General features: G+C 42.1%; 1 protein-coding gene across 3 annotated transcripts; it reads left to right on the top strand.

The window, feature by feature from the left end:
• Positions 1-35,983: 35,983 nt before the first annotated feature.
• EBF1 (EBF transcription factor 1) lies at positions 35,984-427,634 on the top strand (the record flags this gene model as incomplete). Of its 3 annotated transcripts, none has more annotated exons than XM_081090864.1 (16): positions 35,984-36,117; positions 38,304-38,460; positions 39,017-39,080; positions 39,678-39,733; positions 53,709-53,782; positions 64,181-64,249; positions 281,740-281,821; positions 298,856-298,973; positions 326,531-326,661; positions 346,061-346,187; positions 393,480-393,568; positions 412,109-412,174; positions 413,076-413,253; positions 413,809-413,988; positions 417,691-417,885; positions 425,595-427,634. In XM_081090864.1, 16 exons carry the CDS (start codon positions 35,984-35,986, stop codon positions 425,624-425,626), a joined length of 1,752 nt encoding a protein of 583 aa, XP_080946990.1. In that variant the 3' UTR covers positions 425,627-427,634. The 3 variants fall into 3 exon arrangements, with proteins under 3 accessions (XP_080946990.1, XP_080946989.1, XP_080946988.1); XM_081090863.1 differs by having other exon boundaries at positions 298,856-298,997; XM_081090862.1 differs by having other exon boundaries at positions 298,856-298,997; positions 326,528-326,661.
• Between the last annotated feature and the right edge of the window lie 76,237 nt (positions 427,635-503,871).

The raw sequence follows: 503,871 nt of genomic DNA, 5'->3' as shown, positions 1-503,871 counted from the left end.
GCTTCAGGGGAGCCTGAGAGCGTGCACTTCAGAGCTCCTGGGTGATTTTATCCAAGACTGACACTAGCACTGTTCACGTTTAGAAAAGAAGTGGCTAGATTAGGATGAATTTCTCCCTGGTGGAGCTGGAAGTTTCCCACCATCCTATTGGTGAGCCAGGTTAGGCAGCAAAAAGAGCAGATAGCTCCCTCTAGTGGTGGTCAGGCTATTATGCAAAACGTAGCAGCGATCTCTGATTTAGAATGGATTTTTGGCCTTTGTGGAAAAGGTATGTGTTCAAATATTAACCTTTTTGGTGCCTCGTTTGAAGGAATTAAAATTGCAGATGAAGTTGAAATCATTTGTGTCACGGTGACCTTGGCCAGCTTTTAGCACCATCTACACTTCTGACCAAAGAACTCTCATGCACACCTAAGGAAAAGTAGATGTTTAATAAAAGCAGGGGCTTCTTTGGCACCAAGTTTCACATTAGAATGCACTTTTTTTTTTTTTTTTACCTCCTAATAGCAAGGAGACCCCAGCTGTACTTGCCAAGTTGCAGGAGCCGCTCAGCAGCCTGGTGGACGAAGAACAGCCTCTCCGTTACTCAGTCTACCCATTAATGCTTCTGTTTCAGTCAGGAGAGTTATCTTGTGTTGTAGTGACGAAAACCCTCCCAGTCTCAGTGGTCCTAAAACAACAAAGGTTTATGCCTCACACACATCACATACGTGTCTGTTTGCTTTGGAGCAGACACTCGGGGATCTAGGCCGCATGGAACAGCCAGTCTTGAACCTTCTGATGGTCATGGTCCAGAGAAAGGGCTCTGGGAGGCTTAGCACGTACATGCGCCTCCCAGTGGTGGGTGCACGTCCCTTCTGGTCATCACCCTTCATCACCCCGTGGCCGCAACTGTGGTCGCACCAGCACACGAGGGTGTGGACGTTGTGTCTTCCTCCTGTGGTCTGGGAAGAGGACACAGCAGTGCTGATGACTACCACACCTCTGTTGAAGCAGCATGTACTTTTATCTGCTCATTAAAAACTTAGGAGCACACCTGTGATTTCTTCAAACTATACTGGTTGGTTGAGAACCTCTGACCTAATTTGCTGCTTGTTCTAATATGCCAGGACGGACGGTAGCTTTGTCTAGTGCCATCTGTCATTCACCTTTCTGTTTCCCAGCCATGTTTCCAACTCCCTGCCAGACTTTGGACCTGAGAAGACAAAGTTTAACCACCTAGTTTGTACCACAGAAAACAAGAAAATCAGATCAGATTTCCCTTATACGTGATCACATGAAGTGAGAAAATAGCACATTCCTGATGGGCCCTTTATAGGCCACTTTTCCTGTCCACTTAATTTCTCGGACAGTGTGTATGTACTTTTCACCCATGATCACTTTTCTCTTAGAAATTTTATTCCCTTAAAAAAACAAACAAACAAAAAAAGAAATCAGATAAAAAAACAAAAACAAAAAAAAAATTTTATTCCCTTATGAACTTTGACATCAAAGTTAGTACTAAACAATCTCAATTCTCATACTAGTTATCAGAGTGTATTTCTAGTTTGTGGTGTTTCTCATGTTAGAAAGCTGTTCTAGAGGTCTAAATCATGCTATTTGCACAGCATGTCTTTATAGAGGTCTGGTTTTCTTTTTTTGTTAATCCTCACCCAAGGATGTTTTTTCCATTGATTTTTAGAGTGGGAGGGAGAGAAATAACAATGAGAGACACACTGATTGGTTGCCTCTCACTTGAATCCCCTCGTAGTCTAGTGGTCGGGTACTCCTTAGCCCAGAGGCTGGGTCTGCCATGAGTCTCACTCCTTGATTGTCCCTCTTCTGAGCTGTACTCCATTCCCCCACGGAGCTGGTCCCACAGGTGTGAGCTGCAGGTGCTTGGAGTGCCCCTTGCTTTTGCCTTGTTGCACCATCTGAGGCAGTGTCTTCGGCTGGGACCCAAACACTGTTTCTGACTAATTAATTAGATCAGGCAAAGCCTCCAGAGACCTGCCTCTGCCTGCAGACTGATTGGATTCAGCCTTGAGTAACCTTGCAATTGTCCACAGCTGGGGTGAGAGGTTTTCCAACTGGGTGGGGGGATTGTTTTTGCCTGGAGGCTAATTGTTATTCTCAGTTTCTTAATGGGCCTCAGAAACTCTGCACAGCACCTTCGGCAAGGTGTTTTCCATTAGGGTGGGTCAACTGTCTTCCCCCCCAGGCAAAAGCCACCTGGATAGCAAAGGTCAGCCTGAGAAAGAAGACCTCTGCAGCATGAGGAAATGACTCAGGAAACTGGGGTGTCTGCCTTCCAAGCGCTAACCCCAGAGCCCTCAACCCTGGCTTCTGCTCACCCAGCTCCAATCCATTCTGCACTCCCTCTGCTGGAGCCCAAGGTGAGTGGCTGTACACAAAATTTTGTGCTATGACCCTTTAAGAGGGTGCCTGCATTTCCAGCAGTCTCTCCGTGGCAGACTGCAAGCTGCTGCTTTTCACAGCCAGATATCGTGTGGGTACCCTTCTCAGTTCTGGTCCTCCTTGCTGTGGGGGGGGGGTGGGGTCCAGCTTGGGGATTAGACCCCAGAGTTCTCAGTGGCAACCCCCTACAGCTGAGATATCCCTCTGGAACCTCAGCTGCTGTCTGTGGAGGCTCGGCCGCCCTTTCATGCCTTTGCCCCTCCTACCAGTCTCTATGTGGTCTCCACTTTCTGTCCTTGATTATCAGGGTTCTCTCCAGCTAGTCTGATTCTTTAGGATTTTTTTTTTTTTTTTTGTATTTTAGTTGTAATTCCAGTTTGATCCTGTAGCATGTCTATGTAGCATCCACTTACTCCACTGCCATTTTTAATCTGGAAAAGTATTTTAAAAGAATAAAAATCTCACCTAATCTCACTTTTGGAATTAGTTTTTTCAAGTTATTTTTATATCTGATGATAGCAGACACCCCTCCCCCCACCATGGAGAAGTACAACCCTCAGAGAGTCATTTCCACTTCTCTTTTTTTTTTAATTAAATCTTTATTGTTCAGATTATTACATTTGTTCCTCTTTTTTCCTCCCCATAACTCCCTCCTCCCAGTTCCCGCCCCACCCTCCGCCCTCACTCCCCACCCACTGTCCTCATCCATAGGTGCACGATTTTTGTCCAGTCTCTTCCCGCATCTCCCACACCCCTTTCCCCCCCAAGAATAGTCAGTCCATTCCCTTTCTATGTCCCTGATTCTATTATAATCACCAGTTCATTCTGTTCATCGGATTATTTATTCACTTGGTTCTTAGATTCACTTGTTGATAGATGCATATTTGTTGTTCATAATTTGTATCTTTACCTTTTTCTTCCTCTTCCTCTTCTTAAAGGATACCTTTCAGCATTTCATATAATCCTGGTTTGGTGGTGATGAACTCCTTTAGCTTTTCCTTATCTGTGAAGCTCTTTATCTGACCTTCAATTCTGAATGATAGCTTTGCTGGATAAAGTAATCTTGGTTGTAGGTTCTTGGTATTCATCACTTCGAATATTTCTTGCCACTCCCTTCTGGCCTGCAAAGTTTCTGTTGAGAAATCAGCTGACAGTCGTATGGGTATTCCCTTGTAGGTAACTGGGTTTCTTTCTCTTGCTGTTTTTAAGATTCTCTCTTTGTCTTTTGCTCTTGGCATTTTAATTATGATGTGTCTTGGTGTGGTCCTCTTTGGATTCCTTTTGTTTGGGGTTCTCCGCGCTTCTTGGACCTGTAAGTCCATTTCTTTCACCAGGTGAGGGAAGTTTTCTGTCATTATTTCTTCAAATAGGTTTTCAATATCTTGCTCTCTCTCATCTTCTGGCACCCCTATAATTCTGATGTTGGTACGCTTGAAGCTGTCCCAGAGGCTCCTTACACTATCCTCGCATTTTTGGATTCTTTTTTCATTTTGCTTTTCTGGTTGGGTGTTTTTTGCTTCCTCGCATTTCAAATCATTGACTTGATTCTTGCGCTCCTCTGGTCTGCTGTCGGGAGTCTGTATAATATTCGTTATTTCAGTCCGTGTATGCTTAATTTCTAGTTGGTTCCCCAATATAACATCGAGGGTCTCATTAGTTTTCTTGTAGATCTCATTAAGTTTATCAGCAGCTTCTAAACAGTTCTTGAGAGATCTTAAAAGTGTGGTTCTGAACTCTATATCTTCCATTGACAATTTTGTCCTGTTTCTTTGTCTCAGCATTTTGTTATGCTTCCTTGGTGCACCCCCTAGTGGTCTTTGTTCGTGGTCTTATAGTTAAATCTTGATTGTTGTAGCTAATTCCAGGGAGGGTTTGACCTCCAGGCCAAGTGGCTAGGAGAACCAGCTGTGTCAGCAGTGAGAGAACTTCTGTCCTCTAGGGAGGTGCTAATCTAGCCTTTGCCTGAGGCTATCCGGCAAATGCCTCTGTGCAGGGCTTGGGCGGGGCGGGTCGCACAGGATCAACAGGGTGGGCCAGAGAGAGCAGTTATGGCGGCTCTCAGTCCTGTCCCCAGGGGCTCTGCCTCTCTGAGTCCCAGCAACGGCTGCAAACCTCGGAGAGAAAGCTGCACTTGCTCTGACCGAAGCCAGACAGTCCCGCTTCTCCCGTTTTAGTCTGGGTCCCTAAAGACTCTCCTGTATCTGGAGCTCAGAGTCTGCGACTCCCTCCCGATTGAAAATGCCAACCACGCCCCCTCCGCCGCCAGCCCGCTCTGCACACTCCGCACCTCAGAATTTGACTTCAGCACTGCGCCTCCTCTGAGTGTCCGTATGCGTTTCTCTTTCCTCCTAGTTGTAGGACTTCCACTCAGCCAGCGTTCCTGTGGTTCTGGGTGATATCCCTTCCGTCTTTTAGTTTCACTTTTGAAGTAGTTGTTCAAAGCAGCAAACTCTGGCGTTAACCTATGCCGCCATCTTGGTTCTCCCTTATCCTGTCCTTTCCACTTCTCTTTTTAAAGTTGACTGTCTATCTTTTGGTTTCTGAAATTCAAATACATTCCAAACAGTATAGCAATTCATCAGTTGAGGCACACCTGTTTCTCCCACCTTTGCAGACAAAGAATGCTATGACTTTAAAAAATAGGGTTACATCTTATAGGTAGTACTTGCTTAGAAAATAATAAAAAATACTAGGAGTCACTTACAGAGCTAGTCATTTTTGTGGCCACTCAGAAACATGCTTCCTTTTTCTCCAGTGGATTCTGCAGTCACATGCAGTGTGTCGACAGACTGAGAGTTAAGGTAAGACATTCACAGTAAAGACAGAAAACCTTGCTATTGGCCATGCTTCTGGCATCCTCTTTATTGTCCTTGCTCTTACCTACTCTGATGTTGGGGTTCTTTTCCTAATCTTTTTTTTAAATGAATTTTGACTGTTTGACCCTTAATTTTTTTTTATATATATTCTTAATAGATATAAACAACCCCTTGCTTTCCTATTGTTATTATATACTAGAGGCCCGGTGCATGAAATTTGTGCAGGGGTGTGGTCCCTAGGCCTGGCTGAGGATCCAAGCGTGAGCATTTGGTGTTGAAGGGCAGGTCCCAGCTGACCTCTGGGCCCTGGGCCCCCACGTGCCCCCCTCCACCTGGGTCATAGCGCCTGAGTCCCCATTCAGAGATGCAGTGAGTGCGACCTGACTCCACAGGTCAGGGTGCAGCATGGGCCTCTGGGCTGCCCAGTGGTGCTGCATGGAAGTTGGGCAGGCAGGGTGCTCTCTCATGACCAGCCTCACAGACCAGCTCCTGTGCGAACCGATGGGGAACCTGACCGGCCCCTGCAGTCCTGGCGTCTGCAGCTCGGCTCATTGGGAAGAGGCTGTGCGAGTGTGGGGCAGGCTCCTCATGGGCACCTGGCACCTGAGCACAGGGGCTTCCCTGGTGCACAAGCCCTGGCATCCCGGGGGAGGCTAGCAGGGGGAGTGAGAGAGAGCTCGGCCGACACCCCGCATTCCCACTGCACCTGCGTCCCTGTCACCCCCGTCCCCAGGTAGCCAGCGAGAGGTCACAGCCCCCTGCCCGTGTGCTGCAGGAGGTTGGTTGCTGCCACCCACCCCCAGTTCCCCATCCCATCCTGGGGCCTGGCCCAGACCGGCCAATCAGGGCCTGCTGGCTGCTGGTCCCCATCTGTGGGGTGATCGATTGGAGCTGGCCCCTCCCCCCCTCCCTCAGTGCCTGGAGCTGGATGGTAATCCTGCCCCTGCTGCCACCACTGGTCACCATCTGCAGGGCGATTGGCGGGGTGATCAGGCCCCCACTCGCACCCACCTTGGCTTGGCGCCACCCGCTCACCTGCTCCACCATCCCAGTGCGGCCCCACTCTCGTCAGGGCCCATTGGGGCCAGCAGCACCTCCACTGCTGCCTGCTGCCAGTGCCTCGTTGCTGACACCCGCCATGTTCTGCGTTGCCCCCTGGTGGTCAGCACATGTCATAGCGAGCAGTTGAACTGGCCAAGGGGACAATTTGCATATTAGGCTTTTATTATATAGGTTTCTAACGTATGGCTTCTGACTTGCAGGAAATATTCTCCATGGATGTAGAAGAAATCTTGAGCCAATTCTAGATGGAATATTCTATTGCTTTCCAGGTGAGAACTTGCCAAACTGATTTCTCTGAGGGGCATTAGGCCTGCTAAGTTTCCTTTGACAAGTCTTTATCAGCCCCCCTTGGGTTTAGGGAACTAGATGGTGGAAGGAGGAGACTTGACTAAAGGCAGGACCTCTGGGCTGTACGTTTTACTCCCTTTCATGCTATGTGATCCTTGGCCAGCCTTTGTTTTTCTGGGCTTCAGTCTCATCTGAAAAAAATGATCTCTGAGGTCTTATTCTGCTCAAGATTTTGCTCACCTGTATTAATTTTTACCTCTGATGAGCCTTATATATTTGTTGAACCTCATATATCTGTATGTACTATGCAAATATTAAACTTAACTAAGGTTGGGTTCACTCTATGGTCCCAGTGCCTGACATAGGGCAGGAGCTCTCTGAGTATCTGCTGAGTGAACAGATGAACCAAGTCTATGGCTCCTTGTACAAACCCAATAATTAAAAAAAGGCAGAGACGTTTGCTAGTTCTAGAGGCAGAGAGCATAACTGTGTGCCAGCTGGATGAGGTCATTTCTGTGAGTGGTTTTTGATCTGGGGCATCCAGGTGAAATCTGGGCTGATGAATTTTGCTTTGTTCCATGGGTTGGCCTCAGTCATGCATGTCAAAATGACGTGTTCAGAAACATTAGATTCAGTTGCCAACCACTTAAAAATTGCAAGCCTATAAGCACAAACTTGAATTTTCCAGCTTCTCAGAAAATTGGAAGAGCTGGCTGCCTGAGGTTACTCATGCCTGCCTGGCAACCGCTGGCAGGAGGCGAGGTGGGTTGAGTGGGCTAGTTTCTAATTCGCCCTGGATCCCTCCCCAACACGACCTGCTCTTGAAAACTAGATGGTTATCATCGAACTCTTCTGTTCCCATAAGAGATGCTGTGATTACTGGGCAAGTTTGGCTTCTCATTTAATGAAATTGTGTAATGCAAATATTCTGTACTGATCCAGAAAAATGTAAAAAGAACCAGAAGCAACGTGGATAAGTCCGATGTTCCGTTGGGAAAGTGTAGAGTCTGTATATTCTCATTGTTCTCTCATTACAGTAGTTCAGTTTTTTAAAAAATACTAAGTGAGCCAGTCTTTCATTTGAATCTATTTTCAATGTGAGTCTATAGTTTTGCACGCTGATGTTGCCAAATTGTGGCAAGACCTTAGGCCAGTGTTTTTCCTCCTTTAATGGGTGTTGGTAGCAGGTGGGAAGCTTGTCAAACGTACAGATGCCAGGGCCAAGCCTCACAGGTTCTGATAGGGCAGGTTTGGGGTGGAGACTGAGCATCATTTTGCAGATGATTCTGATTCCGTGCAAACGTGGGAACCTTTGATCTAGGGTAAATATTCTTGCTCTTTTGGTGTGGGGGAGGGTCCTGATTTTGGGAACTTCTGCTTTTACGGAAGAAGATTCTTAGAGAGGAGATACACATGAAGACGGTTGCCGCTGAGGAAGGTCTGTGGTTAAGGATGGCAGCTGACCTCACAGCTTACAGGGCTTCTGCAGTGAAACACCAAAGCCTGGCGGGCATGTCAGTGCAGGTGCACGCGTGAGATCTGGCCTCGTTGACCAAACATTTTGGTTGATTAACCACCCAGAAATGTCTGAAACTATTTATATTTGAAAGTAAAACATTGTCAGTCTCCCCCCGCCCCCCCCCCCCCGGCCCGCCCCGCAAACATAGAGAATGAAAGAACCATAGGATTTTGGAAATAAACCAGCCTTCGGAGATCTAGCAGTGTGATGCATTTAGAATCCAATATGAAGGCACAATTAATAACACACCATTGTAAGATGTGGACTTGGAGGGTCCCCACCAACCACCCCTGGCGTGGGGGTCAGGGGTCAGTGTGAGCATAATCGTTCTCACTGTGTCACCCAGTCCTTATAGTGATGACCACCATGTATTTACAAGAGCTAAACAGAGTCAGAACTGGGGAGCTGCCTTCCCTTTCCCTTCAGTCTGATCACAAGGTAACAGGGTTCATGGTCCATGTTTTTCATGCACCTGACAAGTAGCATCACATCCTTGTTTCCTAATATTCTCTAACGAAATAATAGCGGACACTTGCCTTATGCCAGGTACTCTTTTAATCCCTTTACACAAAATAACTCCCTACACTCAACCTGCTCATGTATTACCATCCCCATTTTCCAGATGCGGCAACTGAGGCAGAGAGTCATTCACTGACTTGCTCAAAGTCCTGAGTGGTATTTGAACCCAGGAAATTTGGCTTCAGAGTCTACTTAATCTTCACATTATAGTGTGTATCTATTCCTAGACACATGTTTTTCAGAATTTTTTATTCTTATACTTAAAATTTGTGGAGGTGGTAGGAAAGACAGTTTAGGGACGACTTCCTGTAGGCGTCTATGTGCTGGGTACGTCACAGGTTTCATTCATTCAGTAGCCACCAAAGATGATTTCTGTCAGACCCCAACTCTATTCTCTGACATGGACAACTGATGTTTTCTCCTTTCTATGCAAAGTGTTACAGAAACAGCTTCAACCAGTGTCCCATCCCTTCTCCTCCCTGTCCCCAACTAGCCTGCCTTTCCTATGTCCCCATTGTCTCTAATAGACACATGTTGGAAGTTACTCCTAAGACACCAGACATGGGCTCAATGTCAGGCACAGCCCCTGCCCTTGTAGAGCCCTCATCAAGCATTCAGAAGACACAACACTAAATAAGACCAAAGTGTGTCCCGGCCAGTGTGGTTCAGTGGTTGAGCATCGACCCAGGAGCCAAGAGGTCACTGATTTGATTTCTGATCAGGGCACCATGCCCAGTAGGGGGTGTGCAGGAGGCAGCTGATAGATGATGATTCTCTCTCATGAATGTTTCTATCTCTCTATCCCTTTCCCTTCCCTTCTCTCTAAAAATCAATAAAAACACATTTTAAAAAAGAGTATGTCCACTTAAAAAAAATAAGAATAAAGAGTGGGGATAGGGAGCCCAACTTCTCTACCTGTGCTTTTGTGAAGTCCATTGTTCATAAGTCCAAAGAGAGTAAGAAGGGTTTTAAGCTTGTCACCCCTGGATTAATTTTCTGTCCAATATGAGGACACATTCCACATTTAAAATTGAAGTACTCTTCTTGCTTTCTATGAGGCATATTGCTTCCACCCCAAACCAGCTTTATCAACAATGCAGAGAAAGGGCCTCAGATCAGAGGAGTTCCCTGGCTAAAGCATATGGTGGTCTCACTTGCTGCACATTGGAATCCCCTGGGCTGGGTGAAACCTGTGCATCAGGATTTTGAAAAACTCTCTAAGGGGTTCCTGAATGCACCAAAGCCTGGGAACCAGAGTGTCCAGGGATCTGCTCTCTTCAGCCTGTCACTTTGATGCTCTGTAGGTAGAACGGATGGGCCTGGGACCTTGGCAACCAGGGTCCCTGGGTTGTAGCAGTTTCCCCATCCCGAGTCTTCATATTCCCAGCTCCCAATCTTCTCTTGAGTCAGCTTCAGGCAAATTGATCTCTGCTGTCGATATGGGCTCAGACTTGATAAACTGGCACCGGGGGTCTGAATCTGACTGGCAAACTGGTTTTATTTTGCTTGGACAGAGTTTCTAAAACATTTGAGCTAAAAGGGAGAGATTTCATATTAAAAATCTGGACTCCTGAGTTTTCTGAAAAAATCAGAGCTCTAAACCCGTTCTCACTGAATTATTCAACAGGGGCTCCTGCCCCTTAAACTGGCATCTACCCACCTGCAACCACCAAGTACACCAGGCCCTACCCAGACCCCGTCATTCTTGTTACCTATGACCCCTGCAGGTCACGTGACAGTTGTATTTACTCACCTTTTGCTGAATATTGATCACATACTGATAGCACTTTTCCAGCCATGGGTTGCTTCCTGCTTGCACAATTCACACACACACACACACACACACACACACACACACACACACCACTTTCCAGGTTCATGATCCCTACTTTCATATTCACTTTTCAGATCACGTACACTTCTCCTTTCGCACTTTCCTGATGGGATAGGATTAGTGGTGTTTTTCAAAATATTGCAAAGTTAAGTAGAAACCCAAAAGTATTTGGCAGACCAGGTTCTCAAATTCAAATGCCTACAGGGGTCAGGTCGGTAATATTAAAGGCAGGAGTGGGCTGCCTGGGAGCGCAAAGCCTGGGAGCACTTGCATCTGCAGAAGGCAGCTCTCCCAGCTTCCCTCCAGAGGGTGGTGCTGTAGGACACTTTACGATGACAGGGAGCCCACTGCTAAGTCCAACATGGCAGCCACGAACCACGAGCCACATGTGGCTAGTGAGCATGTGAAGTGTGGCTGCTGAGATGGAGGAACTACATTTTAAATTTCATTTAATTTGTATTACTTTAAGTTCAAATAGCCACATGTGGCTAGTGACCACCCTCTCAAAACAAGTCTACCTGAGTCTTGCCGATAAAGGTGAGTGTGGGTCCAGTGTGGCTTGGGTTGGTTGAGCATCGTCCCGTGCACCAAGAGGTCACCAGATCAACTCCTGGTCAGGGCACATGCTGGGGTTGCAGGCTCGATCCCCAGTAGGGGGCATGTAGGAGGCAGCTGATCAATGTGATGTTTTTCTCATTGGTGTTTTTTTTTTTTTTTTTCTCTCTCTTGCTTCCTTTCTCTGTCTCTAAAGTAAATAAAAAAACTTAAAAAGAAAGTTCATCAGTGGTAGAGTTTATGCACCTCCTATCCTAGGAAAGCATATAACAAGGGTTGTGTCGCCTGAGACATCATGGATGAAGAAAAGGTCTTCAAAGGAGAGGGAGCAGCAAGGGAAGGTCCCCAAGACCAGAGAGGACACAGTTGGCTGGGGACCTAAAGAGATTTGCTGTGTCTGCTCTGTCCAAATAGTAGCCACTAGCCACATAGGGCTATTAAATGTAAATAAAACTTCAAACATTAAACATTCAGTTTCTCAGTCACATTAGCCACAGGTCAAGTGCTCAATAGCCATGCATGGCTCATCACTAGCATATGGGACCTTGGAGGTATTGAGCATGTTCATTCTTGCACAAGTCTATTGGAAAGTACTAGAGCTCAGGGAGTGTGGGCGGTAAAGCTGGGGATGGGGCCTCGTGAGAGGGGCCACAGAGAGACTCAGGGACCAGGCCGCAAGGTCCCAAAGGGGCCAGTGCAGCACATTGGGAAGTTTGGACTTGGAGCTGAAGGTTTGTCGTTTAGGAAGCTTGTGCTGCTGTGCTGTGGGGAAAACGGATCGACGATTGGAAGGAGAACCAGAGTGGAGGCTAGGGACCTGATAAGAGGTGTGCCCGTCCAGGTAAGGGGTGAAGATGTGGCCCTGGCCGGGTAGCTCAGTTGGTGAGAGTGTCGTCCCAATACATGAAGGTTACGGTTTTGATCTGATCAGGGCACATAGGAGAATCAGCAATGTATGCATAAATAAAAGGAACAACAAATCCATCTCTCTCTCTCTCTCTCTCTCTCTCTCTCTCTCTCTCTCTAATTTAAAAAAAAGAGAGAAATGAAGATGCCCGAACAGCTACACATTGTCTGTCGTCCACCATCCACCATACTCGGCTCAGGACAAGCATACAGTCACCACTTGCAGTGGGGACATAGGATCACCCACTCAAAGCAGGCCTGATTCCTCAGGCGAGGACACGGAGGTCCATGGTGGTCACCTACATCAGCCTCACAGACCACGCAGCCAGTTAGTTCCAGAACGATGCTTCTAATCATCGGCTATTCGTTCCAAAACCTGAGCTTAGCTTTTATTTCAGTTTTTTTCTCACATCAACTTCCCCCACACCCAGCCAGTCACTACCTCTAACTGCAATCTCACCCACACTCTGTGTTCCATTCCCCATAAGATGAAGAGAATTATATTTTAGAGCCTTTTTTCTCTCTCACAGCCAGCTTATTCTATTCCAAATTAAGGATAATCACAGCTGGTTGGTTGAGTTTAATGCCAGAACCCGACCTAGATAAAAGTCTTTTGTATCTGATAGTAAATGTGTGAGCTTTTATGAAAATATGTGTGCCTTTGAGGGATTCTTTAGACATCAGGGGAATTTAAACTAGTAATTTATAATAGATTTTCTTGACTAGCATGGTAATTTCCTAATGAAAAGAGTGGGGCTTTATCGCAAACTGTGTAGCAGTGAAAAGAGACTTTTCTGAGGCTCAGTATTCTCAAGCCTCTAGGTGTAAGTTTACCTGTTTGTTTTTCTCATTTGTTTTTCAAAATAAATCAAACTTTAAAAAATTTCTTAAAACCTTATTTTTGCTTTTTTGGTAACTTCTATTTTGATATAATTTCAAATTTACAGAAAGGTTGCAAAGAACCACTGTGTACACTTTACCTAGACTCACCAATTGTTAGCATTTGCCACACTTGCTTATTTTCTTTCAACACACACACACACACACACACACACACACACGCACATGCATGCACACGCACATGAACACACACATGCACACATGCATACACAGATATGCACACACTTTTTGAACAACTTGAGAATAAGCTGCAGACATAATGCTGCTTTACCCCTAAATATTTTAGTGTGTATTTTCTAATACTTTAAAAAATATTTTTATTGACTTCAGAGAGGAAGGGAGAGGGAGAGATAGAAACATCAACGATGAGGGAGAATCCTTGATTAGCTGCCTCCTGCACACCCCCTACTGGGCATCGAGCCCTGGGCATGTAACCTGACCAGAAATGGAACTGTGACCTCCTGGTTCATAGGTCCACGCTTAACCGCTGAGCCACACCAGCTGGGCTAATATTTTTAGTTTACATAATACAGTAAATTGATCAAAACAAAAAATTTAATACTGGGACAGTATCATTATTTAATCCACAATATCTAATTCAAAAGATTATTCAGATTTTACCAATTACCCCAATAATGTCCTTTCTAGTTGTTTAGAACTCCTTCCGCCACATCCCAAGCAGAAGAGAATCCAGGATGCATAACATTGAGTTGTTAATCTCTTCATTCTCCTTAATCTGGAACAATTCCTCATTTATTTTCTTTTCCTTTTTTTTTTTTTTTTTTACTTTCATGGCATATATTTTTGAAGAGAAATAAATAGCAAAAGATTATGGATTATGAATAATATAATTATGTATAGTATGCTATAGATGATATAAGAATTCATGAGTTCATATTAATAAATACAAACACAAATAAGAAATAGGGAAGGCTCTTCTTTCAGTAAAATGATAACTGATAATAATGTAGAAAAAATAAACATAGTTAGAGAATTACCATTTCCAAACATTATAGTAATAATTGATTCAGTCAAGAATTAGTTTTTCAGTTTATAATTTTTAAATATTATTTTGTATTATAAATACAAAATAGTTTCAGGTGTACAGCCTCGTGATTAGACAATCTTATACTTTACAAAATATCCCCCCCAGGCAAGAGTTATAATGGATAGTAAAATTAGCAAATAAAAGTTTAAAAGGAAAAAGAGGTGTATATAGCTTCAAAATATTGCCCCACAAATATGTGATGAATTAGAAAGGCAAGGACAATAACTTTACAGAGTGTAAACCAGGCAGGTACCACGTTAACCAAATAGTTAAAGTTAACACACCAATAATGGGACAAGCCATTATCACCTGCTTCTTGATATGATGCACAACTTCACTTAGGTGGAATTCCTGTTAAAAAATAAATCCATTGCCCTAGATGGTTTGGCTCAGTGGATAGAGCATCAGCGTGTGGAATGAAGGATCCCAGGTTTGACTCCAGTCAAGGGCACATGCCCGGGTTGCAGGCTTCTTCCCCAGTGTGAGGCATACAGAAGGCAGCCAATCAATGATTCTCTCTCATCCTTGATGTTTCTATCTCTCTCTCCCTCTCCCTTCCACTCTGAATTCAATAAAAATATACTTTAAAAAATAAATCTATCTCCCTGGCCGGTGTTTTCATTGGTTAGAGTGTCAGCTCCCACACTGAAGGGTTGGGGGTTCGATTCCCAGTTAGGGGCTCGTACCTGGGTTGTAGGTTTCATCCCTGCCCCAGTCGGGGCACATTCGGGAGGCAACCAATCCGCGTGTGTGTGTGTGTGTGTGTGTGTGTGTGTGTGTGTGTGTGTGTGTCTCCTGCTCCAACTTCCCTATCCCCTTCCCTCCCTCTCTCTCTCTAAACAATCAATGGGAAAATATCCTGGGGTGAGCATTAAAACAAACAAACAAGCAAGCAAACAATAAATCAATAAATATATTTATGAGGAAATAGACAAACTCAAACTGAGGGACAGTGCCTGCTTTTTAAATGACAAACTTGCTCAAATCAAGGGTTGCATCAAAAGTTGCAGTATTGAGGAATACCACTAGACGTCACTGTGGTTTTACAAGTTGCGCTTTGACCATCTGTGATGTAAGCTGATAATATTTCTTAACTAAAATCATTTCAGTGCCCTTTATAAGATTTTTGCCCAACCATTATTGGTTTTCTTTACTTTTTCACCCAGTACTCTAATTTATCTAATGTTTATCTTTAAGTTGACTCTGTTTTTTGTTTTTTTTTAAAAAAAGGAAATAAAGAAACAAATTTATAGGTGGATAACAAATGGAAACCAGTTCCACTTGCCATAAATGGAAGGTAACCGCAAAAATAAATGTAACAAAAACAACATAATATAATTAAATTGGAGCGAGATACTAGTGTCTGCCAAAGGCTCAGAGCTCGTGGCCTGACTTTTTATTTTATTTTTAAAGAGAAGTCTTAAAGAGAAGTCGAAGACAGACTAACCCTGCCACTTTTCCCCTGATGTAAGCAAAAGAATTGAGACTGAGAGCAGAAGACCTTTCTGTCTGTGCTGTTCAGTATATTTAAGTCTGTATCCACAAAACCTACCACAATATTTCGTATACCATCTAACCAGTCCCTGCTTTCAAAAGCTGTTCTAAGTTGTATTATTCCCTCTCCCCCTCCCTTTCTTCCTTTCATTCTTTTCTGTTTTTTAACTCTTGCTTCTTCACTATTCCTAACAGACCAGAAATAATGTAGAAATCATACCATACTAATCTTTTTCTTCAAACTATAGTTAAGCTTTCGTTTTATTTTGCTATCCCTTTCAGTTTAGTATCGGTTTAACTCCCTTTCGTGTTCATTTAAATCTGCTTTTATATTCAGTCTTCTTCCATTTAAACCGCTCACTCCCTTTTAAACAGAGGAGATGATAGATATCCCTGTGCTGTCAACGTCGAAGCAATTATATGCCACCAAATGACTTGTGATTTGGCATCTTCTCCTGATAAAGGCTTGTGATAGATAGGATGTGGCAGAGGTCAGGAATTCTGCTGAGTACAACCTGAGGGGATGCTTCAAATTGCTTGAGCTTTATCCAAATCCCCCAGGACACAATCAGAAAACTGGTCCCCTTCAATTTTGGTGCAGAGGGGTTTTTTTCTTCATTCTTCACAGAGATTCAGAGTGAAGACATCGAAGGCTGAGCCATCTAATTGCAAGCTTTACTCCCTCACGTTAGTGTAGCTTTTTCCCGCTTTGTATAATTTGCTATAATTACTAATTTGCTGGCCACAATTAGCATAGGGGATTTTATAGGCGCCAAGACACTAGCGACCCGATATTACTAAATAATTTGAAAAGGGGAAGGCCAAGAATTTCCATTAAACATGTTTTGTTTCCTTATCGCCTGTGTTGCAATTTAGGTAAATCACTATAAGGCAAGGAAATCAGGAAATGTGTAAAGATCAATATGCCAATTATTTTCTGCACTATAGTTATTCTTTCTATAGTTTCCTTTTCTCCGTAAGACGGATTTAATATGCCATTAGGAGCCCCAAACCTGGGAGATCAGTTTCACTGGTCAACAAAACAGAATGTTTTTCATTTTGCATGGTGCCCTGCTCCTATCTGCAAGAAAACTACCTAAAGTGATTTCAGAAGAAATTTTCATGACATGGTTGATAATGAATCAGTGGAAACTTTTTTTTTTTTTAATCCTCACCCGAGGATATTTTTCCATTGATTTTTTAAAAATTTTTTTATTGATTAAGTTATTACATATGTGTCCTTATCCCCACGTTACCCTCTACCGCCCACTCATGCCCTCACCATTGATTTTTTTTTAAGACAGAGTGGAAGAGAGAGGGAAAGACAGAAGTGTCGATGTGAGAGAAACACATCGATTGGTTGCCTCCCATACAAGCCCTAACCAAGGCCCAGGCCAAGGAGGAACCTGCAGCTGAGGTACGTGCCCTTGACCAGAATCAAACTCATGACCCTTCAGTTCGTAGGCCGATGCTCTATTCACTGAGCTAAGAAACTTTTTTCTCTACACCAAATTCTGTAAAACTATACTCTTGCCACTCACCCACCCCAATTCAGAGTAAGAACACCTGCTTTGTTTCTTTGTTTGTTTGTTTTCTTTTCTCAATGTTCATCACTATAAATATGCTGAGATTCACACCAGGGTGAGTAGATAAAAGATTTTATGAGATCCACTAAATACAGTAATAAAAATCTAATACAAAGCATGATTGTTTTGCGGGATTTTGTGTGTGTGTGTGAGAGACATGTTTGAGGTTTGCTAGAGAATTCTCTGGGTTCCCTTTAGCCCTATTTTGCTGGTGCTTAGTGTTTATGATTTCATTATTCACTTTATGTCTATAGATTCCAGGCCCCCAGCATTCACTCAATTGTTTTATTATGTGTTGACATTGGTCTTAAGGATGGTTCTTTGGCAGAGCCTCCTTCCAAGGTTTGCTGAATCTCACCAGTCAGTGAGCCCATTTCTGGAACTATATCCCAAGTATGTCCCCAGGGCTGCAAATTATACTTTATTTCATTGTTTCAAAGTGTGTAGAGCCAACATGTCTGTTTGAGATACTGAGCCAAGTATTGTCTTCCCAGCACATCTATAACTATTGATTCCTAAGAGGGAGGCCTAATTATATTTGTGCTTATCTTAGGACTACAGCATCGAAAGAGGCCTTAAAGATCTCTCATCCCATCTGGTGCTCAGGTCCCCACTGAATCAGCCTCCTGTGGTGCAAGTAACAAAAACCAACACTGGGCAAGTTAAACCAAAAAGGGTATTTATTTTATTAATAAAGGGTGGCTCATGGCATAGAACAAGCAAACAAAAAAAACAGCCCAAGGACCAGGCTCTGCAGGGTCAGAAACCACATCGACTGGGTTTTAGGTAATAGCCCCTAACGGGCAACGTCTTTAGGAGTTACCCAGTGGTGACTTCAAGGGGATATTTGAGGGAGCTTTTAACTCCCCACAAACCCCAATTCTTAGTCCAGGCAATTGAGATTTCTTAATCGTTTTCAAAATGCTTTGCTATGGAATCCCAGCCAGCCCTCTCTCTCCCTTCTACATAGAAATAATAAGACTGCTACTGAAACAACCACGAGGGGGCATTAGGTTTGCATTTCCCCCGGCTCCATCCTGGAAACGCTGTGGAGAAGAGGTGTTCTGAGGGAGGAAGCCCACTTGGCTCGCTCTAAGTCATGATGTGACCACTCTTGGCCCAGGGTTATTGTGACGTCAAGGCTGCCACAATAGGGGAGAGATCATTTCCTATGAGGAAGGTAGGAGGCTCTTCTTCAAGAAAGGAGGAATGACCAGAAAACACATGTTCACTGAACATGCAAAGATTAGAGTGACAATCACTTATGGTGACACAGGCCATGCAGACTCCTCAAGTAGCTCTTGATGAGGTACTTGGACCAATGGTAGAGTTAATGAAGGGCTGCCAAACCTGTTTTCAAAAGAGAGTGGGATAGTTTTTTTTAAATCTTGAGCCATTTTAAAAAGCTTTATTATGGGGCCCTAACCAGTTTGGCTCAGTGGATAGAGCGTCAGCCTGCGGATTCAAGGGTCCCGGGTTCGATTCCGGTCGGGGGCATGTACCTTGGTTGCGGGCGCATTCCCAGTGGGGAGTGTGCAGGAGGCAGCTGATGGATGTTTCTCTCTCATCGATGTTTCTAACTCTCTATCCTTCTCCCTTCCTCTCTGTAAAAAATCAATAAAATATATTTAAAAAAAATAAAAAAATGAAAAGCTTTATTATGGTATAATTTATATGTAATAAATTGTATATATTTAAAGTGTAGTATGTGATAAGTTTTGAATACATATGTACCCGTGAAACCATATCTATACTAGATACCATATATATACAGGGTGTCCTCCAAAAATGTATACAGACTTTTTTCTGATAGCTCAATTGATGTTTTTTTCTTTTCATATTTAACCCATTGGAATTAATAATTTCTCAAAGTGTGTACACATTTTTTTGGGGGGACTACATATATCTGTATTGTATATATACATATATACACCTATATAAACACACATATATAATGGATTGTTTAAGAAGTGGTTATAAAGTGAACTTTTGTTAACCACCACCCAGGTGAAGAAATAGCACCCCAGAAATCATCCCTGTATTTTATCCATTTCCAACCACAACCCCTTTCTCCGCAACGAGGTAACTACTATTCTCACGTGATGATCATTTACTTGTGTTTCTTCATAGTATTACTCATCCTTAGGCCAGGTATTTTGGTCTGGCCCGAACTTAGAACTAGATATAGACGGAATGATACTGGATGACTCTTTTGCACCTTGAGTATTTTGCTCAAGGTTATGTGTTTAGACTTCTAATTTCTGGCATGATGGAGTGAGAAGGTTGACAAATATTATCCGTAAGTTGGTCAAAACTTCAAAAACAACCATATCAGTGCTCTGGAAATTTACCAAAAGCATACCACTAACTGTTGTCTTTTAATAGGCAGAGAGTTTCCATTTTAGGAGATGAAAGATCGGTTGCAACAACAATACGGATATATTTAACACAACTGAACTGTACACACTTAAACATGGTTAAGATGATAAATTTTATGTTGTGTATATTTTATCACAATTTTTAAAAGGAGGGAAAAGCCTGCTTGGAGAGTGAGCTTTCAACACTTGTCACGACACCTCTATGAACACAATGTACCCCCAATTTTTCCTTTAAAAATAGAAGTACAGAAATTGAATTATAAATTAAAACTATTCTTATAGAGAGAAAATTCCAGAAACAGATTATTTTTTATTGGTAAATTATAGCAAATATTTAAAGAAGAAATCATATTGATCCTTCACAAAATTTTAAAAAAATATGTAGCAGAAAAAAAAAAACACTTCTAAACTCATTTTGTACTATTATCCTGTTACCAAAACTAGACAAAGATCTCATTAAAAAGAAAGAAAGTCCATCAGTCTTCAAAGGGAAAGCAGGGGAGGGTAGAGGTGGGGGGTAGGAGATCAACCAAAGGACTTGTATGCATGCATATAAGCATAACCAATGGACACAGATACTAGGGGGGTGAGGGCATGTGCCAGGGGGTGGGGGTGGCCATTGGGGAAAAAAGAAGACATATGTAATACTATATATAATATTTTAAACAATAAAGAATTAAAAAAAATAAAAAGAAAGAAAACTACAGAGCAATTTTCCTCAGGAACAGAGATACTATTTTTTTAAAAAGTTTTTATTTATTGATTTGAGAGAGAGAGAGAAACATGGATTTGTTGTTCCATCTATTTATACATTCACTGGTTGCTTCTCCCTCTCCCTCTCCCCCGCATCCCACACACTGGTTGCTGCTTGCATGTGCCCTGACCAGGGATCGAACCCGCAGCCTTTTCATATTGGGATGATGCTGGGCATGTGAGAGGCAGCCAATCAATGATTCTCTCTCATCATTGATCTCTCTCTCTCTCTCTCTCTCTCTCTCTCTCTCTCTCTCTCTTCCTCTCTAATAAACATACTTAAAAATATATTTATCAATAAAAATATATTTAAAAACAAAAGAGTAGGCAGTGAGTGAACATCACATGGGCTTTTCCAGGGACCAGGGTACTGGTGTTGTTTCCTCAATTTGTGTGAGAAGCCAGAAGAAACCTGCCCCTGCCCCTGACTCCATAGGTTCTTGATGACCCACCTCCAATTCCAGCACCTTGAGGTTCTGAGTGACACAGGAGTAGCTGACTCCAGTCTTTGGGGCGATTCTTCCACATGGATTTTGCACATATACTCAGAGGAGGGGCATGGCCTCCGTGGATGGCTGAGATTGAACGTCATCCTCACCACTTATGGCCTTTGGGACTTCTCCAAACTCACCCTCCTGTGCCTCAATTTTCTCAACAATAGAGGAGGAAAAAGGACTGTTTCCACATCACAGACTTGCTGTGAGGAATACATGACGTCATAAATGCGAAGGATTTAAACAGTCATTGGCATCTAAAAAGTGCTCAATAAATGTTGGATTTTCATCTTCAGACTTGAGAAACAGTATGCGCATATTTGGTTAACTCACCTGGGGAGAGTAATATTCTTGAGAGAGAGTCTTGAATGTAGTTCAGAAATAATTAAATGCCTTCCCTGATTGAAATAGAAAGGCAATTAAGACAATGCAGTTTTTTCCCTCTGTGTTATCTAGGACATATTTTTCTCATTTCCTCCTGTAATGGGAAAATTTGAAGCTCCCACAGAATGGTGAAAAATTAGTCATCTTGAGGTTAATTGTTCCCCAACAAAAACATTTCAAATAGGGAAGGTGGGAAAGATTCCAGAGGTGTCGGAAGCCAACCAGTAGCATCCTGTTTGGGACTCAGGCAGGCCTAGGTGTCCTCTGTTGCCAGCATAAAATTTTGAAAAAATTCTTTAACCCTTTTGGGGTTCAGGCTCCTTGACTATGAATTAGGGGTAAATAGTACCAAACTGCAGTGGTGGTATTGGCAGTTTTACAGGTGACAAGCTATAGAGAGGACTGTTCCATTGCAGCTGAGCAAAAATCCAAAACTTTGCAATAGATTCTGGGGACTTATATAAAAGGGAGCTACCTGTTTACACAAAATGATCCAGTTAACCAAGCTCTAGTCACGTTAGCCAAGCAAACTGTCTCCCAAATGTGTGTCTCTGATGATCTGGGATGGGGCATAGAACAACCCAGATATGTGTCAAGGTACAGGGTGGTGGGATGGAGAGAGAGAACAAGGACCACTTAGAATGTCGTAGATGTTGCATTCCTTAATTTCTCCACACACATAATTATTTACTGACAGTGTTTTATTTAATTAGCAACATGCATTGGAAAGGCTCTACGAGAGAACCGGTGGGAACATTTCGAGGGAAGGGAGAAAAGAGCCTCGGATTGCCTGGGGTCAAGTTCAGCCACAGTCATGTCCTCTTGATGACCTCCCCCCACAATATCAGAGTAGGCTAATGCCCAAATAACTCTAAAACCTCAGTGACTTCACATGATAGAAGTTTAGTTGTGGCTTGTACAAAGTCTGTTTCCTCACGCAGTCATTGCGTGACCCAGATTCCTTCCACCTTGCGATTCTGATACATCCTAGAGCAGGGGGGTCAGCAAACTACGGTGCCTGGGCCCAATCTGACCTACTATTCTTGTAAAAAAAAATTTGTGTGTAAATTAAGTTTTATCGGAACACAGCCGCACTCATTTATTATATATCACTTGGGCTTTGTAGCTGCTCTGATGCTTACAATGGCCGAGTGGAGAACTTGCGATAGACTCGATGGCCCATGAACCCTAAAATATCAACTATCAGACTTTTTACAGGAAAAGTTTGCTAAGCTCTAGAGCATTGAGTCTTGGATTCTCTGATTCAGCCCACAGAGGGAGAAGAAGAGTGGAAGATTATGTGGGAAGTTTTTAGGAACTGTGTCTCCCATCAATTTCATCTGTGGGTTTTTTTGTTTGTTTTTTGTTTTCCGTTTTTTTCCAGATCTCAGCCATATAGCCTACCTAGCTGCTAGGGAAGCTGAGAAATGCAGCTTAGCAATGGCCCAGAAGAAAACACATAGCAGCTCTCTACAGACAGGTACTGCGCTAGATTCTCCCACTCTTCTCTCCTCTGTGTTCTGTGTTGTAAGTACAACACTACTGTGCAAATGAGGTACCTGAGGTTCAGAGAGGTTAAGAACTTGCCTCAAGGTTGCCCAGCATCAGAATAGTAGGAGTGAGGATTTGATAGTCAGAATATGTTGTTTGAAGCCTGTGCTATTCTTTTTGAAAAAATGTTTAAATGGTGGTAAAATATACAGAAAATGTGCCATTTAAGCCATTTAAAGTGTATAGTTGAGTAGCATATGAAATATATATGAAATTATATATATATATATCCCGGTGCACTCCCTCTGTGGCTGCTGGTGGGCGCCTCCCTCTGCAGGGCGATCCATGGCGGGACTCCGCAATTGATAGCCCCAAAGAGGAAGGTCCTACCCACCCAGCTGGGGCTCCACAATCTATAGTGTGCAGAGGGTGGCCTGGGCCTCCCTCTTTGAGGGGATCGATCACAGAGCCCCCCCATTGATCACCCCACAGAGAGTGACCTCGGCCATCCTCTGCAGGGCCATCGTGGGGTGATGGAGGCCATGCCCCCCCCCCCCCCCAATCTCATCACACCTGCCTTGGCTGGCCTGGAGCCATGGTGGTCTGGACGGTTGTTCTGCTGTTCAGTCGTTCAGTTGATTTGCATATTATGCTTTTATTATTATAGATTTAATATATGAATATATTTTTATTGATTTGAGAGAGGGGGGAGGGGGAGAGAGAGAGAGAGAGAGAGAGAGAGAGAGAGAGAGAGAGAGAGAAAATCAGTGTGAGAGAAAAACATCATCTTGGCTGTCTTTTACACTGGAGATTGAGCCCCCAACTTGGGCATGTGCCCTGACTGGGAATACAACCCGACACCTTTCAGAGCATGAGACGTTGCTCAAACAACTGAGCCACACTGGCCAGTGCTGAAATACATTTTTGAAAGTGGAAGATTCCCAGATTTTGATAGAAATGTAAAAGCGTAGGGCTTTCACTACAATGATTGTCTTAAAAAGTTAAGCATAGTCAGGCTTAAAACGGAATGCTAACACAAAGTTTCCAAGCTCCAATCTTAGTTGATGTTTATTGGTGCCAACAGTGATTCTTGACTGTCATGGGCTGATTATAAAGGGACAGAGGTTGATTTGATAGTAAAATGACTTAGTCATTTTATTTTGTTTTTATTTTTTTTACTTTAAATTTTTTTAAGTTAAATCTTTATTGTTCAGATTATTACAGTTGTTCCCCACCCCCCCGCACCCCCCCCCCCTCAGTCATTTTATTGAATTCAGAACCATGTTGATGTTGGAGTGGCAATTTAATTTCCACAAAACAATGGCATCCAGCACATTTTATTATTGTTCATTTATAAATCTTTGGTGTTGTGGCATTTTTCTGTTCCACTAACTTTGAAATTGGGTTTCACAGCTGTTTAAGTGTTATAGGCATAAAGATTGTATTCCTAGTTTTATGCTATGCATATTTAAGAAGATAGTAAAATTAATTTAAACAAAAACACAAGAGAGCCAGGGAAATTTTTCTCTTGAAAAGGTGTGTGTATAAGACTCAAGTTTACTAGAGTCCACCCCACAAAGATAGTTCCCTTTTACAAAAGACTGACATTTGAATTAGGAAACTGTACCAGTCAGGACAGACTAAGTTAAGCTGCAGTAACAAGCAACCCCTAGATTCTAGTGGCTTAACCCAGCTGCTTGTATTAAATCAGTTGCATATGGGTAAATAACTCCGCTTATCATTTCTGACAGCAGGACCCAGACTGATGGATCTACCTACCTTCAGTAATATTTCTGGCTTAGGGGAGTGAGTACTCTGGGGGTTTTCTGACCTTGAAGTGAAATGCTCTGGCTCAAGTAAGTCTGATGACCACACCTAACTTCAAGAAGAGGACTACAGTCTTTTTGGGTGCCCAGAGGAGAGAGAAACCAGTTGACAGCTATAAATGTCTGCCACAAGAAGTACCCTGCATCTTTCTTCAAAGGAGTGCCCTGTGGCCTGGTTTTGACACTTTCTATTTCCCAGTAAAGTTGCAGAGAGCTTTCTTAATTTCACAGGAGTCTGTGGCTCCTGGATTACAGCCAAACCCTGCGGCTTACCAGCCCCATGGCATAGGCAGATCTAAACCTCAGCTCCTCCCCTGTGAAATGGGGGTGGGTGGGAAGATGTCCGTTGCACCGTTTGTTGAGAAGAGTCAAAGTAATAACTGGTGAAACCTCTTCATCAGTTGTAAATTATTATCTAGAATGAAGGAAGTAGTATTATTTCTGGCAATCAGTCATGCCATATGAAGGAAAAAGAACACATAATAATGATTTCACCCCACAGCACTTGTCACACAATCAATATTGTCTCACAGAAGTTTCCCAGAAATTCACAAGAAATTTCCTTTGGTCATCTGATAATGAAACCCGAAGAGGGTGGTTCTCCAATAAAAGAGCAAAAATTTCCTCTTGGCTGGAAAATGACAAAGCATTTTACGTGACCGCAAATCTATATGGCCCACTTTTCTAGCAGATTCCCACATTCAAAAAAATAATTGGGGTTGAAGAAAAGAAGAACTATCTATCCTGCCTGAGAAGCATTTTTTAAAAAGTTGGGATCCATGTGGAAAAATTAAAAATGTTTTATGAAAGAGTGCTGAGGATAGAAACACAGGAAGAGTCTTCTATGGTAGGATTGACTCCTGAAACTGCCATCACCCAAATATCCCAGAATTCTTGCTTTGTAGATAGAACGGAATGGCACCCTGATTTTGTCTGGTACTCCTATTTTTCAGATGAAGAAAGTAAGGTCTAGCAAAGTTAAATGACTTGCCCTAGATGGTGTCCTTAAGCACAAGTTAGCTAGCCAAGTGTTCTTCCCCTCCACCAACCTGAAATTATAGAAACGAACACAATGGAGGAAGAAATGTTTCTTCCATATAACTGAATCTAATCTGAGCCTATGAAATGCCCTTCATTCTGTACCTGCAAAGTGGGCAATGGGCTCCCTGGACATTCTTGAAGATGGTCCAGCAATGATTTTGACAACCCTTCTCAGCATTTCTACAATTCCATTGTTTTCCCCATTTCAGAGTTTTCTAAATAGTATTTTTGACTCACAGGAAATGTATGAATTAAATGAGAAAATAAGACCCAGATTTCAGATGGAGTAACTTCATTATCTGATTGCTCTGCCTAATTAGATGTGGAAGTCTACACTGTACTCTAGGAGAAGAATTCTCACCCTGTCCACCAAAAGGAAAGGAAAGGTGTGCTGCCTTCCTAGGCGTATTTGTCAGGAGAGGCTCGGTTTGCTCTGGGATTTACAGTGACGAAAGATTATTTCCCATTCACGCGAGAAGTCCACTGGGCTCGAAGGGTCTCCACTCTGCATTATCTTTGTAAAGAGCGGCAGGGGGAGGAAACGGCATCTGGGGGTCACCTGCATCTGTGGCGCAGGTGTTTTTAAAGCTCCAGCCTATAAATAATGCATATTACTTCTGCTAATTTCTCATTTGTCAAAGCAAATCACAGGGTCACATCTAAATGCAGGGGGGTCAGAATACTTCCATCTTACTAAGCACCTGGAAGAAGAAAAATTGATTTTGATGAACATCTCTGATGACTACCATACTAGGAATAAAAGAGAAAAAAAAACAGGCCCCTCCCCCAAATGACAAAAAGCCAGTGTCTCATACCAGCAATATGAATCAAATCCCAAATCAGGATAATAAAATATCTGTCAACTCCACAATAAAATCATTCAACACATTAATTTGCTGCAGCTAACATTTTCTGAATTTGTTTCTTCATCTTCCTACAAGAGTATTGCATAGAATGGGCAGCCGGTACAAATGAAGGAAACCAAATTGGGGCTGGCTGAGATGAAGTTTCTAGAAAGTTATTATGGGCCAACTAAATAGGGAGGCACATTTATGCTTTCTGTGGATTTTATGAGACTCATTTCTCTGAGGAGAATAACTTCTTTATGACATGACTGCTAGTCAACAGCCTTTCTGAAATAATTTGATAGTAGGGAAGTTATAGCCTGATCCACCAGAAGAGTTTTCATTTAAATTGCTAATAGGAGTAATTGTTTAATAAGTCACTCTAAAAAGAGACCCTTGCCCATCCGTCCATCCGTCCATCTGTCCGTCGTGGCTAGGTGGTTGAGCGGTTGACCCAAGCACCAGGAGGTTGATGGTTAGATTCCGGGGTGAGGCACCTGCGGGGTTGCCAGCTCAATCCCTGATCCCTGGGGGGCGGGAAGGGGGCAGACGTACAGGAGACAGCCGGTCTACGTTTCTGTCTCTCTGTCCCTCTTCCTTCCACTCTCTAAAATCAATAAAAACATATTTAAAAAATAAAAAAGACCATGAACCTTTAAAACTTAGCCTTTTGGGGAAATGTCCGAAGGTCTGGAATATGTTTAAACAACCCTCATTTGTTTCTTTTATTTGGGTACAATCATTTGCTTAGATACATATTTTTAAACTTTTTGTATATTACCAGAAACAAAGTGTTTCAGGTGGGGAAAACGCAAGTAGCTCAGAATGTCCCCTAAATTAAAAAATAGAGTTTTGTACTTTCCAGAATAATAAGCATTTTTTATAGTCTTTCTTTAAATCTTTCTTGGTAGAAATCTACAAAGCAGGAGGAAAGGGTGAGAGTCAATGTCCACTGATTGACTGTTTAATTATATCATCCCCCCACCCCTTAAAATTTTATAACAGAGCAAGGTTAACATGAACATGCCAAACACAATAAACATACTTTATTACACATTTTATGTCCAAGATGAAAATGAAGACATAACAGTGAGATCATTTTATACAGAGGTACAGTGAATTCCATGTGAGTAGGGGTAAGTGAATTTTGTGTTTTGTGCTTTAGTTTTTAAAGCTATCATTAATAATGATATCATAGTAAAATTTTATTGAGCACTGACCACAGTATGAGGGACTATATCAAGTACTTGGCAATTTTTCCTCATTTCATCCTCACAGCAAACTTCCTTTCACAGATGAGGAAATTGAGGATGAAGTGACTTGACCAAGGTCACCTAGCTAGTGAGTAAAGGAATACTCTTTGGGGGTAAATCATTGTAGTAACATTTCAGTTAAGGTATCTGATAATTGCAGTATTTTTATAGCCCAACTCTCAGAGAAGAAGGAATGAAAGCTGGAGGTGGTTCATTTATTCATAAGTATATGAATGCCCACTCTGTGCCTGGTCCTATCTTAAAGACCATGCATGTAGAGCTGAATAAGTCTGCAAGGCGAAGAAGTTAAGAAAAGTGGGCTCTGGCACCAGACAAACAGACGTGGGTTGGGCTCTACAATATGACCTTGGACAAGAACTCTCTAGTCCAGCGGTTCTCAACCTGTGGTTCGCGACCCCTTTGGCAGTCGAACGACCCTTTCACAGGGGTCGCCTAAGACCATCCTGCATATCAGATATTTACATGACGATTCATAACAGTAGCAACATTACAGTTATGAAGTAGCAACGAAAATAATTTTATGGTTGGGTCACAACATGAGGAACTGTATTTAAAGGGCCAGAAGGTTGAGAACCACTGCAGCCGGGAAATTATACTTCATGGTTTTGCTGGGAAAATTAAATGAAATAATAAAAGTGCTTATAATGAACAGCACATTGCATAAGATGCTCCATAGTATGCTCAGTAAATAGTAGGTTTTACTTGTTATTGCATTGTCATTACCATACACAACAGTCACAATAATCATTGTTGGGGAGCTCTTGATTGGGGAGAGGACAGACATTTAAACATTTCTTGTCCAAGGTGATATGAGCACTAGAGAAAACAGGGAAGGCAAGAATGATTGCCTAGAGGGGTTTGTAGAAGTTTCACAGAAGAGGTGAACTTTGAGCCCGTGGGAGCGCAGCTTCTCAGGTGGAGAAGGGTGTAGGCATGCCAGTCTCCTGGAAGGTACAGCGGCTAGGCGACGGCAAGGCATGTTTGGGGAACCTGGAGGCTCCTGCGAAGTGGAACTCCAGGGGATCGCGAGGTGGCGCTGTGGTTCCACGAAAGGAGGAGATTCGCGCGCCAACGGGTCACCGCGTGCCCAGGGCGGCTTCCAAGAGGCGGGGCAGGGCTGTATTGCTCGGTTGGGCACGATCTTCATACAGCCACCAAATAATGACAGCGATAAAGATAATAAATACAAAAGCAAATAACCCGGAAGCGGTCTCCTTTAGGACACGCGGCATCAATAATAATTAAGAGCGTGGAACTGTCCAGCAGGGATCATTGCGAGCGCAGTCCTGGAAATCTTTTGGGGCGCCCGTGGGAATCCCGCTCGCCCGCCCTGGGCGCTAACCTGCAGCCTCCAGGCGGGTCGGCTTCCTGCTACCTGCAGGCAGAAGGAGCAACAGTTTCCACACCGGCCCTTCTGTGATCAGTCTGCACCCTGCCTGCGCCTTGCTTTTGACCGGACCTGAGATTTTAGAGCCTTCTTTGCTGCATTTCACATGCGCACATGGACACACGCGAACCACGTCTGGGCTCAGGCTCACCCACAAGAGTACGATCCTCTGGCACACACATCCACTCGCATAAACAAGACACTTGGCACATGCACACACTATACACGTGCACACGGGTACTCACGCTTGTGTGCAACAACCCTCCTGGATGCGCGCCCACACATGCACCCAAGCGCGCGCTGTCACTCACCGGCACACGCTCTTACTGGACTGGCCCACAAATATGCAGCTACTCTTCGTTCAGACAAGCAGCATATTTGCACACTCACACCACACGCATCTCGCCTCTCGGTAGCTAACACAGACCTCCAAGCAGTGAGCGGTGCCTAAATATATATGAATTGTGACCTGGGTACCTTGTGCTAAACTCCCCACTCTCCCACAAGCAAACAGGCCTACAGCTCTCTCTCCCTTCCTCTCCGAATCTTCCCGGGCCTCAGTTTCTAGCAAATGGATTTGCATTTGAAGGGATGCTAATTTCCAAAGAGCCGCGAGCTCCCTCCTCCGTATTTGAGCCTCTTTCTGCCGTAGCAGCGAGGGCCCTTCCCGGATCCATTTTCTAATAGTGTGGGTTGGAGGACTGGGGAAGGGCCCGGGTGAGGTGCGGTCGCACCCAGCGACAGCCTCGGATTGGGAGATCCTTTCCGGGGCAGTGCCCCCAACTGGATTCTCTCGGCTCAGAATACGTTTAGCTTTTAGCTATTTATGGCCCTGCCAAGGCTATCTGGTCTACCTCCATTAGAGCACATCCGCAGATGCCCAGACTTCTGTCCTCTGATGGGTGTCTCAAGCATCCCCCCAAAGTCTCGTGTTTAGCCCATTTCAATTCAGCGACTTTGCCCCCGCCTGGAACTCGAAGACCTCAGCTAGGAATGGGAGAAGCAGATGACTGGGGTTCACTTAGCAAAGATGGCAGAGCCGGGGCTGGAGTGGGTGCAACCCTGGCGCCCTATCCCGGGAAGCCAGGAGGGTCATGAGTCCCTATCTGACCGCAGGGACACACATCCAGTCTTCTAATTAGGACTTGGCACAGTCCTTGCTTTCCCTTCCTCTCTCCCTTCTGCTGCCTGCCCGCAGGAGGCAACTGGCACCCAAGCTCTTCTGTCACCTGGATACCCAGGGGCTTGGAAGCGGAAGGGATCTGTGCGCGCCGGGGGGCCAGCATCGGGCGGAGGCGCAGCTGCCGAGGGAGTGGTTTGGAGCTAAGGTTAAGGCGCAGGTTCTGGGGTAATTTGGGGCGTGGCGACTTTATGAGCCGGGTGGCCGGAACAGGCTGACTCATTTCAGTCGCAGGGCGTCCGTTTCCTCACCTGTAAAACAGGAGCGATCTTACCTGCCTTCTAGGTCTGTTGTGGGAATTCAGTGAGTTTATGCCCGTAAAGCCTTCAGCAAATGAGATCTATTCTTATCTGGGGACCGCCCAGGGGAAACCCCAGAGAGTGGGCAGGCTCCGTCTGGGAAAGGCTTGTTCCAACCCGGTGCCCCAAGCCCTCATCCTAGGCAGAATAAGAGCTCACAAGCCCCGGACTGACCCCCACCCCCCCAACCCCTAATCCGCCGCCCCCGTGTTGTCTGCCTGCTCTCCACCTCTTAGCTGTCTGTGGGTATCTCTGTCACTCCCTGGGCCTCGGTTTCCCTGCCTGTACTACGGAGGGGGGGGGGGGGGATCCCAGGGGCTGAAAGTGTCCTCCGACGGGGCAAGCAAAGGGGACCTTGTCTGCAGCGCGGGGTCGAAAACTGCGATCAGTTGGAGAAATGACCCCTTCCCTTTAACACTTGCCAGCGGTGGCTGAGGCCGAGGAGGGAGAACAGACGGGTTTCCGGAGCAACCGGGGCCTGCTGCTCCCGCGTGCTCCCCGAGGGCAGCGGATGGAGGTCTCCGCGGGGCAGGGGCAGGGTTTAGACCGCGGGCCACCGGACCCCGCTGCTCCGCCATCCCGCCACCGCCCCAGGCCGCTCAAGAGCCCCTGCGGGGCTGTGCCGCGTTCAGGTCCTCACTTCCCCGGGGCTTCGAGCTGCCACCCACTCCCATTCCTCTCTTCCCGGGGCGGTGCTCGGCCTCTGCTCGCCCTCCGCCGCGGCTCCAGGGGGCCAGTCGACGCCTTTGGAGCCGGCGGCGTGCGGAGGGACTTGGCGCCTTCGGCCTTCACCCCCCTTCACTCCCCCCCCCCCCAACCTTTGCCTTTGCTTCTTCTCCGCATAGCAGGAGGCGTCTGTCCTCCGGTCTCCCTCTCGGCGGTCTCTGGCTAGCGGCAAAAGGAAGCGGACATTGCCTGGGCTAGGCGGCCCCTTGTGGAGGCCGGTCTTCTCAAGGGAAACGGAGATCCAGGGAATTTTCTAAGCGAGAGGTCTCAAGTCTGGCCTCCTGGGGGCGGGCGAGCAGAGAGGATCCTCTGTCCCCGGGACGTCCGGGCCAGGTTTGTTCCAACCCGGCGCCCCAGTATTTCTCGTTTGGCAGTATTTCTTGCCTCTGCTCTTTTGGGGCGAGAGTTGGGGCTGGTGGAGATCGTTCCACCTGCACCCCCTCCCCCGTAAATTTCTGTGTCGACTGTTGCCCTTCAGGACAAGGTATTGATTTCCCTATGCTTACGGGGGTTGGGATATCCAAAAGCGAGAAGGTTTCAAAGTTCGGAGTGAGGGGGTGTTGGCGGCTTGCTTCCTGGGCCTGAGCTTCCTTTAGCCGGGAGCACCGAGGGCGGGGCCCCGCCGTATCTACTTCTTGGAGCAACTGAGAAGGAGGGGTTTTGAGGACGCTCACTTCTACCAGGAAAGAAACTGAGGAGCTCAGCTGGAGAATTGAGTCCAGGGGGGAAATATCAAGCCTTCCCTTCCCATTGCTTCTTCCACGTATAAACCCATTTTGCTGTATATTTTCCTCATGTACAGGTTCCCCTCCCCCCCCCCCCAACACATTTTCTTCCCCCCGAATTCTGCAGGTTTGGACAAAACCTGGAAATCTGCCTGTCTATCCCACCCTCCCATATGATCCGGCTGATGAGTGGGGTTGGGGATGACTGTTACAAGCTACCCTAAAGTTACATCAGAGATATGCTATAAAGCCTGGGCAAGATTACACACACACAAGTATCTCTCCTCGCTGGAGATGTGGCTATAACGGGAAAAGGATGAAACCAGGACATACTTTATAGTCCCGCCCCCTCCCCCCCCCCCAGGAATGCTGTGCCTTCTGGAGGGGGTGCTAACCTTACATCAGGGAAGATCGAAAAGTGTTGAAGGGATTTTTTCAAAGTTTAAAATTGCAGTTCTGAGTTCAATATTTACCAAATATTGAACTAGAGGAAATTCACCAAAATCTAGGGCTCTGCTGGCCTGGGTGTCATCTTTCTCTGTCTCTTTTCTGCCTTCTCTGTGGGTGGGAAGAAGGAATTCTTACTTGAACACTTATTACTGGGTGAGAACCCCAGGTTGAAAGCACAAGGACACCAGAAGAAAAGCTATGGCTACACTCTGCTAGATGACAATAAAGTGTGCTCACCATCCCGGGTGAGGCACTGCTGCTGCCCCCACACAGCCACAGGACCCCTGACTTATCAAAAGATTCCAGCCCCCTCATATTTTCCCTCCTTCTATGGCAGTGGTTCTCAACCTTCCTAATGCCATGACCCTTTAATACAGTTCCTCATGTTGTGCTGACCCCCAACCATAAAATTATTTTTGTTGCTACTTCATAACTGTAATTTTGCTACTGTTATGAATCGTAATGTAAATATCTGATATGCAGGATGTATTTTCATTGTTACAAATTGAACATAATTAAAGCATAATGGTTAATAACAAAACAATATGTAATTATATATGTGTTTTCCCAAAGGGGTCGCGACCCACAGGTTGAGAACCGCTGCTCTATGGCCTGGCAAATATGGAGATTGCCTCTTCTTATTTAATGCTTGAAGATGACTGGCGCTGGGGCAGGAATTGGGCTGCTGAAAGCTTCGATTTCTCCAGACCAATTTCTCTTTTGAACCAGGCAGCTTCAGACTCCTCAACAAAGCCATCATTTGTGGAGTGCCGCTATATTCTCCTTGACTCCTCCTCCCCCCCCCCACCCCCAATCCATCTGTTGTGCCTCATGATCCTGGTCCTCAGAGAGACTGGATCTCTCCTTTCTCTGGCACCTTTACCACCTGCCTTTGGCAGTGATCTTGTCCCCCATTGTGATTCCCTATCACTGGGGTATATATTCCTCACCCAACTCGATTTGGAGTCCTGAATACTATTTACTGCAGAGTAAAATGGAGGCTCAGGTAATTACCAAGAGGGAGGCCTGGGTCTTACACCAGGGCTATCTGGGACTCAGTGATAGGACAGTAGCCTCTGCTGGTCCCCCTCCCTTCAAGGATCCCCTCAGAGCAGGCAGGGGGAGAGGTTGGCTCTTGAGGACCCTTTGGGCCTTGAGATTAAGCTTGGAACTTTGGGAAGTTTTCAGCAGGCCCAGTTTCAATTATGTATTTAAATTCTAAAGAGATGGATAAGGTCCAACTCCCTCTCTTTCCTCCCCACAAACCTATAATCCTTCAGTTCTCTGCACCAACATGTCCCTCTTGAGAACCCACTGTGTGCCAGGAACTCTGGTAAGATGCTGTGGGAATCCTGGAGGATTAGACAGAGCTCTTCAGGAGTGTCTTGGGAGAGATGGCATGAATTATGGTACCCGGGAGAAAGTGATGAGCATGCTAGTGGTCCTGATTAGATGGTCTGAGAGCTGGGAGGCTTTGTGCATAGGAGATAAAGCAGTGTTTGAGGACAGTGGCCATGTACTCATAGGCCTGGAACACAGGCTTTCATCTAGTTTGGGAATCAGGAAGTGGCTCCCACTTTCCTGCGTTGCCAAGAGTACAAAGCATAACTCTTGCCTGTCTCCATTCCGTTCAACATGGGCATGTGTACTTTTCCATCACTGACCCCATGAGCTTCCTAAATCAAAGGGCCAAGCAAGGCCAGCAGAAAGGGGACCTGGATTTCTGGCAAAGAATTTCCCCGAAGGAGTCCTTAGCAGATTTGGCTGCAGCCAGGGAGTTCCTTTGAGGGCAATGAAACAGAAGTTCATCATGTGCTTATTAGAGGTTACAACCTGCTAAAAAATGATGGGGCACATTACCCAGAAACATCTACCTGTTTCCTTTGCCAGCCTCAAGCATACATGCCAAAGGCCTGAGGTAGGAGATCTTTCCTTCCTTCTTTCCTGCTTTCCTCAGTCTCTCTCTTGACATAGGCCAGGGGCAGAATTTGGGAGGGTTTGGTCAAGCCCGCCCCCATTTTAACAAACAAAAAAAAAAATGAGGATGAGAGAAACCCTACACCAAATAAACAACTACTCAGAGGCCTTGTTGTTGCTTTCTAAAGGAAAACTACTTTGGGGGCGGGGATGAGGGGCTGGGGATCAAATCTGAGTCAATTTTAAGAGGCATCTTGACACGGCTCCAGTGAGAGCCTTCATTCCACCGTTTACATATCCGCGGATTACTCGAGGGAGGTGAGCATATGAGGACAGTGCCTCTAAAGCCTGCGGCCTCGAGACTAGCGCGCCCAAGTGAGAAGCATTTGCAGAGGCCAGACCAGGGGCAGAGCCCACCCCCCTTCCTCCTCCCCCCCTCCCCAGCGTGAAGGCAGTACCCTCCGCGAGCTACCAGCCCCGACCTCCAGCACCCATTTTCCACCCCACCACCCCCCTCCTCAAAGCGAAGAGGTGGGCACCTGGGACGCGCGTCCTGCTTTTTCTGCCCGGGATCTCCCGTCTCCTCCACTTTTGCCCCCGACGTCCCAGAACAGCGGAGCAGGACGCGGGCGGCGGCCCTGGGAGGGCGCAGCCTGGGCTCCGCCAGCGCGCTCAGGGCGCGGCGAGGATGCTAAACCGCAACGGCCAGGATGCAGATCCCAGCTCAAATCCCCGAGAAGAATATCCCCACCCGTTCCTTCCGTCCCCCTTCTCTGGCCAGGCTCTGCCCTGCTCAGCCCCGCTCCTTCCAGCTCAGACGCTGGAGCTCAGCGGTCCTTCGCTCGCCACTTTGCGAGGAACTTTGGCCGGCTCCCGGGAGCCGCCGGGAGAGGGATGTTAATGAGGGAGCGTGGTCCCGCACTGCGAGCCAGCAGGCTCCTGAGTCGCGATTGGCTGCGGCGAGGCGGAAGAATGACGTTATGCAAATGAAGGGGCGGGCCTGGGAGGCGCGGGCCCCGCCTCCTCCCTTTGGGGTTAGTGTGCCTGTGTTTAGCTCTGGGGAGAGTCAAACTGGATTCCATAGGGAAAGCCTGCAAATCACTTCTATTTTAGCGAGGAGAAAACAGAATCTCCATCCAGCAGGGTCCACCCCTCTCTCTTTCTCCCTCTCCTCTCCTTCTCTCTCTCTCTCCCTCCCCCCCTCCCTCTCTCCCTCTTTCTCCCCCCTTCCCCCCATCCCAATCTCCCTCTCTGGTGTATCTGTCTACGGCAACCAGCGTCCTCCTCGTCTATACGCACTGAAGGAAAGAAACATCTTTGGTTGGGAGAGAAGGAGGGAAAAAAAGAAAGAGGAAAAAAACTTGCCTGGTTGTGGAAAATGACACTTGAAGTAGCAAAGCCGGCAGCGCGAGTTGAGTCTATTGTTTCTTAAATTGCCATCAGGGCTTTTTTTTTTTCTTCCTGCTTCTTCAAGTGAAGGGTACCTCTGCAAAAGGAAACTCCAGCCCCTCCTGCCCTCCACCGGCCTGTGATCATTACAAAAAAAAAAAAAGCAAAAAAAAAAAAAAAAAAGCACCCAAACCAAAAATTAACCAACCAAACAACCCCCAACAGCCAAGCATACATCTCATTTTTTTTTTTTTGGTCTTTTCGTTGGATTTTCCCTTCTTTTTTTTCTGCCTTTTTTTCCGGGTTATCGCTCAGTTTTGAGCGACGGTTTACATTTTTTAAAAATTTGCTTTCTAGCCCGCCTTGATCTTCTAACGCGAGTTCACCGTCTTAAAAAAAAAAAATCTCTGGCTGGCGTTTTTCTTTCCTTTTTTTTTTTTTTTTTTTTTTTTTAATATTTTCAAGGGGGAGGAGATTTTCCACAAGAAAAGGTTGTTTTCATGTTTGGGATTCAGGAAAGCATCCAACGGAGTGGAAGCAGCATGAAGGAAGAGCCGCTGGGCAGCGGCATGAACGCGGTGCGGACGTGGATGCAGGGCGCCGGGGTGCTGGACGCCAACACGGCGGCGCAGAGGTGGGTACCGCTCGGGGACCGCGGCCGGGGAGCAAGCCGCGAGCAGAGGAGCCGGGAGGCGGTGGCGGCGGCGGCCGCCGCGGGGCCTGGCCGCGTTGGTGCGGCCGCCGCTCCGCTCTGCTCGCCTCCCGGGCTCCGTGCTCCCGGGGCCGCGCTGCCTTAGTCGCCTGAGGCCGGAGGGCCGGGAGCTCCCGCGAGGAGCCCACGCTTTGCCGGCACTTTCCCCTGCCGGGTCTGTGACTGTTTTCATTTTGTTTTAAGCCAGAAGAGGCGAGAGTCTCACCAGCTTGATGTTGGATATCTGTGTTTTTATGACTGCTTTCTTTTCTTTCTCTTTTCTTTTCTTTCTTTCTTTCTTTCTTTCTTTCTTTCTTTCTTTCTTTCTTTCTTTCTTTCTTGCTTTTTTTCTCTCTTTATTTCTTTCTTTCTCCTCCTTCCTTTCATTTCTTTCTCGTTCCTTTATTTCCTTCATTTTCCCTTCCCTTCTGCCTTGCTTTTTTGTCTTCCCTCATTTTAAAACTTTCCTTCTCTTTTCCTTCATTCCTTTCCTCCCTCCCTCTCTTCTTTCCTTTTGTTCCTCCCTCCTTCCTTCCTCTTTCTTTCCTTCTTTTCTCCCTTCTTTCCGTTCTTCCTTTCTTTTAACTTCCCTTCCTTTTCTCTTCCCTTCTTCCCTCTCTTCCTTCCTCCCTTTCTTTCCTCTTCTTTTTCACTCCTCCCCCTCATTCCCCATCCCTGACCCTCTTTTTTCTCTTCTTTTCTGTTTTCATTTTGCCCCAGAATCTTCTCTTATTTCTCCTATCAGTTTTTCTCAGTCCACTCCGGAGATCAGCAACTCCCAACTTTAATTCTGACATCTCCTAAAAGTCTTCCCCACCCTCTGTCTCCATGGCCCCTCTAGCCCCTCTCCCACTCTTGGCTTCTGGGATGCTAGATTGTGTCGCCTTGAGGCACTGCCCTTGGAGATTGACGGGGGAACTTTCCTGGGTACCCTCAGCACTCTTTCTGGGGACTCCTGGTCCCAACTGAGAAATAGCCATTGCTCCCCACCCCTCTAGGCCCCCAGCTGGGCTTCAGGGAGTGGGAGATCTGGCGGCCCCAGGCCTTATCGGACCCAGAGAGGGCGGAAGGGGAAGAAGGAAGATGACTAATTACATCATCCTTATTTTCTCTGGGCTGCGGACAAGTGTCGCTAACACTGTTTCCATCCCCACTGTGTATTAAGATGGGGGTGGTAGGTAGTGAGAGTGAGTTGGATAACTGGGCTTGAAGTGAAAGTGTGTGTGTGTGTGTGTGTGTGTGTGTGTGTGTGTGACACGTGTGTATGTGTGTGTATGTGTGCGCGCTTGTGTCGGGCAGGTCGAGCTGTCAGTGGCCGCCGCCCTGATCCCCGGGCGCCCAGCCTCTAGCCCCGGGTGGGCGCTCTGAGCCATCAGCCTTAGTTCTTAGGGTTTCTGGAACGAGTGTGAGGATTTCTGCGTAACAGCGAAACTTTGTCAGGACAGGTCTTCTTTTTTTCTTTTTTTTTAAAAAAGCACCAAACACAAAACACCCCCAGGTCCCTTTTCCACAGTGACCACCCCTGACAGCTCCCCCCCGAGTTCCACCCTGAGAGTCCTTTTCTCTCCATGCTCTATGGGGTGGGTGGGGAGCATGTGGCTTCCCGAGGCCGGGCGTCCGCGCCTGCAGGGGTGCATGAGGTTTCCTGGAGGATGGCTTCCGCAGCGAGCAGCTGAGCGTGTCCCCCATCCCTCCTCACCAGCCCACGGAGCTGAGACGGGAGAGTCGAGGGGGTGGCGGGAACCGGTTCCCATGCCCCCTCCCTCTAAGCTGTCAATGAACTGCTCTATTCCGCGTACGCGGGTTCACCTCCTTCACGGCCGCGCTCCTGTCTCCCCACGCAGCGCGCGTCAGATCGGAGTCAATGCTTTACCTCCCGCGCAAAACCCCAACAAAACTTTCGCAGCGCTTCTGCGAGTTGGGGGGCGGGGGGCGCGTCCTGCGATCCGCGTGGAGGACAGGACGCGCGAGCACACGCCAATCCCGCCGTCGGGTGGGCACGGGGCGCCGGAGTGGAGGGCGCCCCTCCCGGGCGTTTGGGGGGCAGAGGAGGCCCGTGGGGACGGGGCGACCAGGGGTCGCGGGTGGGTGTCCCGTGTAGCCGTCTAACTCTGCCTCTTTGGCCGCAGCGGGGTGGGTCTGGCCCGGGCTCACTTTGAGAAGCAGCCGCCTTCCAACCTGAGGAAATCCAACTTCTTCCACTTCGTCCTGGCCCTCTACGACAGGCAGGGCCAGCCCGTGGAGATCGAGAGGACCGCCTTCGTGGGCTTCGTGGAGAAGGAAAAAGTAAGTGGGCGCCGCGCCGCTGCCCCGCGCCCGGCGGGGGAGCAGGCCCAGGCGCTCGGGAGGCGCGCTCCTCCGCCCGTGCCAAGCGTTCCCCACCCTCGGGCGCGGGGTCCCCGAGCCACTTCCCGTCCGGGGCGCACTCCGGCTCCTTGTCCGGGACGTTGTGCTCCCAAAAGAGTTTGCGCGGAGCCCCCCGAGTTGGAGAGAGGCGAGCCCGGCTTCACGCTCCAGAGCCCAGGGCGCCCGGGATGAACCCGCCCTCGACTGCGCGACCCCGCGCGGCTCCGGCCTCTGCTGGCCCAGGCCCGAGCCCCCAGGGGCTGGGGATCGCCTGTGCGCGCTCCACGGAATGTTCTGGAGGGGAAGAGGGAGCAGTCGGGGTCGGGTTGGGGGGCGGCAGAGGGATCCCGGTTGGCCGCAGTTTCTGCTGTGCCCGGGCCTGTCCCGGCTCCCCGGCCAGGGGCCCGGCTGGGAAAGTGGCCTCGAAGTCAGGCCACGAGCTCACGCTGACCTCTCTCCTGCGTCCCTTGTGTCTTTGCGTCCTGATGCGACCCAGGAGGCCAACAGCGAAAAGACCAACAACGGGATTCACTACCGGCTGCAGCTCCTCTACAGCAATGGTGAGGCTCCCAGCGCCGCGGGCACCTGGGGCTCGGGGCGAGGGTGGGGGCGCGGGCAACTGCCGGGAGGAGAGCGCCAGCCAGGCTCAGGCCTGGCTCACCCGAGTTTCGCCTGCAGAGGCTTCACCTGGGAAGCCCTTGAGCGGCCCGTGGGCGTGCGTGTCGGGCCTGGGCTTACCTTCACCTGGGAAGCCCTTGAGCGGCCCGTGGACGGGCGTGTGGGGCCTGGGCTTACCTGGGCCAGGTGTGGCTCCTCGGCCCTCATTGGGTCGCTTTCCCCTTCCTCCCCTTTCTAAGGCCGGTTCCCTCCGCTTAGCCCGGACTCCAGGCCCAAAGTCCTGGCCACGGGAGAGCGCGCAGAGGGGTCCCCGCCGTGGGAAGGCGGAGTGGCCAGGTGGGGCGCGGCCCCGTTCCCCGCTGCGGGCTTGGGGGCTGGCTGGCGAGGGCCAGGCCCGAGGCCCCTCTCCGCACCCTGGGGAAGGGGGTCCTGGCTGTGCTTCTGGGGGCCTTGGAGTCCCATTCTCTTGTGCTTGTTTGTTTGTTGGTTTTCGCGCAGATCCTCTCTCACTTCATTCTCCTTGTCCCCCGTCCCCCCAGGGATAAGGACCGAACAGGATTTCTACGTGCGCCTCATCGACTCCATGACAAAACAAGTAAGTTGTTTCTTCATTTCGCGCCGCAGGGGTACTCTAGGGCCGCAACATTTAGGGGAGTCAAGAAGCTGGCTACTCCCCAGCGAGAGGGCTGGGACTCGAACTCTCAGCGTCAGGGCCGGCCGCGGACCCGGGCTCTCGGCGCCGCCTTCCAGGTGCGCATGCATTCAGGCATTTGTGCCCGCCGCGTGGGGAGCGTGGCTCGACGGCTCGCTCCTAAGGGAAACGCAGACCTTAGGGCGATGGGCTGCTGAGTGGGGGGAATGTGGCTCAACTTTGCCTGACCCCGCCGGGTGCCCCAGGGGGCGCACAAGGTGTCCCGGGAAACTGGTGAAGAGTGGGCCAGATGTGTAAAACCCGAACCGCTTGGGCCTCCCCCACGAGGCCTGGGGTAGAGGGAGCGGGTGGGGGCAAAGGCAGCTTCTCCAGGAGTGGGGAGGCGGGCCGAGAACACAGATGATCCACTTCACAGATTTTTTAAAAGGAGGAGGTAGTGGTGGTGGTGGTGGTGTGATGGAAGAGGGAGCGACAATTGTTAGAGGATATTTTGCAAAAATCCTCCTGCCTTTGCCTCCAAGTTTGGCCAGAAGCCAGGCAGCCTGAGTGAGCTTGTGGTCTTAAAGGTACATAGACGGCATTTCTTAAGCTCCCCAACAAGCATTGAGTCAAGCGGTATACATTAAGGTTGAGTTATGGTTTAAAAGATACAATTATGAGCCCAGTCAGAAAAGAGGCCTGACGTTTTAATGAGGCACAGGAGTTTTTCCCCCCTCCCATTTCTTTTAAATTTTAAGGAAAAGTTTAGTTTCAGAACTAAGTAATAGCTGGTTAGGTAGTTGGAGAACTTAGTCACGGAAAAAAGAAGACAGCTTTATTGGGTGAGGGAAAGAAATCAGAACAAAGAGAAAAGTTATCCATTGTGTACCAACTACCAATTCAGTAGGAGGGTTAAAACTTGCTTGATTGTGATTTAAAAATATTCCCTTTAAAATAAGGGAGGTGATCTTCTTTCATTGATATTGGTTTGGAAGGTTTCAAATGAAGACATACATACATATTTAAAATTTGTTTTTAGATAAGCATGGCTTAAATATGTTGTACAAAATGCAGACCATTAAGCTGTTGTAAGGTTTAAAATCTATCAGCAAGAATAAATTTAATAACAGCTAATTTTGATTATTACCTGATATTTCATTGCGAACCAAGTAGAAAATAAGGGTATGAGACATATTTTTAAGATAATATTTATTGAAATCTATTTCAAGTATTTGCAAAAAAAAAAAAAATTGGACTTTCTTGAAGATCTAGTTATTTCTTGGTTGATTGTTCAGAGTAAATCCACACTGATAGTTTTAGTCTTTTTTTAATTTACTGGTTTTTATAATTATATAGGAGAATTCCCTTTTAATTGGATAGATTATATTTTGTTAATTTTTTCCCCCTGCCATGCAGAAAACAAAAGCCTGATTTCAATAACAGTTGTTTTTTTCACGATATCAGAACAAAAATGTCTTAAGTGATGTTTTGTTTTAAAAAAAATTGTCTTTGATACCTTGATTATCTTTTCCTGCCATTCTCATCCCAGGAAAGAAAAGATGGGAGGGGGTGGGGAAAGTATGAACTCTAATATGTATTCCATATGTATTTGTTAAAATTTATTTTTTGAAAGATAAAAAAAATCTCCACATACCAGTATATAAGGCCTGTCTGCTTATGCAACATTGACAACTTAAATATTAAGTTATAGACAGCATTATGAAAGCAACAGTTGTACGGTGCGCAAAATTAGGACATGTTTGAAGTGATTAACTCCTCTCAAAACTTTATATTAGACCCCTTACACAAAAAGTGCTACCAAAAATCAATTTTCCCATTATGAAATGAACTGACTTTACACACTTTCATATGGTGGGAGAATAATCTTTTATATTTTTATAAAGCAACACATCAAATATCATTTTACTAACTAGGTTACAGAGCTTAAGAAAAATTATAGCTTAAGGCATCCTTTGACCTCTTGGTTATAATAAATTCTACCAGGTGTGTGTGTGTGTGTGTGTGTGTGTGTGTGTGTGTGTGGACTAGAACAAGATACAGTTTATTTTTAATAATAGCAGGTATGAGAAAGTCATTTGCCATAATATGACATCTCACTGGAAGTTAAAATTATAAATGTATACAATTCTATATTTTGCTGAGGAGTGACCTGAGAAAAGGTTTAAATAATTCTCTGAATTTAGTCTAAAAATATCAAGAACAAGAGATTTTTTTTTTTGAGTCATACCTGTTTGCTTTCATAATAATTCCCTAATGCCTTCTGTGTAGCTTTCACTTTGAAAGACAATCCTTGCCCATTCTCCGGCTGCACATTCGTTGATTATGTGCTGTTAGAGTTTGAGAAGTAGGTTAGCTTCTTGTGTACACAATTAACACAATAGTCTTTAAAAAGCAGATCAGTTTGGAGAAGCATAACTTTCCTTAGCTGTGACATAATTATTATATTTTAGCCTTGATGAGTAAAACAAGGGGTGTTCATTTAGCTTGAATAATTCTATGATAATTAACTACCAAGTCTGATAAAAAAAAATTCTTAAATTTTTGATTTTAGTTAAATATGCAGTAACCCATTCAATCAGAAGTAAGGCTAAAGCTGACTGAATAAATGGTACCCCCCCCCCCCACCCCACTCAAATTCTTCTAGATCAGTGGTTCTCAACCTTCTGGCCCTTTAAATACAGTTCCTCATGTTGTGACCCAACCATAAAATTATTTTCATTGCTACTTCATAACTGTAATGTTGCTACTGTTATAAATCGTCATGTAAATATCTGATATGCAGGATGGTCTTAGGCGACCCCTGTGAAAGGGTTGTTCGACCACCAAAGGGGTCGCTACCCACAGGCTGAGAACCGCTGTTCTAGGTAGACTCAGGATTTTGATATTTAGAATGCAGACGGGAATATTTTCAGTGATGTGATGCGTTCTAATAGCATCATAAGTTTCAGAGAGAATATGTAGCCACAGTTCAAGTCTTCCCTTAGCTACTGGTTTATTGTAACACTTTTCAGATCTGAGATACAGCGTTATGTGTGTGATGTCATATCTTTGCCTCACAAGATGGGGTTAAAAATCAAAGGGAATCTTTGGCAAGCAGAATCCAAAACTAGCTGTGCACTCCACATTTTCATAGAATGTCCCTGATCTTGGGTGGAGTTAGAATCATTGAGATCAAACAGAAATGTACTTAACCAAGATATGCTGGTATGACACACACTATTTCACACCTTTTCAAAGTGTCTCATGACACTCTTTTGGATAATGACTCTTAATTTTGGGTTCTCCCAGAAAGATGAAGCTTCATTAGAAGTGAATGTGTAAGGACCTGAGCCCCCTATCCCTCTGCCTCTCGTATAAAACACAGAGGATATAATGATATTTTAAAAATTCATCCACCAACTAGAAAATAAGAGGCTTGCTTTTTGGGAAGGGTTGTTCAAAACCAAGTTTAGCTGGACTAAAAATAGGTTGTTTTTGTGTCATTGCTGTTTTTGGTATTCCATTAGTGAGCATGCAAAAAGGCCTGTAGAATTCAGAACTTTATGGCTGTTGCATCCAGAAACAGTATCTACTGCAGAAGCTCAAGTGAACCCGGTGGGGAGGTCTGAGGTTTAATCTGCTTCATTTCAGATTTTCATGTAGTTTTTGAAATTGGATTATGTTCTGTGATGGCTTCACTGAGTCATTTATCTTTCAATAGTTAAAAAAAGCATTTAACTTATCTTCCCTCCTAGTATCTTGCTTTAAAAAAAGTGACAGCTTTATAATTCAAAGAAAGAGTATCAAAGTCCATAAAGTTATCAAAAACAAAACTCTCCCTGCCCCTAAACAAAAGCTTTTTTTTTTTTTTTTTTTGGAAAGGGGAAAATAATGGCCACACAATCCTTGAATGTACAGGCTTGAAGGTAGGTGATGTGGTGAGGGAACTCTCAAAGGTCCCAGCACAGTGGGAGGTGCAAGGAACAATAATCAGAAATGCTGTCATATTTCTTTTCCCAACTAATCTTTATATATTTGCTTTGATGTTCCTGGTACTTTAAGTTATTGATGCAAGTGCATTTTTCCCTATTGATTGTTTCATTATATCCTGCCACAGCTACGTAGATTTGATTAACAACCCTTTCAGTTCGTGGTTCTTCATTGGTAGATAAACACATTTTTAGTATATCAATAAGTTCCAAAGGAATTCACTAGGTCAGGAGAGAGGGTCTTTCATACTTTTGGAAAAACATACAAACAAAAAAGAGCACAGGGCAAGATTATAGTCAGGAGCCATATTTCAGCAGCTTTCTTTCTTCTTTGGTAAAACGTAAAAAATGCAGGTGATTTAAATTTCCTTGCACATGGAGGAATGAAGAAGTTTGGAATTTTTATGCATGATCAGGACCTGTGTTTGGGAAAATGTAAACTCATCACAGTGGAAAATGTGTTGTTTGGAGTCTGGGGGTGAAAACAAAGCTGATGGTTTTGGAGAGATTGCCGGAGCCAGATGGCCTAGTACTTCCCCAGTCTGGCGGTCCAACTGCTCCCTCCTGGATAATATACAGCCATTTGTTCGGGGATATTTACGCTAGAGCTGTTTCCATGTGAATGTTTGAACAGCATTAAAAAACGAACATATTAGTAGTGATGCATTTCTAGAACTTGTATGAGTACACCGATAGACTGTTCTTATGCCTTTACTTACGTTACTGAGAGGCAGGAAGGAGGGTTTGGATATTGGTGAATTGTTTATATAGTTGTCGAACAAGAATAATTTGGTCTTAGTGAGTAATTAGAATATGTAAGCATTTGGAATTAAATTAATGGAAATTAGGGGAGCATCTACCTCAGAGCTCTGTTGTGAGAATTATATGAACTCATACATGTAAAGTGCTTAGAATAGTGATGGGCACACATTAAGTGCTTAATAAATTAGCTGCTGTTTTTTTTATTATTATTATCATCATCATCACCCTATTGGGTTGACAAAGCCAGTTGAATCCACTAATATAGATGTAAATGTAGTTATCATATGAGTGAAATATCTTTTATAATATGGGGTTGTTAGAATGATTCAGTTTTTATCTTGGCGTTTGAATAATATAAGGGATTTTATTTTTTTTTGAGACATAAAAGATGTATTCTAAAGCTAACTGCTTTTGGTACACATTCTCTTTTTATTCAGGGCTGTGATGTAACTGAACAGCATACTGAATATGATATCATTCCTTTGCAACTTTCCTAATTCAGTCCTGAAAACGGCCCGCTTAGCTGCTGAGCTGAAATTACATCTTTGTAATTTGTTCACTAGTAGCCAAGCTGCTAATTGAAGCAAAATGATTTTTTATTTTATCCCACTATTAATGTTGGAAGGCTGTTTGACACAATTGTTTATGAAATGTCAGATGTGTAGTGTTTTCCTTGGCTCAGGTTAATTTCTAACCAACCTTCTGGAAATTTCTAGGATCACATTAGCTAGCACTTTTTTTTTTCTTCTTTTTTTTTAATGACAAGCAGTGGAACTTGGTGGTCAAATGTAATGATTCATATCACAGTATGCTGATATTGTAGGTGTTAGTATTATTTTTTGATTAGTTTCAATTCTTGATAATTTGCTACCAAAGCCTTATTGACAATCTATTTAGAGGACACTTCACTTCTGGTTGAAGGAGGTACTTTGTACATTCATGAACTCTTTTTTTTTTTTAATGAACTGATTATTTAAGGTGACACAGTAGGTTTGGCCTTTTATTTTGTGTGGGGAAAAAAGAGTAACATATATTCAAGGTTACTCTTTGGTTTAAATGGAAAATTAGACATTTTTGTTAGTTATAGATAACCTATCTCTCTCTCTCTGACTCTCTCTCTCTCTCTCTCTCTCTCTCTCTCTCTCTGTCTTTCTAAACTAATGACAACAAATCTCCTATTATTTGGTTGTAAACCAAAACGACTAATACAAACATTTTGTTTCTGAAACCCTTTTGGATTTCGAGGAACCAAAGCCAAAATATTCTCCTCACCCTCTTTCTTTTGGCAAGGAACACGAAGAGTTAAAACTATTAGGAAAATAAACAAAGAAGGCCATGCTTAATTCTCTGTATTTCCTTTGGCATCCTATTGAAGTGTGATCCTGGAGTGTATGTTCACCATATATTTTTTTGTTTTACTGTGTGGTCTTTATCCACAGTAAGTTTCAATTAACTTTTAAAACCCGGTGATATTTTAGAAAAGCAGGATGAATCACACTTCACAAGATGCCTTCTAAAAACAGTGGCAACCAATGCAGATTTTCACTATTGATTGATTATTTCTTTGCAAAGATGCTGTAGGTTAATTTATAATTGGGCACTTGAAATTGATGGCATTTTATCCTCTCCTGGTAAACCTTCTGCCTTGTTGCATAAGGATGTGAAAGTTTAACAATTCCTATTTTTTTCTTCATTTTTGTTAATTATAAAACATTATTCTGGGGAAAAAAACAAACCTCTCAATATGAAAGTTAATAAAGTATTAAAAATAATTGCATATTTTCTTTCTGCTTAATAGAAGAGGGCATTAAAAAAAGGGAGGCTAGTCTATCAGAAAAATAAATCTACTCTCAATATGTCGTTTTGATTGTCAATTTCTCCAGGTTTTTAAAGTTGCGATGAAGTTAACTCTGTTTATTCTCCTACTTTTCTTCCTGAACAAGCATTCCTGCCACCTTAAGGCATTTACTTGCCATTGGTAGAATTAATGTAAACATTGTGTCCTATTTGATACTGTATTTTTTGTTTCCTTGCTTAAAACTTCAACTTGCTTTACCATCCGTTCACTTATTTAAATAATATATTTTTCTATGTCTTCTCTTCCCTGCCCGCCCATCACTGTGACAGGCCTCCCATCCTTACTCCTGGTAAACACATTGATTTATTTAAACCACTGTTGTCTTTGTCGCTCTCACAGCAGACTACCTTCCTCACAGGGAGCAGACGCATGATTTACTATGGAGGATGAAAATAAGCCTTCTTCTTGGTGTTCTATTGTTTGGGCCCTAAACCAGCTGTCTATTAAAATGGTTTCACTTAAAATAGTCAATGCTGTTTATATGCTTCTGTGATCTTCCAGCTGATCCAGCCTCAATGAGCTTTACTCACACCCCACAGAGACACACATTTAAATTAGGAAGAAAAGCAGGAACTTCTTCCGAAGTTGGTGTTAAAGGATCCCTTTCCTTTTAGGCTTGAAAGTCTGGGTTTGCTAAACTGTGAACCAGTCTTGGCGTGTGTACTGACTGTAGATGGTAGAGTTAATGTGCGGCTGCCAGTGGTGTGTACAAGCTGGAGGGTGAAGTTGGTGGCATTTTAAAAAGTCTGTCTTATTGTTGACAATCTGCCTTAGGGATATTCGCCAACATGAATTTATCATGTTTCTCTATGTTGGATCTCATTAGACTGTTGATTTCCTGGCCCATACCTTTTACATAATAGTGTGTGTGTGTGTGTGTGTGTGTGTGTGTGTTTTGTTAGTAACAAAAACCGCTTTAGGTGAGGTTGGAGGTGAATCCGTCTTTGACTGAGTTCCACTCCCTAGCTGTTACACGGAGGTTCCAGTTTACTCCAGTCAAAGGGTTTTAGCTCTACTCACGGGACAGTGAAAAGGCTCCTTGTTTCACTTGCTTTTATTTCAGATGTCACAGAAGCAGCAAGCGCTTCTTTCTCTGCATGTAGGTGCTGAAAAATATTGTTCTGTTGAGGCCCCCAGGAAGGGAACAGCAGAAACTTCATGCTTCATTTCTCCCCGGAGTTCCTAACAACTTCTGAGCAAATCCAAATTCATGCTTTCATTTCTCTATGCTTGATTTGGAGAAAGATTCTCCATTTGGACTCTGTTGCCAGAGGCCAAGTGGCAGTTTGGCATTTGGTAGAGATGTATTACAGAGACCCTGGAACTTCAGCAAATGATGCACCCTCACCACAGATGAAAACATGGGGTTCCTGGGAGTCCATGGGTTATTGACTGTTTGGGGTGTCATGTGCATTTTTGCAGTATATCTTTAACTGAATGTTGTCATGGGCCCACTGATTTTAATGAAACTGGCAGCCGCAGTAAAAATAATACATGTCATCCAGAAATAATCAAAACAAGAAGGCCTGATGTAAGGGATATTCCCTCCTCCTCAAAAGAACAAAAAATTTTTTTTTGCAATAGGGAAAGCACCACCAATATCTGTGAATTTATTTACCAAGTTACTAGTTTAGCATGACAAAAAACTGAAATTGACATAGAGGTTATCAGGGATATTCAGAGCACATACAGAATGTAGTGATAATAGGATTTTACAGAAATGAGTGATTAGAATTTTTTAGCATCGTATGAGATCTAATCAGTTATTTAAAGTGTTTCTTTGGTTTTCCAGCTGTGACTACAGAAAATAAAGCAGGCAGATATAATTTTTTGGTTTACAAAACATTTTCAGTTCACATAATGCATTTTTTTTTTTTTGAGTAAAGCAACTTCTTGGGTATTTGAAAAGTTCCTTTAAGACTACAGGAAATCATCAATGCATGTCATAACTAGAGGATGAAAATTTGAGGGATAATGGAATATTAGCATAATGTAGATATTTCCCCAAGAAGATAGTTGTGAATTACATAAGGCGTGGAAGTCTGGCTGATGATCTCTGGTGGACAACAGGCACCACCTTAACCAAATGGTCAGAGTTTACTGGCAGTAGTGGAACTAGTTGACAGTGAGATTTGATACACTGAGAATTCAACACCATGTCTGTGGTATTCTGGCCCTGAATTATATAACTTTAGTCTAGGTCTGAGGAAACATCTGACAAACCCAAATTGAGGATGTTCTACGAAACTGGCCTGTATTCTTCAACAATGTCAATGCCATGAAATGCAAAGACTCAGAAATATTCCCATATTGGAGACATAACAACTGAATGCAATGATTGGTATTGGAATATATCTCTATCTATCTATCTATCTATCTATCTATCTATCTATTGTTGTTAGGACATTATTGGGTAGTTGATGAATCTCAATTAAGGTCTGTAGATTAGATGATTGTATCAATGTTGATTTCCCGATTCAGATCATTGTACTATGGTTCTGTAAGATAATTCCTTGTTTTAAGGAAATATATGCTGAAGTATTTAGGGTGTGCCTGCAATTTACTAATAAATGGTTCAGGGAAGAATAGAGAGAAAAGAATAAAGCAGATTTAGTAAAATTTAAATATTTGAGGAGTCTGGGTAAAGAGTATGTTGAACCTATATATCTTTGCAACTTTTCTGTAAGTCTAAAATTATGTCAAAATAAAACCTTAAAAAATGATAGGCTAACCATAAAAAACTATTTTAATGGGCCAGTGGTAGGGAAACATTTTCTTTCTATGCACATGCTTTTGTAATTTTTAAATTTGTTGCTATTTTTGTTTTGTATTGGAGTTAGATACCTTAACCAGAGCATGCTCTAGGGCAGCCGTGGGCAAACTATGGCCCGTGGGCCGGATCCGGCCCGTTTGAAATGAATAAAACTAAAAAAAAAAAAAAAGACCGTACCCTTTTATGTAATGATGTTTACTTTGAATTTATATTAGTTCACACAAACACTCCATCCATGCTTTTGTTCGGGCCCTCCGGTCCAGTTTAAGAACCCACTGTGGCCCTCGAGTCAAAAAGTTTGCCCACCCCTGCCCTAGGGTCCCCACCCACAGTGTCTTAAGTTTCCCTCCTCATTTACAGGCTCTAAAAGTCCTGGGTTCATCAACAAAGCACATTAGAGCCAACTAACTACAAGTTAGTTATTGTAGCATCTGTATGTACCAAATAAGGATAGTCTCTGGTTAATTTAAGTAGTTTTATCACCAAGCAATTGAGGGTTATGTGAATGTGTGAAAGTAATTTTATTAACAATTTGAAGCTGTGTTATCTTAGTATTATGCAGTGATACAGTGTAAAATTAAAATGTATCCCAATGTGGAGAAAAGGAAGATGGTGGTGTTGGCAAACATCTGTACTCACTGCCTCCCACAACCATGTCAAAATTATAACTAAAATACAGAGCAACCATCATCCAGATCAGCTGGAAAGCTGGCTGAATGGAAGTCCTACAACTAGAGAAGTAAAGAAGAAAGCATACTGAGATTGGTAGGAAGTGCAAAAGCATGGAATGGGCTGACCTGGCACCCCGTGGGGTGCTTTTTAATCAGGAGGGAGATCGTCTCTGTGGAGGCTGCCCAAAGGAGCAAGGGGTCTCAGCCCCCGACCAGACCCCCAGCCCAGAGTCCAAGAGCTTGGAAAAGAAGTCCCTATGGGCAGTAAGAACTAGGGCTGTAAAAACCAGTGTGGATTGGGGCTCAGTGACACAGATGCTGCTGGAGACCCAGCTGTTCCTCTTAAAAGGCCAGCTCCATGAACTGAACTTACAAGGTCCTGCTTCCTCTGAGCTCCAGCACCAGGGTGAGGCTTTGGGCAACACAGACACATATGAGGAGGAACTGGATTGTCTGGCATCAGGGCAGGAACTTGGGGGTGGCTTTCTCCCAGACAGAGGTGCTTGCAGGGATCATTGTTCCTGTGCTGGGACCTCCCCATGGCAGGGCTGACTGACAGCCATTTCTGTTTGCTCTTCCCTGGTGATTCCCTAAGACCCTGTCTCATCCAATTTACAACCCCACCCAAGCTGTGTGCAGTGGCTTTTGCATATGAATAGCCTGTCCTTTCCCAGGCCTTGCTTCATAGCTGGGCCTCATCCGGGCACTTCCAAACCTGATACAAAGAGAAGGAATCTGCAGATCTCTCTGTAGCTCCTGCTGGGTGGCCCCAGGCAGTGGCTGACTTTGCACCTCCTTGGAGACCCAAGAGCCAGTGTACCCAGTGGTCAGTGCGAGACCATACCAGATTACAACTCTTCACATCCATAAGTGACACACTCAAGGGGCAGACTCAGTGAGCACCAAAGCCCCACTAAAGCAAGTCCTGCTCCATAGGGGTGTCTCCTGCACAGCAGCTCTCCCACTGTAGTGGCAGCTGGTCCTCACAGCCAATTGGCCTGGAGGTCAATTCCTCCCAGTGACACCAACAGCAACCAAGTCTCAAGTACAAGCAGACTGTGCTCACAGCCCACAAAGGGGTACACCAAGAGTGCCCTGCTCAGGTGACTGGGGAGGTTGGGCCACTGGGACTGATAGAACACCTACTACACAAGGCCACTCTACCAACTCAAGGAGACATAGCAGCTCTACCCAACACATAGAAACAAACACAGGGAAGCAGCCAAAATGCAGAGACAAAGAAACATGTCACAAATGAAAGAACGGAAAGAAAGCAAACTACTGGTTATAGAGTTCAAAATCACAGGTATAAGAATTTTAAAATTTTAAAATCACAGGTATAAGTACTCAAGAATTTTCTAGAAACCTCCAAAAAAAATGGAATAGGACCAGTCAGAAATTAAGCATACACTGACTGAAATAAGGAATAATATACAGGGGTTCAACAGTAGAGTAGAGGATTCTGAGAATCAAATCAATGGTTTTAAATATGAGAAAGCAAAGAGCACTCAACCAGAAGAGCAGAAAGAAAAAAGAATCTAAAAATATGAAGATAGTATAAGGAGCCTCAGGGAAAACTTCAAGTGTACCAACATTTGCATTATGGGGGTGCCAGAAGAAGAGAGAGAGCAAGATATTGAAAACCTATTAAAAGAAATAATGACAGGAAACTTCCCCTACCTGGTGAAAGAAATAGATTTACAAGTCCAGGAAGCACACAGAGTCCCAAAGAAGAGGAACCCAAAGAGGACCGCAGCAAGACATATCATAATTAAAATGCCAAGGGCTAAAGACAAAGAGATAATCTTTTTTTAAATATATTTTATTGATTTTTTTACAGAGAGGAAGGGAGAGAGATAGAGAGTTAGAAACATCAATGAGAGAGAAACATCGATCAGCTGCCTCCTGCACATCTCCTACCGGAGATGTGCCCGCAACCCAGGTACATGCCCTTGACCAGAATCGAACCTGGGACCTTTCAGTCCGCAGGCTGACGCTCTATCCACTGAGCCAAACCGGTTTTGGCGACAAAGAGATAATCTTAAAAGCAGCAAGAGAAAAGCAGTTAGTTACCTATAGGGAAGGCCCATACTACTGTCAGCTGATTTCTCAACAGAAACTGTGTAGGCCAGAAGGGAATGGTAAGAAATATTCAAAGTAATGAATAACAAGGACATACAACCAAGATTATCCAGCAAAGCTATCATGAAGGTCAGATAAAGAGCTTCACAGACAAGAAAAAGCTAAAGATTTCATAACCACCAAACCAGTATTATATGAAATGCTGAAAGGTATTCTTTAAGAAGAGGAAGAAGAAAAAGAGATAAAAAATATGAACAACAAAATGGCAACAAATACATACCTATCAACAATTGAATCTAAAAATCAAAATAAATGAATAAGAAATCTAATGAACAAAATAAACTGGAGAATAAAATAGAATCAGAGGCATGGAAATGGAACAGACTGATGATTCTCAGTGGGGAGGTGGGTGGGGGGGCGGGAAAAGATTAAACAAAGATATATATATATACTAGAGGCCTAGTGCACAAAAATTGTGCACTGGCGGGGGAGGGGGGGGGTCCCCCAGCCCAGCCTGTGCCCTCTTGCAGTCCGGGAGCCCTTGGGGGGATGTCTAACTGATGGTTTAGGCCCACTCCCTGGCAACTGGCAGTCAGACATCCTTAGTACTGCACCAGTGAGCCCAGCTTCTGGCTGAGCAGCACTCCCTCTGTGGGAGTGCACTGACCACCAGGGGGCAGCTCCTGCATTGAGTGTCTGCCACCTGGTGGTCAGTGTGTGTCATAGTGACCGGTTATTCCGCTGTTCAGTCGATTTGCATATTAGCCTTTTATTATATAGGATATACATTACCTATGGACATGATAAGAGGGCCTGGGGTGGGACGGGAACTGGATGGAGGGGGGTCAATGAGGGGGAAAAAGAGGGACATCTGCAATAATCTCAACAATAAAGATTACCCCCCCCCACTAAAATAAACAAACAAACAAATAAATAAAATGTATCCCAATGCAGAGCACTGCTCTACCAATAGCTGTGATTTTTTCTTTGGCTCAGGTATTAACATGTAGATCTTCCAGGAAGCTGAGTTCTCAGGGAAACTTTCTAGTGATCATAAGCAAAATGTGTACACACATTACTAAAAACGGACAGAAACATCTTGGCTGGTGAGGTGGTTTGGGACTCCAGATTTTGAGAGTCAGATGTAATTCTTCTTAGTTTAGGGAGATGGCTCTGTGGCTTAAGCCCACACATATGCTGGTGAGCATTACTGTATGGGTGGGTGTACACCCTGGAGAGCACATGTTTTCAGCCTGCTGGTGGGAAGAAGTGTTTTCCCTGATTGATGAATCATCTCAGAGGAGACAGTGAGTGAATGGATTCATTGATCATACCTCTACTTGTTTTCTACTGCTCATCTCTGGAACACTGCATCCTGGGGCTGGAAGTAGTAAAATGAGGAGGGAAATACATACAAATCTGTGTACTTTTCTATATTTTAAATCAATAGTATCTCAGTCTGCTAAAACTGCTGGGCTCCCCCTCGTCATTGATTAGATTTCTTTTATTCTGAATTGAGGATGAATTGTGGTTGTCTTGATGACAGACACTCATCTCACACACGGATGCAAAGATGTGTGTCATAATGAGGTGGTTGACAGGCCAGAGAGAAACATAGCTTCTTCCACTCAGTTTGGGTTGATCCTTAACAAAGTATCTTGTAACAATCAGCCCAGCGAGGCTTTAGCTCCTGAAAACTTCTGGGCCCACAGCAGTGGGGAAGTGGTTAAGAACTCAACTATGATAGTTTGTTCTCTGCTCCTTGGTTCCATTCTTAGCTTAAATCCTGCCTTTTTTTTTACAGGCCATAGTGTATGAAGGCCAAGACAAGAACCCAGAAATGTGCCGAGTCTTGCTCACACACGAGATCATGTGCAGGTAAGAAATACCTTGTTCTCTCCCTTTAATCAGCAAAGAGAAGATGAATTTGTATCTCCAATCTAGGTGAACTCAGGTTTATTTTGGGGTACGCGTTTAATCTTGCTTCTATTAGACAAGCTAAAAAGAACCCATGAACCTGAGTATTTGGTACTAAATTGTCAGGCATCAGAATGGTTCTCAATTATTTATCAGAGTCCATCCTGTAAGACATACATTTCCATGTTGATATCTGCACTGTTAATGGGCACAAAGCAGTACCCTCCCCTTCTTCCTTTCAATCAAATAAAATACAATGTAACCCTTTTAGTGTTAATATATGCATTCAACCACATTGCTAGTAAAATGAGTAAGGTTCTATTGATGTCAGCAGAAGCCTCCGTTGATAAGACTTAAGGTATAGTTCCCCCTTTTAATTCTTCCACTTAAAAATAGAACGTCCATACATAGGCAGCATTCCTCCTTAAACTGAGCGTGGATTTTCCTTCATCCCCGCCCCCTCCTCCCCCCTCCCTGCCTTGACTCTGATCACTTAATCTTAGTTACCCAGTGTGTAACTATGACAGTGTAGCTAATATTTCTGAGGGCTGGTGAGCTTTTGGAAGGATAGCAAAGTGGAGTCCCTGTCACATGCAAATGAGCGTCTTTATTTTTGCCTGGTATCTGACTGACGCTACATTTGAAAACAGGCCCCTGGACCACATTCAGTTCCCTGGTCTCAGCCAGTCCTCCACATGTGGGAAAGCAGACCAGAGAATGAACACTTTTTAACTTGCAGTTTAGGATTCTTATTCTTCATAAAGTAACAGTGGTACTTGGCTCCCAGTATATTCTGAGTAATTGGATGAAGCATGAAGGTGCCACTAAGCATCAGAGAAAGGCTACTAATTGCTTTGTTAGCCATCAGGCGGGGCTCAAGCAGGCTTGGCCCCTGACTATTACTGACCAATCCTGTTAGGGCTTCAGCATGGGTGGGCTTTATTTGCTGCTCATGGACTTGTAGTGAACTCAGTCTTAAAGCTCTATTGGAAATAAATTAGAAAGGGCTTAATGTATAAGCATGTTTACTTACTGAAATCTCAAATATTAACTTCTTTATCTAGAATTATGTATGTGTCTGAAAATTTCCTTTTTTCTTTTCCTCTAAAAAACATACTTCTAATATATTATTATAAAATATATAGGAGTGTCACAAGTTTTTGCTTCAGTGATTTGTAAAACTTGTTAATTATTCCAAAAACAGGTTGCTTATCTCTAACTTTAAAGCAGTAGCAAAATCCAAAAATATGGTCGTAGAGTTCTCAGAAGATATTATTAGGCAAAAATCAGCATTATACTGCATACAATAATTGTGTGATTAAAGCTGAGTTGCACTTTACAGAATTAAATGAGTAAAATCATTTTGAAAAGCCTTAGAAAATGACCTCCTTTGTATTACTATTTTTCAGACTGTATTTTAGCTTCCCACAATTAGCATGTTATTAGAATGAATTTTCAATGTTCTGTTACCTGTGATTCTAGCAAAATAGGAGACAGACAGGAAGATGGATCTCAACCAGTAGGCCACCTAATATCTATATATCATAGATTTGCATCTCAGATCTGCACATGTTTGGACTCTGCTAGAAATAATTCTGTTCTTGAAATACTTAGAGATATATTATGCCTTTCACACACAAGCCTACCCTCTATTAATGCAGTTTATATTTTTCTTGTTCTTAAAATTCATTGGTCCAAAGTATTTTATTATGCTGGTTGCTGTGCTTTACTGCTGGTGTTCTTCCTATTTTTCAGAAACATAAAAATAGCAAAAATAAAATTCTCAAGCCACTGAAGGCAAATGATGATGTTTGTACTGCATGGCTGAGAGGGAAAGCCATATTCAAAATGCCATCCTGTTAATGTTACAGATTACGGTTTTTCTGGCTGCCTATAGATGTGTAAGGGGTACTGTTTGTTTACCAGGCCGCCATGACCCTATTACACAAACCTGTCATCTATTGTGTGGCTAACCGTCTTTTAAATTGCAAATCAGATGCTCTTTAGGGGGCTTTAGGAAAAAAAAAATCTCACTTTCCACACCATCCTATTTCTCTTGATTTCTTGCCTGTTGTAAGTGGAAGTTGGGATGTGCTGAATTTGCACCAGGGGTGCAAATGCAGGCTCAATTATAAGCATAAAATTAGAGTCTGTTCACCATTAATCAGCCTGGCTAATTGCTATGCACCACCATTAGCCATATGGTGTGAAAGACAGCTTGCTCTCCCCAAGATGAAATTTCTCCATTGCAGACATGAAATAGTGAGGGCCCTGGATTCTAAAATAGCATGTTTTAGATATTTAATTTCTAAACAACTTTCTGCTGTGCTTTCTATCAAGGCTAACAGCACAATAAAACTTTGCGTTTATGTCACAAAAACTGTATATTTATAGTACCTTGGAGCGATAGTAAAGGAGACAGAGAATTTATATCCACAGGAAAGGGTTTGGGATGGTTCTGTTTTGTTGTGGAAAAGGGGAAAAGAAAAAAAAAACAAATGAAAGAAAGAAAAGAAATGAGATAAGAGAAAAGAAGGAAGTTGTGTCTCAGGTGGCTGCAAATTTAAGAAATCCATTTTGTTCTGTTGTGAGGATAACTCTGTGGCACGAGCTGACTAAAGGACTTGCCATCATTGGATTACAATTATTGCTACTCTTTGAGACAAAACCTTTTTGACTTGGTGGCATAGAGTAGTGGCATAGAGCTCTTCCTGTGGAATTCTGGGAGAGTATCTACATTTTTGGTAAATTAGAATCTATCGTTACATTTTGCTAATACCTGGTGGTTAAGGCCTTAAAATAATGTGGCCCCATGAAGGATTAAAAAAAAAAAAAGAAGAAGTTGGAATCCATAAGAGATTTGATTTTAAGTGCATCTCCACATCCTGTATTTAAATGTGAATGGAAACAGGAACTATACTTGGTAGTCGAACCAGCTCCCAGCCTCCCAGGAAGGCTGAAGCAGGCTTTCCCTCCTTCCAGGTTTCCCAGGCTGGGCGCTCTCTTGAGGCGAGTGATCTTTTTCCATGATCAGTGCCTGGCTTCTTGCGGGGCCATGGCTTAGTTCTCAGGGTCAGCCTCTCCCTTGATCAGGCCTCTTCTTCCTTTCTCTTTGGCTGGTTTATTCTGATTTTCCCTTCAGATCCCCACGTCAGCGTGACTTCTTCAGGAAAGCCTCCCTAGCCCCTGTCCTGAATTGTATCCCCTTGGTAGGCATCCCTCTCCTATCCTGTGCTTCTCCCTCAAAGCACTCAGAGCTTTACAGCTGTGGGCCCGTGGCCTGTCTTCCTTGCTGGACTGAGGGCTTAAAGGCAGGGAAATTACTCAATTTTCCTCTGTGCCTCAGTTGTTCCATGTGTGAAATGGGTGAAAAATATTACCTCATAGGTAGTTGTCAAGGTTAAATGCTATAACCTATAAATGCTTATCCTGGTGCCTGCCATATAGAAAGTACTGAATGTCTATTGTTAGTATTTATAGCAGTGGCAGTAGTCTTAGTATTAATATTAATAGAAGCAGAAGTAGTAGTCGAAGCCATAGCAGCAATATCCAGTGTCTAGCTAGGTATCTGGCACATAGTTGTTCAGAGTGAAAGATTGATGAGAACTTTGAAAGGAAGTGAAGTGTCCACAAAAGGCACCAGTGGGGTCCTCGGCCTGGCCTGCGGATTGGGCCCCAGCCGGCTCTCCGACATCCCCCGAGGGGTCCCGGATTGCGAGAGGGCTCAGGCCAGGCCGATGGACACCACCTGTGTACAGTTGGGGCCCGGGAGGGAGGCAGGAGGTTGGGTAGCTGTGGAGGGACCACGGGAGGGCTCCGGGGCGTGCCTGGTCCATCTTGCTCAGGCCTGATTGGCCAGACCCCAGCAGCAAGCTCACCTACTGGTTGGAGCTTTCCCCCTGGTGGTCAGTGCATGTCATAGCGACTGGTTGACTGTCTTCCCTGGTGGTCAGTGCATGTCATAACGAGTGGTTGAGTGGTCTTAGCATATCATTAGCATATTATACTTTGATTGGTTGAACGGACAACTGGATGACCGGACACTTAGCATATTAGATTTTTATTATATAGGATATATATGTGTGTGGTCCCTCCACACACACACACACACATATCCTCCATTCTTCCCCACTCTTATTTCATAATGTGCTTTGTTCATTCTCGGTGTGGTGGTTAAGGATGTTTTCATTCATTCTTTTAGCCCCTACTATTTGCAAAGCACTGTGGAATGCTGAGCCCAAAGGACTGAGTCCTGTAGTAAGAGAGCTGACAGATTAGATGAGACTTGTGGGCAGAGAACCAGACTGCCCTGTAGAAAGAGTTGACTGTGATCAGAGCTGAGACAAAAGATTGTGGCTATTCAGAGAAGACAGGACATACTTGTAGGCAGATAGTAGCCTCAGAAATGGGGAGGAGGGTGAGATAGGACAAGGATGTTAGAGGATGCATGAAGAAGCGTTTGGACCCATTTGTTGGGGTCCAGGTAGGATTTCTCTTTGGAGAGGTCTAAAGGTGGGTGGTCCTGTGGCCTGGAGCTGGGAAGAGAGTCGGGGTGAAAGACAACCCACTTCAGAAGTCTCTTCCCAAAGGTGAGAGTTGAAGCTATGGGCTTATAAGGGGTTGACAAGGGTGGGAGAAAAGAGAGAGAAGGGTCCTTGGATACATTCTTGGGGAATAATCACACATTAGCAGGAGGGAGGGTGTGCTCAAGAATTAGGGAAAAGAACCTTGAGCATGCAGAGCTTAAAAATAAAAGGAGGGTGTTTCAAAGACGTGGGCCATCCATGTAAGTGCTAGGGAGGCTCCACATGGATATGAAGATGGAGAAAAACAGCAAAAAGGTCACTGGTGAACCAAGCCAGTTTTTATGGGGTTAAGGTGGCAAGAACTTATGGAGACTCTGGCAAGGAGAGAGTTGGGCAGCAAAGAAACTGACTCAAGAAACAAGATGGAGCAAGTCTTTTTTTTTGTTAAGAGAATGGGAAAGCTTGACAATGTATGTAAACTGAGGGAAAGAATAAACTTATCCTTACAACCATTAATCAGACTCTACGGGTAATTCTTATATCTCCTTCTCCAGCCACTTTGGCTAAATAGGCAAGATATTTTACTTTTTATTGCAAAGCTTAGAGATTGATATGGTGTTTTTCTCTAGTAGCGAGAGCCTCTACTTATCGGAAAAACTGCATGTTCCTAAGATGAGGATCTGCAGGTCCCACGACTAGGAGACATCTAGCCATTTCTTGCTGTGATTTATGGAGCTGTGTGTCAGCTCACTGGAGATACACCACCTGTGTCAGGCTGCTATGGAAGAGACTCATAAGTTTGCCTTCCCTGGGTGTGCAGAATTGTCCAGGAGATGCACGAGCCTGCTGGGGAAAGGGCTGCTGTTTTGAGCCCACAGTGTACTTATGGCATCAGGTGCCGGGTACCCACTCCTGTGACAGGCCACATTGCTCTCCTGCCAGTTGGTCGCAGGTTGAGAAGGGATGTGAAATAGTGGGAGTCCTGCCCTGTGACAAAACAAATTAGGCAACTCCAAGCCCTCCCACACGATAGATGTCTGCGTTAGGGAGCCAATACCAGGTCTGAGTCTGGCACAGTGCCTGCCACACAAGTAGGAGCCGGAGAAACACCTTTTTGACTAGATGAAGACCCATCCATCACACAGTAATGAGGGTATAATCATTACTGTGAGTTCTTTCACTACCACGGTAACTTTTCCTCTGAAATGCTTTTGAGTTTGTTGCCCCAACGTACTATATTGTTTCATTCTGAGTCCTCTTCTGCCTTACACATAAGGGAATCTGTGCTCTTTTCAGCCGCCCTTGGTTGGTGCCTGTATTGTGTATGGTGGAGGCTGGTGCCCACCTTTCTGGGTTCTTCTGAGTTCCATGGAAGAAACTAGGGGAGGTTCAGCTCAGAGCACAGAGGACTCTCGAGGGCAGGGAACAGTCATGGGAAGAAGGACAGGTCTTTGCTTGGTGCTCCAGTCAGAATTAGGGAGCTACAGGGGGGTCAGTGTCAGTTCAGTCTAAGGGAAGACCTTCCTGCTCCCACTGACAGTTGATTTTTCATTTTTCAGTAGGAAAGTAATGATGCAATACAAAGCAGAAGACTGAAAATGTATTTAAATAAAATAAACGCCCTCCATTATTCCCCATTCCTATTTCCCTTGTTATAGGTTACAGCTTTGAGGTATCTATTCATTTATTAAATATTTTCCGAGGGCCCAGAGTGCACTAGGCTCTGTTCTGGTTGCTGGGGATATAAAGGTGAATAAAAACATCTAAGGTCCTGTCCTCATGGGGTTTATATTCAAGTGTGAGTGTCAGACAATAACGAAGAAGACAAATCAATATGAAATATAATGTGGGGAGTGCGAGGAAGGAAAGTGCAGAATAAGGGACTAGAGAGCTCTGGGTGGTCAGGGAAGCCTTTCTAAGGCAGTGACTTTGTGCAGAGATTTGAGTGACATGAGGGCGTGGACCATGCTTGTGACATTCCCCCCCCCCCCTCACATTTTTCTCTCAGAAATTGGACCATACCATACATACTATTTTGAAACTTGTTTTTCTCAGTTCACAATATAATGTTGACTTCTTTTCATGATAATTTATAAAACCCACCTTCATTCATTTTTAATGCTGCACAGAACTCCATATATACATGTACATATATATACTATATATGTACACCATATATACATATATATATATATATATATATATATATATATATTTATTTAAAGGGGGCTCATACCATAGACATTATTTTTTCATCACCCCAGGTGCAGAGTAGAGCCCAAGTGTCTCATTTTGGGAAAATTATATGATGCAGTGACATGGCCTGGGAGACGAACCTGTTGGAATATTTTTCATCCTTTGCCTAAAGTTTTTTATAAGTGATAAGTGACTTCCAGCAGCCCCTTGATTCTGTTTTCTCTTCCTTCATTCCCCCATTTTAGTCTTATTCTGTCCCTCCTTCTGCACTCCTGTTCTTCAAATCTGCCTGCTACTCTGGGTCCCTTGGGGCACAGCATAGAGGGGATGGTTCTTATTTATGCTATTCTTCAATTCCTCTGGCTTCTCTCTAAGTCATTTTTATTTGGAACAGATTAAGTCAAAGGACATATCTCTGGCCTGGTGTGGCCCTCGCTTGGGGGAGGTGGTTTTGGTGTATGGAGTGCAGTGATAGTGACCCCTCCTTCCATCTGGAGTGCCTGCCCAGAGGGTCAGCTTGGCTCTCTTTATCTGTCACCTTTCTGCTTTCGTGGATTATATTCCCTCACCACCATACATTATACTCATTCATGAAGTTAATCAATCAATCCAATATTTGAGCTTCTCTGTTCTATTCTAGGTTTCATGCTGCTCCTTAGGCAACTAAAATTGACAGTTTTTTCCTTTATGAAGAATATGGGTTAATGAGGGAGGAGTGTGGAAGAAGAAAGATAGCAACAAAACACACACACACACACACACACACACACACACACACACACACACACACATATATGCAAGTTTTCATTGTGTTAAGTGCCCTGAAAGGAAAAACAGGACAAACCTAACTTTGATTAAGGGCAGATGTCAGGGCCAACCTCTCAGAGGAAAGAGCCTAGAGGCTGAAGTCTGAAGGGGGACACGGGGCTGCCTAACTAGGGAGGGGTAGAAGGAGGAGCAGAGCAGGTGAGAAGCCTGGCCTGGGCCTGGGATCAGGCTGAGTGTGCCTATCAGAGAGATTGAAATTGGCCAGTGAGACTGCAGCTTGGCAAGTTGGAGAAGAGTGACAGGAGATTGGGAGGTGGTCTGGCATCCTGTCATGCCATAGATTTATTCTAAGTGTTGTGGGAAGGCATGAAAAGGTCCTGGGCAGTGAAGTGACACAGTCCCATTGACATTTTGAAAAGATCACTCAGGCTGTTGCAGGGAGTGAAGAGTAGGCAGCAAGAGTAGGCCACTGGAGGAATCCAAGGACAAATGAAAGTGATTGGACCAGGGCGGTGGCAGTGGGGAGGGAGAGAATCAGGTAAGCTTGAGATGTAGATTCTACTCCACAATTATCATCATGCAAATTGGAGGAGTCTGGGGGGCAGGGGGGAGGAAGAGGACATTTAGTCTTGGGGAGGGCATGGCCACTGGGGACTTGCATTGCCCACTCACTGTTTTGAAAAAGAAAGGAAAAAATAAAAGGAGAAATAGACCATCTCATTCACTGGTTTTCTCCATGGATAAAGGGGGCTGTGGGCTCTGTAGATGGGCTGCTGCCTCTGAGGAGGAGGCAGGAGCTGGGGGTGACCATGGTGCTGAGCGCTTACTATGTCCAGTCACGGAGCCCGGCTTTACACCCTCACTGCATTGACTCTGCGCCTCCTCACTTAGGGGTGGGTACAACCATTGTTCCCTTTTACAAATGAGGGAACTATGAGCTGTGAGGGGTAGCACCTTGCTCAAGGCGACACAGGTAGTTCTGTCTGATTCCAGAGCCAGTGTTTTTAACCACTGTGCTCTTCTGCCCTTGAAATGTAGGCATAGAGCAGTGGTTCTCAACCTTCTGGCCCTTTAAATACAGTTCCTCATGTTGAACCCAACCATAAAATTATTTTCATTGCTACTTCATAACTGTAATGTTGCTACTGTTATGAATCATAATGTAAATACCTGATATGCAGGGTGGTCTTAGGCGACCCCCGTGAAAGGGTTGTTCGACCCCCAAAGGGGTCGTGACCCACAGGTTGAGAACCGCTGACATAGAGGCTCAGAGTTTAGGGAGGTTGGAGTTGAGGTTTTAACTTATTTTTTTTTTGCATTCATCCCAACGACTGTACTTCTCATTCCTGTTCCTCACGTGTCTTATACATTGGGACACGTTGGGCCTTCTATCCCCGGAGCACTAGTACTGCAGAGCTCATGGCCTGGAGGGAATAGTTCCCTCAGAATCAGACAGGCAAAAACTATAGGGGGTGGAGTGGTTTTTAGCTGGGGCTTTGACAAAGGAAATACAATTCTTAGTATTGCTTTCTGAACATATGGGAGACACAGAATTAGCACCAAATTTGGAAGCTGACTCTCTTCTCAGGGATATAGTTACAGCAAGGAAAGAGACGTCCCAACTTTGGTGAAAGACTCCCTATGCAGAAGTATATCTCTTGGTCCTGAAAGTGAAGTTCAATGTTTGATTCTCTCTGGCAGCTCTAAATTTAGGCTCTGTGATTCACTAAGTCGAGTGTGTGTGTGTGTGTGTGTGTGTGTGTGTGTGTGTGTGAGAGGGGGGGAGAGAGAGAGAGAGAGAGAGAGAGAGAGAGAGAGAGAGAGAGAGAGAGATCATGCATGTGTGCCTGTGTAAGAAAGTGGGAGCAAAGTGCATATTATTTGTGCACGGTAATGTATAACCCTTGGTTAACTTCCTCACCTCCTTGACTGATCAAATATTTGCTTTTATAGTGTGCCCCTGTGGACAGACAATGTTTTATTTGCAAACAAGTCTCAGGTGCATAGGTTTCCATTGATCATAGGTAACTTTCAAAAACAATAATTTTTTACCCTTTAGAAGCATCTTAAGGTCACAGCTGGGGTGGGACTTGGGTATGGGTGCGTTTTTTGCCCATGGCTGCTTTTTCTGATCTAATAAAGAGCGCCCACTCTCTGGGCTGTGCTAGCCTTTCGATCAACTGTCCCCAGTGCTTCCAGAAAACTTAAGTGGTGACCAGTGCAGGACACAAAAGCACAAGAGGGCATGCTGGTCTCCACTTTCTTTTATCCCGTTTCTTGGTTTGTCTTAATTATTGTGTCATACTTTTATTCTCATGAAGATGGTTCAAAAGCAAGCACTGGCAGCTTTAGGATTTTAGAAAGCATGTGGTTGAAGAAAATGTCTCCCATAAAAGAGAGAGGAGGAGGAAAGGAATCCATTTAATACAAAATGACTGGAGGGGGGGAAATCACTCATACCTCATTATTGACGCGTTCCACACAATTAGTGTGATCTTGAGGGAAGAACGTTTGAGCCACCCACAACCCTGAATATTCTCATTGGGTAGATGTAATAATAATGCATTTCACAGTGAGCCCTCCCAATACTGCGGGCAGTGATGGGGAGACCCCATCTTAGGGCTGTCGGTCCTGGCTCCCAGAGAGTCAGTCCCTTTCTCTCCTCCTTTGTGCAGGGAGAGGTTAAGCCTGGCCATTAACCCATAGGTGACCCAAATAGAATTTTCTGTCCCAGGGATCCATTGATTGCCAGGTATGGCTTTGTGGTAATTCTAGCATTTGCAACCCAGCAATTTGAACCTTCTGTCTGTCTAAATGATGATTTTACGTTGTAATGGTTGTACTAAATCCTTTCGCTTTTGCTCCATAGCCGCTGTTGTGACAAGAAAAGCTGTGGCAACCGAAATGAGACTCCCTCAGATCCAGTGATAATTGACAGGTAGGGACCACTCTACTTTCACTGGATTCTTATTCCTCATTATAATGAAACACCTGCCTTGTGTCGCTCATGGGCGAGGGTTAGGAATGCATGTGGCCGAAATTTGCCTGTTGGTCATGACTTAATCCGCGCCGAGCTATTGCGATTCCTGGGAAAGCCATATGGAATGTTCTTTGGAGGCCTGTTCTCTTGGATTGCTCCGGTTTTGTGTCTGATTCATGCTCCTAAAGGAATATTTTTTTCCCCTGACTTTCAGTGGCTCAGTCCTCACGCTGTGCCAGGAAGCTTCAGAAATAAAATAATAATAGTTTGTGATTTATGAAATGTGGTTGGGTGCTTATAAATATTTAACTTTTATTTGAAAAATGTTTGAATCATTATCACTTTTAGCTACAGTAGTTCTGTTGGATGTAATCCATCTACATTTTAAGGTTTTATTTATGCATAAAAGCAGTTTTAAAGAGATCTGCGAACCAAGATTTTCCTACTGTTATTTCCTGGGTTTGATTGTAGCTCATACTGTATCGTAAGTTGATTAATTTATCCTGCTTGTCTTAATTATCGTGTTTTTAAACAGATCCATATTACTAATCTGACATGACCAAGTAAATCACTGTGGAACGATAAATCTGTTTTAGTTGTTCGGTGCAATTTGAAGCCAGTATGTGCACATATTATGCAAAGCTGCATTCCAAATATTCATTTTACATTTTAATTATTGAAATTCATTGTATGGAAACATGTATGATAAACCATTTGTTACATAGCACTACTCATTGAGAGTTAAATGGCCTGGAAGGTTTATAGATGCTGTCGGTTGTCAGCTAGGAAAAGAGCTAGCACCCTCCACTAGCAGGAAGAGAGTCTTGTAAGCAAGCCTGATTCCTCATTGAAGGAACCTACAGCTGAGCAAAAGTCTCTTTTGGAGTTTGATAATACTGTTTTTGACAATGCTCCCCCCCCCCTTATCTGTCTTCACAATTCTTTTTACCATTTAGGGACTTGCTTTATCATTTTTTAGTGAACTGGAAAGTGTTTGCTTCATCATAATTTATGACAAAAATTGGTTGTTGATTTTGACGTATGTGGTTCTTCAGGCTTAAGCCCAATGTTGTTCATTTTATTTTATATTTTAAGCCCAATTTTGATTGCCCAGTAGCTTCCTAAAGCTCACATTTCAATTGGATATTTTACTTAAATATTTCTCACTAATGTTCACTAACAACGTACACTTTTGCCCGATAAATAAGTATGAATATACTCGATTCAAAGGCAACACAGGTAATGTTTGCGGTGTAGTGAGGTGTAGTGTGCTGTCTATAGAATTAGAATGGCATATTCATCTGAGACTGCAGGCCTGCAATTGATATAATATTTTTTTCTGCAATAGAAGATAAATCTTCAAATAATATACAACAATGAGTATCACCTTTGTGCTGTTTGTTTCATTTAAATGCACCTCTTCAAAATACCACTTCTTGTTTTAAGTAAGTTTTTCTTACTCATCCATTAAAAAGAAAGTGTTCTGATCAAAGGACCAGCCCAGATCATCCCCCCAAATTTGAAACTCTACACATTTTGTTCTGCTACCCAGTTCCTTTTGCTTTAGATGATGACAAGAACTTACCTTGCCACACTCAATGAAAACACTTTTTTTGCTTGTGAATGGGTTAAGCTTTTAAGTTCTTCGTTTGGTTTTAAGCCGTGACTCTGATATAGAAGGTTGATAGGACTGTGGTTTGAATAACATTTGATTTTGACCTGTTCCTGTGGGTTGCGATGGCATAAGAAACTTGACTCAGCAGCGCTGTAATTAGCCCGGCCCGTGTTTTTGAAACAGGATTGTGTTACCTGGATTGCATTAGTGTGGCTTCTATTGTTGCCGCTTTGCATCTGTCCCAGTAGGGTACTTAAAACCTTTTCTTGGCTGGGGTAGTTCAAACAATTTAGGCAAAATAAGTATGCACTTTATACTGTTGGTGGCTTTCGAGATATTACTCATGACATTTATCCTTTTCCTTTTTTTTCCTTTTTGGTCTGACAAAGTAGAAAACTGCGTGTAGCCAGTGTTGGTCTCTTAAGAGAGGAGAATTTTACAAACAGCTGAAACCCAGTGCGTCTGCACACGTCCAGCATATGTTTATTTGCTGGCTGTTGCCACTGTCTCCTGTGAACTCTTTTTAAGCAGTGATGCCAGCTGATATGCAAAAACCCATTTAACTATTCTTTATTTGCATCTGAGTTTTCAGAATTTGCTCTTCAGTTGGCCAAAGGCTTTTAAAGCTCCAGTCTTGTCTATGCTGACATGTGAAACTTCCATTTTTAACGACGAGAGAAGAGAATAACAATAAGAAAAGAGCTCACACAAGGAAGGGCAAAATAGAAAAGATTTTTCAATTCCATACAATTGCAAAGAAAAAAAAATGAAGACAACTGTGTTTGAATTTCATAGTTTCCAATTTGATTCTATATTACTGATTGCATAATATCTGTGTTACACGCTTAGGGTTTGATTTGTTTTCAGATTTATGGATGTGAATCCCTGCATATTTAGGAAAAGTAGGTTATGGGGCCTGTATTCAGTAGCAGTAGTAACTGTTTTTACAAGATGCACACAGTATGTAATTATAGAGCTGAGGGTATAGGCAATCGTTGTGTTAGGATTTAGCATAGTTTTAACCCACAGTTACCTTTTGGGCACCAATACTTTTTAGCTCCCTTTACTTGTCCTTCGGATTTTGGAAGAACACTGCTGAAAAAAAAAAGACTTTAAGCAGTGGTTATGCAGGGAAACTATTTATAGGGGAGATAGAAGAGGCTCTCCGGTCATACGGCAATGGTGCAGGGTAAGCTATTTCTGTGTTGAATTTTGGCTATATTATTTGCTGCCAGTGATTTGGGGACATCAGCTTGGCACAGTCTATCCAAAAAGTGGAATTAACAAAATCAGCAGTAGCACACTATGATGTAGAAAATGACTCCTTTTACAATTGTGACAATTTGTCGAGTCACTTCGAAAAGCTTGTTGGAAAATTCCTGCAAACGTAGAAAGTGTGCATCTGCAGTTGACTGCCAGGTTATATTTTATATTTCTGCCTGATACCAAATGGCTGGATGAAGAGTGATAAAACCCAGGCTGTGCCCAATGATCCAGATATTTGGGCTGTGTAGACATGGGAAAAGTCAAATGTGTTAGGTTTAATAGCTGATGACCAGGAACTAATAATAGCAAATTTCATTATTGTTGAGGTAAAGGGCTATGTATAGTAATTATTGTTAAGTAAAAAGCAAAACAGTGATTTTCAGTTATTGAATTACAGTGGAGATTGACTTAACATATTCACACAGTAACTCATATTTGAATTTAAAAGGTTTGCAATAAAATTCATGTTTAGAAATTGAATAAATTGTAGTTTTATTACCACATTGGATATCCTTGTGTCCTAACCTTTTTCCTTGGAGTTATCTAAGTTCAATAAATAAAACCTCATTAGACTATTCCCATTTCAACGAGTTTATTAAATTTTGCAGGAGTAATTAGCATAAGCTGTGCTAATTTTTCTGGAAGACTAATGAGGGAGGTTCTTAATTAGGTTTACTTTGTGAGAATCAGAAAAGATGATAATGACAAAAGTCACATAGGGTAGTCTGAATTGGGAACCCAGTTTTTCTGAATCTGTAAAAAAAAGCTTCCACTTTCTAGTTGCAAAGTTCTTTATAAATGCTTGAACTGAATATATTAAATGTGCAGGATGTCATTCCGTATCTAGTTGTTAGGATTACCATCCATTCTTAGTTTGCTTCTCAAAACTCTTTATTTTTCTACCCTTGACTCACTAAACTATCTTTAAGCAATGACATGGATGAATACAGGTGGTCTTACAAAAACGTTTCTTTCTCCAAATTATACTGCAGGATTCCTTCCACATGGAGCCCTAAAATTTCTCGCCAGATTTGTGTCACTTATTGTCAGTAAAGCAGGTTAGGGGATGACTCAATATTTGTGTTTGTTTTTTTTTTCAATTTTATTCTATCAATGTGCTTGATAATCTAGCTAGGCCACTAAATAAAAGAAAAAATAAGAGCTCAATGCTTTATTTCCTTGTACTATGGATCTTGAGCAGTTAATAGTGATTTTTTGAAAACAGAAATAATACAAGATGAAATTCTTCCTCAAATTATCTCTGTCTCGTGTGAATTTAGACGTAGCCCTTTTGGGATATGTAGCTCAAGCAACCTGCAAGTTTTGAGTTCCTCAGAGCCAATATTTAAAGCATGGATTTTTAAAGCTTGTCAATTAAGATACCTCTAAAGATTTTGGGTTTGCACATTGTAACCTTAACAGATTTGTCTTTATTTTCCATTTATACAAATTCTTGAATCTATGTTTGAGATGAAAGCTTTGACATGTAACATAAAAAATACATATCGATTTCATAGAGTGAGAAACCTAGTCTGTTTGGGATTACTCTTCTTCCATTTACCAAGGGTCTCCTAAAAAGAAAAAAAAAGCCTAAGATCTTCCATATCTAGATCACTTTCATTTAGGTAACAGTAATTGGGTTTGTTTTATGTTTATTGGTTGAAAAATGTTCAGGAATAAAAATATTAGGATGCTTATTTTACCTGTTGATTTTATAGGATGTAAATCATCTGAATAGAAAAACTTAACCATGTCAGGGTTGATCAAAGAACCGATTTTATTTACCATCTACATCTAAGAGATATAAATACTGTGATAGTACATTTCATAAAGTGCAGTGTTATCACCAAACTAATTTCTTGATTGAATTGATCACAATATATTTATATAACACATATGTTCATTTGTATAACAGGAAAATAATATTAAAACTTTAGAATTAGCATATAATTGTGTTGTTTTTTTAACCATGGAGCAGGGTGGGGTATATCCTAATTTCTAAATTCACAATCATGAGGTTGTGAAGGCATCTGGGCCCCTCAACAATAAATGACTTCCTTCTGTCTTTTATTAACTGAGGTAAACCTCAAAGCCATTAAATTTTTTTTTATCTTCTGTAAAAATAAAGTCTTCAACTGACATGAATATAAACATATACTTTTATTCAAGTTGCAAATGAGGCTTTCAGACAGAATTTCTTGGTTTCATTTCATTGACCTTTCAACTCTTAATATTTTGGTCTTCATTCAGTTTTTAGAAGGACCAATCACTAAACATAATCCCTCCGTAAGATACACAAATAACTGCTTGGGGTGTGAAAAACCAGAGGTGTGCCTGCATTTCTTGGAATTCTGATACGCCTTTATACCACCCGATTTCCTAACCTGGAATGCTGGGTTCAAGTAAAAGGAGGAGGAATTCACCTTTTAAAGTTGCCCCAGGCAGGATAATTGCTGTCCTCTTGGCTGATTTGGGAGGTTGCATTTTTCTAAAAGTGACAAGCCAGCGTCTCCAAGCATGAATTTACGGATGTTTATTAAGTCTAGCATTTTTAAACATTTGTTTTCTCAGTGGGAATTCATGTGCGATTATTAGGAATGAGACTTATGTGAGAGAGTATCATTCTAAATTTTATCACATATCAGATAATACCATTCTGAATATGAGATGAGCCCTGTACACTTCACTGCAGTTTGCTGCCGTGTTAAGAAAATAACGAATACAATAAGCTAATAGCAGCCTATATCCCATTTGCTATCAGCTATTCCCAAATACACAACCAGGATACATTAAAATGCATTTCAAATATGCTGACAATATATCATAATGCAAAGCACTTTTACATGGTATAATGCTACTGCAGACACTGTATAATGAACAACAGTGGTTTTCCTGTAAAGGAAATAATGGCAGCAACTTCCAAGAAATGTATTTAACGGAGATTCAGAGAATCCGCAGTGGATATGTGTAACTGGCCTGGGCGTCAGCTCATGGTGTGGGTTTTTCTTACCCCATGTCATCATAACTTTGCTTTCATAATGGTTGTAGAAAAATACAGAAAAGCAGTACAAAGTCCCCTGTGTGTCACCTGGCAACTTTGCACCATCAGTTTGTGATGAGAATATATCACTGTATTAAATATGCTTTTACTTTTCTAATAGAAGTTGCTTAGAATGAAAATAAAATCACACTCCTCTCAAGTTCAACTCTTCATTGATGAATTCCCTAATTTCTCCCTACTTCCAGCACCTGACCAAACTCTTTAACAAAAATTGACCAGGTTTTTAAAACTCTAGTTAGAGGTTCCTGCATATAAAGAGATAGTATTTTGGTCATTTTAAATTGAGGCAGTATTTGAAATAGATAACTAATTCTTCCTCCCCTCCCCCGCCCACAGCCCATCCCTCTCCATACAAACTGTGTAACTATATACAGCCCCGGACAATATAAAAGTGACCTAAATACTCCAATTGCAGTCAATGAAATATGGTGAACAGTGCAGGTTTGTCTTTGGTTGCTCGCTGCCTTTAAAGGTGTGGGTAGATGAAGATAAATCTCCCTCCCAAACTCTTTCTCCAGTTACAAGCCTTTGTCCAGAAGCAAATGAAGGTTTTAACGTTACAGTACTTATTGTAATAGAATTTTAATTGCCTTAATCCTGCTGAAGTGTGAGGCTGAGTGCATGTGTGTGTGTGTTCTTCATGGGGAGGAAAGTCAAGCCAACCCTCCCCCACTCACACTAAACAACAAAACTGCATATGTCCGTGGGAGGTGGGGGTCATATATGGTAAATGATGCAAACTTAGTGAAATGAATTGCGAGGAAGGGAAGGCCGTTGGCGTTTGATCCACGTAAGCTGAACTCCACTTTCAGAAGGGGTAGAGTGGTCTTCAGTGTGCTTTAGGGATTTTTGTTATTGACGTTGAAGTGCTTGGTCTTCCAAACCCTACTCGTAAAGACTTAACTAGACAAGCTAGCAAGTTATAAAGCTGAATCCTCCACAATAACCTCCAGAATGGCCCTTGGTAACTATACCATCCCGCTAACTGTTTGAGGCACAATAGTTTGGTAATATAATATAAAGTAATAGTGTTGGCCAACATATCTTTAATAAGATATTGTCCGTGCCTTTGCCATATGCTACAGAGCAGCCTCTCACTCGGTGGGCCTTTTGATTCCTCTCAATAAGATTATTTCAAATGCTCTAATCCTGAATCATTGACATGCATACAAAAGCCTAGTGACATCTAATAGATGCCTCTTAGCTTTGCTTTTCCTCTTGTTCCTTCCCCTTTTCTTGTCTTTTTACCTGACAAAAAGCTTATAGACACTTGGGCCCTGTCTCTCAGTAGCAGCATGGGGGGCTCCTCGTGAAATATAAAGGAGGAAAAAGGACTGACAGAGGCCCGATAAGCTACAGAGTGAAGGGCCATAGATTAAAAGTAAATGCCAGTAAATCCTACCCTGTACACTTACTTGTTCTTCTATTGTTTTCTTTAACACTTTCGGGTCCAGGTCAGACTGGGAAAAATAAAGAGAAAATGATAATCACATAGTGCCTGGGCATTTATAAGCTGAACATAGTTACTATACATATTGTATGGGGTTTGGGTAAGATTTTTCAAATTTCAGTTCATGTAAAGGTTGTGGTGATGAGTTTTCTCATGCTCAGAGTTTCCCTGATCTACCTTTCCAAAGAAACCACGATTTGACTAAAGCTTTGTTTTTTTTTTTTTTTTTCTCTGTCTTAGATCAGACGATCATGCTACTTGCAATTTATTTGTTATTCCACAGATAAACTACTTGGATTTCCCCCAATTTTTAATATGCTTCCCATTCATTAGTATTTTGATTTGTTAGTAGTATCTAAAAATAGCATTTTAAAAATAGCCTTGAATGCACTATTATTGATTGAAGTCCCTCACAAAATGGAAAGGTAGTTTGAAGAACATTAGACCTACATCAGGTTTGGTTACTCTCACACGTAAACACACACACACACACACACACACACACACACACAACACAAAGACAAAAACAAAGATGAAAAATGAGAAGTCTCTTTTTATTAATTAGAAAGTATTTTAGGAAAGCAGGTTGTCTAAGAGTTAACCTGGTTATCTTTGAAGCTATTACAATGTAGAAAACCCATGTTTCTCTACACGATTTTGGTGTTATCTTAAAGGTAGAGTCTAATCTCAGAATATCTTTAAAAAACTGAGTCCTTCGTTTTGTAGCTATGGGAGTTGGAGTGTCCAGTTTTGGTCCCTGGCGTAAGTTCTCTGACCAGCATCAGAATCCTGGCCCTATGAGCACCTCAAAGCAAAACCAAAACCCCTAACCTTTGTGAGATTAATAGTAACTTATGTCTGAATGATCCTTGCAAAGTGACAAAGCAGGTGGTTAGGAACTTCATCGCTTAGTTCTCAGCCTGATCTTTTTCCTTCCTCAATTGCCCAGTAAAAAAAAAAATTACTATTTTCAGTATTTCATAACAGTCTCATTTTTTTTCCTTGTTGTCCACAATTCATCCGTTCCATGTATGACTCTAAACTTCTTTACCTAAGCAGTTTTCTTAGTAGATCTTGCACTTAACTTTTGGAATTAAAAAAAATAATAATGTGACATATAAATTGTTGAACCCATTGCTAGGGCAGTGTTTCAGCTCTGGTGTCCTCATTTAATTTGATGAGTGAACTACCGTGTTTCGTGTGGAAAAAGCAGGCACTCTCCCACTTTTTCCAATGAGAAATCTAGGAGAAGGCAGAATATTATGGAAAAGACATAGATTTTGGAGTCCATCATTTGAGGGATCAAATCCCTCCACTGCTACTTACCAGCACCTCTGCCTTAGGGGGCATCTCAGCTTTCCCATCTTTAAAATGGGAAACATCTTTCTACTTTGAAGAGCTGCAAGGGTTAAAATACCTAGCACTGGGCATGGTACCTTTGGGTACTTGAAATCAGATAGCTCTTGCAATTTGAATATAATATATTTCATGTGGATTGTTATTCTCTTTTTTTATTTTTTTATTTTATTGCTTAAAGTATTACAAAGGGTATTACATATGTGTCCATTTTTCCCCCCCGCCCTAGACAGTCCCCTAGCCTCCCCTGTGGATTGTTATTCTCAATGTGATGATTGCCATGGATCTTTCTTACAAGCAAAACTCACTCACCAAAGTTTATCATGGTAGCTAAACCCCTTGGATGAAGAGGCACTCAGTTTACTTTTTCCATAAATATTTGCTGATCTTCTACTCAATGCTGTGCACTGTTTTCAGGGTTGGAGATATAACATGGTTCCTGCCCTCAGGGAGCTTTCAGTGCCTCAGAGTTGAAAAAAAGTTGGAATAATGAATGTAAACAAAGAATATCTTGATTAAAAAAAAGAGAAAGAAATGGAGGAATGCTATTTTAAGTAGGGATCCCGATGCAGAGGAGAAATATCCCTGGGCTGTTTGTTAGCTCTTACTCAGGGCATTGAACTTGGGCAAGCCCGTGGCTTTATTGCACTCCTCCAAGGCAGTCTACACAATGGTTAAGACCCTCAGGCTGTAGAGTCAGACCACTTTGGGTCAAATCCAGCTCTTCCAGTGTTAACTGTGGGGCTGCAAGCAGATAATTTAACTTCCTTAAGCCCCAGTTTCTCCATTTTTTTTAAGGCCAGGATAAGAGTAGAAGTTCCTCCTTTATAGGGTTGTGGTGAAGAATAAGAAGATAATGCATGGAGAGTACTTAGCACAGTGCCTGGCACATAAATCATATTCAGTGGAAGGTGGCTATGATTTTTTAAAATAAGGGCTGGAATGAAGAGATCTCTGAGGCTCTTTCCAGCTATGAAATTCCAATTCTAGTTCCCTGTGGTATTCCGGAGGCAGGTAAACTCGTTAGGAGGTAGACTGTGAGCCCCAGAGGGCAGTGATTTGTGTGTGCTGGTTCTGTTGTATCCCCAGCACACAGCACCGTGCCTCGCTCCTGTGCAAGATGTGCCTTAGAGTATGTTTTTGTGAAATAGAAGAAAGAATGAAAGAAGCTAGAAATGAAATTTGTTGAATCTGGTGGTCTCATCTCTCTGGGTAAAGACAGGCTTGTTATAGCTACACAATAAAGTGAGAAGGCACTGCCATTAAAGAATGATGAGAAACAGAAAATGTGAGATAAGATATTAAATTTGTTACACTTAAAAATGTTAATCTTCACACGATTACCATGCAAATCCCCTCGTTGCCTAACTGTTTAATTGATCAAGTAAATCACAGAAGAGACAAGAAAGAGAAAAACCCTGCTGTTGACATTCTCACAAAGCATATTTCCAAGAATATATTCTGGTAACTAGTATGTCTATTACACAGGACAACGTGAATTAAAATGCACATGTACACACACACACACACACACACACAGCATCCTCTGCAAGCAAGCAGATTTCAGATAGCTTGGGGAAAGCTTTATTTTTATAGCAACTTGGTCATCTCCCATTATGATATCAAACGTGAAATCAGCGTGAGGGTAACAGATGTTTCAGCAGTGCCTTTATTTTACATAATGTTAGAAGACTTAAGTCACCATTTTTTTCTTTTAAAAGAAAAAATATATAGGTATATTTTGACATGCCTCTCATGATTAAAGGGTCAATGAATTCTCTCTCTCTCTCTCTCTCTCTCTCTCTCTCTCTCTCTCTCTCTCTCTCTCTTTCTTTTTCCTACCCTCCCTCCCTCACTCCCCCAACCCTCTTCTCCCCCCACCCTACTCCAATCCCATCATGTGCCTGGTTGACTCTGAAAAAAGAGGCTTGGAGTTGCCCACAGGGCATCCCTTTTCCCAGCCTCTTCCAAGGCCACCTGGGCAGATGGGAGCTTGCCTCCTGTCCTTAGGACACAAAATCCAATCAGGCTCTGAGGCTGCTAGTCTCTCTGACCTTCCAGCTGGGAAGGAGGAGGAGAAGCAGAGGCCGCTCACATTTGATAGGCTTCATCTCTGCGGCTTAAGGGGGCTCCTGCCTCTACTGGAGGAAGGAAGTTCTCCCTCATTTTCCAGATAAGGTGTCGCTCATGAGGTCAGTGTGCTGAACTAATCAGGTTAATTGAGAGGCCTCAAATCATCCTCATTGAGGCCAGCTCTTCTTCCTGTTAAAGGCAGATAGTGTAGACAGACAGATGACACATATTGTAGTTCTCTCCCCCAAAGCCCATGAAATCTGCAGGGGTGCAGGGCATATAGGTTTAGCCAAGTGTCATTCAGGCTATTTGAGCATGGGTTCCTATAGAAGAACCAGGATAGCATTAAAACAACAACAAAACACAGTGCCTTTGAGCGTCCAATATCTTCTTTGCTTTTGCTTAGTGTTACAATAGCCTCAGTATTTCAGGTCAGCCTGGAATGACTGTCTGTTAAAGGATCCAGATAGATTCCTCCTTGGCTATTTTATTTAAGATGGAAACTTAAGAAATCTCACTGTGATGTGTCATCAGTAATAAGGAATTTCTCAGGCTGTTTTTCGGTTTCTCTGCATCCAAACTGGACGTGGGGGTCCAGGCCAGGCACCAGGGTGCTGTGGTCCTGACTAATGGCACCTCTGGCCTCCCCTGGATACCCCCCTCCCCCCACAGTGAAGAAGAAAACAGCTGGTTCAACTGATTCCCATGAAGGGTGGGGGTTCCTCCTCCCTCTTCTGCACTCAGAATGATTTGTCATAGTCTAATTTTAAATGCTATCATTGACTATTCTTTCCTTCGACCCCACCTCTCCCCCCCCCCTTTTTTTTCTTGGAAGTTCCAGGAATGACTTTAATTATCTCCACAATCAAATTCTCATTGCTGCCTCTGTGAAAGTGTGTAGTCATAGATCGCAGGGATTATTTTCTTTAGCACTTGGGGATAGAGAAACCGGTTGTTTCAAAATGAGAACCAGCTGGTTCCACAGAGCCCTCTTTAATGGGGAGCCACTTTGTACACAAACCTTGGCTCAGGTCAGTCATTACGCCAAGCCCCAAATCAGCAGTGTTTGGTCTAGCACCCTTTATTAAATGTCGAGTGAGGAGTGATTTAGCTGATACGATAATAATACTAATAATTAAAAAACCCCCACATACCCTGCATCTTCAGTTTTGCCTCTGCCAAGTACTTCGGTTTATAAGGAGCATTTCTCAAACCTGTTCCTCTGGTAATTATATCATAGACCTAGTTTACCACTGTTCTCTCCTAGATGCTGTGTGTCTGTGTGTGGGTGTGTAGCTTTAACCATCTCCAAGTCCACAAAATAAAATTAAGCTCATCTTTCAACATGATCTTTTATCTGACAAGCATAGTAGATAGATGAAAAGTAGATATCCAAGTTTTGGGTCCCATTAATAGAACCAATTGGAGGACCGAGATAACTACTATTATTAAACATCTTTGATGCCATTCTGTAAAATAAGGAGGAGGGTGATCCACCATATGTATTTTGCTGTCTTTCGAGCTCATAGAAACTGGTTTGTTGTCACACCATGTTAATCACTAGCAGCACCAAATTCAATTTGAAATAAGGGAAGTACTTTCTTTCACTAGTTGACTGTACAAAATACTTCTGAGGCATGCAAAGAAGGAAAAGAAGCATAAAAGACACATAAAACCATGGTAGATGTTTAGTTTGTTTTTAGACCCTGGGTTGCATTTTTGTAAGGTAAACTAATAAAAAGAACAGCTTCATGGAGATTTTTAAAAATCTAATTTAACCAAATTTTGTTTTACAAACGTGAGACATTACTTTGCATGATTAATAAAAATGTATGGTTAATTTTTTTATTATAACATGCTTTTTTTTGGGTTAACATCAACACAATAAAATAATTTGAGGAAAGAGTAAAAATTTAGAAATTTATTTTCACAGGTAGTTTGATCAATAAGCACTGGTTTACATGCTTTTACTTGTTTTTATTTTAAGGGTTTTCTTGTTAAAATATAGCTTGAGTAAAATTTTATTTAATGAATTTTTTGTTTGTTGATCAATTACTTTGATTATATATTGTCTCTTTAGTTCTTAGTGTAATTCTATTGCATATTTCCTGTATCTGTATTTAAAAAAATTTGTGGGTTTTTTAATATAAAAACAAATAACTGTTATATTTCCAGTCACTCAAATTTGAACTGAATTTTACTTCCTGTTTCAAAGGTCAAGGCAGACTGACCTCAACAGCAGTGTGGAGGCTGCTGAATTATTCATATCATTGACTTTGTGTCAGCTTCCACATTTGTGGAGAGGGATGTTTTATTCATTTATCTCATTTAGGGTTCTTCTCTGCACCTGTTTCTACCATTAAGTACCCTGTAATTTGCATTTGATGCTAATTTAGTTTCATATCAGCCTGGTCCCCCCTTGTTAATTTAATTTTCTAAGACCCTTTTCATTACAGTAGAACTGTTTTCCTCTTTAAAGCAAACATCTATACAAGTAATTGTATAAACTGCCTTTTAAATAATATCTTTTAGAAGATTCCATCGTTTAATTCCTTAATTCCTATAATTAGCCATGGTTTGATTAATGTTTCAAAGGGTTAAATTAAAATGCAGAATTACTCAAATGCATACTTGAATAATTTCTTATATATGGATGGCAGTGTTCATGTTTCAGTACTCTTCCTGATAATTCTCAGAACAGTGGTAATTTTCTTCATTTAGACTGCTGTTTAGTTTACTAATAGTAGTTTCTTTCAAATCACGGCATTCTCAACATTACTTTTTAAATTGTTAGCTTTTTCTTTCATTAAATTACTGATAGACAGTGGCTTAAAAATGTTTCTGCAACATTACTAACGACATACCCAAAATAATCAGGGCAGAATTAGGTTTGATTCCTTGATATGTCATGGAAATTTGGTATAATGAATTTCAGGATACTGTGTTACATTATATGTCTGTTTCTCTTCTCCCCAAGTCTTTTTCTTTCTCTCTGCTGCTCAGAGGAGATTTCCTGTGAATTTCTGTTTCCCAGACATGGTAGTTTTAGCAAACCTTTGTTTGCTTCTTTGAGCACCCATTGGGCTTCAATTGCCACCTGATACTGTAGAAAATAGGAGAAAGATTGCTTAAGGAGGCCTTAATGAAACGGTGGCTACCTTGGTAGGAGCAGCCATGTCCCTGGAGCATCCACCATTGGGGATTTGGAGGGCATGAGAACTAGCAACACCTATAAGGCAGTTATGCAGGTCCCCCTACAATCCCCAGGATGGAAGAAAGAACTCTACTTCAGTCCTTTCCCTATAACTGCGTAGAAGGTTGTTGACACAAACGTGCAAATATTCCTCATAGGCCACTCGGGTGGGAATTTAAAACAAGGGCATGAATTACAATTTGAAGTTCCAAGCTACACAGGAATTACAGAGAAGGAAAAGCTGTGGCAGTAGCTGAATGCTACCCAAAAATTGGCCCAAGCTCTAAGGTGACCCTTCTTTCCACGGGTTGGGTTAGTTTTATCTGTTGTTCACATTCTCTGGGGAGAGCAAATGGTGCTGTAGCTTTGGGTTTCCAGAAGGCTCTTAGGCCTATTGAAATTGGAGTTTGAAGGCGGCTTCTCTTGTTCTCTCAGTTATACATGATTCCTGGGGCCTCCCACAAACAACTTTGTAATTGTGGAAAGTGAAAGGGATCTTGGTTTTCTAGCAGACAGCTTCATCTGTCTGGTTTTTAGACAGGGCCATGGGTGGACTGCATGATCCCAAGGGCCCCCTTCAGCTGGCAACTTCTCAGGTATGTCCCATCACAGAGAATTTTCTTATTCTTATGGAGCATTAAGCTAGCTTTGTGCTTCTGCTGATGGGTCTAAAACAACGGGAGATTTTATAGGAATGAAATGTGGGATCTTTATTCATTAACAAAACATTTACTTACAGACTCTCTCTTCCCCTCATTTAGACAAGTCTGTGAGCTCCACCAGAAAAGTTTTAATGAGGTTTGATTAAACAACCAGGTTTAAGTACAATAAGAAATATCTGGGGAGCTCTTAAGATGTAGGAAAGGTTTTCCCACCCAACTCTGGCTGATGCTTAGAATTCTACTGTGAGAGTCCCATCTCTTTAGCTAAGAGTCATTGCTCTCTACTAAGACATACGTGACTTTGGGATGGCGAACACTGTCATTCGATCACTTATCTACCTCTTTGAGGGAATGAAATAAAGATTGTACATGAGTTCAGCTCTTTTCAGTTTACAGAGCTCTGTGACCTACATTGTTTTAGTTCCCATGGCAACATAGGTAGGGGGTTTTGTACCCATTTCGTGGTTATGAAGAATGAATAATTTAGCTCTAGGAAGCAAGTAAATAACCTGTCTAGGTCTCAAGGGCAGGTTTTCTGAGGAATTTAGGTTCTTGTAGAAAGAGACCAGGTTTCCATTTGAGCCACATGGACTCTCAGAAATTTTGGTGCAATCCCTTCATTTTACAGATGAGAAAGCTGAGGTCAAGAGAAGCTCGGTCACATTCCCAGAGATCTAATTAGCCTCAGAGCCAGGACCATAAGCCAAGTGGCTTTGATTCCAGTGGCTTTTTTGCTACTCCTCTGGGCCACCTGGGTCCCCCTCTGCTCTCCATGTCACCTGTGAGATCAGGCTCAGGGAAATGTCTAACTTGTATTTTCTGGATTTTGGTTCCAAGGAAACCTGTGAGCTCCGTATTTCCAACAAGGCCCAGGATGACACACTGCACATACGTGTTAATTGTTTCTCAGGAATTATAACATGGGGAGGAGAGGGCTACAGAATACCCCATCGTAAAGAGTTAATTTAGTTTTAGAAGCTCACATATTTCTGTCATTTGCAACTGTGCTTGTTCATGCTATGTCATACTAATGTGCAAAAAAAAAAATAGTAATTTTTGTTTATATTGGTCAGAGCTACTTCATCAATAGTCATCTTCCAGTAGGTGTTTTATAAAAGTCCTTTCTATCCTAGACATCTCATCATGAGCAGTTGTCTCTGACTATTATCTTTCTCTGGAAGGCACTGACATGAATAAATGTTGAACTTGGCAAGTTTCAAAGTAAGTCCTAATTTAAAACAATTATCTTATATTTAAACCTAAACAAATGTAATAAACTGTCCCTTCCAGAAATAATAATAAAGGAAATGAGGCGTTGCTGTAGAATATAATTCTGAAGAAATCATAGTGAAAGGGGGAAAAAGTACATTGAACTTCTCCCTCCTCAAAACCACCTTTGTGTACAGTGCTGTCTGAGCAGGTTTGTCACACCTTTTGAACTGCCAAGGAGTGGCAGCCATGGCCAGGGTGCTGAGAGAAATGAGTAACCCCTGGTGTAGTCTCAAGCTGAACTGTAGGGGAGCTTTCAGCTGGTAGACTGGAAGGAGGGGTGAATGATTAGCATATTTTGTACTTTTTCGGGATGTAGGGAGACAGGGGGAGCAACAAATGTCTCAGTTTCTGAATGAAATGACTTTCTGGCCTGCCTGAAATGATTGAGCTGATATGGGAAAAATTTCCCTCTTGGTGCAGTGATGTGACTGAATATAGCCAAGAGCTGTCTTTCTTCTCCTTTATCCACTGTCCGGCCATTTAAAGCCCATGCCCTACTTTAAAAACGATGACATTTCAAATATATGTATTTTCTCTTCCTTTCTTTTCCTCTTCCCAAATTATCACATAACACTCAACAAGCTGAATTTTGTTGTGCTCCCGAATATTTTGATGTTGGAGTGCAGAGAGAATAATTCTGCTAACCCTACAACAGGTTGTTGCATGATAGGGTCGGTTCTTGTTTGGAACCATTGTTTCCATTTCACAGAGGCCATGAGGACAGGCACCCATGATTCCATTGACCTCAAATAGGAGAAACAAAGACACCAGCATGTTAATTTATTCACTAAATGTTCAGAAAGCATCTACTGTATGAAGTAGGCGGTAGCCCCTACCCCTGAGTGAGGCACTTCTGGGGCATTCACTTATGAAGGAAATTGCAATCGGTTAGGATCTATTTTTTCCAAATCACCACCAATTCGATTGAGTCATTCATCTTTCTCCTGCCATCCCCCTGGCCCCCTGCCTCACTCCCAACCTAAGATCTGAAGTAATTCATTATACATCAGATTCAGTGTAGGTTAATGCCCTACTATGCTAATTTTCAATCTTCAAGTTTACTGTTACCTCTATGATGAACCCCAAATCGAGTGTATCCTTCTGTGGAGAGAGCATGCTTTGGTTCTCTTACAGGCCTGATAAGTTAAACTCCTCATGCTGAAGTTGGAGTTTTCATTTATAATGAAAATGAGAAGCAACCTGGTGTAGAATGCTGAACTGGGACACAGGAGACCTGGTTTTCAATGCAGCCTCTGCCGTTAGTTAGATATGTGAGCCTCGGCAGGTCTCCTACCTTCTCTGGGTTTCAGTTTCCCCATTTATAAAATGAGAGAATTGGACGCCTAGGATCTTTAAGGTTCCCTCTTGCTCAATGATTTTAATCCTCTATACTCCCATAAATCTGGTCACCTCTAATATCTAACATTGCACAATAGCCTATTATTAAACACTAGAGGCCCAATGCACAAAATTCATGCCTTCACAGCCACTGCGGCTGCCTCGATCCCTCCCTCGCAGCCGCAGCCGGGGCAGCTGCCTTGATCCCACAGCTGCAGCCCTGGCTTAGTCCGGAAGGACATCCGGTCTAATTAGCATATTATGCTTTTATTATTATAGATTTGCTTGGGCAGCAGGTACTATACGGGAAATAGCAACCTCACAGTCAGAATTGAACAACCAGCAATATTCTCCACCAACTTTCACTCCTCTGTCATACCCGTCCTAGGGATCAGCTAGGTCAGTTGTCAGCAAACTGTGGCTCGAGAGCCACATGCGGCTCTTTGGCCCCTTGAGTGTGGCTCTTCCACAAAATACTGACTTCTGCGCATGGGCCACGAAGTTTCAATCGCACTGTACGTGTGCGCCCGCACGTGGTATTTTGTGGAAGAGCCACACTCAAGGGGCCAAAGAGCCGCATGTGGCTCGTGAGCCGCAGTTTGCCGACCACTGATAGGTAATAAGAGGGTAAGGCAGCAAGCACAGCACACATCTATTGCTGGCATTACCTTAAGGCAGAGGCTATTGGATGAGGTCATTAGGTGATATATCTTACAAGGTTAATTGAGTCAGTATATTTAAATTTATTGGTAGCATAACTTGGGAAAGATGGGGAAGGGATCTAGTAAAAAGAAAATTGCAGGCTTGTAAAGTGTGAGGCACACGGACAAACATATTCGTCTACGTGAGACAGTAACCCCAAAAGGCCATTAGCAGAGGCTACCTACGTGGTATCCAGAGCCATCTAACCAGATTCTTCCAGTTTAGACTTGGCTTCCAGATGAAGCAGCCTAAATGTTCATATATGAAGACACATACTCAGTTGTACATAGAACATACTCATTGAATGATGAAGTGTCAGTATATCTATTTTGTATCTGTACTTTTGGAGATGGATAATTCCCTTTAAGGCCAAATAACTCTGAGTCTCTTTAGAATGAAGTTATGAGATAGTATGCTCTGCTAGTAAGTACCTTGTCTGTATGTGAGAAAATACTGTGTATATTCCTTAAACTTAAATAAACTAGAATCTCATGAAGTCTCAGAAATGTGTGTGTGTGTGTGTTTTTAATTTTGCCCTGTGCAGAGATGAGAAACTGAGAAACAAAACTTTGTCTAGGACAGGAGTAAGATTCTTTACCTACATATTTTTTTAAAATTTGAAATTCTTAAATCTTTACATAGAAACATTATAATATTCGATAGGTCCCCAAGGAAACACATTTGTGAGTCCTCTGGATAATGACTTTCTGAGAATTCCAGGTACAGAATAGGCCCTCTCAGGATTTCCTGTTTTTCGTTTGCTTTCCTTTACTTCTTATTTTATGTCTAATAAACCTTTACTTTAAGCAGATTCAAGTGTTAAGACAAACCAACTACAGAGCTAATGTATAGAACATTAATTCTATAGTAATGCTCTATAAAAAACCAAAAGAAATAAGACCAACTATTAAAAGAAATCCATATGTCTCTGGAATTTTTATTTAAGTTTATATTAGCGATAATGACCTTGGTTCCAGGGAATTCAGTAACAATTAATGACCAGCAAGGGGTCACTGGCCCCATGGTGCTTTGGGCCAACAATTCCTTCCAAAATGGTCAAGAGTTGGTCATTTATCCCAAGGAAGTGCCCCCGAGGTGAGGTCCTTATCCTTTTGCCATCTGATTATAATTTAACCTCAGCTTTTAAAGGGCCCCTAGGAACAAAGATACAATGGGTCATGCTTATAGTATTTTAAAGAGTTTATTTTTGCCATGCAATTCCTAATTGAGTGTCATCAAATAGAGTTGTCAAAATAAAGTTAATAATTATGTTCCTTTCATTCTGGGGTGTGAGCACTCATTTTCTGTCTGAATATCTGCTGGCTAGTATTGGTGTAGTGTGTATCCATGTATATGCTTATATTCATACTCTTGTGTCTGGTGTGTGTGTGTGTGTGTGTGTGTGTGTGTGTGTGTGTGTGTGAGAGAGAGAGAGAGAGAGAGAGAGAGAGATGTTGAAACACTGCATGCAGTATAAACAGAATAAAACAAAATTGGGATGATAGAAACTCAGTTACATCAGTTTTCCTTGAAGTTTGGCAAGCCTGTAGTTCTATAATACATAAAATAAGAGGCTAGAGGCAAAGTAAAATTAGTCTTTTCCTGGGGTAGAAATGACCAGTGTCATGGTGACTGGCATTGGCTTTTTCATGTTCTATGTTATTGTTGTAATTACTGGTGATGATTGTAATGATAGCTAACATTTACTATGCTACATATTTGCTAAGTATGCTCCTCATCTATAAAATGGGGGGAAATAAGATGAGGACGAGGGGGCTCTGAGAGATTAAATAACTTGCCCAAGGTCACCAGAGCTACTAAGTGGTAGAGTTGGGACGTCAGCCCTGCTGTGTCGAACCCCAAAGATCAGGGTCTTAATCATGACACCATTCTGCCTCTATTTAAAAAACTAACATTTCCATTTTCTGAGCGCAGCCTTTAACATATTCATTTAGGCAAATTTCCATCCTTTGCTGGCATAATCACTATTCCTTTTGTTGGTCATTGCTCCCCTGGGCTTCCCTCAAACATGGTCAGAGGTGCCCCGGACTTTTTAAAGATGGAAGAAAGGCCACATGGCTCTGCATAATTTGACCGAGACAGCTGTGCAGTTGGTTGTCTCATTTAAATTACAACCACAAAAAAAGATGTGCCAGGCTTCATTGACACAGGCTAAGGGCAGGAACACGAAATGGTTTCTTGAACCTGCCCTGGGTTACTGCCAAAGGTAAGCAGCTACGCTCAGCAGGGTCTCATGGACCACTGAGGGGGCAGTGAGCTTCACTAAAACAATTATCCTTCCCTGGGCCTCTTCTGAAGGGTTGCAGCTCCAAATGCTCAGGGTAGAGATCCTGCCTGTTTCTTAACTGCCCTGTGGAATGGCTGACCGAGGCAGGAACTCAAAGACAATCTGTCTGAGAGTTAGGGAGAAAAAGAAAGATGTGGGATTTAAGAGGCTGGTGTTGCAAAGCATCCTCTTGACAGGCTGTGGCTCAGATTTAGAGAAACCCCAAACTGATTTGCTGAAGGCTGAACGCGGAACCTTGTAACCACAGACCAGAGAGGCATTCATGAGACCTGACAGGCCTACTTTTACTACAGAGTCTGGTACAGAGTTTCATGTGTGTATTTTTTTGCTGTGGGTTTCACCCCCCCCCCCCCGCCTCCCAGTATCTTTTGGAATTGCAACTGAGAGTCCAAAGGAGAGATTTCACATGCAATATTTTCTTCTTTGATTTGAGATAATTAGGAGCTTTTCTGGGGCTGAAAAGCAACACACCTATGTCTACATGACATAGGATGTCCTTTTTTTTTAGAGGGAATTTTTACATGGCATTGTTTCCCCCCAGTTCAATGATTTTTAGCATCCATTACTTTTTTTTTCTTTACCATTTCCCCCAAACGTCATTTATAGTAGATGCTTTCCAAATCAGATTTGGTTTTATTAAAATTATTGTGTCTTTTTGAAGCAAACATGTGAACTCTTCCCTAACAGTGATATAATATTTTTTTTGCATGTGAGTGCATTGTGAGCCCCAGTGTGTGTGTGTGTGTGTGTGTGTGTGTGTGTGTGTGCGCGGGCGCGCGTCACAGAGGTTTGTGTAAACATGAATGTGTATGACTTCTCTATTGCCATTATTAATGACTATAGAACATTTTTTTAAAGCCTGTTGGGTTTTAACAAATTATGGTAAAAGGAAGGTGGTGGAGATTACTTTTCCCCTCTAATAGTTGAAAAAAAAATTACAAGGAAATGCATGAGGACAAACTGCACGTGCGGTGCCGGTGGTGATGGGCTCGGAGGGCGGCCAGCGAGCGGGAGCACGGACGGTCTTCCCCGCGCAGTGCCTCTCAGTGGTGGCATTGTGGGGGCTCATGAATGACCCCTTACAGTCGGGGCTCCCTGCTATAAATCCAGCCTGGTGCCGAGCGCACTGCGGGCAGCGGAGCACAGAACAGGGGCCGCCGGTGTTTGTGTTGTTGTTAGCGATACGTAGCGAGTTCCTCCGAAACGGAAGGCCCCGGCTCCAGTTTGTCGCCAGTGAAAGCCGAAACATGAGTCGCACATGTGGACGGGAGGGGAGCCGCCGGCGGCCTGGGGTGCAGGGGGAGCTGCGTGCGGAGGGCCCGGCACCGCCACCACCCACCCCCGGCATTTGTTTGGAGGGGAACGAGGGAGGGGGTGGGCGGGAAGCAAAGAAAATAGCCCGAGGGGAACTAGGCAAAGGATACCCTGACCCCTAACCGGTATGGGCCTTCCCATTACATCCCACTGCTTGTCCGAATACTTGAGAGATTAAAAAAAAAAAAAAAAGTACCCTCTGTGGCGTGGCTTTCAAATGGCTTTCTTTCTCAGGAAATCCTGTCTTTGGGTGGGGTTTTACGGGTTTTGTAGGATAGGAGATGGTCTTCTTCTATCCCTTTCAGAGGTAAACACATGAAAAGAATGTAAATGTCGGGACTTTAACACTTCCCCCCCTTCCTAACATTCATATAATTGCTGTTAAGCCACATTGAAAACCCTGGGGCCTGGTGTGCACCAGGGTAAAGTTACATTTCACAAGCAGAAAATTGACTCACCACTTAGGAAAATTGGCTACCAATTATGTGTCAAAGGCTCTAAAGTCAACCTGAGGTTTTCTTTTTGCCAGAACCTGGAATTAAAATGGGCCCAGGGGCCCAGCCTGTCCCCTCTCCGCCTCCGAGGAGGGACTTCCTTCTTGCCGGGGGTTTGAGACTTTCCTTCCCAGGCTTCTGAGTCCTGGTGGGGAAGGAGGGCTCCCAGCCCGGAGGGACAGGCTGGGAGGAGGAACAGGCGTCGGAGGAAAGGAGACAATCAGTGGCAGTGAGTTCACGCGTAAGTATTTTAAAAATCTGCTTGGGACACACGGGGAGAAAGTCACTCTTGCCCCAGAGCTGTTGGCCCGAGGTCTGAGCGCTGTGACTGAGTCTCCTGGGGCCGAGGGGCACTGGGGAAAGGGGTGCTGGGGAAAGAGGGGTGCCGAGGGCCAAGCCTCCACTGTCCTGGGACATCCGCTGTCTCTGGGCACATGGCACCATGTGTGGGGCCCTTCCTGGAAGCTCCCTGGTCCCTCCTGTTGTGGGGAGGAGGGGGATCGGTTCCAGGAGCAGGAGGATCCATGGTCCTAGGGCAGTGATGGCGAACCTATGACACGCGTGTCAGAGGCGACACGCGAACTCATTTTTTTGGGTTGATTTTTCTTTGTTAAATGGCATTTAAATATATAAAATAAATATAAAAAATATAAATCTTTGTTTTACTATGGTTGCAAAGATCAAAAAATTTCTCTATGTGACACGGCACCAGAGTTAAGTTAGGGTTTTTCAAAATGCTGACACGCCGAGCTCAAATGGTTCGCCATCACTGTCCTAGGGGCACGTGGGGAGGGGGGTGGGGGTGAAAGGCAGGGGAGAGAACGAGAGAGAGAGAGAGAGAGAGAGAGAGAGAGAGAGAGAGAGAGAGAGAGAAGGATTATATGGTTATATGGGAGAGGGCGAGACAGGGTATGGAGGAGAGTGCGGGAGGAGATGAAGGAGGGAGAGAGCCAGTGCTCTGAAATCACCTTTTGTCTCTCACCCCTTTCTGCCACCGTGACCTGTGTCTCCCCTGTGCAACTTTCTTGACACAGGGCTTGCCTTCCTTCAAGGCCCGCTTTCTGTGCCTGCTGCAGTGGCTTATCCCAAGTTTTATTTCTTAATGCCTTGAAATCAAGCCTTATTTAGTGCTTCATTTTCTGCCTCTAGAGGGAGAGAAAGAGAAAGCGCTGGGACTTGCCAAATTGAGTGAATCTGCTGTGGTGTGCTGGAGAGAGTTAGTTTTCTAGGACAACCAGGATGCAAATGCATACTGGATTTTATCCCAAGATAAGCATCCCTCCTGACAACAGGATGTGATATGTAATAATTTTAGTGAGACAAACCATCCACGTTTTGCCTCCTGGGAAATCTTATGCTTGCTGTTTCTGTTTGATTCTCGTGTTGGAAATTTTCCAGAACTCTCAAGAACCAACTCTCTTAAATTTTCAGTGATTTTGACAGAGAAGACTGTTTTGTCTAAGGGACAGCAATTCTAGGGCTGAGTCTTAACCAAAAGATCTAATTTCAACTTAGTCCTAGCATCTTAGCTGGAACAAAGAGAGAAAGAATTTATACTTTGCAGAATACATAGTTGACCTCAGAGTCTTTATTGGGTTAAAAAAAATGTATGTGTGAGTTTTTCCTTATGCAGCAATTCAGAATGCATGAGAGTTTATGTTTTTCTAATCAAGACTCAAATAATTTGAGTGAATTCCCCCTCCCCAACCCCATCTTGTATGTCTGAGTGATCTTTTCAGGTTTTAAGAATCTTACGGGCTCCCTCAAGTGATGCTTAATGAGAGAAGCCTTATACCCACTAAGTATTTTCTTAAATGTATAATTGATTGTGCAAGGAAGGGAGAGCGGCAGGAGTGGAAATCATACATCATTTCATTATTAATGGCAATGTCTAAATAAAATGCAGACTTTGTCATGTTAATGGATGGCTGAGTATGTTTAAATCAGAAGCTTTTCTTCCTTCTTTACTGTTCTGGGATCATTTTAGGAAGTTTACATAGCATTTAATATATTGATAAATACGTTCTAACACCCAATCAATCTCTGAAGAATGTGAGAGAAAGGTGTGACAAAACCAGTAACTGGGAAGCCACATATATTACCTCCTTTTTATAGTGAAGAAACTGGATTTTTACCAGGATTTAATTGACAAGATATGCATTTAGCACTTACTATGTGATGCTTTCATGGCAACACTCACAGATATCCTCATAGAACCACAGAACTGCAAGTTTCTAAATAGCCCTCACTCTGGTTTCCGAGTGGACTTCATTAGCCAGAGGGAAAGCTAGAGTATCTCGTGGAGACTGAAATGGCTGTCTTTTATTTAAATTTAATTTAATTTTTCCATCACCATTTGTCCCCTCTATGCCCTCTTCCACCTCCCCTCTCCCCCTTTCAATTAGAAGCTATCTAAGTTTGAAATTCTCCTGAAAGTAAACCTTCCAGAGGGATTTGGATGCAGGTAGTTTACGTGGGCATGATCCTAGGAAGCAGGAACTGAGGAGAGTGAGAACAGATAAGGAAGAAACATGGAGATAATGATGCATTTTCAAAGTCACTGCTTAGGCAATAGGTGCTAAATCCTATTGGGATCTTCTAAGAGGCAGACTAAAACATTCTCCCCCGCCCCCCCACCTCCCCTGCAGAATTATGCGCCTGAAGGACAAGAGGCTAGAGCATTTATTTCCTGGCTCTTCTCTCCCTTGGATTGAGGGTTGTCCATGGATGCACCTCAGAAGCTGTGCTTGTGTGTTGGCCAGGCAACTCCTACCGAGTTGGTATGCCATGGAAGGAAGCCTTCTTGTGGTGACTTGGTGAGATAGGTGGTTGAAATCAGAGTGAACTACAGAGATGGGAGAAAAGCACCAGAGGCATCTTTTACAGAACCTGAGTATAACGTGCCTATGGGGAGGGAAGCTTTGATAACTTGAAAGTTAATTTTTTCTTTATTGAGTACCTGCTGCGTGGCATAGTAGGCATTGAGTGATTCCCAGTTGAATCAATAAGTGCACAAAATTCATACACAATATATGTTTGGTGAGTGCTTATTGTGTGTCTGGAGATGTCTGTCTTCTTCTTCTAATTGTGGACCAGCTGTTGTGATTTTGCTTTGGAAAATATGGTACCAAAATATGGAAAATATGGTATCTATCTTTTGATAGGTCCAGGCAATACAAAGATGAATGAGACATGATCTGAGCTCTGTGTCCTCAGCGTAAATACAGACAGTTCTGGAATGTGTGGCTTTGTTAGATGTTGAATGCTTGCCGCCCATCAAGAAGCAAGGATCAGAAAGCAAGTTTGGGAAGGGGATTCTGCTGATGGAGGGAAGTGGCAGTAAAATGGGTTTTATGGCAACTGGTGTGAAAAAAGGGTGGGAGGAAAGTAGGGACCAGTGTGTAAGGGCCCTGAAGACCATGATAAGAGATATGGATTTTCTTTTGTGGGGGCCAATTTTATATGTAGGGATGAGAGGTTAGGAGGTGAGGACATAAAATCCATATTGAAGAACTTGGTGTCCAAACATGAACTCTCAACTGTGGTTCCCAAACCAGGTCACATTCTTCATATTACTTACAGATTTCTCTCTCCCTCCAGTTGTAGAAACTTGGGAATTATCCTTGTTGCTTCTTTATTCCTCATACCTGGCAGCCAGTATCTCTCAACTCTGTCTTCCTCACACCATCCACATGCTTAACATGTCTATGTCCACCTCAACTCCTGCTATAACTCCAGGTTGATGTCTCTGCACCCATTTGACCTCTCTAGAATCCATTCATTCCACACAGAAGGCAGAGTAAGCCTTTCAGAATTCAAATTTCATAGTGCCCCTCCCTAGTGTACAACCCACCACTGGCTTCTTATAACTTGTAGGATAATGTCCAAATTCTTAACTCATGTGCTAGGACACCTTTTCTAACCTCCACAGCTGGGTCAGTTTCCACCATGGTATGTTGTAACCTCCCTGAGGCCAGGTTTCTGGCTGTTTGTTTACTATTTTATTTCTACCCAGCATAGTGCCTGACACTTAATGGTGATCAATAAATATCTATTGGATGAATTATTGGGTAATGGGAAACTTAGCTTGTGGTTGTGGGGAGATAGATCTTGTCCTGTGGTGTGCTGTAACTGGCCTGCATGGGCTCATGAGAAACAACTGAGTGAATCTCTTCCCAACTCTGTTCAGTGGTCTTACATTGGTAGCTTGAAATCACTCACGGTGGGAATATTTACACTATGGGAATTGGCAAACACTGTGAAGTAGGATTCCCTCCATCTACTTTAGCAGAACATTGGTGATTCTGTCAGTCATGATTCCTATAAAATCTTTTGTTTTTCCAACTTTTTTTCCATATTTAGTCTTTGCCATCAGCTCTGTGGAAGGCAGAGACCACATCTTATCAAGCTTTGAGTCATCAACACATAGCAAAGCATACAATTCAATAAGCATTTGTTTAGAAAAAGAAAGCAAAGTAACCAGTAGCTTGAATCTCCAGTTAAGCAGTGCTGTCTGTCCCTGTCTGATCTAACATGCTCCTTGGGAAAGGAATTTTGAAATGATATTTCAGCCCACTTTGAGCCTCTTTTCATCCTCTACTCTACTTAGGCCAATGACTCTTACACATTCTACTTGTGTTACAGCAGCATGTTTTAGTAAGCAGGATTCTTGTCATTGTGGACAACTCAGCACAATTAAGTGAATAGTTCAATTCCACAATAAAGCTAATGGGTTCAATTCAACGAGAATAATGAGGGTCTCTTTTGTGGATACCCTGTTGCTCATATGCTAGTGAAACAGAGGCTTTTTCTGCCCTCAAATGTCTGTACCATTGAGAGGTGCAGACATATGCACCTCTAACCAATAAAGATGTTAGGTGTTGTGCTAGAATACCAAGGAACTCCCATATCAAGGACTAGGAAGAAGTGATATTTGAGTTGGACTTGAAGGGATGAAAAGAGATAGCTGTAGAGGGTGTTGCCCAGAGGCAAGGAGACCAAGTTAGGAAGTTACTGTGAGAGTAAGTCCCAGAGAGGATGAAGTCTCAGTGAGCACCGGTGGCAGGAATGGAGGGACGTGAACAAAGCATCAGATTAGCTGTGGGGAGGTGAGGGAGAAGAGAATGAAGGCAAACTGGCCCGATCATTTTCTCAGCCACCCCTTTTTAGGGTGGGAAGATGGGAGAATTGAAATGATCTAAATATGGTTTCTTAATGTTCATATTATCTTGACTAATCTTGATAAGAATTTATGACAGCTTTATCTCAAGCTGCTGCTGTTTCAATAGAAATTGGATTGTAGGATGCACAATTTGATTAAGCCAAACAGCTTTGGACTTGCATCCTATTTCATTGTCCCTGAGTTTCATTACTGTCATTGTCTGCAACTTAATTCTATTTCTATTTGAATCACTCATTAAGCACCTTAAAATTATGCATTAGTAAATTCACAGGATAACATATGCAAATAAGAAGCACCCCTCACCCTAGTTCTAAATAAACACTGTGGGTTTGTTAAATAAACTTAGGAGTTTCAGATCATTTCTTTTATGTAATGAAATTGTAGACACATACTTCCAATACAGCTAGGACTCTTTTTCCCCTCTCCCTTTAAATACAAGGAGAAAAAAAAATATTTTCATTTTGAGTCAGAAGTTGGGGGATGGAGGGTATGCAGAGGAGAGAGATGAAGAGGGAGGGAGGGAATGTATACAGCTTCTCTTTTGGATTTTGGCAAAAAAGAGTAATTCCCATCAACTCAGCTTGGCTAAGAGAAGCCTCTAGATAAGAATTCTTGAGATCTCTGACTCTTCTGCACATAAAAATTTTAAAGAATAATAATAAAAAATTACAAATGATCTGGTCTTGAAGGCCAAAAGTGTAACCTTTGATGTTGGCTTTTCGGAAGTTAAATAATAAACCACAGTTTCTTTTTTCTCATTTTTAAAGAGGACTGCTTTATAAAGTCTATCTCTATAATAAAAAGAAAGAAAACATAAACAAAAGACACTCAAATATTTATACAGTTATTCAAAGGATTAAGTGTATTTTGTAAGGTCTAAGGTTATTTGATATTTTCCTCTTTTTTTGAGTCTTTGTTTTTAGCTCTGGTCCATTGAGGATATTTCTTTTCCCTGTGGTTTGGTTTATAGAAAGTTAACTAATTTCCTTATAATCCTGGCCAAATTTACATTAGATATATGCAAATACAAATGAATGAGAGATATGGTACAGATGAGATATGAAATATTTAAATCAGTATGGTCTTTATATTACAGGGCTTAGTTAGCAGCTAATGTTATTGAATAAATAAAAAAAAACACGAATAATTGACTACTGATAGATAAAAATCTCAGGACCTATAATCTAGAATAATATAATTTGCTTTAAACTTTTTTTTGTTTTGTTAATCCTCACCTGAGTATATTTTTTCCATTGATTTTTAGAGAGAGTGGAAGGGAGGGAGGGGGAGAGGGGGAGGGAGAGAGACAGAGGGGTGGGGAGAGAGAAAAACATCAATATGAGAGAGACACATTGATTGGTTGCCTCCCACGCACGCCCCAACTGAGGCCAGGGATGGAACCTGCAACCCAGGTAGGTGCCCTTGACTATGAATCCAACCCAGGAGACTTTGGGCTGACACTCAAACCACTTAGAAACACTGGCTAGGGCTAAACTTCTATACTCTGTAGCAATGTACTAGTACATATTAGTATTCACATGCATTTTGGGAAAGAAGGAGAATGATTAATTTAAAAATGCAGTGTATTTGTCATGAGTCTAATTAGGGCTAATTCTACTAATGTCCTCCCTCTCCTACACTCCAGCTAGAATTCTTTTGTGAAAACATACCAAACTTCTCTTTAGAGTTTTAATTTGTTATATTATATCAAAATTTAAATATCCAGATAGTAGTTTCTGGTGGATTAAAACAACACCAACCATAATTCCTTAATTTACATCTCTTTGAAAGTCCCAATGTTGTAATTTCTTAGTAAATAAGAGGGTGGGACCAAATATCCTATATTTAGACCGTCATCACTTTCTACTTAGTATGACTTAATTTCCTCTTAACAAACACTAATAGGTATTCTGTGTAGTTAAATATTCTGGTTAGTAGATAATTTCTTCTAACAGAACATCATTTTCGGATACAATAACATAGTTGTTATGATCAATATAGTTTTATTCAATGATTATGTGTTGTATAAAGCCCCTGGGAGAATTGTATAATGTGGTCTCTACTCTCAAAGAACTTCTTACCTAATGTCATTTTTCTATGATCCAGAGGATACCTTGGTGACTTGTTGTGAATTAGGGTCATAATTATGACCATCATTTATCATTGTACTGTGACTGCACAAGTGCTGGTTAATAGAGGATTCGGAATGATAGAATGCCGGGTAAATCACATCACCTTCTCCTGGAGCCATGTCTTCGTGAGCCAGAGCAGAAGCAGGGAATGGAACTGATATCATTCCCATCTGCAAGCCCTGGTGACGTATGAAGTGCGTGAGACATTTATGGCTTTGTTGCTACCATCAAAACCTTTGGCAGAGTTTTAAACTTATTTTGGTCTCTCTCTCCCTCTCCTTTTTTTTTTTTTTTTGTTAGCTATTTCCAGCTGTTTATTTTTATCTTGCTTTGAGATGCTTAAATGAAAGACATAATTTGAATCTAAATTATGGTTGTTATCAGATCTGGCTAGGACAATTAGACAGTGATAGCAACTTGGGTTCTCCTGGCTATGTATTTTGTGCTGAATTACAGCAAAGGTAAGTTTGAAGTAGTGGCTCATTCATTCATTCACTGAGTACCTACTTTGTGCCAGCAAAGACTGTTTAGACCTTGCATAGACTTTATAGTTGAGTAGGAAAGATAGTCATTCAAAGAATCACATAAATAATGGTGAGATCACAATTATATTAGACTAGAGGCTTGGTGCATGAAATTCATGCACTGGAGGGGGGCGTGTCCCCTCAGCCTGGCTGTGCCCTCTCACAGTCCGGGAGCCCTGTGATGGATCGCCCCCCGCAGAGGGAGTTCCCTCCCACCTGCCACAGCCCGTCAGCCAGTGGCCTGGGCCAACCTCTTTGGGGTGATAGTGGAACTCCCTGATTGATCGAGTGCCTTGCTGGCCTGTGGCCTGGGCCTCCCTCTGCAAGGTGATCATAAGGCAATGGCTGGGCCCTTGATCAATCACATCGCACCCTTCTTGGCTGGTCTGGTACCAGTGGGTGTCATAGCGTGGTTGTCTGGATGGTCATTCTGCTGTTCGGCCTTTCAGTCGATTTGCATATTATGCTTTTATTATTATAGATATTATGAAGGCAAGTGCAGGAGGAGGATTTGAGTGCATGTATCAGGGAAAAAAAGAACTGACTAATGGTTGGTGGTGGTGGTGGGGGGTGTGTGTGTCAGGGAACCTGCCACCAGGGAAATGATGATCAAACCAAGAGCAAATCCCTATGTCTGCATGCTCCTTTTAGTCAGAGTGGTACAGTAGAAATAGCATGGACTCTGGAATCAGATGGACCAGGGTTCCAGATCTCCTGTCCATTCACTGGCTGTGTGACCTTGGATGAGTAATCTCATCCTTTTAAAATTTAGGATTTTTTAAGCTGTAAAATAAGGAAAGCAACATCCATCTGCTGGATTGTTTTCTGTTGTAGGAGTAGTACATTGTTCTTTTTATTAAATATATTTTTAATTGATTTCAGAGAGGGAGGGAGAGCGAGAGAGACAGAAACATCAATGATGAGAGAGAATCATTGATCGGCTGCCTCCTGCACGCCCCCTACTGGGGATGGAGCCCGCAACCAGGCATGTGCCCTTGATGGGAATTGAACCCAGGACCCTTCAGTCCACAGGCTGGCGCTCTATCCACTGAGCCAAACCAGCTAGGGCAGAGTAGTACATTCTTTACATACCTGGTTCAGTTAGATAGTAGGTGCTCACTATTATTTTTTCATCTATGACAAGATGTGAGTTTTGTAAATCAGGCCCTATCCTTCCCAGAAAGATCTTTTAAAACAGACTTTTCCTGACCACCTAACCTAAACCAGCTCCCTATCATGACATCCTGTTAAACTTTTAATTTTTCTACTGTTCATATTTGCTACATAAAAGCAGTGTATGTAACACTTATGCTAGGAAGCACAATGAATAAAAACCCAGAACTCCTTATTGAACTTAAAGACTTAGTTTTTTAAAACTTTAAGATATCAACAAATATGAGACCTATGGTACAATTCTGTTCAGAAGATAGATTGTTTTTTAAAGAAAAGCCAAAATGATGCTAATTATTTTAAGCCTCAATACAGTTTTTGTTGCTAGGAGACCAAAAAACAAATACACACAGATATACATACACACAAAGAAAAAAAAACTTTTTTTTTCCTTTGGGAAAACAGTAATATGTCTAAACTGGTTTGGAGGAAGTTGATTGTTTCCCAACCAGAATGACATTTGGGATAACATTTGAATTGGTTGATCATGGTTTTAGGTAAATAAACTCTGAAATAGGTCAGCTTTTAGATGTATGAAGGGGGAAGGACTCTGGGCAAGGGTGCTGCTTTCTGGTCCTGGCGTCGCCTTTGCCTTTGCCTTTGCCTTTGACCATGCACCTGAGATTTGTGTAGTTTGCTTGTCTAAGCTTCGTTTCCTCACCTCTAAATCAAGTTGATGAAATGACCTCGGAAGTTTAAGGGTCCCTCCAACTGTGCTCTTCACAGATCCAGGTTCCTCGGGGACCAGAGGGTGTAGGCATGGTCCAGGTCCCAGTCAGGGAGCGAGGCTGGCCACAGGTGTGCGTCCTTTCATGCCAGTGTGCCATCTCTGATGGGTTGGTGCCTACAGCAAGCTTCTTTGTGTGGGAAAAAGTTCCCTTCCAATTACACAGCAGTTTTGTGGTGGCTGAGGGCTATAATGGGAAAGCTTTGCAGCCAAAGCACTCTCATTCATAAATTTCACTCTCTAATTTTTTTTTCTCTTTTGGAGAGATCAGTATTTTGTGGTTCCTTCTACCATAGCCATGCAAGCAAATGTGAATAAATTGTCATGGCTTTTAAGTCCCTGCAACAGATGGACATGATATTGTCAGTCATAAGCAATATTTGGTGCAGTAAATATGAGTGTACTGACCCTTCTAATATCTCCTAAGAAGCTCTCTTTAAAATGAACTACAGGAAGGAGCTGAAGATGGGAGCTGGTTTGTTTCTAGTTTATGGATTTCTCTGGAAATAGACATTTTATTCTGGTAAAAGCCCTCCGTTCATCACACACAGCTCGATACATATGCTGAATGTCAACCCCTTTGTGCAGGTGTGAATATCTATTGTAAATTATGGAAATGTAGGCTGCATATTTTTTTAAAAATATTTTCTACATCTGTTTTTGCAACTTGCATTATTTCTGGGTTCCCTTTTTGGAAGTGACTAAAATGAAGAAGGAAAATAAAAGTAAATATTTAAACAAACACAGAAGAATCTAAAATAACCATACAGAATCCATATGCAAACAGACTATTTTAGTGTTTGTTTGTTTTTTAAACATGAGAAGTATATTCCCTTAAAGCCAGTGTATTGTTCGCTGTGGTGGCGATCTAAAAGAGTATGCCTCATGAAAAAACTGTTCTTTGTAGGATCTTTACCTTGTGTTGGTGTAGGTATATACATGGAGCAGAGCATTAAAAAGTTAACATTTGCTTTCTGCCATGTGGTGTTTATGTTTTCATGGCAGTGATAAGGGATACTGCAATTAGATTCAGCATAAGTGTAATTTCAGAAGTACTATTAGCTCATTAAAGCATTGAAGATTGGTCACGTTCAGCTCAAATAACCATGGATGCGTGTGAGGATGGGTACCACATCATGGTGTAATGAATTGGTAGGTCATCACTCTGGCAAGGGCTTGCCTCCGTATTTCCCTTTGAAAAAGATGACGGTTCCTCTGTAGATATATAGAACAGAATCTGTTTCTAAACAGCTCCAATAAAATCTGTTTATTGGTGTCTCTTGTCTACATACAGCCACCTGTCTAAAAGCATAAATTCACATGTATCGAGTGGTCTATTCTCCCCTGTACAAGTCTATGTCACCCCCACCGGCATCAATGAAAGCTGTGTTCTTACCAGCAGGAGAATAGATTCATATGCTGTGAAAAGGTATGGAATTCTGATTTATGGTCTGTGTTGCTTTTAATGGATATACCTGCAACAGCCACAGAGCTAGAAACTGTAAGGTGTTAAAATAAAACATTTTACAGTGCAATATATTGCCTGCTTGTTAGTTAAAAGCACTACCAGGGAGCACATTTTAGCTAAATTTGGCAGGATTAAAAATACATGTGGTGTATCCTTGTTTTTTTTTTTTTTTTTTTTTCCCTTCACTCTTGCTCTCTGCCTCTCTCTGAGTATGCTTTCCCTGTTCGGGGACTCGCTGCCTGTGACCTCTAGGGCAGCGAGGGTGGACATTCCTTGTGGCTTTAGATGAAACTAAAATGAAAGATTAAAGCAATTCTGAAAGATTTCATGATAGGCTACTGCCAACTCAGTTTCAGAAGAAGAAAACGGAAAAGAAACACGTTTCTTGAGTCGCCTGCAACCTGGATCATGGACAGCCATTCCGGTGGTGTCCTCAGTGGACGTAGCGTAGCCAGTGCTTTCAAACTCTTCATGCTAGGGCTCAGAAGCCTTTGCAGAACCGTTTATTAAATATTTAAGCATTTCCTCTTTCTGCCTCTCACTCAGCCACAGAGAGAGCTGGGGAGCAGCATTTTCCAAACGCAGCGAGGGACCAGTGGGCGGCCATCATTCCTTCGGTTTCAGGCAAGGGTCAGCTTTGTTTGGGGGGGGGGATGATTCTGCAGGAAGCTCCTCTCACCCATCACTGAGGACTCCCATGGCCCCAAATGCAAATGCTAACGAAAGCCCCTGCATGCATGTTCCCCGTAGTCTTTAACTGGGGTGGCTGTTTAAAGAAATTCATGGTACTGTAGAGATTGGTTAATATTATGTTTGAGCAGAAAACAATTTTAGGCATAAAATTTAGGGTTGCCTCAAGCAAGCTTTTGTTTTGTTTTGTCATCTTTGAGAGCTACTGCAGGACATATATTAAACCTAACCATATACATCACGAACCCGTGGGCCTCATTGTTGGAAATGCTGGGTTGCACTCATTTGATATTTTGTGCTTTACATGTTTTTACTCCCTGCCCAGTTCTTGATTTTAGGTGGGTACTCGTTATTCTAAGAGCTCTTGGGAAGGAATAATAGTGTGAGTTGGTTTAAGTTTCATGGTGAAACTGCTTTTCATATTTAAATAATTTTTCTTTTGAAATGAGGAACTTCAATAAGAAAGTTATTTAATAGCTAAGTTACTTTAGCAACTGGCTTTCCTAGTTCTTTCTTAAACTCTGGAATAGTGCTAAGATAAAGTATAATGTAATATTTAAAATAAATATACCTGGGGCCTGTGAAAATCCTACTTCACAGCATTTGTAGGAAAATGTAATGCGTGCAAAAGTACACAGTAGTTTATAGAGTGGTTTTATTTTAACTAGTACAATATAACAACCCGGCATGCTGTGAAAAATAAATAACTTTCTGAAAACGCATTTTCCGAGTATGAAAGTAATATTGAAAAACGACGAGAGTAATCTCTTTTGCATAGATTCTGAAGAGGAGAGAGGGAAAGAATAATTTATGGCTTAATGCATAGAATTTTACAAAGGTGTGAGAGATTTCCTTTTTTTTTTTTTTTTTTGTGGAACCAGAAAGAATATGCTTTGCCATTTTGCAAAAAGACTCAGGAAAGACATCTGACTAGTGAGAGAGCCCTTGCCAAAGTCTTGGCCAACTCATTTATACCATGGACTCTCTTTGTTTTTGGTTTTGGGGTTAGCAGATTGAGTAAATGGATTTCTTGTTATTTCTTCATAGGGAAAAAAAGACTTCTTTGGCTGTTAAATTTCAGTTTTCCAAAGGAAGTAAACATTCCATCTCAGGCTTCTCACACATTCAGATAAACAAACCACTTTGAATCACATAATGTTTATGGAGAGGAAATAGCCTCTCCATTTTATAGATGAGGGTCCAGAGAGGAGGCGACTCACTCAAGGTCATACAGCTAGCCAGTCAGTATCCAAACCAGGATCACTTTCTGCCCAATTCCATCACTGTTGAGCGCCAGACTTTCACAGGCAATTAGGTGCACAGGTACTAGACGAGGGACATTGAAAGTGTTGCTGATAGTCTTGCTAATATAATGGGTCAGGAAACCCCCAACAAACCCAATATCTCTAGGTCATTGACACTTACCAAGGTATGGTTTAGACATATCAGCTCCTCCTAGTCCCGCTCAAATAAACATACATTCTGAGTTAAACTGTGCTTGCTTGATGCGGAGTTTAGCTTCTAGACAAGTTTACAAGCTTTCTTCTCCCCATCCTCCCCAACGTAATCCTACCCTAGACTTGTATTGATAGTCTAGAGCCACCACTGCATTCGATTTTAAGTTGTTTTGACTCTTGAGTCTTCATATCTCTCTTTGGTGTGATCAGTTCGGTACATCTTGATTGGATACTATATACAAAAAAACATGTTATTTTCAGTGGCTCTAAAAGTGTGAAGTATCTGGGCTGATACATAAGTGCTAAGTAGAGAAGGTCTGGGTGGGTGTGTTTCCCTCCACTGCTTCCCATGGCTTTTTGACTTTTTGCCATGAGGTTTGCAAGTCAGAGGAAGAGGAAGGTGAGTCTACCTTTCTGTCTACCAAAAGGGATGGCCATGGTGGGGCAGGGGTCAAGGGAGAAAGAACTACTAAGATGAGAAAAGATCATGAATCCCAGGGTAGCAAAAAGCAATGCCGGATAAAGGGCAAAATTACGATACTCCTTCCCAGTTTCCCCAGAACTGTGATAAGTCCTTAAAAAATAGCCCTGGCAGCTGGCCCCGCCTGTCACTTGGGCACTGCCCATGAGCCTAGCTGAAGGCATTTGTGCAGAAACAGTTCTTGCAAATGGATCTACCCCCAACCCCAACCTCCCCCCCCCCCCAGTGCTCTTTTGCTAGAAGATCTAAAGGTGCCTGATGTGGCAGGTGGGAAGGTGACAGTGGTCCTCATTGCTAAGGAAACTGGGGGATTCAAGTGATTAGCTTATCTCCCTATCAGAAACAGGGTATCCATAAGTGCTGGCTAATGGCTGATAAGATGATGGAGCAGTTGAAACACAACTCTGGAATCCTCTTCTTCCCCTGCTTTTTTCAGTCTGTTTTCTTTTTCAGCTTTATTCCTCATTCTGCACACATAAGGCCAGTGCTCCCCAGGGCCCAAGTCTCTCTCTCCTGACCAAGGAGTGGGAAGAGCAGGAGAAATTTCATGTTATATCTTTGGAGAGATCAACCCAAGAACTGATTTTTAATGGTAAAATTCAAGATTCTCCAAATCCAAGAGAGAGATTTTGAGGAGGGGGTAGTTATCACAATACTTCCATGTGTACATGAAATTGGGAAGGGCAATAACTTGATACATTCTGATTCTCCACACCCTTCAGTTTTCCCATTTATAAAATGAGACTGAAAAATTACTTCTTCCCTACTCATAAAAATATTTTAGGGTTTGGTTAAATGATGATAGCCAACATTACTTACTGCACACAAGACTATGTGGTCATCCTTATGGATAGATGAGGAAGATTAAAGCTTAGAGAAGCTAAGGGGCTTATACAAAATCTGTAGCTATTTAGCAGAAAAACTGAGATTTAGCAGAAAAACTGAGATTTGAATCCAAGTGGTTTAACTTTGCAGTCTCTATGGCTTCCTTCAAATATGGCGGAAGATCCTTCACTCCTGTGGTTTATAGCATCAAATTCTGCTGATAACTTAACCTTTGGTATTGTTTAATACCAAGAGCTGCCAACTAGATTTTTCTGACTTGGAATTCTCAGTTTCTTCTTGGCATTTTTTGGTTTATTTTGGTGTGTGTATGTGTGTGTCCCCCCCCTCCCCCTTTTTGCTCCATATAGTAAAAATACAGGTAAAAAATGTTTTTGTGATTTGGGAATTTTCCCTTTCTCGAAAGCTTTTAGTTGATGGTTGATGAGTTTTTGTATTTATTGCTCCCTTGATGAAACAGTGCCCTAAATTCACTTGGCTTGGTTTCTCTCTCTCTTTGATGGCTTCAACAAACCAATGATATAATTAAGCGACAAAAATACAGAAATGACTAAGGCTCCTGGTTTTTGATTTTCTAGTAAGAAATATCTTCAATCCTTACTGTTTTATGGCATATGTTTTCCAAAGAGCTCCATGTTAAGTAAACCGGATCTTATAGAGTGGTTTTTGTTTTTATTGAGGAAAAAAATGGGGATAGGGCACCGTTCTGAGTGAACCAGGTTGGTGGGAGCCATACTGTGGGAGGATTATGTGCTTCACTCTTGGTTTCTATTGCCTGGAGTTCCATCATGATTCTCAGGTGGATTGAAATCCTATATTGAGGCCAAAAGTGAAAGGAAAAGGAGGACAAAGAAATCTGCAGGGCAAGGGGCGGGGCTTGCTTAGCAAGAGCGCAAGAGCGATGGAAAACGACAATGAAGTAGCTTGTAGCTTGCTGCCTAATATGTGTAAAGCGTTGGTACAGGCAAGATGGAGTTAATTCAATAAAATAAATATAAAATACTCTCTCCTCTGTCAGGCCACGCTGGAAGCGGGTCAGAGGTCACTGAGCCGCTTCACTGGAGCACTAATCGATTTGCTGTCAAGGTGGCCTGCTGGGGTTTCAAGCCGGAGAGGAATTGAGAGGCGCTCTGGCCCAATTTCCATAATTGCTCACTGCCTTTAGTGTACAACCTTTTATGAAACACAAAAAATATATCATGGAATTGTATTGATTAGCCATTGGGCTGAATAATTCACTTAGTATTTATTACCTGACCCCCAGAGGTTAAATAAATCCACTATCTAACTTGGGTTTGTGAGAAATATTACTTATTCATTGAAATGTGGGCTGATTATTGCACAATAGGCCTGTATCTTTGTTTCTTGATTTTGCAATCAAGGTTAACCCTTGTTGCATTTTGGGGGCCAATTAGTTGGAATACAAAAAGCACAGTTTGAGTGCTCCCCCCAACAATCCTAATATAATCACTGCTGGAGTATCATTTTGAAGTCATTTTCTTATCTTGAATTTGAGTCATTTGAGTCAAGTTTCAAAATGGCCCCCAACTTTATGGATAATGATGAAATGCAGACACAAACCTGGCTTTCATTGCAAACACTATATTTCATAATAACAGACTTATTAATGGTGACATCTGAGCCCAATTTTATTACACCATTTTTGGAAGCTTATGTTATTGTGCTAAACACTCATAAATTAAGTGTCCTGGGAAACAAAGGGGTGGGTGGGAAGAAGACTCTTTCAGTCTCAAAGTTGAATCAGTCATGGGCAGATGACTGATATTCATTCCAAAGAAGATGATTTCAGGTAACTTGAAAATATGATGGAATTTAATCGGTAGGGCATTTTATGAATGTCTACCCTTTGTGGATAATCATTACTTATTTACAGGTATTTGCGTATTTCTTTTACTCTGACTAAAAGGTAAAACCTTTTTGATGTGCAATACATCCCAGTCACAACTACATGGCATCCAAATCTAATTATTTTCTTAGTTGCCATGAGCTCTCACTGTCAAGTTCCAACCCTTCCCTGCCACCGCCCTCCCTCCAAAAAAAGACGTTTTTAACTTTTGTGCAAAGCCTTTCTTCAGTTTCCTGTCCGCATCCTCCAGCATCTCAAAGCATTGTTTCTGAAGTTTAATGGAATTTGTTGTAGGTCAAGAAAAGGAAGCATGTGAAGCTTTGTTTTTCTCTCTCCCTTTAATAAAAGGGAAAGGGGAAAAAAATTCATTTGAGTTCAGTGCTAACTGTATGTTTGTTGATCCTTTAACATTTCTGTATCCAGGATCCAACCTTGCGATTAATGGTAGGAAAAGCCAGGGCTCTGGTGTTAGACTCAGAACGGGCCTTTCCTGTGCTGTGCAGTGGAAGGAAGATATGGCTGCAGAGCAGGTTAAATGTGTGCAGAACTCCCCCGAGCAAGTTCAGGTGCGCCCCACTTCCCCTCTTCCATGTGGCTGCTCATGTGAATTGGAGCATTGCATTTAAATTTTTTGTATTCCATGTTAAAATGATTTTCTGATTAGCACTTTGGGAATTTTCAAGTTCGGCTTTTGGTGTTTGGTCTCTATATTTAGTTTGGGGGTGGGGCGGATGTGGGAGGGTGGAGAACCCTTGGGGAGGGAAAGAGAGAAGGAAGAGAATATTAAAAAAAATTTTTTTTAAAGAGGAATTTTAAGCCTTACTCTCCTTCCCCTCCTTTCTGTCTGTTTGGGGCTCAGTTAAATGGAGAACGTAGTTAACAAAATGACTCAAGAGCTCCAGATAGCCTCTTGAGATAATTTGGCTTTAAGCACTGAACAAAATGCATTCCCTGGCTCTACTCATTTCAAGTGCTAATTGTGAATGCTAAATTTTTAAGGAAGCCGGTGTCATAATACCGTTCATGGCAATTCCAAAATAAATATTAGTGAAATGTTGTAAAAGGCTGGCGTGGTGTAAGAGATATGTTCCCCCCTCCCCAGCCCTGTAGAATTCTATTATATTGACATAGGACTCTGCCATTAGGCACAGATATTGCATATGTTCAAGAATAACAATATACAGATAAGAGGTTTGTTCAAAGGTCTAGAAATTTAGTCCAAGGAAACTAAATAAGAGCTGATCAAGGAACATCTTGATGTCTAAATATAGCTGTGTTGGATAGACGAAGGGAATTTATTCCTATGGAAGAAATGCAATGGAAAAAGGCTAGCTTTTAAATAAAATGGTCCTGGGTTTGAATACTGGTTACCATATATACCTGGGCAAGTTAACTTATTTTGTGTCTTTAATTGGTACAGCAGAGGTAATAGCACCTACCTGCACAGAGTTGTGGGTTGAGGATTATAGAATTATAGGTATGATTCTGGAACATAATGTATAAATAAGTGGTAGCCATACTGTTCTTCTTCATATATATCTTCTTAATTTTTTTTTATTGATTTCAGAGAGAAAGGGAGAGGGAGAGAGATAGAAACATCAATGATGAGAGAGAAGCATTGATCGGCTGGCTCTTGCACGCCCCCTATTTGGGATCGAGCCCTAAACCTGGGCATGTACCCTGACTGGGAATCGAATCCTGACCTCTTGGTTCATAGGTCCATGCTTAACCACTGAGCCATGCCAGTTGAGCTATTTAGATATTTGTTACAACCCATTGATATTGACTGAACATTTTGGGGCTGGTCTTGGTGGAGATTCTAACCAGTAAGCAACCTCCATCTTCTAGAGCAGTGGTTCTCAACCTTCCTAATGCCGCGACCCTTTAAGACAGTTCCTCATGTTGTGGTGACCCCCAACCATAAGGTTATTTTCGTTGCTACTTCATAACTGTAATTTTGCTACTGTTATGAATCGTAATGTAAATATCTGATATGCAGGATGTATTTTCATTGTTACAAATTGAACATAATTAAAGCATAGTGATTAATCACAAAACAATATGTAATTATATATGTGTGTTCTGATGGTCTTAGACGACCCCTGTGAAAGGGTCGTTCGACCCCCAAAGGGTCGCGACCCACAGGTTGAGAACCACTGTTCTAGAGCATCCTGGAATATATTCCCCAGGTAACCTAAAAGGAAAGCATGGTTTGACATTTTTGAAAAAAAAAAAAAATTTTTTTAACCATGAACATTTCTTCAAAGAGGGGAGGAGTAGGGAAGATTTTTCAACTGGACCCACAAATATGGAGGTTTTGTTTTTTATTTTAACTAAAAGTGGCCAAGATTTCCCAACTGTTCTATTTTTACAAATTTTAAAAGTTTCATCGCTGGGTCAGATTTAGGGCTTGTGTGGGAAACAGTGAGCGCTGCCAGCAGCTCAGCCAGATTCCTGCTGTGTTGTGGTTTCCATGTATTTTTACATTCCGTGCATTGCTGAACTGTGTATAGCAGGGAGCTCTAAATCACCGGTGCTTTATGTGCATTTGCAGCCTTCTGATTTGGGCTTCAGAATTAATGCATTATGTTAAAACTGGAGAAGGTATGCTAGTGAGTCTGCCACAGATTCTCCTCCCCTTCTCCCTGCTCCACCCTTCACTTCCCCAGTGGAGGTCGAAGGTAAACTTTATATAGCACAGGAAACATTTGGGACTGCTAATAAACAAATGTTAGAAATGATGAGGCTTTAATTTTTGGAAGTGCACACACACCCTCGGGCACTAAAGAAAGCCTGGTTGAGATGGGGAGTTAAGGAGGGAGTTTCTGTTTCCAAGAAATGTATAGATTTCTTAAGGACAGGTTATATGTCTTCGTGGATTCCCGGCATGTTGTTGGGGAGTTCTACATATAGCCCCTACCCATGCAGTGGTTCTCATCTATCCATTCCTACAGCTTTTACACTGGGTCAGCCTGGGATCTCTCAGGGCCTTCCAACTGGTGTCTGGGGCCCTGTTATCTTCACAGTCCATGGCACCACATCCAGTCCACTGTGCACACTCCAGCCACATTAGTCTTCATCAAGTCCAGCCCCGATCATGTCATTTCTGCTCACCAAAGGCCTCCTGAATGAAGCCTAAACTAGCCTGTGGGCTCAAACCACCTTTTCAGCCTCATATTCCTCAAATGTCCTCAAGGTGCCTCATGCTTCTGCAACCCAGAATTCTTCTTTTTCCTGACACTTGTATTGCTTGCTGAATCTCCAAGTTCTGCTGGCTGTCTTTCCCTTCTGCGTGAATTGAAGCCTTGCTCTGGCTCCTCCAGAGAAACTTCTCTTGCCTCTCCTCCTGCTTCATTTATAATCAGATTCTAATTAAAAAATATATCTATTTAGTCAGCCAGTATTTGTGGAGTTTCGCTTCTCTGCCAGCTCTTTTGCTTGATGCTGAGATGCAGAGAATTATAATACATGGTCCCCTGGCCATCAAGGTTACACTTAGGCATATTTTTCTTGAGTAAGTTATAAAATTAATTTAACTAGATTCCAGAAAAATTGGGGTAGGAATACAAAAGAAAAGAACCCCACAGTCCAACCATACACATAGCAATTTTTGTGCATCTTTACAAAGTTATGATATCATGACTACAATTCTGTGTCTTTTGTTTTAAATTTCAATGACATATAATTTTGTAATTACATTTAAAGTAATTCTGATTTTATATTATACATACAATTTTTCATGTGTAGCCCATGTTTAATGAATAATAAATTATTTCCCTACCATTGAAAAGTAATTTTTTTCATTTTTCACTATTGTAAATAATACTGATGAACATATTCATATTTATAGTGATTTTTGTCATTCGGGTTATTTCTTAAAGAGAATAGTTTTGTTTCTCTGAAGTTAAGTATCAGCACTCCCTTTTTCAGTAAACTCTGTTATATATTCAAGACCCTGAAGACATAAAACAGAGCTGTGCTGGGTCATGGGGTAGAATACCTAAACCCTTCCTTCCCTTTCAGAATCACCAGAGGCCTTGAGGCACCTCTGCAGAACCCGAGGGCTTCGTAGGAAATACTTTCAAAGCCTTGTGATAAATCTCAGAAGAGGAATTACTTCTTCAGACATCATAAACATTTTCATGGCGCTCCGTGCATAACGTCAAATGGTGTTCCAACAGCTTGAGTTCCCAGTGCTCAAGTATATCATTTGTGAGAGTACCACTTTCTCTGGATCTTTGCCAGTATTGTATATTATCATTACACTTACTTTCCCCCTCATTTAATAGATGAACATTAGTCTTACGTGTGCACTCCTCTTATCACCAGTGTGGTTGGGCATTTTCCATGTATGCATTTATTATTTTCATGTCTTTTTTTTTTTATAACTTCTCTATTTTCTTCTCATTGAGGATTTCCTTATTGGAATCATAGTACTTTTATTATCAGTTTGTTTAAATATTTATACAATAAAGATAATAGCTATCAAAAATAATGCTTTGAACATATTTTATGGTTTTGAAACACATATGATTGATTCTTCTATTTTGTTTACAAAACAAATAGCTAAGATTTTATTCTTATAAAATTCTGGCTAACCCTCCCTGGGGTAAAGGAGCCTTTGTAGTCTCCATATCAATTCCCATTGAGTCTTTTATGTCTCAGAGGTTCTGAAAATGCCAGTTGGATGGACAAAGTTCCTATCACAGCTCCTTTCTGTTTTCCATCCTCAGTTCTCCCCAGGTGCACCCATCTCTAACTCTGCCGTGGCCCCCGCTGTCCAGGCCTGCTGCCACACACTTTAGCCTCCCTGGCCTCTTCCTGACATGCCAGACCTGTATCCCCTATGCTGTACTTTACATACCCATGACTATTTTTTTATACCTGGTCATCTTCATTGGTTTCTCTCTTCCTGCCTTGTCACCAAATTCTTGGGTAGAATGAAATTAAGGATTGTTCTCTTATTTACCCTCACACCTACCCCAGGTCTTCCTGTTCCCATCCAGCCACCCACTAGGTTTGGCCCAAAGGATGTGCTCTCTCTTTAGTGCAAGAGCCCAGCTCCCATTAGTGTTAAGGAGGATGATCCTGTCTCATCTAGAGCCTGCTGGGATTTTTCAAGCACTGTCCACACACTTAAAATAGAGACACTTCGTAAAGTAGGAAGCAGTTACACAAAGCCCCAACTTCAACCTGCTTTTAATAATAGAAACCCTTATTTGCCAAGTTCATGTCAGTTTTTCCCTTGCAAGCTTTATTTGGAAAAGGCTTGGGCTGAAGTTCATTCTTCCAAAAGAGAGTAAGGGAAAGATCCATATGAATTTGGGGAACCCTGGGCATGACAATCTTGAAACTACTTTGTACAACTCAGGAGCTGCAAAGATCTATGTCAGGTTCAGTGATGGTCTACCCTGCTGAGCAGCTGTTGTGTGAGGGCTAGAAAATGAGGACTAGAGGTTTCAATTCAGTGTTAATCAAATGTCAGCGACATGTGAGGCCCAGCACTGAGTAGTGGGGAAATGACTATGACTAAGATGTGAACTCCGCCTAATTGGGCTAACATTTTGGGACAGTGCTATCTCAGAGTCACCTGTGTATGCATCACTTTGGTCAAATGAAGATTTCCAAGCCTCTGTCAGAATCAGAGTTTCTAGGAACAGATGACTGAGAATTTATATTTTTGGCAAACTCCCTGTAGATTCTTTTGCATTCTAAGGCCTGAAAAAACACAGGTCTGGTAATTATTGAGAGTTGAGTGTTAAACAAGGAGAGGGTATGTCAGGGTAGCCTAAGATGATCTGGGAATGAGCAGTGATCTGAGAAGGCTTCCTGAAGAAACATTATTTCTGGGGTGACTTGGAGGAGTAGATAATGGGAAGGCGATGGGGTCTGGGTCTCGTCTAGGATAAACCATAAACTAATAGGAGGAAGAATTTAGTCCCTCTCTGAGAAGAATTCAGGTCATCAGAGTGAGTGAGCATAATGCCCATGTGTTTAAACAATAGTAAAGATTGGGAGTACTGTACAAGGTAAGGATTTATTTTTTTAAAAAAAATATATTTTATTGATTTTTTACAGAGAAGAGGGCAGAGGGATAGAGAGTTAGAAACATCGATGAGAGAGAAACATCGATCAGCTGCCTCCTGCACACTCCCTACCGGGATGTGCCCGCAACCACGTACATGCCCTTGAACGGAATCGAACCTGGGACCCATCAGTCCACAGGCCGACACTCTAACCACTGAGCCAAACCAGTTAGGGCAAGGATTTCTTACTCATGACAAAGTCAGGCTATGTAGACAGTAGCACTGCCCCTGCTGAAATGCTGGACATACTCTCTTCCTGTTTTCTAATGGAGGGAACAAATAGATCCTGGACGTCATGGTGATGAGAATAGGCACTAATGGTCCAGATAGATTCCTGAGGCCAGAAAAGCCAACTGGGTGGGGCTAATGGAAATTGGGCAGGGCCCAAACCAAATGAAATAGGCCCTATCCCTTCTTTCTCTCCACTCTTTGTTTTGTTGGATTTCCCCCTAATGGGAATTTGTATGTGCTGTAGACAGATGCCAATTTTTCCCTTTTAACTTAGAGACACAGGCAGTGTGAGGGGCAGAAAAAGAAAAGTTTGATGATTAGAAAATAAGGTGGCATGGACCCTGTTCTTGTCTCTCATGCTATGCTCTCCCTAGGTAGAAGTTAAAAAAAAATCCTAATCTGATGTCCTTGATTTAAGATCTTAGGTTGCATTAAGCTTAGGAGAAGAAAAGTTTGAGCAGATGGATGGCTTCTAAGTCTTGTTGTTCTGACTTATACAGAGCAGAGAGAACTGAGAGTCCAGCTTCCTGGTCTTTCCTGTGCCAGGGAACAAAGGCCTGGGCACCTCTGGGATGTGAGAACAATGGTGGCCAGCCTAGGAGTGCACATTAAGGAAGCATTTGAGCCATGGACTCTGTTGGCTATTGGCTCAGGCTTTCCCATCTTTGTTGGTAGGAAATGTTATTTTTGCACCCACAGTCGTTAACATTTATGTTTGCTTGGTTTGTTAGCACTGACTGGCTTCCCTCTATATCCTCTTTCTTTCCCATGGTCTAAAATGTCCTTCTACTGACATGGATATTTAAAACTGTGATTTCCCTGATTTGGGGATATTGGTACTCAAGTTGGAATTTTTCTTCCCTATGTTTCAATGATAAGAAAACTAGTCTTCATTAACACAGGAGCCTGCTCATCAAAATACATACTAAATCTGGCTGCAGAATTTGACTTTGTGACCTTTTTGGGTGGTGAATGTCAAAGACTGAGCCCCGGGCAGTGTGAAATAATAAACAACTGGGCTGTAAGATCCAGGCTGATGGGTATCATCTGAAATCACCTCCCTGAATTTATTAAAGTTAATCAATCCAGGCTGAAAAATGGAGCTAGGAAATATCACCCACCATGCTCTGTTTCATTCACACTTACACCAGGTAATAGAAGTTTGTGAGTTTGTCTCACTGGTGGATTTTGTTGAGACAATCAAAGGTGTCCCCAAATGGCCACTACTTGGATGTAATGTAAAAAGTGATAAACCGCCCAAGAAGCGAATTACCAAGTTGTTTCACTTGAATTGCTCAGGGCATTTTTCCAAAGGTAAAACGTATCCCTCCTCTTCCAAGGTGTATGTTGGTCGTGACTAAAGTTAGCAGGAATCACATCTCATTTCAAACATCCAGGCAGACCTGTAGAGATACATTAAGGAGACGACCCGCTGAAAGAGAACTACCTATAGAAAAATCTTTCAGGGTTCAGGCTAGGGCAGTTGCTTGTGACCTCAAGGAATGGAAATAAAAAACCTGTTATTAGTTCCACGTCGGTTCTCAGGGCGAACGTTGCAGAGTGATGGAGGGTGTTAAGCTGTCAAATACTAGCAAGGGTTAATAAGGTTAAGGAAGAAATAAAAGCTGGTCAACAATAAAGCAGTGTGGGTAAATCAGCTCCAATAAATAAAAACATGTCACATCATGTATACACTGTGCAGGAAAAACAAAAATCATAACACATTCTCGAGCAATAGTTGTAGAATTCTGCACTGAAACATCCCAGATTATTTCCTGGGGCATCTGGCATGCTCGCTTGGAGACCTCAGCAGCCCCCTTTCCTCTCTGGAAACCACTTAATCACTTTCCTTGTGGGAGAGTTCTCTAACATCAATCAGAGTTTAAAATATAAGAAGAACAGAGTCAGTGTATAGCTTAGCACCTGATGTCAAGGGAAGGTCCTTCCTTGTAAACCACCATGCCAAAGAGGTGATTCACTTTCAGTCCCCTTTGACCTCTGCCCTGGAAAGAGAGGTCAGATAGATGCTTTCTGTGTGGGCTGAGTTTGCCTAGCAGACTGGGGAAATGCATGACTCTGGTGGCCAAGGGATTTTGCTGATTCTTTTGTACATGGCCCATAAGTAATGCAAGGACTTGAGGAGCATGTAGCTGAAATTCCTTCACAACTTCAGACACTTGCCATTGGCCACAGCAAGCCCTCAAGAACAGACAAGGTGGCTCTTTTTACTTATGTTGGTGTGTAAGCACCAGGTTCTGACTCAGTTGTAGGTGGTTGGTAACTGGCCATTCTAGCTGACGCATGAGCCTCATTTTTATTGTTTTATGGCTACCTCCAGATCCAGGGGCTATGGAGAGTACTTCTGATCAGTCAGTCTCATTTAGATGTGATTCTCTATAGCAGTGGTTCTCAACCTTCCTAATGCCGCGACCCTTTAATACATGTTGTGGTGACCCCCAACCATAAAATTATTTTCTTTGCTACTTCATAACTATAATTTTGCTACTGTTATGAATCGTAATGTAAATATCTGATATGCAGGATGTATTTTCATTGTTACAAATTGAACATAATTAAAGCATAGTGATTAATCACAAAACAATATGTAATTATATATGTGTTTTCTGATGGTCTTAGGTGACCTCTGTGAAAGGGTCATTTGACCCCCAAAGGGGTTGCAACCCACAGGTTGAGAACCGCTGCTCTATGGCATTAGTACAAGGAGTCATATGATGTATTTATTTTTTAAAGAAGTACACCCCCACTCACACATCCAAGTGAATAATTGCTCTTTTGTGGAGCCATTAGTTTATTTCACTACTTTAAACCATGTTTGCCCCTCAACTTGTAGCATATTATTTTGAGTATCTTTTATAGCAACACGTCTTAGTCTTTGGGGTCTGTGTTTGGAAAGAGCCAAGCTTCAGGAGTCAAGCAGGTGGTCAACTTGGATGAGTTTTCTTTATTGCATTAGATATAAAGTATGAATGCTGATTTTTTGGGGGGTAGGGGGTTTGGTTTTGTTTGCAGTAGGACTGTAAAAGGAATTTCCAAAAGACAATTTCCAAAAATATATCAAGCAAAGGCCATACATTGGAAAAACTGCATAGTTACTCGAAGGTTTTAGTTCTGGTAGGTGTGTTAGTTAAGCTATAAGTTATCATTTTATAGTCTTGGGTTGTCAACTGTAGAACCAGTCAAGTTTGTGGAGGTGAAGCTTCTGTTCTCAGGACTCGTCTTCCAGCCGGCAATTAGAAGTTTATGAAAAGTGACCACTTCTCTGCTTGGATCTGCTGAACCTTTGGAACTCCAGAAATTGGCCTGTAGAGCATGTAGGGTCCTGGGATCTCAGCACTGGAAGTGGCCCAAGTCACAGCGACTTTTGTCTGAATACTGTTGACTTTCCCATTCTAGGAGGTGAATTTCTTACCTTCAACCACTACTTTCACTGACAATTAGTTTTTTCTTGCTTGAGTAATCCTAGTAGCAATCTAAAGAAAGAATTTTCATTCCAAAGAAACAAACTCATAAAGAGAATTGTGAATTGTTAAGAAAACATGCGTGTTCCTCATATGCCTATCCTGCCCCTCTACCATTTCCCACTCTTTCCTTCAACTCCACATGTAATGTAGGGTGGTTTTATTTAGACAGCAAGGCCTGATTATCTTTACATGGATTGATTTCCTATCAGTGGGCTCTCTCTGTCACAATGCTATTTCATGGCAAGCAAGATATTTGTGACTGTTGAACAGAGTGGGAGGTTTGGAAATTAGCTGCTAGAATTTTGTTTTTGTGAGTAAAAGGCAGGTTGATGTAAAAAGTAAACAAACATAATCCTTTCCTATCACTAGCTGCGTGTTCCAAATTATTCAAATTTGTAATTTTACAAATATAGCATGGTGTAGGCAGGGCTTCTCTGCGCCAAAGGTTTTAACTCCTTGAGAATATGCTTTCAGCATTATCACCCTGAGGTAGAAGGGCAATGGAAAGACTTATGACAAAAGCATGGCTTGGGCATCAAGACAGAACTGGGTTTGAATTTTAGCATTTTCCTTTCCAGTTGGAAGGTTTTACTTGGTTCAGGCTGAACTTCCTTTTCTATACAGTAAACATAATTCCTGCTTCATAGTGTTTTTAGACTGTATCTATCATGTAACTGTAATATCCCAGGATAAAACCAGCACTCAATCTCTCCATTCTCTTCTTTTGTTGAAAGTTATTTGCATAAAGTGAATTTTACAAATTAAGTATTTGTGTGTGTGTGTGTGTGTGTGTGTGTGTGTGTGTGTGTGTGAAAATTCTGGCACTGATGTAGAAAATAAGTTATATTTGCTTGAGAGTACTCTTTTCTACAGTTGAAGCATAGATTTTTATGGCTCTCAATGGCTCCAATTTTTCACAATTCTCAAAGCAGAGAAATAAAATCCAGGAACTTTGCTATATTGAAGGAAGAGCTGGAAAGGCCAGGTCCAAATTCAGGGACACTTTGGAAGTAGTTGTTTAATTTCACAATTCTTTTTTATATTTTATTCAGTGAGTCACAAACATTCTTTAAAAGTCAAATGCTGAAAAACAGGCACTTGGAATACAAAAGTGCTTACACGTTCTATTCTTTTGCTCTTTGCCCGTCTGCCCATCTGTCTCTTTTAATACCATGAAGGTGAGGAGTTCCTTTTAGAAACACGTGATGTTGTTTTGCCCACCCACCCCGTATCTTTATACCAATGGCCAGTCTTCATAAAATAGAAAGGACTGTTTTCAGTCCCTTTCCTTTTCATTATATGCAGACTGCAATGCAGAAAGCCTTTTTGCCTGTCCCCTAATTCTTCAGCCCATCCTTAATTAGTGTTTTTATGGTTAATCCCCACCATATATCTTTAAGAGTTTCACATGAGTCGGCTCCCTACAAGTTTTATTGCATTCAAAATAGAGGCAAGCTGGCAGTGTGTGATGGTGGGAATATATACAGTCACCACGAGGGGTTGGCTGTTACTTGTAATTGATTGCTCACTGAAGCCTGCCCGCGCACTTTACCCCGAGGCCTCGCTCTCCTCCATATGCCTAGTGTCAGAACTTGGAAGCCAGCTGGTCAGTCAGCGCACATCCTGTGGGAAGAGGCAGACACAGGCGGCCGGGTAGCCATCAGCCTCCCCGAGCACATTTCCTCTGTGTTTTGATAATAGTTCTGTAAGCTTTAATTATGCTGTGTGACAACACATTCACGAACTATCAAAATAAATCCTTTCAGGAGATGGCTGCTAATAAGTTTTGAAGCCACTGTGCTTGTTGGAGAGACGTAAGGAGCAAGGCAATCAGAGTTTTCAGGATCCCCCTTGACGCTGAAACCAGATGAAACGTTTTCTTGCCTTTTTATCGTGCTGACAAATGCTCCTTTTAAAGTGGTGCCCTTAAGAAGTTAACTGAAGACACTTATTGCAACACTCGAGTGTATCCAACACAAGGGCTTTACAATTAGCAGCGGTAATGTGAGCATAAAAGCGGTGCCCCAATATCGGTGTATAATCTGAAGCAACACTGCGGGGTCCATTAAGGCCATTTACAGTTGAGACGGAGACTAATGGTATTAAATTATTACAGCTATTGCTAAGGGGGCATTCTAAGTGAATTCCTTCCAGCTGGGTTGACTGTATGCGCTCGTTGACAACAGCGCAGTCCTTTAAGGATATGCTTATTGTTCATGATCATTTAGACGTGATGCCGCGCGCTTTACAGAAAGTATAAATAACACCCACCAGAAAGACGGGGGATTAGTGTTTGATGAAACTTGGCTTAGAGTTGAGTGGAGCTGGGTAGTTCCTGGGCAAAGGCTGCTTGTCTTCACACACACATAGAGACGCTGATGGGCTCACAGTCAGGATTATCTGTGTTCAAGAACTGTGTGCGGTGGCAGTGTTTGCCTGCCTCCACATGACCAGGTAGACCCAGAAGTCAGTTGGAGTTACTTGCATTGTTCTGTGTCATTGTTCTGTTTGGAACTCGGCAGAATTTAGGGAATTAGAGAGTTAGAAGAGAATTCTGTTTGGATCCCAAGTGTTTAAGAAATAAGAACCATTTATAATCTTTCAACACACATTAACTTCTCTCTCCCCCCCCCCCCCCCATGGGTATGATTGCCCTTTATTTGGATAAAAGATTATGCAAATCTCCTTCAAGGTTGGTAGCATTATTAACTCTTAAGATATTTTAGTTTCCCCAACAACTAGTCAAACAGTGGGAAACTATTTTACAGAATAATTGAGCACTAGAGTCTTCAACTTCAATTTATTAAAGCAAGGAAGTTGCAAAGAGAAATTTGGGAATAAATGCCAAGTTGCTACTGAGCTTAAATAATGCACATGGCATGAATCAATAACACCAGAGATATAAGAGAGAAAAGACTAAAAAACACAGAGGAACCTGTCTTCTCAGGCAGGGGTCAAAGGTCATTGCAAATAAGATCAAGGTGGTTGCCATATTAGGAATATTCATATATATAATACATATGCTATATATGTGTGTCTTCTTCCTATTGTATGCATTAATTTCATAAAGATAATTGAATAATTTTTGTTATTTACTCTTGTAGTTTACCTTGGTCAGATATATTTATTGAGCAGCAACTTACTTTGTGAGTTCCACTATACTAGGCACTTAGGAGGGAGAGGAGAGTCCTATCAGACATACTTCTTGCCTCAAGGAGTTTGTAATCAAGTTGCAAAGAATAAAGGAACAGAAAAGATAAGCTTGTTCAGTGTGACCATGTAGTGATGGTTGAGTAGCTTGGAGTTTAAGAAGGGGTGAAATGTCTGAGCTAAGTTTGTAGCATCACAGAACTGCAACGAGGTGGTGGTAAGAACAGATCTTGAAGTCCGCAGAGGGTTGTACCATGAAGGATTGCTGGGTTAAGGTAGAGCCTTGTCCTGTCCTCCCCCTCTGGGAGCTTAGAGCCTATGCATCTTTCCATTAAAATAAAACTTTGTTTGCAAAGAATTCAAGGAACTCATGGTCCCTTTGAAGCCCATCAACTGATTCTCTGATCCAAGGTTAAGAATTGCTGCCTCACAGGAATGTAAGGTCATGCAAAGGGAATATAGTCAACATTATTGTAATAGCTATCTATAGTGCCAGGTGGGCACTTGCATCGTCAGAGGGAACACTTTGTAACCTAGATGAATGTTTAGCTGCTGTGCTATTCACCTGAAACTAATATAAAGTTATGTTGAATGCAAACTAATCAATAAATGAAATGGAAAAACACACACCCATCGCTGTTCAGAGGAGGAATTTTCAAACATATAGCATCAAGGTACTTAAAGATATTAATACTCTGGGGAGAACCAACATGGCGGCATAGGTTAACGCCGGAGTTTGCTGCTTTGAACAACTACTTCAAAAGTGAAACTAAAAGACAGAACGGACATCACCCAAAACCACTGGAACGCTGGCTGAATGGAAGTCCTACAACTAGGAGGAAAGAGAAACGCATACGGACACTCAGAGGAGGCGCAGTGCTGAAGTCAAATTCTGAGGTGCGGAGTGCGCGCGCGGAGCGGGCTGGCGGCGGCGGAGGGCGCGGTTGGCGTTTTCAATCGGGAGGGAGTCGCAGACTCTGAGCTCCAGATCCGGGCGAGTCTTTAGGGACCCAGACTCAAACGGGAGAAGCGGGACTGCCTGGCTTCGGTCAGAGCGAGTGCAGCTTTCTCTCCGAGCTTTGCAGCGGGTGCTGGGACTCAGAGAGGCAGAGCCCCTGGGGACAGGACTGAGAGCCGCCATCACTGCTCTCTCCGGCCCACCCTATTGATACTGTGCGACCCGCCCCGCCCAAGCCCTGCACAGAGGCAGTTGCCGGATAGCCTCAGGCAAACGCCAGATTAGCACCTCCCTAGAGGACAGAAGTTCTCTCACTGCTGACACAGCTGATTCTCATAGCCACTTGGCCTGGAGGTCAAACCCTCCCTGGAATTAGCTACAAGATTTAACTATAAGACTGCGCACAAAGACCACTAGGGGGTGCACCAAGGAAGCATAACAAAATGCGGAGACAAAGAAACAGGACAAAATTGTCAATGGAAGATCTAGAGTTCAGAACCACACTTTTAAGGTCTCTCAAGAACTGTTTAGAAGCCGCCGATAAACTTAATGAGATCTACAAAAAAACTAATGAGACCCTCGATGTTATATTGGGGAATCAACTAGAAATTAAGCATACACTGACTGAAATAAAGAATATTATACAGACTCCCGACAGCAGAACAGAGGAGCGCAAGAATCAAGTCAATGATTTGAAATGCGAGGAAGCAAAAAACACCCAACCGGAAAAGCAAAATGAAAAAAGAATCCAAAAATGCGAGGATAGTGTAAGGAGCCTCTGGGACAGCTTCAGGCGTACCAACATCAGAATTATAGGGGTGCCAGAAGATGAGAGAGAGCAAGATATTAAAAACCTATTTGAAGAAATAATGACAGAAAACTTCCCTCACCTGGTGAAAGAAATGGACTTACAGGTCCAAGAAGCGCGGAGAACCCCAAACAAAAGGAATCCAAAGAGGACCACACCAAGACACATCATAATTAAAATGCCAAGAGCAAAAGATAAAGAGAGAATCTTAAAAACATCAAGAGAAAGAAACTCAGTTACCTACAAGGGAATACCCATACGACTGTCAGCTGATTTCTCAACAGAAACTTTGCAGGCCAGAAGGGAGTGGCAAGAAATATTCAAAGTGATGAATACCAAGAACCTACAACCAAGATTACTTTATCCAGCAAAGCTATCATTCAGAATTGAAGGTCAGATAAAGAGCTTCACAGATAAGGAAAAGCTAAAGGAGTTCATCACCACCAAATCAGGATTATATGAAATGCTGAAAGGTATCCTTTAAGAAGAGGAAGAGGAAGAAAAAGGTAAAGATACAAATTATGAACAACAAATATGCATCTATCAACAAGTGAATCTAAGAATCAAGTGAATAAATAATCCGATGAACAGAATGAACTGGTGATTATAATAGAATGAGGGACATAGAAAGGGAATGGACTGACTATTCTTGGGGGGGAAAGGGGTGTCGGAGATGCGGGAAGAGACTGGACAAAAATCGTGCACCTATGGATGAGGACAGGGGGTGGGGAGTGATTGCGGATGGTGGGGCGGGAACTGTGAGGAGGGGAGTTATGGGGGGAAAAAAGAGGAACAAATGTAATAATCTGAACAATAAAGATTTAATTTAAAAAAAAAAAAAAAAAAGATATTAATACTCTGACCCAAGAATTGCACATATAGGAATCTGGCCTAGTGGAAAAAATATTGATATATAACTGTTTTCATTACAACAGTATTTACAATATCTTTAAAAAGAGAGAATGATTAAATGAATTGAGGTACATGCATAGGATATAATATCCAGTTATGAATGGGTTGAAGAGTAAAAAACAAGAACAACTCAATGGCCACTCAAAAAAATGCTGGCTCATGGGAATTGTAGGACATAAGTTTAAGATGGGACTGTTTTTTTGGTGGGTGGGCACTAAAAACCTGGAAAAGGAGGTAGGCTGACATAGAAGACAATAAGAAGACTCTAAAACATCGGTTCTCAACCTGTGGGTCGCGACCCCTTTGGCGGTCGAACGACCCTTTCACAGGGGTCGCCTAAGACCATCCTGCATATCAGATATTTACATTATGATTCATAATAGTAGCAACATTACAGTTAATGAAGTAGCAATGAAAATAATTTTATGGTTGGGTCACAACATGAGGAACTGTATTTAAAGGGCCAGAAGGTTGAGAACCACTGCTCTAAAAAGACTTAAAAAGAATGTTGAAGATAGGCCATTGTTCACCTACCTCATTTTCAGGTGGTGAAACAGAGCCAGGGGCAGAGGACACCACCCAAGCTCCCCAGCTGGTCCTAGTGGCTCTTCATCATCTGCAGCTGAGTGGACACTGCCTGCCTGGGGCAGGTACTCTTGGGAATTCTCAGGGTGGCAGCAAAGTGTGAAAGATGAAAAAAACCTACCTTTGGTTAATGTCTCTTTAGCCGAGATGCATAAAGAAAACCCAGGGCTGTAAGAAAAAAGGAGAATTTTGGAGGAATTAAGGACAAAGGATGGGACCACTGGTGTGAAAGAAGCTCTACGGAGTATAGTTTTAATGCACAGAGATACTGTCAGTGAGAAACCTCTTTGCGATAAAGCAGAGAATCTTTGCAATCTTTGAAACCTTTCACTTCGGAAATATCCACAAAACAAATGGGAAAAACAAACATTAATGAGGCAGATATAAAACACTTTGGAGAAAAAAAATTTAGCATTTTTATAGTTGCTATAGAAACACCTCAGCCCTCTCACTCTTGCTAATTAGTTGGATTTTACACATTTTATATTTGGAAATGCAAATCAGTTTTCATAAATTATTACTTGTATTTTTTTCAGTTACATTTACAGTACTGGTATGCAGATCTACCGAAAGTCTAGGAGATTATTTAGTTATAGAATGTGACATAGTTATGTGAGCATGACATTTATATCCACTAAGACATTGCTTAGTTTAAATATTCTCCTGTTAAATGTTGTGGGAAATTATATAGAGATTTATAATTTTTACAGAAGAAAATGAGAAAACGTAAATTATGCGGTGGCTTACTAAAGTGTTTTCTCATGGAGTCTTGAGAGAGAAGGGAGAGATCTGGCCCCCCTCCCAGTAAACTCTAAATAATAAACATTTAAAAACTTTTCTCTAGTCGTGGGAATTGTGGTTGGTTTGGGTGTCTTCTGAACTTTGGGTACTAAACACTCGCCATCTGTAAACACTTACTGGATTCTCGCTGATTGGAGAAGACACAGAAATGTTTGGAGGAGTGGGGCTGCAGGACAGGTCCAAGATGTGGAGTGGCTGGTAGTCTTGTGGAGAGGAGGCGAGCAAATGCTCAGACTCAGGCGATGGGAATTGCAGACATATTTGCAGTCGGCAGTCAGAAGACAGGCAATGTGAAGCTGTGGACGATAGCTTTCTTATTGAAAAGGGGTTTCATTGATAGACTGAGGTCAACTGCTGGCCCCATTATTTACTAGTTGCGAGATTTGGGGCAGATTTATTGACCACTTCAAGCCAATTCCTATAAAATGAGGACCAAAAGGATGATTCCTGCACCCCAGAGTTTTTGTGAAGATGATAATAGAATATTTATAAAGTGCTTGATGAGGCCCGGCACATTGTAAGTGCTTAGCTAGTGGTATCATAAAATTATCACCACAGTTAATTTTCATTGTGCATGCATTTATCTTTCTAATTTCAACTGTGTGGAGTTGAACAAAAAAGAAAAAAGAAAAAAAATGCTAAGAGAAAAAGAACAGTTTAAATAATATTCTCCATTCCACTCACTGGGTTCATGTCTCTGAGTGAGCTCTAGACGTGAACTTACTGATAATCAGGCTTTTGTATAGATATTAATGCTTATGGTGTAAACACATGTATACCACACTCTCTGTAGTTTAAGGGATTTTCAAGCACTATTTTGACTTTATGTAATTTTGATCTGACTTTAGAAGCTAATTCCCACATCACAGTTGAAGCCACTGTATTATTATTATTGTTGTGTTGTTCATGTTATTATTAGAGGCCCGGTACATGAAATTTGTGCACAGGTAGGGTCCCTAGGACTGGCTGGCGATCAGGGCTGACCTCTGGGGCAATCTGGGGGGCCCCCACTGGCACCTGACTTGGCCAGCCTGGCACCGCCCACTCACCAACCCTTACTCCCCCCCTCAACCCCCTCTTGCCTCCCTCTGCCATGCTGGAGCCTGCAGGCTGGGGGGCAGCTTCTGCGTTGAACATCTGTTCCCTGGTGGTCAGTGTGCGCCATAGCGACCAGTCGTTCCACAGGTCATTCCGCTGCATTTTATTATATAGGATTAGTCTGTTGTGAAGAACCAGTAGGGCAGCTGACACAATGCCTAGAACCTTCAGGTGAGACCTTGGATTAGATCTAGATGTCCCTGGGGGTTTTGATATGAAGAGAAAATAGGTATCAGGGAGGGGTGGTAAAAGACTCTTAAAAGGGTGAGGAGAGATAAAAAAAAAAGGGGGTGGGGCTGAAGGTGAGAGATGCCGGGAGGGGCTGTGGCCCAGTGCCAGGTCTTGACAAGGGGTCCTGGAGAGAGGAAACCAGTCTCAGAGAAATGAGAGCCACAGAGAGGGGAGGGACTGGGTGACTAGCCACATGTGGGAAATAAGCAGCACACAGCGAAAAATGTTTATATATGCTGGTATTCTCAGAGATCAAGGTCCTTTTAGCGATGTTTGAATAACAAGGTGTTCTAATGCGTCTCAGCCTTATGTCTTCAGTTATTTGAAAAACAGAGTAAACAGGACCACTTTCTTCCCCAGGCTGATTTCCGCCCTTTCCTGAATCAATAAGCAAGAATTTGTTTCTTCTGTGTGTGGATGACCCCATTTAAATTCAGGGTTCATGGTAACATAAATGGTAAGTGGGAGGAAAACAAATAAAGTACAAATACATAAATACATTTCTTTTTCGGAATTTACCACATTAAACAAGCCCAGAGTTTTGATGTTATCTCCATAGGTTGTGGCTGTGCTGTTTACTGTGCCAGCTGGGGGCTGGCCAGGCCGGAAATCTAAGGAATTGAAGCAGTGGGTTCTGAGAGGGACGGTGGCTTTCAAAGGGAGGTGCTGCTGTCGCTTCTGAGTTCTATCTGCTCGTGGCTAGTGGAACCCTGGAACCCAGGGTTGCCAGACATGGCCTTTCAACAGGAGCCAGAAACGGGTATTTTAATGTGAAATCTGATTTCAAATGATGGTAGCTAATTTTTTTAAAAAAAGCCTAAACAAAATTAGCCTGTGGGTTGCAAGTTTGTCACCCCTTCTTTTAGAGCGACACTGTCCAATATGGTAGCCCCTGCCTGGAGGTGGCTACTGACCACTTACAACATGCCAGTTCAAACTGAGATATCCTGTACGTGTAAAAAAACACACACTGGATTTTGAAGATTATAAAATATATTACGATTTAAAAAGATTGCATGCTGAAATGATAATATTGTGGATATGTTGGATTCGATAAAAACATTTACTAAAATTAATGTACCTGGTTATTTTCACTTTTTAAAAAAGGTGGCTACCAGGAAATTTAAAATGACATCTGTGATTTGCATTCCATTTCGAGTGGACATGCGGTGCTAGAGTGCTCGAGCTGCGTTTTCCCTCTGAGGCAGTCTCTGAGTGTGTTTGTGGTTTTGGGTCAGTGAAGGTCCATACACTTACCTACCGTTGCACTCCTTTCTTCTGTCTCAGGTCAATCTAAATATCAAGAAAGGCCTGCCTTTTTGGTGTGCCCTCCAGCCAGGTCAGTTTTGAGCCAAGGATAGAGCTAAAAATGGATCTCACGCCTCGAGCTCGGGTTTTGGTTGGCTGGCAGGTGTGCGCCCAGCTGTCCCCGCCAGAAGCGGTGACACTGACATCTGGCATCCCAGACATGGGCACGCAGCCCTTGGTACCTGGGCTCTTCAGAAGAAATGGTGAACTCCTGGGAATCACATTTCTTTTGTTTGCCTTTATGTTGCTTAGAAGCTTGTGTATAGTGGGGATAACAGAGCAAACACTTTAAATCTGCCCAGGGTGAGGATAAGCCATCATTGGCACCGTGGGAGTCACGTCATGCTCACATTTTAACGAGTTCAAATGATTTAGGAAGTCACCAGGGGCGGTGGCTGATCAGTGGGGCTGCAGTGGAAATGCCAACTTGAAAAGAGGGGAAGCCCCTGGTCAGTTCTCTCCGGTTTTTCAGAGAACAGTGCTTTCAGATTGAATTGAGCAAGCGCTAGATTCCCATCCAGGAAAGACTGTCCCACCTGCTAGGCTCTGTATGGAGTGTCTTCACACACATTATCTCATTTAATTCTCACCTCATAAAACATATCTGGTAACCTCTGTTGGGGTTTGATGTGCTTCATATCAAAAGAGGGGAGGATGGAAGCATCAGTCATCACCCATCCCCAGACATGTAAGGAATTTCATAATTTTCTTAAAGGCAGGAGAGCTTGAATGCTCAGAGACTTTAAGACTATGAGCACAGAGACTTTTACTTAGTTCAGCTTAGTGGTTCTCAATTTTTAGTGTAAACACAAATCCATAGGCGTGGTACTTTCTGAATGATGTAAGTGATTTTCAAGGGTAATTTTGACTATGTGTGATTGTTGCCTTCCATGCTAACTTGAGGACCTGGCTTCCTGGCTAAGAAGTAACTCCTCTAATATGTGTAAGAGTTCTTAGTGCATGATTCCAGATGGTTGGACACAAAGATGTGCAATAAATATCCACTGTTCCCACGAATTACAGGCTAATGTGCATTCTTTATGTGAGGGTTGGCAAGGTGGGGAGAAAACTCACTGAAGTTTAGGCAGTGTCAGTGTTCCTGAGGTGAGGGAGCAGAGAAGACATTCTTTGGAAGTGGTGGAGGCAGCAGAAGGCAGTATGAATGGGAAAACAGCTGGGTCCCACAGCTGCCTGGGATCAGAGATCCACAGGCATTATAGCTCCCTCGGGTGCTTTGGTTCATTTAAGCCATAGTCATGTTATCTCTAGAAGGATCTTCAGGATCAGCTCTAAGATAAGCCCCTGCAACTTCCAATGGTGTCAGTTATGGGGCTCACAGCTTAAAGTGCAAGCTGGATGTTGGAACTTTAGTGCTTGTTATGGAGAATCCAGTGAATTTCATCAGCTCTAAGAGTTTCCTGTGAGTTCTATCGTGTGAGGAATGTGGTGGTAGTAAGCTCACATTTACTGAGGCCTTCTTATTGGGACTGTGCTAAATATTACAATTACATCATATCTCATGTGATTCACACAATATGAGATCGGTATTACTCATCCTAGTTTTATATATCAGGAAATCGGGAGGTTAAATAATTTACTCAGAGTATCACGCTTTTCTCTATGTGAGCGCATCAGCCTTGGTTAGATTTAGCTGTAAGTGAGGGAATCTGTGCCTTGAACCTGGCCCCCTCAAAACCAAAACAAAACAGTGGCCTAACTAAGACAGAAGTTTATTACTTTCACATAAATGAAGCCTGGAGGTAAGCAGCCCAGGGCTGTGGGGGAGGCTTGGCTCCACCAAGCCCTTAAGGCGTGCTCCCTTTATCACATTCCTCTACCATCTGGATGGTGGCCTCATTTCTGCTGTCCAACATCCATAGACAACATCCAATGCCCCAGAAGCCTCCCTAATAGCAAAATAAGGAAGGAGGGGGCAGGACAGGTTCCTTCCCTTAACACAGTGGATTTTTTGATTTCAGAGAGAAGGGAAGAAGAAGAGAGAGAGAGATAGAAACATCAATGATGAGAGAGAATCATTTATTGGCTGCCTCCTGCACACCCCCCACTAGAGATCGAGCCCGCAACCCAGGTATGTGCCCTTGGCTGGAATCGAACCTGGGACCCTTCAGTCAGAAGGCCGACACTCTATCCACTGAGCAAAACTGGCTAGGGCAACACACTGGATTTTGCATACCGTGTCCTGCTTACCTCTCATTGGCCAGAACTTGGTCATGTGATCACATAGCTATAAGGGAGTCCGGGAAATATCATTTTAAAAAAAATATATTTTATTGATTTCTTACAGAGAGGAAGGGAGAGGGATAGAGAGTTAGAAACATCGATGAGAGAGAAACATTGATCAGCTGCCTCCTGCACACCCCCTACTGGGGATGTGCCCACAACTAAGGTAAATGCCCTTGACTGGAATCAAACCTGGGACACTTCAGTCTCCAGGCTGACGCTCTATCCACTGAGCCAAACCGCTTAGGGCATGGGAATTATCATTTTTATTCTTGACAGTTACATGCTTAGATAGATATTAAAGATGTTACTACTTCACATGAAGGGGAAAACAGATATTTGAGGTTAACAATAGACTTTGGTCACCCCAGTGACCTTGAGACAGATCACTTAGGCTCCTCTTGATTTATCTGTAAAATGAAATGATGAGAATAGAGCCTAACTCCAAGGGCAGTGTCCCATAGCGGACATCATTCAAAACATCGTAGCTATTTTACACTGTAACATGACGAATTTTTTTAATTTCGGTTCATTTTGTGTATATAGTAACACAGTCACTAGAGAAAGATGCTTGCTTTTACATTTTCCCCCTGGTGTTCTAGTTCACTATTAAATAATACTTGTGAATATCTTGGCTACCATGTAACCTTAGTTCAATATCTGTTTTCCTCTCACCTGAGGTGGTAAGATTCAGTTCTATAAGATTTGGAGAAGAAATCATGGAAGGTGATGATAAGTTGGTTTTCTGTTTCTATTGATACTCTCCCAGATGGTCTATTTTTCTTGTAGAACTGAATTTTACATTGTGTGCTTGAAAAGTTGTGTGTTAATGTAGCCATAATGTAAAATAATTTAAAAACGTTTTAAAGGGAGGAATTAATTCTGAAATTTTACATCTGGACCTATGTCTATCCAGGGTATCACTGTATAAGATTGGCTGAAAAGAGAGGCATACCTTTTAAACCAGAGGCTTGTATTCTTTTTTTAAAAATATGTTTTTTATTGATTTTTAGAGAGAGAAGAAGGGAGAGGGATAGAAACATGGATGAGAGGGAAACTTCATTGATTGACTGCCTCCTGCATGTCCTCTACTGGGGACCGCGCTCACAACCCAGACATGTGCCTTGACCGGGAATCGAACAGGTGCCTCTTGGTTCCTGGGTCAATGTTCAACCACTGAGCCACACCAGCTGGGCTTATACTCTTTTGTGAAACACTGATAACTACCATTAAAATTCAACTCCTTTGAGAGATAATTTTGTAAATTGGCAGTTACAAAATAGTCACAGGGATGTCAAGTACAGCGTAGGGAATACAGTCAATAACATTGTAATAACTATGCATGGTGTCATGCGGGTACTAGACTTAACTGGGGGATCATTTTGTAAGTTATTTAAATATTTAACCACTATGCTGTACACCTGAACCTAACACCACATTGAATGTCAACTGTAATTGAAAAATAAAAAAAGAATCAACACCTTTGATTGGGAGATATGCATGGGCCAGAGAGTGCTATATCTTTAGTGTGGACCAGAACGTGACAAGTTTTGCAGGAGGTAGTGATACACTAGATACTAAGCTAAAAGTCCTTCAGTGGCATCCCATCTGGGTTCAGTCCACAGTGCCGGGCAAGGTCCTGGTGGTCTGATTCTGCCTGCCTCATTGGCCCAGCATTCTAGGCACTCCGAACACATGTATTCTCCCTCTGACCTTGGGGCTCTTCTGCAGTTTGATCCCTCTGCCTGGAGTACCTTCCCACCCTCTATGCTTACTTACCTGCTCTTCATCCTCCAACCCCACTTCCAGGAAAGCTCCTCTGGGGCCCCGGCCCGGGTTGGTCAGACTACTTGGTTTTTACTCTCATAACATGGGCCACTTCCCCGCAGAATGCCCGTCTTGGGTTGTAATGATATACTTTTTTAGGTGACCATGTGATTCACATCTGCCTTCTCCTCAAGTCTGTGAGCTCAGTGAAGGCTGCGTGGATGGGGAGACTGTGTCTGCTTTGGCTACCATGTCCCCTGTGCTTGGCCCGGTGCTCAACAAATATTTTTGGAAGGAGTGAATTTAAAAATCTATAAATTATCTATGGATCATCCTCTGGCAACTTATAGGACCTGCTGATAAACAACTTTTTTTTCCTTTGGAAAAAGAAAAGACCTTAACGATTATGCTGTGGGCATCATGGACTCTACCTAACACAGAAGTTTAATTAGTCAGTATTCTCTAAGTAGAGACTGGGTGTCTGTGGCCCAACCTGGCCTGGTTAGAGTAAGGTCCAGCCAGGCAGCTTCTGAATGACACAGCGAGAAAGGCAGAGAATGGGACCCCTAAGGGTAGGTGGTCCACATGAAAGAGCAAGATTTATTTTTATTATGTTTTTTCTTAACTGAGGGCATCTTATCTAGTTAGTCAGGCTTTGTTGGAACCAAATTTTGTTCTTTGTGACATTTGGAATTAATATGAGGAAATAACTCTTTGTATTGCCTGGTATTGAAAATGTCAGTAAACAAACTCAGCAGTCACAGAAGGGGAGGGGGGGTGGTTCGTAACAAAAGACATTGTTTCTTGGTGCAGGAGGTAAACAAGAGAGTATAGAACAAAGGTTTTCTCAAAATAGGCTTTTTAGCAAGCTTCACAGCCTGGCTCTTCAACCCCACCCGCCTCCATTCTGCTGGAGCTGGGGTGCTGATGAGAATCCTTATTATTTTAACCAGCCTCCCGAACTTACCAACACAAACACACTCTAATGTCTGCGCTGACAGCAGGCCTGGGAAGGTCCTTATAGGATCACAAAACAACCGGGCAGTTGAGGGCTTCCGGCAGCCAGCTAACAAAAATATACTCTCAGAGGATGCAGCTCAGGGAGGCGTGGGACCCGCACAGCAGTGAGCCTGAAAGCCGGCCTTTCCGTTTTTACAGAGCTTCACCCCTCACATCTGGTGGAGCTGTGACAATCAGCGTTAGACCATTTTAGAAATCAGATACCCTGGGTACCAGGAAGTTGATTTGCCTTCCACTTCCTTAAGAAAACACACATTAATATTTAAGCCCGGTTTTCATAAAAGAAGCGTTGTGTTGGAGATGCGAAATAAAGTCAGGGGGCTGGGAGAGCTCCCCCAGATACAGTGACCCTGGTGCAATTCAAATCGTCCTCCCGATTTGAAAAGGAAAAGGCTCGCCCTCCCCCTCCCCCCGGGGAACTTGTGGCAGTTGGTATATGCTGTTTTATGGTGTGTGTCTATAATTTGGGAAGAACTGGACTTGAAGTTGTAACTTCCTTCTCTGTAAACAGAAGTTGGAGAGCCACGGAGGTTACCTTCGAAAGTGATCCCGAGAAACAGTGTTTAGTATTCCCACCTCAGTATTGTTTCTTTGCAGCTTTTTGCAATCAGAGGACTGTGTGGTGCACATGGTCCCCTTACTGGGCTCCTGGTAGCCCTTGTGCTCACTGTCCAGCCTTATGCATTTTTCTACCCTCCTTTGGGTCCACTCTGCTCTATGTGGAGCTGACGTGGAGATTGTGTCCGATAAATCAGGCGAGACAATCCTGGTAGTGCCTTCTTGAATATAGAGTGAGATTTTTTAGATATGTCTTTCAAAAAATTGTGGAGACAAATACAGTTCTGAAAGGGTGAAAGGGGTTTTTCAAAGATCAGTGTAAATGGTTTACTTTAAAAATAAACATTTTAAATCACTTTGATCTTGGCTGTCCAAAAGATGCAAACTAGTCATGCTTCTGGGGAGTATTTTCCGGGGTTTTAAACCTAGCATAGACATTTCCTCTTTGCTTGTAAGAAGCTAAATAATTTTTGAGACAATAGAAGACCCAAAGAAACAAATGTGCAACTAATAGGCAAGTAGGACATTGAAGGTATTGTAAGATCAGAGGTTGATTTTACATTTGCAAATGGAGATTTCGGTAGCTTCTCTTGGCAAAGTTATTTATAGATTTGAATCCTAAAAATTGCCTTTCCTCTCTTTGTGTCTATTCACCCACTCACCACACGCATCGCATCTGCAGGGTTTTACCATGACTCTTTTTGGTTAGATACCTTCCTGAAAATTTGCTCATGCTATTCGCTGGCATGTCTTAAATTTTTTGTTTTACTAATTAGACTTTACTCTTTTGGACCATATACTTGTCTGTTCACCAGGCATCATCATTTAAATATGATTCCAGCATTCACTGGGTATCTGAATGTACTTGTATTTGGTATTTTGGTACAGTGGTTAGTGTTTTGAAGACTGTCTAAATTTTAGACTTTGATTAAGTAAAACAATTGCAATGGGAGTAAGTTCTGATGCACTTGAAAAACCCAACCACAAATTATTCAAAGATAAAATGATGTTGAGGTTTTCCACAGATTTCTTTTGCATGGGAAAGCAAGTGTCAACTGTACTAACATCACATACTGTTTAATCCTTAAACTATTTTCCTGCTAGTTTTCTATGTAATGTATAAAATGATGATCTCATGGATGGCAGAAAGCTGTCCTCAATAGATCAGCCCTCTTGCTACCCTAGAGATTAACAAGTCAAGCAATCATTTTCTTTTAAAAAATATTTTTATTGATTTCAGAGAGGGAGGGAGAGGTAGAGAGAGATAGAAACATCAATGATGAGTGAGAATCATTGATTGGCTGCCTCTTGCACACCTCCTACTGGGGATTGAGCCCCCGCAACCTGGGCATGTGCCCTTGACTGGAATCAAACCCAGGAACCTGTAGTCCACAGGCCGACACTCTATCTACTGAGCCAAACCAGCTAGGGCTCAAGCAATCATTTTCAAAGAAGATGCTCAAAGACCAAGATTGACATAGTAAAGGAAGTCTGATATTTTATTTTCAACTGGTTTCCAGTGGCATTTTAAAAACAGGGTTCCTTTTTCATGTTCTGTAGTCATGGGATGAGGGTTGGGGTGCCGTGCAAGAAACTTTAGGTGATTCTATGTGGGTCTCTTACCACTATAAAGCAATGAGCTATAAACATGTGCTCTTCCTTGGGCAGACAGAATCACATCGTGGACATAGGGTAATCTGAATTAGGACATATGAGTTTTAATCTGAGATCCTCCATTAACAAGCTATGTGACTCTAGTGACTCTGAACATTTCTGGGTGGTGGCTTCCTCATTTATAAATTGAAAAAGGGTTTGACTGGACAGAAAATTAAAAATATATAGAGAATAAATAAAGGCAAAGCTGCTGCTGTTAAGAAGAACATGAGCCTGGGGTAGTCTTCCACTGGCTAGGCCTGTCCCCTCAGCCAGGCACGAGACCCCTGGAGCCTCTGGCCCCCAGTGTGGAAGTCACCTTCTACTGCTGGCATTTGACATTCCGTAAGTCTAAAAGAGATCATATTCATTAGAATTTAAACTCATGAAAGCCATTTGACTTCTTTCAAGTGCCCTTTTGCTGATATTCCATATTGCAGAAAACTTGGGATATATGGGAAAGTTTCAAAGGTAACTAAAGTAACTCATTGGCATCACTACCCAGAGATACACATTTGATATACTTTCTTCCTTTTCCTTTTCTTTCAATTTTCTTATATATATTATTCTAAGACACACACACACACACACACACACACACACAATTTCAATGATTATCATGTGCCATAAACTGAGGAGTATGGTTAACGACAAACAAAACCTGATCATCTGTATGTACAGCTTTGAATCCTGTAACTTCGAATTAGTAGGGTGTCATGAGAATTTTTCTAGGCATTTTTGGGAAAATATCTTAATGGCGATTCAATGTCTCATTGACCAGTCCCTCATTATTGAATATTTAGGTTATTGCTAGTTTTTCACAGCCGTGAATGTCACCGTGATGAACATCTCTGACTGCTGCTCTGATTACAGTCTTAGGATAAATTCCTCGACGTAGATAGAATTCCTAGGTCAAAAGTTTGACTTCTTGTCGTTCCAGTGATCTTATTTTAATTTTGGTTGGCACTACTTGTTTAAATAGAAATAATCCCTTATTTTTATATGTGGAAATCTGATGAGTTGTTCAGACTGTGAGGTGAAAGAATATTCTGAAAAGTAGTGAACACAAAGCAGTTCTTCCAGATTGTAGAATAAAATATAGCTCCTGTGTCACTATTAAACGGGTCGTTGTCCTCATTGAGTGTCATGGCCGAGAGTTGCTCTCCAAGTCAGAGAAAGTGACCTGAAGAATCAATGCTAACATTTGTCATGTATCTGATTGCTAAGGTTTTTCTCTCCTTAGCATCTTGGGATATTTACCATTGGTTTAAACAAACACAACTTATGTCTTTCCAACTCCCCTCATTTCTGAACTCCTAGCTTTGTGAAAAAAAAGTTGGTACGGGGCATTTGTGGGGAAGGGGGGGCATGAATGCATATTTAAAGTATGAATGCTTCTTTCAGGAATTGATCTGCATCTTGGCTGGCAAACCTCTCAGGTGCACGTAAGGGCCCTGGCTACTTGGTCATTCGTGGAGGAATATATTTTAAAAATGCTTTCTTGACCTTCTTCTAACTTGGAGACAAGCACATTCCTCACTTTTCCCCAACCAAAGCGAACAAAATTTTCATGTGCAAAGGATGTGTTTTCAGTGGATTAGACCCAAAGCTATGTTGTTCTAGAGGTCTTAGAACTGCTTATGTAGTGCACAATAAGCTTTGTAGCACAATTTAAATGTTGATTTTAACATATAAACAGTCATCCAAAAGCATTTCAGTGAAGTTGTTTTTAGGAATTGGCTTCAAAATATATTGGATAATGATTTTCCAAGCATGTTTTGTGTGTGTGTGTGTGTGTCTTTATTTAGGCATATAAAGTTTTTCCTTTTACTTGGACCCCATAAAAGAAGTTCTGGGTCTGCTCTCTCTTTTCTGGGCTCCCTCCCTTCCTTTTCCAGCTGTTTCTTTTATTCATCTGAGACATTAGACAACATCCTTTATTATGCCGACAATGACTTATTTATCCCTAATTGCCTGGATTCTGGGGTTGTTAGGAAACTGTATTGACAACGATAATTTTCAGTAGTCTCACAATGAGGGCACACGAATTAACACAGATCCCAATCAAAACATGGCAAGCGAAAAACAAAGCCCCCACCGATAGCATGTTTCTGACACTGTCTTTGTTAAGTGTTGCATTAATGGGAAGGTGACATTCTTTTGAGAAGTAAAGCATATGTAAATAGGAAGTGTTTTTAAAAATAGAATTCTTCAAGACAGACTCATTTCTCCGGCTTTAGAAGGCAGAAAATAAGTTAGAAGCCTCCTGTTTAATAGAGAATAGAAATTGGAGCTGTTTTCCTGCTTCATTGAAGAGCTAAACTTTCTTTTGTGTTGGGCATAGCTGGGTATAGTTGGGTATAAATCTGACACATTGATTCCGTGTTTGAATTTCATCACAAGTGAGAACCCAAGACGGACCTTTTTTTTTTTTTGGCATGACTGTGATTGTATGGGTTTGTGATATTGCAAACTTAACTGCTGGGCAGCATTAAAACGGGAATTACCTGGAATGGAGTCTCTGGTTGCTTTGCGATTTGGCCATTATGGCTCTTGATGTATTTCTTTCTCTAAGAAAGGAATAAAAGTGCTGCATTCACTAATGACCGAATTGGCCGGTTCCACGCATATGCCCCACGCTGCCCCTGTCCCATTCAGCCCCTTCCAGGTTAATCTATTGTAAAATGAGATTGTAAAAATGGACACAGCCGCCGCCACCCTGGGACAATGCTGAAGGACTCGCGGTGTCAGCCCCACTAACGTTCCCGGTGGAAATCGTTACACAATTCATTTGCGGTGTCACCCAGCTCCCCAAAGAGCTTGGCTTCCTTTTCAGCCCCACTTATCTCTTGGAAGTGTGACCCTTCGTTTTGACTGCCCGGAGAAGGCACACAGTTTTCTCTGGATGGCGAAGCCCCTCTCTCTAGGTCTGCATCTTAAATGGCAGAGATGCAAAAGCATCTCTCCCAACAGTGTTTCGAATTCATTTCTCCGTTATGTAATCATGCATAAACCGAGTAGCACATCCAGTGAGGAAGAGAGGAAGAGAGGGGTCCGGAGGTGTGGGTTCCAGTAGAATTTAACCCTTTGAGTGCCAACCAATATCCTAGGAACTATGCTAAAATTGCCAAGGCAGTTTTGCGGATTTTACAGCAGTTTAGGAAAAAAATTTTGAATCGCAAGTGAATGAAATTACATATTCAAAAACTTAAGGAAACCTTTACTACATTGACATATTTAGCAATATCATCATCACTAATAAAAGCAGACTTAGAACTGGACGCCATTTCAAAGCTTTGATAACGCTCCCGGCACTTTTGGCGAAAGACAGGAGGAGCGCGATCGCGCTCCCCGGCACCCTAGGGGTTAAATAGCCACTGCACTTGCAATTTTAAACTGTGAACACCTCCTCTGTTAGCACATTGGACAAGTCAGTTAGAGGAAGTGAGTTTTCATGGTGTTGGTGATTATAATTCAGGGACTCTTATTAATGTATAGGTAAAAAGAAATAATACCACATTTTAGGAGGCGGGGGCAGTGAAACTTTTAAAATGAATGGGACATTTTTTTAAATTAAGAATACGCATTTTCCTAGGGAGAGACTTTTATCAAATTCTCACAGGGGGCCACAGCCCATAAAAGGCTAAAACACCACTGTATTGTATCTTCATAGTTTTTAATGTTTTATTTCAAAAGTTGACATCCTGTTTCCTTTTATGCAGAAGAGACAAAAGCACGCACAACACTGATATTCCTTGATCTTTAATTTCTTCTCTCTCGTGTGTCCCGTAATAAATGTACAGGAAAGAAATATAAAACGCGACCCAAACTCGGTTAATAGCTCCGAGAAATGCACATTGAGAGTGCTTTAAAATCAGGTTACAAATATAATTTTCAATTTGCTGGGGAGAAAATAGGCAGAAAGAATCCTTCAGAACACAGAATAAATTCATTGTATGTGCATTATCGGCGTTGGTTCATTATGTTCCTCGTTGGCCATAACTCAACACATCTTTAAGAAGCAGAAAGTGCACAGACTGTGCCTATTGATAAGATTGAGGGAGGGGCGCACGCCCTGAACTACTGTGAGCTGGTTCTTGAAGTCCAAGAGGTGCCAGGTGAAGTTTTTTTTTTTTTTTTTTAAGGGAAGGCATTTTATTAAAAGGTTTGTACATGGCTCTTGGAATTAGGGTGATTTGACTGCAGGTAATTGAATCATTTTATATACTGTTGATTTGATACAGTTACTGCTAATTAGTAAATATATTTAAAAATAAAGCAAGTTATCTTGAAATGGAAAGACGAAGGAAAACATGAAGAACAGACTTTTCAAGACATGAGAAAAGCTGACATCTTTCATGTGCCAGGTGAAGTTTTACTCTCTGGCACCGTAAAATCCCAAAGGCGAGAGGTGTTATCAGTGAAGGACACTTACGAGATTTGATTGAGAAATTTACAGCTCTTGGGGATTCTTTCCTCCTTTGCGGGGTAATCTGAATGAATGTCAAGACCTGGCCCTGATAGATTCCAGAAAATACGTCCATCTTAATTTGCGGGGGACCTAAGGGAGCCGCCGTATTGCAGTGTCTGGGTCCCTGTCACACGGAAAGCCTGGAGTTTGTTGGAGGGCACTCTTTCCCCTCTTTAAAATTCTCCATTTCCCACAACTGATTCTTATTATTCTGTGACATGCTGGAAGTGTTGCTGTGACTATTTAAGAAGTACGGACGGATATATTGCTGACTGGCTACTTACTGGAAGAGTTTCACATTATGTTGATTTTAAGCAGCTTTGCCATTTCCACCTGAAACTTCTCAGGACGCTTAGCCTTCCCTCATCCTGAAGTTCCGGGAGTCCCATCAGCAGAAGCCACTGAGACAATACGACCTATGGTGGGTCTGGAGAATTCTGAAGCACTTAGCAGCTGGTAGGGAAACAGTATTTACTATATGATAAGCTAAGCAGTTGCAATATGAGATGTGGCAACAATTACCTTTCCACTAAGTGACTTTACTAGGCTTTGCTCATTTATTTATTTGCCTATTTTTCCCCACTTTATAGCAGAATAATGGTGTAGTGCAGTGGTTGGCAAACTGCGGCCCCTTGAGTGTGGCTTTTCCACAAAATACCACATGCGGGCGCGCACATACAGTGCGGTTGAAACTTCGTGGCCTCACTCAAGGGGCCAAAGAGCCGCATGTGGCTCGCGAGCCACAGTTTGCCGACCACTGGTGTAGTGGGAAGACCCAAATTCTGGTCCCAGCTCTTCTAGTCATGCTGTTTGAACCCTAAGATAGTTCTTTAGCTGTTCTGGACTTACTTTTTCTCACCTGTAAAATGAACATATTATCTCTTCTTATGACTTAATGTGGTTAGGGTGTGGGGGAAATCAGAAATCAAATCAATAAGAAGCATTTTAAAGCCAAGTGGAGATTGCTCTTTTCCTTGATAGAAACTCTCCCAACAGTTCAGACTTAATCAGAAGCCATGTATTTTAGAGGTTCACAGTTCTGGCTCTGGAATCAGACAGGCCTGGGTGAGCATTCTGGCCAGGCCACTTACTCAGAGGTGATTTTGAGTAAGTCACTTGTGTAATCTGAGCCCCCATCTGTGTAACTCATCTTCAAAATGAGAGTAATGATAGTTCAGACCTTACAGAATTGGAACATTGATTCTGATTGATTGATTGAGAGGACTGTGCCTAGCACAGTGCCTGGCATGTGGTCAGTGTTCAATAGCTGTAAGTTATTGTTATGGTTCAAGTCCCTTAACCAACATTGTTAAGCATTAGAACACCCTGAAACGCAGCCCTGTATATGTGCTCCTGGAATGAATGATAGGCAAGCTGTCATTTTAAGGTGAAATCATCTGGGGTCTGCTGGTTAGTCCTCAATACTCACCTTCTATTACAATCAGATTGGATCTTCAAGTGGTGGCAGAATGCCAGTTTTTCCTGCAGTTCTCAGTTTCCCATGCCTTCCAGTGGTATTCAAAACACTTCACAATTTGACTCAAGAAATTTAGCACATCTTCAGAATAAATTATTATTGTCATTAGCACATTACCGCCCAAGAAAATCTGTGCAGGAACTGAATACCCAGAATGAAATGCTGCATGCTCATCACCTTGCGAGCACCATGTGTATGGGGATGTTTTTGTTTCAGGTTGCTTTTTGTACACCAAAGCTAAACGCCAGACACACCCGATGGTGTTTGTTGATCTTGTGACTAACAGAGTTAGCAAAGACCCAGTTAGGACAGGTCAAACAGGAAGAAAGATAAGGATGCCAGTACTGAGAAAAGTCACAGAGGCAATACCTTCCGATAAAAGGGCAAAAGTGACAAAGATGTCACCATCTTACCTTTTATCACCTTGTGTATGTAAATGCATCTGGCAATGAACACATTCCCGACTTGCATTATGAGTGAAGAAATTGAAAGGAAAATCTATGTTGGTTGTTTCCATGGAACTTCCTTTTGATGTGCACTGAGAATAATCAACTTTCCCATCCAGCGGTAGTCCTTTTAACTATCTGTCCACACCATTGCTTTCTTTCCTGGTGAATCTTGTTACCTGCGGTTCAGCACCACAGGTGATTTTCATGTTACAGGTTTCCAAAGGTGATAATTTCTTGCATTTTACATACTAACAATAAAGCATTGCTCCGAAGTCATGACAGTTTCAGATGCCCACATTGCTTCATCCTTTTGAATAGCATTCCTTCCTCCATGTATATATTACTATATAAAAAAATATAAGAAATTTCAGCCTTGAACCCAAACTAAAATTTCTTTCATTAAAAGGTATGTTCATTATTTACTTGGAAATGAATGCCCTATGGATCCTTAAACCTGAGCTTGGAAAATAGGAAATAATTCACTCTGGCTTGAAAAGGGTGGGGATTTCTTTGTTTCTTTTTATATTTATTCAGGAAAAGCTGACAATCGTCCCACATTAATGAACTACACCATCAATCACGGAGTTGACAATGAGCGGAAAAGCGAGGTATATGTCAGGCTGACGGCATATTGCCTTTTTCAGTGAGGGCATGGCTGTTTATAGCACTTTCGTTGGCAAAGTTCTTTTTTGCACTGGAACAGGAATAGAAAGAAGAATTAGAAAGGCAGCCAGTGGAAAGAGCTTTACGTTTTCAAATTATGAAAAAAAAATAATAGGGGAATGTTGAGAAATGGTTATCTTGGTAGTTTGTGTGCCGTTCTCACAGAATGTAGAGAGTGAATGGAAAATGAGAGAAAAGAGGGGTTTCTTTTATTTCATCTCATTCTTCAGGGCTTTGTCTTTCCTCAAGACCATGGCAAAAAAGTTTCAAAGATTATACATCGACTGCATTTGAACCCTGAGACTGTAAAAAAAGTGAATTGATAGTAATGGATGTACTCTGCTCTGAGCATGCACCTTGGGTTACACACACACACACACACACACACACACACACACACACACACTCACACTCACACTGTTACAGGTTTGAGCTGGCCCTTGATAATGAAAATGGCTTCAGTAGCCTCAGAAAGTGGTAGAATTTTCTCCCTTCCCTGGCTCCCACTCTCCTCTAGTACCGGGTGGTAAGAAGAAGGCTGAGCCCTGGTGGAGTCACCGTATCAGGCCCTATTTTGGAAAATTGTGACTGAGACCAAACAGCCATGTGTCCATATCACCCTTGAGTGGAGGCCACCTTCATCTCTCTTTTGGGGACAATTTCTCCTCTCTTTTTGAAGCGGAACAGCTCTGACCCGTGTCCACTTAATAAGCTGGCCAACAAAGACAAGATGAAGGCGATATCGGCAGCTGGTAATTATTAAGAATTTCTTATGTATTAGGAACAATATAGTTGTTACTTCTTGTAAGTCTTGCAATAGTGATGGGGGAATGTTGTTACCTTTAGATAAGGAAATTGAGGTTTGGAGAGATGAATAATTTGTGCAGGTGCCTCACAGTCAATGAAGGCTGAGTTATAATTTATGGGTTTCTCTTTACAGATTTCAGTCTCTCCAATGCTACACCAGTGCTTTTTGAACTTTTGGCCTCATGACCCCTTTACACTTTAAAAATTATTGAGAATCCAAAGAACTTCTGTTTATGTGGCTCATTTCTGTCCATATTCACTGCATCATAAATAACAATGAGAAATTTAGAAATATTCTTATTCATTTAAAAACAACAATAGTAAACCCACCACACACTAACATAAGTAATCCTACATAATAAAAGGCTTCTATGCAAATTGTCCCCTTGACCAGGAGTTTGACCAGGGGGCGGGGCCAGCCAGCCAACTGCCTGTGCACTCTCCCCCTCGCCTCCCCTCCCCCCCCCCCCCCCCCCCGCCAACCCCGCTCCCAATCATCCCTGATCAGGGTGGGCCCGCTGGACCCCACCCGTGCATGAATTCATGCACCAGGCCTCTAGTACATTATAAAATAAGAAATAACGTTATTTTCTGAAACAAAAATATTTAGGGAGAAGAATGGTATTGCTTTACATTTTTACAAATCTCTTAAATGTCTGATCTAATAGAAGTCAGTATTCTCAAATTTGCTTCTGCATTAGGTTGACATATTTTTGCCAAATCTATATGAAGAAAATGCAGCTCCATAAATACATGAGGTTGGGGGAAAAGTAGTGTTTTAATAATGTTTTTTAGGTGACTATGAATATTCTTCTTTGCTACAACATCAGAACTCAACAAGTGGTAGTTGTTGTTAAAGTTAGTTGCAGTGTTTCATCTGAAAACATATCAATGAACTTTTGGTACTCTTTATATTAAAACCTATTGGTATATCTTTCACTTTGAATGAATCTTTTATCTATTATGATTTTGCAACACCCTGCATTGGTTATTTGGAAATAATGACTCATGGAGATATTCACCGAGTTATATAACATATTTTATTCTACAATATTAAAATTTTATATTCATTAATATCACAATAAATCTAATCAGAAAAAGTTATTAGGAAGCTGCCATTCCCATAATTTGTGGATACAAGTTTTCCAAAGTCCTAATTTTCACTGAGAGCTTGAATTTTATCATTGGCAACACATGACTGTCAATTATTTTTCTTGAAGTGACAGTCTCATTTTGCTCATACGTGAGAGGATGTTTGCCAGGTACCCAAGTTTGAATAAGCGTTGTTTGTCAGTTGCACTTGCAAGTAAAAATGGTGTTTTGCAAAACAAAAGGACTAGTTCAGCTTACAATCCCAATAGTTGCACAAGTACCTTACCTGGAACATAATCGCTGTCCTTCTGCATGCAACAGAAAGTTTTGTTACTTCCCATTTCTCCTCACAGACTATTAAGAAGTCATAGAAGGGTCAAGATGTTATAAAATTTAATATTTTAATAAAGTTTAATAAATTAATAATTTTAATACGTCATCAAGAACATTCTTTAGTTATTTTTTTTATTTTTATTTATTTATTTTTTTTATTGCTTAAAGTATTACAAAGAGTATTACATATGTCTCCTTTTTTTCTCCCGCCCTTGACAATCCCCTGGCCTCCCCTACCCCCCAGTGTCTTATGTCCATTGGTTATGCTTATATGCATGCATACAAGTCCTTTGGTTGATCTCTTACCCGCCCCCCTCCTGCCCTCCCACCCTCCCCGGCCTTCCTGCTGTAGTTTGACAGCATCAAGAACATTCTTAAGTGAAATGGTTTTTTATGTGGGGCGTGTGTGTGTCTGTGTGTGTGTTTGGTTGTGTTTACTGTGAGTTCATGATGATGAAGAATCTAACGATTGCTGAGTACAGTTTGGTGCCATTGCCTTATTCTCAATAAGCTACCATCATTGCTTTGCCTGTCATTGCTTTTGCATCTTTCATACAAATGTCAGCACAGTAGTTTTATTAGGAAAATAGTTTGGGCCTCATGTATCTCCTAAAAGAGACTCAGTGACTTTATGGGTGGGAACCTGGTAGAGGCGGATAATGGGGGCAAAAGAGGGGAACATTTGTAATTCAACAGTAAAGATTAAAAAAAAAATCACTCCCCCCCCACACACATGCACACACACACAGACACATACACAAAGAGCTAAACCTAGCAACCAATTTTGAAAGACTCTAAGAAAAGGCCTCATCTTATTGAAGTGAAGACAATTGGATATTTTTATGGGAACTAACGATAATACTAATATGCTTTTTGAAGTTATTCTTCCATTGTTTGGAATGCCCATTGGCCATATTTCCTATTTGTGGGGCATTCCACAAACTCAGAAATTGTCTACGTCTGAGGCTACACAGATAGATGAATCTCAGAGTCGAGCCTCTGGGTAAGAGCTGTCAATATGGGTCTTTCATTCTGTTTCTTTTTCTGTGAGAATTTTTTTTTTCTTTCAAAGAGAAAATGAAACAGAAAAACTCTTGTATGCGCTTGAGGTTCGCTCACTGCAATCTGAGAAGCGTGGTGTTTGGGCTGAGCCTTTGAAGCTTCCATGACAGAGAAGCGCTTAGGATGTAGGCACTAAATTTTTCAGGTTGTGGATATTTTTTCAGTAGTAGGTGAAAAGCCTGCATAATATACTTGCTATCTGGCACAACTGGGGAATCGAAGGTTTGTCTGATGAAGTCAACAGCATTTCCCAAAGTGTGCTAAGATACCAGTGAATGTACCAGCATTAGCCTGTAACATGATTTGAGGAGACACATAGATCATTATATCCCTATTTTTATGGTTGTCTTAAATGTACTTGTTTTCTAAGTATAGTTTTCTTTGAAAATAATTTTAATTAAATGAAATAATCAATTTAAAGTAGAATTATTAAATAAAGGAGAATAACGACAGTAGGTAGATTGCCAAAATGTTATACAAAGGGTTGAAGTTTGAGGAATCTGAAATAGTTCAGACATGCTTAGTGCATTCGTATACTTACCAACCTTATTTATCGAATGCCTGCATATTCTAGGTACTATGGATTCAGCAGTCGATAGTGTAAATAAAGTCCCTGCCATTGTGGAACTCTCATCCTAGATGGGGAAGTAAATATAACATATAATATGGGGTGGCTAATGTTATAAAGAAAGATAAAGCAGGGTTTGGGGCTAGAACTTGAAAAGGGATACTATTTTGGAGAAGGTTGAGGGAAAGCCTTGTTGAGAAGGTTGCATTTGAGGAGAGACCACCATGAATTGAATTTAGTTCATTTTAACAAGCACGTATTGGGGGTTTGGCTCTGGAATACAAATATAAATAAGTGGTCAGAAAAGCTCAGAATTGGGGGGCAAAGGTAATAATTACAATTTAATAGGCTATATAGGATAAATTTAATGGTCATCTATAAAAAGGATGCTTTGGTACCACAGAGGTGGGGAATGGCTATCCCAAGCAGTGGGAAATGTGGTCACGGAAGTTATCCTAGAGGAGGTGGCTGCCTTGAACCATGTGTTGCAGAATGGGGAGGAGTTAGCAGGGGAAGGAGATGGTGGGAAGGTGAGGTTATTTACATCAGAAGAAACAGCATGTGCAAAGGTGAAAAACATTCCTAGTAGGTCAAATCTGGATTTTGAGGGACTGAGAAATAGATGGAGGGTGAGCAACACTAGGTTTATGGATTAACACGTTCTAGAGAATTGGAAAGTGCAAGATAATTAATACTAACCTATACAGAATGCCCATTGTTTCCTTTGATCCAAAGAGGCTGAATGTCCAGTACCACTCCGCTCTGGATTCTGCTCTTAAGAGGGCCCCAGTTTGGCTCTCCCCAGCCATACTCTGTCCTATGGGTTGAGAGGTCCATGAAACCACCTGGAACCTGCATACCTTCAAGGTCACACTCAGAGTTGTTGGCACCAGGAATTCGATGCCCTAATGGCCCTGAGTTCACTTTCAAGGCCTGTGTGGGTCCCTCACCTGGATCTGTCTTCCTGGTGTGTGCAGCCTAGTCTTGAGGGGTGGACGTAGGACTGTTTATAGAGGATAAGGAAGAAGATTGGATGTGAGGGTTGCAGTGTTCATGTGTGTTTGCAAGGCCCCTTGAGATGCTGATCTGAGCCGGAGTGGGGAGGAGAAGGGGGCAGCATGGGGTGGGGCTGGCTTCCTGGTGCCACCAAGGTCTTGAGTGGAACTTCGATGAGCATGAGGATTCTAAAATCAAAGTTGGCCGTCCAGGTCGTTACAAAGGAATATTCATCAAGGGGGGAGGTGTAACAGATTTCATTTAAAGTTTGTCTTATAGTTTTGACATATTTAGCCATGTGGTATGTGAGTCTCCTTTCATGAAGAATGGGTCTGAGTATCATAATTCTTTACATTTGTTCTCTTTAAACTAGAAATACAGTAATAATAGTAGAGATGTTCAGTTTCTATAAGGCTATTAAACAGGCTTATTAAAAATGCAGGTTTTGGGGAGAAATTATATGAAGGTGTGCCTCACTTTCCATAATTTCCCATATCTTTGGCCTCCTCACTACCTCATAAGTTCATATCCAGAATTGAACTAAATAGTTAAGAATAAGCTCATATTTTGAAATTGCTTTTAAAAAAGCAGGTTTGGAGAAAGTGAAAGAAAAACCCTCATTTTTGGGGGGGGGGGGGGAGGGAAGAAAGAATTTTCCAAATATAAATAATAATTTTTGTCATTAACCTATAGAATGAGAGTTAATTATAATATTTTATAAAAAGTTGGGGAAAATTATAACAAAACCATCATTAACTTATCAAGAAAGTATGTCAAGAAATGATAAGCTTATAAGTGATAATGTCCAGAGTCTATTTCTTGATTTGATTAATAAATGCTAAGTACTTCCAGAAAAATTCCTTTCTAGATAAAAAGGTCCAAGAAATCAGCACGATCATCAGATTTATCCAATAAAAGAAAGGGCGTAGGAAAGACTGTGTTCCAGATAAGTCCTGTGTAATACTCCTGAAAGCCATGAGGTCACCAATAAATTAAAGCTGGATTTGGGGCCCAGAATCTGTTACAGCCCAAGGCTGGAGGCCAGACTGCCAGAAGCAGGGCTGAGATCCTCAGGGAGGCTGAATCCTCTTGGTTGCCGTACTTTATGCATCAATGCACCCCTGGAACCCAGTAGGTTCAAGCTAACACATTTTGGGAGTCTCTATGCATCATGCGACAAAATTGCATTGCGTGTCCCTGACCAAAGGTGAGATCATTTTTCTTAGCTCATAGTTTCAGGCTCAGGCTGTCCTACCCATAGGCGGAGTAATACAGAATGTCTGTGCCCTGGGATATGAAGTGGGAGGGAAGTAAGATTTTATCATTCAGCTACCCTGTGCCAGGCAGAGTGCTGTGTTTTTACTTTAACCGCCTCACAGCAGTCCTGCAAAAAGGTCGCAGAGGTTGAAGAATAAATCCAAGAACCCAGAGCTTCACCAATGGCAGATCTTGGAATCCTATCACTGTCCATGTAAGTCCTATTGTAGACTCTTTCCTCGGTACCATGCTGAGGGGTAACTAAAGCTTTCTTTGCACTGGGAGGTTGTTTAGCCTCCTAGACTCACAAGGCTCAGAAGGACTTGGAGATTCTATAGTCACAGAATTCTCCTGTTGCTGGCACACCCACTGCCACATTCCCAGCAGGTCTAAGGCAAACATGTCTAGAGTCTTCCCCATCACTGAGCTGCTACTCTGCCTAAAATGTTCCCCTAATCCACATTGAATCTTAATCTCATGCTAAATTAAATATAACCTCAGGAAGATTCCATTAATACCTAGGTTCAGATTATTTTTACACCATTTGCATGTAAGAACCCAAGGACAGTAGGATGTTGGGAGAGAAGCAGAAAAGGGAAAATATGGTCTCTGGAAAAGACCCTGACATACCCTTTCCCCAATTTCATACCACTTTCCCCCATCCTCCAAATTCTCCCACCAAGGTGGAGAGAATCTTCAAGGCAGAAGCTGACTTTTCTTCAAAGCTTGTCTAGAATATAGGGGGATTCCTTGTTGGACAATGCAGAGGGATAACCAACCAGAGAGCCATGACTTCTCTTGATTGATGGCTATATGTCTACCATAAAGCTTTGTCTGCTCTCTGTTGCTGGAGACCAAAGCGTGCCTCTCACATAATTGATGCATTTCTGAAATGTTCAATCTAGAGTGAATTTCAAAAATTAAAATAAACTAAAAGAACTTGCTTTCTTATTAAGGATTTTTTGCATGACGGAAAAAATCAACTCGAAATTTTCTGCATTGTTAGTTCGAATGTTCAAAAATCTAAATGAACTAGGGAACTTATTAGTTAGTACTGTCTAGTAAAGAATTCTTACCTAATAAAAAAGTCATTCATGAATTTTCTGCTTTATTCATTTGAGCAAAACTGTGGGGTTTTTTTTTCCTCGCCCTACTAGGTCTCTTAATGTAATGGTGTATTTGAGATGTTGAGGTGGCAATGAATTTCTGATAAAATAACCATTCAAATGATGAAATGTAAAATGGTAATGCAACATCAGTCATTCTCATTATTAAGCATCAAGCTAACAGGATATGAATGTTAAAGTCAGAGACAACTTCAGACATAGAGTTCCAAGAAATAGGTTACTTGACTCAAAAGGAGCATAAGTGTTGTTCTTGGAGTTCTCACTAGCAGAGTAGACCCTGATGTTGGGGAATGCTCTCCATAGGTTGTGATACCCTTTTGCCTGTGGTTTTGTTAGCACAGCCCCCTGTATCAAGGCATGTTCAGATTTTTCATGGTGGACTTTGCAAGATGAAACTCCTTTGACTCTAAGGGCAAGAGTTTAAAGAGGCTAATAATGCTGGCTTAGCTGCTGGATTTGGGTGAAGCCATTCTAAAAGAATAACCAAACGGTATGTGGAACCAGATTGCTCACTTACCCTGTAGAACATTGGGTTAAGCTTTAGTCTAGTCATTGTTGGAGTTTCCCACTTGTCTCCCCTTGGTGGAAATGAAGGAGGAATCTCACAGTCGTTTAATTTGATGGCCACAGGGATAAGAGAGGTAGCTCATGTTGTCCTCCCTCTGGAAGACACTTACCTGCAGGATTGATAAACCCATCCCACTGAAGGTTTGAATGGCTTACCTGAGGCCTACTGTCTGCCCCTTCTTCCTGGGAAGTGTGGGAACAAGCCTCAGGACGAGAGGAGAACCCAAGTAATGTACCCCATTTTCCCATCTGCCTTGACAACAGATGGGCCATTTCTCTTCTCTGATAAAACGTGGAGGGAGACATTCATAGGTAGCTCCTTTATGTACTTACTTATTTACCTAGGACAGGCTTACTTTCTTTGACTGGCCCCTTTCTCTCCAGGTGAACTGGAGTGTGAGATTTTCAGTCTGGTTTGTTTAATTTCTGAATCTCTTGATTTTAACCATGATCTGAATTTGTTTCTCAGTTTTACTTTTGCTGGTTTGTGATTGTGATTCTGACTTAGGCTGTTTAGACTCTGAGACAGTGGCAGTGGGAATTACTTTGCACATTTCAAAGTGCTTTGTCATTATTAAGTTCAAAGCAATCTTTGCTCATAGGATAAGTATCATTAGTCCCATTTCACAGACAAGAAAAAAAGGCCCAGAGTGGTCAAAGGTCGTGTCCAAGGCCATTTAGCTTGGTGTCTGCCTCCAAATAGTAATTCCATTGTTTTCCAAACTAACCATGGTACTTCCTATTATCACTGTTATTTCTGTGAATAGGATTTTTCAGTCAAAAATAGTGAGACTTTAAGAAACATTTTTTCTCTTGATAATCCATTGGTTCAGTAGCTGAGCCAGACCCCAAGCTCAAACCCCTTTGTAGGCCATACTCAATCCCTAACAAGTCTAAAGGAAATAGCAGAGCTCTTAATATACCCCTTAGTGGAGATAAATCCTATGAAATTACATTTCAGCAGCAAAACAGACAAGCACAGTAATTTCAGTGTAAAATGTGCAAAGTCTTATTTACAGAACATCTCATGACGCTGTTCCCAGATGTCTTTTTAAAGAAATTTTTAGTTACATGCAAAGGAACTGAAAACCAGGAATATAATTGGTAAGAAAAGTAAATCTGTCCAAAAAAAACATTTACAACAACTTGATGAGATATATATTTTCTCAGCATCAGCATAAAAGAAAGAACATTCTGATCCAGAAATGGTATGTAAGTAAATAAACTTTAATTGGTTTGACAATGCCCCTTTTCCTGGCAGTGCCAAGAATCCTAGCATTATAATTACACAGTTCTGGGCAGACATGTGGTTTCCATTAAGAAAGACTTGTGATTGACTGAGTTCATGAGGCATGTCAGAAAAAACACATCAATGTCTTTATAAGAAGGGAAGAGAAATGGATCTAAATGTATTTATAACTTCACAAGATACACATTCATAAATAGTTTTGAAAGGGCATACATTTCTTTAATTCTGATGAAAAAAAAATCATTAAGGCAAGCCATTTGGGAGCATTTTGGCCTCTGCTTCTGTATAAACTCAACACAGTTACTTGCATTGAGGCAAAAGGGACACCTTTTTGCCCTTACAAGGATTTATTTAAGGGTTCTGTCAGGAAAATGTTGAGAAATGGCTTTACCATTAACAAAAAGATTTTTCAGGTCCTTCTCTGCTAGCCCATGTGGTGAGCCAAGCTGAGTTTATTCCCCCTCAATCCTACCCCCACTCCAATTGTTTAAAAGAAGAGGAAAACTCAGACTTGGGACGTTAGTAGGTTGCTCAAGGTCTCAGAGCTAGTAAATGCTTTTAATTTAAAATGTGTTGCAAAAACATTCGAGGGGGTGAATTGGGTAGGTGGGGAGGAGTGGTTAAGCCCTTGCAAATGCCAAAAACTCCAAGGTAACACAGATAAAAGTTAAACAGTTTAAATTTATATGCAGAAGGATAAAACTGGCTAGGCTGGAGAAGGTAAATTTCCTCCAAGGACATTTTAAACTAAAACCTAATGAATTGTCTTAATCACCCAAAATGACTAAAATATTGAATAGTTTATTTTCTGCTTTTGCATGAATACTTTTAGGATGACAAACAGTTTTAGGTCTGCCAAATACTGTCATCTTTTGGCAATATTCACATCTCGGTCTTGATATATTTTCTTGACAACAGAACAGTTGTGTGTGTGTGTACTTTTTCTTTTCTTGAAAAACATTTTGTCAATAAGCAGTGGCAAAACATGTGGCTAAAATGACTATCTTCACAAAGGCATCTCTTACATAAAATATGAGATTTTTCAACTTAAAATACAAACCAGCGACTTCCTCAATGGAATGTCTCAAGCTGTTTTTATAAGCAGCAATTCGGATATTTTTAAGCAGCCATCTGGTATGCTACAGTGGATATGCAAAATATTATAGTTTGAAATTAATGAAACAATGCCGATGATGTCAGCAATAATAAAAATAACAATGAATAATAGCCACTATTTAGCGAGTACTTACTATGTGCCAGGCACTGTACTCTGTGGCACATATTTATTTAATACTCTTATGAGTACTAGGAGATTATTAACCCTATTTTACAGCTAGAGAAACTAAGGCTTAGCAGTAAATTCCTCAAGCTTACACAGATATTAGATAGCAGGACTGAGATGTATTGGTCTGCTCCCACTCTGACATTATTACTCTGCTGATCTTTCTGTAGTGACTGGACATGGAGGCATTTAGCAAGTCCTGTGGCTAAGGCTCAGTGTTGGGATATTTTATGGATTTTTATGGATATTTTATGATATTTCATACATTTCATTGGCTCTTGTTATCACTTGGTTCATCAGTGCTGGGGACAATGGAGCGTGATGGGTTTCATTGAGGTTAGCCTATGTTTAGAGTTAGATTATCTATAACATTAGAAGCCTGGAAAATACAGGTCCTTGAAGGACCACCTTACAGAAACAGCACAATGCTCTTAGTCGTCTGTGTTTCCATAGTTCTTACAGAAAAAGTGAAAATACATTTACATCTGCCCATCCTAACAGTATTGCCCATTAGGTGTCACTATGAATAGTGACAAAGAGACCAAGTCGCAGGGAGATTAAGGGACTTGCTTGAAATCGCACAGCTAGTGTTTGCTTGAGTTAGGGCTAGAAACAAGACTTTTGGACTTCAGCCCATTTCTGTAGGGAATCACATTGTCTCTCAAAACCAAGCCGGGCCCTATATTCCAGGACTGAACTAGTGACATTTCAGGGAGAGCCAGTCTTCACGTGCCCATTCTTGGTTTCCCTGCCGTAGTTCAGGCCTGCCGTATTCCAGTAACCTTCTAACCTGTCACCCCGTTTAAATAGTTTCCTCCTCTGATCTGCTCCTCCAACCGCAGCCAGGGAAGCCTTCTTTATAGAACAATTCTGATTAGTCCTCTTTCCAACGAGGAGACTTCAGTGAGCTTCACAAAGCCAGGATGGTTGCATGTTGTCACAAGGCCTTCTTGTCATGAATTCTGAGCCTGAGTGACCTGGGATGTCCCCACTCCAGAAGAAGAGCACCCTTGTGGTATCCAGTTTCCTCGATTATGGACTTTCTACTGTCCTCCCTGCACTTGCACCCCCGCAGACCTCCACCTGTGTGTAGAAGCATTCCCATCCTGTGCCAGGACCTTCATGTTTTGCTTCCTCCTGGAAGTTTCCTCTTCCATCTCTTAATTACCCTCTCCATTGGCTGCTCGGCGGTTCTGTTGATTTTTGTTGGGAACTCTCATGTCACTCATCACTTTCCACCCTGCTTTCTAGTTGTTTTTCTGTCTTTTAATCCCCGTGAATACTGTAAGTGCCTCAAGGGCTGTGCCATCTAGAGCATTGCATAGGAATAGTGTGCCCGTGGCACTTAGCACGGCAACCCAGGTGGTCAACAGGTGTCTTGAATGAAGGGGTGAGCTATAGCATATCTCGGGTGCTGTTATAATAAATTAATGTGTTTTGAATGAATGAGTACATGAATGAATGGCTGTGAGAGGCACTTGACCTCTCATGGACCTTTCCAGCATCTTGAGTAGAATTTTTCAAGTAGTTACTGCTGTCCTCTTTTTTTTTTTTGGTGCTCATGGCCACTCTGCTCTCATGGCTGTGAGCTGGGTTTGGAGCTACACAAAGGGAGGAGGACTTTAGTGAGAAGGGCTGCACTCAGCCTTGATCCCGGGATGCCTGCATTTGGTTTTAATTGGTGGCGGATTACAGTCATCACCGTGACTAAGCACTTAGTCTGAGGGTTTCCAAGAGCCTCATGGCCATTTGTATCCATCATTTGACATGAAGAGGTTTGTGTCTTCCAGTCTGACAAGAAATTGGCCATCATTTGGCATTGGAGCAGCCGTCTGCTTTCAGGCCCAATTGTACACTTTATTAACACCCAGAAGCCCAGCTCTCTGCATGGGGATTGAAAAGGAGGCTTTGCAGAAAACCCTCCTTCCCCAAGCTGACCTTTCCTGTTTCTTGCTGGCATTAGAGGTTCAGTGACTGTGATATTGGAGGCTCAGTTAGGTGTTGGGGGTGGATGGGAGGACTGACCTGGTATCAGAGAGCCAGAAAGTCACCATGTCTCTGGGTGTGCCTCAGAAGCCAGAAGCAGGCAGAATCACACCTCAGGAGGTTTCAACAATGTTTCTCTGGGGCAGAGAGAGAGCCTCAGCCTGCGGTGGGCAAGACCAGTGGCTGCCAGAGGGCCTTCTGTTGGAATTGTGTGGAAGCTGGCTCAACTGGAGATACCAGCTGCTGAATGAGGCGAAGGGGAAGAATCCCTTTAAAGAATTATTTTTCCTTTCTCTCTTTCCTATTCCATTGACTCTATTTTGTCCAACTCTAAACCAGAAGGAGAGAAACGGAGTAAAACATTGAAAGCAGGAATCTGTTTCCTGCATCAGTAGGGGCAACCTTAACATATTATGCACTTCTTTATATTTATATCGTTATTGATATGTTCTGAGAAGCAGACTCAGAAGAACAATGGGGCCTATTTAAAGCCTCTTGGGATTGCATCAGCTGATCCAATACCAACTCTATCCACTATACTGCTCACTTCCAAGGCAGATGGTCCTTTGGTTACAAGTCATAGAAATTGATTCTTGACAACTTAAAAAAAAATCGAGGTTTATTAGAAAAATAAATGATAAGCTTAAAGCCAAAGAAGAACTGACTAATTAGGTAGTGGGAAGGTGAGGATGTAAAGCAGCCTTAGGGATCTGGGTGTTATGATGCAATGGTCTCGCAGGATGGTGCCAGCCAAAGGCCTGGCTCCTACCATTTCCTCTCCAGGGTCCTCCTCTTCTTAAGATTCAACATCTTGGGAGAGAGTTGGATCGGCCTGGTTTGGATATCAGTTCCTTTAAGATTATGAAGAATGGGCTGGGGCAATTCACAAAAGGAATAGTATAATCACAGAGAGGTGGATTAGGCAGGAAAAAGAACAGATATTCACGAGAATGAGCCAGGTACATTGCAAATGGGCTCACAGCTTTTTCCATCTTTCTGAGGAGACGTATTCATTCATTGCAACCGCTATGAGCACCTACTATGAGCCAGATAATGTGCTAGATGCTGAAAATAGAGAATTTAACAATTCAGTCGTTTAGGATGTAAGATGTGCTCCAGAGACAGAGTTGGGGAAAATGATGCGCTTCCCCTGAAATGCTGCTCCAGTGAGCTCACGAGACACCATTCCCAATTCTAATGAGTTTGAGACATGCATAGAAGGGGCCCTGCACCTCTTACTGTCCTCCTCTAGGAAGTTCTTCATATTTCACTATCCCAGTTTTCACTCATGCTAAGTTACTAAACTGCTTTTAGTAATTATTTTCTATATGTATTTATCCACATAATTTGTAGTATGTTAATTCCAACTCATTTACTTGTCTTCAGAAGTGTATCTATACTAATAAAAGGATAATATGCAAATTAACTGTCACTCTGCGGCACCCATAACCACAAAGATGGTGGCACCCATAGCCACAAAGATGGCGCCGTCCACTGGAGCCATAGACCCAGCCAAAGCGGGCGGGACACTTGGCTTCCTTCAGGCAGGACACTGGCTTCCTTTGTCGCCCCAGTGACGAAGGAAGCCAAGCCTCCCACAAGCCCCAGCTGGCCACCGAGGGCCGGCCTCTGGGCAGCAGCCATGGAGCTGGCTGGAGCGGGCGGGAGGCGGTGGCTGGAGAGAAGACCCAGGTTCCGGGTGCCAGAGGGAAGCCCGTGCTGGCAGCCAGGGGAAGGAAGGCCTATTCTTGCACGAATCTTTGTGCATCGGACCTGTGTGTGTGTGTGTGTGTGTGTGTGTGTGTGTGTGTGTGTATTTATTTATTTATTTTATTTTTTATTGGGAAGTTAGTTGTGTCATAACCCCTATTAATTTTCTAGGCACCCAAGTTCACATATAGTCTTTCTATTTTTTGTGGTCTTCCCTACCTACTTCTTCATTGAACAGTAATGGAAGATAGCTCAGGGTTATGTCTAGCTGTGTGACTTTGGAAGTCTTGTGAACCCCTCTGTGCCTTCTTCATTCTCTCATCTGTCTCTGAGTTCATCCCTGCCCCACCTACTGTATCAGATACTTGGGAGGATCAAATGAAATAATGGATGTTAAAAGGCTTTGAAAAGTTAAAAGTGTTCTTAAAGCTCAAGGGAGTTTTAAGATTCTGTGGCTTTAGGGTAGATGGCTGAATATGAGGCATGATGACTCAGTAAAGAAAATATAATAGTAGCCCAACTTTATCCAGTGTTTATTATCCTCCAGGTGCTATGACAAGCCTTTACATAAATATCTCATGTAGTGCTCACCCACTAGCCTATATAGGAAATACTAATACTATTTCCATTTCCTGGAAGAAACTGAGGCTCAGAAAAGTGAAATAGTTTACCTAAGAGCACATAGTTGGTACGTGGGAAGCCTGGCTTTTACTGAAAATCTGTCAGCTTTAGCTCCCCAAGCCCCCTGATATTTTTCCAGACTGTCTAAAAATTAATTTATTGACTTGATTTTGGAGAGAAGGAAGAAGAAAGAGAGAGGGAGAAAGAAATACCAATTTGTTACTCCACTTATTTATGTATACATTGGTTGATTCTTGTGTGTGCCCTGACTGGGGATTGAACCCACAACCTTGGTATATCAGAAGGATGCTCTAACCAACTGAGCTATTGGGGCAGGGATCTCTAGACCTTTTAGTTCTAGGATAGAAAGCTCATTGTTAGTGCAGGGTTAGAAACGTGGGCACTGGAATTGGACAGCTTTAGCTTTAAATGTGTCTAACACTCTGCAGCTGTGTGATCCATTGAGTTATTGAGTCTCTGAGCCTCAGGTTCCTTATTGTGAAATGATGGCGATAACAGAACCTTATTCATAGGGGTGTTTAGCAAAAGTACACACGAAAAGCTATAAAAATTGTAATAATAATCATTATTAATTGGATGGAGAGTGATTAAATTGCTAAGCTGGGGCCCAGACAAGGGTCATATAAGTCTGGCAAATCCAATGAAATGATAGAGATTAAATTCTTAGGAATTTGCTTTCCCCTTCCCCCAACCCCCTGCTTACCAAAGTCCCCAAATCTGTGGCTCCCTTACTTAATTCAGACTTCAGATGCATTTGATTTGGTCTGAAGAATATATGTATATGTATATGTATATGTACATGTATATGTATATTAATTAGAATTAGAAGCCAACATTATAAAATTAGAGGATTTTTGCATTCAAATCTATATATCTGGCTATTCCTAAAAAAAATAGAGAATATATAACCACTGGCTCACTTACCTGCCTGGCAACCCCTCTTTGCTGATTATAGTTGCTGTCTTTATGTGGGGATGCAGTGCTCCCGTTCTTCCTGTAGGCATTAGAGTTTGAGCCCCCTGCATGAGAACCACCCAAGTCAGCCTGGAAGAGCTAGGGGAAAAAATAGAAGTGACTCTTTATATATATATAAAGAATTCTAGTCCTGAAATTTTACCTGTTCCTAATCTTGTACAGGACTTGTCATCAGCATTCACTTGAACCTGCCGTGCCATGATGTAGAGGGCAGCCCCCTATTGCGGACCAAGGAGGGGGAGATGAAAAAGAAAACCATAGAGAGGAGAGGAGAGAGAGGAGAGAGGAGAAAGGAGAGAGAGAGAGAGAGAGAGAGAGAGAGAGAGAGAGAGAGAGAGAGAGAGAGAGAAAATGTTTCTTAATTAAGCTAGGGAAGGAGAAGGGACTGGGAGAGACAGTGTGGCTTGCAGCTCTGTATTTATCACTCCATTGCCCTCTGACCCAGGGGCCGTGCTGGACGGAAGAGCAGGCTGGTCGGAATGGCTTTGCTGATATGCCATTTCTGGGGTAAGTGGTTATTGATGAAGGGGCTTAAGTGGCATGTGAAGAGCACTAGCCCTGGAGCTAATGTTCAGGGTCCCGCAGTCTGCACATCTCCAGGAGCTTGGCTCCATAGCCCCACCTGCACTTGGATTCAGCACCTGAGCTTCATGGGCTCACTGGCATCCGAGGCAAGGAACTGTCCTCCCCTCCCCTCCCCTCCCCTCCCCTCCCCTCCCCTCCCCTCCCCTCCCCTCCCCTCCCCTCCCCTCCCCTCCCCTCCCCTCCCCTCTTCTACTAGACACGGGACTAGAGTTAGCGATCTGGGCTGTTTGTCTGGGATTTCTGGCTTTCCACTCTGATGCTGCTGTTAACGGCTTTATTCCTGATGTGAGACTCAGGAAAACAGTGCCTTAATGGCTTTTGTGGATAACGGTGACTTGGGAGTTGTCTCGTCAGCACACTTAGAAAGCATATGTGGTTCTAGAACTTTGAAAGTGAGAGAAGGTTTGAAAAAAGAAAAAGAAAAGAAAAAAAGAGAAACGGAGACAACAGACATTTACTTGCCTTATATCCTTTTTAGTGGAATATTAAGATTCAGAAGATTTTAGAGGTTGTCTCTCCTGGTGGTTCTCACCCCTGACCGGATGTTAGGATTTCCTGAGAATCTTTAAAACAAATACTGATGTCTACTCCCTGCTCCAGACATTCTGAATTAATTGGTCTGGGGTAGAGCCCAGGCATCAGCATTTTCAAAAAGATCCCCGGACCACTGTAGTGCACAGTCAGGTTGAAAACGCTGATCTAATGCCTTCGCTTTCTGGTCAAGATAAATGATGATCAGTGACCTCCACATGGTCGCAGAGCTGGCTAGTGGCAGAACCATCACTAAAAACCTAGGCTGTCAGTTTCTCAGCCCAGGTGCTTGCTTTCCTGCCCAGGTTTCCTTGTAAACACCATTCGTATAGATCTTGCATGGTTTTTGCCATCTTCTATACCGTTTATACTATTTTATAAAATAAATTTATTTACATCAATGCACTCTTTAAACTTGAATTTATTTACAAAGGAGACTCTGTGGCGCTGCAGTTAAGTGTCAGTTCAGCCTCACCTGCAGTAAATGGGAGGTGACCACAGAATACACACAATGAAGAGAAAGCAGTGTTGTGATATTTGGAGCCAGACCCTGGTGCCTACCAGTGACTCTGCTAAGCATGGAGATTGGCAAACGTCAGGTGTTCCAGAAACGCTAGCACCACACCAAGACACTCTCACTGACTTCATCAGAACAATATAGGAAATTGAAAAGGGAACGAACTTCTCACTTTGTGGTTCATGTTACTTAATGGTCGTGTACTTGGACCACTAAAATTGTTTTGAATGTATTATTGATATTGCTTTCTTTGCCTTAAAAAATGATAGTAGGACTTATAAGAAAAAAATACTCTGAAGAAAGGTCACGTCCCCACAAAATAGAAAAATAAAATTTAAGTTCAGGTCATTGGGCAAGAGACTTGAGAAAACTAGAGAAAAGAAATTAGAAACCTGACTGTCATCAGGAACAGAACCATAGAAATCAATTTTCAAACCAGGGGGAGAATATGAGCCTGTATGACTTTGGCTACCATTGGTATATTATTGTCAGCACCCTCTGTAGGTGGTGGTCCCAACACAATGGTCAGCTGAATTTAGAGGAGCTGGAGGCCCGTGAAATCATTTGGTCTGCCCCTGCCAAGGCATTAAGGGTGAGTTAATTAAATTTTGACAACTAAAGCAGGCTAATTTTTAAGTTGATAATTTTGTATGGCTTCTGAATGATATTATAAATATCCAAATGGCCCTTGGCAGAGAAAAGATTCCCGACCCCTGCTCTAAAGGCTTCCTGTAGGTATTTTACCCCTTCTTTTGGGACTCTAATTAAGACTTGGATGTTTATGAGATTTATGTAAAACCAGCTGCTAACTAAAGGACTCAAATAGTTTAGCAGTAACCAGCATCTTAATTTAATTTTTTGTTACCAAATTTCCATTTGAAGAGACAGTTCTGTTTTCTTTATTTGGTCAACACACACACACACACACACACACACACACACTCACACTCACAGTTGCATGATGAGATTCTGCCCATATGAAGTACTAAAATACTCTCAAGTACTTATAATAATGGCCCAACCTGGGCCTGGAACCTATTTATTCTGGGTTTTGGTTGAGCACATTATCTCTGGTGTGGCCATTGCCTCCTCCCTACACACCCCATCCCCCACCCACTTGGTAGTGTTTGCTTTCCAAATTGAAATATCTGCTTCATATTTCCTTTGATTTTTTTCAGTGGCGTTGGAGCCGATAGGGAGTCTCAGTCATTGGGTCAATACTCTTTGGTACATTTACCTAAATGGCGTGTTCCTCTTCATGTCATTGCATCCACGCAATAATTAAATGTACCTTCAAACAGTATTGAAGGGAGGTTGTCTTTGCGCTTATTGCTTAATTAGTTCAGGTTTGTCCTATAGTTTCCCATCACTGTGCAATCAATACTACTCCAGAGAACATTCCACAATATTGGAAAAAGATGCCTCTTGTGTCCAGAGTTCAGATGGTATTATAGATGGGTTGCATTGGAAAGAACAAGTCGGTCTTACTTTCAGAGGGCTTGCTAAGTGAATGTGCCTCTTACAAATACACTTCTGTACATAAAACCCCTCCACGCTTCCTTGGGGCCTGTTCTTCCTTTCTGCTTTCATGTCTTTAGTTTACTAAGAATTTCAACCAAATGAAAGATAGGGCTTTTTCAAAGCTTGCTGCCACAGGGAACCCTTATCTATTTTACCACTTTCTGGGCCATCACAGGAATTTGCTAGAAATGAAAAGCTGATATTTTCCTGAGAGAACTCTGTCCTGGGCTTGAGAGCATAGGGACTCCACGAGGTGTATCTTAGATGAAGTGTGGCCTTTAGGGCCGGGTGCCAGGGATGACAAATCCTGCAAAGTTTCAGCCCTATGTCACACAGCATTCATCTTGAATTTCCTTCCAGGTTAATGCTCGTTAAATTAAGAGCTTCATACATAGCGTGCTGGGTGGAAGTTTGAGTCTATTCAGACCACAAAATCTATATTTTTTTCTTAAGTATCACCTGGATTATAGTATCCGAATCAAGAGATTATGGCTATTTTATTAAGTGACTTTTAGCTAGGGACGAGTTTTCAAAGAGAGCAAGCTGGATTTGTGATGGGAAAATCCAGGTACGGCAAAAGGAATTAGACAGTGAATGCCTTGTCATGGGGATTTTTGTTTGGTTATTAATTCATTTGTGTGACCAATACTTATCGAGTATCTGCATTGTGTTGGGCTCTATGCTAGGATCTGGAGATATAGCCAGAAATAAGGCAGACAAAGTAATGGCTCTCAGGTAGCTTAGTTTAATCTTGTTAATCTTTGCATTCTCACCACCTAACACAATGTCTGACATACAATAAATAGCCCCTCAATAAATGATTGTTAACTTGAGAAAATGTATGTATCTATGCATACCCAAGTACATCCCCTCCATCTGTGATTTTAAGCTTTGGGCAGCTGCACCTTTGATTGAACCTTACTGTGCAAATAATACTATTAGTAACAACTGTAGCGGCTAATTTTTATTTAATAAATGTCAATCGATTTGCATGCATTAGTTTACTGTCTCAGGGCACTTATCTATTTGACCTAGAATTTCTAAAGACATTTCTAGACATGTTCCAAAACCTATTGAACTTTATTACAGAGTTTCAATTCGTTTGTGGTTCGGTCTAGGCTGCTAGTCACTTATTTTGAATTCTCTTTCCCAAGCCATAATTTGACAATTAAATCCTACATGCATAGCCCATATTGAGCACACAGTAGGCACTTAAGGAGGTTCTGGTTCAGCAAATTGGAAGTGATTTTAAATGATGTAATCATATCACATCTTTATAATAATGACTTGAAGTCATCATTCAATCTTATTCTGCTATATGTATCTCTTGATTTTTTTTGTAAGATTCTACAATACTATTTTGATGAAATATTTAAAACAAAAGCAATAGCAATATTTCTAAGTCCATCAGTGCAGTTCTGCAAAGTAACCTCAGCTTTTTACACTATTTTTCTAGAAGCTTAGGAATTATTTCATACGTAGAACAACAACATAAAACCTCTAAAAATACAGAACTCGCAGTACTTGAACGTTTGTATTTTAAAATTAAATTTTAATGAGTTTTAATATTTTAATATTGTACTGGATTTTAAGTAAGAAAGTTGTTCTTGTATTAGACAGTGGTGTACAATATTACTTCATGGGATAACATTTAATTAAAATACACTAATTTATGTATTTGTTTATTAGCTTTATTCCTAAAGCAGTGAGAACTTCTGCATGATTTTATGAAAAATGTAAATGAGGGTTTTGGCATCACTAATAATGTTAAATTACCAGAGGTAAAGAATGTATGCTTTCACTTTCATAACTTCATCAAAAAGAACCATAAGATGTTGATTTGACATATAATAAAGATCACTTTTCAGTGAAAAGATTAAACTCCCATGAAAACAACCTTCTATTTTTCTAATTTCCTTTTGGCTTTATTAGGTTTTACCTGATTTGTTCTTGTCTCAAAACATTTTTCCCTTGTTTCTGTAATTGCAGGAGTCATTCTAATGCAAGGATATTATAATAAGATTTTTTTTTTAACATTTGGAAATAGTTAGCTACCCTTACTCAATATGGTCCACTTTGAGTATTGATGTAACAAATGAGAAACACCTTATTGAATGGTATATGTTCTTTGCCAATTTTGCTTACCCTTAACTTAGATTTTATGCTCCTTGAGATGGGGCCTGGTTTTGGGGAACTTTTGCTGCAGCGTTGTCATCCTTCATATTTTAGAAATAAGCAATAATATTATATAGCCTTAACCTAATTATCATGAAACTTATTAGCTTATTTTTTTTTCTCTTTTAAAAAATCGTTTAAGTCTCCTGACACAGGCGAGGAGGAAAAAATGAGAAGAAATAACATGCTCCAGTTTTTCAGAGTTTTATTTAATGTGAGACCAGTATACAAACACCTATTGTTTTTACTGTCCTGGGTGCCATGGATATGCCTTCAGGAGCATCATGTTTCCAGCAGAAAAAGAAAGAAAGAAAGAAAACAGATTCAAAATGCATTTAAAAAGCAGCAGCTTTGCGATATTTTCTCTCCATTCTCCCTTTGTTAGTTATTTATATTCACACTTCTTCACTTCACTTCGTTCCATAGTAAACAGCTTGCAGGGGGGTTGATGTTTGTTAATGAACTGTCAATAAACACATGTTCTCCCGGACTTCTTAAAAAAAAAAGACTGTTTTAGGGGTGAGCACGCTGGTTTCCAATTCCTGTTCACGCTGTGGAGACAGACCAAGGAGTGTTGGCTGAGGACCCGCGGAGCTGGGCACCGCTTGCCGTCACGTGGTGGGCGCACAGCCTTTGTGCGGGAGGAAAGCGGCAGGTTTTGGTAGGGAGTGTGCGAGCAGTTAGTTATTAGCAAGAAGTGGGGAAGTGTTTGGAAACAGGGCTGCTCGCGTTCCCAACAAAGCTGGTGGACAAGTCTCTCCGAAGAACAAAAGGCAAACACAGCCTCAGGGTGAGGACTTTCTCCTCTGTTGACATAAGAGAGACTCAGATGCCGACCCATGTTGGGAGAGAGGACAAATAATAACATCTTTGTGGAGGGACATGGGGTCCAGTCAGTTTCTCCTGTCCTTAGTCTCTTCTTTTCTCTCGATAGCTCAGATCTCCACTGAAGTGTTTAATGAAGTCCTGTGCCTATAAAATACCAGTGGAGGGGAACCTCCGGCATTTGCAAAACTAACACTTTCTTTTCCACCGAGGTCCACCCCAGTGACTGATGGGCAGAGGGAAGAGGACACCACACTCAGGGGGTGGACACAGGCGAGAGGCCAGGAGCATGCTCTTTTGTTATTGGCACAGTCCTCAACTACACATTTAATGAGAGAAACTTAGACCAGCCTTTAAAGAAAATTATTTTTAACTTCATTAGTATTATTGCTGCCTTCTATTCATTTTGAAACAAATTGTCCCAAGAGCAACGATTCTGGAAATGTGTGCTTTGGGAAAAAAGATGTTGAATTTCCCAGTATCCTTGTCTGTTTTGTTTTCTTTTTTTCTTAAAAATTTCATGCATTGTTAGGGAAGAAAAGTCTAGTCTAACTCACAAATGCATCCTTATTCTCATGTATATTTGATACCGGCCCCAGTCTAATCTGATAAAGTGCACTTTGCCTGTGGTGTCTTACAATAAGCTGGCTGCATTAGTGCCGGGAAAAATCAATACCGATTTATAATTTACCATCGCAAAAACCTATCACTTTTTATGACCCTCCATCCTGGCTCATTAATATTACATTAAAACACACACACCCACTGCAACAGGGGGAAATTGTAGCTTGTCAGGTTTACAGCCATAAAGAAACCTTTAATTGGGCTTAGTTTGGGAATTCAGGCACAGATTTTATTTATTTGTTTTCTTTTTAATATATGATATTTACCTTGGTGGATTTTAGGATGATGCCTAATATACCTCTCTATTTCTCTGAGAAGAAAGAAGAAAACTGTGTCACAAATATTTTGAAATACGCTTGCATGTTGCTCTCACCCCATATATTTTAATTGTACCTAATCATATTCTTCCCTGTTTTTCTCTAGTCTCCAAGCCCTTGCCACTTCCTTCCTTTTCCTTTTTGTGTGAGTGTGGGATTTCATTCTCTATGTGGGAGCATTCTAGTTGATGGTATTTCTCTTATCTTTTTGGCTTGTCATAGTTGATATTTATTCCCTCTGTCCCCCACCCCCCAGATCACAAAGAAGCTAAATGCCATCTTTTGCATTGTCTGTCTCCCAAAGAAAGGATGCATATTTGATAATTCTGCCACACTGAATGGAGAATACCACACTGACCCTGCCTGGAAACAGTGATCTTCCATGCTGCTTTTTCCCAGCAGAGAACTAGTGTGTGTGTGTCTGCCACTCTTTCACCTTAAAGAAACCCCAGAAGAAAAATTAAACAATACTCTTCCCTGAACCACGTCTATTCAGCAGCTTTACCCTCATGTGTTTTTAGACTTAAAAGTCTTATATCTAAATTCTTTCCAGATAATGTAAAAAAAAAAATGATGTCACTGTTTATGTTGGCAGCTGCAAGGTGGTCTATTTATTTCATACTATTCAAATAGTTTCCAGGGAATTTTTCCTGTTAATATCATGAAGAACCAACCTTACCCTGTGGCTTGTTGCCTTTCCTTTGCTGCCTGCGAGATTAAGGTCTCCCCCCCTCCCCGCCACCCACCCCTCCCCCCGCAAAAGGAGGTAAAATGTGAAGTGCAAAGCAGAGCCGAATAAATAAATAAGGAAGGGGAAGGGGAAATTCAGTGTGTCCTCAAGTGTGCAGTAGATCTGCACCATGCAGCAAATACATGTCGTGATTGGGTTTTTAAAAGACGTCCGCCTCGCCTCTGACTGACAGGGCCTATTGATTTTTTAGGTTTCTGCCGTCATCGGTTTCCAGCCTCACAGCGGCCATGTGTCGGGGGTCAGGGCGCACCGGGGCTCAGTGAGCCAGCCCTCGCCACTTCCCAAAGTGAAGGGCCGCTGAAAGAAAATCAATCATGTCATAAGTGAGAAGCATCAAAAAATTTCCCCCTGTATGGCCAAGACCCATCAGCCTGTCTCCACTCAGTAGCTAAGGTTAGGCATCTGTCAAGTCAGGCTAGGTGAAAAGTATTAGAAATGCCAGTTAACCCATGGGTAGACTGTGCAGGCCATTCTGGGATGACGAGGTTGGCATTCTCACTTAATTTTGGAGCTGGCATCACCCATTTCCTACCCCTTTAGCCTCAGTGTGTCTCTCTTCTCCTTTCCGAAGGCAGGAGGAATTGGGGCCTGGTACCCCGTTTACTTATGAACTGGTGAAGAGTCAGAATGGATGCTTCCTCTTAGCAGACCCTTTGGGAGGACAATGCTGTTGTGTTTTTACCAAATCACAGAGTCTGTTTCCTTAAACGAAGCAGATTCCCTCCGCACACCCCTCCCCCCCCCCCACTGCCCCCGACCCCGTTTTGTATCTAGCTTTGGAAACGCACATTACCCAGATAAGTTTAATTATAAAATGAATTGTGCACATCACACGGTAGGAAATTTTTATTTGACCACAGTGCTGATGTTTCTCAACTGATTGGACACTGCATTTTCTTCCTGTTCAACGAATTGGGAGAAAATACATTTTCACTGCTCAGAGAAATGATCAGAAGTATGCTGTTCGTTCTCAAACGCCTCTTAATATTTCTTACATCCCCGATCTGTATAATTCAACTGTATAGTTTGGCAAAGGAAACATTAGTCAGTGTCTAGCTTGGAGAAACTTTTTTTTGCATGTGCCTTCTAATTCTGCAATTCGTAATTGGCTAGAATGTCATGATAGATGCTTTTCATGATATAAATTAGACGATGTCTTCTGTGGGAGAATGCTAGGCTTTGATTCACGTATTTTCGAGTGCATTTATTAAAATCAATAAAATGAAAATGGTAGTTTTGTTTGCTTGTCTGTTTTGCTGCACAGGAAAGGTGGATGGGGGAACTGGCAGCTGTCAGATTGGCCTCACTTCACTCAGCACCTCTCCTTCCAGGCTTCTCTCTATTGGTGGACACTGGTTCCGGGATAGTCACTGTTAATTTACCACCAGTTTGAGAGCTCCAGAGAAAAGCTTCTTTCTAGAAAACTCGCAGGGGGAGCTTGTCTGGGTGGAGGGGCAGGTTTTAGGATTCCCTCCTCTGTATGCGATGACCACCCCAGAGCATCGGAAGAAGCCGCAAATGATTGAACTGAGCTATATTGTAACTATCCATACCTAAATCAACATTCACCACCTGAATCAAGAGGTACACTCACTAATAAATATTTTAGCCCTCTCTGCTTCAGTGATTATGCTGGCCATTCCATACAGATAAAAAGACAAAATGTTTCTTTAATCAGTACTGTGATGTGAGACTGTTAAGGTAATAGTGCTTGAAACTATTAGAATCTCAAAGATATTGACTGGCTTGCTTTTGGCATGGCAAATATAATTACATTTTTAGGTTACATTTTATGGGTTTATACTAGTTATTCTCACATGAAAGAAATTGCTGTCCAGAATTTTAACAGAGGGGAAAATGATCGAGGTTGAAATCCTCAGCCGTCCGGGCGTCAGGAGCTGCTAATATACGATCTAATTGTGATCAATACTTTCTTTTCTAGTTTCTGTAATGACAAGGCTTTTGCAATAAAAACACTACCATCTTTTTGAAATCCACAGGATGATAAATGACCCAGGCCTGCATGGGGAGGGGAGGAGAGTGTATTTTACATTCCTGGTGATTTATTATGGGTTTGGGAACATAGCTGGTGTGAAGTCAAGCTTGGGTAGGGGGAAAAGAGGGATAAAGAGAAAAAGTTCCCAACAAAAAAATTCATGCTGCCTAAAATGCCTAGGTTTAAGTCCCATTACCACTGATGTGAGCTGAGTACTCTCATCAAGGGGCCTAGGAACCCCTGAGTATTTAGATTCTTTGTGTCACATCACAGGAAAGGAAATAAAGCCAACACAATGAACCAGTACTTTGCTCTGTAGGAATGGCTAGGTCAGCCTAACTCACATGTTACCTAAAAAGGAACAATTTGATTGTGTCTTGACAATAAATGAAAGCTTGGCTTTGAAGGCGCTCTTAGCCTGGTCTGTTTGCTTTTGTAGACAGTATATTGGGCAGGTTATTTCAGGTGTAAGAAGGGAAATCTGCTCTTTCATTAAATATTAGGGACTTAGCTCCCTTTGGTGAAAACCAAGTCCAGTCATCTCTGACCTCCTTTTGCCTGTGAGGGGTGCATTGCTGAGCTAATCAAACCCAGCTGGTCATTTAGACCTGGCAGGTAAAGTTTTGAGGAAGCCCCATGGAGATTTGCAAACTCTACAGTATAAAAAAGTGAATAAAAGCGGTGAAAGTGGATCAAAAAAGTGTCTATGTGAGCCCCTGTTCAGCTTCCCTCCCAATTGTTTATGTCCAGTAGTGTTTCTCATATGGCTCTGGTTAAGTCTCCCAGTCTTTCCCTTCTGGATTTCTATTACAGGTTGACTGTTGACATTTTGCTTCAGGCTGGCACTTAGTGTATAATATTACTGATGCCTTTCAATCTTTTTTCCTTTCCTTTTTTTCTTTCCTTTCTTGCTTTCTCTCTCTTTTTCTTTCGTTTCATCCTTTAAGTCTTTTTTTAATTTTCTTTCAAAAACAAAAATTCTTTTGTTAAAAAGAGGTGAAAAAAATATGAAGGCACCATATAGCATTCACAGCTTGGGACTGATCCAATATATTTTCTGCCATTCTCCAGACCCTTGCATTTCTTCCGGTGTAACATTGAAGTGAATGGAATTTTTTTTTTTTTGCTATGGACCAGAAAATATCCCATTTTTCTGCTTTGCTAAACACAGCTTACAGTAAGACCTAAATACAAAGGCTAAGGGCTCTTATTCAAACGTGTGTTTTCTTTGGTCAGGTATATGGAAGGAGATGCAGAAGGTATAGGAGACTAGATTTTTACATGAGATTATGAATCATCTCTTTTCTCCTGAATCAGGCTTGAGACAAGAAGGATAACGAGTGTTTTCTCCTCAAATATCCAATTCATCCTATCAGATTTCCCACAATGACTTTCTCCACCCAGGTCTTAATGTACTGCTCTTAGAACGTCTCATCAGTGACCAGAGCTGATGAGGTCTTTGAACATTAGATAGTACCCATTAGTCAAGGTCCCTGGGCTAACATCTTCTGGATGGCATTTTCTTCTAAGTGTGCCATTAGTTAGTATAATGGACTTGTGTCTGTCAGCCTTTGGGGCAAGATGGAAAGAAGCATCCAAGACCCTTTGTTAGAAGAATGGTCTGTGTGTGTGTGTGTATGCGTGTGTGTGTTTTCCCCCCCTCTAACCTGGAAACATGTTCCCAGCAACAGTTTTAGCCCATGAGAGACAATAAATGTTAATGGCTTCAGTGAAGTCTTTATGATCTCCTGGGTCAGACAGAAATCTTGTCTTTTTCCCTGAAAGTCTCAAACCTGGATTTATAAAATACTCTTCAGAACCATTATAGTCTTTTGGGTAAATAGTTTTTATTTTAAAACATTTTTATAATACACACATTTTAGAAAGTGTTCTAAATATGTATTTTTACGATTGATCGTGACAGCTCCTTACAGAGCCATTATTGCCTATCAGGGAGATAATGTGTGTGTGTATCCAAGAAATTGTTTGCAAAAAAAGTCATCTCAAAGCTGCGTACATTTCCAATGAGGATTTTTTTTCTTACCAATAAACTTGAGAAAAGTATGCAGAACAATCGAAATTTAAATTGGCCGTAAAAATCAGACAGTTTCAGAGAGGAGGATTTTTGGAATGCCTCTCAAAAGGCACTTGAGAGACTCCAGGCAATGAATGATCAGAACTGCTGGCTACTCTTCCTTGAGACTCTGACCACTGGTTATCAAAGATTTGGCTAACTTGCCAGACTTTCTTCCTCAAGCCTGCCTGCTTTGGAAAGTTACAAGACAAGGCTTTTGCTCTTGTTGGGTTCTCCGAATCACAGGTTGCCATCTCACCACAGAGGGCTTGAAATCAGCCAGAGTAGAGTACTGGCTGGTTTATTCAAGCTTTTCATGAATATGCCATTAAAATTAATTTTATTGAATATGTCACTGAATAGGTGCTAGAAATTACAGGTGTACAAAGAATAAGCTGCATTAATGATGTTGGGGAGCATATAGACTTGTAGACAGGTTTGGGTACTAAATCCTACTATGGAGGCATGCATGAAGGGGGGCACTGGCAGAGTGCATTAGAATGAGATGTGTTTCAGTTTGTAGGATTTGGGTGTCTGCAGGTTTCCTCGGGGTACAAGATGGTAGCAAATAATTGAGGGTGCTGGGTGAGGTGGGGAGACATGATGAGAACCAAGAGATGGTATTAACTACCACTACTACTATTAGGAGCTATTAGGCTTTTATGGGACACTTATCTAAGTGTAGTATATGAATGAATATTTACTTCAGAGGATAACTTTTTACATCATTCGACCAATAAATACTTAGTTATGGCATGCCCTCTGTGTGCTAGTAACTTGGGGTATAATGATAATAGGGCCCTGTTCACGTGGAACTTATAAAGTAAGTGGGTTTGGGGGACCCGTGACTCAGACATTAATTTAAAAAATTATACACATAAATGTGGAACCTATAATGTGGTAAGTTTATAAAAGAAAGGACACCAAATATTTAGTTGATTTGCTGGGACTGTCTAATGGAGATAGGAGAAGTGTGTATGTGGAAGGGTTTGGCCTTATTAGGCCAGGGAAATGCCTAAGTGGTGAAATGAGGGTTAAGCAGGTCAAGGGGGTAGGACTGGAGTGGCAGGGTGCAGAAGAATATTCTAGAGAGGGGAAGTGGGAAGGAAGAGGGAAAGAAAAGAATGGAAGGAGGAAAAATGAGAGGATACAGCAAGAGGGTATAAATAATATTCCTTCCCCTTTTTCTTTAGTTCTTTCAACAAATATTTTTTTAGTGCCTCCTAGAATCTGGGCACTGGGGATTCAGAATGAAAGAAATCATAAGAAAAATTCCCTTATGGAGCTTACTTTTTAGTGGGGGTGAGGAAGTGAAGAAGTAAATGTTGGAATTGAGCAAAGACCTGAAGGAGCAGAGGGAGTGAGCAGATATCTAGGGCGGGGGCGGGGGGGGGGGTAAAGTCAGGGCAGAGTGAGCAGTGTGAGGCGAGGCCCTGAGAGAAGTGTAATTCATGGGCTTAAGGAAGAGTGCGGAGGACAGTGTGACTGGAACAGAGCAAGGAAGGGGAGGGGGGTTGTAGGTGATGCTGCCAGAGGCATAAAGGGGAATTGGGGGGCCCTGTGGGCCATATAAAGATCTTAGGTTTTTACTCTGTGTGAGATGGGAAGCCATTGGAGGTCAAGGACAAACAGACAAGAAGGTTTTCAAGCAATGTGAAGAAGATGCCCACCCAGTAGGGAGATAAACCCTAAACTAAAGGGAAGCATTTCCAGGAATGCTTTGAGTATTTCAGATCTCCTGACATTTCCTGAATGAAACCCTAAAACCACTGTAACGTGAGATTCATTTTTTTTTTTTTAGAATGGCTTCTGTGTCCAGTCCACCAACAGGATTTTTTAACGGACCTTGACTCATAAAGACGCGATTTGAGAGATATCGTTCTCACCCATTACAGAGATGCTTTGATAACCCATTGCTAAAATTCTGTCTGAACTGTTTGTCTAGTTATGTGACAATTGTGTACCCAAATATGCAATGTTATAAGGGCGAATGCAATAAACTCAGCCGAGGCTCCAGTGGGAGGGTGAAAGAGAAGGAGCAGCTGGAAATGCAGATTGAGGTGCTCAGGCAAGACAATGGCCTGTCCTGATAAGCACCTTTCCCCAAAGGTCATCAGTCAGTCATGGAGACTCGTTGTGGACACCCTGGCTTTTGTGTAAACTGAAGTTTCATTCTCCAGAGAAGCCAGTGGGATGTCTGAAAGGAAGGTTAAACATCATTGTGGCAATTTGTAAGATGATCAGGAAGAAGAAATTCATTGCCATTCATATCTAAATACTTGGTGACCCACGGGTAAGGGCCCTTAAGCTATTTCCCTTTCTAGCATCAGAGCTATATTCCTTTGATATTCATCTTTGATAGTAATCTTTCAAGGCTAGGGAGCAATTCCAAAGAGTGACTCCAGATTCTCTGCACTTTCACAAGGTGGAAGTGAGCAAGCACTCTGGAGCTTTAGCTCTTGAAGGCTGCATGGAATGGGTGTTGGTTCACCGGACTTTTTAGAGGCCAGAACAAAAATCTTTTTGCTAATTATACCTCTTCAGGCTTTGAGACCATTTTTGATGTCTTTGCTTGTGGTCTTTCGGTCATCTTCTCCTTGACCAGTGGTTGGCAAACCGCGGCTCGCGAGCCACATGCGGCTCTTTGGCCCCTTGAGTGTGGCTCTTCCACAAAATACCACGTGCGGGCACGCATGTCCAGTGCGATTGAAACTTCGTGGCCCATGTGCAGAAGTCGGTATTTTGTGGAAGAGCCACACGCAAGGGGCCAAAGAGCCGCATGTGGCTTGCAAGACGCAGTTTGCCGAGCCGCAGTTTGCCGACCACTGTCTTGACAATACCCTTCTATGGCATTTGTTTGAGAAAACAAAGAGGTCCTTGTGAGACTTGGGGCAAACTTTCCCTTTTGATTTCCAGTGAATATTCATCAAGCACACTGAGTGAGCCTCTTTAGGCTGCGACCTGAGGTGGGAGGTGTGTGGTTACCCAAGCAAAAGCAAAGAAGACCCTAAGAGGACAGCCATTGAGAGCTCATACTGTTGGGTCCTGGGGCTTGAGGGTGAAAAGTGATTTCATTGATGGTTGCTTGCTTTTCTCAGAGGTCAAGATCCCAACTCTAGCTGACTTTTTACCACTCATTTGACTGACCACAGGGAGCCAGAATTCACAGGCCTTTTTGGCCAGCCAGTTTCCCAGGACCAATGAGAATAAAAACAAATATCACTCACTCAGGGATTTTCATCATCGAAATACTTTCTACATATGAACTCATTCTTCTTGCAAGAATGAGGCTAAGCATTGTTATCCCCACCCTTTGATGGGCATGCCCAGATTTCATTATTCCGAAGGTAGATTTTGAGTCCACGATAAATGTACTTAGCATCATAGTCAATTGAAGATGAAAAGACCTGTTAGATCACCCAGTATCACCCCTCCTTCTCCACCTCCACATAGCCAGAACAGGAAGCTCTCTGCAATGTACTTTCTGGTTCTTTGGCCAGGCTTCGTTTAAACGTCCCAGGGGAACCTCCCTATAAGTCTAACCTTGGAGAAAGGATCTACTTCTAAAAGCAGCTTTTGTATTCTCAGTGCTGTGCCCACCCCCCTCTGCTGAAAGGTTCTTGGAAGTGAGAGGAGTATGGTTGGAAGTCTTTTTTCCTTTCTCTTAATAGGAGAATTGCCATTCCAAGAGTCACATGTGTATCTTTTTCTTTCATAGTAGATTTTTATGTGCCTTTCTAGGTTTACTAACAGACATATGGGATTTTGAGTTACAGTTGGGACATGAGCTCATGAAATTAGTATTAACTGCTTTAACCCCTGGGTGCTCGAGTTTATGGAATAAGCAAGTCATAATCGCTGACCACAGCCATTAAAATCTGATGTGAGTCAACTTCGAGTACAAAGACTTTCTATAACCCAACCCTCTTGAAGCAGAAATGATCACAATTTAATATAACGAGAATAATTAATAAGGAGTGTGCCAGTGACCTTGAATATTAATATTGTTTCCTTTTCCTGTAAACAAACTGGGCTATTTTATTATTATTTTAGTGTGTAATTTGGCATAAACACTCCTTTTCACATAATTTCCCCAGGTGACTTTTGTCTCCTTGGCAATTTCCGGCTTTAATAAAGAAAACCTAATTAAGGAGGAGCTGTTGATTGGTTTGCTAGTGTAATTAACACAGGTGATGCTAATGAGTTTCTATGAAACTGGTGGTTTATGGGGAAAATAAACAGACTGCTGTTGCATATGGCCCAACTGATACCTGCACTCTGCAAGAAAGGGTGATTTCCTGGTCCCCTGTGAGTGGGTTGTGGGCATGGAATAGGCAGATAAAATATTTTATAAGATTCATTAGTGGAACTAGACCAAATGGGGAGCAAAACTCTCAGTGTTAGGCGATATTAAAAAAAATCTGATCTCTGGTTGTACTTGTTCGGTCTGTCTTTTTTTGTGTACCTGAAAGGGGCAGATTTTTTTTTTGTTCGAAGTGGGTTTCTGACTTTCAGTGTAGGCATGTTAAGATGGCAAAGCCCCTCGCAGCCTTTGTAGAGACATTTTAATTTTCATCCTTTCCCCCCCCCCCTGATTTTCCCATTAATCCTTGAGGTGCATTGACCAGAAAAGCACATGGAATTCCCGCAGAAACAGACTCTCAAGAGCCTTCTTTCTTGGCCTACAACTGCCTCCCAGGGAATTCTTAATATTTAAATTTTCTATGGCATTCATGCTAGTCTGGTCTACCCAAAATTACTTATAAGAGGCAAATTTTCTCTTTGTTCCCCTCTCCCCTTTCTTTGTTGGGCTGGGAGGGGAGGTGGGGACTCTGGTTCAGATTTCATTTAACAACAGCTTTATAAGATGACCAAGATTCATAGCATTTGATGCATATTTTCTCATTATAAGTTTTACTCGGAATACTTGCCTATTATTTTTGATAATTTACAAATATCCTGCTCAATTTCAAATTAGGTTTTTGAAGTCTTTTATATAAAAGACCGGTCTATAATAAGACCTTTGATGTTTATATCATTTTTCTGGACCTCTTCCGTGTTTCCTTGGTATGTTCTTCAAATCAGTTTTTTTAAACACATGTTTTCTCTTTATTTTCATCTCATTTTTATCATCAGCTAGTTAATTCATTCTCTCTTTTTTCTGTTTCCAAACACGCCTGCTCTACTTTGTCTCTCATCTATTGCTTTGTGACAGAAAAGCCAGAGACATTCTGTATCTAGCAGTGCACCTCCAGGGACATCTTTTGAACTCTCATAATTTGTATTTATTGCCACCCACTTTGTAAGTTCACAGTTTAATTTGCCAGCAGTGGCAGTGTTAGGCCGACACAGTAAAACAAGATAACGTTAAAATGTCAGAATGAGAAGGGGCATGAATGATGCATTACCCCTACTAGGACTTGCTCTTGTCATTCCTTTCCACCAAAGTGATGTTAACTACCTTTTGAGAGCTTTATCTGGCTGGTATTACTCAGAAATAGGATCATTAGTTCACTGTTCTGATTAGGAAGCCGCTACGCTTGATTAACTCCTCTTGGACTAGGATCTCAGTGGAAGCATTAAATGAATCGCACTGCCTTAGACATCTAGAACTAATTTATAATTATTTTTTTGCAATTATTTGTCGTTGTTGACATGTGTTTTTCCATGATGTGGTACTTAACGGGGATGAGTTAAACCTACTGGAGAAAAGACAGGCATGTTTGAGTTATACTTGTAATCCACATTTTAGGGAAGGGCTTCTAGATTTTTAAATATTTCCCCCATGGTCAGATGCCAAGGCATCATTCTTAGCAGTATCAATGTACAATTTGTTTACGAACCTTTTGAAATTTCTGAATTTTGAAAAATGATCCTTTTGTTAGTTTTCTCAGAATTGTCCTGGGAAGAAACTCATTGAATTGATGTCTTCTCATGGTGGTGACTTTATGTGCAAAAAGTGGGGTTAACATGGGTCTTGAAAAAGCTTTTCAAGTGATAAATCTAGGGAGAGGGACCTCCTCCTTCCCAAAACCAATGTACACCATTCTTTCCCTATCTAAATTTTTCTTCCCAATCTTGCTGCTGCTTGATATATATACTTTATTGATTTTAGAGAGGAAGGGTTAGGAAGAGAGAGATAGAAACATCAATGATGAGAAAGAATCATTGATTAGCTGCCTCCTGCACACCCCACACTGGGGATCAAGCCTGCAATCCGGCATGTGCCCTGACTGGGAATCGAACCATGACCTCCTGGTTCATAGGTCGATGCTCAACCACTGAGCCACACCAGCCGGGCAAGAGTTGGTTTTGATAGGGAAAGTATTGAAAGGCTAGGAGGTAGGTGTGGGTGTGGCACGGAAGAGGAAATTGGTCCTAGAGCAAGGACCTTGATGGTAGTGAACACTTAATTTGTGCTCCATAGAAAAGGGCTGTTTTACAGTAAAGATATATATTGATTCTGGTCCACAACTTAAGAAAGTTATATTTAGTTCAGCCTTTCTGAAACAATAATACTTTCCATTCTTGTACTTCCAAACAGAGCTATATGGAGAACAGGAGGGGGCTCTGTACATTTCCTGCACCCCTGTGGACACACTGCCTACTCTTCTAGGTGCCCAGAATGCATTTGTTAAATGGAATGGATGAAGCTATCACCAAAGAGCAGTGGTGCAGTGTTCCCAACCCCCATTCAAGTACTTCCCTCTAAATGTCTTATTTCCTGAAAGGGCTTTTTATCTGTGTAGATCTAGAAACTTGGGTTGTTATTACAGATGCCATTGTTGAACCCAGGGTTACCCTGAGCATATTACCAGCACCATCTCATTATGTTCCTTCTCATATACTTGACATCTGCTCTAAGTTACTATTCTTCACTATCTGCTCAAGTCAGCCTATGGTCTCTTTGGAGATTTCATGACAGAACCCTTGCTATAGATTCAGATGATTTAGCTTTCAGCTATTTGTATTAAAAATTGTGACTATGACTTTCTTGTCCAAGAAGGTGATTCAGACCACATTTTCAAGGCCAAGCCAGGTGCCTTGAAATGGGGGAGCAGGAAATCAGTGTAACAATTCAAAGGAGAACTTGGTTGCAGGGTAATGATGATAAAACCCTACAGGTACAGAAAAGAGAATCTGTTTGGTTTGAGTTTCTTGGGTCTATTAATCGCGCTCTAAGGGTATACTTGTTGTCAGGGTGAATCATTTATAATGAATTCCATTTTATTGATATTTCTCTCTGTCAGCCTATTTTTCAATGTTTATACCCTGTATTGCCCAGAGCACTGATGCTCTCTGAGATTTGGCTGTAATGCTGCTTTTGTAGAGAGGAGCAACGAAGGCAGAGAAAAATCAGTAGTTTTCGATAAGCCTATGTGAAAAGGTAGCCATCTAATTGAAAATACTCCCCCTCCCCCCACCTCTATGGGGGAACCTTTTGATCAATTTGGGTCAACTTGAGAAAAATTAGCTTTATTTCAAAACTGCTCTCATTTGGAAGTTCCCTTTCTATACCCTTTCTCAGAAAGGAAAGTTGGGAGTAGAATTCTAAAAGAAAAGCTGTTGGGCTAAGCAAATATGAAAAATTTTCCCCACATCAAAGTTTAACATACTAATACATGCTTTAGGGACCCAACAAATGTGAGTTCCCTAGAAATAATTGTCATAACTGAATTATGATGACTTTCCCAAATCTGCCCCTCTGCGTTATTCAAGGTTTCCTGTGCCCTGCATTGTCCCAGATAGAGAACAAAATGAAACTCTCACCAATTTTGTCTACCTTTTTTTTTGCTCTAAGCCAATGCTTTGCAGCACCATTAGGATGTAGATTATCATATTTAAAACCTGTGATGACACCGTTGTACCCATCTGAATGATTAATCTGCTCATTAAAAGAGTGCCGATGGGCTAGTCTAATTGGAACATGGATCTTCTTAAAGGACGTTACAGGGTCGGGAATAGGAAATATTACTCATAACATAAAGTAGGGATTAATTATGCTACTAAATACTACTGTGTGAAATTTACATATGGGTCTGGTTAGAGATCAGGATTAGAAAAAGTGTAGCATCCCATTTTGTAACATTTATGTCAACTTTGAGACAGGTGGTGTGTTCGTCCTTTAATCCCAAATCTTAAATCAACATTTACAAAAGCTGTTATAAACTCAAATGCCACAGAAGGCTTAGGAGATTGGGATAAACACAGCATGTGCATCAGTGAATCACACGGTTGCACCGGATGGGCTTTTAAAAACAATCGCAAAGATCCAAAGCTGCAGAGCAATCTTTACTCTGCCTTAAACCCCAAACTTCTGGATGGTATTAATCTTCCTAGAAGAGGATGAGAGTACAATTGGGATCTTTAAGAAAATACGCAAATCCATTGAGCACAAGTTTACAAGCTTTCTCCCCCACCCCCACTTTAATAACCTTTCTTTAAGCAAATAATATGTACAAAAGATGTAAAGGGGTTGCTGTGGTTGCAAAGGGGACTGGAGAATTCCAAACTCCATGTTAGTGCCTTTCTGCTGCAGGGGATCCATGGCTGCTGTTAAAACAACAACAGTAACCAAAACCGCCTTGTCACATGGAGGTGGATCCTAGGATCTTGGGACTGAAAAGAATATTTTTCACAGGCAGTAGTGTGGTGAAGGCCTGGGAGGGGTGGGTGCAGGGTGGAGGGCGTCAATGGGAAATAAAGGGGACATCTATAATACTTTCAACGGTAAAGATACATTATTAGTAAAAAAAAAAAAAAGATTCTTTTCTCACCCAAGGATATGTTTTTATTGATTTTAGAGAGAGAGGAAGGGCCCCTGGGTGCTCCGACTGGGGATCAAACCTGCAATCTTTTGGTATACAGGATGACACTCCAACCAGTGAGCAACCTGGCCAGGGCTTGAAAAGAGTTGTGAAGGTTATTTATCCTGTTTCCCTTAATTCAAGGCAAGGGACACAAAGCTTACACAACTCGTTAGTGACAAGCCAGAGCTAAAACCCAAAATTTCTGACTCATAGTCCAGTGCTATTTTTGTAAACAACATGGCATCTCTAGTCTGGTTACCAAATATCTTGACACGTTGGATTGTTTGTTCAACACGCCATGTCTTAAGATATCTCTGTTTACTGAAGTCAGATCTGTTTGACAAATGGGAAATATATTCTTACACATCTTGCTGTTTCCATTACTTGAAAATTCATATTTTTTTTTTTTTTTTTGCTGGTAGGCAGATGACATGCCATGTGTGTAGTAAAAAATGGAAAGTTGTTACTTCAGAGTAAACACTTTACTGTGCTGACTGGTCTAGCCAAAAAAGACATAATGAAAATCAGGGCACTTGGTTATTAGTGGGTCCCCACCTGTTTAAAGAACTGAAAGGATTATGCATTAGCTTTTAGGGTGCTGTCTAGCTCAGACAATTTCCTTGGCCTTGGGCAGCTGTGTGTTGCTTCTGAGGTTGGGGAAGCCTTACTTAGACTGAGAATGCTGGGGTAAAGGAACCTTAACAGGTTCAAGCGCCTACCTGCCTCTGGATCCTCCCAGTCGGCTCTCCCTTCTCCCTTCCATTGCACTTGCCTGACTGAGCTCACCCTCGTCTCTCACACCGATGACTACAGTAATGTCTTCGTTATCTCTTGGCCTCCAGTCTCGACCCTGCTCAATCTGTTGTCTGTACAGCAGCTAGAATCATCTTTCGGAAACCTTTCTGATATTACTCTCTTGCTTAAAACTGTCACTCACTTGGATAGCCTGTCTCCTCATTGTCCCGGAGAGAAAAGTCCAAGCCTTTTAGCACTGCATGCGTTGTCCCTCCTGGTGCCATTGCTCCCAACCCTCCTCCTTGCTTACACTGGGCCACCTTCCACTGACACAAACTTGCCATGCCCTGTGAGGTGGCCTGTGTCTTTGCACCTGTTTTTCTCAATAACTAGTATGTCCTTCCGAGCACCTCCTTGCCTTGGCTTTCATCTGGCTATTTCTAACTTATCTCAGGATTAAATTCAGCTTTAGCTCCTCACAGAAGCCTTCTTGGCCCCACCGATGTAGCACCCCAGTGCATGGTGATGCCTTATCATATGACACCCCCATCCCTCACCCTCCACCCCCCACCCCCGACCCCCTACCCCCCCACCAGTGAGCTCCCTGAAGGCAGGGAACATGTTATTGTCTGTTGTATTCTTTTTAAAATATATTTTATTGATTTTTTAGAGAAAGGAAGGGAGAGGGATAGAGAGTTAGAAGCATTGATCGGAATCGAACCTGGAACCCTTCAGTCTGCAGGCCAACGCTCTATCCACTGAGCCAAACCAGTTAGGGCTGTCTATTTTATTCTTATTCTAGTGCTATGTCTGGTTCAGGGGAGGAAATCAATAAAGGTGGAAGGAAGGAAGGAAGGAAGGAAGGAAGGAAGGAAGGAAGGAAGGAAGGAAGGAAAGAGGGGGGAGAGAGAGAGAGAGAGAGAGAGAGAGAGAGAGAGAGAGAGAGAGAGAGAGCACTTAATGTCGTGGTCCAATATCTTTTTTTTAACCTGAGTATAATAGAAATCAGTTGACCACCTTCTCCAGTAGCACCTTATGAAAACACTGGTTTGCTGGTGGTGTCCCATGGTGGTGCCATTATGCTCTGTCACATGTTTTGCATGTCAACAGAGACCCATAATCAAAAGAAGAGGTTGAGAAGTAATTTTCCAGTTGGAGAAAAGAAGCTTTTGTCATGAATTTTGAAGTACTCTTTAAGCTGGCGTTGTGGCATGTCTTAGAGGTCAGTTCTAAAGATATTCTTGCTGTAATCTGATGTAAGAGAGGCAACTTTCAAAGGAACCTGATATTATCATACTGTGAAAGTTAACAGCAAAGTGTCATTGCAAAGCTCCTGGAAATCTTGGTTTTCTGCGGTAAACCTCTGAACATTTTTAAGACTCAGAAACCTTTCTTTACAAATTCAAATCTGGTGGAATACTGTAACTGTCCAGTGACGGAACAGACCTTGGAGCAGAATATTCTTCAGTCTATATCATTCATTCCTGGACATTCACAGTCTGCAAATGAAAATACACACTATAGGCCACCGAGAAGTTAAAGAGACAGAGAGAGACACTGCTGTGGTCAAACCTTCATTAGCCAAAATGCCAGGGAAAGGGAGTGATTTATGAATTTTTTCCAGCCTTCCTGGTGGAAAAGTATTTCTTTGTCTCTCTTGGCAAATAATGGGCTGATGAAGGAGATGTGATATAGGAGGTATAGGAAGTTGGTGTAGATGAGAACTAAATCTTGGATATCCCTGAGTTGTTCTCCTAAATTATAGAATTGTGGGTCTTTTGAGTCAGAGTGGGACTTACCCACATTCTGATAAAGCCTCATTCTTAAAGAAGTGGTGGTGGAGGTCATAGAGACGACCCAAAGTCCTAGACCTAGGTGGTCACAAAGATGGGATTTATACATGGTCCTTGGACTCTAATTCATTATTCTTTATCCTATACTGTAAGTTCCTTCCTGGGCTTTAAGAAGTACTTGCTTTTGCCGTAACCGGTTTGGCTCAGTGGATAGAGCGTTGGCCTGCAGACTGAAAGGTCCCAGGTTCGATTCCGGTCAAGGGCATGTACCTTGGTTGCGGGCACTTCCCTGGTAGGGGGTGTGCAGGAGGCAGCTGATTGATGTTTCTCTCTCATTGATGTTTCTAACTCCCTCTCCCTTCCTCTCTGTAAAAAAGAAAAAAAAAAAAAAGAAGTGCTTGCTTTTTATTCTGTTGTAAGCTCAGTGTGGAAAGTAATGTTAGTTAACTAAGTCATAGGATGATAAAACACTTTGCTATAGTGACACCTTGGTCTTCATGATTTTCTAACAAAACGTTTTCCCAGGATGTGCAAACTCAAAGTTGCACACTGGCAGCTGTGGTCATAGTTGGCTTGGGGAAGCGTTTTGGCTGGCCATTGCAGTGCTGTTGCCTTTTAGATGGGGGTATGGCCTGTGGGTGCCCGATGCCCCCTGCTCCCAGTAGCTTCACTTGACCTGGTCTCCGAGTCTTTGGAATCAAGTGCTCTCAGTTTAGTGTGATCTTCTGTTTTGTTTGGGACTTAGAGGAAGGTAACTCAGAGATGCCCATTTTATTTTCAACCCTTCTGAGAAGGGGGCTCCATGTATGGGGTAGGCTGGTCGTTGACAGTGTTGTTTACATATTTGAACGCATACCGCCCCTCAAGCTGCCACCGGCTTTATTAAATCACTTAAACCAAGCTCGTGTTGCCATCAACATTAGTTCAAATCTGTCACAACTGGCAACCTTCAGCATTTGTATGAAAAGATGGTTAATCAGTCTGTGCGTCGGCACAGATGCAAGGCATAAGCAAACAAGATTAGTGCATTTGTGCTATTCACCACTCAGGTTTATGCAAAAGATATCAAGGTTTTTCTGTTCCATCTGGAAAAAGACTTTCTAGGATTTAGGATTTTTGTTTTTCTTTCTTCTTAAAAAAAAATTCTCTCTCTCTCTCTCTCTCTCTCTCTCTCTCTCTCTCTCCCCCCCCTCTCTCTCTCACCCTCTCACCTAGGCAAACAAATAATTAATTTTTTAAATAGAAATGCCCTCCCCAGATGGCATTTCAGGAATATTCAGGAATATTTTAAGCCTTCATACTTTTTACTGAGTGATGGGTGTAAGCATGTTATTTATCTCTTACTCCTAAAATGATTTTAAAATTAATTTTTTTAAATTAAAGAAGCAGTATATGTTCTTTGTAGAAATCTGAGAGAATACAGACAAGAAAGCTAAAATTACCTCTTCTCCAAAGACTTGAACAAAAACTCTTTTAACATTTTCTATAGTTTGTTCAGAATACCCTCTATGTAAATATTAAAACTGTGTATTTATAAAATTGAATTATACTATTTTGTATCTTGCTTTTTGTATTTAACATATTGGGAATATTTTAATGTATCTCACAATTTTTAAAAATTGCCCAGCATTACATCATATGGTTATTACTTATTTAACCATCCCCTTGCTGCAGAACATTCCTTTTTCAGTTTTTTGTTTGTTTGTTTGTTTTTTGTTTTTTGTGCTTGTTAAAATGAAGCAATGAGCCACCTTGTATATAAAATTTGGGGTTGCAATTTGATTTTTTTCCCCTTAGGTTAAATTCCTCAAAGTATAATCTTTGAATTACAGAATATAAATATTTTTAAGCCTTCTGATACATGTTACTAAATTGCCCTCCAGAGAGATTATACTATTTATGCTCCCACCACCATTTTCAGAGATTTCTGTTTACTGGCATCCTCAACAGAACTCCCTCACTTAAAAACACTTGTCAACTTGTTAAGGTGAAATATGGTATTTACTTCCTATTTTAATTTGCATTTTGTACTTATGGCTGAGGTTGAAAAATTTTTGGGGGGGTCATTTATATATTTAAATTTTTGTGTGAATTGCTTATTCACTGTCTTTGTTTTTATCACCAATTTTTACTTAGGTTTTAAACAATGAACATTTATTATTCACAGGAATTCAAAAACAGCCACAGTCATCTGAAGGCCTGACTGGGGCTAGAATCCACTTCCTAGATCAGTGACGGCGAACCTCTTGAGCTCGGCGTGGCAGCATTTTGAAAAACCCTAACTTAACTCTGGTGCCGTGTCACATATAGAAATTTTTTGATATTTGCAACCATAGTAAAACAAAGACTTATATTTTTGATATTTATTTTATATATTTAAATGCCATTTAACAAAGAAAAATCAACCCCAAAAAATGAGTTCGTGTGTCATAGGTTCGCCATCCCTGCCCCAGATGGTGCGTTAACAAGGTGGTCAGTGGGAGGCCTCAGTGTCTTGCTACTCTGGCCTTTGTAGCGTGTCCTCCTGCCATGGCGGCTGGCTTCCCCAGATAGAGTGATTTAAGAGAAAGCGACCAGGAAAACGTAATGTTTTGCGTGACCCGTCGTAGAAGTTACACACCACATTTCTGCTGTATTCAGTTTGCTAGAAACAAATCAGTGCATCCAGCCCACAGTCAGGAGGGGCAGCGAGATCCCACCTCTTGAAGCAGCAGCTCCTAGAGAATTTATGTACCTGTTTTAAAACTACCACAGAACCTATCTTTTTCTTTTTTTCTTTCCAGTGTGTCTTTCCAATGGTTTCCTCTGGTTTTTGTTGGTCTTTCAGTTTTAATTTTTTCACATTCAGAGATTTAAAACTATAATGTAAGTCTCTTAACCATTTCCTTATTAACCCTGAAAATGCTTCCATGCTGATTGGTAAGTAGCTGCTGTCCTCAGACCCCACACTTCTTCCTTTTCCTTCAGTTCATACTCGCCCCCCCCCCCCCCGCCTCTTTTTAATCAATTAAAAGGCTCTCCTCTTGGCACATGGAAGAGGGTGGGTCTGGTGCCTCTCAGACTAAAGCTCTGGTGTCAACTCCGGTGTGTGTTCTGCTAGTTTGAATAACAACCCTAAGGACATAGAGGCACGTGGCTTCTTTAAAATTCTGTTCCATTGATTGGTATGTCTAGTCTGATTCCCTTACTGCACAATTTTGATTTCTCTAGCTATTTGTTTTAGCAGTATACTTTCTTCCATTTTCATAACTATTGTTTCTTATTTATTATTATACTACAGGCCCAGTGCACAAAATTAGTGCACAGGTAGGGTCTCTAGGCCTGGCTGGCGATCAGGGCCAATCTGTGGGGTGACCGGTGGGGTGATTGGGGGGCACCCCCTGGCACCCGCCTTGGCTGACCTGGCACTGCCAGCTCTTTGGCCCCGCCCTACCACAGCTGGTTGCCTCCCTCTGCAGGGCAACCAATGGAACGATTGGGGGGCCCCCCATTGGCACCTGCCTGGGCTGGCCTCGGGCCTGCGGGGCTGGGGGCAGCTCCTGCATTGAGCGTCTGCCTCCTGGTGGTCAGTGTACATCATAGTGATTGGTCGTTCCACTGGTTGTTCTGCCATTCAGTCGATTTGCATATTAGGTTTTTATTATATCGGATATTAACTATAGATTATTTTTTAGGTTATAATAATTTTTTAAATATATCAAATACAATTATATATATATCCATTTATTCAAGTCTTTAATATCCTTAAGTAGAATTTTTCTTTATATTTTTTAGTTTCTTCCTGTATATTTTATCATTTTTCTTGCTTTTGGTAATAGTATTTTTCAAAAATATAGTCAAAATAGTATTACAGTTATTTATTGTTCATACATGTTAATCACTCAGGGTTTCTTTAAGATAATAATTTTCAAAGTTTCAAAAAATGACAATTTACTAAAGTCTTTTTAAATTACCCCCTGTCGCCGAGACCGGTTTGGCTCAGTGGATAGAGCGTCGGCCTGCGGACTGAGGGGTCCCGGGTTCGATTCCGGTCGGGGGCATGTACCTGGGTTGCAGGCATATCCCCAGTGGGGGATGTGCAGGAGGCAGCTGGTCGATGTTTCTCTCTCATCGATGTTTCTAACTCTCTATCTCTCTCCCTTCCTCTCTGTAAAAAACCAATAAAATATATTTAAAAAAAAATAAAAATAAATTACCCCCTGTCTCTTAGGTTTTGGATAAGGTGAACAAAAATTTTGGCCATTTACATTGTATAAATAACCAGTTCATATGGTTTCAAGACACCTTGAGTGACACGGAGATCACATCGGCCGATTTATTGTTGCCATTCAAGCTACCAGCCTTTAACTGTTCCTGTGAAGGGCACATGGCATTGAACCTGGGGGGTTAATGTTAAGTTTTGAATGGGACGGTTTGAAGACAGCATTTCTGCTTTTATAAGATTCTCTCATCTGGATACAAAGCTTGTTCCAGGGAATACCAGGCCTTTACTTCTCTGTGTTATAAAAATGATTGGGTCGCTGTTAGCAGAGCCATAATACCAGTGGGATGTGTGTATTAACCTATCTGTGGGGGGAACATTCTGAGAGCAACAGGCCTGTAATTTAGGTAATAGCATTCGTCCATGAAAAACATGCTGCTTTTGCCTTGATGCTAATCAGGAAACCATCAGACAGTCTTCCCTCTCCGAGCCAGGGCAGGGCGGGAAGGAAGTCAGCTGTCACCGTGTTTTTGAAGAAGAAAAAAACCGAGAGGTGAACTGAACTCTGTGATAAGAACCTCACTCTAAAGCTGCTTCCTGAATTTAAAGGTGTGGTAGTCCAATCAGCAGCACAAATTGGAGGCATCTGATTTGCATGGATTAACCGGAGTGGGTCACCACCTTCTGACAGGTCAATGGCACCACTGGGGATTTGAAGAAAACTTTGATTCTTCCTCCTTTCCCCTCTACCACAAAGCAACCATGCTGTTCTATTGTCGCAGAGGATCCCTGCCTTATAAAGCCAAGCTTGTCATTTAAATTCACCCAAGTTAGGGCACTACAGAGCCCTGTCAGATGTCAGTCTCAATACAGCAGGGGAATGTTTTTCAACAGCTTTCTAACCCCTTTGCCTGGAAACATAGAGGCCTGGATCCAGGGGGAGGGGCGCTGACTGGGGCTGGGAGGATTCTGACAAAGGCAAGATTGGAATTTTTCATTTAAGGCAAGTTTTCTTCTTCTTTGCTTTTTCTTCTTATTTTTTCCTTTAAGCCTTGTGTAAAAGATACTTCCACAAAAAGGGAGTGGGGAAAAAAAAATCAGATTGATTGTAAAGACTCCTTCAGTCAAGGGTCTCCTTGAAGGCAGTTAAGCCCAGGAGTGATGTTGGTATTTTTCTGCGTCCCAGGTGATGGCTGTTTGCCTGTCACTTCCCTTGAAAAATATTGTTTGGCTTTAAGGTGACTGTGAAATGTTTGGCAGAGGAAACATCCACGGCCGAATATGGACAAAGAGAAATGGAGACTTTCTGATTAAGCTTTCTAGCCCTTGACACCCCAATCCGATCAAAATTAGAGGCGCATGCCATCACAGAGGGGTTCCTTCTGCTCCAAAGAACCTTTGGTCAGGGTGGGGGTGAGGGTGGGGTGGGGAGGGGCTTCGTTCCTTGAACGCAGTTAACCAAATGCTCAGGAGCCAGGTTCCAGCAATTCTAAAGTACTCGCTCGACACTTACTATTTCCTGCATTTATCAACAATAGTTCATTCACCATGTCCTTTAGGCCAGGTAGTGCGCAGGCCTTGGAGACCCCACCTGCGACAAGATAGATGTGATTCTTGTCCTCCTGGGACCTCCTGTTACGCCTGCCTCATCAGTGCCCTTTTCGTATGTGTCTTGATCGTTGCAATTTCAATTCCTGGTCCTTGATGGAAAGGATCAATAGCTCATATTTTCCTGCATCCACCATAGCACTTAGCATTGCAAAATACTTTGTCTGTTGTTTGATTGGCTATTTGGGTAATGTTTAAACTTTCGAAGCCCCAGTTTTCTCAATGGTAAAGCAGACATAATGACTCCTAACCCACAGGGTGCTCATGGAGAGTCAGGGACAAATTGCGTGTAAAGCACTTGGCAGAGAGCATGGCACGGAGCCCTCATACAGTATCTTTCATTAGTACAAGCAGTCCGTGTAGGTGTTGGAGGGCATGGCAGTGACAGCGCACACTTCACACCTAGAACCTCTGTTCTTGTTAATTCCAGTGGAATCTTTCTTCTTTGAGTAAATGTTGTCTCTTTCAAAGAACTAGTGATGATTTAGATGCTTGGGAGTAACTTGGAAGACTTAGGGCCATGATTTGAAACAAGTTCTCGGTGGTTGGTGAGGGCAGATTACCTGGGAGACGGTGTGTGTGTGCATGTGCACGTGCTTGCGCTTATTTTGAAGTTAAGTCCTACAATTGAGCTGCCAGTTGATAATCCAGTTTTGGATTCCAGAAACAAAAAGCCTCTAGAATTTCCTCCTCATTTCTCTTCATTTTAACGGCACAGATGTCCTTCCAGAGGTGATGTTCTCATTCCGCTCCTGGTGGAAAGGCGCAGAGACCATTAGGCTGGAGCCCAGGGAACGGAACCGCAGCATAGGATTTGACGTGGAAAGGCCTGTGACCTGCCACAGCCAGTCCCTCCGAAGTAGAATAGTATTGAGGATTGGAGCATGTGTGCTAGAGTTCGACCTGGGTTTAAATCTTGGCCTAGTCATTTATTATCCTTGTGACATTGGGCCTGCTTCTAAATCTTAAGTGTGCGCATACACACACACACACACACAGAGGTACCCACAAATACTCATATTCATGTATTAATGCAGTGTCTGGCACTTGTAAGCAGGAACTTGTAACAAATCAACATTTTTCGCATGAATGAATGAAAACTAAGACTCCATCAATGCCATCACTGAGTATGTTTCTGGAGTGTCTCTTCCCTTCAGTTGCTTGCTGAACTGCAGCACCTTCTTATGACTGCCTCCCAATAGTAGCATACTTCCACTTTTTGAGGACTGATCTGAGTTTCAGAAACAGTCAGCAGTAATTTGGTGCCACGTCTGGTATAAAACATCAGCCTACGAAGACTATTTCAAATTAGAAGTGGGGTGTGCCTGTAAGGGAGCTGGAAGGTGAGGCAGAACTCTGCCCAGGTTCAGTAGAAGACCTACAGATGTGCTCGAGCAGAATATCCCAAAGCCAGGGACTGGGATGGGTGGGATTCATTTTGTTGCAGTTCTACTTTAAGAAGCAGTCACACTTCAAGTCTCATTCTGGCCTCTCTGTCCTGCACAGAGACAGTGAGGTCTGGCTCTCAGCGCTATGAAAAGCTGAGCGCTAAGATCTGGTGAGTTACTCCTGGGTTTGAATCCCACCTCTGCCACTCAGTAACTGTAAGTCCTAAGGCTCGTTACTTAAGTCTTCGGCTCTGTAGTTATTTCTTTGAAAGTGTTTATTTCCCTCTGAGATTGCCGAGGGAAAATACATTCTTGGTACATAATACTCCACGTTAAGTTTCAGGATGATTTCCCCCTTTTACATGATTTTAGTTTCCTTTTCACATATACTCAGGGCTATGATATTCCCTGGCTCCCGAAGACCTAGGAAAAAAAAATGACCTGAGAAACAGATTCACAGGAAGCATTACTGCCTTGTTGTCTTTTTTACCCTTCTTGTGAATATTTGTAGTTGAAAGATGGTGTCTAGAAGGGACAGTGCTCATTAAGAGGACTGTGTTTCTAATTTTAGCATTTCAGGCACACTGAGACTGACATTGAGGTCAGGGAGGCCATATGGGACCACACCACCTACCACATTGCTACCCCACAAAGTGGACAGAAAAGTTAAGCTTTCTGGAATCTGTCTCCCACTTCTCACCCCCTCCTGAGCTTAGTAGCCAATACCAATGGGCACTTCTGTTGCTTGCAGAAGCATTATTAAGTAGGGGAGCCCCTAAGAATAATTCCTTGCAATGGATGGCACATTTGTTCTAATGGCATGACTTTTAAAAGCAAATTAATTATAAACTGGTTGCAGTTTAATTCATTTTGTCTGGATTATGTGTTTGCAAGGCCTGTGAGCACATTTGGCACTGTTGCTGGCCCATTTGGATTTTAATGCTTTTGACAAGCCACAGCTTCCTTGGCCCGGTGAACTGCCTACTGCCATGCTGCCCTCTAACTCGATGGTGCCAGAGTGACTTTCCAGCTTCGGCATGGGTCTTCAGCGTGCATCCTCACCGTATCAGCCATGCAGCAACTTAAACATTTAGCGAGGAACTGGACCCTGCGAGAATATCTTGTACCCTGAGAAAATGATGGTTAATCACAGAGAAAAGTTTAACTATTTGCATCAGCACAATAATACATAGGCACACAACACTTTCAGTTCCCCAAAAGGTGGTTTGACAAGGTTGTGTGAAAATTTGACATCCTGCTATACATATAAATGTAAAAGCCAGGTTGGGAAAAATAGACTAAAATCCCCCCTTTAGTGAAGAGCACTGTGCATAATTTTTCCCTAATTATGGAAGGTGTCTTTAAAATTTTTAATTTATTTATGGTATGTGCTTATTTTTGAAGACTATGCTTTCAGCATGCTCATGAAAGTATGGATTAATAATCCAGCAGGGCCACAGGTCGTGCTGTCCTTGGACTTTTGGGCTCCTCTACACTTCTCACTCTCTGCCACTAGCTCCTCTCCCCCCGCTTTGGAAATTCCCACCCCCTTACATAATTCTCAAGCTACAGTGGATCTCTTGCATGCAGACTGGTAGCAGACTAATTAAGAGAAAGAAGGAAACTTCAAAAAGGACATAAATAATTATCAATCTTCCGAGTTCGGGACAGAGCATTAAACTAGCACTATTGAGATTTGAACTTGTGACTCAAGGTGCCAACTTTTGTGAAAGGGGTCCACTCCCTTCAGACCAGCCAGGTTAAAGCCCTCAGCCTCTGTGTTTCTGCTGCCTCTTCCTTGGCGGGATGATCTCTGACAGTTATTTATCTATGAGGCTTGCAAAATCATGGTCTGTCATAAGGGTAAATAAAACGTGTTGGAGTTAATATGAAGAAGAAAGGAACAATTACAAATGCTTAAAACAGTCTTAAAATATACTTAAGCAGAGGTTTGACACGTAAACACACAATTAAAGCAGGAATTTGTGATGGATGCAAGGATTTGACGGTCCTAGACGTATTGTTTACTGGTGTAGTTAGCAGATGGATAAGTCAACTGATCCCATATGTGCAGCTTATAAATATAAACTCACATCTTACTAGTGATGTATGTCTGCAAGTAGCAAAGTACTTTCTCTTTAAGTCTTGACTATTTGCTGGGGGTAATTTTGTAATACTTGCTTGCTTAAAAAAATAAAACAAAAGGATTTTTAAGGGGTTGCCTCTTTCAGAAGTATAATCAAATAGCTAGAAGAGGGTAATTTTTTGTTGGCATCCTTTTAAAGGGCAGGTTTAAATAGGTTGATTTTTTTTTCTTTTAAGTTCAGATAGTTAAGATCCCTAGCCACAGTTTTCAGATATTTGTAGCTAATTAATTCTTAGGAAATTTAATCTGAATTGAATTAATCTCCCCTGTTAGGGCACATGAAGCAACTTTTAGAAAAGAAAAAAAATGAAAACAGCTTTTGTTGCAAATAATTCTTGCAACTAATGAAAAGTAATATTGCTGTTCCTTTCAAATAATGCAATAACAAAACACCGAACGAGAGCCTTGCATTGTGTTGTTATGTTTGCTGTTTAAATAATTTAGCTGCAAAAATCTGAAGGCTGCTTTAGCTGTAATTAATTATTCATTAATGACATGCTAATTGCACAATACCTTTGAATATTTAACAAAATGCAAAAGCCAGGCTCTGAAGTTATGCTTTTAGTGCGAGGGTGGAAAAAAAATCCTTTAGTTCATCGCTGCATCAGGAGGACCAAAAAAAAGTCCTTTTTCAGATGTGCGGTAGAGTTGTAGTAGTGGCCTACTTTCCATTCACCATCTCCGTCACCCTTTGTGCAGGGGAATATAATGTCCTTATCTAGACTTAACAATTGACAGGGTGGTAAATCCCTTGACTTTTGTCCAAATGATTTCTCTACAAAAATGGGTTAATTATCGCCTTTCCCTAGCTTTTTGACTAACAAAGGGCCCTGGGTCTCTTTTTTCCTTTCTTTCCTATTTACTGTAAGGAGCCCTTTGAAATGTGATAGTTTAATCGGCAACACCTTCTACAGGGGAATACTGAGAAGCAGGCCTGGCCCTTGCCTGGAGCTCAGGTTGCTCTGTGAACATGACCTTGCTTAGGAGAGATGACCTTTCTTATGCCAAAGCCATCCTGGACTTTCAGGACGAAAACCTCCTGAGTCTTCCGTAGTCGACTTCGTTTGTTTCTGCTAATAAAAGCTGGTGGGTTTTTAACAGTGTCTTTTAGTGGGTGGGAGACGAAAGGGCAGTGTGTTGAACTGGTTTAGTTGTTTCATTAATTCCCCTGCAAGGCTGCGGGTTTGCATCTTTCTGCTCCCTGTCTCTGTTTCCAAGCTTCAAAGCTCCTCATTGTGTCCGACCTGTAAGTCAAGCAGAGTCCTGGTGGTGGATAAGCAGGGAACAGGGACTGACTTTTCCTTTCTATTTGTCATTATCACCATCTTGGTCCCAATTAGAGACTCCCCAGCCCCTAATTTAACACAAGGCAGTGAGCTGTGGGGCAGCTTGTCCTTGTGGTTGAGAATATATTTTATGCACTGGGGCCTACTCAGTCATACTTTGCATTTGAATCCTATTACTATTAATGGCATTTACGACGAACCCACATTGGCGGGAAGAAGACCCCATTGAATCTGGGCATTATCAGAGAGATGGGGAATTATTAGCATACTCCCGCATCTGGTCCATGATGGGTTTTACTGTGCCTTGGAAATACTTAGTGATGAACGAGAAATCGCCATGTACTTGCCAGGAAGAAAAAAGAACAGAATAGAGAAGGAGGAGTGTTCACTCAAGTTGATGCCAAGTGCCCTCTTTTGCATTTGCATTGTCTCTATTGGGAATTGTTACATCTGCTTGTAGCCATTGCTCAACAAGGCAGTATCCTGGTATAATAGAGTCCCTGGTTAGTAAACGCGTGGCATCACAGGCCCAGCCAGCCAAAACTGTGTCGGGGGCAAAAGTGTTAGTAGTCAATTTAGGAAGTCACATCCTGCTAAGTTAAAAGTGGAGTAATGTACCCAAGAGTTCTGGGATTGCGAAATGGCAAACCATGCATTGAGTCAGTCTATGGTCAGTCATGTTTTATTTGGCTTAAACTTTTCTCTTTTTAAGTTTGAACTAATCTTAAAAAATTGGGAGATTTATATACATTTCCAAGTCTCCATCTTCTCTTGAAAAGTCAGAGAAGGTCTAGTAACCTGAGGATGTCCTTCCCACTGGGCAACAATTTGTTGGAGCTAAGTACCCTGGAGTAGTCCCCCTTTGGACACCATACCTGCCTGCTCTCTCACTCCTGATAGGGGATTTGAGGTGGGAGTTGCTGTGCATTGGAGTGGTCAGGGAAGCTGACTTTTGGACAAAGTCCACCAATTAACTCTACACACTCCTGTGGTATTCAGCCATGATGAGATTTCAGATGATTTACATCACTCATTTATAGATTCCCCTTTCCCGTATTCAAAGATGTCATGAAGGTTGTCTTCAGGGCCACTTGGGAAATACCTCTGTTGCTTTCTGCATGGTCTTCAAATCAATGCCAATTTCATCAACATTTGAATTTCTTAAGATATCTTGTATTTCTTTTCAGACCTAAAAATAACCCCCATTAAGCATTTTCTCTTTGCAAGACACTGAGCTGGACATTTTTCACATGAGTCAGCTCCTTTTCGGGTCCATAAAGGCCAGACTCCAGTGGCAGTCAATGGCAAAAACAGTGAAACATTTGCCTGGACTGAAGTTTTTCTGGGAAATAGCAGTATAAAGAACAGGTTGCTATCTTCATTGGCTATTGACTCTGGGCCTGGAGCCTATCCTGGGTCATCTTTTCTTGTGTGTGTTCACTAAGGATGAAAGAATGAGGTTGTTACATAAAATCATGCTTCTTCCCGAGTCCTGAAGCAAATAATGTCCAAGGGAGTGCCCAGAGAAGCCAGTTCCATGAGTGTTAATTAGAGACCTTTGAGCCAGGAAATAGAACAGCATTGGTCATCCACTTCTCCTTAGCCCGCTGCCTCTGTGCAAGTTCGCCTAAAACCTTTCATTTTACTTAGCAGTATTAGGGAGACATCTGTGAACAGGCACCACCATACACCTCTGGGAATTGTTTAGAAGTGATATAAGTCTGTCAAGTGAAAACTACTGCTGTGAGGAATATGCCATAAAATGCGTGAATGCAAGGACCCTTCTTCCTGGAGGTTTGGATTGAACTTGGGAATGGTGGTTACTGGAAGAGAAGTTGTTCTTCTTGTGAATTAGGGGATGAGAATTCAACAAGTGGCAAGTAGAGGGCGGAGTTTCTTGGTTAAATACAAGTAGGGTGCATTTGAGTTGGAGCACACTGATAGCTGTGAAGACTCATTCAATGCACATTTATTGAACACATACAGTGGGGGAAGGCCTCTGTTTGTTGAGAGGGGCATATATAGACATCTGAGCCAAAGTCCCAGTTTGGCCATGCCTAGATTGCATTCTATGAAATTATTTTATGATTGCATTCCATGAAATTATTTTATGTAATTAATTCTATAAAATTATTTTACTTGTTGATGTGGCTTCTTTGGGGGGAAAAACCTGAATGTAATTTCTCTATTGTGATCTGTCCTTTTACTAATTAAAATGTTTTCAAAGAGCAAGAAGCATGATAACTGGGCACACCATCATGGTATATGAATTATGGTGATATAAAAATCAAATCTTCCTACATGCTTCTGTGGGTTAATAAGGGACAAGTGGTTATAGATTGGGATATTCATCAATATAAGAAATAAACTTGGGAATTGTATAAGATTATACAATTTTATATAATAAGGAGGGTAGGAAAAGGTATGAGAGAGGAGATGGAACTTACTATTCTCCTATACACACACAGATGAAATCACAAATGTGTAGTATGAAAAAGGAGGGGTCTTGAAATTCATTGGCATTTCCAGAAAATATTTCATGACCTACTCCTGTTGCAAATGTGCCTTTTACCATCACAGGGTGACAAAATGCCACAATCCGAGTCCCAAGTACAATTAAGGGCCTATGTGATACAACAGTCAACCATTCTTGAGAGTTTTCATCGTATAATTAAAATAAACTGAGGGACAGGAGGCAGGAAATGAAGTGGGGGAGGAAGGTCCAGTTGAAGCATATTCAGATATGACATTTTCTGATGTCGATAACCATCGAGAGCTTGGCTTCTCTGTCCATGAAGACAAGAATGTCACATGTCAGTCAAAGGCAGAACTGTCAGGCGAGCCAGGCTTGAGATTGAGGGGAGCCATGGAGGGCCCATCTGGCTCTGGAGGAGCTCAGCCTGGACTACTCTCAGGCTGTAATTGTCCTTTCTTTGGTGTCAAGGGTGTCCACACCCAGATTTCTGATGACACTGTGACTACCGAGAAAGAGCAGGTAGAGCAACATTTTGAGCTGGGATTCTAGGCCACGCTTAACCCCAGTGGAATAGGTAAAAATAACACACCCAGCAAGCAATCTCAGAAAGATTTATTTTTTTTGAGAGCCATTTTCAGTAGTGTTGGCCCCTATTCTGTATACGTGTGTTGTACCCCTTATATTCCTCCACGGGGACTTTGCTGCTCTATTTATATCACAAAGTCAACCACCTTCCTACTCTTCAGCTAAGCACATGCTGCCACTGGTCTGCCCTTGGGCCTCCCCTGACATCACAGGAACAAGAAGCTGTATGAGAAGAACGCAGATCACCCTGAGCAAGGAAGGGGAGGAGGGTCCCACCCAGGGAGAACATTGGTGACGCTTGGTTCCTCCCACTCGACCCTCATTACAGGGAAAACTGGGAGGCCTACTCCTCATGGCAGTCCTTACTTTCGGCTCCTCAATGGTCCTAAGAAGCACACCTACCCTCTGGGGATTAGGATTTATTTCTTTTAAGGGCCACACTACAAATTCTTCAGTATAGGCTAATCTTTTTCATGTTGCAGTTTTAGAGAAAACTGGTGTTTTATAGGCAAAGGTTGGATTTTAATGGAGTAAGGATGCTTTAGCTATTCACAGTGGGGCATTTAGAACAAGCTGTTCCACGTGTCTACAGATGAGGGAAATGAGTCTCATTCCAACTCTACAGTTATGTTCAGCTTTGCTCTGTCTGATATGATACTCCTCCTTTACCGTTGGCTGCAATCCTCTGCTTGCCTCCGAAATTCTCACATTGTAGGTTATCTCAGCACAGATTAGAAAGGATCCTAATAACTGACAAATTTAAAGTAAGTTTTATCTCACCTGCTTACACCAGTCCATTGCCAGTGGCAGCCTGGAGTACTTTGGTGAGGCGTATAGGAAGCAAAAACAAAGAGTGCTAGGACAAAGCAGTGACATCTGTCCCTGCACAAGAGGTAGGGGTGGAGGTGACTGTCAGGTATTTTCTATCGCTGATTTTGCCAAATCTTATTTTTTGTAGATCATGAGAGAAGTGGTTCTAGGCTCATTTGTGCCTTCCTACTCTGCTTTCTATTTCATCTGAGACTCCAGGACGATTCTAAATTTTCCCAGGCATGCGGGCTGCTACTTAGCATAGGCACAAGCACACTCTTCTGTAAAATCCACTCCGCTTGCCTCCCTGGTTCTAGAAGCCAGGCAGATTCTGGAGGTTAGGTCAGAGGTCTTGGGTTTGGATTCTGTAAGGGACCTGTTCTCTTTAAAAGCTTTTCTGCAGGGATTTGGATCTGATCAGGGAATGCCACTTATAACTCTTGTCACAATTGGAATGAATGGCTGTTTCTGTGTTAACTGTTTCATAGCTATATATACAGCTAGGTTAGAGGCTCCAAGAGAGCCATTTTGTTATCTCTCCTCATTTCTGTGTTCTCAGAGCCTAGCACAGTGCCTTGGATATAGTGGGTGCCCAATAGAGACTTGCTAAGAGCATTGAATGAATGGACAACAGGAAGCTTTTGAATTCTGGAAGTCAGCCCTGAAAAGACCCCTAAGGACTGTCTAGTTAGGATGATGACTGGTCTGTATGTCATTCTGGCCACTCTGCATTAATGTGACTAGATGGGAAATTCAGTTTGTTCAGATGACTGCCCTGGATTCATCTTTGACTCATGATTAGTCATTCTAGTCCTTCACCTAGAGCAGTCTTTCCCCCTCCCTCCTTCTCTTCACCTCCCTCCCTCCCTCGTTTCATTTCCTCCTCTCTCATTTTTCCTTTCTCCTCTTTCCCCTTTCTTTTCTTTCTCCTCCTCCTTTAAAAATATTCTTGTAAAGACCCTGTCCTTTGCTTTGCCATTTCTACCATTCTCATCCAGAGCTGTATGGGACTAGCCTGGGACCATTGCAGACTTTCTAGGTGGCCACAACACCCCCCATTTCTCTTTTAGAATATATTAAAACCCACTGGTCTGAGCTTCCTTAAAAGCTTCTTTATTATACCACTCCTCCTTAAAAAACCTTCACTCGTTCCCTGCTTCCTTGTCTATGAAATTAACACCTCTGTTTGAAATTCATGATAACTGGTGATCTGTTCCCACTTACCCAGTCCTAGTGTCCATGGAAGCTAGTGTCTCATTTATTGAGGGCTTACCATGTGTCCAACACCGTGCTACCTGCTTTTTCCCTGTGGGGTTCTAGGTATCGCTGTTATCCCCAATTTACACACGAGGTTATGAGGCTTAAAGAAGTGCAGTGAATTGTGTAAGTTTACATGAATCCTTAATGGTACAGCTAGGATTTGAATGTAGGTGGTCTGGTCCAGAGCCAGAGCCTTTGACAACTAGTTCATGATTTCATGTTTGCTATACCATGTAGACTACTAGGTAGGAATTTCATAAATACAGTGACACAGTGCTAAAGTTGGTCATATGCAGGGACAGTGCTTCACAATGCAACGAAAGCATTTTTACATAGCACTGTATGTATGTTTTATTTTTTATAGAGCACAGTTTCTCAGAGCAATCCCCTACACGATCTATGTGTTCATATATGAATTATTACTCACTTCTTCCTTTCTTGTTTTCAAGATTGGTAGTAAAATAATTTTCATATTTATAAAATGCATCTTTTCTCTAATACTCACATGCTTTTTGTTACCTAAAAAAAGTGCTAAAGAAATATCATCTGGAAAGTATTTGCAAATATACCAAGGCTCCAAGACTCTTAGCACATCTTTGGATCCTTGGGTGGAGCAGCTGAGTATGGATAATTCAGTGGAAACCACTGATGAAGTATGCATGCAGGTGAGCATGGTGTGTGGATGGGCGTGTCTGCAGAAGCAGGAGGAAGAGCACATAGAGACAAGATGAATGAGTGTCCTCCTTAGACACAATATTAACAGGCTTGGACTACAAGTGATTTTGTTTCATTGGTCGCTTTGCCTTGGACGAGCCAAAAAGATGGGCTCAAGAAGTCATTCTCCAGAGGATGTTCACTACCTTTGGCATGTTCCCTATGCGACCAGTTCAGTCTTGATTGCATGGATCCATCCCCCCACATTATCAGTCTTCCCAAAATGTGTGTGTCTGGGATGAGTCTCTCTCTCTTTCACAGCAGACCTGAGGATTTGGTGCTTGAACAGCTTACAAAAAGCCCCAAGTGCCATATGTTCATCCTTTTTGTTTTCTGTCCACCCCAATAGAGCTGCTTGTAAGCAGCAGCAGAGGATTGTTTTCAGTTTTGTCTTTTCTTGAGGCTAGAGCTTCACCCTAATGATCTTCTAGGTGGTTGACATTTTCAATTAAATTCTACTCAGTCAGACAGACATAACTTATCACAAGAAACTGTCAGGAGCTGTCTCTTGCCCAAATGTTACACAGATAATGATTATAATAATTGGTTCAACTCATCCATAGACTGTCCTTTCATCTGAAGTGGTTTTATACCAGGGTTAGTCCACAGGGAAGCCCCCCGCCCCATTGGGGATTCACTTCCTGTTGGAATCCACCCCCATCTGACCAGTAGGGGGCGGAAGACTAGCTCTGTGAGAAGAGCAGGCTTCATCTCCTACTCTTATAAAAGGCTGGAGTAAGCATGCCCTGTTAATAAACAGCCTGTCCTCTTTGTCTCCCCAAGAATATTCTAAGAAATGCAGCAACTGAATAACATAGCAAAATGATTGAGATCCTGGGTTCTGGTGTCAGACAAACCTAGGTTCAAACCCCTACTCCATCCCTTGCCAGCTGTCTGGCTTAGGAGAAATCTTTTTGCCTCTCTAAGTGTTCATTTTCTGGTCTTTCACATTGGCTAATAACATTGGAGCTGGAGAAAATTAAAGTGGACATGTACTTAAATGGCCTAGAACAGTAGTTGGCAAACTGGCTCGCGAGACATATGCAGCTCTTTGGCCCCTTGAGTGTGGCTCTTCCACAAAATACCGACTTCTGTGCATGGGCCACGAAGTTTCAATCACACTGTACGTGTGCGCCTGCACGTGGTATTTTGTGGAAGAGCCACACTCAAGGGGCCAAAGAGCTGAATGTGGCTCGCGAGCCGCAGTTTGCCAACCACTGGCCTAGAATCCTATAGTTCTGCAAATGGCAGTAGGTACTGTCGCAATTATTACTCCTCTTCCAACTTACTCCCACCTGATGTGGGACCATCCATTCTTTGGCAATTCCCCCCTTTTGGTTTCAGCAGGTGGGTGAGTTGAGTAAATATCCTGGGCACATTCTCCAGGTGAAGCAATTTGCAGGTGCCATCGCTACATCACTGTTCAGTGGTTCCTTTGTGGCTCTCTCACCAGCAAAAGCTGCAGCTAACAATTCTGCTAAATCGAAGTAGGGGCAAGGGAAACCCTTCCAGAATGCACTGAGCAAGGTCAAGTGCTGCAGCTGACCCCCAGGTAAATGAAGCACAAGGGCTGGAAGTTGGGAGGGGACTAAGGAAACTCTGGGCAAAGTCCTCAATGAAGAGAATGATAAGAGGGCCTGGCCTATTCCCCGACATCTTTCAGAATTTTGAATTAAAACATTCAGACTCCAAAATTCAGGACTTTTGTTAGGTTGGTTGTTATATATTCTGGGCTCCGAAGATCTAAGAAGAATGGATTTCCGTGATGGCAGTTTGTTAGACAATTTCTGAGGCAAGGAGCCACTTTATAGTCTCCTCCCCTGAGAGAACACATGGTTGAGTCTCTCAGAATACTGACTGCTCAGTGATTGGTTGCTTGAAAAGGGGTAAATGATAGGTTTTCTTATAAATTATAGTGCAAATGTCCACTTCCTACCAAGGCATACCACAGAGCAACATCTGATTGTCACTCCCTTGTGTATATAAGATAGTCTCAGCTCTTTACTCAAGATACTTTGTGATCAAAATAGCTTTTCTACAACTGAATTTCAGTTTAATTCTATTATTGAGCCAAAGGCGCTCATTTTCAGCTTCCAGGCCTTTGCTTATTCTAGCCTCTCTATTTGGTTATGCCTACTTTCTGGGTGTCATCTCCATACCTCATGTTCTACCAGCCTCTTCTAGGAAGTCTTCCCAACTCCTTTCCCCTAACCTGGAAATGCCTCTGATTTCCCATAGCACCATGTCTCACGGCACTCTTAGCTTTGTATCTTGGTGTACCCATTATTTATATGTGTGGCTTCTCTCCCTGTCTAGTCCTAAGTCCTTGAGGATTAGTTTCTAGTTTATCTTTGTGTTTCCCAGAAGACCCAGCCCTTGTCCTACACACATCTAGCACTGGGGTGTGCCGCATTAAGTGATCCCACAGAGCTGAGGCTGGGATGCCTTTGATGCGATTAGAGGGGCCCTAATCCAGTCTTTGCCAGATCAGGAAAGTCTTCCTGAAGCCGACATGGAAGGCTAGGTCCTGAAGGAAGAGGAGTGATGGGATGTTATGGTCTATGTGTTACCTCCAAATTCATATAGTGAAACCCTAACTCCCAGTGTAGAGGTGGAGTCTTTGGGAGGTGATTTGGTTTAGATGATGTCAAAGAGGGCTCTTACCAGAACTCAACCATGCTGGCACCCTGATCTTGGACTTTCTGGCTTCCAGAACTGTGAGAAATAAATTTCTTTTGTTTAATACACCATAAACTGTGGTATTTTGTTATGGTAGCATAAGCAGATGAATACGTTACTGCAGATAGAAAAAGCATGAGAGTGCTTGGGACAGAGGGAACAGCAAGGACAAATCCTATAGGAAGAGGGAACACAGGTTGTTTGGGAACCCCTAAAAGGCATAGAATGCTGGAGTAGAGGAGGGGAGAGGAGGAGGTGCAAGGTGAGGCTGCAGAGCTCACTGTGGGTCTATAGCCCATGCTAGAAATATTGAACTCTCCTCTGGAAACAAAAAAGAGTCATGTGATCAGTGTGGAGAATATATGAAAAATATCACAAATTTATATTAGCTTTTCTGGATCCCGTAGCAAGGATAATGACTTTCTTTCAAATTGGAAAGGGTCTCACACAAAACAAAACAAAAATATCCCATTTCCAGGAGCCAAGACTAAGGACACTAGAGCCAGAGTTAACATTTCTCCTTCAAAGCTGTGGAGGGTCTCTTGAAGTGAATGGGAATGTTTCTTGGGTGGCGTATTGAGAAAGCACAATGGCGAAGGGTGTGTGGGGGTACAGTGCTTGGGCTTTCGCCAGGGGTGCCTGATGAAATACATCTTGACGTGTCATTGAAGTGTGGAGCCGAGCAGCCCCGTGAGGTCACCTGTCCCACCCCCTGTGTGGGGAGATGGTGCCTTACACTCTTTTTCTTTGCTCTTTGTCCAGTGGCTTTATGCACCTCAAGTGATGGGGCTTCCACTGCCACCCCGGGGAAACCATCCCACCCTTGCATTGAGCCTTCTCTTAAGAAGGTTGCCCTGATATTCAGCTCAAGTTTTCCTTTCTGTAATTACATCCCATTCCTCTCTGCTCTATCCCTTCCCGTGACCCCGAGCAGTGCTTTCCCTTCATTGGTGTGCCTACACCCTTGCTCGGGGAGAGTATTTGATCCTCGCTCCTTTTTGTTGTCCCTGAGCTTTGCTTATTCCTGCCTGGTGCTGCAGGAACCCTTATAAGTAGCTCCTGTGGCTGCTCTCTTTAATCCTCCTGGCTCCCCTGCTTTGATTTCTGTCCAATTTGCCTATTTCTTTCAGGGACACTGAAGGGGCCAGAATGAATCCTAGGCTTCCTAACTATAGTTTTGATTAATCTTTTATATGGTAGATGTTCTCAGGGATGCTACCCCAGGTTGGGTGGAGAATAAAAATCTTTCAGAAAGACAGAGCTGATTTGAACCCCTGTGAAGGACTCCGGGCACTTCAGAGAAAAGTGAGTTTGACTCCAAGGACCAGCCCACCCCCAGCCCTCTGTCATTCATGCACCTGCACTTCACTGTACTATTGAGGGCAGAGGAGGCCCACATTTGGGTGATCAGAACGACCCTCCTCAGTCGGCCTGTTCCCCAAGGCCAAGCTTTTGGGTTCACTCCTCCAAGACACCTTCTTTGATCACCCTGACTCCCACTTTGGTACAACAGATAAAAGTCATCACTCCTTCCTATGAATTGCCATCGCGCTTTTGTAGTCCTGCGCTTGTGGCACTTCCGGCTCTCTCTTTTATTCCTTTACCCATTCAGCAAACGTTTATCTAGCACTTACTCTGTTTATGATATTGTAGTGCACATTGGGGGAAATGGAAGAGCAGCAAAATTAAAGCCCCAAGGCAAAGTTCTTGCCCTCGAGGAGTTTCCCCGTCCAGATGCTGGAGTGGAAATTGTACAGCAGGAGTGACTTGGAGTAGATTATCATGCCCGGTATGGATTGGGAGTTCTTGCACATGGGCAGATCGCTGTCTGATTCATCTGGGTATCCCCCACAATGCCTAGCATGTGCCTTCAGTGTAGTTGGTTCTCAGTCATATCTGTATGTATGGAGCATTAACATGTGCCAGGCAGTGTGCTGAGCACTTTACATGTATATCTCAACTCTGTAACAACTTGTATTATCTCCATTTACCAAGGAGGAAACCAAGTCTCAAGAATATAAGGCCACTAACCTGAGTCACAGCTGGAAAGTGGCGGAGCCGAGGGTGAATTGAGACGCTTCACCTCCCATGTCCTCTGGCCTATCAGCTGTGCTATGTACATGGATCATTCATTCATGATAAACTGAGATGGGGAACTGAGGCAGGAAAGGTGGTTCACAGGGTAGCAAATAAAAACCATTTTCCTTTGATGCCCAACACCACCTTCCCTGTGCTGGTATTGACAAAAAGCAAAAGTGGGATCAGCAAGGTGTGTTGTCAGACACTCTGGGAGCACACATAGATCTTACCTGTCATTGGTGATGTTGGGCAGAGGATGGGAAATCAGACTTCTCTAATTTTCTTTTCTTTTTTTTTTTAAGAATCCAGTAACATCATGTACATTCAATTAGTCCATCAACTTGACCAAATCCTACTTGGGGATGGGGGCAGAGGAAAATGGCCACCTAGGGCAAAGATCGCTGAATAAAGATGAAACATGACTCACCTGTATGTTTGGAAAAGCTTTGGGGGTTTGGGGGATTTTTTGGTATTGTGTTAATATTGTCTTATATACTCAGCACACAGTAGGTGTTCATTACCTGTTTGTTTAAAATGAATACATGACCATCACCTCTGGTACATTATGAACTTTTAAGGGTGAGAGTTATTTGGTTGCATAAATGGCTAATTACAGTGATGGGATGTATGATAATTTTTAACAGTCGCTAAAGGGAAGACAGTAGTGGTGTGAGTTTGCCATTTTGTATTTGCTGCTCCTTTTATTGAAGCTTTTTAAGGGGGACAGATCTGGTGTCTCTCCTGCTTACTCATTTTGCGTGTGTGCGTGTGCGTGTGCGTGTGTGTGCGTGCGTGCGTGTGTGTGTGTGTGTGTGTGTGTGTGTGTGTCTGGGCGCAGCCAGAGCCCTCAACAGTGAATTTTGGATTTTCAACCAGCTGGCCTGCCCTGGGTTCGCTTACGCTAATCTAGGAGTGGGGCAGCAGCACCTGTGCCCGGGGCTCCCGGGAGGCTCACTGGGCAAGAGGGTGGTTGTGCTGCAGCAAGCACATTTGTGTCATGTCTTTGGAATGTGTCCTCAGCTCCTTGGTGCACATGGGCTGTGCTCTCTGCGTTCACCTTAACTGTGACCTTGGAGCATGTCCTCCAACCAGCTGTGGCCTCCTAGTTCCCTCTGCCCTTGGGTAGAGGAGTTGCAGGAGGGTAGGGAGCTGGATCAAGGTCGTATACCTGCCCAGACACCTTCCTTGAGGCCAGACAAACTCTGGGTCTGTCATTTTTCAAGGTAAACACAAGTATCAGCTTTCCTTTTTAATAGATTAGATAGACTTTTACCCTAACAGATTAAACAAATATTGTGTAGCCATTTAACAGCTTGGGCTCTGGAGCCAGCCTTCCTGAGTCTCATCCCAGCTCTGCCACTTTCTCAATGAGTCTTGGGCAAATTAACCTCTATGAGTCTGTTTCCTCTTCTGTAGAGTGGGGATAATAACAGTATCCGCCTTGCAGTCTTGTTAAGAGTGCAGTCATGCACATACAGCACTGAGCTCAGGGCCAGGCTATAATTGCCACTTTTACTTCCTTTAGCAATGGCATTTAGGAGACTAAGTGCCAGGCACTGTGCGAAACACTCTATATGCATGATTGCACTTGGTCTTTACAGCAGACTCCTAAGTTCACTGGGGCTTCGGGAGATTCAATAACTTGTAGGGATTTGAATTCAAGTTCAATGCCAGTATCTGCACTCTTTCCAAGTGTTTGATCCTGCCCATTGCAAGGCCCAACTGAGAGTCAAAATTTGAATGGCTTAGTTGAGCCAAGGAAGACCCTTGAACTTGAGAGTTGGGGAAAGAGGAAGGAAAAGGAGAGTCCTATTTTCCTCTGTCTTTCAAATTATATCTTCTTATATCTCATATATCTTCTTATATCTCTACAGAGTATTATGTCATCTAGTCCTCTAGGTGACATTAAGGAGCCAGTTCCGTCTGGCAATGGTAGGGTTGCTCGTGTTTGTGTGTGTGTGTGTGTGTGTGTGTGTGTGTGTATCCAGGTGTGCGTGTGTAGTGCACTGTTCTATATTGGCATTGCAGAGATTGAATGAATTGAATGAAGGAAGGAGCTAGTATGCACATGAATGACACATGGTTCTATGTGTGAGTCAGCTGCCAAAAGCCATTCATAAGAATGTGTCATCCTCATTAGTTGGTAATCACATGGCACACCCACTCATACACCCAGCACACATGCATTATCATTGGTCTATGTGTACTGGACATGATGAAAACGTCCTGTGGGTCCATATGGTAGACACTGAATAAGGAAATTTTTTCCTTTTTTATGATTCAATAGAAAAGCAAAACACAGAGTAATTGAAACTTTGTGACAGTACTCCAGGCTGTCCTTCCACGTGGGTGGAAAGCAAAGGAGGTGCTGTGTTTCTTCAAACATGGTCATGCATTCGGATCCTTCCCTGTGGAATATGAACACATTCAATTTATTTGTATGTTTACTAGTACTTGAAAGTGAAAAGAAAAAAACCTTCAAAATTGAACACCTACCATTTCTGCAGCTCTCTGATAGGCGACTTAGCTTTTCAGCACACTTTGAGAAAAGCCGTGCACAGGTTAGGAATGATTGGCTCAGAGAGGTTAAGTCACTGGCCCACAGCGACAGGTGTGCAACAAGAGTTGCAAGCCTCGCTCCCTGTCCTCAGCTCTCTGTCCTCTCCCTCAACCTCTGAAAGGTGAAGACGAATACGCGAACAACCCATGGATTATTTGATGAGTAGTTTAAATGCATTTTATTTACTCTCGAGTAGGGAGAAATCTGTTATTTTTTTCTGAGCATCCCCAAAGCCCATATAAATCCAATTATATTATAAATGTTGGGCAATTTATTGATCCCCTCATGTCCAGCTGACCAAGTGAATTGCTGGGAACCTCTTTCCATGTCCTCATTTTTGTTGTGATTATGTCATCATTCTGAAGGATGACGGTTGCCTTTTGTGGTAAGTTTGCTACTTACAGCTAAACTCACCTCTCTTTTCTTTAGTGAAAACATTTTTTTTAGAAAAGAGTCTTTCTAACACAGTATAATTAAAGTGTCGAAACATTTTCTCTTCTGTTCCTTGAATTTTTATTTTTCAAAATTTAAATAATACCCAGGATGTATATATTGACAGTTTTTCACCAATTAAGAAAAACTACCACCACAACTAACTCCCCAAAAACTAAGTTGGCAACACATGTCCTGAGCCCAATACAGTCTCATTCAACCTAACTGGAAAGTGGCTTCAGAAGTTCCAAGGAATCCAAGGAAAAAGTGTCCATCACTCTGTCAAACAAGCAGAGGGAAGCTTTAAAGAAAATGCCCGCCCACGAGGACCTAGGGAGTGCTCTGGAACAAGTGGGGCCTTCAGATGCTGTGCTCTTGCCTGGTACGGATCTGCAGGAAACTTTGCGGAACTGAGATGATCACTGCAATTATGAAACACGAAGGCATCTTTTAAAGGTGTGTTCTGGGAGCACAGCTGTACTGAGCGCCTCCTAATAGTAGTTCCGGGCACTTCAATGTCCTCGGAGCTTCATGGGGCTGAATACTTATGAGGGTTGTAGAGAAAAAAAATGCTTGGTCTGAGTATGTTGTAAACAATAAAATGGCATATTGAATTATAAATTATACCATTACACAAAATTCCTAAGATCATCTAGGTGCATTCTAGAAAAGAAACTCTAATATTATTGAACTACTTTATAATTTTAATACATTTAATTGAGTAGTTTTTACAAAGTATAAAGACAAACATTCAAATTACCTTTCATCCCGCCTTACAGAGATAACCGCTCTTTGCACTTTGGTATGCTTTCTATGCTGACTTAAATAGATGTATTGAAATCTATAGGTGTGGGGACATAACCTATATATAACGTCTAATGTTACATCTTCAGTCCTCTTCTTTGTGGTTATTATATTCATTCATATGTGTTCTTTGAACATGTTTTTAATGACTGCATAATATAACATCATGTGGATAGATCATCATTTATTTAACCAATCTGCCAATGTGAGACATTTAAGTTTTTAATTTTTCATTATTATAAATAATGCTTCGATGAGCATCTCTGATTTTCCTCTGGTAGATTCCTAGAAGTGCAATTATGGGATGAAAGGATATGAATGTTTTTAAACTCTTAATGCAGCACCAAAGTGGTTTCTGGAGAGGCTGCGCCCGTTTTTGCTGCCGCCCCTTCCCCGTCCATGTGTGGGTGAGAGTACTCCTGTCCCTGCACCCTCTCCAGCACCGATGCTATCGTTCATTGACATCTTTGCCATTTTAGGAAGGAGCACTTGGGTGATTACTAACGTTAAGTTGGAAAAGCCACCAAGAGAGCTGAAGTTTAAATTCCAGACAGGAAACCAAATTGGCAAAGGCATCCTGCCTCTTCCAGAAATGTCCTTTTCTTAATTCTCATGTGAAGAGTTAAGAACCTTCTAATTCTGTGCTTCCATGAAGCTGCCTTAACACTTTGCAGCTTTGTACAGTTTTAACAGCCCCCGAGCCTGTCGAAGTATGTTCTTGTGGCTCATCGATGCACATTTGTTTGGGATTTAGAACTTTTACCACCTTGGTAATACTTCGGAATCATTTTAATGTTTTCTTTTCCTCCCTATGCTTAACCCTCCACTAAGAAGCTGGTGACCTCTTCACTCCCATGCAATATCAGAGCATTTTGAGTTTCCCCTGCATCTGACTGGTTGAAAAATGACAAGTTAAGTTAAAGTTTGATTTGCTCCATAAAATTGAGTATTTAATTTTCTTGATATGTTTGAGGGAGTTGGCTAATCATTTTGGTGGAGACTTTGAGAGGGCCCTGAAAAATTCTAGAAAGTCATCGAACCCAGCCTCCGGCCCCAGGATCCAACCAGCCCAAATCGGGGATATAGTGAGGAAAGAAAGCAATTTTTGATTTTCATTTTTCAGTCACAGTAGTTAAGACAAGTATCCTGAAAAAGTCCCTCAAAATCTATCTGTCCTGATTTGTGGCTGGGCGGTCGGGAAAGAAGTGCAGTTTGGTTAATTAGCTGTGAATTAGTGGCGCTGTTGGAAGAATAGTTACTGCTGTCAGTTATGAAACGTGATGGGTCAGAGTGGGTTCCCTTTGGTGTTAAACACACGCTCTAGAAACGGGAAGCTTTGTGTGGGAGCTCGTCACTGTTGTCTAAACAGGGAGGGTATGAGACCTGCCACTTTGATGAAGGGTTTGTTATTAACAGTGGGTGCATTCCAAGAGAAACAGAAACATTACAGATCTTTTAAATTTCCATATGTTATGAAAATGAGTTGTTGACTGAGTAACCTAAGAAAACCTAGAGTGAATATTTTGAATTGCACAGGTGGTGTGACTTAAGAAGGGGAGCAGGGGTTACCCCTGCCTGCTGTGCCTCTGACCTGGGATACATCACGCTCTGCAGTTTTCCCCATCTGTAAAATGGAGCCGTTATATTGCTTCCCCCTTGAGACCTCTCAGAAATGTGTAAAATAACTTTTATTTCTTAAGAAGCTTGGAAATTCACAATGTGATCATTTCCTAAAGTGGGTCATGCAACCCTAATTGTATTTGGGAGGCTGGAACTATTTTAAACGAAAAAAATGTTCAAAATGTCCTCATTCTAGTTCAGCTCAAATGCTGAGTCACGTCAAGTGTAGCCTTTGCAGTGGGCGGCCCGAAGTGGGCAGCTTTGTGTTGTTCGAGCAGCAGAATCCAGGCTCAGAGGACCCTCTTTTCAGCCCTCTTTTCACTCCCTTTGATTCCAGCTTCCCTTGACTAGTCATTTGCATGCTCATTTTTGTTCAGTTTCTCCCTGGCAGAGTTTGTTAATTACTGAACAGGGGAGACTTAAAAAAAATAAGAAAGAAAGGAAACAAAATAGAGTGAGCCTTGTTTGCTAAAGTTTTGTTTTAGGTCCAGTCTTTTGAATTGGCACCAAAAAGAAGAAAGAAAATGCAAGAGATACACCTGACTAACTTGCATTTCGTATTTCCAACCCTCAAAAGTACAATGCTTATGGTAATGCATTTTATCTGTTTCGAGGGAAAACAATCACCTTTGATGACATTATAGAATAAACACATTTAACAGCATGCTGAATTGCTGAAGTATCATTTTCAACGACCTCATTAGTGTCACTTAATTAAAACTTCCTGCTCTTGACTTTGATGCTGGTACAGGCAAAAACACAGAGGGAATTGAACAAACAACAACAAAAGGGGCGGGGGGTGCATTTTCTAGTGATAAATCGCAGAGGTTGCTAATGAAACCAAATTATGTACCTTTTTCCTGCAACTCGGATAAAATAATATGAAACACGCAGCAACTTTGCATCACACAAATTAATCAGCTGTCAGCAGATTTGCCTTATAATAATCTCTTGCACTTATTGATCATTTAATAAAGGGGGGGGGGCTTCTTTTTTCTCTGTACACAAGCATTAGGTTGGTGATAATTAAAGCCTCAGCTTCAGAAATGCCATAATAACTGTTAATTAGCAGGATGCTATTTTCAACATAATTTGCTAATTAGGCAGTGAGCTGGTATAGTGTATATACCTAATTATGAAGGGTCTTGTGCCGTAGACACATGTGACTGGAGTGTAAATGACACCATTACAGGGGTCCTAGCGGATTTTTAAAAAATCCAGTGTGTTCAGAGGTGCTTAGCTCTTTGGGGAGATCTTGGTATAGGGAATATTACTCTTGGTTGTTTTGCAGGAGATTTAGAAGAGGAAACATTATATGGGACTATACCATCTCTTTGATCTAGACAGTGGACAGGCAGAATTAATAATTCCAAAGGGACTTTGTGGCCCAGTGCCTACTGCAAAGGCTGATAATTTAGGCAGCAAAGTTGTGCTTCCTCCACCAGCAGAGAATTACCCTCTATTTGCCTGCCACATGCAATTCATCTGTGGACCACGATGCTGGAAATCTTTTAATGCTCTATGCCTGCCCTATGTTGATTTTTCCACCAAACACTGGTAACCGATAACACGTATCTCTCTCGGCCTGTCCATCTCCTCTTCCTCTGTGTGTCCCTCCACGTCGTAAAGGAAATCTAGACTTTTCAAAAATGCATGTTGATTTTTGCCTGGGTTTTTTTTTCCAGCCAATTCCTAACTGCCTTGATTTAAAAAAATTTTTTTTTTTTTTAAAGAGAGGAATGATAAAGTATGAAAAGTAAGGGTGAGCTCTCATGCCAAAGTCTCAAATAATATGCATATTAGTAATATTGATGAGTTTCAGTGTGGCTTTTCAGCAGAGTGTAAGCAGAGTGAGATCATTTGCAGATATATAAACTAGCTTCCAGGATCATAACAGCCGATCTCTTTTAAATGTTTTCACCTTGTTTCAAATAAAACTATATTTCTTTATCACCCTTAAAGGAAATGAAAACTTAATTCAATAATAAATGAGCTTCAGAGCAGCACGAGAGTCACTTAACTTAAATCTTTTTGTAGAGGTTCCCACTTAAGCAGCTTGAAAGACAGTAAATCACGCCGGAGAACGGACATCCCAATTTCATTGCCGTGCTGGAGAGCGCTGAATTAATGGCCTTCTCTTTAGAATGTATGGATGCGCTTTCCAGCTGCTGAGCCTGACAGTGTTATAGCTCAATTAATGGGATTTTGATGTAATTGCAGAGAGGGGACGTCGTGCTGAAAAATTATCTTTTTTCATAAGAATTACATTTTATCATCCAGATGTGAGGGGGAGGGCTTCAAGGCTGAATATGGTAAGTAACAGGGCCTCTATTTTTATTTTAAAATAATGTGTCTCTAAAGGAGGGAGAGGATAATGAATCAACCTGGTTACTTGTTGAGCACATAGTATGTGTCCTACGGTGAGCTAAGCGCTTTCCTCAAACATATCATGCAGTCTTCACAAGTCTGCGAAGTAGGCCCTGTCGTCACCCCCATTTTACAGGTGAGAAAAACGAGTCTAAGAGAGATCAGGCTTGTAAGGGGCAGACCTGGGAGTTGAAGCCCTGTGTGTCCGACATCCTGAGATCTTAATTAACCAGTATGTGGGTTGCCTCTCTAAATTGCCATCGGTGGAAGATAGCAGGATCCATGAATGTTTAAAAGCTTAGAACAAATTCCTAGAACATCACAGTACAGTGTTGAGAGAAAGAAGTTTCGGTCTGGCTGCCTGGGTATGAAGCTGAGATCTGCAATTTCCTAGCTGTGTTTGACTTTAGGCAAGCTATTTACATCCTGTGAGCCTGACTTCCCACAACTGGAAAGACAGAATAATAATGGTGTTGCTCTCATACAATTTGTCACAAGAATTAAATGAGAGGATCTGTGCAAAGTGCTCAGAACAGTGCCTGGAACATAGTAAGTGATCAGGAAGTGATAGCCATGCTTACTGTTAGCTAAACGCCAGCCTGCAGCGTCATCCGTCTCGTCCAGTGCATTTTTTTTTTTTTTTTGCCTCATCTTATCTACGGGGTGCAGTCTGCCTCTGGGAACTTGGCTGCTAGTGTTTTCTGGGAAGGACCCGGAGTGGCATTTAGCGTAATACGGCTGTGCCTACTGGTATTGAGGTCTGAAGGCACTTCTTTCTTGTTTTGAAGCCATTGAAATTCCTGTATTATCAGAATGGAGAGTGATGTTCTCAGGGAACAGCAAGCTGTGTGCCCGTCAGTGCATATAGACTCGCCCTTCGGCCCTCGGCCGGCTGGCGTGTGTGAGGAAGCACTGCATTCAGGGAACCCTCAGGGGCTCCAGGGGACAGAAAGAAGAACACACTGTTGGCACTGCCCTCAGATTTAGGAACTAAAACAAAGTTCAGGAAATCTCTGGAGCTCATTCTAGGAAATCCAGTTAGGAAAAAAACACAGAGAAAAACGAGGATGATGATGATGACCATAGCAATGATGGTACTGACAATGAGTACTTACTATTTGCCAGACACGCAACGTTATCTTTTTCAATGCTCACATATCTCTACAGATGAGAACTGGTGTTACCCTAGGTACATGTTTACAGTCGAGGAGGATGAAAGGGCAGAGAAGTTAGGTAACTGGCCCAAGGTAATGTAGCTGTAAATATTTCTCTCCATTCTCTCATCCCAGCTGCTTATGATACTGCCTAGATCAGGGGTCCTCAAACTACGGCCCGCGGGCCACATGCAAATACAAATATTGTATTTGTTCCCATTTTGTTTTTTTACTTCAAAATAAGATATGTGCAGTGTGCATAGGAATTTGTTCATAGTTTTTTTTAAAACTATAGTCCGGCCCTCCAACGGTCTGAGGGACAGTGAACTGGCCCCCTGTTTAAAAAGTTTGAGGACCCCTGGTCTAGATGGAGGGCAGCCTCCTGGAGTTAACCTGAGGGATGGGTGGAGGGAGGGAGGCAAGAGAGCTGGATTACTTTTACTTCTCATTCCTCCTTGCATCAACAAGGAAGGCTTGCTTTCCCACTGGCTCATCACTTTGTAAAGAATACCCTCTATTTGTGGTTGTATTGATTGAGTTGCAATTAATACATATCTCAAGTCTCTATGGCCAAATTTGTTAAGCAATCTATTATACACAAATAATGTGCAATAAATCCTGGGCATTTTCATTGCTGTGGGTCAATGATTTCATTTAACTATGATAGTTATTTCTTATAGTACACCGGATTGGAACATTATAATATACTTTAATAATCCTAATTTGTTATGGCAATGTCATTACTTCCTTCAGAATCAATACGTAAAAATTAAGATTAAATTTCAACACCATATGGATGCATTTATATAACAAACGCTCCATCATTTGAATAAAAATGTGCTACAGTGCTTGGTACAGCTGCTGAAATGCAAAAGAATGGGTATAGGTAGGCTTCATTATTTTCATAGAATAATAGTTATGGGAAGAATTTTTTGTTCTTAGAAATGCAACTTATATGTTAGCCGCACATGTTAATGGTGGCCGTGCAAATGAAATGTGCCAAACAGGTGCTATTTGCACTCATGATTTTACTTACTGGTAAGCTTCCAAGTTTGGGGCTTATTGAAAGAAATTTGTTTTGTACCATTGGATTCTTTTTCTTATTTCTCTATCCCACCAAACTTTGTACCTGGATAGGTGAGTACTGAGAGTAGTATCTTGGATGGAGTTGGTGCACGTTAATTAACATTCTGATTCCCTTCTAAGAGTATTATCTTCTCCCATTTTGCCAATAGTGGGATAACTAATTAGGATTAATTAGGTTGCCAGTGGTCATCTCTACTCATTACCCCCTCCTACCACCGTCTAACAATAACTTAAGACAGAAGTCTATTTTCCCTCCTGTTTAGGAAGTCCAGGGGTAGGTGGTGCTCTGTGGGGTTGGGTCTCTGGCTCCTATTTTGTTGCTGTGCTGTGTATGGCCTCAGTTTCCTATTGGTCAAAAATGGCTGCTGAAGCTCCAGCCTTTACCTCCACGTCATAGCCAGTAGAAGGAGGAAGGAAGAAGAAGGGCCGCTCCTTCCCTTTTAAGACACTTGAGGAAGTTACACTTAACCCATCTCCACACATCCCATTGGTCAGTATTAGTCACATGGCCACACAGGAAGCCAGAAAATATAGGAAAGCTCTGTAATCAACTAGAAATTAGGGGTCCTATTACTCTGCCTCTGTCTGTCTTATCTTCTAGGAGTCATGGACCCTCTGAGAATATGATGAAAGTACGGGACCTCTCACCTGAAAAAATACCCATAGGTGGATTTTACAAGTAAATTTGAGAGAGTTTAAGGACTTCTTAAAGTCCATGAATCCCAGTAAAGAACCTCTTGTTTTAAAGTTTTTATTTTTTTTATTCATTTCTCCAATTATATGTTATTCAATCATTCAGTAAATATTTATTGTGTACTCACTATATGTTTACTCTATTCCTGGCAATGGAGTGGTGAGCAAGACAGGCGAAGTCCCGTTCTGATGGCTCTTGCTTTCCAGGGCTTAGCCAGACAATGAATGAGACACAAGTGATACATGCTGGGAGGAAAATAAAGCAGTTGAGGTAATAGAGAGTGGAATGATGGCCCAGGGTGCCAGTCACTTTGGTTTGGGAAGTCAAAGATGTCCTTTCAGGAAAGACGACCTTTGAGATGAACTCTGACTGGTGAGATAGAGCAGGCCATGCCATGAGCTAGGGCAGTGGTTGGCAAACTCATTAGTCAGCAGAGCCAAATATCAACAGGACAACGATTGAAATTTCTTTTGAGAGCCAAATTTTTTAAACTTAAACTATAAAGATAGGTACATTGTTATTAACTCAATTAGGGTACTCCTAAGGCTTAGGAAGAGCCACACTCAAGGGGCCAAAGAGCCGCATGTGGCTCGAGAGCCGCAGTTTGCTGACCATTGAGCTACGGGATAGGGAGGAATATTTCAGACCCTGAGATGGGGATGAATTTAGTATATTTCAGGATCAGAAAGAAAGCTGGGCAAGAGTGGTGTGAGTAATAGGCAGGAACTAGGTCATGGTAAGGGGTGTGGATTTCATTCTAACAGCAATGGAAACCATTGGAGGGGAGGGGAAGAAGGGCGCGTGATTCGGGCGATCATTTTAGAAAGATCTTTCTGGATGCTACAAGCAGAATGGCAGATGAGACAGAGCAGTGACAGCAGATCATTCTGATGTAGCCGGTGGGAGGAGAGAAGGATTTACTCAGCTTCCCAGTCCTGTGTTGAACACATGAAGGAGATTTGTGGTCAGCCAGGGTCTTATGATGACGCACCGAAAGCCTTGCATGTTTAGAGACACAAGGTAAACCACATTAAACACCACCTTTGCCTCTGCAGTGCCCCTGCGTGGGGAAGGTAGTGAGCATCCACAGTGAAAAGGCAGGCGAACTGCAGCTGATAAAATGAAGCGACAGTTCACCAAATAATCTGTCTTCCCCACCAGTTGTTTATTCACCCAACATGGGGCAGAGCAGATGTTAATGGGCTCCCAGGGCCCCAGGGCGAACCCAGTAGGGGAAGGTTGTGGGGGGGAAAGTTAGATAACTAAGAACACATGATTTTATCTTGTAATTCTCACAAGGGACGGTGTTTTGTGAATGACACATCTGGGCTGTGGGGAAAGTCTCAAGTGCTTAAAACAACAAGCAATTAAAACGGCACAACACTGTGTGAACTTAGTTTCAAGTATGATCATTAAAATGATGCTGAAGCCAACAAGGCTAAATAAAGAGGCGGGATGATAAGCCACACCCAGTTGGGCTTTGAGCTCAGAGGCCATTTGAATCTTCCTTACCTTGCCAGGGGCCAGGGCTAGACTGGTCTATTGCTAGTTCATGAAATATGAGTGTTTTATATCAGAATCATGGAGTTTGCATCTGAAAGGGACCTTAAAATGAATGGAGCTGGTTTTGGGGAAAATGTGAGGCCCAGAAAAGGTGCATCTTATTCACTGTTTCTTTTGATTTACTGTTTTTTTGTTTTGTTTTGTTTTTCCTTTAGAGCCAATTAAAGGAACTAATGCTATATATTCCTTTGGTATAATGTGGCTATTTTCAAGTCCTGCCCCTTACCAAACCAAACACTATTATGTCTTGCCCAATATTGTAGAAGCTCAACAGAGCTGCACCGTTTAATGAAAACGAAATTTCCTGTTTTGAAATCAAATTGGCTCAGTCATCTGAGATCCACCCTCCAAAGCAAAGGAAATATCCTTAAAATATTTTGATAGCTGCAATATTCTCTCTCAGGAATAGTTGAAAGATGGACTCATCTTCAGCATTAAATATGGACTAATCACATGTCAGAGAAGTTTTAATTTATAAACTTCATGAAAGGGGGATAGAGGAGATTTTTATGGATAAGGCAATGTTGGACATTAACTTTGTTTAGAATGTGAAGGGTTAGAGGCACCTCTTAAACTATGTTTTAAAAAACATTTCCCCATTGGGAGGGCTGTGCAAAACGTATTACCTGGACCTGGAGAGTGTTAGAGCTGCAGGAAAAACTGAAACAAACAAATTCTCTGCTTCTGAGCAGCCTCGCTCTGCTCTGAGCGAGAGGTTCCTGCCACTCTGCCTGGGGTTGCTGGAGCCTGTTGCAGAGGCCTGGGGGTTCCATGGAGAGGTTTTCTGCATTCAAATTGTCCCTCCCCCTAATAGACAACCTAATTGGCTAATTGTAGGCTCAGCCGATCACTTGGGCTGCAATTAGCCACTTCTTACTTTGCAGGTAGAAGTGGCCACTTGAATCCTGAAAAAGTCCATTGTGAAGGCAGTTATTTGTGTGTCCAATTCTGCCTGGACAAAGAGTAGTTAGGGGAAAAACCAAAAATATAATAAACAATGGTCCTTGAGAGGTAATCCCTCTGGTATCTGGCTCAGGCTTTCTCACTTCTGAAGTGACAATAACAGAAACAGATAGTTCTAAAAAAAAAAAAAAAAGCCTATTAAACATAACACATGCAAACATCCTATTAACTTGAGACTTAATTTTTCCCCAGTATCTTTCATGTTGAGCAAATGGACCACCCGTGGGTTTTCAGCTTCGTAACTTTCCATGAATCTATTTTGCCAAACCCTTGGACTTGCTGGGTGTAATTTAACTGGCGACTATACCTGTTTGAATGAAACAAACTTGCTAATTTATAGAGCCATGCATGAATTCTCAGTGTTATTTTCAAAACTCTGGAGAATTGCAGGATCCGTTTTTGATGCTGGACTCACTATCTTAAAGTGAAATGGAAGCGCTATTGTTTACACACACCCTTTTGATGTGGTCGGTTATTATTACATTGGGTCAAAGGGACCTACCTGGGAGATGACAGACGCAGACACCCTGCCACCAGTTTTTCTTAGAAGTGCACAATAGCAGCCAAAAAACCCCACTGTGAGAATAGTGGGTGGAAAGTTGCTTTTGGGGGGAATTCCAGGAAAGAGAAGATTGTGACCTCCGTTACTGCACAGTGTCAAGGACAGATGGGAAGAAGGTATGAATCAATATATGTCAACTGCACAGATGGTATAGCCATACAGTGTCCACATCCTGATTTTCTATCCCCTGAAAGTGAAATTAATAATGCCTTCATTATAGGCAGTAGCTGCCAAGCAGCTGAGAGGACCTAGCACTACGCAGGGCCCTGCTCTAAGCAAGGTGTGTGAAACATGGGGTCTCTCTCTCTCTCTCTCTCTCTCTCTCTCTCTCTCTCTCTCTCTCTCTCTCTGTCTCTCAGATAGGAATGCTATGGATCATAAGGGAGAAAAGGAATCATCTTTTGATGATGAGCTGCAAAAAGTAAATATGCCAAAGACAGGGAGACTGTGGTGATTTCCTGCTTTGCAATATTTTTATGCCAGGGCACCTTTTTCCAGGACCTGGCTATGTCACAGGGAGAGGGTTAACTGGTGTGCCAATTACTGAGCTGGGGGTGTTGAAGATCTCAGACTAGGGTTGGAAGTGGAGTGTAAAATAAAAATAAGCAACCACAAACCACCAAAACAAGTATTGGCACATCTCTACAAGCTCTGGCTAGTAATGATGAATTCAGTATTCATCACGTGGACTAATTAATGCGCGCTAGCACATCCCGGTGCAATTTGCAAGTCACAGATTGTGTTAGGTGATACAAATGACTCATTTGTGAACCTGAAGGATGACCTTTGGCAGGACTATCTGCTGACCTCAAAAATATTAAAGAAAGGTTATTTCACCTTGCCATTGTCTCCAAATGCCAAAATAGCCCAATTAAAAACCTTGACTTGGAACCATAGGAGCAGATGCGAGTCCTAAAGGGCATTAATTATTTTCAGTGTCAGCTGGTTGTATAACTGAGGCCAAATGAGAGTTTGGAAAGCTATTAAGACCCTGTGTTACATGCACTGGGTCTAAGATTTGAATTCAGAATAAGGCACAGATTTCATCTATTTTAGGCAAGCTGTGTAGTATTTATGCTGGCTGTCCTGTTAAGAATTAAGGGTGAATGTAGGTGAAATGAAGCTCATCACCCTTGCTGGGGTTCTCCCATTTGCAATCATCCATTTATTTTCTCAAGTCTATTTGCAGAACCATCATTAGTTACCATATTGTGAGGTCAAAAGCATAAACATGTGTTTGTTATTAGTTTGCTTCCAAGCGGACTTTTCTTTCTCTCTACAAGCCTAAACACTACACTGATTCTGTAGTGTTTCCCCTACAAATGTAGCGGCAGATGAAGATATGTACCCAAGCTAGGCTCCCATATGGCTAATTTCTACATTTGTTTTAACAACACACAGATTTTTTAGGCAAATTAAAACACAAGGACCTTGGTATTCATGGCATTCTCTCCAATTCTGTCGTTTCTGTCTCCAAGTGTACGTTAGCAAGGCATACCAGTGGAACACCCTGTATTAACATGAAGTGGGCAACCCCTCTTCCGTTGGGAAGTTGCTGAATCTTGATAAACTTCACTTCCTTTGGCTCACAAGACTTCCAGTGGCTTTGGCGAAGGTTTTGCCTGTGGCTCACAGCTTTCGCATCACCAATTTTCACAGTGGACATTGACTGTCAAGACTCACCACATGTCAAGGTGTTATAAAACAGGAATGTTTGAAAGCAGGGAGTAACATGTTGATTTTAACATCTTTATAGTTGAAGTTTAAGGTTTCGACTTACCTTCTTCTCCAGTTGAAATGAGTGGAAAGGGAAGATTTCATTCTTAGAAGAGGATTGAATAGTGTGGTGGGAAAGCCCAGAGGATGGGGAATCAGACAGACCTGGGCGTAGATCTTAGTTCTGTTGGTCACTGTGTAAACTTGAGTATGTGACAACTCCTCTTGGCTTCAGTGTCCTCCTTATCTCTGACGTAAGAATCATAACACCTGACAGGATGGTTTAGAAGAGAACATGAAGCCCTGTGTATATATAGCTAGGACATTGTGGCTATCATTATTTTCATTACAGGGGATTTAGAGAACATCTTCAAAGATGCCATTTCCCCTCCTCTAGATTTTTCTTTCTGTTCTCTTGTGGAGCTGTGTGTAATATATATGGCAGAAAACATGACTTAGAAATCAGTCCTGGCTTGAAATCCTTTTTCAGTTGGGAAGTTGCTGAATCTTGATAAACTTCACATTCCTATCTATGAGCTGGGGTAAGAAGACCTACCCTAATGTGTTTCTGTGAGGATTAAGCGAGACAGCGGATGACTATGGGGTTTAGCATTTGGTAGGTGTTTGAGAAATGAATGAATCCCTATTGTCCTTGCTTCCAGAACATTCCCCCCCTTTGTCCCCACATATGCCACTACCGAGCTTTTTGTCTCAACTCTTCCTCCAGGTTCACTGGTGTTCTGTTCCGAAAGATGAGCACCCTTGTTGGAATACATTTTCTCAGAAATTGACAACTTGTAACTTTCCATTCTCAAGGTTGAAGGAAGATCTGCTCCCCCCGTCGGTGTCTTTGTTTCCCCGTTTGTTGCCAGCACATTCTATGTTGATAGCCCATGTTACAGATCAACATCTGGCAGGCACAGATTGTCCTCACTGGCCCCTCGGATGTGGTAGATCGTATCTGTGAGATAAGAACCCTCAGAGGCATCCCTCCTCTGGCCACTTAGACCACATGTTACCCAAGTAACATGACTACCATTTTTCTCTACAAGGTTGCTATTATTCTAAACTGCCACTTTAAAAAATCTAATTTTGTTATAAGATCCTCATAAACGCCAGCAGTTAATGAAAGCAGGTTTATTTCTTGCTCTTTGGGAGGTGGCCACCCATGTCAGCATTGGAGGGTGTCTGCACATCCTTGCAGGCCCAACAAGTGGTGAACAGATGGAGTCTGAATTCAGAGCAGCCTTACCAAGAAAAAAACTCTGTCCTTTCACCAAATGAGATTTTCAACATCTATTTGCAAAGAACTCTAAGCCATGGTATATTGGGAGAGTTAGCTCCATTGGTAATGAATGCATGAGCTGAAAGGCCACACAAACTCTATCAGCTCATAATTTTTATATACAAGCCCACCCTTGACTTAAATTTGGAGAATGCATGCATTTTTAAATGCTCATGCTGACTTTGTGCCAGAGTGGAACTTCCTATTGAGCAGTGGCTTGTCTTCAGTTTGGTCTAATGCCTTACCCCCAGCACACAGGATGCTCCGCTGGGTGCTTGGTAAAAAACACACACACACACAAAACCCTAACCCCATGGTTACACCATTCTCTTCAGAAAGGACCTCGGTGTAAAGAAAGGGATAAGTGTGAGGATGGAGGTGTATGGGTGAGAGATGGGTTTAATGACAAATACTTTATCACAAACGGGTTCACCATAGAGGCAGTATTCCACTGACGGTTCAGTAAATTACTGAATCCCAGTTTCTCAGTCTTTCTCCCTTAGGTGAACCCTCTTTATCGCTCATTTGTGCTCCCTCTTTTAATCTCTCTCTGTTAGCCCTGCTGGTCATCGATCATTCCACTATATTGGTTCTTAAGTCTTAGCTCACAGTGCAGTCACTTAGGAAGCTAATTAAAGATGCAAATTATTGGACTTCACTCCCAGAGAGTCTGTGTCTATAAAGTCCTCGGTGGGGCCCAGAAATTTGAATTTAAACAGATTACCACACTCCACCTCATCCACCCAAGAGACTCTAGCATAAATGGTTCTTGTGCCATATTTTGGGAGCAGCTGGTCCATGCTGATGGAGGACAATTTGCTGCCCCGTGAGCAAGGTTGAATGGCATGACAAGACCAACTTGAGGAGCTTTCAGTCATTTGAAGAGTTATCATTGCATCAGTGGAACCCTTGTAAACAATCTTATATAATACTCTTTCTTTAAATGAAATCAGACACTGATCCTCGAAGAAGAAGGGGGATAGAGCCCTGCTTCTTTTGCTCTCTCCCTCCATCTTCAGCGGCCCCAGGGAAAGGCAGCTCTTGGAGCTCACAATCCATTTCTTCCCAAAGTGAACTTCGATGAAAGCCTGGGTTCCTAGGTCAAGAAAGAGCACCTCACTAGGACATGCAATTTCCAGCTCCAGCCTCACCTCTACTTGGCTGTGTGGTCTGCACCTCTCTGAGCTCCAGTTTATCCCTGGAGGAAAAAGAGGGGTTTGTACTAGATCTGCTTTTTAAAAGAAGTTCTGTCCTGTATGTCCTTTACAAAATACCTTTGTGACTTTTGCTGTAGATGAGGGCCACTCAGAGTATTATTTACCCTATATTTGTCTTTTTAATAAAATAAATCTATTCACTATTCCTTACTCAAATATTTACTTAGGTTATGAGCTGAACAGTGTTATCTGTGAAATCCAAAGTTTAATGTGCTAATTATAGTTTTTCTTTGCTAATATTCATGAAAATAGGTATATAGTCACTAAAATATAAAAGTATATAACTAGAGCCAGTGGTAGGCACTCACCCTTGAGAAACATTGAGCTGGAAGATCTCTAAAAGACCTCCTGGCTTCCAAAATCAGTGGGGTTAGTATCCAGGTAGATCACTCTTGTGATTACCTTGGGGATTTGCAGAGGGTGGCAGGTTATAGAGAAAAACAAAGAGCTCCTCTGGGTGCCAGAAGCACGTGTAGACTAGGGGGAATGGGGAAGAAAGGAATTGCTTGTAGTGCTGGGGAGAATGAGGGCGTTTGAGGCTTCGAGTGTACATACAAAGGATCCAAATGGCTCAAAGAGAGTTTTTAATATTAATTTTGTGACGACATAGGGCCACCAGCTGCTTAATTTTATTTAGGTCTAATAGGGAGCTTAATAACCAAGAACATCATTGGTTTCTTGTTTGTTCCTTTTATTGAATGTCAAAGAGCTAACAGCTTTTATTACAGATCTCCCAGGGCTGAAGTTGGCTAGTTAGGACAGTGGCAACATGGGGCTCTGGGGCAGAGTCCCAGGGAAAAGCCTTACCCAGGAGTGCCCAGCATGTTTTGAAAACTGAATTGTAAATATATGGATTTCAGGAGACACTTTGTGGGAGGCAGAGGATAATGAAGGGTTGCTCGGGGCACACATTGTAGAATGAAGGATGTTTATGACCTGTTTGTTTCATGCAAGGGGGAGACAATGACTCCACATGTATACCCACTGAGCTGGTGTGGGAATGGCACCACCAATCGTGGTGGTCCAGAGCAAGAAAACAAAATGCATTTGAAAAGTGAGGGAAACTGTAGCACAGTTAAATATGCCCAGCATCTAAGCACATTGATGAAATGGAAATCAGCTTAGAATACATAATAGGGTCAAAGCTGAGGCTTCAGAGACAGACTGACCTGGAGTCCAAATACTGACCCTACCACTTCCTGGTTGTGATTCCTTCCTTGGGCAAGGTACCTATCTTTCTGAGCCTTGGTTTATTTGCCTGTCAAATGGGTATAATAGGCACTTCCAGGGCTAACTTTAGTATTTAATGACTTAAAGAACTTTGCACAATGTCTGGCAATTAGTATTGTTTATCAGTACATTGTAGGTGCTATTTTTTTATCAACATTATGTGATAGGTTTATTTTATTTAGTTTTTCTATCAAATCCAATGAGGTAGTGGTATAGGTGGCCCATAGAGAAGGAATTGAAGTTGCTACATCTCTGGTGATTTCCCAGAAGTGCTCAATGAGTGACCTTTAATGACACACTCTTATGACTAGTATTATTCTTGAAAAATTCTCCCGTGATGATCTTGAGGTAACTGTGACTGAGTTAGCACCACATGATTCTGACTAAGGTTTCAAGGTTAAGGGGTCTTTTGCATAGAAAATTCCCATCCTTGGAAGTAAGGCACTTCTCAGAGGGTATAGGAGAACTAGATAGAAGTCAAGAACCGTGATGTGGTTCTATTCTGCCAACATCAACCAAATATGGAACTCTCTTTGTCGGCAAGGCAAGGAAGTCACCCCTATTGTCAGGGGCGACAGGTGTGGAAGGTGTAAAGAGCAAGGTCTGACAGGGTGCTGTGAATCCCGAGAGACTGGTCAGAGACTCCCATGCAAAGGTTCTTAATAAACTCTCTGGTGCTGTGAGTGTGAAAGCCCCAAATATGGACCCCCTCTTGAGACCACTGCCACCTTTGCATTGAGTTTTGGAATTGATTCCTGGAAAGGATAAGGAAGTTTATAGCTCCTTTTCCTGTTTTTACTTACTTTGTCTTCATGTTCATGAACAATAATTACAAAAAAGAATGCCAGCGGTGACATTAACCCTCTTCCCCACCTCCTTGTCCTCCACAGTGAGATTGCATGGAGCGTCTGTTTCTTTAAGGGCCAAGCTATGCCCTGAGTGTTTGTGCCATAAAAGAGTTACATGTGTGTCTCCAAGGAGTCTCCTCCCCCCCAGTTGCTTTATATAAATGTCCAATTAACAGCAGTGAAAAAGTTCTTGTTCCTAGCCTATCTGACCGAAGAAACAATGGAGGGAAACGGAGACAACCCCACTGCGATGGCTATATCCTACGTCTGTCATGCATTACCATAGACTCCGTTCCACATGGTTTTGCATTGTCTCCTCTTACATTTATCCTCCGACTATTGTTTCCTTTTGTTCAGCAACAGCTGGAATTGGTAAATTCATGTGTTGAGCCAATGTTTTCCTTTGCCCTGGCATTTCTAAACATTTATTTTCCTATGATCCAAAAATATCAACAAAGATGCTCTTGGAAAGATCTTCATCTCACCCTGCCCATCGCCCTCTGATGCTGTCCCTTTAAATGAGGCTCCAGCGTTCACTTTCTGAAGTTCATTAGCTTGTGTTATCAATAATGTAGGATAATATTCTGGTGGAGCCTGAGTGCCTGGCCCGCCCCGTTTCCACTGTCAGTTTCCTTGTACCCTAGCAGTCCAGTGAACTTGATAAGTGTCCCATCATCCTGTTAATCAAATTACTTATGAACTAAAATTGACAGTTTTCATTAATTATAAAGGATTATTCTAATTGCAATTCAAATTTATTCATTTAGAACAGACGGCATTCAGTAATATTTCAGGAAATTTGCATATTAAATGGAGAGGGTCGTCCATTAAGTATGGTAATGTATGCATATTTCCTTATTTTTAACTTCTAGGCCATATGCACTGCTGCTACTTCAGCAGGTGAAAAACCAGAACGTGCTTAATTTGTTCAACAAACACAGGGGCCAGAGCACATCTTTTGGCACCGGGGACTGGCACCCTTCTACCTTATTCCTTCTGCTCTTCCTTTCCCCACCTCCCACGGCCCCGAACACTGCCAAACCACGGTTGATCTTTCGAAGAAACTTTTTTGATAAACCTGGGCATCTCCCCCCCGCCCCCCCCGCCTTTCCTTTTTCTTAAATGTAGGCACAGCTGGTAAGGGTTGATTGAAATGTTTTGCCATAGAAGCTGTGTTCATTAATTTCTTCAAGATGCTGAAGTAGGCATTAAGGTTGCCGGCTGGAGTCCTTCCCTGTGACATGTGGAACAGCAAGGGGCCTAATAGTCAGCCTTGTAACATCAACTGGTTACCCCCCTCGTGCGGCATGAACCTTTCCCCTCCAGTGAAAAATGAACCTGTCTGAGACAAAAGCACAAACCACGCATGCAATGAGACAGTGCCATTATTCACACCATATAGGCTGTTTTCAGAGATCATTAAAAATCATATCTCCATGATATTAATAAGCACCTTCCCTGATCCAGGTCTCGGGTAACAGGAAGGTATATTTAGAGCCACCCTCACCACCTACCTAATCTGAGATCATGAATCTGGGAGGGAAGAAAAAAATGTCTGTAAGATAAAGGCTAACAAGCTGGTGTGGCCGGAGCCACTTGGCTTTTTAAACAGCTGGTCTGTCCCAGCGTTCCTAGCATCCGTCCTCGTGGGGAAAGGGAGGGTGTGAGCCCCCAGCCACAGCAAGTTGTTTCCGGTGAGTTTTGCCTCTAATCCTAAGGAATTGATGATATCTAGTCTTAATGATTTGAATGCAGCATATGCCAGCTCATTCATCTCCAAAAACTCACATAGAATAACTGGCTGCTCATTTAGCCTGGTTTCAAGTAGACTTGTTTTTCATTTTTCTGCAGTTAAACTAAAAGCTTTGTTGTTCCACATACAGATATTCTATTTGCTGAGCATATTTATTTCAGTCTGTTTGTAGAGCACTAGGGCTTTCGTGGCCATATGTTATTGATTGAAAAGCCTCTGCGAACTCGGATTCTGAATAGGCGCTGTGTCCTTGGGAGGTGTCCGAGAGGCAGAGACCGAGGGCCGGCTCACTGCCTTGCCAAACCCATACTGAGGTCCCTTTCCACTGCTCTCCCTCCTCCCAGGCAATACATAAACGTCCCATCAATGCTTTGGTTGTTGACACAACCTCTCCCCAAATCTCAGGGGGAGCATGCAGTACCCTGTTCCTTCTTGTTGGGGTACAGCCATTCCTGCTAGCATTACTAGGAATGCCACTGAAGGAACAGACCACCAAAGGCTATTTTAGAAAACACTGATGGAAAATTCTCAGAAATCATTCAAGCCCACTGTTGAATCCAGGGAAACATCCCCCCTGTGTCACATCTTTTCCTCCACTTAGTTCCGCGTTAGGACCATGAAAGCCCCGGTCCTAATCCTGTTTCTGATGAGAGTGAGTTTTCAATGTAAGTTTTAAAAAATTTAATTGTTACTGATTACTGACATGCAATAGTAAAATAATATAAGAGAATGCCGCAAATGATTAAAGTAAAACTTAACAGTGTATGCATTAAAAAAACCCCATAACTCTACTTTTGTTATGGGAAATATTAAGTTGCATAATGTGACCCAGTGGTATAGGATAATTGCTTAAGAAACTCTATTATACAGATATTTTGTATATTGTATCCTCATGTGCAGTGTTCTTGGTGATTAATTCCTCAGTAGAGGGAGGCTCTCTGGAACAGATGCTGATTATATCAGAATGTGGGCCGAAAGTGATGCCAGGAGTGGAGAGTGGGCACGAGTATGCCAGGCATCCTCTGGAAACTAGTGGGGACATTTCTCAGAAATTGCTCTTGCAGTCAGCATCCATACTATCTGCAAGAATAACTTCTAGGTCATTGACGGAGGGCTACATATTATTTGATGGAGGTTGATGGGAAGAGAGCAGGATAAGTAAGAACACAAGACATGTATAAAACATGATGTAGCGCTAATGAAGAATTAAGTCCAACGGAGGCAACTAACCTCTCGGAGCTCCATTTCTTTTATATCTGTAAAATGGAGCTCACACTTGCTTTGCTATTTTTCATGGGACTGTTGTGAAAATCCCCTAACACCCATCTGTTTCTCAAACTCTCCTGTTCATTAGAATCTCCCAAGAATAGTCAAAATTACACATTCCTGGACCCTTTTCTCTAAAGATTCCAATTCAGTAGGACTGGGGTGGGGCTTGGGAATCTATATATTTAAACATTCTCAGGTGATTTTTATGATCCAGCCCATTTTGACGGTATATACTGCTCTACCTATACACTACTCTTAGGGAGATAGACTTGCAAAGTAATTAAAAAGTAGCTCAAGACTGCACCTTTCCATAGCATTTTAATGGGGAAAGCTCTAGATCAGTGGTTCTCAACCTTCCTAATGCCGTGACCCTTTAATACAGTTCCTCATGTTGTGGTGACCCCCAATTTCATTGTTACAAATTGAACATAATTAAAGCATAGTGATTAATCACAAAAACAATATGTAATTATATATGTGTTTTCCGATGGTCTTAGGTGACCCCTGTGAAAGGGTCGTCGACCCCCAAAGGGGTCGCGACCCACAGGTTGAGAACTGCTGCTCTAGATTATAAGAATGCCAAGAATTAACTAAATTCTGGAATTGGACCTCTGGCCAGGTAAGTTGCTGAGATCTGTTGTTGAAAACAGTGGCTGCATGAATGTGCAGTGTTGGTGCACAAGTGGGATCTCTATGTGTCTATCCACAAGGATCCATGGGAAAGAACACTTACCCCACTGCCCCGCTAAAACATGTACAGCCCAGACTCCTTAGCTGAGCCCCGAGTCAACAGCAGGTGCTTTCAACCAAATGTCTAGGTCCTTCTGTGACTGGGTTCTTTATAGTTAAATAGACTCTAGAGGTGAAACTGTCATTACTTACCCACTAAAGAAATGAACCTGGGGACATGGAAGAGAGAGCAGTCTCCTGCCTGTGAAAGCATATGGAAATGACAACAGAGTTCAGGTATGGCTATATTTATTAACCATTATTGATGCAGAACCACTTCATACTATGTCAGAGTAGAATAAATTGGATAACAACGGGATGACAGCATCATCTAATCTAATATCAGTGTTGCTTGGTAGTTATATTTTAGCTGCCAAGGTGGGCACTGAGATTCTCTGCTCCCAGTGGTTCCAGTGGAGGATCAAAGCAGGAATAGTAGGTGCACTGTCTGACTTGAGGCACTCTCAGGCCTAGGCAAGGTGGGATGGAGTGAGTGAGATGATTTACTCCTTTTCTATGCTATCATAGCTGAAAATGCATTGCTTCACATTTTGGTAGATATGGATTGTAGGTTGGTTTTCACAGAAATAAGAAAAATGATGGCTCTTATTTTTCTCTCTTTTTTCCCCCCCATCCCAAGAATTATGCACAATTTAATAAAATCGCCATCTTTGTCAAACACTTTTTGTTCATCAACTTCTTGTAACTAGTGGATTGCCAGGCTGGTTAGAGACGGAAGTAAATGGTTGTGTCTCTGGCCTCTTAGGAGCTGACAGCTTTTGTTAGACATACTGAGTTAGATATGAAACACACATAGACAAATGAGCAAGATTGAACATTAAGAGAGTAAATTAAATGAGGTTCAAACATTTTGTATAAAATGGGTGTTACATTTAGTTTTAGCATTTAGTAGTCTCATGAAAGGGAGGAGATTTGCAGAGTTCCCCTGCTCAGATAGGTGACTCACCGAGGCAAGTTTTCTGGGAGTAACTACAGAAGTTCCTCAGAAGAAAATTCTCTCTGTAAGCACTGCTTCAGCTCTCCCTTCCCCACACCCCCATATACACACACTACTTTAAAATATTGGGAATTTATTTTTATTTTTAATGGAAAACTCTGGATCAGCAGGAGCTAATAGGAAATAGAATTTTGTAGATTACTTGAGAACAGGCATGCTTCCTTCAGGGGCCACAAATAGGACTTTACAGTTTCCTATTGCTTAGCTGCAACAAACTTCAGCCAGCCTTTGTCTGTGGGCATTCTAGTAGTTTTCAAGATCCTGCACAAGTTACTGTGAGGTGCATCTAGAGAAGAGGGGCTCACAGTCTCCAGATCTTTCCATACACCATAAAGGCCACTTGTTCTGAGAAATATGTGAAGATGAGAAAAAAGATTACCGGGTATTTCTGAGATTAGTCTGAGGACATGCATCAGTTAATTTTCCATTGAACAAAGGAAAGCACACCTAATAAAATATATGGTTTTAAAAAATCATATTTTTAAACACTTTATCTTTATTGTTGAAAGTATTACAGGTGTCCACTTTTCTCCCCCCACTGACCCCTCGACCCCACCCTTGCCCCTCCATGGCCTTTAACACACTATTGTCTGTATCCATGGGCTATGCGTATATGCATATAAATTCCCCAGTTAATCTCTCCACCCTCATCCCTACCCCCCAAAAATCATCTTTGCTGCAGAGATTAAGCATACTGAATCTTTAGGGTAAGATCTAATCCCAATGTAATTGATGCTCATAATTCTTCTTGAAATGTTTTCCAAGTAAGAGGTGTGTTTAGGATCTAATGGTGTCCCATCCCCCTCAACATAGCCTTATGCTGGTTTCATTCCACTAATTTTGAAGTACTATTAGTGGGAACTAAAAGTGTCTTTTTCTGAGAGAAATGTTGACAGAAGGTTAGGCTTTTGTGAAAGATAGACCAACATGTGAAAGGTATTTTTAAAGTGTCATTACACTGGATTCTGGGGTAGTTTATCTTTGGAAGAACCACTGCTTGGTGGGTGGCTTGGCTCTGCTTGGTATGGTGACGATTTATTTCCATTTTACAGATGAGGACACTGAGACCAACGGAGGACAAATAAATTGTTTCTGTCTGGTATTAGAGTCAGTAATGAAATGCCAGACTTATTTCAGAGCTCAGTTAGGATGGTAATGCTTCTTCATTCCAAATGGATGCAATTGGGAAATCAGGAAATATACATCTGATTATATTAGAAACCCTCAAATGTGTTCTTCTGGTTCTGATCTTCTCCATGCTTCTTACCTGATCTGGAACAGCCAGCACCCTTGTAGTGACCAGAGCCATTCTTCCTGAAGAGCAAGGAGTCGCAAGAGGGCTGAATTCTTCCAGACCCTACCAGTGATCAGAGCGTGCCCTGAGGCATGGGCTTTGGTTACCTTTAATTAGTATGCATAACTTCAAATGGTCCTAATGGTCATAAAATGATCTGATTCTCTTTAATATGCAACCAGAGCACATAAGCCCTTATTTGGCATTCATATCTTTGTCTTCTAGGATCATGTATCTTGTGACTATACCTTTTGTGAGCAAAGGTTATATATGTGTAAATCTGTATAGTTACATGTAGAATATGGGCCAAATGTGCAGAAAAGAAACAAATGTTTAAAAAGCCCCAAGGAAATAAACACTACCACCCTCACCTAAGCATATTGGGAGGTTCTATCAGAGAGGAAATGCAAACATTTGATGCAGTTTATGACACATCCATACATTTCCGTCGTTCTTCTTTCTTGCTGCTGCCTATGAGTTTCATTTTCCCCTGTGCCATAATATTAATGTTCTTCCCCTCGCTGACTTCCCAGCCTGGGGGTCACAGCTCCTGTTTCACAACACGAGACACCCAGCCATAAATCTCCTTTAAATAATACAGACGGCAGGAGGGTCACTGTGGAGAGAGCCAGTCAGTCTGAACAAAGTGGCATTGATGCATGGCAAGTGGAACAGCTTGACCAGGGCCCTGCTGGACAGGTAGAGTGTGGAGCAGCCTTTAGTTAAGGGGAGGGAGGCATGCGCTCTGCATGGTTCCAAAGAGCCAACCAGATCTGGTTCTCAGTAGGATTTGGCTGCCAATCACAGAGGCTTCCTGAGAATAATCACATCCCCTCTTCCTGGCTCAGGCTGGAATGCCTGATTAACATAATTTGTGTTTGGAGGTGCAAACACATCTCTGGGTATAAATCTGCATTTCTTGAGGCCTCTTCGCCATATTTAAAATGAACTTAAACTGCCAGGGTGGAAGTGACAATGCACACCTGGTCGGAACACACGATGTGCTTGAGGGGAAGCTGTTTCATTATTCCAGGACCCAGCGTGATTAACTCAAGGGGACGGGAAAAGGTGGGCTGAAATTTGAACCTCAACTTGCAGAGGAGCTCCTTTAGATGGGGCAAGAGATGAGGGCTTAGCCAGGGATTTGTTTTTGTCAGCAAAAATTTTAACATATTAACACTCATGGGCCAAGGTATCATGTTAGGATCATGTATCTTGTGACTATACCTTTTGTGAGCAAAGGTTATATATGTGTAAATCTGTATAGTTACACATAGAATATGGGCCAAATGTACAGAAATAATTAGTTTGTGCATAAAGATATATAGTGCATGTGTGTGTGTGAGAGAGACATCCCAATAATTTAGAAACTAATTGACAAGCATGTGCCATATAAGTAATGTGCCATATAAGTAAAGACGGGGCTAGTGAGAAGAGCCACAGTGTTTCCTCTGACAGCTTTTCAGGATTTGTGTGTTGGTTATCAGTTGCCAAACTGCAGCTCAGTAATCTTCATCTGCTGAAGGGGTGTTGGGGCAAAGATTAGCATCTCATTTTGTTAATGTTTCCTTGGACTCCTTTTTCTGAAACTACTTAGTCACACTTTTGAAAAAAGCCAATGTGGCTTTTAGTTTCTCAATTACCTAACTTGTTATAGTGGCTGGGGAGGGGTTTGCATGGATGGGATTTCCAGAATCTACTGTGTGCCTGGTAAATGCACTGAGAACAAAATGTACATCAACTCAGGGAATGATTATGCTGGTCTTGGTTGGTTCCACTCTGAGCATTTGTTATTTTTTTAAAAAATATATTTTATTGATTTTTACAGAGAGGAAGGGAGAGGGACATAGAGTTAGAAACATCGATGAGAGAAAAATATCGATCAGCTGCCTCCTGAACACCCACTACTGGGGATGTGCCTGCAACTAAGGTACATGTCCTTGACCAGAATCGAACCTGGGACCCTTCAGTCCGAAGTTCAAACGCTCTATCCACTGAGCCAAACTGGTTAGGGCATTTTTAAAAAATTGTTGACATTAATTGCTGCTGTAATGTCATAATTGCTCAAAAGATACACATTTGGGTGATGGTGGTGGTGAAGGAAGATAACTGATTCAGTTCTTACTCATTTAAAATAACAAATGATATTGATTACTCAACAATTCATCTAATGGAACTAGGAGACCCATGAGCTTTGAAAGGTTTTGGATAATGTTAACTTCCCAGACTCTTGCTTATATTCAGAAAATTTTGCTTTTTCAATTTATTTAGTTTTACACAGGTCATCTCAGAGATGAGCTAATGTCTTACAAAGTGACTCTAAATGTCAATGGAACATTTGAGGATAGTCTAAAATACATAAGCATTTTCTCATATTTGTAAGCCACGTGCACAATTTTGGCCTTATCTTTTTTACTTCATTAGTAAATGTATATTTGCAATTCTGTGAAGAAGCTACTTTTTTTTTTTTTGCTTCTGATTTTATTTGGATGACTTTTCAGACCTAAGGGAAGCATATTGACAGCCTTCTGTGTGGCTGTGCTGTCAGCCTGCACCATACTTCCCTCCTGGTCCCAGCTACCCAACTGTTAACCTGTCTGGGTCCCCATTGGAATGACTGCTGGCTGAAGGCAGGGATGATTTCTCTCTAGTTCACTATTTTACCCCTGGTTTATGCCCTACTGATTGCCTAGGCTTTCTTGGTTTTAGCATCAAGAGTCCCAAACACAGGGTGCCCCAGAGTCCCAAGCCATCTTGGCCCACAGGTGCTCGTCAGTATCCCCTAGATCAGTGATGGTGAATCTGTGACACACGTGTCAGAGGTGACATGCGACTCATTTATTTTTTTTTAAATATATTTTATTGATTTTTTACAGAGAGGAAGGGAGAGGGATAGAGAGTTAGAAACATCGATGAAAGAGAAGCATCGATCAGCTGCCTCCTGCACACCCCCTACTGGGGATGTTGCCTGCAACCAAGGTACATGCCCTTGACCGGAATCGAACCCAGGACTCTTCAGTCCGCAGGCCGACGCTCTATCCACTGAGCCAAACCGGCTAGGGCAGCGACTCATTTTTTTGGTTGATTTTTCTTTGTTAAATGGCATTTAAATATATAAAATAAATATCAAAAATATAAGTCTTTGTTTTACTATGGTTGCAAATATCAAAAAATTTCTATATGTGACACGGCACCAGAGTTAAGTTAGGGTTTTTCAAAATGCTGACACGCTGAGCTCAAAAGGTTCGCCATCACTGCCCTAGGTAAATGAGTCCCTCCATCCTATGGAGCTGAGAGTCAGGTGAGAGGAAAGTGCACTTAGCTCCTGTTGAACATGAGTCAGCATCATCTTCCTGCTGATGATGGGAGGCGGGGACTGTGTCTTCTCTGTTTCTTTGAATTTCCCATGATGGCCTAGAAACCCTTTCAAGGTAGAGCTCAATCAAATGCTATATAACACATGATCAAGTACTCAGCTGTTCTGTAGTGTAAACTCAGGCTCTGTTCCTTCCTGGCACCACGAGGCCGAGTGAATTCCTTGCTCTCTCTATCATCATTCTCCATGATCCTCACTCATAAAATGGGGACGATAGCAGTACCTTCCTCACAGGCCTGGTGCCATGGTTCACCAAGTCAAAGGACAGAGCACAGTGTCTGCTCCATGTGGGTCAGGTGCATGGTGTGTGCACACTGTTTCTCCTCTTCCCCTGCACCCCACACTGCCTCCAACATGAGACAAATGTTGAGCATGAAGGTAGGTGACAGTCTTTTTGGTGACATGTCCTGCTATACTGAATTTGGAGTTGTCTTGGTGTACAGTAGTTTGCCTGGAGGAAAAATACCCTTTCCTGTGTATGACTGGTTTCTAAAATGCCGCATCTGTATCACCCAGAGTCTACTTGACTTCCGTCCACTTTGCTGACATTGGAACAATAGGCAGCCAGGCAAGCACTCGGTTAGAGGTGGGATAGGGAAACTGTTGCTCACAGATTCAGGTCCAGCGTGAACATGAAACAAACCCAGGCTGGCTAAGAGGGAAGCAGTGGAAGGAGGCATATTCCATATTGATTTTGTCTTTACCCCTCTCTCCTCACTGTATTATCCTCCCCAGGCTAGGACCTGTGTAGGTCAGTTGCAAAGTCTCTATGCTGCTAACCTCAAAGAGATGAAAAGTATACTTGGGTTAAATGACGAATCAATCAGGAGCGATTTATAAATAGCTTCTTTTAATGAAGGCATGTGTTTCATGGAAATAATCTCATAAAAATGACTGCTGTATTTTGCTCCCCTCCTCTGTGTCCCCGTATCCTTCCTGCTACCAACTAAATGGGAAAAGGGCAAAGGTTTCCTTACAGGTTCCTTGTTTTCTTCATTTTTCCGCCGGCGAGCAGCAGAATAAAGAGGAAGTGTCACTCTTTTGCCTTTGGAACTTTAGTCATTAAATCCCCTTTGCCCCAGCCCTGGTGTTGCATATTTCAATAATGAGCAAGAGAAATTGTTTTATGGCAGTTTAATAAAAGCAGAAGACAAATGTTGCTTCTGTGCAAAGGAACTGAATTACACACTTCATGAACCAAATTAGTACCACAACATTTGGCTTTGTTCGAAAGGTGATACACATTTATGGGCCCATTTTTCAGCAAGATAAATACGGCGCAGGCCAAGATTTCCCTGAAGTAAATATTGTAAATAATAAAAGACTCTGCCAAGGAAAGCTGAGAAATGACTTAATCCTCACCCAGTTACACCGCGATGCCAAGATGCCACTGTCTGGACTCTCAAACAAACTGCCCGTTTAGTCAACTCATCTCATGATTAAGAGAGTGCAAGGCCCTTTAATTTCCCAGTAATACTCAATATTCCTCAATTCTGGCCTTAAAAAAATATTCACATAGGAGCCAGGGCATTTTATAGCATAAGTAGATTTGATTACCAAGTAACAAAATATATTTTGAGGGCAGTTTGGAGTCACACGGCAGAAATGTTTATGTGAATAGGTGCAAATTGGGAGACTTTTACAGAAAGTAAAAGCTATCATTCCGGGCCTAACCCGCATCCTCATTTAGTTTCAGCTTATTCCAGTTTGATTTCAGCTCACGTTTTCTGCTAGCAAAATGGGCTGAATGTTTTTGTTCCTTCTATGCTGAGTGTCCTGTGAGAAGCTGAGTTGGTGAAGAGAATGCGTTGAGATACTCCGGTTAATGTGAGAATTCACAGTGCAAGCCAGTGCATGCCATCCATCCGGCTGCAGGGCATGTCACAACAGCTCCTGTAGCAGGGCCTGCTGTTATCTTAGTGCTGGAGGCCAATGTAACTGCTGCCCAATAGAAATGGATTGAGTGGTGAGGTTTGAGACAGGCATTAGGGAGTGGAGGCGACTGGGATAAACTGGTGAGCATGTGTCCTTCTAAGGCTGCAGCCTCTGCTGAACGCCAGATAATTGTTGCCATATAGGAATGTGGAACTAGTATTGCTGGAATGCCTCATTTCCCAAGAAATTTGGGAAATCTTGATTTTTTTCCCCTGTGAAATCTACTGATTTTTAAATGCTAGTCACTAAAAAAAAAGCAAAAAAAAAAAAAAAAAAAAAGGGGGCTTGTATCCCAAATAAAACAAAGGCCATGCATGAGCTCAGAGGTTGTGACTTCTGCTTTGCAATTTAGGGTCCAAAATAGGGCAAAACAAGTGCACCGTGATGGACAGCATTAGTCCTGGGGCTGAGCTAAAGACAGCAGCTCACATTGCGCCAGGCTCTGTCCTAAGCTGTGCATGGTTTACCTCATTGAATCCTCCTCCCCCCTGTCAAGTAGGCATTATGAGTTAAGTACTAGTATGTTTCCAGTTTCACAGATGTGGAAACAGGCCCCAACAGGCTGAGGTGGGATTTGAATTTAGATCAGCTCTGTGAGCTCTTCTTAAGCACCAAACTGCACCTTGATTTGGCGGTGTGGCCCAATTGCAAGTTCAGTGGGATAGGACTCAGAGACTTGGGTCTTGGTTTTACAGCCGCCTTCCTTTGAGAATAGGTTCTTTATCTGAGGACATCCTGAGCCTCTGCGTCTCACCGTATCAAGTGGAGGTAATACCACCTGCTCGATTTAACCTCACAGAGTGTGGGGAAGGATGACAGCAGAAATAAGTGCAGAAGAGTGTGGAAAATTATGAAGTAGTCTGTCAACACAAGCGGAGATGGCGATAGTGCTCGTAATTAATCAGAGGACACAGAGAGGTGAGACTGTGAAGCCGCTGATTGTCTTTGGATCAAATACAATTAAAAAGCAATCCTTTCTTGAGTCTTCAACTCAATAAAGTGTCTATTTGTAGAAGTGGCTTAAAACTGAACTCACTTTGAAAATTAATCAGCCACTGCTAATGGCTGGGAAGTTAGCAGAACTGCATGTATTTTAAGGGAAAGAGAGCAAAAGAGAAAGAGATCCACCAAACAGGAGTTAACAGCCTGTTGTCTACCAGGCTTATGACAGGGAGGACAGAGCATGAAGGCCCCCCACTGCCAGGGCCTTCCACACCCCCTAATCAAGGGACTCCCTTTCGGAGAAGCCAGAAAGAGAGGCCATTGCTGGCCGACATGAAACTGTTAATTGATGCTGGCTAGTGGAGGAAATGCATCATGACCCAGGTACACTGAGCAGTTGAAGGGGGAAAGGAAATAGAGACACATAGAAAAGGTGGAGGTAAATACCCAAAGGAGATGCAGAAAGGTGTTTATGAGTATAAGCAGTGAGTAATCTTCTTATTTATGAATGAATGAGCTGACATGGGGAAGGGGAGCTTTGTGGATTCTAATCACATCCTCACAGAACAGGCTTCCTCATGGAAGGGGCTCTTTCCTCATTGACATGTGTTTTCGTCTTCATACCTGTATCTCCAGCTAATGGTGGTACCAATTTGTCCTCTGAACTTTGATTCAGAAGATCCCAGCTCTTTTCACTTAACAAGATCTACTTTGCTTCAGGAAACTTCCTTCTGTGCTTTCTAAATGACTTGTTTCTCCTTCTCCTCTTCCCTCTCTCACTCCTGCCTGGCAAAGTCTCTAATACCCCTCCCATAGGAACTCTCCCATCTTTGAGCTTTGGTCTCACCACCCCCATATGGAACCCTTGCTCACTCGTCTCTGAAAACAACTGTGTGTCTTTGGGGACCATGCAGAAATCTGCTCGGCTCCTACAAGAAGTGTTTTTGGCCTCACTCTGCTTTGATAACTCCATTACTCAAGTCAGTTTAGGATTTGGGCAGAGTCCCTTCAACAATACCCTTGTTCTGTTATTGATTTGTAATTATTTTAGAGGTGGAGTTTTGATTGTATCTTGGGGTTGTCTCCTAATTTGTAATAGGACTTCTTCTTAGCTTTCCAAGGTTTTCTTCTCCTTTTCTATAGCCATAAAAAAATACACACACAGCTATCTTTACTCTCAGTAAATGGAGGGCAACATACTGTAGGGGTAAGAGCATGGGTTTTTGAATTAGAAAATTTGGTTTTGGATCTCCTCTTCACTACTTAATGTTAGTATAAACCTAGGGAAGTACTACCTCTCTAAACCTTGTTTTTCCTGTCTCTAAAAAGGCAGTTAAAAGAATACCTGCATCATATACTAACATATACCTAGGTAAAGTATCTAATGTATGTTTTTTTATAAATTCTTAATGAATGCTAGCAATGATTATTGTGATAATGCTAAGTATTTGTTGACTGACTAAATGTACTGCTCTTCCTGGCACATAATTAGCAATTGTGCTCAGTCAGGGTTGGGTGTTGAACGAATGAATGGATGAACAGATGATTGAATGAGTCCATGAATTCACTTGAGCCAGAAGACACAGATATGTTCACTCATTTATTGTTGACTACCTACCAAGTAGCAGCTGGGAATATAGCTGTGAACAAGACAAACAATGTCCCTGCACTCATGGGCTTAAATCCTAGTGGAGGCAGACAGATAATAAGCAAATTAAATAAATAATGCAGCTAAGTTTTCACATGATAAGTTTTAGTCATGGTAGGTGAGTGTGAGGAACATTAGAGAGAACAAGCAGTATTTATCTTAAAATCAACCCAGTAGAGACTAGTGAATGGGTTCTAAGGTCCAATGAGATGTATGAGAGAGAGACATGTTCTGTGTTACTCCCAAGAGCAAGAACCAGATCCAAATGATGGAAGCCAACCAGGAAACTGAATTTGAGTCTAATTGAGACATTTCTGGTTTAGTAGTCAAGGAGTAACACAGACTACCCCTGGGGGCAGGGCATATGTCATTAAAAGAGGATGCCAAGTAGGATCTGAGGGATATATTAACATCATTTATAAGGTTTCTTTGAAGACTCTCTAAGGTTATTTCCAGTGTAAAGATGACCCAGTAAACAGAAGAGGATGGCACCTGGGGAGGAGTTGTGGTAGAATGGGAAGAACACAGGCTTTCTCAGAGGATTCAAATTCCATGGTCTGCTTACTATTTGTGGAACCTTCCTTAACTTCTCTCAACTTTACTTTCCTCCTCTGTAGAATGGGAAGATTCATAGGCATGAAATGAGAATTCAGTTAACTAAGGCATGTAAAGTACTTAGCGTAGTGCTTGCTGTCCAATCAATGGCAGTTGCTATTGCAATAGATATTTCGGCGGTTATTGTTATTATCACCAAAATTGGGAGCAGTCAACTAGGGCTCTGCTTCAGGGGACCTTCCTGCTGAGGCAGTGACTGAGGAATAAGTCAAGGCAGTAGTTAAGGGTAGATGGGGAACAGGTGGTAGCTGTCTTGTTGCAAAAATGAAAGATGGAGTACATACTCCAATTCCCAGGCCCGTGCTCAGGTCATGGCCCAATCAGAACTACCCAGAGAGCTCTTTCTCCTCCCAGGTGACAGACATTTTCCTTTTCTCATTTTATCCCCTTCTGAGCTTCCTATAGTGTTAATAGAAATTTGATTTCAATAGGAAAGAAACAGCTGGAGTAGAAAGAGATGGAGGAATAAGGACACAGTATGATTTGTTTCTACAACTCCCCTTTTCTCCCTGAGCTTAGCATCCCATGTCTTCAGGGAGATGGCCCTGATGCTATACGCATATATGCCTTTGGATCTACACATCTTTGTGTAAAATATAACCCCAGAGGGAAAAACATAAGATCCTCTTCCTCAATAAGAACCTGTCAGTTCTTCTGGTCCAAAATGACTTCCTGTGAAAATGCCCTGCAGAGACAGGAAGCAGCTCCCGAACAGAAGAAGCATGAGGCACATCTGGAGAGAACCCAAGCTGGGAACCTGAGGGCCTGACCATCTGCCAGAGGGCCAGATGCTGCTGCTGGAAGCCTCTTGCCTCCCGGCTTGTCATCTGGGTCCGATGATGCCATCCAAACGAAGGACCACAGAGTGGGAGGGCAATGAGCAATCCATCTTCTCCCACTCACAGTTTTTAATTGTGTGACATGGCCTGGGGGGTGGGGTGGTTTGGGGAAGGGGATTAATAGTTTGCCCACAAAACCGCACCTTCTTCATGGAAAAGGCCATCCTACAACAGATGGCTCTGACCACCCAGAATGTATAGAAAATCATCCCATTAAATATCCCTCTCTTATTCTTTACTCTGAATAGGATGGACGAGGAGGCTTAGCTGTGGAGTTGTCAGTGGGAACTGCCATCTTCTGTGAACTTGGGAGTGTACTGAGAGTTTCTAAGCAATCACACCGGTCATTACATTATAGGGTTTCCCCTATTGCAAGTGTTCTTCCTATTAACAGCTTTGGTGTCTGATTTTGGTCAAAGCAGATCATTGGGATTCAGAGGGATAGCCTCTCCTTTTTCCATTGCAGAATCAATCAAGGGTCGGTGCATACGGCACTCATAAAAGGGAAATGATCAAAATCACACACACCAAAAGGACTATTAAGTTCTGGATGAGATGAAGGCTTCGTGTGATTCCTACCATTCAGGAATGTCTTTCTGCCTCATAATTGCTCACTGACAGATAGACTTACCTGGTAAATGTGTAAAAAAATGGTAAATGAAGTAGCATTCTCTCTTACGCCGGCATACCTGTTTTATGCTAAAGCCACAGGCACCTAGGACAGTTTTAGCGAGGGCATGTTTTCCGTGCCAGGAAATGGCTGTGTATTATGTTTTTATACCAGTGTATGTGTGCTTTAACTTACAAAGAATCACAGGACTTTCTGGGTGCATGTCAGGCATAAATTGTGTTAATTTTAAAGAGGCACCTGTTGGAATAGTTTAACACATCATTTTTAATCTCACATAATGATTCAGATACAGGATTATGTAACTCAAGAATTGAGAGAAGGTGATCTGCATTCAACAATATCAGGAGAATTATATAAGTCTAAATGGTTAGGCCGCTGGTAGTCCTGCATTCATTAGGAGAATGACTAGGGAATATTGAGCTGGCACTGTGTTGTCACCGTTCATTGTAAGCAGGTTAGGGTGTCACTGGAGAGGGGCAGTTTTAAGTTTCATCTCAGGAGTTTTCTTTTCAAAGGGCTGGTAAGACCACCACCTCAGACTGTCTTACTGCCCTGAAACATGGGTCCTTCCTGAGACTCATGGTTATTTTGTGCTGCAGCTTCTGCTGAGAAGGGTTGCTCCTCCAATAGAAAAGCTAGGTCCCCAAGAGACAAAAGAGGTAATCTGCTGCTTAATGTGGGGATGACAGTCGCACTGAGTGTAATACTAGCCGTGGAAAGTCTGAGGTTTTGAAAATAGCAGAAGTGGAGAAAACAAAAATGTGGTGTCAATTTATATTCAAAATTGTCTTCTATTCTGTTAAGGCTGACAAATGTCCTACTCAGGGAAACCTCTGATGTTGGGTAGGTGGAAAGAAATAAAAGCTACTTTATGAAAATGAAAAGAAATATCCTATTTCAAGATTGGGCCAAATACCTCAAGGCTCAGCAGTGAAAGGACTTCTGGTTCTGGTTGGTGATTCATCTCAAGGACTTGAGCACTTTGGACTCAATGAGTAATTTCTGAGAAAGTATAGTGAGGGGCAAACACTTTTCTGTCAGAGTCAGAAATTCTTATGTCTGGCGTCAAGTGTTTAGCAATGTTGTGGAACAGTTGCCGATGCAAATATTGGTAAAACGGGAACACCTGGAGCTATGAAAAAGGACGGGGGGGGGGGTGGTGGGGGGGGGCGGCTATTCAGACCCAAGATGATGTTTCTGGTGTCCAGCAGCTGGTTACCTACTTTCTATAATGATAACATCATGTTTGATATTTTTTTAATGTTTCAAAGACCAAGGGTAATCTTAAAAGTCATGGTCTTTAAATAGCAAGAGATTAGATTCTTCTGGGGAACTGGACTCTGCCAACGTATTTCCTTTTACACAGTTTCAGGATTAGCAATGACCTCACAATGGCAAATAGTCATAGGTAGTGTTTGTCAATCACTCTGGACACATTGCCTGTCACCTTTTGTACATCATCTCATTTCCTCCTCCTCAGAGCAGGTACTATTATTATCTCCATTTTCGATTGCCGAAGCTCCCTTACTCTTTACGGATTGAGACAACACATTATTCTCCTTTCCCCAGCTAATCATCTTATAAAGGAAGGTGAAAGTGACTCAGTCAAAACAGCCATAGAGACCGTGGCAGAACTTGAACCTGAATCGATCTTGTGGCTCCAGGGCAGTGCTTTTTCTGCCCTTGGATGAGAGCTCTTCTGAAGTTGGTTGCATGTAATTAACATAGTCAACTTGAGCAGTTCGTTTATTAATTTCATGTATATATTAGCTCTTCTTTAAATTAGATGAGAACAATGATGCTTTTATTTGTTCCACAGTCGTACTGAGGGGCTAATGGGTCCATAATCAATACAAACTGACTGCTCAACATGTCTCTTGAGTTAAATGTACCTTGCGCTGAAGTCAAGGGCCCCAAATTTCAACTCTACCTCCATTGGTGCCTGGCTGTATGACCTTGGGCACATCTCTGAAACTCTAGTGGAGCCACCTAGAAAGGTTGGGTAGAGGGGGAGACATCCAGTTTGCTCCTGATCTTCTAACTAAAGAAATGGGATTTCAAAAATGGGAAACCTTTAAGTTTTTTTTCTAGAAAAAGTTTTAAAAAGCTTATTCGAGTCACTTTGGCTACAGAGACAATTTTGATGGAGTAATGAAAGAAGGTGGAAATATTCTGGAAAACAAAGCAACCATCCATGTTGCATCCGATATACCCTATGTGTGTAAATATGTACAACACATGTGCACAACAACAGAGGAACAAGAACTTTGAAATAATACAGTTTAAATCCCAGCTTCTGCCACCTAGCTGTGTGGTCTTGAACAATTCAAGCTTCTTAAGCTTTGATTTCTTCATCAGGAAACTGTGGGTAATAACACTGTCTTAAATGAGATTAAATGAGAGAATTATGAAAACAACCAGCTCTTTGAGACATTATGAGTCATCAAAAATGGCAGCTATGACTTATTATTGAATGAAATATTTATTGAGTAGTCAGTCTGTCAGAAATGTGTATAAAGACTAAGAAGACCCAACAAAGTCTGGACAGCCCTCTGGATGCTCACTATCTAATCTATAGGAGATGAATTTTAAAAAAACAACCTACTTACTATCAAGATAGTAAATAGTATTGAGAAGAAGATAAATGAATATTCTGTGATCTGGTCTCCACGTAAGATTTCACAGTGTCCCTCAAGAACTCTGGGTCCTTAAGTGGTTAAGGAATACTTTATTGTAATTGCAAGTGATTTGAAACTTGCCTCAGAGAAGGGTAAACAATTAATGTTATTATTTTCTTCTTTTGTTGTCTTTGAGTGTTAAGGATCTTTTCTTGTTCAACCTACCTTTGCCCTCATCATTTTTCATGTGTTATCTGTTGTGCAGAGTAACTTGGAATTTCACTGTTATTTCCTATATTCTTTGGACCTCCTCCTCTTTGCCTCTCTTATTTTTGCTGCATCAAAAATGCATTTCAGGAGAAGACATGTGTCAATAGTTCCAAAAGTATGATGTGGCTGATTTCGGGAATTTTATTTTTGGAACTTGGAAGCTGCTTGTTAACAGTTGGTTAGGGAACATGAACTTCAGATATGTTTACAGACTGGGAGAGGTTTCTACCTTTGTCTCAAGGGATCCAGATTAGAGTTCGGGTTGTTTAGGCTAGCTGTCTTCAGAATTTCCCTTGGCTAGATCACTACTTCCTATCCAAATTGCTCACTCTTCTCCCCTCAGAAAATATCTTATTCATTGATAATCCTCCACTGGAATGACAGCATTGTCTTCAGTCCCTGCCCTGGGTAGGCAACTTTATTTCTTTAAGCCTCAGGCTATTCATCTGAAGATCGGGCATGATATTTGGGGTTGCTGTGAGTGCTAAATGAGATAATACATATAAAATGCTTAGGGTACATAGCAAGCACTCAGTAAAGATTCATTGATTTATTATTAATTTTATTTTCATTATTATAAAATACTCCCCAAATATTATTTTTGCTGCCTTTTTATACTTTTAGAATGCTATGCAAAGTACATTGCTGATAGCAAATGCTCAATGAATAATGTTGATGACCACCATGTCATACTGGCATCTCACTAATTATTGATGTTTAGAGACCTATAAAGGAAAATGATAATCCATTCTCTTCAACTAGCAAATGAGGGAATTTGGACAAGGTTCTCACATACTGAAATTGATTTTGGTATTCACTATAATCTTTTAAAATTCCACTTAGTGTTCTTATTCATACATTTCAGTGATGAAGTATTACATAATATGCATATGTGTAGTATTTGTGCCATATTACCTTTCTAATACTTAAAGCACTCTGAATTATAAAACAAATCTGGTTCCATAAGTGGGCTCAGATAAGGGGCCATGGATTTAGAGACATGGAGGAACTTGTACTTTAGAGTGCTTTCACATACATTAGCCCATCTGATGGGTTGCAAAAGTCCATTGAAATTGGCAGGGCAGATGTGAGCTCTGTTTTACACATGAGGGAATGAAAATTCAGGGAAGTGATGACCTGCCCTTCTGGCATAGTAAATGGCTGAGGTACCATGTCCTTTCCACCACACTCTGCTCTTCTCTGTTTTATTGAAGGAACAACTAATCCTGCCACCGCGGCCATGGAGGAGGTGATATCGGGTTTGGGCTTTAAAGGATGGATCACTGTGCAAATCCACAATAACTATAGAAAGGGAGCGGCTGGTGCTTCTTGCCTTGGGACCTTCTCAGAGTCACGGAGAATAATCTGTCTCTTGACTTAACCCAAGGTAATCTCAAGAGCTATGAGCAACAAAGGGGAGAAAAAAATTCTGAAAGGGATAAAAACATATTTAGGTATTAGGAGAATTTTACTACATTTTCTCATATTTGTGGATATAGATAATTTTGAAGGACCAAATTAAAAAAAATCAAATATTCTTTTCCTTAACTCAAGCTTGAAAAAAGAACAGAAATCAGATTTAATTCAAATAATACATATTCTTTCAGCATTATATTTTTGCATCAGAATTGTATGAGGAAGTTTAAAGATTGCTTCATTATGCAGCATATACTCTGCCAACTCTATCACTTTTGCCAGGAACTTGGAAGTGGCATTCAGATAGCATGTTAATTTTTTATTAGTAACTGCGCCCCCCCTCCAACCCCCCACTTTGGTCATTTGTAGGGTTTTTAATATTTTGGCCAGAACTACTTAAAATACATGTTAAATGAAGCTTCTCCACCATCTCCCCCCCCCTCCCATTTTTAAATGGCATGGTCTCGATCATTTAAAATGTTTTAACAGAGCTCGTTGAACAGCACCAAATCTGTGCAACATTTCTCAGATGATATTGTCCTACACCTGGAAGGCAAGCCCCATTTTGAAACGGTAATTTGGTCCCCGAAGGGCCCTTCGGGCTCTGTCCTGCTGCCCGTCCTGGCTGAACTGTCTAGGAATAAAGCCCAAGATAAATGGGGCTGGATTTATGCAGAGTAATTTAAAGCCTCCTGCCTATGCTTGTCTTTTTTGTAGAGAATACACTTGGAAATCCGTTTTACTAGTAAGTCGGAGGCATTCCTTGAACACCTGATTTGGCAATTTTGTTTTCTTCCTCCCCCTTTGTAGAACCTTTATTAGAATGCTGACGAACCTTGGCCTCAGCGAAGGATTAAGTGAGCAGATTCTTCAAGTAATAAATCTGAAGACATATTAAAAGCAAGGAAAAGGGATTTCCCCAGTGTTTTGGGGGGATTTATAAGTGCCAAAGGCTAAACAACTTACAAGAGAAGTAAAATTGCTCCTTTTTCCAACCTGGACATGTTCTAATATTGTGACACAGCGTAGAATTAAGCTGGCTTACTAAATAGAAACATGTAACATAATTGAAAATGCACAATACAGACAGGAATTCTCAATACAGCAATGCCCTGTTGTAAAGATTACACTGATTTATAAGGAATGCCTTAACTCCTAATCCCAGCCATGCGAGACCAGAGTCGAGTCTTTTATAACCAGGGACTGAGAAGAAAAGGCTTAATAATATATATATTCCCAAAATTGAATATAAATTTGGAATTGGCGACTGAGCAGGCCATTCATTTCTCTTAAAACAATGTAGCCATGAAAACATTTTTATTATATTTTGACATGTGGATTTTCAAAGAAGTTCAGGCATTCTCTATTTCAGACATGACGGTGTAGTCAAATCATGGAAGAATAATGAAAATGAATGGTGTGTGGGGGAGAAGAATAAATACTGTGGGACATAAACTGCTTAGAAAAGATCAGCAAAGAAGAGAAGTGTTAGGCTGATGGAAATAAAAACCAAAGGCATAACCTTATGTATAAAGTAAGGCTTAGAAAAGACGGAGGGAAAGGGGACCTTGGAATAAATGCTGAGGGAACAAAATCATTATGGCTTGAAATCAAGGATAATAAAAAATAGACATTGAGTGCACAATTTTTTTTTCTTTTTCTTTCTCTCCTTGTTAAATGTATCGTCTCAAGAAAAGTCATATCACAAGGTCTTATCAGAATGGGGAATTTTGCGAGTTTGTTTATGCACCAAGGAAACAGACTTCAGTCTTGTGGTCTGTTGACCCCTCTACCCCAACTTTTTTCCTTCTCTGTGAGATGAGAAAAGAATATGTATCCCAAAAGCTGAATTAGATGGTATATAGATGGGAGAAGGAAATATTGTTGAACAGAACTTAACAGGAAACATTGTAAGTGTGTGTGTGTGTGTGTGTGTGTGTGTGTGTGTGTGTGTAGGAATAAAATGTGGGGGAAGATCTTTGGGAGATGATATTCCCTGGTATGTTGCACATACTAATTGTGGGTGAAATCAATAAAGGCTACATTGGCTTATCTACAGAACAAGGGGAGCTTTTGATTGAACAGTAATCAACTGGCGAAAATAAGTAAATATTTAAAATAAAATAAAAATAAAGCCAGTATTTACCTTTGATTCATTTGTTTTTAAACGAGATGAGAAGAATGAAAAATGAAATCTCCCAGGAAAGAACCTTAGTCTAAAGGAATTGGGAGGCTATAGAAGTAGGAGAGAGTTGAATATTCAAAACATTGCCAAAGAGAATTTACTGAGCCAAGAGTAGCTAATTACTGTGTGTGCGTACAGTACACATCTGTACACATGAACACACACAGTGTACAGGTATGTTCACATATTTACACACACATATATGGACATATACAAACACACGTGTGTGTGGGCACACACACTATTTAGCTCACTCTAAGAAGGAAAAATATCAGGGAACTAAAGATCAGCCCAAAGTTGGGACCTGGGAAAGTGGTGGCTCTGACAATGGCAGGGCTTTGCTCAGGCAATTTATATTTTGCTTGCAAGGAAGTGACTATTAGGGGAAGCACAGACATGTTATAAAAAGGGAAGTGGATTTTGCTACCACAAAAGAAGGATGAGTTCCTTCCCACACTTATAGGGATGCAATTCCTATTGAAATCCATTTCACTGCTCTGAGTTTTTTTAACTTCAGAAGTTGGCAAAATGCAGAAATGGTGTTTTAAAGCCTAGAAAAGCAGTGGCAAGAGTGAGGCATAGGGTTTAAAAATGCTCCCCAACTTCTCCAAATCAGATACCATTGTGCTCAAACAAAAGCAAACATGAACCCCAAACTAAGTGTGTGCAGCCGGAAATGATGAGCGTTCGTGCTTTCTGACTTCAGAGTAGTTGGCGATTCTTGCATGGAAAAGAGACTAATGTACTAGTTTGTTTGTGGATGAGCTTCCAGAATGGATAAAAAGTCTGTCTTGTGCTCAAGATTCAAGGTGTTTTATTTGTCTTCAACATTTCAGGCAAGGAAAGGAAAAGTAATCCTGGCCCTTTGAATGCCCATCATAAGATAGACACTAGCCCAGGATGTAGAGAAAAAACATTCATGCTAAGTGACAATAAATCATGGCATGAAGACTTGGCTAGAAGGAGGGCAGAACTAATGTCATCAAAGATTATTAAGTTTTATTTTAAAATGTTCAACAGAAAACCTACACCTACCTGAGTGACCCACCCCCAAGTCAAGATAAAGTGGCATAATCTCGGCTGCAGGATATAAAACTCTCATCTATTTGATACTAGGCTTAGCAGCAGGCTGGTGGGGGTGGGAGGAGAAACAGAAAGACAAACAAACAAAGGCAGCAGACAAAATGAAAGTATAAATAGAAGTACTGAATATACGGTAACCTGGAGGAAATTACTATAATGCTGTTTTCAGTTCTCGTCTCCATTTGTAACAATGAGAAAGAAATGTCTGAAGTATGCAAGATGATGCTTTAGGAGTCCCAAGGTTTAGACAGGAAAAAGGTCTGCGTCTTTAGAAAAGAAAAATGAAAAGACTATCAGGGGCCTATTGAGAGGTTTGCATGGTTTTGAAAGGCATGTTCAAGTGGCTGGTGGCTATTTGTTTCCGTGGCAAATATGGGGATAGGGCTTTTCAATTAATGAGTAAGTGGGACCGTCTTTGAGTTTCCTTGTAAGAAAACATAATCACTGCACTGAATAAAGGCCTTGTGGCCAGAACAGCAGGGGTTAAACAATTCAAAAATTAAAGAAGCATAAGACTTGGGAAAAAAACCCCACCCACAATATTATTTGATCCTTTATAATATCCCTTTTGTGATAGTTTTTGCTTTGCAAAGTTCTTTTTGCATCTAGGATATATATTTTCATTTTCACAACAGCCTGAGGGATAAAGTATTATTGCTTCCAATTAATGGAAGAAAAGTAGAAAAGTGAGTAGAAAAGACCTAGATAGATTTTTGCTTTGGCTCTGCCAATAGCTCACTCTGTGTCTTTTCACAAATTCCTGTAGTCCCTGTGGGTCTTGAATCTGCAAAATGGAAAAGTATGAGCAAATGATTGAGGAGAGCTTTCAGCTCTGACTTCTAGGAATCTTTGGTTGCCTGGTTTCACTAAGGAATTAGAGATAGCAGAGGCTAAAACTCTGCTCTCATTGCCATTGCCATCAACACAGTTATGCTCAAGCTTTCTATTCATCTTTACCAACTTCCCCGTATACAAGCAATAGAGAAATTGCTAGGTGTGGACAAATTCATTTTAAGAATTTTATCTTAGAAAAATAAAAGTAGAGTGACAATGTGAATCCCTTCAGCTGTCTCAACCAAAATCCCCGGCTTACCAGTAAATATTGTCTTTAGCAGAATTTTTGAGCCCTTCCTTTTTCACCATATTCTGCTTGCAAATACTACCCCCCCCCCCCGCCATCTATTGATTCACATACTAGCGGTTCATTCAGCATATATTGAATGCCTTCGATGGGCTAGACATGGTCACACTTATTGAAGGGTAGTGCGGCAGGAGGACAATATGGAGGACAGGGGAGAGGAAGAGGGAGAAAGAGAATCTTAGGTTCATAGGTGGAGGTGCTGAGTGTTCCTGGGGTGGTAGAGGTGCTAGGAGGATTTTATCTTGGGAGAGGTGTAGGGGACTAGTAGAGATACATAGGAGAAAATTCACATAGAGATAGAAATCTAAGCCTTTTGCTTATCTGTTTTTCCCAACTGCCTATGTTTCTCTTCAAAATATATCAGTACCACTCCATGTCTTTAATATAATTTGTTGATTTTTTTTTTGGAATCTGATAGAGGTATACATTTTAATTTGAAAACAGCCCTCGAACATATTTTCTGCCAGCCCACTGAACAAATTTAGCACATTGGGGTGAAAGCTTTCTGTAGCTATGTAGATTTATTAGCTTTATAACTAAAGACTTGGTTCACAATCTTGCCCCTTAGTAATGTACACAAGTTTTCTGAAGACAGTTTGGCCCACTCACATTTTCTTAGCTATGATACGTGGGAGCATAGTCAATACTCTGATAATTTTAACTCAAGCATTGATTCCACACTCTAGATATACAACACGCACAAACATACACACGACAAAACACAGGAATGAATTTTAAGAGCCTCTTTTATTTCTTAACCAACAGGAAAAAAATGGAAAAAGAACTGAGAAGTAGTCACTGTCAAACTGTCCATGTGTGTTGCCTTTTGTGGCTCTCTTTCCTGATCAATTAATAATTTGTAAGGTTTTGATGACAAAAGATGCAACTTCTGCCGAGCCCTTACCTGCCAGCTCTACTCCATGCAGTCTCACTTAGGGATTTAAGCAGAGAAATCATCCTTTCTTCCGTCTCCCCTGGAAACAGAGAGCCCAGCAGTGAGGTTAATCATTTGAATTTTGCCAATTCATATCGAGGCAAAGCAGAAATAATTCATCACCTTGGACCCTGGAAATGTGTTGTCAAACTTTTTAGAGCACAAGGTTAGACTTTTCTTCCCCTTTGAATCATAAATATGAGATGCTTTAGATATATTGTTTCATAACCCAATCTCCCGCTGAAGTGAATCCTACTAGGCGATATAAAATGGAGTGGAAATCACTTCTAGAATGCCAGGTTAGAGTGAAAATAAGTAGGCGAGTATAAAAGAAGCTTCTAACCATAGAGGAGTTGGCTGGGAACGAAGATAGAATCTGCCCCTGAAGGTGGTCATTCCACACAGTGACTCCCCTAAGCTTTTCCTCAGAGTGTCCTGGGAAAATTTTTCTAAGGATAGTGATATAAGGTATTACACAAGAAAATTAGGGTAAAGCCACTTCTGATAAACAAGACATTCTAGAGATGAACCTGGCAGAAAGCTTGCCACCGAGGAACTTCGTAGAAACATTACAAGGATACTTCAATAGGTACAATGGCTGTTTCTGAAAAAATCTATTTTTAAAATACAGGGAAATTGAACTGTGGTAAATTTTGTGGCTTATTTTAGGATCAGAGATTTTATATATTGTTGGCTTAACTGTTACCACTCAGCAGACATCCTATATAACTGTTAGTTTTAGTGACTATATTTTTCAAATAAAAAATGGGGATTTGTGGTCTTATAAGTCTAACAAAAAATGTTATGAGAACAGAAGCTATTAATTTGCTCAGTCATTGAAAAAATATTTATTAGTACCAACTTGTTTTTGCCACCCAGTGTGCCAGAATGAGGCTGAATATTTGAAATTGGGATTTCTAAAATCAATCAAACCAGGTTTCTACATCTATGGTGACCCCTTTTGAAATATAAAGTTTTCTTTTATAAAGAGAAAATTTCTATCTATGTTTTGCAACTAAAACATATTAATTTTCCCCTTGTCTATCTATCCCTTTGTTTAAATATTAGCCTCCTAGTAGGTTAGCAGCTCATGTAGTCATTAGGCCAGGATGCAATCCTTTTCATTTGGAAAGAGAAACAGAAATATTTTCTATTTTAAGACAGCTCAAGATCAGCGTAGGCTCTGGGATTGGAGTTCCCCATGGTCAACACCCTCCTTTATGCTCAAATCTGTACAGAAATGCTTTCATCTAAGGAACGTGCCTGAGAGTCCTTTGGACTCAAACGCATCAATGCAAAGCAAATGCCCATCCGTCTAACTTGGAATGCTGCACTTCAGAAATAGCCTGGAATTTGTCAGTTATTGATGAGTATTGCTGGAAGACACAGAGCATCTGGCTTCCGACCAGCACTCGATTGCCAATGCAATGCACGTCTGTTGGGTTTCTAAAATTTGTGGTTGAGCTGCTGGTCCATACTGCTTTTCCAGTGCGACATGCTGATGACAGAAATACCTCAAATTATGACTTTTCTTCTAAGGGGCTGCATAGGTAACAGCGATATCTTGGCAGATAATCTGGAAGGTGGGCATTGATGGGTCCCTTTGAAGGATTAGGACAGGAGACATGGGCATAGGCAGCAACACACCTTTCCATTCATACTGAGCGTTGCCAGCAAGGCCAGGTTCCTAGGCCTGTTTCCTTTCTTCCTCCTGCCTTAGAACAACCTCGTTCAAACTGTGCTTGGAGTGGGGGCTGGGGAGTCATGGGGAGGGCGCAGGTGGAGAAGTTCTTCCGTGGGTACTTTGTATAGCAGAACCACTAGGTTCAATCACGTAGTTTCTGACATTTTACTCTGCTAGGAAGGGAAGAATAAAAAAAAGATACAGAACACTGTGGCAGAGAATAATGGTGAAGAACAGAGACTTTGGAGCTTGGCAGACCTGGGTTGGAGTCCCCGTTCTGCCACTCAGTAGTGCAGCATGTGAGTTGCCCGGACCTTGTTTCCCAATCTGTAAAGGAGCCAGTATGTTCCCCACAGAGTAGTGATGAGGGTTTGATGAGCAGATGTGGGCAAAGTGCTAGCTGAGTGCCTGGCCCATAACAGGTGCTCAATAAACCTCAGATAGTATGGCCATGGTAGTTATTATATGTGCCATTTCTTTCCTCACAGCACCCTGCAGCGTGTGTATTATTAGCTGATCTTCTCCCCATCCCAGAACCAACAGTCCCACCATCCAGCCAGTTTGGTCAGCCCCAAATGTGAATGGTACCTCACTTACTGTATTTTTCTAAGATAATAATGAAAACGAGTAAAACTTGATTCAATATCATTGTAACTATTCTGTTCCATGAACCAAAAGAAACCTCTGAAAATACTAGGACAGTGACTTAAGCTTAGGGGAGGAAATATTAAGAAATGACAATATGGTGCCAGAAAATGTCAAAGGCACAGGGCATTTGTGTACCTCTTGTGGTAGGTTTGTCTAAGAGGAAAGAAAGGTCCAGAAAGACCCATTGGCTTCCACGTCAGTGCAGAGCTCACCTTGTGCCCTCTAACTTTTCATCCTGCGGACACAGTGCTTGCTGGTTTCTGCATGTGGCTCTTATAGACTGCGGCTTCTCCTATGCAGGGGCCCCTTGGTTAGGGTTGCATCCTGCCTGGTTCCTTGCAGGTGCCGAGTGAGGAGGTTACCAGCAGCAGAGAAGGGTACAGGCTCTGGAGGCAGGCAGAAGCCACACTCTGCAGCTTATCAGCTCTGTGACTTGAGCCAGCTGCATAACCCACCCAAGCCTCAGCCTCCCCATTCGTAAAATGGGGCTAATTACTCTTGTGGGATTGTTAGGAAGATTGAGTACAGTAATTCTGTAAGACACTCAGCACAGTTTCTGGTACCGATTCAAGGCTGCCATTTATGGAATCCTTATCACTTCACCCAGCACAGTGCCTTTTCTATCAGAAGGGCTGGTGGGACTTGCTGAATGCTTTATTAACTATCCATGTAGCCTGAGTTTGTGTTTATTTATACTGATGCAAGTGTTTGTATATATGAATATATAATGTTACATATAATATTAACTATACAATATGTAATATACATATTAAAGTGAAGGGAAGCTGTTGCAAAAGAAAGGGACATTCATTTTTGAAATATGTATATATTTCAAAATATGTATGTATATGTATATATGTATATGAGCATATATGTGTATATACAGACACATACATTTGTACATATGGGTAACCTTCCTTTATTTTTTCCCACATTATGTATATACTAGAGGCCCGGTGCACAAAATTCTTGCAAGAGGCTCGGCCCCCAACCCACTGAGGCAGCCGCCTCGGCCCTTGCAGCCCTGGCTTCATCTGGAAGGTCGTCCGGAAGGATGTCCCGAAGGATATCTGGTGTAATTAGCATATTACGCTTTTATTATTATAGATTGTGAAGAAAAATTTTTGACAGGATCAACGTTAGTCATTTCAGGCATTTTATGGGCTTGGAGATCATCTTCTCTTCCATAAAGAAGTAATAAAACCAAAAAGAATGTAGGAGGAAACAAAAGAAAGAAAATGGAAATGGGCATTTTGCCCCCTCCTTTTTTCTAAGGCCCATGTCTACCCATAGCTAAGTAAATGTCTAACCCGGCCCGCTACGCAGGTTCATGCCGGTTCACGCATGAGCAGCGGGGCGCTGTGACACCTTGGGTGCACATGTAGTGCTGGGTGCTCCATGATGTGTAACATGGGCATGCGTAGCTCCATGAATATCCCTGTGTTATTGAAACCTCTTATTGGAGAAGATATGTCAAAAGACCACTATCTTTGTAGTCCAAAATCAATTACATCTCTATGAATTATTGAGTTGTTTGCCAGCACTTTCCTGTCCTTTTTCATTCTAAGGGCTCATTGTTGTGATAAGGTTGCATGAGAAATTATTTCCCCCCCAAGAAACTTGGTGTATTTTTATCTTGTGTGTTGCCAGTGCCTACCTTCCTCCACAACTCTCTTTCCAGCTCTGGCATCTAAATGTTCCAACACTTAGATTGTGCCCTTTGCTGGTTGAACACGAAGCTTCTAGCACATGGCAACCCAAAATGTGTGTGTGGCAGGCTCTGGGGGCTCAAACTCATTTTAAAGAGAAAACCCTCATTTTTCCTGTGACAATGAGCATGGCATTCATGTGCTTGCATCCCACACTGCCGCACAGCCTTTATACCAAACAGAAAGACATTACTAAATGAACATTTCTTGCTCTTGTGTAAATAGGTAGATTAATGGCATTAAGTGAAAGCCAAGCCTGCCTGAAATGTTAACTTCCTTATGGGGTTTTGAGTTTCTCTTATTTTTGATAAATGGACCAATCTGGCAATAAAATCCTTGCACAGTAGGTTAATAATGTCATAGCTGAACTGTGAAATAGTAATGTGTGTACCATCTCTCGGCAAACAATAATCCTTGAAGCCTGATAAATCTATTTCCAGCCCAACTGCATGTTCATTGTTACCTATGACTCTTCTTCTTCTTCTTCTTTTTTTTTTCAAATACAAAGCTGTTTTGTCACATGCATTTTTAAGCAGAAGCAACTGGAAAGTCAGAGGCACATAGGCCCATGTCCTCAGGGGGACAGGTTTGTGACCCTCGGTGGGTCCTTGCATTGCTGGCACAGAGGGGCTAGCAACCCTCCAGTCCTTCCTGCGCCCAAAGCACTGATGTGCTGCTGGAGGCAGAGAGGGACCAGGACCTGGGAAGCAAAAATGCCCCCAGGCCCTTCAGTTTGTATTGATCTCTTAGGAGGAGGCAAGGTCTGGTGTTATTTACCCCAAGTCTCTGGTGACAAGAGATGTGATGGGGAGACTTCTCTGCACTGACTTCCTGTAGAGCTGGGAATATAGAGTCTGGCCACTGTCTGCAGGCTTCAGACAGCCCGCAGCACACACCGACTGTGTGCAGAACTCCTTATCGCTGTGACTCTAAACAAAAGATGGCCCAATGCCCTCCTTGATGTAGGTTCCCTACCCCATCTATGGCTGGTCATGGGCAACTCTGGGGTAAAATTCACACTGTGTGGGTAAAAAAGAGCAAAAATGACAGCTGATTCGGAGGGACTCTTTCAGCATCAGAATCTAAGTAGCTCGGGGCAGTGCACATAAACTTGACAAACAGGCTACTTTAGTCCTGTCTGACTGTATCAGCATAATAGGGCAATGAAGCTTTTATTCATTCAAAGAAAGGTTGAGTTTGATTGGCAGGGCAGGCTGCCTGAACGCAAGTGGCTCTTTCCCCCAACACTTCACTGCTATCAATTACCGTTTTGAATACGAAGTGTTTCTAATGTAAAATAATGCCAACCTCTGCCTCTATCCTCAGGCCAGAAAGCTTCTTTGTGTTATTTATTCCCAGGCTGTGCCTGTTCCTAATGAACCGTCCTCTCTCTGCTGGGTTTCTTTTTTTCCTTCCTCCCTTCTTTTCTTCTTCATTCCTTTCAGTATCTAATTCTAAATGATGTTAACGTTGCCAGCAGAAGTGAGGTGGATGTGCCATGAGGAAAACATTTCTGTTCTTTATTTTAATCAATAACCTCCTGGGTGAATGACATTTCCACCTTCGTGATTTAAAGTCAGAAGACCCGGGGATGTCCGTGCTTGTGAATCACCCCAGGTTCCAGGAACAAAGGAAGCATTTTTTTTTTCCTGTAACTTCCCTTTCTTACTACAAACAACTGGGCTCTGAAGTTGATTTCATTTCACCGTCAACTTCTGTCTAGAAAACTGTCTAAGGGAATGGACGGCCGTCCTTATTGAAATCGGCAAGCGATTTGCTTTAGCTGCCATCTGTTGGCCGCTTAGCTATTTTAATGCGATGCTGGGGACATTATCTGACTTTGTATATTGCATTTTGATCTGCATCATGTTTGAGAAATGTCTGAAAATGACTCGAAGGGAGAGGACTTTGAAGGGTTCTGTTGAACAAATATGTACATATGTTAATACGGTGCTGGGCACACAAGTGTGGGGATAGTCAAGTGTGTGTGTATATAATGTGCCTTACCTAATCATCTTTATGGCCAGACTGATAATAAAAGGCTTCCACCTTTTCTTTCCTCCACATTTCCAATGAACCCTCCTCATGGAAAAGTCATTAACTTGGAGCTTTCCTGGTATCCCTACCCATTCTTTAACGCTGCAGGTTCTCGTATTTATAAGTGTCTTGAGCGAGGCGTGGCTGATGGGGCAGCGTGGTGAGAGCCTGCGTATGTGTGTCCGAGGTCTGAATGTGGACGGCAGGCCCTCTTCTCTCCTTGCTCAGAATACCCAGAGTTTGAGAGTCCTTTGTCTGTGTTTATCAAGAGCCTCCTAAAAGGCAGAGGGCAGTGTGAAAAGTGCGCAGAGCAAGGAGTCAGCAGGCCTGTTTCATGTGTGACTGGGCTCCCTGCCGCTAATTAGTTGTGTGATTTTTGGGCCAGTCATTTAACCCATCTCCTGCACCTTCATCTCCTCTGGTGTAAAATGAGGTGATCGTACCGGGTGATCTCTGACTGCCCTCCCTGCCCTAATGTTCCAGGAAGTCTGCTTCAGGAGAAAGAGAGAGGAAAAGGCACAGGGCCCATCTCTGTCCTCAGTCTTGTTGAGACCATAGGAATTATTCATAATCACAACACATTGCGGAACGGGGGCTGATCAGATGCTAACTTGGCCTCCTCTCTGTTTTTAGTCTCCTCACTAATAAGCTTCCTACAGCTTTTGAACATGATTTTATTTTTCTCAGTCTTGCCTTCCACATGCTATTCTTGTCTGCATAGCTTCTTCCTATGAGTCTCTGTAAGACGTGCTCCCTGTTTTTCTTTTCTCACATTCATTAACATTCAGGTAGGAATACACAAGTGTGTTTCCATGTGAATTTTCCTCTCTTGGGACACCTTCTTTGCCACAGTCACCTTGCTCAGCACACTGGCTCCCTTGGGCAAACTTGCTTACAAACACTATGTAAGACTCAACCCTATTTTGCCACATCAGAGACATATAAGATGCCTCCAGTCTATATATTCACTATTATGATCATTGATAACATTTCAGTGCCCTGGTTCATAATGTACAGACCAACTACCCTGCTCTAAGCATTTATGCACAAAACCTTTGGGCAACAGAGGGATATATTCAATAATAATAAGGCAGAGTGGATGGAGAGTGAGTAATGGTACAGATTGGACAGAGAAAAACTGGGAGTTTTAGCTTCAAACTTGATGGGAATCTACTTTCTTCTTCCACTTATTGTACTTTAGGAATATGTGAAGAAATTTAGGCTGGCTAGTGGTGGAGATGTGGGATCCTGGGCAAATGACTTAACTTGCCCAAGCTTCAGTTCCCTCAATGAAAAATGAGGGCAGTAATAGTATATCCCTACATCATCGGGTTGTTGGGAGATGCAATGAGATAATGAAATGAAGTAAAGCATTTGGCAGGGCACCTGGCCCGCAGTAAGGATTCAATAAATATTTCCCATTGTTGCTACTGTTCTGTGAAAGTCATAACACCAGAAACTAGTATCTTAATTGGAGATATTTTCTCAAAGAAGTGGGGTGCCAGATTTGACTTGGGAAGCTCTGTAATCAGAAACCACCCCAATCTTTCCAATAAATCCCCATCTTTCCTCTCTCCTCCTCCCCATGTCAATTTCTCATGCTAATTTACAGGTTCCTTCTTCTTCTTCTTCTTTTTTTGCTGATAGTTATAAATATTGATCTGTCCCCATGCCATAGCAGGTCAATATTCTCACTGCTGTTAGTTGCAAAAATTGGAAGTGATTTATTACTAGTGAAAATAGTTTTTTAGATTTTTGCATTTGCATACCCAATTTGTTAGGATTTTCTGGGTCGTTTTCTACTTGCAAATGTGCTCAAACTTCTCCCAGGAGCAGCAGCGACCTCCCTCTGGAAGGGAGAGCCTGACACTTGGTTTGTACTTGGTTTGGTTCCATTCAGCAGCCACATGAGGTTATGTTCTTTTCCATCGTGACTCAGGAGTTGGCATTTGTCTTCTATTTCTTGCTGGTTTCACAGGCATCAGAAGCTATTATTCCCATAGCAAGATATGGCAAATGGAAATGACTTCTTCCCTAATTATTTGAATGAGGCTTCCTGAGCATTACCGGGAAGGGACTCCATGAAAAGCGTGCATCGCCACAAAACTTTCTACTATCAGCATCGTATTAGGGCCGCAAAGGTCTTTAAAGAGAACACCAACTGAATCGGGAGAGGATGTGCACGCGCATTTGTTGTATTTGGTTATTGTCATAACTCAGGGTCAGGGGAATGTCTCGTTAAAGGGAGAACGACCTAACAGGGATGAAATAATTTAGTCTCTATTTCTTATGAAGCTATAATAATATTTTCTGAGCAGTCAGCTGAATGCCTCCTCTAAGTTGCCTGGGTGACTACAGGGCTTAAGAAGTTCTTCCATGGAGATAAATAAGCTGTCAATTCATGACGAAGAAAATCAAACTCATGGTGTTGATCTTGGCCGGGCTGCCCGTGCAAGTATGAAAGACATTTTTGCCGAGATGTAGCACAGCCCATGTGTTAGCAGTTAGCACTGCGATGCCACACGGCACCTCTACTAGCCTTCTTCAAAAGATAAACATGGTTGTCAAAATAAGGAAAAGAAAAGATTAACCCATTCAAGTGCATGTAAATAATAAATGACATTCTAGCTCCCTAGAGTCCACAAGAAGAAAAGAGGTAAGAGTCCAGAGACTGGTTTCTATTCAATTGCTTGGGTCTCCTTTTCTGAGCACCTTTTCAAGCCGGGGTTGGAGCTGTGGGATGGAAGCTCCAGAGTGAAATCTGGACACAGTGGGAAGGGAGGTGGCAGAGGGAGAGGCTTAAAGGAAACGTGCCCAAAGCCAATCAGTGGACTTAGTTTCTTACCCTCTTACAATACAACAGGGTATTTTTCTGACCTTGTGGTCTAAGCCATGCGTATTTTGGAGTGAGCACCTAAAAGAAAATACCAAACAGGATCATTCTGTTTATACCAGATTAGTGCACCTAGTGTGAAAAGACCTGTATGTGTTATCCCCCTGATACTAAAACCCAGAACTGGGTCTGAGCAGAGAGAAGGGGAGAATCATACTCATTTTTACTTTCTTTCTATTAACAAAACCAGAAGAGGACTATCAAAACACAACACTGGCCTGCCCGTCCACGCCCCAAATTGTTGTCATGGGCTTTATAGATTCTCGAGGTATTTTCATGCCTCAGATCCACCACGAGAGGTGCACCCAGTGGAGCCGTGGCTCAGAACTTTTAGAACTGAATAATAGGGGAATGCCAATTGTGGGGTAGGTCGTAGGGAGCCTCCTCCTTTTCCTTTGCTCTCAGACGTCCAACAAAGCAGCAGGCGCAGTGAGTGGGAAACATTGTGTCTCACATTGAGGAAGTGCCCAGTGAAAATCAGGCATCCCATATCATAGCCGAGGTGTAAGGAGAGGCTTTTTACATAGCTTCCCAGAGAGTGCTGCAGATGGAAGGGTCATGGGATTAATAGTAGGAGATACAACCTCTTTAAACTCTGTTTCCTCATCTTTGAATGGAGACAATAATAGTACCGAACACAGAAGTATTGGGGTGACTAAAAGAGACAGAGCCAGAAAGAAGGGTGCAAGCTCTCCGTAAATACTTACAGTTGTTACTGATTTTTATTGTTGCTAGTATTCTTATATCTTATATTATTACTGGTCCTATTGTTTTAGTCATGGGTAGTAGTGAGTATACCATGGAATATTTTTTAGCCTATAACTTTTCTCATCTGCAAAATGAAGGAGTTGGGCCAGATATCTTAAGGTCCTTTCCTGTGTTAAGACTCTGGAGTTCTAGAGGTTCTTTTTTGTCGTCACCAGTTGAAAAATGCACATAATCATGATGAAAATATCATAAAGCTAGAGCCCTTTGTGAAGGCACTAGGAGAAGTCTGAAGAGTTTTAGGTCCTGATTAAAAATGCCGATTATGGTCAAGTTGACTCTAGGAAGCCAGTAGAGTTTTCTCTACCCACATGGACATCATCTGGGTGTGTGTAAATAAGAGGCGGGTAACAAGGATGAGCACTAATCTCTGCAAAATGCAAAGTGATATTAACTCTTAAACAAATAGTGCGAGTACATTGCACAGAGAAATCAGGACATGAATTCATATGATTTCATTTTTTTCCCCCCCAGCTGCGCACATCCTTCGGTTACAGAAACCGCTCAGGACTTACGCTATTGCTCATTTCCTAGTGAAGTGTGACGTCTGGGCTGCTCCTTTAAATATGCTACCGTGTTTGCTCAGGCTTCTGCCTCAGTATTATTTGTTTTGTCTTATAAATGTAGTGGAAGCAGAGATTACAGGTATTCCTCCAGGAGTAATTAGAAATAAAAGCTTATTTATGCGAGGGAAGTTTTCGGGGAGGATGTGTTCTTGCTTGAGTCATAAAGAACTGATACTGGTTTCAGTTTCCATTTTGATGCACTGGAACTCTATACTTTTTGTCAAGTCCATTTGGAGAGGTGAAAAAAAAATCACTCAGAATTCTCTGCCCAAGTTTGGCTTAAAAATGGCTTGTCCTTCTTCCTCATTTTCAAGCTCTTCTGCCCTATTGGCAGATCTGTCCCTCCATTCCTCCGTGTTTGGATTTTAAGAAATAAATCCAAGAAAGGAAAAATATATAACTGTGGGCACAGTTTCTGTAAAAGAAAGGTATGCTGGGGATCAAAGAGAAGCCTTGTCTCAGAATACAATTTGGCCCAAACTGCCTGGTGTGCGTGTGTGTGTGTGTGTGTGTGTGTGTGTGTGTGTGTGTGTTCATCTCTCCATGATTCATTCTGAGGGCTGTTTTAGCCTTCATAAAATATTCATGCTAGTTGTGCATGGTTCTATAATTGCCATCTCAGGCCTTGAATTATTTATAGGTTGTACTGTTCACATAGTCTCATTTACTGATGGAGAAGATAACACCATACGAGAGGAGCCCAAACACTCTGAGGCCTGTTACTTTGCATTAAGTAGTGGAATTATATTACTGTAGGTGTAAAACGCTGGCCTTTCCCCCCCTCCTCTCCCTTTAATATATCATTTTTGTATTTATAATATGCTAATTGTCAGGATGCTGTTAAGCCTCATAATTCCTGCCGAGTTTTGCTGAAATCAAGATGTGGCTGAAATGATTTAGCTCTTGATCCCAGAATGATTGTTCTAAAAAAAAAAACACACCTGTCTTTACACACAGCATAATTTATTGAAATGATGTATGACTCTACATGCATACCTGAGCCCTTTTGTTTTGTACTATTGATCGGTTTGTATGTCTCGGTGTTAACCAACACGTGGTTGGTTTAGATAGACATTTACCAAGGAGGCTTTCAAGCTTGCTGTCCCTAATTAAATACTGAGTCTCAATTCAGCGTATGACAGTTTCTCTGCACCTGTTTATTTTGCCTTCTTAATGCTCCTTTCCCTTTTCTGCCAACTTGATCTCTATTCCACATACATCACACTGTTTTGAAATTTATTCGAGGGCAGGAGTATACTGTAGTTGTATCTCTTTTTCCTTTTTGTATTACTTAGTTTCAAAACTACATGCTAATGTTAATCAATATCAAAAGCTAGATTCACCACACAGTACGCTTTTCTGGCATTTCACTATTATTCTCCATGTTTAAAGAGGAAAAACAGATAGAAAAATTCATGACAGCTCATAACCGACTGCTGATGTATTTTAGTTTTCTCCTGCACCCGTGGTAACTCATAAATTTTCTGCTAGTTTAGGAACTTCCAACTCCATACAAATCATTTAACAAACCTTCCTCCATCCCCTCTCCCAAGACTGATCAATCCTTTTCTCTCCAGCCTTTTTTTTCCATCACACAATTGCCCTCCCTTCCACATGTGATGGGCACTTTCCTAACCCCGTGGCAGCCCACCCACTGTTTCTCAAAGTACACCTGCATCCTGCTGGTAGTGCGGGGTGACTTTAAGTTGGCAGGCAGGTGATCTGTAAGTGGTACCTTTATGTGGTTTTAAATAACACTGAGTCCGGTAATGAGGAGATCATCCCATGTAAAATTTCCTTAGTCCTTCTGATTAGGGCAAAGTCCCAGCTTGCTGCTCTCTCATACTTGCTTTATTTCCCTTTCTAATAGATATGCCTTGGCAGGAAATAGGATTTAACCAAAATTTAGTAAATTTTTAAATTTTGTTTTGACTTCTGTTTGTATTGCTTCCCACTATCTAAAGCAAGTGGCGTTGGTTTTCATTCATAATAGTAAATGGAAAGTGTCATTTAAAAATCAGTGTATTGGGAGTGAAAAGAAGTGAATTACTCATAAAATATTAAATACATAATATAGGTATTATGTACAAACTAGAGGCCTGGTGCATAAAATTTTTGCACTGTGGGTGGGGTGCGGGAGGGGTGGAGGTTCCCTCAGCTCTGCCTGTGCCCTCTCACAGTCTGAGACCTCTCCGGGGATATCTGCCTGCCGGTTTAGGAATAGGCCTAAGCCGGCAGGCGGACATCCCTCTCGCAGTCCAGGAGCCCTTGGGGGATGTCTGCCCACCTGCTCGCTGCTCCTTACCATTCGGCTTGCTACTCCTTAGCACAGCTGTGGAGGCAGGAGAGGCTCCCACCACTGCTGCTGCGCTCACCAGCTGTGAGCCCAGCTTCTGGCTAAGTGGAACTCCCCCTGTGGGAGCACACTGACCACCAGGGGGCAGCTCCTGTGTTGAGCATCTGCACCCTGGTGTTCAGTGTGTGTCATAGCAACCAGTTGTTCTGCTGTTTGGTCGATTTGCATATTAAGCTTATATAGGATGGCAAAAATTACAAAAGTGTTTATTACTTATTTTATTTTTGTTGTTAATCCTCACCTGAGGCTGTTTTTTTCATTGATTTTTAGAGACAGTGGAAGGGAGGCGGGAGGAAAGAGAGAGAGAGAGAGAGAGAGAGAGAGAGAGAGAGGGAGAGAGGGAGAGAGAGAGAAATTGATGTGTCTCTACACATTGATTGGTTGCCTCCTGTATGTACCCCAACCAGAACTGGGGATTGAACCTACAACCTAGGTACATGCCTTTGATCGGGAATCGAACCCATGACCCTTTGGTCCAGGGGCCGAGACTCTACCATTGAGAAACACAGGCCAGGGCACAAAAGTATTTTTATGAATGACTAAAGTTCAAGGAGCACTATGATAATGCCATAGCAAGGGTGAATCATTCTAGAGAGCTGGAGATTCAATAGAGCCAAAGAGCATGGTGGGGTTGAGTGATGGGCAAAAATAGGATGTGGAGTAGGATGGTGGAGGGAGTGAAGGTGTGCATATTTTATGCAACTCAGCTTTTTGTCTTTCGACAGGAAAAATTTCCACAAACGAAATGGGGTTCTATTCAATTTTCTTAAAAAAATCTTTTTTTAATCCTCATCAGAGGATATGTTTTCCATTGATTCTTAAAGAGAAAAGAGAATGGGAGGAAGAGAAAGGGGGGGGGGGAGACAGAGAGAGAGAGAGAGAGAGAGAGAGAGAGAGAGAGAGAGAGAGAGAGAGAGAAGGAAATTGACTTGAGAGACAAATCAATTGGTTGACTCCCAAATGTGCCCTGCCTAGGGATTGAACCACAACTAAAGTACATGCCCTTGACTGGGAATCAAACCCTTTGGTCCTTGGGTCTATGCTCTAACCACTGAGAAAAACCAGCCAGGACTCAAATTTTATCTTCTTACTAACTGAAGATCCATTGATGGAAAATGTTTCTAAAGTCACAGGAGTCCCCTTTTGATCCCTGTAAGACAATGCAAGGGGTGAAACTGACTATCATTAATGAATGAGGGCTTTTAGGACTCAGGTGGTTGTAAATGGCAGTGGATCTTATAGATTAACGTTGATAGGAGTGTAGGAAATTAGTGTCATTCTCTAACGTGTCGGAGAGCTCTTGGACAAGCTACATTTCTCAGGAAGGACAAAATATTAGCTTGTTTTGTTATCTAAAGAGGATGTGCTCTGGGAGACTTTGGCCTATACTCAGAACCACGCCTGACATTTCATAATAACACATATTTATCGTATTTGAATTAATGCTAGGGCTCTGATTAACTAATATGTTCTCAAAAATATACACACAGAAAAGTGAAGTATGATTGAAGATGACATTAGCTCGCTATTTCATCTGCTCGTGTATCCTGCGGAGTAAAAGCCTATGTCTGTACACTGGGGGGTGACCGGGGAATAAATTATACAGTTCTTCGGAGCTTGTGACAGACAGTTCACTTGACAAGAGTGAATTGTGTGCAAAGCAAGTTTTAAAATTAAAATGCAGATGTGAATGTCTTACATTCTTATTTCCCTCCAGCCTATCCCCCCAAATCAGAAAAGACCCAAAGCTTTCTTTTTGGTTAGATAAGGGAGTCCTGTCGGAAGTCCAAAGGAAGCTTAAGGCCATCTTGGGTCAGGGATGACTGTGTCCCTCTTGCTAGTGTCTGTTTTGGCAACAGAATTGAGTTGCAAAGCGTTTTAAATAATGTCTTAGCCAACATTCTGTAGTGTGGAAAGCCACAGCTGTAATGCTACCAGGTACCATTGTACCTATTCTGGAAACTGTCTGTCTTCTTTCAGACTTTCATCCCATTGGTTCTGACTGTTCCAACCCGGTGCCTCGTGCTTTTATGAAGTTCAATTTTAAAATAGTGAATATGGTGTATTGTTGTGGAAAGAGGTCCTGGACCATGAGGCCAGGTCTTAGGAAGGTTGTGGCCCCAACTTTGCTGCTGATGAACTGTGTGTCTTGGGCAAGTCCATCAGGATACTGAGCTTCTGTATCCCCAACTGTAGAGAGACATGATTGAACTTAAGGTTCTCTCTTCTAATATTTTATGGTTCCTTCACTCACTGTTTATACCTGTGGTGATAGGCTGGCCCTCTTATAAAGTCAGAACATCATTTATCATAATATACACAAGACTTCCGTTGGACACTTTATTTCTGCCTCCTCAGTCACGTGGCCATATGTCAGAATGACTCACCGGCTATTTCTTTCCTATTCTGATTGTTCTGTATATTACCATTATTTTGCAATTTTTAAAATAGCAACAGTTGTGCTAATACAGTTTTATGGCATTTTCCCAAGGGGACCAAAATGTGTTTAGAACATTATTTAATCAAAAAGGGGAGGGAGGTAATGAAGAATTATAGAACTTTGTTTTGTCTAAGTACTTGATATTTGATTCTCATATCTTAATCTGTATTCTGCAGCAATCTGCATGTCTGAGGTTCAAACTCTCTAAGCTTCTGCTGGCTTTAGACTCATATATGACTCGAAGGGAAGTTAATGGGCAGCTAGACAAGCACCTCGCTTCTCTGGTATTTCTGCCAAATGGTGTCTGGTCTTTCATTGAATGTGTGCAGTCATGGGGAACCCATGGTCTCGGGAGGCAGTCCATCTCTCGCCATTAGAGTGTTCTCTCCTTCTGCTGAGAAGAAATCTGCCTGATGAGATGTTCACTCTTTGGTGCTAGTTCTGTCTAATGGATTTGTAAAGAACAGAACTGCTGCTTTATCCACTGAGAAAATAATTCAGGCACAATTCCAAGTCACTGGCCTGGATGAAAAGACAGGATGGTGAAGTGAACAGGGAATGGGGGGAAGGGTTGGAGTTGGGTGGCTCCCCAAAGATAAAAGCAAAACAAACAATAAAAATGTGGGGGGAGAGCGTATTCAGGATGAGTATGAGGGCCTGTGCCAAAGTTGAAAATATGGCAAATAGGAGGGTTTTCATTGGTTTCATTTGGTAAAGTTATGCTAAAATGTGGGAGAGTCCTCTCTTCTCAGCCCCCACAAACTGACCTACAATCCCCTTCCCTATAGTGGGCTCCACTGAAACATGTGGTGTTTTCTCTAAAGGTATCCCACTCTTGGGTCCCTGATAAGCAACAGCATATTGTTATGCAAATTGCCGCTATTCCCAGGGGATTTTGCTGAGCTTGGTGAAGGCCTCTGCTGGGAAAAGCGCTTTCAGCTGTCTCCTCCTGGGGTGATATCTTTATAGAGCAACCAGAGCAGACAGCGTTCTGCATTTTGTTCTACTCAGTGCCCCAAGTTCTAGTGCCTTCCATCTCTGCCACACACACACACACGTGCCTTTTCCTCCTTACACACTCCAGAAGACACCAGCCCTGGAAGGGGAGAAAGTTGAATATGTCACTTCAGGCCCCAAAGAAAAAGTACACATATCCTTCCTTTCTCTCCTGGCCCCTCTTTGTCAAGGGAACATCGAGACTCCTCAGTTGCGGGTTGCCATGAGTTGGTTTTATGAAGTCATTTTGAATCTTTTCAGGAGTAGATTACAAGTGAATGCTTTCAACATCACACATGTGGAAATGGTTTCAAGTTTTGTTTATGCCATCTCCACCCCACCCCATGCCACCTCTTGTCTCCAACACAGTATTATCATGGCTCTTGCTTGTTGTGCAGCATTTTCAGCAACTGATTTTGTGTGTGTGCCCCAAATTGTGCAAACACAGGAGGCTAGGGCACCAAGTCATCACTCCACTTGCTGGTCCACTAGCTTTTCCAGCTGGCTGTGTGGTATCCTAGACTGTACTTTGAAACCGTTTTCCTGAGCACCAGACATTGCCCAATTTTCAAATAAGAAGAGCAATTCCTTTGCATCACCATCAGTTTCTCTCTGCTCTTTGAGGGTGTGTGAAGGGTGTTAGTACTTGAACTAGATATGCGCAGACCCCAGAAAAACAAGTTGGGCAACATGGTCCCTGCCAGGCCAAGTAATGAAAACATGTTTGTAGTGCTTATCATGGTTTCTTTTAAAGATTTGAGTGATATATTTTTTTTTAAAAGCAGTGTGTTTAATTAAGTCTTTAATGTTTCTTAGATATAGTTTGAAAGAACTCAGCTCCCAGACACACACAGAATGAAAGTCTTGGTAAACCTGGGTTTATAAAACATGAATCTTTGTTTAGGCTCATAAATGGAAGCTCTTCATCTGTTCATATTAGTTTAATGGTAAAATGGGGAATGTGGCAAAAGAGTTCTAGAAACCATTTTTGTATGTTTGTTTCTTAAATGCCTCTAATTTAAATCTCGGGCACTGTATTTGAGCTCAATCTTTGTGACAAAAACTACCTAAGAGAATTCCCAGATATAGATTTACAATTTTCAGGGGGAGATTTTAAAAAAAGTTTTTGTAGGTTTTATGTAGTTAGATGATTATGTATCTTCTGAGTTTAAGTAGGCAAGTAGAAAAAAGTAGATGGAAATGGGCTTCCTGAGCTACTGGTTTGAAAGCTTGTCAAAGAGGGAGCATAATAAGAGCCCTGTAGGACCCATTTCAAACTTTTAAATACGTAGTTTAAAAATTTTGCTCATTTCAATGTCTATTCTAGCAATTAGTTTCTGGAATTAAGATGGGATAGCAGAGAGAAAGAAAATGATAATAATAAAAAAAAACCAACCATATGGAAGTTCGGGCACACTCCGAAAGACGGAGAGTTATGTTTTTCCAAAATCAAGGCAGGTGGAGAGAGTTATTGTCTACGCGAACTCAGCCCCCAGAGCTGTAGCCGTGCATGTAGACTCCCAAGGGAATCCTGGGCCTCCTTTGACCTTAGAGGTTTGTCATTGTGTGAAGTGTCCAACCCAGGTGGGTGAAGATTCTACTTCTGTCAGTGTCAGAGCTGCCTCTGACACAGGCAAAGTGACAAAAAAAAGCACCAGTTAAAGAAGCATTGTCTCTCTTCTTAAATCTGATGCAAATATGGAGGCTGAGATACACCCACACTAATTATTTTGTGAAATATGAAGCCATGGCTCAGAAGGAGATATAAACTACTCAAGTCTGCTTGGAAGCAAATAAGTCCCCTCCTCCATCCCGACACCCAGTGACCATCCATTTTGCCATAAAAATGTAGATCCACTGTCTAACTGTCGATGTTTTCGGCATCACATCCTCCCCTCCCTTTTCATCACTGCCACTGGGCCTTCATTATTAGTGAGGTTGTCCTGAAGCCTGGCCGGAAGCAAAAGACTAGAACTTACAGCACATTTGAGATAGACGTTGAGCACATTCGTGGGACTGTCATGGTTCCCAGTGATGCACGTTACATCTTTTAGAGATGAAAGTGCAGGTGGTTATTGCACAGCTCTTCATCACAAATTATGCACCATATGTATTCCACATTTGTGCCTGTGAGTGTGTTGGCATGCTTTGTTAGTCCCTGCAGGTATGTCTGTGTGTGCTTAGATGTATGTAATATGTGACTATATATATATAATATAATATGTATAATATATAAATAAATGTTATATAAATAAATATTTTATGTATATAATATATAATATATAATATATAATATATAATATATAATATATAATATATAATATATAATATATAATATATAATATATAATATATATGTTACTGGAGTCCCCTGTGTATAGTTTATAGTTTGGAAAGAAATCATCTTCCATCATTCATCACTTCCTAGCTGTTGTAGACTGGGCAGAACATCATTTGTTAACAGCGACAAAGCCGCACTCATAAACGCCGACATGTTACATTAATTTATAGGCACTGAGTGACTTATTAAAAGTGACGTGTGAAATATAACAGAGCCCGGTATGGATGATTAGGTTTCGGGCTTTGAATTGTTGACAAGTCAGGAGTAATGAATTGCGGGACACCAGCTCCTGCGTTTCCCCCTCATTAGTCAGTATTAGCTGCATTAATAGTAATAATTGGATATATTCATCATTTAAAATGTTTTAATAAATGTTTGGACAGTACCCGATTGGAGCTGTCAAATATTAGGCTGTAAGGGTTGTGACAAGAGAAAAATGATGATGTTCCTTAGGTGAGAGAGTTATGCAGCTTTGGGATGCCAGCCTTGACTTTCATTCCCGAAGGAATTCGAGTTCAGATGAGTTAGGGATACAGACCTTGGAAATGGGAACTCTGACTCTCTTCTGCCTCATAGGACATTTCTGCAAGAAGACTTTGGAGGAGGACAGAGGATGTGTCTGTGACTAGTTTGCTCAGGATGGTTTCCTGAGAAGAGATTACGTGCGGATGCAAGTTAGCTATGTGGTCTTGGACAAGTCGCTTCCCCTTTCTGAGCCTCTGTTCCTGCACCTGTGAGATGATTCATTTGGGTCCCTTTGAGAGCTAACATTATGGGAGTTTGATCATCAAATGTGATCCTAGAAATCGAGGCAGACCTCTAACTGACTTCCCCTTCCTATACTCTCACCAGTATTTATTGAGGACTGATGTGTGGGATTTGATGAGGACAGAAAAGAAGGATGAGACTCACCTCTGGCCCCTAGGAGGGTGATCATGAAACATCGTTCAGTACATGTAGTGCTATCTAACTCATACGGGCATCATTATATTTTCTATAGTAACTGGAGTCTAGATGCATCCCAATTTTGTGGTTTAATTCTTTATTGATCTTCCTCTGTTACTGTGGTCAGATTAGGGCTATTGTATTACCTACAAAAGACCTGGGGGAAGGAGGCTCAGTATGCATTTACTTGGTTCCTAATCCCAACCATTCCTGGGACCTCATTATGCAAACATAACTAAACAAAGCAAAACAAAGATAAGTTTATGCTTAACTTGCATTTGAGCAAATATAGATTTAGACCAGCCGTGGACAAACTACGGCCCGCAGGCCGGATCTGGCCCATTTGAAATGAATAAAACTATTGAAATAAAAGACCGTACCCTTTTATGTAATGATGTTTACTTTGAATTTATATTAGTTCACACAAACACTCCATCCATGCTTTTGTTCCGGCCCTCCGGTCCAGTTTAAGAACCCATTGTGGCCCTCGAGTCAAAAAGTTTGCCCACCCCTGATTTAGACCAATATGAAGAATGACTGAGGTCATGTAATAATAACCCTATATAATAAGAAGCTAATATGCAAATAGACCGAACGGCAGAACAACCAGAACTGAACAACCGAACAATCAGTCACTATGATGTGCGCTGACCACCAGGGAGCATGTGCAGAACATGGCAGGTGTTGGCCGCAGTGGGATGGTGGAGCAAGTGAGTGAGGGCACCAGATGAAGGTGGGGTGCTGGTTGTTGTCATTGAGGCAAGCCTCTGGTGGCTGAAAATTCTTTGCTCCTATGCACAGTGGTCCTGCCTGGCACTTGCACCTGCTGCTGCTGCTGGCCCCACTCACACCCACTGCCAGTGCTGGAGCCACTGCTCGCACCCACTGCCAGCACCGGCCCCACTTGCACCCACAGCCAGTGCTGGGGCTGCCGCTCACACCCACTGCCACTGCCAGTGCCTGGCGCTGGTCCTGATCACTTGGTGTCATCAGCAGGTGTGAGCAGTGGCTTCCAGCCATGATGGCCCCTGAAAGCTTCTCCACCTCCCCCTGCTCCTGAGGGGTGATCAGGGCAGCAGCCGCTGCTTGCACCCACTGATGGCACCGGCCCCACTTGCACCTGCTGCTGGTGCCAGCCCCAATTGCTCCATGTCATCAGTGGGTTCAAGTGGGGCTGGCGCTGTCAGCACGTGGGAGCAGCTGCAGAAGGAGCAGGGCTGCCGGCAGACAGGGGACAGGGGGCCATGGCAGGAGGGGCCGGGCTGGGGCATGGAGGATGGGCTGAGACCCGCTCCTGTGCCTACTGCAGCCACAGTTATTTTTAAGGTGCATGAATTCGTGCACTGGGCCTGTCGTCGTCGTCATCATCATCATCATCATCATCATCATCATCACAATAGCTAGTCATAATAGACTAGTTAAACTTTATTGAGCATTTACTGCATGCCATTCAAGGCCCTTTGGACTTTACACATATTTTCTTATTTAATCCTCACAGTATTCCTCCCAGGTAGGAATTATAATTCCCGTTTCACGGATGAAAAGACAGAGGCTTAGAGAGGTTGAGTGGTTTGCTTAAGATCTCATTGCTGATAAGTGGTAGAGCCCAAATTGGAACCTCATTTGTCTGACTTTACCAGTAGATCTCTTCTACCTCTAACATCGTGGGGGCCTGCTCAGTTCGGATGATGTAATTCAAGAGGGGTGTTGTCTGATTTGAGAATATTTGGAAAAGTGTAAACAGGATGGTGAAGCATCTGGAAATCCTGAATTGAGGTGGCAGAAGAATACGGTTTGCTTATCCTGGAACAGAGGCCTGGGAAGATAAAGGGGCCACTTGATCTTAAGGGTTATCTTGGGGCAAGGGGAGGAGTGCTGCTCTCTGGATGCAGGCTAAAACTGAAATTTCTGAAGGTGACTGACAGGAGGGCTGAGTTCCATTCTGAGGAAGAGGGAGCTTCATCACAGTGCTGTCCAGTTTGGTTGGGAAGGGCTGCCTCCCCATGCTGGGACTTTCTGTCACAGCTTGGATGAGCCTGCCTCCCTCTGGGATCCATCCCACCACTTTTCTCCTCGCTTACTTTTCTCCCGTTGCACTGGCCTTCGCGCTAACAGGAATGCTCGGCCCCTGGATTTTGCCATGGCTGGCTCCTTGTCTTCAGGGCTCAGCCAAAATATCATTTCCAAGAACTCCTCTGACCATCCTTTTAATATTTCCCCCTTTCTACCAGCAATCACTTCCCATCTGCCAACTTTCCTCTTCATACAGCTCTAATCAGTGACAGATATTTCTTGTTTATGTGTGAGATTTTGTTTTACTTTTTTTTTTCTTTGTTCCCCACTAGAATGTCAAGTCCAGGAGGACTTGCCTTCCACATCCCATCTTCAGTTCCCAGGACAGGTATAGAGCTCCCAGAGCCACTGTGTGTCAGGGACACGGGGGAAGGGATTCCTTCTTTGGGAGGGAAGCTACACTCAATAGATCCTATATTGCTCACTCATTCTTGCCGCCCAAGAGTACCTCAGTGTTACTATAGTTCCCATGTCTCTTTGCCTTATTTTGGAAGAACAATTTTTGAGATTTTAAAAGTCCTCAACACCAGCTCTTGGTTGGTTTAGAATCAGTGCTCTTTCTATCTAAGATAGCCCCCCAAGCTCATGGGTTTGATTTACTCCCTCAGGACCTCTGTGGGCATTCGGTACATCTGCTGCCATTCAACTTTGGGTTCATGGGTACTAGCATGAGATTTGGCATCATTTATGTGACATATGTTTAGAATACACCAAAGAAAAAGTTTGTGTGTTATGAATGAGACTTTATAGAACTTGTGTTTATTATTACAGATGATATTCTTTATTTCAGGAAAAAAATAAGATTATTGCCACATAGTATAAAACTCTGGATGTTATTCATGAGTACAGTTTGGTTTTGCAAGCATCCCAGTATACAGTCCTTTACAATAAGCCATAATGCTCTGCACACACAGTTCACAGCTAGAATGTCTTGGGGGCTCCTGGTGCTCTCAGTTCATTTATTTTGGCTTCTCAGTCATTTCTCAGTTGTAGGTGGCATGTAATAAAATAATATGCCTTAAAAATCACATTCTGAAGATTACTTAACATGAAAAAAAGGATAAAAAATCTGCATATAATAGTAAATTTGGGTATACATGAAAAGACTGGGAGAAGAGATGTAGGTGGTTTTTATTTATTAATTACTTTTGAGTATGTCACCATTTTTTTTTGTAAGAACAGGAAGTCAACACTTACAATCAGAAAAAAAGCTAGACACTATTTTTAAATATGCCAACTGGAATTTTAAAGAGGTATCTACATTTCAGATGCCATATAATAATAATAATAAAAAAAGAAGATTGTGTGATGCATGATGGCAGAAAAGTGGGAATTGGTAAGGTCACACGCAACAACTCTGGCCCTAGCATCTTGTTAGGCACTGGAGAAGCATTTATTTAAGGCAGCATTTGACTAAGCTAATTCCGGACGTTTCTCTCAACTCCTGTGCAGTTGGTTTTAAGTTGCAGGAAAGATTTCTGGCGCAGGCCAATGGAGGGAGTATACATAAACATGGGGTTTATTTTGTCAGGGATGTTCTTGAGAGACTCAGTTCTTTACTGATCTTCTTTTGCTTTTTTTGGTGGCCATTTATTTACTTTTGAAAATAATCCCTGCAGACCCTCACTTGAGTGAAAAGAAGATCTGTTCTTACGGCAGGGATCAGTCACTGACCAACGAGGCTCTAAGAATTGAGTATGAATTCGGTTACTGCTGCTTTTAACCTACCAGCCGATTGGCTTCATTTCCATAAGTGATGGATGTTGCTTCAAATATTTTCAGAAATTCCCAGCCGTGGCATGAATAATGTTGCTCCCCACCCTCCAGTTTCTTTTTTTTCTTTTTCTTGCCTTTAAGTGGGGCTCATGATGATGGGCATTCTTACCCATTACCTTGAATCTTACAGAAACTTAGGGGCCAAGTGACTGGAAGAGGTCCGAATTGATTCGGCTCATCCCTTTAAGTGAATGCATGAGAAGAGAGGAGATTTACAGTTAAGGTCCCAAATGAGAGCTGGATGTTAAAGTTTTTGTTGAGGATTTAGGAAGGCTGAAGCTAAAACTGTGTGTCATCTTGGAGGTTAATCCACCCGGCTCTGGAATGCGTCTTGCTGCCTGTGATGCTGACACGGCGGAACAGCTGAGGGTGAGAGGCCCTGAACTCGCCTCTGTGCAGGCGTTGGAGGTGTAATGATGGCCATGCCAGGGTTCTGGGGCAAAGGTGTTTGTGTCCTGAGCCACGCGTGCAGTGGAAACACAGGATGCTCCATGGGCTGGGACCAAAGGGGAGCTGGGACAGGCAACTGAGCAATTAGAAATGTCACTTGACTATATTGCAAAGCATGAAGCAACCACCCTTTCAAAGTCCAAGCTGATAATGTGGGCTGAAAAAAAGCATGGCAGTGTGGGATTCAAGGGTGAGAGGGTTTTCTCTTGTTCTTCTAAAAGTGAAAAGTGCTCAGTAGCACCAAAGAGAACCACACCAACATGGTGGCCAAATCCATGGCCAGTGGAAACCATGGGAGGTGATTCCTTTCCACATGGTGGTCTTGTCTCCAAACTCTGACTCAAGATCCTCATTCCTGTACCCGAGAGCCAGGGTGAGGAGGCAGGCAGGGAAAAATCACCTTTCACCCTCTGAATAGTGATAAGCTAGATACCAGTTGTGCAGTGAACAAGAATGTGAACTTTGGTCTAGTCAGACCTGGGTTTGAATTCAAGTTCTTGCACCATATTTGTGACCTCAGACAAATGGACTGCAAAGACTATTGACCTTAATAGTTACTACCTTAGGGTTGTTGTGAGGATTAAATGAAATACTATCATAAAAGTGCTCAGCAAATGATCTTGCACATAGTAAGCACGCAAATAATAGTAATGCTAATAAGAAGAACAAAAATAATAGTAATCATGATGATATTATCATGATAGCAGCAGAAGTAGAAGTATTATTGCCAGTACTGTAGGAGTTTGTTCATCAATATTTGTCCTATTTCTCTGAAAGTCCTAAAGTAAAAAATTTGATCCATATCCATTTACTACCATACAATTGATAATTGTGATGCATAAACAAGATTCTGCCAAACACTGTGGAGGAAACAGGATTGTGTAAAATATGATCCCTCCTGAGAGATGCTTATAATCAGAGAAGACATGTAAATGCAGATAACCAATTACAAGGTGCTAAGGGACCAGTATGGCATCAATCATGGCTGTGAGAATTTAGATAGGGTGGTTTTGGCCAATATGATCAAGGAGGCTTTGGCATTGGCCTTGAAGAATGGATTTGATTTCTTTTCAGTAAACAAAATTCCAGGCAGTGGGAACAGCATGTACAGAGGCTTGGAAATGGGAAATAACAGACTTTCAGAGAATGGTGAGGCATTTGACCAAAGGTTAAGTGAAGGGCATCTTTGGAGGAAAAAGTGAACTAGTGAGTTTCAGCTGGGAATGGCCCCAATTGTGGTCACTGAGATTAGGCAAAGCATCAACCCTAATAATCCCTTCAGGTGTTCATGGCCAAGTAAGTGAACCAGCCAGACTTAGGCGTGGATAACCTAAGTAAAAAATGACCTTGGTAAGAACCATAAGAAAGGCACTCACAGATCTCGAATGCCTTAGGTGTATGGAGGAGTGAGTCATTAACTCCAAATGGGAGAATCTGGGCAGTCTATTGGAAGGGGAAGAATCTTAATCCGACTGGATGGATGGAGGGACTTAAAGAGGGAAAGAAAGACCTTACAGGCCAAAGAAATGATTGAGCTAAAGCTTGGAGGTTGGAGAAGATTCTTATTTCCCAGTGAACGTGGGCCATATTATGTTTGAGGGCTCACAAGGTTATTCTATTTGGGGATAAAGACCAATAGAGTTTCTTGCCTGTCACTTGGATAAAATAGAGGACAGATGAGAAAGGCCTCTTCACATTCCAACTGAGATGTGTCTCTTGTAGGGAAATGGAATGGGTAGATTCTTCCCTTGATAGACAAACATGGGGGAGGGGGATTGCTGTGGATGTCTCTTAGGCCACCAGTGTGTCCCAGGCAGGAGAAGCCTGCCTGTATCTGCTATGCATGGAGCTTACTGTCTAAGGGGCCAGGACAACTGCCCATTTGATCCATCATCTCATGTCACCCACTAGCCCCACCCCTGATCTCATCAGGAAGGGTTTACCTTCCACTCACAATGAACAAACTACTACAAATTCTCCATTTAAACCAAAGATCCTCTCCTTTCCTCTGAGCCCACATCTTTCGGACCAGGCTGTGCACCATCTCAACATGAAATACTGAGGCACACTTCTTTATCTGTGTTTCAGAAAAAGAGAAGCAGAAATGTAGCCTCTACTAAATGTTTGTCATTTAAGCCTTTTTTGTTTGTTTGTTTGTTTGTTTTACATTACTGTTATGCTGTCTAAAAGAAAAATAATCAGGAGAAAGAGCAAGCTGAGTGCCTTCCAGATTGGCTATTTAATGATGACTTTGTCATCTAATGGTGACTTGATTTTGAGAGGTGTGTGTGCACTGGGCATGCTCCTCCCATCCTCTTGAGCAAATGGGTTAGAAGAAGCATTACCTGAGAAGGTAGCAGGTGTGTCAGGTGGGCCTGCTGTTCTCTTTAAAGAACTGAGGTGTCTCAGCTTCTGAATTTCTGAGGCACCTGAACTAATGCTAGTTTACCACTAGTTGGCACCCAGTGTAATGCCAGTGTCGTGTTACAATTAATAGTCATTCTGGTGACTGTCATCACTTACTCTGAACAGGGGATCTCCACAAAAGTATGACACCATTACGCCTGCTAATTCAAAGGCATTGTGTGAGCTATGACAGACCCTGGTTGATTTGCCTTTTATGCTTATTCAAATGAATAAAGTCTAGCAATTTAAATGGAGTGGAAGGAGAAGAAATTTCAACACATTTCTGTAGATAAGCCCAGGAAGGGTCAACTTGGAAAAAAAAAGTTGTGTTAAGGAGAGTAATTAACCAGAAGCAGAGAGATTGAATATTAGTGCTTTTACAGAGTGAATGAGGATAAATTCTGTTAATTATATGCCTTTCTCAGTACTAATGTGATAATAAAGTACTCTAATTCTGGAGAGGCTTGTCACAATCTCAGCTAAAACATTGACCCTTCCACTAGGTGAGACCAAAATGCAACTTATAATGCTTTCTAGCAAAAAGCAAGAAATCAGAGTTAAGTGGATTTTTTCTCCTCCCACTCTCAGTGTGTTTAGCATAGAAAACTGCTACCCAACACCATCATGAGACTGTTGGTGAATGGACTGTCTCACTTGAGGCACGGAAGCACTTATACTTGCTTTTATGTGTAGTTCCTAAGGGAAGAAATGTGAACAATTCAAAGAGTATAAATAGCCCAGTGCAGGATTCTAGTACAACGATTAACAGCATCAAAAAGATTACCCTCAGAATGCTGGTGACATTTCAGTGTTTGAAACTTTAATCTTATAAACTTATGTCATTGTGAATGAGTGAGAACTTGTGTGAGGGCAACAGAGAAACAAAACTGGAATGGTTTGCAGCATTATAATTATGGTGGGAGCACAGAGGAGATAATTTAGGGACATTTCTTTGGGAGAGTCAGGGCAGTGCCCTAATGCAGGTGATATTTGAACTTGGCTTTGATTAATGTCTAGTTGTTCAGGTGAGAAGGGATAGAAAAGGGAAAGAGGAGGTGTGCCAGGAGAAGTTGTTTATTGTGGATGCAACATAAACTCGGAGGCAGAGAGTGGAAGTAAGGAATAGGTTTGGTTCAGGTCATGAAGGAAAAGGAGTGCTTTGGGGAAAGGAGACATTTTTTAACAATTAAAATAGGCATGAATACATGTTGATTGCTGCATCCCCAGTAGCATAAAAACCTAGTTCCCTTGAGAGCTCCTTTGAACTTCAATTGAAGTTCATCCAATGGGGGTGATTCTACCCACCCTGACCCATTTTTCAAGAGTTTTACTTGAAGATCAATTGAAAAAAAAGTTAAAAAATAAATTATTTTTAAAGCAAATCAGAGTTTCAAAAGTATAGCCTGTTACTTTTTATTTATTGATTTAGTGATGAATTATTGCTAATAGAACCTAGCACAAGTGTGAATACTTATTTTTCACCCAAGGAAGTTTATCCCAGTAACAGAAGCCTGCTACTTTCATACAGTTGCACTTTTCACTTGATCCAAGATTAAGCAGTGAGCCCTACCCTACAGTCTTGCTCTCTGTTATGAATTATATCCTCGCCCCAGGTCTTGGTTCTGCTACATACGGTGTGTATGGGACCTGGGGCCCAGCTCTTTTACTAACCTTTCTGACCTCAGTATACTCATCTGGGAAATAGGTATATTAATAGGACCAACTAACAGGGTATATAGGGTTCATTGGAATGATTCCTATAAATGCCCAGTGCCTGGCACATGCTGAGTGAGTGGAGGCTTTCTATGTGAAAATGTGAGTGATTCCAATGCCAGTGAGGCCTGGCCCGATTCACATGTCCTCCCATTAAATGTAAGAAGGGATAAAATTTGCTTGTACTGGGGACGGTGGTGTCTTCTTTCATAAAGTCTCAAATTGTAGATTTTTCAGGCCATAGATTCTTATAAAATTATGTCATTGTGAATGAGTGGGAACTTGTGTGAGGGCAACAGACATTCATTCTTCAAATTATACAGTTTCTAGCACTGTCTTTTGTTTTACATGCAGCCTCGTTCACCCATTGAAGCTACCTGCCTGGATATCTATCTATTTATTTATCATCTAGTTACCTACCTACCTACCTACCTACCTACCTACCTATTTATCTATGTATTAATGTTGGTGACTTGAGAGAAGGCCATAGGATGTTGAAGTTTTATAACCTACAAGTTACCAGGGCTCAATAGAATAGAATATTTTCTCTTTTACACACATCCTATTTTAGGATTCTCTGTTTTACTACCTTCTCAGCTTCATCATTTTGCCCACATCCCCATCTCCACTTGCCTCCACCTTTCTTGTAGGGCATTGTGTGATGTGAGCTCCCTGTACCTTCTCTCCTCCCCACCTCTCAGAATTTCCTTGCCCTGTGATCTCTGTTAGGTGGGATACTAGTAGATTATATTCTCTTAGGATTCATCTCTAAGAGTAGAATTTTCCAGCAAACTCAGTCTCACATTTTTCCAGGTTCAACTCTAGTAGAACAAAATCCATGTCTGGTTTTAGTCACTCAGATAAAAATCCTGCAGCTTGGATTGGGCCTGATTGGATTGCCTTGGGTCATATGCCCATCTCTAAAGCAGGCCGGCCTGGATCACAGGTGCTGTCTGGCCCAAGTGTAGAATGAGTTCATGCCACTGAAATACAAGGACTCTTGGGTGGGAGCCAGGAAGTTCTCCAAAAGGACAGTGGAGGTCTGTTACAAAGTGGGGGAAATGGGTTCTGGGCAGTCAACTCACAGACTCCTTCCATAATCTTGTGAAAACTGTGAACTCATTCAACAGAAAAAAAATTGTGTGCAAAAATTTGGGTACATTGTTGAGGTCTTCAAGAACCCCAAGTAGACCATTCATGGACTTTAGGGTAAGACTGTCTGGGCTAGATAAATCCTAAAGTCTCATCCCATTCTAGCATTCTTAGTTTTATTAACCAGTTTCGAGATAAGATAAAAGCCTCTGTGGAGTTTGGTTTCCTACGTTTCTACTTTTAAACTGAAGTTGTTTAAGAGTGACGTGGAGTGGGGAGCAGGGAAGGGCAAAGGGGTATGACCTGGGAGCTACAAAGCACCTCAGAAAGTCTAAATTATATCATTGTTGGTCAACAATATTGTTTTAGTTTCATTTTCCATCAGCCTCCTTATGATATCGTAAGAAATAATGCGTAATAAAGTGTCAGACTCTATTTTGCATTATGATTTAAAAGTGATAAATTTCTTCTTATATTTTTATGGACTAGAACACACAGACTTATTGGATCACCCATAATATAAACTGGAATAATTTGGAGCTCATGAGATTATTGTCATTGCTCTGTGGGCATGAGGCTCACTGGTCATTTTCATTTGGAGGCTGATCCTGAGCTTTAAATCCAAATTAAGGAGTCTCTTGTTTTTGTCTGAACTCTGCTTGGGTGGCGTGTTGGAATGCAGTGGTTTTTCTCGATGAAAGCCATTGCTCAAATTAAATTCATTATCCCCAATGGTGCATGAGCCAGAGGATGGGAGGCAACACATGGTGATGCTGAGATTGGGACCAGGGAGGATGTGTCCAAGAAAGTGAACAGCCAAATGGAAAGAGATTTTTTAAAGGGCAGTGATGATTTAAATAGCTCCCAAAAGAATTTTCATCCTTAGCAAGTTTGCTTTTCTTTTGGAGGAACAGCTTTTTCTACTGATGCTTTTTCTTTCTTTATTTCTTTTTTGGTAGAAAAATGGGCTTGTTTCTTTTCCTTGGAGCAAAAATTTGCCAAATATCAGCTTTCTTTGGCAACCAAGAAACTCCTTTCTTTCTCTGTGGATCATGCTGGGGGTGAGGTGGGATGAGTGAGGGAATTTAATTTTTCAGAGGTGATTCGACATGTGTTTTTGCACTAAGTCTCAGTGACATGATTAGATGGCCATCCCTTCTCTGAAGTTCACTATTTCTGGTACAAAATGTTATCATTGTATTTATCACATGGTATTGACATGACTGTTGATTTTTTAAAAAATTAGATATTCATTCTTAAGATTTAGTGTACATCAAAAAGGTTTGCATACCTTACCCCCTAACCTTCTTCCACCAGGACAAGTTTCCAGACAAATCTGACTCAGGGAATCTGAGAACTATACTTTGGTGAACTTCTATAAGGACAGGGAGGAAGTTGTCTCTCTACTTGTACTTAGCATGTTGTTGTTGATTAGAAAATACTTACTGAGTGAGGGGTGGACTGAAGGAAGAAATGGATGACTTAAGGAAATAAGCTGAACCAAGAAATGGCAAACCATCAAGCACTTTCAGCGCTCGGTTTCAACAAAGTCATCAGAAGGGTCTGTAGAATTTTGGAGAGAGGATATCCATTTCATACTATTAGTCACATTGCCTTTTGTTCCTTTGGGTTATACTTAAATGTTTTAAAAACAATGGCAAGTTTAACCTAGAAATAATATTTTAAATTTGAGGAATTTAATAATATTTTGACGTTGGGGAATTTTTAAGTAGGAAGCTGAGGACACCAATGATGTGGAATCTGCCCAGTTGATATACTTTTATGAATTATGCATATGGGAAAGTAGTAAATGATCTAACATTTTACAGAGTGTGAGATGGATAACTCTTAACTGTTCTCGTTTAAATTAACTGGCAAATCTTAGAGCATGAAGACTTTGACAAAGACACTTGTCATTTTTTAAAAATATATTTTATTGATTTTTTTTACAGAGAGGAAGGGAGAGGGATAGAGAGTTAGAAATATTGATGAGAGAGAAACATTGATCAGCTGCCTCCTGCACACCCCCTACTGGGGATATGCCCGCAACCAAGGTGAATGCCCTTGACCGGAATCGAACCTGTGACTCTTCAGTCCGCAGGCTGACGTTCTATCCACTGAGTCAAACCAGTTAGGGTGACACTTGTCATTATTTATTCATTGTAAAATGGGGGCAACATTCTCTAGGTTCTATGCTGAATGATACTTCAATTTTTACAATAATAAAAGTGTTTTTGTTTTTTTTTCTTAAAGTAATGCCTATTTAGAGAAAATTCAGAAAATAAAAATATGGAAAGAGATAACTTTTTTTGCTATCAGAGTTAACTGCCATTAACATTTACAGTCAGTTTAAGTCAGATATTTATTTACTGTTTTTCATAGACAGTCATACTAGGTGCTGTGGAAATAGAAAGGCACTTTAAGCATGTCCGTAGTGTCATGGAGGAGGCAAACGATGACCCAGCTAACTGGAATGCAGGATGTAAAGACCAGTGTGACAAGAGATGTAACAGAGTAGAGGAGGAAGTGATTAATTCTAGCTGGGGTACTTGGGAAGGTTTCATGGGCATATGCATTTATGCTGCACCTTGAAGGCTAAGGAGGGTCGTGGGAAGTTGAGACAGTGTGGGACCCAGGAATGCGGCTTACAGTGAAGGCAGGAAGGAAGCTTCATGCTCAGGGCATAGGATGTAACTCCATGTAACTGAAGCAAAAACGCTGGAAGATGAAGAGTAGAGGACCAATGTGCCTGGATAGGTATAATCTTGACATTCCTGATCCAGACCCTGATAGAATACCCACAATAGGTTATTACTTTTGAAGTAGTCAACCTTACTTGGCAATTACTCAAATACTCTGTCATCCTCAGAGTTAAAGAGTTTTCTTGAAAGTTCGATTTTAAGTGCTTTCCTTCTCCTTTACTTTTCTTTTGGAGCAAAACTTGAACCAAAGTCACAATGATAGTAGTACAATTGGTGTTAAGGGGAAAGAATTAGTGGCATGCTAGGTTCTCTGGGGATATTATTAGTTGAGTAAATGAATGACACTGAATGTTTATACTTCATAAAGTCTTGGAAAAAATAGGGAGGTGAGTGTCCAGAAAACCCCACATGTTTCACTTACTGTGGATTTGAACTTTCTGATCTCTATCTGGCATCTATCACCTCCACAGAGGAAATTAATACTGAAACCTTTTGAGTCTTTAGGAGGGAAAGTGAAATTCTCACATCAGATTCTAAATGAATATGTTTTAAAACCTTAAACATGTGAGCATTAAACAGCCTTTCATTTTCAACCTGTGGTTTTCTGTCTGCAAGAAAGGATTCAAAGATACTGACTTGTGTAACTGGTAAATACAGAAAGTACAACTGAATCCTTAAGACGCTGTTTATTGACTCCTCCCAAGAGACCCATATCACATTGGGTTTGCTTTGGCTGTCATTCTCCAACTTTGCTTTGGCTCTATGACCAGACCCATCAACTGGGCTCTCATTGTTGGTTAAAATACATTTGAAATAGGTGACAGTCATGAGAAAAATTGGAACACATTAAAATTTATAATTGGGAATATTGTGGTGACCATACCAGAAAATTTTAAGCGAACTTTAGCTCTAATTGTGGATGAATTTGATCGTGATGATAAGAGTATAGCCAGATATGATAATGGCCATACTCTCATAGTATAACATACAAAGGAATGAGTTTAGTGGATATAAGCTTTGTAGCCAAACTGCCTACATTCAAATCCCAGTTCTACCACTTACTAGATAGGAAACCTTGGGCAAATTACATAACTTCTCAGCATCGTTATCTATAAAATGAGAATAAAGATAGTGCTTCACAGGGTTGTAGTGAAGAGTAAATGAATTAATACATGCGAAGTCTTAGAACAGGGCGTTGCACATGGTATACTCATGTGTTTGCTCTAATAACCACTAAGTTGAGGTATTGAGGTTCCTCCTACCTTGTGTTTTGTGCTTGGCTCTATTACTGAAGCAAAGTTACCAATGCACTTGCATTTTTCCATTGTGAGGAAGGGTTTGTACTAGTGACTCCGAGTTCTGAGGCCTGATGCCTGTCTCAATCCTATCCCCACATCTGCAGGAGCTCTGTGTCATGTGGTTCCTTGCAGATCATGTTGCTTGGAATGGAAACAGTTTAAGACCCATATGTCCTCAGTCTGTCCCCAGCCCCAAGAAGAATGGACCAACCCTTGGGTTTGTTATCTGCCTCATTCCTGCAGTATATCAAACTACTAGGATGATTCTAAATTTCTGAACAGGTAGTGTTAGTTCCTTAATATATTGTGGCAAGTAGCACTGGCATTTGAGGAATATTTGTGAAGGAGTATCTCTGAAGATGAATGCCTTCTCTACCACACACAAGCCTATACTGCTTTGGATGAGTCAGACTTTCTCATCTAACTTTCCATCAAACCTTGCAGTAGTCAATGTTAAGCTGCAGCACTCTTGCTCTGACTTCCCTTCTCCCTTTTATTTCTAAAGAACTGCAATTTATTTTTCCTCGTTGGCCACCGATTTATTTGTCCTCTCCTCTCCCCTTTTACAATCCTGCTTCCTTTTCCTACCTTTCAGATCGACTTCTAGCATGAAGACACCTATTTGCAGTGGGTCCTTTTTCTGAAAACTATTTTTAAATTCTTTGGTCGGTTGCTATGCTATTCCAACACCTTTTTTTTTTTTTAAGTTCTTGCCTCTAATTATGTTCTTTTATCAAGGGCAAACTCTGAGCTCTGAGGTAATGAATGCTTTTCAAGTTGATCATGTTCACCCCTTCAGGCTGAGAACACTTTCCAAAAATGCCCAAGATCTTAGATACCTTGGCCAGGGGAAAAGGTAAACTCCTTGAAGTCAGTGGCCAATAATAGGGGTAGCCACATGCTCCCCCTTGGGATCCCCAAGATAGTGCCACAACTTGGTATCATTCCACTTTCCACTGTGGGAGGGAGAAGAAGATTTGCTTCAACTATGTAGAATCCCTTCCCAGATCTCATTTCTTCCTCTTTCTTCCTTCCTCACCTCTCAAACATAACTGCACGGGTTTGAGTCAAGGCAGGTCCTCTCTCAGTAATGCATTTTAATATCAGAAAAGGAGAGAAAGTGGGCCTGGCAGTGAGCAACCTTTGCCCTCATATAGCCCGCCCCTGTGACATCTGTGGGATTTTGGCTGACTTCTGTGTATCATATTTTCACATGGATGAACTGTACTCTACCATTTCTGTGTACCAGGAACCCAAAACAGTGTTGACATTGAAAATAGTTTTCTCTTTCTAGCTGTTTTAGCTTCTCTGTTTTCAAGGGCGACCTATTATTTTTCATGGCAGTGGCCATGGGACTCTTGTTTACCTCTCCACGGAGGGCTGTCCTGAGGCACTGATGGTTTTTCTGAAGTAGCCCCTGGCAGCTCGGGTGGTCTGGGTAGACATAGCTGCTTTCTGGTTAAATATTTTAAATTTGGGAGAATTCCTGGACTCCTGGAAAGTCTCCCTTGGTTATATCTGGGCAGTAGATTTGGTCTTTGGAGGCAGACAGCTCTGTGCTTCGTTGTCAAAGCAGATAATAATGCAGTTCATGGAAAGAGGCCCTTTGAATCATGAGGCATTTCCTTCTCACCCTCCAGTGAGTGTCTGTGTGGGAGCAGCTGGAGCTTCACACAGAAGGGACCCCACAGTTGTCTCCACACAGCTGTTTCCAGCATCAGGTCAGTGTGAGTCTCCGTGTCCTGAATATGTTTGGGAAGGTTCGTCTGCCACATAACCATCTGCAGGCATAAGTCAGAGGAACTTTCAGGGAGCCTTAAGCCTGCAAATGGGGGATTTTATGTCTTGGTTTAGGCGTGTCTTGATGCTGTTCTTTTCCAGCCTGGACATTCTGAGAGCAGCTGAAAACATCCAAACGTGATTTTTCAGAATTTGGGTGGGAGAGGTAAAAACTCAACCTGCTCAGCCTGCATCTATCGCAATGCTTTGCATAATAATTGATGATGTACAAGCTGTTGCTTAATGGACAGTTTTACTGTGTGTGCCCTTCAGTTGTGACTAGCTGGAGTCCCCCATGATTTAAGCGGCTACCTCTCTTCTTTATGTGTGTCTTGGCCATTGGATCAAGCTGTTGGAGTCATACTTTCTCTCCATGGTTTCTGCTTCCTCTTTCCTTTTTGTTGGCCATTCAATGAACTTATGCTTAACCTTCACATTCAAAGAGAGGAGAATATTTTTTTTTGTATATGAAAATCTCAACATTTCTGAGTGTTAGGCAGTAACCAGTTCACAGGGATAAATGATGAAAATAATTATTACTCTTTCTATGCTTGTTGCTATTTAAACGCTTCACATATGACTCGTTTAATTATCAATAACCCTCTAAAGTAGGGTCTGTTACCCCCTCCCTCCTTTTACAGGTGAGAAAATCGAGGCCCAGAGAAGTAAAATAACTTATCTAAAGTCACACAATTAATTCAGCCGTGAAGCTAGAATCATGATGAAAGTAGTCCTGGGAGAGAGAGAGTGTTAGTCCCACATTTTAATGAGGCCACTGAGGGAGGGTCAAGGGAATTGTCTAAATTTACCCAGGCTTGTCTTATCTCCAACCCTAGCTCTTGTCCAGTATACTCCACTACTGTCTGTATTGTAGAGGTCCTGGATTCTGTTTAGTTGAACAGATATTTGCTGGAAACCCACTGGGTTGTGAGTCCTGTGCCATGTGCTGGTTATGTAGAATTGGCTTTTTGTTTTTTTACATCCTTATATAGATGAGTCAGATCCTGGTGGCTAATTCAGTGAATTTTCCTTTTGGGAAAGCTTGCAGGTACCTCTGGTGTCCAGTACCATGCTAGTCACACGGAAGCTACCTAATATACTGAATAACTATTGGTTGATAAAATGTGATATCAGTTAACCATTGAATAAACAGTTTTGTTCTAGCAACCTCTGTGTTTGATTCAGTTAATGTTTACTGATAGGCTGATGTCTTACATTCGCCTGACCGACGGACCTAAACACTATTTTTAATACGATGCCACACTTGGTTTTATGACCGTCACTTTCCTAGTTGAGGTAGTAGACTAAAAACGTTTAATGTCAAAGTATGGAGCTCTTATTGGGTTGATTTTGAAAAGCTAACATTATATTGGAAAACCCAAACAACTAGGAGTGACGGATGCTAGTTCTAGCTCTTATAACTAATAAAACTGTGTACCTGTTACCACATCTGCTCTCTCTCAACTTTCTCATATGCACAATGAGGAAATTAGACTAAGTGATGGTTAAGATCACTTGTTAAGTCCTCTAATTCATGGAAAAAACAGATGTTATAAAGAGTCCTTTTTAGTAATGCTATGTATTAGTTTAGTTTTGGCTGCAGGAAGTATCTTAATTTTATTGTCTTATATTCTTGCCTTTTAAATGGGTTGATAATTTCTGGCACACCTAATTTATATGACTTCTGTGAGGGTTCAATGAGATACTGGGGATACACGTGCTTTGAATAGTATAACACACGCAGGAACACAAGATGGCATTACTCATATTGAAAGTTAATGATAAAGTGTCAGGTTTCTCACCACTCTTCCCCCACAGCCCCAAAAGACTGGAGTTGGGTCCTGGTTGGGCTATTTCTCAGAGTTTATGGAACTCTTTGGGACTGTACAGGGTCAATAGGGGCTTTGTCCTGCTGCAGGTCCGTTTCCCACGGTTGGGGCAAGGCTGCCACACTTTCTCCTGACACACTTTATCAAACACACCCGCCACACAAACTGGGGTAATTCGCCAGACAAAAGTGAGGTTTTCAGTTACAAGAACCTCCGCTTTGTGAAAAGCCCCCTCGGAATCTGAGCCCTTTCCCTGGGCCAGCAGACGTGTCTCCCGGCTTTACAAATGCCTTAAAAGCTGCCCGATAAAAACTACCCCGAATTTGTGTGCCACGTCTAACTCTATCTGTTGGTGTGGGATATTTTTAACTCCTGCTTCTAATTCCTCTTGGTTCCTTTAAGGAAGCGCGATCATAAGGGTCAGGCACTTGGCATCTACTTAGGGGAAAACTTTGAAAGAATTTCTGAGGCTCCCCCTGGGGTAGAGCTGGCTCTCCCCAGAAGAATCGGCCTTTCAGAGCGTCTTTGCCACATAAGGGCTTGAGCTGGGCCCCAGGCACCAGTTGACGCTGTCTCTCCCCCACGACAGATGGTCAGGCCTTCAATTTCAGCAAGGGATCCTCTGTGGAGCTTCTGCCAGCATGCCGTGCCGAGTGACAGGGCAGCTTAGGGTAACGGGGATCTGGTGTGTGCCCGGCATAGCTTTTGTGCTAACGATGGGCTGCTGACAGGCGCCTTGCCCCTGCTCATCCTGGAGGCAGATCCCCGCTCCCTTGATTCTGTTTCTCTCTGGCAAAGCTGTGTCCTGTTTGCCTGTCTTTCAGAACCCATTTTGGCACCAGATGGACCCCCTCACGGTGGCTAGCAGTTGTCTGACTTGAAGATGCCAGAGGGTGTGCTGACAGCTCCTTCTAACATAACCTGAATCTAGCTGTCGGCTCTGGGCTCAAATGGCTTAAACACACACAGGCGGCAAATATTATCAACCCTGGGGAACAAGGGAGGGGAGAGAATGGCAGTGCCCACTCCTACAATATTTACGTTGCTAGTGTAGAGATAATACTAATAATTCCTCTTGCTTGTACAATTGCTCATATTTACTCTTCTTAGTACAATTGCTGTTGATAGTACAATTAGTGTTCATATCAGTACTGTACTACTTCTGTTCTTACTAAAACTACTATAGCATAATGGCTAAGAACGCAGGCTCCATCCAAATTTGAGTTCTACTCTTTCACGAAAGTATGTGTACCAGGGTGGGATTTTTACGCCATTGTAGACTTCAAGTGCGGGAAAGATGAAGAAGGGAAAATTTCTTTAAATTTTTTTTTTCATTTTATTTTATTTTTTTCATCACCTTTTATCCCTCTTGTACCCTCTTCCACCTCCACCTACCCCTCCCCCCCCCACAATCAGCATACTGTTGTCCAGGTCAATGAATTTTTTCTCTCTTTCTTTTTCTTTTTTGCTCAATCATTCCACCTCCCCAGCCTCCCTGCCCTCTATACTTACAAGAATTTCACTGACTAGCATTTTAATGCATTCTGATATTTTGGGAAATTATTTGAGTCTGAAATCCACAGGCCTACGAGAAAGGGAATGAAGATCTTAAGGTGGCTTTTAAAATTGTCCTTTTCCCAAACCTGGACAGGTGTGGAACATGCAGGTGGCCAACATGAATGCTCTAGAAGGCTGCCTTTGATATCTGCTTCCTTTACTTGATGGACTTTAACAAACCACTGCGACATAAGACATAACTCAGAAAGCTATAGGGTGACCATCGAATTTAGAACGCTTTTGCAAGTTAAAGTGGGCACTATTAATACACTAATACAGCAGGCGACAACTGGAATTGTTTCTGGCAAGGTGGGACCTTTGGTCACCCTAGCAAGTAAAGCCCCTGGGCCTCACATATAGGAAATCTTTGAGAAGCCAAAGGTCAGTATGTGAATCTTACCTACTTCTCATGGGTACTACTAAACTAGGGTATTTTATTTGGAGATGCTAAGTTAAAAGGTGTCTACTGTTTCCTTGTGGTCATTCAGCATGTATTTTGCTGGTTCATAATCTGTGACTTTACAGGGCTTGACTTACATGTTATTAGGGACCGTGAGTAATTCTCAGGCAATTATACTCAATTGGAACCTCCCTTAAATGGGGTGAAGACTTTCTCTCTGCCTGAGTAAGAACCCTTCCTTGGGGGCTTAATGCTTTTGTGAGAGCTGCTGGCAGTACTGAGAGCCGTCCGTGCAGCTGGAATGCCAAGCAAAGGCTAAAGCTTTCAAAGAAATACTGGTTCTAAAACCATTTTGAATATTTCAGAAAACTGGCCTAGGATACACCACCCAGAAGCGACTTACTACTTTTTTCCTTTCTGTGTCAGAACTGAAATGCTAACCACAATCATTTCTTTCTTCACAGGTTCTTCTTGAAATTTTTCCTCAAATGTAACCAAAATTGCCTAAAGAATGCGGGAAACCCACGTGATATGCGGAGATTCCAGGTGGGTCTGTCTTATCTTTCTCAAATCTCAATAATGACATGAATATCAGGAGAGAGAGAGAAAAAAAAAAAAAAGACTGAGGCAGAATATAGAGAGTACGGTTGTTTCCCCAGAGTGGAGAGCAGGTGAGGTTCCTAGTCCCTCAGGGCTCTGCTGTCTAGGAGTTGTTGTTTTTATTAGAGAAGAATTGGGACCACACCACCTGTGTGTGCTGGTTGAGCCAAGGGTGGCTTCCAGAATGGACTCACAGGCTTACACTACTGCAGGTTAAGTGAACTACACAGAAACAATGAATTCTTTGCCTATAAGTTTACAACTGGAAAGCTGGTACCTAAGAGCTTTGTTCTGTTTTTAGAATTTACTACCTTCTTCCTCTCTGTCTGTTCTTCTATCCTTGGAAATTGTTAGTAGCAATTATCATTAAAAATGGACCCCTTAAGAAGCAGGGTATTTCTAGACTGACAGGGGTGACAGTTCTGTTTCAGAAATGTCCTTGTGCGGCTCATGTAAATGTCCTGAAGCATCCATCCAATCTGCCACCATTAAAAACATGAGTGGTATGCTAACCTCACATAATTATACATTTTCTAAAGGAAAAAGAACGTGAGAACAAACGTGTTAACTTCTGAGACACAGAATGGGAGTTGGGTTTTAGTAAAGGTGGCTAAGTTCTAGGTAGGTGCTTCTCAAACTGGAAAGTCAAGAATCCCCTGGGGATCTTGTTAAAATGCTAATTGAGGTCTGGGGGGAGGGGGTGCAGAAATTCTACATTTCTAACAAGCTCCCTAGTGATGCCAATGCCATGGCCATGCTTGAGTAGCAAGGTACTAGCCCCCTCCCGTATTGCTCTCTGTCTAATTTTATGGCTAACTCATTTGCATGGCCAATGTTAAATTTCCCATCAGAATCATGACCCATATAGGTATGGCCATAAGGTCTGTATGGTGCTTATAGTATAAGTTTAGGTATAGTCAGCTTTAAGTAGCTTGAAATGTATGATCTCTGAGAAGCTCTTGAAAATTTTTAACTGCACAGTCTCTGATGGAGAAAGGGAAGGGATGATTCTGAGCATTGATTCTTGAATGTCAAGATCTCTTAATCTCTAAGATGATTGTTTTTTAAAGGGGTGAGACTTATTGGTCTCATGAAAGAATGAATTCAGTGAAAAAAAGAAGACATTCTCTCCTGAGATCTGAAGCATTTCTCTAAAATCATTTTGGCCTTGCCAACTTTTGTCTTAACAGAGATGAATGGGGGAGAATCCCTAAATTCCTAGTTTCCCAGAAAATGTTTCTCCTGGCTAGATTCGGATCCCATTTTGGTAGACTTGGTCACCCTCATTCCCACACAGGACTTTTTGGGTTGCGTTGGAGTCACCTTTAAGGGCAAAACAACACATATGATACCACTAAGTGTGTGTTGCTAAGTGTCTTAAAACGTGGGGGTGAATTTTAGTATAAACTGTTTGGTAGTTTGCTTTGACCTTGAGAGGAGCCATATATCTCGTTTGAACAAGCTTGGGTTAGAAACGAAGCATCTCCAGGCACAAACCAATTCATATCTGACAGACATGTCTAATGGCTTTTGAATACCAGGATCAACTTTGCTGTGTTTCTCAGGGAAGCAGAGCTAGAGATGGACTTTGATGACATTGGGAGCCTAAAGAAAGAGCATTTGTGTAAGACTTCTGGGGACTTGTTTGCCCTCATAGGACCTGCTAGTAAAATGTCTGAAAGCCTTGAATTATAGGAATGTAGCTCTTATGTGAGATGAGAAACCAATTCAGTCTGGTATTTTTGAGACTAGAAAGTTCTACTTTTCAGACAAAAGAGTTACTTTTTGTTTAATAGAAGGCCTACTGAGATGAGGAGATATGAGTTAGATTTCCGGAAAGCCTCAGTTTCCTCAACTGTAAAATAGAGTAAAAATAATGATTCTGCTTATTTTACAACATATGAAGAAAAGACAGCATTTTGCATGCATATGTAATTTATATATGATAAAATAAAATGTAAGCCTTTGGAGAAAATACTTGCAGTAAACTAAAGCTGGGTCATTATTTCAGTACAGGGTTTCTCCAATTTGGGCACAATTCACATTTTAGACTGGTTAATCCTTTGTGGGGAGTGAGGGGTGGGGTTGGGGGAATGGTATGTCCTGTGTTTGTAGTATGTTTGCAGTTGTCACTGGCCTCCACCACTAGATGCCAGTAGAGATACTCCCCTCCCCCCAGTCATGACAAACCAAGATGTCTCCAGGCCTTGTCAAATGTCCCCTGGTTGGGGTGGGAGTGCAAAATTGTTGCTGGTTGAGAATCACTGGTTCAATCCTATACTTGATGATCTCTGGTGGACTCTTCTCGGGGACAGTGCTTTTATCTCAAAGAGCACACTCTTTGTCTAGGCATGAGAGCTGCCTGACACACGTCATACTATCCTTCAAATACATAATGCTTTATCTGAACCATGGCAATGCTCTTTTCTATGATTCTCCAACTGGTCCTAAAGTAGGGGGATGTGTCTCAATAGGGGCAGCTACCTTGGCCACCACAGAGTCAGTGTTTGAGTGGAAGAAAGCTGTATCTCTTTCTATCAGCAATGACAAATTCCTTACTGCATCTCAGATTTAACCTGCTTTGTTCCATCACTCACTCGTTCCTTCCTGGCAGATGATGGACGGAGCCTATGACAGAATGCACACTGACTCCTTTAGTTTTGTATCTGTGTATGGTTATACATTTTATGAATTATCATTTTATGCAATTAGCACATGGTCTTATGCATGTAGGCACATGGGTATTTATGCAATCAGAGAATGGATGAATTGCCTCAATAGAATTCAATTAAAACTTCACATATCGCCAGCACCGGTTTGGCTCAGTGGATAGAGCGTCGGCCTGTGGACTGAAGGGTCCCGGGTTCGATTCCGGTCAAGGGCATGTGCCTTGGTTGCGGGCACATCCCCAGTGGGGGGTGTGCAGGAGGCAGCTAATCGATGTTTCTCTCTCATCAATGTTTCTAACTCTCTATTCCTCTCCCTTCCTCTCTGTAAAAAATCAATAAAATATATTTAAAAAAACAACAAAAAACTTCACATATCTCTTATTCAACCTTTCCATTTTTTTCCTCCAGTCTTGTTTCTTTGCATCATTTCATGCTGGTAGCCACACCATCCTTCTTGAATCCTTCTTTTTCCTTGGATTTCATAACAACATTCATTCATTCTCAGCTCCTCCTAAGAGATGCTCTTGTCTGTTCTCCTATGAATGCCGGTGTTCTCCAAATTTCCTTTTCAGATACAGAACTCTTTTCACTGTATAGGATCTCTGAGTATCTTCTCTACTCCCAGCACCTTAACCACTTTTTCGACACTGAGAATTCTTGAGTCAGGTTCCTCGAGACATGATATCCCATTTCAGACCTAGCTACCAGCTGCCTGCTGGATATTTCCAGGAACTTCAATGCATTGAGCCCCCAAACTCAATATTTTTATTTATTTATTTTTTCCCCTTGTGCTGGTGTCCAAGCTGCTTTCTCTTCCTATGTTCCCTGTCTTGGTTTGTTCCTAACTGCGTCAAGTACTGGGGAGAGAACTATGTATATTCGTGTCTATATCAGTGTGTTCCATATACATGTGTATAATTATACATGTCCTTGTGTGTACCTTGATGTACATTTATGGACATGGGCCATAATGATGATGATAAAGCTAACATTTATTGGGAACTGATGTGAGAGATATTATGCTAAGCATTTTACATGAATTATCATATTTATCTTCACAATATCCCTGTTGGGAATGTGTAAATGTGGATTATGGATTTTACAGATGAGGAAACTGAGGTTTAGAGAAGGTAAGCAAGTTGCCCGAAGTCACACATCTATTGAGTATTGAGGCAGTCTGACTCAAATGTTATCTAAGGTTGTGGAACTATAAAGAACTTGTCCAGAGTCTGTTGGCAGGTACTAAATGAGACAATAAGGAGGTCTCTCAACATCTGAGAGCCACAGTGGCTACCCACAGATATGTGCTGGACTCCCAGCAAAGCTAAGGAGGGGTTTTCAAAAGAGGCATTTGCCCTAATAGAACCTAAAGATACTATCTGGATGAAGAACATTGGAACAGCACCAAAGTTTGCCAAGCAGAGGGTAGAATTGTGTGGAGGGGGAGAAACCTGAGCCTTGTTTCTGAACAGAGCTACAGTGTTGGTTAATTTGTAATTGTATGAACTTTAGGAAAAGAAGCTGTTATTCAGAAGACTGCCTGAGCTTCACATAAGCGGTAGAGTTTTAGGCCAGTTCTCTAGGGTGAGACAGACCCCTTACCCAGATGGAGCCTGAGTAAAGCGGCCCCTCAGTGTAAAGTGGCATCTCAGATTATTCTGTTAAGAATTCTTACTGAAGTTCCCAGATCTTAGGAGTTAACCAGGAGAGGGAGGTTTAGTCTTCCCTGAAGCTATCCTGGCTGATAGAGATGCGTTAGGAGACAGTGGTCAAATGCTTCCTATGAACAAGACTTATAATTTCCATCATTTTTCTCATAGCACACTAAGTGGGAAGCTGGTTTCAAATATTTTTACTAGTATGTTGCTGCTGCCTCCAAGGGGGAGTGAGAGAGTGTCTTTTTGGGCATGAGAAAACTGGTGTACTCCTTATATCTCCCTGTGGCTTTTTCCAGTTATATTGAAACTCTGAGACCTGGAGAGTCTGATTGAAAACTCGCTCTCCTGCCTACGAAGTGGGCTCTTCCCAATTGTCATGGGTGCTCTTTTTCTCTCACCCACTTTATCTGCTTGCCAGGCCAGTCTGGTCTTCATACAGCTGTGCCTAGCGCTTCTCCTCTGAACAGCAATCAGGGTCCTGTGTAGGTGACTGTGGAGGATACAAGAAAGGTTGTTGATCTCTTGACATGTAAAGACATTCTGTCAAGCAAACTCAGCCACACAGCGGCAGAGCTTCTGGTGTGTAAACAGAGACTGCTTAATTACACAGGTCATGTCAATTAGTGTGACCTTAGTGTTTTCAAGAAATTAATCACTTTCCCCTGAGCTCAAGTATGTTCATACATTAAGGCAGTATGGAATAAACCTTGTAGAAAATCTGGTATAATCTTTTTTTTTTTTTTTTTTTTTACAATGGATGTTTTCTTTTGAAATCCCTAGGCTGTGGTTAGGGTAACAAACTTGCTTAGACACGACAGTGGATATAGGCTTCATTCAGTTCTGGTAGGTGAGGGGAGTTGGGGAGAGGGTGGGGCGTAAGCTAGGGATGGCAACAGCTCATGACAGGGGGAAACTCACTGTGACTAAATGAGCCTGTTTCTTCATCTTGACACTAAAAAGATGCTAATGTCACAGGCCTGTGTTAAAACCATGTCACGGGGCTGGTTTTTAACTGACAGGAGCTAGACAAGTCAAGGTTAAGATTTAAATCCTTATCAATAGCATTTCTTGTTGGGGCTGGCAGAATGAGGATGGAGAGGGGAGGAACAAGAATTGGGTACAAGCTGTCATCACAGTCGACACCGTAATACTGGAAGGCTGCGAAGTAAAGTGTACATTTCCAAATCCATCTTATCTCTTCAACTAAGTTTTTCCAGAGGCTATAAAACTATATCTATGTATAAATGTTAGCCCTGTGACTACCTACGAATATAAATGTAAGATGTATTCATTCATTCATTCACTCATTCATGTCTGCATGCACTTAGTGGTATTTATTGATGTGGTAGGTAGTGAGTGTATTGTGATGAATAAGAAAGGCAGAGTGTTTGTTCTAATGAAACTGGTATTCTAGGTGGGGTCTATTACTTAGGGTAATACTAGCTGCTGTAACAAATAGATCAAAGAATACATAATGGCTCATGTACAAGAAAAGGTTACTTCTTGCTCATATAATGGTATAAGGCAGGTGTTGTTGGTGAGTGGATCTTGTCCAGGGAGTGATATGGGGACTTGGACTCCTTTTCGTTTTGTGTCTCCACTGTCCTTTAGGTTCTAGTTGTCTCTATCCACCCAGCTGAAGGCTATAGGGGGCATGGAGAGGGCACATGGACTTCTTAAAAGTCCAGGCTAAGAAATGACCCTTGTCAAATCTGCTCACATTCCCTGGCTGGGAGTCTGTCACATGGCCATCCTATCTAATAATAGACAAACATGGTAATTAACTGTAACTTCACTACCCTTCCCATTGGCTAATCAGGGCGATATGCAAATGAACTGCCAACCAAGATGGCGGCCAGCAGCCAGGCAGCTGAAGCAAACAGGAGGCTTGCTTGCTCCAGTGATGGAGGAAGCCAACGTTCCCCTCCTGCTGCTGCCAGCCTCTGAGCTGCACTCTAAGAAACAATGTTGCAATTATAGAAGCTAAACAAGCTCCAGATACCTGCTTTCAGCCAGCTTCGGCCTCAGAGCTTAGAGCAGCAGTGATGGCAACAATGTTTCAATTATAGAAGCTAAACAAACCCAGATACCTGCTTTCAGCCAGCGCAGCCTCAGAGCTGGAGCCGGGCCTCAGAGCTGGAGCTGGCTCTCAGCTCCAGTGACAGCTATAGAAGGTAAATAAATACCAGAATAATAATAATAATAATAATAAAACAACAGAAAAAAAGGAGAGGCTGGGAGCTTCAGTTGCCCGCCAGCCTGAAAATGGCCCTCAGCCCCTCACCCAGACTGGCCAGGCACACCAGTGGGGACCCCTACCCTGATCCGGGACACCCTTCAGGGCAAACCGGCCGGCCCCCACCTGTGCACCAGGCCTCTATCCTATATAGTAAAAGGGTAATATGCAAACTGACCCTAACAGCGGAAAGACTGGGAATGACTGGTCACTATGACACACACTGACCACCAGGGGGCAGACGCTCAATGCAGGAGCTGCCCTCTGGTGGTCAGGGCGCTCTCACATGGGAGGAGCTCTGCTCAGCCACAAGCCAGGCTGATGGCTGCCAGTACAGTGGTGGTGGTGGGAGCCTCTCTTGCCTCCTCAGCAGCGCTAAGGATGTCCGACTGCAGGTTAGGCCTGCTCCCCGCTGGCAAGTGGACATCCCCCAAGGGCTGCCGGGCTGCCAGAGGAATGTCTGATTGCCAGCTTAGACCCAATCCCTCGGGGAGCGGGCCTAAGCCAGCAGGTGGTCATCCCCTGAGTGGTCCCAGACTGTGAGAGGGCACAGGCTGGGCTGAGGGGCCCCCCATCTCCCCCAAGTGCACAAATTTTTGTGCACTGGGCCTCTAGTATATAATAAGCAAGTGCGGCCTGCAAATGCCTAGTCATACAGCCTGAGAAAAGAGAAAATGGATGTACGCTGAACAATTACCATCAGCTTCCACATGTGTACAAATTTATAATTGCAAATCATTAAAAATTGTAATTATTGCTGTAAAGAAAATTAAACAGGATATTACAAGAGAGAATAACAGTGTGGGGTGGGTGATGGGAATCTACTTTAAAGTAGGTGACCAGGGGAAGCTTGTGGGGAGATAACATTGATGCTCAGAGCTAAAGTATAAGAATAAATTGTCCTGGGAAGTGCCAGAAGAATAATTTGTCCAGAGCAAAGAGAACAGCAAGCGGAATTCATGTTTATCTGAGGGGATGAATAATCGTCCTTCACTTCTTAGTCATTCAGAGTGGAGGATAGAAAATACAAGAAGAAACCACCAGGTTGTGCATCCAAAATTCCCACCAGAAATGTGTGTTCTCTTTAAAATGATGACATGGGAAGCGACATTAAAAGGCAACTCTCTGCCCTTTTTTGGGTGGATGAATTCTATACATTATGGAGGACCCTTGTTATTTATTCAGAAACCCACAGAAACTCTGAATCAATATGTCATAGGGTATCATTAGAGGAGTCTTAAAATACAGGCCCAACCTCTGCACTTTTGGTCTGCTTGGAAAGGCACTTAAATAAAGGCAAAAATATTCTCATCCCTTTTCCTTCTCTCCCACTGTCCCCCACCCCCTGCCTCATATTGTTTTGACAAACAGCACATTTTGCAATTAAATTCTTTACCAAACAGAATGCTAGGGGCCCGGGCTGCAATCACTCTGCTCATACGGAATAATTTCAAGATGTACCACGCTGATTAATTATACTGAAAGCAGCTCTAATGATAGTTTCTGAATCCAGGATTAATTCACAGAACATGGTAAATACAAATGGCGGATTTTCAACCTGATATATTAAACCATTACGGCTTATTGGGCAAATATGTGTCTTGGCATGAGCCTTCTGCTGGGGCTCGGCAGAAAATATGTATCAGTGAGAAGGAATCCTTATGAGCTGGATTTGTTGAGTGGTAGCTCTGCACTTAGAGGAAATAAATTCCTACGTGAAGTATAGCTGCTATTGAAAAAATGTAAAATGCATGAAAAGATAGATATGAAAGTGTTCAGTTTGATCAGTGTTGCCAATGGATATTGGTTCTGAGGATGCCAATACTTATCGAGACTTCCCAACAAAAGATATTATTATATGCTTTCACTTTTTCACTTGTAACTTTTATAGAGCTTTTAGTATGTGTGAAACCCTGTAGGACTCAGTGTTTTACATGTATTATCTGACTTTTTTTTTCCCCTATCGCTCTTTTCCTTGTTACTTTGCTCCAAACAAGCACATTGGCCTTTCTTCTCTTCCTTCATTTCTCTTTCCCAAATATACTGACCTCATTCCTGCTTCAGGGTCTTCGCACTGGCTGTTGCCTCTCCCTGGGAAATTTTCTCACTTCATGGATTGGCTGAATGCTTCTTATTTACTCAGATTTCAGCTAAAATGTCCACTCCTCAGGGAGGCCTTCCTTAATCACTCAATCAACAGTAGCACACCCATTTAGGCATCCCCTTCCCCATTTTATTTTCTTCTTATAACTTTTCATATTCCAAAATTTGCTTTCATTGCTTATTTAATTATTGTCTAAAAACCCTGCTCTGCCCCTGCTAAGAACTAAGCTCTTTGTGGGCAAATACTTCATCTGTCTTGTTCATTGCTACTTCTCCAATACATGGAATAATGCCTGGCAAATAGTAGGCCCACAACTTATTCCTATGATTAAGTGACTTACCTAAGGTTACAAACTAATAAGTCATAAACTTGGTTGGGATTCAAACTCAGGAATGCCTGACCCTGGAATTGGAGTTGTTGACCAATATGCTATTTTCTTCCAATTTCAACATCCATGTGCCATAACCCGTTGGTAGAGAGCACACAAGGCAATTCTGTATGTGTTGGCTCACTGCTGCTTAAAACGGCCAGTGTACACGTAATTGGAGAGCACCAGTTACATGCCAATGACACCGTCAGGAGTCATCAAAAGTATCCTGACCCAGAGAGAGAAAAACACGGTTCAGGTCACCAATGAACTTTTTATGTGTAGCACGTGTCACAGTTCAGGAGACAGAAACTGAGTCTAGTTCCCAAGGATCCAAGTTAATTTCACATAATTATCTGAGGATTTAAAAACATCCATCCTTGTCTTATTCTTAAAAGAAGAGAGAGTTTTTGCCTTGAGCCTTAAAGTGTGGATTTAATTCAGTTACTCACTGCGTATTCTAGCAGTTTCACTCCGTTACATCCTGTAGGTTCATGTGTCCTCCATAATTTTTAATGACTTATTTGGGATCTTTCAACCAGATAGAAGCTAGCAATCAGGCAGGTTTTAGAGAATATCTTATTTCATATCAGTGAAGGATATTTTAAAGGACAAAGTTAATGAAGGCCTTACTACTGCAGACCATTTTTGTGTAAAAATTACTTAAAGTGTAGTCAGTCACGTAGGCACCAGAGGTGTTCACTGGAAGATACCGGGGGAGTCAGAGGGGAGAGACCTGAAGCCAGAAGAATGTATGGAGAGGCCAGAGGCTGCTGTGGGTGAGAACTGGACCTGAAATCTGGAAGTTTCCCTCCAGGCTTGCCTCTGCCGTGAACTTGTCCTATGACCTTGAGGATGTTTTTAAACCTTTTGGGGCCTCAGTTTTGCTATCTGTAAAAGGAAGTGTTGGGCAAATTTGTGGTATCATAACTCCTGAGACTCTCTTTTGTCATTTTGGTTTACGAACCTTATGTGATGACATATTTTCCAACCTAATGGCCTTTATGGAGTAAAATTCCCCCTCTCTATTTTAAAATAATTGAAGCCATGTGAACCTACCAACTCAGAGCTTCTCGTCTGCGTGAGATAACCAGTGTTTCCATATGGAGATGATCTGATCCATGTCAACAAAAGGAAATCACGGAATGCTTTAGTGACAGCCTTGCTGTGGCTGCACTTAGGATTCTCTCTCTGCAGTCTTGTCTCCTTTGGAAGCCACTAGATTGGCTGATCTCTTGGGTCTCTTGTGACTAACATTCGAGGAGTCTCTAATAAGTGGTTCAGCAGACAGCTGGGTGGAGAATGTGGGCTGTGTGGGGTGGAGGGCAGACGTTTGAAGGAATAGAGTTCATTTTATAGAGCCGTTTTAGCTTTACAGAAAAATCAGGGGAAAGCACAAAGAGTCCCCATAGACTCCCTCAATTCCCCCTCCCGTTTCTCCTAACCTCTTATATTAGTGAATACATTTGTTACAGTTCATATACTAATATTGGTACGGTAGAGTCAACTAAAGCCTTTCGTTTGTACTAGGGTTCACTTTTCATGTTATGTAGCCCATGGATTTGGACAAATGCAGAATGTTATGTATCCACAATTCAAGTATGATTTATAATATTCCACTGTCCTAGAATCCCCTATGCTCCACCTATTCGTCCTTCCCTCCCACCTCCCAAAATCCTGAGGGTCACTGATCTTTACACTGTCACCATAGTTTTGCCTTTTCCAGAAGGTCATATAGTTGGAACCATACAGTATATAGTCCTTCCAGATTGGCTGCATTCATTTAGCAATATGCATTTAAGGTTTTCCTTCATGTCTTTTCATGGCTTGATAGCTCATTTCTTTTTATTGCTGTTTAATATTCCTTTCTATGGATTACCAGTTTTGTATATCCTTTCACCTATTGAAAGACATCTTGATTGCTAATGCCTTTCATTTAGGTCAATTTTTATTGAAATAATTGTAGATTCACACACAGTTGTATGAAATAATATAGAGTGATCCTGTGTGCCCTTTACCTAGTCCTCAATAGTAATATTTTGCAAAACTATAGTACAATATCACATTGTGCTATATAGTATTCGTACAGAATATGAACATTGATACATCCACCAATCTTATTCACATTTTTCTAGTTTTACATGTGGTCATTTTCATGTGTATGTGTTTATAGCTCTATATAATTTTATGATGTATAGGTCTGTGTGCCTATCACCACAGTCAAGATATTGGGTATTTCCATCTCCACAAGGGTCCCTCTGTTATGCTTTAATGGCAGCCACACAATTCCCTCTGTCCCTAACCTTTGGCTAACACTCATGTGTTCTCCTTTTCTAAAATTTTGCTATTTCAGGAATGTTAAGGAGATGGAATCATGCAGTGTATTAGTTTGCTATAGCTTCCATAAAAAATACCACAGACTGTGTGGCTTAAAAATGGAAATATATTTTCTCACAGTTTGGGAGGCTAGAAGTCCAAGATCAAGGTGTGAGCAGGGTTGGTTTTCTCTGAGACCTCTCTCCTTGGCTTGCAAATGTTCGCCTTCTCACTGTGTCCTCACATGGTCTTTCCTCTTTGCTCTCACATCCCTGGTGTCTCTCTGTGTGTCCAAATTTCTTCTTCTCAGATTGGATTAAGGCCCATCCTGAAGGCCTCATTTTAACGTGATCACCTCTCTAAAGGCCCTATTTCCAAGTATGTTCACATTCTGAAGTTAGGACTTCAACATATGAATTTTGGGGGTGAGGGAACACAATTCAGACCATAATATGCAATGTGCAACCTTTGGTATTGGCTACTTTCACTTGCTGTATTTCCCTGGAGATTCATCCAGGAGTATCAATAGTTTGTTTCTTTTTATTGCCGACTGTTAGTCCCTGAATGTTGCTTAATGCCTTTTTATTTCATGTGCTTAAAGCCAATGCATTCAATACTTTCTATTAGGGGCCCTAAACTAATGCAAACATAGAATAAGCTAAACTCAGAGACAAGTAAGCCATATAAAACCAACTTTAACATTAATTCCCTTGCACCAGATTACTATATATCAGCATTGAAAACCAAAATATATAATTTTTAAAAAAATAATCATTTAAAATTGATTCACATAAGTGATGATTTTTTGGAGGGAGGTACTTACTATCAAGATACTCTAAATTTAAATATTAAAGATATTGTTAGGGTCTTACCTTTGCTCTGACTCCACACTTATTGTAGAAATGTTTAAAGATACAGATCTCAATTCTTTGGGGCCTTTGGTCCTCCCACAGGAGCTGCTACTTCTGTTAATGTGACCTTCCACCCATGACTAAATTTAGCTGCTTGTGTCTTTTTGAAAATCTTCTCATGAGACAGAGATTATGCTTCATGAATTTCTGATAATATAGTTGGGACATATGCAGCCTCCTGCCTGGTACGAAGGGAAGAGGGCCAGCCTGAGGAATGGCAGTGAAGAAATGCCAACTAACAACAAAATTCCCAGAGAACCCCTCATTCCAATGAAGTATTAGAAACACCAGACTGAATTGATCAGCTGTCTAATTTATAGACTGTTTTTAAAGCAGTAAGATTTCACTGAGTTTCAAGCCCAGAGTGTAACAGGCTGAGATGTAGATGAGATCTAGAAAGCAAAGTTACATAAATCAGTGAGATCTTGCAATTCACAAGAGGCCTAAGTTATATAATTATGTGTTGTGAGCACAAGGGTCTTTAAAAATGGTTTCACTGTTAGACTGATAAAAGAGTAGACATGGAAGAAATACTTTCTGTATCTTTTTATTTGAAATAGCAGTTTGTGCTGGTTCCTTTTCATGGCCCAGCATGTCCTCTCAAACTTTTTTTGAGCATCACAAACATCTTTAAAAGCAACAGCTACACAACTACTATTATCGGTGCTTGCTAATTGTTCAGTATGAACCAGGAACCATACTAGGCACTTTACATAATGCCAACCCCACAGTAACATTGTGTGTTGGCCACTATGATTATTTCCATGTGAGATTCAGGGACACTAGGGCTCTGAGAGGTTAAGTTAAAGTCATATCCACTAGGAAAGCTTGGGAATCAAGAATCAAAATTTGTGTGTTGATTTTTTTCTAATTCTAAATAGAGGAGAGTACTAGTAAATAGCAAAAATAATAAGCTTTAGCGGTATCTAGATCCAGGATATAGCAGAGAAGATTCTGAACCACCAAGATGAGCCAAGAAATTGAAAATGTCCATGTAAAATCTTCAGAGTCTGTGGGCAGCTGCAGACTTCTCTCCTGCCCTTTATATTCCCTCACGCTGCGTACCTTCACCTAGAAGGTTGAACCCTGGTACATGCTGGGTGTTCATCAGCACATCTTTGGATTGCCATCTTAAAAGGGTATGCCCCTTTATCCAATAGAAATTTGATTCCAGAAAATATACATGTACACAACCCTAAACATGTCCACTTAGCCAATACTTATTTCAGGAGATATAACTTGGGCATCCTAGTGAGTAAATTGGCACAATTTATTTCAAAACCATTCTACAGCAGCGTTGCCCAACAGAACATTCTGCAATGATGCACATGTTCTCTATCTGCCCTCTAGCCGCGTGTGACTACTGACCACTTGAAATGTGGCCGTGATGACTCAGGAACAATGGAACTTTACATTTTACTTTACATTTAAATAGCCATCAGTGTGGTTACTGTACTGGGCAGTGCAATTCTAGAGACTAAAGATTTAACTCTAGCAGCTATCATAAAATTCTAACTAGACCTGTTCCTCATACTCCCTTCATGTCGTTCCCTGGGCGGGAGAATGAAGAAGTGGGTAGAAAGGGAAGGGGGTGGTCGACTCCAAATGTAAAGTCATTTTCCATGTTTATCTGTCCCAAATTCAAGCTGTGCTTTGTTGACAAAATTTGGGAAGGTTGCAGATTTGGCAGGCCTGTCTGTCCCCTTGCCTGCATGAATGTGTCAGCACCTCATTAATCTTGGGTTAAACTATAAAGGCCCTTTTCCCTCCTACCATGGGCCTATTTTTTAAAGGACACTTCAGTGCCCTTTTGCATTTCACAGTGAGATTTTTAAAAAATTTATAACTTGCTCTGTGGATTAATTTAAGCCTATATTTTACTTAAATATATCCTGATCGTTTCCAAATTGAAATGAGAGAAATTATTTTGGGGATATAGGGGAGTTTAAATGTATTGTGCCGTGGGTTTCTGAGGAACATATTGGATGTTTATATTCTAGAAATTAAAAGCATGAGGAATCTCTGTGTTATCTTTCTCCAATTTAATGAACCTTTCAATGAAATGATTTTATCACACATGTGGTCTTGGTGATTCTTCTCTTTCCAAGAAAAAGACATAGAGGGTGTAATTTTTTTTTTCTTAACAGTTTTTGTCCAATGTAAGAAGGAGATGAAATGTCTTTAAACAATACTGGGTATTTTAAGCCTGAAGCCTGTAGTGCTTTGTCTTACAGGTGCATGGCGAATTGTCATTGCTTTTTTTTTCTCAAGACAGACATCGAGAATAACCACTTTCTGTATTTCCTGGCACTGGAAACAGTTACCGTTTGGGATTCCTTTTATAGTTTCTTCAGCTAACGACTCCAGTGACCACTCAATTGTGGTCTCGTAGTAAATCAAAATTTCTTTGAAAGAGTCAGCTCTGTTATATAATTGTAGATGTCCTGCGAAGTCATCTCCCTAACTAAAAAGAAAGGCATATTTCCGTTGCCTCAAATAATACGGACTCTGCCACCACACATAATATTCTTTGAAATGAAAAGAATAGGCCATTTTCTCCTCCTCCTCCTCCTCCTCCTCCTCCTCCTCCTCCTCCTCCTCCTCCTTCTTTTAAAGTAGCCTACAATTGATGAGACATACACACGAGCTTCAGGCTGTGTCAGATCTGGTTGGTCAGTTGTGAAGAAAGGGAAAACCAAGCTGCACACTGCTCCTTCAGACTTACCTCCTCCCTTGAATGACTTGCCCTAGCTAGGATTCAAGGTGACTAAGGAGAATGCTCTCAATGGTCTACTTTGCGTTTTAATACAATAGAGTAAAAATAAAGCCAGGGGATGGCCTAGCTCCTGCTGAGAGTTAAAGTGAGGGCCCTGAGGAGGATTTAGGGGACCCCATGGAAGCCCTCCCTGGGAGGCAGCATGACCATGGGCCCATGTCCTTCCTTCTGCCTCTGGGTCTGACAGACACCAGGGGCTTTGTATAAGGAGCAGGGCCTCAAGTGAGAGTCTCGAAGAAAAAACACCAATCAAATCAGCCCAGCCCCATGATTCTATGGAAGCAGTGTGTGCACAGCCCACAGTTCATTGCCACCTTTGAGGCAGGGGGGAAGGAAATTCGCCATATTTTGCCAGGAGGCTTTTAGGTCAAAGTGAGGAGCAGGGGAACTTTTAAGTTTGATGGGTGTTGATGGGTGTAGGGGTCCACACAGGGGACCACTTTGTCAGGCAGGGCCGACAATCTGCAGGCACAGGCCAAGGCACAGCACTTTCCCCTCTGCCCAAATCAGGTGACGAAACTGCCCTGTTGCCCAAGACTCTAGAATGCAGTGCCCACTTTGGCCAACTCAGAGCAAAGGCTTCCCCAGGAAAGGGGGCCTTGGTGCGTGCCAATTCTTGTAAAGCATTTCACCTCCTCAGAAGCTAATGCCTCTCAAAACCAAGAACAATTAAAGCTCCAGTCTTTCTAAGCAACTGGGGAATTGAGCAAAATAAATCAGAAACCCTCAGCTTGGCTCTGGAGGCTCGCCTCATTATGAGAGCAGATCTATTAGCCCTCTTGCCATTGTCTTTCATTTCTCAAGTGAGGTGATTCTAATTAAATTAATCTGCATGTCAATCTATCGGTGATCAATCAAAGAGCCTGAGGTCCCCCCTATGCTGCAGGGTGCTTGCGGCTGACAGGGGCTGATAATGGAGGAAGAAATAAACTGTCGAGCAAAGTTAATTAGTCAACATAATAGGTGGATTAAATGGGAGCCAGCTGATTGCTGTTTCCCATGTCAGAGCACGAGGTGGGAGCTGAAGCTGCAATTACAGACAATTATTATATTTGGTTGTAAGAGGTCGCATGAATAAACATATCTCTGTGGGTTTCAGTTTTAATCCTCTTCCCCATTTAATATAAGGAGAAGTGTAGGTCATTTCTTCTCATTGTTTTAGTCAAAATTCTCTGAGAAAACACCTTTCCGACAAACTGAGTTCAGAATCAGTTTATAAGGTGGCCAGGGTATGTGAATTGTACCCTGGACCCATGTCACCATTTGGGGGTAGGAGGGATCTTTGAAACACAGACCTAAGATCCTTCTTGAACAGAGAATTTTTTTGGCGGGGGGGGGGGGGGGGGAGTAGTGGTGATGGTGGAGATGGTGGCAAAGGGGGCTTTGGTCCAGTTAACTGAACGAATGTAGGAAGAAAAAAGTACAAGAATCCCCTAAAAAACAGTCAGGAGAGCAAGCTGCATCCCAGCTCTCCCTAAAACCTCTCTTTTTCTTTTCTCTATCCTCTTAACCCTGACACAGGGGAAGGAGGGGGAAGAGGGGGATATTTTAAAGATTCAAAAGATTTTTTATTTGCATGATCAACTGTGATATCTGCTTCAGTGTCTAAACTGAAGGGTAATTTAGGTGAAACACAACCACCCTTGTGTAAAAAAATATGCTAATAAAGATTCTCTTGTTAAAATTATGGTTAACAGTGTACCTTCTGCTGTATAACTATAAACTGTGCAATTTTACTTAAAACTGCATCAAAAGCGTTCCATGCCAAAGACCCGCTCATCAATAGCTCCTCTTGTTAGAGTTGTACAGCATAAGCACCAGTTATTATGTGAAATCGCGATGCAATTTTCTTCAGCTCCCAGCTGTTATTTATTTAACTTGAGTTTATTACCCTCCGTGCTTTTATATTAAAATGTTCGTTCATCTCTCTCTTCTGTCTCCAGGTCGTGGTGTCTACGACAGTCAATGTGGATGGCCATGTCCTGGCAGTCTCTGATAACATGTTTGTCCACAATAACTCCAAGCATGGGCGGAGGGCTCGGAGGCTTGACCCCTCGGAAGGTACGCCCTCTTATCTGGAACATGGTAGGCGAATCATTTTCATTGGTTGGCATTGTTACCTTTAACTGTGAATTTATTTTGGTTTCTTTCTTCCAACTCCACCACATTTTCTACCCCATTTCAAATTTCCAATGTCCTGTTGAAGAATGTGGAGGCTGAGTAGTTAAAGACAGGAAGATATCTTTGAGTCTTGCCCTTGCCTATTGCACAGTTTTCTACCCTGGAAATTGGTTGATGTATCTTTCCTTTTTGTTGAGACAGAAGGAGACCTGGATTGCTGCTTTATTTTAAGCTTCCACTTAACTGACAAATAAAAGCCAAAGCAGGATCACAAAAATCATGACACATTTTGAGCTTACAGTTGACTTGGTTGTACAATGAACTCCATCCTCCTTGCAATACTGATGGTGTATCGCTGTGACTACATGTTTAACTGCATTTGGAGATAAAATCCAAAGGCTGGGTTGGAGGCACTATCTGAATATGCAGCCTGAACTAAGTGTTTCTCCCATGCCCTGTGCAGACCCCTTCCCTCATCACCACGTGGCAGAGCCTACTTTCTGTACGTAGCCTTTGGTGGGGAGAAATCACATTTGTCTTGAATTTATGGCTAATCAGTTGTGCCTTAAAGTGAACTGGAGGAAACCAGATAAAAATTAAATGAAGAAAAGTGAATGCCACTGAAAAGAACCATGGCCCAACTGAGTATATGTGTGAATGTTTCAGTACTACATGCATGTGTAACGTATTATCCATACTTCCATCTGTCCATCTATCCATTATCAATGCAACATCTATCCATTCATCTTCTCATTCCATCCATCTCTCTGTCCATCCATTCATTTGTCTATCATCCACCTGTCCATTCATCCATCCACCCATCCCTCCATTCATCCATCCGTCAATACACTCATCTTCCATCCATCCATCCATCCATCCATCCATCCAAGAACCAGTGACTGAGTTGAGTCTACTGGGTACCAATCACCATGCTAGATTTTCACCATCTCCTCAAATTAAACTCTTAACTCATTTCCCGACTTCACTTTCCAGCTTGCTAGATCAGCAGGATTCTTTGTAAAACACTACCATACAAATGAACACTGATGGCCTGACTCTTCCATGGGCGTGAGCAGTCCATGATGTAGTTCACAGGTAGAAACTCCCTTTCCTGCCAGCATCCCACTTGAATGAACACGCCATTATTATCATCCTTTGCCTGATTTTATTTGCCTGTGCTTATGGAATACACAAACTGCTTTTTATTAATTAGCCAGATGTAACACTTTTAGAAAGGATTCTTCACTACATCTAGTTTTACAGTCTTTTTAAGGTAAACCATCATCTTTCAAAAGCTGTTACTTTATGGTTTCATTAGTGCTGAGATGGATGGATATTACTTTTTGAGGAGGCCATTTGAAACACTTGCTCATGATTACATTCACAGTTCCATTTCTGTACTTAAAATTATTCTGAGCCTCACTTTACAGTATTACTGCCTTCTTAATACCTTTGGAGTCACTTAAGACATGGTATTACTGGAGATGTTTAGGTAAAAGGAAGGAGGAAAAGATAAGTAAATACTAGTGGGCACAGCTTGGAGAGCTCTGGCTTAAAAGCTGGAGTCGTGTCTGTGGCTGTGACTGGTTAGGTACTGTCCTGTCTGGGACACACTGACTGTCACTTTGAAATGTGCCAGCCATGGGTTCACAGTTTCAAAATGTGCTCCAGGTACAGACCCCACTCCGCTCCCATTCCTGCCCTTGGGAAGCTGGGAGACAGCTCAGGGTGCCAGGCCAATCGTCCCTCCACCGAAGAAACCAACACAAACAGCAGAAAACAACCAGACAGAAAGGACGCCTCTTGGTGTGGAGGCCAGGAACATTATTTTGCATCATGATGTGTTGGAAAGAGTCTGACAATTGGCGTCAGGGAACCTAAATTAGATTTGTAGTTTCACCTCTACCCTTGGTGTGACCTTGGACAAGTCACCTTACCTTTTGGGATCCTTAGTTTGCTTCTTAGCAAAACAAAGGTGATGATCTTCAGGGTGGGGGATGTAATGTGCACCTTGGCTTGGGGCAGGTCACATACACAGGGGAAGTGGGCTGGGTGGAGACTGCGGAACAAGAGATGTGCTCCACCGCCCCGGCCCGAGGCAGTTGTCACCAAGGGGAGTGAAAGCCCAGTGGGGCTAGATGTTCCATTTTGGCAAGACTCCTAATTTTTAATTGTTGGCAACTAATTACAAAATTTTAAACCCTGGAGAGAGAAGTGGAGGTAAAAGTCACCTAGGAGGACTATAGCCATGGGCTAACGATTTGGAATCTCTGTGCTTCCTCCCAGCTCAAATATTTTTATTTCTAGGCATACACATTAACATTTTAGTGGTGATATTGTATTATTCTAAGTTTTTAATTTTTAAAATCCTCACCTGAGGATATGTTTTTATTGATTTTTAGAGTGGAAGGAAGGGAGGGAATGAGAGAAAGAGAAACATCGATGTGAGAGAAACATCAATGGGTCGCCTCCCATTCGCACCCTGACTAGGGATGGAATATGCAATCTAGATATGTACCCTGACTGGGACTCAAACCCGCAACCTTTTGGTGTATGGGACGACGCTTTAATCAACTGAGCCACCCGGCCAGGGCTATTTTATGTTTTAAAGACAACATTTTATTTCTCTGCTTCAGTTTACCAGTCCACAACTGGCCATGTTATTATTAGCATATGATTCAAGAAAATGATGACATTTCACTATTTATTAATGGTTAATCATCGTTGGAGATGTGGGTATGTCCTACCTCCTTCAGCTAGGTGGCCTCCCGCTCCCCAAAGCCTTACTTCACTTCTCTCCAGAAGATTCAAAGGGTAGACAGCTCCTTAAGGTTCTTAGTAACAACAGTGCCCTGGAAATCTGCTTCTTTGTAGAATTAATCAACCAACCACACATAACCACCCACTCATGTGGACACTTCAAGTTGATAGCTACATAAATATCTACTCAGCAAAGGGTGACGATGGGCTCTTTCATGGGTGGTGTGTGGGTGTGGACCTATGATGCTAACTCATGTTGATTTGGGGTATGGTAATACTTTATCTGGCCATTGAAAAATCCTATTTGAAATTGCCCTTTTTAAGACTTATAGAACCACACCCCCCTCCTTGGCCCCTCCACTCCCACGCCCCCACCTCCAGCAGCTACTGCACAGTGAGACAACCAGTATTTTCGCCTCTTAGGTGACCTGTAGGAGCCTTCGTTTTCCCTCATTATGGGCTTTTCACCATCTCGTTTACAGGTAGCCTGACTTATTTTGAGCTGCGGCACATCTCTATTTATATCCTGCGTGTCAGACAGTTGGAGGAAAGTTCCCTTTCGTGGCTCAAATCTTTCTGTGAATGAGAGAAAGAGAGACCATGCTTCACACTCATGCAGTCTCCCTGTGTGACCCACACACTCACAACCCTTGTGCTCACATAACTGTCCCTGTATTTCAAGTAAAAGAGTTGACAAAGGCAAATTTATTTCCTGGAATCTTATGTGATCCACAGAGGGTGACTGAATCCCTGCTTGCTGAAGCTGTTGGTAACTGCTCTCACCCTCTTTTTCCTCATTCATAAATACTGAGATGTTCTTTGCTGGGAGAGTGTGGGAGAGTTTAGGTAGTGAGGTTTCCTCCTTAAGCAATAGCTTTATGGGAGAGGTATGCGTGGGGTGAGAGGCAGCCTCAGGACGTCACTGCTCTTAGAGTTCTGATTTTTGAAAAAGTGCAGACATAGGGCCAAAGACACTGAATTGTTGCCCCATGGTTGTGTACAGCTCCGGCTTGTGTGCCTGCCCTGTCTCCCCCAACTTGGGCAAATTCCTGGGACTGTGCACTGGGGATCTTCAAAGGGCTTTGCGAGTATTGATATTGCCCTTGTTCTCCTGACTTTCAGGTTGTGTTTACTTGGGTTTAAGGCCAATTGTGGTATTAGTGTCTTTATACTTTCCACCCCCATGGCAAAATGTGGTGCCCTCACAAAGCTATAGTGCAGGGACCCTGTGAGCTTGCACGAGCTAACACTTTATTACCTAATGATCTAATATGCAACAAGGCAAAGAGCTGGTGCTCATCATCCTGACATCGGTGCCGGGAGAAGTGACTAAATTGCTTTATGTACCATTAGCGCTCGCAGCTGTGGTGAACTCACCGGCAGCGTTTATGCAAATGCCAGTGAAGACACTCTGGTGGCTTTGTCAGGAAGCCGTCTGACAAGCAGTTCAAATGCTCATTTTTTTAGGGGACTTAAAAATTTTGATGTGCATGTGTTTTTCTCACTTCCTTTTTTTCTTCTCTCCACTCTCCCCCCTTTATGGACTATTTATTGGAGGACTTTCCTGATCACTGGGGAAGTCTGAGAGGGTAGGGAGCCATGCCTTGTCCCTGACTAGGGTTAAGGCCCCAGTCAGCTATTCTTCAGATTTAGGGATATTTATTATTGTTGTGTATTTGTACTATCTTCATATTTATTTTAAAAATAAGTAGATCTGTGATTAATCAAGAGTTTTTAGAAGATGAACATTTAATGTTCATGAGTTCTGACCTGAGGCCCTACTTGGTTTCTTGGCTCAAATACAGATGCTTTAAAATACCCCTACTTTTTAAAAATGGAAAACGATGGACATTTAGCTTTTGTGGGCATCAGATACGAATGAATTGAATGTCCCTTCAAAGTAATTATACAGATTGAGATGTGAAGTATGCTTGTGCCAGAATCCCAAAATAAACAGAATCAAAACAAAAGTGGGGTTTGGTCAAACGGAAAGTACTTATAGAGAGAGTGGTGACACAATCACCGGGCCTTCTCCGTGCTGTGGTTATGGTGTTAGAGAAACAGAATCCCATGTGCCCCACCACCAGTTAGCTCTGACCTTTCCCCTGCAGTGTCCCCTCCCAGCTGTCCCTGACAACATGGTGTTGTTCTTGCTCTTTAGCATTTGACCTTCTTTAATCCGTTTGCTCCAGACAGCAGCAGTGTTTGCTTCCGTTGCTTGCCCCTGGGTATCCAGTCCCAGTGCCTCCTGGTGCCCAGCTGCACTTAAATTTGTTGTTTTATGGACATGGAGAAAGATGGGTCAGGCCTGGAGATTACTCCTTGGGAGACAGCATAGAGCTTCCAACAGAACGGAGCGGCCTCCTCTTCTCCCCTCTGTGTAACGAGGCCCTAAGAAGGAGCCAGTGAATCTCAGTTGGGTCTATTAGAAGTAGCATCCACCTGTCTGACTGGAGAGCTGGATTCTGGTCCTGACTCTGCCATTAACTAGCGGGGTGACTCTGGGAAGCCCACTTTGCTTCCGTGGCCTCAGTTTTGTATGTTTCCAATGAGACCTGGGTTGGGTCATCTTTAGACCTCCTTTTAGTATGCCCATTTTTGGGGTGTTCTGAACGGAAGCGTTGACACTTTCCTAGTCTGATACCTATTTCAGGAGATGCCTTTGGAGAGACAGGACTTCAGAGAACAGAGAAATCCCCTGGTTATTTCTAGGTTAGCCCTTCCTTTGGATCTTTAGCCAGAGAATAAGATGTCAGCAACAGTGAACTTCAAATCATTCCTTCACGCATTCATTCACACTAAGCATCCACTACATGCCATACACTAAGCTAGGTACAGTAGCCCAAGGCAGATACAGTCCCTGTCTCCACAGAATTTATGATGTAAATAGAGAAGAAAGACATTAAGCAAAACTTCTAACTAACTCCTTAGAGTTGTGCATAAAAGAGGGCCCACAAGAGGAGTGAGGAAGAGTGAGGTGTCGGGGAAGCCTTTCTATGAGGAAATCACATTTATGTCCAAACCTAAGAGATGAAGAAGTCTTCACCAGGCAAAGGGGACAGAAACGAATTTCCAGGCAGAGAGGACAGCATATAAAAGGCTGTTTTGCTTAAGTGAGTTCAAGGCACCAAAAGAGACAGGGATGGCTCCTGCTGCTCCAGGGATGGCAGGAGAGGAGGCTGGGCTGGCTGCCGAGGGCCAGGTCACGCAGGCCCACGTAGGATGCTCAGGCCCTGGTTGTGGCAGTTGTGAAATGGTGGTGGTGGTGGTGGGGGGGGGGGGGCGGTGGGGGTGGTGGGGAGGCACCAACCAAGCAGGGCTTTGATGAACTCAGTTGTAATTACATGAACTGCTTCTGTGCCATGAGAGCCCAGGGCAAGATTGCTCTGAGTTGCTTATAACTTTGCCCTTCCCTGCCAGCCTCTGGAAGCTCACCAGGGAGTTGGCTGTGCCTTGAAGCCGTCCCCCTGATCACTTCTCATTCCGTCAACAGTGCATGTATTCAAAATAGGAAGAAAGTCAAACATTTGAGGGTTCTTTTTCTAGATGGTTTTGGCTTATGAATTCACTATTTTTTTATAATTAGCTTAGAAAGAGTTTACCTATTGACTTCTTTTTGAACTTGTAGAGACCTTTTTTTTTTTATTTTTTTTTTAAGGCTTGCTATTATTTGACCTAGGAAATGTAAATTACTTGTCTGATCCCAAAATTAAAATGGGATGAGTGGAAATAAACCAAACAACAAAAAGAGATGCACCCTCCCAAATTTCTCTCCTCTCCCACCATGGTCAATGGCCGAGTCACAGCACATGCTGAGTGAAGAGCCATTCAAGCATGGAGGCCATGAAACAGATCTCCTAGAGACCCAGAGAGGGGATGCAACCAGCTCAGGCTCACATAGCTACTTTCTGTCAAAAGCCGTTTAGTGCTCTCTGCACTTGTCATGGTGTGCTGGCTGGCAAGTATGAATTTCAGGGGTTGCACAACTAAAAGGTCATTTGGTTACACAGGATGTTGGAGAACTGGGGGTCCACCCCTGATGCCTATGCAATCCAGGTTGGCCTAGGCTTGCAGGTGTTTCTGGGATTCCAAGGATCATAGAAGGTTGTCTGTAAAATCTCTCCAGCCTCCTGACAGAAACGCACCTTCAGATCCCACAGGCAGAGGTTGAGGGACCCAGAGCTTTACACTTAGAGTTTCAGTTAGAACTCCAGTCAGGCCCCCTTTGGCAAGAGCATTTTGGTGCAGGGTCCAAAGTTAAGTAGAAAAATAGAGCAGCAATTTTTTATTTTTGTTACCAAGGGTGGCATATTACATCTTATCAATTGATTTTCCTACTTGAGAAAGCAAGACAGATGCAAGAACAGCACATTAAGGTTAAGAATATCCAGATGTGTCACAAAGCAGAGCATGACGGCCCCAGATTTTCAAGCATCAAATCAGGCCTTTTGCTTTGAGCGGTGGGAAACTTGTCTTTTGTCTTCCCTCACCATGGAAAGGACTCGGCAAGAAGTCAAGATAATGAACAAGAATCTAAGTGAAGACTGACCCATTACCTGAGTAATCCATAAAGCAGGTAACCCCAGAAATCGCAACACTGGGAACTTGGTAGCCAGCAAGCTGTCAGTGTCAGGCAGATTAAAGAGTGCATGAGCCATGGGTCACTGAGAAGCAGGTGGTCCACGTTATCCTTGTTTGAATATGACACCACCAACAGCATTGGTGACAAAGGAGAAACAGTGCTCAGACTTTGCTGTCTGGCTTAATGATGATCAGGCCAGGTAGCAATATATATTATTAGTGCTATTATTGTTATTTTTGGACTAATATCAACTAACATTTATGGAGCATTTACTATGTGCCAGCACTGTGGTGATGATTTTATTTTTATAATCTTATCAAATCCTTACAAATATAAGGACCCATAATAATTATTATCCCCATTTTACAGATGAGAAAACTGGGCTTTAGAGAGGCTTGGTAACTTATCCAAAGCCACAAAACTAATCAGACATGGACCTGGGCCAGGACCACAGATCTACCTAACTGTGTAGCTCTGTGTAATAGTAGAAGTATCAAGAATAACGACAATACACACTCATTGAGCCCTTATCATGCTGGCACATAGGTGCTATAGACACCCCACTGTAAGATGAAGAAACTGAGGCTAAAGAGCATTTAGGCACCTTGCCCAGAGATGCACAGCACATAAGCTGTAGATGTGGTCAAACCCAGGAACCCCTACCACTTGCTCTGAACATTATGCTTCAATTCTTTTCATCTCATCTCTCATGTTCCTTTTTTTTCCAATACAAGGAAGGCAATTTATGCTGGTATCTTAAATAGACCTTTCAAAAGTTAGCCCAGAGCATGTCTTTTTATGTTTTGATGGGCATGCTGTGTATGTTTATGTTTACCTTATAGTTCATTTTCCTTCAATAACCTGTTTTTCCTGTGGCTAGACCACATTGTGCTAGTCAAATAAAGAAAATGCTGATTTTATTTGATGACTGGCATGTTGTCTTTGGGGCTGGCAAGTTAACAAGGGGGCTGGTAATATTTTATTTATTTGCAAGGATCTTCTAACTCATCTCTGCAGAAATCATATGTTGACCATATGGGCTCTCTGGCATGTATGCAAGGCCGAGAAAAAGGAGATCACGAAAAAACTGTGAGATTGTGCGTTAGGTGTTAGGATACTAACCGTATCCTTGTTAAGGTACTGAAGGGTTACTAAGCCTCACGCTCCAAATAACACGGGAAACTGATACGAATTCTGGAAGGCTGTTTCCTTATATAAATTTCTCGACAGGCCCATCAACTGTGGGAAACTTCCAGTATTTGATATTTTGTGTGATCTAATAAATGAATGCGCCACACCTAACTTACTTTAATAAGTATGTGGGGGATGGTGTGGGGGAGGCGAGCAGTACTTTCTGCTTACATTTTGGACAGAAAATGGCAGACTTTTTATTTTTATTTTTTAAAAATATATATGTATTGATTTATTTCAGACAGGGAGAGGGAGAGAGAGATAAAAACAACAATGATGAGAGAGAATCATTGATGGGCTGCCTCCTGCACGCCCCCTACTGGGAATTGAACCGTGACCTCCTGGTTCACAGATCGACATGCAACCACCGAACTACACCTGCTGGGCAATTGCAGACTTTTTTAAAGGCTAATTTTTTAATCTTACAGTTGATTACAAAAACATCATAATTCCAGTTTTGATTATTTGTGTAATTGGTTGTTCTCTAAACCAAGGGCCTCTTTCTACTTACTTGCCTGAGTACCTTCCCTCAGGAGAATTTTAGAGGATTCAGATGAGGCGAATATGCCAGTGAAAGTTTCTCTGTGCTGCCACACACATTCTGAAGATAATATCTTTAGGGGGCAGTGTGGCCAGGAGTGGGTTAGAATCATATTTGACTGAACATTTTCAGTTATGCATGCAGAAATAAATAAGAACAGAGCACTGCCACTGCCTTGCTCATGACCTTGAGTATGTACTTTGATTTCTTTGGGCCTCAGTTTCCTCATCTATTAAAGGGGTGCAGCCTTGGTAGAGCCCTTTAAGCTATGATGATCTGTTGTTTGAACCCTGATGATTCTGTGAGAGGTCTATCTCTGGGGGTGCCATACACACTGCCTTGATGAATGGCCCCCAAAGTCATGGTCATTCCACAGGACAGATCTAAGGCCAACTTCCCTCCACCATGGGCATTTCTGCAGGAGGTTCACAGTGGGTTCCAGGAGGCCTGGAAAAGCCACAAAGTGTGGCTTACACAGCCACGTATGCCTTAGGTAGCTCTAATCTGACGTTCTTTTCTCTGAATTCCTTCAACTGAAATGGTATAGTGTTTAATCCACTCAATGTTCAGCAGTGAACTTTAGACTAGGTTTCCCATGCAGTATGTGAGATGGGGGGAAATGTTTTTAAAAAATTAAAAATATATACTAGTATTTATCTATTTGAATGCAAAAAAAAAAAAAATCAAAAAACAAAAATCACCAAAGCATTTTAAAGTCTCACAGCTATTATTGCTTAGGGCAAGACTGAGTTTAAAGAGAAAGTACGTCAATATAAACAGAATTGCAACTAAATAATAAGTCATAATGTAAGTGGTACTGAGGTGCAGCAAAGCCAGGACTGAAGTATGGGAAACAGTTTTAGAGTTGTTAAGGGTGGGGAAGTAGTAATTCTTTATAGTTACCAGGAAATAGGACCCAGGGGGAAAATTTTTTTAAAGTCAAATATTGTTATTTAAAAATAATATTTTTAGCTCAGTTTATCATTAGAACAGACTTAATGTCCGCATAGGATTTTAAAAATCAAAATGTCTCCCACTCTGGCTGGTGTTCTCCTCAGTAGTTAGAGCATTGTCCCATGTCCTAAAGGGAGGGCTCGATTCTGGTCAGGGCACATACCCAGGTCTCGGGTTCCATCCCCCATAGGGGTGCTTGCAAGAGACACCTGATTGATGTTTCTCTTTCACATTGATGTTTCTCTCTCTCCCTCTCCCTTGCTCTCTCTGTAAAACAAACATGTCAAACTCAAAGGCTAACATGGGCCAAATAAACGAGGCATGTGGCCTGCGGGCCGCAAGTCAATGGAAAACATCCTCCGGTAAGGATTTAAAAAACGAAACCCCAAACATCTCCCAAGCCGTTAACGCTGTATTTTTAAACAAGCAGTGTCTGTATGTTGAAGAGGAGAAATTAGTGTAGAAAGGGAGGATTTGAGTCAAGGACAGACTCAGCCGGGTCCACCCAGGCAGTGCATTATGGTAATATACATGGATCCAGCTGGACACTGAGCAGAGCTGACATTGTGTAGTCAGGGGCAGGATCACCCATCAATTTCCCAGATAGGATTTGAGTTCAAATGACAGAAAGAACAGCAACTGTGTTGAAACTGATGCATGGGGGAGGGGTGGGGCAGGCAGGAACCAGCCAGGCCTAAAGACAGGAAGCGCTGGTACCTCCGGAAAGGGGTGGCTCTGTTTTCTCATCTGGCTGCTACCCTTCCTTCTAACCTTAACATCTGTCAGCAAGATCCACCTGGGCCCTTGCATGATGAGAGCCTGCTGTAGGGGGAACACACTGGTGCTAATTTTAACCCCCAAGAGAATGGAGTGTCCGCAGCTGGAGTGAGGGCCAAGTCAGCCTAGGAAACTGGATTCCACAGAGTCGGTTGCTTATCCACCGAGGAAGCACAGTGAGGGTGTAGGGACAACTGTTAATAACCACCAGAAGACTTCTCAACGTTTAAGCTACTCTGTTTGGTTCCTCAGTATCTTACCAATTCTGATCATTCTTCTTTCGTTCATGTGCTTATTCACCCATTCCCTCATTCATCTATTTAACATATATTTATTGGCGGCCTGCTATATTAGACAATAGGGATGCAGAGGTGAACAGGCAGGGATAGCTGTTGACATTATGAGGCATATAGTCGTGGGTGTGCGTATCTGTGTGCTGATATTAAGCAAATAATTGCACACAGAATTATGTAAAGTGTAATGATGATAAGCATGATAAGGAGAAATATAGACTGCTAAGAGAGCTTTCAACAGGGGGACTCGGCCAAGTCTGAAGAACCAGGGATACTTTTAAAATTTAAAATAAAAATGAATGCCATTCCATCAAGCAAAGAGGAAAGAGCTTTCTAGGTGGAGGGGAAAGAATGTCCAAAATTCCATGTGGGGACAAAATACCAGAAGCTTGTGGAAGGGCTGTTTGGGAAGGTGTGCTGGGTCTGAGATCCGTTTCTGAGAAAACAAATTTGGAAATTTCTCCTAGGTTGGTTTCTCTTTTACTTGGAGATGTGAGTCAATGTATTTTCTTCATCACAGGCTAACAGAACTCTTTGCCTAGGAAAATGCTAGCTTGAGACCAGTGTTTGCAGTGAAGATAATTCTGCTCTTACAAGAGCAGGCTTTGAGCATCTATTATTATCAGGTTCAGTGCTAAGCACTTGGTATCATCTCTTTTAATGCTCTCAACCACCATAGGAGGGCACTACTATTTTCTTCATTCAGCAATGAGGGAAACGGAGGCCATCCTTCGAAGAGCTGGCTGTGGCTCCTAGAAGGGTTCGGTGTTGCACCTGTAGCATTGGACCTCCAGGTAGCTGACACAAGGCGGTCATCACCACTGTTCTTTTCCACTGTTAAGTCAATGCTAATCACCTCACGCTATACTAGTCCTTCAGAGGTGGAGAGAAGTTCTCCTGCTATTTGATCACGTAATATAACTCCTGCTTCAATGGAAGCAAATTGACCACGTTACTCAAAGGCAAATTGAAAAGCCAGATCTGTGCTCAATCCCCAGGGAACACTAGTTGGCATATGCAGTGATATATGGGAAGGTGCTTTTCTGGGTTAAGATAAAAAATCCTGGTATCACGTCACGCTATCGGGCATCCCATCTCAGCCTCCCTGTGCCAGCCCTGCAACTTGAAATACTCAGTGGGCAGAAATGAAACTTTATAGAAATTAGGTGATCATCATCCTTATCAGATGAATATGATGCCATCAGCATGACTTTAGCATCCTCAGAAAGAAAAGAAAAAAAGAGATTTACCTGGAGAGGAGCAAGAGAAAGTCTGAGGCATGGATTGTAGGATTTTTCTGCCAGCCTACCTCTGGAAAGTTGGCAGGGAGATGACCTAGTAATTAAAATCCTGCTTAAACGTATGCTCAGTCATAACAGAGGCTAACAGACTTGGGAAACCAGATGGTAACCAGAGAAGGAAAAGTAAAACACAAAAGTAACACTCGCCAGCCCACAGAGCACAGAAATAGGTCTGAATTGGCCAAATACTTCTCTGACTACTAAGCATGAAAGCAGAACCCAAGTACTAATATATTTTTATCCCAACCTGTGAAATTAACCAATATTGTATATGCGAACATATGCTCCCACGTTGCTGGCTTATTTAGTAGACAGTTGTAATCAACTGGACATCAGTCGTTCAAACCCACATTCATCACCTGTAGTTCTGGGGAGACGTGCAGCAGGAAAACATGGGCAATCGAGGCACAGGCAATGCCAGGTTTGGGGCCTCGTCTCAACACATAACTTTCTTTCTTTTAATCCTCACCCAAGAATATTGTTTTCCATTGATTTTTTAGAGAGAATGGAAGGGAGGGCAAACACAGAGAGAGAGACATCGAAGTGAGAGAGACACGTCACTGGTTGCTTTCCACATGCGCTCAGACCAGGGCTGGGGATGGAGCCTACAACCTTGGTACATGCCCTTGACTAGAATTGAACCCATGACCCTTCAGACCACAGGCCAGCACTCTAACCACTGATCAAACCAGCCAGGGCCACATGGGTTTCTTTCATCAACTTTGGGGCAAAGTAATAAAAGTTTCAAGAGAAGAGTATATATAAAATACATACAAATAGCAGTAGACTTTAGATGTTATTTAAAAGACTGATTAAAATTAATGTGGTTGGTACAAATGGTGAACTTTATTTAATTCCTTATTCTTTGTCTACTTCTCTTTTGAGCACAGTTGGCAAGCCAATAATATGACCACCTACCATGTGCTGGGCCTGAGGTAGATGCTTTTAGGGACATTATGTGTGGCGTGATGGGTGAGGGGAATGTGTCTCAGCAGTTCCAATGTATTTTATCATTTCTTTATAGAGGAGAAAAGAGAATTTTTGTCATTCTTTGCTAAAATCTGGCTGAATCATCAAACCAGCTGTGTTCTTCCAGTAACTATTACATGCAACAAATCTATAAAGTTGTACCTCAGATTCCTCTACCTTTCAACTTTGGCAAAATCCTAGAAACTCTTCTTGATTTGGTTAGCTAAAGCCTGTGGAATCCAACTCTTGTTGTTGAAAATAAAATTAAAAAAAGAAAATGGATGGGGAAAATGTTGAAGTACTGTTTTATGATAACCTATTTAATCAGTAAACTTTTATTATGTTGTATATGTGCAAAATTATATAATGAACACACCACTGAGGTGGAAAATGTCCAGATTGAGAATGAAAGTTAAGGGGAACTACCCTACGCTTTAAAATTGTAAGTCCTCATAGTGCTGCTATCACTGGTATTAGATGTTCAAACTCTGTGTATTTAGCGGCCCAACTTGTAACAATAGAAAAGCTTCTCAGCCTGGAAGTCTGGCAGTGTTTTCAATGCTCCTGTGTTTAAGTTGGCACCTGCGGCATTATATGAGGATGCCATATTTTGAACATGGAAATAGAAGAAGGTAGAGAAAGATTTTACTATAATTCATACATGGGGCTGAGTCTTAAGGGGAAAATAACTTTACTTGGAAACAGAGAAGTAATATTCTGTAAAGTTAATAAATATCCACCCTCTATCTTGGGAATAAAGAATTGCACAACCAAGATTTTATGGGACGTTGGCTGTGTTTATATGATTACAGTGAATATTTTAGCCAAACTGAGCAGAAATTTTAAATAAATACCACAATTTAAGGGTAGTTTGGGTGTTTTAAATATTTGACTTTGTTAACCAATGTGGATTCGAAAAATCTCAAGTTCAAATGAGTGTCTGAGATCAGTTACCTCATTTGTAAAGTAGAAATTTAGAATAACATCTGCTTACCTACAACTCAGGGTTGATATTAAGAATAATTGAGATAATGTATGAACAAGCCCTGTGAAAACATAACATGCAAGTTAATTGTCAGATATTGATTAAGTGCAGAGAGCTGTCTATCCAGTTTGTGAATGAATGAGGTCCCTGCCTGCAAGGGATGCATAGGGTTGGCTGACAGTAGGGTTGATTTACATAATACATACATGCCCAGCTACACACATACACACATACACACATACATATATCAAGATAAAAGTTGAAGGAAAAGTGCAGTAAGTGGCAGATGAATGGGAAAGACATGAAAAAGCTCCCTGAAGGGCTAGTGTAGACGGAGATGGAAAGAAATAGCCTCACACAGAAGACCAGTCTTCTTGGCAAATACTATTTGGGTGGAAGTGAGTGGTATAACCTTCCAGAAAAAGAAATGGTAGGGATGTGCAAAGTATGTTGGGAGACAGTGAATATGGAGAGCCTGTCATTGAGTTCTTCATTTTCTTCTTCCCTGTCTTCCTCCTCCTTCTCCTGCAACTTCTGGTCTTCTTTCACGTTTTTATTCATTGCACACTCTGTACATGCAGGTTAACTCATGTAAACCTCACAACCACCTCATGAGGTGGCTTCTCTCATAATTATTACTTCCAATTAAAGTGGTAGAAATGGAGGCTTAAGGAAAGTAACTTGCCCAAGTAATTTGCTAAGTGAGGAAGCTGGACAGCAAGCTGAGGCCTCCTGAATCCAGAGCTAGTGGCCTTAACTGCTGCCTAGTCCTGCCTGCAATTGGAGAGAGCTGAGGAATGAGGTTGGAAGGGAGAACTGGCCAGACTCATGAGGTGGACTTGATGTGTAGGCTAATGGGAAACACCAGAAAGCTTTTGGTCAGGGCAGGAACATTTTGAAAGCTGGCATCTGAGGGAGGAAGATTAATCTGGGTTTTGATATGTAGAGGGGACTTTTCGCATAATTAAATCCAATAATAAAATGAATCACAAACAGGCAAGTGTGAGTGTTTGCTCTTTGGCATTCAGGTTGAGCCCAGACCCCACCGAGTAATTGCTGAGAAAGCTGAGTCAATCCTCATGAAGTTCAAATATAAGTGGAATTCCCACTCTTCTTTGCAGCTCTGTCTGGATAAATTTGATGATACACATTCCGGTGCTGGTGACGTCACCGATCATCACCACGGAAACATCTGTGCTCTAACAAACACTGGAGTGCAGCGTCACTGAATGTGTCAGGGAGGAGAGGAAACTGGCTCAGGACGATAAGGCTCTCCAGAATAAAAGTTCACTCAACTACATTAGCAGTGGCAGCCTCGGTCGTGGAGAGAAATATAAGTATTGCTTTTCAGAAAAGCATAAAGCAGGAGTCATGCATTGTTAAAGGTTGGGCAAGGTTGATTTCGAGATGCTGTCCACATTCAAAACACAGTTTCCTTAAAAAGTCACTATCTATGCTGTCTTGCATGATGACAATAGAAATCCTTCAGGAGCAGGGAGCTCATCTCCCAAACTGCTCACAGAAAATCTCCTGCAGGGCAGAGGAAGGCTAGCGGGGACTGCTGTCTGGTTCTGGGAGAGGCCTCGAACAATCAGAAGTGGAATTGACCGTGGTTGTGGTTTGTGTTTATTGTTTGATGAGTCAGTGGCAGTATTAGTTATGTAGTTGCAGAAATTAATAACTAAACGATGGTTCTTGGCCCTGCATGGATTTATAGAAGTTGCACATGGGTGAGTCAGATCATGGACTGAATCCAGGGCTGAGGTATGTTTAAGTTTAATTTGTATGGTGCTTAAAGAAATGATATATTTGTTGCTTTACAATGAAAAGTAATGAAATTTTATATAAAATTCTGGATTTGCAAATTATGTTTGTATTCAGAAGATCTAGTAGTGCTGGAATCACATTTTCAAATGACAACAATTAGATCAAACAGAGTTGTGTCCCTTTTAGGTGGAGCATATACTCTACAGTTAGCCACAGTCCCCACCTCTCCCACGGTGTTGCCCCTAGCTAATTTTAGTTACTTTCCTTTCTGTCTGGCCCTATGAGCATTTGATTTTGTGATCATTGGTGGTGGTATTAGAGAGTAATTATTCCTAGCAAAGCTCCTGGCATATGAAAGGCATCCCTAAGTGGTAGCTCTGATTATTCTTTATCAATTATGGGCACAGGTATTTAAACTTGATCTTTAGGTTAGCACTGTCCAATAGAACTTCCAGTAATGATGAAATGTTCTATCTCTGTTCTGCCCAACATGGTAGTCACAAGTTGCATGTAGCTATTGGCTGCTTGAAATGTGGCTAGTATGACTAAGAAAATAATTTCTTTTTTTTAAAAAAAATAATTAATTGAAAATTAGATTTTAATAGCCACATGTGGCAAGTGACTACTGTATTGGGCAAAGCAGATGGAAATAATGGGATTGAATATCCAGTCAGGCGTCCTTGTTTAGAATAAAATGTGGAGAATAGACACGGGGGCTGTCTGTGTGGGCATGTGCGTTTTACAAGAGATTACTTTCTAGTGGGCTTTGTCACACAGCATCACCTCCTTTCAGAAAGGAAACCTCCCCTTATTACCCAACTAGAATTCTTGTTGATTTAAGGAGCCAAGGCTATGTGTTTTCAAGATGTTGACTGTCCATTCCTACCAATAAGAATGCTTTATTAACCCTGTCATTCATGAGAGCATAGAGCCCAGAGCCAGTGCTGCCAAGGGGACTGTGGAAAGGTGATGGTGGCCTGCTGACTGCTAGAGGGATCCAATATTCCCAGAGCCAGGGCTCCGTGGGCTGCCTGCCGTCTCTGAGGTTTCCACCACAAGCACACATTGATCACATCGAATGATCACATTGCCGTAAACCAGCTACAAAGTAGGATTCTCAAAGATCCCTCTTTCATGCAACTTACTCATTTGCATGTTGTTTGCCCGAAAGTTTCTGACACTGACCTGCTTTGCTGAGCCCAGCAGTCAGAACCCTCCCTTCCTTCCTTGGTCACAGGTTTGGAAACCCCAGAACCATTTACCAGACTTCAGCCTATTGGTAACTTACCAGTCTCTGTTCTGAAACTTGCCCCAAACCAACTTGTCTAGCTGATAAATAATATCATGATTTCTAGGGATTTATGCACAGGAGGGCAAAGCTAACATCAGCCTGTTTCATTCAAGATGAAGCTCTGAATTACACCCCTCCCTCCAAAGAAAGGCCTCCCTAAAAACACAGAAAACCTAATGAAAATGATAGAAACTGCTATTGAAGCTAATTTTGTCACATTATGACTAATACCAATCCTCTTGTAATGGGAAGAAAAGAGAACAAAACACACATGAGGATATTCTGCTTGGATCATTCATCTGGTCAGAGTTACATATCATCTATTCTTACAGTCGGATTCTGCAGAGAGGAGGCCCCTTCTTCCTTTCCCATGTCCATGGGCAAACATCCATGCAAACCTCTCTGAGGACAGAGACGTGAATGAGCCCCAGGATTCAATAGGAGAGAAAGACAAAGCCCTCTAACAGCAACAACAACAAAAGTAGATTCTACATACTTTTAAATTCCTTCTGAGGAAAATTCTTCACCAAAAATGTGTTCTAGAAAAAAGACCAAGGTTATCTCATCGGAGACTAACTAACTAAATGTTAATTTTTCTGCATGTGTCTTTTTTTTAATGCTGAATTTATGTTCAGCTCCAAGACCCAAGAAGGCTAAAAATTCATATTCAGATAAGGGGAGAGAAACCTTGGCGAACAGATGGAGCAGAGTTCGGCATAAAGGTTTAATCCTATCAGGCCGATTCCTGTATGACCATCTGGGTAATCCGGCACAAACATTCAAGGCCTGTTAAAAATATGACTCCAGCCAAGATTAACGTCACACATTTTCCACTAGGCTTGTTTGTATTTGCCTTTATGATTTTCCAGGCCCAGGATGATGGCTTTTGAATCAAGACCTGAGTATTCCTTGACGAAGCAGTGACTTTTTTTTTTTTCTTAAACCTGAAAATTGTTTCCTCTTTACAATACTAGCGGTCCGGTGCATGAAATTCAGGCCTGGGGGCGGGGGTGTCCCTCAGCCCAGCCTGCACCTTCTCGCAATCTGGGACGCTGCGTGCATCAGTGACCATACTTTTCATACAGGTGAAAGGCATCTTGCTGTTGTATGGGCAGCTACATTTTTTTGTCCTGATTATAAAAAGTAGTGCATAACATGATCCTTCTGAGGCAGTAGTACCATTTTCCCCATCTTATGGGTGGAAAAACGGAAGCAGAGAGAAGTTCAGTAATTGGCTTTGTCACACAGTTATAAGTGTCAGAATCAGGGCTGACCACAAAATGTGCAAGCCATAGTCCATGCATGTCATCGCTGCATCATCCTGTTTTTTTCAGTGTTAGAGTTTTAATTTTTAAATCTAAGACACTGTTCCCAATATATAGGGTAGGGACCCTAGGCCTGGGCTGCAGTCAGGGACGACTGGCGGGTGGGGCAATCAGGAGGCCCCGCTGGCACCCACCTTGGCTGGTGGCCTGGTGCCGCCCTCTGACCAGCCCTGCCCTCCAATTGCCGCCGCTGGTCGCCTTCTTCTTGAGGGGCTGACATTCAACACAGGAGCTGCCCCCAATCGGTTGAGTGTCTGCCCCCTGGTGGTCAGTGTGCATCACAGCGACTGGTCATTCCACCATTCGGTTGATTTGCATATTAGGCTTTTATTATATAGGATAAGATTGGGTGTTCATTTCTGGAAAGTTATTTTCACTTCCCTTTCTTCCTTGGCTTTGATGTCTAGAACTTTTCTCACAACAGGATAATCAGGAGAATTGGGATAAAAATAAATTTGTGCATGAAAGTTGTTCTTGCCAGGAAGAAAAGAGTTATTTACTTATTGTATAATCAGAGGCAAGTGAATTTACTATTGTTGCAATGAATATCACAATTGGACCCATGAATAATTCATTTTTAGGGTTATCTAACCCTCCTTGACAATTTTTCCCCATTACTTTGCAATGGTGTGGCTGACAATCATAGAACGAGAGAGAGAGAGAGAGAGGGGGGGGGAGGAAATAAGGAAGGCTGATGGTAATATATGTTATTAGCTGCTCCAGGATTAATATTTTGTGCATTTCAATTTTGGATGTGACAGATCAAACATGAGGCAGAGAACAGTACATTCTCACGCCCTTGAGCTATAAAATTCTAAGCTTCCAAAGTGTTTTTAACAAACATTATTTTGCATATTATGAAACAATGCTGTGTTGCATGTCATTAAATCAATAAGCCTTCAACAGGTCTTACAAGTGCAATTTAGAAGTTATATGTGCATCAATATGTAAAGATTTTTCACTGCTAAGTAACGGTGTATAGTGAACCTGCACAGATGTGGATCTCAGGTGGACAAACTTAGAAACACAAAAGCGCTTGCCCTGGCATGTTCAGATTACAACTGTTACACCAAGATTTGCTTTTCCCTTCCTCGAATGCCATGTCCACTGACGGTTGAGGAATTGTGCTAATTCGGAATAGAATAGGAAAGCTACAAAACAATCAGGAGGCAGATACAACTTGGGCTTGGTCTTTGTTTAGCAAATGGCATAGTTTGGAATTACCCATGGTGCTAAGTTTAGATACACATGGTGCTAGCTCTCCCTACCAGGTTAACCCTGCCTTGATATGGATGAGTGTTGGATATGTGTTTCCATCTTGTGACCAGGACTTTTCCCTTTTCTCTTTTTATGTGAGAACCATTAATGCTGTCAAAGCAAAGGGCTTTCTTGCCAAGTGAAGTCACTTTGGAATAAAGGATGAAAAACAGTTGAAATTCTTGATCTCCTCATTTAATATTGAATAGATTTAATTGCATCTGGAGTTGAGAAATCTCTATATCATGGGTTACATTTCTCTTGAAAATGACAAACATATCACACACACACACACACACACACACACACACACACAGAGGCTCTTTTGCATGTATAATATATGGTTCTTTGCCAAGTAATATCTAGATATGCTAGTGGATGGAATAGTAAATACAGACCAATAACAAAACAGAACAAAATTAAAACCTTAATAAACAATAAAATGCTTAACTGCATAAGCCAATTACTGAAAAATAAAAAGGAAGGCAGAAATAAATCTGGTAACTCAAAGCAAGAGAGTAAGAGTTACAAAGATTGCTACCCCCTCGAGTTAGGAAACTATCCAGTCTTGTGGTCTAGTATCTGCCCAGGAATCTGCGGGGCAATTAGGATTCTGCAAGTGAAGTTCTCGCAGGGTGGCGCTAGGGTTCAGGTCAGGCATCACAACTGCTACTGGTTTCTAAGGCATCAGCAAGAGGGTGGGTAGACCCCAAATAGATATGCCTCCTGTAGAGGGTGAAAATAGGAGGGCCAGTCTTCTCCTAGGGCGAACACCCAGGCTTCCTTCCTGGCCAGTAGCTGCCAGTTGCCGGGGTCAGAGAACACAGGTGTTGGTGACTGAGCTGTGTGCAGTCAGAAAAGTCATTTCACTCAAAAGACCCAGAAATCTGTGTGCTGAGCCCAAGTGGGGATACATTATGTCCCCATTGTCTCTGAACAGGTTTCTCCCAAGCACAACTTCGCCCAAATCAAGCAGATACGAGGGAGAAAGGCCTGAGACTTTATGGGGCCACAACTGTCCCGAAGAAATGAACTGAGCTCATGGGTTTTGCAACCTTTTCTGCCAAGTCTCAAGAGCATGGGACAATAAAATTAAAGTCAGTTCCTCATCTCTGAAAAGATTGCCATGAATATTCATTCCAGGCAAATGAGAGCCTTAAGAAAACATTCTACTTTGAAGGGGTGGATGCCAACTCCACCGCCTCCGTGGATCGAGCTGGCTGCTTAGCAAGTCACTGGATTGGAAGTTCCTAGGAAAGTTTTCCAATAAACTACATTTTCTCAGTGATGAGACTACAGGGCATTCTAGTAAATAAACTCTGGCTAATGGGGAGCTGATGATAATGACAATAATTATTTGCTAGCATCTAGGGGACTATCTACCAGGCACAAAACACAAGTGGGCACATGCTTCATTTTGCCAGAAGTCTACAAGGTGGGCACCCACGGGGCAACCACGGCGTAGAGAGGGAAGGGTAAATGACTACTTCAAGCTCGCTCTAAGGGGTAGATGTGTAATTTAAACAGCTGGTGCTCTTTAGAGCAGGTGACATCAGAATCCCCTGCATTCTAATCCTATAACACGGAATGTTAAAATCCACCTAATATAATTGCATCTTTCTGGCTTTATTCAGAAGCTATGTGGGCTGGTGCGGACATCGTCTCCGCTGTAAGCACCGGCGACCCGCTCTGTGGAAATGCTCATCGATGGAGAGTTCTGGTTAATAAAATGCTGGATAAGGAGCGTCTGCATCCTGTTCAAAGCCACACACAATGGAAATGGGAGAGAACCTTATACCCGCGTTTGTGGGATTTCACCTTGAGATTTAGAATGGGATTAGAACATTACCAAACTTGTGCATTTTAGCAACTGATCCAGCGTTGTTTCCTCAGCGAACTTGAATACAGGAATGGGGAATAAAAGCGCAACCGTGGCTCTCTGGTGAGGTCCCTTAACGGGACACCAGCTGTTGTGAAAGCCTGGTTTGGGGGATAAAGGATGGTCAATGCTGAACCCAGATCACCTCTACAGCTCCCCCAAACGAGTGAGGTATTGATCACAGCACAAAGAGATTTCAGAGGCGAAAGTAAGAGCAGCCCCAGGACCCTGCTGATTGCCGTGCACACCACTAATTCACCTCAATGGGCAGGCACCTCTGAGCTCAATTAACCCTTATTCCCAAGGCCACCCATAAACCCTGCGGTAAACATGGCTCTCCTGGCCCTTGCTCTCTCTCTGCGAAATACATCATTTCTATTGGAGGCGGAGGGGCGATTCCCGATTATAAATTCACCTTGCTAATAAAGAGCCTGATGCTCCAATGCTGGTGAGCTGGCACTCGAATCTTGTAACATTGATCCTGTAAATCAGAAAATTTTAAACCGCTGAGGGCATGTGTGATTTCTTCTGCCTTCCATGGCTATGGGGAGGAAATATAAACGTCCAGGAGGTAGAGCAGGTGACATCAGAATCCCCTGGCGCCGCTGTCTGCACACAGAACGTTAGTTGTTAAATATGTACTGGAGGCTGAGCAGTTTCTTTCTCTCCCCCCTCCCTCCCACCCCCTAATTCTTCCCTCTCCTTTCCTCACCCCAACCATTGTTCAGAAGCAAATTGGAAATCTGGTAATTAGGCCCTGACTCACGGTGTAGTATTAGAGTCCCGAGCCAAAGTTCAACACCCTGAAATGAAATTTAAACCAATTAATCTGTTAGATTTTTATCGCTTGTCCATGTTTTCTCAGCAATTCCCCCAGCACGTGGCCTTTGATCAACTCTCATGCAAACGCTAAAATGTGTGCCTGCTGCTAGCAAGATGGGAATGACATTAACATGGTACTCATAAAACAATCAGAGCAAAGAAGCCCTCAGACAGACAGGGCATAGTAATATTTAATAAAAGCGCACACATAATCTCCAGAATTAGCATTTTGTGCCTTGCAGTACCTTTGGGAGAAGAGCTTTTATTTGTGGAGTGATCATTATTATAACAAAGAAGAGCTACCTAATAATTTCCACTTTAACTCTGCAATGTGCCATGAGCATTTCAGAGCCATTATGCTAAACTGTGGTGGGGTAATCACGTTATTGTCATAGTGTGAAGGAAGGAAAATCTCCTCTATTTTGGTGGCTGTTGGGGGTGGGGGGAGAAGTAAAAAAAAAGAAAAAAAGAAAAAATACCAATCCCTCGGAACTTTTGTGTTTAATAAGGTTTGCAAGCAGGAATTGGCTAGCAGTCCTTGTGGATACCTAGACGTGTGAAAATTCATTGGTGAGGAAGAACATTTATTAATTAAATCAAGGTTTGGCTGGTAAAAGTGGTTTTGTATTCAAACCCCCTCTCACTCCCCCATTTTGTAATGTTTTCTTGGCAATAGAATTTTATTGATTATTAGACTCCTGGGCTGGATTGAATTCTTTTATAACTCTTTTCACCCTCAAATTCCACTGACTACATCTTCTGCAACTATATTAAAAACTATCTCTCCTCCTCTTACCTCGGGGACTCCCTGGGTATCCTGAGTGCAGGAGAAATAAGTCCTGGGCTGTTAGATGACTGAGCTTTCTCAGAGTCACCCAAAAGGAAGGGGGAAGGAGAGGCTCAGGGTCTGTTACTCAGCACAGCCTGGCTTCTAAAAAAATCACCACCAGTTTGCTTTAGAAAGTACAATCTTTATCTCTCACAGGGTTAAATGCTCTGCTGTTATTTAATTTGTATGTATAATAACGCATTGCCTTAACATGTGCTCATTGAAAAAATTCAAACCCTACGGATGTCTACAGAGTCAAATTTAATGGTCACGCTTCTCTGTCGGTCCCACGCCAGTCACATTCCTTTTGCATGTGGACCCACTGACAAGAGTTGGTGTACATCCTTCCAGACCTTTGTCTATCATACCTGTTCACTGGTAACTGCATACACGCACACACACATACATACAAGCTCACACTCATGCTCTCACATACTTATGCACATACAGGCTCATATATATCATTTTTAAATAAAACAAGTTTACACTATTCTCCAGATTACAAATTACGTTTTTCCCTCCCTAATGTATTTTGACAGCTACCCATGTCAGTTTATAGACTTTCTTTTCATCTGTTCTAAGGACACTCCTAATATTCTATAGCAGGGGTCCTCAAACTTTTAAACATTTTGTTTAGCCAACGCAATTTATTGAATTAGCTGCCAACATTTACAGATTTGGAAATTTCACATAAAAATCTGGGTTCCCATCTTTTTTTCTGAAGTCCCACCCCCAGCCTGGGCCTGTGTCTGTGTGGAGTTACCGATGGCTGGAGCTGAGTAGCAGTGACACCTCTAGGTGGGGGATGTATTCAGCAAACCGTCAGCCCGTCAGCGTCCTGTCATTCCCCATTGATTCTCCAGTTCCTAGTGTCAGTGGCTATCTCTCCATCTCATGCTTGTTCTGAGACCCTGCACTGTTTGGTTCATCTGTGTTTCTTGACTTGACCTGTATGGATCTGTCAGTTCTTAACACCTGTTCTTGGGCCTGGTCTTTTTAGGTGGAGTATTTTCTACCTTGCACTATTGACATTTTAGAGTTCTTCATATTGGAGGACCATCGCAGGCAGAGTTAGAGATACTCAGCATTCTTAGCCTCCTGGCACTAAATGCTGGTAACAACTCTTTCTCACCCCTCTCTCTCAGTCCATGATTCCTTTACATATTTTCCAAGCTTCCCACTGGGGAAGTACTATAGAGCTTCCGCTCAAGACTGCTAGGACATACAGATGTGTACGAGCACCTCTAGAACCAGGCGAGATCTAAACTGAGAAAGGGCTGCATGACTTACCTGTTCTAAAAATGGCGTCTGGTCTCCAGGGAGGGACAGTGGATGACAGTGAGTACTGAGGTAGGATGGACCAGGAGGTGAGATGTGCCACTCTTTTCCTGGGGTACTTCCTTCAAGACTTTTTTCTCCAAAAATCTAATAAGATAGTGTCATATATTGTCTCCTCACCAAACTTGCTGCTCTTTCTCTCTTCTGACAAGTTGCATCTAGCTTTGTTTCTGGACAGTTGCTCACAAAATTTGAAGACACAGTTTTTCTCAGGAAATGTTTGAAAGCACACACACAAACACACGCACACACACATTTACATGCCTTCTGTATCCTACAAATAACAAATGGAAAGAAGAGGAAGAGGGAGGGCTCAAGTCTAAATCCAGCAGGTGTTGGCTATGCTGTTGTAACATCTTAACTATAGGTCTCAAAGATACACCAGCACATTCTGGCTCCTTCTGTACAATGATGAGAAAGCCTGGAGGAGACCATATTTATCTAAAGCAGTGGTTCTCAACCTTGGCTGCACATTAGAATCACCTGGGAATCTTTTTAAAATCCTGATTTCTGGGCCTCATCCTCCAGAAATTCTGTTTCTTTGTTATGGGGTAGGGCCACAACATTAGTAACAAAGAAAGAGAATTTCCGGAGGATGAGGCCCAGAAATCAGGATTTTTAAAAAGATTCCCAGGTGATTCTAATGTGCAGCCAAGGTTGAGAACCACTGATCTAAAGAAACATACTTGTGTGACTAAAAAACAAAATAAGAATTTAAAAATGAAAAGAAATCCCCAGGCTAATCCATACATAAACGCCAAGACCATTTTGTGTTTTATGAAGGTAATCACAGGATCCACATTTATTAATACCACTGGGTTCTGCACTTTCCCATCAGGAGGGACGTTGTCCAGGCCAGTTCGGTTAAACCAATATTCCATTCTCCTCAGAAGTATCAAGAGAGAGAGCAAGACCTCTTCTACTCCACTCTAGCCACTGAATATACTGAGTGTGAAATTAAGAGTTAAGATTTTGAGACCTTAACTAGAATGTTTCCAAACTGCTTTTATTTGAAGAATTTTACATTGTTGTGAAATGTAGTTTATTTCTCTCATAATTTGCTTGAAATCATACATCATAGTTTATCATTGATTTGGGGTACTTGATTATGCATGTTAACCTGTTTTACTTTTAGAGAAAAATGTTGCTTAAGAAAAAGCCCTAGGCCTGTGGAACTGTGACTCACAACCTTTATGTGTGTTAAAAATGGGACAGGAATTTCTCAGGTCATGAATCATTTACATTTTCTTGATTAATTATTTTGTTTTGGGGAGAAAGTGGAGGAGAAAAAAGGCATCCGAGCTGCCCAGTTTGAGTTGTCAATGCATTACTCTGAGTTCAGCCAACGTGAGATGTTTAGTTTGGATATTTCCTAATTTCTCTGTGCAATTTTATAAGATTAATTTGAACCAAAATCAAACCCACTCTGCTTGTTTGTGTGGCTGCACGTGAGCAATGGTCCCACTGGGCTGGGCTTCATATTTTCTTTCTTGCAAAAGTTAAAGCATGACTTTTTGCCAAATTTGACAAAGTCCAATAATTTTTGCCAGTTTTTGGTCCCATTAAAATTAACTGGTGCTCGCATTGGCTTCAATGCTTGAAAAGTCAGGCTTGGATACTTAATAAATTTTTTTATAGAGGAGGGTCTCATTTTCTCTCCTGGCACAACACATTCCTCACTCTAGAATTTTGCTTTGGTCGTGTTCATAAAAGTAATCATGGCAAAAGCAGCGTGGCACCGCAGAGTTAAACATCCTCAGGGGAAGGAAGGTACCCTCTGAGACAGTTCTAAAACATAATCCTACAATTACATTTATGCCCAGCAATTCTCTTGAAAGTACACCATGCTCATCAGGCAAACCACCTCCAGTCTGTTTGGAATTACAGTATTTGCAAATTGTTCCCCATCTCCAAGGGCCATTTATAATGGAAAAAGAAGAGATATGAAATTCTGAAAAAGTCAGTTCTAGGAGTTTATGCCTGGGAATGACAGCAAAACAAAGGTCATGAGACTCTCTGTGGTTCAGCCCTGACTCAGCTGTGCAGTTGCATAATTCACCCCAAGTGACCTGCACACTTTGCACCTCTAAAATGGAACCCATAACATTTAATGAAAAAAATCTTAATGATTTTTAACGAGGAATGTTCTATGTTAGTGTTACAGACAAAAGGCTTTCAGCAAGAATAATTTCTTGCTTGTGCCTCCTTTCCTGCTTCCCATTGGACAGAAATGTTTATCTAAAAATCTATGAGCTTTATTTTCAGGAAGTAGATTTCATTATGAAGAAATTTTATAAGTTTTCCAGTGTGTTCCAAAAAGTCATTCATTGTTCATTTTTCATAATCTGTAATATTTTCGTAAATTAAATATTCTATGTCATAAGATTTCAGGTTTGAAAATGATTTGGGGAAAACATATGTCTCTCAATAGAAAGCATGAAAAGAATGCTTTTAAAAACTGAAATTGCACCCTAAGGTTTCTGGTCCTATGCAGCTAAGAAATGCTGAGATCTTTGCGGGACTTTTTGTTCGTGAAAAGATAAAAGATTTTTTTTTTCTTTTTCTCAAGTCTCCCATCATTAAAGTTTGATTCTAACAGCAGACTCCTTCTCTTTTTCATGTGTGTTGAAAAGCAGCTACTCCCTGTATCAAAGCCATCAGCCCGAGTGAAGGATGGACGACGGGAGGCGCGACTGTGATCATCATAGGGGACAATTTCTTTGATGGGTTACAGGTCATATTCGGTACCATGCTGGTCTGGAGTGAGGTAGGTGTTGTCTGAACATTAATATCTAATAGCTTGGTCTAGTGGAAGATACTGTCTACACTTGAATGTCTAATAGAGTGTGTGGAATTTGTGGTGCCACCCTGGGTGGGCCAGCACCAGTGTCCAGGACTCCGGCAACCTAGGCAAGATAGGTTGGGCTTACCAGGAGGCAACCCTTTCCACTGAAACGACTTCCATCCCGTGACCCATTAGCACTGGCAGAGTTTTGGTTTGGTCATTTGTCCTGTTGGGCTTGCCATGAGGTGGAGGTCTATTGGATATTGGCAGTTAGAAAGGAGATTCGAGGTCACAAAATCTATAGGAAAAGCCTCTTCCAAACTCTAGCAAGGGAGTCATCTGTGGATGTTTGCAGGTGGAGTCTCTTGTAGGCCCATCCTCAAGGAACACCATTCAAATGACAGTAATAATCTAGGGGTAGGTGGTCCTTGACTTATTCAGTGACTCAGAAACCTAGCGATTTGCCGGGGGAACCTGGGAGAACCAGACCTAGGAATTTACAGGGCTCAGGCATCTCAGTGCGTGACTGCAACCAAGCACTGTGATCATTATTTTAACGTGCCAGTTGACTTGTGTAGCAATAATCAAGTTAGCTCAAGATTACAAACTGTAAACATCACCATTATATAGATGCCATGGCAAACTTGCCTTTGCTTTCTAAATTCTGAGCCTACACTTCCCAGCCAGCTAATCCCTTCTCTTTCACCTCACCAAAGCTTAGAATAAAAACAATGTTAGGGCTACAAGGTACTATATATAGGGCCCATTCGTTCCACTCACTTTGCAAGTGGTCATATGAACCACTAAACTTAACTGAGATTTACTAGTACTATGAGCTACGCACTGTGCTGGGCTTGACATTGATCATGTCACTCTATCTACACCACGAGGTAAAGACTCTACTTAGCATGTATCTCGTCTTGATAAGGATACTGAGGCTTAGAAATACATCCTTACACAACCTGAAAGCAGCCATCCAGCGCCCACATAGTGAATGTGGTGTGCATGTGGCCATACAAAGAAGTCAGTAGGCAACTGGAGCTAGAACTCAGATTTTCTATTTCCATTTCTAGAGGTTCTCCCACCACTGCTTATCCCATCTAGATGTTTTATGTGTGTTTTCTCTCCAGAGGGGCCATCGAGATAAGCAGAATACAGACTTCGATAATTGATTATGTTTATCTTTCCAAAGCCGAGCCTGTCTTTTTAAGCTTTCTATGTGCACTTTTCACTGCCAGTGTCCACCCTGGCAAGCCCCTTGCCAGCCTGGTCTCTCCGTTTGTGTTTCTCATGCAGCCAGCAAACGGCATGTGCTTGGCCAGAGAATCAAAACTCTGGTAAAACTGAATCAGGAATGGTCTTCTTAGTTCCCCAGAGTAATTGTAGTCCAAGTTAGAACATCCCAGGCATGAAGGGTGGATTGAGTTCCCCATGTCGACTGCAGCCCATTCTCCGTCAGAACCATTGGGTTGTAAAATCAGAAGCATCACATACATGGCATGTTTGACTGCCAACTGGGTATCTTCATCCCTGTTGAAGACAGCAGTCTATACAAGCACAGCCTGAACCAGGTCTTGTGGGCTCTATCTCCACCTCTTTCTATCCGTCATTCTGTTACTTATCCATGTCACTGCAGTCAGTGTAAGGTCTGAAGAGAAGTGCGGCTCAGAATAGGCAGTAAGTGTCATTGACCTCTGAGAATAAGGTGAGTTAATCTGAACTTTATTTAAAACCTTGTGCCAAAACAAGCCAATCAAACAAAGCACCCCTGCCTGTCTTAGCGCAAATGCACTACGCTGACTGTGGAATAAGTTCCTCCACCCATCAGGAAGTCATTCACATGCGCCTCCACCTTGTTCCCAGTCAACTGAGTCAACCGAGTGTCAGAGGGCTTAAGAAACCTGCCCGACACCACACAGCCCAATAGTGATAGAGATGGGATTGGAGCTACAATGTACATTTTTACAGAGGAAATAAAAGCCCAAGTTAATGAGCAAGCAAATGGAATATTGAGAGAGAGGAGAAGAACAGAAAGAGGAGAAAAAAACACACAGATGGCATAGTAGTGTAATAATAGTAGTAGTTAAGTACTTTTTATTTGGGTAGGGGCAAAAGATATCAATCAATTTTGGGATCATTTTTCTAGGCTCCCATTGGATAGAATGAGAACTTGATACTGTGAATATTTAAGAGAAGATATTTATGAAAAACTTACAGAAAAATGCAGAGCATGACAAATTTTATTTAATGGTTATTGAGCATTTAGTTTTTGCCAGGTACTAAGTATTTGTTATGGCTCTCATGCAAGTCTTATAACATCTGTATACCATGTCATTCTCATTTTACTGATGAGGAATTGACACTTGGGGAAGTTAAATGAGCTGTTAGTTATCAAATGGGATTTGAACCTAGACAGTCCAACTACAGGGCTCACCTTATTAACCGTCCATGATTTACCTTATGCCAAAATTTGACCCAAGGATTTTACCACTTTCTAGTTGTATATGTTTGTGGTGAAGCCACTGGCTGGTAGGGCGATTTAATCCTTATGAAAGGTACATGCCTTGTGTTGGGGGCAGAAGGCAGTCTTTTCCTTTGTTTTCATAAGTGATTTTAGGCAAAACAGTTAACCTGTTTGGACCTCATTGCTAGAGCAAGACCACTATCTATCTGAAGTCTTTGTCCCCTGGCCATGTGATCTCGAGGACATGCCACCTCTAAAATTGAGGTCTTCTAATTATAAATAAACTTTGATCTCTTCTCCATTTCCTCACTGGATAGCCTAAAGCCTTAGGAAGCAGACTTGTGGGTGAGGACAGGCAGGCAACATTTTAGATTAGCAACTGAGTCTTTTTTAGCTAAAGGATTTTTAAAAAGAGCTACAGAAAATAGGGCTGGCTTAATTTGCCCTCATCTGTGCTCTTTCCCTACCAACCCAATCTTTTGCAAATGAGTAGTTCAGTTTAGCTCACTGACTGTCTCTTGAGGGTTGGGAAGAAGAAAGGTGGCACGCCATTGCTCCTAACTCAGGGCTGCCTCCTGCGGGACCCCAAGTTTTGGTGAACTCCATGGCTTTTCTGTGAGTTTGGTTCACTGTCTTATTACTTTTCCTTCATTGTTTCTAACCCTTTCTTTATTCTCTCTCTCATTTTTAAAACAGCTTATTTTATTGATATTCTTATGCTTATCTTGCCTTACCCCAGAAGACTTAAAAAATACACAAACCTGTAGACTGGCCGGTGTGGCTCAGTGATTGAGCATAGACCTATAAACTAGGAGTTCTTGGTTCGATTCCTGGTCAGGGTGCATGTCTGGGTGTGGGCTTGATCCCCAGTAGGTAGCAGGTAGCCCATCAGTGATTTTCTCTCATCATTGATGTTTCTTCCTCTCTTTACCTCTCCCTTCCTTTCTAACATAAACCCAAGAAAACCAACAGGGTGGATGCGTCCTAATTTTTAATGTGAGTTGAGTATTTTCTTGGTCAGAGATGTACTTGGTTGCTTTTGATTTCCCACCAACATGTGATTTGGAGGAGGAAGGGGCTCCTGCTACCAGTTTGTAAATATAATCATTATTTTAGTATCTCTTTCTGAATTCCTGTAATTTCTCAACAATTAGTACTGGCTGGCTTGCCTCTACGTGTCTAGCTCTGGGCTAGGTACTATGGGTGATTAAAATTAGGCTTGTGGAAGCTGGCGTGTCATTTGGAAAAACAACTTGGTCCCATGAAACAAATTAGAGAGTTTCATAATATGTTTATATAATCCAGTGTTCAATTTGCAGTTGCAAATTTGAGGCAAGGTTCTAGAAGGCAGAGAGAGTGGTGTAGCCAGAAGTAGGCTGTTCGAATAACCAGTCAAGCTTCCTGTTACATATGGGTGGGTCTCTGTGCTAGACAATTGAGGCTCTCATAGTCCTTTTATTTAATCACTGAACTCTCACAGAAAACTCATACAGTTTAAGGTATTTAAGCTGCTGGTAAAGAAAGTACAGTGGTGGGATTGGCGAGGAGCAGAGGGTGCAGAGAACTGCAGATGACTATCACCCCAGCAAAGGCTGAGACTGCGTGGGGTAGCAGTGGGCAAGGAGCCAGCCAGGAGACCTGCATACTAACTGCAGTCCTTCCGTTGTCCAGTCAGAGTATCCAGATTTTAGTCAGTGTTGGTCATTGGGCCTCAGTTTCCCCATCTGAAAATGAGGGGCTTAGATTAAATCCTCTTTGAAATCAGCTACAATTCTAGTAATTCCTTCTGTCTAGAGTTGACTCCCTTGAGGCTCCCTCCAAAGTTAGAGGGGGGGTTGAGGTGAATGATGATGGCTTCTTTTCTTCCACTATTGTTTTCTACTTTTAGAGCAAGCACACTTGCAATATGCAATTGTCATGTTTATTTGCAAAAGGCTTCTTTGAACTTCATCAAAACCATTTAATTAGCCACAGAATTGGATCTCCCTCTTGATATGTGCTTAGTCAATATTTTCCCCCCTCTTCATTTCAGATTCTGGTATCTGATATAAACCTGAGAGTTATACCTCAATGTTGCTTTAATTCATCTTCCAGGTAGTTCTATGGAATATTGTATACCAGCCCTTTAGATATCAATAGGTACCCTATGGGAGACAAGGGAGGGAGGTTTTTCTGCATAAGTTTGGGAAAGATTGAGTCAAATAATTCAACCGGTCCTTGGTCTAAGACTTTGCAGAGCTTTGGTGAGATTGGCATGCACTATGAACACCCAAAACATAGTACATGGCACATCCCAAACTTTAGTGACCACAGAGCCTTTTTGCAGGGATCACCTTCAGCAAGATATATTGGTGATGGATGTGCATTTGGATTTCATGTTAATTAAATAAAGTCATGAAATTCAATCATGAGGTGGTTGGGCTGGGGTGGAGGTGAGGGAATCGTCTGAAATATTTGCAGAGTATTATTCAAATCAGACCAGGAACATTTAGAGCCATTATTCTTTAATGCTGTGAGTCTCTGAACAGAATTTCGTTCATGTTTTGCATCTAGTTTGAGTCAGTGCATACTTGCCATTAGAGGCCATGCGACTGTGTAGGACAGGATATTTAAAGGTCGCCAGGGCCACGTGGCTCAGATGGGAGAAGCCAGAATTTCATCCCCGTATGCACAAATTAGCTGAACATTTTCTCCAACTGCATTCCCAGAGAGGTAGGGAGGAGTCACAAGGAGCACTGTGGAGGAAACCGATGGGTGAATGTGGTTGGGTAAATGGCAATTTGGGGGCTGAGGAGCGATTTTGCTTCTTGGGTCCAAAAGTTGGATAACGGGGTTTTAAATGCAGTTCTTGATTGCTTTCCTTTTTCCTATCTCCACTTTTGATGCTTGTTTGTGTACAGAGCTCAGAGGAAGGATTGTAAATAAAAAAACCCCAGTATTTGTTCCTCTGTGACCTTAAAGAATGAGTGGCTACAACTCATATATGTTCCCACTGGAAGTTTCCCAGGCCTTTTATCTGCCTTCAATTTTTACTGAACCACATGTAGAGAGTCACACACTCAGGGCTTAGAGGAACCTCCCCAGGCATCAAGGGCAGCTGCTTTATTTTGGAAGTGAGGAAAAAGAGGTTCCAGAGCCGTACAGTGACTTGCCCTGGGAATGCATTAGCTACTTAATGCTGGGATTATAGCCCAGTGCTCCCGGCACCGACCTCCCCCACCCATTTAGCTTCCTCTCGCATCTGGTCTTCTCATGGTATCCCATTGGCTTTTAATATACTTCCTATTAACATACTGCCTTATACTTCCCAAATTTTACATGGCATTGACACTCTAACTCTCATTATCTCTACCACATTTATATGAGAAACAATTCCATTAAAATAAAAAAGAAAATTACGAAGGGTGGAGCAGGACACCCTCTCAAATATCATCTATTTGAAAATGTTATAATGTAAATATCTATGTCATTTATTTTACCTATATTGAGGCTTACAAGTGGAAGTTTAATTCAAAGTTGATTACAGGCATGGGTTTACAATAATTCATTGTCACCTACATTTTCCTAAATATGTAAGTTGTCAAGTCTATATTGATTCTATACTTACTGATTACCTACTAAGTGGAAGATTCTTAATGCAAAATTATAAATTTTATTTTTAAAGACTAAAAGCAGCCTGAATCAGTTGTGTTAAATTTGGAATATGACTTTGAAAAACACCTTTCAAGCCCAACTTATTTTTATGGGAAATCATTTCAGAATGAGCCAGCATATTAAAAAACAGATTAAAAATAGTCTAATGGCCTTTTTAATATGGTTACAGTTACAACCATGCTCACCTTATTCCTAAAAATGCTTTAGTCTATATTTTTTTATTTTTAATGGCTAAGGTGCTTGAAATTTATCCTCTACATTCGTAATTATGGGATACTTAAAAACGACTTTAAGATGACATTTTCAGCTCATTGTTTACGGTACATTCAGGAGGTACATGCATGTGCCTATAACTTGAAAATGGAAACCATGGAAGTGTAATGGGTTCTAATTTGAACATGAATCAAAGACAGAGTTTACACCTGACTACAGTCATGTAACTCCTGTGAAGAAAATAGTTACCAGTATAGTGTTGTGTTTATTTCATACTAGAGGCCCAGTGCACGGATTCATGCACGGGTGGAGTCCCTCAGCCTGGCCTGCACCCTCTTGTAATCCAGGACTCCTCGGGGGATGTCAGACTGCCAGTTTTGGCCTGATTCCTGCAGGCCAGGCAGTCTGACATCCCCCCGAGGGATGTAGCAGTGCTGAAGTGGCAGGTGGCCAGGGAGAAGCCCCAGCCGGTGCTGGGCGCAGCTCCGCTGCTGCTCATCTGGCCCTGCTGTGCCCACTGCCGCCGCCACTGCCCAGTAGTGCTGCTGTGGAGGCAGGAGAGGCTCCCACCACAGCAGCCGCACTTGCCAGCTGTGAGCCTGGCTTCTGGCTGAGCGGTGCTCCCACTGTGGGAGCTCACTGGCCACCAGGGGGCAGCTCCTGTGTTGAGCATCTGCCTCCTGGTGGTCAGTGCACGTCATAGCGACTGGTTGACCGGACATTCCGGTTGTTTGGTCCTAATGGTTGTTTAGGCTTTTATATATATATAGATGTGTGGTCAGTGCTAATTGCTGGAATGGCTCCTGGTGGTCAGAACTAACCTTACTGTCTTCCTTTTCCTTAAAGCTCCTTGGTTTGGGATTTCGGCACTCCCTTCAAGGCTCTGCCCTTTCTTTTCAACATCCTTGCCCCCTAGGCATCTTAACACATTGTTTGAGGGTAGTTTTTATCTCGCGCTAACAGGTGGCGCGGGCCATCTTTGCTAATTTTTTGCGCAAATGGCAACGTTCAGTAAAATTACGATAACTTTAGTTTACGTATTTATATGTTACCCGCATTCTACCGCTAGTCTATAAAAAACATATTAATATGTGTCCGGCGCTCTACTACCAGTCAACGTAAAACGTAAAACGTATAAATACGTTTCCCGCATACAATGTGTTAACTTATGCTCCAGGCACATTGAGGTGTTGGCTGCTCCTTTTACCCATAGTGAGTTTTCGCCTCTGCATGCTTGTCTTGCTTATTTCTCCACCCACAATGCTTTTCCCTTCTTTCTGTGCCCAGTCTTCTGTTCTTTAAGATTCAATAAAATATCACTTTTGACCGTGAAGTCTTCCTGCACAGCTCCAGGTTTTGCTTTCTCTTCTTTCTAAATTCCTATATGACCATATAAGGTTCCTTATACTTTCTATCTTTAATGTTATTTAAGGGCTGCTCTCTCCTTCAGAGGGAGGGTCCATGCTGCATTCAGCTTAATCTCCTACAGTGTCTAGCACAGAGCCTTGCATACCAAAGACATTAATTTATACAAATTTATATGAAACATTGTTGAATGATATTAATTAATCAATTAATTAATTCAAACAAATGCTCCTCATTAGCAACTGTTGTGCGCAATGATGCCCTAAAGTGTCAGTACCAGACAGACAGATTGCAGTTTAGTTTTTGTAAATGCATTTGTGGTTAGGTAGTTTATATTTAGATATATTTGTTGTACAATAAGACTGCACATAAATAACTCCATGTAAATCTGTTGGTTATGGTGAGGATTAAGTAGTAATAAAACTAACACTTTGTAATGATTGATGCCAGTGGGGCCTCCTCCTAACTCATTGCAGGCATTATATCAATTAATCCTTATAATAACACTAATTATATAGCTGGCCCCTTTTCCCTACCCCACATCCCTTCCCAGATAATGAAACTAAAGGTTAGAGAGGTAGGGGTTGAATGACTTTCCAAGGGCCCACAGCTGATAATTTGCAAAGCCTCAACTTGAACCCAAATCCACCTGACTCCAGAGCCAACTGTTACCATTTAATAAGAATGTAGTGGCCCTAACCAGTTTAGCTCAGTGGATAGAGCGTCAGCCTGCAGAATGAAGGGTCCCAGGTTCGATTCCGGTCAAGGGCATGTAACTTGGTTGCGGGTACATCCCCAATGGGTAGTGTATGGAGGCAGCTAAATCGATGTTTCTCTGTCATCGATCTTTCTAACTCTCTATCACTCTCCCTTCCTCTCTGTAAAAACTCAATAAAATATATATATATATATATATATATCTTACCTAATAATAGACAAACATGGTAATTGACCATACCTTCACTATGCCTCCCATTAGCTAATCAGCGAGATATGCAAATTAACTGCCAACCAAGATGGCGGTCGGCAGCCACGGAGCTGGAACGAGCAGTAGACTTGCTTGCTTCAGTGATGGAGGAAGCCAAGGTTCCCCGCCTGCCGTCGCCTGCTCTAAGCTACACTCAAAGCAACAAAGTTTCAATTATAGAAGCTAAATAAACCCCAGATACCTGCTTTCAGCTGGCTGTGGCCACGGAGCTGGAGCACAGGAGGCTTTCCCTCCCACCCGCCCTGGCTGGCTCTGAGCTCCACTCCAGGCTACAAAGTTTCAATTATAGAAGGTAAATAAATCCCAGAAAAAAAAAAGAAAAAAAGGAGAGGCTGGGAGCTTCAGTCGCTGGGGAGGCTTGGCCAGCCTGAAAACAGCCCTCAGCCCTTCACCCAGACTGGCCAGGCACCCCAGTGGGGACCCCCACCCTAAAGGTGGTATGGCCAGCCTGAAAACAGCCATCACCTCCTCACCCAGGCTGGCCAGGCACCCCAGTGGCACCCCAGTGGGGACCCCCACCCTGAAGGGCAAACCAGCTGGCCCCCACCCATGCACCAGGCCTCTATCCTATATAATAAAAGGGTAATATGCAAACTGACCCTAACAGCAGAAAGACTGAGAACGACTGGTCACTATGACACACACTGACCACCAGGGGGCAGACACTCAATGCAGAAGCTGCCCCCTGCTGGTCAGTGCACTCCCACAGGGGGAGCTCTGCTCAGCCACAAGCCAGGCTGATGGCTGTCAGTACAGCGGTGGTGGTGGGAGCCTCTCCTGCCTCCTCAGCAGCACTAAGGATGTCAGACTGCAGCTTAGACCTGCTCTCCACTGGCAAGTGGACATCCCCTGAGGGCTCCCGGGCTACCAGAGGGATGTCTGATTGCCAGCTTAGGTCCAATCCCCCGGGGAGCGGGCCTAAACCAGCTGGTGGTCATCCCCTGAAGGGTCCCAGACGGTGAGAGGGCACAGGCTGGGCTGAGGGACACCCCCCCATGCACAAATTTTTTGTGCACCGGGCCTCTAGTGTATATGTGTGTGTGTGTATATATATATATATATATATATATATACACACACATATATATATGTATATATATATATACACACATATATATAAATGTATATTTATTTATTTATATATATATTTATTTATTATTATATATATATAAATAAATTTATATATATATATATATATAAATGTAGTGAAACCTCATTTATCCAGAGAAGAGTGTGACAATGACCTTAACCCTCCCAAATTCAACATGACATCAGAAATCAGCAAAAAAAGTAAACACATAAAATAAAAGACTTTAGGGTAACCAAAACAGTAATTTCTAACAAACTATGTTATCTTTTTGCCCAGCTCATAGCAAAGGAATGAGCTAGAGGCAGGTGGTTAGAAGCAGGTTCGGGGACAGCAGAGGTGACAGCTTAGTGTCTAGGGCAGAAATGGAGCAACCTAAAAAGCAGATGAAGAACTTGATTCCTCTGGAGCACATTAATGACGGCTCACAATGACAGGGGCCCCGAGTCATCACTGTGTTCTCTCTAACAGTGACGTGTGTGATGCATCCATGTACAGCTTCCAGCGAGAGCAGTTGGGATGGCACAGTATTCAGAGGGGTTTGGCTTTGGTTTCCTGTGCTGCTCACTTCCTGAAGGGGCGTGTTAAACGAGGAATTACTGAATATATATGCAAGTATAATGTACGCAGTATGCACATATGAACTAAACCACACACAAAACAAGTTAGAATGAGTCTCTGTTTAGTATTTTGATGTCTTTCTCTTAGAGCTTTGAAAGACCCTACAAGTCTTGCTGAAAGGTGAATTAATTCCCTGCTTCCCCATCTGTCAGCCTTTTGGTTCTTAGAGTTTTCTTTCCTAATTCCATAGGCAAAGATTCGGCCCACAAACCGCCAACATTGTTAACAAACATTCAGCCTCTTCCATAAATGTATCCGGCTTTGTTTTTTCTTTCTTTTATATTTTAATTTCCAAACAAACAAGCAGGAGCCCAGGACCCTAAGCCAGGCGCGATTAAGGAATGATGTCCCTTCTTGACTGAACTTAGAAAAACAAGCCTTGAGAAAGAGCTCATTGTGCTGTTTCAGACCACAGGGCCTGGCGTTGCCGGGTCCAGTCCCTCCTCCTGGAATACTGCGGACCTCAGGAACTCACAGCGCTTCTCCAGCTCCCAGATGGTCAGGATGGGTTCCAGTCTTTAATGGGCCCAATTGGCTCGAGATTTACGTCCTGGGAAGAGAGCTGGAGAAAGTTTATTTAAAAAATAAATTACCAAAAAAAAAAAATAAATAAATAAATCAACCCACAAAACCAAAGGTAGTTGAAGTATAATGTATTCCCTTTAGCTCCCCGCACCCCCCCCCCTCCCCCAAAGCTGTTATTTTGAAAGATGATCTTGTTGCTGTTTTGTTTTGTACTGTTAACTGCATTGACTTAGGGGCCTGGGTAGTTTATTTGGTAAGAAGAATTGGGTGGTATGTTTTTGCAAATGCTTATGGAGGCTGCCAGGAAGTTTGTGGAGATGAAGTAAAATGATTTTTTTCTTTCTTTAGTAACAAGATTTTTGAATGGGGTGGTATTGATTATTTCTTTTTGTAGGTTGATAAGGGACTTCATTGAATCTTTATCCTAATTATTAGGGGTGGTTAATGGCATCATGGAATTTATTCATTCAGCATTTCAACAAGTACAGGGTGGGGCAAAAGGGGGTTTACAGTTGTTTGTATGGAAAGTATGATTAATAAATAATAATAAAAGAATGAACCCTGTGCTTCGCGTACTCACAACTGTAAACCTACTTTTGTCCCACCCTGTGTTTATTGAGTGTCTACTAGTACCAGGTACTGGTAAAACTGGAAACACCATAGTGAAATCAAGACAAAGTTTATATCCTAATGGGCTTATATTCTAGTTGTGGGACACAGACAATAAGATAGGAAGATATATCTACACCTCCGTACTCTGTATCTGTGTCTATGTCCATATGAGAGGGATTCCAGACAGTTATAAGAAATTCTGCTAACTACTCAAAGCTAGCTTTCAAATTCCTCATTTAACTCAGTCCCTGAGACTTTATGTTCAACAGTCTCCTCTGACATTCATCCATAGAGTTTATCTCTGGGAATTCATGTAACCCAACATATTTTGCTAAACATTGGTTTAAATTTATGTTGTTGAAAGGACAAAGGGAAACCAGAATGTTTGTGAAACAGTAACTGCCTCCACTGGCGTTCTCTCACGTTCCCTGAGAAATCATAGACTGCCTTTGAGACAGGCAGTTCTTGGGAACAAAAAAATCTGTGTTATGAAACCCAGAGAAGTCTGATTAGGGAGCAAACCAGAATATACCGAGGGCCTCAGAAAAGCTGGTGTCCCCTGATTTATGTCATATCCACTTCGGGGGAAACAGAGATATAATACGGAGGTTCAGCCAGGACAGTCTCCATGAATATATACTTTTCATATTTCAGCTTCCTTCAGGAACTCCCGAAGATAATTTTTTTTTAAATGCTGTCTTTAACTACAGAAACATGAATGTTCCAGAGTGAAGAGAAAATCAGTGTTCTTGTTCGCTCACTACCACTGTCTTGTCTCTTTAAAAATCCTTGGATGATTTGGTTCTGAAGCTTTAATTATGCTGGTATGTTATGGTTTCCTTAGTTAAGTGTCTGCTTCATGTCCAGCACTCAGCACCCCCTGCCTATCTCAAAAGAGATGGATATTATTATCCTAATTGAGGAGGAGGGAGAATGCTGTGAGAATTATTAATACATAAATTAAAAAATTAATCTGGAAAGTGCTTTAGGATCCCCAAAGAGCTCTTCCCAAACACAAAGCATCTTTCATATTATTGTAAGTATTCCCACAGCGCAGATAGGCTGGGGCAGTAATGAGATGAGTAAACTGAGGCACCGAGGGTGACAGTGGGTGAGTGGGCCAGCACACCTTAGAACCCAGGACTTTGGATGGGTAACACCTAAAACTCACCCTACCAGGGAGCACTTTAGGCTTTTTCTAGTCATTAGTGTTAACTTTTACCAGAGAAGAAACTTTTCCTTCATTTTACCTCTTCTCTGTAAGTCTTTGCTTGTTTTGGACTTTTTGAAAAAAATAACTTTTTCGTGTTGAAAGTGATTAAGGCTAAAATATTAAATCCTAAGGCCAGTAATGAAAAATCACTGGTGTGCTTTCTAGTAATCCCAGTTATTCTTTTGGCTTTGTGGCTTGGAACTTCAATTTGCATTTATTTCATATAGACCCACTGGTTGGAAAACATGCATAAAGGCTTATCTTGGAATGGCTCTTTTGTTTTGCTAAGAACTCATTCTCAGCTAGCCTCTCACCCATGAGAAGGATTTTTTTTTTTTTTTTTTTTTTAGGACCTACTATGTTCCCAGACAGAATCTTTGAAGATGTAGGAGAAGCTGAGGACCCAGTCTGCCCTCTCAGGGGTAGAGCTAGGGGGGAAAGCACACAAACCAGCAATTATGGAAAAGCAACAGACAATATTGGGGAGGGACAGCCTTGGTAGTATAAGTATGGTCGGTTATCGGTCAGGCAGGCTTGCCACTTCTGATTGGTTCCCTGAGCATATTTCTTAACTCGCCTGAAACTCATTAGCTAATGCCCATACCTGCCCCTCATACTAGAGAACAGTAGTCACTGAAGCAGCTTCACACAGTACTTGGCACATAATTAGAAGACAGCAAAAGGCCATTGCTGCAGAAGTCACAGTGGAGGTCATCACCACCGCCCATTCAGTGTGTGCTAGAGGGTTAGAGATAGTGCGTGCCACTGGCTCTCAGAGAAGGAAGTAGTTCCCAATTGCCCTTTCCCCCAGAATTCTACATATGTTCATTAACAGGTATTTAAAAATGCTAGGCACTCCCATTTACCTCCATGCAGGTCACACTTCTGCAAGAGGCTTTTGTCCTCTCCCATGCTCCTCTCTGGGCTGCCAGACTTTGCAGACTGTCTCTTTTGGAGTTGTGCATCCACCTCCATACACCCTCCCCCTCCCTCCCTCCTGCCCCGCCCCCCCCCCGCCCTGTCACACACACACACACACACACACACACACACACACACACACACACACTCTTCTGTGCATTCATAGAAAAGAGAAAAGTTCCTCTCTCCTGTTTCTTGCACTTCTGTTGAGGACAGGCGCTATCCACCGGGGGCCCCCTCTCTCATGTTCCATTTCTCTCACAGCCACAATAGCTTCACTTTGCACCCAGAGGTCTTAGCGATGTGCCTCACCTGGCCCAGCCCCATGGGATACTTCTGCTCTTGTGCTCTGAGTGTGGAGAAGAAAATGCTCAGCAGACAAGGAGCTTGGCCAGGCAGCGTCTCCTGGGGCCTTGCAGAGACCATGTGTGTTTCCTTCATTGTAATGGGACATTTTAAAATGATTTCTTCTGATTACAATGTTAATGAATTCTTATTGCTGAGAAGTTAGTGAACTCAGAGAGGTATGCAGAGGAAAATTAAATGACCCATAACTTTACCATCTAGTGGTACCTCTCTTGATACTTTGATGAGTAGGGGGGTGTTTAGGCAAGGCATAGCATGGACAAAACAAAGGTGTCAGGCAAGGATTGATATTTTTATGTATCCACATGCCATACTTTCCAGAATGTCCAAAGGCAACATGGGAAGTAAGACTAGAAAGGGGGATGGATGTCAGGTCTAGGAGCACTCTGAATATTATTCCAGGGAGTTTGGAATTTGTCAATGGGGCAGTTGAGGCAGCTGAGAGTTTGAGTCAGGGAGTGGCATGATGAGGTTGTCTTTGAAGATAATTCTGGAGGAGAAAATAGAAATAGAGGGAGAATATTTAGAAAATAGTCTGAGTGAGAAATGGTAATAAACTGAATAGGAGACAGTGAAGAAGTAGAGCCGGTGGTGTTCAGGTGTGTGTGTGTGTGTCAGGGACGGGGGAGGGGGAGGGGAGGGGAGAGGAGGGAATCAACATGGCTAAAAGGAAAACTGAAGGGAGGAGAAATAAATATGATCTCAAGTTTTCTATTTTGGGTGTTTCAAAGGATAGCATTCCCTTACATGTGAACGTGAGCACAGAGGCGAGAAATACATTGACAGGTAGTAAGATGATAAATTTAGCTTGGGTCACCTTGAAATTGAGGGGGCAATTAGACATGTTTGGGGAGATTCTGTTACTGTTGCTCATCAAGGTTTGGTGCTTAGCCAAAGAGGTCAAAGCTACAGGTGGAGATTTAGAAGTGAGTTTAGCTGAGGTGGTTGAGTCGGTGTGTGAACTCAAGAAGTGTTAGGCAACTAAAAACAGAGGAAAATATAGAACAAAAATTGTGACAGTTCTCCAATTAAGAAGTTGGCAGAAAGGAAAAGTTTGAAAATGAGGAACACAGGAGCCTATGAATAAGAGATGCGGTCTGGAAAACACTTATTTGCAGGCGTAAGAGATTGGTTTCCTTCCTGGTGTTTTAAATAATTTTGGTTAACTTGCCCAGCCATCAAATTTCTCATCTGGAATACATATCCCACAAGGATGGGTTTCAGAGATAGTGGCTGTGCAAGTGCTTTGGTAACCATTAGACACACTGCAAGTCGTATATCTTATAATTAGTGTCACAGTGGAGACTTCCAAGATGGGAGAAAGTAGTGTCAGATGCTACAGAGTTTCAAGAGAATGCTTATTTTTAGCACAACTCATTTGATTTGTAATTTAAGGAAGTTCAGTTAAAGGAGTGACTCTGTTCTCTAATCACTTAGAACAGTATTTCCCAAAGTATGCATCATGTGTCCCAGGCAGTACAGGAGACAGTTTTGGATTTGACACAGACATAAAATAGAACTGAATCACATGGTGAGAAAGCCATTCTTCATTTGTTTCTCATTGAATCCTTTGGGTTTATGTTAATAGAGAAGGTCTCAGTTGGGGCATATAAGTCTGTCACACCTCACACTAACTACTTTCTATTTTCAGTAAACTCCAGGTTGTCAACATGATTCAGCTAGAATTTAACAACATCAAATTAACTTTAAGATTACCGTCTAGAATACCTCCTTATTTTGGCAGAGGATACCAGTTTTTTAGTTACAGTAGTGATAGAAAGTTTCCTTTTTTTAAAAAAAAAATTTTTAAACAAAAAGGTAATCAATTTTTTAAGTACATAATTGTATAAGTGACATACAGATATGGCAAAACTGAGAAAGTGGTATTTTAATGATAGAAGTTTGGAAAATTTAGATTTACTCGAGCCCTTCCTCCTTCTGTTGCTGAGAGTGACTACCTTAGTTCAACCAGGTTGGAACGATGAAGGAAATTTATTCCGGAATGTGTGTGTGTGTGTGTGTGTGTGTGTGTGTGTGTGTGTGTGTGTGATCTTTGGGTCTAGACTTCCAGATCCAGACCCCGTCCTTCCCCTGAGATGTTGTTGGGTCAATTTTTGAAGCCACTGGACTTTTTTGAATGTTTGTGTCCTTAGGTGTTGCAATGAGAGTGTTAGTTTTAAATGATTACTAGCATTCCTTTGAGAAATAAATTCTATGATTTTTGGAGTTATTAGTAAATAAGCCTATGTTTTCAAATGGATAGAAGTCAGATAAAATATTTTCCCTCTGTAAGCCATCAATATCATGTGTCAATGCCAGAGACTGTTCCCAGACTAACATCCACAGAAAGAAAAACACCAGTGAATTCATTTTCTAATGATGATTCATATTTTGCCTCATTTGTGAAGCTTAGTGATTTCTAGAAGAAATCTCTGCTTTAGTTGGGGCAATTGACTAGAACTGAAAATGAAATTACATGTGAAAATGTGTGCAGTTCTCTGAGCCTAATGCTTTATGCTAACACCCTACTCTCAAATCAGTAGAGTCATCACTGTCATATCTAATCAATTAAAAAAATCCCATAAATTTTATTCCTCAGTGTAGCAGCACATCTATAATAATAAAAGCATAATATGCTAATTAGACCAGATATCCTTTTGGACATCCTTCTGGATGACCTTCTGGACGACCTTCAGGACAAAGCTGCGGCAGGCAGGGGCCGAAGCAGAGGCAGGCAGGCGGCGGGTGGGGGCTGAGGCAGAGGCAGGGAGGCAGCTGGTGGGGCTGAGCCAGAGCCAGCCTCCGCTGAGGCGGGGGCGAGCCCCTTGCACGAATTTCATGCATTGGGCCTCTATTAGGTAATATAAGTCCCCATACTTAAAAAAAGACTTCTTCACTCATCTATTTACTAATGTCTTTCCGTATTTAAAAATACTTTTCCTGGAATAAAGAGAGGGGAGGTGAAGGATTTTCTAACTGGCTGGAAGTCCTCCTAAGTATTATTGTGATTTAACGTTACTCGACATTCTAAGTAATTCTTAAAAATAGAAGCATACCACCTATTTGGAATATAACAATATGGCGACTTTAACCATCAAAAGCACAGCCGAGGATCAGGGAGTAATTGAAAAATAGATATAGCATAAGGATAGAAATACATACACACACAGTCTTTGGATCTGAAAAATTTGAGTTTGTTACTGCTTTTTAAAAGTTTCCATATGGACAATTTCTTCTGTATGGGTAGATAGTATTTACCACTGTGGTTTTTGAACTATATCATTGTCACTTTTTGCCCTAATGAGGATGATCTTATACAAGCAACTTAACCATTTTAAAATTCTGTTTTCACATCTGAAAAAAAAGGATAATAATAAAAGCCATTGCTCTGGCCAAATTAATGTTTAGATGTAAAATCCTCAGGAGTGTAATAGATACCGCCTAGGACCCTCAATGAGTATTAATTCCTAACACTGCAAAGACACTGTCTGAACAACAGATTAAACGTGCACTTGATTTTGGAAGATCATCTTTTACCGCCCTGTAGAGCCTCTTTCTTTCTCATATTCTCTGTATAATAATAAACTTGATTTCCTGATTTCAATGCTTATAAATAAGAACAGCAGATTAGAAGGTACAAGGGACACCAGGAGGAAACAAAGAGACTGAATAAAATAGAACTAAGTTTAAAACCAAAGCTACCGGGTACCATTTGGTATGGGGGAAACAGCCTCTTATAACCTCAGAAGTCACTGAAGGATTTTCTATATCACAGTATATATACTAGTAAAAAGGGGTATTCCGAATGAAGACCTTGATTTCTCAGGGCTGAGTTCAACGATACACACTTTTAATATGATAGAAACTCTAGTTACTGCTTATTTTATAAAGCATAATGTGCACTTGGGAAGAATTTCAATATGAAAAGAATGAAACTTGAAGTCAATAGTGTTTTGTGCCTTTTCCGGGTAAACCCTTTGCCATCCAAACACGGGGCCATGGCAGTGGACTCAGCATCCAGGGGGTTTACTGCAGTACCTTGTGTGACTCCAGCCACTGAGCTAAAGCTCCACACTGTGGAAGCAGACAGGCCTTTCTAATCATTTTATGATTTTTGTGCCAATAGCCTTTTCTTTATTTCTCAAGAAAGAGCATTTGACAGAAGTTACTGTGGATGTCAGCAATATCCACTTCCCCCACATGTTCCCCCAGGACTCTGTGTTAGGACAGTGGACTCAGGCAGGACCCACTGGCTGGTATTCATGGGTGTCACCTTGATTCTCATGGTGTCACCTGGGATTCTTGGGGCAAACATTTGGATTGGGCCTGGCTTACACATTAAAACAAAAGCCCTTTCTAGGTTATACCCATAAGGACAGCACACAAATACGTTGGTACAAACTGAAGTACTAACCCATAGTAGACAGACTCAGTTCCACAAATATTTGAGCTAAATGAATGTGAGAGAAGTGAAGAAGTGGGCAATGGCAGATACCACAGAGAGGGAATATATAGAATCCAGCACCATCAGACGTCAGCCCGTCAAATACCAGGGCTGGATTTTTCAAAGAACCAGATAATGCCAGTTTTATGGCCACTAATAACATTTCAGTTATATAAACAAAGATAAAGAGCAATAAAAAATAAATTCTGCTTCGCGGTGAAATCTGATTGCCAACAGGGTTCAGAAACGAGCTTTCTCGTTGTGCACGTGGCATTGTATAATGGACCAGTGATCATTCTGCAGGCCCCTCCCCAACCTTACATTTCCCTTTTATGGACAGTCCTTAGTTCTGCCAGATCCATAAACTATTCCAGGGAGGCAGGTTAAAGCCCTTTGATTGTGCCTCTGGTAGTTAATGCACCAAATGGTCTTTAGGGGCATTTCATAGTGTGCTCTGCAGCTAATCAGAGTGCCTTGGCCCAGTGATTTCCTACCTCTGTGCTTTCCACATGTTTAAGGGCTCAGTTCAAATACCAGGCCCACCAACTTCTGGAGAGACACGACAGAGCCCAGCTCTGAGTGGGGTGTCTGCTTTAAACAGAGATTTTCCAAAGGATATCCTGGTGTAGATAAATCATTTCATGAGGCCAGGTTCACTCTGCAAACCAGGAAGCACAGTGCCTGCCGTGTAGGAAAACTCCGATAAACTTGTTATGGCTGTCCTCTGAGCACTTGTAAATATTGTTGTCCGTGTCTTTTATTTAGGCTCCTTCGAGATTGTATTTAAACACTGACAGGTTCATTATGTGTTTTAAAGCTTTGTTTATTGAGAGCTGATAGCAGAGTTGCAAATATGAGTCCTTTCCATATTGCAATGACATTTTTTTTCTCCCAAATGTCTCCCCTAGTTGATCACCCCCCATGCCATCCGCGTGCAGACCCCTCCTCGGCACATCCCTGGCGTTGTAGAAGTCACACTGTCCTACAAATCCAAACAGTTCTGCAAAGGGACTCCGGGAAGGTTCATTTACACAGGTAAGAACCACTGCAGGGGTGAGCACGGAGCTGCCTTGGCCTCGTGGGTCTTTCACTTGATCTTGTATGTATAAGTGTGTATTTTTTTTGAACTCTAGTTTCTGTTAAGAACTGTTTTCTTTCTCTATTTCACCATATGCATGACCAAATGAGTTGCTGCTATTATTATTATTATTATTATTATTATTATTAATTATTATGAATTCACCTGGATGGCCATGTTGAATGACAGGATCCATCAAAATAATGGGTTGGATTCCTCAAGAAGCAGAATGAGAAATAAAGGAAGGGGGAGGGGCCCTAGACAATCCTGAGTCTCTCTGGATCATACACCATCCGTGCTGGTGTTGGCTTGCTTTAGGGAGTCGGATGTGCTTTAAAGAACAGTGCAACTTTCGTCTAATCTGGGCACAGCTTTTGTACTGTAGACAGTTGGTAGTTTGCACGTTGCCTTCTGGGTTGGTGCTTTGTTTCCCTGTAAGCTGCAGTTGGCATGCGGATCTGCCTCGTGGTAAGAAGCTAGGGTTACAGGTGGGAGGTGATTTCCCTCCCATCAGTGGAGAGAAGCAGGCAGGTTCTCTATGGAAATACACCAAGTGCATGGTCTGAGTGCCCACTGTGCACTTTCAGAGATCTTTGGATTGTGCTGTGCAAAGTGGATACCCAGGGATCTGTTTGCAACTCAGATTTTGATTCAGTAGCTCTGGGTGGGGGACCTGAGAGTCTGCATTTCTGACAAGCTCCTGGGTGTGGCTACTGCTGCTGGTCCAAGGACCACAGTGGGACTCATGTACCCCCTGATTCGTAGTAGTCATCCCTGCATAGCTGTCTCCAGGAAGTGGTCCCATGTTTCCAACTTCATTCAATAAAGGACCAGTGCAGTCTGTTAACACATCCTAATTATAACCATACAATTCAATAGACACATTTATTTTGCTGTGGCATTTTACCTCAAAGCATCTTACCTTTTGTATTTAAATACCAGGAACAAAATCAACCATGCTTCTTAGTGTCTATCTCTCTTTCTCTTTCTTTCCCCAACCCCCTCAAAATTATAAAAACAATTAATGCATCCTGACCCTTGGAAATGCCTCCCAGCCCTTTAAACAAAATGCAGGTTTGGTGCCTGCTTGACGATTAGTTTTAGTTAATTGAAAATTATAGGATTGACCCAAGAGGAAAATTTTGTTTGCACTCCAATCACTTTTACAAATTAAGGAAAATTACCACAATTTTGTTTAGCTAAGGTTTCACACTGAGTTCAAGAAATTAGCTCAGCCATCCCAACAAAGTCAGCACTTTGTTAGTGAGCACTTGAAAAAATAATAGTCTATCTGGAGTTTCGTGGTGTATACAAACGAAGCATAGAGAAAGCGGCGATGCTTTATAGAAGTAGGCCAAGTGTTTTTAATTAGGCTCATTGGTTCAGCGTAAGTTTTGAAGAACAATCAAACTAGCAGATTAGCTGTTTCTTTTAAAGCTAGGATTTCTTGCCATTCATTTTTCCCATGAGAACTTCCACATAGCACTACTTTTTTTTTTTTTTTTTTTTTTACAAGCCTCATTATGGGCCTACAGGAAAAGGACCAATTGCAACTTCTGATACTGTAACATTCCCCACCATCATTCCGATGGGTGGGAGTTTTTCACAATGTTCCTCGCTGAACTCGGTGTTCTGGAACATATTACAAAACCACAGAGGCCAAATGTTTTCTCTGAGGAGTTTGGACTCTGCTTTTGGCCGAAAACATTTAGGCTTCGCTGGCTGCTTATTTACTCTGCTATTAAGAACAAGAAAAGGAGAAGAAAATGTCGTGTGGTGGGAGGTACGAGAGGCAATCAGGCGTGATTCCGCCTTGGTGACAACGTCCCTGCCCATTAATGGTTCCATTTTGTGGTCAGGTCTCATTTAGAAGAAATTATTTTTAATCAGTGTTCAACAAAATATCCCCTTGAGCCACCTGGCCATAAAGGTTTTTTTTTTTTAATCATCCCCATTAAATTACTTAACTTCTCAAAAGAAAATAGCTAGGGACCCATCATTATTTGGAATTTTTTTTTAACCATTTAAAAAAAAATTGCCATCAATTTAAGAAATCACATCTTGGAAAACCCGTGTCATAGGGGAATTAAGATCAAAGGTAAAAGGGGCGTATTTGCCAGTCTAACAAAGTTAAGGATAAGAGGGAGAAATCCTGGGTGTGTGTGTACACTTGTAAATGTACAAGAAATGTAAAGTATAAAAAATACTTCTGCTGCCCTCAGACTGTGGGCAATAGACAAGAAGACTTCGTTTTATCAGCATTCTAGGAGAGAGTCTAACCTCTCCCCATGTGGCAAAAAGGAAAATTTGAAGAATTGGCATGAAAACTTCCCCACTGATGTAGTTGGCTGTTAACAGTCACGGTGACATTGTGTCCTTTCTAACAAAAGGGAATCTCTGCTAAAGGCTGAGCTATACATGGGCCTCTTGATCATTAGCATGAAATGCCTGTACCCAGGGTCACTTGTTCATGGTGGTGCTCCTAGCTCCTGTGACTTTCTCAGTTTACCTCTCTGCTTGCCACCGCTCACTAGTGAAGGCATAGAGGAGGGTGGGGAAACCCCTCCTCTGTTCATTGTATGAGAGCACAGGTCATTGCAAATGTTAGCCCTGCTCTTCCCTCCACCCACAGAAGCTCACACTTCATTTTCTTGAACATCCACAGTGTTTCAAGATGTGAGAGTTGGTTTTCTGCATGGGGAGCCAGCCCTCCTGTTTCTTAGTGGAATGTCACTTGGAATTTTTTCCTTAAAAAAGAAAAAAAAGAGAAATATCCTAAGACTTAAAAATAACAACCCAAACTGAGTCACAGTTGCTGTTTTCTGAGCGTGTGTGAGAGGGTTTGGGTGTATAGATGTGGAAGTCTCTGAAAATTCATAATCGTTGAGAGAGAGAGAGAGAGAGAGAGAGAGAGAGAGAGAGAGAGAGAGAAAGAGAAAGAGAGAGGGAGACAGCATGGCCTAATCTATGCAAATAGAGGCAGACTTTTTGAGGAGGGAGGGAAGGATTTGACTAAACACAGATTGCCTGCAAGCTGGCTCCACTTGTAAGGACTGTGAGCGCACCCTCCATCCTCGTTCTTCAGCCCAGGGACATGTGAGGGATGCTTAGCTGCCAGATGTGCGGGTCTCCTGTGGTTGCCCAATCAGAGCGCAGGGCAAAGCGAATCCCAACTTTATTAGACCAGAGAAGCTCAACAGCACTTTCCCAGTCTTCTTTGTTGTGGGCAGTTATTCTTACGGAAACCCAGGGCAAGGCTGGCTTTAAATGCTCAATGTTTTCTAATAGAAGGAAGCAAACACCCTTTCCAACCACAGGACTGTTTTCAAAGCCCTCCCTCTAATCGGGTTTCTGGTCAGTCGGTCCAAGAGGAAGCAAACCTCCCATAAACCCCCAGTGCCATGGAAGGGGGTCTTCCCAGTGCCTTTGTTATTCTCCCAGCTTGTTTTCCTGCAATTGTGACATCTTTAAGAGACTTGAATCTTGTAGGATTGTAATCTCTCCGGCTAAACTTTAAGTAATCTTTGGAGCTGACGAAAGACTCTTAGGAGCCTTTAGCTGCTTCTTCAAAGTTCTTAGAATTGGTTTTCCTGTTAAGAAGTGGCCAAATCCAAAGGCAGTTTTTACTTCATTCCAGTTATTTCTCTATTGGAGAGGCTGCTACCTTTAGGGAAAATGTTGCTGGACAAATGGGCCACTGGGACAAGGTTCGACCGGCTTAGGTGTGCACAAAGAGCTGAATACTGCCTGCTCCCCGCAACGTTGGAGAAAGCCCCAAGGATAATAATCTAACCGCTCAGATGTTTGGTTAGGTCACTCAGACTATTTCAACCTCCAGGTTCTCCCATTCTTAACATTGTTCACCAAACTTCCTGTCCCTGTGGAAGGACTGAACCAAATCCCTATATATTAGTCTCAGAATTAACTTTGAAAAAAATTCTTCCTGGAAATGTTTCCTGTTTGTACCTCATGCCCAAAATAACTGCATATAGAAGGGCCACTGTATTGTAGCTGAATCTGCTGTGAAACTCAATGACATGCTTGTGTGTCTTTCATGTTTTTCTTTTTTCTCTCCGTTCCTCTTGTGTTCTCCCTCTTCCCCCTCCCTCTTTCCCCCCTTTTCATTTTCTTCCCCCCACCCTTTCCTCCCTTACTTCCAAGGATATGGTACAACATAGTGATTGATTCTAGGGTTCAAGAGATCATAGGTGTAGATCCAACGCTCAAACTCTACCACTTACTAGAGAGGTTTTGTTGGGGACATTGATGGCGCTGCACCACAATCGCCTCATCTTTACAAGGGAATCATACTTTACTGGGGTTGTTTAGTATCAGAGAAATGTATATAAAGTACCCAGCATGAGCTAGCATGCGCACCTAGCCAGATATTGGGCGTTTACTTCAATGACTGATGGCCATCATTATTATTCATTCATTCCTTGCGGAGTCCCTACCATGGCGTAAATGTTTTCCATGTATTGTTTATCTTCTCCAGCATTTCCCTAGAGGTCTAAGAAATGTCCTTTAGGATTTGTAGTAACAAAACTGTAGGTATTAGGAAATTAAAGAAACAAGTAATGCCAATCAACCACAAACAAAAAGAGCAAACTATAAATAAGGTAATAAGAAAAAGATTTATAAATGTGAATACAAGAATTTTGATAGACCAACTATTTTCTCAGGAATGACCTCAAGTAAGACATGTTATAATAAGGCAGCTCTGATTCGTCAAGTTTTCTGATGTTGGTTTTTCAGGAACAACATACACCTGTTCTCTTGTTTCCTACCCCTAAACTCCTACCCCTCCTCTGGAGGTCACAGCAACATGGATATAGTCGATCCCCAGACCCCTTCAAAGGTGTTTAAGTTTTTGAGGAAACACCATACTGTTTTCCACAGTGGTTGCACCAGTCTGCATTCCTTCCAGCAGTATACGAGGGTTCCTTTTTCTCCGTATCCTTGCCAGCACTTGTCCTTTGTTGATTTGTTGATGATAGCCATTCTGACAGGTGTGAGATGGTACCTCATTGTTGTTTTGATTTGCATCTCTCAGATGATTAGTGAATTTGAGCATGTTTTCATAGGTCTTTTGGCCTTCTCTATGTACTCTTTTGAAAGTGTCTATTTAGGTCCCTTGCCCATTTTTTGATTGGATTGTTTATCTTCCTTTTGTTACGTTGTATGAGTTCCCTATAAATTTTGAAGATTAAACCCTTATCGGTGATAACATTGGCAAATACGTCCTCTCATTCAGTGGGCTTTCTTATTGCTTTGTTGATGGCTTCTTTTGCTGTGCAGGAGCTTTTTATTTTGATATAGTCCCATTTGTTTATTTTCTCCTTAGTTTCTATTGACTGAGGAGCTGTATCAGTAAATGTCTGCTATTTTGCTGCCCATGGCTTCTTCTAAGATTTTTATGGTTTCCCGTCTTATGTTTAAGTCTTTCATTCATTTAGAGTTTATTTTTGTGTATGGTGTTAAGTTCGTGGTCTAGTTTCATTTTTTTGCATGTATCTGTCCAGTTTTCCCAACACCATTTATTGAAGAGATTGTGTTGACTCCATTTTATGTTCTTGCCTCCTTTGTCAAATATTAATTGAGGATAATGGCTTGGGTCGATTTCTGGGTTCTCTGTTCTGTCCCATTGGTTTATATGTCTGTTCTTGTGCCAGTACCAGAGAGTTTTGAGAGCAGTGGCTTTGTAGTATAGCTTGATATCTGGTATTGTAATCCCTCCAACTTTGTCCTTCTTTCTCAAGATTGCTGCAGCTATTTGGGTCTTTTTTTTAAAATTCCAGATGAATTTTCGAGAGTTTATTCTAGGTCTTGAAGTATGTGCTGTTGGTATTTTAATGGGGATTGCATTGAATCTATAGATTGCTTTGGGTAGTATGGACATTTTAATGATGTTGATTCTATCATTTCATGAACATGGTATATTCTCCCATTTGTTTATGTCTTCCAAAATGAGGATATTTTAACAGTACCTGCATCTAAGGAAAAGATTCATCAATGTAAATATCCTCCTGACAGTGCATGGGACAGAGCTCCCTTAAAGGAACTCACAAAGAAGGAAGTAGACCATGGAATGTCTTTTTTGAAAATCCAAAGATTTGGTAATTACAGCACATTTTTATTGGTATTAAATATGTCCCAACTTTCACGTGATTAAAGAAATTATTTCTTTCTAGGTATTAGAGTAGGAATCAAAAGACCTGAGTTCTAATTCTGTTTTACTACTTTCTTTTGTTACTTCTCACAAATATTTGTGGATTGCCTGTTCTATTCTAGGCAATGTTCTAAACCAGTTCTAGGCAATATTTTAGAACTGTATCGAGCAAACCCAGACATAGTCCCTGTTTTTATTGATCTTATAGTCCTTGAGGGAACACGGACATTCATAAGTTTACTATTTCAAATCTGGTTAGTGTCCAGAAAAATAGGTAAAGAGTTTCAGACAAGCATATAACAAAGGAACCCCAACTGATCAGTTAGAGATTTTCTTTCAGGTAAAGATGCATGAGCTCCAGTGTGAAGGATGACTAAGAATTAACCTGGCCATCAGAAAAGGGTTGGGTAGAAAGGGTAGGGTTGGGAAAAGAGAATAAGTGTTCTAGCAGAGAGGAGCATGCAAGGAAGCATTGAATGGCAGTAAATGTGACATCTTGGAAGGCTGTAAGAATTCCAGGGAGGCTGAAACATCAAAAGAGAGAATAGCAAGCAAGAAGCCTGGAGAAGTAGTTGGGGACAAGCCAATGCAAAGCCTTGTAAGCCATGGGGAGGAGTTAAGTTGTCATCTTAAGAGCAATGGGAAATCCTTGAAGTGTCATATATGACAGGTGGACATGACCCTATTTTCACGTGGGGGAGAAAAAACTGGCTGAATGGAGCATAGGAAACCAGAATGGATGTTGGTACATCTGTTGGGAGGTCATTGCAGTTGTCTGAGAAAGGGACTTGGTGACTTTAATTTGGGTGATAATGGCTGGAGATGGCATAAAGTGAGAAGATTCAGGAGGTATTTAAGAGGAAAAATGCACAGGACATGGAGATGGGTTGGATGAGGAGGTAAGGAAGATAGCAAGCTTAGGCTACCAGAGTTTTGGCTTCCTCTGCTTAATAGATGGTGGGGACATTCCTCCTCTGGGTGTCCCAATGGTCTTGTATCAGTGAAAGAATGGGCATGAACATGTTTTAACACATATGTTAATTGTTGTAAAGACATAACTAAGCACATAGGGAGAATTGGGGAAAAGAAGGCAAGAATTGTTTTCTTTTCTATCAGATCATTTTCATTTGGGATTCAGCTGAATGAAGGCTGTGCAATGAACACTTGACTAGCAAGCAGTTCTGCCTTAGTGGTGTCCTAATTGGAAGAGACCCAGGAAGAAAGAAAAATTAACAGGCTGCTCCTGTCCACATGTCTTGAATATTACTCCAAATGAGCCATTTACACACAAAGAAAAGAATTCAAGGCAGAGGGAATGTTTATTCTCTGTGCTTTTATGATTCAAAGGGTAGGTCCCAAGCCTCTTCTCTGTTGAAGGGAGTTCTTTTTTTCACAAAATATGATTGCTTCTGATCTGATGTATGTCAATATGATGGGTGACCCTGAACCCCCTGGCATTTGTAAAGTTAAGCACTGTTGGTGCCACAATGGGTACAACAGCAACAAGAATCACTAAAAGTCCATTGTACTTCTGTGACATCTGTAAAATGAAAGCCGTTCCTGCAAAGAATAAGGCTGGTCTGAAGGAGGCACATTATTTTGCATATTTTATGTACATACTTTCCAAGAAATATGACCTTTATTTCCTATTTGGAGTGGAGTGTAATCAGAACTTGAGTAGCTAGTGTAACAGGATCATTAAAAGGGATATTTTCACTGACATTAGAGGTCTAAATGGCCACTAGGCCTTATATACAACCTTGGCGTTTTCCTGTCTACCCGGAGTTAATAAGTGATAAGGCCGGGAGAGAGATAAATCACAGAAATCCCTGTCCAAAGAAAACATATTGACTACAGCCAAGCAAATAACAGACCATAACCAACGGTCCCATTCATCATTCATGTAATAGGGATATAAAGTATTTCCTACCAATGAAACCGTATAGAAGGAAAGGCAGATAAGCTTCCCCAATCTAAGACATGTGATTTGGTTATTAAGGGACATGAGCTATTTGTCACATGGCTTTAATCTTTAAGATGTGTTGCCATTTCTAAACTATAAATTTCTGGTCAGGGATTAGAAAGCTATTAACAATAAAGGTAGAAACTGAGCTTTATATGCAATACTATAATGCAATACTATAAAGTCTTGAACCTCTAATCTCTTTAGCATGATATAACATGATTTGGTTTTCTAAGCCAATAAACTATTTGGGGATTTTCAAAGCTTTTTTATTTATTTATTTTTTATCCAGTATCATGATAAATTAACCCTTCAGTTTTTAAATTATATATGTTGAAACTTTCTCTAAGATCCTAGGGATGGTGGGTGGGGGTGGGGAGGGAGCCTAAACTAAATTTCTTTTCTTTCCCCCCCTCCTTTCCTGAGATGTATTCCAAATGTTTGATGGAGGATTGTTTTCTGTCTTATTTGTCCATGTTTGCAGAGGTATGGATGCTGGTCTTTCTGTTCATTGTTAACTAAGTGATGTGGCGCCCACTAGAGTATTACAACTTGCTTTTCTTTCTTTATGGCAAAATAGTCCAAACTGATTTCAGATAAATTAGAAAGCATCAATAGAAAGTAATTGAAATAGTAAAAGTGCCCACATTTCTACCAATTCTTTAGACATAAACACTCAATAAATATTACATTATTAATATGAATTTTAATGGCACATATCTTGTCTTTTTTTCTGTGCATGTATCGGCCTCATTACTAAAATAGGGTGATTTATTACATAATACTAATTTGGTTTTTTTTCCACTTAACAATGTATCATAAACACCAGGACATTATGAATTTGAAACAATTTTGGTCTTGAATAATCATTTTACATCTCAGCATAATCTTATAATGAGATATATTCTTATTTTCTTGTTCAAGCATAAATACCTTGAATTTGGGTTCTTGTCTCTTTTTATTCCTGGGAACTTACAACACAGGGTCATTAATCCTTTACTCACATTCTCTGGTGGCCACATTGGTCAGAATTCATCAGCCACGCCAACTGAGTGAGCCTAGGTAGCTCTGAGGGCTGATGTCTCAGAGGTTGGGACCAGCTCCTAAGCCTTCATGCACCTACAGCGTGGAGCCATTTGTTTTCATCCTGAACCACCTCTGGAGGGTCAATGACTTCCATAAGTTGCCCCCTTGCTCTGTGAAGCAGCACCGTTCTTTCCATAACAAAATGGGAAATCATCTAATATGCTTAACGCATATGCAACTTAATCAGGTCAGAAATTACAGCAGTGGGCAGGTGAATTTAGGATACTCCCTGAACCACCCTCCCCAGGAGATGAGCATGTCCCACTAGCATTCTGAGCTCCTTTCTTCTCTGTCCTTTGTCGACCGGTTTTCCACTCCAGTGGCCTTTCAACTGTCTTCCCTGACTTTTATCCTATGTTCCTCCCATTCCACACTTTTTATTTACACTGTCTCCTCTCAGTCTTCTTCCTCTTTGCATCACTGAGATGTAAAGCATGTTTCCCCTGAGAATCTTTGTACTGCGGGCTTTATTATTGCATTACGTTGGCATCATGTAAAGACAAGAGAACTTAGAAAGGTGAGTGACTCCTTCACGGTTACGCAGTTGTAAGTGGAGGAGCCAGGATTTGGACGCTGGCTGAAGGAGACCGGAGTCCACACTGTGGTAAACCTCTTGGGATGCTACTTTAGCTCATTCAATTTTTGGAATTAGGTGACTCCCTCAAATTAGAGTGTTGGTGATGGCAGAGTGTGGGTATTTCTAGGACATGTCAGGTCTGACAGTGCCGGGGCTACATATTTTTACCAAATCCTATCCTTGTGAACATAATGCATATTTGTGTAGAAAACGTTAAAAATACAGAAAAGTGTGAACAGATCCGTTATTCCACCCTGTGAGAAAATCACTGTTAATATTTTTAGTACTTCTTTAAATATTTTCTTTGTGTGCTCTCATGTCCTTTTATCAGAGTGAATCACAGTGTGTTTATGTAAGTTTGCATCCTGTTTTGCAATTTAAATGATAAAATAAACATTTCATCTGTTAGTCCAAATTCTTCCTAAATACATTTTAGTAGGTATATTATAGTTCATCTTATGGCTGCATCATAATTTACTTACTCGTTCACCAATCGTTGGATAGCAACATCTTTCCTCTCATAGAACTTTTCACATCATATATGCCAGCGTAGGGCATGATTTTGCATATGTGTTCTCCATTTTCCCAATGAAAAGTTTTTATGTTTTAAGGCCAAGGTAACCATATACATATTTATAGAGAGTACTGAATTGTCAAATGTCTACTTTAATGTTTTACATATTATTTTAGTTACACATTTAAAATCATCACATAATTTACAATATTTACAAGTGCAGTTGGCTCTGGAACAACACAGGTTTGAGCTTTGAGGATTCACTTATATGGGGATTCCTGGTATGAGTAGACTTGTGCAGTTCAAATTCATGCTGTTCAAGGGTTCAAGATCCACGGTTGGGAACTCACATATGTGGAGGGCCCACTTAAGTTACACTTAGGTTTAGAGTGCGCGGGGAATTGGCACCCCTAGCAAGCACGTTGTTCAAGTGTCAACCAGATAACTTTTTCCACTTTTAGGCTTGACACTTTATAGCCATCAGCATTTTTTTTTGAAAAATTCAGAACCAGAGCCATTTTTGATCCCTTCATATTATCTTTGAGATTGTTTGAGATGTTGCTCTTACTGAGTCTATGCATCATGCTTTCCCTGGAAATTTCATTCTAAGCCGTAAGTAACCATTTGCTTTATTTAAATCTCCAAACACAACCATTTTCAGCAACGTTTTAAAAACTGATCTTGGAAAGGCTTATTTTGAGGAACGTTTGTACTGGTGAGAAGCCAGTGTCCTAGTAAAAATTACTCTCTTTATGTCAATTTTCTATTCTTCCTTTTTGTTTTGACTAACTTCTTCAGCTGACCTCTGTAAGCATCCCCAAACCACCATCCATCATGATTGTTTTATGCTCCAAACAGTACTTAGTTTTAAAAAGATAATTGGGAAAGCACATTGTCATAGGAGATACTTTAAAATTGTTCAAACATATAACAAGGGAACTATTTTTGTGAGATGGATATTCTTTTTCTATATATTTCAGGATATTGATGTTTCTTTCCGGCCAGTGGGTCATATCCATATGCAATCATGAGTACGAATTGAGTGCTATACCACATGGTATTTTTGACTTGAATAAAAGTATGCTCATTTTCTTAAGCGGGCCTCATATAATTCAGGGCACTGAAAGTACAGGTGGAAACATCTCGTTAATGTCCGATTGGAGAATTTCAGCCAGACCTCTCTATGGTGGTTAGGGGGTGGAGAGAAGCTGGGGCTCCCTACATTGTGGCAGAAACAGCAGAAGAGCAGACTTCCCCTTGTACCTACTGCTCTTCAGCCTGAAATGTAATTGTTCATCTTTTTCCTGTGAACATAAACTGTGGTTCACTTCTTACATCATGGGTGGAAGGCCTGACCGGCTGGGCAGAGCCACCTGGGATCCGCCTGTGGTTAGCTTCAGGAAGTCCCAACCCCTGGTTACTATGGAGTTAATTTAGGCCTTTGTTTAATGTCACAATGTATTCACATTTAAATATCTGCACAGAATAAAGGCTTCCTAGTCATTATACACATGTGTATTGTTTCCTTTTAGTGTTAACTGATTTTTTAAAAAAATATTCACTGAGTCCAGGCTGACTGTGTGAGGCTATTGGGAGGTTTGGGTGGAGGAACGTGTCTGGAGAATTTGCTGTGAGCAAGCTTGTAGGTCTTGTACTTCCGTTTCTTCAAGTCTAGAAAAATGAAACATGTGCACTGTTTAGCTCGGAAGGTGGAGGAAGATCATCTAAAGGCTTGGAAATTTCACTTAATAGAATTATTAGCATCAAATCGAAAACGTTACTGTGACTTGTCAGAATGTTATATGTGAAGAGCCAACGTACAGGCGTTCAGCCTCTGTGTGCCGTCCTTATCTTTGTGTCATGCCTATGCAGTTAAGTAAAAATACTTTAATGAAGTCTTTACAGTTGACCAAGTCTTTTCTATTCAATTTTTTTGTGTTTGTCTACCTGTGAGGTAGGAAGGACAAGCATTTTTAGCCCCGTTTTCAAGTGTGAAAAATGAGGTTTAGAGAGAAGTAGTGAGGTGGTTCATTTCAAGTTAGTTAGGTCGTCATATGGTGATGCGTCTGACATCAGATCTCTATTACTCCGAATAATTGATTATACTTAATGGCATCTCGTATTTTTAATCTACAAAATGGACTTACCCTACTTTTACTCTTTTTTTTTTATTTTTTATGGACATTCATTAGATTGGGGGTTTCTAGAGTCTTTGGCTGACTCCTTGGCATTGATGCCTGGGTTACATGTAACACTGTTATTTTTAGCACTTACCACTCGTGGATATGATCTAAATTATTTCTGTGTTCCCTTGTGTGTATAGTCTGTCTCTCACTAGACTATAAGCTCCATGGTGAGACCTGTCTGTTCACCACTGTATTCTCAGGGCCAGTACAGTGCCTACTGAAAAGAGGGAACACTCAATACTGATCAAATCAATGAATGGAAGAAAGTCTGAAGGTATTATTGAAAAATTTGGCCACAAATTTATGGGCTGTGAGCCTTAAAGATAACCTAATTACCCAGGTTGCTGATGCCTTTACAAATGATAAAAACTAGGCTTCCAAAGTTTAAAAACTTGGCTGACGCCATTTAGCTGGTGGTAGATCCTTATACCTGAGTCTTTTTCTTTGACTGATCAGCAGAAGGCTTACCTTCACACTGTGTATATTCCCTTTAGGCTCACTTAGTTGTAGAGGAACTTTATAGCTGTAGATTCTGGAGTCAAGACAGATCGCCAATTTGAATCCTGGCTCACTCCATTTCTAGCTTGTGTCATAACCCACTGAGGACTCTGTTTCCTCATCTATATAATGGGGATGACACTCTCTCATAGGCTTGCTGAGAGGATTCCATTAGATAATGCATGTGAAAAGCTTAGCTCAATGCATGGCACATAGTAACAGCTCAGTTAGTGGTGAGTCTTATTTTAAAAGGATTTGAGAGAACAGACTCCTGAAAGTCTGAATTTTAGAGATGAAAAGGCCCTCAGAGGTAGCCTGGACCAATCTTACCATTCTATAGAGGAGATAACTGAAGCTTTCTCACACCAACACATGATTGATTTATATGCAGAACCAGAAAAAAATCATATATAAATGGATTTGCTAATTATCTTGTCAATGGACTTCAAAATACACAAATATATGAAGACATCGGATTTTTGCATGTATACGAAAATCATCTAACCAACATCACTGTGGTTATTTGGGAGGCTCCTCTTGAATTATTTCAGGTCATTAATCTGAGTAGACTCTCAAGGAAAGAGTGAGACAGTAGAGAAGGCTTAATTCCTTGGCCCTCCAGTATGTGACCTGTAAAAATAAAGTGTCACCTATCTTCTTGTTCTGATCTGTTTACTTCTCGTGTTTTCCTGTTGACAAAAAGAGGAGCTTTTCTTCACTTCTGAGTACATCAAAGTTCAACAGAAGAGTCAGGTGCCATTTTCACTAACAGGGAAGTGGAGTCACGGATTTAAGGACATTTCCTTCATCCTATCTTTTTGTCAAAGCCCAATATAACAGCAGGACATCAGTCAGACCCCAGCAAGCTGCTGGGAGACCTCCTCCCAAGATCCAGGAAAGAGAGGGACTTGGTGGGATCCCCCTTAACACAGTGTCCCCAGCCACACTCTCCAGTCTAGCACCTGTGGGGACGAGTTGGATATTCCCTCTTGGCCGCAGGGTTCTGGGGACTCTCCATTCTGCCTTTGAGCCTCAGTGCCCTGGAGTGTGATAGGCATGGCTGCACTTACAGTAGTGACCTTCCTCTTAGTGAATTTGGAAGCAAAATCATCATCTTCAGGGTCAGTGAGAGAGAGAGATAATTGCAAGATGATGGCGACCAGGGACAAGATTAAGACGTGTCCGGGGAGAGGTCTCTGCTGTGTGCCTGGCACAGTGAGGTGTCTGCTGCCCACTGGCTGGCAGTGAATGAATGCATGAAGTGTTGTCAGGCCTGCCCTGCAGCTACCCGTGTGGAAGGTATCACTGTATCAATGGCATATCCCAATTCATAAAAAAAAAAAGCATATCTTGTAAGTGGGTTCTGCTTTAAACCTTACTTGGTGCTTGTGTTAGAATTCAAATAAAAGAGATTTTTTTTCAGACCATCCTAAAAGGGCTCTCAATTGTTGGTGAAAAGCAACAACAATAATAAAAATAATAAAAGGCCAGTTGTCCATTGTTACTAAATCTAAATGTAATGAGTGGAGTAAAAGTAAAATATATTAATTCCACTTTTTTAACTGCAGCTAATTAAGGGTAGCTCATTTAAAAACAGACCTAATTTAACCACTAATATAAGTATTCAGTTAGAGTTGTTCCCACTGCTTTCTTCTCCTCAGAATCTTTTTCATATACTTACATCTGATGCAGTCATAGTGTGAATCCTTCTAAGGGCCCAGATTATAATGGAAAAGAGGTTTTAGGGCTTCATAATTGCCCAAATTAAATAATATGTACGTAAATGGAGATTTGAGTTTAAATTGTACCCTGCAATGCTATAAGGAATTGAGTCCCTATATCCTGATACCTACTGGCCAATCAGAATGAAATGCTCCCCATTTTATTCTATACCACTTAGCATAGTTTATTGCAATATTAAGTACAAGTTACAAGAAGCACATTGTTGTTTAAGACTCATTGATTTAAGCAGAACTATTCTTATAAAGTTTCGTAGGCTTTTACATAAAAAGAGAAGAGCCCATATAAAATTATAAAATCTTAATGCAATATAACAGCCTATAATATAATATTCTCCCATTTTCTAAAGAAGCCATCAAAAAATTTTAATGAGTTTATTAGAACCACTGTTTGTGAATTCTGGGATGTCCTGTCTAATTAGACTTAATGGATTTAAGCATTTCTCTAATGAAATCTGTAGCTTAACTCACCCGGGGTTATATTCCTTGTGCCCCTGTCCTTAAAGTGATTTTACTTTATTTTTATTTGGGGTGGCATTAAAAAGAAATGAAAGACTATGATTCTGCCTCATTCTCAGATGGATATAGTGAAAAATACAGTGCTTATTATGAAGTTAATGTGAATTACCATGTAATTACCACTGGCTGCACTGTAATGATTATTTAGTTACCACTGAGCATTCTCTGCCAAGTAACACACATTATTTCATAGGAAGCATAGAATTAACTCAAGTCATCCCGGAACTCACGGAGGGAGCATATTCCCGATCTCTTTCCTTAAGTGTTGGCGCTGCTAATGTTAACATCTAAATAATCAGGCTCGGAGCAAAGCGACAGCCGAACAGGGTATGAGTTTACATGATTTGATTTGCGGATGTTTTAAACACTTAGCAGGAGAGAGCTAGAGAGAAGCCAATTAAATCTCTCCAAGGTGCATAGAGTTATCTCCTTTGTGAGAAACAATTTAAGGGGATTGCATTGGCTCTTTAACTGGAGGGGAGAAGCAGCATTAGGAATGAAATTTCAGATGCAAAGTGCTGATCAATCGTGCCTCCTTTCGCGTTTTTCAGCTTGGTGCTGCTATTTGAAAGGATTTGCACTTTTATTTTGCAAGCCCAGGGTTCTGTTCAACTTTTTCTCCACGAAGTCTTCCTTTGGCTATTGATTACGGTGTGCCTCGCTTAGAGTAAAACAAAAACAAAAACAAAAAACATGTCAGAACACCCCGTCCCTTTCAGACACTGCATCTTATTTAGTGTACCGGAATTCCCAGTTTAAAGTAATCACAAAATTTATGGAGAAACGGATAAAAAAGGTTGTAAAATATCGATTGGGGGAAAATAATAACACAACTCATCTATAATAAGAAGAAAAATGAAGCAATAATTCAGGGGGTATCGAGCGGTTTGCTGCTGGGAGTATTGATCCAGTCCTTTACGGTATAAGATCGCACCTGAGATTGCTCTGAAAGAAAGAACAGCATTCCTGCGCTCATTATTTCTCAGATACGATCGCCTTGTTACACGGGCCCTGCAGAGATGGGCTTGTTGCAGCTGGGAGAGTGGGACACGCAATAATAATAATAAATAAATAAATAGCTCAGAAATCTATATTGCCTTAAAGCCACTGTGCGTGGTCTTAATAACACATTGGCTCTGATTTTCTAAGTCCTCCGTTGCTGTATAGCAGCTAATGACAAGTCCGATGCTGTGTGGTTCGCTGAGGGACCAGGCAAATCTTCATCTCATATAGTGGGTTCTCTGTGTGGCGGGGAGTCTTGTCTTGGCCGAAGAAGCTTGTGTCTGTGGTATTTCTTCCTAAATCCCTAAATTAGAAACAATCCCTTTATGCCACTTTGGACTATGAAAAATGTTGGCTTTGTTTGATATTTTTAGACAATTTTTTTTGATGAGGCAGTGGTGTTATTATTCCTGAGCAGAATCTTTTAATATGGCCCAGAACTTTGAAATGATTCATGTTCACAAATCACAAATGTATAACTTTATAATTTCCAAGATGTTAAATGACACATTAACTCAGCCCTGGGCCATCACCACAGTAACTTCTTACAATGGCAGACTATATTTAATTGCTGAGAAATTCCAGGTTCTTTGTAGACTTTAAGATGATCCAATAAGGAGTGAATATTCTTAATATTTTCAAATATTCATAAATATTTTGCTGTCATGCTATTTTCTCTTTTATTTCCCTTGGAGGAGAAGGTGAAATAATCTTAAAATTCCATTTTAATAAATTTCTTTAGCCCTATACTGGTTTGGCTCAGTAGATAGAGTGTAGGCCTGCGGACTGAAGGGTCCCAGGTTCAATTCCAGTCAAGGGCACCTGCCCAGGTTTCGGGCTCAATCCCTAGTGGGAGGCATGTAGGAGGCAGCCAGTCAATGATTCTCTCTCATCATTGATGTTTCTATCTCTCTCTCCATCTCCCTTCCTCTCTGAAATCAATAAAAAATTATATTAAAAAAAAGTCTGATGCCTGTTATGTTCCAGGCACCTGCTAGACTCTGTATTCCAGAAAAGTAAGGTTCTTGCCCTCAAGACACTTACATTCTAGTGAGGGAAGGAAAGCAATACCAAAGCTGAGAAGTGAATAATAAAATTATCAGATTGGTAAACATGTTATGAAAGAAATCAGAGGGGTGATCTGGTAGAGCATAATGGGGACAAGGACGGCTTCTTTAAATATAATTAGTGTGCCAGGCCGGTGTGACTCAGTGGTTGAGCATTGATTGACCTATGAACCAGGAGGTCACTATTCCCAGTCAGGGCACATGCCCGGGGTTGCAGGCTCCATCCCCAGTAGGGAGTGTGCAGGAGGCACCGGTCAATGATTCTCTCTCATCATTGATGTTTCTCTCTCTCTCCCCTTCTCCCTTTCTCTCTGAAATCAATAAAAATATATTAAAAAGAAATAGAATTAGGAAAGTACATAATGAAGAGCACTTCGAGCCTGTGCAGCATCACCCAGGCAAACACATTTCTGTTTCTAAGCATCTGTGCATTTTCCCCAGGGCCGGAGACATGCTGTCATTTGCCCAGAGCTTCACTTTCCCTCCCCACCCCCAGCCACTCTGTGATCATTATCTAGAAATATGAGCCATACCGGCTGACTATGTTCTCAGCAGATCAAGCTTCCTGAAATTTCAATAAGCATTGATCCATGTCATTGCGCCAGATCCTTGAAATTGTTATTTCTATAATATTTGTCTCTCCATTTCTGAATCTAAAAGGAACACACAAAAAGTTCCATGGAACAGGAGGCCGATGCTTGGTGTCGATAAAGGGGGCTAGAGAGACAAGGATGGAGAAGCAGAAAGAATAAAACATCTTAAACATCAAAACTAACTCCCAAAATAGCTTTCAATAAACTGCAAAGCACACTCCCTCCTTCTTTATCCACAAAGTAAGATTGAAAGTCATCCCAGCGTCTTAAACTGCGAATATTGAAATTGCAAGATGTACGATGCATTTAGTGCAGACGGTGGTGAAGTGCAGGAGTCACTTTAACTTTGTCTTTTAATTTGCAAGATTTATCCGCTGTTAGGAAAGAAAATGTTTATAAGCGTTCTTTGGTGTTCACAAAACATATGGTTGCCAAACAGTGCAAAGAATGGAAAGAAGTCATCATTACGAAGCTGGATGACTCAGGAAACAGAGTGATAAATATGGGAGTGACAACATATTATCTCAGCCCTTTCTAGCTCCACATTTTTGAGTCATGATGATCCCGTGTACCACTGCCGGGAGTATGCTAAGTCAGTTCGGAGCTAAAGGAGTTTTAGTTTTAAAAGAATAACCAGGCAGGGTCTGGGAAGCACAATTACAATAAATGATGTCAAGTTATCTCAGCTTGAATAAATATATATTGTATAATTTGCTTTTGCACTTTAATTTCTTGCAAGGAAAGGAAAGTGGCAAGCAACAAGAAAGCAATTAATTGCAACAATGATTACTTAGCTTCTGTAATGCCTGAATTAAAAAAACACACACATTAAGATTACTTTTCTAATAGTTCTTTTTTTTTTTTTTAATCGTTGGTGCTTTTAAATAGCAGGTGCATTTGAATTGTTTTAAAATACCGCTTCCCTCCCCTCCCTGCCTTGTTGGCAAACAGATTGTCAAAATGAGCTGTGTGGTGGTTTTGTATTGTCCCGAATTCATGAAGATAAATGTCATATCCTAGCAAATCTATTATAATCCTTCTCTGTGTGTGCTTCTTTTAATTCGAGATGGGCCCATTATTGAAAAACAAACTTGTGGCTGTCAGTGTGATTTCCACATGTGGACTAATTCTCTTTCATTAGCCCAGGGCCTTGAAAGCGGTCGCTCCACTAGTTGTTGAAGGAGTGAGTGGATACAGAATGAATGAGTGCAGGAGAGCCTGGCGTTCTCTGGCCTTCAACAGGTTACTTCACCACTTAGACCTCACTGTTCATATCTGAATAATGGGGGAACAAAACATATATTCTTCACTAGTTTGTTGTAATGATTAAAATAGATAATATGAGTAAAGCACTAACCACATTGTAAGTGGTGCCCATTAAGGAATCAAAGAAAATTGATTACCTGACAGTCTATTTCTAGTGCCTAGTACTATGCCTGGACCAGAGTACAGGCTCAACAAATGTTGTTGACAGAATGAATATTCTGATTCTTATTAATTAATTAATAACAATGGCTATTGCTGCTGACACTTAAAAGGCACTTACTATGTTCCACACACTGTCTTAAGTATAGGACATATTCTTAGACACTTAATCTTTAAAAAATGAAGAAATAAGTACTATTATTACCCCCACTTTACACATGAAAAAACCGAGTCAAAGAGGAGTTAAGAACTTGCTCAAGGTCATGAACCAGGTGTGCGTACAGGCGGACCGGCTTCAGACACCAGGCTCTTCAGCTTGTAGCTTACCTTTAGCATTTAGGCACAGAGGCAAGGTGCACTGTGCCCTCATCATTCATTCATTCCCCAGATACTTACTAATCACCCTCCATATGTTAGTTACCGCAGATGCCATGTATAAGATGGGCACAGTCCTGCCCTCATGGAGATGATCATCTAATGGGTCTGGTTTCCTCAAATTTCATTCCATCCCATACTTTACTCAGTGACTATTAGAATGAGAAGCATTTAGAGGTCTTATTTGATGCAGTAGAAGGAAGGGTATATATGTATTCAGGAATGAGAATACAGGGTAAGTCTGAAAGGGAGACAATTAAGGTGGCATTGTAATGATCATTATGGGTTATCCAGCATACATCCTACTTTCTCTTTGCAGTGGTTCTCAACCTTCCTAATGCCGTGACCCTTTAATACAGTTCCTCATGTTGTGGTGACCCCCAATTTAATTGTTACAAATTGAACATAATTAAAGCATAGTGATTAACCACAAAAACAATATGTAATTATATATGTGTTTTCCTATGGTCTTAGGCGACCCCTGTGAAAGGGTCGTTCGACCCCCAAAGGGGTCGCGACCCACAGGTTGAGAACCCCTGCATTAGAGACTACAGGACACATGCCTTCTAAAGGCTGAATTGCCACGGAAGCCCCTTCCTGCTTTCCAATGCCATGAGCAGGTTTGTGGCCTTACCACCTGTCCCAGGCCAGCCTCTGGGTGGGGCTGAGCAGAGCATTGCTGCAGTCAGCCCTGGGGGCACGCCTCTGGGTCAGCCTGTGAAGGGTGACAGGGTATCTGGGAAGAGCCCACTTCATCTTCTTTTCTGAGCATCTGTGTCAGAAGTCATGCTTTTTACAGAAAAGTCCCACCAACTGTTTTATTTTTTTTTTAAGTTGAATTTATTGGGGCAACATTGGGTAATAAAATTATACAAGTTCCAGGTGTTCACTGATACAATACATCATCTGTATATTGTTTTGTGTGTTTACCACCCCAAGTCAAGTCTCCTTTCATCATTATTTATCCCCTTTCCCTTCTTCTACCTCCCACACACCTCTTCCCTCTGGCAATCACCATACTGTTGTCTGCATCCATGAGTCTTTTTTTTTCTTTGCTTAATCCCTTCATCCTTCTCACCCAGCCCCCAACCCCCAGTCCCCTCCCCTCTGACAGCTGTCAGTTTGTTCTCTATCCATGAGTCTGTCTCCACCATTAACCTCAAGGACACAGGGATTAGTGGCCAATAAGTGCCTGCATTTTAGATCTGTGGCAGAATTTCCTAATAATTGGACTAAGCATTCAAACTGTGTCCCTTGCATAAATTTTATTCTTCTCTGCTTGTTTTCCATGTTTGGACTTGTCCTCTTCATTACTCAGTCCATTCATTCCTTATTCTCTTTATATTTATTGAGGAATGAAAAGAGTTTACATTTTGATCACCTTAAGCACAATGCCTGTCAGAAAATAAAATGTTCAGTAATGTTGATTCAACTGACTGATGATGGATGACTACAAAGAGAATTAGAAAACTACTATGTTTATATTTCAGGAAATTATTTTTAATAAGGAATGAGTTCAAGCAAAATAGCCGAAGTAATGTGAAGAAGTAGTAAATCATTCAATAAAAAGGGGCCCCCAAAAATCAGATTTGTCGCAATAGGGTTCGGTGATTTTTACAAAACAAATCCATTGATCTGGACTCTCCCAGTTTCCTCTCCCTCTGCCTGAGGTCACCAGCCAACATGACTGATTGGCCTGGGAAAGGCTCTAGAGCAGCGGTCGGTCGCCAACTAGTGGTCTGTGAGGTCCAAAAGGTGGGCGACCTCTGTTCTAGAGTCTACCTCAGAAAGTAACTATCTCACCCTTGGTCAGAAGGCAGGCCAGGCACTTTGCCTGCAGAGGCTGGGGAAGTGTAGCTGTGGTTGAGATTTGGCCGAAGGGAAAGAGCCTACCAGGGTGAGAGCGTGGGTCTCAGAGGCCCGACCAGGACGGGAAGGTGGGACCCACGTAGAGGGCACAGCGCACTCAGTAAGTTAGGACTTCGGGTCAATTCCAGAACTTACTAAGGTTTGCTACTACGTTGTCTAAGCTGTTTAAGTCCCACAGACACGTTGGCCAGCTTCGAAATTTCGGGATGAGAGCCTTAGAAGAGCCCCACTGATTTCGCATTTTGCTTTTTTCCGTAGGAAAATCACCAGCTCTCTTGATCTACGGCCCTTTCATTTAGAATCTTAGGGGATTGATAGGTGGCCTTTCACCAAACTATGATCTGCATGTTTAGGTATTTGTGTTCGCTTGTACTGGTAGACCCTGTCCCAACTCCCTCATCGGTCTTCACACAGATTCTCCCAACATCCTCCCAGGGAAACCATTTTCCATAAAGTCCTTCCCCCTCCCTCTTGCTTTCCTTAAGGATGTGTGTGTGCTCAGCTGATAAATGGGCCCTGCTTTCTGGCAGGCATTATACTTACAAGTCTCAGCCATTAAAAAAAATTCTGTGAGAATTCCCGGTCCATCAAACATCTTAAAATGCCCTCACATCCCTGTGCCTTCTCTTGTCTTTAAACCTTTAACTAACTAAGCCCCCAAAGGGTTTAAGCAGTGGTTCTCAACCTGTGGTCACAAACAATGAAAATACATCCTACATATCAGATATTTACATTACGATTCATAACAGTAGCAAAATTACAGTTATGAAGTAGCAACGAAAATAACTTTATGGTTGGGAGTCACCACAACATGAGGAACTGTATTAAAGGGTCGTGGCATCAGGAAGGTTGAGAACCACTGGAAGGGTTTAAAAAGAAAATGAACTTCCTAAAACAGAAGGAAGTCTGTTGTGTTCTTGAGTTTCATTGTCTGACTTTTAAACTGAAGTGTGATGCAAATACCCAGGGTACAAACGCTAATTGGGTGCAGAGAAACCACAAATAGAGGGCAGGCTGTGTTGGCAAATGAGATAAAAAGCTCTAAGGAATCTAAGTAAATGGCTGTGGGAGGGCAGCCCAGCCTGGGAGTTCAGGGAACTCGGACCAGGGAGGGGTTTTGCCTCGGGGACCAAGGGTATAAGATTCCTATGAATTTCACTCTTCTGTTTTCTCTTGTTGTTATTGAGTGCCGTCCTCTTAAAAATGGGCTAATGTCATACGTGAAAATGATATAAGAAACTATAAGAAGAACTCTGACCCATCCATTATCTCCCTTTGTTTTTATCTCTTAGTTAAGATATGTTCTACAGTTTTCCAGAATCTATGTACAAATAATTTCCCAAACTTATTATTTGCATTGTCCCTCTCTGCCCTCTTGTTTCTTCCCCCTCCCCTGAGAGATCTGAGGGTATTTTTACTTTATTCACCTTGCGAAAATCCTGCACATTCACCTGAATTCAGTTTTGAGTAAGACACGTTACTTGCATTGAAGTGGGGAGAGTTTCACACCTTTTCCCAGTGTTACCAAGACACTTTTCTCAGAAAGCAATAGGTGCTTGTAACGATGAGTCAACTATTTGGGGTCCTTGTCAGGTAAGGATGGTGTTTTTGATCTGATGACCGAGATTTGGAAACAAGGCTGAGAGTGGGAGGCATAGGTGAGGGGTTTTTATGGGTAACTTTAAAAAGAATAAATGAACGAAGGAAGCACACCTCAGCCTTTATTTATGAATACACTTTCTCATTTGCTTCCCTCTTGAGATGCCCTTCTGCAGATCCCCTAGTTAGATTACTGCAGGGTTTTTTTTTAGCGTTTTCCTATGAAATCTTCCCATTTTGCTATAGAATCTTTTTGTTCTCAATACACATCATTTGGGAAAGCTGTGCTCAGCCAGGTCTGTCTGTACTCAATGAAAAGTCATCGTCTGAGCGTTGCGTAACTAGAGTGTTACAGGTAGGGAAGGGCCTTTCACCAACACCAGAGATTTATGACTTTTGGACAGGAAAAGTTGGCTTTTATATTTCAAGGGAGTAAATCACCTCTTGTTGATTGGGATGCCTTCAAAAGACATCTTGGATGGTGAACCTCACTGAGAGCTTAGTGCAGTAACATGTTTTAAAAAAATGCAGTTGACCAGAAGTTTGCAGTTTTGACTAATAGGATTACTAGCCAATGAGTAATACTTCAAGTTTGCCAAGTCCCAGTTTATTGCTGGACTTTCATAAGTCAGAACTTGGTGTTCTCATAGTCAGAGGCACACTTTGCTTGGGACTGCAACCCCAGATAGAAAAATATGAGCAAATACTGCATTTTGGCCAAAGAAGAAAACCTCGGGGTATGACATTCTATCGGGTACTCAGGTTACTATTTGGTCTAACAAAGTACAGGTAATCTTTGTGGTTGCCACGGTATGTCTGAAAGTAAGCATTATTGGAAGGAGGAATTTGAGGAAGCCGTGGTGGTTCTATTAAGTCACACGGGCCTTGGAGAATTCGCTCAATGGCGAGGTACAATTTTAATGCAATGGTTTATTTTCTGAACATTTTATTTTGCCCAACACATAGAACTAGTTTACATTGCTAATAAGTTGAAAGCAGTGGTTAATTTAAGGACAAAAAAGAGTACATTTAACCCAAAGTTTGGTGCAAAGGAGGAAAAAACAACTGGTGATTGATTTCATTGTTTGCACCCCAGCTGGTGGTTTTGGTGTGGCAGGCACACATCATGCATTTCCTGTCTCTAACATGCTAGTTGTTGACCACTGCCTTGAAAAAGAAAAAGCATGCTGGTCAGACTCTAAGATTATAGACAGAATCCAGCAGATGGCTGTCATTTCTTTCCATTCAAAATCTCTTGCCTTTTGTTCTGTTTCTAGGTGTGCATTTCAGTGGTTTCAGTGTTAATTGTTGTAATGATTAGTTCTTTGGTAGTCCGTGGCAGAGATCGGGATGGGGACATGCACTGCCTTTTCTTATTCAGAGATTTCCTGTTGTACAATGCACTAAGGTTGTCAGCTTCTACTCCCGTTTCCCTTCATTCTTCCTTTCTTTCCTTTTTAACCACAGAGTGTTTCACCAGAGGGAGAAAGACTAACTCAATTATATTATCCTGTGTGATTGCTTAAACCGTGTTTAGATACAAAAAAATTACTTTATGCTTTTCTTACTACAGTTCATGATATCCATTTTGCAAGGCATCGTTTCTAAATTTTGTGCTTTATTATTCTTGCAGTGTGGAGCGAGCGAAAACAAACTCTAGTTCATAATTCACTTTAAAGAACATACCCTTTCTTTCTATTTTCTTGTTAAAACCAAATTGTGTGCAATTTGTAGTAAATTGAAACCACATTTTTCACTTAACTTTCCAAAATTAAAATTTATGGGGAAAAGAAGCAATAAAACAGTTACAATCTGGTTATCTATAATTATCTGTGTGGTTTGAGCAGTTCCACATTTGAAAAAAGTGACACTGAGAACGTATCAAGATTTTACAACCATGGGACATTTCACTTCTCTTTTGTTGCTTTGGAGCCAAGAACTCCTCAAAATGCTGAAAGTTACGCTATGAATTTAGAGATCAGATGCGTGAAGAGTAACTCTTAAATGCACAGAAAACCATGGACAGCATCTAAAAATAGTTGTTTTTCTCTCTCAATACTGAAATTTATTACAGTAGAACTTACCATTATATTCTGTTATCTCAAGTATTGTCTTTGATTTCAGTTGCTTTGACATTCTCTGTCATGCTCTATCTGGTAGGAAAAAAACACACAACCAAAAACCACAGAGAACCAGTGAGACACACTATTTTTATTTGTTGGCACCGCCATTGCTGCCTTAGTATCTCAGCCTCCAGTGTTCCCTCCATCATTACAGATCCCCAGGAAAAGGATCCTTGAAGTGCTGAGTAGCACTTTTCTTAGATTAACTAGTGTTTTCATTCCTCTGCTCTTTTGATATTGCCATCTCATCATCTCCATATTATAGCAGTAAAAAGTTTTAATGATTCAACTCTAGTTCTTAATATTTCCCTTTGAAGAAATATGCCTATATCTGGACAACTTGATGTAGACATGGTGAAGTACTTCATTCGCTCATCTTTTCATTCAGTAAAGATTTATTGAACATTTACTTGGTTCCAAGTCTTAGGCTAGAATATAAGTATAGGGCAGCAAACAAAATAGGACAAACAGAACTGGCATATAGTAAGGATTCCAGTGAAACTCAGCCCATCGTCAGTGTTCTAGATGCATGGAGAGACAGAGCTTTGGCAATTACAGAAAAACCATTGAAAACAATCACAGTTCTGAGTATTGACTTAAATTCAATAGAAAATTACACTCCTGCCCCAGATGAGCTTATAAAAAATCTTATATACACTCAGATGTTTTGCAAGTATTTTGACTTTGTTCATTTCTTAATTTGTAACTTTATTCTGATTAGGACAAGTCAACACTTTATTTTGTTTAACAAATATTTTAAGTATGTAAATGTGCTGCACTGTTCTAAGTGTTTTACAAATACAGGGTGGGCAAAAGTAGGTTAATAATAAATATTATAATAGTTAATAAATAAATAATACAAGAATAAACTCTGTGTTTCATGTACTTACAACTGTAAACCTACTGTTGCCCACCCCTGTATTGACTCATTGAACCTCCTAACATCTCTATGAAGTAGGTACTTTCTTGTGCTGATATTACAGATAAAGAAACTGAGGCACAGAGCTATGAAGTCATTAGCCAGAGTTAGTCAAGGGTAAGTAGAAAAGCCATAGTCAGACCCAGGCTGCCGAGCTCCAGAATCCATCCCTTTCACAACTGCTCCTCTGTGCTGGCTTTCACAAGTATTTCAATATATTTTTTTGCTAATTCTCACCCAAGGGTATTTCTGCCCCCCCCCCCCCCCCCATTAATTTTTAGAAAGAGTGGAAGGGAGAACGAGAGACAGAGAGAAACATCGATGTGATAGAGACACATCAATTAGTTGCGCCCTGTTCACACCCTGATCAGGGCCAGGAAACCTGCAATCAAGACCCTTGACCTTCTCGAACCCAGGACTCTTCAGTCCTTGGGCCGACACTCTATCCACTGAGCCAAACTGGCTAGGGCCAAGTATTTCAATATGTATACAACCGTATGCCCTCAATGCCATGTACTTAAACACGTGCTGATCCCTGGGTGTCCAACACGTGGACATGTCTGTTCAGACTGCAGAGAACTCAGCCTGCTTGCTGACAGGCAGGTTTACAAAGAGGAGCCACCAGAAACCCCTGGCATGTGACTGCTCTCAGATCACTCTGAACCAGGAGCAAAGGAAAGGTGTGTCAGACCTTCCATCCAATCCAAGGTGTCCATCTGTCCATCTGTCACTTGTTTAGTTATTGCCTTATAGGTTTATGTCATTATGGTGATTACATTATAGTATACACTAGAGGCCTGCTGCATGAAATTTGTGCACTGGGGTGGGGGTCCCCTCAGCCCGGCTTACGCCCTCTCATTGTCCAGGAGCCCTTGGGGGATGTCCTACTGTGGGGAGCAGGCCTAAGCCGGCAGTCAGACATCCTCTCGCAATCTGGGACCCCTTGCTCCTTACTGCCCACCTGTTTGCTGCTCCTTACTGTTCGGCTCACTGCTTCTTAGTGCTGCTGCCCAGGTGGGAGAAGCTCCTGCCACTACCACTGTGCTCGCTAGCCATGAGTCCCACTTCTGGCTGAGTGGCGCTCCCCCTGTGGGAGCGCACTGACCACTAGGGGGCAGCTCCTGCCTTGAGTGTCTGTCCCCTGGTGGTCAGTGCGCATCATAGCAACTGGTCGTTCTGGTTGTTCCACCATAATGGTCAATTAGGCTTTTATTATATAGATTATATAAAAATAATGTATGCTCACTAAAGAAAATCTGGAGAAAAGCAGAATAGAATAAAAGATCATCCATGGATAACTGCTGCTAACATTTTCATATATTTCTTTCATACTTTTCAATGTATAACAAATACATATAAACATTTTTCATATTTGGGTTATACTGTGTTTGTGTATACTCACACAGTTTTATATCCTGTTTTTTTCACAGAGCCTACTGAGCATTTCCCATGCATTAAACCTTCTTCATAAACATAATGTTAAAGGCTACATAATCTCCTACAGTGTGGATTTACTAAATTTACTTACCCATTCCTCCACTGCTGGATATTTAAGTTGTTTTATATACTCTTAAAATGATACACAACTTGTTATTTTTTTCTAACTTTGATACTTTTAAACAATCATTGTCATTTCTGGCAATTAAATGTTCTAATCCTTCTTAAATATATATATTTTTAAATTTCTCAATAAGTCCCATTTTGTAGGAGATAAACTTTTTAAAGAGCCATTCTTTGAAATGATTTTGTTTTTATTATTTTAGTATTTGCACTATAAAATAATGCTGTAAAATAGAGAATAGTGGAAATAAAATATGTCCAAGTATATGAACGAACTCACGATTAGCCTAGGAAATTCTATCTAGCCATAAAGTGAGCACATTAAAGCTTTAGTATATATTAATACAATCAGCCGTACTTTTTAATGTATAAGTGTTTAATCTATCAGTGTCCTTTCTCTCTTTATCACCCAGCTGCAAACTGGATTCATTTTGGATAATTACCTTTGGTACTAAATGTATATTATCTGCTCAGTTGGGAAAGAGATTGGAGGGAATTCAGAAATCAATAGTAATAAAGTAAACAGAGAGAATGGAATCTATTTCCGCTCTTAGAATTTATTTGAATCCACTCTACTAAAGACAGGGACCCTGTCTAATGGATGTTGGACAGAAGACCACAAATAAACTCCAGTGGGACCAGCTTCCCTTTAAGAATTGATCTGATATTTCAGTAAATATTCTATTGTTTAAATATTAAAATGTAGGTCTTTAGTGACTGCCCCCCCAAATATTTGACTTATTTACAGGATAGATTTTAGTTGCTCTTTCAGTGTTTATATATCGACAACTGGGATGTGCCTCCTTCATGCTAAACCTCTCTCTGTTTTTTTTTTAAATATATATTTTATTGATTTTTTTACAGAGAGGAAGGGAGAGGGATAGAGAGTTAGAAATATTGATGAGAGAGAAACATCGACCAGCTGCATCCTGCACACTCCCTACTGGGGATGTGCCCGCAACCAAGGTACATGCCCTTGACCGGAATCGAACCTGGGACCCTTCACTCCGCAGGCCGACACTCTATCCATTGAGCCAAACCAGTTAGGGCTCTCTCTGGTTTTTATGAAACTATTTTTGATAGAGGATTGACGTTGGATTCCCTGGTGTTACACTAACTACAGTCTCATGGTCCAAAGGGAAATAAAACCCAGTGCCCCGCCCCATATTGCTGACTTTAAATGAGGCTCTCTCTACAGTTTCAGGGATGGTGTGGTCATGAGGAAAGATAATTTAATGCTCAGACTGGGGCAAGTCAGTGGCACCTCTCCTTTAGCACGAACGTGGGAAAGTTAGTTTACCTTGCCCAGACCTCTGAATATTCTGGCAGGCTAACGAGACTCAGAATTGGCATGCCCAGCCTCCCTTGTTGACATTCTGAATCCCACAGCCAAGAAAATATTCCTGCCACGTAGAGGAAACTCATAACTGCTGTTATTCAGTGTGTGTTTATCTCCCTCATGTAATATGGTTATTTTGTTTCCTCCAAATCCTAAACTCCATGGGAGCTTATTGGCTTATGTCACATCTAATGGCATTACTAGCAGGTGTACTGGGTTGAACCCTCCTTTCCAACAGTTTCCTACCGACATTGGAGAGTGACTGGTCTGGGATGCAAGTGACCTGATTTGGTACCTTCAACACCCAAACCCAAGGTCAGGGCTGGAGTGAGTCAGGAATCTATCTTTTCTGTGTTTATGGAATTATAAGCCATCAGTGATTTTAGAATCTTGGCCAAAGGGAACACGGTTAGAATTCAGAGTTTATTTCAAAAGCAAAATTAGGCTGCGTAAGTGGATCTTCCTGATGGTTTCTAATATTTTCATGGCATTAAAAAAAAAATCTCACTAGAGCCCATGCAGTAAGAGCTTAAATATGCTCGTATCTTTTTACAAAGTCTAATTATAAAAGTCTTCCTCATCAGAGACATAATCTCACACCCTCCTGACTTCAAGAGGCTGCAGGCTCGGTGAGAGGTTCAGCTGGCATAGTTCTCCCTCAAGAGGCTTTCTGCCCCGGGCACAACAGGGCACTCAATCTCAGATCTCTTCTACGGGGACTTGACATGCTATGGGAAGCAACCTGACAAGACTCTTTTGGGGACGTAGCTCAAGCCCCTGTGAAGACCTTTTTTTTTTTTTTTTTTTCCTGGAGAGAGAAAGAAAAGTGGAACTTTGAAACTGGCCAGATATTTCAGGAGAGAAAAGTGCAATTCGTTTTTTCTCTCCTCGCCCCCCCACCCCCGCCCCATCCCCTGTTATCATTATGCCATCCCTTTACATGCAGGAGACTATTTGCAAGCCTTGTCTTCTCTCCGCAGGCACATTAGAAGCCTGCTTAACTGGTACTCAGAGGGCTGCATGGCATTATTTGTGAATCCCTTGCAGTTGGCTCAGAGCAGTGATGGGAGGATGTCAGTTTTGCAAGGGCAGCATTATTTGCTGTTCTCGCCGCTCAGCCCCAGCTCAGCCCCAGAACGCTCGTTTGCTTGGGAAGATGAGTGCTTAATGCACTCTCTCGTCCCTCCGCTGTCCCCTCCACATTCCTGCTGAATCTCACATTCCTCTGAGCAGGGCCCTGAGAGTGCCAGCCGCCCGACAAGCCGGGAAGGAGAGAAGACTTTCTGAAATGGGGCATTCATGGTTGGTGAATCCAAAGATGCTTAACTGATGTGTGCATTCAATTAAGATGAGTTTTCGGTTATAAGACTCCCCAGGAGAAGTGGCCTTCTTCTCATTTCTGGGCTATGAGCAGCTAATGAAGAAAACATACCAGAATCTCACTGCGTACCGGATCTGCCTCAAGATTCCGTACCATTTTCAAGTTCCTTGATTAAGGAAGACTTGCCCGGCAAGATTAAACAAGCCGGGAGGCGATAACGGAGCAGTGCATGTCACGTCTCATCTTTTTATGGGTGACATCACCACCATACACCTCACAGAAATGGTTTCGGGGCTTAAGTGTGATCTATTTTGGCAAGTGCCCCCTTTTAAACATACATCCTACTGGAATCCAGTCTTTATATAACATCCACAGATATGCGCTTATATTTTCAAATCGAAGCCAGGTAGTTTTGCTTGAGGCATCTTTTATCCTCTGTTTTAATTCTGTGTTGCCCTGAAGGGAATGATAACACCACTCTTCCAATGTATTAGCTACTTACTTCCCCAGGGGCTGTCCAGGCAAAGGGTGAGTAAGTCCGTGGGTGGGTGCCAGCAACTGATTGCCCACGTTCAAATCCTGGTTCTGCTCTTACCGCTGTAACACTCAAGCAGGATCTGCCACCTCTCTGTCATCCTCAGGATCTCCCCTTGTCTGTAAAAAGGGTGATGATAACAGTAGACTTCTCAGGGACAGCTAAAAGTTAATGGCATATAACAGTGCTGAGCACAGTCTCTGGAACATTCTAACTGTGCATCAATTAGAATTCTTATCACAACTATAGGTAAAGTCAGAGCACATTGTTTTTAATCCCAGGGGTTTTTGCCAAACAGAATTTAAGAGAGATTGGCAAACAAACGAAGACCATGGACATGTCATTGACCTGCTCCTTGACAGTTTCAGGATCCTGGGATCCTTCATTGGCCTTCGCTGCATTTTGTGTTAATTTTATAAAATGGCAGGGCTTTTGGCTTTGAAATGACCAGCAGTTATATAAGAGGTGGGTCTTGTAATGAAGATGTTGCCATCTGAAGGGTAGGTTGGATGTCCTTTTCCATAGGTGCAATTTACTCACACTTCTTTTCATTGCCTACCTACCCCTTATCCCCACATTAACAGCCTCACTTTTCTCACCTATGAAATAGGAATACCTACCCCTTGGGGTGTTGAAGAAAAAAACCAAGTTAAAAAAAGTAAAATGTTGGGTACCACTTCTCAATGCATGATCCTTATTATTTTAAATCAGGCTTCTGTGGAGGACTGGTGCAGGGGACCTGGGGTGGACTAGGTCCAACATTTGCGCTTTTGTTCCGAGTCAGCTGTTTACTAATTTTGATCTTGCACTGATCACTTAGGGTCTTGTGTTTTGTTTTTTAAAGGAAGGGTCTTTACAGCTATAAAGTTCTAAAGTTGATTGAGTGGCTGTGTTTTTGCCCCTCTCTTGGACCACATCAAGATCAAGTTGTTAATTCCAGAGTTAGAAAGGAGACTTAGACGAATGTATTATTGCCTCAAAGTTGTGTTGGTAGCGTTTGAAGAATGCAATCCTTTATGTTTGATTTTGCTCTTAAAGGGTCACAGTACCTATTGTCCCGATATAATCATAGAATTTTTCCATCTGGGACTAGGTCAGCAGTTTATCAAGCCTGGTCTCTCTGCCCCCACAGATACGTCCCAGCCTCTGAAAAGCCCAGAAACAATATCTGACACCATGGCCTCAGGCAAAGTGAATTCCACAGATGCAGTTAAATATGTATTTTTCATTTCCTCTAAAATTCACCAGCCTCCAAGCAGGGCCGGCAGATTGTAGAGACAGAGCATGGAAGGAAGGTCGCTTCTTTTACCTTGTTCCCATTCATTATTCAGTTTAAGCCGCTCCATCATACCCATTAATTTAGAGGAAATTGGAAGATTCGGTTGGGAGAATTTCAGTCTCTAGTTCTAGTTTGGAGGAAGAAGAGAGCCTGGAGGAGTTAGAGTAGGAAATACAAGACAGTATTTCTGAAGTTTGACAAGGCTCCTATAGGCCTGTGCCCACTTGGAAAATAGAATTCCCAGAAGTGGTTTGTGTGGCCACGGGGCTTCTTTGGGGAGGCCTCAGAACTTGGTGATTTAGCCTCTAAACTTAGTCTTTCATCCTCTCCACCCATGAGAGTTGCTGTCGTTGAGAATTTAACCATACAGACTTTTTTTTTTTTTTTTTTTTTTTTAGTAAAAATTAGTCTGTTGTTGTGCTGTCAGGAGACTAATGCTATTCTTTAGCAGCGTTCAGTCAGAAAGTCTATCCATGATGCATGTACCTTAGGAGAACCATCTGTCAGTCTTAGGAGGTTGAAACAGAGGTATCAACGACATCTCTTCCAAACTGAAAAGAACCCAAAGTAGCACTAATGAGAAGTTAGTCATCTTCAAATATGAAACATGCCATTCTTAAAAGTGGCTGGCATAACTTTGGCTAAGCCTTTCTCCTACCCCCTATACCAGTGATGGTGAACCTATGACACACGTGTGAGAGGTGACACACAAATTCATTTTTTGGCTGATTTTTCTTTGTTAAATGGCATTTAAATATATAAAATAAATATCAAAAATATAAGTCTTTGTTTTACTATGGTTGCAAATATCAAAAAATTTCTATATGTGACACGGCACCAGAGTTAAGTTAGGGTTTTTCAAAATGCTGACACTCCGAGCTCAAAAGGTTTGCCATCACTGCCCTATACCCACTGCCCGTGATATTTCATATAGGCACTAGGGATGAGAAGTGAAAGATCACAGCATGAAAGTGGAGGCTGGTTTATTTCTTTGGGTCACATTAGTGGATTAACAGAGTGTTTGCTCAGAGATCAACGGGAATAGCCACATTTCCCTTCACCTACTCGACAGTGTGGCTCGTGTTCCCTACTTCCTTCTTTGTCCTCTACATTTAGAGAACATATTATACCAGCATGGTGGTTGTTTTCTGATACAGTTTCTAAATCCTTCTCTATTGTTTGAAGGGGTGATGGTGGTGGTGGTCGGGGGGTGGGGGGGTGGCTCAATTCAAACAGGAATCTGAAAGTCTTTGGGTTGATAATATAGTGACAGATCCATTCCCTTTAGCTCTTGAGAGCTGACATAGGCATTACTGGAATAAATTTACTACAGCACTTTTAAACAGAGATTTGGTAAAATAAGTTAAAAGTAAAGTAAAATGCTGGGTACCACTTCTCAATACATGATCCTTTTTATGTGACATAAAGACGCTTTGTGCACCTGGCTTAGGTGGTAGGTGCAAGCCTTTTCCTCGCTGAAGGTCAGAACCAGTGTCAAATTTACAGCAAACCCACTTATGATGCTTGCTGATCCCTTTGGTTTTTATCGTCACAGTAGGTTTAACCTGACCAAGAAGTAATTACACCATTATTTTTTATGTGGTGCTTTATTACTTGCTTTTCAAAATTGGTTTCCAGAATCTCATGAGCTAATAGCAACAAATGTGCGATTGTAATGCTCACTCTGTCAGGAGATACGGGGTTATTGCGGAAGTGGCCACGTACCCATTGCCCACACAATGACTGTTACTCCAAAACAAGTGAATTGCTTAACTAAACAGCTATTGATTGCAAGTCATCAGGGACCAATCATAAGACCACCAACATCCAAAGGAGATAATTACATTCTGATTATATATACAAATGTATTTTGTCAATATTATGTGACAAGGAGGCCCAGTCTTGCACGGCTCACAAGTCCAAATCTAGAGTGGGTTAGAAGCAGTAGAACCTCATTGGGGTGCCTCAAGTGGTCAACAGAGTTCCATACACTTCTTGAAAGAGAGGTGTCAAGACTGGGAACAGAAAGAACCAAGAGCCATGGAAAATCCCCTCCTCCTCACCCTTCCAACTCGAACAGGAATTGATCAAATCTAAAGGTGAACTTGGCATCAGCTTTTGTCTCAGGGCTCCTAGAGTTCTACACTTTTCCTTGGGACTAAGTTGAGTCTGATTTAGGACTGAGTGTTTCATATACTTCTTGTTATTAGCTAAGCTTCAGTTGGGCAAACCGGTTTGCCAACAACCCTTACTCACTTGGTGTGTTCAGAGCTCTGTGTGGGGGTTACTGAGTGAGACAAGACAACCGGATTCTCGGGGTTAAAGCATTCATGAGTCTTCTGCAATTGCTGACACCTACATTAATGCTCTTGGAATGGTCTACTTTGGAAGCTTCTCTTCAGACCTCTGCTGGTTGATTACCTCGCTACACTAGGTGGTGTGGACAGCCCCTCTTGTTTTAAGCTCCCTGTTTAATTTCAGTGACCTTATTCCCTCCTGGTATTCTTTCTAGTTTTTGACCTGCCTTTGTCCTTTTGGTCTCAGATCTTTCTCTATTCCTTAACTATCAGTGTTCCCGATAGTACTGTCTGTCCTGGCTTCTCTTCTCACACCAGTGGTATCTTGGCATTGCCCTTAGCGCTAACTTCACCCTTGGTCCTTTTCCTCAGTTTCAGTTCTTTATCTCCAAACATGTTTACATGGATGTACTATTGCATTTAAAATTCAGTATGTCTGAAATTGAACTCATGACTTTTCCCTTCTATATATAGTTTTCTACTTGTATCCTTTATCCTGCTAAATGGCCTATCCATTCATTCAGCTAAATTAGAAGTATCAGAATCTTCCTCTATTCTTTCTAACCCCTCACATCTAACATGCCATTGAAGTCATATATGTTCTATTCTAAAATAGTTCTAAAATCTCCCTTTTCCTCTATGAGCACCTTAGCATCAGTTGGTTTTTCATTTTCCATTTGGATTATTGCAATAGTGCTGACTTTAAATTCCATCTTGTATTGGACTCTTATGGTTATGTCTTTGAATCATAGATCTGATTATGCCTCTCCTATGACATGGAGAACCTTAAAAAGCTCCTTGTTGCCAACAAGATAGGGTTCTTATCAAGGCACCTAAGGCCAATACTGTCACTCATGGTTACTCTTCAACACTCTACACTCAGTAAGCTATGCTCTCCCCAAACTGGAATATCCAACATTATTTAAACACACCATGTCCTTTTATGTCTGGGCCTTCGCTCATGCTGCTTGCTCCTTTGGCCTGAAATGCTTTCCCCACCCTTTTCAGGAGAACAATCCTATTTATCCTCACATGTCCAGCTGAAATATGACCTTTTTGGTAAATGTTTCCCTAACTCTACTATGAAGAATTATCTTTTCCTTCTTCTGTGAAGTATACTATCAGGACATCAGTAATGCTATTTGTATCTTTTTGATTAGCTTACAGGCCTGTCTCCCCACTGGATTATGCACTTCTCAAGGGTATATCACAGGAGAGTTTTTCAAATGGAATCATCTCCAGCTGGGGATGCACAGGAATCTAGACCTGTGTTGTACTTCTTTTTCTTTTTTCATCTTCTTAAGGACACAGCCTTGTATACAGCAAACATCCACTTTTATTGAATTAAACAATGTAAAGAAGTAACCCCATATTAATTAGGTGTCTCCTATCTACTTTTCTTCCCATTTTATATTGTTTTAACAAAATTATATTGCTTTATATTGTTTTAACAAAATGTGTATTGTTTTAAAACAATTGTGTCCTATTACAAATAGAGCTCTATTTCAAGGTAATATGTGAGGCCCAGAAGTGGTGGAATTCTTTGAACAGTAGTTTCAAATTAGTGTAAGTGGGGGAGGAAAGGCTGAGCCCCAAAGACAAATGAAATATACTTGGTGTTCTCCTAGAATCCTAAATGCTCCTATTGAATTTATCACAGTGTTTTAGAATTCTGCTCCTCTAGACTCTGGAGTTCCTTGAAAGTAGGGACTATACAGTATGTATAATCAATCCTGTATGCCCCACATCAGCCCCATCTCTAATACATGGCAGGTATTGTTAATAATAACTGCCTGTTGAGTATTTGTTGTATGCTCAGCACTGTGCAAATAGTACCCCATCATATCTGCTTTACAGAGAAGGAGGAATTAAAGAATGTGACTTTTCAAAAGGCACATAGCTGATCAGTATTGTAACCTACATGCAAACCGGGCTGTTCTTACTCTAAAAGCGTTAGAACAAAGGAAAGAAGAGTGTCTTAGAGAAATGGAAGTCAAATTAGGAACTGGAGTAGGAGAGCAAGGTTTTCATAGCCCATAAATTAAGGCCAAATTGCAGATAGAGGAGTATATGAGGATCTAGAAAAGCATTAGAAAAGTTGTGTAAGCCGGAATTATTAGTGACCTACTCTGGAGGCTTCTTGATTGTCCTAACTTGGTTTTTCTAGCACAGAGGTTAAGAGCAGGCATACTGCCTACTTTGAGTCTTTGGCCCTTTACTCATTAGCTCTGTGGATTTAGGCAAGATATTTACTCCTCTCAGTTGCACTTTTCCTTCTCTGAAGAATGGGAATGTCAATAGTACTTCCTTTTAGGGTCGTGATAAAGGTTAGATGGGTTAATCCATGTGAAGTTCTTTGCACATAGTAAGTTGTTAGGAAGTGCTAGCTGCTGCTGTTATAATAATTATTAATAGAAGAAAAGACACAATGAATAAATACAATGGATCCTGTAGCATCTTAGCACTTAACTAATTCTATGCCTCTGAGTGGACCCATGTTCCCTAAATTTACAGACCGAGGTGTCCCTGCCAACCTACAGTGGAGCCATGAGATGTTTTAAATTCGAGGGAAACGAGTGATACTTTAAGTCTGTCAGATACCACACAGACTACTAGTTTAAACTAGTTCCTGTCTCCACACTAGATTTTACTGTATACTGATGCTGTCATAGCTCAGCAAAGCTGAATTTTCAGCTGTTACTGCTATCAAAAGGAAGTATCTTGTGAAAACCAATGCGGTATAACAGAAAAGAGGGTGGCGATGTTCAATCTTATTCCAAGGTTTGGGAAGTTGGGCAGTGCCCAACAGGAGTGCACACTCCATTAGTAAGTTGTTTTTATTTTAGAATGAAATAAAAATTATATATATATATTAATATATATAATATATATATATATATATATATATATATATATATATATATTCCAATTCCAAGCTGTTTGGAACATAAGTAATTAGCAAAACAGAACCTCTTGGTATATTTCTTTTGGCTTAGGGGCACTGCTAATAGATTGCAGAGATGCTCAAGGCACTGTGGACAGAGAAAGTTTGAGAAGCCCTGGAGTAGACGATGAATTAAATTATAATCAACATGTGTGTTAAAGCTAAAAGGAGAGGGTCCCACACTCTAATGTTCAAGTAGAGGAGGCTTTCTGGCTGAGTCTAAGGTTAATGATACATAGCGATAATAATCACTTACGGTCAATACTGAAGAAGGCTGACTTCATTTATTTTATATCAAGATGCTATTTAGGTTGGAGTTCAGGCTGATAAAAACGCCGAGGCTTATCTGCAAGCCACTGTAGCTCTCTCCACCACCTACCTGTTATAAGTTCTCCTTGGCTCCACTAACATATTACTAAATAATCACTTCATCCCCCAATTATCTGCAAGTGATAAGCACTTTACTGTCTTATTAGTAGAATTAATAATGGGTTATTTGGAGTCCCTTTTGTTTATCTTTTCTTGGAAGTTGTCCCTCCTCCCCACCTGATGGTCTGTGGAGCTGCTGTATATAACTTCATTATCCAACTCTTCCGAAACTGGTCCACTGGCTTCGACAGCATGACTCTGAACAGTGGGAGAAGTGTTTCAAGGTGTCTCATAAACTGTGATATTAACAATCACAAGTAGGACCTCAGCCCAGAACTCTGCGCCTGGTTAGCACGAGGCTTGGAGAAGGGTTTCTTCGCTTCCGAGCCCGACTCGGTGCCGCTCCCCGCTGAGAGCCGTGAGTTGCTGGGTAGTGTGCTCCAGGAGAGTAATAAGTATTGTTGTTTAGCAATTGTGTTGTTGAAATTCAGCTCCACTATGTCTGACAGTATTTATCTAAAATACTTTCCCTGGTGCGTGTTCAAGTTCCAGTAAACCGTGTCTTATTGTGCGACCTTTTCATTTTCCAGTGAAAAGGGATCAGCTCGTCAGATAAAAGCTACAAGCCGAGTACAGGAAAAATGCGTGCTCAGAAAATCCAAGCATGATTGAAAACAAGATGTGTTAAATCAATGCGGTTTATCGCCTGCCTATTCCCGGCAATTGCTGTTCTAAGCTCATTCTGAACACACACGGGATGATAAAAGTACGGTGTCAAGCACTCGCTGGGGTGGGAACACAAGAAAACATGTTTATCAGACAGGCTGGGTGATTTTACCCCCTTGACAACAGTTATTGTCAAAAACTCTTTTGGTAGAAATCTGAAGAACAATTATAGAAGGAATATTACTCTTGTTAAAGCAGAAGATATGCCAGTAGGGAAGAAAATTATGGATTTATCCTTACACGTTAAGAAAGAAAAAACAGAGTGTGAAGGTTGTCAATAGTCAAACACTATCATCCATTACACAGCAAAAGCCATCCTCTTCTTGTTCAAATATGATCCAAAATTTTAATTTTTTAATTTTTATTAATCCTCACCCGAGGATATTTTTCCATTGGTTTCTAGGGAGAGTGGGAGAGAGAGGGAAAGCCAGAGATAAACATCGATGTGAGAGAAATACATTGGTTGCCTCCTGCAGGAGCCGGGACCAGGGCCCAGGCCGGGAGGAGCCTGCAACTGAGGTATGTGCCCTTCACCGGAATTGAACCTGGGACCCTTTGGTCCGCAGGCTGATGCTCTATCCACTGAGCCAAACTGGCTAGGGTGGATCCAAAATTTTTTAAACAATCCAAAATGTAAAAGATTGAAAGCAAAAAAAAAAGAGAAGACCTTATAAAGACCTTCAAGCTTCAGTTTGTATGAGGGATTTAATTTTAATTTTAAACTTGCATCAGATTTGGAAATCTAAATCAAGGCTCCTGGAAGGCCATACCGTTCAGAGCACATCATACTCAGTAACAGGGGCCACTTTCTCATCGACTTGATTACAGTTAGAGAGCAGTAACTTTTCCCTAATTATGGTTCCTCCCCCGATTCCCGTTTTAGATGGAGTGGGACCCTCCAGGGCAAGGAAGGGGTTTCTTTACCCAGAGGTGCTCTCTGTCTGCCCACGACTTCTCAACAAGAATCTTTTAGAAAATACCAACCGGGTGTGGCATGAGATAAGTTGATTTAATGTATATCGAGAGCATTTTGTGCCTCTCTTTCCCGGAAGAATAATAGACTTTTGAGAGTTCAACTTAGACCTAGGAGAACTTGATGAGACAGCAAACACAGTTTCTCCACCATTTGTGGGGCAAGTTCAAAAGAGCAAAACGGCCTCCCCAAAAGGTTTTGTTAGTTGACATGCCGAGCTGTAAGTAAAGAAATCAGACCCAGCGACCTGTGTGGAGTCAGGAGTCTGGGAACAGAATTCCTCCTTGTGCTGGATTTCTGTTTCGCAGCTGTTTAGTAAAAAGGGAACAGTTTAATCCATTTGGGAGCAGGTCTTATCCATATGCTGCAAATGGAGATTCATCAATATTTTTTAAATGTAGTCATCTTGGAATAGTAAATAAAACACATCTGTTCTGATTTATGCAGCTAGACCTTTCTGTGCCTCAGTTTCTCACCTTCCAACTAGAGATACTAATTTTTGACATTCATATTAAGAGAATATTGAAGGAATCAAGGAGAGAGTATCTAATAGAGCACTTTGCTATCCCTGGGAAAAGGGTCTTAGATGACCTCATAGTGTGTTGAAAATTGACAACTCTAGAAGTAGTCATTCATCCTTAACATCCATTAAAAATCTTCTGAGGTCCTTATAACTTAGAGACTTGAGTTCAGGTTACAGAAATCTTAAAAACTAGTACTCTTTCATCAATGAAAAATTTTTTGGGCAAATACAAATCCCCTTAACACAGGATTTGTTACATAAATTATGGCCATCCATATAATACAATATGCTACAACCATTAAAAAGAATGAGGCAGATATAAATCTGTATATAATCCAGATATAAAACAGTATTGTGAAAATGTCTGCAAACATTCATACTAATCTAAGTAGAGATTATATATGAGTGGGACTATTAGGGGGCTCTTTCCCCTTTTTCATGTTTCTTTTGTATTTTTATATGCTAAAATGTATTTCTTTTAATTTTAGAAAAGCAGTAAAGCTATTTCCATTTTGAAAAAACAAAAGAAAGTCCCTCTTAATTCTTCCTTCCTGCTCTTGATTGCTTTTGCTCCTGGAAGAGTTATTCATTTCCAAGCATTCGCAAGCTCTTTGCCTTCCAAGTGACAGTCCTCGGGGTCTAGCATTTCTTTCTCCAAATGTCTCCCCAGTTTGTCCTCTCAGGCTCCCGTCCACTTCCCAGATCCCTCTCTCTCTCTCCATTCTTTACTTTTCCTGCTCTGGCTCCACGCTTTGTCAAGAGGACGCGGCCACACAAGCCAACTGATTGTACTTTCGGCCGAGAGAGGTATTCCTTCTTTCACTTGAATTTTGAATCTCATAGTTGTTGCCACACATCAAGGGTTTTGAAGACGACTACAAATCCGAAGTCAGAGCAAGTTCAAAGCCAGTTTGGAAATGTTCCTTTGGCTCCTACATCGGTAAATTCTGCCCACGTTGGCTCCATTCTGACGCCCTTCTGCTTCCCTTACAGCTTTCTGGGAGCCTCTTCCCAAAGCTCTCCTGGGTCGCGCTGCTCCTGAGGCAGGGCGCCAGGCTGGAAAAGCATGTCCCACCGAAAACGGGGCTTCACTCACAAGGGATCTGGTTTAGGTTTCTGAGGGAGTGCATCCCCTCCACGGGAGAGACAACGCTGAGAACCATTCCTGCCCTAAACCTAGGCAATGGCATGTTCAAATGCCTGGAATGTAGCCGATCTCTTCAGGAACCAGATTTATGGCTCTTGTTTAGGTTTCTGGTTGGTGTTTTTTTCGGTGTCTATATTATAGTCAGTCTTCAGGACAGGATCAGAAAGATAACTTGCTGTTTTATTGTTTACCTCTGGTTGTTAATTTAGTGATGGGATGGGGGAGGGGGGAATGGGGCCATTATGGAACAAAAAAGCTCAGCTTAACTCCCATGCAATAGCTCTCATGCCCAGAAAGGATCTGCCTTGAAGGGGACCACTCTATTGTTAACTCCTTCTGTGCAAATAGAGAGAAGCCAGTCACCAGGGAAGGTTGGGGACCCAGGTGCTGGTTTTATCATTGCCTCTGCTCTGAGGTTTTATTTATTATTTGGCATAGAGTCTTAGATATTTGCTTGGGCATTAAATGGCAATGGAATATAAATATGACCTTCCTAATAATATCTGCATTTCTTTTTATTTCCAGTCAAAATGACATCATGTCACACAACCATTAAAAAAAGGAAATTAAACCCCCAGAAATATGTTTAAACACGGCAGTGAGCCACTGAGCTATAAAAGCAGGGAAATCTCTGACGCTGGACCAGCACCCAGCACCACCGTCACCCCCCCCCCCCCCCCCCCCGCCCCCTTGTGCTGGGAACACAGCCCTAACCCGCCTCCCATTGTTTCCAGGAATAAGTGGTCAAGAAGTTAGGGAGAACAGAGCAGGGGTTTCTCCAAACCTCCGACAAGAGACAAATCAGCTTTCATAGCTGAGAATGTATCCGTCTTGACAACGCGATTTTAATTTGCAAATAAATCCCCTTAAAGAGAATGTTCTTTATTTGATGTGTTTGTGAAGTGGATTTGAAAAAAAAAAAAAAAGATTCAAGGCATGAAAAGGCCCCAATCCGCACATATATTTAGTTAGGATTTGCTCATTATCAGCTGTGAATGGATTTGGTAATCTTGTCATTAGCGTTAGTGCATAAAACCTATACACAGGATTGTGAATTTTATTTGCCTAGAGCGTGGCATGCTGCGTGAACACTTAGACACTGTGAATAGTAGTTTTGTGGGACCAGGCCTGTTCTCATTTGACCAGGACCTCGGGGAAGCTCGGAGAAGGGCTCTGTGTAGACGGGTTCTGCATAGTTACTGGCTTCCTTTCAGGGAGTGTGAGATGGTGAGACTGGGAAGGAACCCAAAGCCATTTATAAGCAGTCCCAGCACATGGCCAGGTGGAGTGGTTTGATTCCTTTTTCTTTCTTTCTTTCTTTTTCTTTTTTTTTTTTTATCATTTCATTAACTTTTACTTTTTGAAAACAAATGACTTCGATAAAGCTGGAATGCCAGCCCTATGCATATATCCAGTGCTTCCAACGAATATCAGGTCCCAATATCATGTCATAGCTGTGAGTGGGAGGACCCTTCTGTAATCTCCACTGAGATATCTGCCCTGAAAACTCGCTTTCCGACGTAGAGACAGTTGATCTTTCTTTCATGCGTTGATAGGGAGAGATACTGTAGCCTATGTACACAGCTCCATGAGGTCCTCCTCAGCTTATTCAGTTTATTCCCCTCTTCCTCTAACTTTGAACGGGTCAGTGGAAGACATGGGGGTAGGGGCGGTGGAGGAGGGTCAAGGACGGAAAATGGTGATGGAAGGAGACTTGTCTTGGGGTGGTGAACACACACTACGGTGTACAGATGATATGTTGGAAACAACACACACAAACTAAACCAAACCAAACAAAACAGATGTCTGTGACTCCCCAATAGCCTGATCACTCTTTAAATCCACATGTCCCTGTGAAGTGTGGCCCTAGTGAAGTCTATGCCAGATCCAGAAGCAGAGGTGGGAACCCCCGTCAACCCTCAGGGAGGCAGGAGAATGGATTCTGGATGGGGAGGGCAACCTCCTTGAGAGCTGGTGCTGTGTCCCAGCTCTGCCATCAAACTTGTTCACCTGTCTTTTTTTTTTTTTTTTGTCAGATTAAATATACCTCTCGGAACGTTTACTTCTAAAGGCATATGGTATTGTGACACAAAACAGTCCATTCCTACAAATGCCGTCTGAACACTTGGTAGGCACGAGACATGATGATTGAATCAGTAGAAAATTTATTATCTTGCAGAATTTTTTAAATGCCCACCTTGGTCCCATTTTATTCTGCTCATTTAAAAATGGAGGTCTTTCTTGTTTGGGACTAGGGAATTTTTCTAAACCTCTGAAACCTCCCTTATTCTGTTACTATCCCTTCCTGGTTTAGGGTGATCCCCTCTCAAATGCTATTCAGGGAGTGTGGCCTCCGTGTTGTGAAGCAGGACCGCATACACTGCCCTGAGCATTGCATTCCTTTTGCAATTTACAGCTTCATCCATGTGTTGTTGGGTTGTTGTTTTTTTTAACCTAAAATGCTCATGCTTCTTTATTTGAGGTTAATTATGCCAGATTAAGTTTTTTTTTCTTTCTCTACTGGATTCTCAGATTTGCCCCAAGTTTTAGGGGAAAAAAATTGACTAGCCTCCTTTCTGCTGGTGTCCCCTGAGCCCTGTGCTTGAATACAATGAGGTCACTTTGTTGAAGGATTAACTTTATATTACATTCTTGCAGGGTAGATGTATGTCCCTAAGGTACAACTACCCCCACGGATGAAATAAATATACCATTCTTTATGATTCCTCCCCGTTACCTTCTCTGTTGATTTTCAGAGAGTTTATGAATAGTCACATATTTATACAACTGGCCAAAAGTATACTACTTATTTTTCTTATGGTCTGTAATAACCTATGCAAGGTTATTAAAGGGTCTACAGACCCCTTTTAAGGCATAGTTTCTTATGTCATTACTTTATACAAGCAGGTCAAATTCCATCTCGGCAATAATCTCTTGCTCTTAACCTTTTTCTTTGATTATAAAAGTAATATATGTTCATTGTGGAAAATGTAGAGAATGCAGAGCAGAAAGAGAAGAGAAGCATTTTAAGACCCTCTTTTGGGCGGTTTATACACAGACCACAGACGCATTTTCTTCATTCTCTGTATGTTTGTTTTTTAAAAAAGGAACCATTTAGACATATGCTCCTATAAGCTGCCTTTTAGCCTAGCCATATATTATGCTAGTAAATATTTCCCCCACTTATGTCATTGCTTTTGAGAACTGCATCATATTCCAGAGACATTGAATCTGTTTTTCTGGTGTTTCCTTTGTGTGTGTGTTTGTTTTGTTTTAAAAATCTTTATCAGATGTTTGCTCTCACTCAGTAATTGGTTTAAATTTTTCTCTAGTCAGTGCAATCGGAGAAATCATCAGACACCTTTGCATTTAAGACAAGCTTTGTCTTGCGTATCTGTAGTGTTATCTTTGTGCTCAGCACCGGGACAATTGCACTGTAATGTTCAGTTCCTAAATTGAGGGCGGATTAACATATTTAAAGATACGAGCACAGAGCAAGTCATAAAGGCATGAGAAATAAAAGCCTTTGTCTTACCGGCTGAAACATCTCCTCCAACGTAGTATACGTCCATAGAATAGATGCTTACTTTTATTTGAATAATGAGTTTAATATATCTAATTCAATTACTCTTTGTGTCAGCCGAATGACTTCTCCTCAGCTCTTTAGCATTCATTCTGATATTTGAATCGGTTCTTTTAATTGCAGATATTAAGTGTCCGTCTTTCTGCTGTGTGTTGGCCATATGGCCAGAGAAACACAGCCGGACGCCCCTCCCACACGTCAGGCAGTCATTCAATTAGTAACCACAGTTCCTTGCCACAGTAGGAACTAATTCATTTCTCAGACAACTGAAGGGGTGGGTCAACACTTCTAATTTTATTGTTGGTTTGGTCTGAAAAATAAAACAAAAAATTGGAATGTTCAGGATGCTAAATTATGTCTTCAGATATTAAAATGATGCATTTAATTGTCTAAAGCTCTTTGTATGGTCAAACTTCTTTGCTGGTAATTAGCATGATGGGTGGGGGAGGGATGTGATGTATAACTTAAACCTAGGTGCTCATTCCTGTCGCCCTCATGCATTTCTTGATTAAATCTCATGCATTTTATGAGTAACAGCTTCCCTGCATAAAGAGCCCTATGGCTTTTTCTCTACAAGTCTAATTTGAAAAAAAAAGAAGAAGAAGAAGAAATTCTTCTCAAGGGTTTAGAAAGTAATCATAAAAAATGAGAGGAATAATAAATATTGTGCCTTAACTCATATGCTAGCATAGAGAGAGAGACGTGGTACACCTGGGTGTAATTTCAGTTAATTTCCACAAGAGACAGGTTGAAAGTTTACTGTTTGGAAGGGGAGGGAGGCGTAGCTAAATCTCATATTTGCAAAAATGATTACATTATCTGAAATGAAAATGCTACTCTATTAACAAACTTCAATAAGCATTGCATTTGGGAAAAAATCTTTTAAATAAAAAGTTACCTGAGTTCACTTTAACTTAAAATATACAAGTGAGGAAAAAGTACTTACTCTGATTTATGTGTCTTTTGGCGGTGTAATTATTGGCTTTTTACTCACCTATGGAAAACAATGTACTTTTGTAAATGGATTTCTGGCCACTTTATGCAGCCTTTTTTTCCCCCCGTATTTTTTTTTTTTTTTTGTTACATAAAAAGTAAGCACTGTCAATCAAGGAATTTTAAGGTTTATTTCCTCTTTAGAAATGATTGATAGCCTTTTAGATTTACCAGTTGACAAGTTAAAGGGTTCTATTGGTATAATTATGTACTAAATTCACAGTCTTTCAATTTAAATGTCCTTTTAAAACCACAAGATTATCATACCTGTATTTTGAAAAGTGGGCCAGTCAGTTTGGGTTGGTATACAAATTGCTCCCATTAGCCTTGGGACCTATTTGAATTTAATACAGTTTTTTAAAGTTAGTAGTAGTATGAATCCTACTTTTAAAATTTAGGTTAATGGAAATTCATTTTAAGTAAAGCACGCGGCAACTTGTTTTTTAATGTATAGCTAAACCGCAGAAGTGCAAAGACTGTCTTTTTATTCAGTATGGGAGAAACTGTGGTTGAATACTTGGGTTACACAAAAAAGGAGAAGGAAAGGACCTTCCCACCCGCCCCTTACTTAGAAGATCTGAGGGCTACGGATAGAGAGAGGATGGAGCTGCCATCTCTCCCTTGTCCCAAGAAGAAGGCTGAAGATATTTCACATCCTGGGGAGGAACTTTCAGAGTTCACTTTGTATTGTGTTTAATTTCAGGGTGCTTTGAAGTGGGTGTAGTCAATATGAGCACAGCAAGGCCCATTGTCTCCAGATATTGTTACAGTTTTGCTCTTCAGTCTATTAAACCATCATGGAGATCTGGCTGCTCTAAGCCAGTGCTCGCAGAGGCTGGCTTTTTCCTGAGATAATATTGATGTTGGTGACTAGTCTGGCATTGTAGATGGGAGGGTGTAGTAGCAAGGTCATTGCAATGCCTTGCTCTGTGCCCCTCCCTGCACTCTTGCAGGCTTCATTGCCACAGAAGGCACTGAGATGCTGTGTCAGCTGAGGTTCACTAGAGATTTTGCAATGAAGCAAGTACTTTGAACTCTCCTGCTTTTTAGAATCTGTAGACATCCTAGGACAGGCCCTTGAGCATTTTGACCTCAGCTTCTGACTAAAATGAACCCTAAAACTTCATTCAATACCATTTGACTTTCTATTTTCAATAATGTAAGGAATATAAAATTTGGCCGGAAGAACAGAGTTCTTCCCTATGCTACGAAGGGGTCTTTTGAGGGAGTCCCACCCTACCATGGTCAATAGCAGAAGTAGATGGTGGTAATGTTCAGTAGAGGAAACATTCATCTAGTCGTTTCATAATCTAATTCAAGGGTTATCAATGAAGCTTTGGACTTCCTGGTTATTTCTGGTTATTTTCACATCATCAGTGTTGCAAATCATGTTCTTGTTCCTGAAATGGTTCTAATTGTGTGACTTCTTCATTGTAGCGCTCAACGAACCCACCATCGATTATGGTTTCCAGAGGTTACAGAAGGTCATTCCCCGGCACCCTGGAGACCCTGAGCGTTTGCCAAAGGTCAGTACTCTCCTTCTTTGAGTTATGGGCTCTGGAAACTTGGACTTGGGTGATTGGCAGGAAACTTTGCCATTGATAAAAATCAGTTCATAGATAAGCAACTCAGTATTTTTTTGGCTTTGTGTGTTCGGTGCTATAGGTAAATAAGCACTTATGTGCCCGGTAATACAGTACTTCTTTTTACATATGCTATGTTATTTCTTCCTCTCAAAACCCTCTGAGATTGGTCCTGCTACCATCTCCATTTTGGGGAAGAAAATTATCAAGCTAAGAGAGGTTAAACCATTTGCCCAAGGTCACAAAGTATGTAAATTGCTAAACTGAGATTCAAATCAATACTATCTGGGTCCAAAGTTCAAGCTGTTGTTAATCACTGCATCACTCCAGCTCTTAAGAGGAAAAAGAACACTGCTTTCCTACTTGCATGGAAATTCATACTCATCCCTGTTGAGGGGAGAACAAAGGAAAACATATTGGTAGATCTTGCAATTAGACAAATAAGACAGGACCTTTTTCCTCTAGAGGCATTCCACCTAACTGGGAGATAAGGTGAGAAATTAAACAAGAATTCAAGACAGAGTAACACATCGCATACAGCAATATGTCATTAATCCCCAATGATGAAAAAAGAAAATTCACATTTACTGACTCCTGTTCTGAACCTGTTGTCTGTGTTGGGAATAACCCCATCTCTGTACCCAAGGAACTCGGAACCTGTGTGGGAGAGATCACTCTACCCAACACCATACGTGACAGGAAGAACGGGTACGCTTAACAAAAGTGCAGCCAAAGTTCTCTGAGGACTCAGAGGAGAGAACAGTTAAATGCTAAGGAAGTTTGAAGGACAGAATGAATTGAGCTACCATTCACTGTTTACTGACAGCAAAATGGAATTTCATTCGCGGCACCAGTGAAAACTATTATAAATTAAATGAGCAGATGAGAGGTCTTCTCTTTGCTACAGTACGTCTACAGATAGGTCTGTTTCTCCTCATAAAGCACTTAGAAAAATGAAGTTGGCATCCTTCCTAGCTCAGTTAGCCTCTTTGGAAGAGCGGATCATCATCAAATTCTACCTGTGCACCTGCTGCCTGGGGAGGCAGAGCCACCTGTCTGAACAGGCCTGGTCCAGGAGAAAGCGGCCCAGGAACGGATGTGCAAGGCGAGGGGCCGGGAGGGTGGAGAAGGGGGCACTGCTTCCCAGAGAGAGGAGGAACTGGGCAGGCAAATGCGTCTGTCCTCCACCTAGACCACAGAGAAAGAACCACACAACCTCAGCCTCAACCCTCGGCTTCCCAGAGCAGCCTTCTTCCACCCAGTGCTATTGGTAAAAGCTTCTTGAGAAAGAAGCTTTTCACCTGAGGAAGACGTCCTAGGATGTGTCAGTCTGTCCATATCCTTGTCTTTGAAAGGGACCACCCTCTTACACACATCATTCCCTTTCACCTTGACTCATTCTTGGTGAGCAGTTAAATAATCGAATGATAGCAGTGGGTGACAGTCCACTTCCGTAGCATAGATGTGCAGTGGGAAGATTTACCTTCAGGTTCCTCTGTCTAGCAAGAACCTAACTCCCGTGCATTTCCTGAGGGGCAATAATTGGAAATTTTATTGGTAATTTTATAGCACGATGATATAAATAATGTTTATCTACCCAAAGGTTAGTGCTTTAAGTGTCTCTGCAGTAGAAAGAAGGCATGGGTGCAATACCAGATTCTTCCCATTTGGGGATCATCTTCACTTTACTTTTGACATTGGATGGCAGAGTCTGTGGAAGGAACTGGAAGGGGCAGATGGAGGGGTGGGGTGGGGTGGAACTTTAAGTAAGGGCAATGACTATGCAATCTGGGTCAAAATTCTTTTATTTAAAAAAAATTAAAACAAATTTCTTTAACTCTGTAAGCCTCAATTCACTTCTTGGTCAAATAGAGATGATAATATTTCCTACTTTTGGGGGTTGCCACTTTAATCACTTGCTTTGCACTCGACAAAAGGTAGCTATGCTTATTTGCCAGTGAGTTAGAGTGGGACCCTTGCTTCTCAAAGCTCTTCCCTCCAATCTCGGCAGAGCGGGAAATCCCAGTCCTGGTGAGCAGCTGGGTCTGTGACGTATCTTCTGTGCCTCAGTTTCTTCATCTGTAAAATAGGGATATAATGGTGCCGACTTCATGGGGCTCACATAAGGACAAAAAGAGGTAATCCCTTGGCACCATATCTGGCCGGCTATTGCCACTCTCTAAGTATTTATTGAAAAATAGAGAAAACCAATTTGGTTTCATCTGGATGAGGCAGTCCTTTTCTTATCTAGAAAGAAAGAAGGCAAGTAGGAATACAGGATTGAGTTTTGTGTGCTTGCTCTTAAAAACATTTTTTTTTTCCGGCTGAATATCACGTTCAGAAATGTTGAACAAATAGCCCAGGCACGTGTCCCTTCGTCCCCCGTGGCCTGATGGTGAAACTCCCAGCCCCTTTTCCTGGGATTGGGACGAGTAATCAAGGACACAATGGGCTTGTGTGTTAAGGAAGCACTCTGCAGCTTGCATCTACCACTTGCCCGTGCGAGAACTCTGGCAGGAGCCCACCCCAGGAAGCTCTCTGTGTGACTCAGAGCGGAGTGGCTGTCCTCTTGGCTCTGAGCCTGAAGGTGGAGTGAGAGTTCAAGAGCAGGGTCAGGAAGTGGCGGATGGAGCCAGCACGAGGTATTCCTGTGTGCTGGGGAGGCTTATCCTCTTGCTGTCCATTGTTCGGGGGATCAAAACGGGCTCCGCCTTTCTTAGAGTCATGGTCAGTGTTTGTCAAACCGGAGTGTTTCAGTGAGCCGCGGACCACACACCTCACCAAACAAACGGCACTTTATTAAACCCATGTGTTTGTGAATAGACAAAGCTAGATTCATACAACCACCCACATATTCTGTCAAATGAAACTGCTCCCAAGACCAAGCAGACAGCGTTCCATAATAATATGCCTTTGTATGGTGGCGTGTGCTTTTTCAAAGAACTTATACATGCTTTGTTTTATGGGAGCCCCTCTCGTGAGAGAAGTCAGCGACGCAGACATCCCTCCCATTTCCCAAACGAGAGCGCGGGGGCCAGCCGATCCTTCTCTGTAGATTATTTTGTCTCTGAAAGTCTCCGTTGGTGATAGTTGCTGGACACACATTTTTAAAATACTACGATTATGCTAGCCCCAGATGTTTTCTGGTTTCCTTTTCCATGTGCACGTGGGGAAGGGCAGGCGAAGGTTTTTTTAAATCGCAGTGTTCTGTTCTGTTTCACACAGACTCGCCTTCCTCCCAGATCCTGGCAGGAGGGAGAGAGCATGTGACCAAGTTCGGGGTGAAGGTTGACTTTTCTTACAAGGTCGAGGTGAGGGGGAAGGGGACTGTGGTCAGTCAGAAGCTCTGAGGTGCCGAAAGGCATGATGCAACCCAGAAACATTGAGCAAGGAGCTCTCTCTGTTCTGAAGGCCAGAGGTGTCTCTGTCGCCTTTCAAATTGCTGTTTGTCTTCTGAGTGGTCCGCGAGCATTAGTGCAAAGGCAGTGAGTGACAGTAGACTCAAGTTCGCAGGGGATCCCAGGGAGTAGGTAACATTTAATTGATGCCTACTGTGTGTAAAGCATGGCTTTGTCAAGGTTGTTGATGGGCAGAGATGTCAAGAGAGACGGCTGTCAGGCCAGAGAGATGTGAGTTTTGAAAGCCAGATCCACTTGACTCAACCTTCCAGGGCTAGGTTCTCTCTTTCCTAAATCAGCTGCCGGCAGTGTTGCTGTTGGGCATTAATGAGATAATTCATGCAGAGAGATCTCTCTGGCATTTAACAAGACTTCAGAAAATGGAGGCTACACATGTCTGCGAGGTGGGTGCTCCCCATTTCATAGGAACCAGAGCCCCCAGGGGGCCAGTGAATCCTACAATGTCTCAGCCAGCAGCTAGAGAACAGGTTCGAGCCCCGGTCTTCAGGCTCATTATTGCCACTGCATAGAGTTCCTGCCTTCCCCCGCAGATCTGGAAACTGATGTAATTCGGCCTTAAGGCAGTTCGCTTCCCTCTCCTGTCCCTCACCTACTCCTCACCCCCATGCTACTCCAGCTCCCACCAGCTTTCTCCCACTTCCCCACCCAGAGGGGTTGGCCTGGGCACCTCCAGGGGGCCAACATGTTTTTTTCTCCAAGAGCCAGTCCCTCTTTTGGAGAAAATGAAGCAGTTTGAGAAAAGTAACAAAGCCGGCATTTGTGTATTTTGCTTTATGGAGCTGAAAATATCTGGTAAATTGATCCAGTGGGAGTAATAAATACACATTACTTTATCTTGTTCTTCATGTGCTATACCCCTGAGCCCTGATAGAACAACACCACTTAATAGACTTAAAAAAGAGTAATTACACTCACTGGTTGTGTGATTTTTCAGCCCTCCCAGCCCTGCCTGACCTTCTAATTTAGCTCACCGTGTCTAACTAACGCATTTATATTCATCTTTTATGAAGCATGTATGTTCAGGATTGACTTCAGAGCCTTTTTCAAGCTGTCCGCCCAGGTCTCCAATCTGGTTAGCAGTGAGGAGGAGGAGCTATCTGTCTCTATACATGCGCTTGTATAGGTAACGTGTGTACCCGGCTACTCACAGCATTTTTTATCCTTTATGAAACATAATAAAAAGTATTTATTACATTTTTACTTTAAAGCTTTTATACATTCTAGCATTATTTACAGCTAAACATGCAGGCAAAAGATGTGAGTGTTTTAAAAATGATTACTGTTAATGTTTCCGCTTGTCAGAAGTGCTTAAATTCTCTTGCACTTTGTCTCAAAACTTAGTACTGTTGCCTTTTAAGAACAACACGTTTCAAAGATCTTGCAAGTCAGATTTGCAAACACTGCTGACAGTTCGTGATGAATGATATTGCAAAATCTGCAAGATGTTTGTCATTTTGCACAGCCGAAATATTAAGGAACAGATTAAGAAATGCGAAACGCCCCATGGAAAACAACCATCCCAAACAAAACCCCAAACAAACCTCAGCCAAACCTGGAGCCCAGAGAGCGCACACACCAGAGTGGGTCCCTCAGCCAGGCTTTCTCTCCCAACTTCCCACTCAGCCGGGGGAGCCCGATTGTTCTCAGTGCAGTTTCTCTCACCATATGGTCTCCTCATTACCATACACTAAGGGTCCATATGGGAAACTTGTGAAATGAACTGTATTCATTTTAACTGCCAGATGAGCAGCCTTTTGCTTTGCAAGCTTAGCTTAAGTCATCTGCTGTCTTGGTGTTGTTATGGCAACACGGCACCAATAAAAAATTCTAATCTACTGTAAGTGATCACAGTATTTTAAGTGCTTGCCTATAACTGCCCTCAAAGGGGAGGACGGAGGAGGAGTCATCTTTGTCCAAGGAGCACAGGGCTGTTCTTCATTCCAGCAGGTGTCAGTAAGGAAGTGGGTGAGGTGCAGGGGGCGGCACCAGCGGAGCCCTGCAGTGGGTGGGGATTGTAAGGAAGGTGGGTGGCAGAGGGATGGACGGCATGAGGAGGGACTGTAGACCCGTTGCGTGGGTCTAAAAAGGACTGATTGTCAGAACCCTAGTTCTTCTGGCAGACGCGATGCCTGGCTGGTGTGGTGCAGCCTGAAGAGAACCCAAGGCCTGAACAGCATGGGCCTCAAATCCTCATGGAAACTTCTTTCATTGGCCCTGGGCAAAAACCTCAGCCCCCGAGACCCTGCTCTTCCTGTACGTGGGAATCAGTCATTTCCAACACCGTGCTAATTAAGAGTACCCTAAAGTAATGGAGGCAGGCAGCAGCATCCTTCCATATAAATCATCCTTGCCTCTGCAGCCCCTCGATAGGTTGCATCCTTGTCGCTCTGTCTGTATTGAAAGTGAATGTTTATAGTCTCAGTTCATCGGCTCACATTAGCCTCATGCTGAATATTTAAACACAGAACAATTTGAACACACCATGAAGGAAGACAGTGACTGCACTTTCATTTGGAACAGCAAGGGCTCATCTAATAATAATTTAGTAAATCAGCCATTTAGTGGCTCGGTGGTGCACTGCGTCGAGCCAAATATTATGCAGTTCGACTGTACACTTGCAGAATTGAAATTTAGACTCTAGTCGCAGGCACTGTTTTTGCTCAATGGAGAGAGGAGACCCAAAACCGCCCTCCCTAAAGAGCGTTTGTGTTTGGTGATTTATCATAAATACAGAGCTGGGGCAAAAGGAACCGGGAGCCCGCTGTATACATTGTATTGTAATTATGCTGTTATTGTTCTAGTCTTTATGCAAAGACTATCAGTGATTCAGAAGTCACAGTTGCATCAGTGAAAATACAAATACGAACTCTTTGCATAACCTCCTTGCCTGTTAGCAGAAAAGAGGGTGACTAAGGGTTTCAGAAAAGGATAAAGAAAATCCCTACATCTTTATCTTCCACACCATGACACGCTCTCATCTTATTAACTCAGTTATTTTTTAATTTGAAGAAACTCTATTAACATTATATCCAGGGACTAAAGTGACTCAAACAAAAAAATACAGACGCAAAAGCAAGTCATAGGTTACAATACTTCTTAGACAAAACACTTTTTATTTCTTTATTTTTCCATTACAGTTGATATTCGATATTATTTTATATTAGTTTCAGGTGTACAGCATAGTGGTCAGACAGTCATATACTTTACAAAGTGATCCCCACCCTTGATAATTCAAGCACCTACCTGGCCCCGTTCATAGTTATTTCAATATTATTGACTATATTCCCAATGCTGTACATTATTACATCCCCCTTATGACAATTTTGTAACTACTAATCTGTACTTTTCTGAACTGTCTCCCCCCACCCCCCGGCAACCCTATCAGTTTGTTCTCTGCATCTATGAGTCTGTTTCTGTTTTGCTTAATTTGTTCTTTAGATTCCACATAGAAGTGAAGTCATATGTCTTTCTCAGTCTGACTTACTTCACTTAGCATAATACTCTCTAAGTGCACCCATGTTGTTGGAAATGGTAAGGTTTCATTCTTTTTTATGGTGGAGTAGTATTCCATTGTATATATGTACAACATTCTTTTTTTTTACCTACATACTAGAGGTCCCTTGGCCTGACCTGCACCCTCTTGCAATTCAAGACCCCTCAGGGGATGTCAGAGAGCCGGTTTCAGCCTGATCCCCACAAGCCAGGCCAATGGACCCCACCAGTGCACGAATCCATGCACCGGGCCTCTAATATGCATATAAGTCTTTGGTTAATCTCTTCTTGCCCTCCCCCCTTCCCTCTGAGATTCATCAGTTTGTTCCATGTTTCCATGCCTGTGGTTTCCACTCCTGTGTTGAGCGTCTGCCCCTTGGTTGTCAGTGTGCATCATAGCTACTGACTGGTTGGCTGGTTGCTTAGGTTTTTATATATATAGATCTATAGGTGGGGACTTGCATTGCTTCCATATGTTGGGTATCCTATATAATAAAACCCAAATATGCAAACCAACCGACCAGGAGAACAATTGGTTGTTATGATGATCACCAAGGGGCAGACGCTCAATGCAGAAGCTGCCCCTGGTAGAGGCTAGTGAGTGGGTGGCGCCAGGCCCCCCCATCACCCTGCCTGCCGATCGCCTGGCAGATTGGCCCTGATCACTGGCCAGGCCTAGGGACCCTACCAGTACATGAATTTCATGCATCGGGCCTCTAGTAGTACATAATGCTATGATGAATGTATGGATGCATATATTCTTTAGAATCAATGTTTTGGGTTTCTTTGGTATACACCCAGAGGTAGACTTGCTGGGTGATAAGGCAGTTCCATTTTTAATTTTCTGAGGAAACTTCATACTGCTTTTCACACAATGGCTGCACCAGTCTGCATTCCCACTAACAGTGCAAATCCTCTTCAGTACTTGTTTGTTGATTTATTGACAACAGCCTTTCTGATAAATGTGAAGTGATACCTCATTATAGTTTTAATTTGCATTTCTCTGATAATTAGGGACACTCAGCATCTTTTCCTATGTCTTTTGGCCATTGGTATGTCTTCTTGGGAGAAGTGTCTATTGAGGTCTTCTGCCCATTTTTAATTGGACTGTTTGTTTTTTGGTATTGAGTTGTATGAGTTCTTTATAGATTTTGGATATTAACCCCTTATAGGATGTGTCATTGGTGAGTCTCTTCTTGCATTCAGTGGGTTGTCTTTTCATTTTGTTGATGGTTTCCTTTGCTGGGCAAAAATGTTTTAGTTTGATGTAGTTCCATGTGTTTATTTTTTCTTTTGTTTGCCTTCCCCGAGGAGATATATCAGAAAAGAATATTGCTAAGAGAAATGTCTGAGATTTTACTACCTATGTTTTCTTCTAGGATTTTTATGGTTTTGAGCCTTACATTTAACTCTTTAATCTGTTTTGAGTTTATTCTTGTATATGGCGTAAGAAGGTGGTCTAGTTTCATTTTTTTGCATGTATCGGTCCAATTTTCTCAACACCATTTATTGAATAGACTGTCAGACAAAGCACGCTTGAGTATGATTTCAAAAAAAATTTTTCTCTGCATTCTCTTGTCAAAAACACAAACTATGGAACAGTATATTTTCTGCATCTCTCCTCTCTATCTGCCAGAAAACTTGTGGGCAGATTCCATTTACCCACTGTGATAATATACATAGTTTAGGGACTTAGTATCCCCAACTGATTCTTTTCATCAATTGAGTGTAACCTGGATCACTATACCCCTGAAATTATACAGGGTGTCCCCAAAATGTATGCACATTTTAACAGCTGATAGCTCAATTTTGAAAATGAAATGTATTTTAATAAACACTGTCTTTATAATTATTCAAATATTGGGGGACACCCTATATAGAGGTGTGTGTGTGTGTGTGTGTGTGTGTGTGTGTGTGTGATGAGGATGCACACATACTTGCATGCATATATCATTTTTCTGAAGAGGGAGATTTAGCTTTAGTTAAAAAGCACAGTACTCCTATGGTATCACGCCCATTTTAAAGATGAGGACACTGGGACACAGAAAGGACAAGTAACCTGCTCAAGCTTACGCAGCTGGTAAATGGAGGTTTTCTATCTTACCAGCCTTCCTCACTGTTAGTCCATTCAGAATCTTTCGCAGTATTTTGCAAATAAGGTTCCAAATAGCACTCAGAGTGGATAATATACGTTGACTCAAAAAAATGCATGAAATTTGTCCAAGTCCCCTGGAAGCTAAGTGGGGGTTATCGGTGTTATTCTCGGTGCGTGTGCTGAGCCAGTGCAGGTATTAATTCTGCTCTGCAGACCAGGAAGCGATTACAGGGCAGGGCGTGGGTTTGAGCCAACTCTATTGGACTCCAGAGCCAGCTCCTAAGTCCTGCCTCCTAGAATTAAGAAAAGGGAAATTTAAGGAGAAAACAAAAAGCAATTTTGCAAACCAGTCTTTAAAAAAGTATCCCTCCACTTGGCCAGGGGGAAAGAGGGAGGTGGTAACATAGACTATGGTAAGGTTGCCTGAGCAGGTGAAAGTGGCAGCAGGGATGTAAAGTGTACACCTATGCACCTTGGACATCATTCTTTCACTTCTTAGCTACAGAGTGATAGGGACCTGTAACAACAGATTACTCCAATAGCTTAATTCTGGAACCTCTTTCAAGGTCTTTGTTAGCACTGAGATCTCGATGAGGGGAACTAAGTTTAACCTAGTTCATATCACACCCCATGTAAAAGAACATTGAATATAACTGCTCATTAATTCAAGAAGTCACAATTGAGGAACAAGGGGCTAACTTACTTCTCCCTGCCAACCATCTAGTATCCTCCTCTTAAAGACCGAAGCTGTTAGAAACAGAGATACTAGGAGGTCTTCAGACTTGCTCACTGTTTTCAGCCTTGAGTAACACTTCATTTAAGCCTTGGAGTAATAGGGGCTGAGCCCCAGTGGTCTGCAGGCAGTGCACTTCCATTGCAATTATAGTTAAGACCACCTGTAAAGTTCATGAATCATCATTCAGAAACATTTGTCCGGAGGTCCATATAAGAACGGATGGTGGTCGACAATGTCAGAAGCAAAACAAACAAACAAACAAACAAACAAACAAACACACATCAGAAGAAAAAAAAAAACCCCACACAAAACAACAACCCAAACTATATTTATGCTTCCCTGAGATATCTTTAAAGTACAGCATAGTTCCAGCATGCACAGATCACTTACTCAAGTTTAAATATACGTAAACACATACACGTACACTTGTGTACACATGCCACACGCACACACATAGACATGCACCTATGTACATGTGACAATACATCTCTTAGTTGACTCAGTGGCCCTTTTACTTTCAAACCAGATATTTCTCCTCTTCCACCCTGAGGAAAGGGAAGCCACCGCCAAAAGACAAAGAGAAACAGAAGTAGTTAATATTTGGCTTTTGTGTTTCTAAGAGCCCAGGCCTTGGCGACTTAAAAGATTTTCAAGGGTAATTTTGAGTCTGCGCAGTTTTTATTTCATGTGCTGACTTTACAACCTACCCTGAGAAAGGCACCTCTGTCCATAGCCTTCTCTTTAAGCCGAGACTTTTATCCTGATCAGAAAGCCGATTTCCAAGGCCACTCAGCAGGACCTAACCCAGAGCATTGGTCTGAAACAGGTACAACGGATTGGAATCAGAGGAGCCCGCCGGAGGTGGCCAAGTTCAGCTCTCTACCTCCAAGCGGGTCAGGTTCACAGGGGTGCAAACACCATTTTTCACTGTGTTTGTGGCAGGAAGCACCCCAGGCTCCCATTCACCAATTACCATGACACCATTTCGAAGAGAATGCCAGGAGACCAAAAGACGGGGGGAAAGCCATTGTCATAACTCTTCTCAGGAACACCAGGTTTCACAATTTATCCTTAACTGCTGACACTTGAAAAGTCACACATTTTGGTAAAATGAATCAAGCTGTAATGTTTCTTTTATGAGATCCCCTTGCAGGAAAGGGAGGTCCGGCACCTGGCGGAGGCCGCTCTCAGTTATCCATCACGGTAAAGGCAGCTGTCCTAGCCGGCTTCTCAGAGGTCACGCGATCGAACCAACAGCTCTTACAACTATATTATTGCTTACGGAACAGTAATTGAGGCACCAGATAAAAATTCCCTGGTCTAATAGGCAGCGAACAATTTTCACTCAATAAAATTATAAGCCAAATCATTCATTTCATAACACTCTGGCTAATTTATTTGTTGACCTTTTAATATCCATAGCTCTTCAGTGGTATTAACTGCAACTCAGACAAAATCTCTTGTTCATTTCGCTTTCATTGATTTTTTTTTTTCTTTTCCATTGAGGCAATAACAGCTGCTTTGAAAACAGGCGTTTTCTTTCCACTGTAAAAGTCAGTCATGTAAGTTAGCATGTCTTACATTGACAGAGCTGCATTAGCTTACAAGCTACTTTAATTTCATGTGGTCCCGAACTCTTCAGTACCACGTCTAACAAAGGCACCGCCTCCAGCCAGATGATCCATAATAAACTGTTTGAGAGGTAAGAGGGCCCTCATCCACCCTGAATATAAAATCAACTTGAAGGTGAAAGGAGGTTGAGAAGTGACCACTGCATTTACTTTAGACTAGACCAGCATGCTTTCCATGCCTCTTGTATCAATAGCCATAGACCCCTTCTGAACATGTAATTCCTTTGTTCTGGAAATTTCTGCAGATTTTGAGTAAGGTTTGGATTTTATTTTTCTTTCAATACGATGGGCAACGAGTGTGCTTGGGAATATTCTGTAAGTTTTAGCTAACGTTTCTTATATAATAAAATACGCTGAAGTCTTTACAATGCAGGACAGTAAAATATAATTGTTACACATTTGGCATTTTATGCCTCTCTAGGAATAACCACTTGCTACCTACGCCTCATCTATGCTCCTCCTTTCCATTTCAATTTACTCTGAAGTGGTCCTTAGCTGTAATGAGAATGCCCCTTTCAACAGAAACATGTTTAATTATACCCACGCGAAGTGTAAGTGACTCTTCTCAGGCACAGGGCTTCTGAGCGAAGAGTTTACAGCGTGACAGTAAAGGTTTCTAATGATCTCTGCGGTAAGCTCCACTTCCAGTTCATATTACCAGAAAAATGAAAAATTTGAGGAATGTCTCAGAGGATCAGAAACTAAACAGTGCTCAAGTATTATTTTGGTTTGTTTCACTCTGTCCCTCACTGCCCTCATTAGATGATTTTTAAGAATGCAAAGTCTACCATGGTGGAATTTTCCATTTGGCTGAATCAACACAAAGGAAGTTGGGACATAAAACCACCCTCCACAGAAATACCTCTCAGCACAACTAGTATTTGTTGCCGTGTGCGTCCAGCGCTGTGGGGAATGGGCAATTCCCATCGATTTTTGGCTTTCGGGATTTCCAATCTGTAGTGTCACCCAGACTTCCAGGAGCAGGCAGGGAAGGAGCTGGAACTTAAGGGCAAGTGAGCTGAATGTACTGCTCACAACTGGACCCTCCAGTCAACTCTGGAGTGAGGAGGCACAGGAAATCACTGCTGGTTTCACTGATAGATGCGTATCGCCTTTAAATCAGGAGTGATTTTTGCCACTTCACTTCATTTTTATGCTGCTGGTATCTGTGCCCACCATGTCTGACTCCCCTGCGAAGGCAAAGCAGGTGGTTGATAAGTGGGTGTCAGGAAACCGTGCCGTGTCGGGGAGGTATTGTGCTGCTTTCTCTGGAATCACCCACGTCCCCTTGCCTTTGATGCTTGTAGTTTAGCTTCTGTTTTCCTCTACATCCTGCAAAACACCGTTTCCCACTCTAGGGGGCAGAAAGCCAAGCACAGATTGTCCTCCCGGGTTATGGAAGCTCCCCTGGACCTTATTTTATGAGGGAGTTCCCAGAGTCTCCAAATCTGATTCTGAAACTTGAAATGCATATTGTGTTGGAAAATGGGTGTCCATCTGGCTTTGTGAGTTGGCTTCTATGTGCTGTGAATGAGAGGTCATTCAGACCATCTCCCCTGCTTACCTGAGTTCGAATTACTCAGAACAGTGAATTGGGTCTATAAATGGGTCACTATTAGAGAATTAGCCAATATTTCCCTTCTCCCTAGAAGGCTAGGTGTAGGCAGTGAATATGAGCTTATCAGCCACACACTTGTCCATGGAGGGTAAATAATCATCAAAGATTTTACTCTCAGGAAACAGAAGGAAGGATGAGTTGACCATGTCTGCATATCAGACATGCTACGCCTGCTTCCCAAGAGTGCAAATTCCCAAGTATTTCTAAGGCCCTAAGAGGACAGTTAATAAAAGGCTAATGTTCATCAAGACCAAACTCATGTTGTTAGGCGCCTATAACTTGAGATAATGTCTGTACCCAACATGATTCATTACATTAATCATAAAATGTAAGCGCAAGCCAGCAGGAGACATAGAGTAAATCCAAACAAAGAAGGGACATAAAAAAAAATCCCCGCAGTGATCAAGACTTAACTTTTGGGAATTTATATATGAGATTGAAAAGTCTGGAGCCCAGTGGAGCACCAAATTTCAGTCTCCTGCTTTTATAAACCATGCCAAATATGCGACATTGCCATTTCATCACGTATATTAAGCATGCCCTTTTAAAAATCAGTAACTATCTTAGAATAAACTCTTCAACAAGAATTTCTCAGGGCCCCTGATTTGGTAAACATTGTGCTAGAGGCTGAGAGAAAGAGACTGAGACACATCACTGGCCGTAAAGAACCTACAGCCTAGTGTGGAGAGCGAACATTCCCACACCTAAGAGTAGAGCAGAATGGCCCTTGTAGCAGAATGATGCTTGTGCTGCTGTGCTGGGTGGTAGTCAGCACTATTTTTCAGAAGAGCGAGAAAGATTAGGAGCTGGGGTACAGTGAATGTGGGATGTATTCTGAGAGAATCATGTAATTCTCAAAAGCTCAGGCTCTGATATCTAACAGGCCTGGGCGTGAATCCCTGCTCATTCCTTTATCAGTTGTGTGAACTCAGGGAAAGCTAGCTGACCTCTCTGAGGCTCAGTTTCTTTATCTGTGAAATGGTCATATGGACAATACCTTAACAGGCTGTCTGAATGAGTCAGTGTCCCACTTTCAGTAAACCATCGTTATTTTTGCTATTGTTATACCACCACCACCACCATCACCATGCAGTGGTTCTCAACCTTCTGGCCCTTTAAATACAGTTCCTCATGTTGTGACCCAACCATAAAATTATTTTCGGTGCTACTTCATAACTGTCATGTTGCTACTGTGATGAATCATAATGTAAATATCTGATATGCAGGATGGTCTTAGGCGACCCCTGTGAAAGGGTCGTCCGACCGCCAAAGGGGTCGCGACCCACAGGTTGAGAACCGCTGCTTTAGAGGGCGGGAAGGAGTTTTCACAGCTTGAAGCCAGCATTTGACAGGAGAGACAGAAGGAGGGAAGGTGTGGAGAGAGGAAGGAGCCCCACATTTTACTTCCAGGCGAGGAAGACTAGCTAGACCAGAATAGTGAGCAGTTCTTTATATGTGCAGGGTGATAAGATTGGTTAGAGAGGGCAGGAGCAGATTGTTGGGGGGAATCTTTTGTAATCCCAGTAGAACCCTGTACCTTGATTCTGGGAAGACAGCATGCTCTGAAAGGTTCTGGAGAGCAAGTCATCATCAGTGTGTGACCACTGGGGCCACAGGAAGCTAGAAAAAATACTTGCTGATTGATTGGGTTGCAACGCAGGGAGCACAGCGGAACCTTCCCTCTGTATCGGTGCCCCACTCCGCATTGTTATGATAAGGGCTTCAGACCCAAGTAAAACCTGGAACAATTGCACTTGGGCTGTTTCTCGGGACTCCATTTGCCCTTCTGTCTTCTCAGTGTGTCTGCAAACTCGAAATAGATTTACTTTTATCCATTTTCTCTCTCTTCGGACCCCCATTCATATAATTATCAATTGACGGTCATGGCGAGATGGGTGCATCCAGGTTTTAATTGTGAGAGGGAATGGATGAGTGGAAAGTTGTTGTTTTCAAGAAGTAAACATTTTCTGTTTCTTTAATGGAGAAGAAATCCGAGGCCATGAAAAGAAGAAAATAGTCCAACTCGGGATGAATCTGAGCACAAGCATGAGCTCTGGAAGGAGACTCCCAAGCTTTCCAATATTTAGGATCTGGTATTTGTCTTCTTCATTCCCCCAAGGGGTATTTTTAAAAAATCCAAAGATAGGATTAATTATCCTGGAAGAATCTAATCTCCACCCTCATGTTTTAAACTGCAAGCGGGGAGACATTTTAAACATTATGAAAAGAAGAGGAAATCTCTCCTGACAAATAAATGCCTTGAAAAATTAGTTATTAGTACTAGTCAAGTGCTCTTTCTTCTCAGAAATATTAAAATTGCACATTAGAGCGTAAGGATCCTTATTCCATCCTCCCTCCTAATGCCACAAAACTAAGACTTGAGGAACAATTTCAGAGACAAAAGATGATATGAAACATCCAGCTCTTCCCTTTATAGGAAATTTCTCCCCCCTCCCCCACACCTCAGGCTCAATGATTTCCTAATGTGAAATTACAGATTTTTCCAATTACCATATAAAACTGCAAAAAAATTACACTTGTGACCACAGAAAAGATAGCATATACTATCAATTTGATTTTAAAAGGCATACATCTTTTATACTACCTGTCATTGTTATAATGCCTTTTACAAATTTAATCAATACATTTTAACATTCTATATACTTTAAGTGCAATATACAATAAATATTCAAGTTTCATCTTAAACGGGCTCTAGCCTTTAAATTGTTAAAACGGCAGTGCCCTTTCCATCTACTTACATAATGTCATAAAATATACATTTCAAGGTAAATGAAGTCAGCTACTTCAATTTAGTCCCTCAAACTGGTAGTAAATGAGAGGTTAACACTATGGTGCCAAACCCATTATTGAGTAAATTTAGCACCTTGGACAGCTCTGTAAAATCTTTATTGCTTTCCTGACCTGCTCGTCATGTTCTGTCGGTGTGTTCAGGGGCTCTCAGCCCTGATTGAAAGGCAATATATTAGATCCCAACACAAACACGCTTGGGGGCTAGTTCCCTGGGAGCGTAATGACATGGAGGTGAGAGCAATTTTCTGGTCACCGAAATCCAAGCACCTTGCAGGCCCGTGGCACTCACTCACAGAGGACCCGGACGTTTCCTTTCTCCTTCCCATTTGTGGAAATAACTAATAGAAGCTGAGTCACATGGGCAAGGCAGTACCAAGATGTGGGCTCTCCTGTGAACCCCACAGTGGATGCCGCAGTGGGGGACGTTTTGAAATGGGCGAGATATCATCTAAGGACATCGCTGAAGTGATAACCCAGGTTCACCCTCCTCGAGACGGCTGGTCTGAAGCTGTGTGGGGCCGGTGACCCACCCATAGCAGGGAGCCAGGTTGCAATGCGTGGCTCAGCTTCACGGATCAAAGAAGGAGTCAACCTTAGGAAACAAGATTCAGGCATTCCATTTTCAGAGGATTAATGGTGAGGAGAGCTCTAGGTATTGACAAGAAAAAAACATGTGGATTAAATCATTGAAAACCTTTATCACACAATATATATGAGATTAAAACATATAGCACACATGGGTAGTTGGCCTTTTTTTCAGGTTCACAAAAACTTCAAAGATCTTGGGGTTTATATTGACCGCCCTCCTCCCTGGTTCTGTGCAATTAACTAAATTAGGAAGCACCGCTCGAAATCCTCAACGACGACAGTGCTCACAAGTGTAGAAACTCCCCGTCTTATTGCTCTTGACAAACAGGAGACGTGTATTGTTTTTTTCTCAAAATGAAAAGAAAAAAAGACTTTCTCTGCCAACCCCAAAACACTGGCATAAATATGTATTTGAAGGAATAGGTGAACATAGACCCAGAGAAGTAAAATCTTAGTAAGTAAACTATCTGGGCCTTGTTTTGTTTTCATCTTCCCTGTGAGCCAGAGAAAGCCGCGAGGCTCCACAGAGAGAGCAGTGGAGCTGAATTTGATCTGCGGCTAGGGTTCAGCATGCCCATCGCGCGGTGAATTATTAACTGCTGTGGTCAGACAATACTGCAAACAAAAGGCTATAAATTAGCAGCTCGCTTGCATTAGAAACATAAAGGGATTATTTCAGATGTATTGATTCAAACCCCATTGATTCTATAATACTTCTCACTCCTGCTATGAAAAATAACTGGACTGTTTTTGTAAATGGGGTCTAGCAGCTTAAGGCAAGCATAAATGTTTATTAAGGAACTGAAAACCCCTCTCCCTCATTTTTGAATTTAGGGCATATATAATAGTAGTCCCTGCAGCATGACAACTATTTTATCTTATATTATGGAGAATTTAACATTGAGAAATGCTAATATGTATCTAAGAGCTTGTCATTGTTCTAGAATTTTTGAAGAGGCTATGGTGACGGCAAAATGAATGCAATTATGTCCCTATTTTCTGATCAGTATCTCCAGTGTGTGAAAATGGAGCGGTACTGCGTCTCCGTGCAGAAAATGATTGTGTAAAATAAAGTTAGACTTCTTTTTTAAACTTGTACCCACAGCAAGAAATTGTAAACATGCCTTTTTGCAAGTCACCTCATAGCCAAGCATGCCTTTAGTTTTGCTTCTCTGATAAGCCTCCATTCTACATGTATCACATTTTGCAGTATAAATGAATCTGCAAAAAATTAGGGCCAAATGAAGAGGGAAGGATTGCGTTTGGTTAGAACAACAACAACAAAAAAATACCACTACACACACTTTTGTGGAGTGCCGTATATTATTGGAAACAAGCACGCAAGCCAAATATGGAAGCCTACCTAAATGAAAAGATGGAGACATATTTTATTCAGTGGGGAGGGGAGCGAACAGCAGAGCATAGATCTCAGATGAGAATGAATGAACAAACAGGGAAGATACTAACAATCCTGGAATAGAGAAGAATCACTATGAAGGAGGCACTGCCAGTCGTGAGAACCCGTGCAGAGGGAGCTCCTGGGGGCAGGAGACCCCCTTGGTGAGAGCCTTCGACAAGCAGTGCGTGGCTGAGGAGTGTGGGTTGACTATGTCACCCCCTTATGTCGGGATTGTGCCACACAATGGAGATAAAGAAGTTTAATGCTACATGCTTCTAGTAGCTGAAGATTGATTGGAAATCCCTCGAAAATGACCTGTCTGATAAGGTCATGGTGCCTGGAATAAGCAATTAAGTGCAAAATAAACGCATCTTAGGGATTCATAACATGCACTGAATGACATCGATTGTAGTCATCCAGTAAATGACCTCGCAATTGTATTCGGCAATAAACACATGAGCGCTTTATCGTGCCTATGGCAGGCGCTCGAGTGATGTATTTTATCCTGCAGCACCAACGATGCTCACCTTTTGACTCGATTAAGTGTGTATGTGAACAGGGACAAATTGGTGATTTAGCACCATCCGGGGGTTCCCGGAGCTACTGCCTTCAGAGCAGTGCCTTAGCAGAGAGTGGCCAGGATAAGGACAACCTGCTTTCACTCAGAGGCCTGTGTCTGCTTCTCTCCCAACAGGAAGTCATACTCAAGAGGGCTGCGGACCTGGTGGAAGCGCTGTATGGGATGCCACACAACAACCAGGTGAGCAAATGGGGCCTCCAACCTATGTGGGCTCCGCATTCAATGTCAGGTCTCAGACTCCTTGGTGTAATGGAAACGTATGGAAACCATGAAAGTCCCTTGCACGAGTTCAGTGTTTAAGCCATTCAGACACATCACGTTGCAAAGCCATTCAATTCTTCTCTCTTCTTTTGTAAAATTTTTTATTGCCTTTTCTACTATGATCATTTTCCTTACCCGAAGAGGCATTCTGTTTAAAACGAAATCTTCTGTGGGAATGTACTTCATGATGGAGGGAGAGAGTTATGCTGCTTTATGTTATTCCTCAGGGTTTTCAAGCCAATTGAGGAGGGAAAAAAGGGTTTAATTTCTTCTCCTAAAAAGTATAACAAGATCTGAATATAACTGTCTTCCTCTGTTTCCTAGAGCACATCCTTGTATGAGGATGCTAGTATGAGTCAGACAAATGATTCACTCTTTTTGTGCCACCTGAGTCAATGTGCAGGGTACACAGTCCCACTAATACTCAGGGACCCAGAGAGTTATCTACAACCTGCCCTAAACTTCAGCAGGAGAGGGGGCTGCAGTGTGTGTGTGTGGTGTATAGCCTCGCGTTCCTGTGTGTTCCCAGGGCGCTGTCATAGACTGTGAGGTGTATGGAGGGAAGGCTTCGATAATGGGCTTCCCAAGTCAGACAGACAGGGCTCTGCAGCCCAACTCTGTCCTTAAATAGGTGAGTTCCCCCATTTGTGATATGGGGGTGATGACGAAGAGACTAAACCTGAAGGTTTGCAGGGACGGGTGCAGAAATTAATGCTATTATCCATGGGAAGCCCGGAGCATGGTCCACAGTGAGCCCCTGACTGTGGCGTCACTGGGGTGTGATGGGGTAGCTAATGGGGGTGCTCCTCTTTCATTCCAGGAGATTATTCTGAAGAGAGCGGCTGACATCGCAGAGGCCCTATACAGTGTCCCCCGCAACCACAGTCAGCTCCCAGCCCTCACTAACACTTCCGTCCACGCGGGCATGATGGGCGTGAATTCCTTCAGTGGACAACTGGCTGTGAATGTCTCCGAGGCCTCGCAGGCCACCAATCAGGGTCAGGAGCCTGCTCCTCTTCTTCTCTGTCCCCCTGTCCCTTCCAAACCTGAAGCTACAAACCAAAAGGGGAGATTCCTTGCCAGTGTGTATCAGGCACTATTGTGGCATTTTGTCAGGGAAGCTGGTAGAAGGGGCTGCCTGGAGCCACTGCTGCACCAGACTTCTCACCACCAACCAAGAGTGACAGACTGCAAAGAGGGTGGGAACTAAAGTTCTGAGGGGCCAAAGCACAGCGTTCGAAACCAGGGAATAGGAACCTGTTCACTTCAGGGTACATCTTGTAAATTGGGATTTATTTCTGCTCCAACATGATGATTTATGGGCCCTGCATTGCCACTTCTCAGGGCCCTGCTAAGTATTTATGATCTCCTAAGAAATGTGCCTTTGCTGGCTTCCCATTTTAATCAGAGCCGGCACCATCAGCCCCTCCCATGAATCACCAACCCCTTTCCTCCAGGGCACGGCATGGGGACAGCCATTCCCTGCCCCATCTTCCAGGACTGCCACCCACCTGGACGCCACCCTCACCCCTGGCTTTGTCCCCACCCCTCAGGTTTCACCCGCAACTCAAGCAGCGTCTCACCACATGGATACGTGCCGAGCACCACCCCCCAGCAGACCAACTATAACTCCGTCACCACGAGCATGAATGGATACGGCACAGCCGCCATGTCCAATTTGGGTGGCTCCCCGACCTTCCTCAACGGCTCGGCTGCCAACTCGCCCTATGCCAGTAAGTGCAGATGTGTGTCCTATGTCTTCTGCAGGGAATTCAGCATTGTGCTGTGTGGCCCACCGTGCAGCTCTCTGGGCCGTGCCCTGCCAGCCCCACATTGACCCAGGTGATGCTGGGGGCAGCACTGTTTCCATTAGACACATCTGCCTCCCCTTTCTCCCCCCAGAACCGCCCTAACCATCGGAACTTTGCTGCAACCCAAAGCAGCAGTATGCTATTATAGCGAGAACCCAAGCCTGGGATCAGATGGAGACGGGCCACTAGCTGGTGGCCCCGGGGAAGCTGATCTCCTCTCCAAGCCTCAGTTTTTTGGTCTGTAAAATGGAGGGGAACTAGCCTCCATCCCAGAGAGTTGTTGTGAGACTTTGATACAAGAATGAATGCCATCAGTTGTCCCTGGTGCCTGAGCCATGAGAGGCACATGCAGTGAATCTAAGTACTGATCATAATGATAATAGTGAGAGGGGCAGGTAATATAGCACAGTAACAATATAAACGCTCTTCCTTTAGGAATACGACTCCTTTGTTTCAAGTGCCTAAAAACAACACAACTTTATTACCTTGAGTTCTAGAGGTCAGAGGTCGACAATGGGTTGGCAGGACTGGGTTCCTTCTGGTGGCTCTGGGAGGACTCTGATTTCCTTTGTTGTTTTAATGGTTGGAATTTTTTCCCCCTTTGTGTTTGATATGCACTTAGAAAAAAACAACCACCAACAAATGAAAAAAAAAAACCCACTTTATTTTTTCCAAAAACCTGGCAAAGGAAACACACACAGACATAAGAAATGTTCTTGGCTCTTGTCTTAAAGAAGTATACCTTAGGATATTTTTCTGGTGCCACATTTAGATTGCACCTAAAAAACCTCAATGATATGTCTCTACATTCTCTTGGTCTCCCTCTGAGGATATTTATATAGACAGCCAAGTTCATCTTGGACGATGTGCGTGACTCTTGTTGTGTGAGATGTGGCCAAACTCTTAGGCATTTGTAGGAAGATAGGATGATAGAAGACGTATTGTTCAATGAAAGAATATTCATGGTTTTTTTTAAAAAAATGAGGTTTAGCTAAAAATACTGAACGTGGTGCTGTCTCTTATGGTGGAAATGTGGAGAGTGCTAATCCTTGGAAAGTTTCAAAGTTAGGGCCTTTTGTTTTCTGGGCTAAGTGTGTGCTAAGTATTTCTACTTTGTTTGGAATCATCAGCTTGTTGAACATTTAGAATTTCAATAACCCACGTACATTATGTCTGTCTGCTCGAGAGTCGACATTGAGGGCCAGTTCCACATAGATTTTGATTCATGGGAAGGTTGTTTCTCATAGGTCAGTTCCGTGTTCTCCCATCTATTCAATCAGAAAATGTCTCCATCATGACCTGAAAATTAAAAGGTGGCACTCTTAATTAAATCAATAAACTAATTGCTATATGGTAGCAATTCAATTTAAGGGCTTGGATTGCTCCGTCTTCTCAAGCCCGTGCAGACAGCGAGCGACTTCAGCCTGAGATTGCATCTGTCAGCCCGGGAAACTTCGAACACTTAATTTCCATTAATTGATTTCCTTAGTGCTCACAAATATAGTATTAAATTCTCAAATAAGCTCTCAGATGGGACGGTTTCATCTGCATAAATGCAAATAAAACAATAAACACCAAGCCCAGCAGATTCAAATTTTTGCTTCCATAAGACTTAATTATTCATAAACCACTCATGTTGAAAAATCCCTCGTAGGATAAAACAAAAAAGTAAAATAAGACATTCCACCGGTGAGCACACTTTCTGGTGTGCTGGCTGGTAACTAATAACGTTGTAACAAATGGAACTGCTTGACTATCTCTCACCCCTCTCTCTGCTCACACTCCCCACCCCTAAATACACATCACCATCTTATTTGCCAATGAGATTAATTGCCTTCCTCGGTGAACCAGCAGGATTTCAAGTCTAGGAATATTTAAAAACCAAACCTCCAGTGTAGGGGTTTTGCAATCTACATGGGTGTTATTATTGAGCGTATTTTCACATTTACAAATCCTAAGAGGTGTATAAAAATGCTGGCCTCATTAAAAGGAAAAGTACAGTTTAGGAAATGTTTGTGGAAACTCCGAGGATGGCGGCTCTGTGTTCTGCCGTATAAAGCACTCAGTGCCTTCGATTGTGTGCCACCGAGAACCCATTGCGAGAGGTCACTTCCCCCGCTGGCAACTGCTGCCTGTGACCAATTTGATTCCCACTTCCTTAACTTTCTCAAGTCAGTAGGCCAAGGGTAAGCCCACCTCCGCAGCCCCTGGGAGTCAGGTGGGCTCCTGGGAGGGGAGCCTTTTCTCCTGGCTCTCTTTTTCCTCTGCAGGATAGTGTGGTAGAAAGAGCACTGAGTTGGGGTGTGGTTCCTGGCTTCACCATTCCAGCTATGGCCCTTGGGCAAGTCACGCTGTTTTCTGAGTTTCAGCTGGCTCCATTGGCTCAGGTGTAAAAAGGATGGAATAGGCCCCAACTTAACTTGCTTGGCCAATGACATAAGCTGAAAAAGATGGGAAGATGTCTTCTGAATGATAAAGCAATATATAATGTTCATGGCATAATATGAGAAATAACACAGTAGAAGGAAGTACCTAGAATTGAATTAAGTGCCTGGGAATCACTGGACAGCATTCATACTTTTCCCAGGAGAGGACGGAGCCAGAAGGGAAATGGATGGAAATACTAGTCTTGAGTGTAGAGGACTCAGAGGGTGCAACATCTCTGTCTCCTAAAGGTAATCAAGAGATGATTAGCGACCAGCAAAAGATGAGAGGACCGTTGTTGGTAGACAAGATGTGTCTCCCAAACTCTTTCGTATTCCCAAGCAGCTAGGTGTTCTCTCTCTGAATTGCCCACGTCAGTTCTCCCATCATTGATAATCCACATCCCCACTCCTACCACACTGGGAGTATTTACATAAGACTCCTCCTATCATACTGCTTGTTAATTCACAAACATTTACCTTCCACTTCACGGGGGATAGAGGGGATTTGGAATGTTGACTTGTAATTCTGCATGAGCTACAGAGGTTGCACATGACAGTCTACTTGTCCACCTTGCCTCCTATCCATCTATCTCTGTGTTGTGGAGCATCAGGGTACGATCATATTCTTAAGGAACCCATACCATCATGGGGAGAAAAGGAACCCGCACATACACACCTCCCGCTGTCAGTGCCTGTGGAATCCTGGTGTTGGCTTCAGTCACCCTTCCTTCTCACACCCTCTCATTCCAGCAGTGACCATGTACTCTCAGGCTGGCCTCCTTCTACCTCATATCCCCAACCCCTTTGCTGGAACCTCAGGTTAGGCTCCACCAGGAATGCTTTCCCTGACACCTCCTCTGTGAAGCCTTCTCTGTTTTCCCTTTCCTAGCTCTACAGAGTTGGCCAGGCTCACTTTTGTTGCTATTTTGTGCTACCCTAACCCTCGTAAGAGCACGTTGTTCCCTGGCCTGGGGCACCCAGTGCCTAGCATGCGCCTGGCACATAGTAGACCCACAGTAAACACAAAGAAGATCACCACCAACAGAAGGTAGCACGTGCCAAGTACCTGTACCAATGATGAAAGCAGACCAGCTCCTGCGCCTTCAGGGAAGGCTCATGCTGGAGGGGCAGTCTGAGCCACCTTGTGTTGGGATGCCAGGAGAGCTGCTAATCTCTGCTTTCCCATTGCCTCTCCCAGTCGTGCCATCCAGCCCCACCATGGCCTCTTCCACAAGCCTCCCCTCCAACTGCAGCAGCTCCTCCGGCATCTTCTCCTTCTCACCAGCCAACATGGTCTCAGCCGTGAAACAGAAGAGTGCTTTCGCACCAGTCGTCAGACCCCAGACCTCCCCGCCTCCCACCTGCACCAGCACCAATGGGAACAGCCTGCAAGGTAAGCCCCAGGCCCCACTGGGCCAACCAGAGGCCGTGACTCCACACTCCCAGGCCTGAAGCAGATGTGTCTGTGCTGCAGAGGAGATCAGCTTCTCTCTGCCCTCATCTCATCTGTTCATTTGTGTTCACTCTCCTTGGCCCTGGCCCAGCCCTCCTCTGCTGGACTTGCCTGAGCAGCCCTCTTTCCAACTCCAGGAATTCTGCTCAGGCCCTGGATTTGCTTGAGAATACTGTTTCCGTTTACTAATGCCACCGTTTTTCTTTCTCCTCTTTCACTCCCTGTGGTCGCCATAATCAGACCAGTCTTTTGTGGACTCTAGCAAGTTCTCCACTGCAGGGTCTCTCCCGGGACTGGCCTTCTCCTAAAGTAGGTCACTCAACATTCCCTTCCTGTTGGCTGTGGCAGAGTGAGCGTGTGTGGGGCTGATAACGGGGAGGGGGTGAGCCACAGCCTGATCAGAGCCCTGACATGAGAGCAGCATAGGACACAAGCTCAAGACTTACTACTGGCAACCCCAAACCCCAAAACACCACTGGAGTGTTCACTAAAATTGTTCAATCTCTTCCCTATCACGGAACATAGGAAACAGAGTCACCAAGAGTTAAAGTGACCTTTTTGTTCATTGAGAAAAATAACACCCACGTTTTTAAAACGAGTCCACCACTCCTTACATTTATCTAATGTGCTGGTTGCGTGGTATGGACCTGCACCACCTCATTCTTTTTCCCACAGCAGGGTTATGTGATAGGTACTCACAGTCAAAGTGCATGATCTCCAAAAGCTGGTTTGGCCGAAGCTGATTTCCAACTCAGGCTCAGAAATTCATCTCCTCTTTCCATCTCCCAGGCTCTGTACTCCTCGGGGGGGCTGGGGTGTAAAACAGATGTGTCCAGGGTTCCTAAGGCAGCTGGCAGAGAAATATCATCAATTAAATGATCTGCTACCATTTGTTCAGCACACAAGAGGCATGTGCTACCTGTGTGACTTTGAGCAAACTGGGCCTTAATATCCCCATCTCTACAATGGGGATAGTAATGACCTCATAGTGAGCATGCTTTGTCTTACTTGATCCCCACATCTTCCTGCTGTAATATGAGGACTATTATGGTCTCCATTATACAGATGGTAACACTGAAACATAAGGAGAGTAAATACCTGCTCACAGGCCTAGCTAGTAAACTGTGGGGTTGAATGTAAACCCAGCAGGGTCTGTGGCCCTAACCCCTGGCCTACACAGCTCCCTATGGTGCCTCCCTTCAGTGGCTGTCACACTCCTTTTCACTGATGGAGGGCAGTAGAGTTGTTTGGGACTTCTCAGCCCTGTTTCTTATGTATAAGTGCATGTATATTTATTTATATTCATATATACATGTACTCTGTGCTGGACACTTTACCTTGATGGAACCTTACGTTGATTCTGAAAACCCTATGAGGTCAGTACTATCCCCATTGTAGAGATGGGGAAATTAAGGCCCAGTTTGCTCAAGGTCACACAGGTAGTACTGAGCACCTTTCCATGCCATGCTGAGCAAGGCAGGAGAAAGAAGGGATGGAAAAATGGGGATTTGGCCCAGGTTTTAGAACTTCTGGATTCAGGGAACATCTGGTAGTATAGGGATGTGTGTAATGATGAAAGGACTTCAAGACAAGGACACATGCTAGGTTTGTGCATTTGCCCCCCACCCCTTTCCCCCGCCCCCGCCAGGGCGTGTTTCTAACCCATCTGCACAGACTCCAGAAGTACCAAGATTCCCCCCTACTTCTGGTTATCCACCACCTCTCTGTCCAAGATGCAGAGCGCGGAGGGTTTGAGGGTAACTCGGGAGTGCACTGCCCTTTCCTTCTGATTGAGCATGTGTCCAGGAGATTCCTGCCAATGGTTGTTTTTCTGACACTGTCATGGACCAAACGTCCCTACTTTTGGAGGGTGGCTGTGGGGGAGGTATGAGTAGAGAAATTAAAAGTCAATTCTGATGCCATCCTCCATCCTACCCCCTGCCTGCTCCATTCCCAACCAAGACACTCACCTGGCAGGGCCCCGGCACACAGTCCAGGAAGCTGCTGCGTGGGGCCTGGGTCTCCCCAAGCAAGGTGGCAGTCAGACTCTGGGCTCCCAGAACTAGAACCAAAGAATTCCTTCATCTTTCTGAATCCCACTTCTTCTGTAGAAAAGGACATGGTGGGTTGTAGAATTGCAGGTAAGAACCTCTGGCGTGTTAACATTCCTCCTCCTCCTTCTCATCGTTACAGTAACCCCTGCTTCCTTTGGACCCCCCTAGTTCAGGATTGTGATCATTAAGACAGGACAAGTGACACAGGAAGAGTTGGTTAAGCAAATTGACCATGTAAACAAGATTAGAGGTGACACACTTAGGCTGCTTAAGTATTTTAAAGGCCTATTACCTCCAACCACCACTCTGCTAATTGTACCTCATCCTGTTTTTTTTCTATAAAGCCAACTTCTTAAAGGTCTTATCCCCAGCATCCCTTCCTTAGCCTCTGCTAGTGACCGAAGCCCCGGCTATTCCCCGAGAAAGAAGCACAGCAGCCTCACATGATGGAGGTTATGATGGTCACAGCCACTCACATGGGAGAGCTTGATCCCAGCCTGGCTTCTGCATTATCTCAACCTCCCCACCACCCTTTGATATAGACTGTTTATTGTCCCCATTTTACAGATGCAGAAACCGAGACTTATAGCCAAGATAGCTCACTGAGTGTTACACAGCTGGCAAGTAGGCAGACCGACCATTGTGAATCCTTATGCTCTATGGCTAAACTATAGTCAAGCCTCTGGGTTAGGCCCATGTAGACTACACCGTCCTGACCTTAAAAAGTTCCCTGCATGAAGATCAGTGCAACAAACACCACAGGAATGAAGGCAGGTCTGTCTGGGGGGAGGCTGGGCACCATGCTGCAGAAGCTTAAAGGGAAAGGTTAGGGAGCGTGCCTACCAGCCTAGTGGAGAGGTTGCCTTTGAAATGGACCGTGGGTGAAGGGCAGGTAGATTCGAGCCAAGGGACATGGAGGAAGGGGCACTGAAGCAGAAGGATTAGGGAAACCTGAGCCAGAGAGTCATGTGCAGTCACCAGGAAGCCCCTCAGCACCCTGGTTCATGAAGCCAAGAAGCAGGGAGAAGGTTGACAAGGAAGTCCTTAACAGGAAGTCATTCGCTCCATTCTTTACATACATCTGACCACTCACAGTTTCTACTATGATTCCAGCTGGCTTTCTCTCCCAAGGAGGCAAGACCTTTGACAATTTACCGTACGTCTTAAGAAATTTTTTAGGACAAGGTGATTCTTAATCTCAGTCCTTCCAGAGCCTCACACGATGTTCTGCTAAAAACCAGTTTCCATGTTGTGGGGAAACACGTCTAGAAAATGGTCTTTACTGGACTGCTGTCTTGGAGATCCATAATGCACCTAAGTGCATGAAGGGCCCTGAGCCAAACAAACAAATGTTTCCTAAGCTTCTTTGCCCACAGAACCCTTTTCCGAATGTTAAAACTAGCGAACATCCTTAAAAAACTTGGGAAAATGCGGGGACATTTTCCCTTCTTCTCTAGAGAAAGCCATTGGTAAGTCCCAACGCTAGACTCCCCGGCGTGCCGCCCTCATAGGGCAGACTTGAGTCACCTAGCCTGCTCATTGTCCTGAGACATCCTCCCCTCCCCTTCTCCCAAAGCCACGGCCCCCGAGCAGGGTTCTCTGCAATCTCAGGCCTCAGAGGAAGGACTTCATTAATGGAGAGAGGGGCAGCCCAGAGAAGGCTGTCACCGCACCATTGCCCCCCCCCCCCCCCCCCCCCCCCGCCCAGTGTAGTGATTTTAAACCCTAACCAAGTCCCTGACAATCTGGGCAGCAAAAAGTTAAAAATGAAAGGCCGGCTGTGGCTGGTGTGCTCAGTGGTTAGAGCATCGACCCGCACACTGAAGGGTTGTGGGTTTGATTCTTGGTCAAGGACACGTACCTGGGTGGCAGGTTCACTCCCTGTCCCTAGTCTGGGCACGTCAGGAGGCAACCAGTCGATGTGTTTCTCTCTTCTCTCTCTCCCCCGTCCACTCTCTCTGAGGAGCAAAGGAAAAAATATTCTCAAGTGAGAAAAACAAAACATACATATAAGATATATAAAACAAAAGGCCAGAACACCCACATACTGAGATTTTTCTTCCGCTGCTTGGCTGAGACTTAGACCGGCCAGGCCCACCCGACTTGGGGTGCCATGCGGTCCAGTAGTGAACCCTGTGGAATTGTCTTTTTTTTTTTTGAGCACGTGTACAATTTGTGTAAGTCCTTCCTCACTCTATTCCTGGTTAGCTCCTAATTCTTACTCATACGGTGGTTCAAGGAAGCCCACACTCCAAAGTCCCCCAGCTCTGCAAAACTTTCTATTTTGTCTTGTTCTCACCAAACGTGAAAACTGTACTGGAAAAAAACACACCAAAAAGCACTGCCTTTCAAACCACTAGTCCTACGGGCTCCTGTCACTGGACATGGTCGCTCAGCTGCCGAGGAGGACGGCAGTGCCCTCAGTCTTGTGATACGTTTGGCCATGGGGCTTTCAGCGTGTCATGTCCTCATGGAAATCTTGGGTAAGTCAACATGCCAGTGGCATTTCTGGAACATTCCAAGCTTCAGACACCCAGCCCTCTCACCCACATTAGCAATTCTGAGGATTGCAGCACAGACATAGGAAAACGGCTCCTGGTAGCTCCAGTGCACCCCTGCAGTCTGCAGTGAAGTTTATGAAACAGCCTCTTTAGAGGTGTCTGAGCTCAGAGGCCACAAATGATGTTTTCCCAAATGTACCGAATGGTAAGGGTTCTGCGCTGGACGTTAGGAAGTCGCAGGAGAGATATAGCGAGCTGTAACGCTGATGGCGTATGCAGAATTCTGGGTGTAGGTACACATGGGACTTCTTCGGGAAAGAGGTCTGAGGGCCAGGGAAGTGTGGCAGACCAAAGCCACCCGCTGGATACCCTCAGATATGTTTGCTTGTTTGATTTTAATTATTTGCTAACCCTATGTAAACTGAGCTATTTAGTTTTTTTAAATCCACACCTTTACCTTGTCTTGAAATAGTTCAGCTCTGGTGGCTCAGAGCAGGCATTCCTGCACAGCGGCGTTTGGTGGGAGCCGAGTCCCTGGCCCCTCTAAAGAAGGTGTGCCCTGGGCGGAGTCACCTCAAGCCCTGCTCAGGGCACTTCCTCCCAGCCTGGGCTCTCGGGGTGCTGGAGTTGGCCATCCCTGCATTCCAGATTAAGAAGAGCTGTTAGCTATGGACTAGCACACCAGTTAGCCTTGCTTTATAATGCTTAACATGGCCCTGGTGGAGGTTTAATCTAATTATCCTAACACATCATGCCAGGAACCAAACCACTGCATGCATATATATATATATATATATATATATATATATATATATATATATATATATATATATATATATATTAGTTCTGCACATCCAAATTGGATTGTTTCAGGCCCCAACTGGTCAATGGTGGCTGAACCCATTGACCAAATTAGCAGGAAGCTTGCCAGTTGTTCACTCTGCCCCGCTACCTGGCTGTGCTGTGGGGAATATGCCCTTCAATGCCAGGCACACAGTAGATTTGGGGGGGAGGCAGGAGGAGACTTGCTTCTTTTTGCCACAGGCTCAGAAAGGTCTGCCTTTGCGAAGGGTGCCTGGACAGAAAGGTCCTCATGGAGGTGGGGGTGCTGAGCGGGCACTACATGGACACCCCTACCCCTCACCTTTGGAGCTACAAACATCTTGCATTCTCAAGTGAAGGCTTGGATTGAAATATGGAGCTCCCTGTTCCAGTCAAATCGAGGGCTCAGTGGACTCTTAGGGGGACTGCATTTCCAACCGATCCCAACTCTTTGGGGGTTTAAGTTGGTCTGCATTTGGCAAGAGGCACTTCCTGTTTCTAAGAAAAATGGCTTTTGAGGGCTTAAGAAAAAGGCTCCAGGAGCTTTTGGACTGCAAACTGGCTCTTGCAAAACAACATTTGGATGATTTACGTGTAAATGAATCAGAAACATGTGGATTAAATTTCCTTGTGAATACAGATGGGTTTAAAAATTAACGGAAAAAGTGTTTGGCAAAATACTTATTTCTTAATTGAATCTAAAATGTCAGGGGTGGGGGTGGGGAGGCACCGGGTGTGTGTGCCTTCCCTGCCTTCCCCCCAACAGGGCTCCCCTCCCTCTGTGTATCTACTGCAGAGCTTGTGTTAATTGGAGTTCAGTGTGTTTTTTAATGGCACATTCCTCTAGGCATGAGATTTGGGAAATGAAAAGGGTCACTTCCTAGATGCAGTCATCACTGACAAGAACATTAATTTAAATGTAGAATTGCCAATAAAAAAAAAAAAAGCAATGACTTTCTCTGCTTGACCGCACGCTAAGCCACCATTGAGAGGCAATGATGGCCACCCCTTGCTTCTAATGAAAAAATTGCTCTTATCTCCACATGTTTCAGAGCTGCCACCCTTACTAATTATGTTTCAGACACATCCCTGTATTTCTCACACCCATCATGTGAAGCGTGCTGGGTGGCAGGGTGACTATTTGATATCAGAGGAATCAGCCCAGAGAAGTTAAACTACTAACCCAAGATCACACAGCTCAGTCACACAGAAGGGATGGGTTAGAAAAAGTAGCAGCTAATCCCTGTGAGAGCTTGCCTAGGAGCTGAACCAGGGGCCAGGCACTTCCCATATGTAGTTTTACTTAAATCTTCAACAAGCTGGGCAGTATCACAGCCCTGGCAAACGACGAGCTGCATTTTCTAGCTGAGGACGAGAAGATACCTCAGGGGACCACACTCAGCAAGCAGGGAGCCCCGAGGTAGAAAGCCGGTCTATGGGATTCCCTGCTCTTCTAAACACTCCCTGTGGCCTCCTAACTGAATGCTGGGAGAGATTTTTGATGACCCTGACAGCCTTTCCTTTTCCCAGGATCTCACCCCAGCTTTCTAAGGCTACAGTTCTCTAGGGGCAGGTGCAGACCATTCTAGAAGCCTGGGTGAAGCGGTGGTATAGGAGACATTCTGGAGTTTCATGCATACCTGTTTCCTCCTCCTCCTCCTCCTCCTCCTCCTCCTCCTCCTCCTCCTCCATGCGGTCTCCCAGCTTCACTGGCCCATGGACAAGGCCCATGACAGCTGCCGCTGCCTCTCCAGCGTGAGGACAGCATGAAGGTGCTTGGGTTGCTGGCGCTGGCCTCAGTCTGGGAGCTAACAGAGCACAAAGACACCCATGGTGTTTTGTGGAAAGTGCTGGAAGTTGGGACGGACCAGGTTTTCATTCTAGATTCTGCAAGTGAAAGAGAGAGAAAAGAGTGACAAATCGAAAAACCTCACTGTTCTGCAAGGTTTGGGGCTCTGACTTCCCCAGCAGTATTCAAACGATGCCCCTTCCCAGCGATGTTTTAAAATGGAAATCAGACTTGGAGGGGTGTTTAGAGTCTTCTGTTCTGTTCAAGACACATACCCAGGCTGGCATAGTAGTTATCGTTCTTAATCAAGTACCTGTATATTCCATACAAAAACTCATTCCTGGGAAGAGAAGAGCACTTTTGTGGTGAATAGTCAACCAACATAGTGGTGTGGGGGTGGTTTTTGTTGTTGTTGTTGTTGTTGTTTTTCTGGGTGAGAAGTTTGGAGGCAAAACCACTGACTTTTGTCTTCTCTTTCCACAGCGATATCTGGCATGATTGTTCCTCCCATGTGAAAGAATTGCCTTGAAGAATTTTATTAATGAAGAGGTTGGATTCTGCTACAGAGAGTAATCTGATACAAGTCCCAGAGTGGAACTTTTAACTCAGGCCTTTTTCAGAGGAGTCACAATAACTGCAGATTTTTAAACAAACAATATCACCGACCTTGCAAATACTGAAGTTGGAAGGGATCTGTGAGTGCAGGGTGTTGGTTCAAGTTGTACCTCCCAGATGTTTGGGGGATATATTTATTCTGTGTTGATAAAAGCAAATCCTCTTTTTCTTTTCTTTCTTTCTTTCTTTTTTTTAAGCTTAACTCTGCAGTCATTGGTCTTTTATAAACCGTAAAGCTGTATACAAGGGACACTATAAATAAGACCCCATGTTTTAATTTATGATGTTTTTAAAGCCGTGTAAAGGGAGAATGAAGTGGTGATATTTACAAAAAAGTTAAAAAAAGAAAAAAAGAAAAAAGAAAATTAAAAAAAAGCTTGTATGGGACAGAATAGGAATGCCAGTTAGATTTTTTAGAAAACTAAGAGTCGGCTTTTGCGCCTTAAAGCATATCAAATGGTAGTTAGCTCAGACAGTGCATTTTCAGTATCTAACTTAACATGCCACCCCTTAGCAGTGCAAGCTTATTTCTCTCTTTCCGTATCGTTGTCTTAAGTAACTGTGTAAATAAATGCAGCCTGGAGTCAAAAAGTGACCGTCACGTGATCACACGTTTCCCTTCAACACAAAAATCCAGTGCCTCTAAGACAGATTGTTAAAAAAACTGCAGATTTAAACCTGAGATCATTCTCACTTTTAATTATGTCAACTTCGTCGGAAGCCGATGGCCTCTTGAGAGCTTGGTGGCACACGGACTGTGTGAGAACCTCCTTCGAATCTTTATGGAACAGGGTCCAGGCACAGAATTCCACATTATGCCTCCAGTTATCAAGCCAAAATATCCTCTTACACCCCCGCCACTTACAAGGTAAAAGTTTACTCATCCTAAAGGGGACTTCCCACCAGGCCTCCCAAAGCTGACAAGGGCAAGATGGCAGGCATTTCCCATGACAGGGCCTCTCCCAGTGGCCCTACCCACTGGTAACATAGTAGGTTAAAAGGATAGGTAAGTGCTTTGAAATTAAGAGGATGAGGACTCTAGGAGAAAGGAGAAGTAGGTGGAGACCTCCCAAACATCGCTTTCTGTTCTACGGCAATTTTTTGCTCTCATTATCTGGGAAGTGTTCTTAAAAATAAGAATTGATAGCAAAGATGCAGCGAAGCTATGAGGATGCATTTGCCTGATACTTTTTTTTTTTCTTTGCGGTTGTGTTTTTGTATGTAGTTATAAATACTGTAGATTTTTTTTGTGATTTTTTGCCAAAGTTGTTGTTCTATTTATACATTTTAATGTCTTAAGACAGTTTTTCAATATCACAAAAAGATTTTACCGCCTATTTTGCAAAGGAAAAAGAAGCTCACTACCTTTAGCTTGCACATACTTGCGAAGTTAATGAAGAGGCTTTCTGTTTCAAAGGGGATTTTGTAAAATATCCATATAAATAATGTATTTATCTTTGGAATTTGTACATTGCTTTCCCCTTCTTCCTTTTCCTCCCACGCCCAACTTATTTTATTGTGTATGTTTGCTATGTGAAAAAGTGCGTATTTGTTTGGTCACCTACAGTTGTATTAGCTGTTCCAATGTGATTTTTAAACATTTCATTTATAGTTATTTTTAGTATTGTTTTAAACCATGCTTCAATTTTTTTAAATTTCCACCCCAAAGCCATTGTCTATTTTTGTATTATTTGTAAGTTAAGAAGTTTTTTCCAATATATGGCAAAAAAAAAAGTAGCATATTATTCTTGTAGCATTTAGTGCTGTAGATTTTAAAAAAATGTATCCTTTGCTTTGGAAGCTTACAAAAACACACACCCCTAATGCTGTTTTACTCTATTAATATGCATGGAACCTCTCCCTCTGGAGTGACGCATTTTGTGCATTAAATTCGGGGGAGAAACTTCATAGAAATCAATGAACATTCTTTCTTAAGTCTGCTTGTATATTTCCTCTGTCTTTCACATAAATATAAACCAGCAGATTGGATGCCTTAACAATGCAAATCATATCCATTTCACTTGTACATTGTAAGTGTGCACCAGAACTGTCAGTCATCACTAACATTATAAGAAAAAAGAAAAAGAAAAAAAAAAGACAAAGAAATCGAAAAGCACAAAAGAACTGTTTTGTTACCTTAAGACAATGTAACTTTTTCTAGTAGAGCAAGAAATTTACAACAATGCTGCAACTGTGCATGCCCCCATATGGATTTTGCAATGGTTTTCACTAGACTATCAGAGTGCGATTTTTATGGGTTGGGGTGGGTGAGGGAGGGGAGTTGCGGGAGGGAAGGGAGGAGGGGAGGAAAGCTGATTTTTCATGGTGAGAAATAATAATGATGATTAATAATAATAATAAAACTGGAAAATGTAAGCAAGGTGGACGCATTGCTTCTCGGTACTCGGAAAGGCTATCTGAATTCGTGTGGTAAGCGCTGGCCTGAAGAAGTGTACAATTTAAAGCCATATTTTGTCTGGTGAGCCCCTTAACTGTTTGTGAGGGGACAGTCGGCCGGTGAGGTGTCCGGCTCAGACCCCGACAACAAACGCCACCCATCTGTCAGCCATGTGTAGTGGTTAGAACTTCTCTTGAAAGTCCAAAGAGCCTTTAAAATATGTTTAATTTGTGTCTCGTTGCCTCTATTTATATTGATTAGATGAAAAGACGTGCTGGCCCTCTGACCCTCTTTCTCCTACACAAAACTTTTACAAGTAAACGATGTTCCCCTAAATACAGAATATGGCTTTAAGAAGATGAAATAGAGAACTAAGATTTCAGTTTTGGGGGAAAAATACAGCTTCTGGATGACTGGATTGCATAACATGCCCTGGCCTCACATTGTACTAGAATGCAGCTTAACGAAGTCATCTCTAAATCTACTAACCTTTCACCTTCTTATCAAACTTTTTGAATAGACACACACTGTACAGTTCAATTGTTAGCGAACCTAACTACTGTAGAGATTGTTATAATTTTTTTTTTTTTTGCAAAAATTCAAGCTGTAAAAACTTTTCAACTTTCACAATATTTAATTAAAGTTACTTCCTGTCTGTGATGGCAGCTCCTAGTTGTGTATTCATTTCAATATTTCAGATGAGCCAAAGTCCAACATAATGTAAAAGGTCTGTGTTTGCAATTGTTCAGATCAGTGTTGACACCCAGAGAGAAGAAATTAGGGTAGTCCTGGGACACCCACTTTCTTTCCTTGTAAATCCTTGGGGATTTGCTAATCTGGGATGCAAATTGAACACGCACAGCGTACTGCTGCCCTCTGCTGGCAGCAGCTGGATGCACATGTGCCCTTGCTGGCCCACAGAGGTGCCCAGAGCCCCCCAAATTTCAACAGGCAAGCAATGAGAACCCCTGCTGTGACTGAGCTGTGAATCCAACACCTAGTCATTCTAGAACACCATCCTCCGTGCTACAAGTCTGAACCATACTCTTCACATACAGCTGCTAATTAATCCCTGTGAGCCTTTTGCCCAATTAATTATGTGCCCTGGCTCATTGATGAGGAGGCGTGTGCGAACTCAGAACCTGCATGAGCCACAGTTTTAAATCCCATGTGGGTGAGACACGTTCCCTGTTGGGTGAAACCAAATCTTTGTGGAGTCGAACATGCCACAAACAACCGATAGGTCCACAATCCTGTAAAACTGTTTTGCTTTAAATTTCATCATGATCATAAGTCTTCCCAATTGCACATTCAATGCTTTTCCTGCTTTGCAGTTGTTGGACATGATAAGGTTAATGACGCTTATAAAATGTCTGGAGAACTCAGCAAATAGGCCATAGACCAACAGACCCTGGGCGGGCAGAGCTAACAGGGTGTCACGGGGCCACCATCATGGTTATTTGTGCTGGGCATCGTGGATGCACATTTGCTTTGGAATGGAGCCCAATGTGAGATGATGACAAAGTGTAACCAATTCACTTAATAAGTAGAGAAGCTGCCACCCTTTTCTTCAAAAGGGAATCTACGTTGATTAGTTTGGTCATTATACATATTTGGAATTCTATATTAAATGCAGGTCCCTGTATTAGATACAGAAGATTAAAAAAAAATGAACAAGAGGCATCTGCCCTCAGGACGCTCACCATCTCAAACAAGACAAATGTATAGTCAAATAAAGTTGTCTAGAATGGTTAGAGTGAGACAGGCACGCCTCGGAATAAAAAAGACAACCACACCTCTACAGACTGGCTTCTGCTTTCCTTAAGGCCTATTTCTTGAAAGCATTCATTCATTCATTCATTCATTCACTTTGAAGGTTTCCTATGTACCTGGCAACAGGCGAGGCCTGGTGGACTCCATAGTGGGCGCAGAGACACTGGTCCTGTCCTCATGGACCTTACAGTTGAGTGGGGCAAGCAGACACTATGCAACCACACACATCTGTTCTAACAAACCAACAATGGCCATGGAGAAAAAGTCCAGCGTGCTCTAAAAGTCAATGACAGTGGGATCTGACTTGGCCTGAAGGGTTGGGGAAGGTTTCCAGAGATGTGACCTTTGAGCCAAGATGTGAAGAATGAGGTAACCAGGTGGGAGGGGCACCTAAGGCAGAGGGAATGAGGGCAGGTGTAAGGACCTGAGCTTGGGGCATGGATATGGTGCCCTCAAGTACAGAAAGTCTGTGTGGGTGGAGTACACACGTGTGCTTGGCACTGTGCTAGATGCTAGGATGCACTAGGGAGACCAGTCATAATTTCCGCCTGTTGGGTCTAAGGCCCAGCTTGTACACTCAGAGCCCCCTATCTGTCCACAGCAGCTATGCTGGTTAAACGGGGGGGGGGGGGGGGGGGGGCGGGCTGTCAGGGTAAAAACTGACACAAGGCACCTCACTCCACATGGGAATGTGGGCCCAGGGGTGCCCCTCTTTCATATTTTAAGAATGCCAGATATATTGTTGGGTTCTGGATTTTTTTTAATGTGAAATTTTCATTTTTTAAATGTTGTCATCTAATCCAAAAATAGCACTTTCAAAACACTGCATTGAGCAAACAAGGTCCATGAGCTCTAGAATGTCAGTTTGGGACTTCTGGCCGAAACACAAGTTCCTCAGAGAGATGTTTACACAGCCTGATCTGAAGGTCACGGCCATAGGTCCCATCCATGGAGATCCAGGAACGCTGCACAGAAGGGCACGCCGGGTGCTGTGAACAGGAGTTCTCCCAGCGGCCCCAGGGAAAGCAGGGTGTGGAAGGCCACGGCCGATGCCTCTGGAGCTGGTGGTATGAGAAACCACCACTAACATCAGTGGAAAGGAAGAGAATGGATTCTATGGGAAGATGGACTAGGTCCGTGGTCGGCAAACCGCGGCTCGCAAGCCACATGCGGCTCTTTGGCCCTTTGAGTGTGGCCACGAAGTTTCAATCGCACTGTACGTGCGCGCCCGCACGTGGTATTTTGTGGAAGAGCCACACTCAAGGGGCCGCAGTTTGCCAACCACTGGACTAGGTAATCGTGAAAGAATTCCCTCTTCTCTGCAATGGGCAGTAGCCACATTCAATGCAAAATGTGTAGATCGGTTTTGTTTCTTTTAATCTCCTCTGGCCTCGCAGAAAGGCCCTCATGAGCGAGTTCCTTTTAAGCAGGCTGCCAGGTAAGTGCACGCTTTCCAACACTCCCTGCTCAGGGCCATGCTGCCCTTCCAACCACTCACATTCTCAAGACTGTTGCTTCTGGAATTATCCTCTCTCCCCAACATCATCAATTTCTCCTTCCTCAGTATTACTTTCTGATTAGCATACAAATATATCATCTTAAAAACTATTTGACCTCACTTTGCTTTCAATCTGCCCATCGTTTTCTGCTCCCTTTTATATACAGCAAGTCCCCTCTAAAGCAGGGGTGGGGAATGTCCAGCCCACGGGCCAGATAAGGCCCGAAAATCATTTACTCTGGCCCTGCCAAGGCATTAGGGGTGAGTTAATTCAACGTTTGACCAAATAGAGCAGGCTAATGTTTAAGTTGATAATTTTGTATGTCCTGCAAATGATGTTATAAATACCCAAATGGCCCTCGGCAGAAAAAGGTTCCCCACCCCTGTTCTAAAGGGTCACGTGGCTGTCTCATTCTCTTCATTCCTGTTCTCTTGTTATCCATATCACAATAGATGTTTACTGTAGTGAGGAGTAGTGAGGAGTCTTGAACATTGCAAATAAGGGATCAAATGTACATTTTAGATCATCCTGGTAGCAGCACAGAGGATGAATTGGAGAGAGGCAGAGGGGAAATGGAGGCCATCACAATGGTCCAGGCAGGCAAGGAATGAACACACAGCTTGAACCAGGAGAATGAACAGGAGGAAAGCAGATAGAATTAGAGATATTCCACACTGTGATTCTAGTCAACCACACGGTATTATACAGTTCAAAGTTGCTAAGAGAGGAGGTCTTCAGTGTTCTCACCAACAAACGAAATGGTGATTGTGTGACTTGATAGAGGTGTTAGCTAATGCTACGGTGGCCATCACATTGCAAGTCATAAATTAACATGCTGTACGCCTTAAACTTACACAATGTTACATGCCAGTGATATCTCAATCTCAATTAAAAGAGAGATTCAGGGGTCAGAACCACCAGAATTTGTGTACAACATGGGGATGGAGGGAAAGAAAAAAGATAAAATAAACTCAGTTTCCTGACTGATTGATTCCTCGGACTGTTATGAAGCTGTGAAGCTCAATGGCGAAGTCCCTTCCTCCACTCCCTCGCCTCCCTTCCCTCCCGCCAAAGGCTTCTATATTTACATCAGGAATGAAATGCAGTTTCCGGAACTGGAAATATTTTATTTTTTTTCTTAACTTAAGCATCAAGCGGTTTTATCTCTTTTCTCTGGAGAGTTATACTACAGTGGGACTGATTTTTATCTACTTAGCATACTTCTTTCCCACTGATTGTAGAACTTCCACATTCTATATTAAGAAGGAGAGTTCAGAGCCCCGAGAGTTCTAACCATGGGCCTGGAAGCTGGCTTTCAGCAGGAAGTGTCTTGCCCAGGGGGTTATGCTATAAGGAGCATAACCTGGTGCTCCACAAAAGATTGACAACATGTCAGCAACAAAGAGGGAGTCTCCTTGAAGTCTGTTCTCTCAATAACATAGATTTGGGTGGGATTTTGCTAGGACAGTAGTCGCCATAGAATGAGGGGAGCAAGGAGAGATGAGTTAGAATCAGGCAAGTGTGGTGTCTTCTCTAACACATTTGTTTCTTCAAGATAATATTCTTACCAAGGACTTCCTTTGCATTGAGCACTGTGCTAAAAGCTGGGATTAGATTGTGTCTTAAATAGACCCATTTCCTTCCCTCACTAGTGCCTGAGGAGGACACGTACATGAATCAAACCATCACACAAACATAATTTCACACTGAGATCAATGCTACTGTAACCCTAGTATATCTGAGAGTATATCTCTGCACACATTCAAGCTTATTTCAACACCCAACTGGATTCCTTATTCAAATCCCTTGCAGTGGTTCTCAACCTTCCTAATTCTGCAATCCTTTAATACAGTTCCTCATGTTGTGGTGACCCCCAACCATAAAATTATTTTCGTTGCTACTTCATAACTGTAATTTTGCTACTGTTATGAATCATAATGTAAATATCTGATATGCAGGATGTATTTTCAGGGGTCGCGACCCACAGGTTGAGAACCACTGCCTTAGAGGCTCTTAGAAATAATTTAAATCTAAATTCCACAGTAGTCCTATCTGGTTTGGCTCAGTGGATAGAGCATTGGCCTGCGGACTGAAGCGTCCCAGGTTCTATTCCAGTCAAGGGCACATGCCCAGGTTGCGGGCTCAATACCTAGTTGGGGGAATGCAGGAGGCAGGATCAATGATTCTCTCATCAATGATGTTTCTAGCTCTCTCTCCCTGACCCTTCCTCTCTGAAATCAATCAATAAAGTCCACAGCAATACCTATTACAATTCTCTTTACTCTGTTTCTTATTTCTCACCTTACTCAGAGGCCCCAATCCATCTGACAAAAAAGTCTATTCTGAGTTTGCATGATTTTTCTTTTGACCCCCTCTCTTTCCCAGCTCTCTTATTGCATGATTTTGAACCAAATCTTTTTTACAGCAAGAAAACTCCGCAGTGTTGGGGGTAGGGAAGTTACTGGGCTGGTTAAATAGGACTCCCTTTGCGGGATATGGGAGAGAAGAGTTTATGCATACATCCTTGTTAACGTTTGACCTGTTGTGTTTTGAGAGACAAGAATAGGGAGCTATGAGCACAGAGAGCAAGATGCATCAATCTGTTTGTGTTTGGCAGAACACCGCGTGGACCAGGAGGAGCAGGAGTGAGCTCAGCGAGTAGAGAGGAGTGGACAGGGCATTCCAGAAGGAGGCAGCTGGTCACCAAAGACTGGATGCCTGGTGTCATTCAATTTCTCATAGAGCACTGCTCCTTCTCAATTCTTCCCCTCCTTCAGACATCTCCTTTTCTCTGCCTTCTATTATCATTTCCTTTGTCTCTATCTTAGGATCATTGGTAGCTCTCCAAGCAGGGCCATTAATCTGGTGATTCCAGTTCCCTGCTGGGTAGCCCTTTTCCCTCCGTCCCCCTTATCCCTACCTGCTCCATGAGTTTATAGTATGAAACTCTAGGGTCCTTCTCAGCATCTGTTCAATCCTCTAAAAGCAGTTGCAAAGGTCAGGGATCCCTAATATTGCTCTTTACCATCCCAAGGTAAACATGTCTGCCCCACATTCATGCTTCAGCGACCACCACAGCTAGAGTGCTTGACTGAAAGGCCAGCATTGAGCCTCTCATCTTTTCCTCCACCAGCCCAGGGCTTTATGGCACACCCTCAGGTCCAGAAAAAGGCTGATTTGCTTTATTGAACCCAAAAGTAAATCTAGAAGGTGCAGGTAAAAATAAACAGGGAGATGATATCAATGGCAACTGTCATTCCCTTATTGGGGTCTTCTCTCATGTTAGGTAATATTCTATTAACTTCATAGAAATTTGTTAAATTCTCATGATGGCCATGTAGCATGGAATGTAACTATCTCCAGCTGAAAATAAACTGCTCACTAACCTTGTATGAGGACAAAGGGTCCCTATTGGACCTTGAAGGCCATTTATTTAAGACATACAGATAGAATAGTGTATTAGCCCAATAATCAGTATATACAGAAAATGACTTTAAAACAAGAAGCTCTAATTTTATAATTCACAGTTCCTCATCTATGAAAAAGAAGTGATAGTAAGACTATTTATCTTAAAAGGTATCCAGGAAGATAATGTTAATAAGCCACATAAGGAGTTATCATTTCAATGCCTAGCTACTCTGTCAGTATTAGAAATTGTGATTCCATTATATGTGTGTATATAGATTAATAGATACATGATAATAATATATTAAACTGATCTAAAACTGATAGATATTAGGTCTTTTCATATTTTTTATATTATATGCAACATTATGATGGACATTCTTGATTTTAAAAAATAAAATTATTTCAAGTCCTTTCTACTTCTTAATAGCTAACTATACTGTATCATCAAAATACTGATAACATTAGTGTAAACAGCATTTTTTTTATCTGAGATAGTTACAACACATTGGGAATGCCAATATGGGCTCTAATTTAGTGATTTCAAAGTCAGCAAGTAAGATCAATTCCTCAGTATAATGACTCAGGAAAGCAAGTAACCCAGGGGCAGAAAGCCTCCTTGCCTGAACTGTGATGAGCAAGGGGACCACACTGCTAATTCCAGTATACCCATCTCCAAGTGTTTTCATTGTCCATAAGGTGGTCTATATAGGGCAAACTCATAATTAGAGATAATGTTGGAATTTGATGAGGTTAAAACTAGTCACCAGGTAGTAAACATCATCTATGAGGAATAAAACCCAAGCAAGGCCAACCTTTATTTCCAATAGTCCTCAATGTACTTCTGCTTTTTCTGTCCATAGACATCTTTCAAGAATGAACTGATTCCTCTATTTGTTCAACAGGCACTATGCAAGGTGCTAGAAAAACCACGGTGAGCAAACCCAGAGTGGTCTTTGCCTTCAAGGAGATTTCCCTATGGTGGGAGGGGCCGACCTTAATCAGATATTTATGTGACTAAATATAGTACATTAACCTGTTCTGAGGGCTATGTAGGAAGACAGGAAACCAAGAGAGCATCTGTTAGAGACCTGACTATGTTTGGCCATCAAGACCGACTTCCCCTGAGAAACTGGTGCTCATGCTGAGAGCTGAAGAATCTTGAGGCAAGAAAGAGCATTAAAGAGGGAGCAAATATCATGTACAAAGGACTTGAAAAAAATCAGGGTGGCTGGAACAAGGGGAAGAGCGGTGAAAGGTGAGGCCAGATAGCAAGACCCTGACCATGCGGAGCCCTGTGCAGGTCAGGTCTTGTGCAAGGGGCTTAATTTTTATCTAAAGACTAAAAGGGAGCCCTGATGAGGTTGACTCTGCAATGTATTGACCATCTTCCAAGAGACTCAGGTAGATATTGCCAACAAATATTGTGTGTGTGTGTGTGTGTTGGGGGGGCTTAGAAGACCATTCTCAAACAACTCTCCTTCCACTAGTGAGCACCCCGGACTGGAACATAACATAGAGTTCTGTCCGCCTCCTCATGCCCAGGGTGCCACCTGTCAACTTGGAATAGCTGGCTCACCGTTACCTTTCCACGAAGCCCACTGTGTTTTAAGCAATACCTATCAGACCTCGCAAGGCGTGATATTTATTTTATTTCAACTATCACTCTTTTTTGTCAAGTGCAGTATCACGCACAGCAGGTGGACGTTCAGAGTTTAAGAAATAAATAGAAAACTGACGGCTCCCGCCCATTAGCTAATGGATTACTAAGCAAGATGGGACTATGTTCCACCCCAGTGCACTTAGCCCAGGGCTGCTAGGAATCTTAAAGACTCCAAGCGAACGCTTCATGGGCCCAGGGGAAAGGAGCTCCGCCTCAAACAGGGCTCCTCTGATAGACAGGTGAGTGAGGGTGGCTATCATTATGTAATCACACAACTTAGGAGTTATTTATTTTCAACTGCGCAACACATTCTAGAAACATATTGGAGACCCTTGGCCTCCAGCTCCGTATGTTTGTGGCTGTAACCTGGCAGACAGAAGGACCCTGATGGGAGAATCAATCACTCAACCATCTTGCTTTACCTCACTGCATCGGGGTCCCAGGATTTCATGGTGAAAATGCATACAGGAAAGCAGGCTGCGTGAGACACCTCTCTGAAGCAAAGGTGCCCGATATCCTGTTATCTGAAATGCTCTCTGCTTTTGTAAATTAGCCACCTCGCATGTTGTTCTGAGACCTCCTTTCCACAGTCTTTAATCAGTTGTTTCAGATATATGTGTCTCATTAGCATCTGAGCAAGGCAATCACTTTTTTACCCTGAATCTCATGATTTTATAGGGCTATTAAGAGCTTGATTTGTGGGCAGTGGGAACAGCAAGAGAACTCATGCCATTGATCACGTTACCCTGGAGAGATCCAGCCAAATGAGGAAACCAGCAAGTGGAGCCCCAGAAGCACAGGCAGGGGAGAAGCCGATGAGTGAGGCGCCAGAGCCCGTATCAGGCATCCACAGGAGCAATGGCCATCAACCGCATCGCTGCCCTTGGACAGCGCTGTTTGGTGAGGGATGAGTCCCAAACAACCAGCCTGGATTGCATCTGAGGACCACACAGGCCACAGCAGCTCAGAAAAGATAGGAGGGTCAGAGAGCTGACCTCCCAAAGGTCTGGGAATCCTGCTGATCGTCTGGCACTAAAAAGCACCCTTGGGGAAGCGAGCCCAGGAAACCCCGACCTGACACACCTGCATGCACCCCATTCCACCGACGAAGAACCAAAACCAAAACTGTGTTTAAAACCAGGGCAGGGTCTGATAACTGCACATCTGAGAGCCTGGATCGTCTTCAGATCATCTGCACATCAGAGCTCGCTAACCCGCATCACCAGAGGGTGGCCCCAACAGCGCCAGTGGCTCTTCCAGAAGAGCATGGGTACATAGCTCCCCCCACCCGCAAAGCCTCTCCAGCCAATGTAAACTCAGTTCCAAGGTGATTGGGGAGGAAATTTATACAGTTTACAGGTTTAAAGTCTTTGCTTCGTCCCAGAGGACAAGCAAGGGAGGGAGGAGCTGCTGACATGATTGAGAGGAGGGGAAGTGAGGCAGCCCCAGGGGACAGGGAGGAAGGAATGAGAGCGGAGATGGAGAGAGGGCAGGTGACGATCAGATCAGATGCATTTCATCACTCTGCTGGGCTCTCCCTGCTCCCAACTCCTCCGAAAAACTGTCCTTCGGGGCCCAAACTTCCCCTGTGTAGTGTCAGCTGAAGCTGAGTTGGTAGGGAGTTTGAGCAAAATCATTTCGGGCATCTCGGAGTTATGCATGCAGGCAATGAAATGGCATTGTTTCCGCTTTCAAAATAAAGGGGAGAGTTTTTGGTCACGGAGCGCTCAGGAGTGAGAAGGAAGAAATGGCTGAGTCCCACCTCCCTGGTGAGCAAACAAATCTCAGAGACCTGGGAGAAAATAGCCTGAATAAAGAAGATGCGGGAGTTGGGGGTGGGGGGGGGAGCACAGGAGGGCAACGCAGACCCCGTTAGCTCAGTGAAACTCTCTTTCTCCCTGGAGATTGCATAATTGCCGGGGGCTGCAAACCGCAGGACATCTTAGACTCTTCTTATTCTTACACTCTCTGTTCAACCACCAAAGACAACAAAATTCCCTTGGCTAGGCCTCAGGGTCCTTAGAATTTTCCAGATTACCCCACGACATAATTGTATGGTCCCAAATGGACCTGCTTTGTGCTCTCCCTCCCAGCTCCTTCCGTTTGCAAATGAGTGGGTGTTTTAAACGCAGCACCTTTCAACACAAACAAACTAATAAAAATCTCTGAGACCAGAAAAACAACTGCAAAAGAAGGTGCACAAAATGGTTTGTGCCTACGATGCCGAGGCTGAGGCACATTTTCCAGGCAACATTCTACCTGGGACATCGCTTACTCGTTAAACGCCTCACAGGTCCAAGGTGGCAACATTTGGTGCCGGTCGTGTGGCTGCTGTGATGTCTTCTCTGGTCTCCGCATTCCATATCCATTTAGCAAATATGGCATCTGGGAGATGGGCTGGCTGATACCGATGTCCCGCTCCATGCCCACGGGGCAAGGACACTAGCTTTGAAGCATAACTTACCCTGTCTCATGCCACCCTGCAGACGAGCTGGAAAATGGCAGAGAAGCAGACACACGTGTATGCATGAAAAAATATGCTCTAAACATCTCAATCTACTACCTGTCTGGTTCTGGCACGTGGCAGGCATCCCCCAGTGCTCAGGGGAAGCAGCCTGCCTGCCCTCCCAGCCTTTGATATGCAAGGAGCTGGGGCCAAACCAGCCGCTCTATAATTTCAATTGTAGGCGTCTTTGGAGATGAGTCCTTTGGCAGAGAGGTGCCACGGCCCCAAATTGGACTCCATAATGAAGCCCTCAAAGCTGAGAGATTTTGCAGAATTTAATAGGCTTTGGGGGACAATTTCTACCGGCTTCTTTCCAGGAACACAAATATTCAAATGGCTCAGCCCCTATTTGAAGGCGCATCTGAAGGTGCACCCTACAACCTGTGTGGAGCAGGCGCTTTTGAATCTTGTCCTTGAAACAAAAATAAAAAAAAGGAAAAGAGTAAGAAAGCAGTGCCTCCTGGGACTTTGCCAGCGGAGATGCTGGGTAAGTGCAGAGTGACTACAAGGCCCTGGCAGGAGTCCTTGGGGCTGCAGGGAGGAAGGGATGAGAGAGACCGGAGATGAGAAGGGCCCTCAGCAGCCATTGGGGAGGCGGTGGCGGGGGAGGAGGGAGGCAGACATGCACTAGAAACAACAGAAGCCCAGGTGGAAATGGCCTTGTGGGAAATCAGCCTGTCAGCAAACGGAGCTGGAGCCTGGACACCCGGCCTCCCCAGCCTGGCTCCTGGGCAGAGAGGCTGTTCTGTAAGTAAATTAGGGGCGGCTTTGACTGCTTGGAAATTAACACTGACACCGTGAAAGCAGCGAACGCCTCCCTTTCATCAGGAGCAGAAGGGCTGCGCTTCGCAGAGGGCTCTCTCTTTTTGTTTGCCAGCCCTCCTCTTATTTTGCTTTGTTTTCTCGGGGAAAGTAAATTAGAGCCACTTACTTCAGCAGCGCAGGTTAAAGAAAGGGGAAGAGGGAAGAAGGAGAGGAAGAAAAGAGTTTCATTTCATGTACCAGTGGTTCAGAACTTCATTTAGAGCTAATCACACCCCCATCTTCCTCCGAGCCATTTACGCCGGCAACTCTGCCTAGACTGCCAGTCGGGAGGCGCGGGGCCCTGAGCGTTGCGGGAAGCACAGGGAAAGGCCGGGGTGAGGGTCCCCAGGGGTCTGTGGATGGTCAGGCAGGTTCAGGTTCTGGAGAGGGGAATTAGCTCGCGGTCAACAAAGCCAAGAACTCTCTGTTAAGACCTGCCCCGTGGGGGCTTCTCCCAGGGGATGCGGGCATGCCTTTCAACTCGGGTTTGCCTTCCAGAAGGATGGCTGCAATTTACTCAGCGAAATAACCGCCTTTATGAATGTGACCCAAATAGGCCAAACTATCTTTATACTCTGGGGAGAAATCAGAATTTCTTCCTTTCTACCCCTATCCTGTCCTACTAACCACCCTTCCCCCCAGATAAACTAAACCAGAGATCTTAAAGAATCAATACCTTTAGGAAAATTAGCGTATTACAAATCTCTATATCCAATATCCTATTCATTAAAACTCCCCTTTAACAACTTCCATATTTTCTTTTTTTTTTAAATATATTTTATTGATTTTTTACAGAGAGGAAGGGAGAGGGACAGAGAGAGTTAGAAACATGGATCAGCTGCCTCCTGCACATCTCCCACTGGGGATGTGCCCGCAACCCAGGTACATGCCCTTGACTGGAATAGAACCTGGGACCTTTCAGTCCGCAGGCCGATGCTCTATCCACTGAGCCAAACCGGTTTCGGCAACCTCCATATTTTCATTGTAAACTCAAAACTGATGGAAGTGAAAGACTTTGAAGACTCGTTCTGGGCTGCCAAAGGCGCAATTATTTGATCGAATTTTACAGGAAATTATGAGTTGTCTCCTTATGCTTTGGAAAGATGATAATCTGAATACAATGGTCATGGTGACCACATAGCAGCCAGAATTCTGGGTGAGAGAGTGTGACTCCAGCCTTCCATCCCCTACCCCTTTCCCCCTCCTCCCCCTGTCCCCCCAAACCGAAGGCACATTCATTCCTGAGCGAGCACACAGGCCACCTGACTCTGACCCCTCTCCTACTTGGTTACAGCTGCAAACTCCCAAGTAGACAAGAACCAAATAAAAGTCAAAAGAAAGCTCAGCTCTTGGACACCTGGCAATAAAAACGAATTTTAAAGGTCACAGGAGGACTCCCTCTCCCGGGAAGGAAGCACCATCACACATCAGCTCGTTGGCGTGGAAGTAAGGGCTCTGACTGAGAAGGACGTGGACAGTAATGGTGCCAGGAGTGACAGGAAAGCAGAGGGAAGAAAGGGGTCTGTGCGAGAGGCTGGGGATGTGAGCTGTGAGCCACAGTGACAACAGGGAGAGTGGCCCATGTTGCAGATGTGACAGATCCCGATCCTGCTGGGTCCCCCAGTCCCTCACCGCAGAGTCCTGATGGGGAAGGGTCCCATTTTCATGTGATGCCACAGGAACCTGGGGTCCTGGGATCCAGAGGCCAGAAAGCTCTCAGGGCAACGGCTTCATGCGAAAAAGACCAATGTGCTCACTGAGCAATTCTGAATACCCAACCTGTCCACTTATAAAGTTTGCAGAATTCATACTGCAGGAGGCAATTCCTACAGCCTTTGAGGATTTGTTGTTTTTCAAAGATTTATATTTAAGCAATTAGGAAAGTGGTCATAGGTTGGTAAAAGTTAACAGGCATATAAAGCCACCATTTGGAGAACATATCGAGCCCCCCAACACACAACCAACACCAAAGAAAAGGGATGTAAATTCACATAGCACTGCATTTAAAAGGCATAGCTATCCTTTGTGTCAGAATGGTTGAAACTTCTGAAATTTGAATTCCACACAAAATCCAAGCTAGTGTAACAAATCACTGAATTGAGAGATGATGAAAATGCAGTAGATTAAACACAAAAAAGGCTTTAGATGAGAACCTCACCCTCTCATCTATATAAACCTGGGCTCACAGCATGCACACTGTCCCTAATTTAGTAGAATATAAGAGGAGCTTTCATTCTGAAAATTCAGAGACCCCAAGAACAGGACAACATAGGTCAGACTGAACTTTGCCACATGCCTGTGACAGATGGCCCCGGTGACCCTTCTAGACCTGGTGTATGCTATTTGAAAGTTTTTGAAAACTTGATAATTTGTCAGATTGGTCATTTCATGAATCTGCTTTTGGAAAATGGACCTGGAACCTGCTCAGTGGCCCTCAAGTGCACAAGTGTGCCATGGTGAACACTGCTGGATGGCTCGGGTTGGTTGACAAGCAATTGCTCCTTGAAAGGTATAAAAGCAACAAGACACTGCTGAGTTTTAGAAGCCACTCTCACCATCAGGTTTCATGTCATCTAAGCAAAGAACAGAAGAATGCCGAAGTTGTGCCACATATAAAAGAAGAGATGCACATTTGAGTATAACTTGTTGAGTAATGGATAATTTATATATATAAAAGCCCAGCGACCGTTATGGCAAAATGACCAGAACAACCAGTCGCTATGATGCACACTGACCACCAGGGAGCAGATGCTCAATGCAGGAGCTGCCCCCAGATGGTCAGTACATTCCCACAGCAGAAGCGCCGTTCAGCCAGAAGCCAGGCTCATAGCTGGCGAGCACAGTGGCAGTGGTGGGAGCTTCTCCCGCCTCTGTGGCAGCACTAAGGAGCGGTGAGCCAAGTGGTAAGGAGCGAGCAGGTGGGCGGTTAGGAGCGAGCAGGTGGGCAACTAGGAGCGAGGGGTCCCAGATTGTGAGAGGGATGTCCGACTGCCAGTTTAGGCCTGATTAGGCCTAAACTGGCAGTCGGACATCCCTCGAGGGGCCCTGGATTGCGAGAGGGCAGAGGCCAGGCTGAGAGACACCCCCCAGGTTAAAGGACAACCCCCTGCCATGGAAGAATTTCATGCATCAGGCCTCTAGTCTATATATATAAAAGCCTAAGCAACCATTTGATCCTTCAACCATTTGACTGTTCGACCAGTAGCTATGACACACAATGACCACCAGGGGGCAGACGCTCTGACTGGTAGGTTAGGTTGCTGCTGGGACCCTGTCAGCACTGAATCTGGTTCACCCGCACCCCACCCTGGACCCAAAGAGGAGGGAGGAGGGAGCCCAATTCCTTGAGGAATCGGCCATGGGTTAGCTTGCTGCTGGGGCCGTTGGCCCTGAATCTGGTTCACCAGCACCAGATTCCCTTCCAATGTGCACAAATCCGTGCACTGGGCCACTAGTACAGAATACTTGTTCATGTGTGATGGAGGTGGTTTAGGCACAGCCGAATACACAGATGCTCAATCTTCCAATCTTCTTCAGGAACAACACAAAAGTCGGGAGTATCCTCAACCTGTGCACAAAGGCAACAGGCTGCTCTAGCTTCCCCTCAAGTTCTTTAACAAGCCTGGAGAGTCTAGGCCACTGCCCCCTCCCAATGCGTCCATGATTCTGACTGCTCAGCAAAACAAGGACTGCCGATGCCCATGGAGCTCCTTTGTGAACATCAGAAGTGACACCTCATCCTTTGAGATGCGTATCTCCCTGGGTCACAAAATGACTATAAGACACTGATTTTGTTCCAAGTGGATTCTTGACTGCCCTCTGCAGAAAAGTTGTGACAGTAATTTCACCAAACTGTGGTGCGAACTGTGTGAATTGTGCTCCCTTGGCTATGCCCTGCTTGTGCAGTGTGTGAGCTTCACAGCTCTATGGGCAGGGTACTGACTGGAGGCTGTGATGCAGACATTGGGGCTATAACCGAGAGGATGACTTTCTATAATTGACTCTCAGTGCCTTCCCGATGGCCACAGCCAGTCTAGGGTACAACTCAGACCTACCTCATTTCCTTTCAACCCTCCCCTGGAATATCCTAGTTCTGATTTCCCAATTCTACTCAGATTTCAGAGTTTGCTTGAAAAATCAATTTTTCATGATTTAAACCAGATACTTCTACCCCCAACTGACCATCTCCTTTTCTAGGCCATTCCTAATACTTATTCTGCATAAGTTATGCATTGGCATGATTGCAGTCAACTGCTGGCATTCACAGGGTTAACATACTGGTTCAAACACCTGCTAATTTACTGAAATGACCAATTCAGGTTTACTGGACATTTGGCCAAGGCAGAGATTCAGGGATGGAGCTCAGCAGGGCTCCTGTGAAGGAGCTGCTCTGTTACTTGGTGAGTGAGGCGAATCTTTTACTCAGAGTTCACTCAGTATTGTTCTCATCTCTGCATTTTATGACAAAATTAGAGACCCAGTGCACAGATTCGTGTACCAGTGGGGTCCCTCAGCCTGGCCTGAGGGGATCAGGCCAAAACCAGCTCTCCGACATCCCCTGAGGGGTCCTGGATTGCGAGAGGGCAGTTCTCGGGTGATGCACACTGGAATCGGGCTCCCTCCTCTCTGGTTCCTGGTGGTCACCTGAGAACTGCAGCTGCCAAGTCACCACATCTCAGCAGCTCCTGTGTTGAGCATCTGCTCCCTGGTGGTCAGTGCGTGTCATACTACCGGTCAGATGGTTGCTTAGGCATATATATATATATATATATATATATATATATATATATATATGACATATTGGGGGGGGGGGATTCAAATACCATGCTGGATTAATCCCTTGTGAGAGTCTACTCTACATTCAGTTTAGTTTGAACAATATGCTATCTTATAATGTGCACCAAGCCTTCATTTGTCGTTGTCTTACCTTCCCCTTGGGGGCAGGATTCATATCATATATTTTTGACTTTTTCCCAATACCTATCTCAATTGAGATCATAGAAGACATTATTCTCAATAAGAAATTGCTGAATTAAGAATTCACTCAACACAACAATACTCTAAGCACCCTTAACCACAATACGAGGGAGACTGGTACCAAATTATTCCTGGTAGACCTCATGAATGATTTTGTCCCTCCAGTTGGCTGTGACTTACAGGTGAGACAAAGAAGAATTAGATTTCGTCAAAATACTGCAGTTTACTAGTTTAGATCTAATGTTATAGATAGTGAGGGTTAGAGGTCCATAAAATCTTACCCACCAGTATGCCTTTATAGATGAGGTTCATACTTTTAGAGGAAGTCCAGGAGAATTTAGTGGGATCCAAAAGAGGTAAGTTCCTGGTGCACAGTTATGAGGTTATGACTCGGGGGCGGGGGGGCTCTAATTTTATTCCAGGAATGTCCTGCACGATGCCTTTTGAAAAACCCCTGGAGGGGCAGTTCATAGCTCTTCCAGAAGGAAGAGAGATGGGACCATAAAGACAAACTCAAAGGAATGCAGTTCCCAGAAGGCACCTCCCAGGCTGTACTCCATGGGCCATGGCTTCAGGAGATGTCAGAACTGCCTCACTTTCCCCGTAAGAGTGGGAAACACATGGAGTGGTCTGGAGAAGAACAACACATTTGACATAATGGAGGCTTCATTTGATTTCATCTGTCCTTTTTCATATATATTTGAACCAGGAGCCCCACCCCTCTTTGGGAATACCCATCAGCGGCCCCCAGGACCAGTGTTGCATGGAGGGTGCACTGGGAAGGAAGCTTTGGAAACAGGGGAAGTGGCGCCAGACAATTAGAAGACAGCTATGGAGACTTTAATATATGTAATTATTAGTGATGAGAAATGTATGCCAAGCAACATATAACTATATAGAATGTTTTTATATAGCCGGCTGAGAAGAATTTCCAATATATAGGGTATAATCCACAAATACATAACAAGGCAGCTGAAGATAAGGATACCTTAAATGAGCCTAAAGCACAGCGTCTGAACTTCCTTACGCTCTAAGTGGTGGGAAGCGAATGACTTCATGAAAACACACCAGTGACTCACCCAATAAAGCCTCCAGCTGGTCCACTCTTCCCTCTTCTGAAACATAAGCAGGATGCCCCCAATGATCCCCATTATTGACCAGAAGACAACCCAAAAAATCAGGCAAATAACCTGGGAAGAGAAATATTTTAAGGACTTGCCTCAAACCTCAGATGTACAAGGCACACATATATAAGGTAACTTTAGCTGTAAGAAGGTGGGTATTTGATGTGTGGAGGATAACAAGAGGCCTGCATGTGAAGTAGGATTGGAATGATGGAAAACTCCACAGCATGAGGCCAATGGCTTCTGTAGAATTGTTGAATAACTGTATTCATGGAGCAACTTCCAAACAAGATGGAAGCAAGACAGAACATTTCTAGGGCAGCTTCCTTCTAACATGACATGCTTAGAAATCGGAATTTTCCAGAATATGGGACAGAGTCACTTGCTCACCAAGTGAGGAAAAAGGAAAAACCTTTGAATGTGAAAGACAAGGATTTAGGTGAGTCTGGAGATAACAAGACAAACAGATTAAATCTATCCCGCTGAAACTTAGATATATAATTTCCCTCCAGAGAATACCAAAGACTGACAAAATAAACAAAGAAATAACATGTTTCTTAACTTGTGAAATGTGACAGTCAGTGGCAGATGGCAAAACAAAATGCAAGGAAACAAAGTTAGAAGTTTTCCAATGTTCCTCCCTGAGAAAGAAGTGGAAGGCATGCCTCTCCCCCAAACGAAGGGCTAATAAGAAGTCACTTTCAAAAATCCTTTTATAGGAGAACACTTCTTATTTTTACTATAGGTAGTACCCTGCAGGGTGGGGACCAGGAGGTCAGATTACCCAATTCAACTCTTCAGGATTTTCTAGGGCATGTGCTTTGCCTTCAAACGCCCTCCTCCTGGTAGCACAGCTGTCAACAGAATCAACATCACTTCTACTCCCAGGCCATGGAGTGGGGAGAGGACCCAGACCTGGCCATGGGGAGCACTCCTTTCTTCCCTAGCCCTGGGGATTGGTTCAGGATGTGCACAGCACCTCTGTTAGGCCAATGAGAATCATGAACAGGGCATTTGCCAGAGCTAGCAGGAGTGAAGTGCTCTTATTTCTAGGGGGCATTGCTAAACGAGACGACTAAAACCTGGAGCAGGTGATAGCCACCTTTGCTACTATCTGGGGAGGGCTTGTCTGAAAGAAAAGCTAAGGGTGAAAAAAACAGGGCTAAAAGGACAAGGATATAGATTCCTGGTGTTATTTGAATCCAAGAGTCTGACCATGGTGAACTTTTTATCTATATGAATTAGTAAATCTATTTTATACATATCTAGCTTGAGGTTTCCTTTTTCCCTCTCCTTCCCCTCATCTTCCTCCTCCTTCTGTTCTTTCCTTTCCCCACCACCATCTCCTCCTTCTCTTTGTATTTCATTACCAACCTTACCATAAAGAAGTTGGGCCTAGACCAGTGGTCGGCAAACTCATTAGTCAACAGAGCCAAATATCAACAGTACAATGATTGAAATTTCTTTTGAGAGCCAATTTTTTTAAACTTAAACTATATAGATAGGTACATTGTTATGAACTTAATTAGGGTACTCCTAAGCTGGCCTCTGCTAAAAACGTCCTCAATCTGATTGAGGTATGTTCCATGAGGTCGACCCCTTCCAACTCTCCCATCCACACTCGTCTTGTATACTTGTTTTGTCTATCTCCTTTCCGAAAACAGACTTCTGCGCATGGGCCACGAAGTTTCAATCGCACTGTACATGAGCGCCCGCACGTGGTATTTTGTGGAAGAGCCACACTCAAGGGGCCAAAGAGCCGCATGTGGCTCACGAGCCCCGGTTTGCCAACCACTGGCCTAGACCAATAGTTAGATTGAATGAGAGACAAAAAGCTGATGACTGCAACTAAGAAAGTTGTGAATATAATAATTGCTTTCAGGGCTGTGCTCAAACAAATATACTCCTAAATCTGATGACTACTTGATGTTCAGCATCTTCATCATGCTCTGTGTTAATTAGTTGCAAATCCTAAGAAGTTTGTATACTTTGTTGTAAGTACGTCACATATATATGTCTACATATGTACACATATGCACTTCATATATCTGATCTAACATAATAATAGCTAAAAATAGAAAGGACTCAGCCAATATATCAGTATGCCCATCTAGAGTGTAAATTCAGGGAGGGCAGGGTGAAATATGCCTCCTTTCCCACTGTATGCCCAGCCCCCAGCATGGCCTGGCACATGGCTGGCATTCTATTTTGAAAGGAAATAAACAATAGGACTTCCTGTATTTGCTTTGGCGTGTTCAAATTTATCTATACTCTGATCCAAGGAATGTTGCCAGTAGTTCATTATTCATCAAGCAGGAAGACACATCAGTTGAAACATAGTTTGATGTAAATATTGGAAGAAAAAGAGTTAATACCCCAAACATATCAAGAGTTTGTATGCAACTTGGCATGCTGATAAGCAAAGTTATGTTTCAAGTATGTTAAACACAACATTAAATCTCCATACAGACCTACTCCTTTGAATTTTAGGGTTTGCTAAGATCTTATCTTTAAACTTCTCTTCCTCAATCCTTGTAAAAAGGAAATGCTTCTTAAAATATGTCAGCGTTAGAAATGATGATTCAATAAATGAGGAGAAATAGTTACTTGTTAAAAGACAAAAAGTTACATTCTTATCTTACTCCATACACCAAGGTATATTCGACAGATGATGAATTTAAAGGTGTAATAAATAAACTCTTTATAGAAACATAATGATTTGGCTTGCATGACCAAAATGGTATAAAGAAATCAACAAACAAATGACAAACTGGAAAATAATACTTAACCTATAAAGTGGACAAAGGGCTGACATTCTAAACATATACCAAGAACATGAACATGCAATTCACCAAATAAGAAGTCTAAACGGCTGTTGCACATATGCTAACAATGTTCAACTCTTGCAGTAATAAAAATTACAAAAATAAATTGATATAATTTATTTGGCCCAGTCAAATGGAAAATATGAACAACAATCATAATCCCCAATTTTGGCAGGGGAAATGGGCCCTTCCATAAAATTTGATTGGAATACAGTTTCAGTACAAGATTTTTGGAGGATGATTTTAAATGATGCACTAAAGGCTTAAAAAAATACTTCACAATTTTATTCCTCTTCACCATCAATTCTGCTCTTAAGTTTTAAAAAAATAGAGATGAGTATGATGATTCATATTTTAACAATTCACACAAAAGGTCAAGCTAGAAACAACCATCATGCCCAACAATAGGGAACTGGGTTAAGTAAGTTATAGTCACAAGATTGAATGTGTTCCTGCAATATTATAAATTGACATGGTAAGATGGTTGTAGCATGCTGCTACAAAAAAAAAAAAGCAGGTTATAAAACAGAGAATATTTTGTCAGGAAAATAATACATGTATTCAGATATGTATAGTCATTGAGTAAAAGTGCATAATCTAAAATATTAACCATAATCATTTGGGGTTATTGGGACTATAGATATTCTTCTTTGCCTTTTTCTTTGTATTCAAAGGTTTTTGAATAGGGTATGTATGCGTAAGCACACAGAGAAAAGCACACACATCGTATGCGAATAGCATGATGCATTTTCAGAAATTATAACCTTACGCACTCAGCATCCAGGTCAAGAAACAGAATATTTCTGTCTCCAGAACTCCTCTTTTCCCCTCTTCTAGTCATCAGAAGGGGTAAAGTCATATCCAGAACTGACAGTTCTTCCAATTGTAGGATTATGGCTTCAAAAAGTATAGAATGGTTTTGCTTGTTTTTAATTTTATTTAAATGAAATCATACAGTATATAGTCTTTCGTGTCTAGCTTCTTCCATGCAGCATGCTTATGATGCATCCAATTTATTGTGCCTGGATATAGTTTATTTATTCTTGTTGTAGAATATTCCATTGTCTGAACATATCACGATTTATTTATGCATTCTCCTCTTGATGAGGATTTGTTTATAAATAGTGTTTATGTACAGTTTGGGGCTACCATAAACAGTGCTGCTCTGATTATTTCAGAACATGTCATTTGGGGAACATATCCTATATAATAAAAGGCTAATATATAAATAGACCGAATGGCGGAACAACCGAACAACCAAATAACTGGTCACTAAGATGTGTGCTGACCACCAGGAGGCGTGTACGGAACACAGTGGGTGTTGGCCATGGTAGGATGGTGGAGCAGGTGAGTGGGGGCACCAGACCAAGGCTGGGTGCCAGTCATTGTCATTGGGGTGAGCCTCTGGTGGTTACTGAAAATTCTTTGCTCCCATGTGCCACAGTTCTGCCCGGCGCCCACACCTGCTGGAGCCATCGCTTGTACCCACTGCCAGTGCCAGCCCCACTCACACCTGCAGCTGGTGCCAGAGCTGCCGCTCACACCTGCTGCCAGTACCTGGTGCTGGTCCTGATCACTCGACACCATCAGTGAGTGTGAGTGGTGGCTGCTGGCTCTGATCGCCCCTGAGGGCTTCTCCACTTCCCCCTGCTCCTGAGGGGCGATCAGGGGCAGCAGCCACCACTCACACCTGCTGCTGGCGCCAGCCCCAATCGCTCTGCGTTGTCAGCAGGTGCGAGCAGAGCCAGTGCCATCAACGTATGGGAGTGGTGGTGGGAGCAGGGCTTCCAGCAGATAGGAGACTGGGGGCTGCAGTGGGAGGGGCTGGGCGAGGGCACAGAGGATGGGCCGAGACCTGCCCCTGTGCCTACCGCAGCCTCACGGCCCACAGTTCCTTTCAAGGTGCATTAATTTGTGCACTGGGCCCCTAGTATAGATATATTTATTGGAAATATTCCTAGGAAAGGAATTGTTGTGTCATAAGGCATGGTACATTTGACTATAATGTACTGCCAAATAGTTTTCTAAAGTGGTTGTACCAACTTATTCCCCCACCATCAGTATAGGAGAGGTAGACTTTCTTGTTTGTTATCCACTTCTCTAGGTAGTCACAATGTTAACCAATTGCCTTTATTTTTGGCAAATGCCTCTAGAAAGGCTTTTCACAAGACAAGTACCCATTCAGGTTAAAAAAACAAAACACTACACAACAAAAACACCAGACAACCTCCCAAGGAGGGCTGCTCAGGAAGAACCAGACAGGTCAAGCAATGGGAAAGAGGTCTGCAGGGCTCCAATGCCACACTGCCCTTCTCAGTGGCTGCCAAGCTATTGGTGTTCACTGTCACTGTGGGCTGCAGGTGTTCGAGGCCATTGCAGAGCTGGCTGGGTGGGTGTGGTGTGGGAATAGGAAAACCTAAAATGCCACAAGATCTCAGTTCTGGCTGAGACGCTATCACTAAAAAAAAACAAACAAAAAAACAAAACAAAACAAAAAAAACCCCATACCTTCCCCGGATTACTGTAAGCCTTGGGTTAATTTCCAAAGTTCTGAGAAATGAACTGTGATCATTTTTGCCAGTTTTCTCATTGTTTTTGTGGAGGAGATCATATTTGGAAGCCTAAAAACTTACCCCATTTTTGCTGACGTCACTCTATCTGCCTTTCTAAAATTTAATTGCCACCACAATCCTATGAGACAGATAGAATGATTGGGCCACAGTGCAGATTAGGAAACTAAGACTGCAGGAGATCAGGTAACATGCTCAGGGGTACAGTTAGGAAGTGGAGGGCTGGGGTTCAAACTCTAGTTTATTGAACTTCTCTGCTTGAACTCAACACTACACGCACCAGCGAAGGGAAGGCGGCAGCAGACAAATGCCTCGAGCCTTGGCCCGCTCCTCTCCGAACCATCATTTCAGGACCTGCAGTGGGACTTGGAGGGTCCCATTATCTTCCTTAAGTGTAAAAGGGAGATTGTATTACACTTCTCTTCCTAAAGCCTAGGAATCCAAAGATGCTGCATATAGAAATAGCATCCTCTGAGGTCCTGGAAAATTGACGTTATATAGGAAATAGTATACGAAACAATAATATTATATGGCACTCTTAGAAAAATGCCAAGCAGGCCTACACTATCATTGTCTTCCTGGGGGAGCTCCCTTCACAAGCGGGGAGGGCCCCTTGCAGTGTGGGCTGAGTTCCACGTGTAAAGCTTTCTGGCTGACATGACTGTCAAATTGGGGTTTGGGCCATGTGTCCCTCCCAACTCTATGATTAAATGAAAACAATAGCCAGGACTACACCAACTGGAGGAAAAATGTCCTTCCCCCTCAGAAGGATTGTTATGTTTCTTCTGTGAGCGATGGAAATAGGACTAGCAAGTGGTCCCAGATTCAGTCATCTGAAAACAATAACACACTCTGTGACTTGGAGGTCTGGAGGTTTATGTTGGCACCAACTGGAATGCTAATGTGCAAAGAATCTGGTCTCTCCTCTCAAACACTAACAAACACCAGTCATTTCCTACTGATTGGTTTCAACCTAACAAGCATTTTGTTGAGCCCAGAAGAATATTTCATTTTAGAGTATTTAGATTATGTTGATTACTCACTTATGAGCCATAAGTTGGTCAATGAAGAACAGATTGCTTCAACTTGGTACCCACCCTCCTCCACACACCCACTCACTACCACCACCACCCAGGATTAATACTCATAAACAGAAAAGATACCCCATGAAAAAGGATCTAGAACTTTCTTAAATGCTTCATGAATGTTGGGGTGCCAGAGACCCACTCTGAGTATATAATAAGGGCTGTGAACACCTTCTCCTATGAAATGGCCCTATCTATAGAATTGCACATTCATCTTGGGGACCATGGGCTCTCGATAAGCTCATCTGTCTTGAGAATCCTTTTTCTACAGCAGGTCTTTGCCCAGAACCACTAATGCCTTGGTCATATAGATTTCTGAGAGCATCTCACAGACCAACTCTAAACTTTCCACCTTCCGGTTTAGACTTGTGCTTTGACTTCAGAGTTTGGCATGTACAGATGTGCCTGGGTCAACATTTCTGGAAAACTGCTATCAATTAGGTGAACAGATTCTTATAGAGAGTATAAAATGCCATAGAACACAATGTGGCACCAGTTACATCATGGAATGGTACTGATTATTTAGGTATACGTGTGATTGCTATTTCTCAAAGAGGTAGTTTTAATTTCATATTAGTTATATAGAAGATATTAATGTAGGTATTAAGAAATAGGGAAACAGGAGGTCCAGTTAAGATGGCTGCATAGGTAAAGGCAGTACTTAGAACCTCTTACAACCACACCAAAATTAAATTACAATTACAGAACAACTCTTATTCAGAACTGCCTGACATCTAGCTGAACACAAGTCCTATAACTAAGGTTATGCAGAAGAAGCCACATGGAGACTGGTAGGAGGGGTGAAGACATGGAATGGGCTGGTCCACACCCATGTGTGTCAGATAAAAATCAGGAGGATAGCTCTAACCAGTTTGGCTCAGTGGATAGAGCATTGGCCTGCAAAATGAAAGGTCCCAGGTTCTATTCTGGTCAAGGGCATGTACCTTGGTTGCGGGCACATCCCCAGTAGGGGGTGTGCAGGAGGCAGCTCATCTATGTTTCTCTCTCATTGATGTTTCTAACTCTCTATCCTTCTCCCTTCCTCTCTGTAAAAAATCAATAAAATATTTTTTAAAAAATCAGGAGGGTATCTACAAGAGATTCACTTCAGAATGAAAGACACATGCAAACTGAAAGTAAAGGGATGGAAAAAGCTATTTCATAAAAATGGAAACAAAACAAAACAGAAACAAAGATGGGGTAGCAATACTCATACCAGACAAAACAAACTTCAAAACAAAGGCTACAAGAGACAAAGAAGGACCCAGCAACTCCACTTTTGGGTATTTAGATGAAGATATCCAAAACACTAAATTAAAAAGACATATACAACCATATGTTTATTGCAGCATTATTTACAATAGCCAAGATACAGAAGCAACCTCAGTGTCCATCAATAGATAAATGAATAAAGAAGAAGTGCTGCATATATGCAGTGGAATATCACCCAGCCATAAAAAGAATAAAATCTTGCCATCTGCATAAACATGGACAGACCTAGAGGGTGTTATGTTAAGTGAAATAACCCAAAGACAAATGCCATATGATATCACTCATCTAAAAAATAATATAAAGAAACAGAACAGAAACAGACTCATAGATGCAGAACATTCTGATGGTTGTCAGATGGGAGAAGAGTTGAGGGGATGAGTGACAAAGGTGATAAAAGATAAGACTAGTCAGTTAAGACCTGAACATGGTCACATGGCTTACATAGGTCACAAGGAGAACTTATATCTGCCCAGTTTCAAAACAAACGTTTTTCCCCCTGCACCATCCTGCCCACTTTGCAGAAGGGAGCAAAGCTCAGGAAGGCTCAGGGTTTGCCATTGCCAAATGAGGGAAAGTGTTGGCACAGTCCCCTTGAGTGTCTGAGTAGGTGCTTGCACCCCTCTACTACAGGCATGTTTCTCTTCTCTTTTCCTCTCTCTCACTACATGTCTGCTTCCTCACTCCACAGAACTTATTTTCTCTCCCACTTTGCTTTTTGAATCTTCTAAAGGAACTTAGAGCTAAAAACTCAACCCTTCACAGACCTAGTCATAGTCATTCTTTAGATCCAAATCTCTGTAACCTCCACGGTATTGAGGGAATTGAGTGTAGTAGTTCAGGGGGGAGGTTTGGAAGACTTTCTTTGATTTAAATGCCATCTCTGACACTAGCTTTGTGGCCCCATGCCAGGCTTAACTTCTGCTTCCTCTTTCTCTTTCTCTCTCTCCATCCCCCCATTCTCTCTCCACCCCACCTCCATCTACCCCACATGAAAACACAGCAAGAAGGCAGTCATCTGGAAAAAAAGAAAAGAGTTCTCACTAGAACCTGACCTGCTGACACCTTGATCTCTGACTTCCAGCCTCCAGAGCTGTGAAAGAATAAATTACTGTTGTTTAGGCCACATGTGATTTGGGGACTGCCATTTTAGGTAGTCTGGGAAGGCTTTTCTATAAAACTGACATTTGCACTAAAACCTAACTGTTGACAAGAAGGCAGTCAAGTGAAGATCTGGGATAAAGGAGTATTTTCAGTATGAGGGGTGTGTAAGGAAGTCTGTACAACTATGACACAGACAACCTTGGATATCAATCCCCCTCTCCTCCATTTCCCTCCCACCAGGGTCTACCAGTAATGCCTCAGGCCCAAGAACTCATTGCCCCTTACTGGCACCTTCGGTCCCTATGGAACCACTCACATGGTCCCACCCATATCAGAAAGCCTTCTGGGCTTGTTATTTTCCTCATTTTCTTTCTCCATCAAAACCTGCCTTTCCTATGGTCCATTTCCTCAGTAAATCATATTTGTCAACACAACTAAGGGTCATAAGTTACTCCTCCCAGATGATATCTGCATTTCACAAGGACCTACTCAAGGGGACTTGATTCTAGACAACTCACAGAGTTGAGGGAATCAGGCATTATGGGGGCCACTGAGTCGTCATTTTAGAGCAGATGGTTCCTATAGTTCCCACACTACCCAGCACAGGAAGTATCTGTTCCCATTCAGGGATGTCTTTTCCTGTGGGCAGACAGTACTGACTGTCTAGAATACATTCCAGACTGACACTTAACAATAAAAATTTCCTCTTCAATTTCAAACACAACTGAAAACGGAGATATGTTGTGTTTTCAGGCAAATATTGACAATATCTTCGATAGATCATATCCCAGTACATTTATATAAGCTCTATGTTGAGTAATTCCTTGTGAAAGGATTTTAGATCAGTATCTCAGTTTTAAATGTTGAACCACAAAGGAGTTACTGAAACCTCCTGAAGCAGCTAAAATCTAGTTCCCAATTCACAAGAAATTTAGCCAAGGAAGGTATTAAATAGAGTGGTGTCACTAGTCAGAGTTGATTAAATGCAGGCACAGAGATGGTACCTATCAAAAGGGAAATTAGAATAAATGAATACTAAAATATTTAAATCTGTAATAATGTGTTCAAAACACAGTTCGGAAGAACATTATCATTGGAAGTGAGAAGCCAGTACGAAGTCACTTATAGTCTTCTCTAAGCAACCTTCTTCCCCCATATTAACGCATTAGGATGATACTAGCTTCAGGTGTAACGGTGTAATTTTAACTGCACTGTACACAAATTACTCTGGTTCTCACTCTGGCAAGGCTGAGCTCTAATTCCTCCTGGCAGACCTTTAGCAATTGCTATAGTGCTGGAAAAACAAAAAGGAATGAGGCATTTAGAAACAAAATTATATATAGTAGGGGCAACCATTAGATTAGATTTACATAGAAGAATACTTCTAAATTCCAAGAGTTAAAAACAAACAAACAAAAAAAACAAAGAAATAGAGATTTTGCTATTTCTGAAATGGCCTACACAATACAATACATTATAGAGTACAGTGTCAGGAAACACAGCACATATGTATAGATCTTTCATTTTTACTGTTAATCTCCTGAAAGACAGACTTCTAATACTAACCTAAATTCACACACACATGCACACCCACAAACATATGCTTCTTTGAAGTTCAAAAGGTCAGGGTAGTTTCTGCCAAAAATGTATATAGAAAATATATATTTTAATGTTCAATGAGCACCATTCAGTTTCCCTGGTTAGAAAAATGGAGAAGGTAGTAGTTACCTCGAAGGTTTAATGAGGATTAAATGGGGTAGTGGATGTAAAGTACTTAGCACAGTGCCTACCACACAGAAAGGACTTAGTAGAAGGCAGCTGCCATTATTACTATTACTATTGTTATCAGCCACAAAGTAAACAAAACGATTCACATTTGAATGAGAGTCCAGACCCCAAAGTACTTCCATATACATCATTACATTTGAATCTCAAAACAATCTAGGGAGATAGGCAGACAAGAAGGTAAGACTCAGCAAGAATAACTGATCACAAACCTGGAAATACAGCCTAGATCTTCTAAATCCTAGTGATTCATAGAGCAGCTCTTTGTTGCTCTTAACTTTTAACACCCTGGATTTGCATGCATGTATGCATCCAAGAGATATTTCTCAAGCACCCACTTAACACCAGGTATTATTCGTAAAGCAGAGGCCATGGCAAGTGCAGAGTAGAAAGGGCACTGAGTTAAACCAGAGTTGTGGTTTTACCTGATAAGTTCAGCAAGGGAATCAAGGATGCTTGCCAGTCAGTGATTATTGTAATTTACTATGAGATTGAAGCTGGGAGGGAGGAAAGAGAGGACTTGAAGGTAGTAAGGAAGAGAGAAAGAGTGATAGGGTCCAGGGATCAGGGGTCCTGGTGGGGTGGAAAGATGGTTGAAGCCAGCTACTTTAGAAAGTCAGCTGGAAAATTACAAAGGGTGATAAGAGAGTAAGGTGTGTAATACTGAAATAAAGTGTGTTTGGTTATTGCTAGTTACAAAGTTTAATGCATGAAAAAGGAGTGAGAGGTAGAGGTGGGGGAATGGACAAGATCGTTGGAGGAGTGGAGGCCACAGTATTGAAAAGCCACAGTCTTGGAAGGGTTATCTATATGCATGCTGAAATTATAAAGTTTCCATTCATTCATTCATTCTTTTATTTTTTCATCCAAATATTTATGTGCTGGTCAAAAGAGAAAATGAAGCTTTGTTGAGAGCGAGGTTCATGAAACCCAACAAGAAAGCCACTGCAAAGCCCTGCTGTACCTGCCTGGGTGTAGAAGATAGGCTTTGACTGGCCTATATCATGATTATGCGAGCAGAAATATTTTTTAAAAACTCTACAACTTACTGAAGTTAACTTTAAAACTCCTTTTATACCCAAATAAACAATTAACCCAGAGGAAAATAAAAATCTCATACTCTAAACATCCTTCACTGCTTGTTTTAAAAATTATTATTATTATTTGGCCTCCTCAGTACCCTGCATTCATTGTGTTGATATGTGTGTTTCCTGGGGATTCTACACACTCCAAAATCTGAAGAGTAAGCAAAAACAGTGCCTCTGCTTACACCCTTCACAGTTTATAGCCACATTTACATAACATTAAATAAGTCAACAAAGGCATCATTAGCTCCCATTAAAATATGAGCAAAGAAATTTAAATGAACAAGACAGGCTAATTGGTAAGTAATGTTGTGTATCAAAAATTATGACTGTAAGATACCCAAGTTAATGAGAAGCCCTACAATCATGTTTACTACATATTTAAAAATTAAATGAAGGTGAATAAACATTAACAGAAGAGAGGATTTTCCCCTTCACAGATGCTAGTATATCTGTTTTTCAAAGTTAAAATTAATAAGGATGATTTTATCCATCCACCTCGACAAAAGAGCTCCTTATAACTGATGTGATTTTTACCTTTTCTGTTCTCTGAGTCATACATACAGAAGCCCAGAAGGCAGGAAAGGCAGAACTCTGAATTGTACCAGGGACTGGGCCCCTGTCTGATCTCAGGCCTTAGTTGTTAGAGACACTCTCCCTCTTCCTTCCTCTGGGGGGCCTTGGCCCAACCCTGGGCAGAGCATGCCCTTCAGTCAGCCATAGGAGGAAGGCAATGTGCTCAGCAAGGTCATGCCAGAGTGACGACGGGTCCTGTCTGCCTAAAAGGATCACCTGATGTGAAACTAAAAAATGCTGATGCCTTGGCTCCACCCCTGACCCATTTAATCAGAATTGTGTGGAGAGAGCCCAGGCATCTTTACTTTGAAAAAACTCCCCCACGGATTCTAAAGAGCTGCCAAGGTTAGAAGTCACTCTCACCTTGTGGCCTCCAAATTGTAAGTCCTTTGCCTAAACATTTGTCTGAATTTAAGCTTTTCCTGTGCTAGAGTGGTCTTTATCCTAGGCCTAATGTATCTCTCCCCCTTCATTTAAATTGCTCCAGAAGTTTCAATTCCTTAAAAGGGCTTAGTTCAGTCATTGGATCATTCAGTATCCATAGTGAATAGTGAAAGTAATTGACAACCTACTCTCTGCGACACACAGGGCCAGGCCCTGGGAATGCAGGAGTGAACAGAGCAGTTGGGTGCTGTTGCTCTTATGCATCTCAAAGAAGATAGTATACAGTCAAGTAAACAATTATGTTCTTGCAATTCTGATCATGATTATGTGGGAGTCATCCAGGGAGTGTTTTGAATGTATAACAGAAGGGCTTGACCTCGTCTATGAGACCTGGTGGGGCTCCCTGAGGAAGTGCAGCTCAGAGAAGACCTTAAGAATGACCTGAATGTAGCTGGGTGAAGAGCAGAAGTGAGAGAGGCCACAGATGGTGCAAAAGCCCTGAGGTAGCAAAGAACAAAGCAATTGTCATGAGTTAAAAACAAGAAGGGAGAGCGTTGTGGCTCTTGTGGAATGAGCCACCATGTAGGAAGGCCACATACAAGGCTGGTGGCTGTAAGGAGCATGTGTTTTATTCTAATTACAGTGGGAAGATATTCTTGCAGAATTCAAGTGAAGATATTCTTGTAAGCATGCGGTTAACATAATCAGGTGTGTGTGTGTGTGTGTGTGTGTGTGTGTGTGTGTGTGTGTTTTAATTTACTCTGGTTGGGTGTGGAGGTCAGATTGAAGAGAACTAATGTTGATATCCAGGGAAACTATTTTAGAGATTTGCAGTGATCTATTGGTGCCTATGATGACCTGGATTGGGGTGGGGGTCTGGAGATGAGTGGGCCGTGTCTGAGATTCCTAGCAGCTCATTCACCCCCACAGGTTCTTGTCTGCCATGCCCACTGGACAGCGGAATCCCCATGCTCACAAAGCAGATACAGGCCTTACCAATAAATAAATACAAACGGGCATGCCTGGGAATAGTACATGGCCTAAAAGACCAAGAAAAAGATTCCTTTATGTTGGCCAGCTGAGCTTTGGAGTAATACAGAGACCTCTGTGAATCATTTCATGGCGTATTGAGCAAAGTTCTGTTTGCAATTGGCAAGCTGGAAAAATAAACGCCCATGTTTGTTTTCACTTTCTACTTCCTTAGTTTGTCCAGAGACTCACACAGCCCAACTCTTAGAGCTGTCCTTGGAGACTCAGGAATGTCCCATGGAAATCAGCCACAGATTGCCATTAACCCCTCTGAGAACAAGGGGAATTCTTGATGTCATTCCATCACCCAAGAGGGCATCTGGGCTGCCTGCCAGGGCCAGCAGGTACGGACCTCCTATTGCACATTACTGCGTTACTGCTCTGATGCTGACCCCAAGGACTCTTTGCCCTTCCCGAACCGGGTGAATGCTGTGAAGGATCCATGGATGGAAGAGCTTTGCCTTTTCTGGAAAAAGGTACTTACTGTACCAGTGATTACCCACAATCGAGAGAGAGAGAGAGAGAGAGAGAGAGAGAGAGAGAGAGAGAGAGAATGTTTGGGGATGATTTATTAGGCTGAATCCTATTTGGGTGCCTGGCTTTTAGGGAGGACACAATCTGGGTGTGCCATCAGAATTATTTGGAGGATATGCTAATAGAGTGTTGGGCCCCACCCCCTGACTCAGAGTTTCTGAGTCAGGCCTAAGGTGGGGCCTGAGAATTTGCTTTCCTACCAAGTTCCCAGATGATGCTGAAGCTCCTGCACTAGGGACCACACGTGAGAACTGCTACTCTATGTGATACAGCCTGCGGATCAGCTGTATTCAGTGAACACCTGAGTCATCAAATGCCTCCTGCTGGCACACAGTAAAGGTTAATTTAAGCAAAATCATCAAAATCATCATTTTGGTCAATGAGTGAATGAGTGGTTCGTGTTGGATCTTTGACCGAAGACATCTTGGCAGCATCTGGAATATTCACCTGGAACTGAATCACATTTCTATTGACACGATTTATACTTGGTAAGGCATTATCTCTGTGGGCAAGGATTTTTTAAGTCCAATTATAGCAAAGAAAACAGTTGAATATAAAATTACAATATGAAGATAACCTTCATTATTAACTGACATATCTAAAGTCACTAAGCACTTTAGGCACCTGGGAGAAAAGGTCTTATTGCTTTGTATAGGGCGTCCCAAAATTCACCCAAGATTTGAATTTTGCGTGAGCCTTAACAACAACAACAAAAAAATAAAAGCCTAATTTTACTTGGTTTATTGAATCAGATTCTAATATCTGATGCCCTTTGATTTCAATCCCTTCAATTTGATAAGCATTACCAAGTACCAATTATGGCCCAGGAACAGGGACAATGAAGACCAATGAAGACCACAGCTTTGTGTATGTTTCAGCAAAGCCGTGGAGGCCATTTACCCAATGTGCTATTCTATACATAACCCTGTATTGTACACTTTATGAATCAATAAAAAATTTACAATTTTTAATTATAAATCTGTGTTTTCTATCAAAATTACTTCTTGCGTGAATTTTGGGACACCCTGTACATGTTAAGTAAGCCTTAGATATGATATGATCATAGAGTAGGTGACTTCATTCAGTTATTCATTTACTGAAATTCGTATTGAACAACTACAATGTGTTGGGTTGGCACAGGAGAATCTCAACGGTGTATGAGGACTTGAGGTTTATTTAGTGAAGCCCTTTTCTAGATACTACCATCCCTCAAAGCTTTCCCATCATGGATGACTAACACCACTTGAATGCTTCTATTAACAGAAGACTCACCACTTCACATGACAACCAACCTTTGAATTATGGCTGTTAACTTTCCTTAAGTTGGGTTGAAGCCTCTCCCTGGCTTTTCTACTGCTGGTCCTATTTAACCTCCTGGGGTAATAGTGGATGTTTAATTTCCCTTCCCCCTGACAACCTCATTTGATAATGGCAGTGGATATGGCCCAGAGGGGCAGAACATGGGCATAGGAGCAGGTTGGCTCAGCTTTGAATCTCAGTTCCCAAACTTACTAGTTGTGTGACTGGGCGGATTTCTTAACCTCCTTGTGATCCAATGTACTTATCTGTGAAATGGGAATCATGTTTTGCCTCAAGTAGTTGTTTTGAAGGTTAAAAATTTTACTACTGGTCATGAATTTAGAACAAGAGTAGGCATATAATGAATGATAAATAATACTGTTACTCTTATTATTATTTGTGAGGAGGTCTCTTGTCCTCTCAATTTTAGACTAAGCATCCCTATCTTGGACAACCACGACAGGACCACACACTGGCTACTCTCATCTCCTTGTTCTTTTCCAGAGCCAACTGTGTGAGATGCCTCTTACTTTGGTGATCAGAGCAGAGCTCAACACCAGGAGCTCTTTGTCCAGCAGAGGATAGAGAAGGACTGTCATCCCCACTGCTCCTAATGCAGCTTTGTGATAGGAGTGATGTTAATAGTAACAAAAATACATTGTCTATTATCTGTAAATATTATGCTACACTCTTTGAATACACCGTGCCTCATTCCTACGACAGCCAAGAGGTTGCACAGGGACTTGTCACTAAGAGACAGAGAAGCCAGGATCCAAACAGGTCCTCAGGCTTCGGAGGGGAACCTCTTGGCACCCTGCATGCCTCCTCACTGCCTGCAGTGATCGCCAAGGGATGACAGGGCCCCTGACTTTGGCAGTCGGGGCAAAGCTATGAAACGATCTGCAAGCCCCGCAGCCCTGGGTGGGAAGCGTTCAGATTACAGCCTTATTTATTCATTGCTGCCATGGCTCTGCTCTCTCTGATCTCTCTCCCCAAGTCTCCTGGGCTGGGCAAAGAAAACACTCGTGGGAAGAACATAATAAAGCCCTGAAACCATTCAGAGGACCAAGCCCATTGCATTTCAAACCAACAAGATGAGAACGTTCACAGAAAGAATGCAGCCCCTTGGGCGTTGCCTTCTCATGCCATCCAGGCAGTAATGGGTCCACATTGTCATGATTCTTACTATTACCGAATAGTTTGCAAAAATTACTGTCACCTCTGATCAGCACTGCCTGTCACGAGCAGGGAGGTTCCGTTGATTAAGAGCAGCAGCAGCTGACATTTATTGAGCCTCCCTCCACACCAGGCTCCCCGCTAAGGGCTGCCTCGCCATTGCCCACCATGGCTGGAGCTAGCCCAGAGAGGGAGCGACCGTGCCATTTCCCTTCCTCACACAGGAAGCATGAGGAAGCTGAGACTCAGGCCGGGGCTGTGCCTGTCTCACAGGTGATTAACTTCTGAGTTATTTGACCTTCATTGTAGCCACAGTTCTATCTTTTGTTGTTGTTGTTAACCCTCACCTGAGAACATTTTTTTTCCGTTGATTTTTAGAGAGAGTGAAGGGAGGAGAGGGAGAGAGAGAGCTATGTGAGAGACACATGTTGATTGGTTGCCTCTCACACATGCCCTGAACAGATCCAGGGATTGAACCTGCAACCCAGGTATGTGCCCTTGACCAGAATCGAACCTGAGACCCTTCTGTGCAACGCCCTAACCACTGAGAAACACCAGCCAGGGCCACAGTTCTATCTTGGAGCTCTTTCCACGCAGTCCATTTTTCTCTGGCTAGCTGTCCAAAGCCACCCCAGCTCCACACACATACCACGGCCACATGACAAAGGGAGTGCCGGGTGCAAGCCAGGGGCTTCTCTGAGGGCGGTGGCCTCCCTGTGGGGAGCACACAATGACCACCCCTGAAGCTCCATACAAGGCTCACAGAACATTCTCCAGGAAGGACTGGGCTTTCCCAGCGGAGTAGGCGGGCCAAACAGTAAGCACTACTCCCTTGTCACAGCAGGCATGCACTTTACCAAGCACTGTCATGGCTAGTCAACCATTCGCTCCTCACCGCCGCCCTGCAGGGGGCTTAGATCCCGGTTGTATAGGTGGGAACCTGAGGGCGTGAGGCTGCGCAGTGGTTGCTACAGGTCCTCTGCCAGATGGAGCAGGGGCAGGACCTGGGCTCTGGAACCTGTGCTTATTTATTTTCCCTTTGCTATCTTCCTTTTAGCTTTTCATTTAAAATGAAAATATGCATAAGTAAAAGCTTGAACATACTGGGGGGTGGGGGTGGGAGGAAACTATAAACAAGCAATGGGGGGAAAAAAGTGAAACTACCCAAATCTCCCATTCTAAGACAACCTTTGTTAATATTTCAGTCTAGTTCCTTCAAGGCCAATGTTGATTGGTTGCCTCTCACACATGCCCTGAACAGATCCAGGGATTGAACCTGCAACCCAGGTATGTGCCCTTGACCAGAATCAAACCCAAGACCCTTCTGTGCAACGCCCTAACCACTGAGAAACACTAGCCAGGGCCACAGTTCTATCTTTTTTTTGTTTTGTTCCCCCAAAATACATATTTTTTTTTTAAAGAAAGAGATATCATACACAATAGTTCATGGCCTATTTCTTACTCAACGCCCCCCCCCCAATATATCATATCTGTGGTCCATGTTAGCACTTATGATGCTGTGCATATACCCATGCTTCACGGCCCATCCTATCCCACTGTTCCAATGTCTGAAACAAGAGGGCCCTTCTCTCTCCAAGGCCCTTCAGGGAGTGATGGGCCAAATAAAACAAAATAAGAAGTAAAACTTTTCCTTTCCAACAGTCTCAGCAGGACCCTTAACTCTTCCCCCTCCCCTGCCCCAAATCCCACCCGAACACAGGGCAGCCTCGGTTGCAGAGTAGCTCCAAGCCCGAGTGAACCATGAATTCAGAGAAGCGTCTTAAACTCAATCCAAGCCCGGAAGTCACAAAGGGTTTCCTATTGCCTTCATCGGGACAGGGTTTCGTATTTGGTAAGACAAAGGAAGGGCTAGCATTACTGTATCCTGACCACGCTGATAAGGTGAGGTCTGCAATCTTATCTAATGTCCCCAAGCCTTTGTCGTGGGCAGGCAGAGAATCCACCTGCTGGCTGGGACTCTCTCCCAAAGAGAAAGCCGCCCAGCCATTGATGGAAGGCCTTTCCCAAGCTCTCCCCTTACCGGGCATTGTCCCGGTTATAACCAGATCGCTCTCTATGCACATCCAGGCCTTGCCGGCTGCCCCCAGGATTACATTTGTCATTAGATACAGAATGCCCACTTTGGAGGTTTGTCATCCTCTGCCAGATCAGATGAAGCTCTCACTTTGAAGAATTAAAAAAAGAAACAAAAATATAAAGAGGTGAGGAGAGACGAGACCAATGGGGTTAAGCGTGTATGGGGACTGCAGTAAGTGAATTGGCCATGGATACTTGTTTAGGGGTGTGCTGCGGCTTCCATTTCTGGGCCACGTATTCATTTATCCCCACCCTTCTTTGCATGTGTGAGAGGGAATTTCCAAGCGGGGTAGCCTTGCATGCTTTGAATCCATGCCAATAGTCAAAGGTGTGCGACAGGCGTGCTGAAAGCTAGAGGAGGCTGATGGAATCTGAATAGCTCTGGGAACTCACCCTCTCCTTCCTCCCCTCAGAGCCCCATTCATAGCGCATTGGTGACATCAAACGATTCGATTCTCTTTTCCTTAACTGCTATATTGGCTCCTTTGCCATCCTCAAACTATATTTCCCCTGGTAATTATTACATTTCCTTTATTTCCAATGTCAGCTTATTTTCAAAGGGAAAAAATCACACAACCCAGCTAAAGGAGAACACTTTGTTATATTAAGCAAATATTTACTTGCATAATTGTGATGCCCATATCTATATCAGCACAGGGGCAAGAGCAACGGCATTCATTTTGGAAGGACGTAGCCTGCAAGACCTTCTGTCTTACGGGGGATCAGCCAGGGGGCAAACGGCAACCAACTTTCCCTCCGAGGCCGAAGTCCCATTGCCAGTGACGGATTTTCCCTTCTTTCCCACCGCCCCTCACTTCATTTCTTCAGGAAAACTTTTTTTATCAAGTTTGATAGATTAATCCTTCTCCTAATATTATACTTAAGATGTAAAAAATGTTATAAGGTTAAGAATGAACTGGAAACCAGAATGTGAGAATTTTTTCTTTCTCTGGAAAATGGGTCTCCAAAAAGAGCCTCCATTTATTCTAATTAATATCTCTCATAATAATGCCTGGGGGAAAAAAAGCAGGTAAATCCAAAGAATTATGTGAGAGGAACTCTTGTGACAATACCGTCTGAGCCTTGCTCGAACACAGAATCAAGCAGGAGGTAGGGGGTGTCCTTGGTCCCTTGAAAGACAGTTGTTGAGCATGAAATTAAAGGTATGCATATTCATATATATAAAGTTGAATAGCCTTTTTGGTTAAAACTTATAAAACATTTATGACATGTTAAAATGTGATGCCATAGATAATGCTATAAGAAGTGATTTTGTTTTTACATAGAAAAAAACCAATCTCAAGACCATTTCATGTCAGTGGGCACCTGAAAACCAATACAGCCCACACTGAGAAGCAGTGTGTTCTCAATTAGAGAGTCAACCGCTTTCCGATCCAGGCTCCTGGTCACTAATAGGAAAATATCTAATATCAGAAGTGACCCTGAGATTGACTCTTTCAAGATTCAAGCACGCAACGAAGTAATTTGAAGAGCTGAGTTGTTTACAACATGGGCTGTGCAGTCCGATCTGGGGGAAATCCCAGCTCTGCCACTTACAGGTGTGCGACATGGGGCATGTAACCTGACCTCTGGGAGCATCACTTTCCTCACCGGTAAAAGAGAGACCTGGAAATTGCCCATCACAGGGAGTTGCAATCTTAGATGAAATATGAAGTGTTTAGCAAGGTTCCCGGCACACAGTAAGTGTCAACCAACAGTATTCGTTGTTAATGTGTGTGCTAAATTGCAAAACGCTTATTCATCCACATCATGAATGAGAAATCCAGGGACCAGACTGGACATGGGAAGTGCTGGATATGGATAGGAAGACTTGGTAATGCAGACGTCCATTTTAATTGCAACTTGAAACTGGAATCTTGACCTCCCAGAGTGGCAGCATGATCTTTTGTCATCAGAGCCTCCATTAGTCAAGAGTAGGACTTGAGGGTAAGGCACTTGCTTTCAAATTATCCGCTAGCATACCACAGGGATCTTTTACTTCTCCTCTAGAATCTTCTGCTAAAGTTATGGAGTTTATGGTTCCCATAATGCACATGTACAGTATCTATTTCATTTAATTTGCTATTAACACTTACAGTTTCACTTACTTCAACACAGCTGGATAGAAAGAATTGAAATCAACCACCTATGGTAGAATTGGAATGTAGCTATCAGCAGTTTTACCTGCAAACTTACCCTACCTATCTTGTGGCATGGCACAGATTCCATTCAATGCACAATTATTAAATGCAATTTTATGCCAAGCAACGTCACTATGCTTTGCCCAGCAAATCCAGTACTTACAACAGCTTTGCTGCACCCCAAGTGTCACACAAAGGTATAAGAGGCTTTTGTAAACATAAGCCAAGTAAGCAAAAATGAAAACAACAGCAACAACCTCATCTCTGTAAGTAAAAATTTAAACTTCAAATTTTCTTAACTTGAATAATTGAAAAAATTGGCAATTTTTTCTAGTGTTGGGTTTCCTGGTACTGGAATGCTCCCTTAGAACCCAAGTGTTTTTGGAGACTGGTATCTATTTAAGAAAGAGCCCTGTGAGTTCTAGCTGTAGAAAGACACCTACCTAACCTGGCTCAGTTAAAGGAGACTGACCTACTTCTGGCCACGCATGGACTGGAAATGGAAAACCATCCACTTGCCAGGATCTACACTGACCATGTTTCTCTTTCTGGGAACATGTCCTCTTACATCCTTTTCTCTATGCAACTGATTCAACTTTCCACTTCTCTGAGCAGATTGGCTTTCTCTGCTAATCCTCTGGTTTGCAACTGGCCAAAAAAGGCCACCCCATTTCCATCTGAATGTGACCTTCAATTTAGGGACCTACCATTGTCTGCTCTCAGGTACTGGGCCTCTTAGTTCAGATTTTTAAGAGGAGAGAATTGGATTAGTCATCGCCTAATCCATGGACTGGCTCACCTGAGTCATGAATCTACTCTTATCTAAACAGCTGAAATGGAAGAGAGGTTTCGTGGTACAAACCTGGTGGCCTAGCACTCACAAATATGTCATTATGAAGCCACTGGCTCAAATGCCTCATTTCCATTCTCAACAGAAAGAATACCCATTGGTAATGAGCACGGGTGATGTAAGGTGTCAAACGACCTTTCAAAGTTAAAACCAAATAATCTGATGCTTCTTCAGAAGGCGTGGGCCCCAAATCCATTTAAAATTCTGTCTCTTCCCATTCTGACTCTTTCTAAATTTCTTTCAACAGGTATCTTCTGTTGGTTTCTGCAAGCGGTTTATTTGTGTCAGAGTACACACATAGTGAAATCGCATCAATAGTCACACAGAGAAAAATATTTTCTTGCACATGCCTGGAAATTCTCATTTGAATCTAGATTTATTTTATACGTGCTAGAATTTCAGACAAGCTAATGAACTTATATAACTGTTTAAACACTCATGCTGAATACAAATTGCCAAAACACACAACAGCCCGTTGTTTAGCATTAATTCTGAAGATTGTTCCAGAAATAATATTTTCAGGACTCTCCCTCTGATGAGACGGGCCAAAAAACGTCTCGTAGGTCTTTCAATGTATAGCAAACAGCCTAGGGCTATAACAAGCTCACTGTTTATTAAGACAAAGACTTTCACTTCCATAACTTTCTCCTTTCCCTGTGCAGGAGGGAGAAAGCGGGGGTGAGGTTAGGATGGGGGTGGGGGGCACAAGGCCCATTTTAAAGTGTGTGAGAGTTGGATACTCCCAAAATTCCAGCAAGATTACACACACGCACAAAAACTCTCATCTGGTAAATATTACATTCTGTTTTTGTCTTTTCTTTAGTTTTTACACAACTTGACAGCCTGTGGTATTGTGCCACATTTCAGAGCTAAGGTTTACAAACATCTGGCTCGTGGGCAGCATTCCATTCCCCGTGGCCCCCCAGTGTCTCTGGGATACAGTGTTTGCAACATACCAACCGAGGTGGAAAACAAGAGTTTTCCTAGAGAACAATGGTGGTGAGCAAGGCATTTTGCTTCACAAAATTCCTCCGCAAAGGCTGGGCCCTGGGAAGTTAACCCACTTGTTGCCACCGCCATGAACTTGGAAGAGTTAGAAATCACTGGACACCCGTGCTGAGCAGCCTGTTAAGCGCATCCCTTGAAATCCCCAGCAATATGAGAATTTCCTCTCTAATAACAATGAAGTGATGCAAACTCTTTAGTCATTTTAGTGCTTTACATCCCCCTTCCACCTTGGACTCTATCCATCTAGAAATAAGAAAATATTTCCCCTTTGTTTTATGGAGGAACGGATAAGAGGATCATACGTATTGGTTAAAGCATGTGGCCCAATTCCTGGCACTTTGTAAGAGCTACTTAAGTTGTTCCTTTCACCATTGTTATTATTTCCATGTTGTGCACCAGTGTACAGAGGAAAGTTATTTTTAGGTGGTCAGATTTTTTTTAAGTTTAATTATCATGATTGATGTGTCATTTCTCTCTTTTTATCTTTTCTTCTCCACTGATGCTATAATAAAATATTACTTTATTGTCTAAAGCAAGACATTCCAGTGTTCTTATATCTCTTTTTAAATAAAAGACTGTTGATTTTGAGTGCTTCCTAACAACTCTACTTCCTAAGAAACAAACACCATGTTTTCTTTATCATATAAGACAACCCAAAAAAGAGACTGTCATTTTTCCCTCAGGGGATTACCTCAACAAGTCTCCATAACTCATGATCTGGACAGGGGAAGGTCCATAGATTCTTAGGAGGGTCCATTTAGTCCCTGCAATTCATGTGTATGCATGGCATGCATTCCCAGGAAGAGGGCCAATAGCTTGCATCAGATCAAATAACAAAACATAAGAGGTTAATAAGTAACTAGTTCTATCAAGTGAGTGAAGATAGCCAGGGTAAGAAAGAGATCTATATAAAATTATGAAAGAAGCAAGGTCTCTCTCCTCTAGGCATACCCTCTGTAGGATATTGGCCCTCATCCTTCCCCAGACACCAAGTACCCAAATACAATCTTTCCTCACTTCCCAATGAAAACTTCATCTTGATTCCTAATTCACTCTGAAAATATGCACAACAGAAAACATACACAAAAGGCTTATTTTTGGAGATTGAAGTCTTTGGCTAAAGGAAAAAACTAGGGAACTACAATTTCAGACTCTGTCGGCCAGTGAGTGCTTCAGGCTTACAACCTGCCTGTCCCAGAGTCACCAGAGAGATGAGAAAATTGTCTTCCTCAAGGGAAATGTGAGAGGTGATTCCACTGGGATCCATAAAGAGCTCTTAGCATCAGCTCTGTGTAATCAGGGGTCACATTCTCACTCTACCACTTGATGAAGGAGGAACCTCCGGCATATTACATAACAGCCCAAAGCCTTAGAGCCCTAACTTATAAAATGGATATGATTGTAGTACTTTCTTCATTGGACTGTTGTCAGGATTACATAGGAAAAGATGTACATCAAGGGTGTGGTATGATCTCTGGACACAGTAGGAACGGAACAAATCTTAACTATCACTGGTTCTCTCACTGAATCCTCCTAACACCTCTAGGTGGCACATAGCAGTCTTCTCATTTTGCAGATGGGAAGACTGATGTTAGAAAGGGGGAGCAACATGACTGCTGCCACCTGACCTATAAATGGCAGAGTGAGTCCTTTTCATTGTACAAGAAATTTCTCTAATGCAGTGCATACATCACTCACTGAATGGGAAATTAATTTAGATGGTAAATGGGAAGAATACATATGCATTCATATTAATGCACATAGAAAAATTAACTACTACCAATCTCATATCTCATATGTTTAGGGTGAAACCAGGAATGAAAAAAATTAAGTTGATTTAAAAATAATATTATAAATTATAATAATGCAGATGAGAGAACAAAATGGCTAAAATTATAGAAGCAGAGAAGAAAAATACCTCCTCATTAATGTGGAACAGGAAAAAGATAAGGAGAAAAGGGTCTACATCTAAGGACTGAAATGTATATTTTTTAATTCATCCTAGAATTTCAATATAACTTGGCAACACATCCTTGCTGTAGCTGTTAGAGAACTAATTATGGCATTTGCCTATGAGTCAAGCCATAAGTTCTTTCCAGAGAATGTTGGCACCCCACATGACCCAACTAATACCCCAGGGAGGAAACCACTGGTAATGGTCCTGATGAGAAGAAGGTTATAAAAATGAAGCTAAGCCCAGGAGGGCATAGGGGGTAGAGACCATAAGGGAAGAAAAGGAATGGTGCACCCCATTTTAAGCACAATGTTCCCCTTAGTTCATCCATAAGACCCCCATAAAGTAGCACCTGGTACCCATTTCAATACTATGCAATATTGCCCGTAGATGATGTTTCCAACACATTTTACTGTTGCTTTCTTATAAAATAGCTTTCTCTACCTTCTTTTAGTATTTTGTCATGCAGCTTTAAACTCTGGTGCTGGAGAAACAAAAAAGTAGTATGGTTGTTGATTTCCTCTCTTACTTGCCTTGCTTGCTCATTACTCCCAAAGGGAGCTATTTACGCTTTCAAGAGAGGAATGAGGAGGAAAGTCCTTATAGAGAAGCCCAGTTAAGCCATGAAGACTGGGCAGACAATGTCATCAACAAAGAGGTAGTAAAAAGAGAAGGAGTTTGGGGACCAGATGGCAATAGGTTCAACTATATCTGCATTTCAAGGGTTAGTCACCTTGAACAAGTCATTTAACTTTTCTGAGCCTAAGTTTTTTCCTTAAAAAAAAAAATTCTAGCACCACATACTCCAATGTTGTCATGAATATTAAATAAGCACCAGGTAAAAGATTTATCTATCTATCCTTTCTATCTCTTGTCATTCCAGTGTCTTGAATCATAGGAGTTGGTATTCTGTCTCCATTTCCTGATAGTAAACAGGAAGATTCTAATCTAATGCCAAGAGCTCTTCCTGCATCAGATACTCTGGCAAAGAACCATATTCCAAACCCCCGTCTTTGAGAGTTTCCTATCTGAAAACTGTCAACACAGGCCTGTGAAACATTAGCCAAGATCTGCTTTCATGCAAGAGCAAAGTCTCACCATATCCAGGAAGATGAGCTTTTCCACTGGAGGTGCCAAAGAGCTGTGTACCTTTCATAAAATTCATCCGCCTTGGAAGAGTCATGGCTAACACACTGTGTTGGAACACATTTATTTTTATAGCATGACAACAGAATTTACGATTTCTTTCTATGTTTCCTTCCCTCTCTTCTCCTTGACCATGTATCTATTTTTTTGGCTTCTCCCCAGAAGATCCCATGCATGTAGCAAACAATTTCTGAACATTTTAACATCAATTGGGGCCTGTGCCTCCCATTAGGAGATCTGGTAATATTTAGAGTCTAGTAGAGGGTTTACAAAAATAAACCACTGCATCACCTTGGGCAATGGCAAAGCTAATATTCCAAGTGTAGAGAACCAGGTAAAATGAGAAGAATCCAGTCTATTTATCTCTACCTACACCACTGTAATCCAAGCTACCTTCATCTTTTGCTTGGATCATTAAAGTGGTCACTTAAGCAGTCTCATCATATCTATTTTCTAGTACCTCTCTAATCCATTTTCTAAGAGGCAGCCAGAGTACTCATTTCAAACACAAATCAAATACCAGGTCTCCACCTGTTTAAAATCCCTCAGTAAATTCCTATTCCCAAATATATAAAAACTAACATCTTTAACATGGCTTGAAAGACCATTGATAGCTCTTCTGCCCCATTCTTTCTTGGCCTGCCACTCCCTATCTCCACCCATACAATTTCCAGATTATGTAGAGCACAGACTTAATACTCAAGTTCAGGACAGGTTCTTTTATGATTATGCCCTCACATTCCTTTCTGGCATTCTCTTATGATATATGTTTATCTTAACTTATAATTACTGTATATAATAAAATGCACAATTATTTTACTAATTTCTCTCATTAGACTCCAAACAAGAACTTCATCAATTTTGCTCTTCAGTATATCTCCAGGACCTTGTTCAGAGCCAGGGACAACAGTTATACTAACAATCGACATTATTAACCAGTTCTAAGCACTTTAGATGTTAACTCAATTTTCACAACTCATGAAGAAGATATTATTATCCTCCTTTAAGTAATAGAAAAACTGAGGTACAAAAAGGTTAAGTAAACTGCCCCAAAGTTCCATAGCTGAAAAGTGGGACATATGGGTCTTGAACCCAGGTAATTTGGTTTCAGAGTCCATTGTTTAGCATTAATTCTGAAGATTGTTCCAGAAATAATATTTTCAGGACTCTCCCTTTGATGAGACGGGCCAAAAAAATGTCTCGTATGCCTTGCAGTGTATAGCTAACAGCCTAGGGCTATATCAAGCTCATTGTTTATTGGGACAAAGACTTTCACTTCCATAGCTTTCTCCTTTCCCTGCACAGGAGGGAGAAAGCGGGGGTGAGGTGAGGATGGGATTGGGAGGTACAAGGCCCATTTTAAAGTGTATGAGAGTTGGATGCTCCCAATATTCCAGCAAGATTACACACAGACATACGAGATGTTTTGGGGCTCTGTCTCATCAGAGGGAGAGTCCTGGAAATATTGTTTCTGGAACAATCTTCAGAATTAATACTATATCTCTTGTTCTTCTGAAATAGTAGCAAGTTCTCAAGTCATAGTAAGTACCCAATAAATATTTGTTAATTCAATAATGAATAATGAGCAGATTGCTGCTTAATTGACCCATCAGGAGGCCCAAGGCCCTTGAGTTTGTTGAGGATTGGGGAAAAATTACTGAAACGGCAAGTCCAATGGTGCAGAAGGTCAGCATCATCTGGCAAACCAATGTGGTGGTGAATACTAAAGCAGCAGCCCTCATCAGTGTGCTTGTTATACTGGAAGCTGCTGTGTTTCTCTTGCTATTTGGAAATGCTGGCAGGCAACATCTCGGCTCCTGACTAAGCAAGAGCAAGTTTAAATATAGATGAGAACTCTAAAAATGCTGCCGTTGAGGCTGTTACAGGTGACGGTATACATTTTTTTTTGGTAGGTAAGCACATTAAAAGCTTTTGAAAGTGAGTGTGAGCCACAACTACCCTTGAATGTTTATCCCAAGAGTTTTTAATGTGATGCTGGGACCATTGTCATTTACTGAAGGATTTGTCTATTTGCTATGAATGTCAAGAGACTGAGAACTTGTCTATTTACCATGAATGTCAAGAGACTGACATTCATAAAGATGAACAAATACCTTTCACCTACAGAGGCTGTGCCTTCGAGGAGGTCATCTGGGGCTGATGGCAAGAGAACAGTGTAGAAAAAAGTCTAGGGGGATTCTTTTGTCCTAAAAGAACAAGGAAAATGGCAAAATAGGGATTTTGCTGACCTCCTCAAAGGATTTAACATTTGGAGAGTTACTTGCTCAACACTTAGTCAACAATATGGACAGGGGACATTTACACAGACCAGAGCAGAGCACAGGCCAGCAGGAGTGATAAACAGGAGGGGAAGATGGCAGCCCTGTCCTTGGAGAGCTGAGACATTAGTTAGGAAGGTCAAACACTCAAATAATGTCTCAGCAATGCTGCTAGAACAACTAACATACTAGGACAAATGAAGAGTGTGCAGACTGAATGGCAATGTGAAAAGGACAGTGTGGAAATGTCATTGGAACCAGTTTAGACACTCACTGGCCACTGTGTGTGCCATGTTAGAGACTGGAGCTATATGAATTATTTCTATTCCTCAAGGAGCTTAAAAATCAGGTGTGGAGGCAGACATATAATCTCAGACATGATAAGAGCTAAAACCAAGACAATCCAGTTTCTAGAAGACCAAAGAAAAACTAACTTTGGAGTGAGAAGGGGCAGGGGAAGTGTCATAGAACTGAACCTTAGAGCATAAGAAAGGTAACAGTGGTGCTGGTAGGAAAGATGTAAAGTGGAGAAGATGTATTTCAGGTCGTACAGGTAACCAGGATTTGAACCCAGGTCTACCTAGCTCCATATCTCCTGTACTTTCTATTACACCAGGTAGTCTTCCAAGTCATTAAATATTTACTGAGTATTTGTTATATGTAGGTACTAAGCCATAAGGCTTGGATCCTGCCCTTTAAATGTACTAATCTTGACCCTTATTTACATAAGAGCTTAAGTGACTGACCCAATATGATAATTTCAAGTGGTATTATCTGCTTTTGAAGTCTAAAATCTAGCTTAAAGTAAGCACTCAATAAATATTTGATGAGTATATTGAATGTACAAGTAAATGAGTGTATACCTCCATGAATAGGTGATGAGATTGTAGAGACAGACTGCAGCATACAATGAAGGACATGTAAGGGTTAGTCTGGAATAAAATTTTGAGGGAGAGGAAGGCCATGATATGGCAAATATAAATCAAGAAGAGCAAATAAGAAGGGGAAGGCAGAAAAGTGACTAGGTTAAACAGTACTCTCAGAGCTTTAGTCAATGACAGCCATGTCAGTACTACTGCCATGCCCAATGTGGTTTACTGAACATCTACCATGTGCCAGATTTTGTAGTATGCCTTTTTGTACATATGGCTAATTCATACTATAGACCTGCAATCAGGTGGTGTAAATTCCATCATATAGTTAATGATAGAGCATAAGAAAGGTTTATAAATTGGCACAGCAAAAATTGGAGATTGGATTAAAATCCAGATCTCTTGACTAAAGAATCATGTTCTTTTCAAAATCCTCCCTTCCAATGAGGTACTAACTTTAAATAGTACATGTTTACAATATAGGCATGGTCCTAGGACTAGAAACTACCTACTTTTTCATACTTTACAGTCTAGATGATATAGACATCCATCTGTCCATTTGTCTGGAAGTTTAATGTAGTGGGTCTTGATTGTAACATTTCAAGTAGCAAAAATTCAATCCTTCACTCACTCCTAATTATTTATTAACCACCTATTATCCGCTTGAAATTATCATATTGGGTCAGTCGCTTAAGCTCTTATGCAAGGTAATTTTCTCAGTATTGGAGTTACTAGTTAGACAAAGTCTCTGCCTTCAGGAATCTTATATTCTAGAGAAATGGCAGAAAAACAAGTAAGTAAAATAAAAGAATTTCCAACTGTGATAAGCTTACAAAGAGAATGAGAGCAAGTTCTGAAACAGCGCTTGACCATGGGGAGGGTGGAGCAACTAAAAGTCAGACCTTCCCTGAGCAGTGGCTTGAGTAATGTGATGAGCCAGGGGTCAGCATATCTGGGGGAATTGTGTTCCTTGTGAGGAGAACAGGTATAAAGACCCTGAGATGGGAATAAATACAGTGAGTTTAATAAGCAGAAAGACACCAGTGTGACTTGATCCCAGTGGGTCAGAAGAGTAAAAGGAGGAGTTGAAAGCTGCAGGCAGGTGATCAGGGGACAAACCAAATATGATCTCATAGATAGACTATAATAAGAATTTTATTTTGGTTGAGATAGAAATTAATTAGATAGTTACAGGCAAAGAAGAGAATCTTCTGACTTCTTCATGGAATATAGATTCTGAGGGGCAAGGTAGAAGCAGGTAGACCAGGGAAAGGCTTTGCCTTTGTCCAGGTACAAGGGATGGTGGCATAAACTAAGATAGAAGAAGTGGAGATAGTGAGAAGTGGTAAAATTTTGGAATGTATTTTAGATGTAGAGTTTATGAGACTTGCTGATGGAGTGACTGTCGAGTCAAAAGAGGAATCAGGACTAGCCTAAGTAACAGGAAGATAAATGGAATGTGGAATCATGGAAATCTGGAGCAGATAATTTTTCAACAAGGTAGTGGTTAACTGGTATGAAATAAAACAGAGGTCAAGTAAAATGAGAAAAATGAATTTTAATCATATATATTGGGTACTTACTATATTTTTCATAAACTTTAACTTTGAACAATATCAAATGCTACAAGTAGGAAGTACTGTTGAGAATGAATCATGCAGTTCTGGCTTTAATACTCAAGTAAGTTAAAATTGGCTCTTGTGATGGTGAATTCTATGTGTCAAGTTGACTAGGCCTTGGGATGCCTAGTCATTTGGCCCAACATTATTCCTGGTGTGTCTGTGAGAGAATTTTGGGAAAAAATTAATATTTGAATTAAAGGGCTAATTAAAGCAGATTGTCCCCTCCAATGTGGGCGGACTTCATTCAACCAATTAAAGAGCTGAATAAAACCAAAAGTTTGAGTGAGAGAGAACTACTTCTGCCTGACACTTGTTATTTTCTGGGCCATTGGTTTTTTCTTTCACTTGGACTGGAACATATACCATTGGCTCTTCTGGTTCTCAGGCCTTCAGATTCAAATTAGAACTAAACTATTGGCTCTCCTGGGTCTCCAACTTGACTCCTGGGTTTCTGTTCCAAAGTGATATTGTTGTTGCCAGTAAGGACTTGCAGGTCTTGGGACTCCTCAGCCTTCATAATCACATGAGTTATATGTATGTCTCCATCCTATTGGTTCTGTTTTTCTGGAAAACCCTAACTAAACCTTGAGTTGCACTATAGTAATCCAAGATTTTCAATAAAATTTAGCCAGGTGGATTTTGTATGATGATACTAGAGCTAAGAGCACCTCTTTCTTTCACGTTCTAACACAGTGCTTCTCAAAGTGCAGTCCTTACTGGCAACAACAGTATCACTTTGGAATAGAAACCCCAGATATCAGGAACTCTGGGGTGGTATCCAGAAATCTGTGTTTTAATAAAGTCTTCAGGTGATTCTGATGCATTCTACAGTTTAAGAAGTACTAATCCAGACATTAAACATGATTGCTCATTAAGAAGAGAATGAATAATTTTAAAATGTGGAACCAAGTTAAAAAAAAAAAAAGCAGCAGGATCCACAAGTCCCAACCCACCAAGACTGAAGAAAATGTAGCCATAGAGGTGAAAATAGCAGTCAAAGGTCAATGGCTGACACCAGGGATAAGTGGGTTGCAAGACTTGTCTTCTAAAGCCAAGGGTGCAATTTTTCCAAATACGAAGATTGAAGCAAATCAAAGTCAAACTATAATATAATAAAAGAAAGTTGGCTTCTACACATAGTGTAACTAAATCCATTCAAAACAAAGCTTCAAAAATTGGCAGCTGGCACTGAAGTCATCAGAAGATATCTGCAGAAGATTCCCACCAACATCCTGGTTAAATATTATATATAATATGTCCATATACAAACTTGTTATTGAGAAGCATGAGAACATCAAGTAGAGTGTAGTTTTTGAAAGCTGGGAAGCTTGAGAGAATGGAGATGGTTCCCAGAGAGATTAGGATGTAGGGAGAAATCTCTTCTTCTTAACCCCAATTCCACCTTTCCCCACATGACAGTTGGCAGCACGGCTGAAGAGAGATCCCTGAACCAGGCTATGGGAGCATCCAAAAAAAGCAGGAGGCTTAGCACCTGGTCCAAGAACATACAGTCAAATGGGGGCGATCAGGCTAATATTTTCTAAACCTTCTCAAGATACTTCACCTGAATTCACTGGGACACTAAGGTGGCAAGTAGCAAAAACTAATTCCTGACCAGGTTAAGGTAAAAAAAAAAAATAAAAAGAATCTATACTAATAAAAGGGAAATATGCTAATTAGACCGGGAGACCTTCCAGATGTCCTTCTGGACAAAGCCATGGTAGCAGGCCTGAGGCAAAGGCATTAGGGGCAATCAGGACAGAAGGGGAGGGCAGTTGGGAGTGATCAGGCCGGCAGTGGGGGCAGTTGGGGGTGAGCAGGCCGGTGGCAGGGGGGCAGTTAAAGGTGATCAGGCCAGCAAGGGGTGGAGTTGGGGGCGATCAGGTCAGCAGGGGGAGGGTAGTTAGGGGTGATCGGGCAAACAGGCAGGTGAGTGGTAAGGAGCCAGCAGTCCTGGATTGTGAGAGGGATGTCTAACTGCTGGTTTAGGCCCAATCCCTGTGGGCCTAAACCAGCAGTCAGACATTCAAGGGGTCCCAGATTGGAGAAGGTGCAGGCAGGACTGAAGGACACCCCCCCCCCCCGCCCCATGCACGAATTTCATGCAGCAGGCCACTAGCTTATTATAAGATATAGAGGTGTCTCATAGAAATTAAGGGCAGAAATTGATTGGGTGTACAGCTAGAATGAGGAAGTTGAAGGGAACTCTCTTCATCTCTCCCTTTCTCCTGTCCCTGATGTACCTGTTTCCCTCTTCACTTTCTCTGCATCTCAGTACACATGGCTGACTTTCGACTCTCCGAGTTGGAGTCTCTATGTTGACTTCTCACCACACAGACAACCTGACTGTTTCTTCCCTGTGCCAGTTACAGATTTCTAGAAAAGAGAATTGCTTGACTCTGTGTATGTCATGCCCACTTTTGATGCAATTTGCCAGTGAGGGTATAAACATTCATTACAGAAATGGCTGCTGGGGTCCATGCCCATGGAAAGAGAAGGGAGCAGGCCATTTCCCAAATAATAATGAAGACACTTCAAGATGACTACTTCCTTATCAGGGAAGTATATCACCAAAGATAAACCAATTAGTTTTCTTTATCTGAAGACTTCTTAGGGAAGGTTGGTTAATGGGCTTAATCTGGAAAGGTTTCATGGAGGAAGTGTTTATAACATCTCTTAAGCAGTGGCTGAGGGATGTACTGAGAAGCAAAGTGGTCACTCACTTTGACCTTTACTACTAAACTAGTATCATCATACACAACCCACATGATGAAATTTTATAGAAAATCTTTGAAAATATTAAGGTGCAATTGAAGAATATGATAACACCATCATGTTCATTTATTTGAGCATAAAGCTAGAACTACACAATTCATTCCAGTGTTTGATATCCTTAAAAGTTAAACTTTGTGAAAAACATAAGGCAGCTATCAGAATATAATTTTTCTTATGGAAGAAAAAAATATGTCTTCCTCCCCACCCCCACCACGATGAAACCAAGATTTTTGATAGATTGATGGGATTCAATGTAAAACAACTGAGAACCACTAATATGAACTACATTGGATGGATAACTAAGATTTACCTGGATTTTCCCTCCTAATATCTGAAAGAGAAAAATTTTGAATGTAGTTTGTTGGGCAAAAATGTATTTATGTATACTTTAAGACTCTTCCACATCTCTTTAAGTAATGCATCATGTCTATTATGTTATTTTAAAAAGTATTTTAAGGTATGTATATAGAATTCACTTTCCTGTAAAATCTCACAAAGATCTTTTGGATAAATAAGTACCTTTCATAACATATTTTCCTAATCATGCACATGACTTCAGTAACTCTAGATTTTTCTCTCTTGTGACTCATTTTGTGTTTTTGTTCTATGACTTTATGAATATGTCTACATAAAAGAGGTTAAAATTGATTCCCTGTATAGCATAACCAATCACTCCCCAAAACTATCTTATAAAATAGTTCCTTGAAATGAGCTTAGAAACAAATCCCTACTTTCATGGTTCAGAGTCAAAGAAAGCAATCAGTTGGCCTGTACACACACAGAGGTTCTTCCATCCCCCAGCACAGACTCCCTTTGGCTCTATAATGGGCCTGCAGATTTCTGACTATAAATTAGGCTGGTAAAAAGAAAATTATCTGAATTGGATGGCAATTTAAACCATTCTAAGTCAATAGAGTCTTAGTCTCAATTACTTTGTTAGATTATAATGTAGCCAAAACTCATATTTTAAAAAAAATTTAGACAGAGTGAAGAAGAGAGAGGAGGGGATGGATAAGGAAGGAGGGAGAACACACATTGATCTGCTGCCCCACCCATCCATGCATTCATTGGTTGATTCCTGTATGTGCCCTGACTGGAGATCCACCCCATAACCTTGGTGTATCGGGAGATGCTCTAACCAACTGAGATACCCAGCCAGGGCAAAACCAGATTTTTAAGAGAATGAGATACAGATATGGCAAGCTAGTACTTGAAGAATATGTAAGACTTGAAAAGATCACAGAACAGAGAACTGAGGAGCTTGTTTATTTTATAAAATCCTAGGGCGCATTCTATGGATGCATTTGCTCATCAGACAAATTATTTCAGCCAATATTAATTAAGCATGTATGGTGGATGGCAACACCATTCCAGGCAGTGGAACAAGAGAAAGGAGCTCAGCTTGGTGGCTGAAAGTAACACACATTTTCTAATTTGAAATCCACAATAACCCCAACTAAAACTAAGTTGCCTCCTGGTCCAGGGAAAGATTATGTCATAAATCAAAGCAAAGGCATCTCTTCAGGAGAAAGCTCATTGCTATCAAGGATGCTCTGAACTTGTAGAGCCCCAGCAGTGAAGTGCTCAGCACTTAGGTGCTAGTTTATTCTGGATTGTGATGGAATGGTGTTGTTTGAGGAAACTTGTCTTGGATTCCAGCTGTTGGGATCAAATCCACAGAAGTAAGAGCAGTCCATTTCCCTCTTCCTTCTCTTTCTGATTGCCGGACATCATATGAACTTGATCGGAGGTGGGAGGCTGGGGGAGGTGGGATCATGGACGCTCAGCAAACTCCAAGGCAGCCTCCAATGCTTTCCTTGTTCATTGGTCTGAAAACTGTGACTCAGATTACTACAGTTTGGGAATTGAAATTCTGACATGAACAATTAAATTCTGTATTTATATTCCTAGCAATTTCATCTTGTCATTTGCGGTTTTCTTCAAATTACAAAACAATTAAATGAAGAATCTGGCAAAGAAACTGAACCAGATGCAAGTTTCTCTTCTCCCCTCCTCCCCCACTCCCTTTTAATGGCAGGAAAAAGAATGTAATTTTAGTCTTCCCAGAGCTTCAGCTGTGGAACAGCTGAACAGGCATCTTGAAGGAGAAAGTGTCTCTCTCTCTCTGAAGAGTGTGATGTAGTGTTTTATCTGCAATGTTGACGAGGAAAGCCCTTGAAGAACAGAATTCCCTAAGAGAAATGAAACACACACATACTCCAACCACAGCACTTATTATCCTGACACTGTGATTTAATAACCATAAGGCACAAAAAGTGTCATTCTGGCCTACCTTTGGGTAAACAACATCGTTGAGAGGTTCCTTGCAAATGCAATACGGCTGAAAATTTATTCTTAGACACAACATTAAGATCCAATATCTGAACTGGTCTAATAATACACAAAGTTTTGATTTCTTTTTCTCAAGCTGGGTGATGCATAAGAGCAAATGCATTTTTATATACCTCTCACATTCTCTATATTCGCTTCATCAACAAGGTCAAGAATTTATTTCCGATGGATTTCGACTTACCACCTGCATAAACTCATTGCACCTCTTAAAGATCCTTCTGTCTGTAGCTCTAGCAAAGCATCTGATCAACAGGCCCAGCACACTCTTATGGAAACTTGGAGGATAAACTCGATGCCATCTGGGAGCAGAGCATCGCCAATCAGGCAACGGAGTGCAGACAATTTGGGAGACAACCCATATCAACACACCCAGAAAATGTGGCTGTACACTTCTCAGTGAAGCCCAAAGTGTCACGTTACATTTTATTCTGAGAGAGGCGACAGAGCCGCTGCATAATGATTTCCTATGCTGAATTAGACATAGAAAGAACTATTCCATTTTTCCTGACCCGTAACTTAATATCAGGCAAAAAGGCTATTAGGTGGAGGAAATGCTATTTGCTTGAGTGGTTCCATTTTTGTCACCACCACCTTCCCCCACCCACCCCCATACACACACTGACTGAGAACAAAGAAAAGGAACCTTTCTGAATTTTGCTTCTACTTCGAAGGAGGAAGGCAAGGTGGGGAAAGCGCAGTCTTAGAATCAGACAGATGAGGGTTCTGCTGGTATTGGTTGTGAAACTTATTCTAGGATAAGTTATTTTCTTGGTACCAAGAGGTTCTCATCTAAAAAAAACAACAACGGAGAAATAGCATCACCTACAGTAGGAGGTTATTGTGGGATAAGGCATGGGATACTGGGATGAAGCAGGCTTGAATGTGATCACCGTCAATGCAGAATCTGAGCTCAACTGAAGTCCCACCACCTCTAATGATGTTAGTCTTTGCGCCCTCTTTGTGTCCACGAAGTTTAATGCCAGTACTTCCACGTTACCTGGATTGTGCATTCCTCTTTTTGTATTTATATTATGTTTTCCTTTCCTAGACTGCCGGGAGCTGGTCCATGCTTGCTGTTTCAAGGGACCTGGCATATATGGCATACTGTTCTTAATATGTTTGCTCACCTTCTTGGCACTATGTGTTTTAACCAAAGTCTCTGAGAAAGGTTGTTTCCCCAGGTAGGGATTTTCCCCTGAAGTTAGGGAGGGAATAAAACCTCTTAACTAAGTGCCAGGCGGGTAATTAATCACTTTAACTATGAACAATCATGCTTAAGCTACATAATCTTTACTCCCTGGAATGGAGATAAGAAACGCCCTAACCTTTGGAATAGAGATTGATAGGATTGAGTCAACTGGTATAAATACAGATGTAACAACACAGAACTTAGAAGACAGAACCTACACAGAACCTAGAGACAGAAGAACTTCGCTGGAGAGAACATGGCAAAAGATCCTGGACAGAAACTGGCCTCAGAACCTAGAGACAGAACCTAGCGAGAGAACATGGCAAAAGATCCTGGACAGAAACTGGACACAGAACCTAGAGACAGAACCTAGCGAGAGAACCTGGCTGAAGAACCTAGAGACAGAACCTGGCTACAGAACCTGGATGAAACATGGCAAGAGAACCTTACTAGAACCTGGACAGATCCTGGCTGGAGATCCTGGCTAGGCTGCTGATCAACTGAACACTGTCTCCTTCGCCGACTCTGTCCACACCTTTGGGGACCCCTGGACCTGCTGGGGTTGGACCCCGGCACTAGACTAAGTGACGCTCATTTTTTAAAAAACATAATGCTCCATATTAAAAACTTAGCAAATTCACATAAGAAAGTAAACACAAAATACCCATGATCTCATGCCTAGATAATAACATGTTGATGCACATCCTTCCAAGATTTTTGTTTTTTGCTGTAGAGTTGACCCTTAAACAACATGGGGGTCAGTGGCACCCCTACATAGTCCAAAATTCACATGTAACTTTTGACTACCCAAAAAGTTAAGTTGTCCCTCAGTATTGGAGCATTGGTTACAGGAACCCCTGCAGACACCAAAATCCACAAATGCTCAAGCCCAGTGTATAAAATGGCATAGATCAATACCTACAGACAGCCTTCTACAGCCATGGACTCCCAATCACAGATCAAAACAATACAGGTATTTTCAATAAATTCCCACACAGTCCAAACTGGTGTTGTTCAAGAGTCAACTATATCTGGCTAGCATATTATAAAATATGTTTTCTCACCTGCTTTCTCTCCATTCATACTGGGAACATTTTACATATTTTAAAAATATTCTTATGAAACATCATTTCTAATGCCTATTAGTATATCATGATATACTTATAATGATATACTAAAACGATCTAAGATAATTTAATTAAACAACCCCATATTATTGGACATTTAGGTTGTTTCTAAATGATTGATTTAAAAAGCCAAAATATTTAATGTAAGATTTTTAAGTAGTGGATTATATTTTTTATCTACTTCAATGCCATATTTGCCTAGCACATAAGCATGGATCAATACATGTTTGTTGAACATCTTAAGATGTGTGTTTGGGATTCAAAAGTATGAGTGAGCATGGGCCTCAGAGATTGAGGTATATCAGCAGCTCAACGCAGAGGACAGACATAGCAGCCCCATCCATATATACACTAGAAAGCCATGCATTTTTTTTTGAAGAGCATCATGTCTCTACATGTCACTTTCTACCCTCCTCTTCCTAGTATATCTTCTTTAAACCTTCCTTATCTCAGTCGGCTTCCAAAATACATGACTAATCTACCCTAGGAGCCAATTTTTGGCTGTGTGTATGTGCATGTGCGTTTACCTTTTTTATTGAAGTAATATATACGTATGAAAAGTACACATAGAGTGTAGGTCAATCATAAACTGAATACACTGTGTAACCAGAACTGAGATCAAGAAATAGAATGTTTCCAGAAGCCCAAAAGCACCATCCCTTATTGCTCCCTTCTAATTACTATTCCCAAAGGCGAGGAACCACTATCTTAACTTCTAGCAACATAGCCTTGCTCTGCCTGCTTTCGTACTTTCTATAAGGGGAGCTGTACAAAGGTGCACCCATGTTGTTGTGCATAGTTCTGAATTGTTCATCTCACAGTCCACTTACTGTTTCATGGTGTGACTTGAAAGCAGTTTTTCAACTTTTATGTTTTTCGGCAACAGAAACTTCCCTTGACATGAAACCGCATGTGGGATTCCCTCCTATGAAACACCAGAGCGGGGAGAAACTCTGTTAGTAGAGGTGGAAAGTCCTAGATTATCCCCTATTCCCTCTCTTTAGCCCACTCCCTGCTCTCTCTAATATACCCTCAGTGCTATAATGATGACCGATTTTTATTTCTGCTTTATACTTTTCTCTATGTTCTAAATAAAGTTTTATATACATACCTATGTGTGTGCCTGTGTATAGCCATATCAGCTTTACCCCATAAATATGCCATCTATTAAATGCTGCCGTGTGCAAGTCTTTCAAAATTATATATTCCTCACTTTAGTAAGTCAAGCCGTGATGGTCACAACAAACAACACATCCAGATCTGGGATTGGAAGAAGTCTAGGGAGTCATGTTTACAAAGGGAGACATCAGCGAAGATGTCAGTATACTGGTCCTGTGTATCTATGGGCCAACATGAGATGCCTTCTAAAAAGGGGGGAAATAGCATCCAAAGACAACCATGGTCAACATCACAGTTTCACCTGGTATCTGCCATTACGGGAGTCACAGGAGCAGCTGTGCCCTTGTAGGAAGCGAGTTCTTTCTCTGGGATATGAGGGAAATAGCCCAAGTACACTGACTGTCATCCCTTGTAACCAAGTCAGCCTTTGCAATGGTCAAACTGGATGTGTTTTTCTTGGCATGGCCAAGCTAAACTTTTGTCATTCACGGAGCAGACATCCACCAAATTAGAAACACTGGGACAGGCAATTTCTCTGATGTTTTGGTTTCAACAGTACTGATCTGTAATTATTTCTCCAAACAAAAAGAAAGTGTTTGACAGAGACATTTAAAGACCTAAAACAACTTTCTTATAGGAAACACATGCTCCTTCCCCAAATTAAAACACGCCACTATGCTAATAGGAGAACACTCAACAAGTGGAATTTGCTAGGGATTTGTTGTGGGGAGGGGTGGGGGCTGAGGGAGTGATCAGAAGGTAGGAGACAAATGACTTTTGTTAGCTGTCCTGAACAGATGCCAAGAGAGTGAAGTCCAACAAATGTGTCCTTAAAATGACCTTATTATGCACACTGGGGAAGTATCTTGGTGTTTTTCCTGGGACTGTACAACGCTGAGCTTCAGGAAACACATCGAGAATGAATTTCTGGTTTGCATTAGTGCCTTCTCACCTAGTCCCTGTACTGGACGATACAGCTCTCCAGGCTTGAAGGCAAGTAGATTTGTATGCAGGTAGGGTGGATCTTTGTAACTTCAGTGGTACCACTCAACATAAGAACATCAGTGCCAGCCCTTTATCAGAAAGGAGTTTGTCTCCTCTCTCATTTCCTTGCCATCTTCAGCCCCCTACCCCATAATATCATCAATAAAAGCAAAGAAATGACACCCCCTCCCCAAGTAACATGCGTTGTACTTGAGAGATACTTGGATTTGGACATGGTGTATTTGTAAAGCACAGTAGTAGTCAGGAGACTTTAACAATTAAACACTTTTAGTGATTAGCAGCACTAAGCTTGATAAAAAACAATGAATTCAGCACAACTCAAAATTATTGTCCACTTAAGGGGTAGTTTCATTACGTGAGAGTGAGTAGCCAGGACCCTGAAGTGGAAAGTGCAAGGAGAAAAGTTTTGCCAAAGTCATGTTTCCTTGATTTATTTTTTAATAAAAATTAGGAGAAATACTGCCAAGGTTTCCCCCCCATCTATCATTAACTCATACATTTGCTATCATCGCCATGAGTTTTAGAAATCTCCCTCCAAATTTTGTTGGGCTCTATCCAAGTTCCTCTTGCTCCAGTGCTGGTCCCCAAATCATCAGGGATCCACAACTCTTTTTTTTTTTTTTTTGGTTCTGATTTGTTTGTTTCAATGTGTGTTTTCCTATATTAAAGGGGAACATTCCTGCCTGGCCCAGTCCCTCCCATAGCTTTCCCTTTACTCACATTTTCACTTAGCCCCACATTAACCTGTAAATGGTATCAGGAAGGGGCCTTGCTTTAACCTCCTATCAATGATCAGACCATCTGCCCATTTCTAAAAAAACTAATCACTCCTCCCTCTGATAAGTGTAATACGTTCCAGTTTTCCTAAGCACTTTCTAATTTCATGTAATTTACTCTCTGGAAAAGGATGACGCATAAAACTTTTACCTACTCATTTTATTTGTTTACATTCATAATATTTACATAAATTGAAATGTGGACACCACCCCCCCCCCCAAAAAAAAAAAAATTCTGTGTCAAAGTGTGTGTCTTGCATTTTCATCCTGAAAGTTTAGTACAAGCCTGAGGAGTTTGCATGTCGCCGCTTTCAGCATGGCTGGGACATGTCATAGTGCTTTGAAAACATGGCCTCCCTTGAGAGCAGGGCAGAAGCCATGGCTGATGCTCAGTAAATGTTTGTGAAGAACAGGATTCTAAGTGGGCCACTAAGTTTGCATTTAAGAAACAAAAGAACCCAACAGCACTTGGATTGGTCTGGGTAAATGTGATCTGACAGAGAATTTAATTGCTGGAGAGAAGTGGTCCCGATCCATTGGTGACAGCTGGAGACTTCTAAAACAGCGGTTCTCAATCAGGGGTCATTTTTGCCCCCGTGGAACCTTTGGCAAGGTCTGGAGACATTTTACTGTTTACACAACTGAGGGGTGTGCTAGTGATATCTAGTGGGTAGAGTCCATGGGCGCTGCTAAACATCTACAATGCACAGGACTGTCCCCTCAGCAAAGAATGATTCTGACCCACAATGTCAGTGGTGTGGAGGGTGAGAGACCCTCCTCTAGAGCACTGAGGCAGTGGAGGGGGTGGGGAGTGGGGTGGGGCTGAAACAAAAAAGTTATAACATGTTCTGTGTATCTGGGGCTCAGGAATAGGTTATTTCCTTTCATCTGGCAACAATTCCTTCAGGTAGAAATTATTGTACTGTTATATAGATGAAGAAACTGGGGTTTACACAACTAGGTAAGTAGTAGAGCTAGAGCTGGCATTTGAACCAGGATTTCTTAATCTCTTAACCACTCCCACAAACTTCTCTATTAGAGTTATTAGATTCATATTTCCATTTAATAAAATTAAAGGTGGCATGTAACAGGTAAATATCATGAAAAATGCAGAAGAATAAAAAAAATAAAAATAAAAACATCACAAGAAAAGAAAGACAGAATGATAAAGAGCCAGAAGTAAAAATATACAATGATGGACAACAACTAAAAATCTGGCCTCCAAAACTGGTTTTGATTTTCCAAGTGGACAAAGCAAAAAGGGAATTGCAATCAGTTACACAACACACACTGATCTTAGATGAAAATCCCACCAGTCTTACAAAACTTATAAATTCAGCAGTCACACTGCTTGGGATTTATCCAAAGAAACCAAAAACTTATGTCTACCCAAACACCTGCACACAGATATTTACATCAGCTTTATTCATTATCGCCGACACTTGGAAGTGACCGAGATATCCATCAGGAAGTGAATGAATAAAGTGTGGTGCCTTCACTGCTGAAAAAAAATGAATTATCAAGCCACAAAAAGACATGGAAGAAATTGAAATGCATATTACCAAGAGAAAGAAGCTAATTTAAAGAGGCTACATATCCCATGACATTCTGGAAAAAAAAAAAAAAAAAAACTAGGAAACAGGAAAAAGTTCAGTGGTACTCTGGTGGTTTGTAGGGGAGGGAGAGGAAGGAATTAATAGATGGAGAACAGAAGATTTTTAGGGCAATGAAACTCTATGGTAATATAATGGTGGACACATCTCATTCTACATTTGTCCAAACAAGTAGAATGTATAATACCAAGAGTGAACCCTAATGTAAACTTTGGGCTCCAGATGATGACACGTCAATATAGAATCATTAAGTGTAACAATGTCCCTCTCCTGTGACGGGTGTAGGTAATGGGGGAGGCTGTGCATGTGTGGAGATGGGAAATCTCTATACCTTCCTCTCAATTTTGCTGTGAACTAAAATTTTTCTAAAAAGTGAAGTCTATTTAAAAATTAAAACAAAACACCCCCCTAAAAGACACATCAAGCGAAACAAAACAAAGAAACCAACAGAATTCCACTACTCAGAAGTAGATTTCCAAGGACTGAGAATACTCTTACAGTCTCTGTAAGTAGGCTACTATGCCTAGGCTCCAGATTATCTCTGCAATAAATAAAATTGTGAGTTTTGTTTGGCCATTTCTTTCAGCATCCTTTGGTGCAAGAATCCAAAACAATTTGTTGAAAGTGATGGATTATACAAGGACCAAAAAAAGGTATGTGTCCCCGGTGTAAAACTCCTGTGGTCTGACCGAGTTCAGGTACCCAGACCAGAATGATGGTTAAGGGATCTTCACCTTCCATTTTTAGAACTCAGTTTCCACATGTGAAAAATGGGAATGTTAATAGTTTGGTAAGCAATGGTTTATCATTTTTAAATTCACTCAGCAATTATTAATTGGATGCTTACTTGGTGTTAGCCACTGCCTGGGGCCAGCACCTAGGTTTCAGAGATGAACATGACAGATATGCTCCCCTACGTCACTGTACAGCTTAATGCAGAGAAAGAGATTTCACTGTAACATGCAACGTAAAATCATACAGCCAACATACGTTTACCAAGTACCTAGAAGGGGTACATCCAACAGTTTATTGTTGCTTTAAATTAATTACTGTAAACAATTTTCTCCTTTTGGATTCCTGCATTGAGGGAGGCTGAGTGACATATGGAACAGGTCCAAATGGGTATAACTTTCAGGGATGCTCTTGTAAAGGTCTTGCACTTTAATCAAGGGGGTGTCACTCATGGTGAAATCTAAGTGAGTGATGTTGTCCTAAAGCAGTGTAGTGTCCAACCTGCAGTACTACACTCCTTGGTCATCTATCTACCCATCTCACTACAGACTACAAAAACAAAACAAAACAAAATCATTCTGTTTGATCTTGAGAAAACCAGTGCCAAGCTTCTACAATATAGGGTCATATAAACATGTACTTTACAAATGTGCAGTGTTGAATCTATCAGTTCCATGAATCCAATGTGCCCAGTCAGTGTTACTAACACCCACTGCCATTCAGTGCTGGCCGAAGGTTGTCTGTCCTCCCTGATCACGGGGACATAATGAGATTCATTTCCTCTCTGAATGGAAGCCCTACCAAGAGCAAAGGGAAAGAGATTATGTTTTGTCACCTCTGAGCTAAAACCGTTGTATTTCCCTAAAAGCCATCATCTTTTGACATTATGCTGGTAGGTGCAGGGCACCCCATCGTAATTGTTTTAATTGATGTGCTCTGTCAATTATAACCCCAGGTTAGATTCAGCCTTCTCCATAAATCTCACCAAACTGAGTTTTATTTTTCCTATGAAATGACATTTAGCTGCACAAACATGCTCAATTGTATTTAAGGCCACAGTAGAGAACACCAGCATCTCCGTGATACAAACCCAGCCGGATGAGAAAATCAGAAGCCTTCAAACTCCCTACACTTTCCCCCCAAAGAGTTCAAAAGGTCTAATTCTTTCCAACTTAGGTCTTGTCCATTCCAGATCTTAGCTGGGAAAGAAGGATGCAAGAGTTTATTTTAAATTATGTTTGGCTTTAAAAGCCCACTGTGTTTTCCATTCTGAGAATGAACAAAAGAGAAGTGTGGTCGTCTGAAAAGACAGAGAAAAAGCTGTGCTCTCTAAATCATGCTATACTCGGCAGTCATTTTGTGACTATTACTTCTAATATGGCCTAATGTACTGTTAGACAAGATATATTATTCAGATAGCCTACTTGACCCTGAGAAAATTTCCATCCTAAAACAGCAATATTGATGTGGATCTAATAGATGCTCAAATGAAGTTCAAAGAGTTTCATAGATAAGATGTTTCAAGATATAAAACTATCGTGTTAAGGGTAGATATTGTTGATGATATGCCAGAAGAGTCATGAACTTTATTGATAACACATATTTTCAAAATGAAACGTAATGTTAAAGCTTGTCCTTTAATCCAAGGCTAATAAATATGTTTCTAGTTTTTATAGTAAGCTTAAACTTCAGAAATTTTATAATTCCCACCCAGAAAACAAGTTCTGTTAACACTTCAAGAAATGATTTTTCTGATCAAGGGAGGCAAGACTGATTTAAACCCTTAAAAATGGGAAGGCTAATAATTGCACAATTAATTAAATGGGTTATTCTTTTCGTGCCATTACGAACAAATGCTAGTTGGAACATTAAGGCAAAGTTATGACCGTTACTGCCTACAATATAAAATTACCTAGGCCATATTTTGTGCTTTTCTCTAAAGAGGCATAAAATGGAATATGACAAAGAGCTATTATTAATTACTATTCACTCAAAGAAAGATATATGGTGCATGTATACAATGAAAGATTATTCAGACACATACACAAAAAAGAATGAGATCTTGCCATCTGCAACAACATAGATGGACCTAGAGGGTATTTTGCTGAGCGAAATAAGTCAGACAGAAGACAAATGCCATATGATTTCACTTATATGTGGAATCTAAAAAACAAAATAAACAAACAAATAGAACAGAAACAGACTCACAGATACAGAGAACATTTTGACGATTGCCAGATGGGAGAGGAGTTGGGGGGATGGGTGAAAAAGGTGAAGGGATTTAGAAGTATAAATTGGTAGTTACAGAATAGTCCCAGGGATATAAGGTGCAGCATAGGGAATATAGTTGATAATATCGTAATAACTACGTATGGTGCCAGGTGGGTATTAGATTTATCAGGGTGATCACTTAGTAAGTTATATAAATATTTGATCACTGGGTTATACACCTGAAACTAATGTAATATTGTATGTTGACAGTACTTGAAAAATAAAATAAAAACAATTTAAGGTAAAAAAGAAAAGAATCCTGCCATTAGAATACTGTGCATCTGTCTTTGCTTTAGGCAGCTCAATTTGCACTGTACTAAGCAGATCTACTAGGCTAGGATTAAGATATGTTTATATTTTTTCATGGTCTAAAAATCCCCCATTCTATGCCCCAAAGCTAAGAATGGTTGTTTTGGAGTTACAAGATGATGGATGATATTTTAGAAATTTCCCCATATTTTCTAAATGAATTTAAAAATAGAAATTTCCTACTTTGGGAAGGAAAGAAGAAAAATTAACTATTAAAAGACATATTTCCAGGCAAAGGAATTCAGATATTAGCAAAATCTGCTATATTTAGACTCTGAACTTGGTAAGAAATGATGTAACTCTATATGTTAAGTAAGGTAAACCTCAGTCTAGGAGTTTTTCCTAAGCGCTCAAAGTAGCAGGGGCAGTTACAAAGTCACTGATTCCAATGTATATACATTTTTGTCTTTTATATGAATAGTGAATTTTAATATTCTGTCTTCCTTCTAACACTAAGGGGCTGATGGATAGTAGGCATTCAACAAACATTTGTTGAATTACTAAAAATGAATAGAGGTCTTCATCAGAAAACCTGAGTTCTGAGAGGTCAAACCGTTTAGTAAAGAGGCATCAAAACTGTTGGATATTCCCCCAGTCCCTTGCCTTTATGCCCAGGGTGCCCATGTCCTTACTCACTGAGGGTCTTTGTTTTCTGCTGTGTATTAGGCAGACACACGACATCAGAGTGTCGCCGTCAGGTGCAGCCTACTCTGATTCCCTCGGCCTTTATTGCTGGCCAAAGCACTGGGCTGCGGATACCAGGCAAAGGGACGGAGAATCTTGCCAAGTGCTGAGGGAAGCCTGCTTGCCTGGCTGCCAATGCCTGGGATTTGGCTTGTGAAGGCATCTGTTGTGGTTGTGGATTTGGGCTGAGCAATTGCTGATGAAAACACTGAGTAATTCTAACAATGTCACCGCACGCTGTTGCCCTGGTCTTTCTCCTCCCTGGGTCATGTTTCCAGGCACAGATGACTAGGAATAAACACTAATCAGTAAACTGGTCAGAAAAACAATGCCAATGCCAAGATCTGCCAAAAGTGCACTAATAGGATACTGGGTTCTGATTTCATTTTTAAGTCGGTGTGGGGCGAGAGTGGGGGAGGATTCAAAGAACAACAGCAGGGAACTGATCCTCTGGCAGATTAAGCATCATCAATCTTTCTCATTTTCTGGAGTTAGAAAGTGAAGTCTTAGAAAGTTTGTGCCACATTATTTTTTCCACATGTAGTTATGTCATAGAGTCTGGATGTCCCAGAAGGCTCAAATTATCTTGCTTTCTCATGCTTGATGGCTTTCTATGTCAGTTTGATTATTTATCCTTATCTATCTATCTATCTATCTGTCTGTCTATCTATCTATCTATCTATCTATCTATCTATATTTTTAACACTGCCAGTCTAAAAATACACCCGCACCTAAAGGAGAACTTTATCAGACATATCCCCCATTTTCCCCAGACATCAGGAGCAGAAACTGTCTTTTGGGTTAACAAAGCCAATGGGAGGATAACGATGTTTATGCTTAGCCCCATTAAAATATAAACTTAAAAAAAAAGGATCATTAAAATGAGAAATACTCCAGCTCTTTTTTTTAATCCTATAGTAGTCAAATAAGAATATGTCTTACTGCCACCAACTCGCTTACCCTACAGTATCTGTCTGTGCCTTGGCCATAGTTCATCATATGAAATACCCAGCCGTCCAACATCCAAATTTATATTTCTCTTCCTTGCAGAAGAATCATCATCATCATTGTGACCATCATCATCATCTTTCAGATTGAGTTCTTACTATATGTCAGGCACTAGATTAAATAATTTACCCACATCATTTAATTCTCACAAAAGCTCTATGAGGTAGGTGCTATCATTACTTCCATTGTACAGATGAGGAAATCAAGGCTCAGAGAGGTTAAATAGCTCACTCAACATCACACAGCTTATGAAAAGCAGAGCTACCATAAATACCAATGCAGAGGTTAAACACTAAGATAGAATTAGAGGCTTGAGAAATCATAGTGTCTTAAAGAAAGAGAGGAACATAAAGTTCATCTTTTCCTGATATTCTTAACCTAAGTGGCATATTAAACTCATGTGGGAAACTTAAAAACTGGTGCTCTCGTCTCAATTGAATCAGAATCTCAGGTGGTGGGACATGGGTACTGGTATCTAATGAAAGATCCTCAGATGACTCCAATTGAAGCTGGGGGTGAGATTTGGTTCCCAAATTTCACCAAAGACGGTGTCATCTGGATTGCTTTTATTTGAATGTAATAGATTTATGGAGATATAACTCACATATCATATAGTGCATCCATTTAAAGATTTCAATTTGATGGTTTCTAGCATATTCACAGAGTTGTGCAATGATTACCACAATCAATTTAGAACATTTTCATAACCCTCAAAAGAAATCCCCTATCAACTATCAATCATTCCCATTCCCCACCCCCATATCTCCTACCCCTATCTCTATAGATTTGCCTATTTGGGGCATTTCCTATAAATGGAATCATACAATATGTAGTGTTTGCGACTATTTCACTTAGCATAATGCTTCCAGGGTTCATCAATTTTGTAGCATGTACTTTTCTTATGACTAATATTCCATTGTATTGATTTATTTATCTTGCTTTGCATTTTGAAGATATATATTCCCAAGACCTACTTTATTAGAAACTTGGGGGTGGGGCACAGGTACAATGATCATTCAAATTTGAGATTTAATTCATATTCATCCACTTACCACATTTTTGCATCCCCCTCCCTCCAAAATATTTTGCTGAAGAACCTATTGCTGATTGTTGACTCATCCATCTTTCAGTATGGTCAGAAAGTTCTTTATTAGCTTATATCTAAAATCTTTCCTCCTTAGAAAATAAATCTTTTTTTCCTACTACTTCTGGTTTCCCTTGCAGAACCACACACATATTATACATCATCTCTCATCAGACCTTTCAAGTCAGCTCTGAGGATGATCTCAAGATATTTTTCTGCAAGCTAAACATTCCAGATTCTTTTGAATAATTCTAAGATAAGGTGGCTTTGAGTTCTTTCAGCTTCCTGGTTGCATTCAAATTGAGCGACACATCTCTTAAAATATATTGCCATGAGAATTAATCATAACATTCTGAATGTGACCCAGCTCATTGATTGGCTGAGTGAACCTACCATATGTGACCTGTGCAACAGCACATGTCAAGCAACACAGGCTAGCAACAAAATTCATTAAGACAATTCAAATATTTAATAACTCTCAAAGGACAGGGAGAGAAGTATATTTGCCTGAAAAACATACTGAAAATGTTCTTTCCTCATTGGTGTCCTGCACATGGATGATCTCTACTCTCCCCAGAGCTCTCTCCTACTCTTAATTCCCAAGCAAGTACTATTTTGATACCCAGCTGTGGGTGCAGGATGGAGTGGAGCTTCATTCCTCTCACACCATCCTTTCACTTTTTTCTGTTCTCTCTTGACAGAATCTTGTTCCTTTCCAGACCAGCCTTCCATTCCTAGCTTTTCCATTTCTCCCCCCTCTCTCTCTTCTGTCCCATTTAAGTCCCAGCTAATAAATTTGGAGTTCTTCTTAGAGAGCAAGGTGATAGAGATGCTGAAGCAACAAGAACAGAATGCTCCTTAATGAATGAGGAAAGAGGAAGACTATAAATAAATACAGTGGGGCCTTGACTTATGAGTTTAATTCGTTCGGAGACCGAGCTCGCTAGGGAGCTCGTTAAGGAGCTCGTTAACTCAAATTACTGTGTCAACTCAATGCAAAAAATCAGCGGAGAGACAACTGGTATCTCATAAAACTCGTTAGTCGGGACACTCGTAAGTCAAGGCCCCACTGTACTGTCTTGTTCTTATCACACAAAAGTAGGAAATAGTCTGATGTAAGTTCAAATACACCAGTTCATGTCTATCCTCTCAGAACCTCCTAATTCCCAAAAGTCCGCAGATTGAAGCCAGTATCCTGTGCTTCCAATGATGGTCTAAGGATTTTTATCTTCTGGACTCTCATTAAAATTGCTGCATTCCCATCTGAGATGGTTCCATTTTGACCTCATTTGAAAACTCTTTTCCTTTGGGATACAAGGTCCATACCTAATGATGAAAGCTACTAACAACAGCATAGAGTGCCTCCAAGACAAATACCAAAAAGAGCCCCCTGATTGTGTTATTAAAAAAAAAAACCTAAATGAGTCCCCAGAAAGCATGCAATGCAGAAGCTTCTAAATTTTGTTTGCTGCAATAAAGAGAAAAGAAGGTGATACGCAGTCTTACACAAACTCTCAGCCTACCAGAGAGATGGGGTAGGCTCTTAAAACATAGGACTATGAATTAACCATAGCATTCTGAATATGACCCAGGCTCACTGGTAGGCTGAGTGAAACACCATATGTGACTCAAAAATAAAGGGCTATAACTTCAAGTCCATGTTCAACATCACATGCCAAGCAACACAGGCTAGAGATCTGTGAATCATTTATTGTTGACTAGATAATCAATTAATCTGACAAGGGGTTGTCACCTGAAAATTCAGATGGCTTCTCATCATGGTAGTTTGCAGTATTTTATAGAGCCTTGGCCTCCTAAACATTCTCTATGTGAGAGGTATTTTTAATTCAATTTAGATAGTTGAGTGTTAACGTTTGGATCTGCAAGTCTTTAATAAAGCATGCTGGATTGGAGTAACTCCTCTGATCATTTTAAACAACAAACAGATAATCAATGTGACTCAGATAAGCTCCAAATGACTGCATGATTTGGGGGCAAACAAAACTTTATGAGTTAAACCGAGATACCCTTGATAAGCACAGCAATATTTACTTAGACTTCATGCTGTGGAGGAACTACAACAGAAAGGTTTTTAGCAGCAAAACAGGGATACAAAACCAGGTTAAGCACTAGACACTCCTTTGGGAAGCCCACCATGTTAAACGTTTTACCTGCATTAGCTCATTAGTCCTTATAACAACCTTATTAGGAAGATACATTCGTATATTTCTCAGACCTGATTCTGTCACTTATCATGCAAATGTGAGCATATTACTTAACTTTCCTTTGGCTTTGTTTCCTCATATGTAAAGAGAACATCATAATAGCATCTACTTCAGAGGTCATTGCCCAGACTTAATGAGTCAGTTTATGGCTATCTTTGGGAACAGCATAATTTCAATTACAGAAAGAAAGAAGGCAGGCAGGCAGGCAGGGAGGAGATAGAGAGGGAGGCAGGAAATAAGACAGGCTAGACTGAGGCTAAAGCCATAATAGGTAAAGAGCAGCTGTCACTCATATTAGGTTGTTTGGTATTATTATAGTTTGCACAGTGATCTGTTTTTGTGCTTAGACAGAATTAAGAAGTGGTCTTGATTTTTGTCTCGCTTCCTCATGATCCCTGAGTAACTGTCTGATGTTATGTTCGGTGGCATCATTTACATCCAACAGGAGGACATCATGGCCTAGCTTTGAGTTCTAGGGCAGCTCTTAGCAACATGGAGTCCTAGTTATATGTATCAGGCCAGTTCCCAGATGTCAAAGGCTGTTCTTCCTTAGATTCATTGGTGTATAAGATGAGAGGAGACACTCAATGGCAAAAACACTAGTTAGCCAGTCATTACAGAAGTGGGATGCCCTGTCCATGCATCATCTCATCGAATCTCAAAACAACTCCACAAGGAGCCATTATCATCTCTATTTTATAGATGAAGACCCCAGGATTAGAAATGCTAAATGAATAGCCTTATGTTATAGGGCTATGTCATAGTTGGTAAGTGGAGCAGGGGTTCAATCCCTGACCTGCTTGACTTCATCTGATCATGATACTACAGAAACTCTTGAAGCCAGGGGCTGTGGAAGAGAGCTTCTCCACCCTGTGTGCACACTAGAGTCGTCTGGTTAACTTCCAAAGGATGCACAAGTTCTAGCCTCAGAGATCCTGGTTTGATTGAGCAGACTGGGCCTAAGCATCAGCATGTGTTAAACACATCTCAGGTGGTTCTGATATGCAACAGATTTGAAGGGACCTAAACTATCTGGAGTTAACAATGGCAATCAGTAACCTGGCTAATGCCCTGCGGCGGAGTTGGGGAAAAGTTGAAGTGTTATTTTGCAATCTGATAGATTCTCTCGTGAGAAAAACAAAAACATGCCAAGTCTTTCCCTCAAGAAGGCAGACTAACATTCAATATCCCCAGTCTCCCTGAGCATCATGGCAGCCAAGAAGAGCTCCGCGGACAGACACAGACTTCCTCAATTTCATCGTTAAATGGTAAAACAAATGAGCCGCTTCTAAGAACTTGAATTCTTGTGAAAAAATGTGCTCAAGTGCAATGGGTCTTTTCTCTTCCTCCTATTCTCTGTGTTCAAGCAGAGAGGTATTAAGTAGCTTACCCAATTCTTCCTTCCAAGTAACTAGGAGTAAAAATACACTTTGGGATCTGAATTTCATCCTTAACTGGCTTAAAACCTTAGCATAACTTTAGAAACAAGTAGGAAAATTTATGGAGGGAAGGTAAGAGGGGGTACACACCAAACCAAATTATAACAAAATAAAGCAAATGTGGCCATAACTCCATTATTGAAGTCTCTCTCCAAAATAGATATTTCTCAATTTGAACAATAATGCAGTTTGATAGCCACCAAAGAAATACACCACAAAAACTCATGCAAGAGATGACAGCATAGGTAAATGCCTGCACTCGCCGCTTCCCACAACCACATCAAAATTACAACTAAAATACAGAGCAACCATCATCCAGAACCGCCAGAAAGCTGGCTGAATGGAAGGCCTACAACTAGAGATGTAAAGAGGAAAGCACACCAAGATTGGTAGGAGGTGCGGAGGCACAGAATGGACTGGTCAGGCACCCACATGAGCTGCTTTTATAATTAGGAGGGAGACTGTCTCTGCAGAGGCCACCTGGAGGAGCAAGGAGTCCCAGCCCCACACCATACCCCCAGTCCAGAGACCCAGGCAGTCCCTACAGGCAGTAAGAACTACAGGTTGTAAAAACCAGTGCAGACTGGGGCTCAGTGATATAGAGGCTGCTGAGACCCAGCTGTTCCTCTTAAAATTCCGGCACCGCAACTGAACTTACAAGGTCCTGTTTCCTCTGAGGTCCAGCAACAGGGTGAGGCTCTGGGTAACACAGACATATACAAGGAGGAACTGGATTGTCTGGCGTCGGGGCAGGAACTCAGGAGCAGCTTTCTCCCAGACAGAGGTGCTTGCAGGGATCATTGTTCCTATGCTGGGACCTCCTCGGTCACAGGGCTTACTGGCAGCCATTTCTGTTTACTCCACCCTGGCGATTCCCTAAGACCCTGCCTCATCCAATTTATAACCCCACCCAAGCTGCATGCCTGTCCTTAATCAGGTTAAAATCTCTCAAACAAGCTGCAGCTGGGTCAGGAGGCCCAAACCTATCAATAAGTGGCCCAAGACCCAGCACCAGCACCAGCCTGTCTTGCTGCATAGCTGGGCCTCATCTGGGCATTTCCAAACCTGATACAAAGAGGAGAAATCTGAAGATCTCTCTGTAACTCCTACTGGGTGGCCCCAGACAGTGGCTGGCTTTGCACCTCCCAGGAGACCCAAGAGCCAGTGTTTGTAGTAGTCAGTGTCAGACCATAATAGATTATAACTCTATATATCCATAAGTGACATACTCAAGGGGAAGAGTCAGTGAGCACCAAAGCCCCACTAATGCAAGTCCTGCTCCATAGGGGTGTCTCCTGCACAGCAGCTCTCCCACTGTAGTGGCAGCTGGTTCTCACAGCTAATTGGCCTGGAGGTCAATTCCTCCCAGTAACACCAAGAGCAATCAAGTCTCAACTACAACAAGACTGTCCTCACAGCCCACAAAGGGGTACACCTAGAGTGCCCAGCTCAGGTGATTGGGGAGGCTGAGCCACTGGGCCCTATAGAACACCTACTACACAAGGCCACTCTACCAACTCAAGGAGACATAGCAGCTCTACCCAATACATAGAAACAAACACAGAGGAGCAACCAAAATGCAGATACAAGGAAAGATGTCACCAATGAAAGAAATGGAAGAAAGCAAACTACTGGATATAGAATTCAAAGCCATGGTTATAAGGTTATTCAAGAATCTTCTAGAAACCTCCAAAAAAAATGGAAAAGGACCAGTCAGAAATTAAGCATACACTGACTGAAATAAAGAATAATATACATGGATTCAAGAGTGAAGTAGAGGATTCTGAGACCAGCAGAGTAGTTAAGGACATGGGCTATGGAAACAGATTTGGATTTGGATCTCCATTTCTCACTCAGCAATTGTTTTGCTGTAGGAAACTGAAATATCTCTAGGAAGCCTCAGTAGTCTCATCTGTAAAAGGTAGATGGTTATTGCTACCTCATAATACATTCCTTTCTAAACAGTGAGTGGTGACCATGTATTTTTGGTCATCACAGTAGGACCTCAGTAAGTTCTCTGTATGAATGAGAGGCTGTGGGGAGAATATTAGGTAATGTCTGGTATATTGCTCTCAATACATGGCAATAGTAGTGGGTGGATATTTCTCATGGATATGTTTTGGTGACTCCTAACCCATGAACTTCTGGAGCAGAGCACATGCATATGCTAAACACAAGTCATCACTGTATTATATCTAATACACCCCCACCATAGTGACTGGCTTGGAGATGAGCCAATTACCCAGTCAGAGCAGTGAGTCTTTGGCGAGGAGTCCTGGAAAGAGACCATTGGTTTTTCCTTCTGGGAAGTCAATAAGAGAGAATGTAGGATTTGGGACTGCTGTGGCCATTCTATGTATGTGGAGCCCAACAAAGAAGCCAGCACCGAGGGAAATGGAGAGGGAGAAACGGGGACCTGGTAACATGATTTGTCCTGCATCAAGCAATAGGTAAAGTCATATCCACCCTGGTCTACTCGATCACATCAACTTTATTGAAAGCTTCTTGTTCGTTTTACTGCTTACAGCAATTTGAGTTATGCCGGTGCAGCAAAAACTATTCAGATATAGCAAAACTATTATCATCATCATAAATAAAATAACAAATTAGGAACAAATGTCTGCAGTTCAACAACTTACATTTTTAGTTTTGCTTGGGCAAAATCTGAAGGAGAACTTAGCTTCAAGTTTTTCCTGTCAAAGACAAAACACAGCCACTTCCTTCTTGAGTGGATTATACTGATTCTTTCCTGATGTCCTGAGAGGCGGGGATCTTCCTGGCATGAATATTTAAAAAGGGAAGTGCACACAGTATGCTTTTCTTTTAAATCCCTTAAAACATCCTGCCTACCTGGCAAAAATAGTTCAATCACCTCTTTCCCTGGCAGTGATTGCTTTCAATTCGCCACTATAATTTTCTCCTTCTCAATTGATCTGTGTGATACCACCTCCTCAAATCACAGACAAATTACTTCTGAAAGTAACATCTGGGCCCACAATTAAATTCTTTCACACATCAGAGACTGCTCATTACTGGACACTGGACACATGGTATGATTTCAGAGTTAATCAACCACTACCTTGAAAATGAAGTTTGAGGCATCAAGAGGAAAGACAACTCCAAATTTCCCTTTTCTCCACTTAAGGGGTCTGGGTACAGAGAATGTTCTATAATCTAGGAACTTGGGAACTATTTTTATGGTTTCCATTTGCATCTCCCAAAAGAATAGCAATAACTTGCTCAATGGGGCCACAGAGATGGGATACATATGTCTAATATTATGTTTCTCAGTCTTTTAAAATCACTTCCAACATGACACTTTCAGCTTCCACCCCCATAGGCACATAATGTAGGCACAATGGTTGAACCCCACCCTAGAAAGCACATGAAAACATATGAGAGTGACTTTTGTCCTAAGATGTCTTAGATTCCACTCAGGTTTGTAAAGACATAATCACTCACCAGTGCTTAGCAACACACGACTTGGAGCACCATATGCAAACATGTATCATGGTTCAGAGTCATTGGGCCAAATTGAAAACCAAAGAGCATCATAGGAGAGTCAAGCCACCTCTTGCAAATCCATTATCCTGTCACCTCCATCCAGTTGCCTCCTTTAGGAGTCACTCCCCTTGCTGAGTAGAGTGATTTTTCATAACTAGTGGTGGAATGAGATTAGTGTGCCAACTTCTCTTTGAGGATGTGGCAATAATGAGTGAGTGGGGAAAGTGGTGAGATGATGAAGTGACACACACTAGGCAAGGACAAATAAACAAGGGATCCCATCCAGAATCTTGGAAGGTTTTATATTTAGTGAAGACTCCATGGATGCCTGGGATCAGGGCTCTCTTCTCCCCCACTTCATCCTAGAAAAACCTGTCTTTGGAGAATTACTCTTCTCTTAAAATAAGGCACTTTGGGGAAGGGAGAGAATACCAGTTGAACCACATGTGCCTAATCTGCTCCATTATTTATTTTACTGCTACACTTTAGTGGGACACAAACAAGCAATCCAGGACTGGGAGACCTCATCTCATTTCTCAACTCCCTCCTTTCCATTCCACTTCCCATTACTGTCAGGGTTTTATTATTTTAAGAATTTAACGTTTGTCCATTTACATTGGGAAGACTTGAGACAACTGACTCAGCATAATACTTTTATAATTTTAGTCACAAAGTGATATGACAATTGAAAGCCAGACATCAGTTTCCTATGATTGGAATTATGCTGCATATAAAGTCACCCTAGGAGTCCTTCTGTGGGCAGTCAACTCAACTGGTTAGAAGTCAGTCAGGGACCAATGCCTAGTATACAACAAGCAATAATCTGAAGATGAAAAGACCTATCTTTTATTTATTTTTTAATGTTTTTATTGGTTTTTAGAGAGAGGGATAGAGAGATAGCAAGATGAATGAGAGAGAGACATTAATGATCAGCTGCCTCCTGCATGGCCCCCACCAGAGCTCGAGCCCATAACCTGGACTGTGCCCTGACAGGGAATCAAATGGCGACCTCTTGGTTTATGGGTCGACGCTCAACCACTGAGCCACACCAGACAGGCTAGACCTATATCTCTATAAATAAAAGCCTAAGCAACTGGCCAACTGGCCAACTGATTGACCGGCAGCTATGATGTGCAATGACCATCAGGGGACAGATGCTCAATGCACAGGCATGGAAACATGGAACAGACTGATTAATCTCAGAGAGAAGGGGGGAGGTGGGAGGGCAGGATTAACCAAAGATCTTATATGCATACTAGAGGCCCAGTGCATGGATTCGTGCACTGGTGGGGTCCCTTGGCCTGGCCTGTGGGGATTGGGCTGAAACTGACCCAGTGCACTGATTTGTGCACCAGTGGGGTCCCTTGGCCTGCCCTGTGAAGATCGGGCTGAAATTGGCTCTCCAACATCCCCTGAGGGGTCCCGGATTATGAGAGGGCTCAGGCCAGTGAATCATGAATCAGTGCACCGGGCCTCTAGTCTATATATATAAAAGGCTAATATGATAAGTGTTTGACCGTCTGACTGGACGCTATGATGTGCACTGACCACCAGGGGGCAGATGCTCAATGCAGGAGCTGTGGTGATGCATGCTGGCCATTTACAGAGAAATGGCACTGCGGACCTGGCACCCACAAAGCAACACTCGGCTTCCCCCAAGTGGGACATAGGCCTGCCACCACCCTGGAGTGACACCCCACCAAACTGCAGCTGACGTTGCTGAGATTCCATGGTGCAAATGTGGCCTATGGCCCAGCCCAGCCCAGAAACGGTGGCTGTGGACACCGGGTAATGATGCCATGTAGCAACGCCCAGCTTTCTCTCACTAGTAACTAGCCCCCTTGGAGTTTCTTTAGCCCAGGAACATGACTTGTTTTATAGCCAGGTGGAAACATTTTAGACTTTAACCAAATGTCTGTGAAGCATTTTCCCGTGCCTCATATCTTTTGATCCTCACAGAAGTCCTGGAGTAAGTAGATAGGAGACTCGGTGGAATCCTATTTTCTTTTCATTAGCTAGAAAATGGAGATTTAGAAAGCTTAGAAACTTGACTTGGCTGAAAAGAAGTAAGAAATGGTGGAAATTGACTTCAGG

Source organism: Myotis nattereri (genome assembly GCF_964212035.1).
Source record: "Myotis nattereri genome assembly, chromosome: 5".
Lineage (NCBI taxonomy): Eukaryota > Metazoa > Chordata > Mammalia > Chiroptera > Vespertilionidae > Myotis > Myotis nattereri.
This window is presented reverse-complemented; position numbering and strand designations above follow the sequence as displayed.